General features: G+C 46.8%; 12 protein-coding genes, 2 long non-coding RNA genes, 2 other non-coding genes and 4 pseudogenes across 33 annotated transcripts; 13 read left to right on the forward strand and 7 right to left on the reverse strand.

Annotated features, from left to right (window-relative positions):
- The first annotated feature begins 34433 nt into the window (after window positions 1-34433).
- On the forward strand, window positions 34434-34736 carry LOC150014751 (U6 snRNA-associated Sm-like protein LSm3 pseudogene; annotated as a pseudogene).
- A 7537-nt stretch (window positions 34737-42273) lies between these two features.
- On the forward strand, window positions 42274-126529 carry PTPRF (protein tyrosine phosphatase receptor type F). 3 transcript variants are annotated; one of them, XM_090269279.1, is made up of 34 exons: window positions 42274-42453; window positions 49053-49129; window positions 55957-56092; window positions 65234-65379; window positions 65514-65655; window positions 77889-78077; window positions 86575-86685; window positions 95646-95915; window positions 97384-97965; window positions 98228-98364; window positions 98822-98966; window positions 102634-102939; window positions 103552-103745; window positions 106854-106880; window positions 108170-108287; window positions 108367-108945; window positions 109620-109717; window positions 109898-110151; window positions 110237-110330; window positions 110865-111080; window positions 111413-111567; window positions 114108-114223; window positions 118302-118399; window positions 120873-120996; window positions 121164-121339; window positions 122025-122144; window positions 122365-122519; window positions 122599-122884; window positions 122970-123148; window positions 123312-123438; window positions 123668-123793; window positions 124039-124193; window positions 124285-124420; window positions 124796-126529. In XM_090269279.1, exons 3-34 carry the CDS (start codon window positions 56002-56004, stop codon window positions 124862-124864), a joined length of 5721 nt encoding a protein of 1906 aa, XP_090125405.1. In that variant the 5' UTR covers window positions 42274-42453; window positions 49053-49129; window positions 55957-56001; the 3' UTR covers window positions 124865-126529. The 3 variants fall into 3 exon arrangements, with proteins under 3 accessions (XP_090125405.1, XP_090125406.1, XP_090125407.1); XM_090269280.1 differs by having other exon boundaries at window positions 55961-56092; XM_090269281.1 differs by lacking the exon at window positions 106854-106880.
- LOC150014753 (uncharacterized) lies at window positions 82431-84514 on the reverse strand. Its single transcript, XR_016509690.1, has 2 exons — window positions 84350-84514; window positions 82431-82581 (listed from the first exon to the last, which is right to left on the reverse strand). It is a non-coding gene; the product is annotated as an uncharacterized LOC150014753 (long non-coding RNA).
- Window positions 126530-127804: 1275 nt separating the features above from the next.
- LOC150014754 (uncharacterized) lies at window positions 127805-142436 on the reverse strand. Its single transcript, XR_016509691.1, has 3 exons — window positions 142294-142436; window positions 137379-137450; window positions 127805-128032 (listed from the first exon to the last, which is right to left on the reverse strand). It is a non-coding gene; the product is annotated as an uncharacterized LOC150014754 (long non-coding RNA).
- Window positions 142437-142586: 150 nt separating this feature from the next.
- On the forward strand, window positions 142587-182264 carry KDM4A (lysine demethylase 4A). Its single transcript, XM_090269282.1, has 22 exons — window positions 142587-142702; window positions 145106-145283; window positions 145964-146139; window positions 148694-148808; window positions 150205-150398; window positions 152439-152488; window positions 153237-153340; window positions 153748-153885; window positions 154567-154814; window positions 155899-156098; window positions 157141-157541; window positions 166036-166156; window positions 170389-170570; window positions 172072-172276; window positions 172722-172798; window positions 173783-173838; window positions 175491-175599; window positions 175920-176105; window positions 178201-178371; window positions 180615-180734; window positions 181014-181106; window positions 181236-182264. The coding sequence occupies exons 2-22, from the start codon at window positions 145146-145148 to the stop codon at window positions 181374-181376; spliced, it is 3225 nt and encodes a 1074-aa protein (XP_090125408.1). The 5' UTR covers window positions 142587-142702; window positions 145106-145145; the 3' UTR covers window positions 181377-182264.
- Window positions 155382-155486, forward strand: LOC150014756 (U6 spliceosomal RNA). The gene has a single exon (XR_016510191.1). It is a non-coding gene; the product is annotated as a U6 spliceosomal RNA (small nuclear RNA).
- Window positions 169151-169284, reverse strand: LOC150014757 (small nucleolar RNA SNORA43). The gene has a single exon (XR_016510316.1). It is a non-coding gene; the product is annotated as a small nucleolar RNA SNORA43 (small nucleolar RNA).
- Window positions 182265-184636: 2372 nt separating the features above from the next.
- ST3GAL3 (ST3 beta-galactoside alpha-2,3-sialyltransferase 3) lies at window positions 184637-378779 on the forward strand. 8 transcript variants are annotated; one of them, XM_090269283.1, is made up of 13 exons: window positions 184738-184803; window positions 192501-192700; window positions 203497-203641; window positions 260079-260126; window positions 280252-280294; window positions 305672-305764; window positions 343591-343685; window positions 352596-352659; window positions 353517-353612; window positions 353910-354096; window positions 373005-373151; window positions 373340-373486; window positions 377738-378779. In XM_090269283.1, exons 3-13 carry the CDS (start codon window positions 203527-203529, stop codon window positions 377825-377827), a joined length of 1125 nt encoding a protein of 374 aa, XP_090125409.1. In that variant the 5' UTR covers window positions 184738-184803; window positions 192501-192700; window positions 203497-203526; the 3' UTR covers window positions 377828-378779. The 8 variants fall into 8 exon arrangements, with proteins under 8 accessions (XP_090125412.1, XP_090125413.1, XP_090125409.1 ...); XM_090269285.1 differs by lacking the exon at window positions 260079-260126; XM_090269284.1 differs by lacking the exon at window positions 192501-192700 and having other exon boundaries at window positions 184740-184803.
- Window positions 286403-287905, reverse strand: LOC150014759 (keratin, type II cytoskeletal 8 pseudogene; annotated as a pseudogene).
- On the reverse strand, window positions 315022-315325 carry LOC150014760 (large ribosomal subunit protein eL36 pseudogene; annotated as a pseudogene).
- Window positions 378780-383152: 4373 nt separating the features above from the next.
- ARTN (artemin) lies at window positions 383153-384759 on the forward strand. The gene is made up of 3 exons (XM_090271595.1): window positions 383153-383326; window positions 383675-383813; window positions 383891-384759. The coding sequence occupies exons 1-3, from the start codon at window positions 383267-383269 to the stop codon at window positions 384352-384354; spliced, it is 663 nt and encodes a 220-aa protein (XP_090127721.1). The 5' UTR covers window positions 383153-383266; the 3' UTR covers window positions 384355-384759.
- Window positions 384760-396868: 12109 nt separating this feature from the next.
- On the forward strand, window positions 396869-416794 carry IPO13 (importin 13). Of its 4 annotated transcripts, XM_090269291.1 has the most exons (20): window positions 396870-397609; window positions 399348-400084; window positions 405231-405371; window positions 405478-405619; window positions 405721-405887; window positions 406097-406217; window positions 406304-406451; window positions 406860-407041; window positions 407124-407150; window positions 407323-407457; window positions 407641-407784; window positions 409024-409104; window positions 409902-410039; window positions 410232-410328; window positions 413302-413354; window positions 415602-415668; window positions 415755-415813; window positions 415968-416057; window positions 416352-416533; window positions 416622-416794. In XM_090269291.1, exons 1-20 carry the CDS (start codon window positions 397526-397528, stop codon window positions 416716-416718), a joined length of 2892 nt encoding a protein of 963 aa, XP_090125417.1. In that variant the 5' UTR covers window positions 396870-397525; the 3' UTR covers window positions 416719-416794. The 4 variants fall into 4 exon arrangements, with proteins under 4 accessions (XP_090125421.1, XP_090125417.1, XP_090125418.1 ...); XM_090269292.1 differs by lacking the exon at window positions 415968-416057; XM_090269293.1 differs by lacking the exon at window positions 406097-406217 and having other exon boundaries at window positions 406285-406451.
- A 2397-nt stretch (window positions 416795-419191) lies between these two features.
- On the forward strand, window positions 419192-422774 carry DPH2 (diphthamide biosynthesis 2). The gene is made up of 6 exons (XM_090271596.1): window positions 419192-419526; window positions 419728-419840; window positions 420105-420328; window positions 420563-421246; window positions 421329-421505; window positions 421586-422774. Exons 1-6 carry the CDS (start codon window positions 419380-419382, stop codon window positions 421708-421710), a joined length of 1470 nt encoding a protein of 489 aa, XP_090127722.1. The 5' UTR covers window positions 419192-419379; the 3' UTR covers window positions 421711-422774.
- A 1778-nt stretch (window positions 422775-424552) lies between these two features.
- ATP6V0B (ATPase H+ transporting V0 subunit b) lies at window positions 424553-427776 on the forward strand. Its single transcript, XM_090269296.1, has 8 exons — window positions 424553-424736; window positions 425485-425533; window positions 425750-425833; window positions 425968-426045; window positions 426211-426280; window positions 426359-426410; window positions 426574-426764; window positions 427480-427776. Exons 1-8 carry the CDS (start codon window positions 424670-424672, stop codon window positions 427504-427506), a joined length of 618 nt encoding a protein of 205 aa, XP_090125422.1. The 5' UTR covers window positions 424553-424669; the 3' UTR covers window positions 427507-427776.
- Window positions 427777-428917: 1141 nt separating this feature from the next.
- Window positions 428918-438715, forward strand: B4GALT2 (beta-1,4-galactosyltransferase 2). Of its 3 annotated transcripts, XM_090269298.1 has the most exons (8): window positions 428918-429284; window positions 429520-429666; window positions 430801-431156; window positions 431374-431609; window positions 434561-434751; window positions 434949-435071; window positions 435186-435290; window positions 437850-438715. In XM_090269298.1, the coding sequence occupies exons 3-8, from the start codon at window positions 430853-430855 to the stop codon at window positions 437998-438000; spliced, it is 1110 nt and encodes a 369-aa protein (XP_090125424.1). In that variant the 5' UTR covers window positions 428918-429284; window positions 429520-429666; window positions 430801-430852; the 3' UTR covers window positions 438001-438715. The 3 variants fall into 3 exon arrangements, with proteins under 3 accessions (XP_090125424.1, XP_090125425.1, XP_090125423.1); XM_090269299.1 differs by lacking the exon at window positions 429520-429666; XM_090269297.1 differs by lacking the exon at window positions 429520-429666 and having other exon boundaries at window positions 429147-429204.
- A 480-nt stretch (window positions 438716-439195) lies between these two features.
- Window positions 439196-443058, forward strand: CCDC24 (coiled-coil domain containing 24). Of its 2 annotated transcripts, none has more exons than XM_090269303.1 (8): window positions 439196-439607; window positions 439838-440033; window positions 440130-440271; window positions 440975-441049; window positions 441632-441686; window positions 442148-442217; window positions 442325-442403; window positions 442483-443058. In XM_090269303.1, exons 1-8 carry the CDS (start codon window positions 439482-439484, stop codon window positions 442712-442714), a joined length of 975 nt encoding a protein of 324 aa, XP_090125429.1. In that variant the 5' UTR covers window positions 439196-439481; the 3' UTR covers window positions 442715-443058. The 2 variants fall into 2 exon arrangements, with proteins under 2 accessions (XP_090125429.1, XP_090125430.1); XM_090269304.1 differs by having other exon boundaries at window positions 439838-440013; window positions 440155-440271; window positions 440972-441049.
- On the reverse strand, window positions 443018-474721 carry SLC6A9 (solute carrier family 6 member 9). 3 transcript variants are annotated; one of them, XM_090269302.1, is made up of 13 exons: window positions 461797-461856; window positions 455543-455699; window positions 454797-454928; window positions 454152-454422; window positions 448942-449074; window positions 448596-448730; window positions 448388-448491; window positions 447737-447974; window positions 447527-447661; window positions 447320-447419; window positions 447131-447231; window positions 444412-444582; window positions 443018-444299 (listed from the first exon to the last, which is right to left on the reverse strand). In XM_090269302.1, exons 1-13 carry the CDS (start codon window positions 461839-461841, stop codon window positions 444105-444107), a joined length of 1917 nt encoding a protein of 638 aa, XP_090125428.1. In that variant the 5' UTR covers window positions 461842-461856; the 3' UTR covers window positions 443018-444104. The 3 variants fall into 3 exon arrangements, with proteins under 3 accessions (XP_090125428.1, XP_090125427.1, XP_090125426.1); XM_090269301.1 differs by lacking the exons at window positions 443018-444299; window positions 444412-444582; window positions 461797-461856 and adding exons at window positions 468910-469025; window positions 474519-474721 and having other exon boundaries at window positions 446954-447231; window positions 455626-455699; XM_090269300.1 differs by lacking the exons at window positions 443018-444299; window positions 444412-444582; window positions 461797-461856 and adding exons at window positions 468910-469025; window positions 474519-474721 and having other exon boundaries at window positions 446954-447231.
- A 17111-nt stretch (window positions 474722-491832) lies between these two features.
- Window positions 491833-492491, forward strand: LOC150014768 (adenylate kinase 4, mitochondrial pseudogene; annotated as a pseudogene).
- A 43642-nt stretch (window positions 492492-536133) lies between these two features.
- KLF17 (KLF transcription factor 17) lies at window positions 536134-547009 on the forward strand. The gene is made up of 5 exons (XM_090268264.1): window positions 536134-536193; window positions 543698-544559; window positions 544896-545095; window positions 545181-545213; window positions 546956-547009. The coding sequence occupies exons 1-5, from the start codon at window positions 536134-536136 to the stop codon at window positions 547007-547009; spliced, it is 1209 nt and encodes a 402-aa protein (XP_090124390.1).
- Window positions 547010-560243: 13234 nt separating this feature from the next.
- Window positions 560244-561942, reverse strand: LOC150014770 (uncharacterized). Its single transcript, XM_090268266.1, has 2 exons — window positions 561048-561942; window positions 560244-560422 (listed from the first exon to the last, which is right to left on the reverse strand). The coding sequence occupies exons 1-2, from the start codon at window positions 561940-561942 to the stop codon at window positions 560244-560246; spliced, it is 1074 nt and encodes a 357-aa protein (XP_090124392.1).
- Between the last annotated feature and the right edge of the window lie 7555 nt (window positions 561943-569497).

The following is a 569497-nucleotide window of genomic DNA, read 5'->3' on the forward strand; positions in this document are numbered from 1 at the left end:
AACACAGCCCCAGGTTTGGAGACAGGTATCCTCATTGTCTTTAGACCTCAAGTTTCAACTCCTGTCCTCTGCATTTTACTGGGCCACCAGCAACAGACAGATGTACCCACACAAACACCAGCTCCAGCTGGAATTTTACTGAAGTGAAACTTTCTTCTTGTTTCTGGTAATTTCCCTTCCTTTTCTGACAACATTGCCATGCCTTTAAAAAGAAAGATGCTTTTTGTATTTCATCCAGCATTTTAAATGCTTTATACTAAGAGGGTGTCTCCAGACAGCAGGAAATAGATTATTTGCATTTTTTACCCATCTGGAATTTATTTTTAAATGTGATATGAGGCAGAGGTCTAGGAACTCTACTATCATTTTCAGGGTTTCTCATTTTTCCTCAGAAGTGATATCTTTAAGTCAACTTTTAAAACAATGTTTCCTCCCTATTTCCTGTTGCTCATTGCCAGCTGGATATCTAAGAGTCATAGAGACTTCCGGTCAAGATGGAGGCATAGGTAGACACTCTTTACCTCCTCATGTAACTATATCTCAAAACAAATAACAAGTAGAACTGTCAGAAAATGAAACTGTATGGAAGCCCACAAACCAAAGATTTAGAGAAGCCACATTCATCCAGATGGGTAGGAGGGGCAGAGTTGTGGTGATGGGTGGAGAGGCGTGAAGACATGATGTAGTGCAGAGAGGCAGCAGCAGAACAGACAGTCCCTCACCCATGGTGGATAAAAATCAGGAGGAATACGTTGGGAGTGAGCGATCCCAGTCCCAGGCCAGACCACACAGCCCTGGGTTCCAGTGCTGGGAAGATAGATCCCCATAACTTCTGGCTATAAAAACTAGTAGGGTTTGGTGTGGCATAAGAAACTGCTGGATTTTCAAGAGAGTCTATTTAAAGGGCCCACATGGACTTAGAACGTAAGCAAGCCCAGCCACACTGGGATTCACCACCAGGACAACAGGTGGAAGGGCACCAGTTGCATACAGGACATGGGTGAAGTGACTAAAACTGGGGCAACTGCCAGGCAAACCTCCAGAAACCAGGCAGTGGTATTGTCCCCTCTCTGAGCCTTCCTCCCACACAGAGCCACAAAGTGGTGAATGAGGTTGCCCCACCCTGGCGATTACATAAGGCTCTGCCCCACACAATTTATAGGTGCCTTTTTTCAGACAGAGAGTCAACGCAACTCTACATAATACACAGAAACAAACACAGGGAGGCTGCCAAATTGAGGAGACAAAGAAATATGACCCAAATGAAAGAACAGAACAAAACCTCAGGAAAAGAACTAAATGAAATGAAGATAACCAATGTATCAGATGCAGAGTTCAAAACACTGGTGATCAGGATGCTCAAAGAACTCATTGAGTACAGTGAAAACATAAGGGAAGAAATGAATGTTACACTAAGTGAAATAAAGAAAAATCTACAGTAAACCAACAATGAAGGGAAGGAAGCCATGAATTAAATCAATGATTTGGAACACAAGGCAGGAAAAAGCATTCAATCAAAAGAGCAGGAAGAAAAAATAATTTCAAAAAATGAGGAGAGGCTTAGGAACCTCTGGGACAACTTTAAACGTACTAACATCTGAGTCATAGGGGTGCCAGAGGGAGAAGAATAAGAGCAACAAATTGAAAACTTATTTGAAAAAATAATGAAAGAAAAGTTCCCTAACTTTGTGAAGGAAATAGACATCCAAGTCCAGGAAGCACATAGAGTCCCAAACAAGCTAGACCCAAAAAGGACCACGCCAAGACACATCATCATTAAAATGCCAAGAGTTCAAGATAAAGAGAGAATCTTAAAAGCATCAAGAGAAAAGCAGAGAGTTACCTACAAAGGAGTTCCCATAAGACTGTCAGCTGATTTCTCAAAAGAAACTTTTCGGGCTAGAAGTGACTGGCAAGAAGTATTCAAAGTGATGAAAAGCAAGGACCTACAACCTAGATTACTCTATCCAGCAGAGATATCATTTAGAATGGAAGGGCAGATAAAGTGTTTCCCAGACGAGGTAAAGCTAAAGGAGTTCATTGTCACCAAGCCCTTATATATGAAATGTTAAAGGGACTTATTTAAGAAAAAGATCAAAACTATGTACATTAAAAGGACAATAAAATCACAACTATCAACAATTGAATCTAAAAAAACAAACAAAGCAGATGACCTGAACAGGAACAAAATCATAGTTGTGGAGATCATTTGGAGGGTTATCATCTGCGAGATGGAAGGGGGAGGATGAAGGAAAAGCTGCAGGAATTAAGCAGCATAATTGGTAGGTGCAAAATAGATAGAGGGATGTGAAGAATAGTATAGGAAATGGAGACACCAAAGAACTTATATGCATAGACATGAACTAAGGGGGAATGCTTGAGAGAAGGGAGGTATGGGCAGATGGAGGCAAAGTGGGAAAAATTGAGACAACTGTAATAGCATAATCAATAAAATATATTTTAAAAAATAAAAATCATGGAAACCTACTTCTAAGTGAAATATCCCTAAAATAAAAACTATAATATTGTTGGCTCCTTTAGTGGCTCTGGGTTTTTTATACCTGTGTGTTGCTTTATGAATAAATAAAAAAATTTTCTCATAATCTATATAATAAATTTTTTCTAACAATCCAGTTTTATCACTTGATCAGAGGCAGAAGAGAGTGAGGTCTTCTGACATACAAATGAAGCAATCTCAGGTCAACAGTATTTTGCATAAAAAACCATACATTTAAAAGAAGGGAGAATTCATAACCTTGGATTCTCAAAACTAAAAATCATGCTGTGATATAATTTAAAATCAGTTTAAAGACCAAATCAATTTTCTCTCAGCCAAATTCATACCAATGGATGGAGAACAGAGCATGTTGCAAAATGATCTACCCTGTGTTTTTCATAAATTTTCATGTAAGTGGGGAGAATTCACTGCTCAGTCCCATTCACATACTGACAGACAAACATTAGAAAGACAACATCTGTTGCAGTTTTTACAACATAAATTTATATTTTCAGTCATGTTAAATTGTTACTTGGGAAGCACAATCCCAAGGAACAATAATTTCTGAAGCTCTATAAACACTGTTTGTTTATTTGATTAGCTCTCAATCAAACTAAAAATATCAAAGAAAACCTCTAGAACAAAACTCTTTATTTAAAATATCAATCCTACTTAGAAGGAAAGATACAGAGAGAAGAGTTAAACATATATTTTTAATGCTTTTTAAATATTAATCAGTGAACACAACTCAGGGATGGAAGAAATACCTCTTGGTTCTTTTATTAAGGTAAAATATGTATACAATAAAATGCTCAGACTTTAATGAGTTTTGACAAGAATACATATCCAAGTAATCATCGTGATCAAAATATTAAATACTTGCATTACACAAGAGTGTTCCTTGGTGCCCTCTTCCGGTCACCTCCTTCCTGCCCTTCCCCCCAGAGGTAACCACTATTCCCATTTCTATTGCCATAGCTTAGTCTGTCTAGATCATATACTGGAAAACTTTTCTGTAAAGGGACAGATATGAATATTTTAGGTTTTACAGGCTACATATGATTTCTGTCACTACTGCTTCTCCTTCTCTTCTTTCTTCTTTACAACCTTCTAAGAATGTAAAAACCATTCTTAGCTCAAAGTCATACAAAAAGAGGCATTGAGCTAGATTGCCATGTTGTTCGGTTTCTTTCACTTAACGTGCTTTTAAGTTTCAATCCATGCTATTGCACATATCAATAATTGATTCTTTTTATTAATTTTAGTTTTGTTGATTTTTCTGGATTTGCCTGTTTCTCTTTCATTTATTTCTATTCTTAATCTGTATTTTTTCCTTTATTCTCCTTACTTTGAGTTTAACTTGATCTTGTTTTTCTAGTATCTTAAGGTGAAAGCTTAGACAATTGGTTTTAAAACTTTCTTCTTTCCTGATATTAATATTAAAGCTATAAATTTCCTTATATGTGTTGCTTTAGCTGCATGCCTCAAATTTTCATGTTATAATTTCATTATCATTTAGTTCAAAATATTTTTGAATATCTCTTGTAATTCCTTATTGACCTTCAGGTTAAAAATGTGTTTTTTAATATCCAAATGTTTGGAAATTTTTCTGATTTTTAAATTTTATTTTTCTTTGTTTCTAATTTAATTCTACGGTGATCAGAGAACATACTCTGTATGGTTTTAGTCCTTTGGAATTTGTTGAGACTTGTCTTATTGCTCAGCATATGGTCTACCTAGGTAAATGTCCCTTGTACACTTAAAAAGAAAGTGTACTCTGAAGTTGTTGAATCAGTGTTCTATAAATGTTAATTAGGTCAAAATGGTTGATAATGTTCAATTTATTTTTTGTATCCTTACTATTTTAAGTGTACTTGTTTTATCGATTACTGAGAAGACATAACAATTTAAAATATGTACATGCACCTGTATCAGTTAGCTCAGGTTGCCATAACAAAATGCCACAGATGGGGTGGTTTAAACAACATACATTTATTTCTCACAGTTCTGAAGGCTGGGAAGTCTGATATCAAAGTGCTAGAAGGCTCAGTGTATAGTAAGAGTCCTCTTCCTGGCCAATCACTCTTTTGTTGTGGCCTCACATGGCAGAGAAAGAGCTCTGGTCTTTTCGTCTTCTTATAAGGACACTAATCCCATCACTGGCCTACCCTCATGATCTCATTCTAATTTACTTACCTCCCAAAGGCCCTACCTCCAAATGCCATCATTTTGGGGGTTAATGTTTCAACATACAAATTGGGGGGGGGGTGCACACAAATATCCAGTCCAAAACAGCACCTAATAATAGAGCTTCAAAATACATAAAGCAAAAATTAATAGAACTATTGGAAGAACTAGTCAAATCCACAGTCATTGGAGATTTCAACACCCTCTCTCTTGAAAAGTTGATCCTTTTAGCACTAAGAAATGACATCTTTATCTCTAATAATTTCCTTTAAGTCTTTTTTTTCTTCTTCTAATAATAATAATATGGCCACTCCAGCTTTCTTGCACTTCCAGCCAAGATAGAGTAACAGGGACCAGATTTACACTCTCACCTGAAACAAGCAACATACAAAAACACACAATGCATGAAACAGAAGTTTTAAAGACATTGGACATCAGGCAATAAGACACAGTGATCCCAAAGAGATGGGAAACAAATGAGGTGAGGCCTGTGATTGCCCGAACTTACTGCCTTGAGGGAGTTTCTAGGACATGGCATAAGTTGGAGGAACTTTGACAGAACCTAGAGATGCCCTGAGTTGAGAAGATAAACTGAAAACCTGGAGACAAAGGCATCGAGTTTATCAGACAGAAAACAAGAGAGTGGAAGCTGCAGAGAGAGAGAGAGACCCCTGAAGATTTACAGAAGATCCCTCCAGTTTTCAGCAGAAGACTGGTCAAAAGATGTTTGTGAAGAAACTTTCTGAGACTTGGAGAAAGAACTATCAAAAGGATTAGAGAGAATAATGCCTGGCACTCACACAAGGCCAGACTGGAAAATTCTAAATTCAGCAGGCATTGGACAGAGCGCTCAGGCAATGCAGAGAATGACTCAGAGTGGGGAATAATTAGCCTGAGACTGAGCACTTCTGCAGACCTACACAGCACATCATAAAGGCAAGATCTAAAAGAATCAAACTGTTTAAAAATAACTTAGTTGCATCCTAGAACAATGTTCAAGAAGAATTCAAAGGTCCTTCTTTTTTCCTGATAAAGTCTGTCCGTTTCTACCTTAAAAAAAAAAAAAAATGATTCTGGAGAGAGCAGAAGGAGAGAAACATTGATTGGTTGCCTCCTGCCAGGACCCCAACTGGGGACTGAACCCAAAACCCAGGCAAGTGCCCTGACTAGGAATGAAACTAGCAACACCCTGGTTTGCAGGACAATGTCCAACCAACTGAGCCACACTGGCCAGGGCTATTCATTTCCACCTTTTAATCAGGATATTTAGTCCAATTACAGTTAATATAATTACACAGGTGAACAATTTTTAACATAATTCCTGTTGAGTTTGGTTTTTCAGGTGTTTTAGGCTTAAATAGGCATGTTGATTTCAAAACTGCAGTTAGTTTTCTTCTATCACGTCAAGATTTTTCTCTACAGCTTATCTCTTTTTCTGAGTTTTTGTTTTTGTTTTAAAAGATTTTATTTATTTATTTTCAGAAAGAGGGGAAGGAAGGGAGGAAGAGGGGGAGAGAAACACCAGTGTCTGGCTGCCTCTCACACACCCCCAAGTGGGGACCCAGACTGCAACCCAGGCATGCGCCCCGACTGGGAACCGAACTGGTGACCCCTTGGATCACAGGTCAGTGCTCAATCCACTGAGCAACCCCAGCCAGGGCTCTACATCTTATGTTAATGTGACCACTCTAGGCTGGTTAGAGCCTGGATCGAGGGAAGCACTAGTGCTCTCCTATTGGCAAACCTCCCTTGAGTTGGGAGGGGTAGGGGACAACCTTGGAGACCAGCGACAGGTTCATACTTGTCTAGGCTATTCAGTTACACATGAGAGTGTGATGAGAGGTTGTGTGCCGCTCTATATAGTGAATTGTATTCCGAAGTGTAGTCTAAGTTCTTGTCTGTATACAAGAAGTTAGCAGAATTTATATTTTTATTTATATACGTATTTATTTCCTTTCCTTCAGATCATGTCTGCTTCTGCTATTTCTTGTCGTAAGTGCCTAAACAACCCTGATTTGTTTTGTTATATCTGTGGCAGTTTCGCCATTCCTAGTCAAAGGACAAACACCAGTGCATTTGTCAGGCAAGCCTATTTTGCATATTTGAAAGTAAAACTTGGTGATCAAGATAAGTCTTGGGCCCCTCACAAGGTGCACAAGCAGTGTGTCGAAGAGTTTATGGATGTGGATGAAGGGAACACATGATAAATTGCCATTTGGTATATCTATGGTTTGGCGAGAGCCCAGAGATCATTCAAGTGACTGTTACTTTTGTATAGTGAAAACGTCAGGATATAACAAAAAAAATAAATATAAAATAGAGTATCCTAGTCTACCATCAGCTATTTGCCCAGTGCCTCATTCAGCTGAAATCCCAGTGCCAGTTTTCATTGAACTACCCTCTTTTGAAAAACAGGAGTATGGTGAAGAACTAAGTGACAGTAATGATGAAGATTTTGAAATTGAAGATGACTCAGTTCGTAAAGGGCTTTGATCAGCATGGGTTGAATGGTTTGGCATGGGATTTGGGACTATCCAAAAAGGCTTCAGAACTCCTAGCATCAAGACTGCACGAGAAAAACTTGCTTGAAAAAGGAGTGAAGGTATCCTACTTTCGATCAAGAGAAAGTGCATTTCTGTAGTACTTTCGAAGTGACAGTGGCTTTGTGTATTGCCATAACGTACATGGTTTAATGGAGGAATTGGGAATTCCAATCTATAACGCAACTGAATGGCGACTGTTCATCAATAGCTCAAACCGGAGCTTGAAGTGTGTCCTCCTCCACAATGGCAATTTATTTGGTGCAGTCCCAATTGGCCATTCAGTTTGTTTTCATGAAGAATATGAAGACATGAAGAGAGTCATTGATCTGTTGCAATATCTCAAGCACAATTGGATCATCTGTGTTGACCTTAAAATGGTCTGCTTCCTTCTTGGTCAGCAACGTGGATACACCAAGTATCCCTGTTTTCTGTGTATGTGGGACAGCAGAGCTCATGAGAAGCATTGGGTGGAGTCAAATTGGCCTCCAAGATCTGACCTCAAACCTGGTGATCCAAACATTCTACATGAGCCACTTGTTGACAGAAAGAACATTATATTCCCACCTCTGCATATAAAACTGTCTCTCATGAAGCAATTTGTTAAAGCTTTGCCAACTGAAGAAGACTGTTTCAAGTATCTCATTTTGGCATTTCCTAGCCTGTCACTTGAAAAGATAAACTACCTTAATATGTATGTTTGGTAGCAGAACTTTACTACTGGTACACAATTTGACTTACAGTAACAATATACAGCCTTTATATGAATAAAATAACTCTAAATAAACAGTCTATTCAGGTAATTTTTTCTTTATTTTCCTTTGTATGTACATTTTGTATGATTTTTGGGACAAAGGGAGGTTATCCTATACCTTAAAAAGTTGACATGATAGAGAAAAACTGGGGTCATTTTTGGATTCAGATGCCAAAAGTTAGTCAAAAACTAGTGTCAGATCTAACTCAATGAAAATTGTGTTCCCCAGTGATAGGTATGGTTGGATTTTAGTTAACCACTCTGTTATCTGTTTACTATTCATTCCCTATGTTTTTTGCCCATGGTTCTTTTTCTGCCTTCTTTTGGATTTTCCAAGTATTTTTAGTATTTCATTTTTATCTTTTCCACTGGTATTTTAAAAAATACAGTTTTATTGACATGTAATTCACATGCCATACAATTCACCTATTTAAAGTATACAGTTCAAAGGCTTTTACTATATTCAGAGAGTTATGCAACCATCACCACAATCAATTTTAGAATATTTTCATCACCCCTTCAAAAACACCTTATACCCTTTAGTTCCCCTTCCCTCTGTTGCCAGCTCTTTCCCAGCCCTAGTCAATCACTAACTACTTTACATAAATGGACATTTCATTTAAATGAAATCATACAATATGTGGCCTTTTTTGTCTGGCTTCTTTCCTTTAGCATAATGCTGTTAAGGTTCATCCATGTTGGACCTTGTGTCAGTACTTCATTTTTTTACTGTCAAATAATATTCCATTGTATGAATATACCAAATTTTATTTATCCATTCATTTGTAGATGGACACTGAATTGTTTCAGCTTTTTGGCTATGATAAATAATACTGCTATAAAATTTTGTGTTTGAGTTTTGTGTGAACATATGTTTTCATTTCTCTTGGGTATATATCTAGGCATTTAAGTGTTGGGTCATGTGATAACTCTGTGTTTCAACTTTTGATGAACTGCCAGATTGTTTTCCATAGTGACCCATGTTACATTCCACCAGCAATGTATAAGGATTCCAATTTCCCACATCCTTGCCAATACTTATTATCTTTCTTTTTTTTTAATTTTAGCAATCCTAGTGAGTGTGAAATGATATCTCAATGTGGTTTTGATTTGCATTTCCCTGATGGTGAATGATGCTGGATCTTTCATGTGCTTATTGGCCATTAGTAGATCTTATTGGAATTCTGTAGGCTTTTCACCTATACCTCTTTCTATTATTATTTAGTGGTTTCACTAAGTATTAAAACATTCATCTGTAACTTACCATAATCTTGCTGAATTTATATTACACCACATTATATATTAGATAATATACAATGATCCAATTCCATTTATACCCCATCCTATCTTCTGTGCTATTGTCATGTTTTACCTCGTATATTTTAGAAACACCACAGTACATTGTTATTGTTAACAATAACTTGTAAAGAATTTTTATAATGAAAATAGTTGTTTTATATTTAAATGTATATATATCCTTTCCAGTACTCTTTATTCCTCTCTGTAGATCCAATTTTCCATCTGATAACACTTCTCTTCCACCTGAAGAACTTCCTTTAGTTGTTCTTGTGTAGTTTATGGGCAATGAATACTTTCAGCTGTTGCTTATCTGAAAATGTTTCTATTTCACTTTCATTTTTAAAATGTATTGCACTCGATATAGAATTCTAGGTTGACAAGCTTTTTCCTCAGCACTTATAGATGTCATTTCATTGTCTTCTGGGCTCTATGATTTCTGATGAGGAGTCAGCTAACATTTTCATCATTGTTCTGTATATAATGTGTCTTTTTCTCTGATGTGCCCAGGTGTGATTTTCTTTGTATTTATCTGAGCTTCCTGGGTCTAAGTTTGCTATGTATTTCTAGTCAAATTTGGAGTATTTTCAGGCAAAACTTCTCTAAATAGAATTCTGCTCCATTCTACTTCCCTTCTTCTTATGGAACACCAATGACATGGGTGTTACCCCTTCATGTTATCTCACACATTACTGATAAGCTGTTCTCTTTCTTTTCAACCTTTCTTAAAAAAATCTGTGCTTCAGGTTAGATTATTTATATAGACTTGTATTTGGATTCCCTAATCTTTAATTCTGTTTTGTCCAATCTGCTTATTTTTAATTGAGATAGAATTTACATACCATAAAATTTACCTTCTTAAAGTGTACGGTTAATTAGTGGTTTTTAGTCTATTTGCAAAGCTGTACAACTACCATCACTATCTAATTCCAGAATATATTCATCACCTTAAAAAGAAACCCCATAGCCATTAGCTTCTTAGTCTCTCTTTCTGCCATCCCTGAGAGACTAATATACTCTCTGTTTCTATGAATTTGCCAGTTTGAGATATTTTATATAAATGGAATCATAAAATATGTGGCCTCTTGTGCCTGACTTCTTTCACTTAATCATAATTTTTCAAGGTTCATTCATGTTGTAACATGAATCAGTATGTCATTCATTTTCATGCCCAATTAATATTTCATTATATGGATATGCCACATTTTGTTTATTTGCTCATTAGTTGATGAACATTTGGGTTGTTTGTATTTGTTGACTCTTGTGAATAATGCTGCTGTTCACGTACACATTTTTATGCTTTCATTTCTCTTGAGTATACATCTCAGAGTGGAATTGCTGGGTCATGTGGTAACTCTCTGTTTAACTTTTTAATGAACTGCCAAACTGTTTTTGACAGCAGCTACACCATTTTACATTCCCACTAATATTGTATGAGGGTTCCAATTTCTCCACAGCTGCACCCACATTTGTTATTGTCTTTTTAAAATTATAACCATCCTTGTGGGTGTGTGGTCTTGATTTGCATTTACCTGATGACAAGTGACGTCAAACATTTTTTCATGTGCTTATTAGCCATTTGTAGATCTTCTTTAGAGAAATGTTTATTCAGATCCTTTGGGTTATTTAGGGTTAAAAATAGCCTAATTTTTAAATTGAGTTATTTATCTTTTTTATTATTGAGTTGTAAGAGTGCTTTATATATTCTAGGTACAAGTCCTTTGTCAGATATATGACTTAAAAATATTTTCCCATTCCATTGGTTGTCTTTTTGTTTGCTTAATAATGTTGTTTGATGCACAAAAGGTTTTAATTTTGATGAAGTCCAGTTTATTTCTTTTTTTTTTTATTCTTCGGTTGCTTGCACTTTAGGTGTAACATTTAAGAAACCATTGCCTAATCCATGGTCATAAAGATTTACCTCCTACTTTTTCTTTCAAGAGTTTTATAGTTTTAGCTCCTACATTAAGATTGTAGGTCCATTCTGAGTTAATTTTTATATATGGTGTGAACGATAGTCCAAATTCATTTTTTTGCATGTGGAGAATCAGTTGTCCCACCACCATTTGTTGAAAAGACTGTTCTTTATCCCATTGAATGATCTTGGTGTCCTTGTTGGAAGTTACTCTACCATAGACTTTCAATTCTACTCCATTTATCTGTATGGCATTCCTTATACCAGTACCATACTCTCTTGATTACTGTAGCTTTGATGTAAGTGTTGAAATTAGAAAGTATAAGTTCTGCAACTTTGTTCTTTTTTCAAGATCTTTTTTTTTTTTTTTTTTTTTTTTTGGCTATTCTGTGTCCTTTGTAGTTCTGTGAATTTTAACATTATCTTATCTATTTATACAAAGGAGATAGTTGAAATTTTTATAGGGATTGTATTGTATCTGTAGATCAAATTGGAGAGTATTGCCATCTTAATAATATTGAGTCTTCCAAACCATGAAAATGGGATTTTAAAATGTATTTAGATTTTCTTTAATTTTTTTCAAGTATGTTTTGCAGTCTTCTATGTAAAAGTCTTACAAACATTTTATTAAATTTATACCTATTGTATTCATTTTTTAATATTTATTTATTTATTTATTTTTAGAGAGAGGGGAAGGTAGGGAGAAAGAGAGGGAGAGAAACATCATTGTGCAAGAGAAACATCGATGGGTTGCCTCTCTCACACCCTCAACTGGGGACCTGGCCCACAACCCAGACATATAACCAGCGACATTTAGGTTCGCAGGCCAGCACTCAATCCACTGAGCCACACCAGCCAGGGCTGTATTTGTTTTGATACTATTGTAAATAGAATTGTTTTCTCAATTTCATTTTCAGAGTTCATTGCTAGTGTATAAAAATAAAATCAACTTGTTTATGATTTGAACCCTATACCCTTACATAACCCATTTATTCATTCTAATAGTTTTTTAGTGAGTTTCTTAGGATTTTCTGCGTACATTATGTTATCTACAAATAGAGATATATTTACTTCTTCCTTAATAATTTTGATGCCTTTTATTGCTTTTTTCTTGCCCAGCTGTCCTGGCTAGAACCTCTAGTACAGTGTTAGATGGAAATGGCAAGAATGAACACCCTTGTCTTGTTTCTGATTTTAAGGGAAAAACATTCAGTCTTTCACCATTAAGTGAAATGTTAGCTGTGGGTTTTTCATAGCTGTCCCATATAGCATTGAGGAAGTTCTCTTCTATTCCTACTGTGTTGAGTGCTTTATCATGAAAAGAGGTTGAATTTTGTCACGTTTTGTGTGTGTCTGCACACGCACTTATTGAGATGATCATGTAGTCATGTAGTTTTGGGATTATTTGTATATTTATATGGTATATTACATTAGTTGATTTGGAGGCATAAATTAGCATTTGTATTGCATTCCTGAAATAAATTCCCACATGTTCAAGGTATATAATTCTTTTTATATGTTACTGGATTCAGACTGTTAAAATTTTGTTGAGGATTCTGGCATCCATATTTATAATAGATATTAATCTCTGCTCAGCTCTTTCAGGCTCCCAGCTGTTATTTCCCCCTCTTTGCAGTCTCTCCACTCATGCAGTCTAGGGGTCAGCCAAAGATTTGAGAAATACTTTCATATAGATTTGGTGCATCCCTTTTGTAGTTCCCTCCTTTGGGGAATTCCCTCCTTAATTTCCTGTAGCTCTGACAGCCCCACACTCTGTCCTGTGCCCCCTCGCTGCAGCTTTCTGTTTCTTCTCAGGCCTCATGCTCTGCAGGGAGAAACCACGTGAACATGGATCTCACCAACACGGTTCCCTTCTTTCAAGGATGGGATCTCCTCGTGTTTCTGCCTGCTTTTTGTCATTTTCCAGTAACTTCAAGTAATTAGAAAAATATATTTTGACCAGCCCTGGCTGGTGCGGTTCAGTGGATTGAGTGCCAGCTTGAAAACCGAAAGGTCGCCAGTTCGATTCCCAGTCAGGGCAAATGCCTGGGTCTGGGCCAGGTCCGGAGTTGGGAGCGTGTGAGAGGCAACCACACATCAATGTGTCTCTCCCTCTCTTTCTCCCTCCCTGCCCCTCTCTCTAAAAAAATAAAATAAAATGAATAAAATAAAATAAAAAAATACTTTGGCCAGAGTTTATAATTTTTATCTGTAAGAGGACTAATCTGCTGTAAACTACTGTGCCAGTGTCCAAAGTCAGGACCTTGTTCCAGAACTGTTACCTTTTAATATTTGTTATAAAAATTATTCATATTTTAAAGTGCCAAATAATACAAAAGTATACAAAGGGAAAATTAATTTTAACTAATTATTGTACATAAATAAATCACTTAATTACCCTCATCCTAATTCTCTCTTTATATGTTTCTTTTTATTCATCCTTTATACACATGCACACACACACATGCATGAATGGTATGATACTATGCATGTTATTTGGCAATCTGCTTTTTTTTTACTTACTACATATTTCAGAGTTTTTCTATGAGTACCTACTTATTCTTTCATCAAATATTCATAGAATATTTGCTATGTGTCAAGCACTATTTTATATCCTGGTGATAAATCAATGAACCAAACACATTAAAAAACAAAACAAAAAAAACCCATGACTTCATGGAGCTTACATTCTAAGGAAGGTGGGAAGTGGTGGATCAGAAATAAATAAAATGAATAAGTAAAATGTTAAGTGCTGTGAAGAAAATTTAAGTAGGCCATAGGGACTACTAGCTATCTAGGAGGGGAACGGTTTGCAATTTTTGAAAGGGTGAAAATTGAAGACTTGATTCAAAAGGTGGTGTTTGAGCAGACTTGTAAGGAGTGAAGTAATATGAGAAAAGAACTTTCCAGGCAGTGGCGAGAACAAGAGCAAAAAACTCAGCAGGCACATGCTAACATGTTTGGGGAGTAACGGCATGGTTGATGGGTCCAAAGCAGAGTGAGTGAGGGGGCAGTGATTCGAGATGAGGTCCTATTGTTCTAGGGGGCATGTAACAAGGGGCCTTGCAGGCCACTGTAGTTACCTGTCTTCACATGATATTCCATGGAAGTGGGTCAGTTTGACCCCCTTAAGCCACTAGCAGTTTTTCTTTGTTGACACCACATGGTGTTTCTATTGAACCTCCTCCCCACAATCAATGAATGCTTTTCTACTCTGGTAACGACCTTGTTGGCCTGAGTCTTTCTTAGTAGAGCAACAATTCAGCTATGGTTTCCCCAAAACAATATCATGCTGAAGTACTCAGGCCTAAAGGCACAGCTTTCCTTATAATCTCTTAGATACTTGTTTTGAGCCCAGATTCTTCCTTCCTTTATGGTGATTTCTTTATTGGAGACCATGGTGTTCTTCCCACTAGCAGAGTTTAGCACTCTACCGTAGAATCAGATAGCAGAGAAGAGGGCCTGTAATCACTACACCTTCCTCTCAAGTTGTGGGCTTCTCATGCAAATCAGTTTGCCTTCTCCTTGAGGTCCAAGCCTCCAAGGGCATATGTAAGCATCCTGCTTTTATGAAGCCACATAAGGCTTCATTTCACTATTTTCTCAGGGCAAGGGGTGCCTGTCTAATGTACACTGCCATAAATAATGGATCCCACTAAGGCTATCCTTCCCGAATGGAGAAGGTTTGTTTCAAGGTGAAATATTACATCCACCTAAGCCGAAAAGAGAGGCAGCTGCCTGGTACTTTCTTACATATGGATATATTGTAATTTAATAGATCATTCCTCTACTTTCAGGCATTTGTTTTCTTCCTTTTTTATTATTATAAATAATTCTGCAGTGAGTATCTTGGCACAAGTGCTGATATTTCTGTAGAATAGATTCTTGAAAGCAGAATTGCTGGGTCAAAAGACATTTAAATTTAAAACATTCCAAAATTGCCCTACAAAAATGATTTACTGATTTTTATTCCTATGAGAATGTCTGCTTCCCCACTCCATCAGCATCACTAAATATGAAGAACTATTTTTCATTTTTGTATTAATATTGTTTCAATTTCCATATCTCTGATTACTAGTGAAGTTGAACATGTTTTTATGTTTATTGACCATTTTTCTTTTTCTGTGAACTGACTGTTTATAACCTTTGCTTATATTTCTATTAGGTAGTTTGCTATTTTCTTTTCTTGCCCACATTGTTTTCAGTTTATTCCTAGGTATTTTGAAGTTGTTATTAATTGATTACTACAGGCAAATAGAAAAACTATTGGTTTGGTATGTTGATCTTATTTCTGGCTTTTTCCCTGGACATTTTCCTTGGTTTTAGTAGTTTTACAGTTGACTATCATTTCTTTCCTAGGGAGACGATTGTATCATTTGCAAATAATGGTTTATTGTGCTTGCTCATGTATTTGGACTATTATTTTAATCTATATTTTTTGTTGATCATACTTTCTGATTTTCTTTTTCCCTTTCTGCTTTTGAGGACCTAATAGTATATCTTTGTTTTTTTGTTTGTTTGTTTGTTTTGTGGTCTGGAAGTTCTATATCCTGTTTCTACATTTCTAGTAGTTGTCCTTGCTGCATACTTTGTTGAATATTGAAACAAATTTTTCTATTAATGTTCAAAATTAGCCCTGGCTGGTGTGGCTCAGGATTGAGTGCACCAGCCTATGAACCAAGGAGTTGTCGATTTAATTCCAGTCAGGGCACATGCCTGGGTTGTGGGTCAAGTCCCCAGTGTACAAGAGGCAACAGATCGATGTTTCTCTCCCTTGCTATCTCCCTGCCTTCCCCCCTCTCTAAAAATTAATAAATAAAATCTTTAAATTTTTAAAATTAATTAATAACTTCCCCCCAAATAGGATATCATTAGAACACCTGAAATCTACTGCTCCCTCCTGCTTTCCCCTGTTTTATTGAAGTTACTTGAAATCTTATTATCAGATTATATTTAAAGTCTTTTTTCATATTGCATTTCTGTTACTTAGGAATACTTTACTTTCCACTTTTTGCCATATAGAATGTCCTTTTTTTTTAAGATAAAAGACATTTTCTTTTCTTTCTTTCTTTTTTTTTTAGATTTTATCTATTTTCAGAGAGAGAAGAAGGGAGGGAGAAAGAGAGGAAGAGAAACATTAATGTATGGTTGCCTCTCATGCGCCCCGACCTGGGGACCTGTCCCGCAACCCAGGCATGTGCCCTGACTGGGATTCGAACCAGTGACCCTTTGGTTCACAGGCCGGCATTCAATCCACTGAGCTACACCAGCCAAGGCCAAACCCCCAACCTTTTGGCTACAGGATGACAGTCCAACCAACTGAGCCACAGTGACTGGGCAAAAATCCTGTTTTTTAATTTTATCAGTGGTGGACTTTTATATTTACCAAGTATATTCTTATACCACTATTTCTCTGATTAGGAAAAAGTTAAGAACAATCAACGTCTCCTAACTCCTTTACTTTATGTTAAATGAAGATTTAGTGGATCTTTACCTGCTTTACTCCCTTCTCACTCATTTTCTAGTCCTTTAAAATATACTGTGAATTTATAAATTCAACATGCATTTCAATCATATATATCTTTTTTTAAGAATAGATTTTTTTTGTTCAATTCTTATGATAGATTATGTTGGTATTAATGCTTGCAACCAAATAGTTTATGTTATAATATTCCATTTTCAAGTTCTTAATTTTAATTCATCTCTTGAGCAGCTGAAGTGTGTCTTCAAGTTGTTTACTTAAGGAACACATGAGTGATACATTTTCTACATCCTTCTCTGTAAATCTGGCATATATTTCTGTTGTTTTTGCATGAGTGACAATTTGTTGGGCACAGAATTCTTGTGTCACAATCTTTTTCACTCAAAACTATAACCATTGCTCCCTATCTTCTAGCATTTAGAAATGCTGAGGCAAATCCTAAGACCAACATAAAATTTCCCCTTTGTAACCCAACTTAATGAATGAATCCATGTAACATTTTTCCTTCATCTTAGGGGGAAAAAAAAGAATTTTTTCATTGCTAGGATATGTCCTAGTAAAACATTTTAAAATTAATTTTTCCTCATTGATTTATTTACCCAATCATCTTTTCAGCTCCGGAAGTCAATTCTTATTGGGTATGTGGATATTACTTCTGCTCATCTGACTGCAAAGATTATAAGTATCTATTGGCTGTGCCCTCCTCTCCATCATCTCTCACCGGGATGAATGCAACAACCTTCAAACTAGTCTCTCTGCTTTCACTCAGCTCCCTATTCCCTTTTCATTCTCTAGTTCCATTTACGAACCTTGAGGGTGGGTCCCCAACTGCTTTGTTCACTGCTGTGAACACTAGCTTCTCACTGCTCTGGGAATATGATCCAAATCCCAAGTATGGCCATTGCAGCGTCTGCTGATGGGCCCCCACCCACTGCTGCATCTCCCACTACCTTCCCCCTTGCTCCCTGGGCTCCAGCCATGCTGGCCTCCTCTTCTTCCTTCAAATAAGCCTGCTCCAGCCGCCCTACCTTCACACTCTCTGCCCTTCTGTCAACTCCTCTGTGTTCTTTAGATCTCAGCTTAAATGTTGCTTCCTGGGGAAACTCCCTGACTTTTATACCTCCACTCTGTTATGTCCAGAACTTTGTTCATTTTTTTCATTGCATGTCCACTATGTGCCAGGCACTGTTCTAAACCCTAGGGACAAATCAGTGAGCAAAAGAGACAAAGGTCTCTGCCCTCGTGTAGCTTAATTCTACAGGTATTCCTTCACAGCACTTCTTAGAATTATTATATAAAATAATTGATTATGGAATTGTTTTATTCTGCCTCTCCCACAAGAATGGTAAGCTCTCTGAGGGCGGGGATCAAATTCACTTGTTGACTCTTTAGCTCTAGGGTTTATAAGACAATGACTGGTATGTGAGGAACACTCAATAAACATTTGATGAATGAATTAATGAATTAATGCTACTTGTAGAAGTTGGGACTCTTCCAGTTACTATCCATCTCAAACTAGCTACAGCAGAAAAAGAAGGAAGGGGATATGTATCCAACTGTTTCTTCCAATGGGAAGTTCATGGACAGCTCTAGCATTGTGCACAGCTGAATCCAGAGCCTTCCTCGATGCCCATGGGGCTCCCTCTGCTTCCCTGCATGTGTTGAACTTACCCTCTCTGGTTCTAGATGGATTTCCTCCATGTTGCCAGGGGAGATGGGTGCTGACAGTTCCAAATTCATACATTCTCAGCTTAGCAACACCAGGGGGGAAAACATTTGTTTTTCTCAGCATCTGTATGTTTGCAGAACTCAGGCAACTGGTGATTGGTCCAGCTTAGGTCACATGACTCCCCTGGCCTAATCACTTTGTTGGAGAGAAAGGGGCCCTCTGATTGGCAAAACCTGGGCAATACACCTCTCCTTGAGGATCCGAGGGAAGTCAGGCGGGCAGGACACTGTGACCTTCACACCAAGATGTCTTCAGAGTTCAGGAGGTACACCCCAGAGGAATAACAGGTGTCACCAACAAGAAGAAAGAAATGTGCTACTCATTCAAGTGCAGTACTTGCTCCATCTTTGCCTAATGGGTTTTCTTGCATTCTTTGCTTTTTGCAGCCGGTGCTTTCATATCTCTCTCTCCCTCTTAGTCTGTTCCTCTGTCTTCTCCTGAGTAGCCCTTTCCTGGAGGTGCTGCCCTCCTGCTGAGGGTAGATGATGGAGGAAACTTTGAGCCTGCTATATGCAAAGCTACCTCCTGAGGACAGTGCCTTCAGATAGCTCTGGTATACACTGGGGAGCTCCGTCCCATACTGATGCCCCACTGGGGAGGTGCCGCAGTCTCAATCAAATCATTTGGCACCTTTGTAATCCGGACCTGAAGGCAGGGTAGGAGAACTCCCCCAGACTGATTTTATGTTCCTCTGCTGGCTCTTCCTCCAGAGTGGGGCTGTCTGTCTGCCCAGTTCCCTGGCTGTGTTAAAGGGTCGGGCCCAGATCAAGCTCCCCTTCGTGCGTGCACAGGGCCCATGTCAACACCCTGAAATGTCACCCAAGCCAGGTCTGTCTGATCCAGCCAAGGCAGCAGCCAGAGCCCGGCAGGCTGGAGTTGGTCTCCAAGCAGCAAAACCTCCCCCTCAGCCTCGCTGGGGGCCTTCTGGGGTCCCAAAGCCATTCTTCTGTGCCGTCCACGCCCCTGGGGCTGCATGGAGTCCTGTTGGCCCTGGGAAAAGAGGGACAGAAACAGGAGGTCCCCGTTTGGATCCCAAGCATGGGGCCTCTCTCATGCCCTACTTGAACTTTACGAATTTCACTGAATTATCATGTTGCCTGTGTGTGAGTGGGCTACACAAGACTGTGCCCGCTCTCCCTCTGACAGCCTCCTGGCCCGTCTGGGCATCCCTGATTAACAGAATTCCAGCTCCAAACACAGAGATGAATGATGCGGCTGTTTCTGAGGGTTTGTGAGATGGCAGGACGTACAATGCTCCCTGCAAGCTCCTTCCCCCAAGTCCTTCTTTCTGCTCACAGCCCTTCTGTGCTCTCTCGCCAGCCTTTCTTTCTTGCTCCCTTGTCCCCTACTCTCCTTTAAAATCAGCCACTCACCCAGCATCCCCTGGGAGGCCTCGGTTCATCTCCCCACCCTCTCCAGCTTAGGATAGGCTGTGGTCCTCAGCAAAGAGAAGTGGTGTGCTCTTTGTGTGTGTCCTGGAGTCTCTTCTGGCTCCTCCCCAGCCCAGTGCACCACCCAGCCCCGCCCCCACCCCACCCGCACTCCCCCTGTATCTTTGCTTTCATCCCTGAGCGTTCATTAGGGATGTGGTTGTCAGCCCCAGACTGGCTCTTCAGCTATTCTCTCCTCCAGGGCCACTTCTCAGGCCCCACTGGCCTGCAGAGGACCCTCAGTAGTCACCAAAGCCTTTGGTGATGCCCTGGAGTTAAGAAATGTGTGACTGCTGTGGAGGCAAACCCACTAGTTCTGGGGTTCGCAAGCAGCTGAGCCAGCAAGCTGTGCCTTCTGCCAGGCTCCAGGGCCCCCATTCCCCGTCTCTCATCCCTCACTCCCAAGGAGCAGCCTGGGCAGGTGGTCTCCCGTCCCCAAGAGAAACAGTATTTGCTAAGCTCTTCTCCCAGAGTCAGCTATAAGATGCACTCACTGCTACCATTCATATAGGTTTGCAGGGCAGGAGAAGGGGGAGGGTTGCATGCCACAAAGCCTTGGGCTATTCCAGGTGGTCCCTGGGGCTATCTGACCTTTGCTGAGGTCTGAGGGTGCCTGTAAAGACACCAAGAAATCCCAATGGACCAAACTTGCTACCCTAAAGGCAAACTAGAGAGGGGTATCTAGCCAGGTCCAGGGACTGTCTCAAGGGCCCTCAGATTAGGGGTTTATCTCTCCCCTCCCCAGGCCTCATCTATTGAGAATTTCACCTATATCACCTCCAGCTCCCCGTGTGGCAGCCCTGCTCCCAAGCTCCCTCTCTTCCTCTCTTTACCAGGAGCTGGAATGCAGGTGGCTCCTCCAGATTCTTGGGGGGGCCAGAAAAACCTGGCTAGCTCGTTCCCACGGTTACTGGCTTCAGCCATCCCAGGGCCTCCAAGCTATGCTGGGCACCTCATCTGCCAGTTCACTCCAAGCATTTCTGGAGCCACCTACACTGTGAGGACTCCTCCCCACTCCCCTAGGCTGAGGTTACTAACAGCTACCCTCACAGGGCCACCCGAAAAGGAGGCTTTGTACGCAGGTGAGTTAAGAGCTCTGGGGCCAGAAGGGAGAGTGTTAAGTGAGCTGGGTCACTGAACTCAGTCCCAGGGGTGTAACTTTGGCTTGATCCCACAGCCAGGCTTTGAGGTCACCCTGCAGGATCATCCAGCCCAGGGAGCAGGAGAGCACCGTGGTCACTTGTTAAGGTTGTCACTGCCCCATGTCAATGCCCAGGCCCGTGCCTGAGATCCATCTCTGACAGAGATGGAGCACAGGCTGCTGGCCTGAAAGCACTTGGGGAGCTGATGTGCACAAACGGTCCCGGGGACATGGGCAGAGAGCACTGACAACGTTGGCTGCACTCCCTCCCTAATTACTTCTTAATGCAGACTTTTAATATCAAAGACACTTCCCTGACATGTTCTAGCCACCACTCTGAGCCTCCCCGCATCCTGTGGCTCCATAGCCGGTCCCCTGGCATCTGCGCAGTGAGGTGGTGAAATAGTGCTGGTCTCCAAATCAGTCCAAGTATCTTCTCTCAATTCCTCCCTCTTCCAGGAAAACATTCAACCCCTTAAGGACTTGTAAGTCTGTTGAGGCTGGAGTTTCCTATTTTCTCACAAAGAGGGGTATAAATCCCTTGGATGTGAAGTGTAGCAAGGGCCTGGGCCTACCACCTGCCCCACAGAGCAGACAGCCTCAAGATAGGTGAGAGTGTCCGTCTTGGGCAAAACTGCGCTCTAATTCATCCGTTAAGTGACTGGTGGATTTCCTTGTGCCCCGTGGGGGCTGAAACCTCTGCTCTAGCACCAAGCTCTGCACCCACCACCCTCCCTTTGATGACACTCTTTACTTCTCCCTTATCCTCTGCTGTCTCCAGATAAAGTGTTGTGGAGAGGACTCCCCACATCCCCATAGAGAAGGGTGGGTGTCTCACCCCCACCTGGGATCAAGGCACCACTGGGTTCCCATCCAAAGGTCCACCAGGCACCCCCACCCCATTCGCCATCCTTCCTGTCACTATCCATCTCCCACCAAGTCCTCACCAAGAGGGGCCTGACTTCACCTTGGCATCACAGGGTGCAGCTGGCCTTGGACTTAGAGTCAATGTCCTCAGACAGGTGTTTTCCTACCCATGCATGTCTCCCTTGAGTGAAAGTCTGTTTGGCTTCTGGCTACATGTAATAAACTTTCAGGTATACTGATCAGTTCCCTATCAGACATGAGGTTTCCTTTAGTAAATACTAAGTTGTCTCCTGCCTACCTGGGGTCACCAAAACCAATGTGAAACCCCTTCTCCAGCCTGCAACCCTGGCTGTGTACCTGGGTGAATCCATAAGAAACTTCTCCATTGTGTTGACAAAAACGCCACTCAAATTGCTCTAAGTAAAAGGAGAATATGCACTGGTTTATTAATGGGAAAGGCCCGAGGCTGTTAGCTTCAGGCTCAGCTGGATCCAGGTACTTATACAAACTGTGTTACACATAACTACTTATTGGGACACAGCCATGCTTTTTACTCATACATTGTTTACAGCTACTGTCACTCCGTGACTGTAGTTGAGTAGTAGCAACAGAGACTGTATGGCTCACAAAGCTGAAAATATTTGCTACTGATCCTTCCTAGAAAAGGTTTGCCAACCCCAATATCATCAGAAATCTACCTTGATCTCTTGCCTGAAGGTTTTTCAGTTTCCCTCACCCCTGGCCCCTAAACTTCACAGACTGACAGTGACTGGGGTGTGGTTCCCAAGTGAAAATTGGGGTTGGTGACCAGGGGGAGGCGAAATGGCTTCCAATCAGGTCAAAACGACAGATGTCTGCTCCCTAGGCTCTGATCTTGTTTTCTGTGCAGGGTTACATGGAGCTGCCACAGAGCGTGTCCCTCAGCTTGGTAGCATACGGAGTGAGACTGTCTCTGTGTGTCCTCGTGTTGTGGAGCCCGAAACCCGTGGCTACAGGGCAACCATCACAATAGAGAGAACACAGTCAGCAGTGTAGTTCCCAGGGCGCTGTGTGGATGACCAGTCCCACTGCCACTTGTGATCTGGACTGAGCAGTCCACACACTTTGATAAAGTTCTGTGAAATCCTTTGGGTTTGAGGGGTCCCTGTAAGGAAACAGTCCTGGCCTTACCAAGTACAATTCTGCTGATAAAATGGTTCTCAAAATCTCACAATTTCTTGGTGAGAATGTATAAAAACAGGAAACCCATAAGCTGAGAACTTCTCCCACTACACCTCTACACCCCTGACACAGACGTTGCTTCGTGATCCTTGGTCGGCTTGATCCAATGCACGGAACTGTGTCACTCAATTTTGACTGTCTAGTTCAGAAGACAACCACCAAAGCACACGATTTCTAAGAGTGTACCACTCTGAGTCATCTCCAAATAGGCTGGTTGGTGAGCAGTGCTGTCCATGTAATGCACTGGGCACAGGTGTCCCACTTTATTTAGATGTCCTCTGTCTTGAGCAGAGGAAACATGCCCTAATTGGCCCCGGCATCTGCTCCCTCCACAAGGCCCCAAATCATCATGCATGGACCTCAATGCCATGGGGCAGCCTTTTTGAAATGGTACCAACTGCTTTCATCATCCATTGACAAGGCACACAGAATCCTGTGCAAGGCCCAGTAATCAGCGCAACCTCTGTCCTTCATAGAATGGGATGTTCAGGCTGTAAGAAGAGCTCTACACCCTGCCTCGCACAAGGACCCACTTCTTCCCCTTCACTAACAACCACTGCTCACTTCCCAGTAAAGCTCTTTGCTGATCCCCACCTCCATCTGGGGCAGGGAGGCAGATCTGGGTTATGTGACTCAAGGTCGTAAGTACAGCTTCTGAGGATTGCCCCAGGCTGTCAGCCAAGCCTCTTTTCCAGACCGATTTGCCATTCCAAATGGCCTATACTCCCTCATTAAAACTGGTCTCAGTGACCTGAGGATGTGACCTTCTTAACACAGCAGCTGCACCTTCAGCGCAGATGATAACAACGTTGGAATTACAGGCCACTGGAGCTTCCATCCAGCACGTCTCCTAATAGCCATTTCAGTGCTGGCAAGTGAGGTAGGTAGCAGCCCACACCTGGAAGGTTGCTCCACACTCATGCTCCTTAAATGTATTTGGATAGTCCACTTCACTATCCAAAACTTTAGTCTGTTGCTGGAGTATTGGCCTCACTGTCAGGGGGGCTTAATGAGCAAATGTCACAATTTTATTATCTCTATTAACCTAATATAACACTACCTTCCATCCTTTTGTCTTAGAGCAAGGTTGTTTGTCTGTCTGGCATCATTTCCCTTGGGGAAAGAACTCTCCCTAATTCCACGTGGTATAGGTGGCATTGGCCTCTGCTCAGCTCCCACCCCCCAGGGCCCCAAGGTGGGTGAGTGAAACAAGCTTATAGATTATTTCACTTTTCTAGCCAGGATGGGCACATGGCCAAGTTGGGCCAACCTGACTCTTCCCTGGGAGTTTTATGTCAGACCTGCCAAGAGAATGCTGTCTCATTCTCCAGGAGTGCAAGCTGGGGCTCCCTGTGGCCATTTCACTAGCCCCACAGAGGAAAAACTCTACAATACATGAGAATGAGGCCAACAAGCTGATTGGGTCAGAGATTAAGTAACGATGAGAGACGAAGAGAGACAGAGACAACGAGATAACTTTGATCACCATCTGAGCCCCTGGACCCAGACATTTTCCAGGAAATAAAATATGATAAGCCCCCAATCTCTAATTTCATCTGTGTTTAAAATTGTAGTTGAAACCAAAGGCTTCTATAACAATAAATAAGGAAACTTGAGAGAATAAGAAGTTATTGGCATGAAGGCTCTTGAGATAGGAAAGCATTGAGCTGGATCTAATTTTTAACGTGGCAAAGATTTGGAGTAAGTTGAAAGGTACAAGGAAGAGCCCAGTCTAGATGGAAGTGTAGGTAAACATGGCCTACCTCCCTACACAGCCACAGCAAAAATTGCAACAAAACTACAAAATAACTATCACCCAGAATGGTCAGAAAATCAAGCTGTATGGAAGTCTGACAACCAAGGAATTAAAGAAGTCACATTCATTCAGATGGGCAGGAGGGGCAGAGACATGGAGACTCAGAACCGGCGGCCCCACACCCACATGTGGTGGACAAAAATCAGGAGGGATATCTTGGGAGTGAGGGATGGATCCCAACCCCATACCAGCCCACCATCCCAGGGTTCCAGTGCCAGGAATATAAGTCCCCATAACTTCTAGCTGTAAAAACCAGTGGGGCCCTGGCTGGTGTGGCTCAGTGCATTGAGCACTGGCCTGCAGACCAAAAGGTTGCCAGTTTGATTCCTGATCAGGGCACATGCTTGGGTTGCAAGCCAGGTCCCCATTTAGGGGTGTGCAAGAGGCAACCACAGATTGATATTTCTCTTCCTCTCTTTCTCCCTCCTTTACCCTCTCTCAAAACAAAACAAAACAGTGGGGGTTGGGACAGCAGAAGAAACTGTGGGATTCTCAGACATCTCCTCTTAAAATGCCTTCAACGAACTTAGGACTTATGCAGACTCACTCCCTCTGGGCTCTAGCAAAGGGGCAGCAGCTTGAAAGGCACCAGGGGCATATGGGAAGAAACAGAAGTGTCTGGTGTCAGGGCAAGTGCCAGTGAAAGTTTCCTTCCAGACAAACTCTAGAGGCCAGACAGTGGCCATTGTCCCCTTTCTGAGCCCTCCCACACACAGAACCTTGGAACAATGACACCATATTTGAGACTCTGTCAATCTAGTTCATATGGGTTGCCCAGCCCTGGTGATTATCTAAGACTCCATCCCATCCAACTTACAAGTGTGCTTTTCTACAATAGGCCACTAAGACAAGGAGCTCTACCTAATACCTAGATAAAAACACAGGGAGGCTGCCAAAATGAGGAGACAAAGAAATATGGCCCAAATGAAAGAACAGAACAAAACTCCAAAAAAAAAAGAACTAAACAATATGGAGATAAGTAATCTATCAGATGCAGAGTTCAAAACACTGGTTATTAAGATACTCAAGGAACTCATTGGGTACTTCAACAGTATGAAAAAGACCCAGGCAGAAATAAAGAAAGGTCACACTATGTGAAATAAAGAAAAATTTACAGGGAATCAACAGTAGGGTGGATAAAACCAAGAATCAAGTCAATGATTTGGAACACAAGGTAGAAAAAAAAATTTAATCAGAATAGTAAGAAGGAAAAAGAATTTTTAAAAAAATGAGGATAGGCTAAGGAGTCTCTGGGACAACTTCAAATGTACTGACATTCAATCACAGGTGTGCTGGGAGGAGAAGAGAATGAGCAAGAAATTGAAAACTTATTTGAAAAAATAATGAAAGAAAACTTCTCTAATTTGGTGAAGGAAATAGACATACAAGTCCAGGAAGCACACCAAGACACATCACAATAAAATGCCAAAGGTTAAATAAAGAGAGAATCTTAAAAACAGCAAGAGAAAAGCAGAGAGTTACCTACAAAGGAGTTCCCATAAGAACGTCAGCTGATTTCTCAAAAGAAACTTTGCAAGCAAGAAGTATTCAAAGTGATGAAAAACAAGGACCTACAACCAAGATTACTCTATACAGCAAAGCTATCACTTAGAATGAAAGGGCAGATAAAGTGCTTCCCAGACAAGCTAAAGCTAAAGGAGTTCATCATCACTAAGCCATTATTACATGAAATGTTAAAGGAACTTACTTAAGAAAAAAAGATCAAAACTATGAACATTAAAATGGCAACAAACTACAACTATCTACAACTGAACCTAAAAAATAAACTGAACAAACAAGCAGAACAGAAACAGGATCATAGATATGGAGCTCATTTGGATGGTTTTGGGAGGGGGAAGGGAAAGAATGGGGGACATGATACAGGGATTGAGAAGTACAAACTTATAGGTACAGAACAGACAGGTGGATGTTAAGAACAGTATAGGAAATGGAGTAGCCAAAGAACTTATGTGCATGACCATGGACATGAACTAAGTGGGAGAGGGGTGGATTGCTGGAGGGAAGGTGAGTACTGGTGGAGGGGAGCAAAGGGGGGAAAATTGGGACAATTTTAAGAGTATAATAAATAAATTATATTTAAAAAATGAAAGGTACAGGGAAGAGAGAGAGTTAATCATATACAGTTAAGATCTTATTTCATATTTGTTCCTTTGTATCTTGTGATGATGAAATTGAGTAGTTTGTATGCAAGAAGCTCTCCTATAATATTCTACTCTAACTACAATGGTTTATTGTTTTATAACCCTTAACCTTGAGACTATGATGCTTGTTTATTGTAGAAAATTGTATTTACTTATTGTAAGTTGTTATAGGAAATTGAACTTTCCATTTAATATTTAACCTGATGAGAATGACATCAGTGCTCTTGCTTTATTTAAATCAACTGGCAGTATCAGAGTGTAGAGTTTCTTGGCCTTTGCAAAAAGTGTCTTTAAGTTCTTTTTCCTTTGCAGGAGTTATGCAAGAAAAGCCAATACTGGCTACAGAAGAAAACATTTAAAAACCCAATGGAGAATTTAAACTTTTTCTTTTACACCTTAGACTTTTACACTTTCTCTGCCATGTGCAGTGGAAAAAATCCTGACTAATACACCTTTCAAGGTGAAGTGGTGAGAGAGGCTAAGGCCAGATGGATCAGCCCATTAGTACAGGATTAATTTACTGTTTCCCGGATGCCACAGTGGAGCACACTGGCTCAGATCAATGGTGGGGTCTGGTCACAGCTGACACTGGCCTTGGTCCATACTGCGTGGTTTTCACTCCAACACTGCACTCTAAATGTGAAAGAGAGGGAGAAGCACAGTTTACTTAAACAAGTGTACTATTAGCCAGGAAAAAACACACTTAAAGCACAGGAAAATGTACAAAATCGATGTTGACTTCTGGCTTGAGTTTTGCATTGGACTAGTAGAGAGAGTATGCAGAGAACTGCTTTCAGGGGTGGCTGGACCGCAACAGCACCTCAGTAAGCAAGGGCCTTTTCGTGCAGGATCTCAGTGCACCCAAAATGACCACCCTCTCAACACTAGGGGGAAAAGAAAACCTTCCGAACCCTCTCACTCTCTTCTTCGGCTCCACCAGTTTGCGTCCTACAAGCCCCTCCCTTCCCTCCTGCAGAAGCCTGCCTCCTTGGACTCTGGTACCTGCTGTCAGTTCTTCAGTTCTGTCTGGTTTCACTTCAGGTGAAAAGGGGGTGAGGATGGGAATGAAGACCGCTGATTGGTAGAGTATCTAACAGAAAGACAGACCTTTCATGCCACTAATATCAGTCTCCTCTTGGCATCTGGTCTGTGTGTTATTATGCAGAAAGAGCTGCTGTCTCCCCTGTTAGGTGTCACATGGCCACACGCTCCTTTTGTCACTCTGGTCTTTGTATGTCCCATGCTTCAGGAAGGCAGACACAGGCCCAGAGGGGACCTTGCATCACCACAGCTGTTACTTCTATCTCAGAGTAGTTTCCACAATTTTCCCCTGACTTTGAAATGGGATTCCAAATTTCATTACAGCTCAAGCCTGATCAATCTTCATTTCTTTGTGCTGTAAATCTGCATGCTTGGCAGTCATAGTGAGGTTGTGCTCTGGCGTTTGAGATGTATGATTTAATCCAAGATGCAGCCGAGTATCCCCTATTAAGTAAAACATCCCAGACAAGACCCAGTTTTTAACCCCCGCAGGACTGGATGTCCGTGAGCCACTGCTTCCGCTGCTCTCTGCGGGACTGGCAGTCAGCCTCTACACACTGTGAAATCCCCCGACTGGCATTTGACCAGAAGTTTTTTTAAGAGCTGGAAGAGAAGGTTGCATGACCCCACATGGCAAAATCCCCTCAGATCCTGCTTCTGCAGCACCTCTTCCCAAGGCAGGACCCATCCTCTTCTCTTCCTCCCTTCTGTCACCCAGCCTCCCCCTGCCAGGCTGGCTCTGGCTCTTTCCTGTTTTGTATATCAAAATCCTGCCAGTCTAAATAGACCAATCAGCAGAAGAAAAGGCAGCCAAAGAATGCTTTCAAAACAAAAGCCCAGTCATTTAGCTAAGCAGCTAAACTAACCAAATATTGTCCCTGGAGTAGCCCCAGTAGGGTCTCAGTTTATGCTACCACTCCATGTGCAAATGTTAGAAAAAGCCAAAACATATTTATGTCAAATGGTGTCCTATTTTTTTAAATGAAATTTCCACTCCTATCCCCAACCCATCTTTCTGCCCCTGTACTAAATGTGTGAAGTTATGAAAGTAGATTGAAAGTTCTGCCCCTGACAAAGTTGGGACAGAATCACTCCTTCACCAACATTCCGAAGTCCAGACTTTTCAGTGTTTTTACTAAGCTACTCTCCAGCCTAGCACTACCAAAAGAACTTTCTGCAGTGATAGGAATGCTCTACAGATGCACTGTCCAAAGTGGCAGCCACTAGCCTATGTGGTTATTGAGCACTTGGAATGTGGCCAGGGTAATTGAGAAACTAAATTTCTAAAATTATTTAATTTTAATTATTGTAGTGAGCATATATATTGGACAGCATAGTCTAGCCTAATTCCACCACTGACAATGAAGGACATATGAAACTGTCAAAAAAAAAAAGACCCCTGGAAATTAAATTGGTTGTAGGGTAGTAAGCAGCATGTTGACTAGTTTATATATTTTTCCTCTCACTAGGAAAAATTTTTGTCAGGTCTCAGGACTGAAAAAAACAAAGCCTCTCCTAAACAACTAGTTAGTTTCTTTTTGTTTTGAATCTCAAAGACACTGTGAGTTGCATACTCGATGTTTCCTTTTTCCTTTGGCTATTGGGAAGCTCAGCCAAATTTAGAGCCCACCTCTACCCATGTGTGCCCTTGGATACTAGCATCGCCTTCAGTTCCATTTATCTCTTTCCTATCCTGTTGTCTGTTTTTTTTTAGTGGATCGTTTAACGATTTGTAGTAAATAGACAATGTTGTGCAACTATCATCACAAAACATTTCTATCAGCCCCAAAAGAATCCTTGTGCTCATTTCTAGACACTCCACATTCCCATGGGCAACCACTGCAACCTGCTTGCTGTCTGATGTAGGTTTGCTTTTCCTGGACATTTTATATAAATGGAATCATGTAATATGTGATCTTTTGTGCTTGGCTTTTTTCACTGAGTTTAATGTTTTTGAAGTTCATCTGTAGACTCTATCAGTAGTTTGTGCTTTTTATTAACAAATAGTATACTACTATATGGATAAACATTTTATTTATTCATACTCCAGTTGATAAACATCTGAGTTGTTTCTACTTTTTTGACTCTTATGAATACTGCTGCTATGAACTTTTACATATAAGCCCTTCTGTAGACATATGTTTTCATTTCTCTTGGGCAGATACCTAGAAGTGAAATTGCTGGGTCACATGGTAAATTTATGTTAAGAATCTGCCAAACTGTTTTCCCAAGTGCTGCACCATTTCACATTCCCACAAGCAACGAATGTGTGAGGCTCTAGTTTCTCCACATCCTCATCAACACTTGTTATTGCCTGTCTTTTTTATTATAGCCATTCTAGTGGGTGTGCAGTGGTTTTAATTTGCATTTCCCTGCAGACTAATGATGAGCATCTTTTCATGTACTTTTTGGCCATTCATATATGTGTTTGGTGAAAAGTTTGTTTAATTCTTTTGCCTATTTTTAAATTGAGTTATTTGTCTTATTATTGAGTTATAAGAGTTCTTTCTATATTCTGGATGCAAATCCTTTTATCAGACATAAGTTTTACAAATATTTTCTCCTCTGTGACTTTTTTTCATTTTCTTAGTGATCTTTTTTCTTTTTTAATTGAAAAGTTTTTAATTTTTATGAAGTCCAACTTATTGGTTTTTCTTATACTACTTGTGCTAATTCAAGGTCATGGAGTTTTACTCCTATGTTTTTTTCTAAGAATTTTATTGTTTTGGTTCTTACATTTAGATCTATGACCCATTTTGAGTTAATTTTTTAAATATGGCATGGAGTAAAAGTCTAAATTAATATTTTTGCATATGAGTTTCCAGTTGTGCCAGAACAATTTGTTGAAAAAACTATCCTTTTTCCATTGAGTTGCCTTGGCATCTTCATCAAAAATCAATTGACCATAAATGTAAGGGTTTATTTCTAGACTTTCAGTTCTGTTCCATTGATTTGTATGTTCTCTCCTTATGCCAGTATCATACTGTCTTAATTACTCTTCTTGTTTTGCTTTTTTTCTCTCTCAGTTTCTTCATACACTTACCTTTAGGTTTACTTAACAGGGAGAACAGGTCATCTCCTTTCTCCCTAAATTGATATTAACTCTTGGCAAGAATGTAATTGAGGCTTCCTAAAATCAAGTAATCAAAGCCTCTTTTGTGAGAATCATTGCAACGTCATTAAAGGGACTATGACCATATTCTTATTCGAACACATCCCAAAGGGGATCAAGAAAGGAGCAGACATTCTAATGCTTGCCACAATAATCGGATTTACTGATTCCCAGGGAAAAGGGAAGAATCACTGCTAATTAAGAGGCAGTTAAGAAATTATTTCCTTTCTCAATATGACTTTAGACTGTACTAGACCTAAGAAGTAATGTCTGTCTTTGAGCTATGGGTATGAGTGTATTTGTTTAGCAGGTTCAATATTTAAGGAAACCAGTATGGATATTGAATATTGAAAAGAAAGCTCTTGAAGAAAAGAAACCCACCTTGAAGGATGGAATGTAGGATGCCAATGCCCTCCTCCCCAAGTGTGATCTTTGGGAGGAGGTGCCAACTCAAACATACTGATCAACTTGATGAGCCCTGTAGACGTGACTCATGAGTTAGCTTGACTTGGGGAACTGAATGGGATCTGGGGAGATACACCCCATCCTGGTGAGGAAAGAATGGATTTTTTGAAAGTAAGTTGCGAGAGAACGTTGAGGAAGGATGGAGTCCAGAGAGTAGCTGAATAATACAGGATAAGAGAGTGAATTTAGCATTTGACTCTTGAGATATTTTTCTCCTTGGTCCCCGAGGAAATCCTACTTATTACCCAGCCATAATTTTCTCTTTCTACCTTGTAATTTTTTAAAAGCTGGCTTACTCTTCATTAAAGCAAATCACAGATGGAAGCCCACCCTCATAAGATGGCCTTGGGGAGAATAAAAATGTGCCGTGGTGAAGAGGCAGAGGGTCTGCTCCACACCTACCTCTTTTCTGGGGTTCTTGGAGAGAAAACAAAGTTTTCTTGAGGTACCTACATCCCAGACTCCAAGTGGTGACCAGCATTATGAGATGCGATCCCCTGAAGAAATTAGAACATTTAAAATGGTGGACCAGCCCCCAGTTGAACAACTCAGAACTCAGGGGATGTCTAAAACCGAACCTGATACTTCTCTGTTTGTATTAGATGAAACCCACCTGAAGGGGTAATTGGGGAGAGGTGAACATCTGTGTAACATTTTTTAATGTATTCATTTATTTAAAAACACAGAGATAGTCCTACTATGTACCATGCACATTGCATTGCATGTATTTTATGTCACCTAAATCCTTTCTGAAAGAAAGTAAAGTAGAGAAAGAGAGGGAAAGAGCACTCAATAAATCTTGATTGAATGAATGAATTGCAAGAGCCAGATGGCATGAGCCTTAAATGAGCAGGAATTTTTCCATGAGGCTGAAGGAATAATGATCTGGGAGTGACTCGTAAGAGCACAGAAGGCTCCGTCCCTCCTCCTTACTCTGTGGTTGGAAGAATGGCATCTTCCCTGGAGACAGTTGCTGGGTGCTCAGTTAGGCAGGGGCTAGCGGAGGGACCTGGGAAGGGGCTGAAGGCTTCTGGAGGGCACCAGGGGAAGGCTGGGGAGGGAGCAGCAGGAAGCTGGATCAGGAGAGAGGAAGTGCAGAAGGTTGATAGATGATGAATCAGACTCTCATTTAGACACTGGTTGAGGATTACCAGGATATGGGGCCCAGTGGGATTAGCTTTTAAATGGTCCTCCAAGCCTGTGCTATTAGAGGCTTAATTATGCTAATTCTAATAATCATCAAATAGCTTCTATTTTCAAGAACCTGTGAAGAAAAGCTCTGGTAAAGCTCTTTATGAACACAGTTTTGTGTCATTCTTACAATGCTGAAGTAAGTAGTACTCCCCTTTTACAGAAGAGGAAACTGAGGCTTAGAGAGAATACTAATTTATTCAAGACTGAACAGCTAGTAAGTGCCATGGGTATAATTCAGATTAGGTCTGTGTGCCTTCAAATGCCAGGCTGCCCCCAGCACTTGGTCTGTCCTGACTGTGGCCTTTGTGGTGTCGGCAGCATAAGAGGAGTCCTTGGAAACCTGGAGGTGTCCATGAGACACACCTATGCAGTGCCAGGCTCCTGGCCAAAGCCCCCACAACACTCCTGAATCCTGTTGCCCACATTGCCTGGAACTGCCATGGACCCCACCACCTTCCACACAGGGCTGGGGTCCCAGAGAGATGTGTATGCATCATCATGCATGGAAGAAATGGTAAACTTTGATATTAAGAAATGGCAAGGCTCTGACTAGTGTGGTTCAGTTGATTGGGTGTCATCATGCAAACTGAATAGTTGCTTCTGGTTCAATTCCCAGTGAGGGCACATGCCTGGATTGTGGGTTCAATCCCTGGTCCGAGTGTGTTTGGAAGGCAACTGATTGATGTTTCTCTCCCTATCTTTCTCCTTCCCTTCCCCTGCCTCTAAAAATAAATAAATATATAAAGTTTTAAGAAATGACTGAGGATTCTTCCACTCCTGAAATGAGTTGATTTGCAGATAACTCACAATTAAATTTGATGCTTCCCTTTTTAAAATTCTTTTAAATGCAAAAAAAAAAAAAAAAGTAATAATAGCTTGGATCAGTGAGGTATCAGTAGAGATGAAGAGGAGGGGGCAGATTAAAGAGATGTTTTGGAGGTAAAATTAACAGGATTTGCGATGGAAGAAACAGGGCTCTGTTAAAGTGTCTAGACTAAAGGCCAGGGAAGGATGCTTCAAAGAGGTAATGCTTGAGCCAGAAGTGAAGAATGAGCTAAAAGGTGAAGTGGTGGGGGTTGAGGTTAGGGCACATGTGTGTTTCAGGAATTGAAAGGAAGCTGGAGGGAACTAGGAAGGGGAAGTGTGATGCTAAATGTTGGCAGAAGGTAGGCAAGGGGTGGGCATTTAAGGAGTTAAAGAGCTGGCTCTTTATCCCAGGAGCAATGGGAAGCCATTAGAGGTTTTAAAGGGGGAATGACAAGATAAGACTGAAGAAGAGCAGAGGGGATGCAGTAAGTAAGATTAGTTCGGGCCCTGGCTGGTATGGCTCAGTGAATTGAGTGCTGGCCTGTGAACTAGAGGGTCACCAGTTTGATTCTCAGTCAGGGCTCATGCCTGGGTTGCAGACCCAGGACCCCAGTTGAGAGTGTGTAAGAGACAACCACACATTGATGTTTCTCTCCCTCTTTCTCCTTCCTTCCCGTCTCTCTAAAAATAAATAAATAAATAAAATCTTTAAAAAAAAAGATCAGTTAGGAGGCACTGAAGGAGTCCAGGTAAGAGGTAATAATAGGGATTTGAAACATGGAGGAAGATGTAGACCAGCAACAAACTACCAACACAGCAGCAAAGCCCCTGGATCTTCTCAGGCTCAGCCTGGATGAGCAAATTTATGTGAAAATGAGAAGTGACAGCTTTGAGATAGATTACATGCTTATGATCAACATTTAAATATAATATTGAGAGATGTGGAAGAAACTGCCTACTACAGAAATTGGTGAAAAAACATATGAAGAGATATATAAATCAACAAATAGGAATATCCTGATGCTCTTTTTCTGGGGAGATGGTGTTGTGCTAGTTGTCCCTCCATTGAGAGTTGGATGAAGCAAAGAATTCATCCTGTATGAAAATTAGGAGACTTTGTATGATTGTTTCTTTAAATGTAGAAGCTATTCAAAAGGGAAACCTGCGTAGTTTTCCCCCCAGAGGATATGCTTATTGATTTGAGAGAGAGGGGAAGGGATGGAAAGGGAGAGGGAGAGAAACATCGATATGAGAGAGAAATATCAATTGCCTCTTGTACGGGTCCTGGACCAAGGGATTGAACTGAAACCCAGGCACATGCCCTGACTGGGAATAAAACCTGTGACCTTTCAGTTTACAGGACAATGTACAAACCAACGGAGCCACATCAGTCAGGGTGGTAAACTTTGATATTAAGAAATGGCCAAGGCTCTGGCTGGTGTGGTTCAGTTGATTGGGTGTAATCCTGCAGACTGACTGACTGGTTGCTGGTTTAATTCCCCGTCTGGGCACATGCCTGGGTTGTGGGTTCAATCCCTGGTCCAAGTATGTTCAGAAGGCAACTGATTGCTGTTTCTCTCCCTCTCTTTCTCCTTCCCTTCTCCTTGCTCTAAAAATAAATAAATAAATAATTAAAGTTTTAAAAAATGACTGAGGATTCTTCCACTCCTGAAACGAGTTGATTTGCAGATAACTCACAAAATCTTACATTAAATGACATTTTTATTTTCCTCCAACCCTTCCAATAAATGTGATCACCAAGATGCAGTCCTCTCTTTTAGGAGTTAATTTGCTCCACTGATTTATTTTTTTCAGGCAATTTCTAATATTTTTAAATTTAAATTAAATTTTAGGCTTCCCTTTTTAAAATTCTTTTAAATGCAAAAAAAAAAAAAAGAAAGTAATAATAGCTTGGACCAATGAGGTATCAGTAGAGATGAAGAGAAGGGGGCAGATTAAAGAGATGCTTTGGAGGTAAAATTAATAGGAATTGGTGATGGTTCCAGGATTCTGGCTTGCCTGTTAGGTGACAAATTCAGTGAGGCAGACAACACTGGAAAAGTGTCACAGAGTGAGGATCATGAGTTAGGTTGTGGACGTGTTGGGATTGAGATGCCTTTGAGACACTGAGATACAGACTTTTACTAGGCAGTGGACTAGGCTCCCATTGGTTGGGAGCTGAGACAGGAAGTTCTCCAGGCAGGAGACGTAAGGGTGTGAATCACCACCAAATGGATTGTAATCAAAGCCATAGGCATGGATGAGATCACCAGGGAGAAAGTCCACAGTGAGAGAGGGCAAAGGCCTAGGAATGTGCCTTGAGGAACATTAGCATTTAGTGGCTGAATAGAGAGGGGTGACTGCGCAAAGGAGCCTGAGAAGGAGACCAAGGAGTTAAGAGACGAATCAGGAGACTATGGTGCCAAAGAGGTCAAAGAAGCTGGTGCTTTAAGAAAGCAGTAATTGAAAGGTCTAAAAAATAAATACTGAAAAAAATAATGCCTATCCAATTTTGAGACATGGAGGTCATAGCTCAAGCATTATGTTTCAGGGCAGCTGTGGGAGGTGAAAGCCAAATTTGGCTGAATGTTGGAGTGAATGGGAATGCTCTAATGACAGGGAGTGGGGAAGGAAGCTGGAGCTAAGGTTGGGGGAAGCAGGAGGATGGGAAGAATCCAATCGAGAGGGTGGGATTCAGTGCTCAGAGAGGGTGGGGATTATGGATAGAGTGAGGTGCCTGAGAACCAAGAGGAGCGAATCAAGGATGGACAGGAGCACCGGCCTGAGGTAGGAGAAGGGGTACTTTCATTAATGCAACATCAGGAGAGGGGACAGATGTAGGGAGATGTGCAAATGTGCAAGTGGGTAACTGGGCGAGTTCCTGTCTGGTGGCTTTAATTCTCTCTATAAGGGAGGAGGCAAGGTCATGTCTGCCAGTGAGGAAATGGAGGTTGAAAGAGGAAGGTTAGAAAGAGTCATGGCAGAGAGTGAGGTTCCAAGATAACTGGAGAAGTGTGTCCAGGGCCCAATTGCAGTCAACGGCTATGATTTATGGGAACATCAATCTGACCTGTGGAGTCATTTGGCTGCTTAGCATGGCACAACAAAGCAGGCAGGACGGCTCATCTGGAGCTGGGGATTTGCCAGACAGATATGATCAAAAGGCAGAGAGGCCAAGGAACTTCGGATATTAACAAGCTAATTATTAAAATGCTGGGCCTTGGCATCTAAGTTGGACAAGAAGAAAAGGGAAAGAAGGAGAGAACTGATACATCAGAACACGAAGAGGTCAACAGGAAAGAAGTCTGATAAGACTGAATAGTTATCTTGGGATTCCATGAGCAAGGTGGGAGCAGCAAAGGTGTGGTTCTGGCGGGGGCCAAGGCCCAATGTGTGATGGTACGAATGGGCGGCCCAGGTGGCCTGCAGGAGATGGCCTGCCTTCTCTGGCACTGAAGTGACCCCGGCAGATGGCAGGAAGTAGCAAAGGCCACTGAACAGTCCACTAAGCTGAAAACAGAGGCGCAGTCATCAGATTTGGCAAAACGGAGGTGAATAGTCATTACATCAAGAGCAATTTCGGTGGAGTGTCGGTCCCAAAAGCTGGCTGTAGTGGGCTGAGTGTGAGCAGGAGACGGAAGAGTGGAGGCTTCATGTATAAGCAGCTCTTGGATTTGTTGTGAGAAGAGCAGAGAAATGCTCAGTCTCTCCTACTCTGGTTATGGGGAGGTTATGAAAGCAGATTATTTTTTAGGATGGGAAAGAATTAAGAATAACTATGAGCATATGGGAATGATAGAGCAAAGAGGGTGAGAGGGGTGAAGGGAGAAAAGTGAAATTCTGGAGGAGCCAAAGCATCTTGGGGATCAGCCCCCACTGTGGCGGGGCCCATCCTCCTGGGAACCAGAGAAGAAGGCCTAGACGTGGGTGGGTTTGGTACTGGGGGAGGAGGAAGTCCTCTCTGGTGGCTGCTGTTTGCTCAGTGAAGCTTGAGCTGAAGTCACCAGCAGAGTGTTCTATTGAGAAATCAACTCCTGTCTCCTGGCCCCCCCGCCCCCAGTGACTCATCAGGAAGGAATGAAAGGTCTTAGCTGGGCTTTGTGCTCTGAGGCTTGGGCCTTTTTTTTCTCCCACCCCACACCTGAGAAGGTAAACAGACTGTTTTGCCTTCCTGGTGTCAGAGCTCCTTCTCACTGGCTAAGAGGGAGAGCTCCACTGTGTCTTAGGGAGCTGACTCTCTAGCATGGAAGTGAGGGGCAGAACAGGCACCCCTATCCCACCCTGACATGGCCCCCCAAGAAAGTGGCTGTGTGTCACTACCAATGCCAAGGACTGAGGCCTGCAACTTTGCAGGTCTGCAGCAGTAGCCCCCTTGAAAGAGCCTAAGATGTATCGAGCACCTACTGTGTCAGGCCCCATGCTGGCCACTGGGATATGGCGGTGCATGAGGGAGCCTTGTCCCTCCTGCCCTCCAGTGTGTGTGTGTGTGCTAGGGGAGGAGGGGGCAGACACCGAAAGGTGGCCATTTCGATTCCCTTCCTGTCAGGGCACATGCCTGGGTTGCAGGTTCAGTTCCTGGTTGAGGCACGTGCGAGAGGCAACCAATCAATGTTCCTCTCTCTCATCAATGTTTTTCTCCTTTTCTTTCTCCCCTCCCTTCCCCTCTCTCTAAAAAATAAATAAATAAAATCAAGAAAAAAAGAAAAAGAAAGACAGAAAGAAAGAAAGAAAAGAGAGAGAGAGAGAGAAAGAAGAAGGAAAGAAAGAAAGAAAGAAAGAGAAAGAAAGAGAAAGAAAAGAAAAAACCTGGAATGAAAACAGTGGTGGGGCAGGTCCCCATCCTAAGGACCTGGCTGGACAAGTGAGGTCCTGCAGATGGAGGACAAACAATGGAAGCCCCCTGGCAGTGACAGCTAGTGTCTGCAACAGCAGCAGTGGTCCTAAAAAGACCTCAGCCTTTGCCTACAAGGCTGTGGAGCACAGACTGACCACCTTTGGAGTTCTTGGACAATGGGAGGGAGGTGAAGGAGACCTGTGAGTGATATGAAATTCTTGCCAATCTTGTTAAGGAAGGGACTCAAGTTTAATTTAATTTGATTTAGACCAACTCAGAGATGTATTTACATCATGAGCTTGAGCAGAGTATCCAGTGGGCCCAGGACCCGGACAAAGGGTGAACAGTGAGAGGGAGCTGACATCTGGCTCTCCCCTCACCCTGGACCCTGGGGCTGGAATGTGGCAGACACAGAACTGCCATGTGGTACCACTCGGCCTTCACAGATGAGCACAAGGACATCCCTCCCCGTCGGGCCCAGAGGCAGGGCAGCAGGTCAGACCCCGTGGACCCCATGGGCAGAGTTTGGCAGTCTGAACAAAGCCCTGGCTCCTCTCCTTCTGCTGCCATCGTGCTCTCACAGGCCCAGTCCCCTGAGGTTAATCTCCGTGTGGTCCTGGGGCCTGGGCCTCTGATTTCTCATCTCAGCCTTGTGTCCAGTTCCAGGTGCGGGGCGTGCTGCGACCTGGGCAGCCTGCTCACAGGCGTTCTCGCACTCTGCCTCAGCAAACCCTTGACCGCAGGTGGTACCGAAAGATGAGTGAGCAGGGGCTACAGACCAGTGGGGGTCTGTGTCCTGTGGGGCTTGAAGCAAGAGCCTGGTCAGCACAGCAGTGAGTGGGTCTGCCGACTTCATCTACGGGAGTGTAAGGTTCCTGGCCCACTGACCTTCCAAGTGTTATGTTCACAGACCAGCAGTGCTGAGCAGAGGGAGCTGGGCTGCCAGAGCTGCAAACCTACCGAGATGCCAGGCTAGCGCGCATGCAAGTCAGGAAACACCCTCTTCAGCTCATGCTAGACCTACAGAAGGCCCAGGTGTGGGCAAGCTCTGAGGCTCAGTCAGGGAACTTTCCCCCACCTAACACTTATGTCTGATGGGTCCCTGAGCATAGAAGGAGAAAATCTACCTGTTCATTTCTTTAACATGTGTGTATTAACCACCTACTGTGTGTCAGGTCCCATGCTAGCCACTGGGATGTGGCAGTGGATGAGGCAGGCTCATCCCTCCTGCCCTCAAGGAACCCACAGTATGTGGGGTGGAGGGCCAGACACAGGTACAGGTAGTGGTGACACCTAATGCTTAGAGCTTCAGCAGGTGAGTCCCCAAACCAGCCAGGGGTTAGGGATGGTTTCCAGGTAGGAGTAAGGGTTCTAAACTGGTACCACTGGTTTCAAGGTACTGAAACCCACTCAAGAGAGAGCAAGTCTTAAGAGGTGTTTTTCTATGACTATGTGCAAAAGATTTTATGACCAACTTGGTTTTGTGTGGTCTGAAACCCCAAAGTCTGAAACTCTGTCTCTGTCTCTCTCCCCCTCCCCCATGCCCTCCCTTCCTCTTCTCATTCTCTCCCCCTCTCCCTCCTCTATGATGTGTTCTTCACAGAGCCACATGGTCTCCAGTCTCTTTCTGTGTTTTCAAGGTTTGCAGAACTTGTGACTGATTCAATGGGGCTGCAGAAGAAGGTATTTCTGGCCCAGCCAGCAGATCTCGGTGGGAGAGAGAGTGAATTCAGTTTACATGAGGGACATGCAGAGAGTGGTTCTGTGGGCCCCCAGCTCCGAAGAGAAGCCCAGACTGGAGACAAAGATTTAGAAGTCATCGGTATATGGTCGTTGGTGGTTGAGGTGGTCCAGGGAGAAGGGGGGATGGGGAGGGGCAGGCTAGGAGAGCCGTCGGGAGGAGCAGGACGCGGTACAGGAGACTGAGGAGCGTCTGGGCCATTGAAGCCAAGGGCAAGGACTGTTTTCACAAGTCAGCAAATGAGCAGGCATAACTGGCTGAAAAGTATGCTTTGTTAAATTGGAAGGGAGGGGGAAACCCCAAAACAAAAACCTAAACCCGGCCTAAATTCTGAAACACTGGCAAAAATGTATAAAGATGCATAAAAATGTCAATACCTCCCCCACAGTACACCAAAATTACCAATGGGTAAAAAAAACACTGACTGGGAATATTCATTTTTGATTCGTTCGTCATCTGGACCTAATTGTTTGCCCAGAATCACAGGAGCCAGTCCCATCCCCTTCTCACACACCAGGGGGCGCACACGCACTGTTTCTGAATCTTAGGCCTGGGCAAAAGCAGGCAGTGAATTTGGTGATAACCAGAATTTGACCCCTCAGCCTGGATCCTTAGACCCCACCTCCACCCCTGCCCTGTACATTACACTGTGATTCCTGAATCCAGGGCCTCCAACAATCCCCAAACTTTATTTCTCATCTGACCCCCCAAACTCAACAGAGACGCCCCATAGGAGATGGGTTACTCCACAGGGGTTCTCACCTGACCTAGGGCAGGAGGGGTAGGTTCCCCACTTTTCATCAAGGTGGTGGATAGGGGAGGACTGGTTTGCTGATGGCATGGACTAGGAAGGTGGGTACGAAGCTGCGGGCTTTGGTGCCAAGGTATGACTCTAGCTTTGGAGCTCACCAAGTCCCTATGAGTTAGGTCTCAGAATAAATCTTCACATAACTTATTGGTTTAGCCCAGAAATGTATAGGGTCAGCATGTAAGTTTGGTATATGAAGTCAGAAACTTAATAACAAGGTTTATGTCAGGTTTGGGGGACATTCTCAAGTCTTGAATTCAAGGGCCAATGCAGGATTTGAAATTGACATCAGTATTGGGGTGTTGGCAAGCCTCTAGCTGGGGTTGACATCGGGTCAGAGAAGTAGAGGGTGAGTATGGGGATAAAGTGGATTTGCATGAAGTTTCTGCAAAGCCAATCTCATTAATCTTAGGTTCCAAGATTATTACTAGAGTTAGGTCAAGTTAGGGTCTTTAATGGCCCCAAGGATGGGTGCGGTTGGAGGTATTTGCATTAGGTCCCTTTCTGGTGACCCAATCTCGATTCAAGAATTGGACATCCCAAATTAGAAAGTGTGTTCGCATTGATCTGGGATTGGAGTTTTATGTGAGGTTTGGGGTTCAGAAGAGAGAACACTGAGGTTCATAACAGCTATTAGATATTAGGGTTCATATAGGTATGGGGCTCAAACTAGTACTGGGGTCCATTTAAGGGCCAGCATTGGTCCTATCAAACTTAGGTAGTTAGAGGTGACAAGGAGATTTAGAGTCAGAATCAGTATTTGGGTTCAATATGGGGCTTCAGATTTAAATCATTACTTGAGCCAATTTCAGGGCAGATTCAGTGGTTTGAATTCAATATTGAGTTTGGGGGCTGGTCAGGGCTCAAAATTAGGTTCAGGTCTGTATGGGGAGGAAATGGGGTAGTATCGGATTCGTATTATTATTTTTTGGGGGGGTCATATTAGAATTGGGAAGTCCACTAATAGGATCTGGACTTTGTATGGGAGTTTGGGTCCGTACATGCTCATTTTTGGGGTTCTGGTTCAATACTGGCAGTTCCAGTCGGTGTACACTCGGGTTTGGGTTGTGGCCTCGCTGGGCCTACTTGGCTCCGCGGTTCTACGAGCGAAAGTGCACGAGGGGAGGGGCGGCGCCGGGGACGAGCACGGCAGGGGCAGGGGCGCGGGCGCGGGCGCGGGCGCGAGCAGGGGCGCGCGGCTGGAGCTGGCGCGGGAGCGGCGGGAGCGGCGGGAGCGGCGGGAGCGGTGGCGGCGACGGCAGAGGCGGCGGCTCCGGCTCCGGCTCCGACTCTAGCTCGGGCTTCGGCTCTAGCTCCAGGGAGTGGGACCCGGGGGCGGCAGAAGAAGAGGAGAGGGAGCAACGGTCCCAGCGGCTTGGGGGGGACATGCGGTCCGACGGCCCCTGGAGAGGCGGTGAGCAACCCCGGGCCCCCTTCCAGTCCCCTCCGCATCGGTTCCTTCCCCACTCCCCCCCGCCCTCTTCCCGCGTCTACCCAACGGAACTGGGGGTGGTCCCGGGGGGCTGGGGGCGCCACTGAGGCCAGGCCGCGCCCCCACCTGCCGCGCCCGCAGGCTCAGCTTAGCAACCCCCTCCCCACAAACCCGGCGGCTCCTCCCCGCGCTCACCCCACGGCAGACGCGCCCCCCACCGCCGCTGGCTAGCCGGTCCCTCGCCGCCCTCCCCCACCTAGACCGGCCTCCCCGCCGCACCTGAGCCGCAGCCCGCGCCCCCCCTCCCAGTGTAAAGTTTCCCTTTTGCATTGGTGCACCCCCTCCTCGGCACAGCCCCATCTCCCCCCCTCCACTAGCGCCGACGCGCTCCGGGGGCGGCCCCCTACCTCCCACCCACCACCACCCCAGCCCCGGGCGGGTCCAGGCCGCGCCCCCGCCCCCGCCGCACCGGCGCCCCCTCCCAGCCGGCAGGGGATCCGCAGCCGACGCGCCCCAGTCTCATTCGCGGCCCCGGCGCACGTGCGGTCCCGGGTGCGCCGGGCGCGAGTTTGGAATCCTCACCCCACCTCAATCGCCAGTGTAGGCTGGTGAGGGCCTGGGGCGCGATATACCCACACCCACCCCGGTGAAACGACCATGATGGCCCTGGAGCGACCTGTCCCGGGAGGACATGTCCACTCGGACCCGCTCCGGAAAGTTCACTCTGTCGCCGCCCCGAGTCCCGTCCCGTCCCGTCCTGGTGTGCCCTGGTCCCCATCGCGGTGCCCACGTTTGTCTCAGCTTCTTAATCTCTTTCCCGCTGTATCTCGGTCTCTTATCTCTGCCCTTCAATGTCTCTGTATCTCTGTCTCCATGTGTCACTGCCTCGGAACCCCTCCCACCCCCACCCGCAATCTCAGGGTCTCTCTCTGCTTTCTCTGCCCAGGTCTCTGCTCTCTCCTCTACTAGGCTCTCTCTGTGGTCACCGCCCACATCTCTTGAGTCTCCCTTCCCCGGGGCTCTCTGTCGTCTCTCTCACTGGTCTCTTCGTGTCTCTGTCTCCCACTGACCCGAGTCTCAACACCCCTCTGCTAGGCCCCCTCCCCATTTCTCTGGAATGCTGCCCCTCTGGTTCTGCCACCCAGTGTGGGGGAGGGGTTTGCCTTTCTCCCTATTTCAACATCCCCCCACTCAGAGTTGGAACAGGTTGCAGGTGGGGTGGGAGCCCTGTCCCGGTGTGAGCTGTGAAACGGAAGGGAGGCTGCCAGTGTGAGGGGAATCCTCTGGACTCCCGTGGGCACAGCGAGGCAGAGCCTGGGAGGCTGGACTGCTGACTGTTGGTGATAAAGACTCTACTTTGGCTCCTGAACAGAGAAGGGCAGGGATCCAGAGTGACCTGGTGCAGGATCTGGCCAGAGAATCCAGGAAGTGCATTGGGGTGAGAGGCCTGGAAGAGGAGCCCAGGTGGTGCTCCCCAGGGGTCTTTGTTGGTGAGGAATCCCCTAAGAAAGGAGAGGATCTGCCCAGGGATCCTTTGGGAGGCAGCAGGGATCTGGTGAGATCCAGAGGATGGTTATGACAGGAAATCTTGGGAAATTCTATGCTTGGCTCTTGCTTCAGGGAGCAAGAAAACCCTGGTTTTTCACTGACTATATGAATGAGCCTAGGGCTTCAAGGAGCGGGTGTAACTCCCCAAGCACAGCCCCCCACATCTGCAGCCCCAGGTACAGGCCACACACTCACACCCCCTCATTCCCACACTCAGTTTACTCTCCCCCCCCGCCCCCACTCGTACAACTACTGGCCTTCCTGCCCAGACAGTTGCCCACTTCGGCCTCCATGGCAGCCAGAGATCAAAATCTGCTGTGCTTGCAGGCTATGCACCACTCTGTGCTTGTGCACCCGAAGCAATGCTCTGCTCACCCAGGAAGGGGTGTGTGCACACTCACAGTGTTGTGCATTCATTCTTGTGCACACTTCTCTTGCACACTTTTGCTTGCTCAGTGTCCTCCTTATGATCTGAAATGCCTCTATAGTTGTGCTTTCTTTTCCACTGCTCTTCCCCTTCCCTCTTTTCTTTCCTTAAATGAGGAAGTTGTTTTAATAGTCCCTTTCTTCCTCCTGTCTTTCTCCCTGCTGCAGCTCCTGACCTGTCTGTTCAGCTTTGTACACCCTGTCAGGGTGGGTGTTGTATGGGGACTTTGGAGAGGGGAGGCTGGATCTGAGTGCTGGGGAAGCAGTATGGGCAGGGGGCTATAGTAAGAGGAGACTGGCTAAAACTTTTCTTGGAAATTGTACTGGTATGCAACAAAACGCTGGCCCTGGCAACCTGTGCTCCCCACTCCCCACGCTCTCCTATCACCCTAACTGGGAGTGCATTATTGAGAGCCCTCCATCCGGGAGCGGTGGGACCTGGGCCTCCTCCACAGAGGCTGTGACACACAGTATAGCTCTTCCACTTTCCAGCCTGAGATCTTAAGGAGCTCCCTTCCTCCCCAAGGCTCAGTTTTACCCCCTGTGAAATGGGACAACTAATCCAACCCTGGTCAGGTACCAAGGCGGTTGTGAGAATCCAAGGGAGCTGTGTGGTAGTGTATCAGCAGCAGTGGTATCTCTTCTCGTGTGACTGACACTGCTGTGTGCTTGGACCAAGCGTGCAGCCAGGGCCTTGCCCTTGAGAAGCTCATGGTCCCTGGGGGAACAGATTGCATCATGGGAATGCAGAGCAATTCAGGAACCTCTTATTGATTGCCAACTGTGTGCCAAACTCTGGATTGGCAACTTTCAGCCAGGCTGCCTTGCTTCCTGTGGGACTAACAGCTGTGTAGAAGAGGCCACCCACCGCCCCTTAGTTACGGAGGTTGAGCTCAGCATCAGCTCACCTAAAGCAGCTCTAATTCTAAACTAAGGTAGAAGCTGGGGATATTCAACATGGTAATGCAGAGGAGAATTCAGAGGTCAGAGTGAGATAAGTTCCAGAGGAGACCAAGAAGGGGCTATCTAAATTGGGTTTTGAGAGATGAATAGGAGTTTTTCAGTTGAAAAAAGGGTGCTCTAGTTAGGAAAAAAGAATGATAATATGAGTGAAGGATTAGAGGTCTGTCACTTGTGGAGTATTCAGAGATACAGATCACAGAGGGCTTTGAATGCCCTTCTAAGTAGCTAGGACTTGACTCTGAGAACACAGAAGGGAGACCCAAAGGATTAAAGCTTGGGGTGGGACGTGTGGAGTATGTTATCAGATTTGTTTCTGTGGCTGTGGGAAGTGGATGGAGCCAACGTGCCCAGTGAGGAGGAGGGTTCGTTCAGGCAAGTCAGGTGAGTGAGGACGGTGGCTTGGACAGGGCAGTAGCGTGGAGCCACCTTAGAGGGCACATTTATTAGGACAGGATGATTTCTTGGATGTGGGATGAGGAAGAGGAAGGGGTCCAGGTTCCTGGAAGTGACGGAGTGGGGCCTTCACAGAGCTAGGGACTTGGGAGGAGAGGTAGATGTGGGAGGCAGGTAATGAGCTCATGGTTGGACACATTGCTTTTGAGATGCAGCGTGTGAGGCTGGGGGGGGGACGTACAGCTGGAGGTTGGGTGTGAACATCTCTGGTCTGGGCCAGAGAAAGGATGACAGTTAATGAGTGTAGAGATGTGCTCACCAAGGGGAGACAGTCTCAGTGGTTAAGAGCACAGGCTCTGGTTTCTAACTGCTGGGGTTCAACTCCACTTAACAGCCGTGTGACTTTGAGCAAGTTGCTTAACATTTCTGAATCTGTTTTCTCATGTGTCAAATGTGTGTGATAAAATTCTGTGCCTTATAGGGTCATTGGGAGCATTGAAGTTAACATGCTGAAAGCGCTTAGGACAGGGCCTGGCACCTAGTAAGCATGGTGGTGTCAGTGTGAGCAATTGTTATTGTAATCAACATCAGTATGGGTGGTGCAGACCCACCCCCATCAGAATGAGGGGGGCTTGAAATTCTACCTTGTTAGGGTGAGGGGCACCTGCTCACCTAAAGTAGCTGGAATTCTGAGCTTAGGCTAACAAGTTGGGGGAGCCCAACAAAGGGAGTGCCCAGCCCTTGCCCCTCATCCTTTTTATGGGATTGTGTGTGTTGCTCACGTATTGTTGACCTCTGAGCTGGTACGAAAAGATTAGAGGAAGAAGCCCTGGGAAAGTGACCTGGTTCCGAGTGGGTGGAGGGGTTTCTCAGAAGGGGCAGCCTCAACGTGTTCAGTTGCCTGTTTCCCCCTCTAGTGAGGTTCTTTATTTCCCCGTCTGCCTCTGAGGCTCAGGTGCACCAGGAGTTTGTGTGTCTCCAACCTCCAGGTCTGAGAACAATGGTTTTCACTCCTCGGCAGTGTTTTAGCGGCTGTGTCTGGGGACTGTTCCTGGTGCAGCCACAGAGGCTGCCTGCAGGCTGCTCCAGAGGGGCAACTGTGCTCTGCTAGAGTTCAGCTTGTTCCTGGTCCTGCTGCCAGGCCAGCCTGCAGGCCGAGCAGGGGACAGAGAGCCCTGCTGGGGGCCAGCCCCCGGTTGGTGCGGAGGCCTTTGTACCTGATCTTGGCCCTGGCTGCCAACCTCGCCCTTTCTGAGGCGTTTCTGAGGCAAGCAGAGATTTCTAACCTGTTTCTGGTCCCAGTCAAGTTTTTTCTGAGTAGCTTTCTAGTTGGTCTTCTGGGTATATCCAGCAGTTATGATTGTTCTTGGCTTGTCCCAGGGTGAGTGTAGAGTGGTTCTGGTGAAGTCGAGGGGTGATTCTGACTGTCTAGGTGGTGTGGGGGCCAGTTTGATCGCGAACTGGTGTAGTTCCAGGTGCTGTTCTAGAATCCTTCCCTGATGCAATTCTGTGTGCTCTGGGGTATTCCCAAATGCCTGTTTTATCTGTTCTCCAGGCCATTGGGGTACATACCTCTTCCCAGGCATGGCTCCTGCTCAGTTTCGGTCCAGTCTCCAGACACCAGGCCCAGTGCTCCCGTTGTGGCCATGGGCATCGCAGTATTGCCTGCTGGCATGGGGTAACCCTCCCTGTTCTCTGCCTGGGACTCTCTCTCTCTGCCTCAGGGGTCCATGAGCAACGGTAGATCCAACAGCCTCACATCTGGCACTCTGAGGCCGTGCCAGCGTCCCCAGACAAATGGGCCTTTGAGTGTGGGACACAGAAGCTGGTTGGTCTGGCCAGACCTGCCTGGCAGCCTGTGTGCTAGGAGTGTGGCCACAGGGAACTTTGTGGAGAAACTCAATGGTCTGGGAGAGGGAAGCCATCCTGAGTGAGTCCCAGGGCTGCTAGTTCTTGGGGTCTTTTTGGGGGGGTGATAGGGACAGGAGAGGGTGAGAGCCACAGGGTCAGCATGGATGGTACTGGGCTGGTGAGTCTTTACTCAGTGAGGGCATCCCCCATGTTGGCAAAGGTGTCAGTCTCAAGTGATTCGCAGGCACAGGAAGCTGGCCTGGGCCCGCAGGGTGCTTCCTGAACTCCAATCTGATGGCATTGCCGTGTGGGGCGGGGATCGATGTGCATATGGGGGCGGGAGGCTGAGGAGAAGCCTGCTGCGAGCTGTAGCCTTCGTCTTGTGGGCACCAGCAGTGCCAAGTCTCTGAGCTGTGGTGAGGAGGTGGAGTGGGCGTGTCTGCCCCCTGCCCCCACCCAGGACGGTGCCCACCTTGCTGGGGGCTCAGTAATGAGTCTAGAAGGAAGGGGCCAGGCTCTGTTGCTGTATGAGTGCCAGCAGAGGAGGCATCCAGGGCACACCTTTATTTTAAAAATTATAGAGAAGCAGAAAGTCAAAAATAAATATTGCTTCTGAAGCTTCTTTGAAGGCTGCATGTACACTGGTGTGGCGCTTTCAGACTGGCTTGTTTTCTGTGACCTCATTCATCCATTCATCCACTCAGTCAGCAAACCTTGACGGAGCACCTACTATGTGTCAGTTGTCTGTTGGGTGCTAGGGATATGAAGCTAAGCCAGGCATGCATCCAGCTTAAGGGTGTGACTCAGTGACCACTCAGCAAATGTGTAAATAAATCAATCATCACATTTGTGGTGACTGCTCCAAGGCAGGGTCCAGCTTGGAGTCTAGGACATCATGTGAGAAAGTACTGTTGGCTCCGAGATCTGAGTGGTAATTGGCCAGACACACAAAACTAGTGAGTTCCAGGCAGAGGCAGAGACTGGAAGACTGGCAGAAATGTGGCATATGTGATGATCAAAGAGGATGTTCTTGCAACTGGCTGGTGAGAGGGAGAAGAACATGGCCAGCGGGGCTGCAGGGATGAGCAGTGCCAACTGCTCCTCTGGTTGGAGGGTAATGTTGAGGAGTTTGGACACAGTTTTACTGCTGAGGCCAGAAACTTGGCCTGGGATATTCACAGCTATTTGCTGGGTGGCTAGAAGAAAGCCTGGCACATAGTAGGTGCTCAAGAGTATTGAATAAGTGAGTGAAGAGGGGGGCATTTTCATTAAATGGGAATTATCCTTTGCAAACAGTTCCACAATTTGCATAAATAGCAACCGTTGAATGCCTTTCTGCGTCGGTACATATTCCGCTGTGATGAAATGCCTGATGTTCTCATCCTTTCCTCTCTCTCCAGGAAGGAGCGGAGGCCCCAGTGCCCTGCCTTCGGTGCTGGTTGTCCACGAGTGACTGGTGTGAGGAAGCGAAGACCTGGTGAGTGTGCCCAGCATGTGCAGGGACAGGGACGCAGAGGGGTCCTGTGGGCCAGACTGAGTGGCTTGGATTTTGACACAGGCTGGTGGAGAGCCATAGGGTTGTCACTAGGGGCATGGCATGATCCAGTGTGCGTGTGGCTGAGAGATAGCGTGGGCCTGGATCAGGGAGGTGGTGATGGAGGTGGAGAGAAGGGCTTTGAGTGCTATTTAGGGAGGCGGAGTAGACAGCACATGGGGGAGGATTGAATGTGGGGCATGAGGGAGGGGAGGTGTCAGGGATGCTGCCCAGGTTTCTGACCGGCATGGATGATGGAGGTGGGTGGGGACTGATACACAGCTTGTCAGATGCCGTAGGTGTCAAATAGGCTTCCTGTTGACATCCTGGGATCTGTCTGCTTTTCCATTCACCGTGTTTCTATAGAAAAGACTGTTCTCATCAACTCTTGGTCATGGTAGGAGGAGTAGGGTACCCACAGGGGCACACCCTTCCTCGTTTCCTTGAGGCCCACTTTTCTTTCTGCTAGAAGCACAAGTGGGTGTGTTGGAGTTGCAAGGAATGAGGTTAGAGAGTTGGGTTGGAGTCAGCATGATGGGACTCGGGCGTCACGCTAAAGACTCTAGGCTTTTTCCGGAGGGTGCCGTGGAGGCGTTGAAGATTCTGAAGCAGAGGGGCAATGTCTTTGCATTCATCTATACATTTCCCCTAATTTTATCTACTTATGAAACATTGTGTGTCTACTGTGGAATAAAGCAGCAAACAAGGTGTGCTGGAGAGACATGATCAGATTTGCATTTTCATGGGCTAAAAGGGAGCATTGATTTGTATGCAGGATGGGCTAGAAGGGAGTGACCAAAGGCATGAAGCTTACTTAAGAAATGAGCGGTGATGAGGTCTTACTAACATGGTGATTGGGAGGGGTGTAGGGCAAATTCAAACTTATTGGCCAGCCCTGGCCGTTGTCTGTGCACCAAGAGGTTGGGGGTTTCATTCCCAGTCAGGGCACATATGGGAGGCAACCAACTGATGTTTCTCTCTCACATTGGGGTTCCTCTCTCTTTCTCTTTCTCATCAATAAACATATTTAAAAAATTAAAACAAAACAAACTTACTGACCAGCTGCATGTATGGGATGAGGGAAGGAGAGAATTTATGGAGGACAGGCTGGCACAGTGGGGCTGTTCCTCGCATGGGGGCCTGGAGGTGGAGCAGGATTGGAGGATGACTTCCTGTTGGGCCATCCTCTGTGAGCGGGAGGAAGGCAGAGCCCAAGGCTAGCTTGCTCATCACCCTGCCTTCTGGCTCAGGGCCCAGCAGGGCTCACTGAACAGTTCTGCAAGGACAGCTGAATGCCCAGGGCATGGAAGCAAAGGGTCTGGCCTGGGCGGAAGGGACATGAGCACGGATTGGGTATCTGCTGGTGGCCAGGTCGTGTGTGTGGTAAGAGGGACATTGAGGTTATTCAGAAGCTGCAGCAGGAAGGGACTTGTCACAGGTTAGAGAGGTCAGATGGGGAGAGTGGGTGTGGGAATACCTCATGTCCCTTTACCTGTCCATTCTGAGGTGATGCGTATTACCTACCTAGAAGCCTAGTCTTACCAGAGAAGGTGCCTGGAAGTGCAGCCCCCTGTCTTCCGAGGAGGCCACCCTGTGTGAAGGGGTGGGATGTGCTGTGAAGCTCAGATTCTGGAGGCAAGGCTGACTCGGGGGTCGAGGGGCAATGCTCTGAGATCCTGGGGCCTGGGGACGTCTAATACAAGAGTTAAGTCAGGCTGAGGCTTCCTTGGGTATGGGCCCAGGGTGCTCCTAGGGGACTGGGCTGTGGGGCAGGGGCCAGGGCGGTCCCTGGGCCATAGCAAAAGTTCTTACTGTCTGCAGCAGGGTTTCTCAGCCTCAGTCCTGTTGACACTGACCAGATGATCCTTTGTTGTGGGGGGCTGGCCTCTTACAGGATGTCTAGCGGCATCCCTTGTTTCTTCCCAGTAGATGCCAGGGGCGCCTGCTCCCCACCCCCGTCCTCAGGGCTAACAGATGTCTCCAGACATTGTATGATGTCCTGTTGGGGACAGAATCACTCTGGATTGATAACCACTGGGCTATATCACCTCTTGTTGCCGTGACTGATCTGTGCAAATCTGGAAAACTGGGAAGGACCAGTCAGGGAAGATTTTCAGTGATGGGCCACTTGAGCCGAGTTCTGAAGGGTGAGTAGGTGGCTGGGGGCAGGAGACAGGCATTCTTCACAACAGAGAGAGCAGCAAGTGCAGAGGCCTGGAGGCAGCCACGTTGGTGAGCATTCCCCAAGGGAGGCTCCCCTTCCCCGAGTGGGGAGGCCGCGAGCTGGTGGTTGGGGGTTAGAGCTGTAGGCAGGTGCTTCTGCTGGTCCCTTTGGTCTGCCCCAGAGCTAAGCCTGTGCTGGACCCGTGCCTCCTCTTCCTCCTAGAGACTCTGGGAGACTCTTCCTCATTCCCCTTCACTCTCAGGGGAGACTCAGAAGCTGAGGGCTGCCAATGGGTAGGGGGCCCAGCTGTGGGAGGGCAGGCGGGCTGTTCCTGGCTGTGCTCACAGGCTCTGGAAGAGGAAGGCGGCAGAGGAAGGCAGCCTGCCCTTGGCTGCCTCCTTCCCCAGAGCCGGGGTCCAGGCTGAGCCCATGATTTATTCCCGTTGTAATCTGGTGGTTGGTTTGGCGAGAGTTGGAAACGTGTTGGTTTTCCTTTCCCAAGTGTAACAAGCCTGTTTCCGCCTCCGTGGCCGCTGCTGCAGTGCCACGCAGTGAACTGTCCGGGACGTGACAAAAGGGCTCGGTTAGCTGCCCACTGATTAGAAGATGAACGGCTTCCAACTCTCTCTGTCCTCAGGCTCCTCCTGCTCAAACGCCAGCCTCTCCCCTTGGCTTAGCACTCTTTGGGGCCCTGGGTACCTTTCCTTCTGCTGATGTCCATTTGGGGGTCCCGGCCTCCTGGAAATGGGGTTCCTGGCCTGGGGAGGAGGCGGGGAGGAAGCTGGAGGAACAGGTGGTATTTGGAGATTAATTAATATTTGTGAATAATAACACGTGCCCAAGGGAAACAAATCAATCTGTGTTTGCATATTCATGAGGAGGTCGGAATGATCCCAGCTGTTCTCCAGCCAGGGGAACCCCCTGCCCCCGAATCTCTGGCATCACTTGGCTTCTGGGGGTGGGATTCTATGGCTGACAAGGGTGGTTAGGTCAGGCTGCATGGGGGTGACATGACCTCTGTGTAACATGCATTTCCATGACGATTGTTTCTAAATCCTGTGGCTTGGTGTAGTGCCTGCTCCTCCTCCTCTTTCCCTCAGAGCAGCGCTTCCCAGGGTCTTTGATTTCACAAACCAGTACAGTTTCCAAAAGTGCTTGGGGGCCAGACATGGGGTTTTTTATTTTGCCAAGTAAGGACATTACTTAAAAAAGGAAAAACAACTGCTATCTGCTATCACCATCATTTCATACAAGAAAGGACATTTTAACACCAAGGACAAAATTTGAGAATAAAGGATGGTTCTGTCCAAGAAAGGGCAGTTGACAGCTTTACACTGACATAGCAAAGAAAAAAAGGATATATTAAAACCATTCTGAATGCAGGAAAATTATAATTAATTATATTCTACAGTGTCATACAGTAGAGTTGTTTTCCTGCCCAAGTATGTCTGTCAGTTTCGTAGAGTGGATGGTCCACAGTGCAGTTCAGAGATGCGCCTGAGTGTGCAAGTGTGCGGGCCTTGTTTTCATCTCAGGCTTTAAAGCCCAGACTCACCCAGCCGTGCTGGTGAAAGTGGATGCTCTCTCTTAACACCGTTGCAACGGATTCAGGAGGTTCTCTGCCACCCTGGCAAGGCTAGCATCGTCCCACCTCCCTGCTCCTCTCCCGCCTTTTCCCCATAGGCAGCCCTGAGCACTCTGGAGTGGGGGCAGGCCTGGGGATCTTGGACTCTCAACAAGGGGGCCCGAGAGCCGGGAGCTGCCTGCACTGCCTGACACGGGACAGGCTCTGTGCCCAGAGTCCAGGGCGGGAGGGCAGCTTGCTCATGCCAGGAGCTGATGAGGGAGAGGCCCTGGCTCGGACAGCTATGTGGTTGCCTGAGTAATTCCCCGGGAATGTGTCCGCATCTGTGTGCTCCCCTGTCTCCCTCTCTCTGGGCAGCCATGTCCCTCTCTGGGGAGGAAATACCTTTTCAACTTCTCCACCTTTGTCTGTTCTGCTTTCTGGTTCTGAAACAGTGTCATGAACACTCCAGGCCCTGATATACAGGGGGTTCCTTGAGATCCCAAGTAAGAGCCACTTGTGTTTGTCACATCAGGGTGGGATTACCCCCAGGTTCTTGGACGCCCATGATCAGAACCTCATCCAGGATGGTCCCATGATGGCTGTATGGGGGACATATAACCCTATCACATTGGAACCAGGGACTGACACCTCCATGATGTCTGTAACAGGGGGTTACACCTCTATTATAAAGTCCTGGGGAGTTATACCTCTATAATGTGTATCAGGCAGCTACACTCCCATGACGTCTGGCCCCTCTGTCTACGCTGTGTTGACGTCTGGATTAAATAGCTACATCTCTGTGACGTCTGCGCTGGGGTAGGCGCTCCAGTGCTGTGTGTACCAAGGCAGCAACAGGGAATTCAGCCTCTGTGATTATCGTATTGATGAGTTACATTCCAGGGGGACTGTGCTGTGCAATGGTACCTCCATAATGTCTGTCCTGTGTAGCTTCATCCCCTTTATGTTCATACCAGGGAGATAAGCCCCCGTGATGTGTGTTCCTGGGGGTTAAGCCCCTGTGATACCTGCACTAATGGGGTTCTCACCAGCTGCCTCTACCTGAGGTTAAACCTCTCTGAAGATTGTACTGCTGGCCCCATGATGTCTGTACTAGGCCTCTCCCCCTGTCCTTCGGCAACACACCACTGAGCTGTGGGCCATGATATCTGTACCAGGGACTACAGGGCGGTTGTGTCGGGACTGTATCTTCATGACAGCCTGGCTGGGCGTCTCGCCACCTGCTGTCTTCTGGGACGTTGAATTCTGTTGTTGGCTGGCCCACTGCACCGTAGCGCCCTGACACCCAGGCCCAGACAGGGCGCTGTGATGTGTGGCCTCCATCCCAAACTGGCATCCTCGTGGAGGCCCTGCACGCCGAGTTTGAGCTCAGCCACCTGCGCTCTGCGGTCACAGAGCAGGACCCCAGGTGTGGTGAGGACGGGGCTGGATGCCCACCATACCCCTTCAGCTTCCTTGCTTTTGCTGCTCAGCTCCTGTCTCAGGCTGTTGGCAAGATCTGGGACAAGGGTCATCGCCCACCCTTGTCCCTTTGTGTTCAGCCCCTTTCTACTTCACATTCCTGCCTGCTCTGTTCCAGCACCTGGACTCATCTGCTGTCTTCTGATCTCATGACCTTTGACTGTCTCCGTTGAGACTAGTGTTCAAATTCTGGGAAGGAGAAGAGCCATCTTTGAGGCCTGTCCCCCGTGTTCACCAATCCTGTTACCTCCTTGCAAATTTTCTTATCATTGTGGGTCAGCCAGCACCTGGCTCTGATCTGACTCTCCCAGCGGAGTCCGTGGGCACCACTGCAGGTCCCGAAGGCATGTTCACTATCACTCACCCCCACTCTATGTCCTGTGGCGTTTTTAGAGCATCAGTGAGGGACTTATGTTGCCAGCTCCTGCTCAGAGGAATGTGTGGGCAAAGCTGGTGTGCACTGGTGTGACCCCCTGCCGCCCCCTTTGTGGGGAACATGGAAGAGACACCTTCAGGAGTTTCCCTTCGAGGCTGGGGCGTGCAAGCCAGTGCATCTGTACTGCATGGGGTGACCGTGCTGAAGGCTTCACCCAGGTGCCTGGCAGAGTCAGGAGGGAACACAGGGGAGAAACCCTGGGAGCAAAGGCCTGGAGGCCTTCAGTCAGTCCCAGATAAAGCCTTCCCCACGCACAGGTTCCTGTCTGAGCGTGGTGGCACTTTTGAGCAGGTGGCTCTGTGCAGTTTGTCCATTCCCCGACTGGGACAAGGGCAAGGAGGTGTGGGGTTGAGTCTAGGGCTCAGCACCCCTATTGCTGGCCACTAGAGCCTCTGTAGTTTCCCTTACGAGTGGGAAGGTACCATGGGAATTGGGTAGGATGAGGGCGGCCAGGTGGGCAGCTGCAACTTGTCAAGAGCAAGCCCTGGCAAGCCTGGACAGGTTATGGCTTTGCCTTCAAGCCTCTGATACCTGGATCCTGTCCGCCACTGCCAAGTTTGTGCTCAGGTCTGCACTCAGCATGCGGGTCTGGCCTGCCTGTTCCCTCCCTGCTTGCTGGGAGAGAAGGGGGAACAGGGTGCCTCAGGAACTCTGGAGCCCCTGGCCTGTATGGGTCTGCTAATTTCTCCATGATCCCTTCCTCTGTCTTGTTTTGTTTGGTGTCTGTGTATCTCTGACCCCATTTCCCTGTCCCTGCCCCCCTTATGGAGGTGAGTTGGAAACTCAGGATCTGGGATGGAGCATCCCTGTACACTGTCTGGTTTCGGTAGTCCCCTGCCCCCTATTCAGGTTTAGGGAATGACCTGAAGGCCTCTTGTACTCTCTCTCTCCCTATAATGTGACTCGGGCTATTTTGGGGGTCACTGGGGGTTCAATGAGGAGCCTGGGTCGTCACAGGTCAGAAGGTATGTGTGATCATTGTATAGTCCAGGGGTGGGGTCGGACTGTTGAACCTGAGGATGAGCAGAGGTCTGGGAGAGGAGTAAGGCCAGGAGGTGGCATGGGTGGGCAATAGAGACATTGGAGGGTGCCAGCTAACTAGTGTGACCTTCTCTCCCTCACAGGTAGATTGTTCTGGGCTGTGGCTGGCCGTGGTGCTGGAGTCCTGGATGGTCCCTGAACCGGCCCCAGGGAGGACGATGGTGCCCCTTGTGCCTGCACTTGTGATGCTTGGTTTGGTGGCAGGCGCCCATGGTGACAGTAAGTCTGACCCCTCAAGGTATGGGATCTCCCATGTCAAAAGGTGGTGTCCTTCCTAGCAGGACTCCGGGGTGGGAGACAGGACCAGCTACTAGGAAAGACAGGTTGGTTAGATACCTCTCCAGACCTTTTTCTGTCCTAGAGAGATCCCCCGACACAGAGAGCCCCTATCCAAGTAGTACCCCAGCCCCATGCTACCTGGGTACATCCTATGGAATGCCCCGCACGTTCCTTAAGACACTGCAGGGTTGGGCATGTCTAAGCATGACCCTGTTTTATGGGCTAGGGGTGAGACATGTCTGGGACTCATGTGGTCATTGGGTGACATGCTCAGGCGTGTACTGTGTCCGCCACTGCAGATCTATGCAGAACGCAGTGTGAGTCATGTCAGGGGTTGGCGTGGGAAGGGGGGGGGCGGTAATGCATAAGGAACATGTATGGACCTGGGATTGGGGTGCCACCTGAGTCCACAGATCCAGGGAGGACTCAGAAGGCAGAGCTGTTATAGCTCTTCCCCTGGGCTAGACCCTGGGGATCCAGGTGTGAAGACACAGCCCCTCCTTTCCCTCTTCCCTGGATCTTCAAGGCAAAGGGGCAGCCCCCTCTCCCAGCCCCTCAGCCCAAGGAGTCTGGGGAAGATTACACTTGGCCAGGAGGAAGCTGGTCTCCAGCACCCCTCTGTGTGTGTGTTGGGGGAGGTGGAATTGTCCCCTGCACAGATGCAACTCCGAACTTTGGTCCCTTTCCTGCTGCCCTTCCCCCTGCCTGGCACTGTGAGACTGGCCGCAGCCCGCCCTGTCACCATGGTTACCTCTGCTTGGTTACTGGTAGGAGGCGGGGCACAGGGCTGATTTAGCCAATCTGCACACTGAAGGGGAGGGGCGAGGTCGGAGCCAAGGTCCCTTGAGGGAAGGGGATGTTCCCAGCCTGTTGTGAGCCCAGTGGTGGCCAAGGGCCAACCCAGGGGTCACCCTGAGGGTCAGCAGGCCATAGGGTTTTCCCGCATGCCCCTCTCCAAGTCTCCATGCAAAGATCTCCCTCTGTGCCCCGCCCAGGCTCTTTCTCCAAAGGCTTATTAATTATTCAGGACCAGATCTGGAGAGGGGTTGGACTGGAGCTCCTGCCCTTTGTCCTCCCTGGCTGGGCCCTGTGGGGTTAGAAGGGCAAGAGGGAGGGGAGGGTATTCAGCGTGAGGGGTAATGGGAGAGATGAGGGGCTGGCAGTGAGAGGGCTGGACTAGCCGAGGAGCAGGGTAGGGTTTCGGGGGTGGGGGTGATCTCCAAGTTTGGTTAGCAAGTGCTTGAGCCTGTAGGGGCAGGTTGGGGTAGATGTCATCGGGTGTGACTCCCACAGAGGCAGGGAGGCGAAGGCTTGTCATGAGTCAGGTGTGGTCATTTGCCCTTGGACATCGTAGTACTGTCCTGCTCCCCTGCTCCCCTGCTCCCATCCTGACCCCTCTTGGGGCCTTTATAGATAGGGAGCTTGAAGGCAGAGGGAGGACTGCCCAATTGGGCTTTCAGAGTCAACACATCCTGGGAGAATAACTGCCTTTTCCTCCTGCTTCAGACCAACGTGCCCCAACCTGTACCCCTCACCCCCACGTTCCCCCCAAACCTGCTCGTCTTCCTGTTTTCTCTCCTGGCGAATGGCATTACCACCCACCCAGCCACCCAAGTCAGAAACCTGGGCCTCCTCCCAGTCTCCTCCCTTTCATACCCCACATCTAATCCATCACCAAGTTCTGTTGTTTCTACCTTCTAAATATCCTTGGAATGCATCCACTTCTCTCTGCTCCCTTCACCCAAGCCACCCTCAGCTCTTGTTTGAGCTTTTGTGTGCAACGGCCTCCTGGTAGCGTCCTTGCCTCCAGTCTTTCTCATAATCCATTCTTCATACCAGAGTAAAAGTCATGTTGCAAAACGAAAGCCTGATCATGTCACCCTTCAGTTTAAAACCCCTCACTCTCCTCCCTTTTGCCTTTAGGATCACGCCTAGGGGTCTTAGTCATTTCTCAGGCCCTGTGTGGTCAAGGGTCTGCCAACCTCATCCCTGTCTTCTGACACCCCCCCCCCCAACACGCACACCCACGCTGTGTTGACTTCTCTAAGTTGCTCATGTTCTTCCTCTTGTTTCCTCTGCTTGGAACACTCTTCCCCATCCCCTTCACCTGACCACTTCCTGTTCACCTGGAGCCATCACTCCCTTCAGGAGCCTGAGTCAGGTGTCACTCCTCTGTGCTCCTGTCCGACTGCATGATTGTGAGTGTCTGCTTTGGGTCTGCCTGTCCCATTGAACTGTGAGTTCCGGGAGGTGTGGAGGTCAGGCTATTGTCCAGCTCAGGTCCTGGCATGTAGCAGGTGAGTGAAGGGGTAGAGTCAGGCCTGGTCCCCCAGTAGGAATGGGGGCAGAGCAGAACGGTTTTTAGAGCAGAGTCCAAGAACCTTCATGCCGGTCGCTTAAGGACCAGAGCTGGAAGGTCAGGGTCTTGAATGTAGGAACCAGCCAGAGACTCTGAAATACATGGATTAGGCTCTGCTTCCAGGCGGATACAGGACAGGGGCCTGGGCTGGTGGCTGTGGTGATCTGGCCTGGAAGTCAGGGTATGTCTTCCAGGCCCGCCTTACACTGCACACACTTTTGGATCTGTCCCCCTGTGGTGGCCAGGGTTGAATTGGGCTTGGGACGTTCCTAGCCAGGGGCGAGCAGCAACTGCCGACAGAGCTGCCGCAAAAGGTAGGGCAGGCACTCCAGAGAATTGACGACTGGAGCATTGAAGCGCGGAGCGGACAAATGTGTTTCTATAGGCCTCTTAACAAGACAAGTGAATGGGAGCCTTGGCCTCTGAAAGGAGCAGGGGGAAGGGGGGTGAAGAAGCAGCTGCGAGAGTTAGCCCAGATGCCCCAGTGTCAATGCCGAATCAGCTCTGATGGAGACCTGGGCTTGCTGGGCTTGGGCGACTCCCCCAACCTGGGGCTTTGTGGCTTCTCATGGGGAAGGCTTGTGGGGCCAGAGGTGGTCCTGAGCAGGACAAGGTTTCTGCTGATCTGCCATGTGTGCCAGGTGCTAGGTGGGAAGAACACAGGCCTGCCTTTGGAACCTGCTGTGTGGGTTACTACTGTGGGTGCTGCGTTGGGAGCGCACTGGCACAGAGGCAGTGTGATCTAAGCATTTTGGGAGGCTTCCTGGAAGAAGGGGCCCCTGAAGGGTGAGTGGGCATTCGCTAATGAGGAGTATTGCATAATGAGATGAGACTGGGGGAAGGAACAGGGATGGGCCTGGGCTCCTTTATGGAGCTCCTGGGAGATCCACAATGAGAACCATCTCCCTTTTGTTCCCAGACTGTGTGGGACAGGCAGGGACGCAGGACCAATGACCAGGTATGAGTGGGGCCCTGGTTATGGCCCAGTTACTTGAAATCTTAGCATCTGAGAGCACGATGCCTGTTGGCTGGAGGGGTAGGTGGTGGGTGGAGACAAGGGCCTGAGTGACTGAGGATGTGTCTGTCATATCCTTCCCCCTCCCCCTAGAGCCTGTGGAGCAGGAACTTGGCAGGGTGCTGCACGCAGTTCTGCAGTGCTCTTCCACTTGTCCTCACCGGTAGGGAAGACCTGGCGTCCTGTCTAGACTCTGTCCCCTGGGGAGCTTCCAGCAGGTTGCTTTCTCTCTCAGGGCCTGTTTTCCTGTTGCGCAATGAGGGTAATCACTTCTACCTGGAAAGGTTGACCGAGGTCACTTGTTCAAGGCTCCTGGCACCGCGCATGTGTTCACACCGTAGGAGGCCATGGGCTAGGGCTCCCTGAGTGTCCCTGGAACCCAGAGTTGTTTCTGAGTGGGCTTCCTGAGTGGGGATTGGGGCTGGGGGGCAGGAGCAGTCCCAGGAGCCAGCACTGAGTCCCAGCTCATTAGGTGATTCAGGGCCTGGGAAATCACCTCTCCAGGAGCTCCCTCCCCTACCTGGCGGTCCCTCACCACTGCGTGTCTGTTCTCTGCTTCCGTGTGCTGTTGGTGTAGCGTGTGGGGTTACTCTGCAGGGAAGGCACAAAGTAGCAGTAAGTCTCTGGTGGAGGACCCTTGGAGGTGGCCCAGTTTGGCTGTCTGTCCCCAGGGCTGGACCCTGGGGGTATGCCCACCCACTACCAGGCCAGCCCGCTGTTGCCCTTCATAGGCTACTCCCTCTCACCTTGCTTAGCCTCAGCAGCCTGTGCTGCCTGACTGAGGGCCCCAGGGCATGCTCGGGGAAGCTGCTGCCCAATGGGCTGTGCCCCCCGTGGCAGGGGCAGGCCTCAGGCTGAGGGAGTCACATTCTGGTGGAGCAGAAAGCCCCTCCTGGCTTGTGGTCTCTGTTCAGACCCTCACTGAACACCAGCTCTGGGTCAGCACTGGACACACTGGTCAAGTCGCTGGGTTTTGTCCACCTGCCTGGCACCTGGCCAGTCACCATGGTGTGTGATGATCAGTGCTCAGATGGGGAATCCGAGGGCTTTGGGAGGCAGAGCGGGCTCCCCTAGGCTTGGCGGGGTGGGGCGGAGAGGGAGGGTGACTCCTGAAAGGGTCAGGGTACACACAAATCAAGGAGGTGCCCATGGGCCTGGCCTATTGGAGCAGGCCTGGGGGGTGCTGGCTAGTCCACCGGGGCTGAGGTGTGTTCCACGACGGTGCGTGGCCCATTGCAGACACTCTTTATTGAGAGGTTAGCAGAAGCAAGTTTGGGGAGCGGAGTGGGGAGACAAGCAGGGTTTGGAGCTGGGGAGAGACATGGTCAGAGTTCTGCTACCCAGAGGTCCCCCTGGTGAACAGAAGGGGCAAGGGCTGGGCAGGGCTTTGGGACGAGGATGAGCTGGAGTTTGGTTTGGCTCCTGTGCTGTGTGAGGTGCCCTTGTGGGGGTGGAAGCTGAGGAAAGCCGGGGTGAGGCCAGACTGAGGGGAGGGACCTGCCGGTGGCACCGGGCTTGGGCTGCACTGCTAGTCTTGCCAAACTCTGGTGGGTGGGTGGCCAGGCGGGGCACTGGCCCCACTCCAGACTCCAAGGGCTGTTCTGCCTCCTCCGTGGCCCCAGGCCTTGGGCCCAGTCCAGCCTCCACACAGTACTAAGGCCTTTCTCCTCGCATTCTAAAAACCCATACCTGGCTGAGAGCCACTCCCCAGTTTCTGGTTCTTTGTTTGGTGCTGAGGCCCCGCCCCACCCTGCCCCGCCCCCAGGCACACTCGCTTGGCCATTCCGGTTCAGCAGGTTCCAGCCTCTGGTTTCTCTGCAGACACGTTGAGACTGGAACCAGAGAGGGTTTCTACCCCTGGCAGAGGGGCCTTCCCCCTGATGTGTGAGGGGCTTCAGATTCCATGCTCCTGAGGCTTCTTCTTGTCAGTCGCTTCTTAATTTGGCCAGGAACTGGGCCAGGCCCTGCAACTGGGCAGGAGACAGGGGGGCATGGTGTCTGCCCTGCCCAGGGCCATTGTTCTAGGTGGGGAAGCAGCTATGACTCAAACACTCCCCAAAATGTGGAAAAAGTCATCAGTCACCTTACACATGCCCATAACAAATCATGAGCAAAAGTAATAACTTCACACATTTACAGAACAAACCATGAGCAGTGCCAGGAGAGGCAGGTGGAGTTACCAGAGCTTTACACCAGGAACTGAGCTAATGGAGGCGGGGACAATCAGGGGGGACTGAGGAACATTTCCTGAGGAAATGATTTTGAAATTGAGTTCAGAAAGGTAAATAGGAGTTAGTGGCTAAAGAGTAAGATGTTTGTGGCAGAGGAACAGCCTATGCAAAGGCCCTGTGGCCGCAGGGGACATTGCTTATCCAGGGAATGAGAAGCCAGGGTTCTGGAGCCAGGGACAGTGGCTGGGGTCAGACCTCTCAGGGCTCTCTATATACCATGATAGTTTAAATGTTTTGAGAACAGTGGGGGGCGAGGCAGCTTTGGAGAGTTTTGATTAGAGCAGAGAGGCTGTCCTTCACCCTGGCTGCTGAGTAAAGAATAGGCTGAAGGGCACAAGACTATAGAGACAGGGACACTGCTTGTTAGGTTGGTGGGGGGTCCAGTTAAGAGAAGGTGGTGTCTGGGCTAAGGTGGTGGCAGTGCCGAAGGAGAGCAGGAGCTGCTGCCTGGAGGGCCTCAGGTGTGGGGGAGGAGTGCGCAGGGTGTGTGGAGAGGGACAGGAGGTGCCCCCCCACCCTGGTGGAGCCTGAGTGGGCAGAGTCCTACCTGGAAGGACCTATCTGAAAGGATAGGCTGTGCAGACAGTCGCACACTGGGGGTGTCCAAAGCCGCCCTCAGAGGACAGTCGGAAGAAGGGTGGGACAGGCTGAGGCTTCCTGAACCTTTGTGTTGTCCCCATGACACGGGTCCTCACTCACCAGGCCCATGTGTTTCCCCACCAGGGCTGCCCCCTCTAACAGCTTTAAGAGTAGTCAGGTAAGTCCCTGACTTTAGGATTTGGACTGCTGCATCAAATAAATCCTGGCTTTACCCCCAAATCACTCTGGGATTTGTCCATTATTTAACCTCCTGAGCCTCCATCTTAGAAGCGGGGATGATACTGAAACAGAACCCACAGGCTGTTCAGTTACGAGGGGCTCAACTGCCCGCTGCCAAAAAGCATAACTCCCAGTACCAGAGTTTGGTGAAAAGGAAAGGAATTGTCTATTTCGAGGTTATACAGATTTAGATTAATGGGGGATTTCTGCCTTTAAGTCTTACTTCCTTTAAAACACCCACAAACACATAGTTCTGCCTCCCCCTGCCAAACCAGGCTAGTTCCAGAACAGAAAAGTCAGAGGTACCGTTTCCCTCTAGGAAAATAGAAGTCCGTGGCTTCGTGTTTTCCAACACAGTTCAGCTTTGCCGGCAGCTCCCATTCATCTGAGCCTGATTGGGGAGGTTTTGCCTGTGTCGCGATGTTTTCAGCTCTTAACCCAGAACCACATGGCACCTTCTTACACTCCCAACCTCATGGCCGGCTGGTGGGGTGCTTCTGCTCTCTTTCAAACCACGTGACTCTCCCCTGCTTAATGGCTGCTGCCTTATTTTTAAGTCCCTGACTGCAGCCTGTGTCATAGTGGGTATGGTGACCAGTTGCGGCCACTTGTAGAATTTTGCACAGGCCCTGTAAGCTTTTCGTCACCATTCTACAGTCAAAGCCCCTCCCATCTCCTTGGCATGTGGAATGGCCATAGCTATTTACATGTTATGAAGCTAGGTATCTCTCAGGAAAATGGCTGTGCTCCACTGAGTTGCATCCCCTGTCCCCAAACTGCGGGCTGTGGCGAATTTGGGGATGGCCCTTTTTCCACCCTGTAACAATACGATGACCTGCCTCATGGAATTAAGCCTAGTACTGCTCAGGAGGGTGATGGCTCCCCTGCGTCGAGCCTGTGCAGGCTGTGGACAGATATTGTCACATCTCGCCTGCACAGACCTATGTCACCAGCACCATCTTGCAGGTGAGAAAAGAGAGGCTCAGAGAGGATAAGTGATGTGCTTAATAATCAAGTGAAACCTCCAGAGCCCATTGGGCCCCAGGGCGTTCAGTAAGAGGGGTTCCTCTCTGCTCCCCGCAAGGCTAAGCCCTCCCTACTCTTTGTGCCTGCAGCTGTCACTCCTGACCCTGGTGGTCCCCGTGGACCCTCCCCTCCTCGGGGACCCTGCCCCATCTGCTGTTCCTCCTCTCTCCACTGGATTGGCACCCTCTTCCTCTTTGCTGACTTCTTCCTATTGGCATTTACACATTGTCTTTCACATCCTAGGGGGGAAAATGTAAAAACCTCCTCCAACCCTTATCCCCTCCAGGTGCCATATTTTCTTTATCTTCCCCATCACAGCCAGTCTTGTTTAAATAGTCACTTAACTCCTCTCGCTACTTTTTCACCTCCTACTCATTCCTCGACCTTATTTGGTCTGGCTTTGTCCCCCCACCACACTGCTGACCCTGCTCTTGACAAGGCTCCCAACAATACCGTGTGAATTGTTTCCTGCCTTGTTCTTTAGAAACAAACAGGTTTGAATTCCAGTCTTGGATGTGCCGCTCCATTGGCTGTGTGACCTTGGACCAGTGACTTGACCTTTCTGAGCCTGTAAACTGGGGATAATGATGATGAAGGACTAAATGAGATAAAGTACCTGGTACAGAGTAGGTGCTTAGCAAAGTATTGTCGTCACTGCACACACGTTTCTTTGCCAGGGACCAGGCCAAGCCTGGATCCATCAGCACTGAGCAGGTGGACTGAAAGGTCATTTCTCACGGTATTAGCCTTCCTGGAGCTCTTCATTGGCCTGATTAACATGAGATGGATCTGCTGCCAGGATTAACAAGGTGTTACGACGCCTTAATGAAGGCCGCATTTCTCTGATCTTGGGACCCAGGGTGGTCAGATTCATAGGGACAGGTGCTCCAGGTGGGCTCCAGGTGATGTGGGCATGGCAGTACAGTGTCTGAGCCCCTCCGTTCTCCCCTCCCCCTGCCTCCCTGTGGACACTTGGGGAGACAACCAGGCTGTCAGAAGGCAATAATCCCGTCTGTGGGGGCAGGGTGGAGGGACAGATTTACAGGAAAGCATTCACCTGGGAAGACGTCCAGAGATACTTAGGAGGTGGAATGTCTAGGCCTTCAGGACTGCTGGTATGTGGGAGCCAGAGGAGAGGAGGAGTCCCAGTTTCTGGCCCAAGCTTTGGGGTGGATGGGGGGACCATCACCAAGGTGGAAAGTGGGGGAGAAACAAGTCTGGGGCAGATGCTGGGGCTGTTCTGAGCAGCTCTCACTCAGCATGCCTTTGTCCTAGAGTTTGGAACTGATGGGGGGGGGGGGGGAGAAAAACATATAGCAGCTAAAATATGCACTCCAGACTCATAATGCTTGAGTTCAAATCTTAGCTCTGCCACCAGCCAGCTGCGTCATGTTGGGCAAGTCCCTTAACCTCTCTGGGCCTCAGTTTTCTTCTCTATAAGCAGAGGTAATTATAGCATCCACCTCACGGGCCTACAGTTTTCTGAAGAGTGCCTGGCACATAGTCAGCACCATATAAGCGCTGTGTGTCACTACTATTGTTCTGTAGATCTTTTTTGCTGTGACCCCATCCCCATGACTGCCACCTAGTGTTGGCTATGCTGTGGTGACTCCGTGTCCCCATCTCTCCAGGCAAACCTGTCTTCGTTAAGATCCCTGAGGACCAGACTGGGTTGTCGGGAGGGGTGGCCTCCTTCGTGTGCCAAGCCGCAGGGGAACCCAAGCCACGTATCACATGGATGAAGAAGGGGAAGAAAGTCAGCTCCCAGCGCTTCGAGGTATGTCCTCGGGTGGGAAAGGGCAGACAGGGCTCCGGGTCTGCTCCCTGTGGTCTCTCTTCCTGGGGGTTTTTTGGAGGCAGGAGGATGGTTGACTCAGAGCAAATTGTGACCAGGTGTCTTTCCCTTGGCAGGTGATTGAGTTTGATGATGGGGCAGGGTCCGTGCTGCGGATCCAGCCATTGCGGGTGCAGCGAGATGAAGCCATCTATGAGTGCACGGCCACCAACAGTCTGGGAGAGATCAACACTAGTGCCAAGCTCTCCGTGCTGGAAGGTATGTGCCAGGAGGGACGTGACGTGGTGAGCGGATAGACTGATGTCCGGGGAGAACCAGCCAGCCACCCCTGTCCACACCGTGGGCTGGTGTGTGTTTGGCAGAAAGGAGAACTGGCCATTCTGGGCTTGATGAAGGTCAGCCATGGGCAAGGTGGTCCTTGGATTCAGCCTGGATTGTTTGGCTTGTGCTGAGGCAAGCTGCATGCCTAGTGTCTTTGTATTCTCCTGCAGCAACGGGGCATTGCTCTGGTGGGTCTGGGTCTGACTTGAGGTGTGGGCTGTAGCTATGTGTCACTTGGGTGATGTGGCTTGTGGCACTGGATCTGATTTTCGTGTGTTTGCTGGTGGACTTCAGAGAGCTGTGTTGCTGTTGCAAGGGTCCTGGGTGGGAGGCTGGGGCTCTGTGTGTGGACTTCAGTGTCTGCTCTCACTTGATGGCTCCTCCATTCATTCTCAAACACTCCCTAATGCTGCCTTGTGTCATCTGACCAGGCCTTTAAGACTTCAGTCCCCAAAAGGTGCTGTGGGGGCAGCCCAGGGACCCGGGGAGCACAGGGGAGAAGGGAGCTGCTATCTAAGCTGAGTCCTGAGGATAAGGGGGAGTTGGGGTGGGGCCCTCCGCAGAAGAAACAACATAGGCATGTGCCAAGGCCCAGAGGCAGGAAGGAATGGAGCTTTTTTGGCTTGTGTGTGAAGCTGGAGGGCACAGGGAGAAGAGGGTGAAAACAACACTTTCCTGGGGACATAAGACGTGATGAACAAGGTGGGCGTGGCAAGATCAGCCCCAGCCACCATGGATTCCTCAGTCTGAATATGTCTGCGTATATTTTGAAAATGTAGTATCAATTGTTGCTTTTTTTTTAAAAAGTACAATACCAGTTCAGTATAAAAAATTTGATAAGTAAAAAATAGCACATAGGAAAAAGTAAAAATCACCTGTTATCTTACCTCTACTATTAATATTTGGTTAGTCCCTTATAGTCTATTTCCTATGCATGCCATACACACACACACACACACACACACATACATGTATATGTATATAACAAAAATGGGATTATGTTCTGCCCAGTGGTTTGTAGACTGCTTTTTTAAAAAAGCATATCATGAGCATCTTCCTCTTCATTAAGTATTCTTCTGCATCATTATTTTTAATGGCTGTGGGTAAGTGTCGCATGAAGTACCCTAATTTATTTAGCCATTCCCTTCTTGTTGGACAGATACGGTGGTCCCAGTTTCTTGCTTGCATAAATAAGGTATTATACACATCCTTGCAGATAAGGTGTGTTCACCTTTCTGATTGTTTCCTTCTTCTAGATTCATGGAAGTGGGATTGCAGGATCAAAATGGCACGTGCCTTTTTAAGATTTTCGATATTTCCAGAAGAGTGTGTCAGTTTACACTCCCACCAAGCAGGTCATAAGAGGGCCTCTTTTCTACACATCCTTACCAGCAGTGGGAATTAGCATTAAAAAAAATGTGTTTGCCAAGTTAATAGGCAAAAAATGGCATCTCAATTTAATTTGCATTTCTTTGATTACAAGAGTGGTTGAGCATCTTTTCACATTGGCCATTTTCACACTATGGCTTTATGGGCTCATAGACGCATCCATTCAGTAATTCCTTTGGCCTGTGTGTCTCCTGTGGGACAGGGCAGGGTCTCCAGCTCCATGGAGCATGGAGGACAATGGGTAAGAGCAGGGGCTCTGACCTTGTGACCTTGGGCAGTAACTCTGCTGCCGAGCCTCATTTGCTCCATCTGTATTTACAGATGTAACTATAATACCTGCCGCCCAAGCTGGTTTGGAAGATTAAATATGATATAGTTAAGCCCTTCACAGGATTCTGTCACGAATGGTAGCTGCTGGAACATTGGGCTGGAAGCTGCACATCCTGGGGCTCAGGCATCTGAGCTGGTGGTACCTGGCTTCTGTGCTGCCCGGCGTTACCTGGGTGGTGCAGCCCCTACCTTCTACTCCCATGGAGGGTACTTACCTGTGGGACGGAGACACAGAGGACAGGCCCTAGAGCAGTATCACTGATTGCTGAGTGTTCTGACCCTGCCACCCCTGATCTCAGTTTCTCTACTGATTACCTGAAGAAAGGTAGTATTCCAACACTGCCTTCCTTCCTGTTGGCATATCTGCCCCAGCAGTAAGCCATCTGCCCTGCCCTGACATTTGGGAAGTGGCTGAAAGGCTAAATTGTGGCTCCTGCCCAGAGGACACCTTCTCAGGCTCTCATATTGGAAAAAGGGCCTCCGTGTTAGTGTTGAAAGAGAAGTACCCCCAAAGCCCCTGTGCCCCAGCCCTGGCCCTGGCCCTGGCCCTCCCCGCAGGTTCTCTGTGGGCACTCTCTTACCCCCACCACTGCCCAGGCAGCTTTAATTTTTAAAGGATTGAGGAGGAGGAGGATTGTCTTCCAGGGCCGGAGGTGAGGGGCATTCAGACTTTCTCCACCCCAAGGGGCCTTCTTGGATCAGGGTTTCTTTAGCAGGACCTGGGGTATGTTTGTGTTTCTAGGGTACAGGAGGTGTCTGAAGAGGTTTTGGAGAGTATGGGATGGTCCCTGTCTGATCCAGGCTCTCTGTTTGGAAGGGGGTGGAGCTGTGGGCCTGAAGGAGCCCCTCCTGCCCCTGAAACACAGTACCTAGAAGACAAAATGCTGACTTCCCATGTTGGTCTGTGTAACCTTGACCAGCTCTGGGCTTGGCAGAAAGGAGTGGAGTGGGAGGCCTTACAGGTGCCTGGGCATGGGGCCAGAGGAAAAGAGCCCAGACTGTGATTAGCCGGCCACCCCACACTGCCCTGCCCCCTGGCCTCCTGTGTTGGTCAGGAAAGCCTGGTATGTGTAGGAGTGACCGGTGCTTTGGGCTGTGGCCACTTACCCTAAGCTGGGCTCTTCAGGGGAGTGGCTGAGGGCTGCCTAGGGCAATCTGGCTCAGGTGAGGGGTTGGTGCACCTCTAAAGGGAGCTCAGGCCTGCAGGTTTGTCCCATCCCACCTTGCTCCACACCAGGGCCAGCTGCCCACACACTCAGCTCCACTGGAGCCTCTAGGAGCGCCCCTGATCGTGGCCTTGGCACCCAGCTCCCCAGAAGGAGTCCCTACTGCCCTATGATACCCATGCGGCTGCTCAGCAGCACAGGCTGGCTGGGGGTGAGCCCATCCTGGACTGTGAGGAGCGCAGAGCCTGCCGCCCAGCGTTCCTGTCTGAGTGGTAATTGAAGCCATTAGCGAGCCAGCCTCTCCCTCGCTGGGTAATGGCAGGAAAAGCTCTTCTCACTCCGCACTCTTGAGGCGGCTGAATCACTCCCCCTCCAACCCACCCCGCTGCCACCACTGAGACAGGGAATCTGACATTTTCCCTCTTGAGGGAGGGGGAGCAGAGGGGGAGGGGAGGCAGGCCTTGTTTCTTGGCCTTTCCCTCCAGGGGGTTGGGAACGTGAGGTTCTCAGAGCTCAGTCTGGAGGTCACAGATTTATCTGGGCCAGTGGGTTCCAGGCCAGGCAGGACAGTGGTCAGGAAAGCCCCAGAGGAGGCCAGACAGCAGAAGTGTGGCAGGGCAAGTGGTAACTTGGGTAGGTTCTGGGAGGGCCAAGGAGGAGGAAGAGATAGAGGGTGGACAGGCTGAGGTGCAGGGATGAGTCGCTTCTACCTTTGTCTTGGGGGGGGCCTGGCTCTGAGGTCTCTGGGTGCAGGTGGCAGCGTTTGCCTTGTGGTCATGGATACAGCAGATGATTCTGTGGTTGTGGGTGCCCTGTATGCTGTGCGTAAGGCAGTGTGTGTGCTGCAGTGTGTATAGCAGGTGTGTGCCTTACAGGCTGTATATGCAGCAGGGGATGTGCAGCAGACTGTGTGTGTATGTGTGTGCGCGCGCGCACGAGTGCGCATCAGGCATTATGTGGGGGTGTGGTGTACACAGCAGGTGGTGTACTTCGTGCAGCAGGTGGTATCCATCGTGGTGTGTGTGCGTGTGTGTGTGTGTGCATCAGACGGTGTGGGGAGTGTGGTGTGTACAGCAGATGGTGTACATCACTCAGGGTATGCATATGCATGCATATTAGACGATGTGTACGTGGGGTGAGGTGCATACACAAGGTGTTCTGCATGTACAGCAAGCAGCCCGAGCAGAATGTGTTGTCAGCCTGGTGCTGTGGGAGGTCAGAGACACTGGGTCTGGGCTCATGGTCTCTGGGCCCCCACAGGATCCTTGCTCAGAGCTGTCGGTCAGCTGGCACAGCTGGACAGAGATGAACGTGGGATGGAGTGGCTGGTCTGACCTTCTTAGTGCCTGTGATGACGTCTCAGCATTTCCTCTTCAGCCAGGTCAGGAGGGAGGGTGTACCAGACAGGGATCCTGCCCAGACCTTGGTACCCCCTCCGTTCCCTCTCCCTTCTCCCCACCAAGCCCAGGTGCCTTTTACCTGTTCCCGCCTGGCCTTGGTGTCTGCTGGCAGACCAAGAACATACCACTCATGCCGTATGGGCCCAGAAATCCAGGTGCCTGCGCAGAGTGCCTGGTAATTCCTACCTGGAGGCAGGCTCTTAGGGCCAACTATCAGGCAGTGTGGGCTAGTGACTGGGGTGGGGAGCCGTCAGTGCTGGGCCTGACCCCTGGGTTCTGCCCTGACTCTGATCCTGGCTTGCTTTGGGACCTGTGGGGTGATGAAGAACCTCTTGAACTCCCCTTCACCCCCCCCCCCACCCCCCACACATAATCCCTTTGCAGACAGCCCTGGCGACATGAGGGCTGATGAGCAACATATGCCCCTGTCCTGAGCTATCCTGGGCTGGGCTGGATCTGGAGCTGAGATGGGAAGGGAGCTTGTGTTTCCCCAGGGAGTCAGTTCCCCCTGCCCCTGGCCCAGGCCTGACTGGGTGAAGGGCTTCCACAGGCAGAGGATGACTTCCCATGTGGCAAGGACATGTCCCCTTCCTTTTGCCTGCACTTGTATCTGGGTGACAGGCTGGTTTGTGGAAGCGGGGCCCGTCACCTCACTGATTTGCAGCCACAGGAGACCTAGAACTCAGGCCAGCTTCTGCCCCTTCCCTTGCAGCTGAGGCCTGAGTTGCATGCTTCTGGGTCCAGTGACTGTGGTCTCTGTGATTTGTCCCTCCACCGCCCCGCCCCCGCATCACGACTACAGCAGCATTGGAGACCCTGCAGATATGAGACTGCATCCATTTCTTGGAGAGTTCTGTGCCCCCGGCATGGGGTTGGGAAAGATGTCAGGTAGGTGGGCACTGCTAGGAGGTCCTTGAAGGTCAGACTCTGAATTTCTTGGTCCCTGGACTCCCCCATTTTTTTCTAGTTCTGATCTGCCTTCAAGGGCCCAAGAGGACTTTCTGAATTCGTCCTTCTGTGGGGAGAGCAGTACACCTGCCTCTTCTATTAGCTACAGACACACTGGAACCTCCCCTGTGCCCACCATGGCCCCCCTAATCACAGGTGCTTACAAAGCCCTGCTGTGTGTCTGGCCCCCTCGCTTACTTCCCTCTCCCCAGCCTCATGACCACAGTGAAGCTGGCAGCTCTGGGAACAGGTAGCCAAGGTGGAGGTTTTAAATGACCCTGTGTGCGCACATTCTCCATCCTTGGTGAGGTGCCTCTCTGATTGCCAGAGGAAGTCAGGGGAACAACATGGTCAAACGTATGCTTCAGAAAGGTCCCTACGAGTGCAGAGTGGGGTAGAGGAAGACCAGTGAGAGGCTGGCGCAGCCCTGCAGCCCCAGTGACAGGTGGCAATGGGCCAAACCTGAGCATTGTGTTGGAGAGCAAGAGAGAGACTGGGTTACAAGCAGTTCAGAAAGAGCGGTGGCCTGCCTAGCTACCTGTGGGTCTGGGGAGATGGGAGCCTCTGGTTACTGGCTCTGTGGCCTGGTAAGTGGTGGTACTGTTTTCTAAGATTCAGGTATGGGAGGGGACCAGGTTTGCTGGGGCAGGTTGAAGAGTCCTGTTACAAATCTTTGCGTTAGACATGCGCAGGATCCCGTGAAGGCATCCGGGGAGGTGTCAAGGAGTTCTTGTTCAGTCTCCTGGCATGCCAAGAGACATCTGGGGATGGAGTTTTGAAGGTGAAGAAATGGCACATCTCAGGGGCGAGAGGGAGGAAGGGGGCCTGGTGGAGCCCCAGAATCTAACTCTTCATGTTGGGAACAGAGTTTACATAGGAATCTGGTGAGGGACCGGAGTGGCAGGAGGGGAGACGGGGACTGAGGCCATGGAAGCCAGAGAGAAAAGAGGACATGAAGTAGGAGTGGTCAGTGGGGTGGGTGCTGCCCAGAGGTCAGGCAAGATGACGCTGAAAGTGTCCTTTGGGTTTATCTCCATGGAGTTATGGTTGACCTTGGGGCGCATGCTGGCAGGAAGCAGTTGGGGGGAGGGAGTGGCAGCTGGGCTGCAGGGGCCTGAGCAGGGAGTGGGAGAGGCTGTCAGTGGTCTGGAGTGACTGGGCCTGAACCTGATGGGGTGGAGGGGACTGTAAATGGATCAAAAGAATCTTCCTGAAGTAGGATGGAGGTGGGGAACCCCAAGAAAAAGAGTCTAACTCAGGCCAGCGCCCGAAAGCCAGAGTGTATGTAGGGTGTGTGCCCAGGAGGTGGCCCCTGGGGCCACTCGGGTCTGTGTGGTGGGGATGCTCATCCAGCAGCTTGAGCAGGGCTGTGTGAAATGCCAGGGAAGCCCTGGGTTGAGAGTGTGGACTGGGAGGGGGAGGCCACTGCTGCCGGCAGGCCCCAAACAGCTCAGATTCAAAAACAAAACAGGCTTTTAAGATGCCAAGTTTGATGAAATCTGAGTGCTAGAAGAGGTGGGAGTTTTCTCTTGGAAAAAGCTGAAAATCGAGACTGAAAGCTGCAAAGGGAGACGGACTCAGGGCTTCCCAGGCCCCCCTCACTTCCTGGAAGCTGGGGGTGGGCTGGCTCTTGGGAGAGAGTAGGATCTTGCAGGTCTAGGGAGGCCTTTTGACTTCCTGGGGGAGGTCTTGGCCTGCTGCTGCTGAGGACAGCGCTGCCTCAGGAACAGCGCCTGAGGTGGCCTTGGTTTCCTCAGAGTGCAGGACTTCTGGGGGAAGCCAGCAGCTGCCCACAAAGTTCCATCGTGTGTCTTGACGTGTCATTGTGTTGTCCATGTCTCTGTCCCGTGTGTCTTCATGTGTACGTGTCTGCACACATGTGACTGGCTGCATGTCTCCACATGCATGTCCCCATATGCATGTCTGTGTGCACTACTTCTGGATCTGCTTGCATGAGTCTGTTCCCACAGGTGGTTGTCACTGCAGGTGCCCTTCCACATGCACATGTAGCTTTCTGTTTTCGCACCTGTCTTTTTCACCGTGTATATCTGTGATTGTACATGTTTTTTGGTGTCTGTGTGTTCAGAGACAAGGAGAGACCAGGCCCAACACTCCCACACAGGGAGGAGGTCAGGCTTACAGACAGTGCCACCCAGGAAGCCTACGTATGTGCGTGCCAGTGTGTGCCTGCATGTGCACAGAGATGCCAAGAAGCTGGGTAAACCAAGGGGAGGCGGCCGTGCTGACAGACGGTGCTGCCCACCCCGAGACCCTGCGAGGCGTCTCCATCTGTCAGCCTTCCTGGAGACTCCGCCTCAGGCATCTCAGGCTCAGCACGACAAAGAGACCTGTGTGTGCTTTGTAGGGGGCCTCAGCAGCCTCCCTCCCCCAACCATTACAGCCAACCTAAGCGGATCCCCAGTCTACCCCCACCCTCATCTCATCTATCAGGACCCCAGCATTTTCCTTAGCTTCAGCCAGACTCCCTTTCCCACCCTCCCACAGCCTTTACTCAGGCAGTCCCTCCCTCCCTCCCCCCAGAAAGCTCTCCCTGCCTCCCATGCTCAAGTGTTCTAGTCTTAACGTCTTCTCCCTCCTCCAGGAAGCCACCTAGGTAGCAGGTGAGCTGTGGAGTGGAACTTATCCACTCCACCGCTACTGGGAGACCTCAGCCTAGTTACTGCGCCTTTCTGGTCCTTAAGCTTCCAACACTCCAGCGCACTACACACCCTGTCATCTGCCCAGAGGGGACAGCAGGACAGGGGGCAGGTGTCCCTCTGCAGTATCTAAAAGCCAGTCCAGTTTGGAGCAGGAGCCATTCACGCACACACGCGCACCCACCACAGGTACATAGAGGTCTTGTGCACCCTATGTGTGCATATGTGCGTGCAGCTGGAACCCACAAACAGCTGTAGAGTCTTGGGCTCCCGGCACCTCTGACGTCCTCAAAGCCTTCTCCATCCTGTATCAGAGAATAGAGGGACCCAGGCCCCACAAGGGATAGACACTGCAGATGCCCGCCACTGAGGCTGCAGGGGTGGGGGACCTCCTGCTCTCGGTTGAGCACGAAGGACGCCTAGGCGGGAGGGACTTCTGGAGTTGGGAAGTGGGGTACTGGGAGGCGGCGCAGGGGCTCCACCCAGGTGAAGAAGGAAGGGCGGCAGCTGCACGCCGCCGCCGCCGCATGGACACAGGGGCACGCGCAGCGGTGCGCTGTCGTTGCTATAGTTACCGGGTGGCCTGGAAGGGGGAGGGGCCCTTCCTCCATTCCCGCTCCGCAGGACTGGTTTTGAACGGACTTGGCCTGAAGGGTCTGTTCGGATGTTGGAACCTGGTTGCACAGCCTTCCCGTGGGTGGTCACATGTGGGGACTGTCGGGTTCGTTTTGCAGTGACGTGCAGGGGACTGCGGTGGAGTGGCGTTCCCTAGAAGACGGCAGAGGGTGTGGTTTGGGGGGTGGGGCTGAGTCAACCTTGGGGAGGTGAGGCAGAATGGTGGCAGGGTTCCCCCAGGAATGCCCTCACCTCTGCTAGTCCTGCACTGCCCCCCCCCCCCAGCCCTGCCACGCACTTAGTCCCACCATCTGGTCTTATCCTAGCCCCACCTCCCATCAAACTGTGTGACCTTGCGCAGGTTTCTAGATCTTTCTAAGCCTCCATTTGTTCATATACCTCAGGGTTTTGGAAAAGATTAAATCATCTTGTAAAGCATTTTAATTCAGTACTTACAAGGTAGTAAATGTTCCATTAACTCAACCTTTTCTCCTTGTGTCTGGGCCTCAGTTTCCCCAATTGTTAATGGTTTGGAGCAATCATGTGACATTTGCAGGAGGAGTTTGCCCTGGTCTGTAGCCTAAGTGGTTGTCCTGCTGGTCCCTCACCGCAGGACCCAGCTCCTGTGGGTCTTGGGTAGGGAAGGGTAGGGGGCCTGGGTGTAGGGGATAAATGCGCCAGGCAGTGGGGCTGACAGCAGCATGCTCAGTGCTCACCTTGTCCCAGGCACACGGTGGGTGTCAACAGCCGACTGCTGTCCTTGGCTAAGTGTGAATGTGCTGGCGGCACTCAGGTGAGCATAGAAGGAAGAGACAGCAGTGGTCACTCCCGAGGGGCTGGAGTCTCCTGTGAGACACACCTCTCCTTCCTGGGGTGCAGAATGCAGCCTTGTGGGTGCCGCCAAGAAGCCTCCTTGGCACACAGGAATGGCCATGGGTCCTGCTATGTTACAGACAGCTCTTCACCCGTGCCGGTTTTAGGCTCTGGTGGCAGCGCCTGAGGGATCATTTGAGCCAAGGATGGAGCCATTGAGGGCGCGATAATTGAGGGAGGAAAATTAATTGTCCTTAATTTGGCATAAATCCCAAAGACTTTCCCTGTGTTAGGAATTCAGAGTAGATTCCCAGGACACAGGGCTACAGATGTTTGTACTTGTTCCCTTCTCCTTGATCAGTACCTTGCTGGTAGAATTGGGATCAGCTGACTGTTGGACCCTAACTCTGGCAGGCCCTGTCCCCTCTGCACCCTCACCTCTGTTGCTCAGGAGGGCTTAGCGGGTGTTATTGAAAGATCTCAGTCTGGATAGAACTCAACTGGTGCCCTGGTGGGCTAGGATGGCTCTGGCAGTCCTGAGTGGCCCCCAGCTGCTTGGGGGAACAGGGAGGGTGGTAGGGTAGCCCCAGGCCTCAGACCCTGTCTAGGCCTTCCTGTAAAAGCAAGTGGTAGCAGAGCCAATGGAAGCTGTTCCTGTGCTTGGTACACCTCAATTCCTGCCTCATTTCCATCCTCTCTTTTCTTGCCACTGTTTAAATTTTCCTTTTAAAAATCAGAGCTGAGCCCTGGCTGGTGTGGCTCAGTGGATCGGACGCTGGCCTGCAAATGAAAGGTCACTGGTTCAGTTCCCAGTCAGGGCACATGCCTGGGTTGCAGGCTAGGTCCCCATTTGGGGGGGGTGTGAGAGGCAACCGATCAATGTGTCTCTTGCACATCGATGTTTCTCTCCCTCTCTTTCTCGCTCCCTTCCCCTTTCTCTAAAAATAAATAACATCCTTATAAAAAATAAAAATAAAAATTAGAGCTAAAAGTCAGGACTCTGTGGGATCATATGTATAACCACAGAGATGCCTGGGTCATGTTTGGAATTTATAGGACTGCAGATGGGGGAGCGTATGGCCAACTACTGGGAGGCTGGGAGGTGAAGCCATTCTGGGAGTTCTACTGTTCCCCCTCTAACCCCATCTCCTGATGGGACCGCAGTCCCTTTGGGATGTCCCTGGCAGCTGGAGCCTTGGCAGAGAACCCCTGGGGTCTGGCACCAGAGAGAGGGATGTCTTGCCTCTGCCTGCCTGCCAGGGCTCCTCCAGCTTTCTCTCCTGCCTGCCCCTCACCCTCAATCAGTGTCCCTGGGTATCTGAGAGTTTTCAGACAGGACAGCGCTGCTGTCCTTTACGTTCTTCCCTTCTGAGAATGCCACGTGCTTTCTCCCTGGCACAGAAGCCTGACCTCAGTAAATGTCCTTGCATACCAGTCTCGGGCCAGGCCTGCGGGGGTGGGGGGAGGTGCAGAGCCTTGCTAGTCTCCTGGTCTCCCCCACTGTGGAGCCCACTTCCCCACCAGGAGACTGACAGGGAACAGTGTTCCCCTCTCCAGACTGGGTACACATGGCACCACCACTGGTGGAGAGGCCCTTGTGAACTCACACATCTGTGGTTTCCTTCGGGGGGAAGGGCCCCTTGCCAGCCCAAGATTCAACAGGGGGCCTTGGGGCCTGGCCTTGGTCCCTGTCTGCCCCAGTGGCCCAGCCCTTGCTAGTTATAATAATGTCAGCTAATATTCATTGGATGCAGATTCTTTGTCACACTCTCCAGCACTTCACGCATATTACCAGGTATCCTCATGATGACTGTACAAGGTAGGCGCTTGAACCCCATTTTCAGATCAAAACAGAGTCATGGAAAGGATGTGTAACACACCCAAGTTACAGCTAGTCAGTAGTGGAGGAAGGAGTCCTACCTGGTGTACACTAGACTGGACCCTGTGCTCCCAACCCCTCATGCTTCCAAGGGTGGGGAGTGGGCAGCCTTGCCCCCCAGGCCCTTGGGGCTGATGCAACAGTCCATGTGCTGAGGGGGCAGGGGCGTGTCTGTTCCTGCTGACCCGTGGCAGTGACTCCTATGAGCTGGAAGACAGCCGCTAGGAAGGAGTTTTGTCCCATTCCTGTCCCCAGCCCCCATCAACTTTTGGTGTCTTCAGAGCTTTTTAACTTCCTTAGCTTCCACATGCTCAGACGTGGACCCCAGGCCAGAGTCTGGACCCTAGGTTAGGACTGAGTGAGGGGCACTGGTCAGGATCAAAGCTGCAGGAGAGACTGGGTCAGAGTCAGGGATCAGGGGTCGAGGGTGGCTCATTGGTAGGGCGGGATGTTCAGGGTCAGGGCCAGAACCCAGGTTGGGACGTGGGGCTCTGCCACGTGGTGGAGCTGAAGGCTGGATGCAGGCAGTCGTAGGAGCAGACAGAGGGTGTGGGTGCTAGAATCCAGACCCTGAGATCTTGTGGTTCAGGGATCCTGCAGGGTGAGGGTGAGCCTGTGTCAGCTAAGGGCCCCGAGTAGCCCGGTGTCCGGGTGGCACTCTCCACAGTGGCCAGGAGAGCACCACTCCTCATTTTCCCCAGGACCCAGAGAGATAAGTGCTGACATCTTCCGTCTGAGGCATTGCTTCTTGGACCTGGAAACAAACTCGTTGACGGGGCAGGGTGGGCCCCACTGCAGCCCCCAGCCCTGTGAAGGGTCAGCCTGGGCAGTGGCATGCAGGACTCTGCTTAGAGGTCAAGGACCTGGGAGGGAAGAATCTTGAGGATACCAGCCAACCTGGGAATCAGGGGAATCTGCCTACAGAGGAGGAGACATCCTAGCCCTAACATGTACATCTGTTCTTTGTCTGCAGAGGACCAGCTGCCTCCTGGGTTCCCCTCCATTGACATGGGGCCTCAGCTGAAGGTGGTGGAGAAAGCACGCACGGCCACCATGTTGTGCGCAGCAGGCGGGAATCCAGACCCTGAGATCTCATGGTTCAAGGACTTCCTCCCTGTGGATCCCACCACAAGCAACGGGCGCATCAAACAGCTGCGTTCAGGTGAGCAGAGGGCTGCACAGACGGCAGCAGAGGCGGGCGTCCAAACCCAGCACAACCTTCCCTCTTGGCCTGGGTGCCTGGGAGCCACAGGAGACTTTGGCCTGGGGCTGACCCTCCAGGGCTGAGCAGAGGGCTCCCAGGGCATGGGCCAGATCTTGCTCTAGACCCGCCTGGCCCGGGAAGAGAGTGTGGCAGTGAGGGCTCATCATCGGTGGTTCTTTTACCGTCCTGAGATTGTCAGGCTCCAGCCTTTGGGTCAGCTCTGCTTGTCATGGCATGAGTGTCATGCCCAGCCTGGTGTTGGACTCTGCGGAGTTGCTCTATGGGTGTTCATCCTGCACCTTCCCTGCAGCCTGGCCTGAGAGGGGGACCTGGATGGTGCTTCTCTTTGCTTCTCCAGATGACAGGGAAAGAGGCCAAAGATGCCTGATTCATCAGGCTTCAGAAGGCTGGACCTCAGAGCTTGGAACCAGGGGCAGTTGCTACCATCCCTTGGCCACTAGGGCCACCCGTCTCCTCTAGATGTCTCAGTAGAGCCAGCTTGGAGCCCTGAGAGCAAGGATACCATCTTGACCAGGCGGGAGGTGTCGCCCCATTGATCGATCTGCCTGTGAGGCTCCCGCCAGGATAATTGATTCAGTTTTTGCGGGAACGGAGCAGGCGGGAAAGGAGGCTCAGGATCAGCTTAGCTACATTCTGCGTCTGCCGCCAGCATGGCTGGACCAGTAGGCCTTGGTCCAAAGTCCTCCTGCTACCTGTGGGACTGGGGACTCCGACGGGATGGCCAGTGCCAGCCAGAGCCTCTGCTTCCCCCCAGCTGCGAGGTAAAGGTGGGCACGATTCCCTGCTGGCTTCAGAGTCACCCCTGCCTCTCCCGGGGGTGCCAGCCCCTCCCCAGTAGCTCCCACCTGGTGGACACCCGCTTGGTGCCCAGGGGGGAGGGAAAGATGATTTTCCCAGCAGGGACAGGATTCCGTCCGCCTGAGACAGCCTACGAAGTGTTAGCTCATTTAATTTAATTAAAACTCAACAAGATGGAGGCAGCTGTAGCGCAGTTAATTAAAACAGTCATAATCAAGGCAGGAAATAGTCCGGCAGCATTTGCAGCCGTTGCCCAGCGCTGCCCAGCGGCCGGCACGGTTCGGCTCCTCTGTGTTTCCCCACATTCCCCCAGGCAGACTCCCCGAGCAGCCAGATGGTCCTCCCCGCAGGTCTGGCCTCTGCCCCAAATGGCACTGACTGTCCGTGGCAGCAGTTCTGGGAAGGCACGCTGTCTTGCGTGTTCGTTCATCAAGTATTTATGTAGTGCTTGCTGTGTGCCGGGCCCCATGCCACCCATTCACTGCCCTGTGAGTTGGCTCCTGCCCAGTACTCCACCCAGTGCTGCTCAGGCCACCGCCTCCTCATCCTCTCAGCAGCAGGCCACACCCTCCAGGGTCTCCCTGGCTTTTCTCTTCTCTGTCTGCCCTGCAGCCCCTCTTACTCTGCTTGTTCCTCCAGCCGGGAAGCTTGTGAGCCCCGTCCTTGCCCCATGGACAGAGCCTTCCCCTGGGCCTGCTCACCCACTCCTGTAGCTTCAGGTACCCTCTCCACTCCTGCAGCTCCCAGATCTGTCTGTCCAGCCCAGACATCTTGCCTGTGTTCCAGACCAAAATTGTATCTGCCTTCTGGGTGTCACCCAGACCGTGATGAGTGATGGGTCCTTCCCAAACAGCTGTACCCTTCTCCCGCTGACCCTCTCTCAGTGAGTGGCAGCCTTCCAGCCTGAAACCCTGACTCTGCCTCCAGTAAGGAACCACCAACTGCTCTTGATTTCCCACCACCGGGACTCTCAAGTTGGTGCCCTTCTCTCCTTTCATCACTTGCCTTGGCCGTGTCCCAGTTGCTGAACACTGCGCACCCTGCCCAGGCTCTCCCCTTGAATCCATCCTCCAGCAGCCGTCAGAGTTTTCTGCTTGTGCCCCTCTGTGCTCTGACACCCTCATTGCCTACACAGGTGCCTCGTCCCTGAACAAGGCACACAGACTCTTCCTGTATCTTACTCTGCTCACATCTCCAGCTCTGTCTCCTTACATCCCAGCTGCACCACTTATTGGCTCTGTGGCCTCAGTTATTTAACTTCTTTGAGTTTCAGTGTTTTCATCTTTAAGAAGGAGTTGTAGCAAACTCTAAGTGAGACAGTGACAGTCAGAGCTTTATTTTACTGTCTGGCATATGGCGAGGGCTCCAGGAACATGGCTCCTGTTACTTCTAGCCGCTCCCCACTTCCACTGAGCCACCTGATACTTCTCGGCCCTGCGCTCACATTCATGAGAATGGGAAGCCCCACCCTTCTCTGCCCATAGCCTGCTCCTTTAGAACTCATCACACTTTAATTTTTACCATCTGGCCTCAGGCTGATCACTTAGGCTGGGCATTCCTTACAGGGAGGGCCCGTGTCTGGCTTCCCTCTGCAAGGCGCCCCCCAGTGCCTTGCACAAGCCCTGCTATAGGACAGGTATCTTTGAGCCCTTGTTGATGGATTATTTCATGCACATGACCTTTGGACCCTGTACCTGCAGGCACATGGCCAGTCCTGCTTCCCAGATCTGGAAAGACCTCTGTTAGAGATTTTCTGCCCCCGGGCAGCTGTGACCTGAGGGTAATAGGCTCAAAATCCAGCTGTTAGGATGGAACCAGATGGCACCTGAAGGGACTCAATCATCTCACCTCCAGGTGGAGGTAACACACAGGACTCTTCCCCCATCACTGCCTGATCCTGGCCCCTGGCCCTTGATCCCAGTAGCTGCTGCTGCTGTCCTGTTATTACTTCAGAATGTGCTGGGGCTGTTCCAAGCACATTTATAGGGATATCCCTTCATAGAGTGAAATCGGGCCCCCCGAGCACTCGGCTGTTTTACAGGGACTGTCACGGTTTACGCACCACCGACAGTTTACAAAGCGCTTTCCTGCCTGTGGCTGCACTGGATTCTTCTGCAGCCCTGAGAAGTAGGACAGGCTGTGCTTATCATGCCCACCTCACAGCTGAGTTGAGGGAGTCACCTGGGGTCACACGGGAGGTGCAAGGCCAGGGAGCTCCCCTGTGAGGCCCCCCAGGAACCTTCTAATATCGTATGTGCAGAACATGGGGCTTGGAGAATGGCTGGACCCTGCTAGGGCTGCAGTGCTCCACAGTTCCATTCTGTCCAGACTTCAGGTGTACCCCCCCCCCCAACCGCCAGTGCCCCAAACTCCTCAGGCATCTCTGAGCCGAGCCACAGCATGTGTCGCCGGGGTGTGGCCTAGAGCAGTGCTGGGTGGGAGGGCAGCTGGTGGCATGTGCCCAGGTGTGAGCTCTGCTCGACAGGCACGTCCTTCACTGAAGTGGTGTGACCTGCTGCGACAACACGAGCCCCTTGGAGAATTTGAATTTAGAGCCAGGGTGGGCCCAGGAGGCATGGGACAGGCGCAGGGAGAGTGGAAGTTGAGTCAGGAGCAGGCAGTGTCGCTGTAGCAGTGAATGGGGACTCGTCTCTTCAATGGGGCTCTGTTGGCCCTGTGGCCCCGAGGAGACCTGTGCTCCCCTCATCCCGGGAACCTGAGTGTGTGGCTGCTGTTCCAGTCCCAGTTTACGCATCGAGGACAAGGCAACGCCCATAGAGCAGTCTCCTTCCATACCCCCAGCACCTGAGCCTAGACTGCAGAGCCTGGAGCAGAGAAGCCAACATCGGCTGCCAGAGGAAGCCTGCTGACCCCAGCGGATGGGACTCAGAAGGAAGTGAGAGCAGTCCCTGGAGTGGGCCACTCGGCTGGCCAGCCCCAGCTCTGACGGGAAGAGCCTGTCCCCTAGCTCTGCCCTGCCATCCTCTGGGTCTGCCAGGAGGACATGCTGTTGGCATGTGGTCACATTTTCCCTTTGGCCTGAGAGCGCTAGCACCTCTCATGGGCAGTACTGACTCCCTGGTTCCCTCCAGTCTCTTGCAGCCACCTTGTGAAATGGAAAAGGCGAATTCTTACTTCAGTTTGATGGGGAAATGGCTATTCTGAGATGTCCAAAGTCTCATCATGCAGCAGGTTTGGTTTTAGAACAGCTGAGGCCAGAAGCTGGGTGTCCCAGACCTGAGCCACTTACACTGCCACCCCCTCCCCAGGTCAGGCCAGGACTCAGGAGATCAGTGGTTGTCAACGTTATGGTCTCAGGATCTCTGCTTGTAAATATCAGAGGACCCCCAAAGAGCTTTTGTTTTAGGTTTTATCTATCAATATTTACTATATTAGGTATTAAGACTAAGAATATCTTAAATATTATTAATCTACTTTAAAGTAACTTAAAACTCTGTAACACATTAATGAAAAACAATCATTTTCTAAAACAAAACATTTAGTGAAAAAAGAGCAATGTTGTTTTACACTTTTACAAATCTTTGTAAATTTTGGGCTTAATAGAAGACAGCTAGATCCTCATGTCTGCTTCTGCATTCAGTCTGTGCGATATCACGCATCATGGACCCTCTGGGAAACCCCACTGTATGTTTATGAGAGAACAAGCATGAAAAAGGCAAATCATTTCTTAGTCTGATGAAAATTGTTTTGACCTTGTGGACCCTCTGAAAGGGTCTTGCAGACACTAAAGGTCCCTGGACTGGGTTTGGAGGATCATGGTGATGATGGTTCTTTCTAGACAGTCTCTCTGCAGCCCCTCACATACACACACCAGGTCCCAACAAGCTGCCTTATCCTTCTCTCTAGTCTCTGTGTCTGCAGGAGGCCACCTAGTCCAGTGGGAAGGCCATGCGCCAGAGCAGCTAGGCCAGTTCCTGCTACTTCACTCAGAAAGCTGTGTGCCCCTGGGCTTTGGTCACTGAGTGTTCCTCAGCCTCTGTTTCCTCATTTGTTCTTGGAGATGGATCGTTCCTCCTGGGCAGGTGCCATCGGGTTCAATGGGATAGTGATCAGTGTTTGTCTCTTGGCACACTTCCCTCCCCAGAAGTGGACAGAGAGGAGCAGGGCAGACTGTGTTGGGCCTGAGGCCGTGCCCGCCCCAAGCTCCTCACTGCTCTGGATGAGGTGGTGGTGGAGGAGAGGTCTGAGCACAGCCTCAGAGGAGGCCCCCCACTGGGAAGGGAGTCTGCTCAGATCTCACGCTAGCTCTGCACCAGGCATTTGGAGGGAGAGCACTTTGCCCTCTTGCCTGCTGCTCCCCAGGATTACAAAGCACTGAACAGACAAGGGGCGGGCATTGGCCTCTGGCTCTCGCCTCAGGTTGGGGAGAAGCTCAGTAATCAGTTTTTAGCAGAGTGGAGTGGTCTTTATAGGGTGGACTCAGCCTCCTCGTGCAGCAGGTGGGCTGGTGTCAGGGAAACCCGGTCTGGGGGTCACCTGTGGCATGCCCTTTTGGCCCTTTCTTCTGTCTGCTTAAATGCCCTGGTTTGTTTGGTAAGTGCTTTGTTTTGAAATTACCCACCAGTGGATTTGGGTGGCTCTGAGGGGTGGGGTTGCTTCCTCTTTTCTTCACTTCCCCCCTCCATTGGCCTCAGTTAGTGGGGTCTGCAGGAGCCCTGACCCCCCGACTCACCGTCCTGATGCCCATCACCCCCCACCCTGCTGAGCCCTCCCCCTTGTCCCTCCTCAGAGTAGCGCCAGCACCTGGGCACACAACTGCATCCACACCCAGCCTGGTGCTTGCACGCACATAACCTGCGTCGGCCTAACTCAGACCGAGATTTCTCCGTGTATTTAAGGCCCTTTTCTCGTGTTTTATTTTATCTGATTTGGCTTTTTGTGGCTTTCCTTCCTTTTGTACTAATGCTTCTCTCTGATCTTATTTGCATTCAAATTACCTCGCCAGGTGGTTCACCAATTAGAGGTAAGAATGCTGTCTGTGCACCCCACCACGCCACACCTCGCCACTGCCGTCACCACCACTCCATCCCGTCCCGTCCGTCACCTCCCCCATCCCCATCCTGACCGCTCCAGCCTCATCTCCAGCTCTGGCCCCCTCAACACCACCGGCCACTACACACATCCACTCTCGGTCATTCCCTCCTGTGGACTCATTCATTGCAAGTCTGGATTGTGAAGAGACTCAGCTGAGCCCCGCCTTGGGGACTGCCAGCCCTATTGCTCAGGCCTTCTCGGCCAGCCCCACAGAAGGGACCCGATGGCTCCTGCAGTGAAGCCAAGCCCTGGTCCCCAAGGCTGGCCATAGAGGGAGAGTCTTCCCGTGAGGTGGGCGAGCATGACTAAGCCTTGCCTTTCCTCTCGAGAACTTGGGGCCCTCAATCATTACTTACCTCCCCTTTAACATCCTGGCCCCATGGTAAAATGAGGACCATCCATAACTGCCTCAGCCCAGCAAACACCAGGAGGAACATGTAGTTGAAACTTCAGTATAGCTGGTCGGAGGACAACTGAGAAATACAGGGTCCTGTGTGACTAGATCCTCTGCCCTGTTAATCCCTGCTGCTTTCATGCAGCAGCCCCGCAGCTTTGGGATTCAAAGCCCAGATTCTGTACTCACCAGGTTCAAGTGTGACTCACTGTGTGACCTTCAGAAAATCGATTTGTCTCTCAGAAGTCTGCTTCCTCCTCTTTAAATTGGGGCCAAAGCCCCACCTCATGGGACTGAGGATTAGAGGAGAAGATAAGGATTTGGGCCGTGCCTGGCACAGCAGACACCCTGTATACGGTTGCTTCTGTACTGTATTCACTCCCATCATTTTCTCCCCACCTCCTAAGTGTCCTTGGGCATATCTAGGCCCTCAGAGTTCAGGGCCAGGGTGGTCTCAGGATAGAAGTCAGGTCTGGGAAGAGCAGCTGCCAGCCTGTGGAGGCTGGTTCCAGATTCGGGGGTTTCTGTGTATAATAGGCTGAGAGTCTGTGTTGGGGCCCCTGACCAGTCCTGGCTGTTGGGACAGGGGATCCTTCTCTCCCAGCAGGGATCTCACCCAGGCACTGCTTCCTGTCGGAGGCACCATCCCCTAGCTGAGCTGAGCTTAGTGCAGCACCCCCTACAAGGGTGTGACGCCCACCTGTTTGAATGTTTTCTGTAACAGCGTTCATCCATCCCATGAACATGAACTACTGGGTGCCCATGGGGCTGCTCTCGCAGGAAAAGGGTATGTGGCACGTGCCCTGGGCCTCACGCTCCCTGATGCCCATTGTAGCCAGGACCACAGAGCAGGCCATCCCTTTGCCTGCATCAGGGCTGAGCCTGAGAAGCCCCTTCCCCATTTCCACCACCCAAGCCCTCCAGTGTTCACAGCACCTCCTGCTGCCCTGGGCCTGGGTGGTGGAAGAGGAGTGTCAGGCGGTGAGGGGCTGCAGCTCAGACCTGTGGTGGTCCTCTCCAGGGGCCTGGGCCATGAGAGCATGGCTTGGAGTTCTTCTGTGGCTCCCGTCAGGTGGGGTCCAGCAGGTTCTCTCTGTGTCCTGGGTGGATGCGACTGCCAGCCAACCTGGACCCTGGGAGGAATGGGCTGTTAGGGTCACTGTAGCTGTTCTGTGCAGGCGGTGTTTACTGTAAGGCTGTGCCCTGTGGGGTTATTAACTGTCCATTGGGCTGTCCTGTGTGGGTGTGATTGTCGGCTTGTTCCAGGGACTCGGTGTTGTGTGCCTCAGGGTGTTACTGTCACAGAGTTTGCCCAGCGAGCTCTCCCAAGCAGTTTATTCAAGTGTTTATTGCCAGGGCTGGGGGAGTGGCCAAGTCATGTGGTTTCACTCCCCACCACCCCTGCCTTCCTCCACCCTCTGTGAGGGTCCTTTCCAGCTGCCCCACCACCACCACCCCAGTCCTGGCTCCTGTCTGTCCGTCTGGGGCCAGAGTAGCCCCTCAGGGCGCTGGCCAGAGTGGGAACTACAGCCTCCATTAGCCTCTTGAATTATGCAGAAGCCGTGGTGGGTCGAAGCACTTTGGGTCGAAGCACTTTAGCAGACCAGGCTGAAGAGAGGAGCCGGAATGGGTGGGGCTGGTGGGGCGGGGGTGGGGTTGGAGGGGCGGATGGGTTGTGTGAGCAGGGGCTGCTGGGCACCAGGCCCCCAAGGCAAGCCCCTTCTTTCCTGTGGGGTTCTGATGGGTGGCAGGTTCCCAGGTCTTACCTGATGAGGGCATTGCATGCTTGCACATCCCAGGCCAGCAGGTCTACAGGCGGCTTCCACCCACATCTGGCTCTGCATGGCCTGGCACAGCCAGGAGCATTAATGGGAATGCTCACTGGCAAACAGGCTTCAAGGGACCGGAGCGTGGTGGACAATAAGTGGAGTTGGGGGCTGGGGGTAGAGCCCCTGGCAGAGCCGACAGGCCCAACTGCCCTTCGGGACAGGGCAGTCTTGTGCTCCAGAGTGCAACCCTTTGTTCCTACCAGGAGGCCACTGGGATAGTTAGTGGGAGCTTCCTGGAAGCAGCGCTGACTCTGGGGTGTGGCTCCGATGTCTGTAATATCTGGTTAACACAAGCCACAAATGCTGTCGAGGTTCTGCCTGTGTTCCAGGCCTGACCTTTATCCTCATGTCCCCACAGGTGCCTTGCAGATTGAGAGCAGTGAGGAGTCGGACCAAGGCAAGTACGAGTGTGTGGCAACCAACTCTGCAGGCACACGCTACTCGGCCCCCGCTAACCTGTATGTGCGAGGTAAGGACTCAGCAGTGCAGTGCCTGGCCCTGTCTCCATGGAGCTGAGCCGCCCCTGCTGGGTGTGGACACACAGGGGCCGCCACGGGTCCCGTCTTTCATTCCGACCTCTTTCTGCAGCCATCATAGCAGCAGCACCTCCCACAGAGCAAGCTCCTGGTGTCCCCCACTACTCTGCCTTCCTTGCAGGCCCTTTGGGAAGCAGCCGCTCTTGGGAGCATTTGTATCTCTTTTAGGTCCTGCCACATGGGCCCAGAGCCCCAAGGGAGTCCAGAGCTTTCCAAGCAGATGTGTGTGTGTAAACCTGTGTATACCTGCCTAGTCTTCCTTGAGTCTGTCCTGCCCTCTATCCGCCTCCCCTCAGCAGGGCAGGCTCCTGGCCCGGTGTGCTTGCCCTCTGGCCAGGTCTGCTTGGGGCCTTCCTGGAGGGGAAGCCAGCTGTGCTCTGTCACCACCCAGGACCCTTTGCAGAGGGTCCAGCTGAGGCAGCCCTGCGGGTGAGCACCTACCATGTTCAAGTGTTCCTTGCTGGGACTAAGTGGGTCATGCATTTTCACAAGTGTAGATACCCAGCAGAGAGGACCTGGGGACTGTTTGGGAGTGTCCAGCCTCTGCTGTGCTCACAGCCCAAGGGCAGCCAAAGCTGGCCACATGCTGCTTCCTGTGAACAGGCTGAGTCTGGTGTGCACGTTGTCCAGGAGGAGCCCTAGAGCCCCTCCCACCCCATACCCTCTGTCCCCTCACTTAGTCGTCCTGCACAGATGGGCGTCATTAAAAGTGAAACTGGCTCCCTCGGGGGACTTGTAAAGGAAAGTGGATGCGACTTCCTTACAGTGATGGTTTCATCACGCTAAGTGCTTAGTACAGCTTCATGAGGGGTGTCCGCCTCCCCATCCAGAGACAGTGCAGGGTGAGGCAGTGGCAGTGGCCTGTCCAGCTCTTTGGGGCCACATGGTCAGACCAGGCAAAGAGAATTAGACCATCACCTGTTTATGATTCTTACAGAAAGGCTGCTCTGTGTCAGGGCACAGCTTACTGAGAGGCTACAGGCTGCCAGCCCATGTGGTGATGGGCACATCATGCTTCAGAGACAGTGGACGATGCTTCATTGGAGTTCTGGGCATGGGGTGGGAGGTCTGCACTACCCCCCTTGTCAGGTATCCTGCTCCTTGAGGCTCACCTGAGCTGTCCCAGGGCCTGTCTTAAGGAACAGCATCAGGGCAGGGAGGCCAGGAGCACGAGAGCCACCCAAAAGGCCAAGATGGGTGTTGTAAATTGCACAGCCTCCTCCCCACACTGCTCCAGACAGAGCTTCTGACAGACATACATAGGGCCTGGCAAGTCCTCTCTGAGAGACAAAACAGCCGGAAAGACCCTCATCAAAGACCTGCCTCTTCCCACCCGGACTGTTCCAAATGCTGGGCAGTCTTGACCAAGCACTTCTTCCAAAAGGTCATAGGGTTGAGAGAGTGGAGGTCCTGGGCCTCAGCAAGAAAGCCATCTTGCCATATTTCTTGGGGCACAGCTGCAGGAGGCCATACAGAGACAGAAGGCCCAGCCCCAAGATGGATGGAGTCCGCATTGTCCTCTTGGCTGGGTGCCTTTCTCTGACATCACCATCACATTGGCCTCAGCCCTGAACCAGGGCAGTGGGTCTCTTTGGAGATGACCTGAGCTTGGCTGCCATAGCTGGCAGCTAGAGCATGGACCAGGGAGCTCTGACCTCAGCCCCTTGGAGCCTCCCTGTCTGTGGGCCCCACTGTGCATGCCTGGCTCCTGCCATCGCCCATCCCCCACCCCAATCAGGTCTTCCTGAATTGCCTTCTTGACCAGTTCCCATAGGCCTTTTGGGCAGGGAATGTGGGGTTCCTTTAGTTCAAACCCCACTCAGCCCAGGACCCTAAAACAGGCAGTTTCAGCCTGGTTTCAGTTCTCTCTGCCTCTCTCTGTGGGCCCTGGTATCTCAGGGCCTGTCCCCAGGTCCTACCTGAACCCGTGCCTGTTCTGTTTTGCTGGGAGCAACCTGCCCTTTAGCCCCAGGACAGGCCCGGCTGTCCAGATGGTAGACACCTGGAAAGCCCTGCTCCTAGGATCCTTGCCTCTGACCTTTCTCCCACCCTCACCTCAGTCCTGGCACAGCCCCTGCTTTCTGCCCCAGCAGTGTCGAGGGCCCATCAGCCTCAACTCCTCTAGGACAGCCTCTGCTGTGCTAGCCACCAGCTCTGTATCCTGAACTCTGCTTGTGAATGGGCTGCCCATAGAGAACTCCCTGCACCCCGCAGTGCTGGCCTGCCTGATGGTCTGTGCCCACACACGTCTTAGCAGAGCGACTGCCTGTTACCCTCCAGGCCGGAGGGAGGCCCCTGCTGGGCACCAGCTATCAGGACCTAAGCTTCAGCATCCAGACCAGTGTGGACTCTAGCCCAGGGTTTCTCAGCCTTGACACTTGACACTTGACATTTCAGGCTGAGTAACTTAGTTGTGTGGGATTGTCCTTGTATTGTAGTAGGATGTTTAGCAGCATCCCTGGCCCACTAGATGCCAGTAATACCCCCTAGTCATGGCAACCCAGAATGTCTCCAGACCTTCCCCAGTGTCACCTGGAGGAATCCCTCCACTTGAGAACTGCTCTGAATGGACAGTGTCCCATGGGTCATCATCTCTATCCATCTCTGACTCTTGTCCACTAAGCTCGAGGCTGTGGACAAGATTCAGCTTCAGCTTCAGTGTCTGCCTCTCATCCTTCCTCTTGTCCCCTAGACTCTGAGGGTTCCCACTACCTCTCTGGGGTTCTGCGCTTGCTGCTTTTAATGGGACAGCGAATGTAAAGCTCCCGCTGTGGCGCCAGGCTCACAGGAAGTGCTTGGCAGTCAGTAGCTGCTGCTATCAGGATAGCACTGTTGTGGGATAGATGCATCACCCAGTTACTCCGACTGCTCACAGTTGCCCACAGCTCCACCCACGGTCTGGCAGGCCCAGGCGTGCCTGGTGGACCAGACTCTCATTATCTGACTGCCCCCGCCTCCAGTGACTCATTCCTTCCGTCCACAGTGTTTCTCTCCTCCAGCTCTCAGGATGTGCTGCTGCCAGGGGCCAGGGCAAGGCCACAACCTCTGCAGAACCTGCCCTACCTGCCCCCGACTTTCCCCTTCTCGGCAGGGAGCTGGCCACTAAGCCACAGCTGTCTCTAAACAGGGCGATGTCTTCACAGCCTTTCTCCCCACAGGTGCCCAGACCAGCTCCGCACACTGTGGTGCCGTGCAGCGTGGGGCTTCCTCAAAGTGGTGGGGTTCTAGTGGCTCGTGTGCCTGGGGGTGTGTGGGCTGGGTGGGCCTTGACCCCAGAGCTCAGCTCTCAGGGTCTGTCTGAGCTGTGGGGTGTGCGTGAGGCATGGGGGCCAACCTGTGCCCCTCTTCACCCCTCCGTGTCCCGCCCTTGGCGTCCCAGCACCTGCCCAGGGGACTCAGCCCTGTCCACCGTGTCCTCCATGAGTCCTGAGTCTTTTGTGAGCGGCGTGGTCCGCACGCACCTGTGTGCACGTGTGTGTGCGTGGGGCCCAAGAGTCCTGTCTCGTTTCCGTGCTGTGTGGGCAGATGGAGGTTGGCCTGTTTTTACTCTCTCTGTGTTTCTCCTTGTCTTTTTTTTATTCCCTTCTCATCTTCATCGCACTCTGCCATCAACCCAAACTCTCATCTCTCAGATCAGCGAGAAGGTTGGTCCTTTTCACTTCTTATCCATCTACAGTTCGCCCATCGATGGGATGCTCCCGTCAGTAGGGACCAGTGGGCGCGGCCAGCTTCCTCGGGCTCGCTCCAGCCAGGCCTGCCTGCCAGTCGGGCTCTGCTGTCTGTTGTTGGGCCGGCAGGCGGGCAGGACCAGGGGTGGGTGGGCACACCCCCCTGCACTGCATGCTTCTGCTGCTTGGGTCCTTGATACACCTTGTGACTGCATGTCCCCTTAGCTGGGCTCCCCTGCAGGGGTGTTCGGGCGGGCACAGTGCATGGCATGAAGCTGCACTTCACCTTTGTACCTGGGCCAGGCCAGCTGTCTGTTCCAGGTGGAGTTCAGGTGCGGTTGTGGGAACTGTAAGAGCAGAAGTGTTTTATGTGTACCCGTGGAGTCTTCCACAGCCCCAGTCACCTAAACTCTACATTTTCCTGAGCTCAGCTGAAACCACTAAGACAAAGGGAGAAGGCTTGTCTAGAACTAGCTCACCCCTCATGATCCTGCAGCACAGGCTACAAGCCCTCCAGCGTCTGCCCTGTCCTTGCCCCCAGCAGCAGCCCTGGCCTGCCTGCTGAGCTTAGTGTCCGCGGCACAGGGTGGGCGGGCATCTTCATGCCTCACTGAGGACGTCTCCTACACTCTGTCGCTTCCTTCTCTGGCCAGATCCAAATGAAAAACTTCCGGCCTGCCCCAGGCCCCTCTCTCTGACCAAGTCTCCCAGACAGCTCACATTTTCCTCAGCTCCATGCTGGGGGTTGGGCCTTCAGACCCAAGGAGCTCACCCCTTGAACAGTCAAACTGCCCTTTAGTGAGGCCCACTTGGGAGCCCAGAAGAGGCCCTGGCTCAGCGACAGGTTGGAAAGGGCTTCCTGGAGACTCTGCTCCAACTTGTTCTGGAGCAGTTTTCCCATGGGGCTCTGTTCTCAGCCCACCTGGAGGGGTGAGCAGTTCTTTCTGTGCCCCGTGGTCTGAGGGGTCAAAGGAGGCTCATCTGTCCACAGGGCTTTGGGTTGAGCCCCAGGGAGCAGAGGTGGGCCACCTGGTCCCCTCTGTATCATCTCTGTGGCTTGAGTTTCCTCCAGGAGGGAGAGGGAGCCAGTTGGGAGGAGGGCTATGGCCTCGGCTCAGATAACAGCCCTGAGCATCCATCCATATGCACTCTTGAGCTCTGGGGCATTTCAGTTACACCATTTTGCTGACCGGGCGGATCTTCCCCGGGCAGCCAGAAAACAGCCATCAGCAGAGACAGCCCAGCCTGCAGCTGCCTCCCCGCTAGGCCCCCCTCCCCCACCCTCCTGGTCCCTTGTCCCTTCCCCACCCTCTCAGTGGTCCCACCAAAAATAAGCACATACACAAATATTTAACAGGAAGGCAAAAATGAGTTTCTAAATATTCCGGGGGGATTTGCTGGGCTGGTAATTTGTTTGGCGCTGATAATTACATCTTACATTTTTCCAGCTTTACTTAAAACTGTGTGCCGAGTGCGCCGGCATTTAATTACTGCTCTGCGGCAGCCACAAGGTTATTTATTAAAGAGTTATTTTATCTTGATACAGTGGATCCTGCCCCTGATCCCCTCCTTAATGTTGTGTTATTTTCATCAGAGAAATTTCCGCAAGTGAATGCAGATTGCGGGGCAGCCTTCCCCTGCGATTAGGCTGTCACTCCCCTGAATGCGGGTGCCTCCGGGCGCCGTGCTGCCCTATTATAGGGGTTGTCAGCGCAAATAATTAGACTTAAAAGTTACAGCTAAAATATAATCCAGAAATGGCAGGGGCCTGTTTTGGAAATTGTCTGTAAAATGCCAGCACAGGGAACGGTAAGAGACTGGCATTGTTGGAGTTCAACATTAGACTTCGAGTGCATTTTTCCCAGCTCTGGTTTTTCCTTCCCTGCTGTTGCTTCTGTCAGCCGCCTGAGTCCGGCCTTTTGGAGGCCTCGTGTCTGTGACAGCAGGAGGAATGACAGCGGGACTGCTGCAGTGGCTGTTGGAACGGGGATGGTTCTCCGGGCAGGTCCAGGACGCGCAGCCCCACAGGCATTGGCGATCCCAGGAGGCTGTGTCTCACCTCTCTAATCTTGTAGCTGAAGCCCACAAGGGTCAAGGGTCACACATCCAGGTGTCTCTGGGCTGGAGGCCCTTGCCTGGTGCTAGGGATGACCCTGAGTGAGGGTTGTATCTTATCCTTAGTCCCCAGAGTTCTCCCTTCCACCTGCATCTAGGAGGGGGAAAATAAAAAATAAAAGCAAAACTATATTCTCAGTGTTAGTTCCCAAAGGTACTACTCCATTTGCTGACAGTGGAACAGAGACCTTGCCCGCTAGGGACTGTTTGGGGCAAAGTCCAGTCAACTTTCCAGGGTTTGTTGATCAGGGACCTACTTCCTTTTCCTGGGTCTCTTTGTTCTTACGTCCAGGAGCCCAGCCATAGACTCGGGTCAGGCTTGCCATGGAGCCCTCCCACCTGACACAAGCTCTCCAAGTCCCACCCAGAAATCCAGAAGCTTCAGAAGCTTTTCTCTGGAGTCTCTTAGGTCTCATTTTTCAGCCCTGTCAGCCAGGGCTCAGAAAGGCCTGAGCTTTTCATCAGACAGACCTGCTTGTAGTATGTGGATAAACTCAGGCATATCACTTAATGAATGTCTTAAGCTGGTTCCTTGTCTGTAATTGGAAGGTGATAGCCATGGAAACCTTTAGCACATAGTGGGTGCTCAAGAGTGGTTTCCCTTTCCCGAAATGTCATGAACGAGGAGATGGGTCAGCTGCTGGCTGAGAGTAGAGACTTGGTCAGTTAAGGCTGCTCCCCTGTGTCTTTCTGCTGCAGCCTGGGCTGTGCTGGATCCTGGACACTTGGTGGGCCTGGGCCTGGCCTGCAGACACCTCTGTGCGCCTCTGTTTTTCCTAACCCGCCCCTCCAGCCTAGCTGCAGAGGCCAGGAGGTACCTGCGCCACCAGGCAGGGCAGTGCTTCTCTCTTTGCCTCCTGACCTCACCTTTGTGCCGTTTGTGGGGTGTACTCAAAGGGTGCTCTTTGTTGTCGCTCCCTCTTGCCAGCCATGCTCTGGGGTCCACCTGTTCTCTGCCACAGAGAACTGCTCTACCTATGACATGCTATTGTCATTCAGTGTCTGCTCCCAGCTTTAGGGCAGAGGACAGAAACCCACTTAAATTGGCTTAATCAAAACAAGGAAAGTCTTGTCTTGCCAAACTAAAGTAGATTTGGTGTCCGGCAGAGCTGGATCCAGGTATTTAAACAGTTTGGGTGGACAGTTGTCTGTCCTTGTCTCTTAGTGCTGCTCCCATCAGCTAGCTGACTGCTTTATTCTCTGCAAGTCCTCTTATGTTGTCCCCCGTCCCTCTAAGGTTAGCCACCACAGTAGAGAGAGGAGGTCCGCTATTCTAATCATTTTTGCAATGATTAGATCTGGGTCACACGCCCCATGTGGCAAGAATGGGGTCGTTTCCCTAAAGGAAATGACGATGCCAGTTCTAGAAGGTAGAATGCTACATGTGTATGAGACATACTGAGATCCCAGTGAGCCTATGGACACAGAGGGAAGTTACCAACCTATGAGACTGGTCATGCCTGACCCACTCAGGGGACTGGCAGAGTTTCAGCTCTGTCTAGAGGCCTCAGAGTGAGGAGGTATGGATGGAGTTGAGGCAGGCGCTGGGTAAGGTAGGGTCCTGTGGTCTGGGCTGAGGAGTCATTGGGGAGCCATGCAGGAGATTTTTAACAGGGAAGTGGTATGAGCAGATTCGGGCTGGCTGGTTGTGGAAGGCCAACTATGGGAGCCAGCCTGGAGGATGACAAGGCGGGAGGAATAATGAGGAACTTACTGCAGCGATCCAGGGAAAAAAGGTGGTAGCTTAGACTTTGGTGTGCCAGCTGCCCACAGACTTGGAGAGAAATTGGTGGATTTGGAAGATATTTTAGGCAGTGCGTTAACAGGACCTGGTGATTTGCTGGATGTCTGGTCTCTGGGCCACAGCTTGACCCCTGTGCAGAGAGATCAGAGGTTGGACCAGGTGGTCTCTGTATTTGCTTCCAGCTCCAATTTTGTGGCTTTAGGCTATGCAAGCAGCAGAGCCTGAAACCTGTAATGCAGGTTCTCCTGTTGGGGCACCATGGTCTTTTGCATGCAAGGGTCCTCTGAGATCCACACTCTTGGTGGTGCCCTCTGGTCATTTGGCCTTGCTGCCTGCCTTCTCCAGCCCTGTCTGCAGGGGTGCCCATGAAGGACACACCCCAGCCTCTGCCCACCAGCTGCATGACCTGTCTGCATGCCAAGCATACCTGCCCATGGCTAGGTCTTGCCTGCCCTCTCTCTGCATGTTCTGAATGTCTGTGCCAAGCTTGCAACTTTTGGGGGGATTACCTGGCTGTACCTTGATTGAGAAGCTCAGAGCAGCTTCTGATCTGGGGAGCCCAAGGCCAGAGGCTGTGGCCAGGCACAGCCACCCTTCCCTGTGAGATCCTCGTTCATTGGCATGGAAAGCCGTCTTTGCGGCACCCTCATCATGTTACTGCCATCGTCATGCCCATTCTGCCCGTGGACCACGTCCCTGGCCCTCCCAGGCCCCTTGCCCCTGTCCAGTCCCTCCTGAGGGCCATCCTCTCCTCTTGGTTCCTAGGCTGTGCCCTGAGCATGGCTGAGGTCTCGGCAGGTGGTCATACCACTGCCCTCGTCTTCTCCTTGGCCCTGGAGGTGGAGGCAGTGACTCCAGAGAGGGTGGCTATGTCACTCCCAGACTGACCCTCTGCCCTGCCCCAGCCATGCTCTGAGGACCCTCTACCCTAGGGTGCCTGGTCTTCTCTCCCTAGTGCCCCAGCTGGCCCCTCTGGAGACCCTTGAGCCGGGTAAACCAGGACCAGGTAGGGGCGGGCACTGGAAGGTGACCTGGGTTGTGGCCCTGAGTAGGCCTGGCCTTTGCACTCAGCCCCTGTTTGACCTTGAGCAGATAGGATTTTCCTGGGGCTCAGTTTCCTAGGCTATTAAATGGGAGCTTGGTTGCAGAATCTCGTGTTACAGACAGTCCCTGAGTGCATGGGCTGCTTCTGTCCTGAAAGTGGGGTGGGAGGTGGTAAGGCAGGGCCTTAGGGACTCCACCCTTCCTATCTCTGAGGGAGGTTTGGTTCTGACAAAAGGGGCTTCCTGGATGAGGGGCCCCTGCCCTTTCATCCCCCCTGCATCTCCTGCCCAGCCTGTGAGTGCCTCTCTCCCTCCTCCCACAGTGCGCCGTGTGGCTCCTCGTTTCTCCATCCCTCCCACTAGCCTGGAGGTGATGCCAGGCGGCAGCGTGAACCTGACATGCGTCGCAGTGGGCGCGCCCATGCCCTATGTGAAGTGGATGATGGGGGCCGAGGAGCTCACCAAGGAGGACGAGATGCCGGTTGGCCGCAACGTGCTGGAGCTCAGCAGCGTCACACGTTCTGCCAACTACACCTGTGTGGCCATCTCTTCCCTGGGTATGATCGAGGCCACGGCCCAGGTCACAGTGAAAGGTGAGCGCCACGGGCATGCCTTGTCGCGGAGAGCTGCAGGCATCCCAGTGTGCGTGGCTGCCGTGGGGCCAGTCCTTGCTCTCTTCCGGATACATTGGCTCTGGGGTCCTCCTGGCCCTTAGGGGCGGAGGGAGAGCTTTCTGTCCTTAATACGCTTAACAATAATAGAAACAGGTACTGAGTCCTGGGGGCAGATGCCATGCTGGGAAGCACAGGCTCAATATCACCTTGGGAGGTAGATGCTCTCATCCCCCTTGTACAAAGGAACTGAGATGCAGGATCACACAGAAGTAATAACAGAGCACGGACTTGAACCCTAGGGGGTCTGATTCCACAGCCCCTCTAACCACTACATTACACCAGACCCTTGGGTTTCCCAGCCTCCTGGCAAGAAGGAGGTAAAATAGGATAAATATAGCCAAGGGGAAATGGGGCCCCCGAGCTCTGGGACAAGCACATATATGTAGCAGGCTCCTCCGGGTCCCTGGCTTCCACTCCGCCCCCTCTGCTCCATCCTCCTCCATTCTGCAACTTGAGCGATCTTTTTAACACGTACAGCAGGATTGTGTCAGTCCCTTTTTCAAGTGCCTGCCCCTGGCTTTTAAGGTAGAAACCAGGATCCTCACTGCAGACTCCTCACTGCTGTGTGCCCCACGCTGGTGCTCCGGGCTCCTCAGCTAGCCCGGGCTGTGGCCGGCTCCATCTTCCTGTCCAGGTCGCAGCTCTGTGAGACCTTCCCTGGTCACTCCATCTAAAGAGAGCCCCTGGATTTTCCCATTTAGCGCCCTGCTTTTCCCTGTCCTTGCCCATACCAAAATCTTTATCGACATGTTGATTGCTTCCCTCTCACACTGGAATTTAAACTCTGTGAGAGCAGGCACCTGTCTGTGTGACATGTGTCCTTGGCCCTAGCACAGTACCTGACACTCAATAATTCTTTGTTGAATATTGACTGTGGACCTGGGACTTCTCTGTCTTTAATTTCAGCCAAGCCACTGGGTCTATGGGCCAAGAAAGAGCCCCATCACTCTTTCTAAAACCCAGGGCCACTCCCTAAGGAAATATCTTCCCCTTCCCAGCCCCTGCTATACATACATACCAACAGGTGAGCCCAGGCATGCTGCAGAAGCAGGTCTCAGCCCCCAGCCTGTGTGTCTCCCATCTGCATGGGACCCAGGCAGGCAATGTCTTGTCTGGGTCTGATTGTTAGATGAGTCACAGGGGCTAATGTGAGGATCCAGGGAGTCCCAGAAGTGACGAGGATAGACACAAGATAACCCAAGGCCTCGGGTCACAGACAGACACCATCCCTCATGAGGTGCCCCCAGAGGTCACTGCATACTTCCCAGGCCATTCTTGAAGGTGGGCTGTGGGGGTCAACCACACTCTGGTTAGATGACCCCAAGGGCAGGGTTGGCCCCTGGGGTCATGACCTCAGGCACCCCTGAGCCTCTCACTTTGTCCCCAGCTTTGCCGAAGCCTCCGATTGATGTTGTGGTGACAGAGACAACCGCCACCAGCGTCACCCTAACCTGGGACTCTGGGAACTCGGAGCCTGTGTCCTACTATGGCATTCAGTACCGTGCATCGGGCACAGAGGGCGCCTTTCAGGAGGTGGACGGTGTGGCCACCACTCGTTACAGCATCGGCGGCCTCAGCCCTTTTTCAGAATACACCTTCCGCGTGCTGGCAGTGAACAGCATCGGGCGAGGCACCCCCAGCGAGGCGGTGCGAGCGCGCACCGGGGAGCAGGCGCCCTCTAGCCCTCCACGTCGCGTGCAGGCGCGCATGCTGAGTGCCAGCACCATGCTGGTGCAGTGGGAGCCACCCGAGGAGCCCAACGGCCTCGTGCGGGGCTACCGTGTCTACTACACGCCCGACGCCCGCCGCCCCCTGAGCGCCTGGCACAAGCACAACACGGATGCAGGGCACCTCACCACCGTGGGCAGCCTGCTGCCTGGCATCACCTACAGCCTGCGCGTGCTGGCCTTCACTGCTGTTGGCGATGGGCCCCCCAGCCCCACCATCCAGGTCAAGACACAGCAGGGAGGTAAGTGCAGGCAGCGTGCTGGCTGGACATCCTGGCCGAGCGGGGCGGGGAGGGGGCAGAGCTGTGGCTGCGCCTCCTTCCTTGGGCTGTGCCCTTGGGGGCTCGGGAAGGATGAGGACCTGTATTCCCTGTGTGTGGTCACTTGGAATGCAGGCTAAGGGTGTGGGGGTGACCACCTGCCCTCCCCTGCCTTCTTCCCCTGGGTGCTGCTGCCCTCGGGGGGATCAGTGAGGCTGACGGTGCCTGGCGTGGGGTGTTGCAGTGCCTGCCCAGCCCGCGGACTTCCAGGCCGAGGCGGAGTCCGACACCAGGATTCAGCTCTCGTGGCTGCTGCCCCCGCAGGAGCGGATCATCAAGTATGAGCTGGTATACTGGGCAGCAGAGGATGAAGGCCAACAGGTGAGCGTTCAGCAAGGACGGGAGGAAGGGGGAGGGAAGAGGGCCTCTCCTGGTCCGTAAGGGTCTGTGGTGGGCTTACCCAGGTAGGCCCTTCTAGATTTCTGTAGTCCCAGGGGTTCTCCTTGGGACTCTGTGGCTCATGCAGCCTTTATGGTTCTTAGACTTTGTGACCCTGTGCTGGGGGCAAAGTCACTAAGTCTGTCCTTGAGCCTCCCAGGTTCTGTCTCTCACATGACACTGGCAGAGCCCTAAAGTTCCCCTGAGGCTATGTGTCCCAGGTGTTCCCATGCCCATTCCCACGTGTCCCTTGTGTGGGCCAGGTGTCCATGTGGCCTGGAGCCAGCTCTGGAGTCACACTGGCTCCAGAGAGGTCAGCTGTCCCTCATGTTGTGGAACAGCCTCTGAGTGACCTTTGTTTGAGGTCAGAGCAGTCAGTGAGTGCTCCCTGCTCTTCCAGCACAAGGTGACCTTCGATCCTACCTCCTCCTACACCCTAGAGGACTTGAAGCCCGACACGCTGTACCGCTTCCAGCTGGCCGCCCGCTCTGAGATGGGGGTGGGCGTCTTCACCCCTACCATTGAGGCCCGCACAGCACAGTCCAGTAAGTGTCTTCCGAGACTACTGCGTGCTTCCGCTGGGCTGGGGCACGGACACCACACACACACACCCTCCCCCTTGACCAGGCAGGTAGTCAGGTCTGCTGGGCCCTGGACTAGACTCTGGTCTGGGCTCCAGGTCTGGACCCATAGAGAAAGGGACAGGTAAGTGCCCTCTAGTCTGCGTGCAGGCGGCTGTTGCACTCACTGCTCCCTGCCTGACTTCTGCCCCCACCACGCCCCCCTCGCCCCACCCAGGTAAGTTCTGTGTCTGTGACTCATCTTCCTCCACCCACCTCTGCGCTGGTCACACTAGCTGACTAGGTTGTCCCCAGTGGTGGGACCACTATACTCACTGTGCCCCAGACCTGCTTTGGCAGCCATCTCCCTACCCATCTCCCCACATCTCATGTCCCCATCCCCCGTGTTCCCTCCCTCATGCCCCCCCACCCACGGTATGTGTGAGCCATGCAGTCACACCAAGCCAAGTGCACACAGAGCGCACCTGTTAGGATGAGACCATGTGGCAGAGTGTGTCCATGCGTCTGCACTGGGACCACGTGGCCATACGTGTGTGGGACCATTGGCGTGGCCGCTTGTGTGATAACTTGTGTTGCTGTGTATTGCTGTCCTATGCATGCGTGAGACTGATGCTGTGAGCGTGTGCATCGCACGTCTGACCTCCTGACCGTCAGCTCCTGCAGGTGTGTCAGTGGGTCTCTGTGCCCCTATGATTGGGTATCTTAGGATGGGGACCCAGCAAGTGTGTCTCTGGGTATCTGACCCATAACCCTGTCTGTGGGTCTCTGCAGCTCTCCTGATGACAAACCGTGAGACCATGGCCGCCTGGTCACATGACCGCTGCAGGCCACTGGCCATGAGCTCTAGGTGATGAGAGTGCTGTGGGTATGTGGCTGGATGGGACCGTTGAGATAGGAAGCACGTGTGACGACTTTAAAGCATGGCGGCATCTGTGAGGTGGTCTGTGCCACAGCGACTGTTTGCGCATGTGCCAGTGACGTTAGGAAGCCAATGTGACCGCGTGTTCATGAATTCCTTCCACAAGCACCTCTCTCACTCCTGCTGGGCGCCAGGCCCCATGCATACTGCAGGGCTGGCAGCGTGACCCTGATGGGGCCTCTGCCCACAGGAATCCTAGTCTAGGGGGGCAGACAGCCGTTAAACCTGCAGTTATATAAATGAGCTTTTAGTTCCATTTGTGTCAAGTGCTGTGGAGGAGACACGGTGTAGAGCTGATAGGACAGGAACCTCAGGTGGTCTGAGGGGTCAGGGAGGGCTTCCTGGGGTCACACAGACGCCTCAGGCAGGGGATCAGCAGGTGCCAAAGCCCAGAAGAGGAAGGTGCTTGGTTGTGGTCAGGGGAGAGGACAGGCCGATGTGGCTGGGCAGCCGCCTGACCTCAGGGACAGGACAGGTGGGAGGGCTGACTGGCCGCTACGTGCGAATGCGTGGGTTGCTGGAGACTAGTGAGGAGGCTGTGCAGCAGTCTAGGCAAGAGAAAGCAGCTCAGGTCAGGTGCTGGTGGTGGAGATGAGAGCTCTCTGGGGTGCCGACTGCCCAGGACTGGGTGACGGATGAGGTACCGGGGCTGAGGGAGAGGGAAACATCAGGTGAATCCTGTGTCTCTAATACACAGACCTGGGAGGAGGGTGGTATTCTCCTGAGGGTAGGGAATGGGACAGAAGCAGGCACCCGAGCTCAGATGCTATTCTGTATCTGCATGGTGATGCTTAATAGGCTGCTGGAAGCCAGGGTCTGCGCTGAGGTGCATGGCCGGGGATGGGAGGAGGTCCAGGAGAAGGGGATGTTGGAGGTTGGAAGAAGAAAGTTTTAAGAAGCAGACCAGATGTTGTTGGCTGAGAGGTCAGGGCCGGAGGAACACTCAGTTTCTGCTGGCGTTCAGAATGTGGAGGAATGTATGGGCCTGGACAGGAGTTTTGGCGGCATGAGGACTGCTGCAAGGCATGATGGGGGGTAAGGATATAGAGACGGAAAGCTCAGACGTTGGATGTTTAGTCGGGAGGAAGGAGACCACTGTAGCTGGAGGTCGTGGGGCTGAGGACAGGATTTGTCTTTTCAGATGGGAAAATCTTGAGTGTATTTAAATGCTACTGGGAAGGAATCAAGGTGAAATAGGAAATATGGAAAAGAAGGGTAATGGGAGGCTCAGGAGGGGGAAAGGGGCAGAGCACTGGTGATGGGAGTGATTGGCCTTGGACAGGAGGGTACAGTCCTCGCTGCTGAGGGAGGAAAGACAAGAATCGGTGTAACTGCAGGTCTGTTGGTGGGTTTGGTAGCAAGAGGTGGAGGGAGCTGCTTTGGGGAAGCTTTGATTTTCTCTGCAAAGTAGGAGACAAGTCACACGCTGAGGAAGTGAGGTGATGGGAGCTGGAGGTTTCAGAAACATGGAGGAGGTTGAAATTGTTCTGTGTTGCGTGGCAGTGAGATGGGCAGAAGACAGACCAGCAGGCAGCGTGGAGGGCCCGGGTGAGGCCATGGGGGATGTGTTCAGATGTGCCACCCTGACAGGGCAGGTGGCTTTTTCTGCCTCCCCAGTGCTGCCTTAGAGAAGGTGGAGAGCTGGGTTCATTCGGAGCTCGGTGCGGGCCAGGCAGGAGCATGGGACGAGGAGGAGGAGAGGGAGTTTGGGATACTGGTGAGTTGGAGGACTTCAGTGTCTAGGCTGAATACTGAGGGTGGGGAAGATGGCAGGCCAATGGACGGAGGTCTCCAGAGGGTGGCGAGCAGGCACAGTGCTGGGGCCGTGAACAGCTGAGCTGGGACAAGAGGTGTGGCCTGCCAGTGGATGCTGGATTTGGGAAGTAGTGGTGTTTTCCAGGACCTGAGCACAGCAGTGCTGGGGAGGAGAAAGCCTTGAAGATGGGGGGCTCTGGGGCTTGGGGATTGAGGGGTCCGCTGAAGTCACCTGGGCAGAGGCTGGTGGCTGAACTTGAGATGGCAAGAAGGTGCATGGGCTGGCAGCAGAGTCCTGGGTGGGAACAGTGTCTTGAAGTGTCACTGGGAACAAGGGAAGCATAGGCCTCCCTCCCAACCCCCAGGGAGCCCATTGAGGGAGAGCACCTCCATCGGGTGCTTTTTCCCCAGCTACCCCAGGGGCCATTGGCCTCCTCCACATCTGGGCTGTAGTCTCTGTGGTCACCTGTGGCTCAGGCACAGGCACCTTGTCCAGGCAGGCACAGGCCAGGGCAGCCTTTCTCTGGAAGAGCCACTGGGGCCACTTGTCCTCAGAAGGCAAGAGCTGCGAGGATGCCACCTGGTGAGGTTCTCTGTATGTGGTCGCATGTGTGGGATGCACCGTGCTTATGTGTGTCCGATGCCGTGTGTCTTTTGGACGAGACAGTGTGTGTATGAGGCACTGTTAGAGACTCTCATGTATGTGTGGGAGACACCGTGTCTGTGTGTGTGTGCACATGTGTCCACATGAGAGAACGCTCACGTACCTGCCTGTGGTCCAGAGGCAGCCAGGTGGTCCAGCAGTAGTGGCTATAGCTGGCCTGGGGGCCCTGGGATAGCCGCTGCGCACTTGGGGAATGACCTGCCTGGGTGAGTTCCCCTCTGTGACTCGTCACCATGCCTGTGAACCCCCGCTCCATCTGCCTGCTTCCCCTCCTCCCCGTTTGTCTTCCCCAGCCCCTTCTGCCCCTCCCCAGAAGGTGACCTGTGTGAGCACGGGCTCCACCACAGTCCGGGTAAGTTGGGTCCCACCGCCAGCCGACAGCCGCAACGGCATTATCACCCAGTACTCGGTGGCCTACGAGGCGGTGGACGGCGAGGACCGCCGGCGGCAGGTGGTGGATGGCATCGGCCGCGAGCACTCCAGCTGGGACCTGGTGGGCCTGGAGAAATGGACGGAGTACCGGGTGTGGGTGCGGGCGCACACGGACGTGGGCCCCGGCCCTGAGAGCAGCCCGGTGCTGGTGCGCACCCATGAGGACGGTAGGCAGTGGCACCCGAGGGGAAGGGCGGGGCGGGGAGGCCCTCTGCCCAGACACCACTCACCTCACAGCTCAGGGCCTGTCTTTCACAAGCCCAGAAGGACTCCTCTTCCTGGTGCAGGCTGACTGGCTGCAACTGGGGAAATGTAGCTTATGGGGTAGCCTGTGCCCAAAACCAGCCTTTGGGGCTCTTTCCAAGGCAGCTAGGGCCTTAAAAGACTAAGGTGGAAGTAGCCCCCCTAAAGAGAGGTCAGAACTGGGAAGATGGTACAAGAGGCACTCAAAGCAGAATCATCAGGACTGCCTGGGCTAGACAAGGGCACCAGGAGGAGACAGGACAGGTTGTACTGACACTGGGGTTGTCGGTAGCTTGTCCTTTCCCCACCGAGTGAGGTGGCCCTGAGCCAGAGAGTTCACAGGTCCTGGGCTCCCCCTGCTCTCGGGCAGAGGGGGCCCTTCGTGTCCCTCTCCTGGGACAGGCGGTCTAAGGAAGCTGTTTCAGGGCTTCTCCTGGGGCAGTGGGGTGCAAAGGCAAGGCCCTGGAGTGCGCTGTCCCCGCCTGAGCCGGGACCCATACCACCAGGCCTGACGTCTTTGTCTCCCTGGTCTCCAGTGCCCAGTGGGCCGCCGCGGAAGGTGGAGGTGGAGCCACTGAACTCCACTGCTGTGCACGTCTCCTGGAAGCTGCCCGTCCCCAGCAAGCAGCACGGCCAGATCCGCGGCTACCAGGTCACCTACGTGCGGCTAGAGAATGGCGAGCCCCGTGGCCCACCCATCATCCAGGATGTCATGCTGGCTGAGGCCCAGGTATGCCCCTGGGAGGTAGTGGGGTGGGAGGGTGGGCAACAGCAACACACTGGCTTCCTCTGTGGAGCCCAGGTTTGTTTCCCTCCCATCTGCTCTCAGAGGGACTGTGACACTGAGTCATGTTGCTGTGTCAGGCACGGGAGGCACTGAGGCCAGGTTAAGGCTGAATTCCAGGAATAGGCCCTGCCAGCCCCATCTATCTGCCCTGGTGACAGTGCCGGCCTGGCAGTCACCTCTGGCTCAGCTACCAGCACACACTAAGGAGCTCTCTCCACAGGTCCAGGCCTTTGTCGTCTCCCTACTCAGACTTCAGCCCCCTAAGCCCTCCTTTGTGGTTGGCAGGGAGCACCACACTGACATGTTAGACCGGGCTTTCGAGATGTGTCTTCCTTCTAGACAGTGCTGAGCTGGCCAGCGACTCCTCCCACAGCCAAGTGCCAGGAAAGCTCTTCTAGGCAGTCTCTCCCCCATCTTGGCCCTTGGCCGTTGCTGAGTGGTGTGAATGGCCAGTCTGGGGTGTGGTTCTGTGCCTGGCCCTGAGGAAGATGGCTTAGTCCCTCATGTCTACTCTCAAGAGCTGGGCCTGCCAGCCAGCCTCATATCTCCCTCCGCACTCTGTCCTGGGGTGTGATGATTCTTCCTGTGAGCTTGAGATGAGGTCCCTGGGGTATCCTCAGCCCTGGATTCCTGTTCGCACGAAGAACCTGGGGTCCCAGGAAGTGATGTGTGTGGTCCAGAATTTCTTGGTGTAAGTAGGTGGTTGAGCTTGGATAAGGACCCAAGTATCTGGGTTTCTGGGAGAATAATTGCTATTGCAAGTTACCTTCCAAAATATTTTGCTGAAGAGCCCTCACACCTGGTCAGATGGGCTCTCAGGGTCTGCCCATCCAGAACCAGGGCCTCCGGGGAGCCACAGGAGGCAGCACTGAGCCAGCCCTGAGAAAAGGAGCCTCGATTCCCCCTAGAACCACACAGCCTCCCCGTCCAGCTTCTCACCCCTACCTGGGCTGGGACCGGAGGTGCAAGCACTTGCCTGTGCTGTGCTTATCAGCAGTCTCACCCACCCAGACAGGGGCCTTTGTGCCTTCTTCTGGGCTCAGCCCTCTGGACAGAATTCTTTCTTGTCCCGAGAGGGGTGGCCTTTTCCTCCCCTCAGCCTACGGGTGCTGAGAGAACAAGGGGATGAGGTGGCGGGCGTGTGTACCCGCCTGCATTCCTGGGGCAGGTTGAGAGCTCCTCCTGGAGCCTCAGCTGACACACCCACCCAGAAGTATTCTGGGAATGGGCGCCCTCCAGCCCCTCCCGTCCTAGGGGCCAGCAGCACAGCTGCAGCCAGTAGGGTTCTGGAGAAGCCACTTCGGGTGCCCCCTTCTGGTCCCAAGTGGTTTGAAGGAAGCTGGGCTGTAGGAGGAGAGGCTGCCCTCTTCGCCTCCAGTATCCCGTGACCTGGAGGGTTGTGGGAGTTAAGCATGAGCTCAGGCTCCAGAGAGGCTGACAGAAAATGAAGGGCCTATCCTTGAGGCCCCCATGGGACTGGGTCATTCTGCTCTGAGCCAGTAGGAGAGCAGATGGGGCCTGGTCCCCAGCCTGGCCACAGGGCCCAATTGTCCCCTGAGCGGTCTATCAAGGACACCACAGCCTGTCCTTTACCCAACAGCACCATCTGCTAGGCCCAGGGCCCCCATCCATTCTGAGAGAGCCATGGGATACGTGCCCCTCATGAGTGTGTAGCCAGACCCACCTCCTTTGGTATATGTCTCCAGGTTTGTCTGTTGCTCATGGTCTCTGACTGTACCTCCCTGTGTCCTTCTGCCCCTTTTTCATGGTCTCTGTTTTTCTCCTTTGTTTCTGTCTCTCCTTTTCACTGACTCTGTTTTTGTCTATCTCATTATCTTTCCTCTCCTTTCCTCTGATCTCTTCCCGTCCTCTCTCTCCGTCTCTTGTTTTGCTCCACCCGCTTTGCTTTTTCCTTCTTCACTGTCATTCTGCCTGCAGTGCAGGCAGGAGAGGTGCCCTGTGAGGACCTCCCTGATTGGGCTTGGCTTGCACAGTGCAGGTCTCCCACCAGGCAAGGGACCTAGAGCAGAGGTGGGCCCAGCCTCACACTAGAAAATGTCCATCGCCAGTAGGGGCCTGTTAATGGCCTCCCCCCATATCCTGTCCCACCTGCAAAGCCTTTCCAACAGAGCTTCCCAGAACAGGAGGGCCTGGGGCCTGGTGGACAGCGGACAGACCAGCACTGTGAGGATGGCTGAACTGGAGGACCCCGTGGTACCTCTGTCTTGGAGATGTCATGGACCATCTCTCTGTGCTGTACTGTGTTGTGCTATACATCTGCCAACCCCCAGCCCTCCGGTGACATAGGGCCACAGAATGGAGACATCACTTCCTCCACCTGTCCAGCTAATACATCTACATGCTCCATGGTCTAGAGAAGAATGCACCAAGGAACAGCAACATTGCCAGCCCTGACACATGCCTTCCTACCTTGATGAGGTCTCAGGCACCTCAGGAAGGAACAGGGGTCTGAGTGCTTCCCTTGTGCCTCTGGGGCAGAGCCCAGGCTCTGAGGTTGGCATTCACACCTCTGTCATCTTGCTGTCCAGCCTCCCGCAAGCCCCCACGCACAACCATGGTACAGGCCTCACTGCCCCTGGGACACTTGTTCTAAGATGACTGTATAAGCTACCGTCTCAACTGGGATGCTTCTGAGAGGGAGTAATCCTGCCATGGCAACAAGCTTAATCCAGGGCTGTCCGAGGCAAACCAGGTTGTACAGTCACCCTCCTTGCTCATCCCATGGTGTCTTCCCTCCCCTCTCCCTGAGCTGTCCTGCCCACCCCCCATGACTGGCGGCATGGCCCTCAAAGCACCTTCAGGTGCTGTTCTCTGGTCCCTCTCTGGCTTGCAGCCCTCCCCATCTCATCCCTGACACACAGTTGGGCTCATGAGGCAGGGACTGGGATCTTCAGGTGAGAAGTGGTTTTGGGGTGCTGCCCTGTGGGCACCTCACAGGCCCACCTCCTCCATCTGTCCTCCCTGGGCCAGGCTTTCTCCAGGCCAGAGCCTTTCACATCCTGTCTCCCTTTCTCTCCCTCCTGCGATCAGTGGCAGCCAGAGGAGTCCGAGGACTATGTAAGTAACAGGTGTGCGAGTGCGGGCAAGCCCTGGGTCCGGCTGGGCTCGTGGGCCACTCCCCCTCCCCTGCCTTTCCTCCCAGCCTGAGCCGCCAAGATCCACAGGGCACCAGCCCCATCTGGAGAAAATAGGCGCTTAGATGGGAGCCCCGAGCTGCGCAGCGACTGGCATTTCCTCTAATCCTTACTTCTCGCCTGTTGAGCAGCAATTTCAGCCAATGTTCATGATTGACCAGGGCCTGGCCCCTGCTCTGGCCAGACGGGGATGGAGTTAAATCCAATCCTGATTGTTAGGCCTTATTGATCCCTGGAATGAAAAATTACCCGCTCTGCGCCCAGGCTGGGAGGGGAGTCTGGAGAGCTGGGTTCTGGCATTGGTGCATTCTGGAGTCCCAGCCCTGGGAGACCCTCCAGCTGGGGCAGGAGGGGGCCTGCGAGGGGTTGGTGGTGGCTGCAGTGGCCCACCTGAGGCTGAGCTGGAGGGATACCAGGGCTGGTGGTGACAGCTCTGTTCCCACTGCACGATGATCCCTCCTTTCTTCCCACTCTTCCCTCTGTGTGACGTGGTTTAGCCTCCCATGGTTTCTCAGCATGTCCGGAAATGATGCCTTGGCTGGACACAGGCATATGGGCAGGGCCTGCCAAGGCGAGGGAACACTGCCTTGGCTGACTTCTCAGGCCTCACTGGGCTGATGGAGAAATGCATTCCCCAGGGTGGGGGTTCCCTATCCTTGTCTCTCCTCCCTGTCTCAAGAGGTACTACGCAGGGCATAAGGTATTCACGGAGCTCGTGCCTTGATGGGGGTCACATGGGGTTCTGACTTGATCCTGCAGGGTCGCACTTTGGACCATCCCTCTCCCTTGCTCTGTGGGTGTGCATGGGTATGTGTTCATATCTACAGGTGGCCTTCCACCTGCTTATTCAAGAAGAGCTATAGTCTACGTGAGCGTGCGTGCCAAAAGCCATGCAAGGTGCTATGCGCGTGTGAGGCCCTGTGCTCTGCGTGTGGTGTGTGCACACACCTCACGAGGTGTCATTCACAGTACAATGGAGTAAAGGAACAGTGTGGCCCTTTGTTCTTGTCTGAAAAGAAGAATGAGCTGTCTGCCCCAGACGTGTGGCTCCTGGGACCAGCAGGATCCTCCTGGGCCACACATCTCACCTGCCTGACCTCCGGCCTTGTGTGCCCTGGGGACTCCCCACTGGCTAAGATTCTGAAACAATTGGCCTGGTCTGGCCTCTCCCTGCTGTCATGTGATGGGAGTGGATTCCTCCCCCTCTCTTAGGAAACCACCATCAGCAGCCTGACCCCAGAGACCACCTACTCCATTACTGTCGCTGCCTACACCACCAAAGGAGATGGTGCCCGAAGCAAGCCCAAAATTGTCACGACGACGGGGGCAGGTGAGTGAGGGGTGCAGGACAGAGCCAAGGGAGGGGCAGTGAGGAGGGCAGTGCCAGAGCCCAGTGCGTGGTTGTTCAGTCCCAGGCCGTCCCACCATGATGGTCAGCACCACAGCCATGAACACCGCCCTGCTCCAGTGGCACCCACCCAAGGAGCTGCCTGGTGAGCTACTGGGCTACCGGCTGCAGTACCACCGGGCTGACGAGAAAAGGCCCAACACCATAGATTTTGGCAAGGATGACCAGCACTTCACAGTCACTGGCCTGCACAAGGGGGCCACCTACATCTTCCGGCTTGCTGCCAAGAACCGGGCTGGCCTAGGTGAGGAGTTCAAGAAGGAGATCACGACCCCTGAGGGTGTGCCCAGCGGCTTCCCACAAAACCTGCGTGTGATAGGGCTGACTACCTCTACCACGGAGCTGGCCTGGGACCCCCCGGTGCTGGCGGAGCGGAATGGGCACATCACCAACTACACCGTGGTGTACCGCGACATCAACAGCCAGCAGGAGCTACAGGACACCACGGCCGACACCCGTCTTACTCTCTCCGGCCTCAAGCCGGACACCACTTACGATATCAAGGTCCGCGCGTGGACCAGCAAAGGCGCTGGCCCACTCAGCCCCAGCATCCAGTCCCGGACCATGCCTGTGGAGCAAGGTGCGTGCTACGGGCACGTGGCTGCGCCTGGGGAATTCTGCTGCTCTTGACCCACTGACTTCTGGTGACTGATCCAGCAGCCTCTGTTCTGTGACCCTCCAGTCTCTCATGACCATGACCACTAACCTCTAGCGAATGGGGGCCACATTCTCAGTGTGTGGCCCCGGACTTCTGCTGTCTTGACCTACTGACCTCTGCTGCGTGACTTTCCAATCTCTTGTGATCTTGACCCACTGATCTTTTTTGACTGTATCACCATTCTTGGGTATGTGACACTAATCTTTTGGAGCCACAACCCACCAACCTCTCAATGAATGTGCTTCACTGTGCTTTGGTGTTTGGCCACCTGCTTCTCATGACCAAATCCCACTCACCTGTGGTCACTCTGACCTGGTGCCTGTGAGCTCCAGCTTTAACCCAAGCACTCGTGGTGATCTTGACCTTGGGTGGTGTGGCATCTGCTGGCTGGGTGCTCACTCTGTGGAAGAGCTGGGACTGGGAGCTGAACTGTATGATTTGAAGCTAGCTGGGAGTGGGGTACCTGGTCCTCTGCAGCCACTCCTAACCACTGTGCCCCAACAAGCATGTTTGTCTTCCTGGTGGGGAACCTTTCAGGCCCACTCACTCCACCCCACCTACACAGCCAACACTGACTACCTCCTTATGTTCCACAGTGTTTGCCAAGAACTTCCGTGTGGCGGCTGCGATGAAGACGTCTGTACTGCTCAGCTGGGAGGTTCCAGACTCCTACAAGTCGGCTGTACCCTTTAAGGTGGGTGAGGGCCATAGTCAGCCCAGCCTGCATGAAGGACTGCTGCGGCCATGTCCCAATGTGGGCATTTGTGTGTGTTCGTGACGCAGGCTCCTGGTTCAGTGTGCATGTGTGAGCTCTGCCCTGCAGACTCGTGACGGGGTGCCTCACCCAATGCGCCGTCTGCCCCTTTCCCTGCAGATTCTGTACAATGGGCAGAGTGTGGAGGTGGATGGGCACTCGATGCGGAAGCTGATCGCAGACCTGCAGCCGAACACGGAGTACTCGTTCGTGTTGATGAACCGGGGTAGCAGCGCCGGGGGCCTGCAGCACCTCGTGTCCATCCGCACGGCCCCTGACCTCCTGCCACACAAGCCACTGCCTGCCTCTGCGTACATGGAGGACGGCCGCTTCACCCTTTCCATGCCTCACGTGCAGGACCCCTCGCTCGTCAGGTGGGCAAACGAGGCCTGGGGAGCAGGGCAGGGCTGGTGCCCCAGGCACAGGCAGTGAGTCTTGCTGCCTGCTTTGCCCGCCCAGGTGGTTCTACATCGTGGTGGTGCCCATTGACCGCATGGGCGGGAGCATGCTGACGCCGCGCTGGAGCACGCCCGAGGAGCTGGAGCTGGATGAGGTACAGGGACGGGCCAGGGGAGCACTTACAACAGCCCTGTGGCAGTGGTCGGCCACAGCCCCAGAGGCTCCCCCAAATTGGAATCACTCTCTGCTGCGTTTTTCAGCATCTGGGCCCCTGCTGGGGGAGAGGGACTCAGGTGGCTCCCGGGAGTTTTGGAGAACTGGCTTATGGGGATTCCCTGGAGGGCTTTGCTGAGGATTCCTGGGGTGGGAACAAACAGACATCTCTGCAGGCCTGGAGAACCTCGAGTTATGTAGACTTTGAGGATCTAGAGGCCACAGCAGGACTAGAGCAGAGCCCCCAGAATGTTTCGAGTGGTGTGGAACCAGTCCATTCTGGTTAGGCAGAGAGGCAGGTTACCCCGAGGGCGTGTTCTTACTGGGGTGGTGGGAGGAGTGGCATTGCCATGTCTGGTGTCCAGCATTTTTCTACAAGGAAGGTGGGCAGGGCCGGGCTTGAAGGTGAGCCTTGGTCTCAGCCCAGGGACACGTGCTTCAAGGCCCGGTGTGACGCTGTGCCCTTCTTCGTCAGCTCCTGGAGGCCATCGAGCAGGGCAGCAGGGAGCGGCGGCGGCGGCGGCAGACAGAGCAGTTAAAGCCTTACGTGGCCGCTCAGGTGGACGTGCTCCCTGAGACCTTCACCCTGGGGGACAAGAAGAGCTACCAGGGCTTCTACAACCGGCCCCTGTCCCCAGACCTGAGCTACCAGTGCTTTGTGCTCGCCTCCCTGAAGGAGCCCATTGACCAGGTCTGCCTGAGCCACCTGGGCCCTCAGCACCCTGAGACCTCAGGCCTGACCCAAGACCAGGCCAGGCTCAAACACCCTGAGATCCCAGGCCTGGGGTGGCCCCAGAGACCCCAGACCTGCACAAGGAATCTCAAGACTCCAGCCCCTAGGAACTAGAAAGTCAGACCTAACCTGTCCTAGGGACCCAGTCAGCTGACCAGACTCTTAGTGTGGGAAACCAGTCCTGGCCGGTTGGCAGAGTCCAGCCCCAGAGTCCTTTAGGTTTGGTGGGCAGAGGGTGGGAGATCTTACACTCAGCTCACTGCCCATGCTGTTCCTCCACTGGGCCACAGAAGCGCTATGCCGCCAGCCCCTACTCCGATGAGATTGTGGTCCAGGTGGCGCCAGCGCAGCAGCAGGAGGAGCCTGAGATGCTGTGGGTGACAGGCCCTGTCCTGGCAGTCATCCTCATCATCCTCATTGTCATCGCCATCCTCCTGTTCAAGAGGTGAGTGCTGCGTGCAGGGCTCCAGGGGACGGCCACCCGCCCCTGGACTCTCAGGCCCCGTCTAGGCATGGTGCATCCAGGCACAGAGCAGCCACACCAGCCTGCACCCCAGCCTGGGCTCAGTGGGATGCCAGAAAGAGCAGAAGCAGTGTGCGTGCACAGGGATGTGTTACCTAGGTGTGAGGAGACGCCTCGGCCTCACGGAGGGCTGGATCACTTGCATCCGCGGGTGTGTCTTTCCATTTGTCTCTGTTTCAGTGGATGTGAGCATGTCTGTTTCTCAGCTTCAAGACACTGCCCTCTCCTGGTCTCCTACCTTCAGCACTTCCTGTGCTGCCATTCCTGGACGACTCCTCACCTGGTCTTCTGCTTAGGCCTAGGGCTTACAGGCCCACAGGCCCATGGACGTTTACTTGGCAGGCATTTATCGAGTGCTTGCTGTGACTGCAGCATTCTCAGCCGTCCTATACTCGGTGCATCTTGAACCTTCCCCCAAACCTTCCTCCCAACCCTCTAATTACCAGCCAAACCTGGGCGCCACCCTCAGCCCTCCACTTCCTCTAGCTCCACTGTCTCCTGTGAGTCGTATCCTGAATATCTATGGATTTGTTCCTCCTCCTGTCCCAGTGGGCGCCCCACAAGATAATACATGTGCAGGCAGCTGGGGATGGGGCACATAGCACACCTCAGTCCTCTCAGGTATTTGCAGCCACCTGCTCTTGGAGTCCCCCCTTTCTATTCATTAACCTTGCAGCCTGAAAGGTATTACCAAAGATTTAACTTTGTCACCTCATTTTAAATCTCTTTAGTGGCTCCCAAGATAAACTCTCATCTCTGTAACCTGACAGTCAAACACCTGGCTAGTCTGGCCCCTGCCACCGTTCCCTACGTCTCACTGAACTAATGCAGTTGCCCTGCCAGTTCAAACTGTGTCCCCCTCCACTCTCCCCACCTGGCAACTGCCATCTTGTCCTTCAGGACTCCCCTCCAGGCCCTTGAGGCTCTTCTGGGCCCCCACCTCTTCCCCACACTGTCCCCATCTGGCCCAGCTTCGTTGGGCATGTGGCTGGGCCTGCATTTCCAGCTCCCAGCACAAAACTGAGCCCATAACACATTATCAGGGAACGCTCGTCAGTGAACACGTGTTGGTCTGTGTGTCTGAACATGTCACCCCATATGAGTTCCTGTGCTCTGTGCCCCATCTCTCCCCTATCCCTTACCCCTGACCTGGATCCAGTACCTCCTTCCTGAAGAGTTAGCTCCCTCCTTCCAGGGTGACTAGGATAGGCTGTCCTGAGCACAGAGACCTGTGGGTGGGGACCTGAGTATCGTCCCCCACACCCATTCATCCTCCTTTCCACTCCTGTCTGGGTCTTGGTGTCTGTCAGGAGAGGCACCCCCCTCCGTGTGCGTGCCAAGGGGTGCCATAGATAGGTCCCACAGTTTCCCCCGTGTCATGAGAGGGCCTGAGTTCTTGGTGGAAACAATGACCATTCCTTTCTTCTGTCCTTGCCTGTCTTTCGGGACCTAGTAAACAAGAAAGGTAGGAGTCATTCCTTCTCTCTTCACATGCCTCCCCTTTTACTTCTTATCCCTCTGCACATTTCGGGCCCAGCAGGGAGGGGCAGCACTTTGACTGGAAGCCTCCTGGCCTGTGGCTGTTGGATCAGCTCAGCAGGCTCTGGCGCAGGCTCTGACACTCTCTCCACTAGCACCCTGCACAAGGCATGCCCGTTCTCCAAGGGCGCAGGCATAGCACAGACTTCGATGCTTCTTCTGCATGCACAGACTGCCTCTGAGCTCACCAGAGCCTTTCACCGGCTCCCTGTTCTGAGTACCTAAGTGCCACAGGAGACAGAGTCTTGCATGTGTGCAAAGAGCACTGCCTGTAGGGCAGTGGGGAGGTGTGTACTGCTACACACTCGTGCAAACTCACACAAGTTCTCCCCAACATCCCAAACACACCCCTGTCTTCTGAGCAGAAGCAGCCCCTGCGTGCTTGTCAGCAGCTAGACCCATAATCTGCCTCTGACCCTGTCCTTATAGCCAGGGGAGCTGAGGCCATCAAGGGAAGACTCTGCCTGGCTAGGTTGACGCTTTCCCTGTCCTGCCCCTGCCGCTCTGGGCTTTTATCCTAATACCAAGAATAGAGAGCTGGGGCCTAGCGCTCTGTGATGTTTGCGTATCTTATGTGTTGTTTGCATGTTTATTCCTGGTGGCTCCTGCTGTCTCAGCTGTGACTGCCTTGGGGGCAGCAGCCACTGCCCAGCAGTGACCTGCCCTCTATCGGAAGGAGCCACCAACCTCCACCACCCCTTCTCCCTTGCTGCACCTCTCTGTCCTATCCCCACCCCCACCCTGTGTTCTCCATGTTGAAGCTGCTCTGCCCTGGCTCCCCTGTGCTCAGAGGCCCTAGGAGGGGATGGGGTGGTGCGGAGGACAGAGCCGTGAACACGGCCTCCCTGGCAGCCAGCTGCACCATCCACCTCTTTCCTCTGCCTGGACCTCAGGTTCTTACCAGTGCTTTTCTGCCTCTTCAGGAAAAGGACCCACTCCCCGTCCTCCAAGGATGAGCAGTCGATTGGGCTAAAGGACTCTTTGCTGGCCCACTCCTCCGACCCTGTGGAGATGCGGAGACTCAACTACCAGACCCCAGGTAAGGCACTTCCTCCTCCAGCCTGCCTGCCCCAGCTTATGCCTACAGGTCCCTGGGGTCTCCACTGAGGGCCCCTGGCCTTGTGCCCTATTTCTGTTCCTCCTTTTTGCCCTTCTCCCTGTATCATGCACTTCGTTGCAGTGACTGAGGAGCCCCAGAACCAATAGCTGGACAGGCGCTCCAGGGCCTCGGAGCCCATCAGGGATGGCCAGGCTGCTTAGGTCCTGCCTTGCCACACGCCTGCACTCAGGTCCCTTCCCATAAGAGAGAAATGTACTGGGGGAAAGTGCTCCATCAGGCACTTGTGGGATGGGGTGCCCATGTGTGACCCTTCCTGGAGGCCGGCCCCAGCTTTACCATGAGAGCACAGGGGCCCTGCACAGGACTGGGTGTCTGCTTTTCCTTTCCCAGCCATTCTCACGAGGCTCTCTGGTTGCTCCTTCTATGTGGAGTGTCACTCCCTCCCTGTGCCCCAGCAGACACAGCTCAGGCCTCTCCCTGGGCGATACCTCCCAGACTGCCCCAGCCCCCACACAGGCCTGGGGAGGTCTCCTCAGCTCCTAGAACTTCTCTGCTTCTTCTGTCACGACCCCTCTCACCCTGGGCTGGAACTGCCTCAATGACAATCTGAGCTCTGTGGGGCCAGGAACCGTGTCTTGTTCACTTGTCATCCCTGGTATTGTGCACACGGCAGGTTCTTGTTGGATGCCTGGGAAACAGACACACAGACAGTGGAATGAATGAGTGAGCTAACACAGGCACACAGGGTTTGTGTATATGTGAGCTAATTATTACTGCATATTAAATTACCCCAAAACTTAGTGACTTAAAACAACAGTAATTATGGATTATCTCTCACGGTTTTTGTGAGTCAGAAATTCAGACAGGAGCACAGCAGCCAGAACAGCTTGTCTCTATGCTAGACTGTCTGGGCCTTCAGCTGGAAGACTTGATGTCTGGGGAGCTAGAATCATTTAAAGCAGGGGTCAGCAGACTATGTTTTTGCAAATAAAGTTTTATTGGAACACAGCCATGCCCACTCATTTATGTATTGTCTATGGCTACTTTCACACTACAGAGGCAGAGTTAAATAGATGTGGTAGATACATTATATCCTTAAAGCCAAAAATATTTACTATTTAGCCTTCTGTAGAAAAGTTTGCTGATTCCTGAATTCTGAAGCTCATTCATTCACATGTCTGGTGGTTGATGTTAGAATTATCCCTGAGCCCAGCTGGGGTTGTCAGCTATGACAACCACATGAAGCCTCTTCACGTGGCCTGGGTTCCATTACACCGTGGTGACGACCTTCTGAGGGCATGTCCTGTGAGAGAGATCCAGGCAAACCTAGTAGGCTGTTGCAACCTGAGTTTCTGTGAGGAATCAAAGCTCCAGGTTGCTGGGGCCCCGGAGGGCTGGGAAGCCTCCTCTGAGAAGGGATGGCAAGCCATATGGGCATCCATTGCGCAAAGAGGGGGTGGGCGGGAGCTCTCGGGTGGAAATAGCACACACAGGAGCAGCTCAGAGGCACTGAATATTTCCAGTGTTGGAACCGGGGATGTTGAGGGCCCTGAGCTGAAACTGCAGAGTTCGGTGGAGGTCCAGTCACAGAGGAGCCTGAGCAGCAGGCCTGGGGGTGTGCACTTCCTCTTGAGGGGACCAGGGAGGCATTAAAAGTTTTCAGCAGGGGAGTCACAGGATTAGAACTGTGCTTTAAAAATGTGTCTTTGTCTGCCGTGTGGAAGACAGGTTGAAAGGGGAGAAACTGGGGAGGGAGATTATTTAGAAGGCCCCCAAGTAAGTGAACGGTGTTGAGGACCTGGACTTTCAAAGGTGGCAGTGGGGGTGGAGGGACGGGCAGGCTCAGAGAGGCGTGAAGAGGGCAGGGCAGCTGGGCTCGCTTGCCCATGGGGGTGAAGTGGGGAGGGGGGAGCATGCAAGCATGGCTCCTCGTGGCTGGCTCGTAGCGAGGTGGGAGTAGGGGTTCCAGGTGGCAGCAGAGTCTGAGTCTGGACCTTCGCACTGACATCCGGGCTGAAACTACAGGCGTGGGAGGTGCTGAGGAGCACGCAGCGCTCAGAGCCTGAGAATAGATGGGCTGTCCCAGGAGAAAGCAAGAAGAGGGGGGCGGGATCAGAAGCCAGGGAAGGAGTTGAAACGCTGAATGAAGTGTAGCCAAGGTTACAATGTCCCTGAAGCCAGAGGGGGAGGGGGGCGTGGTGCAGAGGGGATTTGGTGATTTATAGTGGTTGTGGCGAGTGGGGGGTGGGGGGAATCTTCGGCTTTGTCAGGAGGCACTAGGCACCTTGGAGAGAGGATGGCAGCCAAGCCCTGAGGGCAGAAGCGTTTCAGTGATTTGAGGTGCAGTGAACAGGGAAGGAGCAAGTGGAGAAACCCCTTTCAGGGGCCAGGTGTGGAGGATGGGACGGGCAGGAACATGGCAAGAGAGGAGAGGGGCGTGGAATCCAAAAAGGGTTTTTCTTCTTTCCGTATGGATTGTTTATGGCTATTGGTCATTTGAGACGTGGGACTCAAGCCCTGGGTATGGGGTATGAGTTAGCCTGGGAGAGGCATGTTGGGGGTGCCTCTGAGCTCCAGGCCAGGACGGCAGGTGAGGTTTGGCAGTGGGGAGGGAAACACTCTCCACGGCTCCGGGTTTCCTTCATACTTTTTTCTCTTATTATTAAGTTTTTATTCTGAAAGTTTTTCAACCCCTCAGGAAAGCTGCTAGAGTGACCCGTCGTCATCTGCATGTTCTCGTGCAGACTGACCCTTTCGATTCTTGCCACATGTGCCTCATCTCTCTATATAAAAGCATACTTCGCTTTTGCCAAACCATCTGAAAATAGCCAAGGTCTAATTTTGATATCAGAGGGGACAAGGGTTGCTTTGGACCAAGAATGTAGTCATAAAACGAGGCCTCCCAGGCCCCTGGGAGTTGGGAGTGCTCAGCTCTAGGTGGGAAATTTGTCTGTGTTCCTCGGGAGGCAGTGGGACTTGCCTCCCTGTCCCCTGGCCCCTCCTCCTCCTGCCTGCCCCTCCCAAGCCCTCTCAGCCCTTCACACCCCCATCCCCCCCCAGCCCCGCTGTGTCCCACTATAATGTAACCAGAGACAGTTAACCGGCTTTCTTCTCTTGCCCTGCTATTTTTTGTCGTTTTCTTTTCCCCGCAGGTTCCAGTGTCCCCAGTTGCCCGAATATCTCAAGTTAGTTTTCCAAGTCCCCAAGTTTGGGGCCTACTCTGGCTTCTGTGTCTGTTTCCTCCGCTTTTTCTTGCCCCACCACCTTCTTTCCTTGATTTCTCCTGTCTCTCCTCTCCTCTCCTTCTTCCCCCATTTTGCTATCCCATTTTTTCCCTTCTACATCCTCCTTCTCTCCTACTTGCTTCCTCCAACTTTGTTTTCCCTCCCACGGGCCCTGGCTCGGCCTCTCTGCCTCTCTGCCCCTCTGCCCCTCTGGCCTCCAGCCTCAGTCTGACACCTTTCTGGGTGTCTTCTGTCTCCCAGTCTCCCTCTTTGTCTCCCCCCTCATCTCTGCTTCTCTTTACGTGTTCTTCCCTGTCACTCTGCCACGTATCTGTACTTCATGATCACTCCATCCACATGCTCAATGCTGGGACAGTGATGTCATGGAGTCTCCCCATGGTGACTGGCGCCAGTGAGGGGCAAGAGGGCTGTCCACAGGCGGGACCCCTGGGTTGGGGTGCAGGCTGAAGAAGCCCTCTGCCCCATCCTGTCAGCTGCACCTGACCTGGGCGTCAGCCCCAGACTGAGAGGGAGGAAGCCTCTCGTTCCCTCTTGAGAGTCCACCAGGTGGGGCCCTGGTGCCCCTGCTCAGCGCTTCGTCACACAGACATGCTCACACGTGCTCACGGCACACACACGCCCTCTCTGTCCTCTCCCCCTCTAGCCACTGTGTGCTCCACCATTCCTGTCACGCCGCATGTGCCGCTTTCTCCATGCCACCAGTGCCAAGTGCTCCATGGTCACACATGTTCACATGTACACATACGTGTGTTGGGGCTGTCTCTACCACCTCACTCAGGCTTCGTGCTAACTCACCCTACATGTGCCCCCAGGTATGCGAGACCACCCGCCCATCCCCATCACTGACCTAGCGGACAATATTGAGCGCCTCAAAGCCAACGATGGCCTCAAGTTCTCCCAGGAGTATGAGGTGAGACGTCCCCACCCCCAGCCATGTACCTGGCCCAGGCCTAGCCCTGTGCCAGCTTCTAGCCTGTCTCAGGTCCCAGCTGTGGGTCAGGGGTTTCCCCAGAGCACAGATTGGAGGGGTCAGCAGTGGCAAGTTGGGAACTCGGCAACTCAGGTGCAGTACTCCAGGTCTGGACCCTCAGACACATGCCCAGATGCTCACCAAGGCAGGCAAAGGTCACACACACAGACACACACACATCAGTAATAATGGCTGGCATTTATCAAGAGCTTACTGTGAGCCAGCGCCGGGTTAAGCACTTTGCATGCATCACTGCATTCAGTCCTCTCCACACCCCTGTGAAATGGGTATTGTCATCATCCCGTCTTACAGATGTGGAAGCTGAGGCTCAGAGAGGGGAGGTGGCTTGCCCAGGGTCAACTAGCTGAGGCGTCGTGGAGCCAGGATTCATACCCTGACACACAGGGGCACAGCCTGCGCCCAGATAACATGTGCTCACGTGTTATCAGAGCTGCATAGATCACAGAGATGGGGAGTCAGCTGCACAAGCCCTCCTGCTCAGGGCCCTCCACACATACTCACTTTGCTCTGGCTTGGGTGCCCACCTGCTGGGGGCTCAGAATTCAGAGCACTGTTCCCTGGGCCTGCGGTCCGAGGGCATCCACGCTGCCCCGCTGGGCGGCACTTCACTAGTGAAGGAGGTGAGGAGAGCCCTGCTGCCTCCGAGGGGCACAGAAGAAGATGCAGTGTGGCTCAGCCCCACTGTCCCCCTGCTTCTGGCATAGATCTTGCATGGGATTAACCCTCCATCAGTGAGGGATGAAGAGGCGATGGAAAGGCTGGCTCAGCCCCACCTGGGAGTTGGCTCTTCTCTGGTCAGATGTCCAAGCTGTGTGTGTGGTATCCTGGGCACAAGGTTCCCCTTCCACGGGCAGGCAGGTTCCAAGTTTCTGCAGAGGAGATTGAGCTTGGCAGACAGATTGATGAACGTGTCTGCTGCAAGGAAAGCATGCTGCCTCTACCTGCGGAGCGCCCCCCGGGGCCCTGCTGTGCGTGAGGTCCTGCTTTGAGGGTAATAACTCCAGTGAGTTGGGCTCCCTGCCTTCATTTTGTCAGCTGGCCAGGAAAGCCATTCATGGTCTTCAGCCCATACATACTAAGTTCTGTGGTCCATTCCAGCCCTTCCTCTCAGTGAGGCTCTGTGCTCCTGGTCCCGGCTCAGTGTTCCCCCATCCACCTCCAGTCTGAGCTTTCCTTATAAGACCCTCCTCCTCCAGGAAGCCTGTTGGGCATTCCTTCAGCTAGGACCCCATAGTTCTGTTACCTTTAATGGTGAGTCAGTCACTCATCGCTCATTGTCAAGCACCTGCCATGTGCCATCTCTGTGCTGGGTGCTGGGGATTTGGAGACAAACGGCCTCAGGAGCTCAGTTCATGGGGAAGTGAGTGCAGACGGATAATCAGCATGGACTAGAATCATATGCTGGAGTAGTGAATGTGACAGACGTGTGCAGAGAAGGTAGGCTAAGGGGTGGGGTGTGCTGGGTGGGCTCACGGAAGCAGCACACGCTATCCTGTGGAGAGTACCAGGCTGGTGCCGAAACACGGAGGACATGGTGTGCTGTGCCGAGAACAGTGGATGGTATCCATCTGTAAAAGGAGGATAATAATAGAACCTGCTTCATAGGAGGGTTAGATGAGGGAATACATGCAAAGTGCTCAGAACAGTGCCAAGCACGCTGTAAGTTCTCACTAAGATTGAGCTGTTATTATTATCGTCTGAGGTGAGGCAATGAGGAACTGTGGAAGTCACTTAGCAGGAAATTGGTTATTAGATCTACATTGTGTAAGGATTGTTCATTGTATACAGAGGCTGCTGGCTGTTTAGACTGGAGGCTACAAGCTGGGTTATGGGCAGCTCCAGCACATGGGTGTAAGATCCTGTTACCAAATGAGGTCACCCAGGAAAGGTTGTAGAGGTCGAAATGGGCCAGGGAATGAATCCTGGGAGAGCACTGTGTCCTGCCTATGGGATGGGCAGGTGGAAGGGGAGGAATCAGAAGAGGAAGAGCCAGACAGGCAGGAGGAGAACCAGACCAAGCCATGCAGTGGGTGTCCCAGGGCCCTCGGCGGTGGCAGGCACTGCCCAGCTGGCTGCCATTGCTTCCTCTCGTTTACACCTGAGGGAATTTCCCCTGCCTCCAACTCGCTCCCAGTCACTCTACAGGCGAGGGAATTTGGTACTATAGCCAGAAGAGGCTTTGGTCCTTTGCCCTCCTGACAAGTGGCATGGCAGCCCCTGAACTGGGGAAGCTGGAGCACAGTCTTCCCTGGAACCATGGGCTAGAGAGGCTGGCTGCGGCCTAGGAGCGAAGATAGGATGTGGGCACCACCTGGAAGGCTAGGTCCCCCTTGGAGGCAGTAGGCAGACCTCAGCTCTTACCCGTTCCACCTGCCGCCTCCATTCTCTGTAGTCCATTGACCCTGGACAGCAGTTCACGTGGGAGAATTCAAACCTGGAGGTAAACAAGCCCAAGAACCGCTACGCGAATGTCATTGCCTACGACCACTCTCGTGTCATCCTTACCTCCATCGATGGTGAGCCAAGGGCGGGCCCCCTCCCACCCCCTGCTCTCCTCCTTGCTGGCCGGGGTGACAGTACATCCTACAGAAGAGGCCCACGAGTCCTGGGGGTGCACTGAGGTGTGGTGGGTGGAGGTGGGGGCCCTGGAATAATGCTCTCTTATGTCCCCTCCCATCCATAGGTGTCCCGGGCAGCGACTACATCAATGCCAACTACATTGATGGCTACCGCAAGCAGAATGCCTACATTGCCACCCAGGGCCCACTGCCTGAGACCATGGGCGATTTCTGGCGGATGGTGTGGGAACAGCGTACAGCCACTGTGGTCATGATGACGCGGCTGGAGGAGAAGTCCCGGGTAAGACTGCTCAGGGCTCTGCCAGCAGGTGGGGTGGGAAATAGCCACCAGGTGACTTTGGGCACCTCTTGCTATCCCGGTAGAAAGAAGTTCCCCAAGGGGCTCCCCAAGTGCTGTTGTTTTCCTAGGGTATCATCATTGTCCCCAGACACTAGTGGGTTTCTAGGATGTTAATATGTTGCACCAGATGCTGTATTTTCTGGAAACGTTAATATGTTCCCCGGTTGCTGGCATGTTCCTGGGATGTTGACATGTTCCCCAGATGCTGGAGTGTTCCTGGGGCATTAACACATCTCCTAAGTTAATTAGTGGAAAGAGCTGCTGTTATCTGCTTTTGCACTGCAAAGCATTGACTGGAACATAAAATTTACAGAGCTTGAAAGAGGCACATAAACGTTATGGGTAAATTTGGCAGAAAATGTGCGTGATGTGATCTGGTCATGAATAAATAAATTTCAGTTACAGCCCTGAGTCCCCAGCAAGGGCTAAGGTGGCGACATAACGTGGGAACCTGATGTGGTTTGGTGAGGGAATGGTAGAGGGGATCTGAGAGTTTGGAGCTGGGGGATCTTGTATCCTGGTAGACTAGACCATCCTCCCTGCCTCTGCCCCAGGGCTCCTGCCTCTCTGAGCTGTTGGGCACTTCCAAACATCCTTGCCCCCTGCCCTGTTTGTCCCTTTGCAGGTCAAATGTGATCAGTACTGGCCAGTCCGTGGCACTGAAACCTACGGCCTCATTCAGGTGACTCTGCTGGACACAGTGGAGCTGGCCACGTACACTGTGCGCACCTTTGCGCTCCACAAGGTATGGCCCTGCAGTGCTTGTCCCCCGCCCAGGCTCTGTAAGGATAGTAGTTTGAGTATAGTATGCTGGGTATGGGCAGGCGGGAACTTGGGGTCAGAGGTTAGGAGCTCAGAGGTGTGGGAGTACATGTGATGGCCAGCCCTGGGTCACTCTGCCCTGAGCCTATAGCAGGCAGACTCTGCGAGTCATGCTGTCTCTGTTTCCCCGCCATTCTCCCCAGAGTGGCTCCAGTGAGAAGCGGGAGCTCCGTCAGTTCCAGTTCATGGCCTGGCCAGACCATGGAGTTCCTGAGTACCCGACCCCGATCCTGGCTTTCCTGCGGCGGGTCAAGGCCTGCAACCCACTAGACGCAGGGCCCATGGTGGTACACTGCAGGTGAGGGGACTCAGCACCACCAAAGGGGTAGGGTGGGAGGTGGGTGAATCTCTGCCCCAAGCTGAGCCGTGTCCTGCAGCGCGGGCGTGGGCCGCACGGGCTGCTTCATCGTGATTGACGCCATGCTGGAGCGCATGAAACACGAGAAGACAGTTGACATCTACGGCCACGTGACATGCATGCGATCACAGCGCAACTACATGGTGCAGACAGAGGACCAGTACGTGTTCATCCACGAGGCGCTGCTGGAGGCTGCCACGTGTGGACACACAGAGGTGCCTGCCCGCAACCTCTATGCCCACATCCAGAAGCTGGGCCAAGTGCCTCCTGGGGAGAGTGTGACTGCCATGGAGCTCGAGTTCAAGGTGGGCTGAGGGGTGGGCCTGGACTGGGTCATGGGAATGAGTCCCCCCAGGAAGCCAGGCCCGATCAGTCCCTCCCTTTTGCTAGTTGCTGGCCAGCTCCAAGGCCCACACATCCCGCTTCATCAGCGCCAACCTGCCCTGCAACAAGTTCAAGAACCGCCTGGTGAACATCATGCCCTATGAGTTGACCCGTGTGTGTCTGCAGCCCATCCGGGGTGTGGAGGGCTCCGACTACATCAATGCCAGCTTCCTGGATGGCTATAGGTCAGCATGCTTGTGGCTGGCTGGCTGGGAGCACAACAGAGTAGAGCCTGTCCAGACTTCCTGGAGGAGGGTGATCTGAGTGGGGCCCCAAGGGACTAGGCAGTCTTGGGGAGACCCTGGGAGCACAGCACCTCCAGCATGTCTAGTCTTATGTCCACCCCAGACAGCAGAAGGCCTACATAGCCACACAAGGGCCTCTGGCAGAGAGCACCGAGGACTTTTGGCGCATGCTATGGGAGCACAACTCCACCATCATCGTCATGCTGACCAGGCTTCGGGAGATGGGCAGGGTGAGCCCAACCCCCCTACCCAGGGCCCTTCTTACACCTGGCAGCACACCAGCCACCACCTTAACTCTTCTCTCCTTTCATAACCTGGCCTCCTCCCATCAGTGTAGCCTCTGCCCCCTGCCCCCATTATCACTGCCTAATGGGTCATGTCCCAGAATCCTCTGATACCTAGAACCCCCTCTCTCATTCCTCCCCACCTGATCATGGGGGCCGGGCCCTTTGTCCACAGGAGAAATGCCACCAGTACTGGCCAGCAGAGCGCTCTGCTCGCTACCAGTACTTTGTTGTTGACCCAATGGCTGAGTACAATATGCCACAGTATATCCTGCGTGAGTTCAAGGTCACGGATGCCCGGGTGAGTTTGGACATGGGGAACATGTGTATTTGCCAAGAGGCATGTCTGTGACATAAGTGCCTGAGCATGTGTGGGGTGGGGGCTGCATGCATGATACCCTAGCTCCAGCTGCAGGAATATGAGGCTCCAATGAGAAGAGGTTGGGAGGCCAATTCCCAGGGTGCTTACCTGTGTTCCTTGTTCTACCCTCCTGGCCTTGGGGGGCTGCAGCCTGAGGCACTAACCTCATTTCCTGCCTCTCCCAGGATGGGCAGTCAAGGACAATCCGGCAGTTCCAGTTCACAGACTGGCCAGAGCAGGGCGTGCCCAAGACGGGGGAAGGCTTCATTGACTTCATCGGGCAGGTGCACAAGACCAAGGAGCAGTTTGGACAGGATGGGCCCATCACGGTTCACTGCAGGTGGGGCTGGCCCCTGGAGGGCTGGGCAGGGGCAGGGGGGCCCTGCAGTCCTGGTAGACAGGACCTCTGACCTTACACTGTCCCTGAGCAGTGCTGGCGTGGGCCGCACTGGCGTGTTCATCACTTTGAGCATCGTCCTGGAGCGGATGCGCTACGAGGGTGTGGTGGACATGTTCCAGACCGTGAAGACCCTACGCACACAGCGCCCAGCCATGGTGCAGACGGAGGTATGTGGGCCGGTACATGAGCACACACTTCTGACATTGACCATGGCCAGCTCTGGCTGGCGTTCTGGGGGCAGGATGGGCAGGACGTATGCCTCCTTCAGCAACTCTGCACAGAGCACCAGTGGCATGCCTGGCTCCACCTGGGGTTGGATGTAGGAATCCTTAGAGGGGGGCTGTAGGTGGATGTGGGCAGTGGGAAAGGGAGAGAGATGAGCTTTCAGAGGTTCTTTCAGGCTCTCTGGACACTGCCTGGGCAGGTGTCTGGGTCTAGCATCTGCTCCTGGCCAGTAGAGGCTAAGTCCATGGCCCACCGGCTGCAGTCTGTTGGGGTACCTGCTGGCACTGCCCATGCTGACCATGCGCCTGTCCCTGCAGGACCAGTACCAGTTGTGCTACCGTGCGGCCCTGGAGTACCTCGGCAGCTTTGACCACTATGCAACGTAACTACCGCAGCCTCTCCTTCGCTGCCCCTGCCTAGGGGCTCCGGAGGGGACCCAGCTCTTCTGAGCCATACCGACCATCATCCAGCCCTCCTGCACAGATGCCATCACTGGCAGAGCACACAGCCCACTGGGATCACAGCGTTTCAGGAACATTGCCACACCAAACAGAGAGCCCAGAAACCCCTGTGGGTGAGCGGGCCGGCAGGCAGGCAGGCGCTATAGCCCATCTCTGGCCTCCAGGCCACCTGGAGCCCACTCAGACTCTCTGTTCTGCTGCCGCGTTTCTCATGCTTCTTCTCATGGGGTGGGGACAGGGCAAAGCCTCCTTTTTATACATTAAGTGGAGTAGACTAAGGGATTCTAGCCTCTTCCCTCTGATTTTTCCTTTTGCAAATTCTTAGCTGCAGAATGGGCTGCTGTTGGGGTTGGGATGTCATCCCTTTTTTGAGTTCATGTGGATCCTTTTTTAAAAAATAACTTGTATCACTGAAGGGTGAACATGCCTCCTTCATGTGTGTAGAGCTGGGGGTGCAGCCTAAGCAGGGGGCCTCACTGATCCACTGCTCTTCCAGGCCCTCAGACAAGATCCTGTTTCAGCCAAATGCAGGGAACCTTTTTTTTTTTTTTTTTTTTTTTTTTTTTTTCAGTTTTGTTTTTCCTTACGAGCCTTATTTTAGGTCCCTCAGACAGTGGCGGGCGGGGAAGAGATGGGAAACACTCAGCCCCAGTCATCTATTCCAGTGTGTGTGTGACATTCACAGCCCAGAACCACAGCGTGTCTGGGGCGCCTGGCAAGGTGTTCCTCATCACCATCGTGTTTGCAAAGGTTAAAAAAGCAACAACAAAAAACAAAAACAAACAATCCAAAAAAATCAAAAAAAGAGAAAAAAGGAAAAAAAAAGTCATTTCCTGGCCTCTGCTTCAAACCCCTGAGAGGGGAGATGGCTCCCGTTGCCTGGGGCTCCCTGGGGAGCTGCCAGGCTGACCTCTGGACCCGCAGAGGCTGGCTTTCGACCCCAGCATTTTGGTGTGGCTGTGTGGTGTGACATTGGTAGGTTGTGAGTCTGGCCATGCGGCCAAGGTAGTTGGCACAGGTCAGGGTGTGTACCACACCCTGCACACCTCAGGGCCAAGCAGGGGCACAGCGGGCCCTTCAGGTCCAGGCCAGTGGGCCTGGTAGCACATGTCTGTTCTCAGAGAAGGGGCCAGATGATTTTCCTCCCTGGTTTGCAGCTATTTTCAAAGCCCAAGAGAATTGCTCTTTTCTACCCCTTCAAGATGCCCTCATAAACCAATGTGGCAAGACTACTGGAATTCTTTTAATGGTACTATAATCAATTCTTATAAGCTTGGCTTGCTGAGGGGCAGGGCGAGGGCCTCTTCCTCTGGGCAGCACTATCTAGGTAGGTAAGTGGGGGCGGGGAAGGGTGCATAGCTGTTTTAGCCAAGGGACATGAAGCAGATGTCCCAAGATCTAGCTAGGCTCGGTCAAGATCAACAATCCAGGGTTGGTAATGTTGGATGAGACATTCATTTTTACCTTGTGGATGCTAGTGCTGTAGAGTTCACTGTTGTACACAGTCTGTTTTCTATTTGTTAAGAAAACTACAGCATCATTGCATAATTCTTGATGGTAATAAATTTGAATAATCAGATTTCTTACAAACTGGGCCTCTGTCTCAGCTCTTTCTGAAACCAGAGTCTGGGTTCTGTATTTCAATACCTCGGGGTAGGTTCTGGCGATTTCCTGCTCCTAAGGAGACCAGGGCTCTGTCCTGAGTATTTGTGACAGGATGGGCGCTCAGCATGGTGCTCACTTTCAGAGAGGAGAGATTACAAACCCTGCAGACTGAGCCACCAGAGCATGCAAAGAGCACCTCACATGGGATCAGCTCCCCCAACTGGGAGTATACCCTTGGCTTGTTCTCACACTTAGGATATTCTGGGTCCCCATTCTATGTCAGAGGTACTGGGACTGCCCCTTCAAGGAGCCACACTCCCTCTCTTCCATTACCTCCCTCTCCTCTTCTCCACTGTCACTGTGGCATGGAGGCTGTGACAGTATGAAAATTGACTAGTGAAGATTCTTGTAATTCTCTCAATGTAGATACGAGACATAGTGTGGCCTTCTGGCTCCTGGACACAGCAGAATGCACTCATAGCGGCCTCTCCACTAGTGATCAGGCAGATCCTACTATGTTGTCATTCTATGGAACTTCTGAGGACACAGAGATGAATGAGACCCAAAACAAATGGGGAAGAGAAATACATAAGTTTGAAATGACCAGACTGTAGAGGGTCATGGTGAATGAGCCTACCACAGAGGTAGGTGGGTGACTGGCAGGATCAAGGAAGGCTTCCTGGAGGAGATGACGTAAGGTGGCTTTTGAGTGTTTCATGAGGTGAGTAGTGGTTAACTATTTTTTTCACCACCCCAAGTCAAATCTATCACCATTTATTCCCCCTTTCCCCTCTCTCACCTCTCCCCTCCTCCTCTCCCTCCATCTGGTAATCACCATACCATTATCTGTGTCTATGAATCTTTATTTTTTAGCTTAATCTCTTCACCTTTTTATTTTACCGAGCTCCCAACCCCCTCTCCTCTGACAGCTGAGAGTCTATTCTCTGTATCAGTCTGTTCCTATTTTGTTAGCTTATTGTGTTCATTAGATACCACATATAAGTGAAATCATATGGTACTTATCTTTCCTGACTCGTTTATTTCATTTAGCACACAGGGAAAGACATGTCATCTTCACAGCAAAGTACAGCGTGGATCCTATTATGCTCATTTTGTAGATGAGAAAATTAGGCCTCATCCACTCACTCAACACATACTTAATGAGCATTTGCTACGTACTAGTCATATCAGAGAACTGAGCAAACACATCTGCCCTTGTGGTATTTACACTCTGGTAAGATGAAACGTGATGCATATTTAAAATAATGAGTTTATTAGAAAGTGGAGGTGGGGGATTAGGGGTTTGATTATTAGGGTGGTCAGAGGAAGCCTCGTTGAAAAGATGGGATTTGAGGAAAGACTTGAAGTCGGTGAGAGATTTGCCAAAACGTCTTCAAAATGAGCATCCAGGCAGAGGGAACAGCTGGAGCAAAGGTCCTGCCTGGGAGGGAATGTGCCTAATGTGTTGAGGCTGGTGCAGCTGTGACCCTGTGAACAAAGGGTGAGAGAGGAGTGGGGGATGAGGTCAGAGCAAATGGGGGTCAGCTCTGAGGACTTGGGAGGACTTTGGTGGAAATCCAGATGTAGTGGACCTTGGCTGGGTTGCTCAGTTAGAGCATCATCCTATACACCAAGGTTGTGAGATCAACCCCTGTTCAGGGCATGTACGAGAATCAACCAATAAATGCACAAATAAGTGGAACAACAAATCTATGTTTCTCTTTCCCCTTTTCTCTCTCAAATCAACAAGCTAAAATTTTTTTAAAGGAAAGAAATATAACAAAATGTTACCACTTCCCTCTGGGTAGTGGAAATGTAGGGTTAAAAAAAGAAAGAAAGAAATCCTGCCCTGACCCGCGTGGCTCAGTTGGTTGGGCATCGTCTTGCAAGGTAAAAGGTTGCCCCTTCAATTCCCTATCAGGTCACATGCCTGGGTTGTGGGTTCTGTCCGGGATCAGGGCACATATGAGAGGTGACTGATAGATATTTCTCTTTCTTTCTCCCTTCCTTCCCATCCCTCTAAAAATAAAATCTTTTTTTGGAAGGAAGGAAGGAGAATCCATGTGTGGTGAAAAGTAGCTAGATACTGATTATATCTTGGAAGTATTATAGAACTAAGGATTTGCTTATGGAGTGGATGGAGAGAAAGAAGAGTCAAGGTTGACCCCACAGTTTTGGCCTGAGCAACTGGAAGGATGAGGCTGAACGTGAGAGCTGAGTAACCTACTCAAGGTTCCCAACTGGAATGTTGCTGTCGCTCATAGGTTTGCCTGACTCCAGGATTCATTCCACGCTGCTGCCTGCCTCTATCTGGAAATGGAGTCGCATGCATCGAGAAAAAAATATTTGGAAGGAAATACACCACAAGTTGTGAAGTTACGTGATTTTTAAAAATTTTTATTGGTTTTTGGAGATAGAAACATTGATCTGTTCCTCTTATTTATGCATTCACTGGCTACTTCTTGTGTGTGCCCTGAGCAGGGGATCGAACAAGCAACCCTGGCGTATCAGGATGACACTAACCAACTGAGCTACCTGGCCAGGGCTGGTTGGATGATTTCTTTCTTCATAATTTTCCAAATGTTCTGTACAGAATTAATAGCACTTAAAAAAAAGAAAAAAGAATTGACAGCACTTTAATTTCTAAAAAGACAAACTTTTAAAAGGATACAATGTTTTTAAAAACAACAGAAATTTGCCCTAGCTGGTGTAGATCAGTGGATTGAATGCCGGCCTGCAAACCAAAAGGTCACAGTTCGATATCTGATCAGAGAGCACATGCCTGGGTTTCAGGCCAGGTCCCCAGTTGGGAGCATGGGAGAGGCAATGTATTGGTGATTATCTCTTGCATCGATGTTTCTCTCCCTCTCTCTCTTACTCTCTGTCTAAAAATAAATAAAAACTTTAAAACAAAAAACACTGTACTTATTTTTTAAAATCTTTCTAACAGGAAAGAAGTTGTAAAACGTTAAAAGTCCCCATTCTCTCCCTGTCCCCCAGCTCCCTAGAGGGAGTCACAATTTAATCTATATCCTTCTGGGCATATTCTATAAATATACAAACATGTTTATAAACTTTATTTTTTATTTTTTTAAGATTTTTTAAATTTTTCATTTTTAGGGAGAGGGGAAGGGAGGGAGAAAGAGAAAAGAAACATCAATGTGTGGTTGCCTCTTGCACGCCCCCAACTGGGGACGTGGCCCACAACCCTTTGGCTCGCAGGTCAGTGCTCAATCCACTGAGCCACACCAGTGAGGGCAAACTATTTTTCATATGAAAATCATGTTATGCATATCTTTCTGCAAATTGTCCTTTTCGTTCAAGTATATTGTGAATTTATTTCCGTGTTAGGACCTCATTTTGTAAGCTGCTACATCCTCTTCTGTTATGTACGTGCCATAATTTTTTAAAATGGTTATCAGTATAGCTTCTTATTTTAAAAATGGATGCACATGATAAAATAGATCAAAATAATTCAGAAAGTCTTAAAGGATACAAAATAAAGGGTAAGCTTTCTCTCTCGTCTCCCCAACTCCAGTTTCATTCCCTGGAGCTTCGATTTTAGTTCAGGTAGTGAGTATCATATCTTTAATAGGTGGTACTTTCAGTGATGGTACCTGGTGATGCCACAATAAAACATGTGGGATTTAATTAATTTATATGATCTCCCACCTGTACCTCCTGGTTTTGTAAGATATATTATTTTAATTCTTCTGGAGCTCCCTCATGACTTTAATATGTTTGAACATTTACTTATCACCTGAGGCAGTATCTATTGATTACCCTCTATGAAGAATGAGGAAATTCGCTTGCGTTCCTTGATCCCCCTCCTCCCTCCTCCAACTACCATTGTTTATAATTATTTCACATTGTCAAGTTTATGATACTTTCTGTTCTATTTCTGTAATTAAGTCTTTCATTCTAAAAATTGAAAACCAATAAACAGCATTTTAATTGCATGTTTATGAAAAATCTTTCAAGCATTCATTTCAAATGAGTCTTCCAATTTTTCCTTCATTCCCTTCACTTCTGGATCACACTCAGCTGCCACTGTTTCTGGTGCTGCATGTTAGTCTTTCCCTTTACTTTGGTGAAGTATTCCTTTGTGAGGTTTTTTCACAGATAATAAAGTTTCTGATTCTTGTAGGTCTGAAAATCTCTTTTATTATACTTACTCTCAATTTTAATTTTGCCATCTTTATTTTAAAATTTCTCCAGAAACTGTCAAAAGATATTGTGTCTGGTTCCATACTACCCATTGTTGAAGGAAGAGTGTCGTATGGCAACTGCTGAGGCTTTGCTAGTGGGTTTATCAAATTACCCTGATGTTTGCTCTGTCGCCCATTTTGATTCTTTTTAAATGATTTATTTATTTTTAGGGAGACGGGAAGAGAGGGAAAAGAGAGGGGGAGAAACATCGATGTGCAAGAGGCACATAAATCAGTTGCCTCTTGCACGCCTCCAGCGGGGGACCTGGCCTGCAACCCAGGCATGTGCCCTGACTGGGAGATGAACTGGTGACCTTTCAGTTCAGAGTCTGGTGCTCAATCCACTGAACCACACCATTGCTTACTTACTACCTTTTGGAATTTTTAAAAATTTTATTGTTCTATAACAGTTGTCCCAATTCCCACCATCCCCTTGTTCTCCCCTGCCCTACCCTACTCCATAGTCATTCCCCACCTTGTTGTCCCTGTCCATGGGTCATTTTTATCTGTTCCTTGACTAGACCCTTCTCCTCCTTTTTCCCTCTTTACCCCCCTTCCCCGTCACTGTCAGTCTGTTCCCTGTTTCCATGCCTCTGGTTCTATGTCGCTAATTTGTTTTGTTCACTAGGTTCCTCTTATAGGTGAGATCATATGGTATTTGTTTTTCACCACCTGGCTCATTTCACTTAGCATAATAGTCTCAGTTCCATCCATGCTGATGTGAAAGGTAGGCATTCCTTCTTTATTTCTGCTGTATAGTATTCCATTGTGTAAATGTACCACAGTTTTTTGATCCACTCATCTACAGATGGGCACTTGGGCTGTTTCCAGCACTTGGGTATTGTAAATAGTGCTGCTATGAACATAGGGATACACAGGTTCTTTTGAATTGGTGTTCAGGATTCTTAGGGTATAATCCCAGCAGCACTGGAATGCCTGGATCAAAAGGCATTTCTATTTTTAGTTTTTTGAGGACATTCCATGATGTTTTTCCATAGTGGCTGCACCAGTCTGCATTCCCACCAACAGTGCACCAGGGTTCCCTTTTCTCCACATCCTCGCCAGCACTTGTTGTTTGCTGATTTGTTAATGAAATTATTTTAAAAAATATTTTAGTGTACAGTTAATGTATCTAAATTGTTTTTCCCCAAAAATTATTTAGATCACCCTTTTCTTCTCTGCACTGATTTGTAATACCTTTTTTTTAAATCACATTATGAAGTTATTATAAACACAGAGTTTACTTCTGGGCCTTGAGTCTTGTTTCATTCATATGTCTGTCTTATCTAAGCCAGAATTACTCATATAATTTTTGTGGTTTTGTTTTATTACTTGACACAGCTGGTCCCCCCAGCATTATCTTCTTAGTTTTTCAAAATAAATTAGTGCAAATCCCCTGATTTTCTTCCAAATGGACATTAGATTTAATTTTGGAAAAGTCCCCTTCCTCAATTTTGGTTACAGATGTTCGTGTTCCTTGATAAAATAAACCATAATGTATCTGAATAATATGTGTCAACATAAAAGAAAGCTGATTGGAGTCTAACGGAAGCCTTGGGGTCAAAGTACTGTACGTTGCGGGAAGGGGGGAGATGCTGTCTGAAGAGTGCAGCCACCCCAGCTCTCAGAAAGAGCTGCATTGTAACAGGGATGCTGGGTGCGCCCTCTTGGCACCCACGGTGATGGCAGCCTGGAACCTTAAACTCAGCCTACTCTACTAGGACACTTGACCCATCTCTTCCTGAATCCTTAATCCCACCCTTATCTACATTTTTAGAATTATTTATTGATTTTAGAGAGAAGAAGGGAGAGAGAGAAAAACATTAATCTGTAGTTTCACTTACTTATGCATTCATTGGTAGATTCTTGTATGTGCCCTTACAGCAGATTGTACCCGCAACCGTGGCGGATCGAACAGTGCTCTAACTGGCTGGCAGCCAGGGCCCCAGCATTTTTTAAATACTTGCCTTTTCTTAAGCATAACATACCAAACATTTGTAAAAAGTAAAGGGTTAAATCCCTAATAGATTGAGCTGCTTTCAAATCAACAAGAACAAAAGTAAATATCCTAATAGCAAAACGGGCATGGACATAAATAGTTAATTTACAGAAGATACGCAAAGTTCATGAAAGTGTGGAAGATACAGAGCCTTAGTATTTTTTTTTTCTTTCTTTTTTTGTTTATTTTTTCTTTCATTTTTAAGATTTGTCTTTTTGTTTTGTTTGTTTCTGCAGAGCTTCATTATTAATCAAAGAAATGCACATTGAAAAAAGATAAGGTACTATTGTTTACCAAATTGGCAATAGTTACATGTTAATATTGGTGTGGGGAATTGGGCACTCATATTACTAGTAGGAGGTCTAGGCTGGCTCTACCTTTTTAGAGTAGAAATTGCAATATCTATCAAAAGTCTTAAAATATGCTTTACCCTTGACCCAGTGATACACATTTAGGAACTTAAATACAGGAAACAAGCAAATATTTTAAAAATCTATGGGCAAAGATTCACTGCAACAGCAGTCATCATACTGAAAAGTTGGAAACCACCCAAAATATATACATACATCAGCTAAGAGCATTTTAGAAGCAGAATTGTAGTTCCAACTCCTGGCCCACTGAAACAGAATTTGTATTTTGAGAGTTCCTTAGTGCATTTGTATGAGCATTAAAATTATAGAAGCTCTGCCAAGGATATACACCAAAATGTCAGCAGTGGTTTTTCAGGTGGTGATGCTCCCTATTTTAAATGAATTTTATAGTTTGCTACCACCGACATACACTTTTTTCATAAGAATGTGTCAGTGGTAGAAAGGCACACCATGCTGTGGTTGCATATGCCTGGCAGCCTTCCTGGTGCCTCTCGTTCAAGACCAAGTCTTCTGGGAATTCCGTCTTAGCCCCTTCCCTACACACAACCAGCCGGCTTCACATCCAGCTGTATTGTTTGTTGGTCCAGTAACCATAGCACTGTGCTGAAGTTATTATTATTATTGTTTTTTCTGCTGTTCTCATACTAAAATAGAGAGGGAAATACCAAAGAAATTACCCAGGCTGCAGTGCAGAAATAAAATGCAAATTGACATGATAATTATGGTTTGATTCATCTGTCTCCTCCACTGGACTGGGAAATTCTTGAAGCCAAGGGCTTTGTCTTACTTGCCTCTCAGCCTAGTCTGGCCCAAAGTAGAGACTAGATAAATGTTTGCTCAATAGATCAAAGAGGAGGTATTTGACCTGGCCCTAAGGCAAGAAGTAATCTGATTATCAGAGGGTTCATAGCTGGGGCTGCTTGAATACTCTCTCATTCCTCAGAATCTCCACTCACAGCTCTTCTAAGGAGGCTACACATTTTGCTTCCACCCTGAGCACACATCCTAGCGAGCTCTGAGAGGGGCTTCCCATCCCCCAGCCACCTCAACTAAGAAGGGACCTGCATCCACATCAAACCACCCCACTCCTAGTTGAGGTGCTTTTCTCCCCATCCTTCACACCAGGGGTAGGAATGGCTCAAATGGAGATTTACCAAGAATAATATTTTTTAAATAAATAACGGTCACCCAGAACCTGGACTGAACTTTGACCTGGAGGGAGGTTTTTGGACCCAGAACTGGGGTGCTCCTCAATCTCCTCCCAAAGATCTGTGTCCCAGACTCCTTTCCAGGGATGGCCCTTTCCAGCCTCTTCTCTGGCACATTTTCAGGGCATTCTCTGCAGTCATTCCTGTCTGAGCTCCTATGTGGTTCTAAATTTTTAAATCCAAAAAGCACATGGTATACAGTACACCTGTTAATGATATAGTAATACCTGTTAGCATTACTATGCACTTAGATGTGACATGCACTTTACCTACATTGTTAAAGTTTAATTACCTCAACAGCCCTGTGTAGTAGCTTGTATTATTACCTCCTTTTGCAGCTAAAAACTTAAGATTCAAAGAGGTCAAGCAACTCACCCTAAGTCACATAGCTAGGAAGGGAACAGAATCTAGATTTGAACCTGGGTCTGTGTGACTCCAGAGCCTGAAAACTAACTACTATGCAAACTGCAATCTGTGTGGCTTCATTTATCCATTCTTCCTACAAACAATAGTCCAGGAATGTTTATTGAGCACTCACTATGAACCAGGTATTACACAGGGCAATGGGCTTCAAATACAGAAAAACCAAAGTCCCTGCTCTTAGAGGCTTAGTCTGTGGGAAACAGACGTAAGTCACAGAAATCTTAAACACATATAATGACAAAGTCAGATGCTCTGCAGGAAAAGTGCCTAATGCAACGAGGGCAGTACAGGACAGCAGGACCCCCACTAGCGGGGGACTTAGAGAGGCTTCTGTGAGGAACTGATCTTTAGCAAAGGCCTTGAGGCAGAAGGGGAGCATAGCTCCTTTTAGAAGAAGAGGCAAGCATGGCTGGAGCCCAGAGAGCAAAGGAAGACTGGGGCAGAATGGGAGGGAGAGTGGGCAGGGGCCTGGTAGGCCAGGGCAGCGGTTTTGGGATTCACAGTGAGAACACAGGAAGCTTTTAAAGGGTTTTCAATAGAGCAGCAGGTTCAGCTTTGCTTTGTAGAAAGGGCACTGGCTGCTGTTTGGAGAACAGGTTGGAGGGACAGTGGTTGCAGTGGTCCAGGTGAAAGGCGCTGTGGCTTGAAGTGGAATGATAGTGACAGAGGGGGTAAAAAAATAAAAAGAATTCACGATATAGTGTTTAAAGTAAGACTGAGAGGCTTGGGTGTGTCTGCAAGAGACAAAAGTCAAGAGTGACTGCCCACCTGGATGAGTAATGGTGCCTCTCCCGAGGTGGGGAGTGCTGGGGGAGGAACCAAGAGTTGGCTTTTGTTGAATTTGAGGTGCCTGTAATTATTTTCCAAATGGAGGGACAGAGTTGTCTTTATTTCTGTGTCCCCAGAGTCAGTACAAAATAGGTGCTTATTTTAAAATTGTTAAATGCACAATGAGTAGAACTTGAGTCAAGCCTTGAAGACAGGATGGGATTTAGCCTTGAAGTGAAGGTATTTTGGTGGCTCAGATCAAAACAAAACAAAAACCCAGCAGAACAGTTCATGGAAGCGATGGAAAAGGACTGAAGGCGAGGCAGAAACAGCCTCTGGGCGTCTGTCGGTGCTGCTCACCAAGGTTTGACCTGTAACACCTGTAACCAGCAGGGGAGGATAAATCAGAGCTAGAGAGAAAGACTACGTTTTTGTTAACTGGAGGAATCCAGGGTGTATTTGTGAATATGTGTGTGTCTGCCTGTAAACATTTTTATATTTGTATTTTTATATTTCAGAGGCCAGAAGGCCCTGGTCTTTCCAGCTGACCCTGTCTGCAAGGCTGAGTTCAGGCTGAATTCTCTTTCTTTTTATATGGACTGACCTGGCTACAGAAGCCCCGCTCCACCCTCGCCCCCCACCCCCAGTGAGTCGGGTTGAGCAGGTCAGTTTGTGTCAACTTGTTCCTGGTGCTTAGGGATCAGGGCTTCTTTTCTGGGCAGCTTTTGTGAAGCCCTTTGCCCAGACCCTGCAAAGCTCAAAAAAATGTTTCTGTACATCAGCTAGTGCCCCCAGACAAGAGTTGGAATGTGATTGACTCAGAGGTGAAGGCCAAAGGCATCATCAATGTACAAACACAATCCTTCCTATTCATTTACTCATTCAGTTCATCACTCAGATTCAGTGTTCATTTCACGTTACCTAACTTCCCTGCATCCCAGATTCCTCAGCTATAAAGCAGAATCATAATGATGCCTTCTTCAAAAGTTCATTGTGAGGATGAAATTAAGGAATGTCATTTGTTCACTCAACAAATATTTAAGTACTTTTTAAAAGATTTTATTTACTTATATTTAGAGAGAGGGAGGGAGAAAGGGAGAAAAACATTGATGTGTGAGAGAGACATCAACATTAATCGGTTGCCTCTCACATGCGCCCCAATCGGGGACCTGGCCCAAAATTCAAGCATGTGCTCTGACTGGGAATTGCAAACAGGTGACCTTTCGGTCTGTGAGACGACGCCAACCCACTGAGTTACACCAGTCAGGGCTCAACAAATATTTAGTACGCTCAGAGGGCCAGGGCTGTCCTAAGTGATGGGGATAGCAGTGACACAGCCCTGGCCTCCTGGACAAGACACTCTAATGGGTGGAGTTAAACAACAGAAAAATAGGGCATATAGTGATGGTCAGGGAAGGCTTCACTTAGGAGGTAATATGTCAGCAAGGCCCTGGAGGAGGTGGGGAAGCCAGCCATTCAGACATAGGGGAACGGGTGGGGGTAGGGGTGATACATCAATTGGGATGGGGGAAGGTTGTAGGCCAATTTTTTTCAAATGATTGAAATTTATTTAGAAAGCTACAGAGGTGGTTCAAGGGCTCCTGGAGCTTAGGAGGGAGAAAGGCAGGGGTAACCGCCTGGATGGAAGAAGAGGGAGAATGGAAAGGCGTGGTTGTGCTTCCCAGAGGGAGAGCGCCTGTAGGCCATTCTAAGCGTTTGGCATCCATCCAGAATGAGATGAAAGTCATTTATTTGATGGTTTTTAAAGGAGTAACACGATCTGGCATCAAGTATTAAAGAATCACTCTGCTGTCTGAAGCGACGGCAGGGAGCAAGGGCAAGAGCGGGGAACATTACCTTCATCAGGCTACAGAGGTGGGTGGCTTGCACCAGGGTGGTGGCAGTGGTGGTGGAGGGGAGTGCTGGATTCTGGATAGATTGTGGAAGCAGAACAGAGCTATATAAATGTCAACGCCAATGCACCAAAGGCACAATTCGTAAAAAAACAAAACCTGATAAATTAGACTTCATCAAAATTAAATACTCTTGCACTTCAAGACACTATAAAAATAAAAGGACAAGGCACAGGATGAGAGAAAATATTTACAAAGCCAATATCTGGTAAAGGATTTGTATTCAGAATATATAAAGGACTCTTACAACTCAATATTAAGACAAACAACCCAATTTGAAAAATTGACAAAATATTTAAATAGTTCACCAAAGAGGATGTGTGAATGGCTAATAAGCATATAAAAAGATGTTCAACATCATTAATCATTAGGGAAATGCAAATTAAAGCCCCATTTCACACCCACTAGAATGGCTATAATCAGAAAGACAGACAATAACAAATGTTGGCAAAGATGGAGAAATGGGAACCCCCATAATATTGTCGCTGGGAATGTAAAATAGTACAGCCACTTTGAAAAACAGTTTGGCAGTTTCTTTAAAAAGACAAATTTACTGTACAACACAAATTCTACCCCTAATTAACCAAGAGAAATGAAAACATACATTTACACTAAGACTTGCACATAAATACATAAATGTTGATAGGAGCCCTAGTCATAATAGCCAAAAAGCAGAAACAACCCAAATGTCAATCAATAAAAATGGGATACTATTCAACATTAAAAGGAAATAAAATAGTGATGCATCTTACAACTTAGATGACTCTCAACAAACATTATGCTAAATGAAAAAATCCAGATACACAAGAGCACATGTTGTATGGTTCTATTTATATGAAGTGTCCAAAAGACGCATATTGATATGGACAGAAAGTAGGTGAATGGTTGCCTGGGGCTGGTGGTGGGGACAGTTATTGTCATCGGGAACAGGGATCTTATTGAGGTGGCACATTTTATTGAGGTGATGGAAATGTTCTAAAACTGGATTGGGTGATAGTTGTACAACTTGGTGACTTATTTAAAATCATTACATTATACCCATAAAATGGGCAAGTTTAATGGTATATGTAAATAATACCTCCATAAAGTTTATTTTATAAAAAGAAAAGTGCCGATGATGTAAACAACTTTTGTGTATACGAGTATAAAGTTTTTAGTATAGTGTTTGGGACATAATAAAGGTTAAGTAAATGTAGTTAACTTTAAAAGTTAATATTGCCATTATTGTCACTGATGTAATGCTTACTACGTGCTAGGCACTGTACAAAATGACAAAGTTTATCTCCAAATCCTACTACCATTGGTAATAAGTCACTTTAAAAGTTGTTTCCCCTTTTTTCCTTCATAGCAAGCACAACTTTTGTGATTTTCTTTATCTGCTTGAACACTTGTTTCACATCTGTCTCCCTCACTAGAGTGTAAATGCCAGGAGGGCAAGGAAGGGACAGTTCCACTCATTCAGTAATGGTGGGAATTCAGTGACAAGTGAACAGATCCTGGGAGACTTCTTGCTGTGTCTCGTAGGAAGAACAGGTGCTCCTGATACGGTCCCTTTCTTCCTTGTCCCCATAAATGTGGACAGGATGTCTAGAGCTGCAGCAACACTCTACAACCACGAGGTGCACACACAAGGGCCAAGCACAGGTTGTGAAGTATGATGGAGAAAGATGGAAGGAGCCTGTATCTTCGGTGTCTTTGCTGAACACTAAGCTGATGCCAATAAATGCCCCCTTCAGACTTCTTATTACATGAGGAAAATATCTTGATGTTTGTTTGAGCCACTGTTGCTAGGGTTCTATTTCTGGCAAAGAAACACATTTCTAAATGATACTACCAATAAGATTGACATGATACTCGAGAGATTTTTGTCCAGTGGAGGAAGATGGACATGTAAACAAACCCATGCACTTGGAAAACACTTTGTGGTACTCTGGACAGGGTGAGGTAATGGACCCAGGAAGGAGTTGCTTGTTGCATACTGGTTTCTGGCTTAGGCAATTGGGTGGATGGCACCCCACTGAGATACGAAAACTTAGGAGGTGGAGTTCATCTGTGAGGCAGAGAGCAGTTTTTCACTAGGCATGTGAGTTTTAGGTACTTGTAGGACACCGAGGGGGAGGGATCTAGACATAGGAGAATATATGGATCTGAACTCAGGGGAGAAGATTGTGCTGGGGGAGATTATGCTGGAGTAGAGAGTAGGTGTCCTCCGTGTGCATATATGATTGAAGCCTTAGACTAAATGTGTATTGAGCTCTTGTTTCAGACTTGATGGTAAGTGCTTTGTATCATTTCATCATCACCATCATCATCATCATCCATCAGTGCAACTAACATTTACTAAGCACTTACTACATGCCACTTCAGCGTCAAAGTGCTTTATCTGCATTATCTCATTCAATTCTCACAACCAAGAAAGGGAAGTACTGTTCCAGTTTTAGTTATTAAATAACTGAGGATTGGAGAAATTAAGTAATATGCCGCTAGATCTTACTACCAGTAAGTTGTGAAACCAGAAACACTTCAGGATAGTTTGTAGAATGAGATAAGAGGGCAAAGGACACAGCTATGAGAACATCATCAACATGATTTTCTTTTTTAAAAAAATTTAAATTATTAATTTTATATTTTAATTTAAAAAATTAAGGTATCATGTATATCAAATGTTATGCACAATTGATATGCTCAAAGAATTTTTACAATGTGGACAGACCAGCCCTGGCTGGTGTGGCTCAGTGGATTGAGTGCTGGCTTGGGAACCAAAAGGTCGCTGGTTCGACTCCCTGTCAGGGCACATGCCTGGGTTGAGGTCTGAGTCCCCAGTTGGGGGTGTGCAAGAGGCAACCGATTGATATTTCTGACATTTCTCTCACACATGGATGTTTCTTTCCCTCCTTTCTCCTCTCTCTGAAAATAAAATCTTAAAAAACAAAACAATGCGAACAGACCCATGTAATAACTACCATTCAGATTAAGAAATAGGACATTACCAACACCCCAGAAGCATTATTCATGCCGTCCTGGCTCCCCATCTCTCATCACGCACCCAAAGGTAACAACTTTGACGTTTTGCTTTGAATACCAACATTTTGCTTTGTATATCAACATTTAAGGAATGAAAAGGAAAGATGAGCTTCAAAAAGGTGACTAAAATAAACTGGTCAGAGAAATGGGAGGATGTCAAGAGAGTTTAATCCAGGCTCTACCTATCACATGCAACTCACCAAATGAAAGCTAGTGATGCAGAGTAGCAGCCATCCTAGAAAAATCCTCTTTGGCAGCAGCAGGAAATGTAACAAGATTAAATCATGGAGTAGTTGGTAGTGACAACAATGCTAGTAACTGTACCCAAGTCCAGGACAGTGGAGTCTGTGAAGCAAGCTGGATTTTGTGCTTGGTGGCAGCAGCAAGGACAATAGCATGGATGAATTCTGTGGCATGATTTGGGGTGAAGAACACCCAAGTTGGGTTTTTCATAGTTGTAGCAATTTTGTGAGATACCCAACACAATCTAATATATTACCTTACTGGGACAAGAGAGAAAAACCTTATAATTGTGAAAGACTAATGGTTAACTATCTGCCCAATGTTCATTTCCCTTGTCTTTTTGGAAGCAAAACTTTGCTTTTGGGGGATGTGAGGGGGAAAGCACGGGATATATCACCATTGGTCTAAGTCTGTACCATTGTATGTAATACCATCCTTTTTCTCAATATGTATTAACTATCATCTACGTAACAACACTGTAAAGCTACTATTATTATTTTTTTCCATTTTACTGATGGGAAAGCCCACTCTTTGGAACACAAATCTAACTGCAAAGCTCTTTCCAGTGCACTACAGCATTACTCATTTACGGGTAATTTTGTACTTAAAAAAAAAATGACTTGTGACTATGCTACTTTTCTTTTCTTTCTCTTCTTTTTAAAAAGACTTTATTTATTGCCCTGACTGGTGTGGCTAAGTGGATAGAGCACTGGCCTGTGAACTAAAGGGTTGCCAGTTCAATTCCCAGTCAGGGCACATGCCTGGGTTGCGGGTCAAGTCCCCAGTTGGCGGCGCGCTAGAGGCAACCACACATCAATGTTTCGCTCCTCTTTCTCCCTCTCTTCTCCTCTCTCTAAAAATAAAGTCTTTTAAATATTTTTATTCATTTATTTTTAGAGAGGGTAAGGGAGGGAGAAAGAGAGGGAGAGAAACATCAATGTGCAAGAGATATATGGATCGATTGCCTCTCACACACCCCCAACTGGGGACCTGGCCCACAACTCAGGCATGTGCCGCGACCAGGAATCAAGCTGGCAACCTTTGGGTTTGCAGGCTGGTACTCAATTCACTGAGCCACACCGGCCAGAGCGACTATTTTACTTTTTTACTTGACCCATCAGTGTCACTACTCAGAAACTGCTCCTAATGACTTCCAGAACTCCCCACCTCGCCCCACAGTGCGTCTAATGACTCCCAGGATCTCTTCCCCAAGCTCCTCCTAATGACCACCAAATCCTCGCTCACTGGGTAACTGTTTTTTAATGACTTTAAGGACATCGCCCCTTAGGATCTGTCCTAATAACCCGCAGAGCTCCTTCCCATTCAAGAACTGTTCTCTTCAAGAAATGTCCCTTTGTACCGGCGAATGAGGGAGTTCACAGGGGACGAGACTTTCCTTTTTAAAAACCGAGACAGTCCTGGACAAACCAGGACAAGTTGGCCACTTTATCAGGAACTCCTTGACCTCGGAAGCGGTCCCTTAAGGGATCCCAGCACACTTCTACCTCAAGCAAGGGTCCTAACTCCGCCCCAAAAGGCTCTGCCTGACCCTTTCGTTAAAAGCGTCCTACAGCACCCTCAATTCCCCTTACCTTTTCCGACCAGAACATTTCTAGGCACTCGTCTCTTTCTATCCTGATTAGCTACCGGCGGCCAGGGGCCTGCCTGTGATAGGCCAGCTCCACATTTAGCGGAGATACTCAGTGGCCGCGGTCCCTAGTGGTACAGGGTTTTCTCCTGGCAACAGCCCGAACCGGCACTCATAGGCTGAGCAGATTTATATGCCCGGACTTTGGAGCGCCTGCAGCGCTTTCACATTGGTTATTTGGAGGTTTATAGTGACCCTCGGATTGGTTGACTCTGAGAGGCACTGTGCGGCTGCGCCGAGACCGACTTTAGAGGAGGCGGAGCTTCGTCCTTTGGTAGAAGGAAAAGCAGTGAGATCGGCTAGTGGCAACAGCAGAAGTTGGGCCTTAGCCCCCCCGGGGCGGTGGGCTTTAGGTGAGAACCATACGGTTTTGGAATCTTTTAGATGTGCCGTTGCTGCGGCCTTGACCGTGAGATCCGGTGGGGGAGGGGAAGGGGTGAGTGATGGGCACAGTTCTCAGCCAATGGGAGTTGGAGCTTCTAAAATGCATTCTGAGATTGGTCCTTTCCAATTTCATATGACCAATGGTCGTCGGGGAGGGGGGCGGGTCCACTGGGCCGTATTTTCTTCCTGCGGCCGGGCCCCTGTTCTAGGCGGCGGAGCCGGGAGGGGCTGGCCCTTTACACGGTGAGGTTCGGGGACTTGGGAGCTGGGGGCTACCTTAGGAGCGATACCCGCGGGAGCGGCAGAGAGGAGAGGGAGCGGGAATTTGCAGTGGTTCTTAGCAATAGCTACATTTACAGAGTACTTAAGTACTGGGCCTAGTGCTTAGCATTTTGCTTGCATCATCTGAGTTAATTACAGCAACCCTGCCAGCCGGGAGGTTGGGATCCCCATCTTACAGGTGGAGAAACTGAGGCTCTGGAAACTCATACAGCCAAGGCCACACAGCTAATAAATGGCAGAAACCGGATCTGTATTAAGAGTTGCTTTGACTCCGGAGCCAGTACTCTTAATTCACTAGGCTTTGTTGCTGGATTGGAGAAAGAAGGTGTCAGGGAACCGGAGCTGTCCCCAGGGAGTAGATTGGGGGAAGGGAATCCTAGGATTGAAGAAAGGAAACGAGCATCAGAGGTGAGGGCAAGGTAATCAGTTATTCAACAGTTACTGAGTGCCTACTCTGTGCCGTGCATTGTTCTAGTTTCTAGGCAAACAAAGATGAATAAGGCCAGAGGCGATGGGCCCTAGCACTGTATTCACATGATTGTATTATTTGGTAAAATTTTTAAAAGATATTTTATGTTCTTTTTTAAAAAGAAGGTCTTCAAAATTAAATATACCTCATGTTCCTCTACACTTGATCTGCCCTTTTAAAGGGCTTAGTCTAGGTGGACGTATTATGTAGGCAGTATAGAGTAATGGAAGCAGCACCAGGAGTGCGTTACAGCACTGTAGGCAAAATTTCTGGTGTGTAAAACAGGGATAACAGTATATTGCCATGCAAAGGTTGGGCAAGGTGCGTGAAGAGCACTGGGCCGGGGCACACTTTATTTTTGGTGAAATGGAAGTCTGAGAGATGTAAGGGACCCTGTGTTCTCTCATACCTCAGACAGTTTTGCTCCACACGTCTACTAGATTATTGGTAGATTGGAGGCACTTTCCTTCCTTCTGAGCTCTCTAGCTCTCAAGGGCCCTCCTGGAACTGAACTGGCATGGTTTTGGGGCCCAGATTGGGGGAGTTCTAGAGTTTCCTTTGGCTTAACTGGCTGCTTGGAGCTGGTATGCTTGGTTCTTATTCAGTGTACTGTAATAGTCTTTTGTAGTACCTGGTAATGAGAATGTACCCACTTAGCTGGAGGCTTCATCTAAAAACAAAGTGTTTCCCCCTTTCCAGTCAGTTAGGAAGTTTGCTCTATCTTGCCAGTTTATTGCCTGTTTAAATTTTGTCCTTTCAGTTCTGGGTACATTGCAATTAAACCAGTCTCTAGTGTGCCTTCATTAAATACAACTGAAACTGCTTAGATATTATTTTAAATATTATAACTGGCTTAGATATTTTAAAAATTATAACTCATGCTACTAATATCAAAGTACTTTTTAAAGAAAAGATTTTATTTTTAGAGAGAGGGTGAGGGAGAGAAAACGAGGGAGAGGAATATCAATGTGTGGTTGCCTCTTTCATGCTTCCAACAAGAGACCTGGCCTGAAACCCAGACACATGCCCTGGCTGAGAATCGAACAGGCAACCCTTTGGTTCACAGACCAGCGCTCAATGCACTGAGCCTCACCAGCCAGGGCTCCAAGTACTTTTTAACCATTAAACTTTGTAATCTTGTAACCAAGTAACTTTTCTTAGGAATCAGAATCCTATTTAAAGCTGTTCCTGGGATGGGAGCTCATAGGTTGCTTTTTAAATCTGGTTATAGTGTATTAAGTTTAATACTCTGAAAAGCAATTAGCAAGATGTGAATAAGGAAGAAGGGTAAAATATGGGCAGGCAGCTGTATTGTTAGACAGGACCAACAATGAAATAATTACAATTTCCCCAATTTCCCCCTTTGTAGCTGAAACAGTGTCTCCATTTAAATGAGATTTGAATACATGCAATGTTGATACATCATGTTCTTCTAAACTGAGCCTTTTCTATCTGTATTTCTAGTTCATTTAAGTAACTCACCTAGAGGCAGATTCCAGGTGGGAGGTCTTAATACTTCTTCAGAATTTCTAGATCATCTTTTACTTTTCAGCACTGACATTCCCAGCATTTAATTTTAATTACATTTTATATACTTTTGTGCTTTTATGTATTTCTTCAGATTCCTGTCTGACGAAAGTGACCTCAGAAAGAAGGAAAAAATGGCTTCTGAATCTGAAACCCTGAATCCCAGCGCTCGGATAATGACCTTTTATCCGACTATGGAGGAGTTCCGGAACTTCAGTCGATACATTGCTTACATTGAATCCCAAGGAGCTCATAGGGCTGGGCTGGCCAAGGTGAGCAGTGGGTTTGTTCAGTAATGGCTTTTGTGACAGGGCTGCAGGAAGACTTCCTAGGTGAGTGCTGGAAGAACTGAGTTTTACTGAAAGCCAGGCAGGATGATGGCTGTGTGTGTGCTGTTCTATTTGCAAGTTAATTCCTTTTCATTAACATCTGAAGCATCGCTCTGTTAGGTAGGGGGAGAGCTGCTTGACATCTTTAAAAGGAAGATAAAGAGCCAGGGTCTCAGGGCAGCTGCTGAGGGGCGACTGTGGTGCCTGTGGTGCCGGAGTGTTTTTATCTGTCCTTGAGTGCTTGTGCCATTCAGCTTCTCTTGTTCTCATTTCACTGTCAGCCAGCACTCTTGATAGTAATTTGGCTTCCCATGTGGACTTTCTGTTAGATTGAGAGAGAATCAGTTCTTCAGCCTCCCCTCTTGGTGCCCAGATAAGATACTGATGCTGAGAAATAAGTATTGCTTACCTTAGGGCATCATGGCAACTATGCAGCTGGCTGGTGGCAGGATGGGATCAGAGTTAACACGACAGTGTGACTCGCTGTGTTTGGATGAGCACCGTTAAATTAAAGTAACTCTCAGTAAAATATGACTGTTACGTTGGATAGCAGCGTACACGCTTCCTAGAGCCTGACCAGCTCACCAGGTCTCTGATCTGTCTCTTTGTTGTGTTTCCTACAGGTTGTTCCTCCAAAGGAGTGGAAACCTCGAGCATCCTATGATGACATTGATGATCTGGTCATTCCTGCTCCCATCCAGCAGCTGGTGACTGGGCAGTCGGGCCTCTTTACTCAGTACAACATACAAAAGAAAGCCATGACGGTTCGAGAGTTCCGCAAAATAGCCAACAGTGATAAGTGAGTGAAAACATGTTTCTTCCTTTACCTGTCATAACATCTAGTACCCAGCTTATTCTCATAGCTCTCTTCAAGATGGCTATGGTCCTACTGAAGGCTGGTCTCCTCAGCTCTAGCTTCTGGCTCCCTTTCTGACCTTTTTGGGAGGAAGCATTTCCTTCTCTCAGTACTGTGTCACAGTCTTAACTTGTCCATATTCTTACATAAAGTAATGCCATTGTTTTTCCATCAAAAGTAGAATTACTTTCTGACTGCAGTTAAGTTGCAGATTTCCCAAGGAAAAAGTTGGAGTTGGTTCAAAAGGAGCCTTTGCCAGCTGTATTGATACCACCTGCTAATCTAAAAGTGGCTTTAGTAGCTAATCTCTTCCTCTGGGTCCTTATGTCTTTAATCATGCTCAAAATCCTCACAACCGGTAAAGGTACTCTTTCCTTTCCATTTTGACATTGCCACTGTGTGAATAAACTACCAGACTGGTTGCTATTTTTGCTGACTTCATCTTCTGTACATTCTTGTCTCTGTTAGAAACATCTTTCTTTATTTAGGCCTGCTGTTTTCAGTTGTTTCTCTGCTGTTTGTAACACTTAGCTCTCATTTAACCTCAGGTGTACAGCGAATGAATTTTGTCTTTCCCTCATCAGCTCTCACTGTGCTTTCTTAATCTTTTTCCTTGGATCTTCTCCATTCCTGTGCTACTCCTTAATTTTGAGTTTCCACAGGGATTCCTCCCTTTTTCCTTGCTTTTTCTCCTGAGCCTTTTTGATCTACGCATGTCTTGATTTCAGCCAGTCACACATGTTGTGCCTTCGCTGTGAATGAGCCCAGCATTAGATCCGAAACTTGCCAGTCTTCACACTTTTGGGGCATGACTTCATGCGCCTTATCATGTCTCTCTCACATCTAGCTATCTCACTCTAGCTATTTCTAGGCTTTGCCATTTCCTTTGGCTTATCATAGTTTTAAATACAGTCTTCCAGTTTTATTGACAGCTTTAACACTTAAAACATCTATATTGCTGGCCAACCTGCTGTCTAATGAAATAAGTTATGTACAGGCATGTTGGAGAAGTGTGACATGCTCTGCAGATGAAAGTCTATGTCATCCTTTGGGTCTGATTTCTTGCTATGTAGGGGTGGGGGATGGGGGTCGGAGATGCGAGCACCAAAGCACACCTGTTTCCTGTTTCACATGGGCTTCCACCAGAGGCCTCAGTCTCCTGGGCCTACCGTCTCTTCTTGTCAACATATGGTAGGCCTTTTCCTCTTTCACAATACTTCTTTTCTTTTTAAATTAACCAGTCCTGCGTCTTTTCTTTTCATCTGAAATACAACAAATTGTTACCCTTGATTTCTGTCTGCGTGGTCAGCAAAACCCAGTAGATAAAAATCTAAATTTATAAAGCATATCAGTGGGTGGTGGAAGAATTATTTATATTTTGAAAGGAACTTTAGAGTTCTAAACTCTATATTAGTCATTTGGTTGACATTAAAATGTAAACCAGTATTCAAAGTAAGACTTTTTATCTCACTCATCCCATTATCTCCACAAAATTTCATTTTGATCTTTGCTTCCATTCAATCCACTCATGATACATTTTTTTTGCCATTTGAGTTACAGCGTGCATTTTCAAATGCCTAATACATTTATAACTCTTTTTAAAATTGCTGTGTAATAATTTTTAAGTGGTTTTAAACTACTTTGTTTTGAAGCATGACTATTTGTTGAACGTTAGCCTCTGCACCGGGTGCTGCACTACCAGTGACAATACAAATGCGCCCTCTCAGAGCCACTTCCTCTGCCTGAGTGCGGGGAAGCAACGCTCTGCCTGGGCCTCTGCTCTTCACAGGCTGTTGGATTTTGGCTGTCTGTGGGTAGACAGGTAACCCTTGAACAATGTAGGGATGGGGCATTGACTCCCCACCCCCACCCCCACCCTGTGAAGTCAAAAATCTACATACAACTTTTGACTTTCCCAAAACTTAACTACTAACAGCCTGCTGCTGAACAGAAGCCTTACTGACAAACAGTCTACTAATGCATTTTGTGTATATATTCTGTACTGTATGCTTACAAAAAACTAAACTAGAGAAAATAAAATTATAAGGAAGAGAAAGAACATTTACAGAAAATAATCCACGTGTATGTGGACCTACACAGTTCAAACCTGTGTTGTTCTAGGGTCAATTGTATAGGCATTTGCGGCTTTTGGATCTCACAAGTCTGTAAGCCTATTTTCTCCCTGGGTGGCCCATCCACTCTGATCGTAGTGGGGTGTAACTTGAGTAGATTTTCTTCAGACATTTGAAGGTACCATGCTTCTTAAGGAAGATGGCCTTACATCTTCATGTACCTTACCTTGCTTTAGCCAAGAGCTCATGGAAGGGATATTGAGGGAGTTGCTGTGTCTTGGAGCCTTGAAGGCCAAGGTTATGTCACGTTCATTTGAAATGTCTTGCTGTTTCTGGAACAGGGGATTGTGTCTTGTGCTGTTCATAATGCCTAGTGAATTTAGTCCCTTGTAAGTGGTTAGCACTTTCTTTTTTACTTTTGAAAGGTACTGTACCCCACGCTACAGTGAGTTTGAAGAGCTTGAACGGAAATACTGGAAAAATCTTACTTTCAATCCCCCGATCTATGGGGCAGATGTGAATGGCACTCTTTATGAAAAGGTGAGATGCACTGGCAACTCTGCAGCATTTTTGTAATGTAATACCGTTTTTATCTGCCCAGCACTTAGTAGGCCCCTAAAAGCTGCTTGCTGAGTGGGCGGGATGAATAAAGGGAAGATCTACCACCAGCTGACGTGCTGTGCTCGCTTAATTGGGGGTATTTTTGCATGTGAGTGAATGTTACTTCTTCTACTCTACATGTGAATCGGATAATGTGTTCTTTGCAAAGGCTGTTAGAATAGCCTGTGGGTGGTAGCTGATGAGTTCTTGAAAGGGTGGGATCACAGTAAATGAATTGTTGGGGAAAAGAAAAAAGAAGGAATTGTTGGGGGAGAGGCAGTGTGGTTTCTGCAGAAAAAAAGATCACTGACTAATCTAATGAGAGGAGGGTATGGATTTAGGAAGAGAAACTTACTTAGATTTTCAGAACCTGCAGACAAGATTCTGTGGCAAAAGCTGTTTTATCAAATTGCACTGGCTTGGGATGTAAAGGGAAGGAATGTCAGGACCAGTTTTTTGGATGATTGAGAAATCTGTAGGGCATTTCAGGGATTATGATTCAGACTAACTTTAATGTTTTTGTAAATTAATGGAAGAAAGGAGTTTAAAAAGTGGAATCCAAGTTAGTTGGTGACAGTATAGAGATGTAAAAGGACCTGAGATGGGGAGGTACAAGCAGGGCATCATAATCCACAATACACTAGGAGGTGGCGTCCTAGCTGACCATGACAGCTCAGGAAAAGGATTTGGGTGATACTGAGACTTTTTACTGAAAACACTACTCAGTGGAAATTAGGACTAGAAAAGTCACAGATTAGTATAATTAATTCCCATGTTTTGTATTTTTTATTTATTTATTTATTTTTAGAGAGAAGGGAAGGGAGGGAAAAAGAGAGGGAGAGAAACATTAGTCGGTTGCCTCTATGTGTCCCAACTGGGGCCTGAACCTATAACCCAGGCATGTGCCCTCCTGACTGGGAATTGAACCTGTGACCTTTCACTTTGTGGGACGACGCCCAACCAACTGAGCTATACTCGTCAGGGCCCATGTTTTGTACTTTTTTATGGCTTAAGAGTTTTCTCCTATTTTGACATAAGTTTCTTTAGCTTCAGTTCAAACTCTTCTGGGATTTAGAACAGGTGGCTGTCACTTTTCTGTTCATCTTTCATAGACTAGTGTACGCCAAGTGGTATTTGCCCTTCAGAGGTATAATGGCATCATTTCCTGCAGTGGCTGTGAAAAGTGAGTGAGGGATGCTGTGGTCTTCATGTCCATGCTGTTTTGACATTATCCATATTTTTGTTAGCTCACCTGTGACCTATTCCATGATTTATAGGTTCAGAGCCTCAGTTTATATTCATTATAACTTGTCCTGGACTGTCATTTCCTTTGCAGCATGTTGATGAATGGAATATTGGCCGGCTGAAAACAATTCTGGACTTGGTGGAGAAGGAGAGTGGGATCACCATTGAGGGTGTGAACACCCCATACCTATACTTTGGCATGTGGAAGACATCTTTCGCCTGGCACACTGAAGACATGGACCTATACAGCATCAATTACCTGCACTTCGGAGAACCAAAGTCCTGGTAAAGTCAGCCTGTAGTTGGCATTGGCGCTTCTCAGGACGGAGCAGGGCTCCTCAGCTTTCATGTGCCTAGGAAACGCCTCCAGATCTTGTTAAAACACAGACCCTGGTTCAGTAGGCTTGGGGTAGGATTGGCATTTTACATTTTAAACAGACTTTCAAGTGATGAGATGCTGTTGGAGCTCAGTGCCCAGACTGCCTTTTGAGTAACTGGCTTTATTTAGAGGGCAGGGCACTTAATACCATCATATGAAAGCATAAGTTGGCTGAGTGACTAAGAGGCACAGAGGCTCTTCCAGGCTATCCCACTGCTTTCTAATTTCTTTTTCTGAGCAGGCCTGAGGCATTTCTTAGAGGCAGACTTCCAAGACTGGAGTCACTCCTTCAGATGATAGAAAGCCTCCTTGTCCTCATGGAAAAAATATTTGGTGAGCAGCAGTGTGTGCTTAACACGAGGGGATGCAAGTCTACTCAGCACGTGCTTCCTGCCTGCCAGGATGTTCTCTGTCTAGTTGGGGAGAGAAAGATTTGTTCTCTCTTCTCTCCCTGTGTTGATCTATCACTCAGTCTCAGCATTTAGTTAATAAGGCAGTTGAGATATCTACCCTCACACAGAAAGGAGATGCAAAGTATGAGAAAATGACAGTGTGAGAAAAGCTCTGATGGGAAATAGTGGGTGCTGTAGGTCCACATGGAAAGGGTACATGAGGGGTGGGATTTAGAAAGGGCGTCCCTGGAAGAGATGACAATTAAGTTGAGACCTCAAAAAGCAGGAAATGTAGCTGAGTGGGATGATGGTGGGTTCAGGAGAGAGAAGGCTGAGGGAAGTGTGTTTAAGTGGTTGGAAAACACATGCAAGGATCCTAAGCTGAGAGAGAGGATGTTGTCTTTAGAGGAAGCTTAGTTGTTTGGGTGCTGTGTACAAGGATGGGAGTGAGTGAGGAGGTCAAAGGGAAAAGCATGGGCCAGCTCATGGGGAGTCATGGAAACTGTATCCATCTTCATTTCCTTTTCCAGCATCTTAAGCCACATCCCTTCCCAGTGTTTTCCTTTCAAATACTTTTCAGTTTCTAGTCTTGGGGCAAAATTTTTTAAGACCGTGATTACCCTGTTAACTACCATCCCATTACCTTCAATAGTTGGCTTGACTTCTAGAATCTGTAAATGTTGCTTTCGCGTCTTCACCACATTTATTCCAGAGGTACCTGAAATTGGATTTCTGTTCTCGTGTAGAGATCAGGTTTTCTGGTTATTTCACACACTCTTCAGGTCCTCTGAAGTAGGACCTCCAAATTCCTGTGCAAGGTTGCCCGAAGTCCTTTAGGTGACAAACATTTCCTCAGCTCCTCATCTATTTTGTTTCATAATGAAGCTATTTGGGATGGGAAGTTTGTTTGTTATAATCTTGAGACTTGATTATAAAGGTTAAAACAGACTTACTGTGAACTTTAGAATATAAAGTTAGTGGTTTTGCGAAAGTTTTGAGTAGTCTTACGTGGCTTTTTTGTCTTTTATGAAGAGCAGTTTATGGTGTCTAGATAACCTGCGTAGAGGAGTAGTGATGGGCTAATTAGTACAACTGGAGATGAATGGAAAATGGGTTCAGCAGTAGGTACGGGGCCAGGTCTCTAAGTGTCAAGTCCATTTACCCTTGTTTTCTATTCTTCTTTTATCCTATCCCAGTTAGGCCTTTCAGGCTCTGCCAGGAGCACTATAATACCATCCTTCTTCCATTTCATTTCATTAATAACATTATAAAGGAGAGCAACATTGAGTACATACCTAATCCTGAGTCATGGTAAATATTCAGCACCTCTTGTTAATGGATGAATATAAAAGAAATAAAATCACTCACTCACATTTCCATGTGGGCTCCCCACTCTCAAATGGTGTAATATGTCAATTCTCTAGATCCATTTCTCATTTTTGTAGTTGGGAAGTTGAAAAATCTGATACTTTGAGCTCTTTTGAGAGTAAGAATGTGTCCCTTAGCTCCTGTACTGTCCTTTGCTCAGTGTCCAATGTTTCTGTGTCATTGCAGGTACTCTGTTCCCCCGGAGCACGGAAAGCGATTGGAGCGCCTTGCCAAAGGTACTGTGTTTCCTCCATAGCTGGGTCAGATCCTCCTGTGAGCTATGCTTATTGCCCTAAAGTGTCCATTCTCTGTGATCAGGTTCTCACATGTCCTTTCTCAGGCCTGCGGGTGCGGGTCAGCCCGAGTGCCAGTTTGCTTATCCTAACTGGGCAACTGAAATCAGAGCCTTTCCCTGCTTTATCCTGAGAAGGAACTTAGTAATTCCTTATTAGACTGTCTTTGCCTCAGTTTTATCAAGCATGGATTTATTTGAGCAGAGATAGTGTACCAGTCATATTGGGTTTGATCTTTTGCCTGAAACCCAGATGTTAAAGTCAAAATTAAATTATTTTGTGGTTTGATTCTTTTAAGTGAACTTTCATAGATTTATTCCTCTAGAGGTCCCATTTCAAGAGAGCTTGGGTAGTCTCTTCTGTAGTAGATGTGTTACTAACAGAAGACTGAGGATACAGGTGAATGGAGAAAGATCCTAAATCGTTTCAGAGCTCTTTATTGAAAGAGGCTGCTTGGGTTGTCTCCGTTCCCCAAACACAATTTAAGTACCCATGTAATAGCCTGCATGGGGGAGCTCAGAGACTCATCGTAGAATCTTAGCATTGGTCTAAAGCTAGAAGGATTCCCAGAGATCACATTGGCGGTTTATCCTCCTTATTGTCCAGACGAGAGGCACAGGTGTGAAGTGATGCTAGGGTTACAGAGTTAGTGTGGAGCGGTGTTAACTTGTGCCTGTTTTTGATTAAACAGGCTTTTTCCCAGGAAGTGCTCAAAGCTGCGAGGCTTTTCTCCGCCATAAGATGACATTGATTTCCCCTTTAATGCTGAAGAAATATGGAATTCCCTTTGACAAGGTGAGCTGATTGTACATGTAGACATCCTCAGTCTCACACAGAAACCACCCTTTCTGGTCTGTGTTTCACAGGGGAGCTTTATTCTAGTTCATTACTCTGCCATGTGTGGGCCAAAGCTAACATGTATAACAACACTTTGATCTCAGGGGATTAAAGGTGGGGCTACTATACCTTCCCAGTGGTACCACAGGAGAGTCAGATCCCCCTGAACAGTGTCCCTTTGGAATATGGTTATTGTAGCCATGACATCTGATATGTAGCCATGGCATCTGAAAACACCAAGGCCCCAGTGATTTTATGAGTTATCCTTGGTTATTCAGCTAAGTTGAGGCAGAGCTGGAGCTCAGAGTTCAGTTCTGTGGACTTCTCCAGTTTGATGCAGCTGCTTCAAGTCTGCTCTTGTTCAGGTAACTCAGGAAGCTGGAGAGTTTATGATCACTTTCCCTTATGGCTACCATGCTGGCTTTAACCACGGCTTCAACTGTGCGGAGTCTACCAATTTTGCTACCCGTCGGTGGATTGAGTATGGCAAACAAGCGGTGCTGGTAAGTCTGCTGGTTTTTCTGTCCCACCATGCCTCACGATGTCTGATTCTTGTTAGGTGCACTGACTGGTTATTAGAACTTTTCTTTGAACTTTTGGAATTCAGAAACCAAGTGGCTGCGAATGTTCAAGAGTGCCCAACATCTTGTGTTTATTAAAAATTTGTTCAGATTTAGAATGTATAAAGTGAGGTTTCCATGCTTAAGTATACTGGGAATTAAAACCACACACACTGATATTTCTTGCTTTAGCCATTTTGGGATTTCTCTGTTGAGAAATTCTTAGGAGTTTACTTTTACTTGAGGGAAGCAGCAGGGCTGGACCTTTGATCAGGAGTAGACTCGCCTGCATGGTCCTGGCTTGGATAGATATCAAGGGAAGGTGCATGTTGATCACTCGGGGTTTAAGTGCACAGCTTCATCCCAGCAGTTCTTCATGTATCCTGTTAGTGCCTGGGTGGACTGGCCCAGCGCCGTGCATTCTCTGCCCCGTTTTCCCTGCTTCCCTCCATGCCTGGAGGCTTTGCAAGCACAATATGCCTTCAGCCTGTGAACCCAAACAGTTTGGCTTTAAACTGTCTTGTACATTTTTCCATTGAAAGGAAGGTGATGGCTTTGGGGGTCAGGTGGAAATACTGTACTTCAGGTGTGCTCACCTGGAGCTCTTCTGGTTACTTGTGACAGTGTTCCTGCAGAAAGGATATGGTGAAGATCTCCATGGATGTGTTTGTGAGGAAGTTCCAGCCAGAAAGGTACAAACTCTGGAAAGCTGGGAAGGACAACACAGTTATCGACCATACTCTGCCCACGCCAGAAGCTGCCGAGTTTCTTAAGGAGAATGAACTGCCCCCAATAGCAATGCATGAGGAAGAGTGTCCAGAGGAGGACATGGAAGGGGCTGAGGATGGAGAGGAGGGCGACCTGAAGAGAAGGTAACTCAGGAGCCCTCAGGCCCAGCTGTTGAGTGGGTGTCTGGGCAGCTCCCCATAACCTGATGAAAGGCTGTTTCTAAGTGGGGTGTATGAGCCACAGCTGAGAGAATGTTCTCCTTGGTAAAGGCTCCAGCATCCTCAGGGTGAGGGCATTTAGACCTTCCTTGTGGCCATTACCTAGGAATGATTGCACCTTTTGGTGGGCCTGTGGTTTGCTAGAGTGAGGGTCACCCATGCCAGGGCACGGCTCCCTCTGAGCCAGAAAAGTCACATTTTCTCATCGTATGAGACTCTTTTATTTACTTATCATTTTATTTTTTTCATCCTCACCGAAGGATATTTTTTTATTGCTTTTAGAGAGAGAGGAAGGGGGAGAGAGACAGAGAGAGAGAAACATTGATTGGTTACCTTCTCATATCCACCCCGACCAGGGATCAAACCCACAACCTGGGTATGTGCCCTGACTGGGAATTGAACCCGTGACCTTTTGGTCTGTGGGACGACGCTCCAGCCAACTCAGCCACACTGGCCAGGGCTGTGAGAGCGTTTTAAAAAGTGGAGAGTATGGTTCTCACTTCGGCATGCACATATACTAAAATTGGAAAAATACACAGATTAGCATGGCCCCTGCACAAGGATGACATGTAAATTTGTGAAGCATTGCATAATTTAAGAACGAAAAACGTGGATGTGGTAGCAGGAACAAGACTTGCAAGACCAAGGGAATGGTGTATTGCTGTTGGCAGCCTCATCAGTGTCTGAGCCAGAGGATCTATCCTCTGAGGACCATTTATCCTGGGCCGTTGGGGAAGAAAGGAGAGATATTTATGGGGTACCTCCTTGGTGCCAGGCGCTTTCTTAGGTCCTCTGGGCCTAACATGAGGTGGTGGTGATATCCCCATCTTCCATTTGATGACACAGGCTCAGAGGTAAAGTCCCTTGTCTCAGGTCCCACAAATAAGAGGTGGCACGGAAGTGTGAAGCGGGCCTGACAGGCTCTGGCCAGTCACTTTTGGGTAGTGTGGGGATATATTTGTGTAAGCAGACATACACGTGGACTCTTAAATGCTTCCTCTCCTCGCAGCCTAGCCAAGCACCGTATAGGGACAAAGAGGCACCGAGTTTGTCTTGAAATACCGCAGGAGGTCAGTCAGAGTGAGCTCTTCCCCAAGGAGGAGCTCAGCTCCGGCCAGTACGACATGATGGAGTGCCAGGCTGCCCTTGCTCCCGTCAGGCCCACGCATAGCTCTGTGCGGCAAGTCGAGGACGGTCTTGCCTTCCCAGGTCAGTTGATTATGGTGTTTTTTCCCACAACCCTAATTGTTCTGTTCTGTGTCAGATGCCATCTTTAGTGCAGGGTCACAAATAAGAAAAGGGGAGAGACAGGTCTGAGTGTGAGGAGCACTTTGGTTAGGAGCGCACCAGGTGGATGAGGAACATAAGGGAAAGGCCCCATCCCTTTGCCTGGTGAGGGGTCAGGGAAGCACTGACTGTTTTGGAGAAGCGACAGAGAACCAACTCTTACAAAGAACAGTAGGAATTTTGTGGGCAGACAGAGTGGGGGACATGGAAAGGGCATCCCTGAGAAGAGTGGCAGGGGCAGAGGCCTGGAGATGTGAAAGGACATGACTTACCTAGGGCAGTGGTTGTGATTTCCTGTAATTTGCATATGGTGGCAGAAGGGTAGAGGGCATGTGCGTTACCAGGAGACGAGGCTAGAGAAATAGAAGTAAGATGCTGTAGGGACTGCTTGCCTTCTTAGGTCTGCTCACTCGGAGGCTTGAGAAGCCATTTGTATTTTAGGAAGGGGGTGGTGGGGTCACAGTATTCTGGGCCAGGCACTCAGATGGCTGTTGAGGGTAGATTTGGTGGGGAGGCACATCTATTAGTCCCCAGTCAGGCTTGAAGGATCTCTGCATTGAGGTTACCTTGTCAGTACCTCTGCTGAGAGCCAGACAGCTCTGTGGACCTGGACTCTGGGGCTGGGCTGCCTTTCATTCAGATTCTCTAGCCTGGGGGTGCTCGGTCTCTCCTGAGCTCAGGTCTTCATTTCCTGCAGGAGATTCTGGGGAACTAGCAGCTGTCACCACTGTGTGTCTGCTGTCTGCCAGGCTATGCTCCATCTTATACACAGAAGGTGAAACTGAAGTCTCAGAGAGGATCAGCAGTTAGCCCCTCATTACAGAGCAGCCCTGTAGGTGACAGGGCCAGGATTAAAGGCCAGGTCTCACTTGCTGCCCATGTTTGTGCTTTGCCACTCCGCCTTTCAAGAGGTTCAGATGTGTGGGAGAAAGTTGGCCCTATCCAATGTATATTTGTGTTTCAGATTATCCTGACTCTGCTGAAGTCAAATTTGAAGAGCTTAAAAACGTCAAACTAGAAGAGGAGGATGAGGAGGAGGAGGAGGAGGAGGAGGAGGAGGAACAAGAGGAACAAGAAGCGACTGCCTTGGATCTTTCTGTGAATCCTGCCTCTATAGGGGGGCGCCTTGTCTTCTCAGGTTCCAAAAAGAAATCATCATCTAGCCTGGGCTCCAGTTCATCCCGGGAGTCTATTTCTTCCGATTCAGAAACCAGTGAGCCTCTGTCCTGCCAAACCCAAGGGCAAACAGGAGTTCTCACTGTGCACAGCTATGCCAAAGGGGATGGCAGGGTCACTGGGGGAGAGCCGTGCACGAGGAAGAAAGGGAGTGCCACCAGAAGTATCAGCGAGCGGGATCTGGTGGAGGTATGGGCTGTGGGCTCTGGGAGAAGGGCGAGCTGCCTGGAAGGCAATCCTGTAGGGTGGGGGTGCTACGGTGCCCGAGATGGCAGGAGAGACCCTATGGGTGGTCCTCCAGCCTGCCATTGCTATGTGGAGCAGTAAGCCAGGTGGCATTGGCTCACTTCCAGAATGGAGTTCCTTTCTCTTATCTCTGTGTGATGGTTCCAAAGAATTGCATTGCAGCCTCAGGAAAGGCAGCGGATCAATTGGGTGCATCTTTGGACCCTCCTTGCCTCAGAGGCGCAAGCGTCAGAGTGGCAGTTGTTGCAGCCCAGATATTTGAGAGATGGCCTTTCCTACCCTGAAAATTCAAGTTTTTTTCCATATAAATGATGCCTGCCCTATAGACTCCCATGAGAATTTAACCCCCACTTCTCCCCCACCCCTACCCCCCACATAATTCTTCATCTCCCAGAATTATGTTGTGATAAGGAGTATTCTTCTGGAGACCAGAATGAATTCCCAGAGCTATACATGTGAACATGTTTGTTCAGGCTCCTAGAAAACTCACCAAAAGCTGTGTTTTCTGTCGGTTTTGGTGGGTCTGAGTGGGATATAGCAGAGCTTTGTCGGATGCAGCTGGACTCACATCTGCCCCAGTGACCTGCTCTTTCTCCCCAGCCTCATAGTTTATGTGGGTCAAGTTGCAGCCTTGGGTGGGGGTGGGTGGACAGAAGTCACTGCAGAAGGTTTCCTTTATTTCCTATCCCCTTACCTTACTTTTAAAAAATTTGTCTTGTAAAAGTTGTTATTATGAAACATTTCTAAAGTATATTCATCTGGAATACCATCACAAGCCCCCCTATGTATACTCACTGTCTATGTTCCCCTGTCTTTCATATCCATGTAATTTTCTTTTTCTTTTTTAAAGATTTTATTTTTATTTATTTTAAGAGAGGGGAAGGGAGGGAGAAAGAGAGGGAGAGAAACATCAATCTATTGCCTCTCAGAACACCACCACCCCCGCCCCTCACTCCCCTACTTGGGACCTGGCCTGCAACCCAGGCATGTGCCCTGACCGGGAATTGAACCGCTGAATTGATTTGCTGGCTGGCGCTCAGTCCACTGGGCCACACCAGCCAGAGCCCATGTCATTTCCTTTCTGCCTTCTCTGAACCTCAGGGTTCAGTGTCTGTAGACTTCCTTTTCCCAGATGTCCGTCCCTCCTCATGGTGGGTGCTGGCTCATGAGGTGGTGCCCGCCATGCCTCCTCCCCCTCATTGCCTCTGATCACTGCTCTTTCTCTGTGTGGCAGCTTCCACAGGAAAGGGCTTTTCAGCTTGGAAAATGGAATCCCTGACACTCCCTGTTGCCACATCCAAGTCATTCTTCCTTCATAAAGCTCTGTGCCCTCTTGTTCTTCCTGCTGTCACACTGCAGGTCATGCTGCTCCTCTCTTGTAGTATTGTCTGACTTTCTTGCCTACACTTGCCACAAAAGCAGCTAACAATAGCAAAGACTTTACTATATGCTAAAAATTCCACATGCGTTTTTCAGGCTATGTATTGCTGCTTAATTAACACGAGGCATATGGAGCTCAGTGTCACTTTATTACCGTTAAAATGATTGAAGTGGATTTTAACCTGTGGTCAGATGGCCCTGGTTCTCCTTTACCCTCAATGAGACAGATTATCTACCTAGTCACAGGCAGCCCTGGAGGACTCGGGTCCCTCTCATTGAGGCAGTGTTTCCCACTGGTCTTCCATGGGTTGTGGATGCCGACCAGGATGCACTCCTGCCAAAAGCGGATCCCAGCTGCGTGAAGCTTGCTGACATCCTAGGGCCAGGGAGAAAAGCCAGGAATCGCAGCTTGGGGAAGTCTGCCGGAGAAGGAGGCTGCTCTTTAACATGCCTCTCATTCAGCCGCTGCTTGCGAACTGTTGAGTGCCTTCCTGGCTCCTTTTTATCTCTGTATGGACTTCTTAGCTGTCATGTGATGGTGATTTCCTTCTCCACTGGACCCCGACCATCTCTTCCCCCTCCCCACTTGACATGCTGGCATCTTTGAACTCTAAAAATATCTTGGCTCCCTATCTCTTCGCTTCACACCGTCATCCTTTACAGCATGCTTATCGTGTGCTAGGACTGTGCCTTCAAGGAGCTTATAGTCCAGGTGACTAGATAGATGTGAGCAAATAATTCTGGTGCTTAAAGATCTATGTTGTGGCACAAGTGGAAGAGTTAGCAGCTCACCCTGGGGTTGGGGTAAGGCATTCAGGGAGGCTGCAGGGGAGGAAGTATTTTAGCTAGGCCTGAGGTGGGTAGGAGTGTGCCAGGTGGGAGAGGAGAGCGTTGTACGTGGTGGTGGTGGCGGCAGGTCCAGGGGGGTCTACAGTGGTTCCGTTTGCCTCAGGCTTGTGGGACTGGGGAGGCATGTGTGCTGATGGAGTGTGAGTCAGGACCTGGATTGTGGAGGTTCCGCTTTGTGAAGTAGTTTGACTTTAGAGTGTGGTGGGGGAGCAGTGGGAGGTTCCTCGCCGTGTGTTTCTGGAGATTGAAGATTTCCATAATATATTTTCTAAATGCACAAAGATGTGTACAGAATAATACAGTGAACCCACAAATTCTCATCTCCTAGATCTGACAGTTGTCGGTATCTTGCCACATGTGCTTCATCTATCCTTTTGTTATTTGCTGAAGTATTTTAGAGGAAATAGAGGTATCATGTCATTTTCCCCCCTGACTTTAGTGTGTATTTCTAAAAGATACGGGTATTTTCTTAATCACTATGCCATTATTACCTCTAACAAAATTACAAAAATTCTTTAGCATCATCTAATACCCACTCCATAATCAAATTTTCCCAATTGTCTAAAAATTTATTTTATAGTTGGTTTGTTTGATTCAAGGTTTAATCTAGCCTCGCACTATTATTTATTATGTCTCTGAAATCTACCTTAATACAGGGCAGCGTGCCCCTCTTTTTTCCCACACCAACGACTTACTCAAGAACCATGTCAGTTCTATAGATCAGTGGTCCCCAACCTTTTTTGGCATCAGGGACTGGTTTTGTGGAAGACAATTTATCCACAGGGTGGGGGTGGGACAGGGGTAGGAGGCAGAGCTCAGGAGCTTAGGTGGTTATGGAAACCCGCCACTCACTTCCTTCTGTGAGACCCTGTTCCTATACTGGGATACTGGTCTGTGGCCCAGGGGTTGCGGAACCCTCCCTGCTTTAGCTTGTTCAGTGAGGGGTTTTTTAAGCTCTTTACTGATGTTTCAGAAGATCATTTTAGAAGCACTATAAAGGTTTTTGAAGGGAGTAAGGGAGAAAGGAACCAAAATCATAAACAGCAGAGGTTCTCTTGAAGGTGGGTTTATGGGCAATTTTTACTTCCTGCATTTATAAACTGTTGCAATTATTTTTGTGATTACCATGTTATTTTTATAATCAAATACTTCTACTTCAGGAAAGGAGGAGAAGAGATTTGCAATAGGGAAGCCAATTTGGAACATGTTCCTTAGTCTGAAAGTGGGGCAGAGAGGACCTGAGCTGTAGGGCGGGGACAGGAATGGAGAGTAGGAAGGGGACAGAGCTGCTCAGAAGGTAAGAGAGAGCTCAGGACGGGATGGGGCGGGGGTGGGGCTGGCTGTGGACTGAGTAAGAGGGCAGCGCAGGGATTGATTTGGGATTCTGGCCTGAGTTATTAGATGGATGGGGGTCATCCGTGGAAGACAGGTCACTAGAAAAGTGAAGGTATGTATCAGTATAGGCAGGAGGTGAGTTCATTCGGGCATGCTGAATGTGATCTACTTGTGAAGTAGGGCTGTGGAAAGGTGTATACGCAGGTCAGAAGCTCCGGACATTAGGTTTGGGAGTCAGCAGGTGGTTATCAGTGGGAGGAGCTCATGTGTGATGGGTAGGATCAATTTTCACAGTGTGAGTGGAGGTAGAGGGCCCAGCAAGGAGAAGGAAAAGAGAACTAGGGGAGATGACTAGGAGTGTGTCCAAAACCAGGGGAGGAGAAAGATTGAAGACAGTGGAAGCTGTGGAGGTTGGAGGTAATGAGGGTCAGGGGAGGGACTGGGTCCTGGAGGTCTGAGCAGAAGGGAGGGAGGGGGGTCTCCAGCACAGGGGAGACAGGAGGGGGTGGCTGAGGTTGGGTTCATTTGTTTTTGATTGTTATGTGACATAAAATCTGTCATTTTAACCATTTTTTAATGTACAGTTTAGTGGCTTAAACTGCATTCACGTTGCGTAGCCGTCACCAGGCTGCAGGTGGTGTCGAGGTGGGAGGAGGAGACAGGGAGCTGTCTCCATGGGTCTCCTGGAACAGTCAGGTACCTGCCTCTGCTTACTGGAGCCCAGCCCTTTGCAAAAACCACCACTCTTAGAAACCTTTTATTGCTTCCTATATACGTCCCTTTTTTCCTCCTTTGAATCCCTATAATACTTGCCTTCTCTTTTATGATGCTCTGTCTTGATCTCAGTACAATTATACAGGTTGGTGAGGAAGATAAGCTTCTAGGAGCCAGGCCCTGTGCCACATTCAGCCTTGCTTCTGGAGCTGCTAGCTGGTCCCCAGGGCTTGGCCTGTGAACCTTCTGTGGGCCTGGAAGGAATGGAAGTTTAGTTTTAGTGAGAGCCGACATCAGGATTAATTGATAGGGTGGAATGGGGGACTGACAGTCAAGCAGGGGGCAAAAGCTGAACTACTTTGCCTGTCCCTGGAGAGGTCTAATAGCATCGTATCTATATTTAAACAGCTGGATTTCTAAGAGCACCCTTGTGTGCCCCCCCCACCCCCACTTTAACCGTCCCCCAAGGTGTAATTTGGGTCTCTTCGGTATTCAGTTTATGTGCCCCTGTCTTATGTAAAGGGCCCTGGTAAAGGCACCTTGGTTGACTGACTACGGAAGCACCAAAACCTTTTGAGTTTTCATTTAAGTGCACACTGATCCACAGCAATGTGTTGGCTGCAAAAGATCTTGTTTAAGTTGCTTTGAAAAAGTGAATTCCCAAAAGAAGAAGAGAACAACTGTTCTCTGTACAGAACAAGCCCCATCAGGAACATGGACTTTGACCCTGGTTGCTGTTAGAAGGAGGCACAGAGAACTGGGTGCTTGAGCTCCTGCTGTCATCGGGCAGGGGCCTGGGAGACCCTCCATGCTCTCCCACTCCATCCTCACAAAGAGCCCTGTGGGGCAGCACTCCTTACCCCCATTTTACTAGTGGGTTGCTACTTGCCTGAGCTCACAGAGCTAGTTGGTTGAACTGGGGGTTCTGCTATATACTGAGGGAAATTAGAAACTGGAGCACATTGCAGGGAGCGGCAGCACTGGGAGGAAGGGTATGGATGGCCTTTAGCAGGAGGAGCATTTAGCCAGAAGAAGAGAAAATGTGGGAAGATCTTGAAATACCTGAATAGACCTGACTGCTTTAGTCAGAGGCAGCGTGATTGTAGTGGAAGGGGAATAGACTTTAGACTCATGCACCAAGTCTCCCTCTGGCTGGGTCATAAGCTCCTAGAGGTTAGAGATGATGTCTCCCCTGTCTGCATTGCCACATCACCAAGCGTGTATGCTGGTTGTATAGGGGGCACTCTGAACACACAGATGTGAGTTGAGGCATCTTCCTCCTTTCCCAGAGCTGCAGTCTGGGGTTCTTGATCTTGACCCCTCTACTTCCTCCAATACTTGGACCTGTAAAGTGATCTGTCTGCACCTATCCCATATTTATTTTCTACTGTTGCTTTTTAACAAGTTAACCACAAACTTAAAGTCTTAAAACAACACAAATTTATTATCTTCTAGTTGTTCAGTTCAGAAGTCTGAAACGGGCCTGATGTGCTAAAGTCAAGGTGTCCGCAAGGCTGTGGTCCTTCCTGGGCGAGCTTGCCTTTTCCAGCTTCTTCAGGCAGCCCACTTTCCCTGGCCTGTCGCCCTCATCCGTTCTCAAAGGCAGCAGTGTCGGCCACATCATCACTTTGACACTGACTCTTCCACTGTTAGCCTGGTTGGGGCCCGCCAGGATAATCCCGGATTATCTCACTTTTTTCAGTCTTCTAATTAGAAACTTTCACGATCCTTTGTCATGTTAACATATTCACAGGGATTAGGCCTGGCCTCCTTTGGGGACCTTTTTGTTTGCCACATATCCTAGTATCTCTCACCAGCCTTTTCCTCTCTGCCTATAAAACCATACTCACATAGCCCTTATCCTAAAATATTATCAGGAAATTTCCTTCTCAAGCTATGATCTCATTCCTTCCCTTGATCTTTTCAAAAATAGCCTCTATGATGTATTTAATCCTTAGTTCCTTACTCTCTTGTCTGCTGGTATTTATCTCAAAAAATGCCCTGACAAGTCCCACTTCTTGCTCAGCAATTCTGTATTCTTTGTCCCTGTGGATTTTCCCTCCTGGAAGCCCTCCCTTCCTTGGGTTCCTGTATTCCTTTTATCTTTTTTGAAATCTCATTTTTCCTTTTTCCTCCTGTTCTGGAAAGCTTGGTCTCCATTCAATTTACCTTCCATTGATAATCGTATCCACTCCCATGATTCTAATTTTGAACCTGATGCTAAGTAGTCCCAGATCTATAGCTCTTCCTCTGACCTCTTCTCTGATCCCCTGTTCTGAATTTCTTATTAAGCCTCTGGGGCAAATGAAGGACCCACAGATACAGGCTTGTGTGAACTATGTTCAACTTGGTTTACTACTACTCCCCCTTCATCTACATGAGTTCTCTTAATCTCTCCCTTGGTGACTGATGCTAGAAGTCTCCACCACCTCTGGCTCCTTTATCCTCGTTCCTTTACCTCCTGGTCTCTGCCACTTCCCAGAGTTAGGCCTGCCATCTAGATGGTCTTCAAAGTGGGGAATGCAAGAACATTATTGAGGTGCAGGAATAAAATAATGGAACTTAAAATTTCTTTCACAAATTATTTTTGTTTTAAAATGTCAATAAGTACCTTAGTATATGTAATTCATTAGTAAGTATACATATGTTAGTGTACATGTTCCTAAATTTTTTATTTTTACGGTAGCACTATCAAATTTGGTGAGTATGAGTTTTCCACTCTGTTTTTAGCCAAGGAACCATTTGTTTAAGTGAAATTTTAATCATTTAAAAAATGTACATCAAAAGCAGGGCTGTTCTGGTTGGAATGGAGGCAGAGCCTAGAGTCCTGCCTATTTACTCTGATGGGGCTCTTGAGGGCCTTTTTGATGTATATTTGGAAACCACTGGCACTAATCAGTTTGGTTCAGATCTGATTAAAAGTCTGTGATCATCTGAGTCTTTGTGGACATGAGTAGCAAGAGGTCCCTAACGTCCTCAGTCTTCTAGCACATTCCTGCACACAGAGTCAGCATCACTCACTCCTGTGAGCAGGGATCACATCCTATTAGACCATTGCTCCACAGCTTCTGCCTTTCTTGGGCAGCTTTTGTACTTGTCATCTCAGTAAATATTTGTTAAGTGAATGGAGAAACGGACGCTAAAACTTGTTGGTTAAATTTATGTTTGGAAGAGAAGCAGGCTGTGCTCTGTTGGGATATGGCCTGCTCAGAATTTTTTTTTTCTTGACCTTCCAAGCATGGCTCTTAAGTTCTGGGGTTCTGTGAAGTTGCACAGGTGTCTGCAGGCCTGGTGCACTGCAAGGTGGCACTGCAGCACTCTTAAGGCTTTGGTGTTCCTCACAGATGCAAAGTGGCCCTCTTGCGGGCCTCATTTCCTTGCTTAGTGGATTTTGCTTAACCCTGTGTGTCTCTTAATGTCAGTAGAACAAAGTTTTTTAAATATGTGGCTCAGAAAGAAACTCTTAAGTGGTATTACTGACTCAATCTTGTACATCTTAAACCTCGTTACATTTGCTCTGACATGTAAATGCAGGGTTAAATCACCCTTTCCCTTTGCAGCTAGGCCGGAGTTTAAGATGTGCTCTCTGTCCTGGTGATGTTCTCCTGGAGAAGAGGAATGGACGGTGTTAGCTAGAGCCGAGGTCTCGACAGTACATAAGGAAAAGTTGGCCTATTTTACCTTTAAAGGGTCAGACACTCCTCACCCTTTGAATGTCCTCTAGCCTTTCAATCCTAGATGACCCAGCTGCCTGGCACTTTGTGACAGGTGCTGCTGGCCTTCTGGTCCAAGGAGAGGGGCCCCTGGGTTTCTCCAGGGCTCTCAGACATAGTCTCATGACTCACCTTTAAAGCCAGAGTAGGTTTATTTTTTTTTGGTACATTTGTTTCAGGCTGCTCGTGAGAAGGCCAGGATCCACACTTACTAGGCACAAAGTTTGCCCTGAAATTGTTTACATAATGCTAGTTTAGACAAGTTTGCATCAAGGCACTGTCATTTTGTTTTTCTAAGACAGGTGGTTTCTGTGTGTGGTTTTCATTATTTTGTGTGTGTTTCTCTGTGCTTCCTCTTCCCTTTGGTTTTCATTGTAAGACTAACTTTTGCTGTGTCCCCAAGAGGAGGCAAGACCAATTTGATTTTTTTCCTCCGGTTTGCTCAGGTTGCGGATGAATACATGTTTTCCCTGGAGGAGAACAGGAAGTCCAAGGGCCGACGTCAGCCCTTAAGCAAGCTCCCCCGCCACCACCCTCTCGTGTTGCAGGATTGCGTCAGTGATGATGGTAAGTGTTGTCTTCTCTCTTCACCAGAGGGGAAGCAGCTCACCGAAATAGGACTTGGTCTGATAGGTCACGGGAAGGCCAAGCTGAGGGCGGAGGAGGGGCCTTTGGTTTAGCCCTTCCTTCAGGTACTCCATAAAGAGGGCAGGATTTCATTTGATGCCTAATTTATTATCAGATTTCATTATATGTTGAGTGTCTTGGAATGTACCTAATATGGGATAATTGCATGCAGGTTCTTCTCTTCTTCTCCTGGGAGGTACAAGGCTGATTTTCAGGGTAGCCGATTCTGTCACTGAGGCCAATCCCTGTGCTGAATGGGTGGCTACAAAGGTAACTAAGATATATCTGTGCCCTCAGGAAGGGCAAAGTGACAGGAAAACAAATCTAAAGAAAGGAGATGGTAATCCAGGAAGGGGGACAGCGGGAGTCATCATGAGGAAGAGAAAGGAGGACACGTATTCAGAGGACTCAGCTACGTGTGGCTGGAATTAGAATTCCAGGCCTGGGAGTGATGGATATGGTAGGAGGGACGAAGTGGTTGTGAGGCTAACGAGTGAGGGCTTTTTCACATTGGTATGCAGAAGACTTTGAAGAAGGTTTAAGCAGAAGAGTGACATGGTCACATTTCTAGGAGAAGGACTGCTCCTAGTGATTGCACCTTGAGAATGGCTTTGAGAGGAGGAGGTGGAGCCAGGTGGGTTTTTGCCATGGTCTCCTGTGAGATTTGAGGGTCTGAATAGGATGGTGGAGGTAGAGATGCGGGGTGGGGGGTGGGGGGATTTGGCGCTTCAATGTGGAGCTCTGAGGGTGTTAAGGAAGGGAGAGACCTGGTTGAGTGCCTCACTGGTTTCCAGCTGTGAATCCTCAGTGTGTGGAGGATGTGGACTTGGTATTGTAAGGAGGTGGCCTTTGATACCTTTATTAGAGTAAATGAGGCCACTCGGGGAGATGCAGAGGGCACTGAGCAGAGGCTGGGGTCAGGAGGACAGAGGAGGAAGAAGAACCTGTGAAGGAGACAGGGGAGTAGGCAGGGATGTGGAGAATTCTGGAAGTGAGTTGCCAGAGCTCATCAGCACAGTGTAGTCTCCTGTGCTGCCTGGAACCCAGAGAGCCGGTAAAATTAGTGCTGATGAGCTTCTCTCAGTGACCAGGGCCTCTGGTACTCTTGACTGAGGCCAGGCCCTTTCCTACTCTGTCCTGTCCTCCCCGGTGCCATTGGCTGGGTGGGAAGATCCAGAGCCTCAACAGCTCTGCTTCACAGGCCCCACATGTCCTTTCTGACCTGATGTCAATGCCCATCCCCACTGTTTTCCTTGGTAGGATTCTGGTAAGTTGGGTGGGGAAAGGAAAGTGTCTTGAGATCCTATAGTCAGAAATAGGCCAGACGCTGAGCCCAGAGTCTTAGGAAGTTCTCTGGTCTTCCTCCAGCCCAGGTTCTCTGGGTAGCAGCAGCCTAGTTTCACGATTTCCTCCCAGTGTCCTGAAGCAATACAGGTTGCAGAAAAGCAGAAAAGTTACAAAGAGGACAACAAATTACCCTGTAAAGGTGATTACTGTGAACATTTCAGTCTGTTAACCTTACTGACTTTTCTGGTCTGACAGTAAATTATGTCCCTGTATGTCTATTTACAGTAATGTAATTGAGATAATATACAGCCCCCCAACTTCTTATGATAAAAAATTTCAAATGTGGAAAAGTTGGAAGAATAAAAAGTGCTCGCCTCCTGTATTCAATAGCTGTTACAATTTTGCTGTAAATCCTTTCTCTCTTTGCATTGTTTGCATGCTACATACATATTTGCTGTATCATTTGAAAGTAAGTTGTAGCCATCAAGTCATTTCACTTAAAATACACTGACGGGCATCTCCTAAAAAAGATCATCTCCTACATATACACTGTTATCACACCTGGGAAAGTAAGCAGTAATTCCATAATATCTTCCAGTCTTCAGTCCACATTCATGTTTCCCTGCTTATCCTGAAAATATGTTTAATAGCTTTTCTTTAAATCAGTACAAAACAAACTAGGGGTCACACATTTGGAAGCTTTTTGAAGTTTTGTGTTTTTTAGTCTCAGCCTAGTGTGCCCTTCCTTCAACTTAAAATTTTTTTTTTGATCAAGGTAACATGTTCAGTGAAATGCACACATCATAACTATATAGCTCAGTGAAGTTTTATATACATAAACTGTAGACTTTTAACTCCTGCAGTTTTCACATAATATAGTGAACATTTCTCGTCATTTAATATATTCATAAATGGAATGATTTTTGGCCATTTTGTGGTTTTGTAAACAGAACAGATGTCAATGCATTAATTTTTATCCTGATTGTGAGGCTGTCTCTTTCCTCGGTCCTATCTTGGTCACTTAAATTTTGGCCAGGATGCAGAAGATATCTGTGCTTTGGGATGGCACCATGGTTTCTGGCTAGGCCTGATGATGGGGCTTGTAGAGGTTCGTTTTAATTGTCTGCATTGGCCTCATTATGCAACAGTACCCTTCACCGAGGTCAGACTTATGGCAGCTGCCCAGATCCCCTTTAAATTCAACATGATTTTAAAGGCATACTGGATAACTGTTTATCTGCCCTGAGCACTGAGCTGAAAGTGCCAGAAGTGAACAAATAGATGGGCACCCAGTGCGAGTGTATACCAGAGTGTTCCTTGGGCTGCTCTGCATGGATCCCCAGGGACTCTTGGAAAGTGCTTCTGTCTGGGGAGGACTGAGATCAGTGGAGGTGTTATAGCTGGGGATTGCTGATGCCCACACATGACTGGGTGTAGTGACCCCATGAGGTACCTCCGGTGGGGCTGGCACAGAGCTGGGCTCCTGTCAGGCGCTCCATTCTTGGGCCTTTTCTTTGGGTGCTCTTGCCAAAGAGGGATATCCCAGTTATGCTTTCTCATACTACCCTCACTTGGGGAGCATCTGGGAAACACTTTGGGCATCAGTTTATTTTAATATTTGCTGCTGTTTCTTTTTTCTTTTTTTTTTCATGTCCGGCTACAAACCATTCTTAGTGCCCACTGTTCTGGGCACTGAGCGTAGAAATAGCCACTCCCTCTCTGCCCTGACGTCACAGGCGCGGCACGGCAGCCTCGTCTGTGGTGCCGGCAGGTCCGGCACCTGCAGGGCAGCATTTGCTGCTGTTTCTGTTCATGGTTGCCCTCGTTCACTGCAACATTAGGGTTATGGGGTTTCCCTTACCTTCTTGACCTTGTTTCTGCTGGGAGCTAGTGGGCTATGCCCATTTTCTCACTGATTTGAGGGACCTGGGAAGTGTGCACCTTGATTAGTTCCATCTTGTTCTGTGAGCAGTTTTTGTTTGCACTCAGCAGGGTGTCCCTTTCTTTTTGGAAGATGTGCCCAGAGGGCATTTTTTTTCCAGGCAGCACTGAGGCCTGAGGAAGTAGGTGCTCTGCTGTCCGCAGTGAGGAAGAGGTACAAATTTGTTATCTAGACCAGGGGTCTGTGAAAGACCAGATGGTAAATATTTCAGGTTTTATAGGCTTTATGTCTCTGTCATACTTTTTTTTTCCCCCTCAACCTTTTGAAAATGCAAAAACAAGTCTTGGCTCTCTGGGTGGGCTGGCATTGGTCCGTGTGCCAGCCCCTGGTCTAGACTCAAGGTGTTACATCTTGTGGCTGGGACAGGGTGCATCTTGGACACACTCTGCATTCCTCTGAGGCCGAGCCAGGAGGGTTGGTGAGGCCCATCCAGAGAAGGCATATATCCCACTGACCTTTCCAGAGGGAGCTGGAAAGTTCTGACCGAAGATAGTAATGTGAAAACATCTAAGCCTCACCATTTCCCTGTTTTTTTTTTTTTTATCCTTGTTTCTCTTCGGTGGAGCTCAGAGAAAACTTAAAAGGTAAGAACGCAATACGCTGACATATCGGAGGCAGCAAGTGGCATGGTTTCTGGGCTGTGTTTCACGCTGCTGCCCTTGGACAGAGGTGGTGAAGGGTGAGGAGAGCAGGCTGCACATGTGCAGCAAGAAGAGTGGAGGCCATGAATCATTCTGGCCAGAGAAAGGGCTGCAGGCAGGACTTCCCACATCATCATCCAAGTATTGACAGAGTTCATTGAAAATTACTTCTGCCATTTGTGTTTATCACCTGTAGGATCTTGGGTTTAAGCCATACCTGGGACCAAGAGTCCTGGCTGAGCTCCTCTGCTCTCCAGGCAGAGGCATGGGTGTGCTAACTCATGCTCTGCTTCCTTCTCTAGAGACATCTGAACAGCCGACCCCTGAGGACGAGGCTGAGGAGACAGAGGCCTGGGCCAAGCCCCTGAGCCAACTATGGCAGAACCGACCCCCGAACTTTGAGGCTGAAAAGGAATTCAATGAGACCATGGCCCAGCAGGCCCCTCACTGCTCTATCTGTATGATCTTTCAGACTTACCATCAGGTGAGCCCATTCCATCCCCTCTGTTTGCCAAGGACCAGCAGTCAGGGAAGCGAGGTTGAATTGTTGGTACAAAGCTTGTCACTGGTCATCTTGGGAAAGGCACATTTTCCTAGTGTTTTCTGCCCCATCCATCCGTGTACTGGTCAGGCTTCTCAGGCAGATAACCCAGCAATGTGAGTTTTCACTGGAGAATGCTTTGGAGAAGAGCTGATGGTGTGGCTTGGGGGGACTCCCTGTGCTAGTTGGCATTCACACTGTTTGCAAAGGCATCTGCTCTTTTTATCATTCTAGTCAGTCATTATTCCTTCTAGGTGGTTTGTAGTCCTGGCCATGCACTCTGGAAGATGGAGTGTTTCTTTATTATAGTCTGAATTTTAGATGAAAAGCCAAACCCTCCAATGTTCTCTTCCTTCCCATTGCCACCGTGGATGTTGGTAGTAGTCAAAAGAAACTTGGTAAGGGTAGGAGCAGAGGGCTTGTGGGAGGGCGGGGGTAGGAAGGTCCCCAGACTGATCTCAGCTGTGCCCCTCTCCCTCCCAGGGTATTTGATGGCTTTACCATCAGGGGTCTCTCTGAGTCTAGCTTTCGGAGGCCAGGAAGGCATCCACGGTAGCATGTCCCACGTGACCAGTTTGGTTTCAGCTGGGACTTGCCCAGGGTGGCATGCAGATAATCAGTCTTTCGATGCTGGTTAAAAGTGGCAGGGTGCCAGGTTCATGTTTGCCAAAGAGTGGAACCTTATACCAACACACTTTGGATTGCACTCACTACTTCTTTCCATTGACAAAAAGCGAAACTGAAGGAGTGTATGTGCCCTTGCCTGTGAGATGAAGTGAAAGGCCTGGCTGTACTGTCAGCAAGCCTACTGAGTGGGGCTCCGAGTTGGATGAGTGGTGTAGGTTTAGGGTTGACATGTTTCTAATGCCATCCTTGGAATGGGGGTGATGGTGCCATTCAGTGGCAGAGCCAACAGATATTTGTAGCCAGGATGTTCACCAAGAGAAGTACACAGACACGATGCTCTTCCTGAAGAGGCCCCGAGCCTGGAATTGCAGGTTGGGCTGCAGCTCAGGTGACCTGCGGACGTCGACCACAGAGGAAATCAGGGCTGGCCCGTAGGGAGCCTCTGCTCTGGATGATCTCCCTGGGTGGAAGCCACCGTGCAGTGCAGCCCATAGGGGAGCCCACAGTAGCAGCCTTGCTAACATCTCAGTGCATTTTATTACCACTTGGTTTGGGAAGATTGAAATCCCAGTTGCCTCTTACTTCACTCCTTTTCCTCAGTTGTCTGTTCCCTACGGGCCTTTGTTTGATGCTGCTGTGAGAAATTGAATTTGAGTCATTAGAGGTAACTTCAATTAGCAGCTCAGGGATAATGGTTGTGCCCCCAGGAGCCGGAGCCAGAGTCCTATCAGTCAGAGAGCCAGCTTCCTGCTGACGGAGCAGGTGGAGAGCCGAGAGCACAGGCGTGTGCACTGAGGTGTGCGCTTTCTCTCCTCAGGTTGAGTTTGGAGGCTTTAGTCAGAGCTGTGGAAATGCTCCTGATTTAGCCCCTCAGAAGCAGAGGACCAAGCCATTGATTCCAGAAATGTGCTTCACCTCAACGGGCTGCAGCACTGACATCAACTTGTGCACCCCATACCTGGAGGAGGATGGCACCAGCATTCTGGTCTCCTGCAAGAAGTGCAGTGTCCGGGTCCACGCCAGTGAGTGCTTCTCACCTTTCCTCTGTGTCTTGTCGTGGGGGCATGGGCCTTGTCATGGAAGGCCTTGCCTCCCCTGGCCTCCCCCCATACTTCCCCATGGCCTCCCCAGTCTGCAGAGAGTGCTCACGTGTTCTTGGGGAGTTGGTTGATTGAGTCTGTATTTCGTGTGACTCCAGGGTCCATGCTTTCACAGCCAGCTCTGTGCTGTCCTCTCGGCTAAGATACCAGGAGGGCGGTAATCCCCTCTACTCTCTAGGTGTGTGAACCAGTGAATCTACAGTTTCTGACTTTTTGAGGTTGAACACTGGGTGCCTGGCTCTAGAATTCAGGGGTTTCTGTAAGATTGGGTTGTAGCTTTGGGTCATACATTATGGAAAAGAGTTGCAGATCTTCTTTCTGACTGTGGCCTCTGGGCTTCATTTGTTTATCTTGGTATCCCTGTTAGGTTGCTATGGGGTTCCCCCAGCAAAAGCTTCTGAAGACTGGATGTGTTCTCGTTGTTCAGCCAACGCCCTGGAGGAGGTGAGTTCGTCCACACTGCTACTACTCTCTTCCCTTGGAGCTCGCTTATGGCCAGACTATTTCCTATAGACTTGATATTCCCAGCAGGCTGAAGAGGGCCTGGTACACAATGATATCAGAGAATAAGGATTGTTAGCCCTGGCTGGTGTGGCTCAGTGGATTGAGTTCCAGCCTGTGAGCCAAAAGGCCTCCTGTTTGATTCCCAGTCAGGGCACATGCTTGGGTTGTGGGCCAGGTCCCCAGTGGGGATGTGTGAGAGGCAACTGATTGATGTATCTCTTGCACATGGATGTTACTTTCCCTCTCTTTCTCCCTCCCTTCCCCTCTCTACATAAAATCTAAAAATAAATGTAAAAAAAAAGGAAAGAGAATAAGGACTATCAGAATAAACTGTCATGACATTGAGAGTGGTTGTTGCCCACCCATGGCAGGGCATGAATGGAACCTGAAGCTGTGTTTACTCTGTGGTGTTTTGACCAAGTAAAGGTTGTCCTGTGGATGAACTGTAACCCCCTTTAAAGAACTTAGCCACTGGGAACTGTAACCCCCTTTAAAGAACTTAGCCACTGGGTTGGAGCACCAGAACAGGGCTCAGGTGGTTCATTTTGTAGCTTTCTCTTCATTACCTCCATGGCCTCCCCCCAAAGCTGGCAGTACCGCACCTAGGAGTCAGTCAGAGCCCTGCAATGACTCTGGTTTGAGTGAAGTGTCATTCATGTCTTTACTTACAATTGTTGTTATTAACAGTACAGTGAAGAGGATTATGTTAAGTCAAGCGAGTACTTAGTGCACTTAAGCCCCAGGTGGCCTCCCCGTCTTCCTCCGGGGGAGTCCTGGTTACAGGGGCTGCGTGGGCAAAGCCCACATGACATTTGGCTGCTTTTTCACATGGAGGCTACAGTTGCTCCAAGGAAGTCAAGGGGAGAGCAGATTGGATGTTAACGACTTGGTAGTAACCACTTTCCTCCCCTCCCATCTTGGCAGGACTGCTGTTTATGCTCATTACGAGGAGGAGCCCTGCAGAGAGCAAATGACGACAGGTGAGTTTTCCGAGCAGTGTCTCAGAATGGGCACTTCTGAAGCAGCCTGCAGAGGCACTCAGAGCAGCGGCTGTTCATCAAAATGACTGATGAGGTTTTGTGAAGCACATTGCTTTGAGCTGGCATAGCATCTCCAGGACTAATTTAAAAATGGAATGTCAGGGGGAGCCAAGAAATCCTAGTACTTTTCAAGTCCTTCTTCCCCTCTGAGGTGGAGATGTAAGTAATGTCCTCCTTTTTGCAGGAGTGAAGATGGGCCCTTGCGGATCCTGTTGTGCTGGTGCAGGGGTTTTAAGGGTTGGAAGTGAGGGCAGTTATTTTGTCACAGCTGGGGCCGGTGCAGAGATGCCCAGAGCCATGGACTAGCGAGCACTTTTCTGCAGGCAGGCTCTCCCTGGCTCAGACCTGCTTTTTGGAGTGAGGGCAAGTGTCCTTGCGGAAGAGAGCAGGACATTGAGAAGAGCTCAGCCAAGCCTACTTGCTATTGAATCAAACCTATAGAAGTTTCTGGACATCTTAGACCAGAGCTGGGCTTCTCAGCTGTCAGGCAGCTCAGTTTTCACTGAACTGAGTCTTTGTGCTTGGTCTTGGCTTACTTGTCTGAGGTAGAAACATAAATTGAACGAGGTTTTTGTCCTGGAAGAGCTGGCTGTCCAGGGAATGGTACTTACAGGTTGGTGGGCAACCAATGGTCAGTATCCTGCATCCAACTAAAGTCTTGTCAGGCCTCCTGCCTCACAGGAACCACCTTCACGCTGTTCCAGATAGACAGCTACTCAGCATGCTGCTCCTACTCCTTCAAAGGCACTAGCTGACATTGCTTGAGGTCATCGTGTTCCTCACAATTGCAAGATAGCGCCATTACTGTTCTTGTGTATTTGGAATGGAAATGGCTCTGCTGGAGCATCCTACCATTACTTTCTAATTCTTGTTCTGCCCTACAGGGCCGTGCAGAACAAATCTGTTCCCACTCCCACATAATAGCCTGTAAATACTGCAGGCAGCTTCCAGGTAGCCCCCACACTGTCTGTCGTAGGTTTCACCTGGCCTGATTTTCAGTGCTTTCACCATCTTAGTTGTTTTCATCTTGGAGCATGACAGTTTCCTGAAATGTCCAGAGCTCACTCTAATCCTCTAAGCATGTCCATTGAACAGAACTGTCAGAGTAAGTGGGTGCTTGGTCAGACCTTCAAGAGTGAGTCTGCTGTGGATGAAGAGAGCAGAAAGGAGAGGTCATTTCAGCCCAGGGGAATGGTTTGAGCAGAGGCCTGCAGCGGAAAGCTGCAATTATTGACATATTTTGAGGAAGCACCCAGGTCCTAAAGTAAAAGAGGTCTAGATAGAGCTCTCATTTATTCTCACTCCCCGAAATCTGCCACACTCAGCTTCTCATGTTGTAATAGACTGTGAGCGAGTTAGTATTGTAAGAAGTGCACGCCTGCCACACCAGGGCAGTGTAGTGGGGACCTGTTTCCACACACTCAGTGTGGGGACACTGTGGTTCTTACCTCTCTGGGTCCCAGGAACTTGCTCATGGAGGTCAGCGGTCATATTGGGCAAGGGAGGAAGTGCCATCTGTGGCCCATCTGAGAGGAGAAGGCCACAGAGTGTTGGAGCCAGAGGTGACTGAGGTTGCCTTTACCTTTTGGCAGATGGGTGCATGTCTCATGTGCTGTGGCAATTCTGGAAGCACGGTTTGTCAACATTGCAGAAAGAAGTCCAGTGGATGTGAGCAAAATTCCTCTGCCCCGCTTCAAGCTGGTAAGGAAGATGAGATGGGCTTACAAACTACATGGTTACCCTGTTTACAAGTCTCATACCACTTCCACTTGGCCCAGTGGCCAGCCTTTACCCCCTGGTTTTGATCAGGGTTTGTGATAGTGATACTCACCATATGGTTAAAAATTGTTAATGAGGATACCTGTAATCTGACAGGCGATTCAAAGAGGGTGGTGTGTGTGCTCCTGTTTGGGAAAGAGATCGACTCCTGGTGGTGTGGCTCTGCATTTGGGTTGGGGAACAATAGAGGAAACTGTACTGTGGATTCCTGGAATCATTGGCTTACTTCCCCTGTGTTGTAGAAATGTGTCTTCTGTAAGAAGCGGAGGAAAAGAACTGCTGGCTGCTGTGTGCAGTGTTCCCATGGCCGTTGCCCGACGGCCTTCCATGTGAGCTGTGCCCAGGCTGCAGGAGTGATGATGCAGCCAGATGACTGGCCTTTTGTCGTCTTCATTACCTGCTTTCGGCACAGGATTCCTAATTTAGAGGTGAGGGTGGGTGTCATACTAGAATCCTCTTGAGAGTTTCCAGAATCATTTTTTCTGCAGGCTGTTCATTTCTAGTGTCAGCAGGTATTTCCTCAAGCATTTGCTTTATGGAGAGTGCTGATGAGCAAGGGATTAAGGGACAGCCGCTGTCCATCTCTGCTGCCTGCCTGCTACTCCCTATCCAGTGGTACCACTTGTGCTTTATTTCTTCTAATTATCTATTTACTTGTTTGCCTCTCTTCCAAGATAAAACTCCTTGAGGGTTCATATTTTTATTAATCTAAGTGTCTCTATTTAACACAGTGTCAGGGACATAGCAGAAGCTCTGTAAATATTGTGAACTGATGGGAAGAGCTCCCAACAGTTAACCATTAACCACCACACAGTGGAGATTTTATTCTTCTCTAAATGTTGAAGCTCAGAGAAAGATACATGTAATTTTAGCCAGAGGAGTTATGGAAGGGTTTGGATAGAAGGTAGCATTTGAAGTGGGTCTTAAATAATAATTAGGAATTGTGTGCAGGAGGGCATTCAAGGTTTCAGAAACAGAACAGAGAGTCTCAGAAGAATGAACATGTAAGACTGCTCTGGGGCCGGGCAGGGATGACACTGGAAGGGCAAGCAGCTGCAGAGGGTGAAGGTCCAGGACTGCTATACTGCATTGGATAGGAGAGTGTTCCCAGATTTTGATGTGTCGCTCTGGGGGATTCAAGGACTGAAGGAATAAGAATTAAAAGGGGGGTGGGGGGGTGGGGGGGAGATTGAAGGCAGGGACACCAGTTAGCCTAGGGAGACATGAAGCCTGAAATGAGAACACATAGGCAGAGCTTTGGGGTCACTTCGAACCTTTTTCCCCTCTACCATTTGGGATCATGGAAGACTCCTTGTTGGCTGGCTGGAGTCTCCTTTTTCATAGAGGTATTTTACTGAGCATGAGAGATGGTCAGGGCTGGGTTAGGGGCTTAGGAAGATGGAAAAATAGCGTAAGAAGACTCTGGGAAGAGGAAGAGATTGAGGTAGCATTGAGCCCTGGCTTTGGTAGGGAAATAGAAGTTTTGTTATGGAACAGGGTAGTGACTGTGTGATTATCTGTTGCACTTCACATCCTTAAATGGGTGACCGTAGACTGCTGAAGCTGTGAGGAAACGGGGTTCTGTGGAGTGTTTCTTTCATTAATTCATTCTTCACGTTTATTGGGCATCTACTACATGTCAGGAAACAAGTAAATTTATAGTATATTAGATGGGGAGAAGTGCAATGGATAAAAATAAGACAGGATAAGGGGAGTGGCAGAGGAGGTCATGAGGAATGGTGTAAGTTGACATTTGGATGTGAGGGAGCCAGCATGCAACTGGGGAACAGCATTTCAGGTAGAGTGAACAGCAGTGCAAAAGCCTCGAGGTGGGGACAGGCTTGGCACGCATGCTCAAGGAACAGCAGGGAGGCCAGCATGGCTGGAGTGCGGTGCTTGAGCAGCCTGGGGAGGAGTGGTTGGACACAAGGCCACAGATGCTTTGTGATCATAGTTGCATCAAAGGCAAGTTCAGAATGAGAAAGGTGATGTGAGGGTCCCAGAGATGGCAGGGCCCTTGTATGAAGAGCCAGGTGTCATATGTAACTGAGGACATCAGGGAAACTCAGTCTTTGTACCCTAGCCTTGAGGGTAGAGCTAGTGCTAAGATGTGTATGGAGCATTGTCTGGGGGCCCTGAGCCTCAGATCACCTGTTGAACGTCTACTTTGATGTATGTTTTAAGTCGTGTGTGTTAGTAGGTGCTATTTGGTCAGTTCCTGGAAACAGGGAAGTCACAAGAGTCTATTCATGGAGTTTGAGGTGAAACGGTATGGTATGAGGACAGTTGTGGACTGAAAACTAGGAAGGAGCTACATTTATGCAAGAAAATATGATACTAGTTTCTTCCAGTGGCCTTGCTGGAGTGTAGATACCTGGAAAGACCTGTTTCAACTCCCATTTCTTAGTCCTTTTTACTATTCCATTCCTTTGCTCTTACCCTGGTAAAGAGGAACCAATTGATTTGGGGCCCCATTTGCCAGACCTATCTGTGGGAGTAACCCAAGCTTCTCGTTTTTTCCAGCGTGCCAAGGGGGCCTTGCAGAGCATCACTGCAGGCCAGAAGGTCATTAGCAAGCACAAGAATGGGCGCTTCTACCAGTGTGAGGTGGTCAGGCTCACCACTGAGACCTTCTATGAAGTCAATTTTGATGATGGCTCCTTCAGCGACAATCTCTATCCTGAGGACATAGTGGTAACTTCCGAAAGGAGCTTCTTGGGCAGTTTGGGACTGGGGTATACCTAGGTTTGGCTGGCAGACTGGCTGTGAGCCTTCCTTTTCTAGCCAGGCTCATGGTTTCATCAGCTGGTCCCAGAACAAAATAAAGCCTTTGTACTGGACTTTCTGTGCCAATGAAATTCTGTGCTGCTAGGGTACCATGCTTCCTCTAATAGCTGTAGGAACCAGCATTTTCTGCATTTCTTTTGAAATCTGCTTGTATGTCAGTCTAAACAACCTGAAGGCATTCTAATGCACTGAGAGAGCCCAAGCTTTGGGATGGCCCATGTGCATGTACAGTTCCATGGCTTAGTAGCTATGTGAATTTGGGAGAATTACCCAAGCCTCTCTCTTCTCTACCATGCCCTCTTAGGAGATATATGATATTTACTTTCAGTTCTTTACAGCATAAGGCTTTGGGGTGGAGCAAAAACTGCTTGGAGAGACACCCCTGGCCTGCTTTTCTTATCAACACTTGAGACACAGGGCCCTGCCTGGACCCAGTCCTAGGTTTCCTGGCTCAGTACTCAGGAGTTAGTTCAGGTTTCCCCTGCCTCTACCCTGCCTTTTCATGTGTTAGACTAAGCAACAAGGTAGTGGGATTGAGCTACTTTGAATAAATCAGGTATTTTCCTCATTTCCTCATTTATGCCACATTAGCAACACAGCTGCTAAAAGCTTTCACTAGTTACAAGATAGTAAGGATGACAGTAACAGTATTTGTGGCAATAAAATAGCTGTGATTTATTAAGCTCTCCTGTATGCCAGGTGTTATGCTAAGTGCTTTATGTCAAGTATTTCTGTCACCTCATACCAACTCTTGAGAGGTAGGTGGTATTATCTCTAACTCACAGAACAGTGATATCAGGACTCTCTTCTAAAAGGTACTGGGGATGCCCTGACTGGTGTAGCTCAGTGGGTTGGACGTTGTCCTGCAAACCGAAAGGTCGCCGGTTCAATTCCTGGTCAGGGCACATGCCTGAGTTGTGGACCAGGTCCCGGGTGTGCAAGAGGCAACCGATTGATGTTAGTCTAATATCGATGTTTCTCTCCCTCTTTTTCTCCTTCCTTTCTCTAAAAATAAATAAAACCTTAAAAAAAAAGTTTTTTTAAAGTTACTGAGGACCCTAAAGCACTTTTGTTTTGTGGGTTATGTTGATCAATATTTACTCTATTAGAACTTAAAATTGAGATAAATTGATTTGAGATAAACCATTTTTAATAAAAAAAATAACTGCATTTATTTTTAATATTCAGGGATATTTTTAATTGATTTTTAGAGAGAGGTGATTGGGGGGAGAGAAATAAACATCAATCTGTTGCCTCCCTACATGACCTGACCTGACCGGAGAAAGAACCTGCAATCTTTTGGTGAATGGGATGATGCTCCAATTAACTGAAACACCCAGCCAGGGCAAAAAGAACTTCATTTTAAAACAAAAATTAGTAGGAAGAATGCCATTTGCAAATAACTTTAATGTCACATCCTAATCTATTGCAATTTATTGTGTTGATTAAAAATATATGAAGAAAATTCAGTCTCACAGATATAAGTAATTGGAAAAGGAAATTTTAATAGCCCTTCAGATAATTGTGGTTATTCTTCTTTAATATTATACCAAAACTCAACGAGTGGTAGTTTCTTAAAAGTTAGGTGCAGTGTGGAATCTGAAAGCAGGTCAGTGAACTCTGCATACCCAGTTACATTAAAATTCATTGTTCTGTCTTCACTGACAATGGATCCTTCACTTATGCGTGATTTTGTTAACATTGTACATATTGGTGTAATGGACTATGCAGACCTTTCAAAGGTGAGATTTTCTTATACACTATCATAATCACATTCATTTGTATGACTAATCTCAGAAAGATCTTTAAATTTGGGGAAGCTTTAGGCTCACATTCTCCTAATTTATGCTTAAAGCTTAGATTTTTATTATTGGCAATACTTGATGCTGTCATTTGTTTTCCTTGAAGTGACAGGTTCACTTCATTTACTTTTTAAAATAAAGCTTATGTTCCATGAAAATAGCAGCTGCTTCAACTCAATTACACAGCATTTTTCCCTAAGACCACCATTGTGCCTCAGCATGTAGTCAAAGTGTCTGCTGAGTATTTCCACATGAGCAGGAATTCGTCCTGGTCCACTCTTCCCTGAGGTAGATGGTGGTTACCACTGTTCTCAGGTGGATCTTTCTTTCACTCTTCTCCCTCCTCAGAGTCAGGACTGTCTCCAGTTGGGTCCGCCTGCTGAAGGGGAAGTGGTTCAAGTGCGATGGACAGATGGCCAAGTCTATGGAGCCAAGTTTGTGGCCTCCCATCCCATCCAGATGTACCAGGTAGCCGAAGGTTTTTGCTGGGGGTTGGAGGGTACTTGTTTAATACCGTGTTTCCTCTTGGGCCAGGGGTGTGTCTTTGCTCTTGGGAGAGTTAAGGGGTCCCTAACAACCCTTTTGGAGCGAGGGGCTGCCCTGTGTCCAGTCTGCCAGATGGACTTCAAACATGGCAGCCCTGCAGTGTTTTGAATTCACCCTGTGACTACAGGAAAGTGCCACTGTGTATGGTGGTCCAGGGACAGTCAGGGATATCTTAGCCAAAGGCCTTTGTTTCCTTGGTAGGTGGAATTTGAGGATGGCTCACAGCTTGTGGTTAAGAGAGATGATGTGTACACGCTGGATGAAGAGCTTCCCAAAAGAGTCAAGTCTAGACTGGTGAGTGGGTTTTCTGTGTGCCCTCAGTTCCAGTCTGGGAGGGAGGGAACAAGGCAAGGATGTGTCCCTTTGTTTTTTCCCTTGTGGTTGGCCATAAAGTGCTCATTTGGCTTGCCTATTCTTCCATAGTCAGTAGCCTCAGACATGCGCTTCAATGAGATTTTCACGGAGAAGGAGGTTAAACAGGAAAAGAAACGGCAACGAGTTATCAACTCAAGATACCGGGAAGATTACATTGAGCCTGCACTATACCGGGCCATCATGGAGTAGGTGCTTCCAGGAGCCAAGAGGTTCCCAGCCATCAAGGCGAGAACACTGTGGAGGTTCCACAGCACAGCAGACACGTAGAACTCTGAAGTCTCTAAAATGAAATTGTAAAATGCAAAGGAATGAAATAATCAATCCCATCATCTTCTCACCCCACCCTCATCGCATTCTCCTCTAGTGAAAGGACAAGCCATTCTTGGACACATGGCAGCAGCCACTGAGCTCCCAGCTGAGGGGCTGAGCACTGGAATGCTGTGGCTGTATTGTCTCTAACGGGGTCTACTATGCTGCCTGGACTGGTTGCCCTGTTCCTGGCCGAGGACTTAGCTTCCTATCGATCACCTGCACCAACTAGGAAGAGGTGCTGGTGCTTGCCCCTCTCCCCTCCCGTTTTGTATTTATGTGTGTGTGTGTGTCCGTGTGTGTGTGTGTGTGTGTGTGTGTGTGTGTGTGTGTGGTCTGGACCAGCTTTTGCCAGCTCTTGGCCTTTACTTTCTTCCTTGCCTATCCAGGGCAAACAAAATGTGAAATTCTGCCCTCAAATGAACTGAATATGGGCCCCTGGGCTTGGCTGGAGATGGGTGTGGCATCTGTCCCTTGAACTGCCTCAGGGGAGTGAGTGTTGGCAAAGCTGCAGTATTGAGATGCAAAGGAGTTAATGCCATCCCTTTGTTCTCTCTTGAAGATAAGGGTAACAAGGGTTGTGCCCACATCTCTAGGCACAGAGCCCCTATGGCACAGAATCAGAGGGTGTGGGTGGGGAATACTGTCAAGGGGGATCTCCATGATGGAAGCAGGCAGAGCCTGGTGGGTGATTCTGTCAGCAGAAAATTGCAGTCGTGCAGGGGCTGGGAGGGTTAAGATGAACTGGGGCCATTGGTGACCCGGAGCATAATTGCTCCTGGTCTGGGGGATGGGAGGGAGCGAATTTGGAGGTGGGGGGTGGGACTAGAGGGCAACACTGAAGGGGTTAAACAGGTTTTTGCTCCTCATGAATTTGTTTGCCTGGGCCCAGGATTGGAGGGCTTCACACCTGTACCCTATGTATACAAGAATCAGATTTATAATACTTCCCTGTTTTTTGTTACGTATGAACGCTATAAACCAAATTATTTTGAAAACTGGTGCATCACCTTGTCTTTAGCAATAAAATGTATTGAGCAGAGGACTGGCTGTGTCTGCCCCAAGGAGCTCACATGGCCTAGGTGTCTGGAGTCAGGCTCTGGAGCAAGGCCACGTATTTTAAGAAGGTTCAATCTGGAAAGATCTAGGAAGCTGTACTAAAGAGATGGGTTCCTTGTCAAATTCTAGTGCTGTAGTTCTGTATTAGGCGAAGCACGGTGGGATGGGGGGAAGCAGAGGCACCTCTCAAGTACCTCATTTTGCTTCCCCTTTCTTAAGAGGGTGGAAGGAGGTAATAAAAGAAAGACCAGACCACCACTCAAGCTGTAGAACTGAGTTTGATCTATCAATTGAGCTGGTCAAGTTCATCCCAGAGTCTGTGCTCCACACAAATTGTGGAACCATCTTGAAAGGGAGTACATTTCAGGTGCTTGAAAAGCAAGGGACTTGACCCCCAAAGGTATCCCAGTGGGGTCCTGAAGCTGCTCTTAAGCTGTCTGTAGTTGGTGAGAAGCTTCCCCGGAGGAAGACCTAATCCCTGTTCCTGGTGGTTTCCTGAGGTCCAGGGGGACAGGGATAGAGCAGCAGCAGGCCAGGAAGGGGCCATTGAATAGGTGCAGGGTTCAGAAACGGCAGAGCTGGCCAGGCACTCCATTTCATGGCGCTGTCTGGGTAGGGAGAGGCTTAGGTCAGCTCAAAAACTCAATGCTTCTTTGTGTCCTGGGGCTTCGGAGGTGGCTACTTAACTGGTGTCTCATTCTGGGACTGTGGGGGGGGTCACGGGACTGAAAGAGCAGGCTTCAAAGACACATGCCAGCTCCCTAAGGAGGAGATTGGCTCTTTTGTGTGCAGCACCCGGTGATACCTGGGGGTGACTGGGTAAGACTGGGCAGAGGCATGCCTGAATGGATTGGTGAGCCCTCGGAGCACAAACCCTTCAAGGAAAGGAACACCTCCCCAGATTTGGCAGGATCCCACTACCCCCACTGACCCTACCTTCCCAGGAGGACATGTATAGCTGGGATTCTCTTGATCTGATCCCAGCGAAATTCTTAACTTTTTCTAGAAACTTTGTACTTTTTATTCTGTTCAGCCTAATAGACCTGGGAAAACCAAAGTTTGAAGATGTAATGAGATTTTATTTAGATTGCACACAACAGGCAGTTGTCTGCCTCCCTGCCGGCCAGGCCTCAGAGGACTCCAGGGAAGGGTGTGCCAGCCTGTTTTAGGCAGGCTCCTGCTAGAGGCCTTTTGCCAGGGCGAACTGCCCTCCTTTAAGGTAGGATCTTTAGGTTGGCAATTAAGGACTGCAGCCTGGTAGTTACTCTTCCCACCTGAGGAATTACGTTTTAAATTGTGTCCAGGCAAATGCCTCAGCTTAACTGCTGGAATGAGGGGGTAGGATGGGAAAGAGCTGGGACCTCCAGAGCTGCAAAGGCTAAATCGGATCGGATGGGGCGGAGTGGTCCTATCTTCAGAAAAAATTTTTGTAAGGCTCTGAAATTGGTAATGCAGAAGCGCAGCCTGAGAACCCCGTCCACTCTTACCTCACAGGACTGGACAGGGTCACCCAGCCCCTGAAGGCCAAAGCAGTGGGCCTCAGGGAACGAACTGGCAGCGTTACTCGGCGTGGAATGACCGTGGCCACCCGATGCATTGCGTCCGGGAGGACCCCGCGCTGGTGAAGAAACAGGCTCTGGAGAGGCTGGGTTATCCCGGCGACAGCAAGTTCTGCGGGCATCAGACGTTGGCATCTCGAACGCGCGCCCGCTGGGAAGTGAAGCCAGACGTGGAGGAATCCTCCAGACGTTGGACGTGCTTCTGAGAGTCGAGGCTAGGACGTCAGCGCTGAACTGGCAGCCTGGGATCTCAGGACCCGCCTGCAGCTCCGCACAGCTTGCGGCCCGGTCCCAGACCGAGGGCGGAATGAACGGGCTGGAAAACCGGGCTCCTGTGCCATTGTGCCACTCTGGGGTTGTGCCCGCCTCCTTCCCGTATACAGCTCTGCATTGGTCGTTCCGGCGCCCCGCCCGACTTCCGCGCGTCGATTGGCCGCGGATGCCCAACTCGAGGCGCTGAGGAGGAGGAGGAGTGGGATTGGTGGTCCTGCCGTCCGTCCCTAGGTCGGCGACGCGCGCTCCGCCCGCCGCTGCGTCCCCACTATGGCGGCGCCCATGCCGCCCACCGCGTCCTCGGCGCCCGCCGGGCTTCCCCGCGGCTGCCGCCGCTGTCGCCTATGCCGTCGCCTCGGTCTTCCCGCTCGCGTCGGGCCGGGAACCGCCTCCCCACTGCCTTCCTTTCTGCTGCGGTAAGGGCCAGTCTTGCCTGTGTCGGCAGGCGCGGGAGCTAACGGTCACCGCGCTGCCTCTCCCCTCCCCCTTCGCCCGCTTCCCGGGTTCTGGGCCCGGCTCGCAGCCTCTGAGCTAGTGCTGGGGAGGGATGGGTGCGGGCACTGCCGGATCTTCTCCGAAGAAGGAAGTCCGGCTGGGACTGGGGGCTTGGACCGGCCGGCCCCTGGACTACCTCGATTGGGTAGGGATATGGGCTGCCAGGCCTGAGGGGAGAGAACAGCTGGATCCCAGCCAAATGGCCTGAGGTCATCTGTGTGCAAGACCCCGCAGCACTGCGCACCTTGGCACAGGGGACGGACACTGTCAGGCGGGTGTCCGCTATGCGGAGAGGAAGGAAAAGTCCAGGGACAGCCCGAGCGGGAATCAGCAGCGGTCGAGAAGCGGTTGCCATTGCTTACTGCTCTACTGGCAGCCAGATGTTTAGGGGACCAGGGTCAGTTTGATTGGCAAAGTACGCCTCTCTTGCTTCCTTTGCAAGAGGAAGTATCTTAGTCATGAGAGCAGGTTTGGTCAGGTTCAAGTCCCACAAATATTTTGTTTTTCTTTTTACAGCAGTGCCATTTTTATAATTCCTTAATAAACCTCATTTCTATTTGTTTCCCTGACATATAAGGAAGGAGTGAAACTGAATTGAATCATTGTAGTTAATTGAGAGAGAGAGAGAGAGACCAATGGAGGCAGCTGTTACTTTGTTAAAAAAAAATACAAACTTCTCTGTGGATACACTCGGAATTATCTACACCAGTGATTTTCAGTTGGTGTGCTGCAAGAATTTGTACAACACTCAGTGCCTGACTCTGATCTCTTTTGCCTTAGATTGTCAAACAAAAAGGTGACAACAGCCAACACAATAGCTGTTGGATGTGAATTAATCAAAATTACACTTTTTGTGTGTGTGTGTCAGATCGGCAAAAAATATACTCTATGGTATGCTGCAGAATTTTAGTAATTAGTTCATATGTGTCACGAGACGAAAAAGGTTAAAAATTGCTGCTCTGTATACTATAGCTAGTTGAACAGAATGGTAGAAAAAACACCTTCTAGGCTTCTGAAAGTAAAATAGTCACCATGGAAAATTAGGTTATTTCTAAGTCATAATCATCCTGGAGTGAAGTGTTTGGTATACCTTCAAGTCAAAAGGATTAAAAGGAAGCTGGCACAAAAGTTTATGACGAAATGGTATTTTCAAATAGCAGCTCGTAAGATTAAAAATTCTTAACTTGAGGCCATTTTTAAGTATTAAGTGATGAGTGTCTCCATTTCACGTGTCACAGGAGGAAATAAGATGTGCATATTTTTAGAAATTAACTTTGGGTCATTCATGTTGTCTCTTAAATATATATTGTGTGCAAGGCAATACAACCATGGAGAACTCAAAATCTGTAACGTATAAGACTTATTCTAATGGCCTGTAAGTTAGTTATGGGAATAAAGGGCGCACTGGAAATTGGTACCTAATGATATGGTCTCTGGAATTCTGAGACAGTAGGTAGTATGAGACTACAGGAAAAAGGGGTTCAGTTGAGCCATGAATGAGTAGGCCTGGGTGGATGATGAGGAAGGAGAAGTGAGGAAACGAGAAAGTAGGGATGGTAAAGGTGGCAGGGAAGAACCTGAAATGCTCATAGTGGTTCCAGGGAGCTTCCTATTGGAAAAAGTGCACCATATGGTTATGCAAACAAGGTGGATCGAGTCAAGAAGTAACTTTTCCTGGATGGAGCAAAGGATGAACAAGTAATAGTATTTACTTCAGATGAAGCTGCAGCCAGCCCTTAGAAAAGATGTACAATTGCACTTTATTTGCCTTGTTGCTCAGCTATGTGGCATAACAGTCCTCTCCACTAACCAGGATTCATACTTTTAAGAGTCATTCTTGCCTTTCTTTTTTTCTCCCTCTGGGTTCAGTTGTCTGCCAGATCTTTTGATAAAACCTCTGCATTATTTCCGGCATCTGCTTCTTTCTCTTCCTTCTGTCATCACACTGATTTAGGGCCTTTGATATACCATTCCCTTTAACTATTGCAGAAACCCCTAACATTTTTTCTTTTCTTCCATCTGTCTTGTGTACTGCCATCACTTGCAGATATCTCACTTCCCCGGGCAAGGCTTAATGGCTCCCTACTCTGTTTGAATTAAGTGCAGACCAGCCTGGCATGGGCAGTATGGGTAACCTTTTTTTTTGCCATCTTCTTAGATTTTATTTTTCAGATCAGTGGAACTGTTTTCTCTTTGTGCTTTGCTCTTTGTGCTCTATATCTTTGCTTATGTTGCTTTTTCTATCTTAAGCAACCCCTTTCAATCTCTAAATGTTGGTTGTCACCCTTGTTTCAAGGCCATTTGATACGGAATTTCCTTTGTGAAACTTTATTTTAAAGATTTTATTTATTTTTTGAGAGGAGGGAAGGGAGGGAGAAAGAAAGGGAGAGAAACTGACCCATTGCCTTGCATGCCCCCCAACTGGGGACCTGGCCCACCACCCTGGCACGTGCCCTGACCAAGAATCAAACTGGCAGCCTTTTGGTTTTCAGGCTGCCGCTCAATCCACTGAGCCCCACATCAACCAGGGCCTTTGTAAAACTTTTCTCCCCATCTAGATAGAACTTGTCTCTCGTTTAAACCATTAGAACACTGGAGTCTGCCTTTTTGCCACAGTCGCCAACATAACACTGAAGTACTTTCAGGATGTGGGATGTCTTCATCATCATCTAGCGCAGTGTTTTATACATAATAGGTGCTTGGCAAATGTATTTTATATTGAATATTGATTTGAACAAGGATGGCTGCAAAAAAATTCTTTGTGCAAACAAAATATTCATTACAAAATCTGTAAATGAAGTTACTTATGTGAGAGAATTACTTACTGAGAGATCTGATGTGTTGGTTTGCATAGCCTGGGTTAGACTGCATTAACAAAAAACCCTTGAGACTTCGGTGGCCTAATAGAACAAAAGTTGACTTCTTTTTCATTCCACATGTCCAATACGAGTGCACAGGGAACTCTGCTCCTCACAGTCACTCAGGGACCCAGGCTGATGGAACCTCCATCTTAACATCATGTTTTCATGATCATTTTGATAGAGTGAAAGATGGTGGTCAGGGGACACTGGCCTTTAAAGTTCCTGTCCCAAAGTGGTATGTGTCACTTTCATTCACATTTCATTGGCTAAGCAAGTGACACAGCCATGCTTAACTAAAAAAGCACAGGGAGTTGCAGTCTTAGCATGTGCCTAGAAAGCAAAGAGCCAGAAATAATTTGTGAACAGCACAAATGACTATTACATCTCTGTGAATATCATGGCCCATAGAACGGGGATCTCCAGTCTCCAGGCCACAGACCAGTTCTGGTCTGGGCCTGTTAGAAACCAGGCTGCACAGCAGGAGATAAGCTTGAATGTAAAGCACCTGAATCATCCCCAAACCATCCCCTTACCCTACCCACCTCCGCTCCTTGCCCTATCTGTGGAAAAATAGTCTACAAATTTTTCCCTGGTGCCGAAAAGGTTGGAGATTGCTGCCATAGAAGATCAGAGGTAGCAAAATCAGATGGGCTGCTTGAGACAAACTTTGATGTTAGCAAGAAATAATAGCTCTAACTAGGCATGGGAGTGAGGATGAATTGGGAAGTCAGAACTCCATTATTAGTACTGTAAATGCTCACAGGCCAAGGCTGTCCTTAAAAGGGCAATCTGTTACATCCTAGCACAGTCCTTTCTAAGGGCACACTATTTTACAGCACCCTCGGTAATAAACACCGGAATGGTCCTGAGGCATCCAAAAAAGTTAAGTTAAATTTAAGATACTCATTTTAAGAAGCCAGGAAGTGTGTAATAACTTGAGGTATGTTTTCACTTGAATGGTTAACATAAAAAAGGAATCTTAGTTCAACTTTATTGGTTTAATTGGGTTTAATTAAGGCTATCAAACTTTGGTAATTGGGGAGAAGATTTCACTTTTGATAAAGAACAGAAGCATGGAATGCTATTTGGAGTCTTGCTTCAAGACATAGGATCTGGGTTGAAATCTTGGCTCTGCAGCTAATTGTCTAACATTGAACAAGAGTCTTATTGTTGAGCCTGGGTTTCCTTATCAGTGAAATATATAGGGTGGTTATGAAGATTAAATGAGTTTATGTAAGTGCTTTGCACATTGCCTGGTTGAAAGTAAGCACTCATGATCATGCTCATTAGCAACAGCAGCAGCAGGATTTGAAAGAAACTGAGGTATCAGGAAAGGAAATCCCAGAGATGTAGGTAAAAGGGTTCCTCCAAGGGTTTCCTACCTTTTTTCCCTTCCTTGGGTAGCATTCTTGCCACATCTTTATTATTTTCACATCTGTCATACTTTACTTAGTTGTATACATGTTTGTGTCTCCCACTAGACTAGGCACTCTTGTCTTCCCACAAATATTTATTGAACATGAGCTCTGTGCCAGGCTCAGTGCTAGGTCTTGGCATTAGGCACAATAAATATGAAAGGTATGTCCCTGGCCTCAGTGTGGTGAGACCAGAAGCCAGTAAACCAGCAGAGTACATTGTAACAATGGCTGTGTTTGTGGGTCCTGTGGGATCTTCTATATTCCAGAGAAGTTCACACCTAACCTAAGTTTTGAGCCATCACTAGTTATTAGCTGGATGGATGTGGGTTTAAAGGGCTTTTCAGACAGGAAATAATGTGTGCACTGACCAAGAAACACAAAAGTGTGGTTACATCCTGAAGATGCTTGAATGGCAAGAGAACAGGGAACGTTTGGGGATTGTGTGCAGGCTACACTAGTCAGATGGTGAAGGCTGTGTGAGTTCAGGAGTTACAGCTTTGTCTTGCAGATGATTAGGAGCCACTTGAAGGATTCAAAAGTAGGAAATGACTTTATCAGCTTTCCCTTTTAGGAAGACCATTGCATGTGGAGGAAGCAGAGTAGCAAATGTCTTATTTCCCTGACCTGGGAAGTTCTGAGGTTTGCAACAATAGTACAGTGCCTACTGAACAAGAGTCATAAAATATTTATGCATGAGGAGAGATTAGAATGAGGTGAGACTGGAGGGAAGGATACCAGCTAGGCTGTTGCAGTAACATGAGTACTGTGTCCATGACCTTCCTTGGAGTAGAAGAGAATGCTATATATGAGTCAGTAGACCAGGATTTTAGTCATAGTTTCACCAGTTTCTATGGTATGACCTTGGGAAAGCTTCAGAACCTCTTGTGTCTTCTCAGTTTTCACATTTTTAAAATAGGTATAAAAATAATTATTTTTCAAGGTTGTCTGAGGGTTAAGCTTACAGATATTAAAAATCTGGTACCACGCTATTAAGACACATATCCCTTACAATAAAATTACTAGTTTTAGGATTCTTAATGTTCAGTATATTACCTGGTTCATAGTAGGTGATCATCACCCTTAAATCCCACTACCTAGAGATAACCACTGCCAACACTGATGATGCTGCTGCTCTGGGAGTTTTAGGCATGAGGGAATTATTCCAAGATTGAGAAGGGAAGAACTGATATGAATATCATGCCAATTTAAACATTCTTTAAATGCCAATAGATTATATATGGCTATTCAGCTCTCCCCAGCTCTCACTCAGGTCACACAAGGACATGTGCATGCACTTTTGACATTGATATTATCATGTGCTCACTGCATGGGCTGCTAAAATGTATACAGTTTTCTTCCCGCTTGTTGTTGTCATTGTTGCTTGCCTTCCTCTGAAATTTTGCACCTCCTTAGTCTTCTACATGTTTTTAAAGATGACAGTGGGGTTTTAATTTAGATTTATTCTCCATTAGGTTCTTCCCTGGTCATCCTGGCTGACAGGAGTTGCTCCTCTCTGAACTCCTGTACAACTTAATTTATGTTATTCTGATTGACTGTCATGTACTGCCTTGTTTTATTATTTGTCTACATGTCAGTACATTTTCCTTTTCCTTGATGTCAGTTTTTCTTTCAAAATAATGGAAAGATGGCATGTTAATGTATTTTTAATGTGACCTGAAAACCCACTGAAACCTTATATTTGAAATACGATAAATATGGGTTAGAAAATTCAGTTACTAAGTTTTTAAAGTATTACGAGGGGAGACTTAAAAAAAAAAAACAAAAAAACCCTGGAATTTATTTATTAAAAAAATCATGTATTTATTCTTTCATGTTTAAACTTAAGTAACCTGTAAAGAACTTTCCATTTGATGTAATATACCTATCACAATGTTTTTTCCTCTGCTCAAAACAGTGTTTGAACTTGTCAACTTTGACACCTTTCAGTGCTTCTGCCATTTTTTGTTTCATCTCTTGCACATCTGCAAAACGTTTCTTTTTGAGAACTTTACTCATCCCAGGAAACAAAAAAGTCACCTGGGGCCAGATACCGTAAATAGGGAGGGTGGGGCACAGGGGTCATGCCATTTTTGGTCAAAAACTGCTGAACACTCGTGTCGTGTAGGCAGGTGCGTTCGTAGATCACCCATCATGAAATGGGCAAACACGTTGAAAGTCTTCAAAAAAAAATTCACTGAAGCCAAACAGAGCCTCTCACATCAGCTGATACGCTGATACAGATGGGTTCCTAGAACACTCATCTGGCAGGGGAAGCCTATACTACAAGGGGCCCACCCTCCAGAAGATAATTCTGGGTTTTTTGGGTCCCCTCTCATATAGCAGTGATTCTCAGACTTCTTGGTCTCAGGACCCCTTTATAAGTTAAAAAAAATTTTTTTCTTTAAGATTTTATTTTTAGAGAGGAGGAAGGGAGGGAGAAAGAGGAAGAGAAACATCAATGTGTGATTGCCTCTTACGCACCCTCAACTGGGGACCTGGCTCACAACCCGGGCACGTGCCCTGACTGGGAATTGAACTGGCGACCCTTTGGTTCATAGGCCAGCACTCAATCCACTGAGCCACACCAGCCTGGGCTAAAAATTATTGAAGACTCCAAGGAACTTTCATTTTTGTGGGTTTTGTCTGTTGATATTTAATGTACTAAAAATTACTAAGAAAATTTTAAATCATAAGAATGCATAAGCATACATTCTATTAGCCTCTGGGAAACTCTGCTGGATCCTTGGGAGAGAATGAGAGTGAATAAGGCAAACAATGTCTGAGAATTATTATGAAAATTGTTTTAAACCCCTGGATTCACTGAAAGGGTCTTGGGACCCCTCAAATATCCTTGAATCACAGTTTGAAAGCTCCTGGCATCCAGATGTGAGTTTTTATAAGTGACACTTTTACATCTTTTTGACAATGAAAGCATAAGGATAGAAAAACTGCCAGACATGTTTTCAAAATGCACTCAGCATAGTTTCTTTAAAAAAAACACAAAACTAGTTTCTAGCTTTTGTTACAACATCTCCTTTACCTTGAAGGGACGAATGTATGTATTTTTGAATATCTGCTTGGTACATCCTTTTAACAGACATTTGCCATCCCAGAAGATGTCAGCAAACTTGGAACACCAGTATTTTTATAAGAGAAAAATATAAACCTGCTCTTTAAGTTTCAGAAATCTTAAATGCATTTGGCCAGATGATAACCAGAAAACTTCTTTGAGGTGCAAGAGTTTCATGGTGACTCACCACCTTGTTGTCAAATTTAGTTAAGACCCTGTTTGAAACATCCAGTTTTTCTGAAATTGACCACATTGATGTCATTTTGTAGCACATAAACTACACCGCATCAAAAAACGAATGAGAGGACTTCCGGCCAAGATAGAGGTGTAGACAGGCGCTGCGTCTCTCTCCACAACTAAGAAGGAATACAACTACCTCAAAACTAGAAACAACCAGAAGTTCCAGAAAATCAAGCTGCATGGAAGTCCAGCAAACAAAGACATAAAGAAAAAATACTCATCCAGACAGGTAGGAGGGGTGGAGCTGGGGTGGACAGGACGTGGTGTGGTGGCAGCAGCAGCAGCTGCAGCAGCAGGCTGGCAGAAAGCGCAGTCACACATTTTAAAAAGTCAGGAGGGACACCTGGGGAGCTGTCCCAGCTCCTCATTGGACCTCGCAGCTCATGGTCCCAGTACCAGGGAAAATCAAGCTTCATTGCTTCTGACTCTGCAGACCAGTGGGGGTTGGCGTGAAGGCAGAAACTGCCAGTTTCTCAGCAGAGTCCACTTGTTTAAAGGGCCCCCACCATCCTAGAAGGTCCGCAGACCCACCCACTCTGGGAATGAAGGCCAGGGCAGCAGCTAGAGGGGCGCCAGTCCGGTGCGGAAGTGGGAGAGGTGCCTGGAAAAGGGGCAAGTGCTGGGCAGGTGGCATTGTTCCTTCTCGGACCCCTCCCCCACATACAGCACCACAATGTGGTGAAACAGGTCATCCTTTACTGAAAAATCCGTAACACTCTGCCCCTTACAATGTAACAAGAGCAACAGCTCTACCTGGGACACAGAGGCAAACAAACACAGGAGCCTGTCAGAATGAGGAGACAGAGAAGTATGGCCTAAAAGGAGAAACGGATTGAGGTTCCAGTGGGAGAACTAAGCGACGAGGAGATAGCCAACCTAATAAACGAGGATATAGACAACCTAACAGATGCAGAATTCAAAACACTGGTGATAAAGATGCTCACAGGCTTGACAGATATGCTTGAGTGTGGCAAATGCATAAGAGAAGAAGTGAAGGCTATGCTAAGTGAAACGAAGGAATATCCACACAAAACCAATGGTGAAGGGAAGGAAACTAGAGTTCAAATCAATGATTTGGAACATAAGGAAGAAATAAACAGTCAACCCGTACAAAATGAGGAAGCAAGAATTGAAAAAAATGAGGAAAACCCCCCAAATTTTGTGAAGGAGATGGACATACAGGTCTGGGAAGCATAGAGGGTCCCAGACAAGCTGGACCCAGAGGGGACCACACCAGGACGCATCATGATTGAGATGCCAAAGGTGAAAGATAAAGAGAGACTCCTGGGGGCAGCAAGAGAGAGGCGGAGAGTTGCCTAGAGAGGGTGCCTATAGGACTATCAGCTGATTTCTCAGAGGACTCTTTGCAGGCAGGAAGGGGCTGACAAGCAGTATTCAATGTGATGAAAGGCAGCCTACAACCAGGACTACTCTATCCAGCAAGGCTATCATTTGGAATGGAAAGGCAAATGAAGTGCTTCCCAGACAAGTGAAGCTGAAGGAGCTCATCATCACCAAGCCATTATTATATGAAATGTCAAAGGGACTTACTTAAGAAAAAGAAGATCAAAACTATGAACACTAAAATGACAACAAACTCACAACTATCAACAACTGAATCTAAAAAATAAAAACAAAACCCAACTAAGCAAACCAGAATAGGAACAGAATCATAGGCATGGGGATCATTTGGAGGGTTAACAGCCGGGAGCGGGGAGGGGGAGAAATGGGGAAATGGTGCAGGGATTAAGAAGCATAATCGGTTTGTACAAAATAGACGGGAAGTTAATAATATAGGAAAGGGCGGAGCCAAAGAACTTATATGCATGATCCACGGACATGAACTAAGGGGGGGTGGGATTGCTGGAGGGAAGGGGGGTACTGGGCAGAGGGGAGCAAAGGGGAAAAAATTGGAACTATTGTAACAGCATAATCAATAAAATATACTTAAAAAAAAATAAAGAATGAGAGTGATGACCACTGCTCCCCACACTGTGGGACTTGCACGCTTCTTGAAGATTCTTCCTGAACCTCATGTGCCACAGGACATGTGAGGGCGATTGTGTGAGGAGGCCAGTGTCAATAAAGTTTATAAGTAGAGTTCTGGTATTTTCTTTTGATACCTTAGGGAATCATTTTGACTTGAATACCCTTTGAGATTGGCCCTCTGTATCTGCAGGTTCTGCATCTGTGGATTCAACCAACAGAGAATTGAAAATATTTTTTGATGGGGAGCAGTGTTGCTGACATGTACTATGTAGTTAGGCCGACATGGTTGAGTCTGTTCTAAACATGTATAGATTTTTTTTTCTTGTCATTATTCCCTAAGCAATGTAGCATAACAACTATTTACATATCATTTATAGTATATTAGATATTATACGTAATTTGGGATGATTTAAAGTATGTGGGGGATGGGCATAGGTTATATGCAAATACTAAGCCATTTTATATAAAGCAAATACTGTGCCATTTTATAAAAGGGACTTGGACTTGAACATCCACAGATTTTAGTATGCCTGGCAGTCCTAGAACCAGTGTCCCTGGGATACTGAGGGAGGACTGTCTATTCTGTCTGAGGGCAGATGGCCTGAGCTATTACAATAGCATTTTCTTGCTGTTGCCTTAGCCTTCTCCAGGCTGTCCTCCATATTGCTACTTGAGTGATCTTTCTAAAATACAGATCTGACTAGGTCATTTCTCTACTTAATCCCTCAGTGGCTCTTCATTGCCAGTGGGATAAAGTTCAGACTCCTTAGCGTGGCATCTAAGGCCTCTTATATCCTTTTGCTGCTTCAGCTTCTTTGCTAAAGCTTTTCCTAAACCTCACAGACAGTCATTAATTTCTACCATCTTGTAATGTCTGTATCTTGTTTATACTTTAACTGTATGCATCACACTGCTCTTGAGGGCAGGTACCACACTGGGTTCTTATGCTGCACTTGGTTGCATAATAATGGCTTCCACCTGGATTGAGAAGATGGCATAGCTTCCAGGTTAGTTCCAGTATAATTATTCTGCAATATTAATTTCTTTCCTTTTTAAAAAAAGATATGGACAAATAAACAATAATGAAACTACTACATAAGCCTAAGACATCTAAAATCTCAGAAAAGCCTTGGCCAGGTGGCTCAGTTGGTTAGAGCATTGTCCCAGTACACCAAGGTTGTGGGTTCAATCCCTGGTCAGGGCACATACAAGAATCAACCAATGAAGACATAAATAAGTGGAACAACAAATTGATGTCTCTCTCTCTCAAAATAAATAAATAAAAATTAAAAAAAAGAAAAGCTATAAATAGTCTCAGAGAAATAATAGCCATGAAAGGGGACATTTACTTCCTATTTTCTCATGCTATATGTCACACATACAAGAACAGAACAATATGGTGATACCTATCTTTAAGTCTTAATATGCCTATTGTGTCAATTTTTGTTTTTTTAAAGAAATAGGACATTTCTAATAAATGCCTCCTATGTATTTTTCCCCAGCCTATTCCGTCTTTCACCAGAGACAACACTATATTGAGACATGATCTTGAATTTATTTTTAAATTCTTGCCTTGGCCAGTGTGGCTTAGTTGGTTGGAGTGTTGTCCCATAAACCAAAAGATTGTAGGTTGATTCCTGATCAGGGCACATACCTAGGTTGCGGGTTTGATCCCTGGTCTAGGTGCATATGGGAGGCAACCAATTGATGTTTCTTTCTCTCCCTCCCTCTCTCTCTTAAACCAATAAACATATATATTTTTTAAATTTAGAAGTTTAAAAATTCTTATACATGCTTTTGCTACATGTTGTGTGTCCATACACAGTACATAGCACAGGTTGGCCAAACCGTCCTGCAGGCTTTATTAGAAAACAGCTGTGCAGATTCATTTCACTGTTGTTTTTGACTGCTCTCATGCTACCATTTTTCTGCTTCCGGTTTTCTGGACTTAACTGCCATCTCCCAACCACCTTCAACTCAAGCCACCACTTTTTTTTTTTTTTTTAAATCTCAGTTGGCTCAGACAAAGGAAGGTTATCTTTTTAAACATTCCAGTTGAATTTTCTGAAGACTGATTGCATTCAGCATTTTTAATCTTTCACAGAGACGTCACCTTTTTCTTATTCAAAAATAATATGTCTAGAATCCTTATCCTCTGAACACCATTAAAAAAATAAGCAAATACCTAATAAAACCAAATCTTAACAGCTCCTATTCAGAAAGGATTGTTGTTTTTGTTTTAAGAAAATAAAGCGGATGAACTAAAACATGAAAAACTGGAAGTCTTGTTTCCTTGGATTTTTACTCCTCTCCCTTAGGCTTTTTCTTAGTTACTTCTAAAGGGAGCATCTGACCAGGGACAAAATATTTTTCAGCTTTTTTCTTTTGTCTTCTATTTTTAAAACCTTGGTAGATACCTAATTTCTAGTTAGAAAGTCACTGGCTGCCTATGTTATAGGAGTCTGGGTCCAGTCAGGAGAACGAAACCACATGGTAATTTGAGCAGGTAAAGTTTAATGTAAGAATTATTAACTATAACAGAGAATTGGAGTAACATGAGATAAACTACTAAGAAGTAAAGAAAATTAAGCACATGGAAAGATACTGAATATCATTGAGCCATCAGGGGATGCAAAGCAAAGCCACAATGAGATACTTGCCCTCCGCCCAGCTCTAATTATCCATTTTTGTGTATCTTTTTTGGTTCCATCTGCTTGGTTGTCTTTTTCAGATACCAATTACGCTTATGCTGAATCTCCTGTGACTGGCATTGCGACACGTTTTTGTTTTGTTTCGTGGGTTAGTTTTGGTAATCCTTTTAAACGTTTTTATTTTTCATTTTACCTTGCTCGTTTTTTATCCCTCATGGCCTTCACAACTCTTATTGTACTTTCAGCAATGGCCATTTCTTCTCTTCCAGTGAAGTTTTTGTTTTTGTGATGGTGTCATTTTTCTTTGTTTACTTTTACTGAGTGCTGATTTAATTTTATTTTTAAAATATTGTTTTACTGTCTTTTCCCTGAGCTCTCCCTTTAATTTCTGCTCTTAGTTTGCCCTTGTTTTATAGAGCCATTTGGGAGTGAGCAGGCTGGGAGAATCTTTGTTAATGATCTTTATTTTCTGTTGAGTGGTCTTCATCCACCATGTTTTACGCTTCACCTTCCCCATTCCCTTTTCCCACGTTTGTTGCAGTATTTTTGTATAGATCCTATACTGATTCCTTTTATTATTGTTCTGATAAAGTATTGCCTCTTCAAGTGAAAAATGTTATATAACTGAAGCCCGATCATTTGGATTTGAATCCTGGCTCTGCCACTTAGTAGCACTATGAACTTAGTTAGACAAGATAATTTGACCTTTCTGTGCCTCAGTTTCTTCTCCATGTAATGTTAATGATAACCTCATAGTTGGGAAGACTTAATGAGTTAAATCATACAAAACTCTTAGAACTGTGGTTGGTTCATAGTAAGTGCTGTATGAATATGAGCAATATTAATTATCCCTCACATTGATTTGTAATTAGAAAAGCCACAATTCTTCTGCATAGAATAATTTAATATATTGCATATTAATTACTTAAATCTGCTTAGTCATGCATAAAGTCTAAATAGGTGTGCATTCGGCAGAATCTTATAAAAAATTGATGAGCTTTTCAGTAACTTGATTGGAAAGCTGGATAATAAATAGTTCGTAATAACTTCTAATTAGCTTGCCTCAAAAATATTCACAGGAAACATGCTCAGGAAATATTTTGTGATTTTTGCTCCATGTAATTTTGTTATAATTGAGTTTATATCCTTTATGGCTGATACTGGAAGGTGGACAAAATTCTGACATTTCAGGCAAAAAATTGTTGCCTGGGATAATTATGAAAAAAAACAAAAACCACAAACCCACAGATTGTAGGATGTTTTAGAAATGACAAGAGTTTGTTGAGTTTGTTTCAGTGAGTTCAAATTTTAATTAATTTTTATGGCTAATTAAAATAACCTAGCTTATGTACTTTATTGTCTTTTTACCTTTTTTTTGTGCCATACTATTACTGACTGAATATTCAGTCAGAGAACAGATAATCTTTGAATACCTAGCAGGGATACAATGGCGAACAAAATAGACACGTTTCCTGCCTGGATTAGCCAGAATATAAGTATTTAACAAATGCTCATAAGTTATAAGTGCATTGTGTAATGGGAGTGGGTATACAGGTCCTGTGAGACCTATAGGATGAGTGGGAGTTAGTTAGATGATGGATGACGTACTGGGATCAAGAAGGCTTTTAGCCTGATATTGGGAGAGAACATGGTGAATTCAAAACCCTGAAAGACATTCAGTGTTGCAGACTCAGGTGAGGTGGTAACAGATGGCGAGAGAGGTGGGAGGAGAGGTAGGCAGAGACCAGATCATGCAGAGTTTTATAGGCCTTGTTAAGGAGTTCTCACTGTCCTCCCATAAGGACGGTGAGAAATTTACAAAATAAAATAAGTTCACATTGGCTACTATGTGGAGAGCAAACTGGAGGGACTCAAGAACGGGTGTGGGAGGCTTATTAGTGGGCTACGTAGTCCAAGTAAAAGATTATAGTATAGTGACTTGAACTAGGATGATGGCAGGATGGATTCAAAAAGCATTTAACAGGTAAAATTCATAGGACTTGATACTTGATCATATTTGGAGGGTGAGATAAGAGTGAGAATGAGGTTATTGTCAAAGATAATTTCTAGGTTTCTGACAGAAACACCTGTGAAGGTGTTGCCTTTTGTTGAGATAGTGATCACTGGAGAGAGAGGAGGTTTATAGGGGAAGCCTGAGGCTTCTGTGAAATATTTAGGTTGTCATATAGAGTAGGAAATGAAATAAATGGGCGTGGGACTTAAGAAAGACATTGAGATGGAATATATAAAGTTTGGGATAATGATGGTAAATGAAGTCACAGGAGTGGGATGAGATTGCCTTGGGGATATCTGTAGAATGAGAATTGTAAAAAGCCTCAGACAGTCTCCCAAACTTCTCTCTACATTTAAAATTTATATATACACACACAAACACACAAATTATACCTTTAGTATATATTATTTTTTGGAATGTGTACAAGCTATATTATGTCTACAGTTAGGGCATATAATTAGAAATATAATAATTTATTTAATTTTAAACCAATGCTTCTTAAGTGTTGCTATGTATTAGATCCTATACTATTAAATGCAGATGATTCAGAGACCTAAATTCTGGATTTTACTTTCAAATTGTATGCCAATTCTTTGCAGAGACAGAAAAATAACCAAGCCCTGGCTGGTGTGGCTCAGTGGATTGAGTGCTGTCCTGTGAACCAAAGGGTCGTCAGTTCAATTTCCAGTCAGGGCACATGCCTGGGTTGCAGGCCAGGTCTCCTGGTTATGGGTGAGGGGGAGGCAACCACACACTGATGTTTCTCTCCTCTTTCTCCCTCCCTTTCCCTCTCTCTAAAAAATAAATAAAACTTTTAAAAATAACGATGGTGTTTTATAAGTGTATGATAGAGATAAGCATTGAGTGTTATGGGAGCACGGAGAGCCATAGTGCAGGGCTATAATTAAGGAAAGCTTCCTGAAGGAGGTAAGATTTGAACAGAGTCCTAAAAGATGGATTGGCATTGCTAGGCAAACAAGGCAGAGAAAGGGCTCTTACCACCATGCTGTATCTCCTCTCACAGTCTCTCAGATGCCAGTCAGGAGCCGCATCAAATCATGGTGGATTGAAGAATGAGCAGGAAGTGAGAAGTGAACTAACTCTAGGATGAGGTCTGAGTTTGGTTGTCTTAGAGTCCTCTGTGCCTTGCACAATCTCTGGCACTTAGTGTTTGTTACATTAGTTTTGGATGTAAGATAGACACCTCCTTCTCAAAGATGAATATGCGAGGGAGGACTGAGTCCGGATTGCTGTGTTCACCCTCCGTGCAGAGGAGACGCTACTGTGGGCAGCTGCAGCTCTTTACCTGTGAGTTTTCCTGTGGCTGTGTGAGGAGGCCAAGTGCATCCCCATGGCCAGAAATTCTCAGCATCAATCAGTTAGCATTTTATGATTTATTCTAGTATTTTTTGAGTATATGATACTTGTATCTTAATTTTTTTCAGTATTAAATCATGTGTTTCCCATGTGAAATTCTTAAAATATGCTCATAAACAATATCTTAAGTGGCTACATAACCTCTTATTTGGATGTTTATTTGGAAATTTACTTGAGCATTTAGTTTAAAATTCTCTTCTTTAACTTTTTAATTTTGAAATAACTTTAGACTTACAAAAAAGTTACAAAAATATTACAAAGGACTTCCATATATCATATCTTCAGCCAGTTTATCTTAGTGTCTATCAGAGTTCTACATAGTAAAGTTACTCTTTTTTCCTCTGTAATTAATAAATATCTTGTGGGGAGATACTTTATATATGATCCTGTTTCTCAAAATTTTACCAATTTATCATCCTTTGATTTTTTTTTTAGCTGAATTGTTACTAAAATGGTTGCTAAATGGTGATTTTTCTAATTACATTATTCCTTCTGCATTCATTAGTTGACATCCCATTCTAAAGGAGAGTTTTATCCTCTCCTCATTTATTACATTCTTTTTTAAAAAAATACTGATTTTAGAGAGAGGCAGCAGGGAGGAGAGAGAGAGAGAGAGATATGAGAGAGAAACATCGATTGGCTGCCTCCGTTCACACCCTGAACAGGGACCGAACCGCAACCTAGGTGTGTGTCCTGATGGATAATCAAACTCATGACCTTTTGGTACAATGAACAACACTCCGACTAACTGAGCCACATTGGCCAGGGCTTATTTATTACATTCTTATTTAAGGGGTTATAATGCTCCGAATCTGGCCATTAGGAGCCCCTCAAGCTGGCTTCTCTTTCCTTTTATGTGTACTCCCTCTCTGAGCATTTTCCTACTTTCAGGCACAACAAATGGTTTTGCCATCTGGTAAAGCAAATCCCTATCTCATTATTTTTCACTTAAAAAAATTCTTGGCTCCTCTTGGGCATGGAGTATTCAAATTAATTTTAGATTTTTAAAAAATCATGGATTTTGACTAGAGTTAGACTGAATTTATAGATAACTGACATATTTCCATTACTGAATCTTCTCAATTGGGAACCTGTTATCTCTCTATATGTATTTGGATCTTTTGTGTCCTTCGGTAAAACTCTTACCCACTCCCACATTAGTTTATTTTTAGATATTTTATAGATTTTGTTGCCATCGTGAAAGGAATTTTTTTCTAATTGGTTATTCTGGTACAGTTTTTAAGATGCTTTTTAAAAATATATTTTTTATTTATTTTTAGAGAGAGGGGAAGGTAGGGAGAAAGAAAGGAAGAGAAACATCAATGTGTGGTTGCCTCTCATGCACCCCCAACTAGGGACCTGGCCCACAACCCAAGCATGTGCCCTGACTGGGAATAGAACTGGTGACCCTTTGGTTCACAGGCCGACACTCATTCCACTGAGCCACACCAGCCAGGGTAAGATGCTTTTGATTTAATCTTATAATCACCTACTTTATTGAATTTACTATTCTAATGTTTTTACAGTTGATTCTCTTGCCAGTTATATAATCTTCAAACAGTAATTTTTTATCACTTCATTTATAATATACATAATTTTTTTCATATGTTATCTCATGACTAAGATATCTGAGTGGGGGTAGAGAAGGGTAATCCTGGAAGTCTTCTTGGCTGATGTTACACTTAAGGAGAGTATTAAAGAATGCACAACAGGTGAAATAGGGTGATGGAGAATGTATTCCAGATAGGCCTTGGGGAGAGACACACCAAGGCAACGTTCAGTGAGTAGAAAGAATGGCTAGAGCATAGGACACAAACGAGGTTGGGAGAAGCAAGAGATGGATTGGAGAGTAAAGAGGGGGAGTCAGAAGCTGCTAGACTCTTAAGAGCAATTACCTTATTCTGAAGGCATTGAGAATTTAATGAAAGGTGTGTTAGGTAGAATGGCCCCCAAAGATGTTGATACCCTAACCCCTGGAATCTGTAAATATGTTACTTACATGGCAGATGAAATTAAGGCTATGGATCTTAAAATAGTGGGGTAGGGGGGAGGGCTTTTCCTGAATTATTCAAGTGAGCCCAATCTAATCACATGAGCCTGAAAAGCAAAGAAGTTTCTCTGGCGGGAAGCAGAAGCAAGCTGTAGTGGAAGGGGAAGTTGGAGAGATTCAGAGTGACAGGGACTTAACCCACCATGGCTGAAGGGGACCACGTGGAAAACATGAGAAAGAATACAGGAGCAAAGACTCTTAGGGCAGGCCAGGAAACGATGACCTCGATCCATCAGCTGCAAGGAACTGGATTTGGCCAACAGCCTGAATGAACCTGGAAGCAGATTCATCTCCAGTCTCCAGAAAGCCCTGCTGACCACTTGGTTTTGACCTTGTGAGACTATGCAGAGGACCCAGCTGAGCCACACTGTACCCAGACTTTTGGCCTACAGAACTCTGAGAAAATAAATTAATGTTATTTTAAGTTGCTGAGTTTGTGGTACTTTGTTACGAAAGCAGAATGCTAATACTGAGGAGTTTAATAGGGAAGCAATGTCAAAATCAGTGTTATTAACAGACTACTCCTGTGCTGTGTGGAAAATGGATTTGGGAGAATGCAAATTTGAAGGCAGGGAAACTTGTCTTTGGGAATACAGTGGTGGTGTGGATGGAGGGTAGTGATGGTGGGGAGGGGATATGATTTGATATTTCCTTGGGGGGTTGGAATTACAAGAATTTGGTCATTGATGTCAAGAATGAGGGAGAAGCAGAACACAGGATGACTGTTGAGTTCAGACTTGGGTGCTGAGTGACTGGTGAAGCTGTTTTGTGACACGGGTGAGCAGGTTAGAAGGTGCTGTGTCATGAACTTAAAGGTAATTCTAGATTCTTCATTTGGAAATTCTATAAATATTTTAAGGTAGAGTATATCAATAAGATGATTGCTTTATGTTTTAAGACCTAAATTGGCTTTGTTTTGTGGTTTTTGTTTTTTGTTTTTTTAGGTCATGTAGGAAATCGTAAATCATGTGAAGATGGGACTCTTGATATTTGTGCGCAATCTGCTGCTAGCCCTCTGCCTTTTTCTTGTACTGGGATTTTTGTATTATTCTGCATGGAAGCTACATTTACTCCAGTGGGAGGACTCCAGTAAGTATGGTCACTCTAGCCTACCCCCAGAAAGAGCCTGTTGCAGATCAGTTACTGGGTTTTCTTGTGGCTGCAATGCGCTCATATTCTTCAGAGATGGGCAGTGAGAGTAAACTGACCGTTTCTGGAATTTAGGCTTAGAAATTGACTATCACTTTTGTTGCTGTAGGTTAAGAACTTAAGAAGAAAAAAAAAGGAAAGAAAGAAACAACTGCATGCCATGGCAAATCCTTTTATGAACCTAGTGAAAATGTGCTATTCTTCAATAAAAACTCAAAACTGTATCAGTACTTCTAGTTCTTTAATGTTGTTCTTTTTACTTACTGTAGTGAATTGCTGCTCTCATTTGACATCAATTGCCTTAGGTCTTGGTAGTGAAGTTGGTTTTTTGTTTTTTGGTCTTAAAACTTCATTTTTACTTTCCTTTGAACTTTCAATTTAATATTGTGTTTCTTTTATTTTTCCTAAATAAGGTCTGTCTACTTAATCTTTTTAGCCTGGTTCTGAACTTGTACCTGAATGGAATAATACCCCGCCTCTCCCGATAACTCCTAATTCCTTTCTTCCCTTTGTGCCTGAGGTCTCAGTATTACCCAGGGTGTTCTGTAAAGCTGCCTGAACCCCTTGGACTTGGTTTTGATTCACCCAGTGTTTCCTGTGTGTGGTTTTAGGCTGGCATTTGAAGGGCTTGTACTGAGTGACACCAGCTTTGCACACTCACTTTTTTAGTGGTAACTGGAAGTATCACATAGTGACTACAAGTAGTTTTTTTGTTTGTTTGTTTGGTTGGTTTTTGTTGTTGTTGTTCTTTGGTCTGAAGGCTGTCTGAGCTTGTTGCAGGAAATATCAGGTAGGGTGATTCATAGTGAACATCTCTTCTCTAAAGTAGTTTTATTTTCGCAAACATCTACCCAAGCCTAGTGTAGGACTCACTTGAGAGTAGAGTTAGTCTCTCGATGTGAGGTTAAAATGAGTTAGAATGAGTTGGAAAAGGCAACTGGCAACTGGCCTCGTACTGAAACCTTAACATGGGAACCATTCCTATGAAGTAGTCCATTTATTTCTCACATGGCCAAACTACTGAAGCAGTTTCAAGCCAATTTTAATAATAGAGTGTTATATCTTTCATTTATTGTTTTATATGGAGTGTTTAAGTGCCTCTTCACTGCTTAGCTTATAATTATCACTAATTACTCTGTGTTTCCAGAGTTTATTTAAATTTTAGTGCTCCAACTTATTTTTTAAATCAAGGAGACTACCCAAAATAAGGAGTGTTTAGTATATCAGTACAGTGCAAAATTCTGTAGTTAGAGGCATTGTCTATATCCATGATGTTTAAATTTATCTGTATTTATAAAATAGATGAAATATATGCAAGGGATAGGAGGCTCCTTTTCTGATAAGAGCTACTGACCTGTAGAAGACATACTTAGGGATTAAATAATATTTCCTAGAGAAGTCAAGGAAGATACTAACTTTAATTGAAAGACTTATTGCGTGTCAGATTTTAGGCTAGACAATTTACACATTTAATTTTATTTGATTTACTTCTTACAAATGAACACTCTTCAGAGGAAGTTAACAGTATTCAAAGTTTCTACATGTAATATCCACAGTGTCCATTGTTCAATAAGTTATTAGACATAGAAACAGGAAAATGGAATCCATTTTCAAGGGAAAAAACAAGGTATGATTCATCAAATGAAATGGCCCAGATATTAGATGTAACAAAGTAGCTATTATGAAGAGTATAAAGAATTAAAGAAAAATATGGTAAACAATAACTAGTCTCAGCAGAGAAAAAGAAATTATAGAAAGGAACCAAGTGCAAATTCTTGAACTGAAAAGTATAGGAAGTGGTAAATAATGGGCAAATATAAAACACTTTTTTCCCTTCTTGTAACTTGCTTAAATGACAACTAATTGTTGCCCTGGCTAGTGTGGCTCAGGTGGTTGGGGTGTCATCTGGTAACCAAAAGGTCACAGGTTCAATTCTGGGTCAGGGTGCATACCTACACTGGTCAGGGTGCATTTGGGAAACAATCAGTCAATGTTTCTCTCTCTCCCTTTCTCTGCCTTTAAAGCAATGGGAAAAAAGTGTGTTTAGGTGAAGATTAAAAAAAAAAAAAAAAAGACGACTAATTGCTTACAACAAAAACAGCAACCTTGTAAAGTGAGGTTTAGAACATCTACTAGGTCTGTCCAGAAGGTATCCAGCCATGTAATATGAAAAATAAGAGACATTTATTAAAGAAGATACAAATACAAGAAACATTGTACATAGGACAATGATGCCTCAGTCCCTTTCAAAGTAGGCACCTTGGGACCTCACACAGTTCTCCCAGTTGCCATCAACTGCCCCATCATATTTTCCTGAATCTCATTGATGGTGTGAAATATCTTCCCTTTCAAATGTGATTTTAGCTCTGGGAAAAGTCAGAAGTCGCAGGGCGCCAAATCTTGTCTGAATCATCTGGATGATTGATGTTTTGCCAAAAAACCCTGCACAAGACATGATGCGTAAGTGGGCACATTGTCATGATGAAGCTGCAAATCACCAGTTGCCCATAGCTGCGGCCTTCTGAATCATCTGAATAGTTTCTGTGGAGGAATGTTCAAGCTTAATGCAAAATTTGATGCAGATTCATTGCTCTACTCAGTCATTTTGAATGTGACAGCCACATTGTACACATGCTCACTCAATGGCGTCTGTCACCGCCCCCCCCCCCCCCCGACTAATACAGTGAGGACATCATTGTTCATGCATATGCATTCCAGTCTATTCGCCTTGGCTGCCAGGTTACATCGATGACGTCACTCAAACCATTCTTGTTATATTAACAATGGCTGGACTTTTTTGGACAGACCTCATATGATTATGATAATACAATATGACTAAGGACTTTAAGGTTGGTTCACCATTTAAAATTAATCAATGTAATCACATTAACAGAATAAAGACGAAAAACCGTATCTTAATAGTTGCAGAAAAAAGCCGTTTGACTGGGCATTTATCTGCCTTTTGATTCTAAATGATAGCTTTCTGGGTAGAGCAGTCTGGGTTGTAGGTTCCGCTTTTTGTGACTTTGAATATTTCTTGCCAATCCCTTTTAGCCTGCAAAGTTCCTTTTGAGATATCAGCTGACAGTCTTTTTTTTATTTTATTTTATTTTAATGTGTTTTATTGATTATAATATTACATTTGTCCCAATTTCCCTTCCCTCTGCTCCCCTCCACCTGGTGCTCCCCCTCCCTCCAGTTGTCCCCCCCTTTTAGATCATGTCCATTAGTTGTGCATATAGTTCTTCTCAACCTCTGTCTATTCCATTCCCTCCTACCATGATCCTTAATTCCTATATCATCTCCCTCCCTCTCCCCATTCCCCCTCCCTGTTGACCTCCCCCCAATATGTTCCCCGTACCTATAGTTCTTTTTCCACTCTTGTTGCCTGTTTAGTTTGCCTTTGTTTCAGTTCCCTAGCTTCTGTTGTTGTTTCTTGTGATGCAGTTTTCATTTTAGATTTCAAAGTCTTGGTCCTCCTTTTTCTAAACCAGTCCCTTTAACATCTCATATAACTCAGCTGACAGTCTTATGGGCACTCCCCTGTAAGTAGATAACTGCTTTTCTTGTGCTGCTTTTAAGATTCTCTCTTTATCTTTCACCTTTGGCATTTTAATTATGTGTCTTAGAGTGGGCCTCTTTACATCCATTCTTGTTTGGGACTCTGTGCTTCCTGGATTTGCATGTCTATTTGCTTCACCATATTAGGGGAGTTTTCTTTCATTATTATTTCAAATAGACAAATATCCTCATGTATTTGGATTCTTTTTTCTTCTTGTTGTTTTGATTGGCTGTTTTTTAGTTCCTTATGATCCAAATCATTGATTTGATTCTTGGCTTCATCTATTCTACTGTTGTTTCCCTGTAAATTGTTCTTTATTTCAATTAGTGTATCCTTCATTTCTGACTGAATCTTTTTTATACTCTTGAGATCCTCACTAAGTTCCTTGAGCATTCTTATAACCAGTGTTTTGAACTCTGCATCTGATATATTGCTTATCTCCCTTTTGTTTAGCTCTTTTTCTGGAGTTTTGATCTGTTCTTTCATTTGGCTTCATGTTTCTTTGTCTCCTCATTTTGGCAGTCTCCCTGTATTTGTTTCTATGTATTAGGTAGAGCTGCTATGACTTCCTGTTTTGGTAGTATGTTCTAATATAGTAGGTATCTTGTAGGGTCCAGTGGCACAGCCTTCCCTATTACCCAAACTGGGTACTTGATGTGCGCCCTCTTTGTGGGCTGAGCGCACCCTCCTTTTGTAGTTTAGGCTTGGTTGCTGTTGGCAGATCAATGGGAAGGATTTACCCAGTCCAGTCAGCTGCAAGGACTGGCTCTGATCACTGAACACCAACCTCCACCCTCCCTGGAGGATCAGCTGTTCAAGGGCTGGGTGGTGGTGTGCCAATGTAGTCTGTAGCTGTCCACTGAGTGCACAGGCTCTTGGGTCTCCCTGGTGGTGTAGGCCTAAGTCAGACACCACATGTGTTCTGCCCCAGGCCACCCAGCATGAGCTACAAAACAGTAGGCAGATGGCTGCTACTTGTACTGGGCGTGGGGGTTCCCAGGTCAAGCCAAGCTGTGAACCTAGGCTGGCTGCTGCTAGTGCCAGGCCTGGGGCCACTTAGCAAGAGGTACAGGACTGGAGGCTTATTGTGGTTTGCTGTTGCTTGTTTGAGATGATTTAGGAAGTTGTGAAGCTTGAGCCAGTAAAAGCCATTCATATGGAAAAGCCACTGTTCACCACTTGGGTGGGTCTGTAATTTGGACAGGGCCGAGCCTCAGAAAATCACGAGAGTGAGGCAAACAGTGTGATATAGTCTCAGATACAGCCTGCCTGCCGGCTTTATCGGGGGAGGGTTCAGAAAAGTAACAGTGGCCTCTGTCCATTGTTCTGTCTGGGAGAAAGCTGTCCCTCAGCTCTCGCCCTGATGCCAGAAACTTCATTTCTACCCTGTATGTCACTGGTGCATTTCAAGCTGCTACCCTAGTGCTGGACCTCAAAGGGAGTGCACTTGAGTAAGTTCATGTGTGTGTCCTTTAAGTGGAACTGCAGTTTCTTCCAACTTACTCCCCGTTGGTTTTTACAGCCAGAAATTATGGGGACTTACCTTCCTGACAGTGGAACCTTGGGCTGGGGAGCTTGATGTGGGGCTGACCCCTCTCTCCCTTCTGAATTTTTATCCACCACACATAAGTGTGGGGTCAGCCCATTCTGTGTCTCCATGTCTCCACTCCTCCCAGTCTGGATGGATGTAGTTTCTTTAATTCCATAGTTGTCGGACTTCATTCAACTTGATTTCTGATGGATCTGAGTGATAGCTGTTCTGTAGTTTAGTTGTAATTTTGATACGTTGTGCGACGAGGTGAGCTGTGTTGACCTACAACTCCATCTTGACCTGAAGTCTAATTTTTTAAAAAATTTATTGATTTGAGAGAGAGAGAGGGAGAAAAAGAGAGAAATATGACTTGTTGTTCCACTTATTTATATATTCATTGGTTGATTCTTGTATGTGCCCTGCCCAGGATTGAACCCACAACCTTGGAGTATTGGGACAATGAGCTATAACCAAGTGAGCTACCTGGCCAGGGGCAAAACTTGAGCACTCAAGTGAAAATTAGAATTCTGAAAAACTTGTTTCTGCCACCATGAAACTGGCACCTTCTAAATATTTAAATACTTTTCTGATTTTAAAAATATTTTATAGTGAAAGCGGAACTGTTAGAAGTTCTACATAACTCAGTAAGCCATTAGTGTCGAAATGACCACTGGTCCAGTGTTACAAAATCATGCATGAGTAAACAATTCATTTAAAAAATAAGAGACCAACGGATTTTAATGTAATTATAAAAATGTTCATTGATATGGTTTCAGATTCAATATAACCATTAACTTTTAAGAAACTGTCACTTTTTGAGTTTTGGTGTAATATCAAAGGGGAATATCCATAATCACCTGAAAAGGTTATTATAATATTCCTCTGTCTTTAAACTAAATATCTTTGAGAAGCCAAATTTTTTTAATATTTTTTATTCAAAACAACTTTTTGAATAAAATATTTTTCAATTACAGTTAACACACTATTAGTTTCAAATGTACAGCATAGTGAGACATTTATATACCTTGTGATCACTCTAATACGTCTAGTACCTGTCATAGACCATATAGTTATTACAGTGTTACTATGTTTCCTACGTTGTACTTTTTACATCCCTGTGACCATTTTTTATAACTGGCAATTTTGTACTTCTTAATCCCTTTCACCTTTTCACCCAGTCCCCCAACTCCTCGCCCATCTGGCAATCACCAGTTTGTTTTCTGTATCTATGAGTCTGTTTCTGATTTGTTACTTTATTTTTTTAGACTCCATGTGTAAGTGAAATCATATGGTATTTGTCTTTCTCTTTCTGACTTATTTCACTTAGCATAATACCCTGTAGGTCCATCCATGTTGTCACAGATGGTAAGATTTCATTCTCTTTTATGGCTAAGTAATATTCCATTTTATGGATATATGTACTACATCTTTATTCATCTATTGATTGACACCTAGGTTGCTTCCATATCTTGGCTATTATAAATAGTGCTGCAGTGAACATAGATGTGCATATATCTTTTTGAATTAGTGTTTTCAAGTATTTCAAAGTTTTTGAGGAACTTCCATGTTGATTTCCACAGTGGCTGCACCAATTTACAATCTCACCTCCAGTTTATGAGGGCTCCCTTTTCTCCATATCCTTGCCAACACTTGTTGATTTAAAATTTTTTAAATTCTCACCCAAGGATATTTTATTATTGATGAGAGAGAAAAAGAGAGAGAGAGAGAGAGAAAGAAAAACATCAGTGTGAGAGAAAAACATAGATCGGTTGCCTCCCATATGCGCCCCAACCAGGATATGTGCCCTGACCAGAAATCGAACCCACAATCTTTTGGTGTATGAGACAGTGCTTCAAACAACTGAGCCACCCGGCCAGGACAACACTTGTTGATTTGTTGATAGTAGCAATTCTGAATGGTGTGAGATGATATCTTGTGGTTTTGATTTGCATTTCCCTGATGATTAGTGATGTTGAGCATCTGTTTATGTGTCTCATGGCCATCTATTTGTCCTCTTTGGGGAAATGTCTATTCAGGTCCTATGCCCGTTTTAAAATAAAAAAAAATGTGTTGGGGGGGTTGTTGATGGTTGCCTTTGATGTGTAAAACTTTTTAGTTTGATGTATTTCCATTTGCTTATTTTTATTTTGTTTCCTTTGCCCAAGGAGATATATCAAATATATATATATATATATATTCCTAAGAGCAATGTCAGAGAATTCACTGCCTATGTTTTCTTATAGGAGTTTTATGGTTTCAGGCATTATATTTAAATTTTACCCATTTGAGTTTATTCTTGTTTATGGTGTAAGAAAGTGGTTAGTTTCTTTCTTTTTTTTTTTTTTTTTTGTGTGTGTGTGTATCTGTTCAGTTTTTTCAACATCATTTCTTGAATAGACTGCCTCCTTTGTTATAGATTAATTGACCATATAGGTGTAGGTTTATTTCTGTGCTTTCTATTCTGTTCCATTGATCTGTGTTTCTGTTTTTACGCCAGTACCATGCTGTTTTGATTACGATAGCCTTCTAGTATAGTTTGATGACAGGTAGCATGATACAGTCAACTTGTTCTTTTTCCTTAATATTGCTTTTGGCTATTCAGGGTCTTTTGTGGTTTCGTATAAATTTTAGGTTGTTTGTTCTAGTTCTGTGAAAAATGCCATTGGTATGTTGATAGAGAATTCATTGAATCTCTAGATTGCTTTCGGTAGTATAGACATTTTAATGATACTAATTTTTCCTATCCACACACACAGTGTGTGCTTCATTTTATTCCATTATCATCTTCTTCAATTTCTTTCTTCAATGTCTTGTAGTTTTCCAAGTACAGGTCTTTCACTTCCTGGATTAAATTTATTCCTAGGCATTTTATTTTATTTTATTGATGCAGTGTAAATGGGGTTGTTTTCTTAATTTCTCTTTCTGATAGTTTGTTATTGGTGTATAAAAATATAACCATTTTCTGAATATTAATTTTGCATCCTGCTATTTTATTGAATTTACTTGTTCAAATAGTTTTTTGGTGGGATTTTAGGATTCTCTGTAAAGAATATCATGTCATCTGCATAACATCTGCATGACAGTTTTACTTCTTCCTTTTCAACTTAGATACCTTTTATTTCTCTTGTCTAATTGCTGTGGCCAGCACTTCAAATGTTATGTTGAATAAAAGTGGTGAAAATGGACTTCCTTGTCTTGTTCCTAATCGTAAAGAAATGTTTTCATCTTTTCACCATTAAGTATGATGTTAGCTGTGAGTTTGTCCTATGTGGCCTTTTTATGTTGAGGTCTGTTTCTTCTATACCCACTTTGCTGAGCACTTTTATCATAAATGGATGTTGAAATTTTTAAAATGTTTTTCTGCATTGATTGACATTGATCATGTTTTTATCCTTTAATTTGTTTATATAGTGCATCACATTGACTTGTGGCTATTGAACCCATCTTGCATCCTAGGAATAAATCCCATTTAATTATAGTGTATGATCTTTTTATTTTAATTTTTATTTATTTATTTGAGAGAGAGAGAGAGAGAGAAACATTGATTTGTTGTTTCACTTAGTTATGCATGCATTGGTTGATTCTTGTATGTGCCCTGACCGGAGATCAAACCCACAATCTTGGCGTATCAAGGCCATGCTTTAACCAACTGAGCTACCCAGCCAGGGCCTGATATTTTTAATGTATTACCGAATATAATTTGGTGATGTTTTGTTGAGGATTTTTGCATCAATGTTCACCAGGGATAATGGCCTATAAGACTGTTTTTTTGTAGTTTGTCTTTGTCTGGTTTTGCTGTCAGGGTAATGCAGACCTCTTAAAATGATTTTGTTAGCTTTTTCTCCTCTTACATTTTTTGGAATAGTTTGAGGATAGGTATTACTTCTTTGAAAGTTTGGTAAAATTCACTTGTGAAGCCATCTATTCCAGGACTTTTGTTTGGTTGGAGTTTTGATTACTGATTTTATTTTGTTAGCAGTTATTGGTCTGTTTAGATTTTCTCCTTATTCCTGATTGGGTCTTGGAAGACTGTACATTTCTAGGAATTTATCCATTTCTTCTACATTGTCCAATTTATTGGCATATAATTATTCATAGTATTTTCTTATACTCCTTTGTGTTTCTGTGCTGTTGATTGTCATTTCATTTTCATTCCTGATTTTATTTATTTGGGCCTTCTTTTTTTTTTTTCTTGAGTTCAGTTTAAAGGTTTATCTGTTTTGTTTATCTTTTCAAAGCACCAGTTCTTGTTTTCATTGATCTTTTCTATTGTTTTTTAAGTCTCTATTTTGTTTATTTCCACTATGATTTTTATTATTTTCTTTCTTCTGATTACTTCGGGTTTTGTTTGTTCTTTTTATATTTCCTTTATAAAGTGTAAGGTTAGGTAGTTTTTGTTTGTTTTTTTGGAGATTTTTCTTGTTTCTCGAGATGATAGGCCTGTAATGCTCAAATTTTTCTCTTACAACTGCTTTGGCTGTGTCCTATATATTTTGGGGATCATGTTTTCAGTTTCATTTGTCTCAAGGTATGTTTTGATTTCCTCCTTGATCTCATTGTTAATCCGTTCATTGTTTAGCAGTTTGTGATTTAGCCTCTGTGTGTGTGGTTTTCATATTTCTTCTAATTGATTCCTAGTCTCATATCATTGTGAAGATACATGATATGATTTCAGTCTTCTTAAATTTATTGAGACTTGTTTGGTGGCCTAACTTGTGGTCTGTTCTGGAAAATGTTCCTGGTGCATTTGAAAAGAAAGTATATTCTAATGCTTTTGGGTGAAATGGTCTAAAAGCACCTGTTAAGTTCATTTGGTTTAATGTGTCATTTAAAGCTGCTTTTTATTCTCTCTGGATGATCTATCCATGGATGTCAGTGAGATGTTAAAAGTCTCCTACTATTGTATTACTGTCAGTATCTCCCTTTATGTCTGTCAATGTTTGCCTTATATATTTAACTGTTCCTACATTGGGTGCATTGTTGAAACAAATGTTTCACAACATATTGAATTAGAAAATGCTGAAAATCCAGATTTTAAAATTTTTTATATTTATTTATTTTAAAAAATGTTTTAATCCTCATCTGAGGACAATTTTTCATTGTTTTTTAGAGAGAGAGAGGAAGGGAAAGAAAGAAACACTGATGCAAGAGAAAAGCATCGATTGGATGGGGGCTTGCACCCATAACCTTAGGCATGTGCCCTGACTGGAAATCGAACCAGTGATTCTCTGATTCGCAGGCTGGTGCTCAATCCACTGAGCCACACTAGCCAGGGCAGGACCATATATTGTATGAAACATTCAAAATTGGCAAATTTTTAGAGACAAAGTAGATTAATGGTTGTTCAGCGCTGGTGAGATAGGAGGAAGACAGCTAAAGGGTATAGCATGGTTCTTCCTTAACCATTATATACCAAGGCCACGTCAGGGTGGGCCATCAGAGTTGGCTGTGGGAGGAATGCCCCTCCTGGGAGCTCTACAGCTTTAGCAGTTCATTTCCTCTTGGTATGGGTTTGAGACTGGGAAATCTTTTAAGATTTAATAGTCACAGGCTATTGCAGGATGGGCTTGGAATTTATTTGGCTGTATACTCTATTAAAGCCTAAGAGGCCCAGTGTAAAAAGATGTTTTTGAGATATTTGTGAAATATGAATGTGGACTAAGTATTTGATATTAAGAAATTAACTTTGTTAGATGTGATACTGATTTTGTAGTCATGTAAGGAAATGTCTTTGTGTTTTATGATTATGTCCAGAGGAACTATTTAGGGATGAAAAAGCATGATGTCAGGGACTTGTTTTAAAATTATACAGCCAAAAACAGGAGAGAAAAAGAGGAGCAGGGGAGGGGAGGGCAGAGAATGAAGGAACAAAACTAGGAAGCTAGTAGCAAAATGAAGTTCATTACACTCCTCTCTTTGCTTTTGTGTAGTTAGAAAACTTTAATTTTAAAAAATCAAGCCAAAATTTTTCCTAGGTAACTAACCACAGCTGCCAAAAATCGTATTTAGACTCTATCTTTTACTTATTGACCTCTGTGCTCTGACCTTCCCTCTAGCTCTTGAATTAATTTGTGGCTACTTTGTAAGATCTTTTGAAACAGTAGGCCAGAGTGGGAGACAATACTTTTACTGGATCTCCTGTGGGTTCACTCCAGTTGTCAGGCAACTAAATATTGGTTGAAAACGTTTTGGGCCACAATTTTATCTCCTGTGATGGTTGCCACTTGGAGATATCCCCTTAAAAGTGCTTCAATTTGGGGTGGAATGCTACCATTTATGTAGAAAAGGGGGAAAAGTCTTGTACGTGTGTGGTCATATGTATACATAAACAGACATATATATTACATACAGATTTGCATACATATACATACCATAACTGGAAGCATAAAACCCAGAACTGATAACATTGGTTACCTTCAGGGAAGAAAATTGAGAGCTGGCAGAGAGGATACAGGATTAAAAAGGACCGAGGATCAAATCCTTGGGAAACTACCAACTAAGGGGTGAGCAGCATGTAGTTGTTATGGGAGAAACTCCCAGAAATTCATTTCTTCTTCCCGGCGCAGTAAAGAATTACAGATCAGCAAGCCTTCTAGCATGCAGGCAGAGTTTATTAGTGCTAAGTTCTAATGGGAAAGCAAAAGCAAGGGTGGCAAAAGCAAGGATGCCCAGAGGCCGGGTGACCAAAAAGGGAGGCCAGGTGGACAGGGACCCCCAACGCCTGGCCGGGGATCCCCTGTGTGGCAGTAAGAGCCAAAAGAGTGAGTCCTTTGTTCTGAGGACTCATATAGTTGGTGAGATGGGGTGAGGGAGTTACCCTTTGATTGTTGATGGGTAAATGTGGTGCCAGCTTTTCCCTGGAGAGATGTGGTTACCCAAACGCAGATATGTATGGGGATCTGTGAGCCCAGATCCTTATCTTGCTCTAGACTCTATTTATTCATTTTGCATACGTGGCAGGAGGCAGGCAGTTAACCAAAGTTGTGTTATGGGTTTTTTCCTTTGGGCACTATAGTCCCCCTCCCCTTCTCCGTTCCAGGCCTTGGGATGAATACACAGTCTCAAGGTTTTCCTTTTCCCAGCTAGTGGAGATGATATACACAGGCTTTCATTATCATAGTTCACTTGTGTTGTTCAGAATGCCTGGCAGCCTTACTGGACCAGGCTCAGGAATTCGGTCAACAGATGAGACATGTCTTCCTTTGCTTTTAGCCTCCTATATGAACTTCTTTGTTAGATTACAGTGTTCAGGACCCTGTCTTTATTTCCCCTCTGGCCGCTCATTCTACTGTAACATGGTTACACCGTATAAAGTCACCCCGAAAAAACAGTGGTTCTTGGTTTTTTTTTTTTTTAATTTTGTATTTATTGATTTTAGAGAAGGGAGGAAGAGGGAAAGAGAGAGAGAAACATCAATTTGTTGTTCCACTTATTTATGCATTAATAGGTTCATTCTTGCTTGTACCCCCTGGCCGGGGATTAAACCTGCAACCTTGGCATGTCACGGCAATGCTGTAACCAGTTGAGCTACCTGGCCAAGGCTAAACAGTGGTTCTTAAACTTTTAAGAAAGCCGGGAAGGAAGCCTGAGCAGCCAGAGAGAAAGGAGGGAAAGTCAAAGGAGGAAGAGTTTCAAAAAGAAAGGAATGCAAGGGCATGTATGTGCCTTTTGACCTAGCATTTCTACTTCTAGGAATTCATCTACAGGTATTTTTGCACACTTGCAAAATGATCTATGACAGGATTACTTATTGCGGCCTTTTTTGTTTATTTGTTTGAATCATTGTTTTTAATAGCAAAAGCTTGAAAACAACTGAAGTGTTCACCAGTAGAAGCCAAGTTCAGCTATTGAATGAGTTGCTCTGCACCTGAAGAATGAGGAGGCTCTGTGTTTGCTAATAGGATAAGATTTCTAAGAGTGTGGTGGATAAAAATTTGGAAGGGATATCTTGGGAACGAGGAGTTCCAGCCCAACACCAGGAACCCTAGCCCAGGGTTCCAGTGCCAGGAAAAGTCCCCACAACTTCTGGCTGCATAAACCAGTGGGGATTGAGTTGGAAGAAACTGCTGGAGCCCCAATCAGTTCCTCTTAAAGAGCCCACACTTGGACTCACCTACTCACACTCATTCCTTCTGAGCTCTAGCACAGTGCGGGTAGCAGCTTGAAAGACACCAGTGGTATACAGGAAGAAACTGAAGTGTCTGGTATCGAGGGGAGCAGAAGCTATTGTCCCATTGCTAAACCTCCCCGCACAGGGCTGGCAAGCTAGTGCCATATCTGAGACTCCCATCAACCTGGCTAACACTTACCAACCTTGGAAATCCCCAGAGACTCTGCCCCACCCAACCTAAGGGCCGACCCATGATCCTTTTCCATATGAATGGCTGATTTTGGCTCATGCATCACAACTTCCGAAATCCTATCAAACAAGCAACAGCTGGCTTCAGTGAGCCCCAGGCCTAGCACTAGCAGCAGTCAGTTTAGATTCACAGCTTTGCTTTGCCTAGGAATCTCCAAGCCCAGCACAATTAGCAGCCATTTTAGGTTGCTTTATAGTTCAGGCAAGATGCCCCAGGCAAACACAGGTTGGGGCTGATTTTGGCCTGCACCACCCAGGAAACCCCAGGGCCAGCACACCCAGTGGATAGTTACAGACCATGTCACAGCATCACCCTGCCCCTGCACAGCTGATTCTCCATGGAGGGAGGTGGTTGGTGGTCAGTGGTCACAGCCAGTCCCTGCAGCTGACTAGCCTGGGTAAATCCCTCCTGTTGATTTGCCAACAGCAACCAAGCCTCAGCTACAAGAGGAGGGTGTACTCAGCCCACACGAAAGGCACATCTCGAGTACCAGCTTGGGTGATTGGGGAGGCTGTGCCACTGGACTCTGTAGGGCACCCGCTACAATTAGGCCACACTACCAAGACACGGAGTCAAAGCAGCTCTACCTAATACATAGAAACAAACACGGGGAAGCTGCCAAAACGAGGAGACAAAGAAAAATGACCCAAGTGAAAGAACAAATCAAAACTCCAGAAAAAAAACTAAACAGAAGGGAGATAAGCAGTCTATCAGAGTTCTAAACACTGGTTTATAAGAATGCTCAAGGAACTTAGTGAGGACCTCAACAGCGTAAAAAAGGACCAGTCAGAAACGAAGGATACACTCATTGAAATAAAGAACAATTTACAGAGATCCAATATGGGAGAGGAGTAAGTGGAAGCTACACTAACATCCTCCCAGGACCAATCTGGAATTACAACTATATTGTAGAGAAATCATCCAGAATAACCAACTGAATAATAGCTGGAAAGAAGCCTTATAACCACAGACAGACAGAAGAAACCACTTCACCACAATGTGACTGGTACAGAGTGCATAGTAGACATGAGAGGGGGCTAGCTGGGCTTCCACAGGTGGCAGCTGAAGTGCCAGAGGGAAATTTCAGCAGCTGGGAGGGTCCCCCTGAGAAGTGTGAGGTCTAAACCCTAAGCTGGGCTCCCCAGCCTACAGCACTAGAGCCAGAAAGGAATCCAGATAATATCCAGCTGTGAAAAGCAGAGGGGTTTTAATCTGCCAGGGAGAGACAGCTGAAGACCCAGAGAGCCTTTTAAAGGGCCAATACACAAAATTTCATTTTCAGCCATTTACCCTGGGCTCTGGCAAGGGGGGTGGGGGGTTGCAGAGTGGACTAGTGACGCTTGAGGAGAATCTAGGGGATGGTGGCTTTGGGGAGATAACTGAGGAAGCAGCCACCAGGATCCCTGTGCTGAACCATTCCCCAAACTGCAGGAGCCATCTTGCTCAAGCAGAGCAGTCCACTACAAGTGGCATCAGCCTGAGAGGAAGCATTAACCCAGCCCACAGTAATTACTCTGCCCCACTCCGTGGTGCTTAAGCCTGACTGCTGATTACAAATTGACTAGATTAACAACTGAAGGAGACAGCCACAGACTATGGATTACTGATAGTCTTCGACAGGCTACCTGACTGGGACACCATCTGACATTACCAGAGATGGATCCGGAAAGAGAAGAAAGTGCACCTGTATAACAGTATACAAGATGTGGTGGGTGGAGTGACTCTCACTCAGCCAGCCAGAGGGAAGGACCCACCAAAGAATGACCCAACAATGACCGAAACCTAATTATAACCAGAGAGCCCACATTCATGGCATAAAGGGCATCCCAAAGCATCAAGTTAAGGAGATCAGGGAGATGCACCATTGAATCCCACAGGTCTCCTACCAAAGAAGGTCACACCATAAAGACGGGGAATCAAAGCAGATTAATCTAAGAAGCAGAAACAAACTAGAAGAGTCACCTAAAATGGGGAGACAAAGAAACAACCCCCAATCAAAAGGAAAGGAGGAATTCCCAGAAAGAGTACTAAATGAAATAGAGGCAAGCAAACTATCAGACACTGAGTTTAAAATCAGGGTTATAAGGATGCTCAGGGTTATAAGGGAAGCTACAAGGAAATTACTGTGAACTACACCAGCATGAAAAAGGGCATTGGAACTATCAAGAGACAGGAGGAAATGAAGAATACAATATCTGAAATGAAGAACAGAGTAGAAACAATTACAAGCAGGTTAGATGAAGCAGAAAATTGAATCAGTGAGCTGGAGGACAAGGTAGAAAAAAAAAGTCCCAGAGCAACAAGATGAAAAAAAGACTCAAAAAGAATGAAGATAGTTTAAGGGAGCTGCAGAACAACATGAAATGTAATCATATTTGTATCATAGGGATACCGGAAGGAGAAGAAGAGAAGCAAGGAAATGAAAACCTGTTTGAAAAAGTTATGACAGAAAATTTCCCTAACTTGATGAGAGAAAAAGTCACACGAGTCCAGGAAGCACGGAGAATCCCAATAAAGATGAACCCAAAGAGGCCCACCCCAAGACATATCATAACTTAAACGGCAAAATTTAAAGACAAAGAGAGAATCTTAAAGACAGCAAGGGAGAAATAGCTAGTAAAATACAAGGGAGCTCTGATAAGGCTATCATCTCATTTCTCAGCAGAAGCACTACAAGCCAGAAGGGAATGACAAGAATTATTCCAAATAATGAAAAGCAAAGGCCTGCAACCAAGACTACTCTACCAAAGAAGGCTCTCACTTAAAATGAAAGGCAAAATAAGGAGTTTCCCAGACCAAAAAAAAAAAAAAAAAAAGGCTAAAAGAATACATCTCCACCAAACCAGCATTGCAAAGGGTGCTAAAGGGATTGCTTTAAGAAGATGAAGAAAAAGAGAGAGGAGCACAGGTACAAAACGGCAATGAATAAATACCTATCAATAATAACAAACATAAATGGATTAAGTGCTACAACCAAAAGACATAGGGTAGCTGAATGGATAAGAAAACATGACCTGTATATATGCTGTCTACAAGGGACCCCCTGCAGAATAAAAGATCTACACAGACTGGAAGTAAAGGGATGGAAAAAGATATTTCAAGGAAATGGACATGAAAGAAAACCTGAGGTAGCGATACAGTATTCCCTCACTTATCGTGGGTATTACATTCTAGACTCCCCCCCCCCCCACGAAGTAGGAACCTTACATTTATTCTACACTCTTAAACCTATGTAACTTTAACAACATACATATACAGTACCGCAAAATCCTGCAATATAGTGAAAAATCCACCATAATTAATTAAATATAATATTTTTTAAAATCCCGCAATACAGTGAGGCCGCAATAAGTGAATCACGATATAGAGAGGGACTACTGTACTTAAATGCAAAGTGGGAGTAGAGGGAGCATATTTCAACATAATAAAGGCCATGTACAAGAAACCTACAGCCAACATTATACTCAATGGGAAAAAACTAAAAGCTTTCCCTCTAAAATTAGGAACAAGCCAAGTTGTCCATTTTCAACACTTTTATTCAACACAGTATTGGAAGTTCTAGCCAGAGTGATCAGACAAGAAAAAGAAATAAAAGGCATCCAAATTGGAAAGGAGGAAGTACAACTGTCATTATTTGCAGATGACATGATAGTGTACATAAAAAATCCTACAGAGTCCACCAAAAAACCTACTCAACCTAGTAAGTGAATTTGGCAAAATAGCAGGATACAAAGTCAATATTCAGAAATCAAAGGCAGTTTTTTACACCAACAATGAAATATCAGAAACAGAAACTAGGGGGGAAATCCTATTTACTATAGCATCAAGAAAAATAAAGTACCTAGGAATAAACTGACCAAGGAGTTAAAAGACCTGTACTCAGAAAACTACAGACTACTAAAGAAAGAAATTAAGGAAGATACAGATAAATGGAAACATATACCATGTTCATGAATGGGAAGAATTAACATCATTAAAATATCCATACTACCCAAAGCAATCTGTAGAGTCAACATAATTCCTATGAAAATACCAATGACATATTTCACAGATTTAGAACAAATATTTCAAAAATTTATATGGAACCCAAAACAACCCTAGATAGCCTCAGCAATCTTGAGACAGAAGAACAAAGTAGGAGGGATCACAATACCTAATGTCAAACTATATTACAAACCCATTGTACTCAAAACAGCCTGCTACTGGCATAAGAACAGACATATAGATCCATGGAACAGAGTAGAGAGCCCAGAAATAAACCCAGGTCTATGTGGTCAATTAATATTTGACAAAGGGGGCAGGAGCATGGAATGGAATAAAAATAGTCTCTTCAACAAATAGTGTTGGGAGAATTGGAGTGATACATGCAAAAAAATGAAACTAGGCCACCAACTCCCACCATACACCAGAATAAAGTGAAAATGGATAAAAGATTTAAACATAAGCTGTGCCACCATAAAAGTCCTAGAGGAAAACATAGGCAGGAAGATTTCAGATATCTCATGCAGCAATATTTTCACTGATATATCCTCTAGGGCAAGGGAAATAAAGGAAAGAATAAACAAATGAAACTGTATCAAATTAAAAAGCTTCTGCATGAGTAAGAAAACTCTTCAAAATGAAAAGAAAACCAACTGTATGGGACAGCCTACATACCAATGATACCATGGAAAAGGGTTTGATCTCCAAAATATATAAAGATCTTATATGACTCAACACCAGGAAGACAAACAATCCAGTTAAAAAATGGGCAAAGGAACTGAACAGACACTTCTACCGGGAGGACATACAGAGGCATATGAAAGGCTGCCCAATGTCACAGCCATCAGAGAGATGCAGGTTAAAACCACAATGAGATACTACCTCACACTAGTCAGAATTGCCATCATTAACAGAGGATGTGGAGAAAAGGGAACCCTACCTAGTACACTGTTGGTGGGAATGCAGATTGGTGCAGCCACTATGGAAAACAGTATGGAATTTCCTCAAAAAACTAAAAATGGAACTGCCTTTTGATCCAGTGAATCCACTGCTGGGATTATACCCCAAGAATCCTGAAACAACAATTCAAAAAAACCTATGTACCCTTATGTTCATAGCAGTGTTATTTACAATAGCCAAGTGCTGAAAATAGCTTAAGTGCCCATCAGTAAATGAGTGGATCAAAAAACTGTGGTACATTTACACAACAGAATACTATACAGCAGAAAGAAAGAAGGTAGGAACCTTTCGCGTCAGCATGGATGGAATTGGAGAGTATTATGCTAAGGAAATAAGCCAGGGGTTGAAAACAAATACCATATGATTTCACCTATAAGAGGAACCTAATGAACAAAACAAACAAACAAGCAAAGTAGAACCAGAGGCATGGAAACAAGGAACAGACTGACAGTGACCAGAGGGATGGGGGATAGAAGGGAAAGAAGGGGAAGGTTCTAGTCAAGGAACCAGGTATAAATGACCCATGGACATGGACAACAGTGCGGGGATTGACTGTGGGAGCAGGGTTTGGGCAACGTAAGGGAGAGCAATGGGGAAAAATTGGGACAACTGTAATAGAATAACAATACAAAAGAACAATTTACAGGGTAACAGAAGTAGAGTCATCGTCGTCGGCAGCCGTCCGTCTCGAGAGACGATGGCGTAGCTTCCTGAGAGTCTATCTGCACCGCCGAGAATGGCTGTGCAGTCCGACTCGGGAGTGACAATCCCTGCCGCACTTGTTACAGGTGAAGGCAGATGGCTGTTGTTGCTGCTGTTGACGCTGCTTCCGCCTCGATCTTTTCTGGGCCGCCTCCTCGTTGCGCGCAGCCTCTGCGCGTGACGTACCTTGCCTGACCGCGAGCCTCCAGGCCAGGCGGTCGTCTGCTTGAACTTCCCATGTGTTGAGATTGATGGAGCATTGTGTCATGTCCTTTTTGCAGATATCTTTGAACCGCAGTTTTGGGCGCCCTGTCATCCTCTGGCCTTCTGCTAGCTCGCCGTAGAGGAGGTCTTTGGGAATACGGCCTGCATCCATTCTTTTGACATGGCCAAGCCACCTGAGGCGTCTCTCACTAAGAACTGCATGCAAACTGCTCATGTTGGCTCGCTTCAGCACCTCGGTGTTGGGAACCTTATCCTGCCAGGCGACATGCAGGACGCGTCGCAGGCACCTCATGTGGAAGCTGTTGAGTTTCCTTTCGTGCCTTGCGTAGGTGGTCCACGTCTCGCTGCCATAGAGGAGAGTGCTGAGTACGCAAACTTGGTAGATGCGCAGTCTGGTTTTCTCAGTGAGGCTGGAATTGTTCCACACTCGCCGGTTCAGTTTGGCCATAACTGTGGCTGCCCTGGCGATTCTCCGGTTGACCTCCAAGTCAACTGACAGAGAGCTCGAGATGGTGGACCCGAGGTAAGTGAAGTCGTTGACAACCTCCAGGGTGTATCCATCGATGGTGATGCATGGGGGAGTCCCCGTGCCTTGAGCCATAACGTTCGTCTTCGTCAGGCTGATGGCTAGTCCGAACTCCTTGCATGCGTGGGAAAGGCAAGTGACTAGCTGCTGGAGTCCCTCTTCGGAGTGTGATGTCAAGGCTGCGTCGTCGGCGAAGAGCATCTCACGGATGAGCACCTCTTTGACTTTGGTCTTGGCTCGTAGACGGGCCAGGTTGTAGAGCTTGCCATCGGATCTGGTGTGAATGAAGACACCCTCGCTGCAGTCCTTAAAGGCGTATTGGAGGAGCATGGAGAAGAAGATTCCGAACAGCGTAGGCGCAAGGACGCAGCCCTGCTTTACTCCGCTGCTGACTGGGAAGGCCTCAGAGGTTGCGCCGTTGTAGGACACCGTGCTGTGCATGTTGTCGTGAAAGGACATGACCACAGCAAGCAGATGTGGTGGACAGCCAATCTTCCGTAGCAAGCTGAAGAGTCCGCTTCGACTGACCAGATCAAACGCCTTCGTGAGGTCAATAAAGGCGAGGTAGAGTGGTTTATGCTGCTCGTGACACTTCTCCTGCAGCTGGCGTAGGGAGAAGATCATGTCCACTGTTGATCGGCCAGCTCTGAAGCCACACTGGGACTCTGGGTAGACGCGGGAAGCAAGGGTCTGCAGGCGGGCAAGAGCGACCCGGGCGAATACTTTGCCGACGACGCTGAGGAGAGAGATGCCCCGGTAGTTGTTGCAGTCGCTGCGGTCTCCTTTGTTCTTGTACATGGTGATAATGTTGGCGTCTCTCATATCCTGGGGGATGTAACCCTCCTTCCAGCAGAGACAGAGTAGATGGTGGAGCGGCTGTAGCAGGACTGGTTTCCCGCTCTTTAGAATTTCTGGAGGGATTCCGTCGCTTCCTGGTGCTTTCCCGCAAGCAAGGCGGTCGATGGCTTTGCCGAGCTCTGCCGCAGTAGGTGGGGTGTCTAGCTCCTCCATGACTGGTAGGTCTGGGATGGCGTTAAGAGCAGTGTCTGTTACGGTGTTCCTCGTCGCGTACAGCTCGAGGTAGTGCTCGGTCCACCGCCGCATTTGCTGTTCCTGGTCAGTGATGACCTCACCTGTCTTGGACTTAAGGGGGGCGATCTTGGGGGGGATTGGGCCTGTTGCCTTCTTGATACCCTCATACATTCCTCGTGCGTTGCCTATATCGGCGGCTTCCTGGATGGTTCTGCACAGGTTTAGCCAATAGGTGTTGGCACAGTGGCGGGCGGTCTTCTGGACTTTGTTCCTGGCAGCCCGTAGAGCTTGAAGTGTACTGGGCGTGGGCGTGGCCTTGTAAGCCAGTAGGGCCTTCCTCTTAGCCTCGATCACGGGTTCCATTTCTTCCCAGTGAGCCTCGTACCAGTCAGCGTTCTTCCGCTCTTTCTTCCCGTAAGCAATAATGGCGGAGTTGTATATGGCGTCGCGGAGACGTGGCCAATTGGATTCGATAATGTCATCTGCCGCCACTCCCTCGCCGAGTGCATCTTCCATCTTGTTGATGAATTGCTGGGTCTTAACTGGGTTGCTGGCACAACTGGTGTTGATGCGTGGGCGACCCTTCATCTTGGAGTGGTGCAACCTCTTCGGCATTATGCGCACCTTGCTTACCACGAGGGCATGGTCCGTGTCGCAGTCTGCACTGTGGTAGCTGCGGATGAGGAGGGTGCTGCCAATATCCGTTCTTCTGGTGTTGACGAGGTCAAGCTGGTGCCAGTGGCGGGAGCGGGGGTGCCTCCATGACACCTGGTGGATCTCTTTGCACTTGAAGAATGTGTTTGTCACGCACAGGCCGTGGTGACACAAAAGCTCAAGCAGTCGCTGACCATTCTCATTGATCTTTCCTCTCCCAAAATTTCCGAGGCAGGTGGGCCAGGCCATGTGGTCGGCTCCTACTCTTGCGTTGAAGTCTCCAAGGAGATAAAGAGCGTTACTTCTGGGGATCTTGGATAACGCTTCGTCCAGTGCATGGTAGAACTGTTCTTTCTCTTCAGTGGTGGCGCAGAGGGTTGGGGCATACGCGCTAAGAATGCTGACTGGGCCGAAAGTTGTTGACAATCGGAGGGTAAGTAATCTCTCTGTGCCTCCTGTGGGTGGCTCTATGGAGTTAACAAGCGTGTTCTTCACAGCGAACCCAACACCGTGCTGTCTTGGTTGGTCCGGAGACTTCCCTTGCCAGTAGAAGGTGTAGTTGGTTTCTCTGATAGTTCCGTTGTCGGCCAACCAGGTCTCCTGTAGAGCCGCAATGTCGATGTTTAGTCGTGCCAGTTCCCTGTCGATGACGGCGGTTTTCCTGGCACCATTGATCCACGGAAGGTCTGCAGTAAGTCCGGGACACATGGTCCTGATGTTCCAGCTAGCGAGGCGAAGAGCTGGAGGCTTCTTTCTTGTTGTTTGCTTGGAATTGCCTGGTGTGAGTGTTTTGTGGCCCACTTTTCAAGAGACGCCTCTCTGATCCCCACGCACCCAGTGGGGCAGGTGAGCCATGGCGAGACGGCACCTAATTGGCTGGGGGCTGCCCAGCTTGAGGCGGGCGGTAGCTGTCCAGTGAGGTGCGATGACCTCTCCCACCGTCAGAGGAGACCCCTGGCGCTCGTTTCCTTTGCCAATCGGATGAGCTTATAACCGGTAACTGTCTCCTCCCGTGTTAAGAAGTAGAGTAGATGAAGCCAAATCAGTGATTTGGAACATAAGGAAACAAAAAAACAACCAGTCAGAACAACAAGAAAAAAAGAAGAATCCAAAAAAATGAGGATAGTATAATCAGCCTCTGGGACAACTTCAAGAGGCCCAACAGTTGCATCATATGGGTGCCAGAAGGAGAAGAGAAAGATCAAGAAATTGGAAATCTATTTGAAAAAAAATAGTGAAAGAAAACTTCCATAATTTGGTGAAGGAAATCGACGTACAAATGCAGGAAGCCCAGAGAGTCCCAAACAAGATGGTTGCAAAGAGTCCCATGCTAAGACTCATCATAATTAAAATGCCAAAGGCGAAAGAGAGAGAGAATCTTAAAAGCAGCAAGAGAAAAGAAGTTAGGTACCTACAGGGGAGCTCCCATAAGACTGCCAGCTGATTTTTCAAAAGAAACTGCAGACTAGAAGGGATTGGCAAGAAATATTCAAAGTCATGAAAAGCAGGGACCTATAGCCCAGATTGTTCTACCAGCAAAGCTATCATTTAGAATTGAAGGGCAGATTAAGAGCTTCCTAGCCAAGAAGAAACTAAAGGAGTTCATCATCACTAAACCATTATTATATGAAATGTTAAAGGGACTTATTTAAGAAAAAGAAGATCAAAACATGAGTAATAAAATGGCAATAAATACTTATCTATCAACAATTGAATCTAAAAAAGAAACTAAGCAAACAAGAACAGAGACAGAATCATTGCTATGGAGAGCGTTTTCATGGTTGCCACATGGGAGGGGGTAGGGGAGAATGGGTGAAGAGGTGAGGGGATTAAGAAGTACAATAGGTAGCTGCAGAATAGCCATGGGGACGTAAAGTACAGTATAGGAAATGTGTATAACATGACCAGTGGACATGAACAGTGTTGGGGGGATGCCTGAGGGAGTGAAGGGGGACAAAGGGGAAAAACAAGACAACTGTAATAGCATAATCAATAAAATATAATTTAAAAATATGTTGTTATGTGTGAAAAGCAAGGGTTAGGAGTTTTGTTTGGACTGAGACTGTTTCAAACTTATCATTGTTCGAATGCATATAACTGGTTATCATATTACTTATTATTGCAAAATGCTGATCTTTTTTCCCTCTGCGCTCTAGTATCCTGTTATCTTATTATTAGCTTTCTTATTACAAGCAACAGTTGGCACAGAAGAGTGGGGAGATCAAATTTTTAGGTTATTAAATCTCTCTTTTGAGCCAATCACAGTTGCCTCCTGCTGCTGTTTTGTGTCTGACTGCCAAGTGCCTTTATATGGTATATTAGCTTTTTAATGGAGCTTTGATATGTAGCAGTCTCCTTGAGCCACAAGAGGGCAGAAGAACCTTTTGATTGCCGCAGGACACACTGTGCTGGCTTCTCCCTCCTTGTGAAACTTGTGCGTGGGATTATTCTTGAATCAACTCATTCATTAGACTGTGTGACCTAGAAGGTAGGGACTTTATCAGTAGAAGCAATAGAGGGGGGTGACAGGAGAGAAAGTAGATTTTGGAATCACATATACAACTTTTTGTTCTCCCTCCCCCTTTGCAAATTACTTAGTGAACTAGCTATAGTACCTAAAATCTCTCAGCTTGAATATGCAATAAATATATGTAATATGCAAGAATATACAAGACATACTAGAGAATTGAGGCTTTGGGGTAAGCCCTCGCTGGCTTTGATTCCTAGCTCTGTGACTTTGGGTAACTTATTTATTCTCTGTGAACCTGAGTTTTATCACGTGCAGAACAAGTTAAGGATTTAATGAGCTAATGCATGTGAAGCTGTAAGCACTGTGTTGTGGTGAGCACTGAAAAAGTAACTGCTTTAAGTATAATAATACCATATGCCAGCACAGGTGGATAATACATCCTCACTAATTTTTGTTATATGGCTCTTTGTTATGTACTTAATTATTTCTTTATTTGATTACAAGCAAGGTGGTAATATTTTCTTTGGGACAATCTCAAAGCTCTTTCTCAAAGGGTCTTCAAAATACTGTGGTCTTATTTTCTTGCAAAGAATTAGTCTTTTAATAGTATAACACATTCTGGATTTATCTGGGGGGGGTGTCTCAATTTTAAAGCTTTCATCCCATTGTGATTTTGTGTATTTTCATTTTTGATTGGAAAATATGGCATTTGTGCCATATACCAAGACAGAGTTGGGCAACATGATACTGCATCAAGGATGTAGTGCCTGTCTCAGGTTGGATTATAGGGAAATGACTCTGAGAAAGATTAGTGTGTGGAAAGCTTATTAGGGAGTGGTTTTGGGATCAACAACCCTGGAAGGAAATAAGTGAAAAGAGAGGGGGAGAAGAAAGCATGATTCTACAGAGGACAAGTTGAGCTGTGATTCAGTCCCAGGGAAGGTCTCAGCCAACCCCACAGAGACTGAAGTTGGGGTGGCCTTTCTCAGTTAGGGGGAGAGGGCTGTGTCTTTATAGTTCCTCCTTGGCTATTAATTGGATGCCACTAGTCAATAGAGGAGGCTGCCCAGGAAGGGCATCACTCTGGGCAAGATAGCTCTCTTCAACCAGGGCAGTTTGTGAAGAGGGCTGAGGGACACACTATAGCTTTCACCAGTGCCCAAGGGGCCTGCAAGGGGAAATTGTAATATGGTTAGTGTGGTGTAACAAAAGATAGCTGTCAACAGAGCTGCATATAAGTAATACATAGGAATAATTGTAATTTTTAACTTTTAAGAATTCAGGATAGTATCATTTCAGTCAGCATGGACTCTTTACTGTTACAGAATAACCCAAAATTTCAATGACTTAACACAATGAAGGTTTATATATTTCCTGTCACAATCTAGTGCAGGTCTGTGGAAGTTGGGGAAAGAGTTCTGTTCCATCTGATACATTCAGGGACACAGACTCCTTAAATCTGGGCCTCCCACCAGCTCCTATGGCCTTAAGTCCTTCCCTGGGTCCTCTGATCCAGCTCACAGGGGAGAAATGGGCGAGAACCCAGAATGTGCAGAAGGTTTCTATGGACCAGGGCTGTAGGTGATGTCCTGCAATCCACATTTCATTGACCACATGGTCATGTGGTCCTCCTACCTACTGGAGAACTACTAGAGAAGTTATGTGGTCAGGAGGAGAAGGAAGGACATATAACCCTCACTGCTACAGTATTATATTGCTCATACCCTTGTAGTGGCTGAATTTCATCATTATTGGTGAATTAAAGACGCTTCAAAACTGTATGTTTTTAATTTTCCAGAATTACATATTTAAATTGCCACCATCATAATATTATGGGTTTTTTTACTTGAGAGTATTTTAAAAGGCTGAGGAACGCAGCATTTAACCAGAGAGGAGGGCAATGGAATAGAGTAATAAAAAATTGAAAATTTAAGGATTCTTCGCTCAGGAAAGGCAAAAAGTTCAGGTGTATGTGTCAGGGGGGCTGTATTTATTTTTAGTGGTATGGAAGAAAATTGCAGTCTTTGATTCTGTTTATATAGCCGTGAAAACAAGTTCTCCTCTCACCCTCAGCCATAGCTGGAGTGTCTTCCTCATGGTAACATGGAGGTAGTCGTGAGATATAGGATTACGAAGAAATATTCATGTAAATAGCACTGATAGCTCCTTGTGGTGATTCATCTGAATACCACCCAAGCAGTCCTTGAATTGGAGGAAGAGAAGCCAAGGTAGAGATATCAATGACTTTTTCCGTCAGTCAGCAAGTATTACTGCTGAGTGACAGTTGGTTACATATTCAACTTTGTTCTAGGCAGTGTGGGGCACACCGGGAGGGAGAACAGGACCTGAGAAGTTTGCACACTGAACGCTGAGGCTCACAGAAGGAACCAAGGCTAAGACAGGGCCAGATGAAGTGTTTCAGAGATCAGAAGGAAGAAGTGAAATCCAGGAAGACTTTGAGAAAGAGATGGGGTTCTGAAGCAGGGACCCTCACAGGTGAGGACAGGACATTTGGGGACCTGGGAAAAAAACTCTAGAGAAGAACATTAGCACTGTTTCTGAAGCAAGTGTGATTGCTGAGAGTGATGAGAAGAATGGGGGTGGTGGGGGGTAGTCAGACAAAAGATTAGAGAGGGGTAGCAGAGTCAGGTGTCGAAGGCCTTAATGTCAGGTACGCGAGTTTAGATTTGGTGCAGCAGGTCTGTTAAAGGTTCTTACACTTAATAGAAATGCCTGGTGGAAACATGATGTCTGGACTTCTGTGTAGAGGAAAATTAACAGAACACAGAAGTTTCTTCTGGAATTTCTACTTAAGTACCTAGAACTTAAAATTGTCCTTTATTTCCTCAGTGTGGTTCACTTCACAGCCATTTAATCATACTTATTAAGATAGTTACTGTTTTGGCCTGTGTGGCTCGGTTGGAGCATTGTCCCATGGACCAAAGGGTTGTGGGTCCGAGTTCCAGTCAGGGCACATGCCTAGATTGCGTGTTCAGTCCTCAGTTGGGGTGTGTACAAGAGGCAGCTGGCCAGTGCTTCTCTTTCACATCAATGTTTCTCTCCCTCCCTCCCTCTCTTCCCCTCTCTAGAATCAGTGGGCATGTCCTCAGGTGAGGATAAAAATAAATAAGTAAAATATTTTATAAAAGATAGTTATTGTTCTAGTCTCTAAAAATCAAAATTAAATAAGCCTTGGTCCCTACTTTTGAGGAAACTGTAGTCTGATTTGGTAAGATATGTTTAAAAAATAAGTGCGCCAGGTGTAACATATGCTAAGATAGAGGGATGTATAGCTGTGCATACAGTGCTTGCCCACACTCTCCTGTGAAAACACTGAAATCTTAGTCTTCCTTAATTGATGTTTAAAAATAAAGTAAATACCATAATTAAAAATTAATTAAGGGAATTTCTCTCCCCTCACTTCCCTTGATTATTACCATTATACAAGGAGTGGTTCATTTGACCTAGCAGTGCAGTGTTAGGGCATGGGTGTAGGAAAGGCTTCATAGAAGGGACTCTCAAGCCAGGACTTGAAAGATGGATGAATAAGGCAAGAAGTGTACTCTAGGCAGAGAGAGTACCATGAATAAAGGTGAAGGGACCTGGAAAAAGGCCAGGAGAGAGTCTGCTGTGGAATGCTGAGTTTGGACTTTGTACTAGAGGGAAGCTGTGGTGAAAGGATTTTAAGCAGGAAAGAAATGTGGTTGGATTTGTACTTTAGGAAGATTAACTGACAGCAGAGGGGAGTATAGATGAGACAGAAAGATGGGAGGTAGGGATACTAACTGCCCCAGTACTTCACCGGCTGGGGAAGTGCAGGGATGGAGAGAGAATGCCTGCAGAGGCTGCATGGTGGAGGGGATATCTGCGCTGAATAGCGAAGGATAAGGAGGAGCAAGGAGAGCAGTGGGGGCATTTCTGGCAAAGGCACAAAGTGTGAATGAGCATGGCATGTTTGGGAAACTATGGGAAGTCTAGCATGGCTGGCATGTGGGGTATAAAAGGGAGGATAGATAATGACACAGGTCACATTAACGAATTTTAGCTCCATCAGATTAATGAAGAGGAAGCCACAGACCATATGTAAAGCAAGTCTCAACAGGTTTCTAAGCATGTAGGTATGTAGCATACAGAATAAATTCTCTCACCATAGTGAAGTTAAGCTAGAGATCAGTAACAGAAAGATAATTAGAAAATCCCTGTGTACTTAGAAGTTAAGAAATAAACTTGTAAATAATCATTGATTCAAAGAAAAAAATTATGATGGAAATTGGAAAATATTCTGAACTAAATGATATTGAAACTTACATGTCATAGCTTGTATACTACTACTAAAAAATCCCCTGGCTGGTTTGGCTCAGTGGATTGAGCGTCGGCCTGCGAACTAAGTGTCGCTGGTTCGATCTTCCAGTCAGGGCACATCAGAGAAGGAAAACTCTGATTTCAAAAACCTCCGCTACCTTGTGGCATACCTCTTCAGGGGAAAGGCTAAGGGAGTAAACCCCGACAGAAAATCCGGAGCCGGAGTCCCTAAGGCGGTTTGACATTGTAGTCAACACCGGCAACTCCTGCGGCGCACCTGAAGCCAAGCTGTATTGACTCTGTCTTTCCCTTGGACCCTTCAGCTGCGAAGAGAGGGGGGGTCTGCTGCATGGGCAACAGCAGACCCTCCATATCACCCTGCCCAGGCTCTGTAGCTTCAGCTTCACTGGAGAGGACACTCCAGTGTCATCGTAAGATGTCAATTCAACACGGGAGGAGACAGATACCGTGTCACTCCCGAGTCGGACTGCACAGCCATTCTCGGCGGTGCAGATAGACTCTTAAGAAGCTACACCATCGTCTCTCGAGACGGACGGCTGCCGACGACGACTACTAAAAACCAAGATTAAAGGGGACTTTATAGACCTAAACAAGAACAACAAAAAATCCAAAGGGTGAAAACCCATGATCTGAACATCTGTTTTAAGAAGGTAGAAAATGTTCAGTAAATTAAACCCAAAGAAGGAAAACATAAAAAAGAGTAGAGTTTGATGGGAAAAAGAACAAACTTAAAATATACAGAATTTAAAAAGCCAACAGTTTGTTCTTTCAAAGACTAATAAAATTTACAAACTCTTGGCATGACTGGTCATGGAGGAGTCAGGGAGAGTATGAGGGCACCAGTGTGCCAAGGAAGCAACGCCAGGATTAAAAGAGGGGACAACACTAGAGACGTTCCCCACATAAAAAAATAAAAAGAGGGTGTTATGAGCAATTTTATACCAAAAGTTTTGAGAATTTTGTGAAAATGGATCACTTTCTAGAGTAATACAATTGACCAAAACTTACTCAAGAAGTAATGGAAAACCTTAAAATCCTGTAGACCAATGAAATCAGTATCAAAAATCTTTTAACAAAGAAATTTCAAGCTCAGATGGATTTACTGGAGATTTCTTCGAAAGATTCAGAAGAATAAATAATTCCATTTTCATACAAACTTCCAGAGAACAGAAAATGAAGGATACATCCTCTTACTCATTTCAGAGACCAGCACATTCTTGGCACCAAAACCCAACAAAAGCAACTCAAAAAAGGAAACATATAGGCCAAGCTGCTTAAAAATATGGACTTAAAAACCCGGAACAAAATTTTAGCAAATTCCACAATATACAGGGTTGGGCAAAAGTAGGTTTACATTTGTGAGTATGGGAAACACAGAGTTTATTCTTTTTTATTATTTCTTAAGATTTTATTTATTTATTTAGAGAGAAGGGAAGGTAGGGAGAAAGAGAAGGAGAGAAACATCAATGTAAGAGAAACATAGATTTGTTGCCTCTGGCACATGCCCCAGCCAAAAACCAAGCCTGCAACCCAGGCATGTGCCCTGACCAGGACTCGAACTGGCAACATTTTGCTTTGTGGGATGACATCCGACCAACTGAGCCACACTGACTGGGGCACAGAGTTTATTCTTGTATTATTGTTTATCAATTATTATATTATTTTTCCATATGAATAACTGTAAACCTACTTTTACCATACCCTTTAGGCAAAAAACAATGATACACCATGATCTAGATAGGCTTATCCTAAGAATATACATCATTGATTTAACACTTTAGAAATTCATCAATGTAAGTATTCACATAACTAAGTTAAATAGATTTTAACAGATTAAAAAGAAAAATCATATCATTTCAGTAGATACAGAAAAAGACATTGATAAAAATTCAGTATTCACTAATGCTAGGACTGCTTAGCAAACAAGCACTACTAGAGAACTTTAATCTGAAACGTTTTAATACATAAAACTCTACATAAAACATCTTGTTTAGTAGTGAAATTTTCAAATTTTGCCTTTCAAGACAAGGACCATCATGACCTCTTTTAATACTGAGCTGGATGCCTATTCTAATGCTGTGAGATAAGAAAAAAAATGAAGAAAATCTAATCTGAGGAAGTAGTAGGATGGAGGCGACAGCATGGGTTTGAGAGAAATTTAGGAAGCCTTGCTGTAACTTGGGTTCATGTTTTCATTTCTTTTGTTTAGTAACTATATCATCTTGTAATGGAAGGAGCTGAAGCAAAGGGAAGGTACCTAATGCTGATTCAGTTCCTCCTCTGTGAAAGCTCTGGACAAGATGCTTTCGCATATTTTAACTTACTTAATTTACATAGTCTCTTTACTACCTTGAAAACTTGTGCAATTGATGATTAGGGAAACTACACCAGAAGAAGGAAATACATTTGTATAAATTCATTCCCATTGTTAAATAGTAATTCAAGCTCTATTTAGGCAATGCAAATATGTTGTACTTAATGTATTTTTTTAATTTATTTAAATCTATATTGCAGGTCTTTGAGGAAAAATGAAGTCTGGCAAATGGTCTTTTCCTAATTTTATAGCTGAAGAAGCATATATAAGATTATACTGATTAGCTCAGGGTCAGTATGGGACCAAGACTTTATTTAGTCTTTCATTCCAGGGAGCACATAAACTATAATAATTTGAAACACATAATCAAAAGATTTTTGAAATGGAAATATGTTGGGTCAACAGAATATTCTGTAATTATGGAATCTGTGTAAGACTATAAGATATAGGAGAGGGAGGGGAAGGGGAGGGAAGGAGAGAGAGGGGGAGAAGGAGACCTTCGCCCTTGTGTCAGGGCTCCAGTCCTCAGCTCCATGCAAAGATTAACATAACAGACTTTAAAAGTATCGACACAAGGAGGAAGGTGTAACCTCATTATGACTTTCTGAGATAGAACAGGTGATAAAAACATAATGAAAGGGAATGTGCTGTTGAAAGACCACATTTATTGAAGAAAAAGAAGCTATTCTGGGAGTGAGAATAGGGAAGTTACTTGGGAAGTTACCGACTGACTGTTAATACTAAAAACAAAGCATCTAACAAAATCTTGTCTTGCTTCTCATGGCTTAGAAGGGAGAAGAAATTATTCAATTTAGCAAACATCTCTGAATGCCAGGTACTTTGCCCTTCATGTTCAGATCTCCAACTGTCTTTGCAGCCCCATCTGTCGCAATAACGAGGCTGTCATAGCATTCCAGTGCTTCACATCTTTATCTGCCTTAATCAGATCTTCACTCTCCCAGTTATTTCCAGGTGTCAAGTCCAGTGGAATTCTTTTGCCCCTCATCAGTTGCCTCTCACACCAGTTATGCTCCTTTCTCTGACATTTCCACCCTTCACTTTTTCCTGGCTGTTTCCCTTTGGGCAATAAACATGTGCACTTACTTATATATGTGTAAAACTTGTGAATGTATTTTATATCCAATATGAATGTTTTACTATGTCTGCAATAAATATATTGACTGGTTTAGAACATATAAATTAGAGACTTTTCCATGTGTTATAAAACCGTCTTGGAAATCATTTATATTTCTTAAGTAAGACTATTGGGTGGTGTCTTTTTGGAAACCACTTTTGACTCAGTGACCTAAAAATTAGACCAGAATTCAGAAATTATAGTTTCTGATAAAACTTTGTGTGTCTGAACCATTATAAAATAAGGCTCATTTTAGAATAAACACCTACAGTTCAGAGGCAGTCTGAGGTACTTTTTATTTTATTTTCTTCCAAACTTTTTCCTATGTCTACTTTATTTTTCCTTGTTGTATATAATTAATCACATTGGTGTGTAGGTGTCATATATTTTTAAAAGTTTTTAATTGTGTAACTTATACATTACAGCATTAATAGTCTGAAATTTTAAGACATAAGGCCTTACGTAATTAAATTATACATGTTAAACATGAATGCATGCTCATTTAAATAACTTCAACAAACAAGTATACAGAATAAAAAATAAAAGTTATACATCCCGTTCTTAAAACTTTGCTGTGTATCATTCTAGGCCATTTTTCATGGCTGTGTGTTTTGGATATGTGTGTAGTATTTCACCATCCAGGCCATGGTGGGTATAGTTGTGGTGGACACGTCTTGTTTTACAGAAGATTATCTGTTTCAGGGATGTGTACTTCTAGATTTGGGACATCATTTTTCTCTCCCCTAGAACATAGAAATTAAAAATATATATATTAAAAAGTAGAACTGTTAGAAGTCTGCTTACTTGAAACTGAACATGTCTAGCAGAGGCAGCCCAGTTTTTAAGTCCTCTGTGTATATGTGCTTTTTCTAATGAAACACACATTTCCTGAAATCCAGAGCTCTGGTGGCAGAACCCACCTTCCTTTCTGAGCTAATTGCTTAAGCCTTATCCTTTTCTCAACATTCCCTGTGCCCTTTCCTACATGTTTATTTTTTTTAAGATTTTTATTTTCATTTAGTACACAATTGGTCAATAAATAGAAAAGATGGAAAAAATATTTTTTCTCTTTTGGCTAATCCTGCCTTTGTTTTTGAAACTTCTTTGAAAAGTCACTATATTGATGAGTATTCTAACTAGAGGTTACTTCAGTCTACAGATTCACATCTAATCTAACTCTAGTGCCTATATTTTTGGCTCCTGGGTGACATCCTACTTGTGATTTTTTACATTATTTTCTCTCCCAAAATGGAAAGATTTTGACTTGAGCCTTGGCATCTGGGTGTTGTCCTACTGAAGTTACTACATGTTTTGGTCTCAGGGTTTCAGCTGTGACCCATCGGTAATCCTTTTTATTTATTTATTTATTTATTTTGCTTTGGGAAAATTACAGGCCAGTGGAAAAGTTGAAAGAACAGTACAATGAATGTCAGGGGTCCTTTCAACTAGATTCTCCAGTTAACACTAAAGTTTTGCCACATTTATTCTCTTTCTCTCTATCCCCCCCCACCCCCCACCTCCCGACTCTCCCTCTCCATCACCCTCTCTCAGCAGTTAGGCAGAGAGATAGCCATACATTTTCTATATTATTTGAAAGTAAGTTGTGAAGTTTTTATTTTTAAAACTTTGTTTTTTAGAGCAGTTTTAGGTTCATAGCAAAATTGAAGGGAAAGTACAAAGATGTTCCATAAACCCTCTCCCCCAATATCAACATCCCCCAAAGTGGTACATTTGTTACAGTTGATGAATCTACATTGACCCATCATTAACACCCAAAGTCCGTAGTTACTCTCGGTGTTAAACATTCTGTGGCTTTGGATAAATGTATAATGACATGTATCTACCATTATAGGATCATACAGAATAATTTCACTGCCCTAAAAATCCCCTGTCCTCCACCTGTTCATCAATTCCTTCCTTCTACCCCCTGGAACCACTGATCTTTTAACTCTCTCTATAGTTTTGCCTTTTCCAGAATGTCATATATAGGAATCATATAGTATGTAGCATTTTCAATTTGGCTTCTTTCACTTAGAAATATACATTTAAGGTTCTATGTTTTTTATGATTTGATAGCTCATTTCCTTTTTTGCACTGAATAATATTCTATTGTCTGGAAGTACCACAGTTTGTTTATTCATTCATATACTAAAGAACATCTTGGTTGCTTCTGAGTTTTGGCAATTATGAATAAAGCTGCTATAAACATACATGTGTGGGTTTTTGTGTGGACATAAGTTTTTCAGCTCCTTTGGATAAATACCAAGGAATGTGATTTCTGGATCATATGGTAAGAGTATGTTTAGTTTTGTAAGAAACTGCCAAACTGTCTTTCAAAGTGGCTGCACCATTCTGCATTCCCACCAGCCATGAATGAGAGTTCCTGTTGCTCCGCATCCTTATTAGCATTTGGTGTTGTCAGTGTTCCAGATTTTGGCCATTTTGACAAGTATAGTAGTATCTCATTGTTTTAATTTGCTATTCTCATTGATATACGATATGGAGCATCTTTTTATATACTCATTTGCCATCTGTATGTCATGTTTTGTGAAGTCTTTTAAATCTGGTGAGTCTGTTAAAGTCTTTGGCCCATTTTAAAAACTGGGTTGCCTTTGTTCTTATTGTTGAGTTTTAAGTGTTCTTTGTATGTTTTGGATAATAGTTCTTTATCAGATGTGTCTTTTACAAATGTTTTCTCTTATACTGTGGCTTGTCTTTCATTCTCTTCACAGAGCAAAAGTTTTTAATTTAGACGAAACCCAGTTCATCAGTTCTTTCTTCCATGAATCATGACTGTGGTGTGGTATCTTAAAAAAATCACTGCCAAGCCCAAGGTCATCTAGGTTTTCTCCTCTGTCTTCTAAAAATGTTAGAGTTTGTTGTGATCCATTTTGAGTTAATTTTTATGAAAGGTGTAAAGTCTGTTTCTACGACCTTTATTTTTTATTTATTTATTTATTTTTGCATTTGCATGTCCTGTTGGTTTAGCATTACTTTTTGAAAAGACTATTAGTATTGCCTGTGCTCCTCTGTCAAAGAGCAATTGACTAGATTTATGTGAGTCTATTTCTGGGCTCTCTACTCTGTTCCTCTTATCTATTTGTTTACTCTTTTGCTAATACCACACTATCTTTATTATTGTGACTTTATAGTAAGTCTTGAAGTTGAGTAGTGCCAGTCTTCCAACTTGGGTCTTCTACAATGTTTTGTTGGTTATTCTGGGTGTTTTGCCTCTCTGTATAAACTTTTGAGTTAGTTTATTGATATCAACAAAATTACTTGCTGGGATTTTTATTGGAATTGGCTTGAATCTACAGATCAAGTTGGCAAGTACTGACATCTTGACAATATTGAGTCTCCCTATCCATTAACAAGGAATATCTTTCCATTTCTTTAGTTCATCTTTGATTTGTTTCATCAGAGTTTTGTAGTTTTCCTTATCGAGATCTTGTACATATTTTGTTAGATTTATACGTAAGTATTTCATTTGGGGGAGGTACTGATGTAAATGATATTGTGTTTTAAATTTCATATTCCACTTGTTCAATGCTGGTTTATAGGAAAGTGACTGACTTTTCTGTTAACTTTGTATCATGCAACCTTGTTATAATTGCTTATTAGTTCCAGGAGTTTTGGGTCAATTCTTTCAGATTTTCTACATAGATGATCATGTCATCTGCAAACAGAGAGAGTTTTTTTTCTTCCCTGTCAGTATACCTTTTATTCCCTTTTCTTGTTTTATTGTATTAACTAGGACTTCCTGTACTGTGTTGAAAAGGACTGGTGAGAGGGGACATCCTTGCCTTGTTCCCTATCTTAGAGGGGAAACATCTAGTTTCTTGCATTTATGTGATGTTAGCAGTGAGTTTTTTGTATATAATTATTTAGCAAGTTGAGGAAGTTCTCTTTTTATGATTTACTGAAGTTTTTAAAATCATGACTATGTCATGATTGTGTCAAATGCTTTTTCTGCATCTACTGATTTGATTATGTAATTTCATTTCTTAGCCTGTTGATATGATGGATTACATTATTTCATTTCTAAATGTTGAACCAGCCTTTTATAACTGTGATAAATCCCACTTGGTTGTGGTATATAATTATTTTTATTCATTGTTAGGTTTGATTTGCTAATATTTTGTTGAGGATCTTCATGAGAGATACTGATCTGTAGTTTTCTTGTAATATCTTTGTATAGTTTTGTCATTAGGGTAATACTGACCTCATAGAATGAATTGGGAAGCATTCTCCCTGCTCCTATCTTCTGAAAGAGATGGTGGAGAATAGGTTTAATTTCTCCCTTAAATGTTTGGTAGAGTTCACCAGTGAACCTCTCTTGGCCAGGTGCTTTCTGTTTTTCAAGGTTATTAATTATTGATTCACTGTAGGCCTATTTAGTTACTCAGTTTCTTCCTTTGTGAGTTTTGGCTAATTGTGTCTTTCAAGAAAGTCATCCATCCATCTCATCTAGGTTATCACATTTTGTGGGCATAGAATTGTTCAGTATTCCTTTATTTGGAAATAAGTTGCAGAGTTTTGGTTGTTGGCTTAGTTTTTTTTTTTTGTTTGTTTGTTTTTATTTTTTAGATTCAGTTGTTGATAGTTGCTGAGTTTGTTGTCATTTTAATGTTCATAGTTTTGATCTTCTTTTTCTTAAATAAGTCCCTTTAACATTTCGTATAATAAGTGCTTGGTGATGGTGAACTCCTTTAGCTTTACCTTGTCTGGGAAGTACTTCATCTGCCCTTCCATTCTAAATGATAGCTTTGCTGGATAGAGTAGTCTTGGTTGTAAGTCCTCGCTTTTCATCACTTTGAATATGTCTTGCCAGTGCCTTCTTGTCTGTAAAGTTTCTTTTGAGAAATCAGCTGATAGTCTTATAGGCCCTCTTTGTAGGTGACTCTCTGTTTTTCTCTTGCTGCTTTTCAGATTTTCTCTTTGTCTTTAACCTTTGGCATTTTAATTATGATGTGTCTTGGTGTGATCCTCTTTGGGTCTAGCTTGTTTGGAACTCTCTGTGCTTCCTGGACTTGTATGTCTATTTCCTTCACCAAATTATCACCTGGAGTTTTTAAACTAGATAGGGAAACCAGCATTAAACACAAGTAAATATTTAGTTACGTCTGTTGTAGTGCTCCAAAGAAAAGTTAGAGGTGCCATGAGAGAGAATAATAGGACAACTATCCCAACCTGAGATAATACCTCAAAGTACAGCTCTAACATGTGCACCACCACACTTTTGTCCTCTGCCTCTGATTACATCCAGGTCCTGTCCGCATGATTCTTTGACATTCTCTTCCTAGTTTTAAAGACCTGGCTAATATTCCTGAGTACTTCGGATATCAGTTATAAAGGTTATTTGTTGTTGTTGTTGAATAAAAGAAGCACTCCTCTCTATTGCTAGAATCTGCCCATTTTTCAAGAGAAGCTGGAAATCTAAAATTTTATGTGAAATCTCATGACTCATAAATGTTAACAAATTTTTAAAATTTCATATATTTTGTGAGCTAAACATCACACATCTGTCAGCCTCCAGTTTGCAGCATCTGCTTGAAGGAACGTAGGTAGAGGAGAATTCTAAGTCAAAGGTTATATGAAACTCTCTTCTGCTTGTTCAGCCCTAAATTAAAATATAAAAAATAAGTTCCTGAATAAAAGATTCAGAATGCTGAGGACAGGAACCAAAAGAATTTTGTTTTTTTTTTTTAAACCAAGTCCTTTTAATTTTCTCCTCAATATAATATTAAGTAGTAATTATTACCTTCGCTGATTTCTTAGCCCTCTGCTGGTGAGGTTTCTTTCTTGCTTTCAGTTTTTAAAAATCTAAACAGTAAAGTTTCCTTTGCTTTGCAAGGGTAAGACAAAAGAGACTTGTTCATGATCAGCCTCCATGACCACAGGGGTCCATGTTTCCCTAGAGGTGAGATGACCAGCCTTCCACTTTTTTTTTTTTTTTTTTTAAGGTAACAGCCTTTTTTTCTATTTTCATTTATTTATTTAGTTATTCTTGAGTTACATTTGACATCTAACTTTTTTCAGGTATACAGTGTAATGATTTGATATTTGTATATATTTCAAAATGATCACAATAAGTCTAATTAACATGTTACCACACATAGTTATATAATTTTTTTCTTTTCTTTTAAATTTTTAAAAATTTAATTTATTGGGGTGACATTGGTTAATTATATAGGTTTCAGGTGTACAGTTCTATAATACATAATCTATGTATTGTATTGTCTGTTCACCACCTTAAGTTCAAGTGTCCTTCCATTACCATTTATACCCCCTGTACCCTCTTCTAGCTCCCTCACCCCCTTGCCCTCTGGTAATCACCGTGCTGTTGTTTGTGTATGTGAGTTGTTGTTTTGTTTTGTTTTGCTTAATCTCTTCACCTTTTCACCCAGCCCCAACCCCACTCCCCTCTGACATCTGTCGGTCTGTTCTTTATGAGTCTGTTTCTATGCCTCCCACCCTCCACCACCCCCCACAGTACAACATGCTCTGGTGCCTGCAGCCTGTGGGTAGAGGCCAGGCAATGGTTCAAGGCCACTCTTGGCTCCATGGGGACAAGCCTGCCATAAATTCAAACCCATGCATGTGTTTTTATTTTGTTTGTTAGTTTATTTTGTTCATTACATTCCACATATGAGTGAAATCATATGGTACTTGTCGTTCTCTGACTGGCTTATTTCACTTAGCATAATGCTCTCCAGATCCATCCATGCTGTTGCAAAGGGTAAGATTTAAGATCTACTCTCTTAGCAACTTTCAAATATGTTGTACAGTATTTTTAATTAGTTGCAATGCTGCATATTACAGCCCCATGATTTATTTTATAACTAAATTTGTACCTTTTGATTCCCTTAACTCGTTTTGCCTACCAATCTGTTCTCTATGAGCTATTTTTTAATTTAAAAAAAGATTCCACATATAAATGAGCTCATATAGTATTTGTTTTTCTCATTTTGTGTAGCATAATGTCTTCAAGGCCCATCATGTTGTTGCAAATGGCAAGGTTTAATTCTTTTTGTGACTGAATAATATTCTATTTACATATACAAAGGTGGGCAAAAGTAGGTCATTGGTTACTGGTTAAATTACCAGCCATCATTACCTAAAAATAAGCCATAAGTAAGGATATGAAATAATAATAAGACAAATAATACAAATAAATAATACAATAACAAATAATAATATAAGGATAAGCTTTATGTTTTGTGTACTCACAACTGTGAACCAACTTTTGCCCACCCCTGTGTATACACATTTTCTTTACCCATTTATTCATCAGTGGGCCCATCAGTGACTATTGGAAATAATGCATCAGTGAACATGGGGGTTGCATATATGTTTTTGAGTTAGTGTTTTTTATTTTCTTTAGAAAAATACCCAGAAGTGGACTTGCTGGGTCATATGGTGGTTCTATTTTTAATTTTTTGTGGACCTTTCATACTATTTTCCATAGCGTCTGAACCAATTTACATTCCCACTAACAGCGCACAAGGGTTTCTTTTTCTCTACATTCTCACCAACACTTGTTATTTCTTGTCTTTTTGATAATAGCCATCCTAACAGGAGTGAGGCAATATCTCATTGTGGTTTTAATTTGCATTTCCCTGATGATTAGTGATGTTGAGCATCTATTCAAGTACCTGTTGGCCATCTATATGTCTTCTTTACTTATTTATTTATTTTTAATGTTATATTTTTAGAGAGAGGGGCAGGGAGGGAGAAAGAGATGGAGAGAAACATCGATTGGCTGCCTTTTGTACGCACCCCAACTGGGGTCCAAACCTGCAATTCCGACATGTGCCCTGACCAGGAATCGAACTGGCAACCCTTTGCTCTGCAGAACATAACCCAACCAACTGAGCCACACCAATCAGGGCTTCTATATGTCTTTTTTTAGAAAAATGTCTGTTCAGATCCTTTGCCCATTTTTAAATTGGATTGTTCGGTGTGGGGGGTTGCTATTAAAGTTATATGAGTTCTTTATATATTTTGGATATTAACCCTTATCAGATAAATGATTTGCAATTATTTTCTCTCATTCAGTAGAGTGCCTTTTCATTTTGCTGTGCAGAAGATCTTTAGTTTGATGTAATCCCAAATTTTTGCTTTTGTTGCCTTCGCATTTGGTATCAAGTCCAAAAAACCATCATCAAGACTGATGTCAGGGAGCTTACTGCCTATGTTTTTGTCTAGAAGTTTTATTTTTGTGTATGGTATAAGATGGTGTTACAGAAGGAAACCATGTACCCGTTTTTAGTCATGGTTCATTTTCCACCAATCACCCCTAGCCCCAGGCAGCTACTAATCAATCTCCTTTCTGTCATAGATTTGCCTGTTCTGGACATTTCATATGAATCGAATCATACAATATGTGGTCTTTTGTGACTAGCTTCTTTTATTTCACGTGTTTCAGGATTCATCCATGTTGAAACATGTATCAATACTTTATTCCTTTATATGGTGAAACAATATTCTGTTGTATGGATATACCACATTTTATTTATCCATTCACCAGTCGATAGATCTTTTATAGGTTGCTTCCATGTTTTGGCTATTATGAATAAACTGCTAAAAACATTTTTTAATGTTTTATTTATTTATTTTTTTAGAGAGAGGAGAACGGAGGGAGAAAGAGAGGGAGAGAAACATTGATGTGTGGTTGCCTCTTGCGGGCCCCCAACTGGGGACCTGACCCACAACCCAGGCATGTGCCCTGACTGGGAATCAAATTGACGACCCTTTGGTTCACCCGCCAGCGCTCAATCCACTGAGCCATACCATCCAGGGCTGCTAAAAACATTTAAACCTCAAGTTTTTGTATAGACATAGATATTTATTTCTTTTTGGTATATATACCTAGCAGTAAAATTGCTGAGTCATATGGAAATTCTATATTTAACCTCTTGAAGAACTCCAAAGCTGCTTCACTATTTTACATTTACACCAGAGATGTGTTCCATATCTCTCCATGCCTACCACTCTTTATATTTAAGAGAATGACAGTGATGACAACCAGTGATAACTTTTCCTTTCTCAACATGCATACTGAGAGGTATATGCTCTCTTTTTAAAATAGAAATACTACAAAGTAATAAATATACAAAATTTCTCATGACAGAAAACTTTGTTGAGCAACTTTTAATTTTGTTCCCTCCCTTTTTCATAACTAAGTTATCTTTTGAGAATGGAATGGTATCATGTTCTTTTAATTATAGCCCATCAAGTTACATCTTTTTCCCAGATGAAGGAAAGAATGTCATATGGCAAATGACTTAAGAGTCTCATCTTGTCCAAGGGTCTCTGGCATATGTGAATAATCCAGGCCCTGCTTTCACAGAGATTCATCTTTTATTATTTGGATTTTTAAAATTAATTTATATTTTAAAGTAAATCTCAGACATCATCATTTTAACTATAAATATTTCAGTGTGCCTCTCTAACAGATAAGAACTTTTCAAAATGTAACCATCATGTTACTATCTCACATTAACTATAGTTCCTTAATTTCTTCTTTTTCTAGCAATTTTGATGTGGTAATTATTTTTTAAAATGACTTAAAATATTCACAAATTATATTCATAACAGATATATTTATATGAGCACAAATTTAAAATTAAGTCTCGATTGGGGGGATCAGTTAAACGGTGGAAATATGTATAATTCTTTTAGAGGGTTAGTGTAGAGGCATTAAAAATTATGATAAATATTTTTAATGATCGAAGGAAAAGTTAATGTTAAAATGTTGAATGAAATAGGCACAATACACAAATACATATAAAGTATTAATATGATAGCTATATCATGTACACGCATGCATACATAGATGTATATATGCATATAGAGAAAGAGAAATATGACTGAAATGAAGACATCTGTGCTAAAATTTTAACAATACCTAATTCTGATTATTATTATTTTTATTAACTAAAGTCCATACTTTATTCAGGTTTCCTTAGTTTTTATCTAATGTTCTTCTGTTCCAGGATCCATCCAGGATACCACACTACATTTCACTGTCATGTCTCCTTAGGTTCTTCTTGGCTGTGACAGTTTCTCAGACTTTCATTGGTTTCGATGACCTTGATAGTTTTTTTTTTTAATTTGTCAATTATAGTTGACATTCTGTATCATTTTATATTAGTTTCAGGTGTACAGCATAGTAGTTAGACATTTAGATAATTTATGAAGTGATCCTCTCGATAAGTCTAGTACTTGCTTGGCACCATACATAGTTATGACAATATTATTAACTATGTTCTCTGTGCTGTACGTACTTAACATCCTTGTGACTATGTTATAACTACCAATTTGTACTTTTTAATAGTTTCATTTTTGTTTACATAGCCCTCCAACCGCCCTCCCCTCTGGCAACCATTATTTTGTTCTCTGTATCTGTGAGTCTGTTTCTGTTTTGTTTGTTTATTTTGTTCTTTAGATTCCACATACAAGAGAAATCATATTTGTCTTTCTCTGCCTAATTTATTTCACTTAGCACAATACCCTCAAGGTCTACACATGTTGTTGCAAATGGTAAGATTTCATTCTTTTTTATGGCCGAGTGATAGTCTGTTGTATATATGTACCACATCATCTTTATCCAGATTTCTGTTAATGGGCACTTAGGTTGCTTCTGTATCTTGGCTATTGTAAATACCCAGAAGTGGAATTCTGAGTCATAAGGTAGTTCTGTTTTAAATTTTTTGAGAAACTTCCAGAATGTTTTCCAGAGTGGCTGCACCAATTTGCAATCCTAACAGTGCACAAGGGTTCCCTTTTCTCCACATCTTCTCCACCGTTCGGACAGGTGTGAGGTGATATTTTATTGTGATTTTAATTTGCATTTCTCTGACAATTAGTGACATTGAGCATCTTTTCATATGTCTATTGGTCATTTGTATATCCTCTTTGGAGAAATACCTATTTAGGCCCTTTGTCCATTTTTTAATTGGATAGTTTTTTTGTTTTTGGTGTTGATTAGTACACATTCTTTATAAATTTTGGGTATAAATCCTTTATTGGATGTATCATTGGAGTACATCTTCTCCCAGTTGGTAGGTTGTCTTTTGATGGTTTCTTTTGCTATGCAAAATCTTTTTGGTTTGATGTAGTTCCATTTTTTTATTTTTTCTTTCACTTCCCTTGTTTGAGGAGATACATCAGAAAAAATATATTACTAGGAGCAGTGTCAGAGAGTTTACTGCCTATGTTTTCTTCTAAGAGTTTTATGATTTCAGGTGTTACATTTAAATCTTTGTTCCATTTTGAGTTTATTCTTATATATGGTATAAAAAGGTGGTTAGCCCTGGCTGGTGTGGCTCAGTGGATTGAGCACCAGCCTGCAAACCAAAGGGTCGCCAGTTTGATTCCCAGTCAGGGCACATACATGAGTTGCAGGTTAGGTCCCCAGTTGGGGGTGTGGAGGAGGCAACCACACATTGATTTCTCTCCCTCTCTTTCTCCCTCCCTTCCCCTCTCTCTAAAAATAAATAAACAATCTTTAAAAAAGAAAAAGGTGGTTAGTTTCATTGTTTGTGTGTGTGTGTATCTGTCCAGTTTTTCCAACACTGTTTATTAAATAAATTGTCTTTACCCCGTTGTATATTCTTGCCTCTGTTATATATTAATTGAACATATAGGTGTGGGGTTATTTCTGTGCTCTCTATTTTGTTCCATTGATCTATGTGTCTGTTTTTATGCCAGTACCTTTCTGTTTTGATTACTGTAAACTTTGTGGTATAGTTTAGTATCAGGTAGCATGATACCTCCAACTTTATTATTATTCTCAAGATTGCTGTGGCTATTTGGGGTCTTTTGTGGTTCCATATAAATCTTAGAATTATTTGTTTTAGTTCTGTGAAAAATGCCATTGGTATTTAGATAGGGATTGCATTAAACCTATAGATTGCTTTGGGTAGTGTGGATATTTTAATGATATTAATTCTTCGTATGTATGTGTTTCCATTTGTTGTATCTTCTTCAGTTTCTTTCTTCAGTGTCTCCAAGTTTTCCAAGTGTAGGTCTTTTACCTCCTTGGTTAAATTTATTCCTATGTATTTTATTTCTTTTGAATGTAAATAGGATTGTAAATAAGAATATTTTCATAATTTCTCTTTCTGATAGTTTGTTATCAGTGTATAAAAATGCAACTGATTTCTGAATATTAATTTTGTATCCTGCTACTTCACTGAATTTATCAGTTCTAATAGTTTTTTGGTGGAATCTTTAGGGTTCTCTATATAGTATCACATGTCATCTGCAAATAACGACAATTTTACTGCTTTTCCAATTTGGATGCCTTTTATTTCATTTTCTTGTCTGATTGCTGTGGCTAGGACTTCCCCTTAATATCTTTTATTACCTATTCTATGTTCCCTAATTATATTAAATATGCCTTTTTGCAGGTCTAAACAAGGTCTGCACATTTTGGTTGTTTTGTCTTGTAATTATCTTTTATTCTAGACAAATTATTTTTATAAATCTAGATCAACTAGATTTGAAGCTTCAGCCCTACTGCCATTGTAGGCTGTGTAATCTTGTGCAAGTTAATTTAATGTTTATTCTTCAGTCTCCCGTTACCACAACTCCTTGGTTTCCTACCTCTAACAGGCATCCATTTTCAACTCTTTTAACTTAATTTGTTTGGCATTTACCTCCAGATCTCTAAATAACATACTTATATTACCAGTTATTTATTTCTATTTTGAGTATTATCTATCGACTTTATAGAGTGGAAGATGAAGATTTAGTGCTCTATCATACTCACTATTTTTCCACCACAGATGTGAAGTCTTATATAATTGTTCTAATATTAGAACAACATTCAGTCTGTTTACTATGACCACAAAAATGCTATTTATAAATACCACAATTACTTTTTTCACTGCATATTTTTTCTGAAGTCAGTAATAGTTCTGCTTTTTGTTTTGCTTAGTTTTCTATGTACTTATCACTATGCAACCCTAAACACTCCCCTAGTTGTATAAATCTTTTCTCGTGTGTTTAAACACATTAGGTAGTCTCTCAGTTCTAATATCTTGAAGAGATCTCTGTAGGAGCCTTCTGACATGCACTACTGTTGACTATTTTCTTTCCCTGTTGCCCAGCGGTAGACTTCAAGTCTCCCCTTATCGTCATCCTCTTGTGCTCTATCTCATTTTCTGAATCCCATGTTTTTTTCATTTTCTTCTTCATTTCGTGGAACACATCCGCTATTAATTTTCTGAGAAAGGATGAATGAGAAGTAAATTTTTGAGACCTTGCCTCTATGAAAATATCTTTATTCTAATCTCATACTTAATTGATCGTCTGGCTGTGTATAGAATTCTTGATTGGAAATTACTTTCACTCAGTACTTTGAAGATATTAGCCCACTGTATTCTAGGCTTTCAGTGTTCCTGTTGAGGGGGCTTCTGCCATTCTGATATTTTATTATTTGTATAAAACCTGTTTTTATTGTTCTCTCTGGAAATTTGAATGTTTTGAAATTTCCTGATGATGTACCTTTACCTTGGTGGAGGGCTATTTTTATATTGAGTCATACAGTCAGAGGGCCCTTTCAAGTTCAAAAAAACTCAAGTCCTTTAGTTATGGTGAAATTTTATTGAATTATTTTTTTGAATATTTTCTCCTATTTTTTTCTTATTTTCTCTTCCTAGAACACCCATATTTAGATGTCATGTCTCTTAAGCTAGTCCTCTATTTAAAAAAATTTTTTTTTCAATTTTTTATCTTTGTTTTTTACTCTACATTGAGAGATTTCCTCTACTTATTTTCTAATCCTTTTTATTTCTGCTATCATGTTTTTAATTTTCAGGAGTTATTTTTCTTTTTAGTCATTAAATATATTGTTTTTAGAAAATGACATTTTATACCTGTTTCATGAATGAAATACCTTCTCTGAGGATTTTAATGATTTTTTTGTAAGTTGTCACCTCTGCATGTATTTTTTGTTTTTCCATATTGCATTTCTTTTTTATTTGTTTGGTCTCTGTCTTTACATTAAGTACTTTTCTCTGATGTCTTCTGATTTGGCTGTCAGCCCATACTGAAAAGTGTGGTGTCTTGTTTTCCGTGTTGTCTCCTCCCGCTTCCAGCGGTTCCTGGTGCTGCCAGAGACTGAGTCTTTATGGAGCTTTGTGGTGTATTTTAGGTCGCTTTCCCTGCCAGTAGGATAAGGTCCAGCTTTCTTGGGTTTGCTGAGTCAGTTCTATTCGTTTTCTTTCCAGTTTCTCAGCTGTTGTTGCGGGTGTCCCTTCTCCCGTGTTCTTCATCCTTGTGTACTTCAGCTCTACAACACACAATCTTACCTGTCATTTGAGGGGTTCCAAAGGAATCAGAGGTGTGTGTGTAATCTAAATCAGGGTTAAGCAGACTGGTTCCTGTGCAGAATTCATCTTTCCTATTTCTCGGGCACCAGTACTAAAACTTTCCCACGGCCCTGAGGTTCCCAACCTCATCCTATCATCTCGCTTTCAGTTTTAGCACGTGCCTATCCATTTTTATTCCAGCTGCTTCTGTCGTATACACAGGTGTTGGTAAGCAGTGCCACTCCTCCTGTGTTCCCCACCTCCTGTAGGGCAGTGGCTGGTAGAATTCCAGCTACTCCCAGTCTTCCTGATCTCCCTGAGGGTGATGTTCCAGGGGGCTGTCCTGCCCCTGATCTTCAGCCAAGTACCTTTTGTTTCCTGGATGACATAGCAGTTTCTTTCTCAATTTCATGGTGACTCACTTTTTAAAAATAGTCTTTGATGTGTCAAAGCCTTTTTTGACTCTAAATAGATTGTATTGACTAGTTCCCTTTTAGTTACATGCATTTTTACCTCCTGAAAGAGGTGACATATTAATTAGGTATGTGTTTACCTTCCTGAAACCACACAACCCTCACTTTACATGCTTCACTGCTTCTCCTTAGCTGTTCCCACCCTACGAGCACAGCCCGCCGATAAGGTCATCTCATACCAGCTCGCATACTGTCTCTTTCTTGCCTTCCCAGGTTCTCCCAGCAAAAATTCTCCCTCTTGCCTCTGAATTCCTACAGCAACTTCTCTAGAGGCTTATAATGTGGTTACTTGTATCTCTGTACTATCCTCCTAAAATAGTTCATAAACTCTTTCTTGTCAGGGACCACGCCTATTCTTTTCATACAGTCTCTTGAGCTTAGTAAGAACTCTATATGTGTTTGGTAAGTTTAATTAATGAGGTAAATTTTTAGAAAAACTTCCTGAAATAAGTCTACTGTTGGGTTGGCCATAAAGTCCGTTTTGTTTTTTTCATAAAATAAAAGACATTTTCATTTTCACCAGTAACTTTATTGATTCGATATTTTGAGTATGTTGGCTCTCTCCCACCATTGGTTTCTAGTAGGTAGAGGCCAGGGGTGCTGCTAAACATCTTTCAATGCAAAAGACAGCCCCACAGCAAAGAATCATTTGGCCAAAATATCAGTAGTACCAAGAAACCTCGCAAACCACTTTTGACACATTCGATCAATCACAGCACCTTCTCCATATACTATACAAATGTTTTTCTTTTTTTTATTTCAGTTGCATTTTTACCTTTCTTAAATAATAAAATATAATATGCTGAAAATGTTGCATACTTTCTTCCATCTTCAGTATTAAAATGGCTGCACTAAAATTCACCGATTTTGATACTTTTTTAAAAATGCGCTCTGACATGACAGCTGTCATAATACAATCTAACAAAATTGTTTCGAATGAAGTTAAAGACAACTAAGCACTACGAGAGCCATGAATGGAAAAAACTAAATGAAGTTTTTTTGGTATCAACAGCCTCCACTTAACTCACTCACAGCTGAATCCCCACCGTCTCATCATTATACAGAAATTTTTCCCATTAAAGTTACAAATGCCCTTCTAAAGATACCTTCTCTGGTGTCTTTATATCCCTCCGCTTCTTCCACCTCTTTGCTACATTTGGTTATTCCTTCTTGTAACCAATTCTCACCTCCTCTGGCTTCCTCTGTCCTGCTACTCCAATCTCTGATTATTTCACTGATTTTCTTCTTTACACCACATTCCCATAAATTAATGCTTTTGTTTTAATTTCTGTTGTCAGACTTTTGTGTGTGTGTGTACCTTCAGGAATCTCATTACTCGGGTTTTGTTTATTTGGGGTTGGGGGGAAATGTGCTAAAACGAGGGGTTAGTTCTCCCCAGGATCTAAGCAATGGAGAAAGTAAAACAACACACAGGTAGCCACATGGCTGCTAATAAACCCCCAAATTTGAGAGTTCTTTCATAAAGCTAGATTGGAGAACCCAGCTTAGACCCAAGGTCCAAGTAGGGCCTTTTACTTCTCCCAAGATTCAGGCCCTGTGGGGTGAGTTGTGCTTAGAGCAGGTCCAGCCTGGTGTCAGGTCTGCCTCTTCCACTCAGTTGTAAGGAAGGCTGAGAGTGTTCCAGGGTATTAAAGCATGAGGACTGGAAAGTAGAGGAAGTGAACCCACTTAGACTACAGACAATTCCAGGATAGCAAGAGACATGAAAAGGAGAATCTCAATTATAGGTCAGGCCTCAAGGGAACTGAGGAAAAGCTAAAGGTCTCGAGGAAGATTGATCCATGGTAAAGCTGGCTGCCATGGAGACTGCCACTGGAAGGACATCTGGATCTAAGGCAGCTCTCGAAGGGTTGTTGATCTTCACTCTGATCTCTGTCCTTCACGAGGACCCCAGTGCCCACCGTTAAGTTCAACTTATAACCTTCCAGGCTCTACTCTTTGTCTGCTTTCTCCTGTCAATGGCCTCAACTCTCTGTCCTTCCCAATTCAAGTCGCTAAAAACTGGAGCTTACCTGCCTTATAGATGGGTAACCAGTCTATGGATTGTCTCCCTTTGGGTCAGGTACCCACCTGTAGTCTAATTGCCAATGGCAAGAGGAGTGGCAGGGTCGTGTGGTTTAGGTGAAGTCCACTCCAAGCAACAGTCAACATCTGCTTGCCCAAGCCCAAAATGTAGATATAACCCTCCTCTTTAGTTATCCCTCACTCATGTCTCATCAGTCACTAGTCCTGTAAATTTGCCACTGCCTTGGTTCAGCCTCCTATCACTTCTCATCTGGGAGGCACATTCTGGTCAAATCTTCCTGCCTTAGGTCTGTCTCCCCTAATCTGCCTGTTACTCTGTTGCCAAAATAGTCAATTTAGTTCCCTCACAGCAATCAAAGTTTATGTTTAGAAATACAAATCAGATCATGTTACTTCCCTGGTTTTAAGCAGAAGCTTTCCACTGCTGTTGCGATACAATGCAGACATCTTTCTGTGGCCTCCTGCCCGAGGCCTCCCATGGATCTAGTTCCTGTTTCCCCCCTGACCTTCTTGTGTTTCCCATGCTCTGTGTTCCCGCAACACTGGCCTTCTCTCTGTGCCTTAAATGTACCAAAACTTACTTTTCCTTCTTCATGGAATTCTTTTACCCTTGATCTTTTCTTGGCTGGCTCCTATCTTAAGGTCTCAGCCCATATGTCACCTCCCCAGAGAATCCTTCCTGAAACACCCTATCTAGTATCACCTGTACTTCCCCTTGGACACTATTACATCATTGAATATTCTTCATACCACTTGTCCCTGTAAAAATTATTTTGTTCATTTATTTGTTTACTTGTTTTTTTAATCTCCCTGACCAAAATATAAATCCCTTGAGAGTAGGAACATTCTTCTTCTTGCTTGCCATTTTATCCCTAAGTCTGGTGTGAAGTAGTTGCTTAATAAATATGTTAAATTAATGAACAGTGAAATATCTGCTTCATTAATCCCATCCCTATATATTATACTTAGCTTCTGCCCCAGCTTTATTGTGACATAATTGACAAGTAACATGGTGTAAGTTTATCAGTTATACAACATGATGATTTAATATACATATATATTGTGAAATGATTACTACAATAAGGTTAGTTAGCACATACATCACCTTACATAGTTACCTTTTTGTGTGTATGTGTGTGGCAAGAACATTTAAGATCTACTCTCTTATCAAATTTCAAGCAGTATACAATACAGTATTGTTAACTACAGAATGCTTAGTTTTATATGTATTCTTCTTTTACCTATTAGCTACCTGAGGGGACTTTTTAAAATTCTTGCATCTCTAAGACTTACACAGGGTGCCTAGCAGAATATATGTGTTGATTGTATGCCATGACAGGTAGGATCTGAAAATGTAGCTTGTTTACTGCATAATTTGAGCTCTGGAAGCCTCTCTAATGACTGGAAAGTCTGAGCCCCATTCTTCATACTTTCTTTATGTTCTTTTTATCTGCTTCAGAAACCAGGCACAGGAAACATCTGACCATAGTAAAAGATTTCCAGTAAATTCTAAGTTTCTTCATTGAACAAGTCACGTGCAGCAACGGGCTGTTGTACTTTGGTCTGGAATTCTGTTCGGTCACTTGTACAGCACACCACATGGCTGTCTCTGGCCTGGAAGCCAGGAACAGCTGGAGGCTGGGCTGCTTGAAATAAAAATTATATGTTTGTTAACCCAGGAGGGAGAAGTCTGGATATTCTTGCTCTGTTTCTTGCGAAACAAACTTCTCAACTTGTTGAATACTTAATTTTCCCTTTTACTATCAAAGTGGCTTATTACTAAAATGATCTTACATCCTTTAGCACAAACACAAATAATGATTGTCCAAACTGATTCTCAAGTTTTATTGGCTTTAATGCTCAAAGCGACGTCCAACAAAATTTACACAAAACATGAATATGTCCCTAACTTCCTCCATAAATTTCTACTGTCTCATTTGCATCTTCTTCAGTTTAAAGACACATGCTCTAGGGGCATCCCATTACCACTGGAAATAATATTTGTGAAAACTCTGACTTTTCTTTCCAGTAAGGCTGTCATCTATTTGGTACTCGCCCCTAGAATATCCATATCACACATTATTTTCAATGGCTATTAAGTTTGTTTTCCTTAGCTGGAAGGCAGAAACAATCTATTTGGCTCCATATCTCTAGTACAGGCATACCTTGGAGATACTGAAAGTCTGGTTCCACACCACTGTAATGAAGTGAGTATCACAAGAAAACAAGTTGTAACCTTTTTGCTGGTGGAGGGTCTTGCCTTCAGTTTGTAAAAACAAAACAAAATGAAACAAAAACCAAAAAAAATCTGTGAGGCACAATAAAACGAGGTGTGGAAGAAAGGGGACCACATGCAAAACCTGACAAGCTCAGGGAGGCCTGTGTGGCAGCCTTACAAACTCAGAGACCTCAAGTAATAAATTGGATGGTCTGAAATTAAAACTTCCTGACTAAAAGCAGGTCATGGTGGGTAGTCATGTTCTAGGCCAGTATTTTTTCCTAACAAAGGTCAGTCTTTACCTTAACTGAGCCTGTCTGTTGTCTTTTTGCATCTATGATTGCATACTTCTGGAATGTCAAATTTCCTTTTCCGTCCCTCAAGGCACAGGCACTGCACCAGGGGGAGAACACAAATCCCCTCGTCGTTATTGTCATCATGTTAATTATTGACTGTTAACTATCCTGTACCCACTTGTGTAAGAAGTATGTGTCTATCATTTTACATTTTATCCAATCCCGGAGGTTTCCCCACTTGCTTTCTCCCACCTCCCTAATCTAACACCAGTGGATTTCATGTAACCTCCTTTTGCCTCCTCTTTGGATTGTAATATATAAAATAAGGGGCAAAACTGCCATTCTGCACAGCATTTTCTAAAATCGTTGAGGTTTTGCTTCCTGGCAGTTGTCATCAGTTTGGCTCAAATAAGCTCACAAAAATTCTCTACAGGTTTGAATGTTTCTAACATTGACAGAGATATGCCTTTACCTGGCACATCATAGGTACTTGACAAGATTTGTGGGAAGGGGGGAAGAATTTTTGAAAAGCTCAGTCTATTTAGAAATTGCTGTAGCTGAGGCATATTTACGTGGCACGGAACAAGGATACCTCAGTAATTAAGGAGAAAAGCTGAACAGGGAAGTCAGTCAAGAACCTTCCATTCTTTCGCATTGATACCAGTGAATTAGAGGGTAAAGTCCTAGAGCTGGATCTGAGAGTTCTTTTTTTAACTTTTTTTTTTTAATGATGATGTAAGTTATACATGTTTACTGTAGAAAAATTTCAAAAATACAGAGAATAAACACTACCTATAATTCCTTCTCCCAGAGGCAAACACTGTTAACATTTAGTCTTTTTTCTTTTAGTTAATTTAAGTTTTAGGTTTTTATTTAACCCTTAACCTTTTTTTTTACATTTAGATTGAAAAGTTTAAGAAACTATTTCAAGACTGCTTGTGAATACAAAGGTGAATTGCAATTGGAAAAATACTTGTCCACTGAAATACAAATTTGAGATACTGTTTTTTATTGTTGTTAATCTGGGCAGTGACCTCCTCAGAAAGCCTTTCCTAATCTTCAGGTGAGTGTGACCTCTCACCCAGAAAGCTCCTTGGCCATTTTTCTTATTCCCCCTGCGCTGACTTGTGGGAATGCTTTTATCTATATAGAATGAGGCCAGGCCTGAACCTCTGAAGCTTCATAGTCAAGGACAGTTCAAGGTTGACTTGAATTGAATGAGAATCTATATGCATAATGCATTTTCCTCCAATGTGTGAACTACCACTCAGATAACATCACCTTTGAAAGACAGCAAGGACATTTACTAGTGTATTCCTTTGTTTACTTAACATATTGACTACTTTCTCTGGGTTGGTCAGTGAGCTAGGCATCAAAGTTTCAAAATGAATAGACAGTCCTTGTCCTCAGGGAACTTGTAGTTTAATGAGAGAAAAAAGAAAAGTGAACAAGGAGTATAATGCAGTATAATAATGCTATAATAGCAGGTCATTGACGGCCTAAAGAAGAGAATGGGCAGAATGGATCAGAGAAGGTTTTAAGAAGAGGGATGATTGAGTTGGGTGTTAATGGAAAAGTGGGAGGTTTTGTTTTTGTTTTTTCATGTAAACAGGCAGAGAGAACAGTATGTCTGATGTCTGAAGATATGAGGCAGATATCTCTTTGGGGAAATGGATGTACATAGTTTGGAGTATCTGGAACACGAGGTATATTATGGGTAGCAAATGAGGGAAGATGGTAAAGACCTTGACTGTCAGATCTTGGACTTTATAGGCTATGGGAAGCATTTTAATCAAGAGCAAAGACACAATCAGGTATGTATACTTTTTAGAAAAATCATGCAACAGTAGAAAGGGTGGTGGAAGTAGGCTAAGTTGAAGGCAAGTGTGTAGTTAGGGGACTATCAGAACAATCCCAGCACAAAAAGATAGGCAGAAGTCCAGAAAAAGCAAATCCTATAGGGACAGGAAGTAAATTAGTGGTTGTCTGCAGCTGGAGGTGGGAACAGGGTTTGACTATAAATTGGCACAAGGGACCTTTTTAGGGTGATGGAAATGTTCTAAGACTGCAGTGGTAATGGTTGTAGAGCTCTGTAAATTCTCTAAAACTCATTCAATTGTACACATAAAATGAGTGAATATTATAGTATGTAAATTCGTCGGCAGCCGTCCGTCTCGAGAGACGATGGTGTAGCTTCTTCAGAGTCTATCTGCACCGCCAAGAATGGCTGTGCAGTCCGACTCGGGAGTGACATGGTATCTGTCTCCTCCCGTGTTGAATCGACATCTTGCGATGACGCTGAAGCTACAGAGCCTGGGCAGGGTAATATGGAGGGTCTGCTGTTGCCCATGCAGCAGACCCCCCCTCTCTTCGCAGCTGAAGGGTCCAAGGGAAAGACGGAGTCGATACAGCTTGGGTTCAGGTGCGCCGCAGGAGTTGCCGGTGTTGACTACAACGTCAAACCGCCTTAGGGACTCCGGCTCCGGATTTTCTGTCGGGGTTTACTCCCTTAGCCTTTCCCCTGAAGAGGTATGCCGCAAGGCAGCGGAGGTTTTTTGGAGTCAGAGTTTTCCTTCTCTGATGTACCCTGACTGGAAGATCGAACCAGCGACACTTAGCTCGCAGGCCGACGCTCAATCCACTGAGCTAAACCAGCCAGGGCAAAGTATGTAAATTATACCTCAATAAAACTGAGAGAATGGTGATAGAAGGAGACTTGACTTGGCATGGTGAACACACAATACAATATACAGATGATGTGTTATAGAATTGTACACCTGAAACCTATGTAATTTTATTAATCAATGTCACCCCAATAAATTCAATTAAAAAAAACTCAGAGAAACAGGGGCTTCTTTTCTGAAAGGGCAGTAGCATTAAGAGGAGACAAATGTGAGAAGTGCTGATAAAGAAATAGAATTGTAAGAGTTAGACATTGATTGTATGTCACACGATGATCATCTGTCTGTTTAGCCAAGTGTCCTAACTGTGCTTCTGTTTACATTTTTGCAAAAAGATGTCAACCCTACCTTTTACTTGGTAGGTTTCAAAGCATATGGATCTGCCCCTAACTAGCAATACAGAATATCTGCCTCTGGATTCTTTTATTTATTTATTTATCTATTTATCTATTTATTTATTTATTTTTAATGTATTTTATTGATTACATTGTTACAATAGTTCCAATTTTCTCCCCTTTACTCCCCTCCATCCAGCATCTACCTCCCCCAGCAATCCCCCCCCCCAAGTCCATACCCATGGTTCGTAAAAAATAACAATCCCTCCCTCTCAGATATTAAGACCCTTTATAATCTTATAAAGGACAATGGGCGAAGGTCTCAAGCTTCTCTAGCTGCTTCAAGTTGGACATGGTCGTCGTCCTACCTACCCTTGGGTCCAGAAATCCCTAATAATGGTGGGGGTGTGGAGCAGAGGGTGACCTTCCCACATGGGGAAGGATGCCTCTGGATTCTTATACAAAACTGTATCTTCTAGTTCTCTGCCACCCAGTTCTTCATAAACACTTGGTTATGAGAAAAACTATGTGTGAAAGATTGCCTAAAGTATATGTGGCCCACTCATTTCTCGAGGATTGTTATTCAGCAAGTAGCTATTGAGTGCCAGATCTTATGCTGGTAATATAGCAGTGAATAAAGCAGATATAGTGTCTGTCTTTATGGGTCTTATAGTCTAGAAGTGGGGACAGATGTTATTTACAGTTATGGTAACTATTATGTCAAATTTCCATGTGTACTAAGAGAAAATAACATGCCGATTGAGGTCTGAAGGATGATGCTGGGGTGGAGGTGTGGCTGCAGACAGTGGTCCTATATCCATCTAGCTGGCATTCTGCTGTAATGAGTGAGCCTTTTGAATGTGATCCCTTTTGAGTCTGGGGTCTCTGAGGTTATCCTGGGCCTCAGTCGAAGAGGCCAAGAGGTAGACTGGAACTCTAATTAAATTATCTCAGTGTCCTTTATAATTGCTTTTATTGAACTGTGCACTAGCTTTATGCCATCATTTGTATTGGTCATGTTATAAGAAACAGCCATACAAGATTTGCAATTAATTATTATAAATATGTTGCAGAAGATACAGTCTTTAACATCATGCTTCGTCCCCCTTTATGGAAACCCAGAAGAGAAATTTCTAATCACTCTAGAGTGTTTGCTTTTATGTTTTGGTCTTTTAGTTGCTTTGAAGCACCCTAGGACATCTTGCTCCAGTTCTCCATGAGGGATATTCTCTCAGCCTGGAGTGCCCCATCCGTTCTTGTTAGGTTTAACCCTTACTTCTCCTTCAGTTATTAGTTCCAAGTGTCACTTCTTCAGGGAAGCCTCTCCTAACCAACACCCAGTCCCCTTCTAAACTAGTCTAGTTCCTAATAGAAACATTCACAGCACTCTTCTTTTTTACTTAATTTGTTTTTAGTTAAATAATTTGTTGTTTGGTAACTTTTTTTTCTCCTAGATTGATGGCAGGTGGATCCATGAGGGTAGAGACCATGCTATTTTTATTTGCTGCTGTGTCTCAAAGTATAGTATCTTGCACATAGTACATGCACGATAAGTATTTACTAAACAGTTGAACAAATGAACAAATGATTGAATCAATGTGGGCACTGACTCCTGTAACTTCATTTTCTCCTTTGGCAGTTTGGATGTTCAGGCCTCCTTGATTCTTGCTATAAGTGTTTGTTTAGGTCCTTATGGCATGCATTTGGTACAGTAACATTTCCCGACTACATAATATTTTTCCTTTCTTTGACTTCTTCCATTTTCATTCCACTGTGTATAGTAAATTCCTATGGGCCACTTTAAGCCTTTTGGAGGGAAGAAATAATAAACAGTTGGGTATATGGGTAAGAAAAGAAAGGAAAAAGTCACAGGGAAATGTTAGCGTCTTTAACTAGATGCAGGAGGGAATTTTCCTTTTGCTTTTTTAAATTTTCACTGTGAGAAGAGAAAAGAAGCAAACTTGCCCCCTAATCTGGCAGGAAATGCCTCTGAAGAACTCAAGTGCTCTTTCTGCCCTGAGATCATCCTCCCGGTGGCAGGAGGCTGGGGGCTGGGCTCGCAGGGCGTCCCAGCCCAGTGGATGGGTGGGCATGGACCAGTACAGGCTGTCTGTGCAGCTGAATTCCATTCTAGTTGACTTTCCCTTGGGGAGGGTTTGGGCCGAGCCAGTGGGAACTTGTTTTTTTATTGTAAGAAGGAGAAAGAAATGAACTTGTCCTCTTGTGTTGCAGATTCAGTGGTTCTATCCTTTGACTCCGATGGACAAACTCTAGGCTCAGGTACTAGTCTCTCCCCATCTATAATCCTTTCAGCACTCAATACTGGCCACATTTGAAATGGAGCCTAATAAGGCGGGGCGGGTATTTGGAGGTGGGCAATGGAATATCTCAGAATTGTGGGAAGCCTCAAGAAGCCTTTCTAGGGACTCATGGTCTAGGAAGCAGCAGTAGGATACAACACCCATGAGACTTTGCCAGTTGCTTTAAAAGTGTGCACTGAAGAGATTTCAGGAGATGCTCCTTCCTAATTCGGGGGTCCAGGTTTATATAAGAGGGTATGTTTTCTGTCCTAGAGAGTAGGGCAGAGAGCGTTGAGAGATGCCAAGCCCTAGGTGTGCTGGAGTAGATAACCCTCAGGGCTTTCAGCAGAATGCCAGCAGAGAGAACATCGCCGCTTCCCAAGGACACGCACCTCATCACACACTTACACGCACGCCCCATACACTCAAATGCACAACCTCCCAGAAGTGCACTTGACTGTGCACTTTTCTTGACTGTGCACTCGTGCCAAACAAAACTCATGCAGGCTGGCACCCTCCCACTCTTCCCTGTATCTACAGTGCAGGACACACAGACCGCCACACCTGCCCCTTTACACAAAATCACCCAGGCTCATGCGGGCTAGGCTTTTTCATATCTGAGGCAGTCTGCCTGCTCCACCCGACTGCACTGTTGGCAGTGAACAGAAAGGTCACTTTAATTTTTCATCTTGCTGCCATTATATCCCTTTGGGAGCCCTGGAATGACATTACTTTGTGAGAAGAGCATCTCTGTACTTTAAGCCTGTGTTTTTAGTTGAAGATGGTGGTGGGTGCTCCTTATGAATAATAGGGAGACTTTGCAGGCCTGCTGAGGACAGTTAATAGATAGATATTTCACAAAGCAGCCATAAGGCTCAGGCAGTTGTGGCAGTGTGGGCAAGAGAACGATAGAGAATGTGGTCGCAGCCACCACTGTTCACTGAGGACCTGCTGTGTGCCAACACTGCGCCAAATGCTTTACATGCATCTCGCAAGGTAGACAATGTAACATTAATTACAGATGAAGAAATGAATGCTCAAGAAGTGAAGTAATCTGTCCAGGGCCATTGCCCTCTACCTGGCTCTGAAGGCTGTTCTCTCTGCTTTGCCATCTTGCTGTCTCATACCTGTGTGAGGTGTCCTTCACCAAAATTCTAAGACAGGAGAGGTTGCTTTAAAGCAGAGTGGACAGTTTTTGTTCTTACAGGAAAAGATTGATCAATTTGATTACATTAAAGTTAAGAACTTCGGTTAATCGAAAGACACCATTAAGAGTAAAAAAGGCAATCTAGACTGAAAAAAGATATTTACAACACAAATAACCAACAAAAGGCTTGTTTTCAGAACTGTGAAAGAACTACAAAATCAATGGGAATGAAGAAACAACCCAGTATAGAAACAAGCAAAAGACTGAATAGGCACTTCACAAAAGAAGAAACCCAAATGGTCAGTGAACCTATGAAAAGGTGTTTGATTCTGTTAGTATATAGGGGAGTGCAAATTAGAATTACAGTGAGATACCAAAATAGCAAAACTTAAAAAGCTTAATTACTGTTCCAATGTTGGTGAGAATGTGGTACAGTAGAAACTCTGAGTTTGTCCTGTTCAGAAGATAAATTATTTATAACCACTTTGGAAAAGACTAGCTAAATTTGAATATACTCCATAACCTGGCAGTTCCTCCTCTAGATATGTTCCTTGCATAAATAAATGCTTATATACATACCAGGTAAATGGACAAGGAACATATATAAGAATCTGTCTCTGACATTGAATGCAGCTAAAGGCCTGGACATAAGGCATTTGGCAGCTATTTGAAGACTCTAAAATATAAATAGTAACAGATAGATTGGGGGAAAAGACTAGAATTAAAAACACTACCACACTGACAGTGAATTTCTCATTTTTCTTCTGGTATTCCATGTTGTGAACTTGAGGCAGCCCAAAACCTAGCAGTGGATACCAGGGCACAGAGAGAATTCCAGAAGACCTCTAGTTATGACTCTGGGGCAGGAAAGGGGCCCTAAGGCTCAAACAGAGGGGAAATCCCAAGGATTGTTTTTTTCTCTGTTCTCTCCTGCCCTAGTTCCTAGGCAGTTCCATGGTGGTGGTGGTGGTGGTGGTGGTGGTGGTGGTTGTGGTGGTGGTGGTGGTGGTGGCGGTGGCAGCAGTGGGCCTTCAAGCACCTGAAACCGAGGAAGGGAAACCCTCTCTGATTAAAGGAGCTGTAATCCCAAGAGGGTGACATGAAATCTGGTTGCTTTTTTCTCTCTCTGTCTTCTTGCTGCTTGGCCCCAGATTTGGGTATAGTTCGGGAAACAGGTGGCAGAGTATTATAACTAAAACCCCAGCTTTCTGGCCAGAGGACCGAGAAAGGAAAGCCCAATGAACTGGGAAGTACAAGAGAAAACAGAAAGGGAGGATCTCAGGAAAGTGACTCCATGAAGTAGTTTATGAACTTCTGAGCTAATCCCTGAGCTGTGCATATTCTAACCAACATAACAATGAGGAGTAGACTATGGCCTGAGTCCCAGACTGGACACTGGGTGGTGAACACAGAAGACACACCTGAATAGGTTTTGAAAATGGAACTGGCATCGAAACCAGAACCCATCAAAGGCTGGTCAGAACCAGCTGCCTAAATCCAACCTGTTTGATTACCTGGTAAAACAAAAATATCAACATTCTCCACTGGATTTAAATAAAACCTAAAGTTTTATAACATAATATTCAAAATATCCAAGATTAATAATTATATGAAGAACCAGGAAAATCTTGACTTGCATGGGAAAGGCAAGAAATACCAATGCTAAATTGACAGATGTTGGAATAATCTGACAGACTTTAAAGTAGCTATTATAAAAATGCTACCAAAAGTAAGGGCAAACATTGTTGAGATGAGTGGAAAGATAGGAAGCGTTAGCTATTAGCCACCCCCCACCAAAAAATAAAGTATAAAGAGGTACCAAATGGAGATATAAGAAAAAATACAATAGCCAGAAATTTAAAAACTTAACTGAATGGGCTCAATAACAGAATGGAGATGACAGAGGAAAAAACATCAGTGAACTTGAAAATAAGCTATAGAAACTAATCAATCTGAACAACAAAGGAAAATAAAAGATTAAAAATGTTGAACAGAGCCTCAGTCACTTGTGGGACAATACCAGAAAGTTGACCATCTGTATCATTGGACTCTCAGAAAAGGAAGAGTGCAGTACAGAAGAAATATTCAATGAAATAATGGCTAGAAACTTCCCAAATTTGGTACCCAAGTGGAGTTTTACCTGGGAATAGAAGATTCAACATTAAAAAACTCAGTCAGTGTAATCTATCATATGAACTGTCAGAAGAAAAACTAATCTTCATGTCAATTGAAGAAAAAGCATGAGACAAAATTCACCTACTCATGATTAAAAAACAACATCAGTAAGCTTAGGTGTGAACTTCTTCCTGATATGGAGCATCTATAAAAAGCCTATAGCAAACATCATACTTAATGGTGAAACACTGCCCCTCCCTGAGATAAGGAGCCACTGATAAAAGTACTTGCCAGTGCAATAAGGCAAGAAAAAGAAATAAAAAATACAGATTAGAAAGGAAGAAATAAAATTAACCCTCCTCATAGATGACATGATTACCTACATAGAAAATCCCAAGGAGTCTACCAAAAAAAGCCCCTCCTACAACAAATAACTGAGTTTAGCACAATAACAAGCTATATGACCAAAACAAAAAATTAATTGTATTTCTGTATACAAGCAATGAACAACTGAAAATCAAAAATTTTAAAAATAATTTACAGTATCCCCCCAAACCAAAATGCTTATGTATAAATCTAATGAAATGTGTAGGATCTGCATGTTCATATTTGTTCCTCTCCCATTTTTTCTTCCCTATTTTTCCAGCTGTTGAAACTATGACCTAGGGATTCTGTTTATTTATTTTTAGAGTGAGGGGAAGGGAGGGAGAAAGAGAGGGAGAGAAACATTGATATGCAAGAGGTATATTGATCAGTTGCCTTTCACATGCCCCCAACCCGAGACCTGGCCTGCAACCTAGGCATGTGCCCTGACCAGGAATCAAACTGGCAACTTTTCGATTTGCAGGCCAGCGCTCAACCCACTGAGCCACACCAGCCAGGGCCCCACTTTTTTTTTCTTTATCTTCACAGCTGGTCCTTGTCCAGCCACTTCCATCTAACACTACTGTCAGGTTACCATCATCTCCCCCTTAGACAAGTGAACATCTAATTGATTTCTCTGTGCTCATTTGTTGCCTCCCAGCAGTCCATTTTCCACTGTAGCCAGAGTAATCTTTTAAAAATGTAAATCAGATCGTATCTTGTTTGCACTGAAATCTCTCCAGTGACTTCATGGTGCGCTTAAAGTAAATCCAAACTCTGACATATAGGGCCCTACTTGTTGGCTTCTACTCCAGTTTCTTTCTACTTATTTCTACACTTTGGTCCACTTGCCCCTCACTGACCTCAAGCCACATTGGCGTTCCTGCTGTTCCATGAATATGCCGGGTCTCTTTCTGCCACAGGGCCTCTGTACTCAACTTTTCCTCTACCTAGAATACTCATTCCTCCTGCTTTGCCTGACTGTCACAGGTTTCTGTTCAGATGTCTGCAGGAAGATCTTCCCAGAACACTTATCCAAAGTCATCTACTCTTTTGACACAGAGTCCTTCTCTAGGAAGGTATGTCTTTATTCCTTGCTAGCACTCTTCCTTCCTTCAAATTATCTGCTTATTTACTTGTATATTGTCAGTCTTCCCCCCTAGAATGTAGGCTTCATTTGGCCAGGGACCTTGCATATCTTGTTCATCGCTGTGTCCCTGGTACTTTAAACGAGTACTTAGCACATAATAGATACTCAGTATATATTTGTTGAATGAAGAGTTGAAAAATAGAAACAACAGTGCCCATCACTTAATGGATAGATAAGGATTGCATAAATAACAGCATGTCCATCTAGTGGGGCCATTGAAATTGATGCTGCAATTTTATTTTTATTGACACAAAAGATGTCAAGGATATTGTTGAGTGAACAAAATAAGAAGCAACAGCATAGATATTGAGGCCATATGTAAGTAAAATTATATATGCACATTCACAAATGTATTTATGGAAAGAGATTTCTGGGCAGATAATCATGAAAATGTTTGCAATAGTTAACTTTTGATGAGGGTTTAAAATAGTTCTCACTTCATTCTTTGTAAGTTTTTTACATTTTGATTTTTACGGTAAGCATGTTTTTTCTACAACTGGGAAAAATAAAATTATTTTTGGAGAGAGGGACACATCTTGTTTCATGTAATAATTGCTCGGTTGGTTATTTATACTTATCTACCTACTAGGTGGTGAAGTTTAAGGTACAGACTGCAGAGTGAACTATATTTTCTATTTCTGGTCCCAGCTGTTCTTTTTTCTTTCTTTTTAATTTTAATTAATTATTTATTTGTTTGTTTGTTTATTTATTTTAGAGAGAGAGGAAAAGAGAAAGAGAGGGAGAGAAACATCACTGTGTGGTTGCCTCTCACTCGCGCCCCCAACTGGGGACCTGACATGCAACCTAGTCATGTGGCCTGACTGGGAATCGAACCAGCGACACTTGGTTCACAGGCTGACACTCAATCCACTGAGCCACAGCAGCCAGGCCAGCTGTTCTTTTGACATGCTTTTCCTCGTAATCCTCCTGCAGGATGCCCTGGCATGGTGTGGATATACTTGACATCATGAGTCAAATTGAATTCACTGCATGCCCAGCTCTAGACACCTGCTATTTATCCAGGACAGAGGGGAAATTGGTGCATGACTGCTTTGCCTTCACTAGGATGAAGCTCCTAGTTACCACTGGGTGCTGCACTCTCCATGGGCCTCAGCAGTGTCTCACTGCAGAAGAGCTGTGCTGTGCGTGGATGGGGGGCTCACAGTGACAGGAGACCCCATCTCATCAGGAACTTATTGCTAGGCCTCTCCCCTCCCCCATGCCAACATAAATCCATTTGAGGTTGGATTTCAGTTTGTGAACCTCCAAGTTATTTTACTGGGTCAGTTAATTTAGGTCAGTGAATTTTTCTGTTTATTTTATAAAACTGCTTTTTCTATTTTAGCTGTCTTTGATTAATCAAGTCTATGTTATGATTTATTTCCCTGACTTGAGATGATGTGGGAGCTGTTTGCACTTTGGTCAGCCCCTCTCTGGCCTCTGTGGACTCCCATAATTCATGTGTGGGCTTGGCTAGGGCCTTTTGACACCATCCTGGCGTGGGGGATGGGAGATGAATAGTACGGAATCGCTCTCATGGCAGCTGCTCTCCTGATATGAGAGTCTCATTTTTGCTTTTCTCTGAGAGTCAGTGTGGCATAACATAAAGAAGTCTCATGGGGGAGAGAAATTAGGGGAAAAGGGGACAACTGTAATTGAAAAACCAAAATAAAATAAAAAAAAAAGAAGTCTCAGAGTCAGACCTGGGTTGGGTCAACAACATCCCAGCTAGTATAATTATTGATTGGGAATACTGAGTGTGTTATTTCTCCCTTTCTAAGCCTCTGTTTCCAGATGTGTAAAATGGAGCTAATACCTACCTTGTAGGGTTGTAAGGATTAAATTGAGAGTGTAGGTGAAGGTACTGAGAGCAGCATGAATACACAGTAGGTGCTCAATAAATAGTAGTTCCCCTTGGTTTTTCCCTTTGTCTGGCGTGTCTGACAGTCTCTTTGTAACTGTCACCAGCTTCTTCCTCCTCCCAAACCAGGACATGTATTACTTGTGTCCAGTGTTGCCAATGACTTTTACTGGAGACTGCAGTGCCATTTCTTCAGAAATGAGGAACCTATTTTGGTTAAGATCGGTCCTACTTTCATTTACCTTTATCCCCTTTGCACTTAGTAATTCATTATAGCTGAGATTGGAGCCAGAGACCCCTTCCAAGAAAATCTGGCAGCAGGGCTTCTGCGTGGTTGGAGTTTCCTGGCCTAATGGCCTGCCCTGCCTTTTGTGTATTAAATATAAAGCACTGTGGTTTTCTGATAGCATGAAGTCCATATTTTTATCCCATAAACTAAACTTTATATACCTCAGTAATGTTCCCCAAACTTGTCTTCATATGAAATATTCATTGTTCTCAACAACAGTAGGTATTTAATAAGCATCTGCTTTGTGCAAAAGCATAGTGGCAGCTGATTAGAATTTGTGGTGGTTCTTTAGAGTGAAAAAAGGAATTGGATCACTGGAGACCAAAAATGGTGGTGGTACAGTTGGCTCACAATATACACCTGTTATCCCTGAAATTCCATTTCGGGACTCAGTGGCATTAAGGAACCTAGAATAGGACACTGGCCTCAGGGAACTTTCAGGGAGGTATCCTCTCATCCTTGAATAGGGTCTCTCATGAGAGTATAGATAGAAAGTGATCACCTTTGTACTTTGTGGAATTATGAAGAGCAAAATGAATTACAAAGTTTCACGGAGTATATTGTGTTGAATAAAAATGAGCTTATTTCAAATTCATAAATTTTCATATCAGGTTTTATGCCACATAGGTGGTCAGTTTTCATAAATGTTCCATATATGCTTGAAAAGAATGTGCATTCTTTACTTGTTGGGTGTAAGTTACTCTGTATATCAGTTGAAATTTATTAATTTTTCTGTTTAAATATTCTGAATTCTCACTGATTTTGTGAGCCTGATTTTTCAATGTTATATGTGTTTCCACTGTGATGACAGGAGACCTGCTGTATATTTCTTGTAATTCTGTTACTTTTGCCTTATATAGAGAGAGTTTTCATTATTAGGTGCATACACACTTTGGTTTGTGGCCTCCTTTAGTTTATGTTCAGTTTCTGAACCTTCTAGGAGTTTATATGACTTAAAACACCAATTTATCCCTTTGAAATGGCAATGGAAGAGTTAGATTAATTTCAAAGACTTTAGGTGTCTGAAAAAGCACTTTATGCATTCACAGGTCTGACTTGGTGCAGGTGCAAAAGGAGAAGAGCAGAGATTTGCATCCTTGAGGCCGCTTCCCATCTGGAGCCAGGCAAAGGGCACACATGCGCTCCTCGGTCAGGGGTTTGTGTGATGCTGGGCTCTCGAGCCTGGCTGAGGAAGGAAGCCTGAACCACCAGACCGAACATCTCTCCTTCACTGTGCAGCTGCAGGCTTCCTGCTTTGACATCTGGGAAGAGATTACCCTCAGGTGCTGGGAGAGCTGTGTGTGCACATCGGCTCACATTGTGCCTGGCTGACTTGGGAGTCCCAGAGTCTTCTGTTCTTATTACAGAGTTGGGATAGGTGGACTGCCAGGGAGACCTGGGCTTTACTGCCAGCTTCTCCAGAGCTGAGTTTTCCCTGAGAGTTGGTACACTCAAAATAGCATTTCCCTTGAATAAGCTGGATTCACATGCAACTTCAGGAACACGTTTGTATATAGTGAGATGCTGTGGGATCCGCAGCCCTGCCCAAACCCAAGAGGAAGAAGCTCTGCACCTGTACTCACAGAGCATTGTGCCTGTGCCTTCCTGGTGGCTTTCTATTCTAGTTTGCATTTCCTAAAGATTATACATAAGCTTTCCTGCCAGGTGGGGGCTCAATAAGGAAGTGTTTATGAGCTTATTCAGTAACAGCCTGTGAATGTGAGAGCAGAGCATTTGTCAGCTCAGATCCCTGCCTGGGTTGAAGACAGGGCAGTCACTGGTTACTGAGGAGCCTCAGCAAGTCTTGGTGGAGAAGGTTAAATTTTAGGCTTTTATAAATGACAGGAGGGAATTACCTTGGAAAATTTTGAGTCATCAGAAGGGAACCCCAAAGTAAAAGCTAGAAATTGAAATGAGGGAAGAGTGCCTAAGAAGATCCAGGTCAGGCTCTCCATAGGCAGGTGACTGCAATGTCATCAGCTGGATAGGCTGGGAGCCAGGAATGGCCAGAGCAAGGGAAGCACTAGAGTACAAGGTGGTTGGGCTAGTGACTAGGAGAGGCAGCTAGTGCTGCCACCATTGCGGCCACCGCTAACATTGCCCCCACTGCTAACATTGCCCCCTTGTGGTAAGGGGTGGAGGGAGACAAAGAATCCAGGACTTAAGGCTACTTATTAGGCTGCCTTGGTCATTTGATTACTCTGTATATTCTTCCATATATAGTTAGGATTGTTTAGTTGTAAGCAACAGAAACTGACCCTGGCTAGCCCAAAAGAAAAAGGAATTTACTGGAAGGGCATGAGTACCTACAGAATCAAATTAAAAGCCAAATAGCTGGCCCACAGAAAGGACACGAAGGGCAGTGCCGGGAATCTAGGTGGCAGCAGATTGTCCATCTCTTTAGCACACTGTTTTTCTCCCTTGTGTCACTTAGCTTAAGAAAGAAAGAGTTTAACCATCTAGGTTTTGCCAAGAATCTATGCTATGGATAGACATCACCATGACAGTCCCACCACTTGCCAGCAATGATAGAAAAGTAGTTCCTTGAAAGAAATTTAAGGGTCTTATTTCTAAAAAGAGGGAAAAAATAACAGATGCGCACTATAGACTCATGAGCAACTAATGGCAGAAATGTATTAAATTCTGTATATTTGGTGATGAGCACAGATTAGGGGGCACTTAGGCTAACAGCTTAAATCAGAGAAAGTGTTACTCATTCACCATTCTTTTAACATGGCAAGCACCCTGTTAGTGACAGTGCCTTCGTAGAACTTCTAGTCCCATGGAGGAGAGACACTAGTCAAATAATCTGATAAATGTATAATTCCAAATTGGAATTTAAGGGCTATGAGAGCAAGTAAGTACATGTTAAAGGACAATGTAAGAGGTGGCATTATCTAGACAGGAGGGTCAAGGAGTGCCTTTCTAAAAGAACATGTTTTAACTAGGGTCTGAAGGATGAGCAAGAATTAACCAAATAAAGAGATGAGGACACATTTCAGGTAGGGAAAAATCTGTTTCTAAGAAAAGGCCCTATGTTGAGAGAGTTCATGGCTTATTCAAGGAACTGAAAGAAGGTCAGAATGGCCCAAACAGAGTATGGGGGAGATAGTACAAAACAGAGATGGAAAAGTAGGCGAAGTCCAAATCACAAAGGTCCTTATGGCACTACAAAAATATCTATTAGACTTAGCTTTGGTGACAGCTATACTATATCTTGGGGATGAGTGGGTATCTACCAAGTCAGCAAGGTGAGTGAGGGCTAAAGATGGCGGAAATGTCATCTGCAACAGCTGTCAGGCATAAAGGCTGCCTAGACAGGAGTGGCTGAAGGTGAGGCTGCAAAGACAGGTGGAGACATTGAGAGGCAGCTGCATATTCTGAGTAACAGTGAAAACTAGCAAAAGCAGTGACCATAGTATAGAAAGGAGGATCTGTATCTAGAAATGAGAGAGGGTACACCAAAAATATCTTTCTTGGATAACTGAATGCTAATACTATAACCAAGCAAAACAGAACAAAAAACAGGGCTGGGCACAGGTGAAGATAAGTGTGATCTGCAGCATTTTGAGTGTTGAAGTGACTATGGGTCATTTAGGAGCAATGTATAGGGAACAACCAATGAGAAAGCGGTGGGAATAAGGTTTTAAGTGAAGGGAAAGTCATGTACAAAGGCCTGAAGGTAGTGAAGACACTTTGCAGGAAAAGAAAATAGCTCAGTCTGGCGGGAGACAGAGTATGGCAGGGGCAGGGTGGAGGCAATGCAGGGGCTCAGAAGGTGAACTGGGAATCGTTGCTGTAGGCTGTATCATGAAGGACCTTGTAAACCAAGAAACTTGGATTCATTCTGAGAACAACAGAGGCCATTCAAAGGCTTTAAGCAGTGTTAAGACTTAACTATCTCTATTCTATGAAAAGATAGCACTAATTACATCATGGAGAATCTGTTAGAGAGAGACAGGACAGGAGGCAGGGAGATGTGGTAGGAGGCTGTTACTGTAATCCAGGTAGGAGGTGAAGGATAGTAGAAATGGAAAAAAGTAGATTTGAAATCCATTGAGAAGATGAAATTAAAAAGATATAGTAATTAAGAAAGAAGTAGAAATCAAGGAATCCTCTCAGGTTTCAAGCTTGGGCAGTTCGATGAACAGTGGTACCATTTATAAGGTAGTGAGTACCAGAGAAGAACCAGGTTCTGTGTATATGAGGGTGATGAAAACGAACTCTGTGTGGGGCACCTGAGTTTTAGGTGTCTATAGGACATGGAAATGTCCAGGAAGTGGCTGGGTATACAAGTCTGGAGCTCAGGAGAGAGAGTTGGACATGAATGAGAGATTCAGTTTGGGTGCAATGGGAAGATGATTGCATCAAGCTAAGCTAAATAGTTGAACAAGGTGAAGTCTAGACTAAATAAGGAAAAAAGTCAAGAAAGAAAGAAAAACAGATAAAAACATAAAACATATGAAAAAAGTTTTTTCAGACATTGAACAATAGGTGGCACAGGACACTGGTCTCTGAAAGAAAGAAAACAAATGAAGTCAAGCTAATTACCCAAACTAATGGTTTGAACAGAGTTTCCACACTTCAGCACAGGGAAGAACCCAAATAGACCCCAAGAGTCTTCTTAAGAGGAAACAAGAGTTGACAATTTAAGGAGACCAAAGTAGCAGAACTCACAGGCAGAGTACCAGAGAGGAGAGCACTTCACACAGAGAGAGCTCTGGAGATCTATTGAAGGTCCCCTTGAATTCAGCTCATCAATGCATCTGTGTGCAGAAACAACTGGAAGCCAGAGATAGAACCACTGGGAAGGAACAGGCAGAATAATCCCCACAAAAGCTCACACATGGCTGGGAATTGAGGGAAAACATCATAATGCATGGGGCGTCACAGCATACTCAGAAGGGATTATTACCTTAGTAGTGCGCAAAATTAATAAGGGTGCAAAGTTAGTCCTAGATTACAGTTCACTTTTTGCCTCTAACCCTGACCCTACAAAGCTTAAAAGAAAGTCTTGAAAGGATCAAATTATTTCCAAGTAATTTGATTGCACTTCATAAATACTTAAGGAATGCACAAATATTCTGCATGCAACAAGGTAAAATTCACATGGCTGACATCTAATCAAGAACAACCAGGCAATTCAGAAAAGCATGAAAATACAACCCATAATGAGAAGAAAAACCAATCAATAGAAACAGGTCTAGAAATAACACAAATGATATAATTAGCAGGCAAAGACATTAAACCATACTTTATATATTCAGGAAGGTAGAAGAAAGTATGAGAATACTAAGGAAAGACATATAAAAAAGAATCCTAGAGATGAAAATATAAGTGAGATGAAAAATATGCTGAATGGATAAACAGCAAATTAGACACTGCAGAAGAAAAGAGTGGTGAACTAGACAATATGTCAATAGAAATTATCCAAAATGAAATACGGAGTGAAAAACTACTGGGAAAAAATGATCAGAGAGCATCAGTGCTTAGTGAGACGTCAAGCAGCCTAATACATATCTAATAGGAGCTCACAAAAGAAAGGATAAGGCAAAAAAAAAAAAAGTAATGCCCCCGCCCCAATTCAAATTTGGTTAAGACTGTAAACCCACAGATCCAAGAAGCTCAGTGAACTATACCACCGTAAGCACACCCTCCTGACTACCCACAGGTACTTGGCATTTGAGAGAAAAAGCAGCCTTTCTGGAGAGCTGCAGGAAAAACGAGGTCTTGCAGGGCAGAGCCAGGCTTCAGGTCTGCTGGGAGGTAGAGGGAGGTAAGCCAGGTGGTTGGAACAGGGCTCCTGAAGGCATTATGAGAAAGATTTAAAAAGAAGAGTGGTCAGGGAAGAAAAACCCCACAGTGGAATGAGGATAAGAGGGAAAAAAGTCCACGGTCCAATTTAACAGTGGTTATACCTATTATACCTGGGAGATTTAGCTAGCTCTAGTTTTCCAGAGACTTCCTTCTGTTCCTGAGAGGCCTTTGTTTAGGGCAGCACATTATTTCTTCCAGTAAATGCTCCTTCTAATCATGTGTCATGTGGAAACATAATTTTCTTATAAACCCCATCTCGTCCATCACTGTGAGGAACAGGCATGAGGAGCCGATGTAAGCTAGACCACTCCTACCCCTCCCTGGGGAGTACTACCATTGGGAACAGAGAGATCAGTCTCTTCCCTTCTCAGTGGCAAAGCTGAAAATGTACTCCTGAAAGTTACAGGCTCCGTGTTTCCTGACTTAGGAAGAAAGCTAGTTGGAGGAGAGTAAAGCTAGTGGAGAGGGAGGCCTGATGGCATTCCAGTCTCTTTCAATCATCCCTGAAGCCTCTCTACACCCTGGCCCTTCCCACACTTTGGTATGTGAACCATTAAATTGCCCTATTTGCCTGAGTTAGTGCAACCACTATAGTGAACATGAAAACACAGGGGGATAAGCACAGACACCTTCATTTGTCTCCCTCTGTCCCCATAAACTGTTTCCAGTGTGGGAGGTCCAGAGAATTTTTGATACCTCTGAGGTAATAAAAATCTCATGGTCAGATTGCGTCACCGATTCCAAAATTAAGAGTGTCCAGCCTTATGTAATAGTTATAGCTTTCAATTCAAAGTTACAGAGACTTCCCTCCTTGCGTTAAGGTTCAGTACCAGCGGTGATGCCTGACCCAGGGAAGGGGATGTAACCTGCCTTTCTCCTTCCACTCCTCCCCCATCTCTGGCTGCTGTGTCTGCCCTCTTTAGAATTGGGGGGTAGGGGGGGCGGTTGGGAGGAAAGAGACTGTGAGCAGAAAAGACAGAAGATAATGTTGGCACTCTTGAACTGGCACTCTTGTGGGATGTTCTTGTAGGTGTTTTGGAGACCCCCTCCAACTGGGGACCTCTCCTCTGCAGTTCTGCTGATGTGGATAATGCGCTCACCAAAGCCTTGTCCCTCACTCCTTCCGCAACTCCTGGGACTCCCAACGTCTGCCCCTGCTACTGTCGCTGAAGACCTATCAACCCACTGGACAAAAAACCTAAAAGCATGCTCACCATAGCTCATTAATGCATCCTTTTCTGCAGCAAATTCTGGGAGTGCAGGCCGGTTCCAATGCAGCTCACTCCTTTGCAGCCAGCTCGTCTCATGTCCTTTACACTTGTCATGTGGAAGTCAGGCAGCTGACAGTCCACTTTGTCCCTGTTCCTTATTGGTTATGTTAAGCTTTCCTCCCCAAGCTTGAGGGAGGGACAAGTATGCTCTACCCATTCTGACCCCTAAGGGAGATGGAGTTCAATATACTGCTCCCTCCAAAGAAATTCTTCAAATCCTCTCTCCCTTAACCCCTCATACTCTTTAGAATATTATAACAAGTGTTCAGGTATTTCCTTTGAAAATTTGCGTCTTAGTTGAGCACCTCACTTTAGTGTCTGAAATTTGCCATCCTAGAGGCTTGGCTGAAACTTACTTTTTATTTTTTTAATTATATTTTATTAATTATGCTTTTACAGTTGTCCTGATTTTTCTCCCTTTGCCCCCCCTCCGCCCAGCACTCCCCACCCCCTCAGGCATCCCCCCACCATTGTTCATGTCCATAGGTCATGTGTAGGTTCTTTGGCCACTCCATTTCCTAAACTGTACTGTACATCCCCATGACTATTCTGTAACTACCCATTTGTACTTCTTAATCCCCTCACCTCTTCACCCATTCCCACAGATCCTCACCCCCCCCAATCCATCTGGAAACCATCAAAAATCTCTCCATATCCATGAATTTGTCTCTGTTGTTCTTATTTGTTTATAGATTCAATTCTTGGTAGATATGTATTTCTTTCCATTTTATTGTTCATAGTTTTGATCTCCTTTTTCTCAAAAGCAGGGCTGTAGGCCCCTGCTTTTCATGACTTTGAGTATTTCTTGCCAATCCCTTCTAGCATGCCAGGTTTCTTTTGAAAAATCAGCTGGCAGTCTTATCGGGGATCCCCTCTAGGCAACTAACTTCTTTTCTCTTGCTTCTTTTAAAATTCTCTTTATCTTTGACATGGGCCTCTTTGTATCCATCTTGTTTGGGACTCTCTGTGCTTCCTGGACTTGCATATCTATTTGCTTCACCAAATCAGGGAAGTTTTTTTCATTATTCTTTCAAATAGATTTCCAATTTCTTGCTCTTTCTCCTCTCCTTTTGGCACCCTTATGATGCAAATGTTGGATTGCTTGAAGTTGTCCCAGAGGCTGCTTACACTGTCCTCATTTTTTTGGATTCTGTTTTCTTCTTCTTATTCTGATTGGTTGTTTTTTTATTTCATTGTGTTCCAAATCATTGATTTGATTCTTGGCTTCATCCACTCTACTGTTGTTTCCCTGTAAATTGTTCTTTACTTTAATTAGTATATCCTTCGTTTCTTACTGGATCTGTTTTATGTTGTTGAGGTCCTCACTAAGTTCCTTGAGCAGCCTTATAACCAGTGTTTTGAATTCTGCATCTGATAGACTGCTTATCTCCATTTTGTTTATTTCTTTTTCTGGAGTTTTGATCTGTGCTTTCATTTGGGCCATGTTTCTTTGTCTCCTCCTTTTGGCAGCCTCTAAACTTTTTAGCACTTAGGTAGACTAATTTGATTTGTTTTTATGAATATTGTGACCAAATAATCCTGTTAACAGCCAACAAGTATTTATTGATGATCTACTGTGTGCAGCCTCAAAAGAGAAATGCTTCCAGCCCTCATGAGCTGCCAGCCTAGGACTGCTGCTGCTGCTTCCTACCCATGGACATAGTGTGTTTGAGCCTCATAATCTTTACATTTTCCTTGCATCTATTGCCAGTATTTATAAATTGAGATATTTTACCTTAAAAGATCCAGATTCTTGGTTTTGAAAAAATCAGATGATGTGGCCTTTGCTGGGCCCACATTGCTGCCTGGCACAGCTCGCTGTCAGCTGGAGCTGGTGGAGGCTTCCCCTTCAACGGGGCATGAAGTTTGCAGGTGGCACCATTCCCTTTTGGCTCAATGCCCAGGTGTCAGTTGCCATTTATCATCATTGAGCCAAACAGTTACCTTTTCTAAGTTAATAAAGAATGAAGTGAAATATTTCTGATATTCATGCGTCTGAACAAAAGAGAGAAAACAGACCAAGGGAGCCATGGAAGGAACATAATTTCTTTAGAAATGCAAAGTGTTCTTACATGTTTAATATGCAGTTAGTGTGTGTAAAAACTTACGATGCCGTTGGAAAATAAACCACAGATATAATTATGATTACTATACAGTTCTGAAAATACTCAATGGGAGATGACAAAATTTGACTCATTCAGGAAACTAACGTATGAAATAACTACAAAGAGACTGAAACTAAAAAGAAGAACCAAACAAATCCTGGAGATGAAGCACTCAATAAAGCATATCAGTCAGGAGCATAGCAAACAGCCATCCAGATGGAGGAAAGAATGAGTGGTATTGAAGACAGGAATCTAGAAGTGATATAGAAGGAAGAAGAGAGCTGAGCATAAAAAATGAAAGAGCTCTACAAAAACTACCTGACTCCATCAGAAAAAGCAATATAAGAATAATAGGCATACCAGGAGAGAGGAAGAAGAAAACAGCCTATTCAAACAAATAGTGGATGAGAACTTCACAAACCTATGGAACAAACTAGATCCTCGAACCCAAGAAGCAAAGAGAATACCTAGTTACCTTAATCCAAAGAGGCTCTCTCCAAGTCACATTGTATTAAAACTCTTAAAAAATAATGACAAAGAAAAAAATTCCCGGAGCAGCCAGGAATAAAGAAGATAGTGACCTACAAAGTATAGCCCATCAGGTTATCATCAGACTTCTCAGCAGAAACTCTACAAACCAGAAGAGAGTGGAGCCAAATATTAAAACTACTGAAAGAGAAATTGCTAGCCAAGAAGAATGTGTCCAGCAAAGTTATTCTTTAAGTATGAAGGAAGAATAAAGACCTTTCCAGACATACATATGCTAAGGGAATTTATCAGATAACCTCCACTGTAGGAAATACTCAAGGGATTATTTTATTTGAAACAAAGAGCAAAAGTTCACAACATTATGAGTGAGATCACCAAAGAAACAGCATGAACATATAATTTGTGACAACGAAAACTTTATAAAAGGGAAGGGCGCAAAGGCTTAAACTTGCAAAGGAGGATGGAGATCAGATGCCCTCAAAATTTAAAAACTATGGTGTATATTCAACTTTCTTTTTCATGAATCTAAAGGTAACCACACACAAAAACCAAAAATCTGAAACACATAACTTAAGTGGGAACGAAGGAAAGAAGCATGAAATACCACCAAACAAAATCAACAGACAGAAACACGAAGGAAAAGAACAATTGGAGGCCCAGAGATACCAGAAAGCAAAGGATAAAATGGCTCTAGGAAATCCTCATATATCAGTAATCACCCTAAATGTAAATGTGCTGAATTCTCTAAGAGGCACAGAGTAGCTGATTGGATCAAAAGACAAAACCCAACCATATGCTGCCTTCACAAGACACATCTACATATCTAAGCTGCAAAGACAAAGTTAGATTTAAAGAGAAAGGGTGGAAAACGATTCTCCAAGCAAATAACATCCACAGAAAAGCAGGTGTAGCCATACTTATATCTGACAAAACATATTTAGAGATAGCAAGGGTAATAGGAGACCAAAATGGTAGACGGTTTATAATGATGAAAGGGACATTACATCAAGAAGACATAGTACTTCTTAATGTACTTCCAATCAGCCCTTGGCTGGTTTGGCTCAGTGGATTGAGCGTCGGCCTGCGAGCTAAGTGTCGCTGGTTCGATCTTCCAGTCAGGGCACATCAGAGAAGGAAAACTCTGACTCCAAAAAACCTCCGCTGCCTTGCGGCATACCTCTTCAAGGGAAAGGCTAAGGGAGTAAACCCCGACAGAAAATCCGGAGCCGGAGTCCCTAAGGCGGTTTGACGTTGTAGTCAACACCGGCAACTCCTGCGGCGCACCTGAAGCCAAGCTGTATTGACTCCGTCTTTCCCTTGGACCCTTCAGCTGCGAAGAGAAGGGGGGTCTGCTGCATGGGCAACAGCAGACCCTCCATATCACCCTGCCCAGGCTCTGTAGCTTCAGCTTCACTGGAGAGGACACTCCAGCGTCATCGCAAGATGTCGATTCAACACGGGAGGAGACAGATACCGTGTCACTCCCGAGTCGGACTGCACAGCCATTCTCGGCGGTGCAGATAGACTCTTAAGAAGCTACACCATCGTCTCTCAAGACGGACGGCTGCCGACGACGACTATACAGAAAATATGTGGTGAGAAAAGACATTTCAACAATTTGTTTTTAATGCAACCAAAATAAATGGTGTGAGCTGCTGTGGGAGGGTGTTAACATTTTCCCACTTCCTTCATTTATCTGCGTTCTTCCTTGGCCCCTGACATTTGAGTTTGCAGCAGAGAGAAAACATTCTCTGCCCTCTGTGGAAGGACTTGACCAAAGTGGATTCATCCTGTGCTTAAGGTGTCCAAGAGAGCGTACCTTAGCTATGAGGAACAACAGCAGGATAGTTGCCCCAAGGTTATGGCTACCTGGTGAGGGGGGGGCGGGGCAGGGAATGCAACAGGTGTTTGGCAAGTTAATGAGATTTTCTTTTCCATGGAATGCTATAATAGGATTGTTGAAAGAATGTTAAACTCTAAAACTATTTGCAAATTTTGTTTTTCATTTATTTAATTGAGATTTTTTTTTCTTATTGGTTTTCATACGTTCCTAATATTACTAAGCCCAGCCTCCTATCCATTTACTTGAGTTAGAGCAAAATCAGAAATATTTTGAGGAAGGGCTTTCACTTGCCCAAGAATGTTTTCTTGGGAGGCAAGCCTTTTGTTGAGTTAGGTGTCCCATTCGGCATCTTCAGTTTGAAGAGGAATTATTCTGTCACCACAGCTTAGCTGCTTGTGAAAGCACACAAGTCTGGCCTTAATTGGGCCTGCAGAGTGACTCTGGTGAGATACTTGTCACTTTGTGTAACTTCCCTCTGTTGGTCATTTATTGCTTCTGAAGGCTGAGTTCCTTGAAAGCCTTGCTGCCTAGTCTTTTCCATTTGGTTGTTTGGTCTTAATATTCTGTTTTATCCTCAGATTAAGCCAGGCTAGCTGAGAACTGCATTCGTAGACCACCTTATTTTGGTGAAGCCATTCTAAACACACACACACATGCACACCACACAAATACTGCAATCATTGAACAAAGTTATAAGAAACAATCCTATGACACTTCCTGTCATTTTCTTTCTACAGATATTTTCCGGGATACCAAGGAAACTTGGGGACACCAAGGAAACTTCCCTCAAGTCTTAGTATCAGGAATAGCTTTGATTCTCCTGGATTATTTATAGACACTGTAACCCATTTATATCAGTGCTTTGCATTTAGTTCTAACTCTGAGAAGTCTTGGGGACAGATCTTGTATCCTCCTCCAGCAAGCACAGAGGACCTTAGGACATCTGCTTTTCGTATTCTTATCCTGGCTGCATTTTATTATTTTTTCCTATGTTTATTTGCCTTTTGGACTCCTATTTCTTCTTTTTAAAACCTTGCACTTTATACAGTTTTTTAAAAGCTGCTTCAACTTAATTTTAGAATGAGGCAAGATATAAAGAACATAAAACATTAATGATTTCTCATTTGGCACAAACATCTTATCAATTTTAGATTTAATTTTAAATTTCCTATTTCTTATGTAATCAGATCTATAAATTCCTTGTTATTGTCATGAAGAGGCTCCTTGCCATGGATTTGGGGACCCCTGGGCTACCACATCTTCACCCCATATTTAACAGGCTGATTGAACAAAAAATGTGCTTAGAGCTTAGAGGAAACAGAGATTACTCTGACCTTCTTACTTTTCCAGGTGTCCAGTTTTGTGGTTTACTAAATTTTAGTTTCAAGTACCACATTTAAACAGGAAGGCAGTTATAAACCAGCATAGGACTGGTTGGCCTAGACGTCCTGGTAAATATCTGGCTTGAACCTGGTCCTTCACAAAACGGATGTTCAGTACGTTTTGTGACTTAAACTTAGTTGTGGCGTATGTATTTGAATCTATCTTTTGAGGCAGTTGTCTGTTCCTGATGGTCTAGGCTTGGGGAATGCAATCTGCTAGTGTTGGCAGTGGATTGCCTTCAGTAACATTTTCTACTTTCTTTTCTTTTTCAGAGTATGATCGGTTGGGCTTCCTCCTGAAGCTGGACTCTAAACTGTGAGTAGAATGAGAAAATGTCTTGGCTCTGGTAGAGAGGTCTGTGACAGCTGGCTTCTAGCTTTGAAGGGTCAGCTGTCATCACCATGTGGGTGTTGGGGGGTTCCCTGAGGCCTCTGTCTCCAGGCTGTCAGCAGCCTGCAGGGGCCTGGAGAGATGGGATTGTGGGTGTACACATAAGGCCTTCGACTTGGCTGGCACAGGCAGCTCATTAGAGAAGGAACCACTGCAAGGAGTTTGAGGGACAAGGAGGCCCCTGGAAGGGCTTTTGCTCCAGAATGGTTGATGATTGAGTAGCAGTGGGAGGCAGCAACCCCTCAGAGATGCTCTGCAGCCTGGCACCCCAGCCTTCCGTGATCAGGCCCCTGGCTTCCCCCATCACTCTCCCGCAATAAATGCTCTGTTTTACAATATTTCTGCGTATATTTGTTATCCGTGCCTGAAATTTCCTTTCCTTGCTTGTCCACTAAGAAACTCAAAGACTACCTCCTTTTACACAAAATTATCTTTTCCTCTATGCTTCCTGTGAATTTTCTACCTCTGTCACCAATTACTTTATTGTACTATAATTAACTGTGTAATGATTATTAATTTACCAAGAGCACAGGCTCAGAACCAGGCAAAGCTTCATTCAAATACCAGATTGCTGTTTAATTTCCTTGTGATTTGGGACAGGCTACTTAACCACTCTGAGTCTTAGTTTCTTCTGTAATATGATAATAATATACCTACCTCACTGTGTTGTTGTAAGGATTTAATGGAAATGATTAATTGTCTTTCAAGTAAATGGTATCTAATCCATCCAGAATCCTTCCCTGCTCTTGCCTCCTTGGTCTCCCTAGCACCTAGTTAGTACTAACATATGTTTGTTACATGCTCAGTAAACACTGGACCCCTGACTGCAGGATGGGTGGATGGATGACAGGTGGATAACTAGACCAGGAAGCCTTGAGATCAAGCTCTGTGTGTTCATGCCCTGCATAGGACCTCTCATGGTTGATGTGTGGTAAATGGTTGCAAAACTGGCCATAGCTTTTTCTGTTATTAGTCATCTCTGTACACCCATGCCCCCTGTTCCATATGAGACAAATATGAAAGGTCAGATTGTGTCTCCTTTACCTCTCTTGCATGAGGCCTTCACCACAGCTGCTTCTGGTGGTGATGGCTCCACCTATGTACCAGACATCAAATCTGGGGCCCTTTGGCTTTCCCACTGCAGTGTCTGGCATCTGGCCTCTTTTCCTGGCGTCTGGCCTCTTGTTTCTGGTACCTCATACTGTGAGTTCAGGAGTTGTAATTCTCCCAGCTTTTATACATCTTGAGGGAAGAATGGTCTGCTCTTTATACTGAGCTAGTAGAGAGATGTCAGCTATATGTTAACATCCTGGGGAATGGAGCTTAATTATGCTAGAAGGTCACAGGCTTCACTTTTAGAAAATTCTAATGTAGTGCTTTGGACAAAAATACAAATCAAATATAAGCTATAAGCAAGTGAAATGCCACCAGTATGGAAGATGTAGTAATTACCAAGTTGAATCACATTTATGAACAAAAGACATGTTATGTAGGATGTAGATTTAATTGTGATCCCAGACACGCAGATAATTCCAGCAAGCAGAATGATAAAAACAATTGGGGGGCTGCAGCACTCTCTGGCAGTCAGCGGAGAGCATGAGTCCCCACCGTCCTTTTAGTAGGATTTTAAAAGTTACAAAAAATAGAACAGGGGGGCGGGGGTGACTCTACAGCCAATAGTGAAAGAATTTTTACAATGTATCATTAGCATGTGAAATACAGCTAGGGTAACTTATGACTTAGATAGTACCTATCAAGGATACAAAGCAGACCCACTAATCCTCAAGGCCAGCTCCAATTAAGACTTTATTTACAAGGAGGCAGATAGAGTACTTAACAGACCTCTTGATCTCAGGATTCCATGACTCAGTGGCCTGTACAGCCTAGAGCCGCAGGCGGAGACAAGGCCAGCTTATCTCCTGAGCCACAGGACACCTGGACGGAGGAGCATGTAAACATGCCCCTACCCAGAGATCTGAGTTCCTGCAACAGTAGGACATGTTAACTATGATATTCAGACTGTCTTCAAGAGTGTAACAAGGAGAATTAGGAGGACACTCCTGCCCTGCTGGCCTGACGGTTGGTTTGTACACAGTAGGCTATTTAATAGCTTTCTGTTGTATATCAGGCTGGTTCCATGAACCCACTGAGTTAATTTGGTCTTGAGTCCAGGGAACTGATTTGGCCTCATTTGATTTTACTCACAATTTAATGTATGAGATATAAATTTTACTTTATTGGTACAAAGACTTTTCCAATCCAGTGCTCTCTGGAAAAGAAGGCACAGATATATGGGAAAGGTTTTTACATCCTTCCAGGGAGAAGTTTCCATATTAAGGATTCTGTTTTTGAGGGGTAGTTTCTTAGCAATATTCAGATCTACGCTTATAAAGCCTTTCTCTCCTGTGTTGTGTACTATTTCTAATGTATAGGAAAGGAGTTGAACTTGGATCAGAAGAACTGGATTTGAATTCTGCCCCTGCTGCTCAAAATTAAAGGACCTTGGATAATTCATTTTAAATTTCTGAGTCCATTTTTCAAGTGAAAGATGTAAATAATGATACCTACTCCTAAGATTTTACGAAGATTAAAAGAAAGAGTTCTATAAATTTTAAGTATAGAAATGTAAGAATTTGTTTTCATTGATTTAGATTGGATTCACTTAGCTTCTTAAGTATTAAGAATTCATGTTTGGGAAAAACTTCAGCCATTTATCTTTAAATATTACCTCTGCCCCATTCTCTCTCTACTCCTCTTTTGAAACTGATGAAATGTTAGACCTTCTCATTCTAGCCTCCAGGTCTGTTATATTTCACATTTCCATCTTTGATCCATTCTACATTAAATTGGGACCCAAAGGACTCAACATAAGGATAAACTAGAACTAAGCCTGTACACCCAGACCAGGACTACAGGAAAGATTGCCAGAGCTTTGAGTAGATCAGGGCAATAAGTTAGTAGAACAGAAACTTCACATTCACAGCCAGAGTTCTCATACTCAGGTGATTCATGAACTCAGTGTAAGGTATTCCAAACTGGCAGTGCCTCAAAAATCCTGGCAGAAGCAAATGCAGACCTTTCTGGAGAAAGACATGAATTCCTCACAAATAACTTTCCAAAGAAGTGAGCAGCTCACAGTAAAAAATAACTAGGCATACAAAGAAACAAGGCTCCATTGGTGGGAACCATGAAAGACAGTAGACAACAGAGGGAGACTTACAAAGACTTCTGAAATTGGATTTACCAAACATAGTTTATAAAGCAATTATATGTACTATAGTTAAGGAAATAAAAGATGAGATTGAATTATATACATGGAATAAGGAACTACAGAAAGCAAAATATTAGATTTGAAAAAAAACTCTTAAGTTGAAAAACTTCTAGAAATAAAAAAAAAAAAAAATGCTGTTGGCCAGAATTAAAACCTCAGGTGGATTTAGCACCAGATTAGATACAACTGAAGACAGTTACTGAACTGGAAGGTAAGTTAGAAAAAATGATCCATAGCAGGGGCTGGTCAACTTTTATTATAAAAGGCCAGATGGCATGATCAATATTTTAGGGGGCCTTATTGTCTCCATCGCAGCTACTCAACTCTGCTGCTGTCACATGAAAGCAGCCATAGAATACTGTATAGGAAAATGAATATTTCCGGCCAAAATGGAGGCGTAGAAAGACACACTGCATCTCCCTCCAAACTAAGAAGGAATACAACTACCTCAAAACTAGAAACAACCAGAAGTTCCAGAAAATCAAGCTGCATGGAAGTCAACAAACAAAGACATAAAGAAGAAATACTCATCCAGAGAGGTAGGAGGGGTGGAGTCAGGGCAGAGAGGATGTGGTGTGGTGGTGGTGGCAGCAGCAGCGGTAGGCCAGTGGAAAGCACAATTACACATTTTAAAAAGTCAGGAGGGACACCTGGGGAGCACTCCCAGCACCAGACCAGACCATGTAGCTCATGGTCCCAGCTCCGGGGAAAATAAAGCCTCATTGCTTCTGACTGTGCAAACCAGTGGGGGTTGGGGCAGAGGAAGAAACTGCCAGTCTCTCAGCAGAGTCCACTTGTTTAAAGGGCCCCCATGGTCCTAGACATCCACAGACTCACTCACTCTGGGAATGACGGCGAGGGCAACAGCTAGAGAGGTGCCAGTCCCATATGGAAGCAGGAGAAGTGCCTGGAAAAGGAGCAAGTGCTGAGCAAGTGGCATTGTTCCCTCTCAGACCCCTCTCCCACATACAGCACTATAACATGGTGAAACAGGTCACCCTGTACTGATGAATCCCTAAGGCTTCACCCCTTACTACATAACAGGAGCAACAGCTCTACCTAAGACACAGAGACAAACAAACACAGGAGCCTGTCAAGATGAGGAGACAGAGAAGTATGACCCAAAAGGGGGAACAGATCAAAGCTCCAGTGGGAGAACTAAATGACAAGGAGATAGCCAACCTAACATGAGGAGGTAGCCAACCTAACAGATGCAGAGTTCAAAACACTGATGATAAAGATGCTCACAGGCTTGACAGATGTGCTTGAGTATGGCAAACGCATAAGGGAAGAAGTGAAGGCTATACTAAGTGAAACAAAGGAAAATCCAGACAAAACCAATGGTGAAGGAAAGGAAACCGGGGTTCAAATCAATGATTTTGAACATAAAGAAGAAAAAAACAGTCAACCAGTACAGAATGAGGAAACAAGAATTGAAAAAAATGAGGAGAGGCTTGGGAACCTCTGGGACAACTTTAAACGTGCCAACAGCTGAATCAAGAGGGTACAAGAACAGAGGAAGAGCAAGAAATTGAAAGCTTACGTGAAAAAATAATGGAGGAAAACTTCCCAAATTTTGTGAAGGAAATAGACATACAAGTCCAGGAAGCACCGAGAGCCCTGGGTGAGCTGGACCCAGAGGGGTCCACACCAAGGCACATCATCATTAAAATGCCAAAGGTGAAAGATAGAGGATCCTAAAAGCAGCAAGAGAGAAGTGGAGAGTTGCCTACAAAGGGGTGCCTATAAGATTTTCAGCTGATTTCTCAAAAGAAACTTTGCAGGCAAGAAGGGACTGGCAAGCAGTATTCAATGTGATGAAAAGGAAGGACCTACAACGAAGATTACTCTATCCAGCAAAGCTATCATTTAGAATGGAAGGGCAGATGAAGTGCTTCCCAGGCAAGGTAAAACGAAGTTCATCATCACCAACCCATTATTATATGAAATGTCAGAGGGCCTTAGTTAAGAAAAAGAAGATCAAAACTATGAACATTAAAATGACAACAAACTCACAACTATGAACAACTGAATCTAAAAAATAGCAACAAAATCCAACTAAGCAAACCAGAACAGGAACAGAATCATAGGTACGGGGCTCATTTGGAGGTTTATCAGCTGGGAGGGTGAAGGGGGAGAAATGGGGAAATGGTGCAGGGACTAAGAAGCATAATTGATTGATACAAAATAGACAGGGGAAGTTAAGAATAATATAGGAAAGGGCGAAGGCAAAGAACTTATATGCAGGACCCATGGACATAAACTAAGGGGGTTGGGATTGCTGGAGGGAAGAGGGGGTACTGGGCAGAGGGGAGTAAAGGGGAAAAAAATGGATCTACTGTAACAACATAATAAAATATCCTTTAAAAAAAAGAATATAGGAAAATGAGTATAGCTGTATTCTAATAAAACTTTACTTCTGGATACTGAAATTTTAATTTCATATAAATTTTGTATCATGAAATATCACTGTTCTGATATTTTCCCAATGATAAAAATGTAAAAGGCATTATTTTTTTCACTTAAAAAAATTTTTTTTGTTGTTTTTTTTGTTTGTTTTTTTGGCAGAGCCAGGTGAGACTTTATTTGGGGGGAAAAGGAAAACACTTGATTTGGCTTCTAGTCAGGAACATGGGTAAAAGGGTAAACTCCCCCACCCCAAGGGCAAGCTGAGGACTGGGTGGGACTGAGCTTCAGGTGGGCCTCCTGTGCCCTCCACCTCCCTGCGCAGCTCGGAGGACAGGAGGGACCGCAGCAGTCATTCACTTGGGCAGGATATCAGATGACTCAGACACCAGCTTCCCATTGCGGGTCTCAATCTTCTTCACAACCACCGACTTGGAGGAGCTGGAGCTGGTGCGGCTGAAGGAGCCAGAGCTCCCGCCAGAGCCCAAGCTGGCCTGGAAGCCAATGCCATAGTTGAGGTTGCTATAAGCTGGGCTCAGCGCACCTGAGTAGCCGCTGGTGGTCTTGGTATGGATACTCATGTTCTGCATCCCAGACTTAAGCCGGTTCTCCTTGCCCTCCAGCAGTTTGCGGTAGGTGGCAATCTCCACGTCCAGGGCCAGCTTGACGTTCATGAGCTCCTGGTATTCACGCAGCTGCCGGGCCATGTCCTGCTTCGCGGTTCTCAGAGCAGCTTCCAGCTTAGCCACCTTGGCCTGAACATCCTTGACAGCCAGCTTACCACGCTGCTCAGCAACAGCAATGGAGGCCTCCAGGGCAACCCTCTGGCCTTTGAGGCCATCAATCTCAGCCTGGATGCGGCTGATGCTCTGGTTCATCACAGAAATCTCCATCTTGGTGCGATGCAGGTCATCCCCATACTTCCCAGCCAATGTCTGCATCTCTTCATACTTGATCTGGTACATGGTCTCAGCCTCAGCCCAGCTATGGTTGGCAATCTCCTCGTACTGGGCCTTGACCTCAGCGATGATGCTGTCCAGGGCAGGGAGCGGCTGTTGTCCAAGAACAGCACCATGGACGTGTCGGAGATCTGGGACTGCAGCTCATGAATCTCCTCTTCATACACCTGCCTGTAGAAGTTGATCTCATCGGTCAGTCCTTCCAGGCGGGACTCCAGCTCTACCTTGTTCATGTAAGCTACATCCACATCCTTCTTGATGAGGACAAATTCATTCTCCATCTCTGTGCTTGTTGATCTCATCCTCATACTTATTCTTCAAGTCCTCCACCATCCCCTGCATGTTGCCAAACTCCGCCTCCAGTCTGTTTCTCCTGGGACAGTGTTTCCAGCTGCCGCCGAAGGTTGTTGATGTAGTTCTCGAACATATTGTCCATGTTACTGCGAGTCGTCTTCTGCTGCTGCAGAAGAGTCCACTTGGTCTCCAGAATCTTATTCTGCTGCTCCAGGCTCCACACCTTATCGATGAAGGAAGCAAACTTGTTGTTGAGGGTCTTGATCTGCTCCTTCTCCTGGTTGCACACGGCCTGGATGTTGGGGTCCACCTCCAGCTTCAGGGGGCTGAGCAGGCTCTGGTTCACTTGGACGGCTTTGATGGACCCTATACTCCCCGCTCCGCCAAAACCTCCAGCCAGATTAATGTTGGCGCCCAGGCCAACCCGGTAGGCGCTGCCCACCCGGGAAAAGGCCAAGGAGCTAATGCTGGGCCCACTGAAGTATGAGCGGCTGCTGAAGGCCCAGGGGCCAGAGGTGGACACCTTGTAGGTCGTCTTCTGGGTCATCCTTGTGGACATGGTGGAGCCTGGAGTGGAGGCAAGAAGGCCAAACCAGACAGAGGTTCAAGAAGAAGCCAAAAAGCTGCTCTTAAAAAGTTTTAATGTCAACAACAATAAAAAAGAAATTCAAAAAATAAAAATAAAAAATGTACTAAAAAGAACTAAATTACATTTTAGCAATTTTAGCTTGGTATAAATTTTCTTATACAAATGATAAAATTATCTAATCTCTTTAGTAATGTGTTTTGTGATATATTGTCTTAAGTTTTCTTAAAATATCAGGATTTATACTATTTATTTATTAAACATACTTAGCCGCAAATTAAAAAATTTTTAATATCAGTATAAAATGATAGCATGGTTTCACAAGCAAAAAGACATTCTTAACTCAAGGGCCATACCAAAAAGAGATAGAGGATTGGATGTGACCCAAAATTATATAGTTGGCTGACCCTTAATTGAGAATGCAGCATACATACAGCTGCATGAGAATTGTCTCTCCACCTCAGGTGTTTTCTATTCCTGAGATCCTGTTATATAGAAGTGCTCTTAAAATAGCTGTACATCCAAGGATACTAAAAAATAAGTAGAAGTAGATGCTTTGGATTTTTTGTCTTTACTATATTCTTTTAATTATATCTTTGTGGAATGTTTTTTTGTTTCTTTTGAGAATTCCCTGCTGCTTATATCTACATGAGTCACTTCTCAGCACTATGAAAATTATTCAGACCACGTAGATGCAGTGTGCTGTACAAAACCTAGCCTTTTAACTGCAAGCTCTGTTGTTCAGGGCTGGCAGCGGCTTGTAGAGGTTAAAAACGGGCTGTGAAGTCAGACATGAATTTTTAAAGCCCAGTTCCACATCTTACTAGCTGTAATCTTGAGTGAGTTATTTAACTGCTAAGCCACAGTTTTAAAGTGGGAACGATAGAAGTCTCCTAAGAATGAAATTCAACGTGTCCTGTGCCCTTATCAGTGTCTGGTAAACTGGGAAGGGTATAGCCCCCAAAAGCTTGCCTCTTTGTCCATGCTCCAGATTTCATTTTTTTACTTATTCATTTGGTAAATATTTCTTGAGCACTATGTGTTTTGTAATAGGGATAAAACTGAAAATTCTAAGCTGTATGGACAGCCTTCTAAATTTGATTGGAAAGGATGTCCTGTAAGCTAAAGTTTTAATGACTAGCGAAGGAGTACATGAGAATAGCGAGGAAGAGTAGGGGGTGGTATTTTAGACAGCATGAGCAATGAGCAGGGTTTTGTTTTGTGTTGTAATAGGGTGGCTTGAAATCATAAAAGGAGTACCAAAAGATACAAGGGATCCTCAGGTACATGGGGTCTGGAAGAAAGAGCAGCCTCCATCACTCAGGGCAGTAGAGAATATGGTGTTTTTAGGGAGACCAAGGTTTCCATGAAAGCAGAAGGTAGAAGGAACATTTACTAAAGAAGCTGAGGATATAAAGAAACAAAACTTCAGAGAACACAGTGGAAAATTAGAGTGTGGTGCAGCGGGGAGAGAAGTGGGGGATTGGGCCAAGAAGCGGAGAGAATGACTTGAGGATGAGAAAACTGACAAGGATGCAGTTGAGGGAGTGAACAAGACGTGCGGCTGGTCAGTTGGGTATCGCTGGCCATGGGCTGCCTAAGAATTAATCTTGTAATCCCTTGGGGGTGGGCACGCAGGCTGCCCAGTGCACTCAGGTACAGTCCAATTCAGTGATACCCCCAGGAGGTTAAGTCTGGTCCCTGGGGAGGCTCTGGGTTCTCTGAAAGGAGTTTGCTGTTCAGAGTTGAGGGACCTGGCAAAAGGCTCAGGGCTACAGGCTGCTGCCCCAACACCAAGGTAGCACTTCCTTATTCATTCAACCAGTTTCTTGATTACTGTGGGTCAGGCAGTATTCCATGCTCTGACGATATACCAGTGAACAAGACAGTCGATAATCAAAAAGTGTAATAAGTAAGTAATGTTTTCAGTATCTTGGAAGATGATAAATGCTATGGCAGGAAACAGGAGGAGGACAAAGAAATGCTGGAGAAGGGATTGCAGTTGTAAATGGGGTAGTCGGCGTAGGCCTCATTGGGAAAGTAACATTTGAGCAAAGAATCAAAGGAAGAGATGGGGTTAGCCCTGCCATTACCTGGAGGCAGGGCCTTCCAGCCAGAACCCTGAGGATATCACAGTCCCAGTTGTGAGGAGAAATATGACACCATGAGCCAGGAATGTGCCTGTTAGTCCAGCAGAGAGAAGAGCCATCTGGAGTCATGAAGGAGCCAGACCCTGGTGTCCAGGTGTGTGTTTCCTGAGCAGATGTCCGCCTCTGGGGGCTGAGTTAACTAAATGGTGGTTTCATCTGTTTCTGCTGGGTGTGGGTAGGTGCTCCGTGCTCCAGGTAATCTCTTGTCTGCTGTGACAGCGTGGTGTTTTATAGTTGCCATGTGGGCATTTGCAGACATGGGGACGTTAATGCTCAATCTGGTTTCATTAGAAATTGCATGTGAGATACAAAGATGTGAAAACTGAAGCCAACAACTTTTAACCCCCCAAAAGCTTGTGAAAACTGAGCCAGTTGTGAAAGGACTATATACACGGGACAGTCCAAATTATACCCTAAGGCATAGTTTACTAGTATTTCCAAAACAGCCTGCCAACTTCCCTGTGGCTGCAAGGGAGAAGGGTTTATTGAGCATGTATTGTATGCCTCATGCCACACTAGGTACTTTCTTGTTACTTATTCCTCACAACAGCTGCTTAGATATCTCATTCAGTCTCCTGGCTTTGAATATCATTTATATGTTGGTGAACCTCAAATTTATAGTTCAAGCCCAGTTCTCTTTCCCCACACTGCAGACTCATTTATCCAATTACATGCTTTAATTGGATGTGTATGAAGCATCTCACACTTAACCTGTCCAGAACCAAACTCCTGATTCATACCTCCTGCCTCCCAGTAAATGGCAATTTCATTCTTCTAGTTGCTTGGGTCAAAAATCTTAATATCATACCTTTGACACCAAACTAATTATCACCCCTTTTGGCTTTGCCTTAAATATTTCCAAACCAACCACTTCTTACTACCTCCACCATGATCCCTCTCTCCAGACAACCATCATCTCCTCTCATTATTGCATCCTGACTGCTCTCCCTGCTTTCATGCTGCCTCCGCAGTGGTCTGCTTCCATGCTGCAGCCAAAGTGATCTTGTTCAAATGCAGGAGGATCTGGTTCCTCCTATGATCAGAACGCTCCAATGGCTCCCATTTCTCTTAAGAGTAAGAGCCAGAGTTTTTGCCAGGACCAACCAAGGCCCTACATGATCTAGACCCCTGTTTTCTTATTACTCCTTCCTTGTTTGTTATTCTGTACTGGGCTCCTTGCCCAGTCTCTTATCCTCCAGGCCCGTTCCTGCCTCAGACTCCTGGCATTTGCTCTATCCTTTGTTTGGGATGCTGTTCCCCAAATACTTATAGAGATTGCTCACTCCCTCACCTTTTCAGACCTTAGTTCAAACGTCACCTTCTTAAGCAAAGACTTCCCTGACCTCCCATTTAAAATTATAACCTCATCCCCCACTGGCAATCCCTGTTGCCCTTATTGTGACATTTTTCTCCAGAGTTCTTATCACTGTTGGATATCTATGTTATACTTGTTAATTATCTGTCTCCTACTAAAGGGAGAGCAGGGGGTTGTCTTTTTTGTTTACTGCTATTTCCTAAAACAGTGCTGAACACTTAGTGATTGCTTAATAAATATTTGTTAAATGAATGAATGAATTGGTGTACAACTCTATAAAGTAGGTGGTAGTTAAATGCATTTTAACAAATGAGACAGTAACCGTAGAAGTAATTTACCTGTGTTTATGGAACTATATGATCTAGCCAGCATTCAAACCCTCCCGCCTGGCTCCAAACTTTCTTCTCATTGCACTATTCAACACAGCTTTCTACTTTTTCCAAATTCACGCTGTTGATTTGATCCTAAGTTTGAACAACTACATTGTAAGCTTTGTTAGGGCTGGAACTGTAAATGTCCTGCGCACAGATGTAATCCCAGTGCCTCGTATAGTGTTTGTGGTGCATAATAAATGTTCAATAAATGCTTGTTAAATCAATTAAGGACAGAGGAAGAAGATATGAGAAAAAACAGTGCCATCTTCAATAAACAAACCCAGATTCCCCCAAGTATCAACATTGGAAGGCGAGGGAGGAATGAGAAGTGCAGTGATGAGGACTGCCTTTAACCCTAAGTTTCACCATCTCCTGGAGGGTCTCACTTCAAGAACTGCTGCCACCATCACACTTACAGAGAGCGCATGTTCTAGTTATGCTTTAAAAAGAAAGAGCAGAACAGCAACAACAACAAAAAAACACTTTTTCTCTTGGTTCCTCTAAGCAAAACTAAAAATATTTCACTAAAGATTAAAAGAGGACAACAGGGAAATAAACCCTGAATGTTTGTTAACCAGTGTTACCCCAATAAATTTTATATTTAAAAAAAAAACCCTGAGAGTATAAGAAACCAAAGAAGTAGTCTGGCTTGCAAAATACAGAGTTCTGCCTGATTTGTAGGTAGCTGAACCCAGGGCCATACTTAGTTCACAACAGGAAAGTACAGCATTGCAGGATTTGACTGGGTTCTTTGCTTCGTAACTTCTAGCCTGTTTCCCAACCCACTGTTCAAAGACTTTCACCTAGACCTCCTGGTAGCTAGATGACCAGGACCCCCAAAGCCAAATTCTCACTGTGTAGCTCACCTGTAGCTCTTAACATAGTGGTCACTGGGTTGAGAAGTAGTCTGGGCATTGGGGCAGGAGTGGGGTGTGGGTGTGGGTTAAAGCTCCCCAGGTGAGTCTGATTTGCAGCTAAATTGAGAACCACTGTTCTAAAAGATTCCATTTTCTGTCTGAGGAACTCTCCACTTTCCGAGGTGATTGATACCAAGAATAAACTCACCTTTGAGGTAAGGTCTCTGCCTACACATAGGAGTAGGTCTATATACAGTGTTTCTCAACCCAGGACGCTACCATCCAGAGATTCTGGTTTAACTGATCAGAAATCAGGCTCAGGTACCTTAATGTTTAAAAGTTCCCCCAGGTGATTTTTAACAGACCAAGGTTGGGAGCCATGGGTGTATAGCCTTCAAGCCTGTCACTATAATCATATCTCAGTATAACATAATAACTACTGTAGAATGTAATAGTAGTTATGATGGTGGGATTGTGGTTACTTTTTTCCTTTTGAGTTTACATTTTCTGTATTGTCCTTATATACCTTTACGATTAAAAAAAAATATTGGGATGTGCTTTTTTTCTGTAATTTTTTTATGCTTTCATTATTACCTCTAGGTCTCTAAAACACTTTTAAAAAATCTTTTATGTTAATTTTTGTTCTTGTTTTTTTTTTTTTAGTATTAAGTATATTTTGTTGATTATGTTGTTACAGTAGTTCCAATTTTTTCTCCTTTGCTCCCCTCTGCCCAGAACCACCCTGCCCTCTAGCAATCCCACCCCTCTTAGTTCATGTCCATGGGTCATGCATATACGTTCTTTGGCTTCACCCTTTCCCATATTATTCTTAACTTACCCCTGTCTATTTTGTATTTATTAATTATGCTTCCTGCACCATTTCCCCATTTCTCCCACTTCCTCCTACCAGCTGATAACCCTCCAAATGAGCCCTGTACCTATGATTCTGTTCCTATTCTAGTTTTCTTAGTTGGATTTTGTTTCTATTTTTTAGATTCAGTTGTTGATAGTTGTGAGTTTGTTGTCATTTTAATGTTCATAGTTTTTTTTATTATATTTTATTGGTTATATTGTTACAATAATTCCAATTTTTTCCCCTTTGCTCCCCTCCACCCAGCACCCCCTCCAGCAATCCTCCACCAAATCCATGCTCATGGTTCATACATACAAGCTCTCCCGCTTCACCCTTTCAAATATTCTTCTTTTTTTTTAATAAATAAATGATTAATTAATTATTTTAACAATAAAAAATAATCCCTCCCTCTCAGATATTAAGACCCTTTATAATCTTATAAAGGACAATGGGCGAAGGTCTCAAGCTCCTCTAACTGCTTCAAGCTGGACATGTTCGTCGTCCTACCTACCCTTGGGTCCAGAAATCCCTAATAAGAGTGGGAAATGTGGAGGGGAGGGTGGCCTTCCCACATGGGGAACGATCGTGCAGACTCCAGGTCAGTTGGCTGTCCCGGACAACGGCATGCTTGGTTTAACAGGCTGGCATCCTTGTTGTATTCTGGGGGCAACAGATTTGGCAAAAGGGTTAAAAGACATCATTCAATCCATAACTGCTAGATGACAAAAGGCAGGGATTAATTTTTCAGTGTCCCACATTAGGGAGAAAAAGGGGGGGGCTTCTTTGGAGGAAGGTGTGCCAGGCACATCTCACCTGTCCAAAACCCTTTTGCCCATTATACTTAGTTTGGACTAAGGGAAATATTTTAGGTTTCTCAGACCTCTGGGCCCTTTCGGTCCAAGCCATTAGGATAGAAAAGAGGAACCAGTTTTAATGTGAAGCCCACAGACCACCCCATTCTTCACCAACCCAGCCACTTAGTTCAGCCAAACCGTTGAGTCTCAGGAGGCAGCGCTACAGACAGGATTAAGTGAGGTCTATACATACAGATAATCACTCAGGTAATGAGATCATAGGCTTATGCCCTTTGAAAACAGAAAACACATGTTAATTTATGTAACATAACCCACAAACAAGTCTCTAAATCTGTAAGACTGTCTTATTGGAAAGACACCCAGTTGCAGGGTATTTGACATTCTTCTTGCCTGTAAATTAAATATCTTTGATGATACCACAGACATAGTTTAACTTTCAAGTGGAAACATATTTTAAATGAAAAAAAAGTTTAAAGACGGTTAGCTGCACTACTTTATAGTCTACCATTGATCATTGTGATTTTCCTTGAATAATGATTTTTCTCCCTAAGATTCGTCGTCGGCAGCCGTCCGTCTCGAGAGACGATGGTGTAGCTTCTTAAGAGTCTATCTGCACTGCCGAGAATGGCTGTGCAGTCCGACTCGGGAGTGACACGGTATCTGTCTCCTCCCATGTTGAATCGACATCTTGCGATGACGCTGGAGTGTCCTCTCCAGTGAAGCTGAAGCTACAGAGCCTGGGCAGGGTGATATGGAGGGTCTGCTGTTGCCCATGCAGCAGACCCCCCTTCTCTTCGCAGCTGAAGGGTCCAAGGGAAAGACGGAGTCAATACAGCTTGGCTTCAGGTGTGCCTTAGGGACTCCGGCTCCGGATTTTCTGTCGGGGTTTACTCCCTTAGCCTTTCCCCTGAAGAGGTATGCCGCAAGGCAGCGGAGGTTTTTTGGAGTCAGAGTTTTCCTTCTCTGTCCCTAAGATTACCCTCCTTGTTATTAAAGGGACTGCATTAAGTCCATTTTTAATTTATCCTGTTCATTTGCATAAACACAACAAGAGCAGCAAATGATCACTTATGATCTTTAGTTCTGCTTTGCTGGAACTTACGCAAGGAACATTTAGGGTGACCTTCAGTCTGCCCTTCAGGGCACAGAAGCTGAGCCACATACTTGGCATTCAGCCTTGCCTGTACACACCTGTCTTTTCCAAATCCTTCTGGTTTTCCATTGTGCCTTAAGGTCCCTTCTAGCCATCTTTCAGGAAAACAACTTTCATTCCTTCCCTGGAAAGATTGCTATGGACCGCACAACCAACCACGGTACCAGGCCTTTTATCTCATGGGCTTTTATTACCTTCGAAAGTCATTCCCAGTTCCTCAGGGCTTTTTGGTAACAACCAGAGCCCAAGCATGTCTCCTTTAGGCATGACATTCCAGTCAAAGTCTTGGTCAAAAAAAAAAAAAACACCTCTATTAACAACTGGTCTTATTAGTTTTATGCAAAGAAACTTATGCCATTACTTACTTCTTTAGAATGCCAAACTCTGGAGGGATCAGATAGGGAGAAAAATATACAGTGTGAAGGAAAATCCTTGTCCTTCTAATACTCACTGAACTGGCATTTCCATTCTTCATATTTTCATTTTTACCCCACTAAAAAATTTTTGTTTGTTTTCCCATTACAGTTGTCCCACTTTTTTTCCCCCTCTTGTTTCCTTGCACCCTAATGTTCATAGTTTTGATCTTCTTTTTCTTAACTAAGGCCCTTTGACATTTCATATAATAATAGCTTGGTGATGATGAATTCCTTTCGTTTTACCTTGTCTGGGAAGCACTTTATCTGCCCTTTCATTCTAAATGATAGCTTTGCTGGATAAAGTAATCTTGGTTGTAAGTCCTTGCTTCTCATCATCTTGAATACTTCTTGCCTGCAAAGTTTCTTTTGAGAAATCAGCTGTTAGTCTTATAGGCGCCCGTTTGTAGTTAACTCTCTGCTTTTCCCTTGCTACTTTTAGGATTCTCTCTTTACCTTTCACCTTTGGCATTTTAATTATGATGTGTCTTGGTGTGGTCCTTTTTTGGGTCTAGCTTGTTTGGGACTCTCCTTGCTTCCTGGACTTGTATGTCTATTTCCTTCACCAAATATTGGGGGGGGGGGGTTCCCTTCATTATTTTCTCACATACGTTTCAATTTTTTTTTCTTCCTGTTCTCCTTCTGGAACCCCTATTGGATGTTTGCATGTTTAAAGTTATCCCAGAGGTTCCCAATCCTCTCCTCAGTTTTCTCAATTCTTGTTTCCTCACTCTGTTTTGGTTGACTGTTGTTTTTCTCCTTATGTTCCAAATCATTGGTTTGAACTCCAGTTTCCTTCCCTTCCCAATGGTTTTGTGTGGATTTTTCTTTGTTTCATTTAGCATAGCCTTCACTTCTTCCCTTATGCACTTGCTGTACTTAAGCATATCTGTCAAGCCTGTGATCACCTTCATCACCAGTGTTTTGAACTCTGCATCTGTTAGGTTAGCTATCCTTGTCGCTTAGTTCTCCCACTGGAACCTTGATCCATTCCCCCTTTTGGGCCATACTTCTCTGTCTCCTCATCTTGACAAGGTTCTGTGTTTGTTTGCCTCTGTCTCTTAGTTAGAGCTGTCACACCTGTTACATTGTAAGGGACACCTTAGGTGTTTGTCAGTATGGGGTTCACCTGTTTCACCACGTTGTGGCACTGTATGTGGGGGAGAGGTCTGAAAGGGAACAATGGTGCTTGCTCAGCACTTGCCCCTTTTCCAGGCACTTCTCCCACTTTGTATGCGACTGGCACCTCTCTAGTTGTTGCCTTGGCTGTCGTTTTCAGAGTGGGTGGGTCTGCAGACATTCTAGGACCACCATGGGGGCCCTTTAAACAAGCGGACTCTACTGAGATACGGGCAGTTTCTTCCTCTGCCCCAACCCCCACAGGTTTGCACAGTCATAAGCAATGAGGCTTAATTTTCTCTGGCACTGGGACCGTGAGCTATGCAGTCTGGTCAGGGGCTGGGAACATTCCCCAGGTGTCCTTCCCCACTTTTTTCAATGTGTGACTGCACTTCCACCAGCTGGCCACCTTCACACTGGCTCCACCCCTCCTACCTGTCTGGATGAATATTTCTTCTTTATATTTTTGTTGGACTTTCCTGCAGCTTGATTTTCTGGAACTTCTGGTTGTCTCCAGTTCTGAGGTAGTTGTATTCCTTCCTAGTTGTGGAGGGAGACACAGTGTGTCCACTTACACCTCCATCTTAGCTGAAGTCCCTAAAGAAAAATTAATACCAATACTTCTCAAACTTTTTCACAAAAGTGAAGAGGAGGGAACACTTTCAAACTCAGTTTACTAGACCAGCATTTATTACCCTGATACCGAAAGCAATGACACTACAAGAAAAAAAGATTACAGACCAATATCCCTGAAGAACACAGATGCAAAAGTCTCGACAAAATTTTAGCAAACTGAATTCAAATGCATTAAAAGGATCATACACCATAATCAAGTGAGATTTACTCCAGGATGCAAGATTTGTTCAATATCCACAAATCAATCTATGTGATACAAAATGAAGGATGAAAATCATATTATCATTTCAATAAATGGAGATAAAGCATTTGACAAAACTCAACATCTATTTATAATAAAAACTCAACAAAATGAGTATAGAGGAAATGTAACACAATATAATAAAAACCATGTTTGAGAACTCCACAGCTGACATCATACTCAATGGTAAAAACCTGGAAGGTTTCCCTCTAAGATCAGGCATTAGACAAGGATACCCACTCTAGTCACTTTTATTCATTGTAGTACTAGAAGTCCTAGCCAAAGCAATTGGGCAAGAAAAAGAAATAATAGGCATCCAAATCTGAAAAAAAGTAAAACTGTCTGTATTTGCGGATAACAAGATATTTTTTAAAAACCCTAAATATTCCACCGTAAGACTGTTAGAACTATTAAACAAATCTAGTGATGTTGCAAGATATAAAATCAATACACAAAAATTAGTTTTGTTTCTGCCCAGGTTGGTATGGCTCAATGGGTTGGGTGCTGGCCTGCAAACTGAAAGGTTGCCAGTTGGAATCCTGTTTGGGACATATGCCTGGGATCTGGGCCAGGTTTCCAGTTGGGGGCATGTGAGAGGCAATCGATTGATGTTTTTCTCACACATTGATGTTTCCCTCTCTTTCTCCCTTCCTTCTCCTCTCTCTAAAAAAATTAAGTCTTTTAAAAAATTAGTTGTGCTTCTGTACACTGATAATGAATAATCCCATTTACAGTTACATCACAGATAATAAAATACCCAGGAATAAATTTAAGGAAGGGAAAAACCCATGCACTGAAAATTATAAGATATTGATGAGAGAAATTGAAGAAAACACAAATAAATTGAAAGATATTTCATGCTAATGGATTAAAAGTATTAACATTATTAAAATGTCCATACGCCCTGAGTGGTGTGGCTCAGTGGGTTGGGCGTCCTTTCACAAACTTAAAAGTCGCAAGTTCGATTCCCAGTGAGGGCACATGCCTGAGATGCAGGCCAGGTCCTTGGTTGGTGGCGTGTGAGAGGCAACCAATCCATGTTTCTCTCACACATCAATGTTTCTCTCTCTTTCTCCAACCCTTCCCCTCTATTAAAAAGAAAATGTCCATACTACTCAAAATAATCTACAGATTCAATGCAAATCCCTATCAAATTCATGATTTGAAATTTTATATTTTCAACATAGAACAATACATCTTTTAACTATGTCTTCTGGGTCTCTTTCAGCCCCACATGCCTGGGTCTAAGAGCTATACTCTCTTAGAGGATTATTATAAAGGTAAATTAGATAATTAGGTCAACTGCCTGGCCCATGCTTTATGCTCAATAAATCTTAGTTTCCTTGTTCTTTTCACTATCACCCAGAAAGAGGATGTGTTGTTGTTGCTGTTGGTTTCATTTTTTTCAAAGAAACAAAATGAGTTGAATAGTCACAACAGATCCGTGGTAGTCTGTGGCAATTACCTATACAGCTCAGGCCTAAAGATTTTGCAAGAGCTTATTGGAGAGCATCCTTCCAGTCAAAATGAAGTAAATAACACGACCCTGGGTACAAAGTTATACTGCGGTAATGTCAGCTCCAGAATCACTGATCAAGCAGCAGAGTAACCTGGTATATTGAAAATATATTGCTGTGCTTAGCACCAAGAGCTATAAGGCAGGGCCTCCAGAGCTGAGAAATACCACAGATTCCAGTTGGCTCAGATCAAGCAGTTCTTCTTTTCTTAAAGTGATGAAAGAAACATGAGAGAGTGCTGCCAAGTTTATCACAGATCGCTGTAAGTGAGGCGAAAACTATATAGAAGCCCAAGTCTGCTTTGGAGTTCACAAAGAGCAAAGAGTCATTGATATTCAGGGCAGGATGGGTCAACACCACCCCAAATGTGCGTGAATGAAGAGACTCCTGATACTGCAAGAAGAGCCAGAAAACCTGTAATAATGGAGTTATGAGGTTAAAGTGGAGAGGCTGTCATTCTTAAGAAGAAAAGTTTCCGACTTGGAGCTTAAAAGGATCATTGGCAGTATTAAATAACCTTTCATATATAAAGACTATTTCAGGAAAAAAAAGTTAAAATAAAAATACTTAATGACAGAATAGGATTACTAACTCTAACCTAATTGCTTCTTTCATTTCCCAAGTAATGTCATTGTTCCAGAAACAACCCTCTAGTAATTGGAGAAAAGCATCTTCATTAGGAAGGTGAGGGAGGACAGAACTGAAGAAGCAGTGGGGTTGAGCTCTGTGCCGAGGCTTCTTATCTGTTTGTTCCTTCTAGTCCTCACAGCACAGTAATATTGGCTACCTTTAAGTTGCTATATTTGCTTGAAAGGAAACTAATGTTTATTAACTATTATTATATTTGCCAGGCAGTGTGCCGAGTATCTTACATGGTCTTATTTCATTCTCACAATCAGTTCTTTGACCTCTACATCAGTAAACTAGCACATGGAATGAGGGAGGGAGCAAAGGAGGGAGCTAATTTGAGTTCAGTCCTTTTTGAGTCTTAGAAATTAGACTATTGGTCACAGATGCCCATCACTGCTCTATAGAGTCCTCAGGAATTAGCGTTAAAGCTCCTTCTCCATTTTCTGCAGCCATCACCACCTCTTCCCAACACTTCCTGTCAGTTAACTTTCCAAGTCAAGGTAACCAATTAGTTTGAATCCAACAAATATTTTGTTGGATACTTATACAAGGTCTGTCCAGAAAAAGTCCAGCCATTATTAAGTAACGAGAATGGTTTACGCAACATCGATATAGCCTGGCAGCCAAGGAGAGTGGACTGGAATGCACGTGCGTGAAAAATGATGACTTCACTCTACTGGTCAGTGGGAGCAGTAGATGCCATTGAGTGAGCATGTGTAGTGTGTGGCCATTGCATTCAAAATGAATGAGCACGTAGGGCAACGAATCTGCATTAAGTTTTGTGTTAGCTTGAACATTGGTCCACGGATACTATTTGGACGATTCAGAAGGCCACGGCTATGGGCAGCTGGTGATTGGCAGCTTCATCACAGCAATGTGCCCACTCTTGCATCATGTCTTCTGCAGTGTTTTTTGGCAAAACATCAAATCACCCAGGTGACTCAGCCCAGTTTTGGCGCCTTGTGACTTAGCTTTTCCCAAAAATAAAATCACCTGTGAAAGGGACGAGATTTCAGACTGGGAATGAGATTCAGGAAAATAAGACAGGGCAGCTGATAGTGGGCAATTGCAAGAACTCTGTGAGGTCCCAAGGTGCCTGTTTTGAAGGGGACTGAGGCATCATTGTGCTGTGTAAAATGTCTTGTATCGACTTCAATAAATGTCTCTATTTTTCATATTACATGGCTGGATACCTTCTGGACAGACCTCACCTATTCTGTGCTATGCATGGTGCTCTGTGCTATGTACTATGATCAGTTTCCATGGTCTAGGAGAGAAAGATATGTAAATGCATAATTACTCTTCAGTGTAATGTGTTAGGCCATAACTATGTCCTAGTCATTATTGTGTCCCTAATCCCAGGTGAATGTCTGGTACATGACAATGAGACTGTCACAGTTAACATGCACTGAGACAGAAACTGTATGCCAGGCATCATACTAAGAGCTTTATTTTCAACATAATTCTCACAAGTTTAAGAAGTAAGTACTAGTATAATCTCAGTTTTGAAGACGTGGAAATTAAGGCACAGAGCAATTAAATAACCTACCTGAAGTCACACAGCTAGTAAGGGATAGAGTGAGGGTACAAATCCGAGCAGAGTGACTCTGTTGCCTCTAAATATTTGTTCAGTGAGTGACTGAATGAATGAGAGGAAGGAAGGGAAGGGGAGGGGAGAGAAAGAGTGTGTGGAAACAAGTGAGCAAGCTAAAGGTAAAAGTCAGCTCTAGGTAACATGGGGTCCATAGGCAGGATGGGTTGGTCCTACTCCAAAAGGGAAGTAATCATGAAAAGCTTCATAAAGGAAGCGGTATTGCAAGATGAAGAGCTAGTCAGAGCACAGGGCAGGGCAGGGTAAGCAGAGCTAAGGCCAACCCTTCTTTTGTGTTAGATCCTTTTCTCTTCACCCAAAGACATTTCTCCTATCGCTACTGCATCACTGAGTTTTTCTCTTATTCTCTTATAGCTTATAAACATGCTAGAATATTTCCTATTCTCGAAAACCGTATTTTCCTTATTTCTTTCCTCCAGCTATTGCCCCATTTTTATGTCTCCCTTTATAGCAAAACTAAAAATAGTTTATATCCCGTGACTCCAATTCTTCTGTTTTTTCTTAAACCCAGTGAAATCAGCATTTTGTTCTCTCACCCCTACCCCTCCAGTGAAACAGCTTTTTTCAAGGTCAGGAGTAACCTTTATGTTGCCAAATCCAGCTATCAGTAAGGGCCACACCAGGCCTACTGCAGTGTTTGAGACAGTTGGTCCATCTGTCCTTGAGCCACCTCCTTCTCTTGGCAACTGAGACATCACACTCTTTCCTGGTTATTTTTCTGCCCACGGACTGCTCCTTTGAGCCCCTGGCAGTGCTACCCCCACCTCCCAAGTGTTGATCCTTAAAATGTGTACATCGATCAAGGCACTCTCCCACTGGAAATCACTCAGCGACTCTCCCCTATGACAGAACCCAAACTTGAGCCAAGTGTTCAAAGCCTCCATGACCTGGCTGCCTGGCTCTACCACCTCATCCTGCATGGTACATTTGTGGTGCTCTAGAGGACAGCCAGCCCCTCCAAATGGGCTTTCTCACTACACCCTCCCACGATCCCTGGGAATTGAGTGGTTCCCATTTGCAGATGAGGAAGCTGAGCATCGGATTTTTCCATCACTTGTCCAACGCCGTGCAGCTTGCTAGTGTCCTCTGAGAACGTTTCTGATTCTAGATCCTATACTCTTCCCATTTACAACCCATTGCTTGGCCTGATTCCTTAAACTTGGTGCTTTTGAGTGAAGCAGAGGAGTGGAAGTCTGTTTCCTTCTTTTGGACTCTAGTCTGTCCATCTGGATTTCCTCTTGAAAGTGCAGTGGTTTATACTGATCACCCCAGGGGCTTGGTAGTCACGTTTGTAGGACAATGGGTGCTCTTACTGGCTGAAATGCTAAGTCTCCCAAAATGAAAGGCAGCTGCAGAGTATGAGAAGAAACAAGGGATGAATGATTTGATCAGACATCTGTGGGGGCCTCTTGGCATTTGGAGTTGACTGCCTTAGAGAAACTAAGTATTCTGGCCCGAGGGAGTTGGCAACTCTTAGTCTCAGTGGTTTTGACCGCTAACTGCCCCAGAGGTCCCAGCCTACTGTATGACTCAGAATGCCCAACATTCCCCCTATTATTCTCTCGCTGGGATAGTCAGGAGGCCATGTCTAAGGCATTTTAATTTGGTAATAACTTGACCGGCCCACTGTCCCCAGGGCTGTTGTGTTTTTGAAGTGACTGTTGCTTTCGGAATGGGAGGGGGTTGATTGAGAGCCGCTCATTTTTATATGTGACAACCTTGCACTGCCATGGAAAGAGCCTTTCCTGCTGGGTTCTGGCTCCCTTGTGCTCCAGCTTGCCAGTGCTCCCTCTTCTCCATTATAGATTACCAGGGTCCGTGGACCCTGGGCTGTCCCAGAGCCCTGGTTCTTGAAGCACCTTGTCTAAAGTTAATGGTGTAAATCAGAGAGGAAAAAGGTGGCCAAGGTTTGTCTCTTATTGTATATGTATTTCTGTGATGCATTATGTGAAAGAGGCAACTGCCATTCATTTTTCATCTTCTTTGTGAAACTTTCTGGAATTCAGGTAGACTGCAGGAGCTGCTGTGTGAGGCGGGGAAGCAGACATGGGGGACTGGAAGATAAGGATAGGAGGGACTCATTGTCTCGCTGCTCATACACACCCTTCTTGACCCTCATCTCGATCCCATCTCCAATTGCACAGACCACTTGTGCACTACCCCAGGCTCTGCTTCCCTCTGTGATGGCACTTCCTGTGATCCATGCTGGTGGTAGTACCATGTTAAGAACTCCTGCACTGGTGTTAGAAACAAGTTCAAATCCGGTATCTGCCACTTAGTAGTTGTATGATCTTGGATAAGTCTCTTCCTCTTTCTGAAGTTGTATGGAAATTAATAATTAATAGCATCTACTCACATAGCTATTGAAAGGAATACTTGAAAAAAATCTGTAATGTTTTAATCCCTGTGCCTAGTCCAAAATCTTCCATTAAGTTTAGTAATTGAACTGAAGTTTATATTTTGTTTCTGAAATACAGTTATGTAAATTCTCTTGTTAAGCCTTTGACTTTCTTTTGCCTACCAAATAAAGTCCCAACTCTGGCTTGTCACTCAGCATTTGCTTTTGCATTTCAGGCTTTATATTTCATTGGGAGGGAAGGCTAAAAAACCAATGTACATTTCTAGAAGAAATTGCACATGGGTACAGATGAGCTTGTCTAAATTCACTGAGCAGTTACTGTGTGTAGGGCCCTGGTCTGGGCCCTCAGGGGCACATGAGTGAATCACACATGGCACATTGAGAAGCTGCCACATCATCACTTCTGGCTCTCTAGTACAGGCGCCAGCATCCCCCTAACACCAGCCCCCAACACCACCACCTTGTATGACCCCACCCAGTCCCCGAGGAAGACAGCCATGAGGGAAAACTTGCCCCAGGGCCCCAGCACACTGCAGCCGCTGGGCATCAGAGTGATCAGAGTTTTGGCAGTGGGCCCAAGGCTGGAGGCGGGGGAGGTTGGGACTGGGAACTGGCAGCCAGCCAGGACTTCCTCGGGTGCCCCTGCATGCAGAGCCGCCAGCCCCAGCAGTCGCTGAATGTGGCTGTTCTTCTGTGGTGGTTTTCTCTAGACTACTCCAGCCCCACACTGAACATGTAAAGACATTGAAGGCCAAAGATGTGAGGTGACTTGACTCCAGTCACACAGCAACGACTCCAGGGCTAGAACACACAAGTTTTCTGAAAAATACTCAGCCATCTCTGACTTGTGGGTTCCTAAGATTGTCTTGGTTCCAGTCCAAGTACAGTGAGACTGTCGGGGTCATTTTGTTCCTTCATAAAATTATATGGGTCTCCTGTTTACCCATTCCTGTGTGAGGTACTGGGGGCGCAGGGTTAAATCCTGACTCTGCGGTCGGGGAATTACAGTATAAAGAGGGAGACGTATTACCAACAACTGCAGCACAGGGTAGCAAGTGCTGATGGGGGTGAGCTTGTAATGTGGGTGGCAGGGGGCAGAGGAGGCACTTAGCCCAGTCCGGAGGTCAGAGAATGACGCCCAGCGAAGCTGACATCTGAGCTTAGTTTTGAAAAACCAGAAGGCATAGCCAAGTGGAGAAAGTCAAGGAAGAACATTCTAGGCAGAGAATAGAAGAGCACGAGAGCATTCTCAGCTAAGCCTCTGATGATTACAGTAAAAACTCCAACATACGTACGATTTGTATTCAGGGCACCATGCATGGTTCTCACTGGCCGGAGAGAATGGAGGCAGGTGACGTGTGGGAATATAGGAGTGCTGAGGGGGTGGTGCTGCTGACTTTATCAAAGCCTGAGCAGCTCTCTCTTTAGATCTCCAGGCTCCATTCTCACAGTCTGATCCCCTTGGTATCAACGTTACTGTGAAGGATCTATGCAAACCCAGTGAGTTTCTTTTACCAAATTCCATTGACAGGCTTTGCTTATTTATCTACCTATTCCTGTGGGGTGTTTTGAATTGGGGGGGCAATGCCCCCCTGAAGCCTTGGTGTAGAAGAGAGACTTGAGTGCTGGTTGTGGGGAACAAGGCTTTATTCAAGGTTTAAACACCTACAGCTCTTCATAAATTAATAACCCACTGACTGCTGAGTGCCTGGCAAGCTGTGACTTTCCTTCTCTTCTCATAGGCCTGCGGAGTTAGCCACCAAGTACGCAAACTTCTCAGAGGGAGCTTGCAAGCCCGGCTATGCTTCAGCCCTGATGACTGCCATCTTCCCCCGGTGAGTGTACCTCCTCCCCACTGTCTCTGCAGCCTGCCTGGCCCGTGGCGTAGGGGTCAGAAACCCTGCGCTTGTGGCAAGTGGTGTGCTCCAGAGAAAACAAGACTGTCGTAACTTCCCTTCTGCGTCCTTGAGTCTGTGGGTACCTGGAAAGAACTTTGCTTTTAGTTAGTTCCCACCCCAGCCCCACTCGATGGCCTTACTATATCTTACCCCCCTGTTCACCTACCAGTGCAGCTTGTTTCTATGGAGGAGAGGGAGGAGGGAGAACGGATGCAGTTGCCCTGTGAGAACCAGGTATCCAGAGGCAGCCAGACAAGGCTATCCAGCACAGAAGCTCCTAGTCATAGGATCAGTGTCCAGACTTTTTTGGAAGCTAAGAGACCAAAGAGGAGTTTCTGAGGCTGGCTGTTTTCACATCTTCTCTCTTTGTTTATTTTGCTTTCTAGATTCCTGACTTCCTTGACATTAGGCTTGCTGAGAAAAGCTGTGTCAAACCCTGGGAGTTCCTTTTACCAAATTCTGCTGAGGGGCCTCCATTAGTTATCTACCTTTTCCTTTCGGGTTTTCTTTTACTGAAGCTTCAGTGTGGAGAAGAGCCTGACGTGCTGAGGTTGTCTTGCCTGCCAGGGTCATTTCGTTCCTTTAGGAAGTTGTGGGAGTGTCTGACCTGGAGAGGCTGCAGGAAAGGCTGCTCAGGACCCTCTGGGAGTTGGGATGTAGCACTTGGATCATGGAGGAACCCCAGCGGTGGGCCCAGATCACTGGGGAAAGGGCTTGCACCCCATTCCTTAGAAGGCCGAGGTTAAGGCATGCAGTGTGCTTACACAGGAATGCTGAGAAGCACTTGCCCAAATGTGATCCAGGATATTTCGGTTTTATGCTCCTTTTCTTTTTCTAACTGAACAGTACAGGCTCAGCTCCTTGTATAAAACAGGGTCTCCACTGGCTGGATATCTGGCGTTCAGATAGAGCTCTATTTGTCCAGGTCTTGCCTCTAATTGTTTCCAAATATTTTGCTTCCCCCAGCTATTCACTGAGCACCTCTTAAGTGTCTGGCACTGTGTTCCATATTCTTACATGTGTTTTCTCAGGCCTATATGACTCCATGCCCTGGGCCAGACACCTTGAGTTTTCCTTGACTTACATGTAGTTTCTTTTTCTTTTTCTAACTAAAAGTAATACAAGCATGTGATTTTTTTTTTTTTTGAAAGACTCAAATAGCACAAAGGTTGTATACTCCCATTCTAGACCCCTTCCCCAGAGATAGTCAGCATTACCATAAATGGGAACATACTGTACCTTGCTTTTTATAACAGTACATGTTAGAGATTATCCTAATACCAACATTTATATATCCACCTTTTTTAATGATTTCATAATATATAATTATATGGATATATCCATAATATATAATTTATAAATTTTGTAATATAAAATTATATGGAGGTTTATTGAAGTTTAATTTACACATGGTATAATTTACTTTTTAGTGTAGTTGTATGAATTTTGATCAGTGCATACCTTTGTATAACTACAACAATCAACAGAACATTTCTATCATCACCCCCAAAAGTTTCCTGGTGCTCCTTTTCCCTGAGCCCCCAGACTCTGACAAATACTGATCATTTTTCTGTCCCTATAATATTTTCAGAATGTCATATAAATGGAATCTTACAGTATGTAGGCTTTTAAGTCCACCTCTTTCATTTATTAAAATGGAAGATTCACCATGTGTTGTGTGTATCAGTTCTTTGTTCCTTTTTGTTGCTGAATGATATTCCCTTGTATGAATGTAACTGTCTGTTTATCTGTTCAGCAGTCAAAAGACATTTGAGTTAATTCCAGTTTTTAGCTATTAAAATAGAGCCACTATACACATTTGCATATGGGATATATGCCTCACTTTATAAGAAACGGCCAAACTTTTCCAAAGTAACTACATTATTTTGCTTTCCCACAATGTGTGAGAGTTTCAGGGGTCCTATATCTGTGTCATCAGTCTTTCTAGTTTTGGCTGTTCTAGTAGGTTTAGAGTGATAGTTCACTGTGATTTTAACTTGCATTTTACTAATGACTAATGATGTTAAGTATCATTTTCATGTCCTTTTTTCATATTTTACCTTTGAGAACCATCCAAATCTGTTGCCATCTTTTAATTGATTCTTTGTCTTCTTAATCGAATTCTAAGATGACAAGCCCTTTGTCAGACAAGTGATTTACAAATATTTTCTTTCAGTCGATAGCTTGTCTTTTCATTCTCTTAACAATGTCTTTCATAGGACAGAAATTTTTAATCTTGATGAAGCCTAATTTATCAATTCTTTCTTTAATAGATTTTGTATTTGTTCTTTTATCGAAAGGTTTTTTTCTTTTTCTTTTTTCTGGAACTTATATAGGTTAAGCTTTCATTTAGGTCTATGACCCATTTCAAGTTAATTTTTATATATAGTAAAAGGTAAGGGTTGAGGTTCATTTTTTGCCGGTAGATGTTCAGTTGTTCCAGAGCCATTTGTTGAAGACTAGCCTTTCTGCATTGAATTACCTTGACATGTTTGTTGAAAATCAGTTAAACGTATATGTGTGGGCCTATTTCTGGATTCCTTGTTCTAGTGTGTTATCTCTATGTCTATCCTTGCACCAGTATAATACGTATGTAATCATGTTTCTTTTAATAAAGACGGTTTTTTATTTCTTCCCTTCCAATCAAATGCTTTGACTCCTTTTTCTTGCCTCACTGCACTGGCTAGACTCAGTACAGTGTTGAACAGATGAAGGGGGAAGGAACATACTTGCCTTGTTCCCAGTCTTTGCAGGAAAGCATTTAGTCTTTCACCATTATGGTATTGGCTGTAGGTTTTTTCACTGATACCTTTTTTTAGGTAGAGGAAGTTCTCTTCTATTCCTGGCTTGTTGAGAAATTGTATCATGAATAGATGTTGAATTTTGTCAAATGCTTTTTCTGCATTTCTTTAAAAGACTTTATTTAGTTATGTTTTTAGAGTGAGGGAAGGGAGGGAGAAGGAGAGGGAGAGAAACATCAATGTGTGGTTGTCTCTCGTGTGCCCCCAACTGGGGACCTGGCTTGCAACCCAGACATGTGCTCTGACTGGGAATCAAACCAGCGACCTCTTGGTTCACAGGCTGGCGCCCAATTATGGAGCCAGACCAGCCAGGTTTCTGCATCTTTTGAGATGACCATATGCCTTTTCTTTTTTTAGTCTATTAATATGATAAATCACATTGATTTTTTTTCATTTATTAATTTTTTTTAATGCTGAACCAAACTTTTATTTCTAAGATAAACTTCATTTGGTCTTAATGTATTATTATTTTTATATCTTGCTGAATTCAACTTACAGATGTTCCGTTAAGGATTTTTGTTTCCCTCTGTATGAAAGATATTGGTCTATAATTTTCTTTTATTGTAATATCTTCATTTTTGTTATCAGGGTAAAGCTGACCTCATAAAAGTAAGGAGAAACTAGTCCTTTATCTACAGTTCACTGAAAGTTTTATGTAGAATTGATAATATGTTTCCATAAGTGTTTGATGGAATTCACTACCAAAGACATCTAGGCCTAGAGTTTTCTTTACGGAAAAGGTTTTTTATTAAGAATTATATTTCTTTAATAGATCTGGGGCTTTTCTATCTCAATTCAGGTTTTCCTATTTCTTCTTTGATAGTTTGTGTCTTTGAAGGAATTTGTATATTTCATCTAAGTTGTTGAATTTATTGCCATAAAATTGTTCATAATAATAGTCTTTTATTATTCCTGTAATGCCTGGGATCTCTAGAGAGATCCTCTCTTTCATGCCTGGTATTAGTAATTTTATGATTTTTTTCTTTTTTCCCTAAACTGCATGGTTAGTAGTTTATCATTTTTATTGATCTCAAAGAACTAGTTTTTGGATTTATTGAGTCTTCTCTTTTATTATTTTTTAACTATGTTGTTGATTTTAACTCTTTAGTATTTCCTGCCTTCCACTTATTTAGGGTTAATTTGTTCTTTTTTGTCTTATTGTTTTTTAAGCTAGAAGGGTTAGACCATTGATTTGATTTTTTTTTCTAATATAAGCATTTAATGCTCTAAATTTCCCTTTAGGTTCTTAGGAACTTTTTTGCTTAATTTCCAAATATTTGAGGATGTTTTAGATATCTTTATGTTATAGATTTCTGATTTATTTTTGTTGTGATCAAAGAATATACCTTGCATGATTTTAATACTTTTAAATTGATAGAGATCTGAATTATGGGATAAAATATGGTCTGTCTTGGTGATCATTCTGTGCATTTGATAAAAATGTTTCTGCTGTCATTGGGTATTCTACAAATGGCAATCAGATTAGGTTAGTTGGTAGTGTTTGTCAAATCTCCTTCCCTATATCCTTATTCATTTTCTGTCAATTACTGACAGAGGGATATGGAAGTCTCCATTTAACAGTTTTGCTTCATGTATTTTGAAGCTCTGCCATTTAGTACATAAACATTTAGGATTGTTGGAGCCCTTGCAGAATAGATTCCTTCATTTTTCTGATATGTCTCTTTTTTCCCCAGTAACAATCCTTGTGCTAAAATCTTTCATGTTTGATATTAATATAACCATTCCAGCCTTTTAAAAATTAGCTTCATGATGTTATATATTTTTTTATCCTTTTATGGTTTTTCGGTGAGAAAAGAGTATGTTTGTGTTTACCCTTGAGCTCAGAGAAGTTGGGTCTTGGTGTGGTTGGCAGCAGTTCATTCTTTTACATTTGACCTAGCTGTGCCTTTATAGTTAAGGTGCGTTTCGTGTAGACAGCACATAACCGAGTCTTGCTTTTTAATCCAATCTGACAATGTCAGCCTTTTATTGGAATGCTTATACCATTACATTTAATGTAATCATCAGCGTTTTGCTATTAGTTTTCTGGTTTTTTCCCCCCCTTTCTTTTCCTGGCTCCTTTTGGATTAATTAAATGTGTTTTGTAGTTTCATTTTACCTCCACTATTGGTTTAATAGCTGTACCTTTTTTGTTTTATGTTTTTCATGATTATTCTAGAGTTTACAATATACATCTTTAATTTATAATCTATTTTTAAGTAATATTTTGGGACTTCACTTAGAGCTTAAGAACCATACAAATATATTTCATTCCCCCCTCCCCATCATTTGTGCTATTTTTGTCATACATTTTACATCTATATATATATTATAAACCCAAACAACATTGTTCTTGCTTATTTTTGTTTGAAACAGTTAATTATTTTAAAATGTTTTTTAAATGAGGGGGAAAGACAACCTGTGGGATTGGAGAAGACATTCTCAAATCATATATCTGGTGTGGGGTTAGTGTCCAGAATTTATAAAGGACTACAACTCAACAATAACAACAAAAATGGGCAAAGGACTTGAGTAGACATTTCACCAAAAAAGATGTATAAATGGCCAACAAACGCATTAAAAAGATGTTCAACCACTGTTAGAGAAATGTACATGAAAACCACAGTGAAATAAATACCACCTCCCTCCCATTAGGATGGCTGCTATTTTTAAAAAGCAGAAAATAATAGGTGTTGATGAGGACGTGGAAATATTGGAACCCTTGTGCACTGTTGGTGGGAATGTTAAACTGTGCGGCCATTGTGGAAAACAGTAATTTGTAATTTGGAATTCCAAAATATTGAAAATAGAATTACTGTATGACCCAGCAATTTCATTTCTGGGTGTATCCCCAAAAGAAATGAAAGCAGAGTCTCAAAGAGATATTTGCATACCCATTTTCATAGCAGCATTATTCATAATAGCCAGAACAACCCCAGTGTCCATCAACAGCTGAAAGGGTAAACCAAATGTGGTCTGTATATACGACAGAATATTATTTACTTTTTTAAAAAGAAAGGCAGTTCTGACATACGCTACAACATGGATGAAACTTGAGGAATGTTATGCTAAGTAAAATAAGCCAGTCATAGAAAGACAAATATTGTTTGATTCCACTTACCTGAGGTACCTAGAGTACTCAAATCCATGGAGCTGGAAAGTAGAATGGTGGTTGTGGGGGGCTAGGGGCGGGGAGAAGTGAATTGCTGTTTAATGGATATAGAGTTTCAGTTTTGTAAGATGAAAACAGTTCTGGAGATAAGTTGCTTAATAATGCAAATATACTTAACACTATTGAATTATACACCTGAAAATATTTAAGATGGTAAATATTTATATTGTGTATGTTACCACAATTGGCCATATAAAAAAATTTTAATTAGGGATAAAAGGCTTTTATAGTTACCCACGACCTTATTTTTATTGTTGATCATTCTTCCTTGGTGTAGATATAAATTTCTATATGGTATCCTTTTTCTTTGCCTGGAGAACTTATTTTAGCATGTTTTACAAGGCAAATCTGAAGGCAATGAAGTGTTTAAGCTTTGGTTTGTCTGATAAAGTCTTCATTTTACCTTCAGTTTTTAAAGTTTTTGTTTTTGGGTTTTTTTTGCTGAGTATACAGTTCTATGCTGACAATTTCACATACACACATATAGTACTTTCAAGATATACAGTCATGTGTCACTTAACAATGGGGATCCGATCTGAGAAATGAGTCGTTAGGAGGTTTTGTCATTGTGTGAATGTTATAGAGTGCACTTACACAAACCTAGATGGTACAGCCTTCTGCACACCTGGGCTGTGTGGTATAGCCTCTTGCTCCTAGGCCACAAACCTGTACAACGTGCCACTATACAAAACAACATGAGGTTAAGCACAAGGGAAAATAGCAATCAAGAGATGGGGCCAACTTGAGGTGTACAAGGGCTGCTGCTGGCCTAACATGGCATACTGTTCGATAGCAATTATTTTATTTAAGTATAAAGACTATACTGTAAACTTACAATAAAAATAAATACATAAATCAGTAACATATTCATCTATTACTACCAATGTATATTAATTGTATGTGCAATAATTTTGTGACCAGCAGCACAGAAGGTTTGTTTACACAGACATCACCCAGATAGGTGAGTAAGGTGTTGCACTCCTACATTGCGATGGCTACGACATCACTAGGCTGTAAGAATTTTTCAGCTCCATTATAATTTTATAGGACCACTGTTGCTTATGCTGTCCTTCATTGACCAAAAAGTCATTATACACCACGTGACTATAACCTCATTTTCTTTTGGCTTGCATAGTTTCTAATGAAAATCTCCTATCATTATCTTTTTTACTTTGTATGTAATGTTTCTATTGTTCCTTTGGCTGTTTTTGAGATTTTCTTCTTATCACTGTTTTTCAGCAATTTGATTATGATGATCTTGTTGTGGTTTTCTTTATATTTAGCTTGGGTTTATTTATCTCCTTGGAGCTATGCATTTATAGTTTATTTTTTAAATCAAATTTGAATGGGTTTTGTCCTTATTATTTCAAATATTTTTTTCTGCCCTTCCTTCCTTCCCAGGATTCCACTTACATGTGTTAAACCATTAGTTCCACAGGTTACTGTGTTTGTTGTTCTTGTTGTTTGTTTGTTCCAATCCTATTTCTCTCCATGCTTCATTTTGGATAGTTGAGATTCCTGCGTTTTCACACCCACCAATTCTTCTTTTTCTGTTTTCTTTTCCATTTTTTCATTTTTGTTCTATTACAGTTGTCCCATCTTTCCCCCATTGCTCTCCCCTGCCCCGCCCACCTCCACCCTCTCCCAGAGTCAATCCCCACCCTGTTGTCAATGTCCATGGGTCATTTACATTAGTTCCTTGACTAGACCCTTCCCCTTCTTTACCCCCTTCTCCCCCATTCCAATTTTTCTTTTGTAGTATCTAACCAGCTGTTTATTCCACAGTGTATTTTTATTTCACATATTGAGTTTCCGATTTCTGTAGTTCCATTTAGTTCTTTTTATATCTTCCATTTCATTCCGTATTATGCTCCTGTGTTCTTCTACCTTCTTGAACATATGGAATGTATTTATAATAGCTGCTAATTCCATCATCTCTGTCATTTCTGAGATGGTCTCTATTGATTGATTTTTTCCCTGTTTTTGGCCTGTATTTTCCTGATCCTTTTTATTGGATTCCAGGCAATGCAAATTTTACATTTTTCTGTGCTATATTTTGTTGTACGTATTCCTTTAAATTGTATGAGCTTTCCTTGGGCATTTAGTTACTTGGAATCAGTTGTATCCTTTTGAGGCTTGCTTTTAACATTGTTAGTACATGTCTTGGCCAACCCTTTGTCTACCACAAATTTATCTCTGTTACCAACATGGTACCCTTGTGCATTATGAGGTATTTCCATTCTGGCTGATTTATTTCCACTCTGGTTTATGTGAGTACAGACAACTCCCAGCCCTTGTGAACACCAGGAATTGTTTGATCTACTGCTTCCTGGTGGTCTTTCCTCAACCTCAGAGTTTCCTCTCATGTATGCACAGATCAGTACAGGGCCAAAGATCTGAGGGGACCCTTTTGCCAATCTCTGGAGTTCTCTATACAGCTCTGTCCTTTATGGTGGTCTTCTCCACAAATTCTACTCTCCTGGGCCTCTCTAAACTTTGATATGTTTTCTCAACGCAGAAAGACGACTGGGCTCTGTTGAGATTCCTCGTCCTTTCACTGGCCTGAAAACTCTTCTTTCTATATTTTGACTTGTTTTCTAGTTGTTCAAGATAGGAGGGTAAATCCCAGTCCTGTTCTTCTATCATGGCTGGAAACAGAAGTCCCTTGTTCATTTTCACATAGCATCCCGTTGTAAAAATGCACTATAGTTTATCAGGTCCCTGTCCGTGGACAGTTAGGCAATTGCTGATCTTTACAACTAAAATATTAATTCAGTGGATAACCTTTTTTGTACAATGTGTCCCACACATGCAAGATTATGTATCTAGAATGAAGTGATACTTCTGGATCAAAAGTAATTTTGAAAGTTATTGGCAGATTACCTGCTGTAGTGGCTTTTTAATTTATATCCACTTATAGTAGTTTATAAAGGTGCCTTCCTCTCTGTTTTCTCTTAGCTTTATTATTTATATTTGAATTATTAATTCATCTGGGTTTTTTATTGTTTTGTTTTGTTTTTGGTGTTGGGAGTGATCTCTGGTGTTGAGATACGTTTGTTTTCTTTTCCTGGTGGTTATCTAGTGTTTCTTAATATTTTGATCAAAAATTATAAGTAAATTCAGAATTTTGATTTTTATAGCAATAGTATTTTGACACAAAAGTCTTCATGTAGCCTTTTTTTCTTTCCTGAACAGGTTTTATTACACAGAGGGGGTGGGGCTCAGTCCTTGGTGGCTGCCTTCCTCATGGATGCAAGGACATTGCTCAGCTCCTCTCTATTCCTCTCGGCACAGATGTGTGGAATTTCTTGGAATTTCAGGGCCCTCTTGACCTTAGAGACCTTGAGCAGCTCCATGGCGTGCCATTCATAGCGGGCAAAGCCACACACCTCTCGGGTCATGTCCCACAAGAACCTGGTGTGCTTGGTGAGGTGCCCACGGCAGTGGCTGTACCTTGGCTTGCTCACATTCTTTGTCACCTTGTGACCCTTGTTGAGGCCCATGTGGGGCCATGGGGTAACAGAGAGCAATGGCTGCTGCTCTTCAATGGCTGCCTCACAGAAGGGCTGATACCTTCATGTAGCTCTTGATGTGTTAGTTTTGACACAATCTAATAAAAACAAACCATTAAATCTTTCTTTTTTTTGTTAATTATCAAGTGCTGTGTGAAGCATATTCTTACTCTGTTCCTAAGCTTCACTCCTCTTTGTGCTCATTTAGTCACTGACTCCCACACCTGCCCATAGGTAGTGGCTCAAGCAGTGGTAATGGAAGTGATGCTGACATGCCACCTGTCCAGGCTGCAGAGTCCTGCTTCTCTGGGAAGCCAGCTTTTCCATCTCACACATTTGTGCTGTCTGCTGGGAAATCCTCCTTTCCTTTCTTATTCTTGAAACTTGCCTGCCTGGATGAATCTTCCTCTAGTGAGAGAGAGGGGGCATAGGATCCAAAGAAACTAAAATTTATTGAGCATCTGTTCTGCTCTAAACATTGGATTGGGACCTTTCATCTGTTGGTCTCATGGAATGGAAGAGTCTTCCCTGACCTCCACCCCCCACATACACCCAGTTACTCTTTCCTCAGACTGTACTATTACGTTGCCACACACATAGCTCTATTATTGTATTTATAATTTGTTAATGTTTCTTCTACAATAGTAGGCCATGCACTTCTTAGCATAGAGACATGGTCTTGTTCATCACTGCCAATATTTAGCAGAGCCTTCAGCACATAGTAGGCACCTACTGTTTGCTTTATGAATGGATATTAATATCTTCCCTCAGGAGATTGAAAGTCTGAGAGTGTGAGGAATGTTGACAAAACACTCTTTCAGTGGAGAGAGTTACTGAAAAAAAAATTTTTTTTTTTGACACATACGAATATGTGATAGATTGGAAAGATGAGATTTGGAGACTGAAAGTTCTCATACCTTAAGACTTACAGGCTGTGAGATCGTGGGAAAGTCTGAGCATTACTTAACTCATTAGTCAAGAGGATGAAATGAGATGGTGGCATATCTTGGGGCTATAAATGTTAGATCATTCCAGCAAAATTGTTAGACACTTACTAAGTGAATTTTTACTTTCTCAATGACTTTTATTATAGTCAGGTAAGTTTTTCAGGAAGAAATAAAGATCCCAGAATAGGTCATGGTAAACATTTAAACTATAGGTTTGAAGAAAAATACATAACTCATAAAACCTTAATTGACACACCCATTTTCCTGGCAATGCTCTGCTACATATGTTTGGCTTTTTGTGCTTTGGTGAGAGATTGAGTATCATGTCTTTCAGATGGTGGCCAGTGGAGCCACTCAGCATTGGGAGCAAGTGTGGCATCCACAGGGTAATAAGCCCATGGCAAACATCTTGAGCAGAAAGCAGAACCCAAACCCAGGCCACAGCCATGCTGCAGAGCAATAGCAGCAGCAGTGACCATGATAGCTAACCCCTACAGATGGGTCAGAATTGATGTATCAGGCCCTGTACTAGGACCTTTTTCTGCTTTTTTCTGTTTTAATCCTCCCAACAATCATATGAGATAGGTGTTGTTATTAATCCAATTTTAAGTATAAGGAAATGGAGGTGTAGAGAAGTCAAGCAGTTTGCCCGAGGTCACATAGATAAGAGGTGATGAAGCCTAGTTTTGAACCCAGGCACTCTACAGACCCCACATGCTTAAGTGCTGTGCTTTACTGTTTCATGGACAGGCTGGCTAGTAAGCCAAAGCACAGAGGTCTACCAGATGCCTGGTGGTGGCTAATGAGATATTGGTGCAGAAATTGCCCTCTTGTCCAGCTCTACAAAGGAAAACCTCACTTCTCCTGAGCCACTTTGCTCTAGGAAGGCCACAATGCATGGTGTTTATCTGTGATTGTGTGCTTCCGTGATTCTTAGTGCTAAGAAATCATTGCCATGGTCCAAACCAGATGAATTCCGCAGAGCACAAGGATGGCCTTTGAAACCTTACTGAGCTCTCTGAGGCAGCAAGTCTGGATGGAGTATTGACAAGAGTCCCAGCTGCCTGTTTTAGGACCCTTGCGTGAGAAGGTACAGGAGGCCTATTGCACTGCCCTGGGGGTTTTGAGAGCTTGTGGGCTCCTGGCCAGGGTAGCTGGGTGTCTGCTATTCCCACATTCCAAAGCCCCTCCCTCCCTGCCATTCCAGAGAAGGATTCTGGAACTTTTACCACTACAGTACCCGGGAGGGGTGGTAAGATTGAGAGGCATCCTTGCTCAGCTTTGACCCCTACCATAAAATATGGAGGAGAATAGAGCAACATCCACTTCAACAGAATTATTGTCCTTCCATACTGGGAGCAAACTGAGCCTCCCATGAGTGTGCAGAGGCTTGTTATAATTACGTCCTCTGTTTCCTCACATCCCTCTAACTCTTAATCTCTCGTCTAGCTTCCTCTCCCACTCTTCCCTCCTTGAAATGCCCTAGTCCAGATCACCAAAAAGGACTAACTGACAAATCCAATGGGTAGACCTTCTCTTTTTTTTACATCTCCAAAGCATTTGGCAGTGATGATCTCTTCCTCCGTTTTGAACATTTGAAACTCTTCTCATAAATTCTTTGTCCAGTCCCCCTTTCAGTTCTCTTCCTGCTTCTCTAATTGTTCCTTCTGTCTCTTTGCAAGCACCCTCCTTTTTCTGTGCCTACCCTTAAGTGTTGATATCTGCCAGAGTCCATTTATGTCCCTCTTCTCACTCCTCTGCTTCAGCTAAGACATATGTGGTGATGGCTCTCAAATCTGTGCTGATCCCTACACCCAATACCCAACTTCCTGCTGGACAGCTCCACTTGTATGGCTCTCAAGCATCTCAAAATTAGTGTATCCAACTCATTGCCTATTTCAATGAATGACACTACTATCTACTCTGTCACCTGAGCCAAAAATCTAGAAGTCATTTTCCTCCTTCCTTTCTCCAGAAAATGTCCAGTTAGTCATTGAGTTCTGTCATTACCTTCTATATCTCTTGTCTGAGGTCAGTCCCTTTCCTGTGCCCTGATTCTCCAAGCTCTCCTGGATCTTGGAAATGAAGATCCAGGATCCTAGATCTTCATTCTCTTTACCAACTCCTTCATATCACTATTTAATCATACTCATTTCTCCCATCCCTTGAGTTGCCATATCGGCTCTACTCTCCTGTAAACCTAATGATAATAGCTACTGTGTTATTTATTCACCTACTGTGTGCCAATTTTTTAGGGCTAGATGCTTAAGCATTGCATAAGATACATAAAATCTCTCCCCTCAAAGAGCCTTCATTTCATTTGCAGACACAGACGGCCTGTGTGTATAAAATGTCACACTGTTTTATAGAGCACTTACTATGTGCGAGCTGCTGTGCTAAACATCATATGTTCATTATCTCATTTGGTCTTTCAGCAGCCCTGTGGAATAAGTGTTGTTATGCCTATTTTACAAATGAAAAAGCTGTAGGTTACCCAAGGTCACAGTAGCACAAAGCCAGGAATAAAACCCACCAATCCCACCTTATGTCCTGAATCATGACTTTGAAGCATGAGCCTCTAGGGGAGTGCAGATTCCTTTTGCTTGGATTTTTTTTTTAATCCTCACCTGACAATATGCTTACTGATTTTGAGAAAGAGAGAAACATCAATCAGCTGTCTCCTGTACACACCCCAACTGGGGACTGAACGCGCAACCTAGGTATGTGCCCTGACTAGGGATCGAACCAACAGCCTTTTGGTGTACAAGACGATGCTCCAACCAACTGAGCTGCCCGGTCAGGGAGAGAATATTTTAAGTATTTTTAGTGGGTACCCCCTTCAGTGAAATCCTTCAGTGCTGGGCCTTCCCAGGAAGAGCAGAGAGCTCCTTTCAGCAGCGGGTTCAAGGGTTTACAGTCCTGCACAGGCGAGGAAGACTAAATACCTGTCCTTGACTTGGACTTTGGCTTAAAGCTGGAGGAATTGCCATCTGTGTCCTCTTGATTTCTCTGCCATCAGATTTTTTTCATGTGTTCCTCAGTGTTAATTGTTCTGACCTCCTCTGGGAACTGATCCATGTTCTGTTTTTAAATTAATTTCACTTCTTGTCTCAGCCTACCTCTTCTGCCTCTCCCACCATTCAAGGAATTCAGCTTCACACTGCCTGATAGGTATATACCCCATCTTCTTCCTCTTTTCTCTGCATTCCAACCCTCTTAGGTGGGTCTGCAGGAGATGCCAGAAGCTGTGTTTTCTTTAGAAAAATCTCTCCCTAGATGACTAGGGGCCCACACTTTTTGCACAGGTGAATAGTGCAGACTCACCTGCGGTGCTTTCCCTGGTTATAAATTCATGCACTGCAGGCGAAGGGCTAGGCCTCAGTCTGCTAACTGCTCCTGATGGTAGCAGAGTGTGTCTTTTCTGCTGCCCCAGTTTAGGACCTGAGGAGCTCTGTCTCATCCTCTGTGTAACTCTCTTGAAGATGAGTGCCAGGCAAGTCCCTGCAGGACATCTGTGAGTTGGGAGCCTGTTGTGTGCCATGGAGTCAAAATGATGTGAGCTGGTCTGCAACAAGATTTTTGAGAAACTGAAAATAAAGTTTTAGAAATGTCTATAGCAACTAGACAGTAAGTTTATGTCAGCCGACCCTAATAATTAAAAAATGGAGTTATATGTGTTTTAATTTTTCTAGTGATTCATTTTCTATTATACTTTATGAAAGTATCACTCTGTGACAGAATTGAAATTTAAAAAGCAAAACAAACTGGTCCTTCTTCACTGAGGTTTGATAAGCATTGGACTATAGTGATAAGAACACAGGCTTTGGGTTGGCTTAGCCTCTCCGAACCTCCCTTTCCTCATTTGCACCAACTGAATTTAGGGTTCAGGGAGGCAGTGCCTGGACACAAACACATATCCAGGCATCTGGGCTCTGGAGAAGGTGAGGACAGAGGAGGCCCTTAAGCAGGAAGGGGTGATAATAGATTGATCCGGGGGACTTCTGGTACAGGTGATGCCTGAGCTGTGCCTGGAATGATGCAGCTTCAGTAGCAAGGTCAGTCACTGGTGGGGAGCCGCTTCTTACCTTGCAGACCCAGCTCCAGGCTCTGCGGGGAGTAGGAAACCTAGATGTGCTAGAGCGCAGTCTCTGGTGAGAGCAGGCAGGCAGGCTGCATTCCTGTGGTATTTGAAGATTGATCTTGTCTGATTAGCAGCTTTGCTTTTCTTGGTTCAGGTACAAGATCCCCACGTGGGGAGCTCTGCTGCCGGGGAAGAGCAGGAGCTGAGGAAAGCAGGGAACGTGACCCTGGCCCTTCTCCCAGTCTGCGCGAGGCTCCAGGCCAGGAACCGCCCTGCTCGGGCCTCAGTGAGGGAGGGCCCAAGTCTGAGCTCTCTACCCCACAGTCCCAGGGTGAGGCAGGGGTGCTGCAGAGAGGAGGACTCTCTCCCTACTCTGTCTGCACCCAGCGGGTGGGGGACCACAGCTGCATAGAGGGTACCTCCCCACACAATAAACCAGAACTAGAGGGGAGAAGCAGGGCTGCAGCTTCACCTCTCCCAGGTGCAGGCAGGACACCCGTCCACGTCCACCCCCTGTCGTCTGAGCTTCCCACTCTGCTCCCATTCCATGCATGGAATCATGCATTACTCCTAGGCAAATGGAGGGGCCAGAGGGAAACCACAGCCACATCCAGAGAGCCTGACTTCAGTGAATCTCTCAAGAGGTCTGGGTTAGAGGGGAAAAAAAAAAAACGGAGATAATCCATACAGAAACCTCAGAGGATAGATAAAGTTGTCCAGGGTGATTTGGAGAGTCATGGGCAGGCAGCATGGTCCCTGCTCTTGGGACACCCTGAGGGGGAAAATGCAAGCCTGACCACTGGCAGTATCACAACGGCAGGCCTATTGACATCTGGCCAGTGACATTTCTGTGCCTCATGTGTTGGGATCAACCCATTCTCCCTGTGTCACGCGGGCTTGGTATGGGGAAGTTTCCCGTACCAGGACAACTTGAGAACAGAGTTTGAAAACAGGTGGTTGGAAAAAACAAAAGGACACCTTGCACTCTGTTGCTCAGCCCCTCAAGTAAGAGGGTCTAGGCCAGAGGCCAGCTTAACCCAAGAAGCATGCCCCACAATGGAGCAAGACCCCCAAATGGGCCAAGGCATGTGCATGGGACCTGGGCTCAGAAACAGCTCTGTGGGGCCTGATTAGACATGGTTCTGTGACTGCTGTCCCCACCCGCCTTGCTCCCACACATCCAAGGGTGGCTGTGATCAGCAAGGGTCTATCCAGATAAACAGCTGTCTCCTCCATCCACCCTCCTGCACACCCTCAGGACAAGCAAGAGGGATTAAGGGCAGGACTTTGTTCAGCTCTGTGTTCGCCCTTAGGGCCTTTTGTACCCTCTAAGCTGCTGCCTACACACCTGTGCCTTTTTCTTTCTTCTCAGAACTTGTTGCATGCACAGGTGCTCCTGACATCCGGGTCCCTTCCCCCATATCAGGCTTGTCTCCTCTTCTCCCCTGCCCCTGAGGGAGGATGCAGTGACAATGACTATGGGTTTTTATTATGTCTCATGGGTCCATGTGCCCAGTGGTTCTCCTAATGGAAGGAATCTTTCCTCAGAGGCAGCAACGTTTTTAGAATGTGGTCAGCAGCTACCTCTGGTGTAGCCAGTTGTGCTACAGCCTGGCATTCCTGAGGTAGGATAAAGAGCAATACAAGAGGCAGCAGGGCAGCGCACACCGCCGGCCATGCCCCGTGCGGGCTGCCGCGGGGAGAGCCTGCCCATCCGGCAGCCTTGGGCCTTGCCCCAGCCCTGTCGCCAGCAGGCTCCGACTAAGTCACTGACCCTCACGGAGATGCACTCCTTTGCTGCCACTCAAATTATTGGGAGAAAACAAGGGTTCCAGGGCTACAGTTTGGCCGAGGGGAGCTGTCAGCACAGGCACAGCTGCATGTAGGGTGCAGGTTCAGGAGTGAGCCTGGCTCCATCCATCTCTGTTTCGGTTCTCACTCAGGGACTCCACTTGCTGAAGGGAGAAAGGAAGACCCGGCCATTCTCTGCCCTGCATTTGGATCCTCGGGGTGGACCTCTGTGAGCAGCAGTTCTTGTCATTATCCAGCCATGAGCCCCTTTCAGGCAGGACTTGGGAGTCGGATGCAGAGACTGTAGAGGAGGAACCAGGTTACAAGGGCCTAACTACTGGTGAAGTTTCAGCCCTCTTCTGAGGGCTGGCATGGATTTCAGGAACTAGAGAACTTTGTAGCCAGAGCAGAGGTGGTCCCACCCCACTCAGACTATGATTGCCTGGTGCTGGGGTGAAGTTGGTCAGGGAGTGGGGAGGGGCATCTCCACCACATGACTTCACTACTGGGCCAGTGACCCTTGAGGTCGGGGCATTGCCGTGCCCATGCCAGGCCCACGGTATCCCATCCATGCTGTCTTAGCAAAGATTGAATAGGGCTGGGGGCTCCCCTCCTCAGTCTGGGCAGATGTTTTAGAGCAGTGGTTCTCAACCTGTGGGTCACAACCCCTTTGGGGGTCGAACAACCCTTTCACAGGGGTCGCCTAAGACCATCAGAAAACACATATATAATTATATGTTGTATTTGTGATTAATCACTGTGCTTTAGTTATGGTTGGGGGTCACCACAACATGAGGAATTGTATTAAAGGGTCGCGGCATTAGGAAGATTGAGAACCACTGTTTTAGAGTCAAGCAAACCAGCATTTGAATCCCAGCTTTGCCACATAGCTAGCTGAATGACCTTGGACAAGTTCCTTAGTTTAAGGGCTGCTTCAGCTTCCTCATCTGCACAGTGGGAGTAACAGTCCCTACTTCATAGGCAGTTATGAGACCATAGGCTAACGTCCCTGAGGCCTGGGCCTAGCGCTGACCTACAGTGAGTGCTCAGTCAGTGGCGGTGATTGTTGTCACTGTTCTGCCTCCTCATACACTGACGGCCTCAACTCTTATCAAGACCTTCTGGTATGTGTCTCGATGGGAGCCGTCAGGACTTGTATAGACTGTGCATAACAAACCCGGTGATTGACATTTGTTGATACAGGATTGCCTCCTCGTATTGGGAAGTGTGACTTCTGGAAAATCCAACCACACAGGATGCAACCAATAACTTGTAATTTAGTCAAAAAGACTTCTGGCCACATGACAGATATCAGAGCACCAGGGAACTGATGCCTCCTGGTACCCTGATCCCTGGGTGGCTTTGCCCTGCAAACCATAGTCTCTTACACCTTCATGCTGTGCACATGCCATTCCCCCAACCTGCAACTCGCATCTCCCACTTCTCTGCCGTAGAACTACTGCCTTTACTTTTAACGAACAGCTCAAGTGTCCCCTGGCGCAAAGCATGGCAATCTCTGACCAAAGAGCTGCCCCTCATAAGGGGTCTGGACAAGGTGTGCACTCAACTTTGTGGGTGCCACGTGCGTGTGCTACCTGGAATGTCCCTCCTCACAATTTCCACCTTTCAAACTCCAACCCAGATGCCACCGCCTCAGTGAAGCTCTTCCTTGGGTCCCCTGGCAGAGTGAGACTTGGAGCTCCCACAGGTCTTTGTGCATCTCAGTCTGTAACACTTCACATGTTGCACTGAGGTTTCCTCCCCGGTTCTTCACTAATCCCTGCCCAGTTTTCACCTTTAATTCACCCTGTGTCACTTACCGAGAATGAATTGGGTACAGCTCCAATTCCCCTTGCCTTTGTCCTCTCAGCACAGTTGTCACAGCCGGCTTTGGCTTTGAGAGGGAAATGGAAGTGGGGTGTCCTGCTGACCTTGTGCGACATCCAGGCCCACCATGCTGCTCGGCCCAACACTCCGGGCTCCTTCCCAGCAGCCACACCGCCAGCATCAATAGTGGGAAGAGACTAAACGATTCTAAGAAGATACTGCATTCTAGATGATTCTCCTCTCAGAACATTTAGTTTGATGGGCTCCTTCTATCAGTTCAAATAATTGGGAACTGCATATCTGTTCACTTGTTCAGTGCATTTTTATTGTATGCCTGTGTTGGACACTGGGAAAATGGTTTTGAAAAATGTAGACATAATGCCAAATCACCATCTGGTGGACGTGAGTTGAAGTTGTACCTCAGGGTTCTAGTGACATTCAGGCCAGGTTGAAAAGTGAGCCTTGCCTGAGTCCCCACACCTGGCCCTGGGGTGGCAACAGCACACTTCATGGCTGAGTGAGCATCACACAGTAGTTCTGTGGGCTGTGGCAGGGCTGAGGATGACAGCTTCGGAACCTCAGAAAAACCGCCTTGTGAGTAGCTTTCATGGACAGGGTTACAGAGAGACAGAAATGACATCTGAAAGGACTCTGAGCAAGACTTCTTGGCATGTTCCTCCAAGTCAAGCCCAAACAAAAGGCTGTTGATGGCATTTCTTCCGCACAAGTCACGGAAAGTTTCAGACGAAGGGTGAACAATTTCTGCTTCTGCAATTCAGAGGCCGCAAAGAATAAAGGACGGTTTGGGGAAACCATGGCTTCATCATGAAGCCAGCATCCGCCCCCTAGAACTGAGTCTGTCTGCGCAGCAGTGATCCTAATCCCAGTGCCCCTGCAGAGGCCCCAGTGCAGAGCACGCCCCGGGGCCTGGGAGGAAGCCTCCCGCTCCTCCACCTCTGTGGGGCTGGAACCAGGCCTCAGAGATCCCCATTTAGACCTTGCTCGTGGAGACTGCTTGCCCCACTTCAGACCCCAAGGGACTCAAGTTAGATTCTGTCCCCCCACACCCTGAGCACCCCAACTCTGCCAAGCCTGTGAAGAGCTTGGAGGGGTGATAAGTAACATTTGCTACCCCCCAGGAGCTGAGGGGTAAGAAAGACAAACAGAACGGTGCGGTGACTGTAGGGACAGAGCAAGCCAAGGAGTTGCGCACATTCAGGTAAAGGGCCCTAACCAGACTGAGTGGGCAGGAAAGCTTCCTAGAGGGGGCGCCACCTGTGCTGACTGTGGGAGGACAGTTGGAAACTGGCCAAGCAAAGAATCGAGGAGAGGCCGTCGCTCTGAGGGCAGGGGACACACTAGCAAGTAGTTCGGGCTGTCCAGAGAACGGGTCCTAGGCTGGGAAGAGGCCCTGAAGGCCACACCAAGGAGTTTGCTGTTTTACAGCATTCCCTCATTTACCACGGGTATTATGTTCCAGACCCCCAGACCCCCCCACTGCCCTGCAAAGTAGGAACCTTACATTTATTCTACCCTCTTAAACCTACATAACTTTAACAACATACATATACAGTACTGCAAAATCCCGCAATATAGCGGAAAATCCACGATAAATAATTAAATATAATATTTTTTAAAATCCTGCGATACAGTGAGGCCACAATAAGTGAACTGCAATATAGTGAGAGACTACTGTATTTTATTTTCAGTTACAGTTGACATTCAATATTATTTTATGTTAGCTTCAGGTGCATAACACAATGGTTAAACATTTATGTAATTTAGAAAGTGATTCCCCCGATAAGTTTTCGTTGTTGTTTTAAGATTTTATTTATTTATTTTTAAGGACGGGAAGGGAGTGAGAAAGAGACGGGTAGAAACATCAAGTATGAGAGGAACAGGGATGGGTTGCCTGTCGCACATCCCCAAATGGGGACCTGGCCCACAACCCAGGCATGTGCCCTGACAGGGAATCGAACTGGCAATCTTTCGGTTTGCAAGATGACACCCAACCAATTGAGCCACACCAGCGGGGGCCCTTGCCTACTGCTCCAGTAAGTCCTAGTACCACCTGGCTCCGTGCACAGTTATTACAATATTACTGACTATATTCCCTATGCTGTATTTTACATTCCATGACTGTTTATTATTGTAAAAACTTTTATTATGAGGTCAGAGGTTTTGAGGCAGCGAGAGAGGGACAGAATCAGGACTGCGTTTTAGAAATTTTAGGAAGGTCATTACCTGAAGTGGAGGGGGAAGGATTAGAGGAGCTGACAGTGGGGAGGGAGATGATGGGAAGCAGTGATAAGGTGTAAGGAACACTTGGTGAGATGTTAGGAAAGGAGAAATGACATTTGGTGGCTGGGGTAGGGATGAGTGAGAGGGAGGAGTCTCAGGCAGCCGGGGAGATGGTGGCATCACTTCCTAACCTAAAGAACGCAGAGGGGAGGGCAGGTTTGGGGACAGCTGTTGAATTCTTTTGGGGAAATGCTGACCTTGAAGTTCCTATGGAGCATCCAGTAGAAATGTGAGCCCTAGTGTCTTTTTAGTTCTTTTTTTTCCAATTTCTTTCTGTTATAAACATTGCTATGAATAATATTCATATAAATAAGTCGTTATGCTCTTCCTTAACAATTTCCTCCTGTCTCTGACATAGTGAAAGAATTTTTTTTTTGATATTGCCCTGGTTTGTTGTATTTATCCCTCTTTATCACCAGACTTCTCAACTTGAAATCTGTTTAGCTAAACTTTCTTCCCACTCCTTCCCCCATTATATATCTTATAAGTATTTCCATATACTGGGTACCATGCTAGGTACTAAGGAGCAGAGTAATACATAATTTTTACCCTAGAACTTCAGTCTAGAAGGGGCATCAGACATGAAAACAAAATTATAACACAGAATGTTGATATTACAGTAGCTGGAAGTATAAGATGTCATGAATACACAGAAAGGAGATGCAAAATTAAACTGGAAGGTGCCAAAGAAGGCTTTTGTTTTCCTAAGGAGGATTTCTGTACTCACTCCTCTTATAACATTATTATTGACAGGACCTCTTGATCTTCATTGTAATTATTTGCTTCTAGCATTTAAAAGCCAGTGATGATCCTCTCATTTGTTCATTAATAAGTGGCGTCTCACCATCATTCAGTTGAAAACTTACGTTCTGTTTTTATTCTGTATTTAGCAGGGGTAGGTGCTACAGGTGTCAATGGGTGGGATAGGTCATGTCATTAGTGCCTCAAAATATGTGGTCTGTGGACCTGAAATGCTCATGGGTCCCTCAAGGCCCAACCAGAACCAAGGAACTGTGCCTTTTCCTGGTCTCCTGACCTCCTCTGGAAGCACTCACCGTCTGCCTTCCGCCCCCATATTCTCTCAACACTGCCTGTTCTCAAAGACATCCAGGTAAGAACATTGTCATAGTTCCTTTCAACAGCCTGGACAAAATGCCTTAGAAGTTTCTTTCCCTCCCTGACCATTAACCAGCAGCACTGGGAGTTTGTGTAACAGAGAACACCTGGAGAAGCCATCTTTTTGGGATAGTCAGAAAAAGATTTTTGAAGGAAGTGCTATTTTATCCAAGTCTTAAAGATTGCACAGGAATTAAGCAGTTGAAAAATGATAGATGTTCTAGACAGAGGAAATGTATAAACTAAGCATGAGAACCGCAAGGATATTCAGAGAACTGCAAGTGTTTTGGCATGTTTGGGGCATAGTGTTACAATTTAGAATGCTAGAAAGAAAAGCTGGAGAAGTCATCCAGGCCCGGGAGACCTTACAAGTCATTCTTAAAGGATTTTGATTGCAACATGAAGGAAATGGGGGATTATTGACATGTTTTAGGCAAGAGAGTGATGTGATCAGATTTGCTGTTTGGAGAGATTGCTCTAACCTTATATAGAATATGAATTGGAGGAGGGAACTTGGAAACCTGAAGATCAATTACTGCTCCAATAACTGCTGGAGGCTATCCCATAGGGATGGAGAATAGAGACTTCCTAACACTTAGGAAATACAATCAAAGTGTTCCTTCTCTACCCACAGAACATCTCGAGTGACATTTCTCCTACCACCACCACCACATCTGATCATGACATTGTTATGTCTCCCCTTCCAGGACAGGAGCATAGCATTCCTCTTTGTGGCCAACCCTAGCACCTGTCGTGCCTACTGAATTGATTTGATTTGGTGATTAACTGGGTATGGAAGGCTGAGGAGAAGGAAAAATCTGGAATGATTCCCAGGCTTCTGGCTTCAAAGATAGATAAAAATAGGGATACCATTCATTGAGACAGGGAACCCAGAAAGAAGGGCTGTTGTTTCTGGTTTTGGTCAGGAAGAGAGGAAAGGGCAGAGATCATGAATGTGGTTGTGGACCTAACAAGTTTCAGATGCCTATGGAACACTGAAGCAGAGATAGAGAGTAGTCATGTGCACTTGTGAGTCTAGAGTCCAGGAGAGAGGTCAGAGCTAGAGATGAGGCAGTGGGAGCTATCAGCCTATAGATGGAGTTTGGCAGTGGACGAGGTAGTGTAGGGAAGGTGTGTAGACTGGGTCCCACATTGGCAGCTCATAAGCCAAATCCATCTGCAGACTTGCTTCATATGACTGGCACAGTGTTTTTAAGTAATGTGAATACTTTTACACATTGTGGCCGCTCTGATTTCCTATAACCCTGCCACTTCTTGTTGTCTTACATATGACCCGGTTATAGTATCTTCATGGCTCTTGTAGGCATTTGAGGTTATAATTTGTGGAGGGAGAAGAAGAAAACCAAAGGACATAACTCTGGGAATGTCAGCTCATAAGGGATTCACAGGAGGAAAAATTAATGAAGGAGAATGGGAAGGAATGGCCAGAGAGATTGGAGGAAATCATGAGAATAGTACTGTTCTCTTCAAAGTGATGAGAGGCAATGTAGGCAATATGTAATAAAGTATAAAATGTGGATTCCATTTTAACAATTCCACTTCTAAATATTTCACATAAGGAAACAATTATATCTGTGCACGCAACTTACTGTAATATGATACTTGTTGCAGCATGTTTATAATAGCAAAAAACTGGAAACAACATAAATGTCTCTTAGTTGAGAATGATTAAGTAAGCATTGCATGTTCATGTGATGAAATAATATGTAGTCATAAAAAATGATGATGTCAGACTATATTTACTGACCTGACCACACAATTTACTCTTAATTTTTCAAGAGCAAGTTATAGAACAATACATATAAGATAATTCCATTTTTGTTAAATGGCTGGTTATAGAAGGAACTGTCTGGAAGCCTTCACACACAAATCACAAGACCCTCCCAATAGCTAAATCTAGTAGAACATTCTCTGGCATCCATGCCTGGCCTTTCTGTGGCTTTTGATGTTATTAAACTTTTTTGGCTTCTGTTCCTTGTCCTCTTTCCCTGACCTTTGTCCCATAGGCTGGCAATCACTACTGAAAAATGGCAGACTCGATCCTGGGAGAACACTTCAAAACTACTTATATACTAGGCACATCCAAAACAGGGCAGTTCTCTGGAAAGGAGCCGTTAGGGACAGTGTTTCGCTGGTCCTTAGTCCCTTTGAGTCTACATAACACTTCTGGAATAAAACCCTTCCCAGGGTCTCTGGGTACAGGTTTCTTCTCCTTACCCACCTCCCCCACCCTCTAGCAGAATTGCCTGGCTCTCCCCTCTCCCACGCCTTCTGTTCAATCAAGGGGTTATTTTTAACAGTGTTGTATATACCATGCTTAAACCCTGGCAAAACACCAGAACTTTGGAATAGACACCCGAGTTAGAAATAGTCTCCCACAACCTCCTCCCTTTCTAACATTTTTCCTTTTAAAGAGAGAAAGCAAGTTATCTAGAGTGTAGACAACCCTACCAAGAAAGTCTCTAGGCACTAGCACTGAGAGACTGAACTTGCAGCCTCAGCCACAGAAGTTGGGCTGGAAACTGAACCTGCTGCCACTTCAGAACTTACTTCAGCCCAGTGGGGTACAAGGGGAGATGGTTTCTGCCACTTTCCTGGGCTTGGTGGGTCTATAGAATCCCTGTGTCTCAGAATCATGGGAAGTACCTAGTCCTTCTCCTGTTCCCAATAGCCAGAGGCTCTTAACCTCCAGAAGCAGCCCATCCACTTCAAGATACACAGTAACTGGAGAGTTTTAACTAAGAAAAGCCAAAATCTGCTTTTTCGTAACTTTCACCTGTGGACCTGTTCCACCTGCCTGAGCCACACAGAGCAAGTCTAATCCCTCTTCTCTATCAGATGTTCAGAGATTTGAAGCTGGTGATCATGTGCCCTCAAGTCCTCTCTAGTCAGACATCTCTGCTTTTAGGGCTCCTCCTTATCATGGTAGTTCTTTTCTCTGGGTCAGTTCCACTTTATTACTATTCCTTTAGGAGACATCCAGAGTGGTGCTCATGCTTGCTCAGAGGTGGTCTGCCGGGCAGAAATGATAGCAGGATAAGCTATCCTTTCCATTTTTGATGCTTCACCATAGTGACTGACACCCAAGAGACACTACTTTAGTGGTCATGTCACGTTGACCATAAGCCTATTCTTTTTCTTTTCAAGTATATTTTATGGATTATGCTATTACAGTTGTCCCAGTTTTTTGCCCTTTGCCTCCCTCTAGCCGGTACCCCCCTTTCCTCCAGCATTACCCCCCCCCCTTAGTTCATGTCCATCGGTTGTGCATATAAGTTCTTTGGCTTCTCTATTTCTTTTACTATTCTTAACATCCCCCTGTTTATTTTGTACCTACCAATTGTGCTTCTTAATCCCTGTACCTTTTCCAGAATCTATGATTCTGCTCCTGTTCTAGTTGTTTGCTTAGTTTGTTTTTGTGTTTTAGGTTCAATTGTTGATAGTTGTGAGTTTGTTGTCATTTTACTATTCATAGTTTTGAGCTTCCTTTTCTTAAGTAAGTCCCTTTAACATTTCATATAATAAGTGCTTGGTGATGGTGAACTCCTTTAGCTTCATTTTGTCTGTGAAGCACTTTATCTGCCCTTCCATTCTAAATGACAGCTTTGCTGCATAGAGTAATCTTGGTTGTAGGTCCTTGCTTTCATCACCTTGAATACTTCTTGCCAGCCTCTTCTTGTCTGCAAAGTTTCTTTTGAGAAATCAGCTGATAGTCTTATGGGAACTCCTTTGTAGGTAACTCTCTTCTTTTCTCTTGCTGTTTTTAAGATTCTCTCTTTATCTGTAGCCTGTGGCATTTTAACACATTAAGCGCCATGTCAGTCACCGGTGACTGACACTATACTAAATGGAAAGGAAGACAAAACAGGCTTGGCGCTTAACATGTTAATTATGATGTGTCTTGGTGTGGTCCTCTTTGAGTCCAACTTGTTTGGGACTCTCTGTGCATGCTGGACTTATCTATCTATTTTCTTCACTAAATTAGGGAAGGTTTCTTCCATTATTTTTTCAAATAAGTTTTTGATTTCTTGCTCTTTCTTTTCTCCTTCTGGCATCCTTATTATTTGGATGTTGGCACTTTTGAAGATGTTCCAGAGTCGTCTTAAACTCTCCTCATTTAAAAAAAATTATTTCTTATTTTTGCTCTGGTTGAATGTTTATTTCTTCCTTATGTTCCAAATCATTGATTTGAATCCCAGCTTCCTTCCTTTCACTGTTAGTTTCCTGTGGATTATTCTTTCACGTAGTGTAGCCTTCCCTTATGTGTTTCTTCCCTTGTGTGTTTGCTGTACTCAATCATTTCTCTGAGCATTCTTATGGCCAGTGTTTTGAACTCTGCATCTGATAGGTAGGCTATCTCTGTTTCGTTTAGTTCTTTCCCTGTAGTTTTGATCTGTTCTTTCATTTGGGCCATACTTCTTGGTCTCCTCAATTTGACAGCCTCCCTGTGTTTACTTCTGTGTCTTAGGTAGAGCTGCCACACCTGTTACATTGTAAGGGGTGGAGCATTTGGTATTTGTCAGTAGAGGAAACAGCTTCTGTTCCTAAAGTTAAGAGAAGAGGGTAGAGACAGGACTCGGGCCACTCCAAATAGAGTAGCCATGGCCAGAATGGATGTCTAATTCCCAGGACCCTCCCAGCATATGGAGACAGCAGTAGTCTCTAGTGGGTAGAGCACTCTGGCTTCTCTGGAATGAGGTGGCCAAAAGTCCTTAGCAGGTTGTACACTACATTGAACGTGTAAGGGCCCAGAAGAACCCTGGTAGAGAACTCTGAGGAAGGGGGCTAGGAAGAAGTTAAGCAGTTTGTGGCATAAATCTGCAAGACTAAGATGATATATTGCCGGTGGGTGAGGGCTGTTGTAGCTGTGTTGATGAAGGGTGTGCAAGAGGCTGGGATATGAGGAGCAACAGTCCCTGGGCCCTTGATACAAAGATCTGGCCTGAGGACAGGACTTCTGAATGTCTCACTCAGTCACTCTGGAGTCTAACCAGAGAAATCAATGTCTGGGAGCAGGGCAGAGCCTGGCCCAGGACTGAGGGAGTCCTGATGGAGCTGTTGGTAGTTATTAGTGAGACAGCTGCTACCATCAACGCTACCTCTGACCTGGCACTCCCTGTGGGAGAAGGAGGGCATGGCTGATACCAAAACTGGGAGGGGAGGGAAGGAGGTAAGGAACTGACAGTTGTTGAGCAACATGGTGAGCCACAAACTTTGCATGCTTTATCTCATTTCATCTGTGAGGTAGAGGTATTATGAGCCCTGTTTTTTATTCATTCATCCAACAAATATTTATTGAGTGCTTGCTGTGTCAGGTGCTGCTCTATGTGTTGCAGATACAAACATCCCTGCTTCTGTGGAGCTGGTATCCTAATGGGGAAGCAGGTGAAAAAAACCCACGTTTATGAATAAAAGGTATAGTATATTAGATTGTAGGGAGTGCTAGAGAAAAATAAAGCAGGAATGGGGAATAGAAAGTCAGGGAAGCCCTGGCCAGTGTGGTCTAGTGGTTAGAGCGTCATCCTGTAACCAAAAGGTTGCAGATTTTATTCCCGGTCAGGGCACATACCTAGGTTGCATTTGATCTGTGGTCTGGGCACAGGCGTGTGCCACCCCCAGTCTGGGCCTGTATGATATCCGATCTGGGCACTGATCCTCAGTTCAGGTGGATTAAGGAGACAACCAACCGATGCTTCTCTCTCACATCACTGTTTCTCTCTCTCCCTCCCTCTCTCTCTAAAAAGCAATAAAATGGGAACAAAAAGGGAAGATGACTGGGAACAGGGACATTTAAGTAAAAACCTGAAGCAAGTTGGGGAGGGTGCATGCTGATATCTGCGGGAAGAGCCTTCCAGGGAGAAGAAACAGCCAGTGCAAAAGCTTCAAGGTAGGATCCGAAAACAGAAAAGAAGCCTGTGTTCCTGGGAAATAATGAGAGGTGAAGCCAGAAAGTTAAGAGAAGTCTAAAGCATAGGGGCATAGTAGGTCATTATAAGGATGGAGGATTTTGAGCAGAGGAGTAACGGGTTTTAAAAGATCGCCCTGGTTGCCTTGATGAGAATAGATGGTTGTGAGGCAAGGAGACCCATAAGGAGGCTCTTATAATAATCTGGGAGAGAGATGACAGTGACTCTGACTGTGGTGGAAGTAGTGCAGGTGGTGAGAAATTGCCATGTCCAGGACATATTCTGAAGGTAGAGCTGACAGGTTTGCTGACAGCTCAGAAGTGGGTAGAAGAGAAGAAGAATACAGGCTGAATTCACGTGTTTAGCCTAAGCAGCTGGAGAAATGAAGGTGTCAGTCACTTCCCAAGAGGGAGAAATGACTGCAAGAAGAGCAGATTTTAGAGGGAGTGTTAGGAACTTAAGTTTAAATGTGCGAAGTTTGAGATGCCTCTTAGACATCCTAATGGAGATACTGAGAAGGCAGGGGAATGCAGGGGTCTGGCATTTGGGGAGAGGTCCAGTCTGTGAAAATGAGTGAATGTAGAGGAGAGGAGCAGCAAGGACTGAGCCCTAGGGCACACCAACATTCAGTGGTGCAGGAGGTGAGGAAGAAACTGCGAAGAGAGTGGAAAGGAGGGATGCCCTGCATCCAGGAAAATTTGGTATTCTGGAAACCAAGTTAAGAAAGTATTTCAAGAGGAGTAGTTGATTATGGAATATGTTGCTGATAGGTAGGGTGATCCTCTGTTACTGTCTAAACTTGGACACTTCTGAAAGTGAAGGTGGACTTTTTTAATAATTACTTCAGGTTAAGACACATAAACCAAGGTCATTCCAGGCAAATCAGAATGTTGTATGGTCACTCTACTAATAGGTCAGTAAGAATTGACCATGGGGGAATATTACTCGGCCATAAAAAAGAATGAAACATTACCATTTGCAACAGCATGGATGGACCTAGAAGGTATTATACTAAGTGAAATAAGTCAGTCAGTGAAAGACAAATGCCATATGATTTCACTTATATGAGAAATCTTAAGAACAATATAAATGAACAAATAAAACAGAAAACAGACGGATGGTTGCCAGAGGGTAGGGGAGTTGGGACTGGATGGAAAAGGTGAAGGGGTTGAGAAGTACAGATTGGTAGTTACACAATAGTCATGGGGATATAAAATACAGCATAAGAAATATAGTCAATAATATTATAATAACTATGAATGGTGTCAGGTGGGTACTGGAAATATCTGGGGGAACCCCTTATAAAGTATATGATTGTCTAACCACTATGCTGTACACCTGAAAGTAATACAAAATAATATCGAGTGTAAACTAATGGAAAAAAATCTTTTTTGTTCTTCAGACGATCCGATTAAAGATAGTAAAAGTGCAGTGTCTATGCTATAGTCTTCCCAAACCAGCAACATATTGTAGGTGGGAAAATATTTTTGAGAGAGACACCGTAGTAAATTTTTCCAGCAGCTAATGTACACAATCCAGTGGGGAAAGTGAGACCGTAAATATGAAAGGAGCTGAAGATGTGTCCTGTCACTTTTTAGAGATGCCCTCATCTCAAGATCCTACCTTTATGAAGCTTATATTCTAACAGGGAAACACAGACAATAAACAACTAATAAGTAAATTATTTAGTAAATTAGAGCAAGATAATATTTGGGAAAAAGGAAAGAGCATGGCCAGGTGACTGGAGCAGGTTGCAGTGTTACATAGGGTGGTCACAGTTCACCTGGTGGGAAAGGTGAAACCTGAATACAGACAAGAAAGAGGTCAGCGAGTAAGCCAAATAAGCACCTGGAGGGAAAATGTTCTAGTCAGAAGAAACAACTGAAGTAAAGGCCCTAAGGCAGGAAGCAGTGTGAATAGGACACAGTGAGCAGGGGGAGAGGAGGGAGAGCAGTGGGAAGTGAAACTAAAGCAGAAATGGGGAGTGGGGTATCAGGCTCATGGATGGCCTTGTAGGCATTGTAAGGACTTCATGCTTTAGTCTGCTTGAGACAGGAAGGCATTGCACATGTGGAAACATTGATCTTTGATAAAACAATGGACATTTCCTCGGTTTTATCAAGAGGGAAGGAGGAGGAAGTGGGATAGATGCAGATAGTTTGCAGACTTGGTAGAAGGCAGATCTCTGATCTCACTTAGCAAGTATTCAGCACAGTTCTGGGTTCCGAGGGATACGGTAGTGAACAAATCAGGCAGATCCCTATTCACATAGAGCTTATATTCTCCATGTTATAATAAACCAGTACACATGAGAGAGAATAAGCAAATGAACAAGATCATTTTAAACAGTGCTAAATGTCTCTGAAGAAAATAAAACAAGTGACAGGGACAGGAGGAGGAAACCCAGTTTCGACACAGGAGTCAGAGAAGACCTCTCTGAGGAGGTGACATTTGAACAGAGACCTGAATCAAAAGAAAGAGCCAGTTTTGGAAAGATCCAGAGGTGTTCTGGAAAGGTCTAGAGGTGGAAAAAAGTTTGTTGTATTCATAGACTGGAGAGAAGTCTGATAAACGGTAGCATAGTGAGTAAGGGGAGGCCCTGAAATGAGGTGAGAGGCAGGTGAGGATCAGCCGTGGAACCTGTTGTTGGGTTTTATTAAGAGGGCAGTGGGAAGGCTTTAATAAGCAGAGGAATGGCACGACATGGTTGATGATTTAAGAGTATCATTCTGGCCTTTCCAGAGAATGACTGAGGGGCAAGAGTAGAAGCTGGTCACTGACCATTGCTGTAATCAAGAGGTGACGGTTTGGACCGGGGTGGTAGCAATGGGAACAAAGATAAGTGGATGGATTTAGAATGTATTTAGAGATTAACAGGATTTGTGGATGAGTTGGATGAGAGGCAGCCAAGAAAAAGAGATGAGTCAAGAATGACTCCAGTTGGTTTATTTGTGAAATAGGGGTTCCTCTTTGTAGAATGTGATGATCCCAGGCAAATGGGACTGAGAAAGAAAAGAATGACTCCTAGGTTTTGCTGGATCAACTACATTGGCCATGCCCAGCCTCCTCACCGTCAAAACCAGAACCCTCACCCTACACCATGGTCCTGTGCATCGTTGGTATTCTTACCATTTCTTCAAGTTTCCATCACACTCCTGTCCTTCTAACTAACCTCATACAGCATTGCCCAAAGGGTGGAATCTCTCCAGCCCCCTTTCTGCTTCTGGGCTGCTGAACTGTAAGAGACATACAAACGTGTGCTTTGGCCCCCCTGTGGCTTCATGGTCTCAAGTCTCTGCCGAGGGCTCAGCACCACTCAGCAGTCCTTGTCTCTAGTTTACTTAGCATGGGGACTGTTGCAGACTTTGACCATTCATAAGTTCCTATAGTCCACACTTTCACACCCACAATCTCTAACTGCAGAGATTTCCCAGAGAAAAAGTCAATCTGGTGAGCATTCTCTCGGGTTCCTTCTGTTTCTAAGCACTCCTATCAGAGTAGCCATCTTTACATACTGCCTCTTCTCCTAGGGAAGAGGTATCCTGCCTTCTGTGTCCCTCCCCTTATATGCTGGCTCCTTCCCCTCCTGGGGGGCCTCACTCTGCTGTTACCTCTGTCTCTTGCACCCCTCCACCTTCCTGCTTGTCGCCTTCCCAACCCAAATTCAAACAGTTCTCTGCCCTCCCACTCCACTCTCTAGCTTCCATTCTATTTTCATTCTTTCCTTCACTGCCAAGTTTCTTTAGCAGCTGCCTGATCTCTCTGGAACACTTGCTCACTTCTCTTTCTCCTCAACCCCATGCAGTCCAGTTCTGTTCTCTCCATCCTTGATAGTACCCTTTCCTAAGGGTCTGTCTTTCATGTATTCACAAAAGCAATGCAATAAATAAAAATATGGCTGTAAATTGTATCGATCCATGAGGATGTTCTGAGGGTAAAATAAGATAATGTGCATAGAGCATTTAGAACAGTGTCTAGAACATAGGGCTCAATAACTGTCAATTACTGTTATTATTATTGTTCTTTTTGTGGTGCATCATATATTTCACAATGGCCTGTGTCTATATTTGGCTGCTTGCCCATTATATGTCATTTCTAAGTACAGTTCCTGGGTAAAGCTGGGGCTTACCACATATTGGAGAGAGGGGTTGTGGGCACTGGTGACAGAGGGGGCCGTGCCCCTGGGCTTTGGGTTATGTGACCTCTGTTTAGCTATCATCCAGGCTATCACTGGGGGAGGAGCACTTGCCTCTCATAGCAGCTTCTCAGCTAATAGTTCTCTCCTCAACTTCCCCACACATTCCTCCCCTTACTAGGAAGTTTGGGCCCCTTTCCTCCCTCCTTCGTCTGCACTAGGTATCGGCTGTCAGCAGTCGGTGGGAGTCCTGTCAGCAGGAACCGAGACACTGCCCCCTCGAGGGCCTGTGCTCAGCCTCTCCACTCCTCCTTCAGCACAGGCCTCCCTGCCTGTCATACATGTCATGCATGTGGCTCCAGCCAGTCTGGACACAAATGTGACCATAGTCCCTAGGCAGGCGGTAGGGCAGTAGCTGGTAGTATTTCTGACCTGGAAGGGGTTTGCTGTGAAAAAGTAGAGACATCGTTGGAAGCCTGGCCCTTCGGAGCAGGGAAATCAAAGTGTCGTAAAGAGCCACACAAAGGCAACCCTCCCCCCCACCACCACCACCACCAAACCTCCACAGGTGAGCAGCAGTTTGGCCACGCTATGGAGCCGGTCACCCTGAGCTGCTCCTCCCTCTTCCAGCCAACTGGCATTTCCTAAGAACATGCTGTGTGCTTGGCTATGTACCAGGGGTGGAAACATGATTATTTCAGTGTGTGATAAGTACTTGGAGGACAGAGTGCATGGAGGAGAGTGGAGACCTGCGGAGGGCTTGGTCAGCACTGTTTGACTCAGGAAAGACTCCGACCTGTCGATGTAGAAAAGTTGGAGTCCTTTGAAGAATGGACAGAAATGGAGCATGTGAATGAGAAGGGGAAGAGAATTCCAGGCAAAGGGAACAGTGAGTGTAAAGGCATGGAGGTGTTAAAGAGCCTGGCAGAGTCTAGAATCTGTAGTAGTTGCATAGACTAGAGAGGAGAAGAGGGGGGGTATCTGAGGCAGGAGAGGAGCCAGATCACGGGAGCTTTGCAAAGCAGACTATCCTGTAGCAGCAGTTGCAGTTGATAGAAACCTGTATCAAACTAATTCAAGCAAAAAGGAAATATATTGACTTGTAAAACTGTTAAGTTCAGGGCTAAACTCTCTCCAGACCCACTAGAATCTAGAACTCAGTGTCTTTCGCACCACATCTTGGCTCAGGTTTTCTCTGGGTTTGACTGTTCTGTAGACATTTTCCCTCTGTACCTGCAGAAGATGGCTCCAGCAGTTCTAGGCCCAGGCTCAGCACTTTTTTTTTTTTTTTTTTTTGTAACGGTCCAGATAGTAGATATTTTCAGCTTTGCAGGCCATATATTCTCTTTCACAATTACTCCATTCTTCTGTTACAGCATTAAAGCAGCTGTAAACATTAGTAAATGAATGAGTGGCTGTACTTTAATAAAACTTTATGAAAACAGGCAGCTGGCCTATGGACCATAGTTTATATAAGCCCAGTTCTAGGCTTACATGGTCTTTTCTGCTCACTAGCTCAGAAAAAAAGATGCTCCCACATCGCCCGTTGCCCAAATATTGAATCTCAGAGAAGAACTTGATTTGTCCCACTTGGGTCAGGTGCCCATTGTTGAGCCAGTTACCGTGGTTCTGAGGGCTGAAGTATCTTGATTGGCCCGTCCCAGTAGTGGTGGTGGAGTCAACTCAACTGGGACCATATGGAATGAAAAGTAGGATGAGCTCACAAGAGAAAAGGGAGGAAATTCAGATATCCACTGCAGTGTGTCAACAAGGAAGAGCATGAACTGAGTGCCCCAGTAACCAGTGATGATCCAGCTTGAAATTGGTCCTGACACAGCCTCAGGGCACCAGGCCAACCCTGGCAGTGCCGATGCACGCCCTGCCCTGGCCTTTTCCCCCTGTGCAGAGTTTGCACCTCAGCTGCTTGATTTACACCCAGTCAGAGTCAGAGTGTACTTCCCCACTCATTTCTTCTTCACACATTGTTCCACCTGCCTGGGTGGGACTAGAGGGAAGATTCACTGGGAGGGGCTACCAGGCTGAAGCTCCTCTGCCCTAGGTGGGTGCTGCTTCGCTCTGTCCAGCCTCAGCAGTCTCTCTCCTTGTCTCGATGGGAAGGTTCTCTTCACTCTTGTGCCTTCACCTACACTTCACTTGTCCTTGAATACCCTTCCCAACATTACCCACCAGGCTCACATTTACTTGTCTTTCAAGGCTCAGCTCTATTTTGTCACCTCCTTTAAGATTGTCCTGTAACCCTAAGTTGATCTAATAAGACCTTTCTATCCCTACCTATTCCAAAATACCAGATGTACAGACGTATTATTTTATGATTGTTTGTTTACTTGTATCTGCTATTAGCTCTTTAAGGGAAAGACCAAGGCTAATTTACGTTTAGGTCCCCAGCCAGCCCTCAGCACAGGACCTGGCACTGAGTAGACAGGTAGGTTTTAAAGAGGGCAGCAGCTTCGTGCTCATGCATGGGATAGTACTTGTGGTTGATACCTGCTGTTTGTCTTCTTTATCTCTGGGCTGCTTCCCACTGGACATATGCCCACCTGCCCTTCCATTTCCCATTCTTTCTCCTCAGACTCTTGCTCTCTCTCCCATGGGACTCATTGGGTGGTCAGCAGAGGGAATGGCAGCCAGGCAGAAGCTTGCAAAGCATTTAAAAAGTGCAGCCTTTGCTTACTTGGCTTGGGCATGTACCAGGGTCTTACTGTGCAGGGCCATTTACAGTAGACCAGGTAGATTCTAGAAACCTGTGTCCCTCTGCCTTGTCTACCTCGCTACTTCCCAGATCAGGGTCTGGAAAGATGGATCTGTAGGGTTTGGCTTCCACCCCACTAGATGACAGTCTCACTTTTGGGAGCCCAAGGCCTATGGCTGAATCTTAACAGGCTAGTGTGCTTTGGCCCCTGGTCTCAGGACCCACTACTGGGCTCTGTCTTCCTTTTGTTTCTTAGGCTGTTTGAGCTCCTCATACTTCCGGGGAATACTGACTAGAGGGTTGGCCACCCACCAGACAGGCACAGGTGGAGAGCTGAAGCTGTGTGTTGCCCTAATACAGCAGACCCACATCTGGAGGCACCTTCTGCGGTGGGACTGGCAGAAAGTAGGAGGAAGACTGCTCTGAGTGTGTGGTGCCCACCCACAACTATTGCTCACCCTCTAATAAGACCCAGTCAGCTTTCCTGCTGCTTTCTGGGTACACGCTGATATCCTGGGCAATAGGAAATGGTTTAGGTCAATGAGCCAGAGTTGGGGACATCACTTTCTACACAGCACCTCAGCCATACCACTGGGCATTAAATGAACTGGTCCTGGGTTGCCCTTCCTAATTGGTTGGAGTCTGTAGGTCTATGGGCAGGTCAGCCTCTTGGGTCCAGGGTCCCAGCCTCGCTGTGAGAAGGACAGGGTTTAGGCCCACCCTCAGCACGTGACTTCCTAGAGTCCCGAGTTGCCAAACTACTATTACACTCTAGGATCTAAGGGGGAAAGGCAGGTCCCAGGGCAACTTCCGTCTCCTCCTTCCCCTGGTCCTTCTCACGCACTCACACACACCCTACTGAAACCTGATCCTGAGGCTGCCTGGCATGCTGGGGCTCTCCATGGGGCTGGCGGGCTGGGGCCTGTCTGCTGGAGCCTGCCCCACCCTGCCCCCTAGGCCAGGGCAAGCAGGTCAGGCATCCTACACCCCCACAAGTCTGACCAGTCATTCTGCACCTCAGGGGCCACCTCCGCCCTCGCCAGGCCCCCAAATTGACTCTAGTCTGGACAGAAGCCCCTGGATTCTACCCCAGGTGCAGCATTACACCCTTCCCAGGCCACCTGCAGAATGAACACAAACATACACACACCACCTCTACCATCACCCCACCCCATTTCCTGTTGTTTATGGCCCCTGGCTCAGCTTCCAAGGCTCTGCAGGCACGGAGCCACCTCACCAGGGCTGAACAAAACATAGTGGAAACACTAGAGGCAGAGTACAGGTCTACCTGGGGCAGTTGGGCAAGATTGTCCAGAGGAAGTAGCATTTGGACTTAAGGGTTTTTCTAGGCAAATAGAGAGGGGAGGGGGTCGTGTATCCTTGTACATTTGATTGGGGGAGGGGGTGCTGATTTGTGTCAAGACTACCAGCAGCTTATGGTTATTTGAGCCATTGTGAATTAGGAGAAAGTTGTAAAAAAATAGTCAACAGAACTGTCTAAAAGGTAATATGGGAAAAAACAAAGTCAGTACAGATATAGATCAAAAGGTTAATGTCTCTGTATTGTAGGATTATGGGTATATTTTTTATTGATTTTGTGTTTGCATGCACTTATTTGTATTTTTCTCCAAAATTAACATATAAGTGATATCAAAAATGAGGGTTTTTTAAAGTAAATATTAACATAATGAACTTTCTAATTAGCTGATAAAAGGGGGGAAGGGAGAGGAAAAGAAAAAAATATGTTAAGGCTGTTTGGCTAGATCTTAGGAGATTTTATTAGCACATGACATCCAGTACATATTAGAAACAGATAAAATCCTGTCCAAGCCTGAGAAACTTTGTGAAGGTTTTGTAAGCTCAGCCCCAACACAAAAGGAGAGATTCTTGATGCAGGCTTTTCTGGGGACCTTGTTTCCTTTGCTTTACACATGAACTATGGCCAGGACCCTCAGTGCCTCTAGTGTAGCATCAAATAGAATAATTTACTTAGATTTTCTATACTAGGGATGAGAAACATGCACGACCCTTGTGCACAGAAGGGAAGCGAGCTGACTCGAGTCCAAAGGAAAGCTGCTCTGTATGCAGGCACGGCCTCTCCATGCGGTCAAGTGTGGCAACTTCTACCCAGCAGCAAGTCATGGGGAGGGAGCAGGCCTGAAAGTTTTCTGCCTCTTTCAAGTTCACCTCAAAATCTCTAATATTATTAGAGTGATGATTGATATAATTTTTCTTGAGCATGGAGATTAGTGATGAGGAGAGTGAGAAATGCAGACTTGAGTCAGAGCACATTGCAGGGTAAGTTCCAGCTTCTGGGCTTAGAAGGCCTCTCCTCTACTTTTCAGTTTTTCAGTGGCTGATTCAGTCAAATTAGAAATAGACAGAGCCACCTAAGGCCTAGGCCTCCACACATTCCTTCCTCCAGGAAAGCCCTAAGCAGGCACCACAGCAAGACTCAGTGCACAGTAGGTGACCAGCTGCTGGCCCCTTCCAGGGTGCTGGGTTCCATGTGAAGTCGGGCTGTCCAAGAGCCTCTGAGAGCTTGGTTCCCCTGTACCTTTGCGCTCTTCCCTCACTCCCTTCCGCATCCCTTCGGCCTGTTCCCCTCAGGCCTGCACGCTGCCCTGCCCACTTTCTGGCTTTCCCAAGAAAAGTGAAACTTGCCTTTTCCTTTCTCCTCAACTCAGCATCACTTTACCCTTCCTCCTCTTCTCTTTCACCTCCCATCCTTCCTCCAGGCCAAAATTATCCCTTCTCCTGAAGCTGCTTACCGTCCCTCACTTCCCAAAGAGCTTTGCGTTCCCTCTGTCCTTCCCTCTGCCAGTAGATGTGCTCAGGCTCCTGCCTGTCTGAGGCCTCCCTCAGCCCTGCCTCCCAGCCTCTGGGTGCTACACTTTCTCGCTTCTCTTCCAAACCTCCGTCTCCATGGCTGTTCACCTGCTTTGTCCTCACATCATGAATTCTCCATCCTCCTCACCCTGGGTGGTCCCCCTCTCAGGATTCTCTCCAGAATTCTGTGTGCCTGCACTGACTGTTCAGGGTTATTTTTCTGCTCCACTGGACAGTCTCATCTCTGTGTTCCTGTAGTGCAGGAGCAGTGTAGGCAGCAGTGACTATTTGATGGATGCATGCCTGCGTAACCTGCCAGAGAGCTTCCAGCTCAGAAATGTTGATCCCTGGTGAGCAGGTCTTGTCTCCCAACTCATATAGCTGACCACATAAGGACTGGCTGGACCTGCTCTTTTAAACTCAGACTGTGTGGAACAAGATCTGTCAGACTCCATACAGCAGCTACCCAAAGAATAGGCTGGGGTAGGAAGGGTATGCAGGAATGTGAAAGGTGGCTTACAGCACAGCCATAGTCAAGGCAGCTGTACAGAAGAGCCAACCACTACTCTAGCCTATTGCATTTGGGGATCCTCAACAGCCCTGTTGTATTCCAGGTTCTCCAAGCCAGCACCCATGTTCCTGGATGACTCTTTCCGCAAGTGGGCTAGGATCCGTGAATTTGTGCCGCCTTTTGGAATCAAAGGTCAAGGTATGCTGGGAACCCTGGTCCATTCTTCATTAATATTTTATCTTCCAGACCATCTCCCTACACTTTAGGACGGGGCTGTACCCTCAGAAGTGCCATGCTGGGGACCTACCCCCTCCCCCACTCCCAACAATGCCTTACATTCTCTTCTCCTTTTCCTTTCTGTCTTTTTTTTTCTTCTTTAATGGAATGTTTACTCAGAGCCCACCACTTTGTCAGGACTAGATATACAGCAATGGAGTAGACGGTTTTGGTCCCTGTCCTCAGAAACCTTCAGTCCAGTGGAGATGCAGACATTTAGAGTGCAGGACAGTAAGGGACCTGATATAGCAAGAACATGGTGCTGTGAGATCAGAGAAAAAGGGTGCCAGAGATGTTGGCGCTAGAGGACTAAGTCTGAGGTAGAAAATCCTGGAGAAAACAGAGGCTGTCCTCCACAAATGCCCCCGCCTCTCCCATCATCCCTCCTGGTGTTCTTCACCTTAACATGGTCCCCTCTCCAGTCCTTTCCTCTCCTGTCCAAAGCCAGCCTTTCCCCCTATACTCTCAGACCTATCTGCTTCCATTGCCTTAGGGACCTCACTCGTGTAGTCCCCTCCTAACTTACGGTTTCCCATCCCTGATAGTTGAACAAGCTCTGTTTCTTTGTCGGGTTCCTGTACTGTCTCATAGCATGGTAGAGTATGAGCTTTAGGGTCAGACACAGAAAGATCAGATCCCAGTACTGCTTTTTTACTAGCTGTGACCTTGGACAGGTTTTAGCCTGTCTGTGCTTTAGTTTCTTCATCAGTTAAATGGAGAGAATAATGCCATTGCATTAGATTGTGGTCAGAATTAAATAAGATAACTGTTAAAGGGGTGCTGTCATGTGGCTGGGGGACCCAAGAATACCTGAACCCTCTACTCAGCCAGTCCATCCCTCCCTGAAAAGAAGACAGTGGCCAGCAAAAAGACAAAAGGTTTGACCTCAAACCTCGAGGGACAGATCTAATCGATTGGGTTGAACCATGTGAAGAACTCCCTTTTCCTGGGTTCAGGTAGGCAAGCAGTCTACTACTCTTTTCTCCTAAATCCTCACTCAACTCTGATTCTACTAAGCTATGAAGTCCAGGAAAGGCCAATACAGAGCCCATCAACCAGCAATAAGAGAACACTTGAAAGTTTATGCTTCTGCTAAGGTTCCCCACCTAGAAAACAAACCCAATTCATATTCTTAACCTTGGCCAATTAGTGGCATATGCTTCTCCTCATAGGTGAAACTGGAAGTGGGAAAACAGAGGGAATCTATGGCCTTCCCTGAAGCCCACCATAAAGGATATCTGAAAGCACTTAGTATGGGACATTCCTAAAAGATTTGTTTCCTTACCACCTTCTTATTCAGCTGCTGGAAAGATTAGCTGTGCCTGCTGTCCCTTTTTTCCTCACCATTTACTCCTGGAGAATGCCTTCTCCCTGACCATTCACTGAGATTGCAGCATCCCCTGTGAGATGCAAAGGACAGTTTCCAGTCCTTAACTTGACCTCTCAGCAGCATCTGACAGTGTTAGCCATCCCATCTTTAGAAAATTATGAGGTTGGACTTCCAGCCAAGATGAATGCCTAGACAGACACGCTGCATCTCCCTCCACAACTAAGAAGGAATACAACTACCTCAAAACTAGAGACAACTAGAAGTTCCAGAAAATTGAGCTGCATGGAAGTCCAACAAACAAAGATATAAGAAAGAAATACTCATCCAGACAAGTAGGAGGGGCGGCGCTGGGGAGGAGAGGATGCAGTGCAGTGGCAGCAGCAGCTGCGGCAGTGATGGCAGCAGCAGGTGGGTGGAAAGTGCAGTCACTTGTTTTAAAAAATGGGGAGGGACACCTGGGGAGCACTCCCAGCACCAGACCAGACCACGCAGCTCATGGTCCCAGCGCCGGAGAAAATAAAGCCTCATTGCTTCTGACTGTGAAAACCAGTGGGGGTCGGGGCAGAGGAAGAAACTGCTGGTCTCTTAGCAGAGTCTGCTTGTTTAAAGGGCTCCCACGGTCCTAGAATGTCTGAAGACCCACCCACTCTGGGAACGACGTTCAGGGCAACAGCTAGAGAAGTGGGAGAGGTGCCTGGGAAAGGGTCCAGTGCTGAGCAAGCAGCATTGTTCCCTCTCAGACACCACCCCCATATACAGCGCCACAAAATGGTGAAACGGGTCACCCGTACTGATGAATACCTAAGGTTCCGCCCCTTACAATGTAACAGGTGCAATATCTCTACCTAAGACACAGAGGCAAACAAACACAGGCGCCTGTCAAAATGAGGAGACAGAGAAGTATGGCCCAAAAGGAGGAAGAGATCAAGGTGCCAGTGGGAGAACTAAGTAACAAGGAGATAGCCAACCTAACAGACGAGGAGACAGCCTACCTAACAGATGCAGAGTTCAAAACACTGGTGATAAAGATGCTCACAGGCTTGATATATATGCTTAAGTACGGCAAACACATAAGGGAAGAAGTGAAGACTATGCTAAATGAAACGAAAATCCACACAAAACCAACGGTGAAGGGAAGGAAACCGGGGTTCAAATCAAGAATTTGGAACATAAGGAAGAAATAAACAGTCAGCCAGTACAGAATGAGGAAACAAGAATTGAAAAAAATGAGGAGAGTTTTAGGAACCTCTGGGACAACTTTAAATGTGCCAACATCCAAATCATAGGGGTGCCAGAAGGAGAAGATGAAGAGCAAGAAATTGAAAGCTTATGTGAAAAAATAATGAAGGAAAACTTCCGAATTTGGCGAAGGAAATAGACATACAATTCCAGGAAGCACAGAGAGTTCCAAACAAGCTAGACCCAAAGAGGACCACACCAAGACACATCATCATTAAAATGCCAAAGGCGAAAGATAAAGAGAGAATCTGAAAAGCAGCAAGAGAAAAGAAGAGAGTTACCTACAAAAGGGGTTCCTATAAGACTATGAGCTGATTTCTCAAAAGGAACTTTGCAGGCAAGAAGGGACTGGCAAGAAGTATTCAATGTAATGAAAGGCAAGGCCCTACAACCAAGATTACTCTATCCAGCAAAGCTATCATTTAGAATGGAAGGGCAGATGAAATGCTTCCCAGACAAGGTAAAGCTAAAGGAGTTCATCATCACAAAGCCATTATTATATGAAATGTTAAAGGGACTTATTTAAGAGAAAGAAGATCAAAACTATGAACATTAAAATGACAACAAACTCACAACTATCAACAACTGAATCTAAAAAATAAAAACAAAATCCAGCTAAGCAAACCAGAACAGGAATAGAATCATAGGTATGGGGATCATTTGAGGGTTATCAGATGGGAGGGGGAAGGGGGAGAAATGGGGAAATGGTGCAGGAATTAAAGAGCATAATTGGTTGGTACAAAATAGACAGGGGAATTTTAAGAATAATATAGGAAAGGATGAAGCCAGAGATCTTATATGCACAACCCATGGACATAAACTAAGGGGGGTGGGATTGCTGGAGGGAAGTGGGGGTACCGGTCAGAGGGGAGCAAAGGGAAAAACATTGGGACTACCATGACAACATAATCAATAAAATATATTTTTAAAAAGTTATGAGGTTGTTAATTTTAATTTTGGAGTCATCCTTTCTTTACATGAAATATTTTAGGCATATCAAAAATCATAAAAACTAATTTAATGAGCATACATGTATTCTCTACTCAGCTTAAGAAATAAAACATGAGATGCAATTAAAGCTCTGTGTGGTCCTTCCCCACTCCTTGCCTTTCCTTCCCCAGGACACCATTATCTTGGCTTTGGTATTACAATTCCAGGGCCTGTTTATATGTCTCTATACATATTTAAGGAATCGTTCGGCAGCCGTCCGTCTCGAGAGACGATGGTGTAGCTTCTTAAGAGTCTATCTGCACCGCCGAGAATGGCTGTGCAGTCCGACTCGGGAGTGACACGGTATCTGTCTCCTCCCGTGTTGAATCGACATCTTGCGATGACGCTGGAGTGTCCTCTCCAGTGAAGCTGAAGCTACAGAGCCTGGGCAGGGTGATATGGAGGGTCTGCTGTTGCCCATGCAGCAGACCCCCCCTCTCTTCGCAGCTGAAGGGCCCAAGGGAAAGACAGAGTCAATACAGCTTGGCTTCAGGTGCGCCGCAGGAGTTGCCGGTGTTAACTACAACGTCAAACCGCCTTAGGGACTCCGGCTCCGGATTTTCTGTCGGGGTTTACTCCCTTAGCCTTTCCCCTGAAGAGGTATGCCGCAAGGCAGCGGAGGTTTTTTGGAGTCAGAGTTTTCCTTCTCTGATGTGCCCTGACTGGAAGATCGAACCAGCGACACTTAGCTCGCAGGCCGACGCTCAATCCACTGAGCCAAACCAGCCAGGGAAATATTTAAGGAATATATGTATGTATACTCACTATATATGTATATTTGTATGCATATATGGCATTTTTGCATATTTTTAAACTTTACAAATAGTAATATGTGTGTGTGTTTCAATTTTTTTTTTTTTTTTTTTTGCTTATGCTTTTCAGATTTATCCATACTGATACACATAGCTCTAGGTCTTCAGTTTTTTTTCTGTTACTGTATAGTATTCTACATACCATATTTAATGTTTTTTTTTGCCTTCAATGTTTTGCTGTTACAAACAGTTCTGCAATAAACAGTCTTGTAGAAGTCTCTTTAAACAGATGTGTGAGCACTTTGATGCTGTCTGCCTAGGAGCAGGGTTGCAAGATCTCAGTCTGTGCACGTCTCTATCTTTACTTGATATTATTAAGATGCTAGCTGGAACATCAGGACCATGTGCCCCGGACTTACTGCAGACCTTCCGCGGATCAAGGGTGCCAGGAAAACCGCTGTCATCGATAGGGAACTGGCACGACTAAACATCGACATTGCGGCTCTACAGGAGACCCGGTTGGCCGACAACGGAACTATCAGAGAAACCAACTACACCTTCTACTGGCAAGGGAAGTCTCCGGACCAACCAAGACAGCACGGTGTTGGGTTCGCTGTGAAGAACACGCTTGTTAACTCCATAGAGCCACCCACAGGAGGCACAGAGAGATTACTTACCCTCCGATTGTCAACAACTTTCGGCCCAGTCAGCATTCTTAGCGCGTATGCCCCAACCCTCTGCGCCACCACCGAAGAGAAAGAACAGTTCTACCATGCACTGGACGAAGCGTTATCCAAGATTCCCAGAAGTAACGCTCTCTATCTCCTTGGAGACTTCAACGCAAGAGTAGGAGCCGACCACATGGCCTGGCCCACCTGCCTTGGAAACTTTGGGAGAGGAAAGATCAATGAGAATGGTCAGCGACTGCTTGAGCTTTTGTGTCACCACGGCCTGTGCGTGACAAACACATTCTTCAAGTGCAAAGAGATCCACCAGGTGTCATGGAGGCACCCCCGCTCCCGTCATTGGCACCAGCTTGACCTCGTCATCACCAGAAGAACGGATATTGGCAGCACCCTCCTCACCCGCAGCTACCACAGTGCAGACTGCGACACGGACCATGCCCTCGTGGTAAGCAAGGTGCGCATAATGCCGAAGAGGTTGCACCACTCCAAGATGAAGGGTCGCCCACGCATCAACACCAGTTGTGCCAGCAACCCAGTTAAGACCCAGCAATTCATCAACAAGATGGAAGATGCACTCGGCGAGGGAGTGGCGGCAGATGACATTATCGAATCCAATTGGCCACGTCTCCGCGACGCCATATACAACTCCGCCATTATTGCTTACGGGAAGAAAGAGCGGAAGAACGCTGACTGGTATGAGGCTCACTGGGAAGAAATGGAACCCGTGATCGAGGCTAAGAGGAAGGCCCTACTGGCTTACAAGGTCACGCCCACTCCCAGTACACTTCAAGCTCTACGGGCTGCCAGGAACAAAGTCCAGAAGACCGCCCGCCACTGTGCCAACACCTATTGGCTAAACCTGTGCAGAAGCATTCAGGAAGCCGCCGATATAGGCAACGCACGAGGAATGTATGAGGGTGTCAAGAAGGCAACAGGCCCAATCCCCTCCAAGATCGCCCCCCTTAAGTCCAAGACAGGTGAGGTCATCACTGACCAGGAACAGCAAATGCGGCGGTGGACCGAGCACTACCTCGAGCTGTACGCAACGAAGAACACCGTAACAGACACTGCTCTTAAAGCCATCCCAGACCTACCAGTCATGGAGGAGCTAGACACCCCACCTACTGCGGCAGAGCTCGGCAAAGCCATCGACCGCCTCGCTTGCGGGAAAGCGCCAGGAAGCGATGGAATCCCTCCAGAAATCCTAAGGAGCGGGAAACCAGTCCTGCTACAGCCGCTCCACCATCTACTCTGTCTCTGCTGGAAGGAGGGTTACATCCCCCAGGATATGAGAGACGCCAACATTATCACCATGTACAAGAACAAAGGAGACCGCAGCGACTGCAACAACTACCGGGGCATCTCTCTCCTCAGCGTCGTCGGCAAAGTATTCGCCCGGGTCGCTCTTGCCCGCCTGCAGACCCTTGCTTCCCGCGTCTACCCAGAGTCCCAGTGTGGCTTCAGAGCTGGCCGATCAACAGTGGACATGATCTTCTCCCTACGCCAGCTGCAGGAGAAGTGTCACGAGCAGCATAAACCACTCTACCTCGCCTTTATTGACCTCACGAAGGCGTTTGATCTGGTCAGTCGAAGCGGACTCTTCAGCTTGCTACGGAAGATTGGCTGTCCACCACATCTGCTTGCTGTGGTCATGTCCTTTCACGACAACATGCACAGCACGGTGTCCTACAACGGCGCAACCTCTGAGGCCTTCCCAGTCAGCAGCGGAGTAAAGCAGGGCTGCGTCCTCGCGCCTACGCTGTTCGGAATCTTCTTCTCCATGCTCCTCCAATACGCCTTTAAGGACTGCAGCGAGGGTGTCTTCATTCACACCAGATCCGATGGCAAGCTCTACAACCTGGCCCGTCTACGAGCCAAGACCAAAGTCAAAGAGGTGCTCATCCGTGAGATGCTCTTCGCCGACGACGCAGCTTTGACATCACACTCCGAAGAGGGACTCCAGCAGCTAGTCACTTGCCTTTCCCACGCATGCAAGGAGTTCGGACTAGCCATCAGCCTGACGAAGACGAATGTTATGGCTCAAGGCACGGGGACTCCCCCATGCATCACCATCGACGGATACACCCTGGAGGTTGTCAACGACTTCACTTACCTCGGGTCCACCATCTCGAGCTCTCTGTCAGTCGACTTGGAGGTCAACCGGAGAATCGCCAGGGCAGCCACAGTTATGGCCAGACTGAACCGGCGAGCGTGGAACAATTCCAGCCTCACTGAGAAAACCAGACTGCGCATCTACCAAGCCTGCGTACTCAGCACTCTCCTCTATGGCAGCGAGACGTGGACCACCTACGCAAGGCACGAAAGGAAACTCAACAGCTTCCACATGAGGTGCCTGCGACGCGTCCTGCAGGTCGCCTGGCAGGATAAGGTCCCCAACACCGAGGTGCTGAAGCGAGCCAATATGAGCAGTTTGCATGCAGTTCTTAGCGAGAGACGCCTCAGGTGGCTCGGCCATGTCAAAAGAATGGATGCAGGCCGTATCCCCAAAGACCTCCTCTACGGCGAGCTAGCAGAAGGCAAGAGGATGACAGGGCGCCCAAAACTGCGGTTCAAAGACATCTGCAAAAAGGACATGACACAATGCTCCATCAATCTCAACACATGGGAAGTTCAAGCAGACGACCGCCTAGCCTGGAGGCTCGCGGTCAGGCAAGGTACGTCACGCGCGGAGGCTGCGCGCAACGAGGAGGCGGTCCAGAAAAGATCGAGGCGGAAGCAGCGTCAACAGCAGCAACAACAGCCATCTGCCTTCACCTGTACCAAGTGCGGCAGGGATTGTCACTCCCGAATCGGACTGCACAGCCATTCTCGGCGGTGCAGATAGACTCTCAAGAAGCTACGCCATCGTCTCTCGAGACGGACGGCTGCCGACGATTAAGATGCTGTCCACTGTGGTTGCACCAATTTACTTACTTTATACGTAAATCTTTATATACATTATGTGTTTATATTTCTAACAATTCCGCCGAGTAGGAATTACCATTTTTATTTGAAAGAGGAGGAAACTTAAAGCACAAAGAAAGTAAGTAATTGATCTAAGGTCTTAAGCAGCAGCTCCAGGATTTAACTCCCAAGTCAGTATTATTATACATTATATTATAATCCTCTCATTATACCAGAATTGGAAAGGAGAGCAGTTACCATTGCAAGAGCCAGAGAGAGGCCAAGAAGAATGAAGTCTGACTAGTGGGCACAGGCTCTGAGCGCACAGAGGGCAGGGGCCCTTGCTGAGGGCAGCCTGAGGGGTGTGCACGTGCGCCCATGCCAGGCTGCGGGGCTTGAAGAGGTTAGGAGGTAGACAGCCTAGCAAAGGCAGGATTAGAGACCGGCAGTGTTGAAAGGAGGAAGAGAGGGGAAGACAGTGTCAGAAATGAGGCAGAGTGGTCTGGCTCGGGGAGCTGATTGAGACCACTCTTCTTCATCATTAGTTGTCTCATTGACTCTCTGGTGTCTACTCAGTGGGGGCACAGAGATGAGCATAATGTGGTCCCTGTCTCTGAGCAGGTACTCCCAGGCCTGACCACAGAGCCCCCAAAGCCAAATGAGACTACCAAGGAAGGTCTGGGGAAAAACTGCATACCGGTGCTGGGGCCTGGCTCCAGGCACAGCTAAGTGTGCCTGCCTGTTCTCCTGCCCCCACCTCCTTTTTCAGGGAGAAAGTTAAGCCAGCAGCCCGGCCAGCCTTATGCCAGAGCTCCCTCTCTCCACCTCCACCCCAGCCCCAGGAACATATGCCTTCAGACTGGCTAATTGGAAGACATTTCATGGGAACCTAAATGACTTTCTAACAGTTACCTCCCCCCTCTATCCACAGACAGTCTGATCAAAGCCATCTTGTCAGTCACCAAAGAGTATCGCCTGACCCCTGCCTTGGACAGGTGAGTTCCCCGCTGCCCAGCTTCTTGCCCTTCAACTGCCAGGCATGTACAGCTGGCAGTTCCTGGACATGTGCACACATAGAACACACATTGGGGTGGGTGAGTAGAGAGGTGGGGCCATCTAGTTGGGCTTGCACCCAAGGGCTACAGGCACTTGGCAAGACATCTCAGTTTTCAGACAGCAGAGGTCTGAGAGTAAGAACGGAAGACACTGGACTGGGATATGCCCATCATTGGGACTGAGGAGCTGGGTGGTGGGGGCAGCTGCAGGGGCCATGGCTTATATCCAGGAGGCAGTGATACTTCTGAAGCCAACAGACCCTCAATGGAAGAAACCCCAGGATCAGGGGTAGGAGAGCCAAATGAGTAGGGCTCCCTAGTGGCTTCTGGGAGTGTCGGGGCTTCTGAGTTGAATATGGTCCAGCCCTAAGTCCTGGAGCCTCCAGTCCCATTCCTCTGTTCTTGCTTTTCTGGCATAGCCCTCAAGCTAGGCCCACATTTCCCTCTCTCCTGAAAGCTGCCTAAATCCCGCTAGCTCTTGAGGAATCTGTAACCCAGAGTGCCATCTTATCAGAGCCTCCTGTGTCACCTCCATGAAGTGAGTGTCTGAGCCATTTCCACACCCATGCTTTTCTGGAGAAGTGTCAGGGAATAGGGATATCTGAGAGTTCCAAGTGACCCAGCTACCCACAGTGTGGTTCTAGCCTCTTCTCAGAAATGCTGCCATAAACCCATTGGTCTTCTTCCTCTATCCCAGGCTGTGCCAGGTCGAGGGCATGGGGTCAAGGGCAAAAGGGATAGGGGAGAAGGAGACCTGGTGGACAGCTCTCCAGAAGTCTCTGTCTCTCTCCTCTCAGCCTCAGCTGCCGCCGCTGCATCATCGTGGGCAATGGAGGAGTCCTCGCCAACAAGTCACTGGGGTCACGAATTGATGACTATGACATTGTGGTCAGGTGAGCTCCCCAAAGCAGTGCTTCAGGCACCTGCATGTCCTGGCCCAAACCCTGGTCCTTGAGCCCATTGAGAACTGTCTGGCCATGTGGCCAGTTGGGCTGCAGGTCAGCAGAAGCCTCAAGAAGAACCTTGGGTTGGATGATTTTGGAACAGAAAGCCAGATGGCTCCAGGTGACCTGGGCTCCCCATTCTCTGTACCTGGGGTATTCCGGGGTCAGAGAGCTTCCCCAAACATAGACCCACAAACCATAGACAATGAGCCCGAGGCGGGCTCTGACTGAGCGTGCTCTCTGTAGACTGAACTCAGCACCAGTGAAGGGCTTTGAGAAGGACGTGGGCAGCAAAACGACACTGCGCATCACCTACCCAGAGGGTGCCATGCAGCGACCTGAGCAATACGAGCGTGATTCTCTCTTTGTCCTCGCGGGCTTCAAGTGGCAGGACTTCAAGTGGTTGAAGTACATCGTCTACAAGGAGAGAGTGGTGAGCCTCCTGTGCACCAGCTCCTTCCCATCTTGCCCTGGCCTTGCCCAGCTGCCAGGTCAGCCCCTTCCTCTGAACCCAGCAAAGAACAAAGAGGAACCTTTCAAAAGGAGCATTATTGACCCGAAGTTGAAAGACACCCAAACTCAACTGAGGGACAGAGGCCAGATCTCACCAAGAGTGACTGGCCCAGTTTCTGGAGCTAATATACCTGATATCTGCTACCTGTCTCCAGATACCCGGGCTGTAGGTCTTTTGTCAGCCTTCTCTAGCTATACCCCAACCCCCACCCCAAATCCCTCCCCAGCATCCCCTGTGTGCCCTTCTCTGGCTTTAGATGCCCTGGTAAGGAAAGCGCTCGTGTGGCTAGCCCTAGTGTTACTCCTAATTTTCATCCTCTCCTGCCCTGACCTTGTAGTCAGGGCCTCCTCAAGTCCCTCTTACTCTCTGTGAGGTCTCTCTGACTCTGGTTGTGTGGGTCCATCCTCATTCCCAGCCAAAGGAGGAAGGCCTTATTTGGACCTTGGGGCCATTCTGCAGGGACCACAGACCCCTCAACTTGAGGGTGCCAGTTCCCAAATTCCTGTGTAAGTCCTGGTCTCTCTCTACTTTGTACTTGTACCACTGACCTGCCGTTCGGTCCCCAGCTTGCCATTGAGTGAGTCATCCCACTCTCGGAATGATTCTGTACTCATTGTTCTAGGCAGGCAAGGGTCGGGCCTGTTTCTTTAGGGCCATGTAGGCTCAGATTGCTCCTTAGTGGACCACACACTGAGTCCTTTCCTGAGTCTTCTGTATCTCAGCTCTGGGCCTATAGGGACACCTGCCAACTTGTCCAGGCACAATCCCCTCAACCAGCTGTCACCAGCCACCCCAGGGGAGGGGCACTGCAGAGTTCACACCATTCACCTTCCAGTACCCAAGCCTCCTACAAGAGGGAAGTGGTGACAGATGGCCTGCTGCCTAGAGTAAGAAGCTAGTTTTTTCTGGACGGTTAGAGGAGAATTGAGGGGCGGGAACAGCTTAACCTGCCTATGGAGGTCTCAGTGCAATTTGGTTTAACTCCACAGCCCTTTCCCAAGCAAGGCCAAGTGCAGGCAGTTTCAGGTAGGTAGCAAGTGAGAGAGAAGACAGAAATTCAGGAATTCAGGTAGGTGGGACAGTGGGGACGGAGACCCCCCCTGAGAGCCAGGCTGAATGAGGCAGCCAGGCTCCACTGGGTCCAGCCTGCTCACCAAAGGGGAGGAAAGGGTTTGGCTTCAGCCAGCCCCAGCTGTAAGTGCCCCCCCCTCACTGCCCACGCAAACCAGGCAGGGAATGGGGGCTGAGGGAGCACTTCTGTTTTTAGAACACTAGAGCCTGAGACACTAGTGACCTCAGAGCCCTTCTCTTTGCTTTGAAGGCAGTAAAATTAGGATCACAGGCAGGTACTTTTAAGGGAGAAATGGGAACAAATTGGGTCTGCTTTGGTGAACCCCAGGGATCCTGAAGGCTGCTTTATCTCCCTGACCTGACCGTATGCCCACCCCCTCCTTTCCTCTGCCCATGGACACATGTCAGAGGAGCTCCCAGAGGGCAGGACCCTGGTCCTATTTGCTTTTCTTTTTTACCTTTTTTACCTTTCTATTGCCCAACCACCATAAATGATCTGGAACTGGCTCAGACACCAGGTCCTGCTTCCTGCTGGGATAAGATAGGCAGCCCAGATCAAGAAGTATGCAAGATGGGCCAGGGCCAGCCAGGTGGGTGTTATTATATATTCCTTCTAAGAACATCAAGGTCAGTTCATTCAAGGCTCTTACAATTCATCCAAGAGAACAAGGAAAGAAAGGAGAAAAGGAAGGAAGCCATCTAGAGCCAGAAAACTCACTGTACTCAGGCCATTCAGGGAGCAGAGAGCAGGGCCTCACTTCTCCCAGGAGGACTCTGAGGAGCTCACTGCCTCGCCTGGCCTTGGCAGCAGGTTGATCAAAGGTACCCATGCAGGTGGAATGAGGAAGTGTGGGCTGTGTTCAGACACACGCTCAGCTGTGCTGATGTTTATGTCCTGTCCTGTCCAGGCCAGACCTGTATTGGTGACAATTCCTTTGCAGGGTTGGTGGCGTGAGTGGGGAGGAGAGGTAGGGGACAGGGAGGAATCCTCTGAAGTTCTGTGAGCCTTCCCTGGCTCTAATGTCAAAGATAATTTGGATCTTTAGAATGAGCTGCCAGAAGGAAGCCAATGAAGCCCATGGCCTCACCAGTTCCAGCACCAGAGCAGGCCTGTCCAGGCCCTTCTGCTACCCAGGAAACCTCTTCTTAGTACCTTCTCCACCCAGGTCCAGGGCTAATGCCTTCGAAGGACCTCTCCACTCTGCTTCACTTTTCTGGGCTCTTGAGACCCAGGTAAATGTGGGAGAGGCTGCTTCTCCAGGCCCCTCCCACCTGGTGCCCAGCTGCAGGTCTGTCCTGCTTCTGCAGTGAAGTTTCTAACCATGCAGCTGCTGGAGAGCTCTCTGCACCTGTTGGGAGCCTCACCTGCAGAATTCTGGCAGGAGGCAGTTCTGTGTTCAGGATCCAAGGCCTGGCTGGGCAGGGCTAGAATAGGCATTGGGCCTCAGTCATGGCTGCTTTCTGCTGCTTGCTAGGTGAGCGGCTGCTCATTGTGTGTAACTTTCTGGTACCCAGGAGTCCTGATGGAATGTGCAAAGATGTGGGAAAGAAAGACTGAACCCCCAAACAGCCTGTGTTAGGCCTGGCCATACCTACTTCATCCACACAGGACCTCTCCTCATCACCATTTGTGGTCATTTGGTTCCCTGATTCACTGGGCACTAGCACCAATAACTCTAAATAAGTTACCAAAAGGCCTTTTACCTCCCAGATCCCGGGAGCCCTGACGAAGCCAGCAAGCAGGTCATGTGCACTTGGGGCAGGTCAGAAGAGCACCAGTGGGCTACTGAGTGGAGAAGCTGGGGTGGGGGGGGAGGGTGGGACCTGGGATGTGACAGTGTAGGTTTGTGTAAGTCCGTGGTGAGAGGGGCAGTCTCCAGCTCCTGTGAACTGCTCAGAGGCACACCTGGCTCCACCACTCCGTGTGCTCACTTGTCCAGCAGGCGTCACTGAGCTGTTGTCTGTGTGGGCACTGTGCCACTCCGCAGGGACGTGGAGATGAATTCAACACTGTGTTGGACGCACAGTTGCTCACAGACTAATGGGAGAGATGGTCCTGAAACTATAGAGTTCTAATGCAGGTGGTAGGTGCTGCGGCCTGAGCAGCCTCCTCCTGATGTCTGAAGGCTGTAGGCTTCCGTCCGTTGTCCTGGGGCCTGGAGAGGACAGGACTTGTGAGCGGCAGAGCTTGCCACTCAGTCCCCAACCCCCTCCCCAGGATGCCTAGTAACCCAGAGCTTCAGAGGCCCCAGGGGGCTGCCCTCCCAGTCCCCTTGGCTGCCTCCTCCTCCTTTTCCATTCTCATCCTCACTCCTGAAACCAGTAAGCTGGCCTCACTGCTGAGGGGCTTCTGACTGGTGATCAATTCAGTGAGGCTTGGCAGCCTGGGCTGGGCTGGTATGGGAGTGTTTCCAGCCCAGCACGGAAGGAGCAAGGAAAAGGGTTGGGGGTTCACCTGTGGACAGTCCTGACACAGGCTTGACCTACTAGCTGTATTTCCGTCCTTCGGGAAGGAAGGAGGGATTTAAGAGGCTGGCCAGGGTCCCACATTCATGCATACAGGAACTAGGCCTCTCTAAATTTGGAAGAGACAACATGGTTTGAAAGGGAAAGGCAACTATGGAGTTATGTCGACTTAGACTGAAATGCGGACGCTATCAGTCAGCTGGGTTACCTCAGGCAAATAAATTACCTAGGCCCTTAGATGTCTCATTAGTGAAAAAGGAGTGGTGCTGCCCAGCTTTCATTATTTGTAATGGCCAGAACTAAACCAGATGAAATATAGAAGTGCCCGGCATAGTGCTTGACACTTAGTAAGTGCTGTCTATGTCAAATATAAGTGCTATTTATTCTTCTATTATTATTGGTGGTGCTGCTGCTAGAAAAGTCTAGTTGCACTAGGGAGTTAAGCATTTGTCTGTCTAGGCTGTAGGGCCTGATCTAGGAGGTGACCCAAAAGCAGAGGTCAGAGACCTGGCCTAGGGGAGACACTCAGGACCTCCTGGGAAGGGCAGGACAGGGCAAACAGGGCCACCGGTCCCTGTATAGGAGGCCTTATTGAACCAGGCCCAAGGTGGGGATTGAATGTCCACCTTCACCTGAGCGTGTATTCTGTCCCAAGCCTGAGAGGGATGCAGAGCCTCGGGATGGGTGCTGCCCAGAAGGAGCTCAGTAGTCACCCCACCCCACCTTAGGGGAGACTCAGGGCAGGGCACCTAAAAAGGGTGGTGAGGCTGGGACACACCATGGCCTCAACTGCTTAATGAGGTTTCTGCTGAGCCAGTGTCTGGTCCCTCCCCACCGCAGGCCCCTTTCCAACCTCCAAGATAAGCTCTCCTGCGATGCCATCTCCTTTGCGGCCATCTCTGTGTCTCTTAGCTCCACGTTCATTCCCCGTTACCATATCCTAACGTGCTCCTCCACCCTCAGACAAAAAGCGCTCAGGAATTAGGGCTCATGTCATCACCACCCTCTACTCCTCCTCCTCCTCATGCTCACCTATGACCTCTTGCTTACTCTGTCTTACAATCATTATCAGTCATCTCCTCTTCCTGCCTCTCCCTCCTCGTCTTCGTATCTTATCCTCTTCCTCCTCCTTCCGTCGTCCTCATCATAGCTGCTATTTATTAAGCTCTTCAGTTTACTAGCCTTTGAAGTCCTTCATCCAGTTTTCCCAATGACCTTGCTGGATGGGTACTATTGTTATCCCCATTTGGGGGGGATTAGGAAACTGAGGGTCAGAGCACAAAACTATTAGTGAAGTGATAGAGCCAAACTCAGACTCAGCTCCGATGGTCCCAGGAATCTTCCTAAGAAATAAATCTGACCAAATCACCATCCCGCTTAGAGCCCTCCATTGATTGGCTCCTACCTGCCGATGAGAATGGAAAGAACTACCATTTACTGAGCTCTTCCCCATGCCGGCCCAGGGGCTTCCTGACCTGAGTGCAGTGTCAGCCAGCCACCATCTCAACAATGCTGTGAGGCCAGCAGTGTGAGGGAGTGGGAGGTGGAGCAGTGTTTGGGGCCACAGGTGTCCACCTTGAACCATCGTGCTGTAACCCCCCTCATTTATTCTTAATACATTCATTCAGCAAATCCAAGCCCATCACCAAAGTCACACAGAGCGCCAGGCTTCAAATACTGGCTTTTTCATTTGATTACTTCCTCTTCCCATGACTTCACGTCCAGCCACTCCAATATCAGGGAGTCGCCCATGGAGAGGGAAATAAAGCTGAGATGGCAGCACTTGGTGCTTCTTGCCACTCCACTGTCCTGCCCCCAGCCAAAGTTCTTCTCAGAACCTACTCGCCATCTCCAATTCTGCTATACCGGCATTCCTGTTTTAAGCAGACATCTCATATCCGGCTCTGCAGAGAAAATAAAGGTCATTACCAAAGAACTCTCAACTTACCAGCATCCAGTCTCCAAACTGACCTGCATCCCACCTCTACACCCCTCCTCCGTGTCCTTGTCCTTTCCTTTCTGTCCTTTCCCTGCCTCTCCCCTTCAAGATCACTTGTCTCCTGTGCTCTGGATGCCACCTCCTCCCACCTTCCAGGAACTGCCTTACTGTGTTAACTCTTTTGTCACCATCACCTCTTTACTGGACCTTCTCACATCTATAAATTTGTTCAGGTCTCTCTCGCCTTCAAAGCAAAAGCTGTCTCTTCAGCTACTGTTCACCCTGTCTCCTTCCCTTCTCTCTCAAGTTTCTAGAAAGAGGCATCACCTGTCCATGATGCATTCCCATGTTATTTTCCTTCTGTTTCTGAACCCTCTCCAGCCCAGCTTCCACACCTCTCTACTGGCAGTGACCTTCTGATTCTAAATCCAGTGGACTCAGCCTCTGCCTTCCTTTAAAGGAACAACTTGCCAGCAAACGTTCTGTGAACAATTTACTGTGTACCTGGCACATTGCTAAGTCCTAGGGGTAGTCCTCGGTCCTTACAAGCTCATGGCCAAAATCCTGGGAAGCAGGCTCGATTCCTCTGATTCCTCCATAACAGTCATTATTATACCTGAGGGTTTACTCATCTGTTAACTGTTATAAGCCCCTGGAAGACAGACACTGTCCTGTTTACCTCTGTAAATCCATCACCTCCAGCAGTGTTTAAAACATAGTGTATATAAATGAGTAAATAAATGTGGCCACTGAGGCCCAGAGTAAGGCAGTAACTTCTGGCAAAGTCTGGATTCCCACCCAAATCTTCAGCTGCTCAGTGAGGTCTATTTTTCTCTCTCATTGTCCTGGGGGGTCATTCTTTTAGATTCAGACTCGTGTCCTTTTGCTCTCCGCTTAGTGCTCCCAGGCATCCCTTTCCTCTTAGCCGTGTTTGATCTTCTTTCTGAGGTTCCAAGATCATTGTCCTTGATAAAGAAATGAAAACCAAACAGTCCCTGGCGCTCTGCCTCGCTCACTGTGTCAGCGTCACAAACCAGCAGCTCCAAGCCGACTGCTCTTCTTGTTCATTGCGTTTTCCAAACGCAGCTTTCAAAAAGGTTTTTGACGCCCTCCCTATAGCACACATCAAAATAAATTCCAAATGGACTAAAAAGTAAAACATAAAAATACAACCAAAGGGAATTTTGAAAAAGGTAGAATAGAAATTGAATCCCTGGAGGGAAAGGAACTTGTAAAGGACAGAAGTGCTCGGGAAATTAGTTCGATAATATATGAAAGTTTAGACTAAATTAACAGCAAAAAGACAATACCACAAGATGCTTTAAAAAGTCTGTTTAGGAAACATGACAGACAAATGTTTATTATCGGGAAAGTTGACAAGAAAACCACTAGGACCCCAGCAGATAATAAGCAGCAGGCTCAACAGATCACACAGAAGGAAATGAAACTAATAAACACAGAAATATGTTTTAGCTCTCCTAGCAGCCAGAGAAATTCATGTGAAGGCAACAGGATGCCATTTATCACCCACCACATCTTTAAAGAATGTGTTTAAATTGTAATACGTAATTTTGGCAAGAGTGCAGTGACAGGTGCTCTCAAAGGCTACTTGTCAGAGTGTAAATGGGGACGAGCTTTCTGGAAAGGAAATGATAGTTGGCACCAAGAGCCATCACCCAAAGGAAGGAAAACTATGCACACAAAGATTTTTATTATAGTGTTATTTGTAATGGCCTAATGTAAATATAACCTAAGGAGTTTATTATGTAAATTATGGTTCAGCTACTTGCCGGACTGGACTGTGATGCAGCAGCCCAGCAACCCTGCAGAGGATGCGGGCACCTCTGGCAGCTATCGCAGCTGCTCTCGGTGAACCAGTGCCGGCCTTAGCACTGGGGACAGAAGCCAGTCTCTTCCCTGCCTCAGCCTGCATCTTCGAGTAGAAGCTTCCCTGCATGGCTCCCCCTTATACCACTATAAGGATTCAGCAAGATGGTGCACGTGAGGGTGCTCATCTGTAGATGACGATCACCTGAGAAGTGAGACTCAGCAAGGCAAGCATTGCCCGCCCACTGGGCAGAATGCCCAACCACAGGGCCCAGGAATGAGCGTATAAGTGAGATCAATAGGGTCTGGCACAAGGCAGCACATGCCACCCTGCTCAAGAAGGTGCAGCCACCCCATTTCTTGGGCTCCAGGACACTTATATAAGCCCTGAGCCCTAGCAAGCTATTTGCCTGAGCTTCTTGTAGTTGTTGGCCAGATGATGATAAAGTTTCGGGCACAGAACTAGCATTGGCAATAACTATGGTATATTTAGTGAATTAAATGCTTGAGTATAACTGGTGTGTGGCGTGACTGCAGTACTGTCCTTAGACCTGGGCAAGAGGGGTGCCTGTCTTTCCTCCAGCCACACCCTTTGCCATGGAGTGAAGAGGAATATGCAGGGTCAAAAGGGAAATGCCCACCCCAGGCCCATGTCCCTTGCTAGACGGTTACCAGGTACTAGAGACCTCAGAATTTCTTGCCCTCACAGTCAGTGCCAAGGTCACTTCCATCCTCCTGAGGGCAGAATACACCTCCCTATGCATATCCCTCTGCCCAAGGAAAGCTCTTTGCAAAGGCTGTGAGCAGAGCTTGGATGTGTGGGCTGGGGGATCCACACACACACAGTACTTGTCATGGTATGGGATGGGACCAAGAGTGGGAAGAGAAGGGAGGCAGGCTGGTTCCTACCTCTCCCCATACCGCCATGGTCCAGCACAGATCTCTAGGAATCAGAATTCTAAATTCAAACCTGGCCTTACTGGTCATTTTTCAAGGGAGGATAGAATATATTTTATGTAACAGTTTGATGCCTTGATTTGTAACTTACAAATATTTAGAACCTAAAATTTAGACATGTGGTATATGCACTTCCATTTGTAATTTTGTCCCTGGCCCCACAAATGTTAGGGATGAGCCTACATGGATGTGGGGACAAGAATTGGAGATGAGGCTGAGTAGGCAGGGTACAGACAGTGAAGGGTCTTATAAGCCAAAGTTACAACAAGGCGCTTGGACTTTATCCTGAAGACTAATAATAGCAGAAGCTAATGAGCTGACTTTGTGCTAAACATAGTATGTGCGTAACTTTTAATTGTCATAGCACAAATACACTATGAGGTACCAACTAGTCTTATGTCGCGCCTTTTATAGATGAGGAAAATGAGACTTAGAGTTAAGAACTTCCTCAGCACACTGAGTTAGTAGGTAGGGTGTCAGGGTTCGAAAATACAATTACTGGGGCAGCTGAGTCTGCAAGCAAGGGTGGGCTGACCGAGAGCATAAGGGTGGGAAAGGATACAGTAGTAGGATGGGTCTAAGCAGAAGCCACAGATTGGGTATTTGCTTGGTTCCTGGGGAAGAGGGAAAGGGAAAGGTCAGAGAAGAACAAGGACTTCAGTTTGAGTTGTTAGGAAAACATGGTGGCTAGATCCATCGTAGGAAATAGATTGGTTAAGAAAACAAACCTATTGGGCCTTGGTTTCTTTAGGAGGGAACTGGACAAGATTTTCTTTTTTTTTAAGTATATTTTATTGATTATACTGTTACAGTAGTTCCATTTTTCCCCCCTTCCCTCCCCTCCACCCAGCACCCCTCCTTCCCTCCAGCAATCCCACCCTCCTTAGTTCGTGTCCATGGGTCTTGTATGTAATTTCTTTGGCTTCACCCTTTCCTATATTATTCTTAACTTCCCCTTGTCTATTTTGTACCAGTCAATCATGCTTCTTAATCCCTGCACCACTTCCCCATTTCTCCCCCTCCCCACTCCCAGCTGATAACCCTCCAAATTATCCCCATACCTATGATTCTGTTCCTATTCTGGTTTGCTTAGTTGGATTTTGTTTTTGTTTTTTAGATTCAGTTGTTGATAGTTGTGAGTTTGTTGTCATTTTAGTGTTCATGGTTTTGATCTTCTTTTTCTTAAGTAAGTCCCTTTGACATTTCATATAATAATGCTTTAGTGATGATGAACTCCTTTAGCTTTACCTTGTCTGGGAAGCACTTCATCTGCCCTTCCATTCCAAATGAGTTTTGCTGGATAGAGTAATCTTGCCATTGAATACTGCTTGCCAGTCCCTTCCTGCCTGCAAAGTGTCCTCTGAGAAATCAGCTGGTAGTCCTATAGGCACCCCCCTGTAGGCAACTCTTCGTCTCTCTTGCTGCCCCCAGGACTCTCTATCTTTCATCTTTGGTATCTCAATCATGATGCGTCCTGGTGTGGTCCCCTCTGGGTCTAGCTCGCCCGGGACCCTCCGTGCTTCCCTGACCTGGATGTCCATCTCCTTTGCAAAATTTGGGAAGTTTTCCTCATTTTTTTCAATTCTTGCTTCCTCATTTTGCACTGGTTGACTGTTTTATCCTTCCTTATGTTCCAAATCATTGATTTGAACCCCAGTTTCCTTCCCTTCATCATTGGTTTTGTGTGGATTTTTCTTCGTTTCACTTAGCATAGCCTTCACTTCTTCTCTTATGTGTTTGCGTACTCAAGCATATCTGTCAAGCCTGTGAGCATCTTTATCACCAGTGTTTTGAATTCTGTGTCTGTTAGGTTGTCTGTCTTCTCATCTGTGAGGTTGGCTATCTCCTCATTGCTTAGTTCTCCCACTGACACCTTGATCTGTTCCCCCTTTTGGGCCATACTTCTCTGTCTCCTCATTCTGATAGGCTCCTGTGTTTGTTTGCCTCCGCACCTCAGATAGAGCTGTCGCTCCTGTTATGTTGTAATGGGTGGAGCCTTAGGGATTCATCTGTACAGGGTGACCTGTTTCACCACATTGTAGCGCTGTATGTGGGAGAGGGGTCCGAGAGGGAACAATGCCGCCTTACCAGCACCTGCCCCTTCTCTAGGCACCCCTCCCACCTCTGCACCGGACTAGCGCCCCTCTAGCTGCCACCCTGGCCGTTGTTCCCAGAGTGGGTGGGCCTGCGGACGCTCCAGGACCATGGGGGCCCTTCAAACAAGCAGACTCTACTGAGAGACTGGCAGCTTCTGCCTCCACCCCAACCCCCACCTGTCTGCACAGTTAGAAGCTGCGAGGTCCAGTGAGGAGCTGGGAACGCTTCCCAAGTGTCCCTCCTGACTTTTTAAAACGTGTGACTGTACTTTCTGCCGGCCTGCTGCTGCCACCACTGTTGCTGCTGCTGCTACTACTGCCACCACACCATGTCCTCTCCGCCCTGGCTCCGCCCCTCCTACCTGTCTGAATGAGTATTTCTTCTTTATATCTTTGTTTGCTGGACTTCCATGTAGTTTGATTTCCTGGAACTTCTGGTTGTTTCTAGTTTTGAGGTAGTTGTATTCCTTCTTAGTTGTGAAAATTAGACGCATCATGTCTGTCTATGCCTCCATATTGGCCGAAAGTCCAAGATATTCTTAAAGGTCACTTTTGTATGATTATAGTCCACATTTTAAGGGTTGTTCATTGTTTAAAATATTACAGAATATATTTGTACAAAAAGTACATGGCTTATATGTAACAGGCCCTCATATATTTATTGGTTGGTTGATCCAGGTTAATCTTTAGTTCTGAAATATTTACATCTATAAGTAGCCTTCTTTTTGAGCTCTTCTTCATTTTGCTTATAGTTCTCTTATGTCACCTGGTTCTTCCTCCCAGTTTATGTACTATGCATGTGAATATTTTTTTTGGCTATGTCTTGTATATATATATATTAAATAAGTAGAGCAGATACTTTAAGCCTCTCTTTTTCTTTCTCACTTCATAATTATACTACATACTGGGATATTTGTACACAATCCTGTCTTTTCCACTGGATTACAGACTCCCTTGGGGTAAGGAAAACAAAAACCAGACCTATGCTCTTAATTGTCCTGACAAGCTGTTTCAGTGGACAATGGAAAGCCAAGGAAGCTTTTAGCCCTGAGAATGTCAAGATCAGATTTATGTGGGGCTGCAGAAGAATTAAAGGAAGGGAAGGTGGAGGCAGGGAGACCTGCTGGTTGCTAGAGTGACTCCAGTGAGTGTTGGTGACCTGTCCTCAGACTGGAGCAGCAGGGAGCAGGCGTGAACACATCGGCCCTTGGCTGCAGGAAGCCAGGCCGTGGTCACTCCGCATTCCCAGACCTCTCCTCATGGTCTGTAGAACACTTCTCTCCTAGCAGAAGAACCCCTCGAAGCACAGGAGAACACTGCCGAGCCTGGCTGGGAAGGCACTTTCTTCCCAGATGCTCTCCCCCATTGCTCCTGGCTGTTCTGGCAAGAGCAGAACAAGTTGCATCAGCAGGAGGCTGGCGGCTCCACACAAATGAGCTGGGTCCAGACTTGAATGAGGCAGGGACATTCCTGGAGGAGGAGGGATTCAATAAAGAATGCAGCCCCCAGCCGGCCTTGAGGAGAGGTCTGACCATTCCAGGGCCAGTATCACTGGCGGCAGTAGAGGCCTCTGTGTTGTGTCCTGTGGGCTGGGGAAATGAGATGTGAGAGGCCTTGAGCTGTGTTCTGGTGACAGGCATGGCAGTGTCGCCCAGCAGCAGAAAGGCCTCTGCGCCCACTGCCCTCCTGCAGGGACCCAGGAGGAATCTCTGGCTCCTTACTTGAATGTATGGCTGTGTACCAGCCTCCCCCCAGCATTTGGCATGTTCAGCCCCACCCTCTGCATCCCTCTTGGCTTCTGTGATACTCACTTATAATCATAATAGATAAGATTGATTGAGCTCTTACTATATGCCAAATGTGGTGTATAATCTTCACCACCGTCTGAGAAGTAGGTCTTGTCATTCCTGCTATGTGTGAGGAATTTGAGGTCTAAAGAGACTGCAGGACATGCCCAGGTCACACAGATGTGGGATCCAGATGTGGCCCAGGCTTTCCAGACTCCAGGGCCCATGATCTCCCACTGCACACACACCCTAGTGCCTCTCCCTCTCCCACTGTTCACTCTCCATCTCCTCTATGGGCCCCTCTGTGTCCACCTGCCCTTCAGTGGTGGTGTTTCAGGGTTCTTTTTAGGGTTCCCATCTCTTCTCACCCCATACCAGAGATTCTTAGTCTGAAGTCAGCAATCCTCTTGAACTTAAAAATTCTGTAACCTTCTGCAGTGGTGCAAAATGTAATATGTATGTGCCTGCATATGTGTTTCTGAGAAGAAACGCCATAGCTTTTCTTTTAGGAGACACTGAGGTTTTGTTGGTACTTGATATCTTTTATGGCTGGGAAAATACGGAAATACCCAAATCATATCTTGTCTTATTGTTCCTCCTTTCCCTGAAATTCCTGAAGGGGCCCTGCATCATGACAGTGACAGATGGGGAAAAGCTAAAAGAGAAGCCTTAAATTGTTCATTGTGCCAGTTCCCAGTGTGCTAATGCAAAGCTGTCTGGAGCTTGAGACCCAAACACAGGCCTCCTTTGCTTCACATCCTGACCTTACTCTGCGCCACGCTGGTGGCCGGCCCTCAGGCTGACCTGCCAAGCTCCCAGCATACGGTGAACATGGCAGAGACCAGGATGCCACTCCAAGGAGGCAGGCTCTACCTCCATGTACTCCCTGCTTCCTAGGAGCAAGGAGTTAAAAAGAAATGGGTGTGTGTGTGGGTGAGAGACTTTTCACCTATACCAGGAAGTGTGACACACTCCATATGCTCAGACCTAAGCAGTCAAATCAGTTGTTTCTCCTCCCAGAAAAGAGTGAAGGTAGGAAGAGAGGCAGAAGCTTTGCCCTCTCTGAAGCTTTTATCGGATTCTCAAAGAGCGCAACTTCCTGGTTTCACACAGTGGCTACATATGGGACTTTCAGCACATGGGAAAAGCTGAGAGGGAGGGCATCTCGTGTCTTACAAATACCCAGGTTCTGAAGCTGGGTCCAGCTCAGAATCCCGCGGCTGTGGGTGCATCTCAGGCAAGTCCTCTCACCAGTGTGAGCCTCAGGCTCCTCTGTGAAATGGGATGGGGACCCTTACTCACCTTAGAGCTCCTGAGGGCCGAAGGGAGCTCTTACTCATTCTTGACCCCCGACTTCCTGAGGTGGGAACAACAGTGAAAATAATAAATGGTATGGCAGAAAGAACACCCAGCGTGGAGTCACAGCACTTGTGTTTGAATCTTGGCACAACCACTTGCATGACCTTGAACATGTTGCTTCATCTTGGGTTTGTACCTGTGAAGTTGGTGAGGGTTGATGAGATGTAAATAATGTCTATGAAAACTAGCCTGGAGCCTGGCACGCACCCCCAGCTGTGCCCATTCCTGGCTCTCCCTACCTCTCCCAAGCAGCCCCTGTGCTTTTTCCTCCTTAGGTGTGTGCGGGGCACGCATGGGCAGGAGCCCCAGGTGGGGAACTGTTGGGGCCTGTCAGGCTCTGGGGAAGGGACAGGGGCTGTGCCTCAGCTGGTACAGGCTGGCATCTGCCATTCCTTTCGGTCCACGTCTGGCCCTCCCAGGAGGGGCTGCTCCCCAGTTCTGTATAAGATCTTGGCCATTTCTCTACCCTTCCCTTCTCTTTCCTATGGAGTCCTGTTATCCCTACCTTTACCTCCCTTGCACAGACACCTCTCCTAGACACAGAGAGGGAGGCAATGGAGCAAGACGGACTGGGGTCTGCCCTCAGCCTCACTGGTGCTGAGACACAGAGAAGTTGGCCCCAAGGGCCTATCCTTTCACCTGACCCTTGGAGAACAGATAGGATTTACCAGAGAGAGATTTTGCCACAGAGGTGGGGAGACATGAGGAGAGTGTGGCTGGAGCAGAGATGGTCCACTCAAGGCAGCAGAAGACAGGCCTGAAGAGGTGCTGACCAGTGGGAGCTCTTTGTTGCTGCTGAGAGCAGTGGAGGAGCCGTGGGTGGACTTGACGTCTCCTTTAACACTCACTGCCAGGCACTGCTGGGCTGCAGAAGTGAATTAGATGTGAGCCTTTGCCCTGCATGGCTTCCGGTCGCAACACACCACTGATGATGATGATGATGATCACAGCTGATCAGGTGACTGAGCTGGCGCTCAGCCTGAATTATCTAATTCCCACAACAGCCCACAAGGTAAACACTGGTAGTATCCTGGTTTATCCATAAGGAAATGGTGCCCAGGGTCTCCACACAGTGAGGGACCAGAGCAGACGTTGAGTCTAGTCTGTTTAGGCTGCTAGAACAAAATACCACAGATTGGATGGCTTACAAACAGCAGAAACCTATTTCTCACCATTCTGGAGGCTGGGAAGTCCAGGATCATGGCACTGGTAGAGCTGGTGTTCGGTGAGGGCTCCTGGGTTCTTTTCGGTGCATCCTCACATGGCAGAAGGGCAAGATATCTCTCTGGGACTCTTACAAGCACACTAATCCCACTCATGAGGGCTCCTCCTTCAAACCAGAGCAGATTTAACTCTATATTCTATCACTTCCCAAAGGTTAGAGGTCAGTTATGCCTTGGGAGGAATGGGGTCAGGAAAGACATGAGGAAGAAGGATATGCTGAGTCAAAAAAGTAGGTTGGATCAGGTGGAGAGATGTGGAAAGGCCATTAGAGATAGGAGGAGCAGCATCCGCAAAAGCACGGAGTCGTGAATTAGCAGGTGGGGACTTCAGATGGGCTGGAATGGAGACTGGAGTGGCAGATAGGGCTTCCTGGCTGAACAGCTCAGATCTGTGGGCAGTGGTGATGTGATCTGCTTTGGATCTAGGAATATCATTCTGGCAGAGAGTGGCAGGTGGTTGGGGAGGCAGAGGCGGCCCATCCTAGGTACTCGTTGCGTGTTTGGTGATTAAATGGATGGAATTTAACAATTATTTATTGTGTATCATTTATGTTCCAGTCACTCTTCTAGGCTCTGGGCTCTGAGCAGTCAAGACAAATGCTGTCAGTGGCCAGTCGTTAGGATAGTTCAACTGAAAGGTGATGAGGCCTGAACTTCAGTGGTAGCAGTGGGTCAGAAAGGAAGGGGCAGGTCTTTGGGATTCTAAGCAGATAGAATCATAAGAGCTAAATGACCGGTAGGACAGGATGGACAGGAGAGATGAAAAAGAATCTAAAGTCGATTGTGAGGTTTCTGACTTATTGGAGGGCATTAGAGGAGAGGGAACATGGGAGGAGCTGGAGCAGATCCAGGGAAACTAGAAACAATTTAGATGCCCAGAAGCAGAGGGTTGGTTAAATGTGTTATGCACATCCCTGTGACAAAGTTCTTAGAAAAGATAATTTCAATGTCTGTAACATTTATTTATAGAGATGTTTCATTTAATCAAATCTCTATGGTAAACTTCTAGATTTTTTTTCCAGGTTATACACTTCGGTAAATTAACACTGCTTTTTACAGAGATCATCACCATTCTCATGACTTTTAGGAGAACAATTTGCAGTCATCAGTTATAAACAGCCTTGAGGCTTTTGATTCAGATTCAGATTGCTTTCTAGAAAGGCTGTACCAAATTTTACTCCTGCAGCAGTGTGGGAGGGTTCTGCCTCAGCACACCTCCATAAGCACTGAGATACCCGCAAAGACACACATACACACAGATATACAGCGTGGGGCCAAAGCAGGTGTTCAGTCGTGAGTATGCAAAACAGGGTTTTATTCTTGTATTATTTATTTATTGTATTATTTTCTATACAAACAAACTGTAAACCTACTTTTGCCCCACCCTGTATTTTAGAAATAGTAGCTAGTCGTTTTAATTTGCATTTTTGTCACTATTGTGTTTCTCATGCTTACTAACCTTATTTTATGTTCTTTTCCCATTTTTATGGGGTCTCATTGATTTTTTTTGTGAACTTTCAAAATGTGTATTTTGTGACAAATTTTCCCACTTTTTTGTTTCTTTCCTAATTTTGCTTATTATATTTTTGATATAACAAAGCACTAAAGATGTTTACAAAGTCAAAATTTATTTACCTTTTTATTTATTTCTAACATTACATTAATGTTTAGGAAGCTTAGTGATAAAATATATATCTAAATTTTCTTTTAGTTTCTTTTTTAGCAGGAGAGGCAATAAAGTGGATCTTTGTTTTTTTCTAAATAGCAAATTTTCAAATATCACTTACTGAGAAAATCATTTGTTCCCACTGAGGTGAACCTTTATCACAGTGGTTCTCAACCTTCCTAATGCCACGACCCTTTAATACAGGTCCTCATGTAGTGGTGACCCCCAACCATAAAATTATTTCATTGCTACTTCATAACTGTAATTTTGCTACTGTTATGAATCGTAATGTAAATATCTGATATGCAGGATGTATTTTCATTGTTACAAATTGAACATAATTAAAGCATAGTGACTAATCACAAAAAAATATGTAATTATATATGTGTTTTCTGATGGTCTTAGGCGACCCCTGTGAAAGGGTCGTTCGACCCCCAAAGGGGTCGCGACCCACAGGTTGAGAACTGCTGCTTTATCATATAACCTGAGCATGTGCGTACATACAGATTTATCTGCTTCTAGGCTACCTTGTTTCATTGATCTTTGTGTTGGGTCTTATATATCTATCAATGTTTTAATAATTGCAACTTTATAATATACTCATATCTATTTTTTTAATTTGGGGGGTTATTTTTACCTGTTAAATATTTGGGTGGGTTTTTAGAATCCTTTTGGTATATTTCAAAAAAGAAATTCTATTGGGATTTTTCTTGGAATTATATTAAGCCTACATCAATCTGGCGGGAAGTGGCATTTTATTAATATTCAGCCTTCTCATCCAAGATACGGCTTGTTTCCCATTTTTTTCTTTTTTTTTTTTTAAGTATATTTTATTGATTATGCTGTTACAGGTGTCCCAATTTCTTTTCCCTTTGCTCCCCTCTGCCCAGTACCCGCCTTCCCTCTAGCAATCTCACCCCCCTTAGTTCATGTCCATGGGTCATGCATATAAGTTCTTTGGCTTCACCCTTTCCTATACTATTCTTAACTTCCCCCAACCGATTATGCTTCTTAGTCCCTGCACCATTTCCCCATTTCTCCCCCTCCCCCCTCCCAGCTGATAACCATTCAAAGGATCACATACCTATGATTCTGTTCCTATTCTGGTTATTTGCTTAGTTTGTTTTTTGTTTTTATTTTTAAGATTCTGTTGTTGGTACTTCTGAGTTTGTTGTCATTTTATTGTTCATCTTCCATTTTTTTCAAGTCATTTTTTAGATCTCACAATAAAGGATTGTAGCTTTTTTTATTATCATAGGTCCCACATATTTAAGTTTATTGATCAGAAATTGATTATTATTTGTTAGGATTGCAAATGGGATCTATTTTGTATTATATCTGGTGACATTCCTATTGGAGTACAGATCCTGTTACTAAATTATTTTATCCATTAAGTTCAGTTGATTCTTTTAGGTTTTCTAGGCAAATAACAAACTCCCTGCAAACAGCAGGTTGGAGTTTATGGCTTGGTAGTGCCTCTGGTTTGTAAGGTTGGTTTGTGACTTTCTCCAGCAATGCTCAGGAGCCCAGTTATGAGTGTGGATTAATGGACTGATCCTAAGTTCAGGTCTTCCCTGGGCTGGGGCTGTAGACGGGCAAGGGGCAGGGAGTTGAGGGAGCTCACAAAAGAGCAGCAGAAGTGGCATGTATGCTTCAGAGTCTTGAACAGAAAGGCAGGGCTGAGGGCTAGAGGAAGGCAGAGAGTGAGCAGAGGAAGTCGTGGCCCTGGGATGCACACGGGGATGTTAGGTTTCAGAGCAGATGCCTTTCCATTATGGTACTGAGATCACTGAGGGAAGAATGGTCCCCTTTTGCAGTTAAAGAAACCGAAGCTCAGAGAGCTTGTCACTTGACCAAAGTCCCCTGCTAGTCAGTGGCAGAACTGCGGTTTGGGTGTTTTTCTGGGTTGCCATACTGGCTCACATTCTGTCTTTATTTTTCAGGTTCACTTTAGCACAGTTGACTGAGAGCCAGGAGACACAGCAGAAAGGAAAGGAGTCGAGCCCAGCAGAGCAGATAGGAGAGAGAGGGCAGGAGCCCCCTGGACCCCTCAGCAGCTGCGAGGGGTGGGGGATAGCTGGGCCACTGGGTCTTTCTGTTGACCCCAAAACACCCTCAGGCCAGAGCAGCACACCCCAGTGTCCCACACCCTGTACCCCCATCACACAGCTCCCTCTGGATCCTCCACTACACACTGGGGCCCAACCATATGCTCACTGCCCCCCCCGCCCTGGTCTCTGTCACACATTTCGTGTCCCGCACACCACGTCCTCCGTCTGCCATCTGTGTTTATCCCACGTGCCCCATGTTCTCCGGTATCACTTCATGCCCCCCACCTTGTTTCTCATTCGCCTGGAAACACTGTGGGTCCCTGCCACACACAGCTCCATCACAAGCTGTGTGCCCCGCTCACACCCACCTGTGCTGTGTCTGCAGAGTGCATCAGATGGCTTCTGGAAATCTGTGGCCACGCGAGTGCCCAAGGAGCCCCCGGAGATTCGTATCCTCAACCCATATTTCATCCAGGAAGCTGCCTTCACCCTCATCGGACTGCCCTTCAACAACGGCCTCATGGGCCGCGGGGTGAGATAGCTGGGCCGCAGGGGAGGGAGGAGGGGAACCTGGGTCGCAGGGATCTTGGGAAGCAGGGACAGGGTGAAAACAGGGCTCAGTCCTCGGGAATACAGCTCGTCTCTGGGAGCTTGGCTGAGGATCTCAGCCTCACTCAGCCCCCCAGCTGAACTCTGCACATCTGCCCTTCCCTCCTCCAGAACATCCCGACCCTTGGCAGTGTGGCGGTGACCATGGCACTACACGGCTGTGACGAGGTGGCAGTTGCAGGCTTTGGCTACGACATGAGCACGCCCAATGCACCCCTGCACTACTATGAGACCGTGCGCATGGCAGCCATCAAAGAGGTGTGGGGCTGGGTGGGGGGCAGAGCCGGCGAAGGCGCACTTCCAGCACAGAGGACAGGCTCTGACTGTGTGTTCACAAGTGAATGGTAAACGGAAGAGCCAGCAACTGCTCTGGCTGCCCAGCGCTCCCAGGAGGGTGCTAGCTACCTCCCCACCACCCATCGCCCAGCGAAGTTGTGACACTGGAGGTCCATCCCTGCCTGCAGGCCTCTGACCACAAAGCATCCTCTTTGCCCCTCTCCCCAGCCTCCCCACGAACCCACAACCCCTTGCCCCAGTTTTCTGCCAGAACTCGCCCTGTCTGGCCTGCCTCCTCCTCGCTGTGTCCTCTCTACCTCAAGCCCTGTCTTCCTCCTAGAGGACTTTCTTGCCCCCTCAAACAGCCCACAAATACCGCCTCGCAGTCTCAGGACATCCCCGTACCTCCTCCACCTTACCCCATGGCCAAGCACTGAATCTCTTTGTTGCCCAGAATTAATGCCCAGGTGATCCGTAAGCTCAGGCACCTTAACGTTTAAGGAGCATTACAGTTCTCCCAGCCTGTCAGCAGCCTCTCCACATCTCCCCTCACAGCAAGAGCCCACCTGGAAAATCCGGACCCCTCTCACAGCTCTGTCCATTTCTGCTGCTAGCCTTCCCCTGATCTCAGTCTGGACCTTGGACATCTTGGTCTAACACATCGAGGAGCTTCTCTGCTCCTGCATTTGTGTCGGGGGTTGTTGGGGGACATCCGCATCTGTGCAGATCACACATCTATAAATGCAGGGTTGTCGTCTCAGCGAGGCCTCCCTCCTGCTCACCAGTCTTCACATGCCCCTCTCCAGCCCCTGCCGCACTGTTCAGAGCCTCACACTCCCTGAGAGCTGCCACCAGCACCCCTCCTCCATCGAGAGCACAGGCTGCAGTGGGGACCCTGTCAGCTCCAGCTGGATTGTCCCCTTGCCAGGCCTCACTCCCCATGTGGCCATCCGCCCCTTGCAGCCTGGCTCGCCCCTTCACCTGGCATGACTCCCACCAAGGTCACCAGTAACTTACTTCAAGGCTTCCAAGTCTGAAGGACACATGTAATTCTCGCCTTTCCTGGTCTCTCAGACACACTTTTTAAAAATTTATTTATTGTTAGATAGAGGGGAAGGGAGGGAGAAAGAGAGGAAGAAAAACATCGATGTGAGGTAGGAACATCGATCAGTTGCCTCTCATACATGCCCGGACTGGGGGCTGAACCTGCAACCCAGGCGTGTGCCCTGATTGGGAATAGAACTGTGACCTTTTGCTTTGTGGGGTGATCCCCAGTCCACCGAGCCACACCAGTCAGGGCTCTCAAACACTTTTACATTGACCACGCCGTCCTCTCTGACACTCCCTCCTGCTTAGAAGGCTGAGCCGGTAGTTTCTAGTGTTCCTCTGATTTCACTCGCCAGTCTCTCTCGTTCTTTCTCTGTGTCCTTCATTTCCGTCCACCCCTAAGAGCCAGTGTTAGCCAGGGCCCCATCCTGGCCAGCCTTCTCTCCTCACGCTCATGTTCCACTGGAGACTGGCCTCCACTCCCATGGCTTCAGTTACCTTTGAGACTGGGGCTTTTTGGTTCATTCAGGCTACCTCAAGTAATTGGGAGTTATTTCAAGGGTTTATGAAGGACTTGGGAATCTTATGAGAAACCAGAAACAGCCTTCCAGCTGGGCCTCCCATTACCTGAAACAGGGTGGGTGCAGGTGTGGAAAGCTCCCCTCCAGGTGCAGGATAGTCCCAGAGCTGTCCTGTCCTCTGCGCAGCAGCTCCTGCCCAGCCTCCTTATTACCATGACCCTGTTAGTCCTTCTGTGTCTGTCGGGATACATCCTCTTGCTTTTTTGTTCCTGCCCACTCCAAACAGTTCACAGCTTTTACCTGCCTCCTGGCTTCTGTTTACTTAAACATTTGCTCTCTTGACACATTCTTTTTACGTAAACTTGAGACTGTAGACGCAGGCAGACAGGCACCAGATCATGAAGTGCTCTCTCTGCCATGGTGAGGAGTTTGGACTTTGCTCTGAAGCTGTAGGGAGCCAGTGAAAGAGGAGCATCTTAAGCTCAGGATCAGCCTGTGGTAGAGTTAATGTGGCTGCAGCATGAAATGCGGGGGGCTGGGGGCGGAGGTGCAGGGCAGAACTAAAAATTAGCTAGGCGGCCATCCCAGCAACCTGGGCCAGAGGTGAAGATCCCTGAGCCAGAACACAGCAGAGAAACCCAGGCTGGAAGTGTAGGTCTGTGAGTCGTCAGCACACCTGCATGTTCAGGTACAGGGCAGGCATGGATGAGATTTCCCAGGGAAGTGAGAGACTAAGAAGTGCAGATAGGGCAGCGCCCTAGGAGCACCCATATTTAATGACTGGGTGAGGGACTAGGAGGTGAGATAAAGACGGAAAAAGAGGTGTCAGAAGGAAGGCTCTTCCGAGCGTGTGGCCTGTGAACGGGATGGACATCTACATCCAGAATCAGAGGTCATGGTGAGGCTGGGGACCGGGAACCAGAATCCGGCTCCAGCCCACGAACAATTTAGGCAGCGTGGTGCAGAGCACTGTCCAGCTCCTGTGCTGTCTGCACAGGGGGAAGAATTAAGAAGAGAGAGCACTGGAAAGGTGGCACTGCCTGGACTGAGAGAGCTACACCCCAGGCAGACTATTTTGTTTATTCTTTTATTATGAACAGTATCAAACATATTCATAAATATAGAGAACAATTCTGTGAACTTCCATGTAGTCTTCACCTGCCTCCCCCAGTTATCAGCACATGGCCAGTGTTGTTTCATCTGTTTCTGCCTCTTACACTTTTCTTCCACACTGAGTATTTGCAAACAAGTCTCAGATACCATGTCATTTCAGCCATAAAGATGTCAGTAAGTTTCTCAAAAAGATAATGACCATTTTCTACTATCATAATACTGCTATCACATCTAGAAAAATTAATAACTCCTTGATATCAAATACCCAGTCCTCTGCTGACCTTTAACCCCTCAGTGACTCCCAGTGGACAGCCTTGAAGCTGACCCATCAGACTGGTTACTTCTTCCTGGGGAGTGATGAAGGGGTGGGGTAAGTAAAGAGCTGTATGACTTTCTCCATGTGCTTAGATCCTGGCCCTGCCATTCCTCCAAGCTTCCATGGTCTTGCCTATAAAATGTAATTTCATTCAACACATTTACTGAGCACCTACTGTGCCAAATCGTCCTTGCCTTCAGAGAGTGAGACAGATGCTTGAATTTCTAAAGAACGAGAGCAGATCACCCAGGGGTCTGCCACAGGAGGATGCTTGAATTTCTAAAGAACGATAGCAGATCACCCAGGGGTCTGTCACAGGAGGGGCAACTCGCACACGGCAGAGCGCAGTGACAAGGTGGAGAGAGCTGACCGAATCAGAGTAAGGACCAGACAGAACTGGAAGTTCTTAGCACTGCTGTGCAGTGGCTTTCATATCACTACTGTGAGACTCAGTGCTGACAGATGCTACAGAGTGGCCAATTGGATACAAACTATGTATCCAACTATGAAATGAGTTTTCAATCCAAGACTTGATATTCATTCATTCATTCTTTCATTTATCCATCTATCCATCCATCCAGACTGTTTTCATTCTTTGAGAGACTTAGTCATCGAAGCTTCCTGGTGCTGCTGGGAATAGGAAAGAACCTGAGCCTGGGTGCAGTCATCCCCAAGGAGGACCAGCAGCTTCCCGGTGGTTCCCCATGAGCAGAGGGATGAGCCTGTTGCCCTCTGGCCTATTGGCTCCTCTGATCTGAGAGGCAGGATTTCATCAGCTGCCCCCAGGCCTGAAGAGGTGGATTGCATCAGGCCAGAGAGTGACTCAGCCACCCCACACCACTCTCCTTGCAGCAGGGCAGGCCCACCTCCCAGGCCTGGGCCAGACCTCAGTGCCTCACATCGCCTGTCCTCAGGGTGCCTAGGACCTCAGTGCCCCAGATGTGCTGCTGGACAAGGAGGGGTTAAGGTCTTGGGGAACAAGGTTGGAAAGCCTATCTCTCCTAAGATGACAAGAAGTTAAGAGGCATAGTTCTTCTGGGATGGGAAAGAGAGTTAGAAGGTTATGTTCTCCAGGCCCTGGGAAGGGAGGAAGATGAGCTGCGGCACAGAGCATGGGGTGGGGGGGGTTGTGGTCAGAAGGGGGCACTAGCTCTGGGAGGTGTGTGTTAGCGGGGCTGTGTCCCAGCAGCCCCTCAGACTGCCCACCTGACCGCTTCTCCATCTCTTTCCTTCCAGTCCTGGACACACAATATTCAGCGAGAGAAAGAGTTTCTGCGGAAGCTGGTCAAAGCACGTGTCATCACTGACCTAACCAGTGGCATCTGAGATGTGCCCAGCACATGGCCACGGAGGTCCCGGCACCGCCAAGAGCAAGCAGCAGCCGCCACCACCTGCCCTCTTCATTGGCCTTGGTCTGGCTCTGCCTGAGAGGCGCAGGAGTCTTCAGACCCAGGGAAGGACAGTGCCAAGTGGCCCCAGGGGTGACAAGGCCTTGGCAGGACAGCCAGAGCTATGTCTGCTCAGAGTCCAGCCCCAAAGACCAGCATTCGGCCTCACTCTCAGCCTGGATCCTTGAAGCCAGAGGACCAGGAGGCCCCTGGCCGTGCCCAGCAGGCCCAGCATGCAGGAGGTGGACACTGGGCAGCACAGCGGCTGCCGTAATTATTTCTCCAATCAGTGTTTGATGTATTATCATTTTGTGAATTCGGGTTGGTGGGAGGGTTGGGATAATTTATTTTTAAATAAGGTTGGAGATGTTGTTTGGTCCACTTGCTGTGCAGAAAGAGGCCCCGTAGAGGGCCCTTTAGGCAGTGGTGCCAGTGGGCTCCCTGTAGGTGGGAGCGCCATGACTAGCCAGTACTCTGCTTCAGAGCTGCAGGGAGGGGTGCAGGATTTCTTGCCAGCCCTCTCCAGCTCATGAGATTGTTTGGCCTTTCTTGGGGATCAGTGGGGTATTCCCACACACCAACCCCTAGCAGTCCCACAGGGAAACCCTGGAGCTATCCTTTAAGCCAACAAGACAGCCCTTGGACAAGAGCAGAGAGAACTGCAGAGCTCAGGAGGTGAGGCCTGGCCCAGCCCCATGGGACTGGCCCCCTCCCCAGCTGCTACTGATCCATGGGACAGTGCCCCAGGCCTGGACTGACCAACATGGCAGCAGTTCTGGGTTTCAGCAGTGAGACTGCCAAGTCCTTGGGTTCTGCCTTTAGCCTGGACCAGAGGGGACCTTACCCAGGCTGTGGCAGCCATCATGGAAGCAATAAAGCTCTTCCCTAAAGTTGGCCTCTTATTTTCTCTTACTTTCCTGGAAAAAATAGGAACCTGGGGCCTCAGCACCAATGCTAAACCCTTCATATCAGTTCAGATTCCTGGGTTCCTTTCCCTCCTTGTGTCAACTGCAGGACCTGGGTAGCCACCTAGGGGTCTTCTGGAGCCCTCTTTCATCCCACACAGTCCTGCACCCTCTTCGCCTTAAGAGAGACCAGGGGTATCAGGGCCTGCCCCAGAGTCTACCATGATGCCTCCTAAAGGAACCATAGGGCAGTGGGTTAAACCCCACAGTCCTAGGACAGTGCCTCTGGGTCACAAGAGTAAGGGCAGATTCCTACAGGTACGGGGAAGATACCCTGCTGAGCCCCTGACACAGGCCCACAGATCCAACCCACTCCTGGCACCCTTGGCTGAGCCCTGAAGGGGACATGCCCCACCCCACCTAACACACAGGTACACCCTCTCCCCTCAGTCCCCCTCTTCTCACTCAACAGGAAGGCACAGTGCAGCTCTAGGCACCCTCTGTCGAATATTAGAAAGGATGTCTCTTCCCATGTTTTCCCCTTAGAGCCCTGAAATCTGACTCCCGCCTCCTTCCCTAGCATCCCCAGGCAGGCCTGAGAATGGGCCAAACAGATGCCAGCACCTGAAGCCATGAAGGTCTACCTTGACATAAATGGGGCTGATTGACTCTCCTCTCTCACCTGCCATCTGCATCCAAGAGTCCTGGCCATCCCAAGGTCCACCGGTTTCCCACATGTCGCCTTACTGCTGTGGCTTGTCCTCAGGCAGAGGCCTCCTCAGTTGAGGAGAAAGCAAGTTCCTGATTGAGGGACAGGCAAACCCAGAAACTCCCTTCAAATTCTGCTGGCCACTATGATGCACAACTTCAATGCACATTGTATTCTGCATGAACAGCGCCCCCTGGAGTTGTACAGACCATAGATTGCATGCCTGCAAGCCACAATCATGGCTGGTAAAGCCGCAGGGAAGCCATCCCAACTGGGCAGCAGACAGTGGAGCTGCTCGCCACCCAGCCTCTTGCACGACAGGGGTCCTTCACACCTGTAAACAGCCCGCCACAGCACCAGCAGTTCTCTGCAGCCTGGCTTGTCTCCACCTGTGCACGGAAACGCTCTCACAAAAGCAGTCGTCCATCCTTAGCCCTGGCCCCGCACCAGACCCACCTGTGCAGATTTGGAAACCGGCACATGCCCACCCTCACCAAGATTCTGAGTCAGGCCTGAGTGGGACCCGGATGTGGATAGTTTTTAAAAGGTCCACAGGTGGTTCTAATGCATAGCCAGGATACAGGCAGTCCACGAACGTTCCCTGAGCACTTCCATTTCCACCCACGATTTCCAGTTGTCCATTGCCTTCTCCAGCCCAGCTCTCTCCACATCACTCCAGGCTTCAAAGTCAGCTGCCCTTAACTTTTCCACTAGGAAAATCCACAGGTCCTCCTGACTCCACATGTCCATCACTGAACTCATGAGCTTCTACTCCTCCTCCAGGGAGCTCTTCCTGCCAAAAGACATCCCCTCCACCTGGTCACCCAGGCCAGAGGCGTGCCATTGTCTGCCCTGCCCCCTCACACCATCCAGTCAGACAGCAGTGGAGTTCTGAAAAAGCTGTGGTCCTGAAAGAGCCGTGAGGTACCACCCCCCTCCCCATCACTCTGCTCCCCACCACTCCCCCAGCAGCTTCCTGACGTCCTCACCTCTCATCTCCAAACTCTCCTCCCCACTGCAGCCACTCCATCCGAGAAATGCATGTCTGACACCATTCTCCTGCCTGCAGCACTGGTCCCCAGTGTCAGTAGGATAAAGTCCAGACTCCCTGGTATGACACAGCATCTGGCCTTTGTGTATGTACCTCTATCCGTGTTACTCACCCAGCCTCCACCCCTCCTGCCAAATTGCCATAATTCAGCTTCTGAAATACTACTCTCCAGCTCCTACTAAAGCATGAACACAATGTCCTTCCACTGTGACCCGCTCCTTCCCACTTCTGCAGCCCTGGGCTCCCACTTGTACAAGCTCTGCCCTCGCTGTGCAGGTGTTCACAGGTGTGTCTCTACTCCAAGCCCCAGGTGGCAGGGAGTGGGGTAGGGTGGCAGCTAGAGCAGGTCAGACCTTGAAAGCCCCAGCATAGTTAGTGCCTGGCCCACCCAATGAGATTGATGGGTCCATTGAAAGAAAGAAACTAGCAGTGGACCCGACAGCAGAGAGCAGGCTCTGCAGAGCGACCAAGCAGGACCCCAGGATGACACAAACCAGAGGGCCAGTGGCCTAAGGCAGGGACCCGCCTCTTCCCTCCCTCTGCAGCCCTCAGCCCTACCTCCCGACTCCCTACTTCGTGTGCCTACACACTGAACGCCCACTTCCCTCACTGCTCTGCTGCCCAGTTTCTCCACGCTGTGTCCTGGGTTCTCCAGTTCCCAGCGTTCTCCCCTTCATCTTAGGGGACTTAGCCAAACCAGGGGGACTGGCTCCCAACGGGTGGAGCGACCAGGTGAGCCCTGAAAGGTGGGGCGGGGCGGGGGCACTGGGGCCCCACCCCGGGATCCGGTGACGCCGGGGCTGGAATTTGACACCGGACGGCGGCAGGCATGAGGCTGCTGAGGGATGGAGTTGGGCCCGGCCCCCAGACACAGCCCACGGGCTCCGCCAGCAGCAGGTCCCTCGGGCCCAAGCCCTTGCTGTACCAGGACCCAGAGCCCTGCACCCGAGGTAAGCCGACCTGTTGGCCCAGCCCTTTTCCTGGCCCTGGGGTAAGGGGGAGCGGGTAGGAGAGTCTCCCACCCCCTCCCTCTCCTGGGCTCGCTGTGCTGCGCTGCGCTCCTCCCAGCCCCCTCTGTCCCTCTGGTCGCTTGTCTTGTCGGACTGTGCTAGCCCTGTCGGCCCACTGTAATGTGAGGCTCCCACTGCCGCTACAGAGCACAGACCGGCTGCCAGGGCCACACTTTTGGCTACAAGAAGCACTGCCAGGTGCACAGCCCTGGGCATGAGCCTTGTGAGCTGCGGGGGAAAGCCCAGCGCTGGTCCCCAGGAAGGTGCATAGAAGAACACTGTGCAGGACACCTGTGGTGAGTATCTGGCTGGCAGATGGGGAGGCCAAGACTGAAGGAGCAAGTAGCCCCAGACCACCAGGAGCCTAGCTGCCCTGAAGAGACCTGCTCCTGGGGACCCCCTAGCACAGGGTGTCCTGAAGGCTACCTTGCCTGGCTTTCCCACCATCAGTGAGGACTATCACCAGCCTGGCCCCTCAGTGATCCTGTTCAGTTAGTTCAACACAGCCGGGCCTGAGATGGACCACTGGGGAGGCCTGCAGAGGTCTAACCTGCAAGTATGCAGACATTCTGTGTGCTATGGGTTGAGGATGCAGGTGACAGTTGGGACCCAAGAGCAGGCGAGCTAGTGAGAGCTCATGAGGTCTCTGAGGCCCCAAAGGGTGTTTGGGAATGCCAGCCAGTGTGGGCTCACAAAAGCTGATGGGGCTCAGAAAGGCTGGCTGGGCTCAAGGAGGGTGGCTCATGGGGGAACTTCTAGGAGCAGGGCCAGGCTGTCAGATCCACAGGAAAGTAGAAGGGAAACAGACCTGAACCAGCTCTCAGGTGGCTCAGTTCTCAGACCAGGCTGGTGTGGAGGCTTGGTTGGCCCTCCTGGAAGTTGCTCAGGCCTGAGTCTGGCTGAGGGTAGGAAAAAGCCCACCCACCTTTGAGTCTGCATGCTTGACAGATGCTGCCCCCTGGTGGCCACAGGGAGCCATGGCTCTGGGCCCATGTTCTTGAGGGCCCATTGGGCCCCCACCACCTGCTGGCTCTTTAGGGACATCTGTGATCAGTATAGAGAACTCAGGTGGCTCCGTGTCCAAAGCTCAGAGAGGAGCAAGGTTCAGCAGCATTGGGTGGGCAGCACGGGCTGAAACCTGGACCTCAGTATCATCAGATAACTTGGGTCAACCAACAAGCGCCCCAGTTCTTCTTCAGGCTATATCTTCCTCCTGTATGGCACCGAGAGAAAGCTGTCTGTGGGACCAAGGGGCTCCAACTACTCTCGTCTCCAGAGAGTCCTGGCAGCTCTAGCCCTGCAGCAAAAGCAGGAAGATTCCGGGGTGGGGTGGGGTGCTTTTCCAAACACCCCCCCCCCCAGCTGTGTGGGTCTAGCCTTGTGACCTTAGACAATCACTGACCTTTTCTGAGCCTCATTTTCTTGTTTGGAAAATGGGGATTATACCATTTACCTCATGGAGTTGTAAGAACTGAGAGGGAGAACAGGTGCAAAGCACCAACACATAGTTAAGTTCCCAATGCAGCTACTTCTCCTGGGTTGAGTCCATCTTTCCAAACCTCTTGTTCTTCATCTGGGGAAACGGAAGGGGAGGGATGACCATCTTAAAGGATAACTCATCTCTCAATGTTCCAAGCTGCCTCGAGAAGAGGGTGGGGTAACAGGTCAACTGGGCTGATGGGAGATCCTGATATTGACAGAGATGGAGCCTGGACACGGAGGCCCTTCTGTGCTGCCCTGCTGGCCCCTGCCTAGGCAACAGGTGAGTGATTCTGCCAACGAGTCCCACCTGCTATTGAGGCAAAGTGGCTTGACTGGGGAGGGAGAGAAGTGTTTGCCCTGGGTAGGCCTCATAAGTGAGGAGGCAAATGGTCAGAGAGGGACCAGGAGTATGGAGGAAGGTCAATGCCCTCCGGTGATTTCTCCTCTTGGCTCCCTTAGGGAGCAGACCCAGTATCCTCCAACCTAAACCCTTCTGAGCTCCCCCACTCGACTAGAAGCCCATCTACTCTGATCTCTGCAGCCCCGGCCCCTCCCTGGGCCCCCTCCACCCTGAGCCTACCAAGGTGCCCTCTTCCTCCCTAAAGCTCCATTTTGTCTCTCTGTGCAGCCTGCGCTGTGGCCAACCCTGGCTGCTCTGGTTCTGCTGAGCAGTGTCGCTGAGGCCTCTCTGGGCCTCACACCCCGCAGCCCTGCCACCCGTGAAGGCCCCGCACCAGCCCCGGCGCCCCCCGTCGGCCACCTGCCAGGTAGGTGAGGGGACAAGGGGACAAGGCGGCGGCAAGGCTAGCCCGGGACCCCGGCGCATGACTCCCTCTCATTCTAGGTGGCCGCCCGTTCCGTTCCTGCAGCGGAAGAGCCCGGCGACCGGCCCCCCAATCTCCCCGGCCTGCGCCCCCTCCGTCCGCGCCCTCACCCGCTCCCTCCCGCAGGGGCCGCGCAGCGCGGGCCTGGGGTCGCGGTGGCAGCGCGCGGGCCGGGGGGGCGCGGGGCTGTCGCCTGCGCTCGCAGTTGGTGCCTGTGCGGGCGCTCGGCCTGGGCCACAGCTCCGATGAGCTAGTACATTTCCGCTTCTGCAGCGGCTCTTGCCGTCGGGAGCGCTCCGCGCACGACCTCAGCCTGGCCAAGCTGCTGGGCGCTGGGGCCTTACAGTCGCCCCCAGGCTCCCAGCCGGTCAGCCAGCCCTGCTGCCGACCCACACACTATGAGCCTGTCTCCTTCATGGATGTCAACAGCACGTGGAGGACCGTGGACAGGCTCTCAGCCACTGCCTGCGGCTGCCTGGGCTGAAAACTTTCTAAGGATTTGCAGATGGCACCCATACCTGGAAATCTTGCTGCCTGGAAGGCGCCAGGGGCCTCAACCAGAGGTGGACATCACAAGCCTCAGTGGGCAAGGGATGGGCATCAGCCCTGGAAAGATGGAGGGAAGACTGACCACAGTCCTCACCCTGTGAGTCCCAGCCCTGCAGACACCAGAGACCTGGCTTTGGAGACCTCAGGACCCATCTCACAGACTCTGGCACTGACCAGGCCACAGACCCAGGACTCCTCCTCTGGAGAACCCAGCAGGGTCTGAGGTCTCAGCCTCAGCCCAGGCCCTGGGAGGACAGACTCGGAGGAGACACTGCAATCACATCAATGAAGTGAGCAGGCCTGATACTGACTCCTGGGAACTGGACCCCTATTTATTATTTCTAAGTTATTTATTTACTTCTGTGGTTTGTCAGATCCTTTCTTGGGCAGTGGGGTCTGCATGGGTAGAATTGGCTGGCTGGAGATCATGCCCTGACCATTCTGCTCACAGCTGCAGGCTGACTCAGCAATCACAGGCCTGGCCAGGATCTCCATCTGCTTCCTCCATCCAGCAGCTCAGGGACATTGGGCTGGTACGTGTGTGGCAGGGAAGGGTCATAGAACACAGAGTAGGTGGCAAAGGTTTGTTCACCAGTCCTGGAAGGGCAGCATACAACCCCCTGCACAGTCACCAGCCCTGGGGGCTTGGGATTACTGGTAGAGAAAGCCCTACACTTGTGACTTTGGGCATCCTGGAGGCCTTGCTTAATGGGTAAAAAGCACACATTGCCTCATTCATTCATCAGTGCTTTACCCTCAGGGCACCCTGACAGGTGAATTTACTGCCTCGGCTTGCAGAGGGTCCAGCATGGGGAACTCACTACCCACATAGCATGAAGCAGCCCAGGACAAGGGAGCATCTGAAAAGGACATTGGGAGGCTGGCTTGGGGTGGGGGTGGAGGGGGTGAAGCACAGAGAATCAAATGGCTAAGAAGACAGGAAAAGACTGAGGGCCCCAAGAGGGGCCTGTATCCTGGGCGATGAATAAGAATATTCATTTATGCATTCAACAAGTATTTATTAAATACCTCTTATATGTCAAATACAAGATAGACTTCAGGGATACAGAAGGGAAAGGGACATGATCTCTGCCCTTAAGTTTAAACTAGGAAAAATAGACATTAAATAAGTACATAAATAATTATTTAAATTAAGTTTGGCAAATAGTATGAAAAAGGACAAGAAGCTAAGAGTTGCACACCTTCATCTGGAAGAAAGAAGAGGTTAGTGTTGACCCTGGCCTTCCACACTGTCCCTGGGTCGCCTCCAAAAGTCAATGCAATCTCTCTGAGCTTTTCCGCCTGTCCCATGAAACCTTATTTCCTGGGTCATATGAATTTGTCCCACATGATTTTCTTCTTTGGAAATAAGATGGGAGCGCGTGTTTAGAAAGGATGCAGAGTCTGAGGAACCGTGGGATATCCAGAGGGTCTCTCAGGAGGCAGTGGGATATGCTGGCCTAGAGCTCAGGAAGGCCGTTGGGGCTGGAGGCTGACTTGGGCACAGAGGCAGTAGCTGCAGCCAGGGTGCATGAGAGCACCAAGAGTGTGAGGCAGGGCAGGGAGGGACCCTTCAGGCACTTGACACCGTTGGCCAAAATTCCTTCCAAACCGCTAAAGTGCCTGCCTGCTTTGGCACGTGTGCCCCTTTTGCCCAGGCCAGAGCGAGGAGCTGGCAAGAGTTCTCTGAGGGCTGTGCTCATTCTGGGTCAAGGAGGAGAGACAAACCTGTGCTTCCACTCTTCTGTGTTCACTGCCTCAGCTTCAGATGCTCCCCAAACTTTGGTGCTCTCCTGCTACCCTCAAACACACTCCTGGCTCCTCTCTCTGCCTCCAAACTGATTCAGGATCCCATCTCCAATCAACCCCAGCAAAGAAAATGGTACTGATGCCATGTAGTTTGCACATACCTCATAAAGGCCTGGGGCCTGGCCCTTGTTTGGGGTAAAAGGGGACACTCTGTTAATTCCAGGGTCATTGGGGCCAGGAACCCCTGCTGGAAAGACTTGATAGCTTGGCCTAGTTCCCAAATCCTCTGACCCACACACCTCATTAGGTGTTTCTGCTCTCAGAGCGTCTTTTTTTTTTTTTTTTTAGTAATTTTATTGATTATGTTGTTACAGTAGTTCCAATTGTTTCCCCTTTGCTCCCCTCTGCCCAGTAACCCCCTTCCCTCCAGCAATCCCACCCCTCTTAGTTCATGTCCACGGGTCGTGCATGTAAGTTCTTTGGCTTCAGCCTTTCCTACATTATTCTTAACTTCGTCTGGTCTATTCTGTACCAACCAATTATGCTTCTTACTCCCTGCACCATTTCCCCATTTCTCTCCCTCCCCCCTCCCAGCTGATAACCCTCTAAATGATCCCCATACCTATGATTCTGTTCCTATTTTGGTTTGCTTAGTTGGATTTTGTTTTTATTTCTTAGATTCAGTTGTTGATAGTTGTGAGTTTGTTGTCATTTTAGTGTTCATTGTTTTGACCTTTTTCTTAAGTAAGTCCCTTTGACATTTCATATAATAATGGCTTGGTGATGATGAGCTCCTTCAGCTTCACTTGTCTGGGAAGCACTTCATCTGCCCTTCCATTCCAAATGATAGCTTTGCTGGACAGAGTGATCTTGGTTGCAGATTGCCTTTCATCACATTGAACACTGCTTGCCAGTCCCTTCCTGCCTGCAAAGTGTCCTCTGAGAAATCAGCTGATAGTCCTACAGGCACCCCCCTGTAGGCAACTCTCCGCCTCTCTCTTGCTGCCCCCAGGACTCTTTCCTTATCTTTCACCTTTGGCATCTCAATCATGATGTGTCCTGGTGTGGGCCTCTCTGGGTCTAGCTCACCCAGGACCCTCTGTGCTTTCCAGACTTGTATGTCCACCTCCTTCACAAAATTTGGGAAGTTTTCCTCATTTTTTTCAATTCTTGCTTCCTCATTCTTCACTGGTTGACTGTTTTTTCCTTCCTTATGTTCCAAATCATTGATTTGAACCCCGGTTTCCTTCCTTTCATCATTGGTTTTGTGTGGATTTTCCTTCGTTTCACTTAGGATAGCCTTCAATTCTTCCCTTATGTGTTTGCCATACTCAAGCATATCTGTCAAGCCTGTGAGCATCTTTATGACCAGTGTTTTAAATTCTGCATCTGTTAGGTTGTCTATCTCCTCATCTGTGAGGTTGGCTATCTCCTCGTTGCTTAGTTCTCCCACTGGAACCTTGATCCGTTCCCCCTTTTGGGCCATACTTCTCTGTCTCCTCATTCTGACAGGCTCCTGTGTTTGTTTGCCTCCGCGTCACCTGGAGTGGTAGCACTGTCGCTCCTGTTACGTTGTAAGGGGCGGAGCCTTAGGGATTCGTCAGTAATGGGCAACCTGTTTCACCACGTCGTGGTGCTGTATGTGGGGGAGGGGTCCAAGAGGGAACAATGCCGCCTGCCCAGCACTTGCCCCTTTTCCAGGTACTTCTCCCACTTCTGCACCAGACTGGTGCCCCTCTAGCTGCCGCCCTGGCTGTCGTTCCCAGAGTGGGTGGGTCCACAGACGTTCTAGGACCATGGGGGCCCTTTAAACAAGCGGACTCTGCTGAGACCGGCAGTTTTTCTCCACCCCAACCCTCACTGGTCTGCACAGTCAGAAGCAATGAGGTTTGATTTTCCCGGCGCTGGGACCATGAACTGCGAGGTCCGGTGAGAATCTGGGAACACTCCCCAGGTGTCCCTCCTGACTTCTTAAAACATGTGACTGCGCTTTCTACCCACCTGCCGCTGCCACTGCTACCACCACACTGCTTCCTCTCCGCCCCTCCTACCTGTCTGGATGAGTATTTCTTCTTTATATCTTTGTTTGCTTGTAGTTTGATTTTCTGGAACTTCTGGTTGTTTCTAGTTTTGAGGTAGTTGTATTCCTTCTTAGTTGTGGAGGGAGACGCAGCGTGTCTGTCTACGCCTCCATCTTGGCCTTGGCCGGAAGTCCTCAGAGCCTCTTAAGAAGACAGATGGAAGCCATCGCTGACAATGCTCACAGCAAGAGAGGGAGGGCAGAACTCCAGCCAAACATTCTGGCTCTCAACACCCCCAAATTGCCAGTCTTTGAGGGAGCAGGGGCCCCCGAACTCAAGGCTGCATTCTGGACCCCAGGGAGATTGTGCCCAACATCTCACAAAGTCCCAGAAGAAATGGCAACTTCTCCAAGAGGAACATTTCCACAAGAACTAGTCTCAGTTTGCAGCTCACAGCAACCCAAATCTCTCTTTAAAATAATAATAATAATAATAAAGCTATTTTCCCCAAAGGAAACAAGAGCTGCACTTTTCTCCGTACAACTTAGCAAATGTCACCTGGCACAAGACCTCACCAGGCAAAGCACTTTCTTTCACCCCTGGGGGCCACAGGTGGCTTTAGTATCTGCATTTTCAACTACAGTCTTTGTTTCACATTTACAAACTGACGTTGCCCATTTGAGTGGTCTTCCTAGAACTATGGTATGGTCTCCTCCAAAGAGGTATCAAATCATCACCTCTTTTAAGACAGAAAACTACAGGTGACTTTGAAATTACCATTTTTATTTTTTGCTTCAGGGAGCACCCAAAACTTTCCTCTGGATTTGTTTCATCCAAGAATCAAGGTGCAGGGTTCCATGTGCTCCCCCTACCCTTGCCAATTGCTTTCCTCCTCTTGTCCAGGGATTTCCAAATTTCCCTTGACTGGAGACCCCTGTGACAGGGCGTATGTGTACTGGCTAACTGAGGTCTCATCTTGAAAAGGGCAAGATGGGCAGAAAGCTGAGAGATCAGAGAAGAGATCTAGGAGAATTGTGCTGTATGAGATCATCTTTCTTGTTCACAGGAGTGTTTTTTTTGTTTGTTTGTTTTTTAAGAGAGAGGGAGGGAAACATCAATGTGTGGTTGCCTCTTGCATGCCCCCAACTAGCCTGCAACCCAGGCATGTGCCTTGACTGGGAATCGAACTGGCGACCCTTTGGTTTGCAGGCCAGCACTCAATCCACTGAGCCACACCAGCCAGGGCTCATAGGAGTCCTTCTTAACTTGTTTTGAGATGAAGAGTCCTTAGAGAATATGATGAAAGTCAAGGATCCTCCCACACCCCTCACCAAAAAAATAAAAATTAAAAAAAGGGCTTGAAAACCACTGATGTGTAAATCTGGTAAACAATTTTAGGGGATTAACAGACACTGAGGTCATTCAGATTCCTTAGGAGTCCATGACCCTCGAGGTATTATGCCCTGTTCTAGATGTTATTATTAATGTCCTCCTGTAACTAGATTAATTCCTCTGTCTGTCCTCAGGACTCCATATCAGGGCTCTTGGTCTAAATTATTTACAAGCCTCCTCATTCTTCAACCTTTTTCTAAAAATGGAATATCTCCTTTCCCTCTGCATTTAAATTTAATCAAATAGGTCTGTGATAACAAATCCATATATATATATATATCGTCGTCGTCGTCGTCGTCGTCGTCGTCGTCGGCAGCCGTCCGTCTCGAGAGACGATGGTGTAGCTTCTTAAGAGTCTATCTGCACCGCCGAGAATGGCTGTGCAGTCCAACTCGGGAGTGACATGGTATCTGTCTCCTCCCGTGTTGAATCGACATCTTGCGATGACGCTGAAGCTACAGAGCCTGGGCAGGGTAATATGGAGGGTCTGCTGTTGCCCATGCAGCAGACCCCCCCTCTCTTCGCAGCTGAAGGGTCCAAGGGAAAGACGGAGTCGATACAGCTTGGCTTCAGGTGCGCCGCAGGAGTTGCCGGTGTTGACTACAACGTCAAACCGCCTTAGGGACTCCGGCTCCGGATTTTCTGTCGGGGTTTACTCCCTTAGCCTTTCCCCTGAAGAGGTATGCCGCAAGGCAGCGGAGGTTTTTTGGAGTCAGAGTTTTCCTTCTCTGTATATATATATATATACATGTATATATGTGTGTACACACATATATATGCTTCCAGCTCTCCACCTTCACTAAGAAAGCTCTTGCTGAGGTCACCGGCGGCATCATCATTACTAAACCCAAAGGCCACTTCTCAGCCTTGTCCTTTAAACTCTCAGAAGCACTCAGTTTGTCATCCCTTCTTGAAAACCTGTCTTCCAATTACTATCTTGATCCCATACTATCTTGCTTTTTCTCCCACTGCTCCAGCTACTCATTCTCAGACTACTCCTGGGCTTCTTTTCCTCTCTCTGCCTCTGAACTGTTCCTCGGGGCTTTGATATAGGACTTCTCTTCCTATTCTACTCTCTCCCTGAACAACATTGTGTACTTCTATGGTTTCAATGGCCACTTCCATCCTGATGATGGTCACATTGTATCTCCAGCCTGAACCTTTCTCCTGAGCTCCAAGTCCGTATTTCCAATACTTCTGTCTGAATATCCTCTGAAAGCTCAAACTTAACATATCTATCCTGGAAACCTTCTGTTCGCTCCTTCAGATCCACTCTCCACGCTTACCTACACTGCTCTGAGCCTCACATCAATGATCTGCCCTGCTCTCCAGCTTCTAAACCTTCTCCAGTGCTCCCCTGGGTGAATGGCACCAACCTCCATCCGGTGACACAAGTCTGACACTTGGGCAACATCCTAGACTCTTTGACATCGGTCACTTCCCTTTTCCATTGGTCTCCAGAGCTTTAGATCTTTCAGGTCCATCCCCTATTCTGTTGCAGCCTTTACGTTTGGGGGAATGGTTTATTGCTTATCCTCCTAACTGGTCTCTTTGTCTCCAGTTTCAGCTCCCCCCAGTCACTCTCAACCCTGCAGCCAGAGAAGTCACCATTCTCTTAACATCAGTTGAGCACTAACTGTAATGCATTGGGTTAGTTATGGGAATTCAGAGCTCAGCCAGAAAAACGTTCTGCCATTAAGGAGACCATAGTTGGAAGTGGAGGTCGGGGAAGGATGCCAGGTTTAGCAAATAAAAATACAAGACATCCAGTTAAACTTGAATTTTAGATAAACAATACATACATTTTTTAGTAAATGTGCCTCATGCAATAATGAGGTGGTACTCAAGTTTAAGTGGGTGTCCTGTATTTTGTCTGGAAACCCTCAGTGGAGGTAAACAGTAAACAAACAAAAAAAATGCAATTAGCTATTATCGTCGTCGGCAGCCGTCCGTCTCGAGAGACGATGGTGTAGCTTCTTAAGAGTCTATCTGCACCGCCGAGAATGGCTGTGCAGTCCGACTCGGGAGTGACATGGTATCTGTCTCCTCCCGTGTTGAATCGACATCTTGTGATGACACTGAAGCTACAGAGCCTGGGCAGGGTAATATGGAGGGTCTGCTGTTGCCCATGCAGCAGACCCCCCCTCTCTTCGCAGCTGAAGGGTCCAAGGGAAAGACGGAGTCGATACAGCTTGGGTTCAGGTGCGCCGCAGGAGTTGCCGGTGTTGACTACAACGTCAAACCGCCTTAGGGACTCCGGCTCCGGATTTTCTGTCGGGGTTTACTCCCTTAGCCTTTCCCTGAAGAGGTATGCCGCAAGGCAGCGGAGGTTTTTTGGAGTCAGAGTTTTCCTTCTCTGATGTACCCTGACTGGAAGATCGAACCAGCGACACTTAGCTCGCAGGCCGACGCTCAATCCACTGGGATATAGTTATGTATGTCAGGGTAGGGGAGGATTCTACACACGAAGAAAGAGGAATCAATTCTACTTGAATGTAAGGGGAAGAAGAGCCACAAAAGTCTTTGAGGAGTAGGCAGCGCTTGAACCAAGCCTTAAAAAATGAAGTAGTTGCACAAGGTGGATGAGGGGCATTGGGCCTGTACTGGTTGTCCTTCATCGCCTTTCTGCTCTAAATTCACCCTTTTCACTGACCTTGCCTTGTCTACCCAGGCCTGGGTCTCAGGCTTGGGCAGGGGTAGTAGGTGAGGGCCTGTTCCTGGGCTCTCCATTTCAGCCCTAGGACTCTGCTACTCCTACAGTCTTTAGAGTTCTCGTCATTTCTTCCAGCCAATCCCTCTTTACTTCAATCCCCTGATATAGTTCCAAATTCTTATATTAAACTGTCCTTGTGTGCTTCCTGTGTGGTTTCTCCTGATTGGCCCCAGCCTGACACAGAGCCTTCTCAGTAGAGGCAGTGGCATGAGCAAAGGCAGGGAAGTATGGAACAGCTTGGGGTGTCCCAGGATAGCCTGCAATTTCATATAGAATTGCAGCAGGGGTCTCATCAAGACAAAAGGCTAAAGAGATTACGAAGGTCCTCGAATATTATACCAAGGAACTTGGACTTTGTCTTGAGGGGAGCCACTGAAGAGTTTTAAATGGGATTGGCTAGGGATGTGTTTCAGACAGATTACTGGCTGCTGTGCCTAATTTGCACTAGAAGGGGCAAGGCAGAGGACACCAGTTAGAGCTGCTGCAATTAGAACTGTTCAGGCAACTAGTGCTCATCTTGATCTAGAGCAGAACCAGTGTGTAAGGACAGAAGAGACATGAGACACCATACACAAGGCTTGGGGATGAACTGGTTGTGAGGGCTTGATGGGAGGGAGTTTCCAAGGCTCTTGCTTGGGTGACTGGTAAGGAACGTAGGGATGTCGTATTTTTAGCATGTGATGGGAGTAAGGTGTGGGGTCATGAGTTCGCTTTTATACATTTCAACTTGAGGTGCCTGTGGCACCTTCGGAGGACAAGGAACCTGGTGGCAGCTGAATTTGAGAGTCTGGAACTCAGAACAGTCTGAGCAAGAGAGACCTGGGCATCACAGCTTAAAGCCAAAGGAGTGGTGAGATATTGAGGAATAAGAGGAGAAGCAGAGGATAAGGCCTGGAGAACCAACCTTTAAGGAACAGGGAGAGGAAGAGGGGCAAGCCTGAGAAGGAGACTAAAGGGAGTGATCAGAGCAGTAGGAAAAAAAGCAAAACAGGGGGAGGGAGTGGTCAACAGGGCCAAATGAGGCAGAAAAATCAAGTCACATAAGGACTGAAACTGCCCATTGGGTTTTCTGGCAACATGGTGGCCTAGGAACTCAGGCTAACCGTCTTACTGAAAACAACTAAAAATATGAGACAGGCCTGGCTGGTGTGGCTCAGTGAATTGAGTGTTGGCCTACAAACAAAAGGGTTGCCGGTTTGATTCCCAATCAGCGCATGTCTGGGCTGCAAGACAGGTCCCCAGCTGGGGGTGCACAAGAGGCAACCACACACTGATGTTTCTCTCCCTCTCTTTCTCCCTCCCTTTCCCTCTCTCTAAAAATAAATAAATAAAATTTTTAAAAAGTCATTAAAATTTTTTAAAAATAAAATACCAGACAAAATATATAATTTTAAAAATAAATGCATCCTTGAGCTGGCAAAGACATAATACTTAGGCCCAAAAATAAGTGAAAGCAGGAAGCTACAAAGATTAAGTTCAGTAGTTGGCTTTCACCTTGAGGGCATTTTTCTCCCTGGTGAACCTGAGCATTGCTTTGTGAACTGCTCCTGAGCTTATGGTACAGAGGCTATTCAGAAACTTCTCCGTAAGGCCAGGGCCCCAAAGGCTACTCCCACACTTAGGGTGAACTGGAATAAACCTGCCCCTCCTCCATCTAACCTCTCTCCCTCCAACCAGTGGACAGCAAAGATTGCCTGCATTTCACCTTGGTGCTAAGTGGAAGAGGGAAACTGCCCAGAGGATGCTTAACTGCAGCCAGTTACTTGGTTTTGCAGACCAAACTCACACTGTTTTGAACAGCTGAAAAACTTCAAACTGAAAAGTTAATCTGTCATGGATACAGCTTGCTAATGTGAGAAATGCTCACAATAAAACACCGGGACATAGGACTTAAGCAGTAGGCGAGGCATTGTTTATTCACAGGTCTGCAGAGCTGGACACACAGCCATATCAGGGACATGAGTGTGTGTCTGGAAGCAGACAAGCCAACTGGTTTTATACTAACGCAAGTAGTCCCCCCTTTCCCCCTCCCCTTTCTCCTCCGTTTTTCCACGCCGGATACTCTGAAGTTACAATCTAACACGATTAGCTAAATTAACTGAGAGTGGTAATTAAGCAATCTGGTTATAGATCTGTCTCCAGCTCTTCCTTGAAGTTTCCCTAATTTGTTTGCTGGGCTATCTAGCTACATTTTCCCACTTCCCTGTGTTTGGTCATGAATATCTTTCCCCTTTGATCTCAGGCAGGCTTTTGTGCTGAAGAATGTCCTTTCCTGACTTGTAAGTATGCTAATACTGTGGATTCTGAGTTGGAGACCCCCTAATTTAAATTACATTTGTCCTTTGCTGCTAATTATTTCCTACTGGTTTGAAGTCACCAGTTTCTTTGTACCTTACACTAGTGGCTCCAGAAGACCAAAAGAAGCTGCCTCTCCTTCTCCCCTGAGCTTTGGAATGCTTCCTCCTGAATCTGAGGACCTATCCCAGGTTCGTGACGGGTTCTGGCCCCTATACATCATACTCTTGACCCTCAAAGGAGGGAAGAACCAGCTGTAACTAGCTCCCAAAGATTCATTCCCCACTTGGCTCTAAATTATCCTGGATTGCTATCCACATCTTGGATATCCCTTTTGGTCTGGTACACCAAAATGTTCCTAATCTCCCCAGGCCTATTTCAATCTGTCTGTCCTAGATGGTGTTTGTGAAGCATGTTCTGGAGCCATTGTGGGTGAGATTTGCCTCACTTCTCCACCTGAGGGAACTCCCACGGGTGAGAAGCCCTGGATTGGAAGCAGGAAGAAAAGTCACATTCACCAAGTTGTAGCCTCTGGTCCCAGCCCTATTCATATATTATCTCAGTTTGTCCATCACTGGAAGAATTACTGTTCTCATTTTTTAAAAAGTGAGTTTCAGAAGTCAAGATCTTATGGCTAGATAGGCAAAGATGGGTTTTGAACACAGGCCCAAGTGTCTTAACACTCCCCGGGCCCCGCCCCCCCTGCCCCCCACCTTTCACAGTGAAATCTTCCATCAGCATCAAAGCTAGGGCAGTTCATAGCCCTAGGCACAGACCTAGAATCAGTTAACTTTATTTTGGCTTCCTGTTTCCTCCTTCCAAATTTCCCCTGCCTCTACTCTTTCCTCCTTCAATTTATCCTACATATTACAGGCAGACTTTTCTAAAATGCAAATCCAGTCATCAGCACCCACTGGAAACCCCATCATGGTCTCATATTGCCCTTAGTATAAAGCATGAACTCCTTCAAAAGTCAACTGCTCCCAACTTGTCTTTCCAACCTCATCTGTTACTCATCCCCTCCCCCTTCCTCGCCCCATCTATATCCCCTTAGGCTGAATACAAATTACTAGATGTACTTCAAAGGCTTTTTAAATAAAGATTTGTTGAGTGACTTTGCTTACCAGCTAAACGACCTCCCTCCCTCCCGCCTTCCTTCCTTCCTTCCTTCCTTCCTTCCAGTCTCTCCATTCTTCAAGTTTTTCCTCCTCGGCGAAGCCTTCACCTGCCTTCTCGGGCCTCGGTGGCTATTGCCAATGTCAGTTTCGTCCACTGAACACAAATATAGAGGTTCCCACCCACCCCCTTCCCCGCTGGAGGAGCTGGCAAGAATTAATAGAAGGACGAGGGTGAGTGGAAGGACCGCTGGGGTCTGCTGCTAGCCTATCTGTGGCTGATCTCTGCTAACGTAGCTGGGTACCCAGGGACAAGATAAGCTCAACTTTCCCCAACCTGTTTCCTCACCTGAAAATGGTGAATAAAATCCCCGTCTTACAGTTGTTGAGAATTGATGCGTAAAGTATGCAAAACTCTGTTCGTAGCACTTATGTGTGAGTTAGTCTTATTGTAATTACACATAAAGATAAGTTGCTTCCGAGAACCTTGTGAAATTCTCCGAGCACTGTCCATGGTATGTGACTTACTGGTTGCTCACTGGGTGGTTCCGAGAGCCGTCTTTTCTTATTCCTGAGGCGCGCCAAGCCCCCTTGCCTCGCAAAGTGGTGCTCACGCCCTACACGGTCCTCTTCCTGGGACTCAGGATGCACGCGAAGCAGAACATCAATGTGACCTGTCCTCCACCTTCTCCACCCCCACCAACACACACACACACACACCGTTTTTCCTCCAGCCTGGGCCTCCCACCTCCATCCACACGCCCCTTGAGAGTCACACATTCCCAGGGAGCGGCACTAAGCCTGAGGCTCCTGGGCTGCACAAGTCCACAAGCCCACGTGCTCCCGGCCTCCGCTTCCAGGCACCGCCCTCCCGCTGGGCGCGACGCAGACTACATTTTCCAGGGTGCGTAGCGGCAGGGCCTTGGCTCAGCGAGGTCCTCGAGCAGCACGCAGGTCTGTTGCCTGTTCGGTGGTGCGCGGACTGGCGCGAGGACGGGATCGAAGACCCGGAATGAGTTTCCGCGCAGTTCCGCCGGACCACAACGGGCTGTGCCGGGCCGGGTCCATCAGGGCAGGAGCGGGGCAGGGACGGGGCCTGAGTCGGCAGTGCCAGGAACAGGCGCTCGGGGCAGCCCACGCCTCGCTGAGGTCCCCGCCCCGTCCCGGCCGGGCTGGCTTGCTTGTCAGTCACTGGGGTGGAGGCAGAGGCGATAGCGGGCCGGAGCCGGGCTGTGAGAAGAGCGCGGGCCAGGCCGAGCGGAGGGCACCTGCCACAACCCCTCAAGCCTACGGACTCTTCGCTCCAGACTGTCGAGGCTGCGCCCCCGCGCTTCCTTGGATCGCCTTCCGTAACCCGCGAAGGGCTCTCTCCCCCGTGACCTCCCACCCCAGTGACCTCCTCATTGGACCCAGGAGTGCAGTCAGACGAGGGTGTTGTAGGTACAGGCCTTCGACCCTGTGACCCCTCATGGGCCATGGGCTCGGTTTTCCCCACAGGCCTCCCTCCCCTATGACTCGCTCGTCACAGATTCTGGAAACAGCCGTGACCTGCCATTAGGACCTCCACCTGAGAGCTCACAGACGGCTCCCTCCTCGGAGTCCCCCTCAGTGGGTGTATTTCTAAGAGCACCCCTCTTGGTTTCTGGCAAGCCCAACCCCCAATCGAGGTGGGGAGGCCTCGGCAGCCATGCCAACCCTGGGTCCCCTGTCACCACACCACTTCCTGGGCACCCAAGCCGGGGTCTAGCAAGGGGACCAGCAGCCAAAGGGCTGGGGCAGGAGAAGGTCAGGGTCCACCTCCCCGCTGGGGAGGGAGCAAGGATGGACCGGCGGGAGGAGCAGCCGGGGACTGCAGGGGCTGGAGCAGCACCAGCCTTGGACTTCACTGTGGAGAACGTGGAGAAGGTATGAGGGCCCTGGGGTGGGTACTCCAGTGACAGAGCAGAAGTTCTGGGGACTGACACTGATGCCAGCGCCCAGCCTGGGCTGGGTGCCCGCTGGGATGGTGTCCCCAGGACAGCTGGCATTTCATGTCTCTCTGGGCAAGCAGGCAGCAGTGTTACAGTGTCCTAATGGGCTATATTTGGCTTTTCTCAGACATGGGTCCTCTGTGGATAGATACTCTGGGGTCTTGGGATGGTCCCTCCAGAGTGCCTGTGGCTTAGCCCTCCAACCAGACTGGCTGTTCTGCAGATCGGGGGGAACTGCATGAGCAGTGCAGTAAGAACCCAGGAACCCAGGGGACCTGCAGCTCAGTCCCCAGGAGCCATGCTGATGCGGAACCATCCTAGATCCTTCTGGTTGAGCCAGGGGCTCAGAAAATAACCTGGGACTGACACAACCTGGGTTATAGTTTTCACTCTTTCTTGGAGAAAGACCCTTTATTGTATGAAGCCAGGCAGGAGTATGGCTGGCCCCCTTTGTTTTGTGCTGGGTCCAAGGGCCTGGTTTTGTTGGCAGCCTCAGGGTTCTTTCCCACTTGTCTGCCCATATAGCTTCCTGCCATGGCCCTCCCAGATTGCCTCATGGCCCAGTCCATTTTTTTTGAAAACTGCCTTTCTGGTTCCCTTCTGGATTCTTCCCCCAGAGGCCTAGAATGCAGAAATGCATCCCCCCTATTACCTTCATGGAAAATAGGGAAGAGTCCCAGGTACTTATTTGTTATTCTTGAACCCTGTTTGGCATGCCAAATGGTGAGGATGCTTCCCTTCTGCTTCTGCTCTCTGTCTACCTCTGCATCCCTGAGCAGCCAGACAAGGACAGTGGCCATAACTGGCTGTCAGAGGGACAGATACGGCTAAGCCTCCTTGGATGGAGACTGTTAAGGGGTCAGAGTCCTAGGCTTATTCTTCCAACTCCTGGGGCTGCGCATTGCTGGCGTGGTGGCGCACTGTTCCATGTGCTACCAGGGTGATAAATCTGGTTCCTTACAGTGTGATGTCCCAATGGAATTGGGCCCCTGGGGGTTCAGCTGTTTGAGAGCTCCAGGCTAGGCATTTTCGAGGGCTGCATGCTAAGCCTTCTCTGGATCAGCTTTTTGGACCCTCCCATGCACTCTCTGAGGAGTTTTCCCACCCCCTTCTCCAGTATGTCTCTGCCCAAGGGCTGCCTGGCAAAGTTGTAGTCCTTCTCAGATTTCACACTGGCTTTGGTGCCAACATCTGGAGTGACCTAGGGATGATCCTGGGGGAGCTGAATGGGGTTTTTGGTGTTGATGGGAACAGCTGTGCCTGGGAGGGTCAGGGCCTCTCAGGCTGTGTCTTGCTCCTCTCCGGCTCAGCTTCATCCCTGTGGAGCCATTCTTTCCTCCTGAGCCTTGCCCTTTACCTCTCATGCCTCCCCTTTGGTGAGCTTAGTCTCCTCTTTTTGTGTGTATGTATGCTTTCTTGTGGAGGTTCACTCTTTGAACCATAATGTTTTACTCTAAGTGGAAGAGGATATGATAGAGCATGGACAAAGTTCAGGTTTTCAGGATTTCAGCAGGACCCCAGACCCAGGAAACTGCAGAGCCTTGAGCTCTCCCTTTCTGCTCAGCCCCTCAGTCAGAGAGAGCAGTCTTGCAGGACCAAGTCACGGCTTCTTTTCTGGGCTCTGGCAGGATCCAGAGTGGCCAGCACCTGCTCAATCCTGTGCTGTCCTGCAGGCGCTGCACCAGCTCTACTACGACCCCAACATTGAGAACAAGAACCTGGCTCAGAAGTGGCTGATGCAGGCCCAGGTCTCCCCACAGGCCTGGCACTTCAGCTGGCAGCTGCTGCAGCCCGACAAGGTGCCTGAGATCCAGTACTTTGGGGCCAGTGCTCTGCACATCAAGATCTCTCGCTACTGGAGTGACATCCCCACTGACCAGTATGAAAGTCTAAAGGCACAGCTCTTCACTCAGATCACCCGCTTTGCCAGTGGTTCCAAGATTGTGCTGACTCGGCTGTGTGTGGCGCTGGCCTCGCTGGCGCTCAGCATGATGCCTGACGCTTGGCCATGTGCTGTGGCAGACATGGTACGACTCTTCCAGGCTGAGGACTCACCAGTGGATGGCCAGGGTCGCTGCCTGGCTCTGCTAGAGCTGCTGACAGTGCTGCCTGAGGAATTTCAGACCAGTCGCCTGCCCCAGTATCGCAAAGGCCTGGTGCGGGCCAGCCTGGCAGTGGAGTGTGGGGCTGTCTTTCCATTGCTGGAGCAGCTGCTACAGCAGCCCAGCTCACCCAGCTGTGTGCGTCAGAAGGTGCTCAAGTGCTTTTCCAGCTGGGTGCAGCTGGAGGTGCCGCTGCAGGACTGCGAGGCGCTCATTCAAGCTGCCTTCACAGCACTGCAGGACTCGGAGCTCTTCGATAGCAGTGTGGAGGCCATTGTCAATGCCATCTCACAGCCTGATGCCCAGAGGTGAGCTGGTCCCCACCTTTCCAGAGAGGGACAGTCTGCTCCACCAGCCACATGTCCATTCATCCATCTGCTCAATAACACCAATTGAGTTTCTACTGCGTGTGTGGTCCTATGCTGGAGATACAGCAAGGAACCCATCAAGACATGGTCCCTGTCCCATGGTTCAGAGAAGGAGACAGACATTAAACAACTAACCATCCAGTGAATTATTCAGTTAAAATAGTTGACTCACCTCTTTCTCTCAGCCAAGTTCTGACTATTCTGACCCGTACCATATTGCAGATCTGGTTTTTCCATTTCCACTGCCACCACTCTAGTCCCAGCTGTCATCACCTCCTCCCAGATTACTGTAGAGCCTTCTCACCAGTCCCCTGGTTTTGACTCTTCCGCCCTTCATTGTCCACCCAGCTGCCAGAGTGATCTTTGGAGAATGAGTTTCTAATCTTTCCTTTCTACACAGAACTCTTCAGTGGCTTCTCACTGCTCTTAGGATAAAGCTCGGAGTCCTTAATGTGATTCACAGAGATGCTGCACAATATGACATCTCCAGCCTCACCCCCCGCCTCACTCTCACAGTCTTTTCGTTTCCTTGAATGTTCCACGCTCTTTCTAGGCTCTGAACCATCACATGTACTGGACATATCACTTCTGCCTCAGCTTCAGCTTCACATCCGCAATGATTTTTAAGACTAAGTTTGATCTTCTTTATTCTTTATCTCAGCTCCCGGTTTCTTTTCCTTCTTAGCCCATAACACGGTTTCATTGTAAGTTAATGTATGTCTCCCCATTAGTCTCTCAGCTCTGTGAAGATAGGCACGCTGTCATTTTATTTTGTCACATTGTGCCTGGCAGCACTTGGTGGCATTCAGTATTTTTCGAACGGATGAAAAGTAGGAGTTGCCTGAGTGATCAGAGATAGGAGCAGGGGTAGGAGAGGTTGGTGTTGCAGGCTTCGAGGCTACAGCAGATGCAAAGGCCTGTGATGGGCAGCACTGTGATAGTTTCAAGGACTCAGAAGAAGGTACGTGTAGTAGGGTGTTTGTTCAACAAATGTTTGTGAAGTCCCTGTTTGTGTGTTGGGCCCTGTGCTGAGCACTAGGAGCATAAAGATGAATGGGTTGATTTCTGCAAGTTAGGAGCTCATAACCTAGTAGGTACGCGAATGGGCAAGTATAGTCAACATGATAAATACTCTAATGGAGAGATCAGGGGGAGCTGTAAGAGCCTAGAAGAGGCATTTAACCCATTCTGTGGGTTGTGAAAGACTTCCCAGGGGAGGTGACAACTGAGCTGTGCTTTGATGGCTGTATAAGAGTTAGTCAGATGGAGGTGATGGATACGGTGAGGACATTTCAGATGAATGAAAGAGCCCAGGCCAGGGTGAGAGAGCCTGGTGAGAGGGTGTGAGTGGACAGCAGGGTTTTGGGGCCAGCTGTAGACCTGGGCCTGGATCTCACAGGACCTTGTCAGCCAGCTTAAGATTTCAGTCTTCATCCTGAGGACGATATTAAGATGTTAAAGATTTTAAAGCATAGAAAATGGCTTGATGAGATTTTTGGAATAAGGCAATTGACCTGAGCAAGACTGGAGGCCTTACACTAACATTTTAGATATGGGGCTGTGGGAACCCTTGGCAGAGTTAGAGGGGGGTGAAACACTGAAAGAGAACACCTAGGGGAATGGTTAGTGGCGCTAGCCTTGGCATGAATCACATCTGAGTTTGAATTGTAGATGGTCCATTTACTAGATCTGAGACCCAGAGCGAGCCACTTTTAAGCATCAGTAAAATGGGTGTGATCATATCTACCTCACAAAGTGTTAAGGATTTAAATAGGATAATGTGCACAGAACCTGTGTCTGGTACTTTATAAAAGAATATTTTGGTATGGGGATAATAAAAGAATGTTTTAGTGTGGTTCTTGTGCACTCCATAAACTGCAGTTGCTAGTATTTAATATCATTATTGCACTTGCAGTTAGTATGATGCTTTTCCCCTGGTTTCCCAGGTTTTCCAACCTAAGTTGGGTACCAAGTCCCAGGTCAAGGCCTTTCTTGGCAGCCTGAAGCTCAAGTGCTGGCTGGGCTCAGACTGTTAGGTAAGGGGAATTGGCCAGAGCCAGTGCGTGGGTGATATGGGATGTCCTTGGATACACCCAGGTTTACCCGCCCAGCCAGTCTCCAGGGCTTTGGCAGATAATTGATGCCTCTTCTCCCCTGAACGAATGAGCAAGCAAGAAGCCAGTGAGGGAACCCACAGCCTCCTGAGCGCCCATTGGCTGCAGCTCCCTTTGTTGCTTAGCAACTCTCCCCATTTTAAGCTCTGCTCCTGGATCTCTAATTGCAGGTCTGGACTGAGCTCAGTGTGAGTGGCAGCTAAGGAGTCCCAGCAGCCCTGCTCCAGCAGCTTGAGCTGACTGACTGGAATCAGTCCTCTTGAACCCAGTCTCAGCCATGGCCCTAAAGACATCCTCTCTTATCTCCCTCCCCCAAACCTAGAAACTTCTGGGGGCTTCAGATCTGTTCTCCTGTCGACTCACAGGTCTCAGGCATAGGTGCCCAGGGGTAGAAAATCTATGCAAGAAGTTCTCCAATGGATGGGCTACACCCAGTCCAGAGTCAGAGTTAGAACCTTGCTCTATTCTTGTCTAGTTTCCTAGCTTTGGCTTGACCAAGTCACCTTCAGTGGTTTGGACTTCTGGATCATCCAACCACTGCCTTAACCAGGTTTCCTGACATCGCCCTCCCCTTAGCAAAGTCTGCACTTAAATCACCCTTTTTCCTCTTCTCCTCAGCTGCTGCTGGATGCCTGGCTCTCTCTCCTTTAAAATGTTTTTTTCCCTCCTGTGATATGTTTTTAATTCTGGAAAAACACTTCATTGGTGGCTGGTAGAAGAGAGAAGGCGAATTAGACAGGCTCTTGGATGCCCTCATCAATTAGGACTTGAGAGATGGGGCTGAGATCACCATAGATCCTTCGGGGAAATTCAGGTTGGAGCCAGAAAGAAAAGCAGACCTTTCTCAGCCTGGAACCTATCTGTTAAGTTTCTGTATGACCTTGAGTAATATTCTGAATCCTTCTGGGCCATATTGTCCTTGATTTATTGTAATGCTCAGATAGGACGAATTAAGAGACTTCATTGAGGACCTTCTGTGTGCATGAATTTTGGCAGGTGTGAGGGAGCTGTGGAATGCAGTGGGGGTGCTATGAGGGTAGGGCATTACCTCCTGCCCCCGTCTCAGCTGCTGGGGAACTCACAGGTCATGGCCTTGGCCATGTCCCTGCTCTTTGTATCAGAGTCTGGCCTGAAGGTGCCCATTGTCTGATGGTACAGCCCGTGTCAGGATCATGAGACTGAAGCTATCCCAGCTGTCTCTAGGCAGCGCCCTCTGGGGCTGTCTCTGGGCCAGGGATATCCTGGCATGGACGTCTTATCTCACCAGAATTGGGATGTGGAGGCTGACATATTGGGCTGGTTGCCTCTGTCCACATCTTACCCCTAAGATTATGAGGCTACCTACCTAGCAACCTGCTTGAGGTAAGTCCAGATAGAACTCCTTCTGGACACTCAGTATTCCTCCCTCCCACCTCTGCATAGATTGGTATGGTGACACTATGATATACAGCAGAGGGGTCCCAAGCATCTGATCCCTCCTGGGAGTGTCACTTGCTCTGCTTAATCTGATCTCCATAGAGCAAGCAACTGGGAAGGAGTCCAGAGCGATGGAGCTCGCCTTCTCTCGGTCTCTTTTGTGTACTTTGCTTCCTCGGCTCCTTTAGGGGTCACTGTGCTTCAGAGCTCTGACCCGGACTATCTTTTCGCTCACTGAACGAACACTCTTCCTGAGCAATTCTCCAGCTATTCTCTGATGATTCAAAATCTATGTCTCTTGCTCTAACCTCTCTGTTGGGTTTCATGCTTTTATATCCAACTCTCTGGACACTTCCACCTGCATATCTCACCAACACCTCTGATTAAACAAGCCTAACACTGAGCATATCACTTCCCAGCTGCCCATTAAATTGGTTACTGTCCCCCTCCACCCACCCCTCTAGGTCTCAGTAAATAGCCCCACTATCCACCGAGTTGTTTCACATGTCCCTGACTCTTTCCCATCTTCACATCAAGTCCTGTTTATTTTGCCTCTTAGCTCTCTGAGTTCAGCATCTACTTTCTCTTCCTACTGGCATCAGTGTACATAGGATTTAGGATTTGGTAGCGGGTGGAGTGGATGGTAGGGACTGATGCTCTTACGAGCTGTTGCAGCCTTTCAAAGTCTTTAACTGGGTTCCTGTGTTAATGCTTCTATCTCCCATCCTGTTCAGTCTCCTGAACAGTATCTGTGTTAGTTTCCTAGAGCTGCTGTCGTAAAGTACCACACAGTGGGTAGCTCTGAACAACAGAAACGTATTGTCTCACAGTTGGGGAGGCTCAAGGTCTGAAATCAAGGTGTCAGCTCCCTCAAACCTGTAGGAGAACCCTCCTTGCCTCCTCCCAGCTTCCAGTGGTTTGCTGGCACTCTTCAGTGTTCCTTGGCATGCAGCTGTGTAACTCTTATCTCTGCCTTTGCTGTCACATGTCATTCTCCCTGTAAGTCTCCGTCTTCACATGGATATGTTTTTATAACGACACCACTCATATTGTATTAGGGTCTCCTGACTCTATGACCTTATCTGCAATGACCCTATTTCCAAGTGAGGTCACATTCTGAGGTACTACAGGTTAAGACTTCAAAATATCCTTTATTATTTTTTGAGGGGGGATAGTTCAACCCATAACAGTTGCCCTCTGGCCCCCCAAATGTTATATCCTTCCCACATGTAAAATACATTAACCCCATCCCAGATTCTCCTACAAATCTTAATGCATTCCAGCATCAATTCTGAGTCTAATAGGAAGACACAATTCAACCCATAATTCTGACCCTATGCTTCCTTTCCAGAGTTGTCCTGGAGGTCTCTGGCCTAAAGTTCACCCCAACATGGACAGCATCAAAGCTGCCATGTAGGCCCTGCCCTCTTTTTCACTTGGGATTTGACATGGGGAGGAAGGCCTTAATGGAAGACAGGGAGAATGTACCTTTCTTTCAAATATGGTAAGAGATGGGCAGACAGCTCTGATGGGTCTCCTCCCCTCAACATCTCCAGGTATGTGAACACACTCCTGAAACTCATCCCACTGGTGCTGGGACTGCAGGATCAACTGCGACAGGCAGTGCAGAATGGGGACATGGAGACCTCCCATGGCATCTGTCGCATTGCTGTGGCCCTAGGCGAGAACCACTCTCGGTGAGGAGTGGGGCACCTGGGGGTGGAATTCGGGGTATTCTAAGGGCTAAGAGGGGTACCCTCTTGGGGGCGGTGAAGTGCCCTTACTCTCTCTCCTCCCTCCCAGGGCATTGCTGGACCAAGTGGACCACTGGCAGAGCTTCCTGGCCCTTGTCAACATGATCATGTTCTGCACGGGTATCCCTGGCCACTATCCCGTCAATGAGACCACCAGCTCCCTGACCCTGACCTTCTGGTATACACTGCAGGTGTGTCTATGTGACCTCCAAGAGGAGGGGGCTGCGATGAAAGAAGGTAGACTTTTGTGGCTGCTGGTGGGGTGGCTAATGGTCTTCCCTGGCTCTCTCAGGATGATATTCTGTCCTTTGAGGCAGAGAAGCAGGCTGTGTACCAGCAGGTATACCGGCCAGTCTACTTCCAGCTGGTGGATGTGCTTCTGCACAAGGCCCAGTTCCCTTCTGATGAGGAATATGGATTCTGGTCCTCAGACGAGAAGGAGCAGTTCCGAATTTACAGGTGATGGTAGCAGGCCAATGCTAGCCCTACACGGACTCCTGAGATAATGAAGGCGATGAGGGGAGGGATGCAAGGCCAGGCTTTCTGAACCCTGGGGCTCCTTTCTCTATTCTCTCAGCACTTTCACAGGGTTTTGAGGGTACCAAGGTGGGCTCCTGGGCTTGGGGGCAGGATCCAGGCTGTGTACAAGGCCTTCATCTGCTTCTCAGGGTGGACATCTCAGACACGCTCATGTATGTTTATGAAATGCTGGGTGCCGAGCTGCTCAGTAACCTTTATGACAAGCTGGGTCGTTTGCTTACCAGCTCTGAGGAGCCCTACTCCTGGCAGGTACCCCCCAAGCCTGATCCCCTCAGCCCTCCCAGATCTGTCACACTCTGCTCTTCGGCCAAGCCAGTGGCACCCTCTTTCCCCAGCACACAGAGGCCCTGCTCTACGGCTTCCAGTCCATCGCAGAGACTATTGACGTCAACTATTCTGATGTGGTGCCTGGGCTCATTGGCCTAATCCCACGGATCAGCATCAGCAACGTGCAGCTGGCAGATACAGTCATGTTCACCATTGGTGAGACTTGGTACACACCCATGAGCACATTCTCAGAGCCATAGGCATCCATCCCAGCTACAGACGGCCTGCTGGGTTGTATCCAAAATGGGAGAGACATCATGCCCACACACGCAGTCAGTGTTGCAGCCAGCTAACAGTCCTGGCACATCTAGGGGTCCTTCGCACTGAGTGTACTGAGCTGCAGTTCAGTGAGGCTAGTTTATTGTCAATGGACTGACAGTGCTGGGTCTCTACTGAGTAACTCCTTCCTGCTTCTCAGATTTAAGGATAATGTTTGACCATGTGCATGCGTATTTGCCTGTCCAGTCTTCTGAATGAGCAGTGCTCTGTACTGGGGCTGTGATCTGACACTGCTCGGGAGCTCTGCCTTCCTCAGATATCCTCCTCTCCCCCTTCTTCCTCCAGGAGCTCTATCTGAATGGCTGGCTGACCACCCCGTCATGATCAACAGCGTTCTGCCCCTCGTACTGCATGCCCTGGGCAATCCTGAGCTCTCTGTCTCTTCTGTGTCCACCCTCAAGAAGATCTGCCGAGAATGCAAGTATGACCTGCCACCCTATGCTGCCAACATTGTGGCTGTCTCCCAGGTAGGCAGGGGTCCTGGGTGGACTGGGCCTTGGGACACACTCTGCACTGCTCTGATACCATATTCCTTATTTTCATCCCCAGGATGTGCTAATGAAACAGATCCACAAGGTGAGCTCAAAAGTTTCTAGGGAGTTCCCTGGGAATATTGCAAGAACCCACAGAAATACTATCTCTAGCCTTGTCCCTTATTATTTGTTCTTGGAAGCTTCCTCAGTCGGTTTATTCTCCCCGCCCACAACCAGGTGTGTCCAGGACTGACCCTCCATGCTCTCTCCCGCAGACAAGTCAGTGCATGTGGCTGATGCAGGCTCTGGGCTTCCTGCTGTCAGCCCTGCAGGTGGAGGAGATCCTGAAGAACCTGCACTTGCTCATCTCGCCCTATATCCAGCAGCTGGAGAAGCTGGCAGAGGAGATAGTGAGTGAGCTTGGGTGGTGTGTGTGTGTGTGTGGCCAGGGAGCAGCAGGGGTAGGACTCTGGGGCGTCCCTTTGTGTGGGCCATGCTGCCGAGGGGTGGGGTTGGAACTGGCAGTCAGGACGGGCGTCACGGGTCCACACTGGGGCTGGGAGGTCCAGAACTCAGTTTGCTTCTTTCCATAGCCTAATCCCTCCAACAAGCTGGCCATTGTCCACATCTTGGGGCTTCTCTCCAACCTCTTTACCACACTGGACGTCAGTCATCATGAGGATGATCATGAAGGCTCCGAGCTCCGGAAGCTGCCAGTGCCACAGGGACCCAACCCCGTGGGTGATGTTGTCATTGCCATTGCCCCTACCCCCAACCCTTTGGGAATGTCATTGTCACCTCCAGCTCTATGGGTAACATTGTTATTGCTCCCTGGGGCATGATGCATTTGGTCCTCTGACCCGGTGAATGATCTTATCATTGCCCCCCCACTCTGTGGGGAATGATGTCATTGTCTCACCCTGTGGGTGGTCTCTTTGTCCGCAGCCTAACTCCTGTGATGTTATTGTGGTTCCTTCACACCATAGGGGACACTGACATTATCCTCTGTGATGTAATTATGGGCTGCTGTGTAACCCCCAACACTGGGACCTTCTGTTTCAGCATTCAGTGTCCCCTGTGGGCACCAAGGATGCTTACATGACCCACATGTAATAGTTCTTACCTTTGAGTTGCTCCCAGTCTAGAGGAAATACATGTAAAGAGATTGTCCCAAAGCATTGTGATAAGTGCTGTGGTTAAGCTGGGGCACGGGGTTGGACGGCCACTTGTAAGCTGTTTGAGCTGGGACACGCCTTAGCTCCCCACTCACAACTATGAACCTCGGAATGTTGGTTTGCTCATCTCATAGAACTTCTGGGTAGCAGATGTGGTCCTGAGTGAAAGCACTTTGCAGACTGCAAAGTTTTGTACAAATATGAGGGACTGCCTTGGTCATCGTTCCCAGTACTTCCTTCAGTGTTTTCTCCTGGAGAAAAGGAAGCCACAGTGCCCTGGCTGCCCTGCTCAACTCTCCAGCCCAGTTTCAGTTACCCTTTGGCTGAAGACTAAATCCCTCCCACACAGCCCCTTCTTCTGGTAGTCGTCCTCCTGCCGCCCCTCCCGCCCATGGCCTCATTCTGCGCTGTGCTCCATCAGCGGCGCCTCTCCGGGCGAGACAATGTCTCCACTTCAGGGGCTTGCCCATAGACTTTTGGCATTAGAAGTTTTACTGAGCAGAAATGGATACAAAGTGATTTCATAAAAGTTACAGTTTTAAGAATATTATGAAGCACTGGTAATATCCCGGCTTTGCAATTTGAGGCTTCTTTTGAGAGGATCCCTAGAATTCAAATATCCTCTTTCATTCATGGGGCTTTGAGCAAACACTGCTTCTGCCAGGGTTTCATGCACTGAGTCTTCAATAGGCAGCCTGGGGTGAAAGGTTTGAATTTTAAGTCCTGGCTTACTTCCTCCTACCATGTCCTTCTCAGGTGGGTGACAATGTTGACGGGGGCATCTTCTTCCTGTGTTTCCAGGTGGTAGTGGTGCTGCAGCAGGTCTTCCAGCTTATCCAGAAGGTGCTGAGCAAATGGCTGAATGACGCCCAGGTGGTGGAGGTGAGCCCCGATCACCTTGCTCTGTCCCATGGTGGCTTTCTCAGAGGTGGAGCAGGAGGAAGATGTTGCTGCCCCACTTAAGCTTGCGATAGTCTCAAGGACATAAAGGAGATGAATCCTGTCCCGTAGATACAAAGAATCTTTTGGGAAGATGTTCAGAACTTTCCACTATAACAAGAAGTGCTCAACCAAAGGACTGTGGTGTTGTGGCTGAGTGACAGTCAGGAACCCACTTTAGTGTCAGAGACCTGCCTTTGGTCTCTTCAATTCAGGATTTTGTTGCTGTTGCTACTCCCAGAGGGGAAATGGTGGAGATACAAGTAGGAAAAGTTGAGTTACAAAGTTCCACCCTATGCCCCTCTGAAAAGGGCCTTTTTGCCTCCTGCCTTTCAGGATGAGGGTCAGACTTATTTACCTTCCTGGGTTCGCAAAGCCAGGCAAGGCTTATAGGTAAGGGACCCTTCTTAGGCCTCCTCTGTGCTGGGGCTTCGTTCTGTTCCAGTCAATTATGACTTGCTGACCAGGGCCCCTTTCCTTTTCTTTTTCTTTTTTTCAATTGCAATATATTTGGCATATAACAATGTATAAATTTCAGGTATACAACGTGTTGATTTGATACATTTTGATATAACATGATACAATTGCCACTATAGTGATAATTAGCACCACTATTATGTCACATAATTAGCATTTCTTTTTTAGGGCTTAGAATAATTAAGATCTAGTCTCTTAGCAAATTTGATGATTATAATGCAATATTGTTTTGTATTTCATGGGTCTCTCTGCTTCCTCCCAAGGCGGTGTGCGCTATTTTCGAGAAGTCTGTTAAGACGCTGTTGGATGACTTTGCCCCCATGGTGCCACAGCTGTGTGAGATGCTGGGTCGGATGTACAGCACCATCCCTCAGGCCTCTGCTCTTGACCTCACTCGACAGGTGGGCTTTCTAATCGGGACAGCAGTGTTATAGATTTCATGCTAGTCAGAGATCTGTCTGACCCCGGATGGGCTAGGTGGGTGGAGTGCGTTGGATGGTGGCCGTGGCAGAGCTCCTCACCTGCATTCCAGGGATGCTGGCCTGTCCTTGGAGACAGGGCCTAGCTGACCAGCATTCCCTGCTTTGTTGTAGCTGGTCCACATCTTTGCTCACGAGCCTGCCCACTTTCCCCCAATCGAGGCCCTCTTCCTGCTCGTCACCTCCGTCACACTCACTCTCTTCCAGCAAGGTAAGTCCTGACCAGGGTCTGTGCTGCTGCCACCACTGCCACTGCCTCTGCTTCCCCGATGGGGGAGCCAAAGCTGCTCATTCTATTCTCCTCTGTCCCCTGAGTTGCTCATGTGACTTGATGGGAAACTTACGGGATGAAGCACAGCATAACTGTCACCTTACAAATAGTTGACATCTTAGGTTGAAGTGGATAAGAGAATGAATGACGTCTTCTACTGGCATGCTGGGCTCAGGACCAATCTGGATGATGGGGAAGGTGGGGCCAGAAGCTCTGAGGGGCTTGGGGTACCAGGCTGGCTCCTTTTCTTTGGGATATAATTAAAAGTAGAAAGAGTATGGACTTTGAAATTAGATACACCTGGATTCTAAGCTCATCACCACCAATTAGTTGTGTGACCTTGGGCAAGTCACCTACCTTTGCAGAGCCTTTGTTTCTGTATCTGTGAAATGGAGATTTCTTATACTTGATAGGATTGTTATAGGCATTCAAGTAGCATCTTTTGGGCCCTGGGCTTGAGGTTTTTGCACACAAAGTACTCAGTGAGTGCTGATTCCTTTCCCTGCATCAAGATTTATTCCCTTCCACGCCAAAAAGTCTATGGCTGTGGTCCTAACTCCCAGCCCCTGATTCACTGTGGCCCTTAGCCTGAGAGAGTTGGGGAGAGGGGGCCCCAGGCTACCCCTGCTGTCTAACCAGGCTCTTAACTTGGAAATGAAACAGCACTGTTCTCCGCCAGCCTCATGAATCTTGCCCGGACACATGGTCTCAGGTTTGAGGCTCACCAGGGATCTCAGCTGGAGCCAGAGTGCTTTCTGCTTATGTCCTCAGTGTCTGGTCACATGATGCTGGCCTCTGCTCCAGTGGGCTATGGGTAGGTCCAAAGTGGGGAGAAACCTGAGCCAGAAACCCAGATGAAGTCATCCTCAACTCTGTTTCTTTCACTCCTTGTATCCAATTGGGGACAAGTCCTGATGGTCCTGGCTCCTGGTTATCCCACAGTCTGCCCCCTTCTCTCCAGCCTTCATGGCCAAAGTCTCAGTATAGGGTGTCTGAATGACCTCACCAGTTTTCTCACTGGTTTTCCTGACATCTGCCCTTCTCTCCAGTCCATTTTGCACCCTGCAGCTGTCATGATCTTTATAGAACACAAATCTGAGCATTTTCCTTGCCTGCCTTAAAACCCTTTCATTTCTCCCCATTGCCCTCAGGTTATCATCCATTCCTACCCACAGGGTGCAGCTCCTGCATACCCCTCTACATCCTCCCTGCCAGCATCCCCAAGGCTCCAGCGGTCCATCCCACTGACTTTTCCCTTACCCTGTCCTATGTGATCCCTGTGCCTTGCTCCTCTGACTGTAACGCCCAAAGCCCTTTATTGGGCAAACTTGCTCTCCTTCATGCCATGCCCATACATCATTCTTCAGAATTTTCTAGGGCAGAATCAGGTGCTTCTAACTTTGTGCTGAAACTGCATCATGTACACACTGCTGATACAGCACCAATTACATTCAATAATCAGCCTTCATGTCTGTCTCTGTCCCTAGACCAAGCCCCTCAAGGTCGAGGCTGGGTCTCTTCTCTCTGCATTCCCAGTGTCGAGAATGAGGCCAGCCCAGAGCAGGCATCAGACGCTGTTGAAGAAAGGAGGCTGAGGGCCCCCTGCCCTTGGAACCTTTCTTCCTCACCGCCTGGCTTACCACTAGTGGGGCAGCTGTTGAATGTCGAACCTGCTGTCTGTGGTGGGATCAAGGAATGGGGCACACTGGGCCTCACTTTCCAGGAGTTGAGTAACTCAGGGCTCAGGTGTGAAAGGGGCAGGTTTTATCAGTGGTTCCTCATAGCCTGGAGAAGGAAGCAAGGAAGAGACTATTATCTGCTTTCCAGTGGGGAAACTGAGTGTGGCTTGCGCAAGATCACACAGCTCCTTAGTGGTGTCTCAGGCAGGTGTTCCTGCAGTGCCTCCTCCTGTGAGTGGAGTGCCCCGGATGGGAGCTCCGGGTGCATGCCTTATCCTTGCCACAGATGTCATCAGAACTGGAGGCAGAATATTGTCCAATATACTATTTGTTGGGCTTGTTGGTTGTCTTGAGGGACAGGATGGTCCCCTTACCTGTATGCTGTCCCAGGCTTGCTATCCCTTCCTTGGGCTCTACCTTCCCACTGCACCATGGGGCAACACATTGGCTGGGGTCCCTCTTTCTTCATGTGGGATGATAGTGGGAACTGGTCCTCAGCCCTGAGCCTGGCTCTCTGCTGAGTCCATGTCCATATGGAGGGGCTTTGCTGGGTGGGACATTCATTTCTGGCCTCAAGATGCAGTTTTCTTCCCTAGGCCCTGCCAGGGGCTTGCCTGGCCCTCCCCACAGCATATTGAGCACTGCCCTACCCAAGGAGTCCTCTGGTTTAAGTCGGCCCAGTAGGTTCCTTTCCATGGCCACACCAAGAGCCCAAAGGCCATGGAAGTGAGGGGGCACCTGCTCAGGTCCTGATACCCTAGCCATTTCAGGGTCTTCACCCAGGCCTCCAAAGGGGATACCAAGAACCAACCAGCCCTGCTCTCCTGTTCGATGGCTAGTGATGGGGAGGTATGTGCTAGGAAGCAGTGTAGAGCTGTCCCAGCCCGCCGGAGGCTGAAACCAGAGTGCGGGGACTGTTTCCTCAGCTATGTGGAGTCCAGCATTGCTCGAGTACCAAAGAATCACCTGGGGGGCTGACCTGAGGAGAAGTGGGGAGTAAGTGGAAGGCCCTTTGGGAGGGAGCTGGGGCAGGCCCGTCCTTCACTTTGCCGTCTCTTTCTGTTGGGCTTCTCCCAGTTCATGGTTTTTGTATGTTTTGTTTCTTTATCTTGCTTCCTGCTGCTCATGTGCCCCCACGCTGTCTCCCTGCAGGCTCTCAGTCCCACATAACTATATGAGGTTGAGTTGCTGTTTGTATAATTTTTTCTTAAGTTCCATCTTTATTATATTTTAGGGCCCAGGGATCATCCTGATATTGTTGATTCATTTATGCAACTCCTGGCACAGGTGTGTTTTAGTTTTATTCATTCACGTTCTGTTCTCTCTCTTTCTCTTTCTCTTATGTTGAAATTCAATTTAAGCCTATTTTTAGCTTTCTGTTGACAAATTTTTTTTCTGTTCAGTTGAATAGAGTTTCTTCATCTGTTTCCGTGGAAGTTGACAACCCAACATCCTCCTTTAGTGCCCCTTTGCCTCAGCTAGCACAGTCTTCTGCAGAGACCAGGGAGAGGCTGATCCCGAAGGGAGGGAGTGGGGCTGGCCTGGTGTGGGTGGGGGAGGGAGGGGGTGGCGACTGTGCCCAGCAGCTCCTGTGCGGCTGGGGTGCCCGAGCAGTTCAGGGACAGGGCTGGAGTTTAAGGGCCTGGGGTTCATTGTCCCCGTGCTCCTGCCGGGAACTGCGTGCCTCAGTACCCCCAGCCTGCTCTTGAGTGGTAGGCGGGGAGGAGCTACGGGCTGAGATGAATGTGCTTCGGTGGAGCCCAGAGTTGGGCTGTTGGACAGGTTGTGCTGCTGCTGGGAGGTGGGGTGCTGGCTCCACTGTGAGGCTGCGTTAGGATGTGTTTGTGTTTGGTGTATGTTGGCCCTAACTTTGTATGTTTTGAATTTGATTTGGGAGGAACAGAAATCATGTAACTGATGTAAGTAGTATGTGTATTACGTTGAATGTGTAATTGGAGTGTGGACATGGGCATCGATGCATGTTCATTGTGTTGTAGACACTAATGGGTTTTGAATGTTGATATGTGTGGGAAGCATGTGCGTGTTGAGCTGTGGGAAGCAATGTGTATTATGGAGGAGAGCATATATATTGTGGTATTGGTGTGTCTCTATTAGGGTGTGTATGTTTGGAAGAGATATGTGTTGGGCTGTGGGAATGTGGAGTTAGTATATGGGAGTTCTGAGTATTATGGGGTTCCTGTGGGTTGGGGGAGTCCTGTGGGTTAATGTAAATAATGTGGTTTTTTGCTTAATCATTCCACAAATATTTACTGAGGTATATTACATGCTTGGTACTCTGCTAGGCACTGACGATATAATGGTGAGCAAAAGTGGGTATGGTTCTTACTCTCTTGTAACTTATAGTTTATTTGGAGGTTAAGGTGAAAGGAGTGGGAAATAGGGAGTGTCTTCTGGGCCTGGATGGATTGGGAGGGGGCTATCTTTGAGGCTGTATCTTTGGGGGTGTGGGTATTTGAGTGTGTATTTGTAGATGGATGTGTTGGGAGAATACATGTGCTGGAAGGAAGACTGGGTAGATTGAGGGTGTGGGTGTGGACATGGTTTTGGGATGTGGGGGACTGGGTGTATTAATATGTAGGGGGGTATGTTGCAAATGTGGAAATATAGAGAAAGAGTGTGTGTGTGTAAGGGATGTGATAGAAGTGTGTTTGAGGGTAAGTAGGGCATTTCAATGTGGGTGCTTGTGGGGTGTTTGCATGTAAGTGAACATGGCGGACTGGAAGGTATGTCAGGGCTGGAGGGTTAGGGGTCTCTGTGTTATGTGTTGGGAGGCTTCTGGGGAACAGCAGCATCTGATGACTGCCAGAGCTGTACAGAGCATTTCCTGTGACCTGAGAATGTGCCAGTCATGTCCTGGTACCACTGGGGTGGGCTATCTGCCCATGGTGCTCCATCCACTCCCCCCACATGGCAACACGGTTCTTGGGATGGGTATGGTTAAGAAGGGCCTGGACACAGGGTCCCCTGGGTGAAAGGTGGGGCTGTGGCTCCAAGGCTCCTACCCTACTTTTCCTCTTCCTGATCTGAAGGATGTCTGCTGAAGGACAGGACATGGGACAGGGCTGCTGGGCTGTGTTCCATGTCCGGCTGCCACCTCTTCTTCCTGCTGTCATGTTAATAAACACAGGGGGATTCAGCTACCTCTATGAATCAAAGCAAAGTCTCCGCTGGCTGCCTGGAGCCTGCAGGAATCTGGCCCTGATGGTGGGGAGAGGGGAAAGTGTTTGTTCAGGGAGTGACTTGGTATCCAAGCTGTCAGCATGATAAACCCCCAACCTCTCTGATATATACCAATGTATTCGTGTACACATACATGTCCCTACCATTCCTTGGCTGCTCCTCTCCTGGCCTGCTAAACTCTGGGATGGTCTGGGTACCCCAGAGATGGCTGGGTAGCTGGTTTTGGCAGCCTCTGCCTGTGTGTGTGAAGTTGGGCCCTGGGGTGGCAGGCGAGTGGGGAGGATGGTCCTTGGAGCTGGCTGGGGCTGGGCTTACCAGCTCCACCTCCTGCAGGCTCTGAAGCGGAAGCCAGATTTGTTCCTGTGTGAACGGTTGGATGTCAAAGCTGTGTTCCAGTGTGGTAAGTGGGGCCAGTTGGACAAGTGGGCCTGGGGCCCCCTCAGGAGGGTCCTCAGGCCCCATCTGATCTGCCTCTACCTCCCACAGCTGTGCTGGCCCTCAAGTTCCCTGAGGCACCTACTGTCAAGGCCTCCTGTGGCTTCTTTGTGAGTGCCATGCTGACCCCTGGCCCCACCACCACCCCTAAACCCAGCCCTGCACTGCCCAGGACTCCAGAGGGTAGGGGTGTGGTGTATAGATTTTGTCTCCAGGATGAGCGGGGAAGGAGCTGGGGCTGACAGGCCTCTCCATCCTCCACAGACAGAGCTACTGCCTCGATGTGGGGAAGTAGAACCCGTGGGAAAGGTAGTACAGGAGGACGGCCGTATGCTGCTCATAGCAGTGCTGGAGGTGAGATGGAGCAGTGGGGCTTGGTGGGGGTGTAGTGGCCCTCACTGCTATGGCAGTTGCCCTTTTGGGAACCTTAAATCTTTGGTTCCCTAAACTCTCTGCTTCTGTTTCTTCCTTATTTAAATGTCTGCGAGTTGTAAGAGTTGCTGTGAGGATCAGCTGGCTCTCAAAAAGCAGCATTCACTTATCTTATGCAGTTTGGCTGAAGAACTGTCTGACTGGGGTGGGGCATGGCTTGGCACCTTTGCTGCAGAAGGGGCAAGGCCTGGTATCCTGAGAACTCATCTTCCTCAGGCCATTGGGGGCCAGGCCTCCCGCAGCCTCATGGACTGCTTTGCTGACATCCTGTTTGCCCTGAACAAACACTGCTTCAGCCTCCTGAGCATGTGGATCAAGGAGGCATTGCAGCCACCCGGTTTTCCCTCTGCCCGCCTCAGTCCTGAACAGAAGGACACCTTCAGCCAGCAGATCCTTCGGTGAGCAGAGCTGATGGGGCCTGGGCTCAGGTCTGGAAGAGGAGGTAGTGGCGGATGGTACTAACCTGCTCTCCCTTCTCTCCTTCAGCGAGCGAGTGAACAAGAGGCGGGTAAAGGAGATGGTGAAGGAGTTCACACTGCTGTGCCGGGGGCTACACGGCACAGATTACACAGCTGACTACTGAGGGGCATTCCTGTCCCACCCAAACCTCCTCCTCATTCCTCCCTGTACCCAAAGAGTAAACCTAGACCCTCACTGCATTGTTGTCTCTGCTTCCTTTATACTGCCACTACCACCTACCTGGCTGACCCCAGAAGGCCAGGGGGAAGGATAGAAGGATGCTTGGACCCAGGCCTTGGTAGGGAGTGGTGGAGCCAACCTCTTGCTCCTACAGCAGAAGGGGCACTGCTGGAGTCAGCCGCTCCTAGGCTGGAGCCATTCATAATACTGCCATTGCCCTCCGGGTGGGGTGAGGATTGCCGCAGTATGGGCACCCCCACTTTAACCCGTTGAGTGCCAACATAGCTGTGAGGGACACTGACAAATTTTCCCAAAAGTGCCAGCATCTCTCCCAGTGACTTTTTTCAATGGCTATAAATGTAAATAACAATGGAATAATTTGTATTTTATGTTTTGTTCTCTTTTTTTTGTACCTCGGGTTATATATTGATATAACTTTTTCTCATGTTGATCCAAATTTCGAATTATGCATGGCACTCAAAGGGTTAAATTAGTTCCAGTGTTCGTGAATGCATACATTTATTTAATCAACAGTGTTGAGTGCTGCGTTCCTAGTTCTGCCTTGCCTTCTCCTGTCTAAACAAAAGTTGATCTAGTCCATAGCTGCCATGCTAAGCTGGGAGAATGGGACCAGTGAAGGAAGGCTGTGTAGAGGAAGCTTCATTTCTAATGAGAATGGGAGGCTTCTGAGGGAGAGGACGTGGGACTCAGGCGGAAGGTGAGGTGAGGCTGGGTCCAATTGGGAGGGAAGAACTGGAGAACGGCTTTGAGCTCCAGGATAGGTTTCTGGTGTGGGGTTATGGAGGCGCCCAAACTTGCACACGGTTGGGGAGAGGTGTAGAAAGTGAAACTAGGCATGCATGGGAGGAGGTACTGCAGACCCCGAGGAAGAGGAAGGCAGGACCTAGTGTTTGTGTAACTGAAACTCTCCCACTGATACCTGACCAGCCCGCATGGTCAGGGCGTGGTCAGCACCAGGGACAGCTCCCGCCCTTCCTTTCTGTCAGTCACAGTTCCACCGGGGCTGCCTCTCAGGCACCCCAGCCTTCTCAGTAAGATCTGAGGAACAGGTCTGGACTCTCCAGACTCCTTTCCGTGAGCCTGAGTCTCCTTAGAGGTGATAGAACTGGTTATGTTTATATTCATCCCCTTCCCCTGTTCAATTCCCAAACTGCACAAATTCTGTGTCCATTCTTCATTCTCGCTCAGTCTCTTCCCATGCCAGCCTTTCCTGTGCCGTCCCCGACGCCACTGTCCCCCTCCCTCTCCCCCATTCTCACCTAACTCTGTATTTCTCACTTAGTTCTCTTCCCCTACTACATGTTATCTAGTGTCTTCTTCCTCCTCTTTTCCCCCTCCCCCATGGCCAGCGTAGTACATAAGCTTGGAGAAAGAGAAGGCAAAAAGCCCAGCTTCTGAAGTCAAACCTGGGTTTGATCCTGGTTGTGCCACTGACTTGCTGTGTCTTATTAAACAGGTGGTTAGCTTCTTGGAACCTCAGTCTCCTCAGCTGTAAAATGGGCCAATTCTTACTCCAAAGACTAAACTAAGAATGTACAGTATTCCTTCACTTATCGCAGGTATTACGTTTTAGGTGAAAATCCGCGAAGTAGGAACCTTACATTTATTTTAGTATTTATATGTATTTTAAGGCTTTATAAACCCTTCCCACACATTTATAAACCGTTCCCAGTCCCTTATTAACCTTTCCCACTCCCTTATTAACCTTTTCCACACTTTTATAAACACTACTTAATGTTCTTAAACATACTCTACACTCTTAAACTTACGTAACTTTAACAACATATGTATACAGTACTGCAAAATCCCGTGATATAGCAAAAAATCTGCGATAAATAATTAAATATATTTTTTAAAATCCCATGATACAGTGAGGCCACGATAAGTGAACCGTGATATAGAGAGGGTCTATAGCGCCTGGTCAACAGTAAGTGCTCAATGTTTGCCTGACTGACCAACTATAAAGATAATAGCAATGCTTTTAGTACATGTGATATGCGAAAGACTACTACTTTTAAAGGTTTTACATCTAAATTGTTTTGACTCAATCCTATTAGGAGTACTATTGCTACAAGCCCCATTCTTCAGATAAGGACACAGCCATGGGGATATTGGAGCCACTCAAACTGCAGTAGTTATTTTCTTGGAGTGGGTGTTTGTGAGGGCAGACACAGACTGGGCTGAACCCGAAAGCTCCCATCTGCTGGAGAAGAGGAACAGAGAACTACAACATCCATAAGGCTATGCGCCGCCTCCTGAAGCACTTCCCATTGGCCTTGGGCTCTGAGGCCGGCCGTTGGTTATGGCAGGTTTGGTGGCGAGGATTGGAAGGCGGGAGCTGTGCTACTTGATTGGTACAATTGCTATCAGGCCTGCCTTAACCCGGAAGTAGTCTCTCCAGTTGGCTCACGTGTAGTGGGGATATGCGAGTTTGGGTATGCGGAGGGTTGGTCCGTGGGATGTGGACTGACTGATCCCTAATTCTTCGCCCTCACCAAGAGACTCAGACCCACTGAAGGCCGGTTTTGAAGACGCGGGGACCGAGGGAGGTCCCCGCTGCCTTCTGCCACCTAAGCTGTGCCTCATGGAGTCTACTTTCAGCAGCCCCGCAGAGGCGGCGCTGCAGCGGGAGGCGGAGGCAGCGGGGCTGCTCACTCCTCTTGAGGACCTCGACCGAGTATACGAGCTGCAGCGAGTCGTGGAATTTGTCCGAGACCTGGGGTGTCAACGGGTGAGGGCAGGTTAGGGAGGAGTGGCTCATCTCTCTGGGGGTAGGTGTCCCAGAGGATCAGGATGTTGGAATATAGGGAAGGGGCACCTCTGGGACTAGGGTCTTTGAAAGTTGGTTGAGTAGGGACTTGGGGAAGGTTTTCCTTGATGAAACACTGGGTGAAGGAGATGCCGTTTCTGACTCCGTGATTTATGCTTACAGGTGGCCTTGCAGTTCCCTGACCAGCTATTGGGAGATGCTGGAGTTGTGGCTGCACGACTGGAGGAGACCTCGGGGTCGAAGATGTTCATTCTGGGGGACACAGCCTATGGCAGGTGTGAACTTGAGCTAAGGATGGCGTGTAGGGTAGACCTAGGGATCCAGGGCTTGTGGTGTTCCCCTTCTCTGGCAGTGCACCTGCCCCTAATTAATGGCTGTGTTTCTTTTCGATGATGATTGATGACTGCCTTCCTGGTACTAGCGCCTTTCAATGACAGTGTATTTTCATAACATCATTTTCTTCACTGGTCACATTTCCCATTGATGACAGCAACTCTCTTCCTGGTGAAACCCCTCTCACTAATGGTTCTCCCCCACAGCTGCTGTGTGGATGTGCTGGGGGCTGAGCAAGCTGGAGCTCAGGCCCTTGTACATTTTGGCCCTGCCTGCTTGAGCCCTCTAGCCTGCCCACTACCGGTGGCATTCGTCTTTGGTGAGCGTTCTGTGGCCTTGGAGCTCTGTGCCAAAGCCTTTGAGGCCCAGAACCCAGACCCCACAGCTCCGGTGGTGCTGCTGAGTGAGCCGGCCTGCGCCCATGCTCTGGGTGAGGGGTTTTGCCTGTGCATGCAGGGAGGGTGGGTCTACTACTTTGTGCTTTATTTCCCCATTTCAGTACACTCCCATAGAATTCTTGATATGGCCTTGACCTCAGCTTTTTTTTTTTCTTTTTTTTAATTATATTTTTTGCCTTTGCTTTTGGGTCACACTTGGTCTTCTGGGGAGTAAGGGAGCTCTTGCTTTGCCATGCCCCAACTCTGATACCACCTCCTTCTTCCAGAGGCGTTGGCCACTCTACTGTGCCCACGGTACCGGGACCTGCTTGTCTCCAGTCCAGCTCTTCCCCTGCCAGTGGGCTCCCTCAATCCAGAGCCTGAGCCCCTGGAGCGTTTTGGGCGTCGCTTCCCCCTGGCGCCAGGGAGGTGTCTAGAAGAATATGGTGCTTTCTATGTGGGAGGCTCTGGGGCCAGCTGTCAGCCTGACCTTGACCCTGACCTGAGTCGGCTGCTCTTGGGTTGGGCACCAGAGCGGCCCTTCTTTTCCTGCTGCCCAGACACTGGGAGGACTCATGATGAAGGTGCCCAGGCTGGGCGGCTAAGGGCACGTAGACGCTACCTGGTAGAGAGGGCCAGAGATGCTCATGTGGTAGGGCTGCTGGTGGGCACACTGGGAGTGGCCCGACACCGTGAGGCACTGGCACACTTGCGGAACCTGACACAAGCTGCCGGCAAGCGAAGCTATATGTTAGCTCTGGGGCGGCCCACACCTCCTAAGCTTGCCAACTTCCCTGAGGTCGATGTCTTTGTGCTGTTGGCCTGTCCTCTTGGTCCTCTAGCTCTGCAACCTTCTGGTAGCTATTTCCGGCCTGTGTTGTCACCGTGTGAGCTGGAGGCTGCCTGCAACCCTGCCTGGCCATCTCCAGGGCTGGCTCCCCACCTCACACACTATGCGGACTTACTGCCTGGTAAGTGGTAGGGCATTGCCTGAGCTGGAAACACTTGGGGCATGGAATCAGGGCCAGTATGGATCATCTATCTCCTTCTTAGGCTCTCCCTTCCACGTGCCCCTCCCACCACCTGAGTCAGAACTCTGGGACATCCCAGATGTGTCACTCATTACTGGGGAGCTCCGACCCCCACCTGCCTGGAAGCCATCAAATGATCCTGGATGCTCAGCCCTGAACCCGCGACCTCAGCTGGAGCTAGTTGAGAGCAGCCCTGCAGGTAAGTGTGCCAAGTCTCCACTGCCATCTGAACTCTTCCCCAGATTCAGCCCACTCAGCTTCAGTCCCCTCCTTTTTCAGCCTCATTCCTTTGTTCCCGGAGCTGGCAAGGGCTGCAGCCTCACCTGGGTCAGACACCAGTGACAGGAGCCGTGAGTGGAAGACGGGGAATTGCCATCGCCTATGAGGATGAGGGAAGCAGCTGATACCACTTGGGGCCAGAGACACAGATGAATCACTGCTAACTCTTGCAGTCCCGGGCACTTCAGGAGCTGCAGGCTTGGGTGCAGGTGTGGCCAAGTCTAAGAACCACACCATGCACAACCGGTCCTGAAAAGGGCATTATTTATGCATTCATTTGTTGCTTCTTTTGTGTCCTGACCAAGAGATCAAACCCGCAACCTTGGCATCTCAGGACGATGCTCTAACCAACTGAGCTCCAACCAGGGCCTACAACTCTTTTGTTTTCCACATTTCTGAGGATCTGAGCATTGTCCAGGTATTGAATAAGCAAGTGAACAAGGGGGATGTGGTCCTTACCCTTAGGGAGTGCCCAGTCTGCTGGTAGAGATTTGTAAACTGACTATGGTAACCACGACAGGGTGGGCACCAAATATGTATTCTCCATACGTTTTCTTTTACAACCAACATATTAAATCTTTACTCCAGACACACCATAAATACCTAAAGAAAACAATGAAAGAAGATGCAACTTTCAATATATTAAGATGTATATCACTATAACAAACCTATACATCAAAATTGAAAGGGATCAACCAGTTGAGAAGATATACATTGCAAATGTAGTATAAACATCTTTAAAATAGATATTTATACACCTCTGAGAAAAAAGTTAGACATTTTGGTACAAAAGCAACATATGTACAAAATATGAACAAAGATATTTAGAAAATGGTAAATACATGTATAAGTGTTACAGAACCCCTGGGCTGCTCCTAATTGAAAACAAACCCACGGGCTCTTTAGTTCGGGGTCCGATTGCCCGCCGCCAGAATTACAACTCTTAATTGTTCAGTTGAGTGAAAAGAAAATTGTTTATTTAACAGTTACACATATCCTTGCCTCCCCCCTACCAAACCTAGCCAGTTATAGGAAGGTCAGAAACACCATTTCCCTACTTCCCAAACACAGTTCAGCTTTACCAGCGGCTGCCAATCATTCAATCTGATTGGGGAGGTCCTTTCTGTGCTGTGGTGCCCTTCAGCTCTCAATACAAAACCGCCGGGATTCTCAGCCTCCTTGCAAATTGTCTTCTGTAAACCGCGTGGATCTCCTCTCCTTCTCCAGAGCACCCCTTCGAACACCCGCCAGCTAGGGAGACAGCCCCAGAGCGCGCTCTCCCTAAAGTGTTCGCAGCTGCCTATATATCCCTGACTGCGTCCTCTGACGCAGTGGGTGTTGCCAACAGTTCTGACCATTCACAGAACCCCACGTAGGCTCTGTGTGCTTTCCATACCGTCCCCTGGTTCAAGACTCCTCCCATCCATCTGAGGCCTTGGAAGCATCCAAGCAATTTTGCATAATGAAAGACACCAGCCACCAGCCTCAGGTGTGTGGAGGCATTCTGAAAGCCGCTTCCTTCTCCCCATCCCCCAGCCACAAACTCCGGGGATTTTTGGACTCCCCCGTTTCTGTAACAGTTGTATATATTTATAAATTCAACAAATAGTTATAAAATGAATAAGATGTTTATAAATAATATGTAGAAATTAAACTATTTGTAGCTGAAAATTCAATTAAAATACAAATTTTGCCTATCAACTGGAAAGAGTTTAAAAGAATAGAATATTGCTGATGAGTAATTGTAATAATTTTTTAAGCTCAAATATCAAAAACATTTGAAGATGTAATCAATAAAACTTTTTTAAATTACAGTTTACATTCAGTATTATTTTGTATTAGTTTCAGGTGTACAGCATAGTGGTTAGACAATTATATGCTTTACCCAGTGTTCCTCCCCCGTACTTCCACTACCCATTTGGCATCTACACAGTTATTACAGTATTATTGACTTTTCACTATGCTGTACTTGACCTCCCCTTGACTATTTTGTAGCTACTAATTACAAACATGTATTGAACACCCACCATGTGCCAGGCAGTGGCAATACAACAGTGAGATCAACAGAAATCCTTTCATGGTGCTTACGTTCTCATGGGTGGGGGAGAGAGGGACAACCAAAACAGCATGCCAAATGGTGACAAGTGTTACGGAGCTATATAAAGCTGGGAAAGGAGAGTTAGGGAGGGGGGGGGGTTGCAATATTAAACAGGATGGTCAGAGAAGGCATTTTGAAGAAGGTGAAAGAAGAATGAAAGGAAGTTCTAGAGAAGCCACATGGGTAATTAGGAGAAGCGGGGAGAACAAGTGTAAAGCCAGTGCGGGGAGGGATGGCTGGTATGAGCAAGGATGCTATTGCAGCCGGAGGAGTTAGTAGGGAAGTAATAGAGAAGTAGGGAGCCACATTGGCAGAGTCCTAGTAGGTTGTTAAGAGGACTATGGCTTTAAGAGTGACATGGGAGCCACCAGGCATTTTAAAGAGGAGAGTGAGGTGATCTTGCTGAAGTTTCCTAAGGATCATCAGGGCAGAGGGGAGCCCAGAGCAGGGTTAGGGAAGGCTCCCTGGAAAAGGGATTTCTGAGGATCTGCAGACGTTAGCCAGGGCTCGGGAAGCACTGTGAAGCGAGCTTCAGGCAGAGGAAACAGATGAGGGACTAGAGCACGACACCCTAGCGGAGCTGGGTAGGAAGGCAAGGGCGGAGGCCCGCGGGATCCGCAGTGGCTCCGGGGGCTAAGCTAGGGAGGCCCGCGAGCAGGTTCGGGTGTAAAGCAGAGCGGAGTGTCCGGGGCTGAGAATTATCGGTCTTGGAAGCCTTGGAGACGAGAAAGGGACCGGTGAGGAGTCCAAGTACTGTACTTCTCCGGTAGCACAAGACTACAACAACCATAAGCCCCGGCGCCTATAGCGCCTGCGTGGCCAGGTAGAGGAACAGCGGGGCCGCGGGGCCTGGCCCGGGTCACGTGGTGCCAGCGCCTCACGTGGGCGAGTCAGGTGACTGTGCGGGGCGGACAGACTGCGGGGCGGACGGTGGACGCAGTTTTCGCTCTGTCCCCACCGACCCGGGCCCCGCCGTCGTTGCCGCCATGACGGGGCTGGCGCTGCTGTACGCCGGGGTCTTCGTGGCCTTTTGGGCCTGCATGATCGTCGTAGGTGAGGCCGGGCCCTGGCGGGCGGGGCTCGCCTCAGGGCCGCGCTTGCCGCTCTGGAGCCCATCGGGGGACGTGGGGTCCCCTGGATACTGGGCTCCAGCGCGGGCTCTGTACCCCGGGCTCCGGGACTCGCCTCACGCCTGTCAGGGCCTCTGACCCAGGCAGAGGAGACCCGGATCTCCAGCTGCTTGAGGAAGGGCCCGGGCGGGGGTAGGTGGGGGCCGCGGAAGCAGCCCCGGTCGCTTTCTGGCGTCACCGCCTCCCTCCACTGTCTCTCGGCCGTCGTCCTTCTCTTGCCCCTGCGCCGGCCTCTCCAGTTCCCCTTTTTTTCCTGGCCGCTGAGCTCCCCTTCGCCCCCGCTCCCAGCTTGTTGGGTAAACAGCGGCGCAGACGGGGCTGGTGGGATCCGGTGGCGCCTGGCCCGAGCTTTCCCTCCCTCCCTTCGCCCGGGGTGCTCAGGCCTGCAAGTGCGCCCGGCCAGGAAGCCTCTTGGTCTGGGAGGTGGTGCCACTGAGTGAGGTGTTACCAAGGGAGTGCCGGAATATGGAGGCCTGAGCCGGGGCGTCTGCATAGACAGCCGTCCCCTCCGGGGGGCGAGGGTCGGGGGCAGCCCGAGAACTGTCCCTGGACTTAGGTGCAGGCAGAGCTGGAGGAGGTGGCTCATGAGCTGGGCAGCAACTTCATGTCTTAAGTTGGGAGCTTCTCTCTCTGGAGAGCAGCCCCTAACCCCGTGTGTCTCACTGCTGCAGGGATCTGCTACACCATTTTTGACTTGGGCTTCCGCTTTGACGTGGCATGGTAAGGGTCGTCGGGGAAAGGGTTCCCTAGGAGCTGCTTCTCTGCAGCCTTCCTTCTATGGTTTGAGCCCCCTCCTCCACCCCATCCCCAGCTGCCTGGGATGTGGACCTTTACGGAAAAAGCCTTTTGCTTTAGCAACCAGCACTGGTGGGGTTAGGTGCATGGGAAGATGAATCCACCAAGGCTGAATTGCTTTCCTCCCTATCTCCACGCCAGGTTCCTGACAGAGACGTCCCCCTTCATGTGGTCAAACCTGGGCATTGGCCTAGCTATCTCCTTGTCTGTGGTTGGGGCAGCATGGTGAGTGTCGGGGTGGTGTGATTGGGGGGTGGGGGTGTTGTGAGTCATGATAGGTGGTGTCACTGGACCCTTAGTCACCCTGAGGGCACTGACAAGCTTGGCCACTGCTCATTGGTTTCTTACCCTTCCACCAGGGGCATCTATATTACTGGCTCATCCATCATTGGAGGAGGAGTGAAGGCCCCTAGGATCAAGACCAAGAACCTGGTCAGGTAAGGTAGGGAACTGCGTTTTGTTTGACCTGACATTCTCTTCCTGACCAGCCTCCTAATGGGGTGGGATGCTAGTGGGGGAAAGGTGGCTGGGGACTCTGTGAGGAGGAGGGTTGGTTTCTTTCTCATCTCTTTCTCCTCTCAACCCCCTTTGCCACCACCCAGCATCATCTTCTGTGAGGCTGTGGCTATCTATGGCATCATCATGGCAATTGTCATCAGCAACATGGCTGAGGTATGGAGGACCAGGGTGGGTTGAGGAATGGGGAAGGGTGTATAGAGTGATTTCTGATTACTTCTCTGCCTCCCTCAGCCTTTCAGTGCCACTGACCCCAAAGCCATTGGCCATCGAAACTATCATGCAGGTAGGTTGGTGTGTAAAGGCAAAAAACTAGGGCACCTGCTTTCTCCCTCCCACCCCCAGTTTAGACTCCTCATTTTGATATTTTGTCACCTGCTTTGGCCTGCTTTGCACAGTTGGGCTGGTCATTGGCCTCAATGCTCTTTTTCTATCCCCCCCCCCCCCAGGCTACTCCATGTTTGGAGCTGGCCTCACAGTGGGCCTGTCTAACCTCTTCTGTGGAGTCTGCGTGGGCATTGTGGGCAGTGGAGCCGCCCTGGCTGATGCACAGAACCCCAGCCTCTTTGTGAAGATTCTTATCGTGGAGATCTTTGGCAGTGCCATTGGCCTCTTTGGGGTCATCGTTGCAATCCTTCAGGTGCTGATTCCGGGGGAGCCTCTGTCTGTCCCTAACCCAGCCTCCCCCTCCTCCAGAGGAGCTGCTGCAGTGCTCCCTTCTCCACCTATAACCATAGAACCCCTGAACAGCTTCTACCACCTGATTCCTAGTTTCTAGTTTCCCCCTTTCGAAGCTTTCAATTTAATTTTGTTTCTATTCTGAAAATACACTGTCCTGTTTTTCCCCCCCTCTGTTGCTTTGTGTCTGTATGTTTCATTTAGTCTGTTTGTTCTATTATTTTGTCTCCATGAGTTGGGATCTTGTCTGTGTTCAAATCAATCTGTCCTAGCGTGTTTGAGTATTTAGCAGGGCCTGCGTGTATATGTGTTGTCAGACAGCATATCTGAATTGTGTGTCTTATCTGACAATGTGTGACTTTGTGGCTAAGGGTCAGCCTGAGGGTCTGAGAGTGACTCTGGGTACCTGACTGGGATGATTCCTGGTGACTGGCACTGTCCATATGCCACTTCTTTCCATCTCTCTGTACCACAGCCTAACTTTGGCTGTCTGACTATCCCCGTTCACCTGTGTTTGTCTGTCACAGCACATCCATGGTGGTTCCGTCTCCCATCTGTTGTCATCTGTCCAGTCTACCATGCCATCATGAGTTTGTTAGGTCTGATCATCTGTCATTTGTCACCGTCATATTCCTGTCCCTACCTGATTTCTCCTGTTCTTTTTTTTTTCTTTGCAGACCTCCAGAGTGAAGATGGGTGACTAGATGATCTGCGTGGGTGGGGCCGTGCCCCACTCTTATTTATTTGTGGTTTTCCTGGGACAGCTGGAGCTGTGCCCCTTTAAACAGGGCTTGGTATTCTGGGCCATCCCTGCACTCACTTCTCGCTGCCCGTCAACTTGGAGGCACTGCCTGACTGGATCCGCAGTGTGGGGAGTGGGTTGCTGATACTGGGCAGCTGTGCACCTGTGGCCCCCTCCACCCCCAGCCTGTCTTCCCAGTGTTTGTGAAATAAATGTGGTATTTGTCTGGGTCGATGTCGCTTCTGTTGCCCTCCTTCACCACCTTCACCTAAGGGTAAACAGGCCTTTAGGCCTCAACCTCATGCCAGCTTCTTGCCACTCATGCACACTGTCTCTGCTCTGGACAGAACTGGCTCCTGGGTGGGATGGGAAGGGTGCTGGGCTGAGGACTCTGTACCCCTTAAAATCTGTATTGAAGGACATGAAGAAGTTGATGGGGGGAGGGTAGGTATGGCCCCAGGTATTTATGTGGTGGAGGGAGGGGAGTGTCCTCGTAGTCCGGTGACCTTGGGATTCTGTCTGCAAAACCTAAATTGGCCATCTCTACTTGCCTGGCTCTACCCTCAGGCATCTGTCACTCTCTACCCAAGTGGGGCTTGAAGCTCATTCATTTGTTTCTGCCTATCCCAGCAACATCCTCTGCCAGTGACTGATTTGATCCCTTGATTCTAGGGCCTTGTCCAGCTCCTCCCACTCCTGTCCAATCTAATCCAACCTCCTGTTACCCTAGAAGCCCCAGCGGCAAACTTTGTACATACCTTTAACTGTCCTGCCGGACTAGCGCCCCCCTTCCGCTGGCCCGTGGCAGATCTTTAATAATACTCCCATCAAGGAGCTGCGAAGAGAGGGGGGGTCTGCTGCATGGGCAACAGCAGACCCTCCATATCACCCTGCCCAGGCTCTGTAGCTTCAGCTTCACTGGAGAGGACACTCCAGCGTCATCGCAAGATGTCGATTCAACACGGGAGGAGACAGATACCGTGTCACTCCCGAGTCGGACTGCACAGCCATTCTCGGCCGTGCAGATAGACTCTTAAGAAGCTACACCATCGTCTCTTGAGACGGACGGCTGCCGACGATGGAGTTGCCAAATCCCTAACCTCTCTGTCCTGGTCACTCCCCGTCGTTGGCCGAGTTTGTGCTCTAACCCAGACCCCACTCCTCCGTGGGTTTGATCTATTCACACCCTCCTGTCCAAACCTCGAACCCAACCCTTTGGATGAGCCTGACCGATTTTTTATGCCCCTCCCCGATCCTCTGCCGCCTCGGTCGCGCTAGCTCCGTATTGCTCCGCTGCGGACTGGGGCGGGCGTCGGAGGCGCGCAGCGGGTGCGGGCGCGCAGCAGGCGGGGGCGCGCGTGCGGGCGCGCCGGTCAGGCCTGCCCCTCCGAGGCACCGTAGCGCGGGAGGGAGGTGGAGGGGCTGTGGTCCATCGGCCCGCCGGTCCGTGGGTCTGCCCGCCGCCCGGCCCCGCCCTGCCTCCCGGGGCGGCTCCGCACCATGGCCCGTGGTGGCGGCGGGAGGCGGCCGGGGGGCCGCGGGGGCTGCTGACCGGGCGGCGGGAGGCGGCGGGGCCGGGCCATGGGGAACGGAGCGGTCTGCAGCCACCGGAGCGGGGAAGCCAGCCCCAGCTGGAGCGGCGCCCCCTGCTGAGCGCCGGGTGAGAGGGGGGCGCGTGCGTCCCCCAGCCCAGGGCCCCGAGATTCCAGAACCGGCGCCGCGATCCCCGCCCAGGACCCGGTGAGAGGCGCTAGTGGCCAGAACCCGGCCTGGCATTACCCCACCCCACCCCCATCCCTCGGCTCCCCTAGGCTCCTCTGCTTCCCCCCCCCCCCCCACTCCACCCCGGCCGCCCTCCTTTATTGTTCTTGATCGCCCCTGCCTCGTGGCACGGGGAGTTGCTCCCTCACGTTTTCCGTGCCTCGGCCCCAGCCCACATCCACTCCCCCAATCCACGTATCCCCCCACCCCCCAGGCTCCACACCCTCCGGGTCTTTGCTGCCTCCCCCGTCCGGGGGTGCCACGGTGCCACGTGTTCAGGCGGCTCAGCCTTCCAGTCCTGCCCAAACGCATCTCACATCTGGGCGGTCAGCCTGACCCATAACCCCTACCCCGAGCAAGGGTGAGAATGTTTGCACGTGGGGCCAGGTGTTGTGAAATGCCCCAGAGCTTGTAGGTATGGCTGTGGCTTTGTTTGTGAGTGTGTAACTCTTGTGTGTTACTGTTACTGCCACTGGGTGTGTCTTTATGTAGTTCTCTGTTTCTGAGTGCAGGTGACTATAGCTGGGCCCAAGGTGTCTGTATGGTTGTGTGATACTATGTATCTGTAAGACTCGCTCTGCCCTCTGAAACACTGTTAGAAGTGGCCACAGAAATGCTGCTGCTCTGTTGCAACCACAGCTGGAGCTGTGGCCCAGGCAGGACTCTCCTTCTGTGCTGAGTACTGCATCTCTGTCCCGCGGGCCCAAGTGTTCTCAGTTCTGGGAATCAGAAGCAGCAGACCTCAAAGAGTTCATCCCAATCCTTGAGGTGTTTGGGGAGAGGTGTCCTGTGCCTCACCCTCTATTCTGATCTCTTGCTCCAGAGAGAAGGGACCCCATAAACACCTTCTCCATATTTGGGGCTGTCTGAATGCTGAGGGCCACTTGCCAGCCTGGTTCCAACTGGCCTGGCTTGCCTGCCACTGGGAACTGTTTGACCAAACCACTGGCCACTGAGCTCCTGGAAGGACTAAGTGAAGTCATGGGCACAAAGCTTAGTAAATGGTCTCCTTTCCCCAGATCATGAGTCCTGGGATGAAAATGCTGTCCTTTGGGGTGTCTCTTCTCTGGGGCACAGGTACACATGTGGGTCTGTAGGTACATGTGTTTCCATGTTTAGGTATGAACCAGTGTGGTCAAGTTACATGTCAATGTTCCTGGGAATGTGTGTGTGTGTGTAAAGTTGTGCAGTAAGGGCATGTACCTAAGTGTGAGGGTATGTGAGGCTGTACTTGCATGTATCAGTGAGGACAAGGAATTCAAGCATACGTGGGTAAGTACTCAGGTGTGTGAAGGTGTATGAGTAGTGAGTTGCCAGACACTGTGTATGTGTGTCTGTTTGCAGGTAGAATGTGAATCCTTGAGTGTCAGAGGTATAAGCAGCTAAGTGTGAGGAGGCTAGTCCATGGCTGTGAGCAGTGGGCAGGAGGTGGGTGGGTAGCCTTGCCCATCTGGCCCTGACCTGCTGTGTCGGTTTCTTTGCTACCCTTGCACAGGCCAGCAGCCGGATGCCCGGGCCCACTGGGCGGGCCAGAGGCCACCTGCGGGATGAGCAGACTGCTGGGGGGGACGCTGGAGCGCGTCTGCAAGGCTGTGCTCCTTCTCTGCCTGCTACACTTCCTTGTGGCTGTCATCCTCTACTTTGACGTCTACGCCCAGCATCTGGCCTTCTTCAGCCGCTTCAGTGCCCGCGGCCCTGCCCGTGTGCTCCACGCAGCTGCCAGCAGCAGCACCGACTGCTCCCGGCCCAACACCACGGCCCCGAGCTCCAGGCTCCCTGAGGCCCCCAGCGTCCGGCCTCGTCCCACGGCTCCCATCCTGCCACCCTGTCCTGACTCGCCGCCTGGTCTTGGTGAGCCTGCAGGGTAGGGCCTGCCTTTAGGGGTGGGCAGAGGACCTAACGATTTTGACTGAGGGAATGGAGTCTTGACCAGTGGGGGTACCAAAGGGACAGGTCTGTTGTAAGAGGGCTGGCTGCTCTTGGATTCCCTTGGCCACCCCCTGAGGGAGAGGGCTGGTGTCCCTGGATTCTGATGAAAGCCTGATTCCTGCCACTGTCCTGCCTGCAGTGGGCCGACTGCTGATTGAGTTCACCTCCCCCATGCCACTGGAGCGGGTGCAGAGGGAGAACCCAGGTGTGCTCCTGGGTGGCCGATACACACCGCCCGACTGCACCCCAGCCCAGAGAGTGGCAGTCATTATCCCCTTTCGACACCGGGAACACCACCTACGCTACTGGCTCCACTATCTGCACCCCATCCTGAGGCGACAGCGGCTGCGCTATGGCATCTATGTCATCAACCAGGTAACTGTCTGTGACCTCTAGAGTGGGTACTAGCCACCAGGGAACCCACGAGCACCCGTGGGTATAGAGCCCATGTGCCTGTTGGTGCATATGTGGGCTTCGGGGCATTCATGGGTCCTTGTCTGCCCATGTTTGTGTGCATATGTGTGTTTCTTGTGGGGGTACATATATGTCGGTGTGCACACAGGAAGATTTGTGTGTGTGTGTGTGTGAAGGCAAGTACATGCCTGTGTCTGTTGGCGTGCACACTGGCGGGTGTATACATGGCCTTAATGGGGATGAGCCCCAGTCTGCCTTTGGTGGGCCCTACCCCATGGTGGTGGAGGCCTAGGATCTGCTGGTGCTGAGGAGGTGTTGAGGGCCCATGGAGAGGAAGAGCTAGCTCCTGAAAGAGGGCTGAAGTCCACCTTAGGGCCACGTGCTGGCCATAGCTGAAGCCCAGGAGGTCAGCTCACTGTCTGAGCCCTGCATGGGCCTGGCCAGGGCTGGCTACTGGGCCCTGGAGAGGATCTGACTCAGGCCCTCGTCCCCACAGAGAACTCCCAGACTTGGACTTGGGTCACTGTAGACTCCAGGAGAATGGTGTGTGACTGGAGTTGGAACAGGGAGCTGTGGGAGCACCGCTGGGCCTGGTCTAGCCTTGGACTTGGGAAGTGACAGTTGAGATGGATCTTGAGGGAGGAATAGGCATCAGCTGGCAGAGGGACTGGAGGAGGCAGAGGGACCTGGAAGACTCAGGCCCTGAAAGAGAAGTGGTCTCGTGTTCAGGAATTGTTGGCTGAGGTGTGGGGTCCAAAAGGAAGGGTGGGTTACAAGGATGAAGCTGGAGGGGCTGATGGAGGCCAAATCCAGAAGGGTCTTAGGAGGCATGTTAAGCACTTGAAATCCGTCCTGGAGGTGGTGGGGCACTATTGTAAGGTTTTCAGGGGGGAACAAAGTATGTGTTTGCTTATAGAAAGATCATTCTGATTGCACGTGGAGCATGCGATGGAATGGAGAGACTAGAGGCAGGGTGACCAGTATGTTGAGGAAAGCAATTGTGAGCATGCACGTGAGTTGGGCAGTAGTTGTGGGCTGAAAGGGAGGATGTGACACGGGCGGTGGAGAGATGCCAGGACAGTGTGAGTGCTTTTATCTTGGCTTGTCACTATGCGGACGGCTGCACCTGTGAGCAAGATGGAAACACAGGAACCAGACCAGATCTGGGGGAGAGCGTGACTCGGAACCCTTTTCTGCAGGTGATGAGTTTCAGTGCCTAGGGGACATGTGAGAGGAATGATTAGCAGGCAGTTGGACAAATGAGTCAACCTAGGAGTGAGGTCTGACGTGGAGAGGGGGATCTGAGAGCCACAAGTATGTAGATACTAGTCCCTAAAACCAACACCTTCCAAACCTGCCCAGGGAGCATGAGACCTGAGCGGAGAAGGCCAGTGTGCAAGGGACAGGTGGAGAAAGAGAACTCGCCACAGAGGCTGCCAAGGTTGGCAAGAAAGGTTTGAGGAGATCCAGGAGAGTGTGGTATCCTGGGCGCCCAGGAATAAGTGTCGGGAAGGAAGCGTGGCAAGTGCCTGAGCTCTGCCGGGGGAGTGAGGAAGGATGTGGACCAAGAAGCGTCCGGTGGATTTAGTAACAAGGTGGGCCCAGTGAGAGCCATTTCAGGGGCATGGTGTGGGCGGAAGCAGATTGCAGTGGGTTGAAGAAAGAATCAGATTTGACAGAATGGAAATAGGCAACGGAGACAACTCCTTTAAAAAAAAAAAAACCTCGCTACCAAGGGACAGCAAAAGGTAGGGTGGTAACTAGAGGGAGGTTTTTGTTCCAGATGGGAGGGACTTGAGCATGCTTATTAGCCGTGTGGAAGAAACCAGGGGCTCCTGGGTGGTAAGAGGTTTTGAGGAACCAGGAGATAATGGACAGTTGCCCCAAGGGCTGGGGGGAGAGCCGGTGCAGGGGAGGAAGGAAAGAGAACAGGGTGCTGGGCAGTTCAGGGTTCCAGGGGAGCAGCTCCCACCCCATCAGGCCCAGGCAGGCTGGTAGAGAGGAAGGGTCATCATTCCTTCTGTCCTTCCAGAAGAGCCCACTCAAAGACCCCCTGTAGAGGAGCCTCTCTGGCTCCAGCCCGGAGACCATAAGTTGGGACCCGAGGCTCACTGGACCATGATTGCCTGTAGAGCCCGTGCTTGTCCTTTTCCTGGGAGACAAGTGAGCCTAGCTTGGTCCTGTCCTGGTCTCAGAGGCTCCCCAGGGAGTTGGACGTAGATCCAAATGAGCCAGAGGGGACAGGGACTGAGGCTTGGTAGCGCAGTCCCCATGGTTCCTGCATCTCAGACACCGGCCATTGGGGGCGTTCGTTGTTTGTATCACTTTGTGCATGTGCTCAGCAGGGAGGCAGTGTGCTCAGGGACGCTCATGACCAGCATCCCAAGGGGCACAGAGAGGACACCTGGCCAAAGATCAGGGCCACAGAGCATGCTCGAGTGAATGAATGATTGAAGTAAAAGCTCTAAATCTGAGTTTCGGTGGATACTAGCAAACATGAAGCACACAGGCCGGAAAGGGTAATGATACTGTGGCAGGGAGGGTGGGTCACGGAGGCCTTGCAGGCAGGGGTTTGACAGGCAGAGGAGTGCATTCCAAGCAGGGGAACACTGACAGCAGAACCAAGGCAAGGAGGGGTATGGCATGTGCTGGGGCCACTGAGGAATGCAGTGCAGCTGAGCCTTGGCGCCTGAGGGCAGTGGCCAGAGACAAGACTGGAGCCAAATCCTGAAAGGCCTTGGAAGGCTAGGTCCAGGGTAAGGAGCTCGACTTGATCCTAGGGGTCTATAGGTGCTACATAGGGGTTCGGGGATGCATAGTAGGCCTGTAGGAGCTGCTCTGGACAGTGGTCAAGTGGCAGGTGCTTGCCAGTCACAGGCCAAGAGCTGACCTGTCCCCTCCACCAACCCCAGCATGGTGAGGACACCTTCAACCGGGCCAAGCTGCTCAACGTGGGCTTCCTAGAGGCGCTGAAGGAGGATGCCACCTACGACTGCTTCATTTTCAGTGACGTGGACCTGGTCCCCATGGATGACCGCAACCTGTACCGCTGTGGCGACCAGCCCCGCCACTTCGCCATTGCCATGGATAAGTTTGGCTTCCGGTGAGAGTTCTCTTTTCAGCTGGACCCAGAACTCCCCACCCCCATCCCCACCTTCCCTACCACATGTAGGCCCTCCCTCCCAGCCTCAGTGCCCCCCTTGCTCCTGGCCCCTGGACCCACTCTCCTCCATCCCATCTCCATCCTCCGTCTGGAATCCCCTCAGGCCCCTCACTGACGCGTGCCCTCCTACCCAATAGACTGCCCTATGCTGGCTACTTTGGAGGCGTGTCGGGCCTGAGCAAAGCCCAGTTCCTGAGAATCAATGGCTTCCCCAATGAGTACTGGGGCTGGGGTGGTGAGGATGACGACATCTTCAACCGGTGAGTAGGAACAGGTGGGGAGTAGCCTGGGTACGTGAGAGGGTTTGGCACAGACGGGGCAGGGCTCCTTGCCCTTCCTGGTGCCTGCTTCAGTCCATCTGTCCCTGTCCCCAGGATTTCCCTGACTGGGATGAAGATCTCACGCCCAGACATCCGCATAGGCCGCTACCGCATGATCAAGCACGACCGGGACAAGCATAACGAGCCCAACCCTCAGAGGTGACCCCCAGCACACCTGACCCCAAGGGCCCCTAACCCTTTCCTTGGGTGATCGCAAGGCCCCTGACCCTTGACTCTTAGAGATGAATCAGTACCTCTGATCCCTGTTCCACACCCCCAGCTCAGCTTTAGCCCAGACAGCTCTCACCCCTGGCCTGATTCTTAGGACTAAAAAGTAAAGGCAGGCCTCAAATTATCATTGAGTAGACTGCATTCATCGATGTCCTCACAGATGTCACTGGGGCCAGATAGGGTGAGAGATAGCAGGCACTGGGCTCAGCTTTTGGACCTGGGACTTAACAGAGGTAGCCTCAGCGCTGGACGTGTGGGTGGGGATGGAAACAGTACTGACCCCTCTGAGACTGGAGTAGGCAGCTCTGTTTCTGAGGCTGTGGCAGTATTTGTTGTCTGGTACCAGCTGGCAGAGATGCCTGAGGGCATGTGAAATACAGATAAAGGCCTTCTCGATACTGTTCAAGAACTATAGGGTGGCAAAGCTTGTGGGCAAGACGGGCCCAGAGCTGGGGATCCCACATGAAGTTCATTCTAGGAAGGGAGTCAGGCAGTTAGAGCACACAGTGATCAGGGCAAGGTGCTGTCCTGGCAGAGAGATGGTGGGAGGCTTCCTGGAGGATGTGATAGGAAACTGGAGTTTGACAGGAGTTATTTATTCAACAAGTATTTGTCACACACCTACCTTGGGCACAGTGCTGTATTCACCAGGAAGAGGCCAGTTTGGATAAAAGGAAATAACATATGTAGGAGTCTGGAGTGAGAGCATGCGCAGTATATGTTCAGAGCCCAAAACTCATGGGTATTAAAATTTCTGAGGGCTGAGGCTGACCGTAGAGGGGGTCAGCGCTGGGTATTCAGGGTCTCAGATCCCACGTTGGGAGCTTGTCCAAGGGACGTTGGGAGTCATGGAAGGGCTTTAAGCAGGGAAGAGGCAAGATCAGATTTGGGTTTGGAAGGGTCACCCTTGGAGCTTGAAGAAGGCAAAGGGCTGGCAGAGCTGCTGGGTGAGCCGGAGGGAAGCCGACCGGGGTCATGCTGGGGGTGAGGCTGCTGTGTCCTGGCTGGAACAGTGGGTCATTCTGCCCTGGACCCAGGGCATAGGAGAGGGGAGTGCCGCACTGACATCAGGCTGATGTTTGGCAGAAGCATGAAGCACCGAGTGCCGAGGGAGCTGATAAAAAAGCAGTTCAGATAAAAATTGTGCTGAGCAGGGAAGGGACAGAAGACTGGGAGAAGAAACCTCAGGACATCTGAGAGAGAGTGCTTGGTGTTGGGATGGCTGCAGAGAGGGGTCTGAGCTGAGTTCAGAAAGACTGGGAGGACCAAGCAGTTGGCATGAGGATGGGTGTGGAGCTCTACTAAAAGCACTTGCCAGGAGCCTTGGTCCTGTTTCAGGAATAGCCATCACCAGTTAGTGATGTCTGCCTTGGATGGGGAAATGGCAAGACAGCAAGACATTCCCGGCTGAAGGAACTGTGGGAGGTGGTGCCATCTACCTAGCTGCTTTGGCCTCAAATCTAGGAGTTCTCCTGGTTTCCTCTTCCCCTCACCCTACGTGTCCCAACCATCAGCCAGTCATCTCCATGCCAGCCCCCAGACATATCTGCGCCCATCCACTTTTTCCTTTACTACCTTGTCCTTTGCCTGCACTGCTGCGGTGACTTCTCATTGGTTTCCCTGTGTTCCCTTGCCCTTCTGTAGTTCATGTCCCCCGCCCCTCCCTCCCTCACAAACTGGGCTAAAACTCCCTCAGTATGTTCTTGTTCAAAGAATTTTAAAAACTGCTTCCTCTGACTTACAGAGCCCTGCCCATACATGCTGTAACCTTCAAGCTAATCCTACTCTGTTTCTTCCCATGGCCCATTAGCCTCTGGCCACTCAGCTGTGCAAATTCTCATTCCCAGTTTAGGGTCAGCAGGTGCTGTTAGCTCTGTCTGGAATAGTCTCCCTTCTGCTTGCAGCTTGATGTCACACTCTCACCCCTTCCAAATCAGTCTTCTTGGTCTCCCTCTCCCATGTCCCTTAGTACTCGGATGTGCTCCTTGTCTGTCACCTGTTTCCCCTAGTTGTATAGACTTGCCATGAGAAGAAGGACCTTGTTGTTCTGTTCATGGCTGTGTCCCTGGTGCTTAGAGTAGAGCCTGGAACATGGGAACTGCTCAATAAATAGATGGTGAAGGAGTGACTCAAGGATGAGGAACAGGTGGTACAGAGATGGTGGGTGTGGGGAGTAAAGATGATACGTCTGATGCAGGGCACATTGCATTTGAGGTGCCTGTTGGATGCCCCATGTCTGGGTCTAAGGCTTAGAAGGAAGGTCTGAGATGAAAGATTTGTGAGGATGTAGCAATTCTGGACTCACAGGGGTGAGATCTGTTTTGAGGGCAGATGCAAGAGCAAGAGGGCTCCAGGCAGGTGGAGGGTGGAGGGATGGCAAGGAGAACCAAGTCACCCCTGGAAGAAGCCAGGATGGCTAGAGCGTTGGCCCAGAGATACTGGGTTTGGTGGTCAGCCCTGATCTGGACTCATTTCCATCCTGTCTAGGTTTACCAAGATTCAAAATACAAAGCTGACCATGAAGCGGGACGGCATCGCATCAGTGCGTTATCAGGTCCTGGAGGTGTCTCGGCAGCCACTCTTCACCAACATCACAGTGGACATTGGACGGCCTCCATCATGGCCCCCTCGGGGCTGACACTGAAGGACAAAGGCTCCTGTGCCAAGGATTGCTGGCCAGAGGACTGACCTACAGCCTGGCTGGTGGCTGTTCTGTAGGGGATCCCCCAGAACTGAGACTCTGGGCTCTGTTTTCTGAGGGTCTTCAATAGGCCCCCCCAGCTGCACCTGGAAGTTTCAGAACCCACTTTGGGGGCCTTCCATCCTGAGCAGGCCCCTCGAGTGTGGCCCTCTGGGGTCAACCCTCCTTGCCCCTTCCTCCCCAGCCCAGCTCCTCTCACTGTCAGGGTTGGGCCAGCCCCTGCACTGCCTCACCGAGTGGCCTGGGCTAGGTCACTCCACCTCTCTGTGCCTCAGTTTCCCCTCCCTTGAGTCCTCTCGGGCCTGGAAGAATGGGAGGTATGACTAGGGGGCAGTGCCACTTCCAGGGGGACTTCTCAGACCTGGGGATCCCCCTTGCTCCCAGGGGAGGGGAAACCTTTTTCATTCAACATTGTAGGGGGCAAGCTCTGGTGGCCCCCTGCTGAGGAACAGCCCCAGGAGGGGACCAGAGGGGGTGCTGTGTTACTGCCTGGGATCTTGGGGTTGGGCTTTGCATGGGTGGCAGGTGGGAGCTTGGATCAGTCTGGTTTCCACCTCCTGTCTCAGAGAGAAGGCAGTAGCCCCAGGGCCAGCTTGTGTTTGTATATTGCACAGAAACTTGTGTGGGTGCTTTAGTAAAAAACGTGAATGGAGCAGCCCCTTTGTCTGTTTGGGGATGGGAATCTGGGTCCCTGGATCCAGACCCTGGGTGCGTTATGGGAAGGCGTATGGCCCAAACTGTCGGTTAGGCCAGGTCTAGCCTGAGTTGCCCTGCCCCGACTCTACCCCCACTCCCGCCGCTCCAAGCGCAGTGCTCACTAGACTTATGACAGCTCTAAGGGGAAAGGCTTACTCTGCACTGCCTCTGAGCCAAGAGGCAACGAAGTAATAAACCCAGTGGGTTCACATTTCTCGGTTCATTCATCTGTCCTGAAGCTGAAAGTGGTCAGGGATGAGTCCGAGGTATTTGGGGGCAGGACCCTGTGGATGGTTCAGACTCCAAAACCACCTACCAGCTGTGGGTCCGACTCCCAGCGAGCAGTGTGCCTCGCGTTCCAGAGCCGGAGAGGCGGGGGGCGGGGCCTGAGGTAGCGGCACAGTTTCCCGGGTGACCGCCTCACGGAAGAGGCGGGGCTAGGGCCCTGGTCTCCACTCCGACTTCTGCAGGCTGAGACCAGGGACCGCGGCCCCCGAGAGTCAGCCAGAAACTGGCGGTTCCGGATCGGGTAATTCGACTGTGGGTCCCAATGGCAGAACAAGGGTGGTGTTTGGAAGCCGCCGGCAAGCAGGACAGGGTAGGGGCGTGGCCTATGAGGCTAGGAGGGGGCTGTGGGCGTGGCCTGGCCCGAAGGACCTGCGGCGTGTCCAGCAGGTCCGAGCCTGGGGCCACGCGTCCCAGGGTGGCGGCACTGGCGGACCATGTCCGGGGACTCCCCATCGATTTGGAAGCTGGTAGAGGAGCATGTTCCATTCCCGGAGCGGCCCGAAGTGAAGAGGATTCTGGGGGAGACAACGGTGGACCTGAGCCTGGAGCTGAGGGCAGAGGTAGGGCGAGTGGGAAGGTGGGCCACACCCCAGGTCCATCCCACCACTCGGGTGATTTCCCCGCCTCTTCCGGGTTCCTGGCTCCGCCGGGTAATTCAAGATCCTCTTGGATCTCACAAGTCCCCCCAGCCCTCTCCTGTTTGGCTCTGCCTTTCCCCTCATTCCTCTCAGTCGTTCTCACCTCCGTTACTTCCCTCCCCAGTCGCAAGGTGTCTTAGTTCTCCTTGCAGGTGGTGATGTTACGGTCCCTGCTCCGAGAGGCTCGATCCTCCCGATCCCCTGGCTCCCGCCCCACCTCTGACGCCTCCTCCCTTCTGGCACCACCGCCCTTGCAAAGAGACCTCGTGCGCCAGGAACTACGGCAGCTGCTCCAAGGTCTCCGCCAGAAAGCCATCTATGAGGGCAGGTGGGAGCCTCAGATCTGGGGTTGGGCCTGGTCCCCTAAACTCAGATGGGCTAGCCCTGCACCTGACAAGGGGCCAGGGTTGCCTTTCCTGGGGTTCCCTGGAAGGAGCCCCTGAGTTTCCTTCATGTGCCCCTTCTGCAGGGACCAGACCGAGGCTTGGGCCCAGTATAACCCCAGGGTCCTGCACTTTGCCTTGGAGGAACCCACGTATGATTTTCGAAGACCAGAGATATTCCAGATGAGAGCTGGTGAACCCAGGTAAAGTGGTCATAGGGGAGGAGGGTGCTGCTGTCCTTGCTCGGCACAGGGCCCCAGCTAATTGGTGGGTCCTGTCTGGCTCCACGCAGGAGCCCCTGGTCTGGGGCTGGACACCTCTACAGCCATGTGTGTTACATGTGAACACACATGAGGGCTAAGAAGCCCAGGAGACACCCGCCAAGCCGAGGGGCAGGCAAGGCTTCATGGAGAAAGTGACTGGTCTGATCTGGGTTTTGGATTCCCAAGAGCAGATGAAAGAGAGAGGAGCTTTTCAGGAAGAGGGGACACAGAAACGTGGGTGGGAGGAAAGGAGGCTGTGTTCAGTACTCCCTTGTTCCTCAGGCTTACAGAACAGAGTGAGGGCCAGGATAGAGGGCGCTGGGGAATGAATGAGATGAACGGTCAGGGACATGTCCATAAGAAGTGGATGGCAGCCACTTATTCTTCACTCTCACACAACCCTGTGAGATAGGCGATGTTCCCATGTTGCAGAGGAGGAAACTCAAGCTCAGAGTCATCAATTTGCCCAAAGGTGGCAGCGCCCATTTGCAAACCTAGACCCCAGCACTCCTCCTCTTTACACTATAGAATATTGCTTTTGTCAGAAAAGACCCAAAATCATCTAGGAGACGTGGCATTGGTGTCCTGAAGGCCTTGGGGGAGGCAACAGGGAGAGAATTATATTGACTTCATCTCCTAGCAGCAGTCACAGAGACCTCAGTGTCGTCAAGGACCAACTGGACGTGTCCAACATTGACCAGGTTGCTGGACACCTGAGGTGAGGCCCCGAGTGTGTAGTGGGGGTGGAAGCAGGGAGGAGGGAGCCGGGTAGATGAAGTGCTGGGACTGTGAGAGAGGAAAGGGAGGCAGCATACCTGCGTAGGTGCAGGGAGCAGGAGAGTGAGGCGGAAAGGTGGAAAGGACAGGTTGTGGGGCTGTTGAGGCTGCTGCCAGGAAGCAGGCAAGTAGGAATGCCAACCAGGGCCAGGGCCCGGGGATTTTTATCTTGAGTTGGGGTGGGGAGAAACCACAGAAGAGTTTTAAGTAAGGGAAGGGCTGTGACATGGGGGAGAATGGAGGCAGGCGGGGTTGCAAGCCCAGGGTAGTAGTACAGAAGAAATAATGGTGCCCGTTAGTTTGGGTGCTGGAGGGTATGTAAGGAGAGAACACATTCTGCCCAGGAAGAGACTTGGCAGGGGCTGGATGGCTGTGCTGGGCAGCAGATGGCAAAGTGGGCTGAGAAAGGAGGGCCTTGGAGGGGGCTCCTGGTGAGGCTGGAGGTCGGGGCTGCCTGGAGGGTCTAGCTGAGACCCAGTCTTGTGGCACTGGTTCTGGCTGCTGCACTCCCTACGTGTCCCAGGGGCCTCCTGCAGGAGGAGTGTTGCATCTTGGAGCAGGAGATCCCTGTCCTGCAGGTGAGCTGCAGCCCTGGGTCCTCCTGACCTCTCAACCTTCCTACTGAGTGTAGACACAGCCACCCCTTGCCTGGTGAATGAGCCCGTGTACATGTGTGCCTGTGTGTGTACGTGCATATAAAGGCTATGTTGAGCCCTGTATCCACTTCTCATGGGTGCATTTTGTGTGTGTGTGTGAATGCAGAAGCCCAAGATTCTGGTTAAGCCCCTAAGTCCAAGGTCAGCACTTCTAGATTAACCTGCTGGATTTGCTCCCCAGTCTTCTGCCTTCTTCCCTTCCCTAAGTCTGGGTCTAGGCCAGCCACTACCTCGCTAAGCTGGGCTTTTCAGGGCGGCTAGTGTTCCTGGGGCTGTCCCCAGGTGGTTCCTGGGCCCTGCCGAGGAGATCTTGGCCTCTGCATTCTGCCCTGCTCTCTCCCACCTACTGTGGGACAAGAGCACTGAGCCAGTTCTCCCTACAGCGCTGCCTGGAAGAGGAGTATACAGGGGCATCCCAGCCCTCTGAAGCAACCCTAGAGCCTACCCTGGCAGGTGAGGAACCTGAGCAGACCCCTGAGTGCCCGGCCTCCTGCCTGCCCCACTCCTAGGCATACCCTAGAAGGGCTGGGTGCCGTGTCTCAGACGGGCCTCTCCTCCAGAGCTGAGGGAGCAGAAGGCAGCCATGCAACAGGAGCTGCAGGCGCCTCTGAGGCCTTCCTGCGTCTCCCCAAGCCACAGGTAAACCAGAGCAGAGGGACTGCTGGACAGGGTGGGCTGAGGGTCAGGCTGTGGCCCTTCATGGCTATTCCTTGTTCAGGCAGCAGCCCTTGGGGTCCTCCAGCCAGAGCCTCAGACCTTTGCCTTACCTCCATGGAGCTGCTGGTCTTTGGGCTGGGCCTCTCCAGCGCTACCTACCTTCTCCTCCTCTGGAACGCAGGCCTCAAGGCCTGGCTGCTGCCTGCCGCTGGGGAAGGAAGCTACAGTACAGCTCCAGGAGAAGGCCAGCTTCCGTTTCAGTGTCCTGTGCACTGCCCCAGGCCCCAACCTGATGGGCTGGCACAAAGAAGACTTTGGCTTCTGCTGGAATTCACCCCGTCTGCTACTGCTGCTTCTCAGCTGCTATGGCCCAGCCTGCTTCGGACCTAGTCTTGGATGGGACCCCAGGGCTGTCCATTGTCTGACCCTCGCCCCACCCTGTCACCAAGTATCGGGTCCTGACCACCATAGCCTTTGGCCTTTCTCCTCTGAGGCTTCCAGAGAAGCCTGATGAGTGTAGACTGGGCAGAGGTCTCATCCCAACCCCAACTCTTGCCTCTCCAGGGCACCCAGACAAAGCACAGTAGCAGCTCAGAGACAGGAATAGAAATTTCATTAAAATCTATGGACTTTAAAATCCTAGTGGTGCATGGATGGGCAGGGATGGGTGGCGCACCGTTATTGCTACAGAAAATTAGAGGCGGCTCTTCTGGGGCTGTCACTGCACAGAGGGGCACAGAGGATGGACAGATAGACACTTCAGGGCTTGGGAGGAGGAGCTCTGGCTCCAGAAAGGGGATGGTGCACACAGGCTGGAGCCATTTGGCACGTGAACAAGGGCAGCCCAACTTGGGAAGACTGGGCCTTTAGCCTGGTAGAAGGAGGGCAAGGGGTTGTCATGTAGGGTCCCTTCCCCAGGGCTCTGGGCTCAAACTTCCTGCTGAGCAGCATTCCACCCCTGACCCCCAGAAACCAGTGCTTTGGGCAGGCTGCTGAGTCACGGGCCTCTGCTTGTTAGGCCTGGCAGCAGGGCTGGAATGAGGCTTGGAAACCCCAGAGCAGCTGAGTGAGGTGCAGGCCGACCTGGAAGACAGATTGGGCCTGAGGCTGGGGCAAGGAGGTGGCAACCACAGATAAGACAACTTTTACAAAAATAATTACACAGACAAACGGCTGGGGGCGTAGCCTGACAAGTAACACTGCACAGCCCCCATCCCCTCACCCTGTTCCCAGGGAGGAACATCCAAGTTTGCCTGGGCAGAGGCTGGGGTCTGCTCTGAGGGCAGGAACACTGGACAGGAGGCTGGAGGCCCAAGGACAGGGACAGGTAGGGGGCCCACACAGAACCTCAGCTCAGGGAAGAGTGTGGGGGCATCAGAGGCCACCTAAAGCGCAGCAGGCCTCTGGGGACCTGGCCTGAGACCCCTTCAAAGTGCTTTGGCGCCCCACCAGCAACCCTGCCTTCTCCCTTCCCCGCACCCCCAACTCCCATCTTGGCATCCAAAGGACCTGTAAACACTGGGGACACGAGCACAAATGACCGCACTAGCAGTGGTGGCCAAGGTGACAGCAGCCGCCCTGGTCAGGGCATGGTGGGGACAGGCAGTGACACCTGTCAACTGCCTCCCCAGTCTCTGTAGTGGGAGCACACGGTGGGGCTGGGGCACTCCCCGGCAGCTGTGCTCATATCCGGGAGTCCTGCAGACGGCTGGAGCCATTACTGCCCACCATGGGGATCTGGGCCTTGTCCGGGTGCAGTGGCTGGACCTCAAGCCCATCTTCAGGAGAGGGCAGGATGATGGGGGCATAGCGCCCAGTCCGGTGCTCCAGGAGGGCGGGGCCCCAGTCTCTGCTTGGCTTTGTGGCATTTTTCAAACGCTACAGGAGAGGTAGGGGTGGGAGGTGAGCAAGACATCTCAGAAGGGAGCCCTTAAGCCCAACCATCCACCCCCTCCCATTTCACCTGGCTGCCCCCTACCTCACCCCTCACCTGGAGGATGGTGTCCCCATCCGTGCGGCAGAGCTGGAACAGGGCATAGAGTGGGATGCAAATGACGGAGGACAGAGCCATGAGGAAGCCGATGGCGACTGCCCAGCCTGGATACTGGTAGTGGTTATAGGTGATTGGTCGGTACTGGATCACCGTGAAGATGAGAATGAACTGCAGAGAGTGGGAGGTGGGAGCAGGCATGAGGCCCACCCAGCCCCACCCAGGCCTCGGGCCTCCTATGAGCACCCCCTCCCTTCTCCAGTTTCCCAAAATACAAAGGGGCTTTAGGGGTAGAGCCAGGCCAATGTCAATACTTGGGCAGTGGAAGAAGCAGATGGAACCAGGGGTTCAGGGCATGATGGGCAACTAGGCACCATGGAAGAGGAGGGGTCAGGATTCACTGTAATTCTGAACCAGCCAGGGAACAATTAAGCTGCTGTCACCTCTGGAAGTCAATTCTCCTCAAAGACACGTAATAGCTGGCCTTCGGGGCTTTCACTTCCTCAGTTTGAGAGGTCAGCTTGGCTTTCCATTCACATACCCTTGTCTCAGCCACACCCAGCATTTTCCACCCTTTTCATTTACTCTGGAGAATCCTCCTCTACCTCTTCCTCTGGTGAACCCTATGCAAACACCACCTCCTTCAGGAAGCCTCTCAGATTTCCTGTCTCCTCCTCCTGAAAGGCATTCTCCACCTGTTAAGCATTTGTTCAATGGTCCCCATAGACCTGAGGTTGCATCAGCTCTGGGTCTCCAATGCCCAGCACATTTCCTGGCACAATCTCATTTGCTGATTTGAACTGACTTGTGTGGAAAGGTGGGGGCAATGAGGAGGCTCCAAAGGCTAGAAATGGTGAGTGCCAGGCTGGGGATGCTCTCAGGCGCCACTTTGGGAAGACGTGAGATGAGACAAAAAGCCTGGCAGCTCAGCAACAAAAACACTAAAGGAAGTAATAACTGTGCGTGGTGTCAGGTGGCTACTGGATTTATCAGCCGGGCATGTGGGCTGCTCCCCAGCAGGGTTCAGCACCCTCCTCCTCTACCCTGGGCTGTGTCCTAAGGCTCAGGCGCCTCCAGCCTTCCCAGTGACTGAATTCTGGAGGTCAAGGCCCACATTCATTGAGGGGGGCCCTTCCTGGGACCTGAATGTAGTAGGAGCTTGTCACAAGTGTTTGGAATGAACCCAGATCCTTATCTAGGTGTGGATAAACCCCTTGTTTGAGGATGGGGTTTGTCAAAGAGTTTTTCAGAAATACAAAGAAGGAAAGCCTCCAAAGAAATGTGTCCACAGAGCCTGAAATCCCTACCTCCACATGAGCTTCAGCCTGCCTTTCTGTGCACAGAGAGGCCACTGCCAGTTTTGCCTTTCTCTCTCAGAGACACTGGACCCAGGCCGAGGCTGCGCCTACAGCCCCTTCCTGTGCCCACCTCCTTCCTGCCTTCTGCTCTGTTTAGGCTGGTACCCCAGGTCTCTCCTCAGTTGGGGGTGAGCTCCCGTTAGGCAGGCCTGGCCCTGCGACCACCCCCAGAGAGCGCTTGGCGGCAGTGCCTTCCCTCCTGGCCTCTCAACACTTGCAGGAGACTTCCGCTCCTCCAGTTTCAGAGCTGGGCCAGCGGCCAGTGCTGGCTGCCCATGCCAGGCGTGGGGAAAATCCCACACCCCTGTGGTGGAGGCCTCATCCCTCAGGGGCCTTTTGTTCAGAAACATGAGCCAAAGGGGAAACCCAATGCTGAGCTCCCTGTGGTACAGAGGAGTCGGGTGTGACAGAAGCATGACATGGATACTGCCCTCAACACTGGGCTGAGCCCTTTGTCACTCAGGGGTGGCCCTGCCTCTCCTCTGTGGAGTGACCATTACACTAGCAAACCCTTTGTGCCCCTGCTTCCCAGCCTGAGCATAAAGGAGCAAAACCTAAAGGAAGTAATAACTCCCTCCCATGGTGGTTTCTAGTGTGGCCCTGGCTCAGCACATAGGCTCCAGACCGGACTACCTGCTTTGAATAGTGGCACTGCCTCTTATTAGCTGGGTAACCTTGGGTCAGTTACTTAACAGCTCTGTGCCTCAGTTTCCTCATCTGTAAAGTGGGGATAATAACGATACCTTGGAGAGCTGCAGTACATGAGTTAATACATAAAGTGGGTGCAGAAAGTGCCAGGTCCTGGCCATGGGTGTGAGTTCTCACCACCAATTCAGCTCCCAGATGGGTTTCCTAGTTGTTGAATATTGGTGGAAACCACTTTAATGCCTGACAGGTTTACAGGTTGCCCCTGATGCTGAGCTGACAACTGGCTCATTCACACCAGGGCCCCGGGAGCACCTCGGCTATGATGGATTGGAGACAGATGCTCAGTGAGGCTAACAGAGGCTGACAGCAATATCAATAATGGTTCCTGAGGCCCCTCAGGGGACACCAGGCAGGAACATCCTGGAGGGAGGGAGTGCCGACTCTTCAATGCTGCCAGCCTGCTTTCCCTACCAGGCTGGGCACTGTCTTCAGTGAAATCCAGGGCTCTGTGCTCCCTTCCTAACCCAAGGTCAGGGTCAGTGTGGCTCTGACTAGGCAACCTCCCTCAGGCTACAAAGGCCCGAAGTGTGGTGCTCTCCATCCAGAGAGCTCCAGCCAGATGGATGGGCTCCTGCGCTCCCTCTGCTGGTTCCCAAGAGAAGGGCATTTGTCACCAGGCAGCAGGTGGGGGAGAGGCCAGCCCAGGGACTTACGAAGATGATAGCGGGAGAGATGAAGCGCCAGCAGATCTGGAAGAAGAGGGGCGGTGGGAATCCCAACATCATCTCGATGTCCTGAAAGTAGTTCCGGTGTCCTGGAGAGACGGGTGTCAGTGGCTGACCAGGGCAGTGCAGGCAGCCCTGGGCTGGGGCTCGGGAGGCCACGGAAGGCTGGGCACTTACCATAGATGTACATGATGGACACACACATGATGCAGGAGATGACAACCAAGGAGAAGCTGGCCGCGTAGTTATCCATCAGCAGCAGCCAGTAGATGCCTGCCTGTGGGCCAGCGGGCAGCTGAGCCAGGGGTGCTGTGGCTCAGCTCCCAGGCCCGTTATCCCCTCACACCCTGGCAACTCCAGCCCAGCCTTCCCCTCAGCTCTTACTTGGCTGGTGAGGGGGATGCCCAGCAGGAAGCCGGCCACGGCTACGCCCAAGGTCACATAGGTCTTTTTCTGCAGGATCCACTCATTCCCCACCTCATCCACAATAGCTGTTACCAGCGTCTCTAGGAGGCAGAACTGCAGGATACGGCCATCAGAGCAGAGGCCTGACCTCTGTGCCTTCCCCGCCCTCCCCAATCCCGCCCCTTGTACCTGAGTGCCCAGCCCCAGCAAGATGAGCATGAAGAAGAAGAGCAGGGACCAGAGCGGGGAGATGGGCAGCAGTGTGAGGGCCTCCGGGTAAGCCACGAAGGCCAGGCCAGGGCCGTGGTCTGCCACGCGGGAAACGTCCACACCCAGGTGATTGGCCATGAAGCCCAGGATGGAGAAGATGACAAAGCCAGCATAGACGCTGGTGGCACAGTTAGTGATGCTGATGATGATGCTATCCCTGATGGGGAGGAAAACGGGCCAAGTTCAGGGCATGCAGCTTGCTTCCCTCTGCCCACTGTGGGCTGGAGAGGACTTGGAGACAGGGAAAGTTCTAGGAACGAAGGTGTCCCCAACCTCTTTTCTGGTCTGCTCTGGACCTTTTGAACTGGGTCTGAGGCTCTTGAGTCCTCACAAACCCCTGGGACATCACTGTCCCCATTCCCTCTTCTCTCTCCTGCCAAGGTTCTCTGTCCGTCCTCCAATGACCTGATCCAGACCCATTGTTCCCAGGACCTCAAGGCTGGGAGTAGGAGGGAGGGCCCTGAGGGGCCAGGAGGCTGCAGGGGGTCTGGTAGGTCTGAGGGAGATGGGGTCAGACTGCAGAGAGGTCAGGGGATGGGGGTGGGCCCTGGGCTGGTGGGAGAGGCTCACCGGTAGCAGTTGTTGTGAAACTTGTTGTAGGAAGCCATGGTGATGAGGCCGCCCCATGCGCAGCCCAGGGAGTAGAAGATCTGGGAGGCAGCATCCCCCCATACCTGTGACATAGGAGAGGCCAGCGAGAAGCTGTGGTCAGAGGCCTGCGCCTCTCTGTCCCTCCCCACCCCTTCCTGTCCCTTCAAGGCTGCCCTCCACATCCCACCTTGGCCTCTAGGATCTTGTCCCACTGTGGGGTCAGGTAGTACATGATGCCCGTGAAGGCTCCTTCCAGGGACACGCCGCGGACGAAGAGGATGGTCAGCACCACATAGGGAAACGTGGCCGTGAAGTACACCACCTGTGCAAGACGGGTCCACGGGACTCCTCTGGGCTCTTCCCGCCCCGAGCGCCACCTCCCTGGCCCCCAACCACCGCTCATCCCCTCCGATGGCCATTCATCACCCCCTCTACACACACACACACACACTCTCTCTCTCTCTCTCTCTCAAGATAGGGGAGGCAGGACCTTCCTGGGTGGGCACAGACCCTGTCAGGGGAAGGGTGCTTACTTTCCCTGAAGACTTGACCCCTCGGATGAGGCAGAGGAACACAACCACCCAAGAGACACCGAGGCAGCCGAGCAGGGGTAGTCTCAGTTCCCCAAAGTTCCCGATGTCATTGGACAGCTTCAGCACATAGAGCCTGGGGAAGCAGACACTCTGTCAATGAGCACCAGCCCCAAAGCCCAGCAGCAAATCCCCGAGGCCCGGGACCCAGCCTGGCAGCTCCCTTTTTTCTCATAAGGTACTAGGAGCCCACTTGTGAGACAGGAACCACTGTGGGGCCCCAGCTCTCCCTGCCTGCTGCCCACAGGGAGTCCACTGCTTGCAGCCTTTCCCTCGACCCCCAAAGGCTTCTGGGGGCCACACTGCAGGCCTGAGTCAGAACTCTTGAGCCCCTGGTGTATGGAGGTCTCTATGTCCCCTCTCAGGCCCACCACTGACCCTTGCTTGTACAGTCCTCCATTCAGTAATGTCCTCTCCTCCAGACTAGACACATCCTAGCAGGAGTCACTTCCTCCAGGAAGCCTTCTGTGAGCTTTTCATCCACATTAGTCTTCTCCAACTCTTATGAACTAAGGGAAGCACCAGAATGCCGACTAAAGACTGGAGGCTGTGGAACACACAGGCCGGATTCCTCCCACATATATGCATGGCTCTGTCTGGCACACTGTGCTCTCTCCATCACCTGGACACTTACGTCACACAAGGGTATGTGACCTGTAGAGTAACCCAGGGCCCCACATTTGGAAAGGCCTAGTGCTTAGTTGAATGTTCTGCCGTTGCCATCTTGAAATTCTTAATACCTCTGAACAAGGCTCTTCATGTTTTCATTTTGCACTGGGCCCAGAAATTACACAACTGGGCTTGTCAACATGGCTCATCCTTCCTCGCTTCCTTCAGGTCTTCACTCAGGTGTTCTCTTTGCCAAGCAGCCTTTCCAGCTACCCTGCTTAAAACTGCAGGCCTGGCCCAGAAGCAGCATGGTTTACCCCTTTCTTTGTTATATTTTCTTTACAGCACATGTCTGCTGCTATCAAACTACAAATTTTACCTATTTATTTTGTTTGTCATCTGTCCTCTATGAAAGCAGGGATTTTTTTGTCTTTGCTCAGTGATGTATCCCCCAGTACCTAGCACAGTGCCTGGCATAGAGAAGTGCTCAATAAATATTTACTGAATGAATGAACATTATAGTAAAAGAATTGGGAGGTAAAAAAGGGAAAACCTAGAGGCAGACCACTGTTGTTGGTACAGTTGTCCAGGCTAAAAACGATGAGCAAGAGACAAGCTCTTGAGCCTCAGTTTCCTCATCTGTACAATGGATATACTAACACCGACCCAGAATAATTTGTAGATAAATTTAGGTAAATACAGGCTCCCTTTTTTCTCCTCTTACTGTTACAACCTCTACGGAGCTCATTCTTAGCCATCCACACTTTCACCCCCCCCCCCCAATCAGTTCTCAAACCTCATGACAATATTTTTAATACCTTGTGATGAGACATTACTCTGTACCTCATGGGACAATATTGCCAGGCCTGGGATTTGGTGTTTGCTTGGCCAGTCTGCCTGTTAAGACTTGCAAGCACTTTGGCCTACTTCCTCTGGGCCTCAAGTCTTCCCCCAAATCACCCTTCACACAATGACCTGCAGAGAGCACTGTCCGACACTTCCCTTCCCTGCCAGAAGCCCACCACAGCCTGGGCTCCTTCAACAAGCATCAGAGCCAGGCCCTGGGCTAGGGCACTTCCAGGCTCTTTGTTGATTGGGAAACCAAAGACAAAGGGATGGGAGAAGTTCAGGAGCTGTGGGACCACCAGGGAGAGGCTCCTGGTCCCCTTCAGCTGTGCTTTCCAATCTTTTTTTTCTTTGTGGCACATAGGAAAAATATTTTTGGCTCACTGGGGAGAACAGTCAAGTCACTCAAAGCTGAAGACAACTGGGCTGGGGACTCCGGTCAGCCCAGGCCCTGCTTGACAGAGTGCACATCTGTATTGAAAAGCTCTGCCCACCAGAATAGCCAGAGGGTCCTTCTGCTGCTAGTACTTGGAGTCACTTTACTTCAAACACCAGCATTCAGAGTAAATAAATCATTTCTTGTTCAAAAGGTTTTTTTAACCTTAATTATATATGTTAAACTGATAGTGTTTTATACTATTTTTTATTGCAATACTAGGGATTACAATACTAGCAATACTTAGCATCACAATACTAGGGATTAAAGAGTTTAGAAGGTTAACCTGGAAACCAAATAATGAATTTGATCTTTATTTTAATGGCACTATATTTAGTTTGGGGTTTGGTTTGGTTTTGCTTTAGGATCAGTGCTTTTGAAATCAAATATTTAACCAAAGAACTCTTGGCACCAACATATTTACAAGTTAGTTCTTAATGCAGAAATCTCTGGAATAATTCTGCATTAGCTTTAAGTTTCCCGAACTGCATGGCAAACACCTTGAGGACAGGACATCCTAATCTATTTCCTTGCATCTCCAGTGGTGGCAATCAGTGTGCCTACTGAGCACCTGTCACTGTTCTTAGTGATGTATGCTGCATTATCTTACTTCATCTTTATAACAATAAGGGGGATGCCGTAAGCATCCCCATTTAATGGGTGAACAGCTAAGACTCAGAGAGGTTTGGTGACTTCCCAAAGCCACACAGCTGGTAAATGGCAGAGCCAGGATTTAAATGAGGTCTATGTGATGCCAGAGCTGCCATGAAGACACTGGGAGAGGGGTGCTGGGCTCCGAGTCCCACTGGCCGCTGGATGCTGTACTGGCCACCACAGGGGCTGTAGGGTGAGAGGGCATGGTCAGGAGCTTAGGACCTGTGAGCAGGAAAGAATCAGACCAGCGCACAAGAGGCTAAACAGTTGGGGAGGGAGGGAGTACCGTGGGCCAGAAGGGTGAGCAAGAGGCTGCCCCAGGCCCAGAAAACTGCCCTCGGGGCTTCTTTCACTTTAGAGGAGTTGTTTAACCTTTCTTTTGACTTGCTTTCCTCATTTGTAAAATGGGAATATTTCCTAATATCTGCACAAGCTAGTTAATAAGGTTGTTGTGGGTCTCAAATGAGGTCATACAGCTTTCGGAAGGGGTGCTGGAGAGTGTGGACCAAGAACACCTGCCGAGTACCACTGGCCTCATCCAACCAGGCACAGAGGAGCCAGAAGGAACTCAGAGCACATATCCTGACTTAGCCATGCTGCCTAGGTCCTTAACCTCTGAACATCAGTCTCTGGATCTGAAAAGTGGGGATGGTAATATGAGATAATATGCCTGGCACATAGTATATGCCCAAGAAATGGGGGTGCTCACTCCTCCCTTGCGAAGCCAGCCTGGGCAGCCCTCTCAGGGGTCATTTTCCTAGGCTCTCCAGGAGGGGGCAGCAGAGAGACACCCTGCCTGGTGCCTCAGCTGGTCGGCAGGCCAGGCTCCAGCCCAGTGGGCCCCCCACCCATGATCAGTTTTCTGCTTCCCCTCTGATTGCACTGGATAAAATCTCCAGAGCTCTTTCCTGGGTGGCCTTACTGGGCTAGGAATCCCTGGCAGACAGCCCCATGGCAAGCTCTTCTGGAACATCCCTGGAGGGGTAGGTAGGCCTTTGTGCGTCTGGGAGCTTCTAGGGAGGTTCACCCTAGTCTGGGACCAGTTGCCCAGTCCACTCCATGCCTCAAATGCAGTAGAAAACATATGTGGGTACTTATTTGCTTAGTTCTCCCATCACATGTGAGCTCCATGAAGGTGAAGTCTGTGTGTCTTACTCCCCTCTTTGTCTCCACTCTGAGTCCGTGCCTGGTACCTGGGAGGTGCTTAAGAAATGATCTGTCCAGTGACTGAGTCTGTCCTGTTGTCCACACGGTGAGCCCTCCACCCCGAGGGGTAGTGAACCTCTTAGCCCTCTTTGAATGTCTACTGCCCAGCACTGAGGTGGGCACAGGGAATCTGGCCCTGCAGCGTTCGAGCTCTGGGACTGGGCTGAGGGGATATCGACCTGCTAGGACATCACGTATCCCTGGGGTCTTGGCCATCTGTCCAGTGGCTCTCATCGCCTAGTGGAGGAAGCCTCAAACCATTAGCCTGGTCCAGAAATCCCTGTACCATATGAGAACAACTGGCTTCTTCTAATACTCAGTGTCCCACCTGCCCCCAAACCCAGCTCCAGTTTGTCATCTCCTGGCCCCTGCTTACCTGCGCATGTCTCTACCAATCCCTTCTCTCCTTCCGTCCCTCCCTCCCTCCCTCCTCTGAGAAGCCTTCTTAGCCACTTCCTTTTACCTCCATCCACTTAGGATTGATGCTGCTTCCTTGTGCCCCGACCATACCCCTGTGCATACCTGCACCAAAGCACCTGCTTCTGATATGATTAGCTATCTGTCTCCCCACTAGACTGGGGACTTCTCAGGACAGGAACCCTAGGCCATTCATCCCCAGGGGCACACAGGGCCTGGCAGAGCTTGCAGTGAATGTTTGTGGAGTGAATGAATGAGGCTTACCCGGTAGTCCCCAAAGCCCTCTGCCCAGGGGCTCCTTCAGGACACGGGGATCTCCTTCAGGAGGTCCTGCCATGCCCTCATGCCCACCCAGCTGGGACAAGGTATTCCAGGACACCTCCAGCAGCAGCTGCCCTTCAGCCAGCTCTGAGACTCTGGTCTCTGTTACCACAGAGCACAGTGGGGCCAGGCTGTCTTTTCTAAGTCAGCTTGAGGATGACAGCCCAGGAAGCTTCCATGGTTCCCTGTGTTCTGCAGCTTTAAATCTAAGCCGAATTCTTCTAAGTTCTCCAAGAAGGCCAGTGCTCCCTCTGAGGTCACCTTAAAACTCACTGCTTGTTACTCTCATCAGAACAGGTTCCCCTCAGTCTCAAGACTAGCCGCTGCTCATCTAGGGCCCAGGGCCTTTGCTCGTACTGTTCTCACCACAAAGCCACTCCTTTTCCCTGACTCTCCTCTGCAGACTTGCCTGACTGCTGCTTCAGAAGAACTCCCCAATTCAACATCCTGTCTCCCACTGTCTTCCGGTGTGTCAGCCTCTCCTGAACAGGCTGTGAAGTCCTTACACCTCTTCCTGCACCTCTGCCACACTGGGTGCCCAGCAGAGGGCTGAATGTGCAGCGGCCACCCTACTGAGTCTGCAGACTATTGCCGGATGGCGAAAGGGAGGGCTCGGGGTTGGGGCCACGTGTGCCCCCCAGCCCATCTCCAATGGGGGCCTCACCTCCAGTACTCCTCGCTGGGGCTGGTCCTCTGGAGGGTGCGGTTGAGCAGGAGGGAGAGGTTGCTGGGCAGGGCGGCGGGCCGGGAGCCATTGGTGAGGTTGGAGGCGTCAAGCACGCCGGCGCAGTCGGGCGAATTCCAGGGGTTATTGCAGTAGGCCCAGGGCAGCACATGCGTCATGGAGGAGAAGAAGTAGTAGAAGGCGATGCAGATCACCACGTTGTAGTAGATGCCGATGTACGTAGACACCACCATCATGCCATAGCCCACACCTGGGGGAGCGCAGGGAGAGTGGCAGCCTCACACATCTGGCTGAAGGAGGCGAGGTTAATTTTAAAGGGCCCCAAGGCGCAGGCTTTCATGGAAGGCCACAGAAGGGGCAGGTCGAGGCCTTGGCAAGGGCAAGTTGGGGGTGAAGAGGTTTTGTGTATACATGTGGTAGGAGGGAAGGGTGTTGGCCAAGCAAATAGGGATCCCAGCATGTGTCCATGGCCTTGGCTGTTGATGTGAGGCGTGGATCAGCATCAGGGCTCCATAGGGGTTGGCAGTGTTTGTACAGATGGGTGAGTCTACATAGCCCCCAAAGGCCCGTGTGTGTGTGTGTGTGTGTGTGTGTGTGTGTGTGTGTACTTCACTCAGTCCTCACCTTTGAACATGGGGCTGATCCTCCAGACCCCCAAGCAGCCCTGACTTGCAAACTGGCCGAAGGAGAGCTCCATGAAGAAGAGAGGGATCCCGCAGAATATCAGCATGACAAAGTAGGGAAACATGAAGGCACCTGGCAGGCAGGGAGAGGGCTGGCTCAGGGGCAGGCTCGGGGTGGGGGTGGAGGGAATCCCTCCCTCTTCCTGCTTAGGACCAAACACCCGGAATTGTATAATTGGCCAGGACCCAAGGAGGGTGTGCATGCACTGTGCAGGGGCCTGGCTCTGAGGCACACTACCCACAACCCATCTTTGATCTTGACAGAGGCCCCAGAAAGTCTGCTCTGGGCAGCACCCATGCCCCAGAGCCACCACGATTTGATGGCGTAACCAGGCAATTTCATTAACATTAGTTGCTGGGACTCTCAAATGTCCCTGAACTATTTAGGGGGCGCTATTGAAACACAGGCAATAGAAGACAGGGAAACTTGGGAGGTTGGGGTGCCTCTCTCCAACTCTCTTCACCTTGAGGAAGCAGGCTGGCCAGTCAGGCCCGAACAGCAGACTGCCAGGGTCAGAGCTGGTCTGTGCCTTAGGTAAAGGGCATCTAAGCCAGGGATAGGGCCGCGGGAGATCAGGGCCAGAGGCCAGCCTGTCTGGAGTGAAGTCTGCCAGGGAAGGGCTGGCCCGGACCCTAATGGGTGGGCTCTATCCAGTGGGTAGTCCCTTCCCTGTGCCCACTGGGTACCTCCCCCGTTGCGATAGCAGAGGTATGGGAAGCGCCAGACATTGCCCAGGCCCACGGCATAGCCCACGCTCGTCAGTACAAACTCGATCTGGTTGCCCCAGTTGCCCCGTTTGAGGTTCTGGTCCCTCTTGGTGGCCTCGCTGGGTACAGCACCATTCTGTGGGGACAGGAAAGAAGCTACCATCAGCAAGGCATTTGTGGGTCCATGCCTGATCCTCTGTTTCTCCCCCAATGAGGACACCATGGACCCGGCAAGCTCCCACCCCCCACACTGGGCTTCCCCTCTGCTGGCAAGAGCCGCAGGCAGGTCTGGCAGCAGAGGGGAGCAGGGTGGAGCGGCTGCCAGAAGGCACCAAGTGGGGCCACCCTCACCAGTCCCTGAGCACCCCATGCCAGAGTCACCAGCCCACCTGAGGAGCTACTTCCAACATCTGACAGGAGAGACACTGAGAGGGAGCTACAGTGGAGAGCACCCCAGCCCCAGCTCCTCCAAAACCTCCCCTTTCCCCTCTGGGTGAGAATCTGGGAGCAGCTGAGCTTCATACCAAGCAGCCAAGTCAGGCCGGGCACAAAGGGGCCTGTGTCCAGACAGCCCCCCCCAACCCGTCGCCACTACATTGCCAGGCTGAGCACGCTGCCCACGACAGGCGGCTTCAGAGGAAGGGGTGCTGGACCCCTCCCCCAACTGAAGTCTTTTTCCTGGGTGGGCAGGGCTGTAGGATGAGGAAAGAGGGGAGAAGCTGAGCTAGGCCAGGCCTGGGGAGGGCCTTCTGGGACTCAGAATGGGAGAGCCCAGCAGAGCCATCTACTCTGCCCACAGCTGGGGAGGGACCCTGGGGACGCTGACCTGGGCTGGGTGGTGCTGGACATGAGCTGGGGGAGGACACCAGAGTTGTGGGCACCACGCCAGACTTGGAGGACAGACTCTGCTCGGGGAAACAGAGGGCATGGCTCCAGGAAAGGGTCTCTGAGCTGAGAGGGGGAAGCTGCAGAGGAGGGGGCTGGTCAGGAGGGGCTCATGAGGGCATTTACCCCAAGGGAAGGAGGGCAGACCTGCCTGGGGAGTGAGCTGCAGGTCTGGGTTGGGTGGCCTGAAGCCTCGTGGAGGGCAGCCCCTTGGGGAACTCCACCACCACAGTTGGAACTGGCTCACAAAACGCTTCCTAAGTGTGAAGGTGCTCTCCCTATGCCATGCCCCTCCCACCTCCCAGGGAAGCAGGGAATCGAGCCACCTCGAGCCAGCGCCTCAGGGGTTCGAGGGGTCTCACTAAGAGACATAGGGACCCTGAGGGTCACCAACAGAGAAGCACAGAGAGTCCTTGAGTGACAGAGATGGCCTCACAGAGATGAGCCATTCTGAGAGAAACAGATCAGAGTCCATGAAGAACACCTAGGGTCAGGGACAGAGTAGCATGGCCTCTGAGGGAAAATGGGCAGTGACACTGACCATCAGCTTGAAAGAAAGATATTCAAGGACAATTGTCTCACTGGCCAGTAAACAAAGAGGCCTGGTGCTTTGAAATGCTGTTGCATCCTGACACTGACTGACAAAAGCAGGGGGAGGGATGGCTTCATGGGGACTGGTGGTGGGAGGGCTTCCAGGAAGGTTCCAGGAATGCGGACCCAGGAGGCCCCCCACACCTGGTGGAGGCCCCAGCTGTGCGCCCCTTGCTCCCACAGTGAGTGGGCACGTTTGGTCCCTTCAGGGTTATACACCAAGGTCACTATATAGCACAGGCCCACTCGTGGAGCGACTGTCTTGCATACCCAGTCCAGCGCTGTCCCCAGCAGAGACGCTGGCCCTCACACCCTTTTGGGAGGTTTGGGGCACAGGCCCAGGAACTGTGGGGTCTCCTTCAAGAAGCACCCAGAGCAGCTGGCAGGCTGGAAGAGCCTGCGTTCATTCATTCATTGATTCATTCGTGCAACTGTGGAGATGTACTAACACTTGCTGTGTGCCAGGCCCTGCACCAGGCACTAGGAATTCAGCTATAAACAGGCACCACCACTCACTCAGAGCTAGAAGTCTAGTGAGGAGTAAGCCATCAGTGAAATAAGCAAATGCATACTTTTTATATGCACCTCCAAACTGACCATGGAAATTTCTCAAGTCACAGGAGTATGAAGGACAGGGGGGAGGTGGGGGCAGGGCGAGGTCAGGGAAGGCCACCCTGCTGCAGAGGCTGGAAGGCCAGCTTGGCTGTGGGTGACAGTGGCTCACAGCCCAAGTGTGCCCTCTGTGACAGGCCCCTACAGAATCCTGCCTAAGCCTGTCACCACCTCCCAGGGCCTCCTTAGGGACAGGCCTAGCAATGCCGCAGGGTCAAGGGGACATTTTTTCAGGGGCGTGAGGCCTGCTCGGCGTAGTTTACCCATCCCCAAACAAATCCCAGCCAAATAGGGCTACTATATATTGACCTTACAATAACAGTTTCATTCTGTCCAAGGCCTGTTTACTTAGGGGCACAATGGGGGATTGTGGCAGCTGCAGAGTACATGGGTGGGGTCACAGAGCAGCGGTTACAGCCGTAAAAAAGGCAACTGAGGGTCCAGGGTGGCCTCATGGGCAGGGCAAGGGTAAGGCCCCTGGTAGACAGTGAGGTGCCCAAGGCTTGAAGTTTGAAGCCTCTCTCCCGGCCCCAGTCCCCACAACCAAGGGCAGCAGCAACACTCGGATCTCTTTGGTCTGCTCCTTTCCTGGCATGGAGGGGACTGGCAGGGTGGCGATGCCCTCAGCCACGCGCCACGGGCAGCCGCTCCATTGAGCCCTCCAGAGCCAGCGCACTCAGTTAATGAGCCGCACTCCACTGAGCATGCGCCAACCAGTTTAGCTGTGCTGGCTGCCGCAAGGGAGGCCGGAGCCCCCAGGACGGGGCCATCTGGGGGTGGAGGACTGCGCTCCAGCGGGAAGTTTCCCACAACACGGGGGGTCTGCCATACGGCAGAAGCTGGATGGAGGGCAGTGAAATGCTCGCTGCGAGTGGTCAAGAAGCTCGCAGCAGAAGCAGCACCATGTCTGCTCTCTGGCCCTGAATCTCAGCCCTGCGATGCCTCAGCTGTGGGAGCTGTGGATGCCGTGCCCGGCCGTGCGAGCGCTGCCCACGGCCAGGCGTCTGACTTCAGTTCCAGCACAAGCTACCTGGAACATTCAGGGGTCTTGGCTGGTGAGGGCTTAGTCCTCAGTGGAGGGCAGAGCAAGTCTACCTCGCTCCAAGAACAAGGAAGGAACGGATACCCAAAATGCACTGGGCGAGGAGGGGGTGGGCGGAACATGGGGGTGGGGAAGCGGGTCGCCAGAACTCTAGTTCCCCGCTCTGGGGACTTTCTGCCACTCGCTTCCCTGGTAGCGAGGTCCATGGCTGGCCAGTCTTCTTCAAGGCTGCGTAGGTTTTTTTCTCCTTGTGTCATCTTCCTGATCTAAACCTCCCATTTTCTGATCTTCCCGGGGGACGCTGTCACCGGTATTTACTGTTGCTGCCATGGTCACCGTCTCTGAAGTTGCCCACGAAAGAACACCTTTGTGCTCATGGTTTGACCCAGACTGGCGGCCTGGCTGCCTAACCCAGCTCTGCACCACCCACCAGCCGGGTTCCAGGCCTTTGTTGCCCATCACCTGTCCCCTGCTGTCTGCCCTTCACTGCCCTCCCTTCCTCGCTTGCTTACACCTTGGTGGTGAATTAAACCATAGTTGCCTGAGGGCCCTCTGGGTGGGCGCTTCCTCCCCAGGCTACTTGGACAGTCACCCCTGACTCCCCCACCATTGGCCTGGTGGGGGATCTCCAGAAGGAGGATGACCTGGCCTTGTAACTGAGCTCCCCCAAGCCAGGCAGAATGTAGGCTTTGGGGCTCTCTTTCTAAAGCGATCCCCACCACACACACACACACACACACACACACACACACACACACACATTAGACCCTCAGATGCCCCTTCCACAGAGAAACAGTCAGTGTCCTTCCCTGCATAGGACTTGTGACCTGTCTTGGGTTAACAACCACCCACCCCAAGCAGTCACTTACATAAGTCCTTCCCTTAGCCCTCTGCCCGGCTTACTCACTGCTCTGGATGGGCTTCTGGGGTTTAGGCTGTTCAGCTTGGAGGGCAGAATCCGGATCTCCCACTATGCTCTGGGCTCGGTAGGGCCGGGCCCTGCCCCAGGGGTTAGAACCCTGGCATTCTGAAGCCTGCTCCCTGGCTAAGTCACTTCCACTCTCAGCATCTCAGCACCCTTATCTATGAAATCCAGGGAGAGACTAGGGAACCTCAATAGACCTAGTATTCTGTAGTTCCGCCTCGCCTGGAATTTTGCTATTTCTGACTCTCTCCTGTATTTTCCATTAGTTCCCACTAGCTTTCTCAACTAATTTTAAAAATGTTATTGCTTTTCTTTCCAATTATAAAAGCATTATAAGCTTATCACACACACAAACATTGGAAACTACAGAAAAGCATAAAAGAGGAAACAAAGCTGCAAAGCCTGATCTCAGGGGTGACCACCACCTCCCCAGGATGGAGCCCTGCTTGCTCCATGCATGTACTCAGAGAGAACCCGGATTTCTACCCCAGGGTACAGCTCTGCTCTGGCTCCTGACTCCCGCCCTGCTAGATCAGTGTCCACTGGATATTTTTGTGAATTGTGAGCTCCCTCCTCCTGCTCTCAATGGACACTGAGGAATCCTGGAGCTGCCTGGCTGGGCAGGTCCCCAGGGATCCAGCAGGCTGCTTGTTTGGGATTCTGCAGCCCCAGGATTTGCTCATGGGATGAAGTCCGTCCAAGACAAATTCTATGGAGGAGAAGGGTAAGACCCCACATCCCAGACTGACCTGGAGCCAAATCCAGATCACTGGCAACTTTCTCTGAGCCCCAGGGGGAATTCTAAGTAAAAGAGACATTACAGTAAATTGTGGCTGCCTCAGAGGAGCCCCTGACCTCCTCACACCCCTCAGTTCTTTTTTCTCAAGTTCTCTCCTATCAGTCCGGGGGCCCGGCTGGCCGTGAGATCATACCTGCCCTGCAATGCCAGAGCCTACTGCACTTCACCTGGCCTATCTTGTCCAGACATGGGAGAGAGGCAGGGTCACACCGGAGGAACAGGACCATGGTAAAATTTACCCTGGGCCCAGTTAGGGCACAGGGGCGACTTGTGCCTCCTACCTGAGGGAAAACCTCAGAGGACTCTCTGGGCACCTACCAGTAGACCAGGTCCTCATGTAACAGGGAAGAGAGGCAAGGACAGGCCTTGTGCTGTTTCACCCCAGAGTCACGATGGGCAGAGTAACTTGCCAGTTTTGTGAACAGCAGACAGAAGACACACACCCCTAAGCATGCCAGGCTCTGCTCCAGGCCTTGGGGAGCAGTAATGGGGGACACTAGGTAGGCCCTACCTCTGCCTTAGAGAAACCCAGCAGTCTGCCCCTTGCTGCGGCAGCTGTGGGCAGTCTCTCCCCCAGTTGGCTGGCAGCAGGCTGGCACTCAGGGAAGTGACTTTGGTTTTTGACCCTGGTGGTCCTGAGGTTTGAGGGCAGCTCTGCATAATGCTTCTCCCAAAACTAGCCCACGTCTCTCTGGAGGACATTCCTTCTCTTGCCTTCCGAAGGTCAAGTTAACATGCCATACAGGTGGAGGGTAGGTTTCCCGGTCCTCTCATCCTTGCTGTCATCAGCCCCATAGTGCCTGACAACCCTGCCCATCCCTAGCTTCCAGGGATGAGGGCATACCAGCTCATGGTGAGCACCCTACCCAGACACTTGCCCTGGACACTAGTGAACATTCCATGGGGTCTCTCTCTTTCCAGCTGAGAGTCTCGCTGGGTCCCCTTCCCCCACCCTCACTACTGAGTCTATGTACCATGTCCCCTGCTCCCTCACCCACTCTCCCCATAGGAGTAACTGCCGTGGCAGACAATGGGGCTGTATTGATTAGTACAATTCCTGGGCACCTCCGGTCTGTCTCCCCGGGAGCTAGGACAATGCAGCTTTGATACACAGAGCAGATTCTCAGCAGGTCCTTGGGCTGGGGGAGCCCTCACACCCCCCTCTCCTCCCCCGTGCCCCCACCACACAGCTAACTCTTCCTGCACTCCTTTGCACAGTTGCAACTTTCTGGGTCACTTCGGCTGGTGTCTGTCTCACTGGCTGGCTGTGCCTGCCCCTCCCTGGCACAGATCGCTCGGCCCCTCTCCCCACCCCCAGCCCAGCCTCCCAGACTGCCTGGCACTTGGGAGAGGGTTCAACCTTCTGGAAGGTGACTGACCTGTTCTGGGGAGGAGGGGGCCACAGGTCCATGAGCTGCAGCCATGCCAGGTGAGCACTCAGAGAGGAGCACCGCGCGCCTCCACGGCTCATTCACACCTCTGCCAGCTCCGGACGCCGCTGACCATCCCCTGCCTCTCCCACTGCCGGCTGGGCAGCGCGATTACTTTCACCTCATCTCCTCCCGAAGCTCTGCCTACCCCCTCCCCTGGCCCTCCCCCTCCGGCCAGTCCCCATGCAGCCCAGCGAGGGTGCTCCAGAGCTAGAGTGAAGCATGGGGTTTGTTGTGTTTTTCCCTTGTTCCCAGCAAGTTATTGGAACAACACACACACACAACCATGGAGTGAGGCAGAGCGAGCTCAGTAGGGAGGGAGAGGGCAGCCTTAGGGCCCAGATGCTTTGGAGCCCATAGGCCTGGCATTTGGTGGGCTCCTGGTAGGGCGGTTGGGTGCCATTAGGTGCTATAGATGGTAAAGGGACAGAAAGAAGGGGGTGCAGCCCACAGGGCACTGCCAGAGCATCTCAGACTTCTCAGTATGGAATGGGGGATGCTGGGCCCTGGAGCTGTCTCCCTGCCCCAGAGTTAGGGGTCCCCAACCAGCCCAGGTGATGGGGCATTCTTGCAGGAGAATGTGACACAGTGTGAGAAAGCTATGGCCTAGTGAGCTGTGTTTTCACTGAAGAAAGATGGCATTAGCCAAGAGGGTGGTCTCCAGAGTTCAGACAAAGGGGGCCACAGACTAAGGCCCCATAGGGACTTGTACTGCGTTGCCCAGAACCTGAGGTGCTGCTCTGGGAGCATGTGCTGTGTGGGCTAGGGACAGCCTAGCAGGTGTGACCATGACCCATCTTATCCTCCTCCTCTGAGGCCACACTCACCAGTCAGTCCCCAGCTGATGGTTCTCACCATAAGGAGATGGGGGGTGACTATTCTGGTCCTGGAAAGGCATGGCTCTTTCTGGAAACTGATAGGCTGGCAGAGGGCCTGGCCCGTGGTAGGACCTTAATAAACATCCATCAGGTGGAAGCCTGTCTGAATTTCGATGTAAAGAACGGCTTTTCTGTGAGTTTGGTAAGGGTGGTGACTCCAAAGGGAACGTGGCAGGATGGCACTGAAGTTAAAAAGGGCGGATCTTTAGAGTCCAATAGGCCTGGGTTCAAATCCCAGCTCTGCCAGTTTCTCACCATATATAACCTTAGGAAAGTCGCTTAACATGTCCATTCTTAGTTTCTTAATCTTTGAAGTGGGGATAATAAAGCTCTGGCCAGATAGCTTAGCAGCAGTCCCCAACCTTTTGGGCACCAGGGACCATTTCCATGGAAGACAATTTTTCTACGGATGGGGTGGGCAGGGGTGGGGTGGACAGGAGGTAGAGCTCAGGCAGCAATGCAAGTGAAGCTTTGTTCTCTGGCCCACCACTCACCTCCTGCTGTGTGGCCCAGTTTCTAACGGGCCACAGACCGGTCCCGGTCCCCATACACCAAGGTTGTGGTTTAATCCCTGGTCGGGGCACATATAAGAAGCTAAAAATGCATAAATAAGTGGAACTACAAGCTGGGGTTTCTCTCTCCCTTCCTCTCTCTCTCAAATCAATAAATTTACAGACTAACTAAATAAATAAAATGGGGATAATATCCACTTGTTATTGAAGCTAGTGAGCATTAGCAATAATAGTAACAGATAACACATCTTACATGCTTAATATGAGCCAGACACTGTCCTAAACACTTTGTATATGTATCAACTCATTTAATCCTCCAAACAATCCCTTGAGGTAGGTACATTTTTGTCCCCATCTTGGGGGAGAAGATGGATACCGGCCAAAGCTCAAGCAAGTATTCTAAGAATCACCTCAGACCCCACTGACTCAGCCACTCGCTGGGCCTGCCTCATGCAGCCAGGTCCCCAGACATGCTCTGCTGACTTCCTGCAGACACAGACTCAGGGCCAAAGCCCTGGCCGGGCCACTGGCTCCAGGAAGGCCCAGTCACCCATAATGCCCAAATGCTCACTTCCACCCAGGGTGGGCTCTGGGCTCTGGCTGCCCTGGCCTGGGCCAGGTGCCCAGAACAGGCAGCCCTGGCTGGATGGCTTTCTCTGGCTCTGGCCATGGGGAGAGGAGGCGGCAGCAGCCCAGCTGGGCCCTGGCCGTAATGAGGCCTCATTAGTGGGATCCAGCTGCTCCAGCCCCACTTAGGGAGGCCAGCCCCTCAGCCCCCACCTCTGACTTTTCTTAATAAGAGTGGGCATGCTTCCAGAGGGGCAAGAGTCTAGGGGCTTTGTTGTGCTCTGTGACTCTGAGGGAAGGTCCTGCTGAGCAGGGACTGTGAAGTGCTGGGGATGGCAGGAGGGCTGCAGGGAAGCTGTATGAGAAGGGAGGGCAGGGTCCTAGGTCCAGAGAGGAAGGTTGGGCCTTATCCTTTGGATCTAGATATTGTCCATTTCATTGGGGAGGGGGTAGTTGCACATCTAGGATCATCTAGTTGATCATCTAGGCTGTCCTGACTAGGAGAGCACCTCCTTTGTGCTAGGCCTTATATAAAGAAAGCACGCACTATGTGCCATAAGCTGTGTTAGCAAAGTGCCCACTATGAGCCAAGTCTAATGCTGGGAAAATACACAGTGTGCCAGGTCTGTGCTAGGAAAGCACTCACTGTGTGCCAGGACCTGTGTTGAGGGTGTATTCACTGTGTGTCAGCTCCATGCCAGTGAGCCCCTGTAGTATGCTAGGTCCTGCACTATGTGAGTGCCTCACATGTGCCAAATTCTGTGAGGTGAGGACCTAATGTATGCCCAGCCCTGAGCAGGGTATTGCCTGGTATTGTGCTAGATGAGTGCCCACAGTGTGGCAGGCTCTATACAAAGGGAGTGGCCAATTCATACCAGATAAGTACTAGCTGAGCACTTGCCACATGCTGGGACTCATGCTAGGTGAGTGCCCTGCGGGTGACAGGCCTTTTACCAAGGGAGTGCCCAATGTGTGCCAAGTCTATGCTAGTTAAGCACTTGCCACATGCCAGGACTTGGGCTGGGTGAGACCCCACTGTGTGCCAGGCCCTGGGATGGATGTTGCAGACAAGAGGTATCTAAACCCTCATGTCAAAGCAGAACAGAACAGGTCAGGGTGGGGCAGCCTTAGGCAACCTGTGGCGCCTGTAAAGCCTTCGGGATAATTAAGATGCTCTGGCACCCAGGGCCCTAGCCCAGGTGGCTCTGATCTTATTTATCACAAAGCTTCCCAGTGAGAAGCAACCAGTGAGTTCTGGGGAGAGACCAATGAGGTTCACCTGGCTCAAAACACAGTATGAGTGGGGAACGGATGTCGGGGAGGGGACTGAGCCAACCAGCTTATGAATTGGTGTGGGACTGTAGGGTTAAAAATGACCCTGTGGGGTTCTTCTGTCCTGCCCCTCTCTCTTCCAGCTCCCTGTCCTCTAAGCCCCAGGCAGTCCCCATATACGTGTACAGAGGTATGAGGTCTCCATAGAAGGACCCTCCACCCCGCCAATGCCCCCAAGCATCCCAGCTGCTCCCAGGCTTGGAGGCACCCTGGCCAGCTGGGTTTTTGCATGGCCCTGTCCTAGGAGCTGCTGAGGCGTGAGGGAGGCAGCTGAGCTGGCCTGGCAGAGACCATCTGGGCAGGGAGCAGGGGAAGGGACATGTGCAGCAGGCATGTGGACCTGGGCACGTGCTGGGAAGTGGCTTACTCCTCCATGGGGCACTTGCCACATGATGGGCTAGACAGAAGCTACAAGGATGACACAGGAGGTCTGTGGATGCTGAAGAGACCCAGGGGTCCCATGTGCTCACACCCAAACCTAGAGTGAAGAGGGATGGAAGCAAGGATACCATCCTCACAGTGAGGCCCACTCCTTGCATACCAGGGCACAAATGGCAACAGAAGCCCCCTACCTGGGATGGTCCACGTGCCCCTGACTCTCAGCACCCTGTGTCCTGCCCATCATAGCATCCAGAGAAGGAGCATGTCTGAAAGGCGCATCCTTAGCTACATGTCCTTAGAGGAGCATAGCACCCCATAAAGTGCCGGCTCAACTACCTAGGTTTGCTAGGACAGATGGCGCTCCTCAGAGGCTGTATCCTAGAGACAAGCACTGAATGGAGGAGGCTTCAGTTCCAAACTGGGGCCTGCGAATAGCAAAATAGCTTAGCCCAAGGTCATCAGCAAACCAAAAAAGAGGCAGGAATAGAATCTTAGCAACCATGGGGTGCCCAGGGGACAGATGCTATGAGCCTAAAATGAAGCAGCAGCGGGCAGAAGCCAAAGGGCAGAGGGCATGAGGAAACCAAGCCCCAGCTATCTTTAGGCACATCCTGGGGCTGGGAACAGAGTCTTGAGGCAGCATTCCCTTCCACAGACAGGCTAGCCTGCAGCTCCGGGAAGCTCAGCTCTGGCAGGGGTTCTGGGAGATTGTAATTTATGTTCCCTATGGCCCGTGTGGGTCCCACATCTCTCCTGCCTGTTTGCCTCAGTTCCTTCAGGGTCATCCCAAGGAAAGAAGGGCAGCCAGGGAGTATGCAGAGGCTTTCTCAGGTTTCATAGGGCTCGGAATCTTTAAGTAGGAAAGCACAGAGCCACACCCCACTTCCTAGATAGGCCCATGGCAATTCCAAGACTTCTCTGGGAAAGCAAAGGCCTTTTTCTTGGTTCTATTACAACATCCACCCTAGCAAGTGCTCAGGTCATGAGACCTCCATCTCTGCCCTATTCTGAGCACCCAGAGTTCAGCATGGCTCAGAAATACTTTCAGAAGCTTGGTTCATTCAGACTTGTTTCAATCAGGAGTGGGCCAGACCTGAGCAGGCCTGAGGGGCAGAATGGAGAGCCCTGAGCCTGTGGACAAAAAAAGGGACCACTCACTAAACCTGACAAGCTAAGGGGAAGCCTACATGGAGGGCCCTGTTACAGGAAAACTTGGTTCTTCTTGCCAGCAGAGTAAAGAATTACAGATCAGCAAGTCTATTAGTGTGTAAGCAGGGTTTATTGGTGATATGTTCTCATGGAAAAGAGCTGGCCTTGTCAAGGTGTGGGTAAAAGGCAAGAGTATCAGGTCCTTTCTCATGAGGACTTACACAGTTGGTGGGATGGGGGTGAAGAATTACATATTGATTGACAGGTAAAGGTGTGGGTCTGTTAGCCCTGAAGTTTTATCTTGCTCTAGACCCCATTTGTTCATCTTGTTGTAAAACAGATACACGACAAGAAGCAGTTAATTAAAGTTGAGGTAGTTACTCAAAGTTATTTATGGGCTCTTTCTGTACCCACTAGGAACCCCCTCGAAAAGGAGATAGTGAGCAGAGGTAGGCAATTAACAAAAGTTGTTTTGTGGGCTTCTTTTTTGGGCATCGTGGACCTCCCCTCTTCCCCCTTCTAGACCTTGGAATGAATACAGTTTCAAAGGTTTTCTTTCCCAGAGAGTGGAAATGATATATAAAATTTCAAGGTGTTAACATGGCGTTTCTTGTGGTGTTGGAACACCTGGCAATCTTGTTGGACCAGTGGGTGAGACAGGTCTCCCTCCTCCTCCCTGCCTTGGTTTACTATCTATCCTACCTAACAGCCCGACAAACACTGAGATCGAAAGTAACCACATAAGATGGCCTGAACATAAAAATTCCTAACTGAAAGTAGGTCATGGTGGGTAGTCACTGCCTAGGTCTGTAGCTTCCTTGACAAAGGTCAATCTTGACCTTCAGTGAGCCTGTCTTTGTCTTTTTGCATCTAAGCTAACATAGCTTTGACATGTTAGAGCAATCTCCTTCTCCAGACAACTCAGGGCACAACCATCCACACCAGGGCACAAGACCACACAACCCCTCACTGTTACCTTGTTCCCCACACACATGTCAACAGCCCTGCACCCGCCAACTCCATCTACTCTTCATGCCGTCTCAGAGATTCCCCCTTTACGTTCTTCCAGCCTCCGTGATCTACCACCAATGAATTTCATGTAGCCTCCCCCTACTTCTCTTCCTTTGATTGTAATTTATAAAATAAGCTGCAAAACTGCCATTCTGCACAGAGCATTTTCTTCATCCATTGACAGTTTGCTTCCTGGCGAAGCAATCAGTTTGGCTCAAATAAACTCATAAAAATTCTCTACAGGTTTAGACGTTTCTTGCAACCACACCACCTAGCTAACCTCCCCCAAACTGTTTCTTTGGACCGAGTCATTTGAGTCCTAGAAACCTTCGTTTTGGGAGGGCTCTGCAGAGACCCTGGGCCAATCAATCCTTCATGGAATGAGAAAGGTAGCAGAAGGAATCCATGTGGGAAAGGGAGGCTCCAAGGGAGGGGCCATGCTCAGTCACTAGCTTCCTCCCCTGACAGTGGCCCAGTCTAGCTTGGCCCTGAGACAAGATCCAAAGAGAGAAGAAAGACAAGCACTGCCCTTGGGGTAGGATCAGGCACCTGTTCCCTGCTTCCTGCTGCCAGTGCCACCCGATGTGGTCCCTCCCTGTGAGTGGAAACCCTCACCAGGCGCTGCGCTCGCCCTCTGCTTTTCAAGGCACCCACCGCCTCTCCTGTGCTCTGGGGCAGCGGGCCAAGGAAGGGCCATCCATGGCTTAGAGAAGCGAGAGAGGGAGGTTTTCTGAGAGGTCTCGGGAGAGGATTTAAATGAAATGTTCTTGTTATTTTTCAGAGTGGAAGTACAGGAAAACCAGTCAGGGTCAGAGGACCCCCTGATGAGCACATACAGGACACTCCCTGTACCAGGCAGAGCCCTGGGGGGTGGGAAGTGGGGCAGGGGTGTTTCAGCCCCAGGACAGCCCCAGAGGTTCTGCTATCCTTCCAGCAGGATGAGCTGCAGCCTTCTCTCCGGGGTGTCTCTTGTGATAGTAGAAGTGGGCCTCCTGCCTCCTAGCGAGCTCTGTGGCAGAATCTGCCCTGCTGTGGGTTCGGAGCTGCAGCACCACCTAACCAGCCAGGCCTGGGACAACTTGAGCACTCACTCAGGAGCCTGGCCAGTGCCAGACTCAGGGACCCACAGAACCTCCTAAGCTCTCCTGTCATATGGCAAGCAGCTGGCAGAGGCCCCAGAGGGGGCAGTGCTCACACCCCCTTCCTCGCTGCAGTCTGGTCTCTGTACTCACCAGCATTCCTTTGGCACCTTTTCCCACCATGGTGGCAGTGGGTTGGGGGCTCTGATGTCCCAGGCCACAATCACAGGCTCTGCTTCCAGTACCTTTCAGGCCACGGACCTCACGAGCTATGGAGAGAGCAGAGAGTGGGGTGAGGACTTAGCCCGGGCAGGCAAAGGTAAGGCAGGAGTGGCCCTCAGGGCTTTATATAACAGGCAATGCAGGGCCCAGACCAGCAGTGGGCAGGCCTCACTTCCCTCCCAACTGTTGACACCCCTCTGCAAGGCCGCTTGTCATCTGGCTCCTTTCTTGATGACCCTGGATCAGCTCCTCTTAACTCTTCTCCTGACCCTTCCCCTGCGGCCCTTAGTTTCCACGCTTTGTGTCCCAGCGGGCAAAGGTCTATTTTTGACTCTCCAGATGCCCAATTCTATAAAAGATTTTTTAAAAAGAACACAAAACTGGACAGGGTCCAATTCTTTCATCGACTGTGTGAATGGCTTCAACCGTTCCCCTGAAGATTTGGCTTGGATTCTCACACTCACCCCACCCAGGCAGCCAGGATGGCCTGTCTTCATCCTGGTGTCACTCAGCTTGGGTTCCAGGGCCACCTAGCTTGTTGTTATGTCACTAACTTGGACCATAAGCTCTGGACATGCCAGGCACACCATGTGCGGGCACATTTATTGCCCTTGTTCAGGCTGTCCCCTGCCTGCAACACCTTCCCTGCTGTTCACCAGGTGAAATTCTACAAATCCTTTAGGACTGTGCGTAAAATGCCACCTCTTCCCGGTAGCCTTTCCCTCACCTGAATGAACAAGTTGCTTCCTCCTTTCAGTTTTGTCCTTATCAACTCCTATTAGGCTAATTTGCTTTTAAGTCTGTCAGCCATGAATCTGTGAGTTGCCTGGGGGCTTGGATAGGTGTTTCATTTACCACTGTGTGCCCAGCACCTAGCACAGAGCTCAGCTTACAGGAAGTGGGGGTTGCATTGAAGGGAAATGGGTAAGACTGAGGCACTGGAATGAGGGTCTAGATCAGCCGAGGTCTTGTAGGATGCATCTGAGAGGCAATGGGGGGATGGCGAGCCTGAGGGGCAGCAGATGAGGCCATGCAGGTGTATATAGGTGTGACCTCAGATGCAGATGGTAGAGGGCAGTTTTTGACAGGCCACAGCAGAGGAATCAACCTTCAGGGAGACTCAAAAGAATTCTCTTATAGGAGGAAAAACCTGGGTCAGGTAGACAAAGACATTCAACCTCCACAGGGCCTGGTTCCAGGAAGGATTGGGCTCTGCCTCTGGGGCCTTCCTTACCCTCCTATATAGCAGACTCTACTCCAAAGGCTCTTCTGTGCCACTCTACCCCACCCATAGCCACCCGTCAATGGCCATCTCTCACCCACTGGCCCAGGAAGTCTTTGAAAGACTAAAAGAGACCAGGAAAAAACTCTTTGCTTATGCAAATCAACCTTGGCTTCCTCAGGGCTTGGCCACTAGGTCTCCTGCATAGCCTGCAGCAGGTGGGGATGTGACTTATAACCATTTCCTTTATTTCAGTCAACTACACTGGCCTCTCTGCTCCTCAAAGTGTCTTCCTAAAGAGGTCCCCGTTCATGGCTTTGGTCTTCTGGGGGCAGTCAGGAAAAAGGGGTCATGTTCCCTTAAGATCATACCCTTGCCCTCCTCCCTCACCACACCCCTCCCTCCAAGCTGTAAGCTCTAGATTTGACTTCCCCAAAGCTGTCCCTCTTCAGCTAACAAATAATAATGACAGTGATGACAGCAATAATGGCAGATGGCATTAAGAACCACCTCACAAATTGGGAATTATGCCTTCTGGTCAGGTGAATAAATTGAGGACACTGTCCTGGAATTTAGGAAAGAGTGCTCTCTCATCCAGGGTATCCCAGAGCATTGTTGCAAATACAGCCCATGCCCTCAGGGCAGTTACAGATCAGTGTGGAAAAGGTGGCTTGGTGGCTGCTCTAGAATGAGTTACGTGTAAAGCTCTGCTGCTTCTTTAGCCCCTGCCATGTACGTTAAATGGCCCTATCCATCCATCAGAAAGAACCAACTGAATGCCCATGACATGTTAGGCTCTCTTCCAGATGTTGGAGAGCAACATTACCCAGGCACCAGACCTGCCCCTAACAACAACCCATATAGGGCCACCATTGACAAGTAGTGATTCTGAAGTTCAGCATGTGATGAAGAGCTTAGCCTCTGGGAGCTGGTCGCCCTGGGCTGGCATTCTGGCTCTGCCATTCACTATGTATTTGACTTCAAACAAGTTACTTAAGCCCTCTGAGCCTCAGTGTTGTCAGTCTGGAAGAGGGGGATAATAATCCTTTGTAAATTCTGAAGTTGCTGCTTCATTTTTCACTTGACTTACAAGTCCTCCACACTTTCCTCTCCTCCAATCCATTTATCTTCCCAAAGTCCCAAAGCTCTGATTTTCTTCAGTAGTTCTCCATAGACAGCAGGATATGGCCTAAACTGTTTATCAGGCGTTTGAGGCTGGCCACAATTCAATTCACTTATTCCACAAATATTTATTTCAGCTTTGCTCTCGGCTAGACCTGTGTTAGCACCAAGAACTCATGGGTCTCTGCCTTCCTGCAGCCTATGGGATAGGGAGAAGGAGTGAAACTGATCTCTCAAATGTGTATATGTAATTAAAGACTAAGATAAAGAGTGTGAAGGAGAAAGAGCCTTAAAGCAGGGGTGGGGTGGGGTGGGTGCGGGCTGACGGGTCTGAGAGTCACAGAGGGCTTCCCTGAGGAAATGGTGTTTGAAAGTCAGAGGGCCAAGTGGCAACAGTGAGAAGGAACAGGAGGAAAGATTTAAGCAAATGAAATAAAATAGGAAAGACCATGAGGTTGGGGCTCAGATAGCCAGGGAGAAGTGGCCAAACATAACGGTGGACAGAGGAGCAGGAGCAGGGTTTTGGGGGCCTGGGTTTGGGGCTTTATCCTGAGGGCAATGACAGCTACTGAAGGCTTTAATGCAGACTTGTAACTGAGGAGGAGCAACTGGTGGAATATGCATTTTGAAAACATCACCCTAGATACAGTGTGGAGAAAGGGCTGGAGGGAAGAGAGAGTGGAGGAGAGGAAATCAATTAGGAACAGGCCAGGCCAGAGAATGAGGAAGCTTGGAGAAGAAGGTGACAGTGAGGTGGGGAAAGGGGTACAGATTTGAGAAAAATATATAAGGTAACACTGGTAGGAATTAGTGATGAATTGGACTTTGAGAATGAGGGATAAGGAAGGGTCTTTGGTTTCTGCTGGTACAACAGGAAAAAGCCAGCACCGGCCCCAACATAGGAAAGCTGCAGGTTTGGGGTGGGGAGAGGATGGGCTGAGTTGGACAAGTTGGGTTTGAGTAGCCTGTGAGCCACCCAATGGAGAATGGTGAGAGGGTGGTCACAGGACCTGCCCACCTTTAGTCTCACTGCTCAGTCCTTCCTCTCCCCCATACAGGGCTGTCAGGTCAGTTGATTTTAAGGGTCCATCTGGTCCAAGCCCTGTATCCTCTCTGGGAATAAAAAAGGGTCAGGCTTGTTCCCTGTCTTCAAGGACCTCACAGTTTAAGAGAAAGAGGAGGAAGCATAATCTCCATTCACTGTGACAGAGGAAGTGGAGGGGCTGTAGGAGCAGGGAGGAGCCCCTGGTCTGCCTGGAGACCAGATTGGTTAGCCGGGGCCACCTGCGGCCATGTGGGACTATTCGTCATTCCCAGAGGGTTCTTGCCTCCATGCCTTTGCTGATGTGGCTCCTCTTCCTTGAGCACCCTTGTCTCCATTTCCATCTGTATATATCCTATCCATCTTCAAAATGCCCCAATGCCACTGTCTTCAAGGAGCCTTTTTTCTCTTCCCGGTTGCAGTCATTCTTTCTACTGTACCCCCAAAGCACACTCTGTACATCTGATTAACACTCTCATCATGCAGTGTTGAGGCACATTTGCTTGTGTCCGAATCTGGTGCCCCACCAGCCAGAGATCTTCCCAGGCAGTGGTGTGATTCTTCTGTGTCCCCAAGGTTGGGCACTGATTGGTATAGCCGCAGTCGCAGTGCAGGCCAAGTAAGGGGCGTTTTCCCTGCGGTCCTTGTAAATATTTGGGCATGCTCAGTGTCGCCTAGTATTCCCTTTCTAGAACTAGTCCCCTCACCCACTCCACTCTCCGACCTTCTGATGGTCCCTCACTTTGGGAGCCTTTAACCTCCCAGGTCCTTCTCTCCTCCATTTCTTGACCCCCAACCTTTACCATTTAACAGTCACAGCAGCATCAGGCTGGTTTCAGCGAAGAAATAGACCCAGGCTTTGTGGGGGAGCTGTCAGAGCTGGGGACGTGGCTCCTTTAAAAGTGTCTAACGAAGGGGCGTGGCCTGCGGAGAGCAGGCCCGAAAGGAGGCGCGGCTCCTTTAAGAAGTGGCCCGCCGACTGAGAGGAGGCCCCCCACCAGCAGGCTGGGGCGCGGTCGCTTTTGGGGCTGCAGCACCATCCGGAGCACCCCGATTCCTCCAAGCGGAGCGCGTTGCTTTAATCGGGGTGCAAGGTGGGGGGGGCGTTACATCAGCTACCACGTGTGGGCCTCTCAGCTGGTGAGGAGGTGGCGGTCCCGCCCCCGCCCCCTGCGGTGGAAAAGTACCGGGGAGCCAGGTACCCGCCCCCTTGCCCCGCCCCCGGGCCGGCTCCGGCATCTTCCCAGCCCTCCCGGCAAAAGCCCCTCCCGTCTGGCCCGGGCCCCGTCGCGGTCTCCCTCCTGGCCTTGGCTTCGGGGTGCGGGGCGCCAGTTGGGGGTGGGCGCCTCGGGTTGCTAGGCCCCTACCCTCACCTGTGGCCGCTCGGGCCCGCCCCACAAGCACCCAGAATGAAGGTTGGGATGGGGAGGGTGCAGATTCTTTCCGGGGTAGCAGCCCCCAAAGAATTCCACGGCCGTAGCCCCTTTCTAAAAGCCATGGCCAGGAGTCGCGGACAAAGAGAGCTGGGGGGCGCCGGGACTCTGGCGTAGCTTTCCGGGACTGGCGAGCGCGCGGGAACTCGCACGGAACCAGCGTTTGGGCGGGCAGATAGGGAGACAAGCGGGCTGGAAAGTCTAGATAGGCAGCTAGGGTGGCCGGCAGTGCGAAGAGATGGAGCCGGAGCTAGTACGCTGGGCGCAAACACCGCCAGTCGGTTCCTGGCCCTCACAGACCCCCGGCGCGCAGACCTACTGGCGCCCAGACAAACCTCGACACGCTGTGGTTCCGGAGCTACCCACACACCCTGCGCCCGCCGCCCGGGACCACGCGGGTTTCCACACGCAGCGGCTCCACTCCGGGAGCGGCCCCCCTCCTTTCCTGCCTGTTTCGGCTCCTTGGTGACAGCAGTGACACCCAGACGCGCGCACCTACGCCGACCTTAGCTGCGAGACAGACATTCCCGTGCGTGCAACCACACTCTTACCCACAGATGCCCGCATGTATGCGCGATCTCTCTCTCTCACACACATACACACACATACACACACACGCATTGGTCCTGTACTCAATCCCGAGGAGCCACCGAACCACTAGACCGACAGCAGGACCGACAGAGGTGTGGGTTGCAGCGCCCCCTTCCCCCAGCCCCCTTACCATGCTGCTGCCCCTGGCCCAGGCGTGCTGGGTCCGCACCGCTGTGCGCCCAGGTGGCTTTCTTAAAGGGAAAGTTGCATCAGCTTCCCGAGGCTTAGTGCCGCCCCGAGTCCGCCCGCCCCGCGGCGCTGCTCTCAGCTCCTCCAGAGCTTGTTGTGTTTCGGTTTCGGGGTAGGCGGGGGCCAAGAGTTTGGTGAAAGTTTGGAGACTGGAGAAGGCTTGAGAGACCTAGCCAAGTCCCTCCCCTCCCAGAACAGCTCCCCTGACTGCCCAACCCCCCCGCCAGCCCCATCCCCACCCTTCCTGGCCGACTTCGCAGGCTCCTCCTCCCAGGGAATAAAATTACAAGTTGCTCTATCTAGCTTTCAGATGATTGATCCCCACTAACCCCTGGGAGTGGGTTCCACAAAGGAGCCCCCTTCTCCGTCCCTGCCTCTCTGCCCTCCAGCTGGGGCCCTTGGAGAAAGCAGATGTCGTCCCCTTCAGGCTAGGCTGGAATGAAGCCAGAAGGCCTGGGGCACTTCGGGGGGCTGGGGCTTGAGTTAGCCTGCCAGGCCCCCAGCCTTCTGCGCCTGCGTTCCCCCTAGAGAGAAGTCAGAGCAAATTCCATTCCCTGCGGAGCAGCGCCGCTAGGGACTGTGGGCACAGCTGGGTAAGGCCTGGGTCCTACTCCTCTGAACTGGAGGTCTTGGAGTAATCTTTTCTCCAGGGACCCTCCTTTGACCACTTGGCTTGGTCAACCCTGCTCTGGCCCGTACTCTGGCCATTGTGTTATAGGGGCTGCAGACACAAACCTAGGCCCCTTCTTCCCTCCCTGGGGACACAGGCCAGGGTTCCAATACCAGCTGAAGGAGAGTGCCAAAAGGAGCTTTGGTGAGCCTCAGTTTCCTCCCCTGAGAAATGGAGAGGATGAGCTAAGGTAATGCAGATACTTATATGTGAAACATTGCTCCAGTCTACCTCTGGGGGTAGTGCTTGGCAGTGGTAGAAAGGGGCTCCCCCATTTACTTACCTTGTGAGAGCCACCAGCTTTCAGGGAGAAGAGCCAGTAAGTACTGGCTGTCAGAACAACCATTGTCATCCCAGTTTGAGCGGGGCACCTGCTTGGGAAGGGGCCACCTGGAGAGATAGGTTCCCCTCTGCACCCGGAGTCAGTTCCTCACAATTGTCTGGCCTGGGAACAATCAGCCTTGGAGAAGCTGAGGCACGCCCAGGGCATCCTCCTGCAAACTGAAAATTGCTGTTTCGATTCCCCACAAGGTTCCATGTCTGGGTTTTGGCCAGGTCTGCTGTAGGGGGCTTGCAAGAAGCAACCGATCCCTGTTTCTCTTGCAATGAATCTTTCTCTCCCTTTCTTTCTCCTTCCCTTCCCCTCTCTCTAGAAATAAATAAATAAAGTAGTAAAAGAAATGAAGAAGAAGCAGCTAGGGCACACGTGACAAACTTGCACAAGATCAATTAAGTGAGATTCCACTTTATTAATTTACAATCAGGCACTGAGAAAGATAGCTGGTATCAGGCACAGACACTTGCAGGCCATACAGTGCGCTCCACAGACCTTCCCCAAGGCCCTACTATCTTAGAACTTACAACTTATTCACATTGGAGACGTGATCAGATCTAGGAAGACGGGCTGGTCTCATCAGCAAGATTTCCATTTTTTCTTTGTCCCCAAATCTAGCAGATAGAGCATGTTTGGGATTTATAATCTCCTATGAATGAATTGTAGGTGTCTTGTGTGTGTGCACTTGCTTCTTGACTTGAGCAGTCTGTTGAGTGTGGATTTGTGTAGGTGGATCTTATGGAAGGGGGACTGTGTGTGCGCTGTAGTAGTTCTGTGTAGTGGTGTGTGTTTGTGTGTGCCCAACTCTGGGGACTGGGCAGATCTGATCCACGCCCTCCCTGCCTCTCCTGCCAGGACATAAATTCTGCTTCTGGTCTGTCCCTCCCTCCTGAGGCTTGTCAAATAAGGGCCACCACCCAGGGAAGGCAGGAAGGAAGCCATTGGAAGAGGCTCCCACTTAGTGGGGTGGGGGTAAGGAAGAATGTGAGAGGGGGGATGATGGTATCCTTTCCCCTTGACTGGGGGTGGGTGGTGAGGGGTGGCGAGAAGAGGGCTTTGTGTCAGCGAAGGTTCTTAAAGTTGTCACAGCCCAGGGAAAGTGGGGCTTCCCACCTCATTCCTCATACAAGGGAGGATGGAGGGTGCTCAGAGCCAGACCCCCAGTAGTTCCTCAGGTTCAGCTGGGGGTGGGGTGCTCAGGCTTCAGCCTTCTGAGGCCTCACCAGGAAGAGAGGAAGGCAGAAAGTTTGGGATTAATCTGAGGCCAGGGAGGCAGCCTAGCACCTTAGCCCATGGGGCGGGGGAAAAAAAAGATTATCCCTGGGATGTTTGGGGAAGTTAGCGATGTTGCCCACGAGGGTTTTGCCAGACAAACATGACATAACACAAAGTATATTTATGGATGTGTGTATTTTGCCCATCTTGATCCAAAAACGGTTTCAGGAAACCACACCGTGAGCTGAATATCGAGAAGCTTGTGAAAAAAGATTCTAGTTTGAAAACGGGGACTAGAGTTGCAGTTTTGTTTTTTTTTCCCCCTGACCAGAATGAGGCCTCAAGGGAGGCAGGTCTGGGCTGAGCTCCGGTCAGAGCTGGGATAAACTTCGTTCTTTGCTGTGAGCTCCAGGCTGGGGGCATCTGGCTCAGAGGGTGGGAAGGGCATGTGTGTATGGTAGTGGGGATCAAGCCTGAGGACAGACAGGAGGACTACTGTGGTCGGATATCTGGCCTGCTTCTCTCTGAGTCAAGGCGGCAGGAGAACAGGAAGCTGGCAGGGCCCCACCCACTGTGGGCTAAGAGTCTGAGAAGCCTCCAGTTACAGAACTGTTTCCTTGGAGGGCTGCACCCAACATCAGCTCCCCAGTGCTGGCTGCTTTCCTCATTTGCCATTGACCCGCAGGGGATCAAAGCTTCTGTTGGGACTCACAGAATCAGTGTCGGTGTGCGTCTAGTGGAAATAGGGATAAGACCAGATGTGGGCCACTTTTGAAGGGCACTATAGCAGCTGGTAACACCCGGCACCTTGGAGGAAGGGTGCTGAGGGACCCTACTGAGGAGTGGGGGGAGGGTGGACACTGAGTTGCAGCCTGGTCTGACCAGTGGTCTCCACCTCCTTGGAGCCCCGGGTGGGGGGGCTGGAAAACATGATCGGCAGTGACTCATCTGGGCTCAGCTGTCATGTTCTTCCTCTCTTGAACTTGGAGCACAGTGGTCAGGGCCTGGCACCTTCCCTCCCCTGTCCCAGTGAGAAGGAGCAGGTTAGATTGCTTCTAGATCCAAGAGCTGTCTCCAGGGTTCCATGAGCCCCTCAGGCCCTGGTCCATGGAGACAGCATGAGCCAATAGTGGGGCTCAGAGCAGGGTTCCAGGCTGGACCTCAGTGGCTGCAGGTAAAACCAGGCATACAGGTTGGAAACACTGGCTTTGGCCCTGCCTAGGAAGACAGCCCTGATGTCCAGAGCAGTCAGTGCCCAGATACCTAAATATCTCAGAGGTCCCAGAGTCCAGAATTCCCAACGTTTAGGGTGCCAGAGCTCCCTACACTGTCAAAAACCCACAACTCAGGGTCCCTAATACCTAGAACCCCCAGTGCTGAACACCCAGGGGGCCTAATGCTCAGGGTGCCCAATATCTAGACCATTCAATGTTCCTAACACCCCGCTTTCAGAGATCCCATGTCCCAATGCACAGGAGAAGAACCTGGAGGGGAGGAAGTGGTGCCCCAGCATAACCCAAGTCCCTTCGGTGACTGGCGTTCTCTGGGGAGTGGCCATCACTACTGTTGGGGCTGGTGGTGCTAGAAGCAGCGCTGCTTCCTTGATGCTCCCTTTCTGGACCTGGAGAGGCCGAGAGGGGCTGCAGGAGGGATGGCTTTTCCTCCAGCTCCTGTCCCAGCTGGGGCTGCAGGACCTGTGCAATGAATGTCCATTTACTCCCCACCTGTGAGTGTATGTCTGCCATGAGCTGAAAAGGGCTAATCTCTAGGAATACTCATGAAAGAAAAAGGGTTCCCGCTCTTCTATATGGGTTATACCACAATGTGACTGTTGCTGTCTCGCTGGGGGTCAACATGTTGCTATCTGTGGCCAAGGCCATGGCTGTGAGAATGAATGGCTGTTGGCATGTGATGGTGCGAGGCTGTGAGCACAAGCTATGTCAGCAAGTTGATATGTGTGACTGTCAGAGTGGATCTGGTTATGTCCATCTGTCTGGACATCCTTGTGAATGCTCCCTACCTCACTGCTTTTCCAAGGGATGGGATGTAAAGTTCCTTTTCCCTCAGACCCCCAGGTTCTGTAGCTCAGGCCTCACTATGGGAGGAAGGGGCTGACCCCCCAGAGTCACCTTGCAGCAAGCCTGGATCTTCCTCCCATAGCCCCTGTCCCTGTCAGACCAAAAGCCTCTTTGGATTGGAAGGAGAGGAAGAATGGTGGCTATATGTGGAGCAGCCAACACCAAAAATCGCTGTCCACCCTGGGGAGAATCCTGTGACATCCCCTCTGCCCAGTCCATCCGCCCTAGCCTGCTGACCTGGAGCCTGAGTAGGACTGCTGTCTGACTCTACTTCCCCAAATCTCACCTCAGACTTGAAGGAGGGACAAAGAAATGATGTCACCACAAATTATGACATCATAGGGAACTATGACATTACAGGCCTTGACACCAGGTTTAGGCATGGGTGATACATGGCTTTCTGGTGGGTGGGGCTCCATCTGTTGGTACCTCCCCACCACTCCCAGCAGCTGGGGATGGCAGGACTAGATAAAGTGCTGTGCAGGGACCCTGCTTTATCTGTCCCCCGACAGGCCTGATAAGCCTCTTACCATGGGCTGGCCCAGGGAGCAGGCAGGGACCTGGTTGGAAGAGAGGAAAGGGTCAGCTGGCGCTGGCTGAACTCCAGTGCAGACAGCTGGGATCAGAGTCCTGGCAGAGCCCCAGGAAGAGGGCGGGGAAGGGTCCCTGGGAGAGCAATGTAGAACAGTGGTTAGGAACCTGGCTCTGAAGCCAGGCTGCCTACATTCATATCCTAAGTCTTCCACTTAACAGTGGGTAAACTTAGTCTCTTCAATATTCCACAATAAGAATGCTATTGGTAGTGACTCAACCATAGTATTGTTGTGAGGATTAAATGTGTGTGAAATAGGCACAGAAGAGGGACTGCTATGTAGGAAGTGTTTATGCTCCTTCTGAGGAGAGATCAGGATGCTCCCCGGAAGGTGACCACCTTACCCAGCAGCACATTTGGGTGCCCTGGGCCTCACTGGGGCTTCCAGAGGCTGCACAGCCTCATCCACGTCCCCATACCTTCCCAGTCTGCACTTGCCTCAGGAATCCTTTCCAAGGATCCTGGCCTTTCTGGCTTGGTTTCTTCTAGCAACCCCCACAGACACCTTGGAGCCCTGGGGCCTCTGGTGACAAAAGCCATACATAGCCATTACAGCTGGATCCCGAGGGCACATCTGGCCAACAAGATGCTGTCACTTGTCTGGTTATTTTATGTCATCCTCATAATAAGTTTACAAGGTAGGAATTATCTCCATTTATCAGAACAAAGCCTCAAACAGGTTAAGTAATTTACCTAAGGTTATACAGAACCAGGAAGTGGTAGAACTGGAACTCAAACCCAGATTGGCCTGTCTCTAAAACCTATGCTTTCGCCTTATGAACGTTATGCACATGTTGTCGCATGGTGACCTGGTAGAGGTTTTACGTGCCCTCCTGATACTTTGAGTAAAACTACGATTGGGTGTATGGCCACTGAAATGCTCCAGCTCACAGTTAGTAAAATAGTGTGAACTGGTTTTGAGCACAGTAAGGTTGAGTGTTTGACTACTGGGACTTTTTGTGTAGCTTTGGTGTGGCTGTAGGTATTGTATGAGTATAACCATGGTTGGGCTTGCCATTTATGTTGTGTGAAATCCATCTGCCTGTGTGTGGTGTGAGTGTGTGTGTGTTGTGGAGGGCCGTGGTGTGGTTAGTGAGACTGGGGCTGGGGGGGACACAGAGGGCCCCAAGTTCCCAGCACCTCTTGCTTCTGCAGTCATAGGTCTGTGTCTGCCCACCATGACACACATGATGGATGACTTCACATGCCTGATGTGCTCCCACGGGCCTGCCCCGTTCTTAGTCCTTCCCCTCCTCTACCTTGTTTTTTTCTTTTTCAGAAGTAAAGCAAATAGTACCACAAATGGAGTTGGCTTTCATTTTTTTCCATGAGATATTTGTGAAAGCAAATTACAAGCCTTTGAGTGATATAAAAAAACGTCATTAAAAAGGAAAGTAAATATGCTATTCTAATCCTTTAATTTGAATGTTTCAGTTCTCATTTATTCTCAAGGTGGCATTCACAGATTCTGGGGAGTCTCCAAGACCCTTATAGGGGATCCACAAGGCAAAAATCATTTTCATAGTAATACTAAATTGTTATTTGCCATTTTCATTTTGTTGATATTTGTGCAGATGATGCAAGAGCAGCAATGGGTAAGGCTGCTGGCACTCAAGTGGGAGTCAAGGCGTGGCTCCCAAATGTACTGGCAGTCCTTGCCTGTGTCCCTGCCAACATTCATGCACAGGGAAAAAAGGAAGGAAGGAAGGAAGGAAGGAAGGAAGGAAGGAAGGAAGGAAGGAAGGAAGGAAGGAAGGAAGGAAGGAAGGAAGGGAGGGAGAGAAGGAGGGAGGGAGGGAGGGAGTGACGGGGAAAGGGCCAGTTTTACTTAGAAGTTTCCTTGGTGAAGCAGTAAAATTGTTAATTTTCTCAACTTTTAACCCTTGACTACATGTCTTAATACTTTGTGTGACAAATGGGAAGTATATATAAAGCATGTCTGCCACTTACTGAAGTGTGATCATTATCTCAAGAAAAAGCAATTACGGAGTTGAGTTGTGAGCCGAAAGTCACTCTTCTTACTGAACATGAGTTTTACTTAAAAGGAAAAATGACACACACACAAAAAAGTTTTTCAGACTTGGATGTTTGGCATACATTTTCTGGAAAGTGAATGAAGTGAGCTTGTCACTTCAAGGGGAAAAAACTATTTGTGTTTGTTGCCAATGATAAAATTAGAAATTTCAAATGAAAATTAGAATTTGGAAAACTTTTATCTGTTACTGTAAGTTTGAAAGCTTCTCAATTTTGCTGAGATTGGTAATGACATTAACAAATGCGTGTGGGGTTTCTTTTGCATTGTAAAATGAAACGTGTCAATATTTGGAAGATCTACATAACTCAGGGATTCAATATTTGTCAGTGAACCAAATGACTAATACTAGATAGAAGTGCATGGATAAGAGATTTATTCGAAGTGCAAGACTACCCAATGGATTTTAATGTAACAGAATATGAAAAAATTCACTGATATAGTTTCAGATTCCACACTACAATTGACCTTTAAAAACTATACATGTTGAGTTTTGGTATAGTATCAAAGAGGATTCACAATTAACTGAGAAGGCTGTTAAAATACTTCTTTCCTTTCCAGCTACATATGTTGTGATGCTGGGTTTCCTTCACATATTTCAACCAAAACCACATATTGCAATAGATTGAATGCATAAATGGATATGAGGATTCAGCTGTCTTCACTTAAGCCAGACATTAAAGAGATTTCTAAAAGTGGCACTGTCCTCACTAAAGATTTTTGTTTTGGAAAATACATAACTGGCTTTCATGTTTTGGTTTTTTTTTTCTGTTAAGATATAATACATGTAGCCCCTGCTGATGTGGCTCAGTTGGTTGGTTGGGTGTCATTTCATAAGCCAAAAGGCTGCAGGTTTGATTCCCGGTTGGGGTGCATACAGAAGGCAACCAATCAATGTTTCTCTCCTGCTCCTTCTGTTAGAATACAATGAAAATCGATAGATAAAGCCCACTCAGATAAAACGCTTTGGGTCCTCAATTTTTAAAAAAAGTGTGAAATGAGTCCTGAGATCAAAAAGTTTGAGAACCACTGAATTAGAATTTTATTTTTTAAGAAGACAACAAAACTGTATTATAAACATTAAACTTGCTAAGAAACTAGATCTTAAATTAATTGTTCCTAGTACTAGAAGAAATGATAATTATGTGATAGAGGTGTTAGCTAGCACCACAGTGGCGATCATATTGCTATATAAATGTATCAAATCAGTATCTTGCCCTGGATGGGTGGCTCAATTAGAGTATCATTCCCTACACCAAAAGGTTGTAGGTTCAATCCCTGGTCAGGGTGAGTACAGGAGGCAACCTGTTGTTGTTTCTCTCTCTCACTCTCCCTTCCTGTCTCTTAAAAAATATCAATAAACATATACCTGGGTGAGGATTTAAAAAGTAATAATAATAAAGATTGACAAAACTTTAACCAGACTCATCAAAGAGAAAGAGAGAGAGAGAGAGAGAGAGAGAGAGAGAGAGAGAGAGAGAGAGAGAGAGAGAGAAAGGACTGAAATAGATAAAATCAGAAATGAAAGAGAAGAAATAACAACTGACACCAAAGAAATACAAAGGATTGTAAGAAAATATTATGAACAACTATATGCCAAAAAACTGGACAACCTGGACATAATGGATAAATTCCTAGAAACATACAATTTTCCAAAACTAAATCAGGAAGAATCAGAAAATCTGAATAGACAGATTATACCTAGTGAAATTGAAGCAGTAATAAAAAAAACTCCCAACAAACAAAACCCCTGGACCAAATGGCTTCACAGGTAAAGAAATAACACCTCTTCTTCTCAAACTATTACAAAAAATTCAGAAGGAGGGAAAACTTCCAAGCTTATTTTACAAGGCCAGCATAATCCTAATTCCAAAATCAGGTTAAGACACTATAAAAAAAGAAAATTATAGGTCAATATCCCTGGTGAACATGGATGCTAAAATCCTCAAAAAATATTAGCAAACCAAATACAGCAATACATCAAAAATATCATCCAACATCATCAAGTGGGGTTTATTCTGGGGATGCAAGGTTAGAACAACATTATCAAATCAATAAGTATGATATACCACAGAAACAAAATGAAGGATAAAAACCACATGATCTTATCAATAGATGCAGAAAATCATTTGATAAAATCTAGCACCCATTTATGATAAAAACTCTCAGCCAAGTGGGAATAGAGAGAACATACCTAAACATAATAAAGGTCATATATGACAAAGCCACTGTCAGCATCATACTCAATGGGCAAGACAGGGATGTCCACTTTCACCTCTTTTATTCAACATAGTACTGGAAGTCCTAGCCTCAGCAATCAGACAAGAAGTAGAAATAAAAGGCATCCAAATTAGAAGGGAGGAAATAAAACTGTAATGACATAATACTGTACATAGAGAACCCTAAAGATTTCACCAAAAGATTACTACAACTGATAAATGAATTCAGTAAAGTAGCAGTATACAAAATTATTACCCACAAATCATTTACATTTTTATATGCCAATAATGAACCACCAGAAAGGGAAATTAAGAAAACAATCTCATTCACAATTGCTTCAACAAGAATAAAATGCTTAGGAATAAATCTAACCAAGGATGTAAAAGACCTGTACTCAGAAAAGTATAAGACACTGGAGAAAAAAATTGAAGAAGATACAAATAAGTGGAAGCACATACCATGTTCATGGATAGGAAGAATTAACATCATTAAAATGTCTATGTTACCCAAAGCAATCTATGGATTCAGTGCAATTCCTGTCAAGATACCAATAACATTTTTCACAACTAGAACAAATATTTCAAAAGTTTATATGGAACCACAACAAAGATCTTGGAAAGAAGAACAAAGTATATCAAACTATACTATAAGGCCATAGTAACAAAACAGCATGGTACTGGCATAAAAACAGACACATAGATCAATGGAACAGAAGAGAGAGCCCAGAAATAAACCCATGCCTTTACAGTCAGTTAATATTTGACAGAGGAAGCAAGCACATACAATAGGTTAAAGATAGTTTATTCAATAAATGATGTTGGAAAAACTGAACAGATATGTGCAGAAAAATTAAACTAGATCACCTTTCTACGTCACACACAAGAATAATCTCAAAATAAATTTAAGACTTAAATGTTAGAACAGAAACCATAAAAATCCTAGAAGAAAACATAGGCAGTAAATGGGACTACGTTAAACTAAAAAGTTTTTGTACAGCAAAGAAAACCATCAGCAAAATAAAAAGACAGAGAAATATATGCACAACCAATGGGCATGGACTAAGGAGGGGGGAACAGCTGGAGGAAGGGATGTCACTGGGTGGAGGGGAACAAAGGGAAAATAAATTGGGACAACTGTAACAGCATAATCAATAAAGCATATTAAAAAAACAAAAACAAAAAAAACAAAAAACAAACAAAAAATAAATAAAAAGACAATGCAAAATAAAAAGACAACTCACTGAATGGGATAATGTAATTGCCAATACATCTGATAAGAGGTTAATAGCCAAAATTTAAAAAGAACTTGTAAAACTCAACACCAAAACCACAGACAATCCAATTAAAAAATGGGCAAAGGACCTGAATTGACACCTTTTGAAAGAGGACATACACATGGCCAATGTACATATGAACAGATGCTCAACATTGCTAACCATCAGAGAAATGCAAATTAAACACACAATGAGATATCACCTCACACTGGTCAGACTGGCTATCATCAATAAATCAACAAACAACAAGTGCTGGCGAGGATGTGGAGAAAGGGGAACCCTAATGCACTGTTGGTGGGAATGCAGACTGGTGCAGCCACTGTGGAAAGCAATATGGAGTTTCCTCAAAAAAATTAAATATGAAACGGCCTTATGACCCAGTGATTCCACTTCTGAAAACTTATCTGCAGAAACCTGAAATACTGATTCAAAAGAACATAAGCACCTCTTTGTTCATCACAGTGTTATTTACAATAGCCAAGATATGGAAGCAGCCCAAGTGTCTTTCAGTAGATGAGTGGATAAAACAACTGTGGTACATTTACACAACAGAATACTACTCGGCCATAAAAAAAAAAAAAAAAAAAGAAGAAGAAAATTTATCCTTTGTGACAGCATGGATGGACCTGGAGAACATTATGCTAAGTAAAATAAGCCAGTTAGAGAAAGACAAATATCAATGATTTACTCATATGTGGGATCTAATGAACAAACTGAATTAACAAACAAAAGAGACAGACTCATAGATGGAGAGCAGGCTGACAGCTCTGGTGGGGGCTTGGGCATGGAGGGTTCGAGCAAAAAGGAAAAAGGACTCCTGGACATGGGCAGCAGTGTGGTGACTGCAGAGGGGAGGGAGGTGGGTGCGAGTGGAAGAGGGTATAAATGGTAATGGAAAGACTACAGTAAAAAGTATAAAGAGCAAAAACATTAATAAACATATCCTTGGGTAGGATTTAAAAAAAAAAAAAGGATGGGGGGCACAATGGGGGAAAAATGGGACAACAGTAATAGAACAATAATTTAAAAAACTAATAAAAATATCTTGTTCCCCTCAAACTTACACAATGTTATATGTCAGTTGTATCTCAATTTTTAAAAAGTCCTTATTTGTTTTTGTCTTAGATCTTTGTTATTATTAATGGACTATAGAAAATAAGCTTATTTTATTGCTTCCATTACAGTGCATATAAACTACAGATTTTCAGCCTGTTCCCAGTGTGGTTGGTGACATTGTCTCTGCCCTGTGGAATGTGTATGTTGTCACCTTCTCCCTGTACAGCCTGGTCTTCCTTAATGAGAAGAAAAATTGATCGCTACTGCCTCCAGGACAGATAACAGCAGATGGCTGGCTGGCCTCTGCACAATTACTGGTGTTCTTGCTTCACTTCATTTCTTCTGTTTCTAAGCATACTTTTTAAAAAAGCTATTATTTATTGAGTACATTCTGTGTTAAGCTTAACTCATTTTCTCATTTAATCCTCACAATGGCTCTACAAGCTAGATACTCCTATAGACAAGAAAAACTTAACCTCAGCAAGGTTAAGAGAAACCTCTGGGAATGTAACAGACCTTAAATCCCTTTAAATTTATACATGCAAAAAGTTACTCATCTGAAGTTTAGTACTTTAACAATTTTTTTATTAACAAGGTACCACGAAATGGAGAGACCAGCACAAATCCTCACCTGCGCGTCACCTGAGTCCTCACATATGGGTCCTTGCCTCTGAGCCTCCACTGACTCCTATGTCATGTTTAGGGCACATATGTCCTAAACCTCTGAGACAGCCCCTCTCGGAGAGCATCAGGGGGCATGGAGCCTAGAGGCGAGGGAATTGGGTGGAGATGGGGATGAGCTGACAGAAGCAGGAGTGGGGACAAACCATCAGCTTTCAGCCCCTGCCATGGTCGAGAATGTTCCCAGACTACAATGACCTCTCACCCCAACCCGCCTCAGCTCAAGGACCCACTGCCCCCACCAACCCCACTTCAAGAACCAGCAGCCGCCTCTGGAGCAACTGGGGCATCACCATGGCAACTGGGCCAGGCCAGCATGGGTGCAGGGCAGGGCTGCTTTAGAGTCTTTTATTTCCCCCAAACATAGGCCTAATTTCTTCATATTGGTAATGCTCAGGGGCCCTGAGGATTAGAGGGTCCAGAAAAGGAGGGATCATCCACTCCCCACCATGTCTCTCACTCAGAGGAAGATGCTTCTCTGGTCTCAGCCAGATCCTTCCTGAGACAATCAATCAAGTGGGAAACTCAAGCTCTGTGTCCAGACACCCCCAGCCCTCACCAACACTAGATGCTGATGGATGTTTCTTGCCTCCTCCTGGCATTCAGGTGGCAGAACTAGAGGGGAAGCTGGGAGGGTCTGACCTCTTGCCTCTCCTTGCACCCTCTGCGGTACGTCAGGGATGAGATCTTGTCAGTGGAGTAGCTGATGGAGGAAGAGAAGAGCGAACATGGTGGCTAGGGCTGCTCAGGGCTTGGTTACCTAGACAGAGGCCTTGTGTGGGCGATTAGCTGTCACGTTGGGTTTAAGCTCCTTACCCTCAGAATCTAGCCTTCCCACCCCCAGGTCTAATCCAGAGGTGGGGGAGGGACCTTGGTGGGTTCCCAGTGACCCATTTAGCATAACCAGCTGTGGCCTTGTGGGCATCAGGCCTCTTTTTGTCTCTGTGAGTCTCTCTGCTTCTGTGGCTTTCTTTGCCACCCCCTGCCTAGTGCTGTGCGTCTGTGTTTCTGTCTTTCTGTCTCCATGTCTATTTCGTGTCTGTGGAAAGCTCTGTGGCCCTGACTCTGTGAAACTGTGGTTGATGACAGAGGGCATGGACCACTGGTTGCTAGGTTACACAGATCTCAGTGACAGGAAGTGGATGTCAGGAAGTCTTAGGACTAACAGACTGGTAGGTGGCATGGGGTTTTAGACAACACAGAGTCTAGGTAGCAGTGTATTGCAGGTGACCCAGGGTGTGAGAAACACTGGGTTATTTGTGTTTGGTGAGCCTGAGTTGTGGCTAACACAGGATCCAGGTGACTCGACAACAGCAACTCAGTAAGAATGTGGGAGTCAGTAGAGTGGTAGCTGGGGGCAACCACCCCTCCTGGGGACATTCAGCTACGTCTGCAGACGTGTGGTTGTCACAATGAGGTGGAAGGTGTGCTACTAGCATCTCCTGGGGAGAGACCAGGATCTTGCTCAACATCTCACAAAGCACAAGGCAGTCCCCTGCCAACAAAGAATTATCTGGCCCCAAAGTGCTGACTCTGAAGCTGGACTGCCCAGGTTGAAATCCCAACTCTCACACTCAGACCTTGGGCAAATTTTCTCATCTGTAACCCAGGTAGTACCCTTCTAAGATTGGGATTGCCGAATCGAAACTTGTACAGTGTTTGGAATAGTGCCTGGCACATGGTACGTGCTGTTTATTGACTCCTCTTTGGAGAGAATGGTAGATCTAGATTCAGGGAGTCAAACATCCTCTCCCTTTCTACTTACAGCTTCTACTTTAGACAGGCTTTTATCATTGCAGGAAACCACAGGGCCAACAGCAGCTGGTATCATGCCGGCTGACTGATACCAGAGGCCAAGCCACAAGCTTCAGTACTTCTAAGTCTGGAAGACCGGCTCTGATTGGCTTGGCTTGGTTCTGTGATTGGACCATGTTTTGCAGGAAGCCCTGATTGAGATCAGAACCACCTAATTGGGGAGGGAGTGTTGTTTTCCACAGGAGAGGAGATGCTGTTACCAAGGTGGGAAGGGCACCTGAGCAGGCTAAGGTGACAGGTGCCCCTTCACCGGGGGTTGTGGAAGAACCTGGGTTGAGGCAGTATCTGATCTGTAAGGACTATCGGTGGCACCACGGTGTACAATGGCTTCTGTGAGTGTATCTGTCTTAACATCCCAGAAATAATAAACTCAGTTGACCACTCTCCTTCTTAAAACACTTTTCTCTCTAGCTTTTTTTGGATAACATAATCTCTTGATTTTCTTCTTTCCTCTCTGGTGGCAGCTAATCAGTCCCCTTTCTGATTTTGTCTATCATGCCCAGAAATGGTGGAGGTGCTCAAAGCTCACTTCCAGGCGCTCTTCTTTTTCTCAGCCCTTTCTAAGGGGCTTATTGGGTAATCTCACTGGTAGCTTGAAATTGCCATTATAGTAGTATTTACACCACAGAAAATGAAAATGCTACAGATCAGAGTTTCTTGTTTTTGTGGGAGAAACAATAGTCAGTTACCAGCACACTATTGTCGGTTGACATGAAAACTTGGTTTTATCTTGACATTGTCTTACTCTCAACCCTGCGTGACTCACACCCTTTCTCAACTGTAACCCGGTTTCACACACAGTCCAATGTTATACTAAAACTATTTTAACTTCAGTTTAATTAATCCTAAACCTATTTTCATCCAGAGTGTGTATATCCCATGGTCATTTACCATTCGATGTTCTCTACACACTGTCATCAACAACACATAATCACGCTTACCAAGTTACATGTAACCCAATGTCATCACTAGCTAATGTGGCATAGCTTTGTGCCATCCAGACACTCCTTACATAATTCATCATCACCTAGTCTTGTATGTAAAACAGTTATATTCCATTTAGGATGAGCTTACTTGGAAATATAAATAAAGAAAAATAAAAAATATGTCAGCCTGTGTTTGAGAAATTTGCCACAAGACTTGGTGAAAGATAATAATAGTCAACAATTACTGAGCTTTTTACTAGTATCAGGTCAGTTCTAAGCACCCTATATATTAACTCATCATATAAGTATAAGTTAACTCTTCTAATTTTCACAACAGCCCTGTGGAGTAAATACTCTTACTTTCCTCTTTAAACAGCTAAGGAAACCAATGCCCAAGTCCACATCACTAGTAAATAGCAAATTCAGGATTTGCTCTAAGGCAGTCTGGCTTTAAAGTATCCACTCCCAACAACCACAATCTAGAATATATTTGTGTTTAGACATGCTAGCTTTGACTTTTAAATATACAGTAAGAAGCAATGTTGTATAGTTAGCAAGGCTTGGCGTGGAAGTGTTTTCATTATGAAAGTCTGCACATTTTTATTTTTCTGAGATAAAGCAGTTGCGCTAATAGCATTAAGCCCCCCATTTCTCCAAGTAAGCTAATAAGATATTAGTCATGACTTTTAATATAAAAACCTTGGGGAGAGAAAACAGTAAGAGCTGGTTGCAGGGTGAAGGGTGGGGGTAGGAGGGAGGGGAGGAGGTGGAGGAGGGAAGAGATGGCCGTCACCAGGAGAGCTAGTCTAGCTAGGTAGGGTCCAGCCTGGTCAGAAGATGGGACTGCCACGGTTGATGAATCCTTTATATTTGAATCATGTCCCAAGATCCAACTCAAACCTTTGATTTACTTTCCTAAAGCATTGACAAAGATCCAGCACAGTCAAGTCAACTTCGCTAGTAACACATCTGCCATTAGTCACATACATCTTGAGGGAAGGAATGCCTGGATCCTGAGAGTATCTTGCCCTGGAGCCAGGGACACGAGAATAGGGGCATGGATAGGGGTGCTACTTCCTTCCTTATTCGTGTCACCTATTTACTTCCTAGGTGCTTAGTATGAAGAATAATCAGATAGAAAAATGTGGGTGGGTGAGATAGAAAGAGCAAGATGCCCCTTCGGAGTTCACAGAAGCCATTCTGCAACAAATTAGTGTCAGTGGTGGGGTTATAATGCCCTCTAGTGGAAACTTTAGGAATTTATGCATTATCAGATTTTGGATGTGGCAAATTAAGGTGGGCTAAAGCCATCAAGGGCAAGGTTATTTAGCAGGGGGTTGGCTTCCACAGTGTTTGGAAAGCAGGCTCATAAGAGATCACAGTGCATGTACTGGGGGGGGTGGGGGGAGGCGGGGGCGGCTGTGCGGCTTCACCTAACTTCACCACGCAATAGTCGGGAAAATGATTATAGAGGCAAAATGTGGGAGTAGCTGATGGCCATGACCCAAACATTTTACTTGAAAATGTGAGAAAACCAAAGGCTGTGGAGAAAGGAACTTTCCCCCTCTCTTGAAGTAGACTGCATAAGGTGATTTTAATAAGGAGGCACAGCCAGTAACTTTCCTAGTAGAATTGGAAGCATGCCTGGCGATTCTGGATGTCCAGTTATGCTAAGAAATGCTCTGATTCCACTGATTGCCTTGATTCACCCGGAATAGAGAAGGAAGGACAAAGAGATATCATACACGCAGTGAAATGAAGTAACGTGTTTGTCAGAACGGATAAATAGAGGGCTTGGTGGGAGAAGGGAAGATAAAAACAGATGGCTTAGAGTTTTCTTAATGGTGAGTGCTTTTGTCTTTAAACATGTGCTTAATGATCTCTCCTTTTAAGAAGGTACCGTGCTCTTTGTGTTTTGAGCATGAAATTTTTTTTTTCATATGATTGAATAGAAAGCTAATTGATTAAAAAACTGTGTTTGGGAATTTAGAAAATATTCTCTTGCCCTGGCCAGGTAGCTCAGTTGGTTAGAGCGTGGACTGGATACATTCACCAATCTTGCAGGTTCGATCCCCAGTCCGGGCACATAGAAGAATTAACCAATTAATGTATAAATACCTGGAAAAACAGATCAATCTCTCTCTCTCTCTCTCTCTCTCTCTCTCTCTCTCTCTCTTTCTCTCTCTCTCTCGCTCTCTAATGAATAAGTAAAAAGAATTTTTTTTTAAAGAAGTACATGGGCCGGTGAGTCCCAGAGTGAGTGGAGTGTGTCAGAAGCAGGAGCCGAAGATACAAAGTTCTGGGGCTTCTCCGAGGCCACTGTCGGGATTGCCAGTGTGGCCGCCCCACTCTTCACAAAGGCAATGGTTTCTAAATTCCTGCGTGTGGTCATCCTCCGGCCTCCCGGCTCAGACAAGGGCACCATGTGCCGGAAGATCGCCCAGAACTTTGGCCTCCAGCATCCCTCCAGTGGCCATTTCTTGTGGGAGAACATCAAAGCCACACAGAAGTTGGTGATATGATATGGCAAAGCAGAACATAGGGAAAGGTCTTTTAGTTCCAGATCATGTGATCACACGCTTAATGAAGTTGGAGGTGGAGAACAGGCCATCACTACTCGATGGTTTTCCTAGGACATTAGTTCAGGCTGGAGCCGGAGACAGAATCTGTGGCCTGAATCTAGTGATCCCTTTGAACATTCCACTTGAAATGCTCAAAGACGGCCTCAGCTGCCGTGGGATTCACCTGCCTGGTGGAAGGGTGTATAACCTGGACTTCAACCCACGCAATGTACATGGGGTCGATGACATCACCGCTGGTCCCATAGGAGGGTGATAAACCTGAAGCAGTTGCTGCCAGGCTGAGACAGTACAAGGACGTGGCAAAGCCAGTCGTTGAACTCTATGAGAGCCGAGGAGTGCTCCTCCAATCTTCGGGAACAGAGGCTAACAAAATCTGGCCCTACGTTGACATGCTTTTCTCAAACAAGATCACATCTCTTCAGTCCAAAGCAGTACACTGAGCACACACCCTTCCCCATCCCTCCACCCCCAGGAAGAACCATGAAGAAGTGGTCATTCTTTCCATTGTATGTGTAGTATTGGTGCTGTGTCCCAGTTAGAAGGCAGCTGAGATAGCTTGTGTCTTTTCCAGTTTAAGTGTTGAACTGGTATTAAAACTAATGAGTAAACAGAGTTAATGAAGAGGCTCTTCTCTGACTTTTGAAAGAAGGGTCATCTAGACACATTGAAGATGTCTCTGCACGTGTGTCAAGCCCTTCACAAGAAAGCAAGTACAGGCTGGATTTCAAACGGTGTATAACCCCAGCTCTAGCTGATTTTTGACAGTGTGTTGTTGCCATAGTAGCAGCCTTTTTACTCTTGATGGTGGTGCTCTCTGGTTCTCCCCATCCCCTAAAGGCTGTGGGACTGTAGCACCAGTAGGCCTGAGGGTGCCAGGGGCGGTAGGCTGGGCTTTGTCCCACATTCTCTGGTATGTGCCCCTCTGCAGACAATGAGGTTGAAGCCAATTGCTCTAGGTGGTTGCTTCTCTGATTTTTAGTGACTGTATCCACAGTTTATTTTTTCTGTTAGGAGTGACACCTCCTTTTCTGCATCTGCGTACCATAGAATCTCTCTTTTTCAGACATCCTGAAATGAAAGGATTTAGCTCCTGCTATTTCTTTAAACTGTGTTGTTTTTTTTTTACATCTGTTTCCTCCCTTCCTAGTTTATCCCTCTGAAATACCTTTCTAAGGGCTGAGAGCTAGGAGTTGATGTCAAATCATTTCATGCACCAGGAACGAAGCTCTTGGAGGGTCTTTTTAAATCTGGTCTGAATCTCATGGGTGGACACTGTTCCTTTATTTCTTTGTGCAAAAATGAAATCCTCAGAGTCCTTTTTAAGTCCTTAAAAAGTAAGAAATATTCACTTACATAAATGTTAAATGATTGTAACTTCTATATAGATATAATAAGACCATACAGAATTACTAGACTAGAAGAACAGTTTACTTTTTATTCAAGGTAGAGAAAATGTATTTTGAAAATGCTGCTAAATGTCGATGCTGACCGTGTTTTTCTCCTGTGAGTGACCCAGGCACGTTACAAACAGTTGGTAAAGGGAATGGAGCCTGCGAGGCTGAGGAAACATGTCACACTAGCTGTGCCTAGACAAAGTGTACAGCTTTACCACTGTGAGAAAACAAAACCTTAATTTTTTTTTATTCCAAAGACCCTGCAGAGTGGCCATGAAGGCTAAAAATACAGATAACATTATTTTGTCATTCATGGTAATATAATGTCAATAAATCATTTTTAAGGGTTTGCTTGGTTTCCAAACCTGGTGGCCACCTTGTATAGTTAATTCTTGCTCTCCTCGGTGAAAGACAATGTAACTTATTCCTGCTGCCTTAAAAATAAATATCCTTCTGCATGCGTTGTGCTTATCCCCAGTGAGGGTCCTTTACTATTCCTGGGAGTGACTTCTGTATAATCATTGTCTTTGGAATTTGGGGGAGAGGTATGGAGAATGGGAAGTGGCCTGATTCCTGACTGCATAGTCTGCTCCTCCATCCTTCACTCCCTTCCTTCTCCCTTCTGGCAAAATAGACAGTGACAGCCCATGTCAGGGCCACTCAGTGTGTCTCAGACGTGTTTGTTGTTTCTGAGATTGCCCAGCAACGGAGGGCCCTCTGCTAGGTGATACCAATAAAAGACAAACACCTTTTCCACGGTCTTTGAAAGACAATACTTGTTTCATGTTCAGTGGCCTAAAAAAACATATTTCTGGTTTTCTTCAACAAACTCCTTCAATGATTTTGAAAAAGATAAATTTTTTTTTTGTAAAAAGATTACATTTTTTTGAGAAAAGTAAATATTTTGAGAAAAGTAAAATTCAAGAAACAGCTTTTCTGAGTTTTCATTCTACTGCCACACACGTGTGCCCTTCCCTATTAGGCAGAAATGGTTTGGACGGTCTCTAAGATTCATACCTGCCCTCACAGTCTGTGATTCTAACCAGCTCTGAATTCATTTTGCTTTCTGTTATCCTAATAGGCTTACTCAGACTGTGCTTAATACCCTTTAACATTAATGCAGACATAAAATAGGTACCATTTATAGAAGGCCTACTGAGGGACGTGTGCAGTTTTAGGAGCTTTATAAATACAGGGTGGAACAAAAGTAGGTACAGTTGTCCATACGGAAAATAATACAATAATTAATAAATGATAATACAAGAATAAACTGTGTTTTGCTTACTCACAACTGAAAGCCACTTTTGCCCTGCCCTGTGTTCCATCTTCTGAGCATCCGTGAGATAGGCATGGTCCCACACTTATGAAGGAAGAAGGCAAGGCCACAGATGTGAGTATCTTGCCCAGGTTCCTGCTGCCCGTAAACAGTGTAGCCAGAACTCACACTCAGGTTTTCCTGCCTCTGATGCCTGAGTTTGCTCCAAGACGTTAACTTAACTTCCTGTTTCCTGTCACATACAGCCCAGGGTTTGAGCCTGCTTGGTTATGCTTGTATTTAACAGTGGCGTCACATCAAAAATAACAGAGTTCCATGTGGTGACATTCAGCTTGAAATGATACTGTCCTTATTCCCTTTGCTTAAACAAAGGAAGCTGCTACAGGAAAATTTGAGCCCTTGGTCCTCTTCTGTAACTACTTATTTGTAAATAAAATGAAAGGCTGTCAGAGTAGGCTGGCTTGAGTCCAGGCTGATCTATGGAGAAGGCAACCTTGTGTCCCTCACCTGCCCTTTTGTGCCCATGGATTTGTGCCCGTAAAGGGACCTTTACCCTTCAGCCACCCTCAGCCATGGTGCTCACCCATAGGCCTGGGATCCTGAGATCAGAACAAATTGCTCCCTTGCTGCCATCCCAGACAAGGCCCTAATGCTAAACTAATCCTTCCTGGAGTTCTGGCAGATGAACCAATGGTGATTGTGCACCCAACACAGGGTAACCCCGACTTTATACCATCTTCCTATATTACATCACACTTTAACATGATTCTGAATGCCAGGTTCACCCCTTTGTCTGCCATCTAATGTGCTGCTGTGACTTTTCCTGCTGCTTAAAATGTTGTTGAGACAAGATAATGTTAGGAAGGTGTCTGTGCAAACCCATAAAGAGGGATTTTATTAAATGTACTTCACTGGAACCTGAGTTCAGTATTTGACTTTAGCTGTTTGTCTAAACAGTTTACCAGACTTCTGGAGGTCTTTGCTCAAATCATAAAGATCACAAAGTTCCAAATGTTACGGTATAGACATTCTTAGCAGTTACTGGTAATTACTACATCGTTCTAAGTGCATTACTTGCATCATCTAATTAAATCCTTAACAATTACCCTAGGTAATAGATATTATTTCAATTATCTTGCCTCCTTGTATTTAAAAACTGAAATAATCCTGTTTATGTGAACTCAGCCCTTTTTGGTACTGTGCTTTAGTTTGAGCTCTCCATTTTCATTAATAGATAAAACAGTTATTTGCTCGCGCCTAGAATCCTGGCTTCTGGCGCTCTGGTGCTGAGAGAGGAGCGGGGCGCGGGGTGCCCTGTGGTAGCTGGCCGTCTCACCACTGATCTGCCTGGGTTACGGGATCTCGGGAGGCGTCTGTATCTACCTGATGAATTTCATTTATTACCTTTCACTTAACAGGCAGTACCTTTTCTTGCTGCAGTTAATTTTGCCAGAGAGGCCATTCATAAGGCAGAGTCGCGTTCACAGTATGAATTGCTTCTCTCTTCCTCTCCATTTTTAGTAACTCCCTGGTCTATTTGGTGTCTCAAAAGAAGAACCCAGTAATGAAGACTCCTTTTAACACAGAGATGTGGTCTGGTCATAAGTTATCCCTTTCCGTAAACAGCTGACCCCGTCTGGTCTCCAGAAGAGAGGTGTGCAACACCCAGATGTCGGGAGGCCGTGAAGCTGGATTTCAACTATGGAGAAAAATCTGCTTCCTGCATCTGTTCAGATATATTATAATTACAATTGTTTATAGATGCCATACCTTATCTTCCTTTTAACAAATTACACAATTCTTGCCAAAATACATGCCATTATGTGTATGATTCAGGGAATTCCCCAGTTTAAATAGCGTGTGTGTGTGTGAGGGGGAAAAAGAAAAAGAGAAAGGGAAAGAGAAAGAGAAAGGGAAAGAGAAAGAGAAAGAGATGGCAAAACATTGCCAAAAGGGAGAAAGTTTTAGTATCGCATGGATAGTCCTTCCTTCCTTAGTGATAATTAGGCTATTCCAGGAAGTTCAGTATCTTTGAAATAAAAGATTTCCTGTTTAACCAACAAAGGATTAATATTTAGTATATGTAAGTAATCCCTATAAAACAATAAGAAAAAGAGAAGCAATTTAGTTTAAAAAATGACAAAAAGCATTTTCAGAAAAGAAAACATGTATGATCAATAAATTGGTGAAAAATGCTTAACTTTATTAATAATGGAGGAAATGTAAATCAAGACCAGAATGAGACACTATTTTGCATACACTCAACTGGCAAAAACTAAGTACAGCAATTTCTTCTGAAGAGAACTTTGATCAATCAGATCTCTGACACATTAATAGTGGGTGTGCAAATTGAACAGCTACATTGGAAAACAGTTTGGTATTATCTTATGCTATTGAACAATCACATACCAAGAAATTCAACACTTAGATATATACCCAAGAGAAAACTTTGCCATGAATATCAAAAGACATGTATTAAGAATGTTGCCAATAGCACTATCGATAAGAGAAAAAAATAAACAAACCCTGGAATACTTCAAATGCCCATTGACCACAGAAGGGAGAAATTGTGTTATATTCACACAGCAATAAAAATAGATGATATTCCTTTATGTGCCACAATATGGATAAATCTTAGTAACATAATTGTGAGTGAAAAAGAAAATCTCAAAGACTACTCTTTCCACAAAGATTGAAAACAAAACAAAGCAATATCTTACTTAGGCATATGCATATGTCATAAAACTCTCAGACAGTGGTGACCTCTTGAGGATGTGAGCATTCTGGATAGGGATCACATGGCCAGACCTAAGTTACTGATATTTCAGCTGTTGAGATGAATGTTGGACTCATGGGTGTTACTTATGCTATTAACAAAAACAAAACCAAGAAATAGATAGTTTTCAGTGTCTCATCCTCTGATACTAATAAGGTCTTCATTCCCTTCAAACCCAACCAGGTCAGATGACCAACCCCACTCCTGGGCCAGCCTCCTGCTCCCTTGAGGGTTAATTAGCAACTGTTTCTAGTGTGAATCATTGCATTGGTCATGGTTCCTCACTGCAGACCACAGAATCTGCAATACCCAGTTTAAACAGAAAGGGATTTATTATTTATTTCGTCGTCGGCAGCCGTCCGTCTCGAGAGACGATGGTGTAGCTTCTTAAGAGTCTATCTGCACGGCCGAGAATGGCTGTGCAGTCCGACTCGGGAGTGACATGGTATCTGTCTCCTCCTGTGTTGAATCGACATCTTGCGATGACGCTGAAGCTACAGAGCCTGGGCAGGGTGATATGGAGGGCCAGCTGTTGCCCATGCAGCAGACCCCCCCCTCTCTTCGCAGCTGAAGGATCCAAGGGAAAGACGGAGTCAATACATCTTGGGTTCAGGTGCGCCGCAGGAGTTGCCGGTGTTGACTACAACGTCGAACCGCCTTAGGGACTCCGGCTCCGGATTTTCTGTCGGGGTTTACTCCCTTAGCCTTTCCCCTGAAGAGGTATGCCGCAAGGCAGCGGAGGTTTTTTGGAGTCAGAGTTATTTATTTACTTACTGGGTAAAACCAAATTTTGAGGGAGGATGGGTTGTGACTGACAAGGGGTCTTGGATGATGCTGATTATGAGTGACAAAGCTTTTGTAGGCTGGGTCCCTAAACCGAGGCTGCCATGGAGAATCTGATTTAAGTGGTTCATTGTAGGAGTTCTCTCAGGAGAATGGGAGTGAAGGGAGCAGAAGAGGACAGCAAAAGAAAGTTAAGTAAGGGGACTTCCGGCCAAGATGGAGTCCTAGACAGACACGCTGCATCCCCCTCCACAACTAAGAAGGAATACAACTACCTCAAAACTAGAGACAACCAGAAGTTCCAGAAAATCAAGCTGCATGGAAGTCCAACAAACAAAGATATAAAGAAGAAATACTCACCCAGACAGGTAGGAGGGGCAGAGCCGGGATGGAGAGGACGTGGTGTTGTGGTGGCAGAAGTGGCAGCGGCAGCGGCAGCGGCAGCAGGTGGGCGGAAAGTGCAGTCACACATTTTAAAAAGTCGGGAGGGACACCTGGGGAGTGTTCCCAGACCAGACCACGCAGCTCATGGTCCCAGCACCAGAGAAAATAAACACTCATTACTTCTGACTGGGCAAACCAGTGGGGGTTGGGACAGAGGAAGAAACTGCCAGTCTCTCAGCAGAGTCCAATTGTTCAAAGGGCGCCCACAGTCCTAGAACGTCCGCAGACCCACCCACTCTGGGAACGACAGCCAGGGCAGCAGCCAGGCCCATACGGAAGTGGGAGAAATGCCTGGAAAAGGGTCCAGTGCTAAGCAAGCAGCATTGTTCCCTCTCAGACCCCTCCCCCACATACAGCTCCACAACGTGGTGAAATGGGTCGCCTTGTACTGACGAATCCTTAAGGCTCTGCCCCTTACAACGTAACAGGAGCGACAGCTCTACCTAAGACAGAGACAAACACGGGAGCCTGTCAGAATGAGGAGACAGAGAAGTATGGCCCAAAAGGGGGAACAGATTGAGGTTCCAGTGGGAGAACTAAGTGACGAGAAGATAACCAACCTAACAGATGTAGAATTTAAAACACTGGTGATAAAGATGCTCACAGCCTTGACAGATATGCTTAAGTATGGCAAACGCATAAGTGAAGGCTATGCTAAATGGAACGAAGGAAAATCTACAGAAAATCAATGGTGAAGGGAAGGAAACCAGGGTTCAAATCAATGATTTGGAACATAAGGAAGAAAAAACAGTCAACCAGTGCAGAATGAGGTAGCAAGAATTGAAAAAAATGAAGAGAGGCTTAGGAACCTTTGGCACAACTTCAAACACGCCAACATTCGAACCATAGGGTTGCCAGAAGAAGAGGAAGACCAAGAAATTGAAAGCTTATGTGAGAAAATAGTGAAGGAAAACTCCCCAAATTTGGCAAAGGAAATAGATATACAAGTCCAGAAAGCACAGAGTTTCAAACAAGCTAGCTCCAAAAAAGACCACACCAAGACACATCATAATTAAAATGCCAAAGGTTCAAGATAAAGAGAGAATCTTAACAGCAGCAAGAGAAAAGCAGAGTGTTACCTACAAAGGGGTGCCTATAAGAATTTCAGCTGATTTCTCAAAAGAAACTTTGCAGGCAAGAAGGGGCTGGCAAGAAGTACTCAAGGTGATGAAAAGCAAGGACTTAAACCAAGATTACTCTATCCAGCAAAGCTATCATTTAGAATGGAAGGGCAGATAAAGTGCTTCCAAGACAAGGTAAAGCTAAAGGAGTTCATCATCACCAAACCATTATTGTATGAAATGTCAAAGGAACTTACTTAAGAAAAAGAAGATAAAAATTATGAACGTTAAAATGAACAAACTCACACCTATCAACAACTGATTCTAAAAAATAAAAACTAAATCCAACTAAGCAAACCAGAATAGGAACAGAATCATAGGTATGGGGATCATTTGGAGGGTTATCAGCTGGGTGGAGGAAGAAGGAGAAATAGGGAAATGGTGCAGGGAGTAAGAAGCATAATTGGTTGGTACAAAATAGACAGGGGAGTTAAGAATAATATAAGAAAGGGTGAAGTCAAAGAAATTATATGCACGATTCATGGACATGAGCTAAGGGGGCGGTGGGATTGCTGGAGGGGAGGAGGTACTGGGCAGAAGGGAGCAAAGAAAAAAATTGGGACTACTGTAACAACATAATCAATAAAATATAGTTTGAAAAAAAGAAAGTTAATCAAGGATATGGATGTGCTTTCACCTAGAGACCGTCATCAGCCTGGTTTTGCACGGAGTCTCGGAGCATGAACTGTACCAGAGAATTGGCTCTTATTTTAGGCAAATGGCATAAGACAGCCCTTTGTACCCCAGGGAGGGCGTGTGACACCCTGGGGGAGTTGATTCTCAAGTGGCTGAGGGATATTATTCAGAGAAGAAGCAAGCAGCTCCCACAGCCACTAGTGTAGGGCGCACTGACCAGGGCCAACCACCGGCAGTGATCCAATACCAGGCTGACCTCACTGGGAAGCGTGGGGGTGGGCTGGGACCAGATCAGGATTGCGGGAGGTGAGGGGGATGGAAGAGGGCAGCAGAGGCTGTGCACATGTACATGGGTCCGTCTGTGCACCTTGGAAGCACAAGCCTGGGTTCCTTGGGATTCTGGCGCTCGGCCTCATGCAGCAGTGACTGCTCTTCCCTGTCTGGACTCGGGGACAACAGGCCAAGCCCTCCCCTTAGTTTTTCATTCCAGGGAGTCCCAAACATCTCATCACCCCCCACCCCACCCCCGCACCGTCACAGGGTCACACACACCCTCTTACTAGGACAGAGAGAACTGAGGCTTTTCTCTTATCAACCTGCGCCTTCCATCCCCCTCCGCCCTGTCCTTGATGTCGGGCTCTGAGAGTGCTCCATTCAATGTGGTATCTGATTCATTGGGTGATGGGCAGTTCTTTCCCAAGCTGCCTGCCTCCTTCTGGAGTGGAACAATCTGGCCTTGTGGGAGGGCAGGACAGGGGCATTAACCCCTGCTCTGCCAGCATGATTCTCCAGGTCCAGAACCCTGGGTTCTGAAATCGTTTTCTCCAGAGTGGCACCAAAGGGAGCCTTGTGGAAGGCTTTAGATACCCCAGACACTTCCTCATTCTAGCCCGGTCATCTCAGACATAGTTCATCTGAGTACAGTGTGTCCCCTGGCCCACTTCTCTTTCCAACACAATTGCCATCTTCTGCTTTTCTATCCATACTTTCTGGGGTCACCACTGTGACATCACTGAGTGGCCTTGCCTATGCTTTCTGAACACATTCCCCCTTCCCCAGTAACCCCCACTCCAGCAGAAATTTATATCTCAATTTATAACTCACACAGGAAGTCAGAGCCAGCACACCCTTCTGGTAGAGGCCTTGGGGAGAGACATTTCAGGACATTCCAGTTTCTCCATCCCTCTAGCTGATGGAAAGGGGACATCTTGGCAGGGTGGAGGAAGGGTCTCAGCAGGAGGGAGAGCTTCCCCAGGAGGGGCCTTGGCCAGAGGAGGCTCAGCGGCTCTACCTGGGCTGATGGTCTCTCCTTCTCCCCTTAGCTCTTGTTTTGGGGGTGCTGGGCCAAAGGCTGTGTCTATTTTTACCACCGGCAGTCTGAGTGAGTCAAGGCCCCATGTTCCAACCCAAAAGGCACCAACTTCCCCTTTCTCTTTTCCTGTCCTTGCCCAGCCTTTGCTCCTGCCCCTTCCTTAGGCCCCAGTGCCCCATCATTGCTCACAGCTATGGCCACTGTGGTTGGGAGTACCTCCGTCCCTCCTGTGCTTTGGACCCCCCACCCTCAACCCTCTTGCTTTATTTTTTATTTTTTTAAAAGATTTTATTTATTTATTTATTTTTAGAAAGAGGGGAAGGGACGGAGAAAGAGAAGGAGAGAAACATCAAAGTGCGGTTGTCTCTCACACACCCCTAACTGGGGACCTGGCCCGCAATCCAGGCATGTGCCCTGACTGGGAATTGAACTGGTGACCTTTTGGTTCGCAGGCTGGTGCTGAACCCGATGAGCCACACAAGCCAGCAGTCGCCTCTATTTCTCAAACCCCTCCCTTTCTGACTTGCTCTGGGGCCTTCTGCCTCCCTGAAATGTCTGTAGTCCTCAGAGTTCTGAGCTGGGTCTTCTCTGTGACTTTGCATCTCTCCTGGGCTAGCTCTTCCCCCACCTCTATGGTTTCATTTAGCATCTGTACTTAAATTACACCCAAATATCTCTCCCTAGCTCAGCCATAGCTCCTTAGCTATCTGGGACCAGATCAGGATTGAGTGGCAACCGTCTCTGAATTGGTATCCCTCTGTCTCTACTTGTTCCGTCCATTTTCCATGTGGAAGCCAGTCTGATGAGGTCTCAATGATTTCTCATTAGCTCAGATAAACCCAGGCTCCTTAAGGTGGCCTTTCAGACTTTCCACGCTCTGGTTCCTGAGACCACCTCAGTATTAGCTCTCCCCTCTATTTGCCATTCACTCTCTGATCCAATAATATGCAACTACCTGGAACTTGTCCTCTGCCCCATCACACTTTCTCCGCTCTGCTGCTTCCACTGCCCTTTCCCTCTCCTCCTCCTTCTCTGGATAATAAGAGCCAGGCAAGGGAAGATGATGAATTGGAGACATTCTGGACTAATTGTTCTTTGAAGGCAGATACAATAGGACTTGTTGATGGATTTGAAAGTAGGAAGAGAAACAGAAAGGAGTCCAAAATTACTCCCAGCATGAGTTTGTGTGTGTGTGTGTGTGTGTGTGTGTGTGTGTGTGTGTGTGTTTTGCCTGAGTAACTAGAAAGAATGAGTTCTATTATAACAGAGTTGGGAAGATGTTGGGATAAGTGGTTTTGGGTGGGAAGATAAAAAGTTCAGTTTTGGATGTGTTAATGGAAATGCCTGTTAGAAATCCATTTAGGTGTACGAGTCTGGATTCAGGGGATTGGCCTGAGCTGGAGCTGGAAATCTGTGAATCATCAGTGTGAAGGTGGAATTTAAAGCCATAAGACTAGATGAGACCAACAAGATTATAAGGGTAGATAGAAAACAGAAGAGCCTTCAACATGAAGAGGCTGGAGAGATGAGCCTCAGAAGAAAAGTTAATGATATAAGAGGAAAAGCAGAAAAATGCAGCATCCCGAGAGCCTAGTAAAAAAGGGATTTGACAGAAGAGGAAGAGGTCAAGTCAGCTGAGATCTGAGAACTGACCACTAGATTTCTTTTCTTTTTAACTTTTTACTTAAAAATATTTTTTAAATTTATTTTTAGAGAGGAGGGAAGGGAGGGAGAAAGAGAGGGAGAGAAACATGGATGTGAGAGAGAAACATTGACTGGTTACCTCTCGTACACATCCAACTGGGGGGACCGAACCTGAAACCCGAGCATGCGCCCTGACCAGGAATTGAACTGGCAAACTTTTGCTTTGTGGAATGAGGCCCAACCAACTGAGCCACACCGGCCAAGGCTGACCACTAGACTTCATAACAGGAAGGTCATTGATGTTGACAAGAGCAATTCAGGACATGGTGTGGTCAAAAGCTTATGGGACTATGTCCAAGAGAGAAAAGACAGAGGAGCTGGAGTTAGGTGAATAGGCAATTCTTTTGAGGAATTTTTCTGGGGGGGGAAAAAAAAAAAAAAGCACAGTAAAGTAGATACTAGCTGGAGGATGAGTTAGGGTCATGAGTTGTTTTTTTTTTAGATGGAATAAATAACAGCATATTATTTCTGTATATTTATGGGATTAACCCAGTAGTGAGGAAAAGACTGATGAAGCAAAAGAAGAAATTTTCAAAGAACAGAATCCCTGAGGGGCTGAGAGAGGAAGGGATCTATTCCCCGAATAGAGAGGTTGGCCTGAGACAGGAGCTCTTCTGAGCTATTTGCATGGCTTCTTCTCTCCCTTCAACTCCACTCCAGCGTCTGCTCTCTGGAGAGGTCTTTCCTGACCACCCTTCTAGAATGTTGCTGCCTATCACTCTCTGTCATTTTATCCTGCTTCACTTTAATTTGTAGTATTTCTTATAGTAAAAGTATATAACAGATTTATTTATTTTTGTCTTCACTATTAGAATATAAATTCTGCCCTGGCTGGTGTGGCTCAGTGGATTGAGAGCTGGCCTGTGAACCAAAGGGTCGCTGGTTTGATGCCCAGTCAGGGCACATGCCTGGGTTGCGATTTGGGTCCCCAGTTGCAGGGGACACACAAGAGGCAACGACACAGTGATGTTTCTTTCTCTCCCTCTCTTTCTCCCTCCCATGACCTCTTTCTAAAAATAAATAAATAAAATATTTTAAAACAAGATTTAAAAAAAGAATATAAATTCTGTGTAAGGAGAGACTTGGTCTTGTTTTCCCCTATATCCCCAGAACCTCACACAGCAGCTGCCCAGTAAATATTTGGGAATGAAGGAACAAGTGAATTTTCCTCCTGTGCCCATTATAACACATGCAATTCTCATTCCATTCTTATTTTTATTACATTCTTGTATAACCCACATTTTTCTACCCCATTTATTCAAGAAAATATTCAGTCACATCTCCCTTGGTGCCCTCATTATCCCATACTATTCCTCCCCATACTATCCTTATCCTATCTGCATCCATCTCACCTCATCTATGTCTCATTTCTTCCATCCCGCATCTTAATTCCTCCCCACCCACATCCCATCTCCTCATCCTGATCCTGGCATTAGGGCTGGCCTCATCCCTGTTTCCAACACTGTCTCTGTTCCACCTTCGCCAGTCCGTTCTCGTGCCATCAACACGCAGTGTCCATCTCCATCATCACCCCTTCACCCCTTCTGCCATCCTATCACCATCACCCCCTGATCTGTCTCATCACCCTGGGAAACAAACATAGCTTTGCCTTGTGTATTGGTTAGAAACTGCCAGGGCTATGGTCGACACAAGCCACTGTGGGAAGAAAGACAGGTGGAACTGCTTCTTCTCATAGTGACTTAAGTAAATATTAACAAGCATATTTTATGAATTAACATTATCCCCTACAGTAGACATAATAAATGACTTCCTGAAATTTTTAAAAATAAGTTTTACAGATATTGGCATTGTCACAAACCTTGTGACTAAGGGTCCCGAGCCTCAGAGATTAAGACAATCTCTGTGGTAAAAACAATCTGATTTCTCAAAAGGTCCTTTTCTTCTTCATTTCTAATGGCAGGAAGCATGGGAGAGTATCTGTAAATTATGATTAAAAAGCAGAGCAATTAAATCTCATTTGGAACACCTGTCTCTGCCTGAGACCAACTAAGCAGCTAGAGGCTTTTTGCATTTCTTACTGGGTTATAAGTACTCTGTATCTTTTTTTTTTTTTTCTTTGTGAGATTTTATTGACTTGTTTTTAGAGAGAGGGGATGAGATGGAGAAAGGAAGGGAGAGAAAGATCTATGCACAAAAGAAACATCAATTGGCTACCTCTCACACGCCCCCAAATTGGGGACCAAACCTGCAACCCAGGCATGTGCCCCAACCAGAATCAAACTAGTGACCCCTCAGTTTGTGGTACAATGCTCAACCCTCTGAGCCACACACATCAGGGCTGTATCCTTCTTTATCTTATCTTCAAAATAAATTACCAACCTAGCACATGAATAAATATTCTCAGCTTCTTGAGATTTTTGTACTCTCTTCATAAGTTTTTCCCCACACCAATTTGTGACCTAGACTACTTAAACTCTCCCTTTATTTAAGGCTGGACAAATATATATGTTATATATTATATGTGTGTGCTCCAATTAATGAATGAGTTTACTATATAATATATAGATATTATAATAATTATATATTATTACAATTAACATGTAAGTAGTTGCTGTCACATATTAACAAAACTGTTATTCCTAATACAGTGTATAATTATGATTCCTTATGTAATTTTATTCCTACCTTTTAAAAAAGATTTTATTCATTTATATTTAGAGAGAGGGGGAGGGAGGGAAAAAGAGAGGGAGAGAAACATGGATGTGAGAGAGAAACATGAATCAGACTGGGGACCGAAGCTGCAACCCAGGCATGTGCCCTGACTGGGAATAGGACAAGCAACCTCTAGCTTTGCAGGATGATACCCAACCGGCTGAGCCATGCCCAGATCATAGGTCTCAGCTTTCAGTCTGGTGTTTGATACTTTTCCTTTGGAATTTTCTGGAATGTATAGTAGTGTTCTTTACTAGTCCTTTTCCATGGCTGGAATAAAATCAAGAGATGAAATTTTTTAAAAACCTCAGTTGAATTTGCTACTATTAGTGTTGTATATAAATTCAGCTTAAGGAGTGTTTGTTTGCATTAGGATCTGATAAGTGATTTCTAAAGTAGGGACACATTGTCATTGAGATCAAGTACATAGAGTCCTTGGGCCATGTCACTTTCATGTCTACAAAATGTTTGGGTGTCATCAATTTAACAATAACTTTTGAGAATCCTATTTTGTTCAAGGTCAGTACTAACCAAGATCCTTCAGGTTAACATATTTAATTTTTTTTTCTAATAAATTATTTTAAAAAACATTTGCATCCCAAAGAGTAATATACCAAAAAATAATACTATAGAGAACGATAATGTATAATGCACATAAGGCATAAGTGGACAACAGTGTACCATTATCCAGCTTGGGAGGCAGAGCTTCATCAGTAATTTTGAAGTCTTTTGGAAGACCCTTCCCAATTGCATTTCCCTCCCTCTGCAAGGATAATGGCTATTTTAAATTTTGTGAGTAAAATCCCCTTGCTTTTTGTTATCATTTTATTACAGATTATGTACATTACCCTAAAAATATCATTACATTTTGTGTACCTTTGAGTATTGTATAAATACTCAAAGTATTGTGTCATAATGTACAAATATTTCAGTGATTTCCTTTTTTCAATTAACATTTTGTTCTTGAGTTTATCCACATGGCTGTGTGTAATTGTGGTTTGTTTGTTTTCAGTGTGTACAGCATAACAGGATAAGAACAAACAACTTACACGTCCGCTCTGTTGATGGGCATTTGGTGCATTTCTGACTTTGACCACTGCAAATAATGCCACTGGAAACATTTTTGCTCATGTGATCTGGTTCACATGTGCACAGATTCTAAAAGGTATTAACTTAGGAGTAAAATCGCTAGGTTACATGGCACGTACATCTTCCACTTTACCAGATACTGCCAGACTCTTTCCTGAAGCAGTCGTACAAATTCAGCGTCCTGTCAGCGGTGTATTTGAATGTCATCATGTGCCCTCTCAGAGTCCTTCAACAACATTCTTCTCTCTCTTTCCCTTCAGTGGTTTTCTTTTCTTTTTGTTGTTGTTGTTTGTTTGTTTTGTTGTTTTGTTTTGAGAGAGAGAGAGAGGAAGGGAGAGAGAGAGAGAGAAAGTGAGAAACATCACTTGGTTGCCCCGACTGGGGAGTCAAACCCGCAACTTAGGCATGTGCCCTGACTGGGAATCAAATCGGCAACCTTTTGGTGTATGGGCCTATCCTTCAACCAACTGAGCCACACCGGCCAGGGCTCTCTTTCTCATTCTGAGCACCGAGACCGCGCCTGGTCACCTGGCCACTTCCAGAGCTGGATGAAATCCACACCATGGAGATCTGGCAGAGAGCCGTGGGAAGCAGTCTGGAAGTACAGGGGACTCACTTCACGTGACCTAAACCCTGACTGATAGAAAAAGGAAACGGGAGGGAGCCAGGAGCCTGCTTTCTCTCTTCTGAAGCGTAGTTCACCTTTGCCAACTTTCCCACCTGAAGAGTGACCACATTTAATGAACAACCTGTTATATCTCTTTGAAGCTAGTTGCAAAGCAATAATCGGACAATAAAACAGTAACACATCACACTGCAGTCTGCCTTCCCTTCCTCATTCCTCTCCCTCCCTCACCGTATCACCCTCGGCAGGCACATCTCAAATAAAGCTTCGGCATCTTAATCCTTCAGACTCTGATTTCTAGAGGGTCCAGGCTAAGAATAGTCCCATTTCCTACAAACTCTTGAACTTGTCAGACTTTTAAAGATTTTCTCATTCTATTGGGTGCATCTCATTATGGTTTTAATTAGCATTTTCCTGGTTACTAATGAGGTTGACCACTTTTTATATGTTTATTGGCCATTTGTGAAGTGCTTGTTTAAATTTTTTACTTAATTTACTATTGAGTTGTGTCTTTTTCCTTCGTTTTGATCCCCTTCACCCTTTCTCCCACCACCCTCCCAACCTCTGCCTCTGGCAATCACCGGTCTGTTTGCCATGTCTATGAGCTTTGTCTTTTTTTGGACTTATTTGTAAGATGTTTTAGCTCCTCATTGCTCCATAGCAAATTACTTCAATACTTAGTGGCATAGAACAACTATTTTCTTATACTATATTCAGGGATTCTGTAGTGCAAGAATCTGAACAGGACACAGTAGAGTCTGGGGCTTCAGCTGAGAATACTCTACGTCTGGGAGTGACTCAGTGATGGGGGGTTGGTACATTTATTTGGAGGTGTCTTTCAAATAAATGTACCACTAAGTGCTGGTGGCAGATGCTGGCTGTTGACTGGGGCAGTTGGCTGGAACACCTTCACAGGGCCTCTCCATGTCACCTGAGCTTCTTCAAGCACAGGCCTCAAGATAGTCAGAGTTTTTACGTGCCAGTCAGATCAGGGTTCCAACAGCAAGTGTCCTGAGTGAACCCAGTGGGAGTGGCAAGGCCTTGGGAGTCACGCAGCGTCACTTCTGTTCAGTTCTGTTGGTTGCAAGGCAATCTCTAAAGAGGAGGGCAACAAGGCCTGGCCTCTTAGTGGAGGAGTACAGAGTCAGATTGTACAGGAGTACCTGGGGTGGGAGAAGATGCAATCTTTGGAAAACATGTCAGCCACATATAGGAGTTCTTTTTATTTCCTGGATATTAGTCCTTCATTGATTATAAATACTGAAAATTTCTTCTTCCACTTGCAGGATGAGATTTCCACTGTCTTGATACCTTCTGTTGAATAAAAGTTTATTTTAATTTAGTTAAATGATTAATCTTTTTCTTTATGGGTGTTCCTATTGTTGTCTTAGGAACACTGAGGCCATGATGCTATTCTTTTATAGTATCTTCTAAAAGCTTTATGGTTCTGCTTTTAACATACAGGTATTTATGCAGTTATCAATTTATTGCGGCTCCCTTGCAAATCCACACTTCTGGGCCCTGCTTTGTAATACTGAAGCTGGATTTTATAAACCAGCGGTTCTCAACCTGTGGGTGTGACCCCTTTGGAGGTCGAATGACCCTTTCACAGGAGTCACCTAAGACCATCGGAAAACACATATATAATTACATTTTGTTTTTGTGATTAATCACTATGCTTTAATTATGTTCAATTTGTAACAATGAAAATACATCCTGCATATCAGATATTTACATTACAATTCATAACAGTAGCAAAATTACAGTTATGAAGTAGCAACAAAAGTAATTTTATGGTTGGGGGTCACCACAACATGAGGAACTGTATTAAAGGGTCGTGGCATTAGGAAAGTTGAGAACCAGTTATAAACGATTCTGACACAATGCTAGGCCTTGCCAGAAGAGGGTGCTGGAGGGACATTACAAGAGGGTACTTCCTGTTCTGAGGGGGTGGCTGGCTATAAGTGGCTTCTTCTGCTGGCACCTGACAGATTGGTTTCCTAGGCAAGTTTCACCAGCACCCCAGTGGGCAGTTTCCTGCATGCTAGTCCTGGTCTGTGGCAATGTCTCTCCCTACAGTGGATGGAGCCTAGCTGCGCCCCATCCAATGAGGTCTGAATCTCAGCATGGGGTGGGGCTCTCTGTACAGTTTGTTCCTTTGTTGGATACTACGTATTAGCCATAGAATTGGTGGCTGTGCCTTGCATCTGCTGTGCCCACATTGTTTGAAGTTCTCTCCTCTTTTAAGTAGCTAATCCCCTGTAGCTAGTTAGTAATACTTTATGTTAAATTTTCCCAGTTCAAATTACTGGTGTGGTTTCTTTTGCCTGACAACACCCTAAGTATGTCATCTACTTGGAAATGATTCTGCATATAGTATGAGGCAGGAGTCCAACATCACCTTTTCCATACCGATAGCCAAGTGTCGCAGCACCACTTAGTAAAAAGACCATCTTTACCCCATTGCTCTTCAGTGACAGCTCTGTCATATATCAACAGTCCACATGTGCTGGAGTTTGTTTCTAGGATTAGCATTTTATCACATTTTTAAATTGTCTGTGCCCGCACTAATGCCTTCATGTCTTAATTATCATATTTTATAACAAGTCTTGGCATCTAGTAAAGCAATCCTTCCACCACTTAAGTTTTCTTCACAATCATGTTAAATTGTTATCAAGTGCTTTTATTCTACTTTTAATGAGATTATCTTATATTTTCTTCTTTAATATAAGATGAATTGCACTAATTGCTTTTTAAAGGTTAAACTCTAAATCTGTTTTGTTGTTGCTGTTTCTGCTGAATCTATCTTATGGTGATTTATTTCCTCATGTGGTAAATTTTCTTCTTTTATTATTTGCTAATATTTGGCTAAACAATCTGTGAAATTAAGATGATATAAAGTTGACTCCTGAAAGGGTAGGTTCATGGTTAAAACTTCTCCAGGGAGGCTATTATTATTACTATTTTCACTTGAAGTCACAATGGAGACAGACAGGATTTTCTTTTCTTTAAAAAAAAAATTTATTTGTTTATTTATTTTTAGAGAGAGGGAAAGGAGAAAGAGAGGGAGAGAAACATCACTGTGTGGTTGCCTCTCACTCGCGCTCCCAACTGGGGACCTGACGTGCAACCTAGTCGTGTGGCCTGACTGGGAATCAAACCAGCGACACTTGGCTCGCAGGCCGATGCTCAATCCACTGAGCCACAGCAGCCAGGGCCTAGGATTTTCTTATCTCTCTGACTTGTTTAAGCCCAAGACTTGCCTCCTATTTCCCATAATGTCTATTTACCTCCCAAACTCTAGGCTTTCGGTTTTGGCAATTTCTCCATGATAGCCTAGCTTCCATAGGGGCATGTTATTAATTTCACTTCTTTGTATCTGTTTTAGGCCCCTGGAGATTTTCCACAGTGTCTTGAGGTTCTAGCAAAGAAATTTATTCAGTATTAATATGTTGTTAGGCAGGAGGGATTTTCAAAATGCCTAGTGAGCCATACTGCTGGTGACAGAAGTCTTTTTGTTGTAATATCTTCTAGAGTGTTACTACATGTGACATTACTTATTCTAAAATGTTAGATAATTTTTCTAAATGGACCTGGCAATACCATATATTGGGAAAGTTAATGTCCAAAGCCTTTCCATTTCAGTTATTTCTTTGAGATTCTATAATTTTGCCTAGGGGAGAGACTAGAAGTGGTGCATAACTGGGATAATATCCCCATAATCACATACACCGGACCAATTCTTTGGGTGCCAAAAGTAAGCTCATGTACCATAGATGAAATAAGTCCCCATAAATGATCACCAACAGTCTAATTGGGCAATTGAGCAACTGAATAGCGGAAGATTAAGATAACGGTGATATATTGAATTCACGGAAATATCGTAAGAATTAATACAACATTTATTATAATTACATTGGCTACTGGCCTCAGGAACTAATCCATTTTGAATGAAACATTAAAATCCTTTAATGGTGATAGCTATTTGTGGAAAGAGTATGGAAGTATTGGAAATTACAATGAGGACAGTGTGCATTTGGAAGGTTTTATTGGTCCCATTCCAGCAGCAATCAGAAATAACTTTTTTGTGTCCTCAAGCTTCAGAAGTCTTTCTTAAGGAGGGACACTGGTATCATGGGTGTCCCATGGGAACTGACCCATCACTTGGAGATGCTGTGGTGACTGCCTGGTGGAGGTGACCTCCTCATTTGGTCTTTTCACCAGAGGAGAGGGGACTAGCACAGTTATTGTGTCTATAAACTTTTGAGATAAGAATTGAGCAAGGCCTTTTTTTTTTTTTTTGTCCAGTAGGATAAAGTCATTAATTTTTAAAAGTTTATTTTTCTTGCAGAAGAGAGGTTAGTAACAGAATTATTCTCTTTAAAGTTGTGACCTCTTATATTGCTCACAAATTGGCCCACTCCCAGCTTCCTTTGTTAGCATAAGTATCAGTTGGCATCAGAGAGCAAATAATGAGCCAATAAAAAACATCCATCAGCCCTGGCTGGTGTAGCTCAGTGGACTGGCTACCTGCATTCGGTTTTCTCCCTCCCCACTCTCTAAAAATAAATAAAATATATATTTTGAAATATTGCCCTGGCTGGTGTGGCTTAGTGAATTGAGTGCTGGCCTGTGAACCAGAGGGTTGTCAGTTGGATTCCCAGTCAGGGCACATGCCTAGGTTGCAGGCTAGGTCACCAGTTGGGGGCATGTGAGAGGCAACCACACATCAGTGTTCCTCTCCCTCTCTTTTCCCTTTCTTCCCCTCACTCTAAAGATATATAAATAAAATATTAAGTAAGTAAATAAATAAATACAATATCCACCAGGTAGTTCTTAAGGTTCAAAATACATGAAATAGGTATAAGGAGCTGCAGATACCTTCTTGAAGTGGGAAACTTGAACCAGAATACATGGGGGGCAAGTACAAGCTGGGGTGGGCCCCTCCAGTGAAGTTCAAGTGCTGCTCCTTTTCTTTGATGAATCTAATGTGTATTCAATATTTAGTTTGTAGATTAGAGTTCAGTTTTTCCAGGGTGATTGTTTAGACTCCTTGTTCCTGTGAATAGAAAGTTTTGACACACTTTAGTAATGATTTTTAATAATGTAGCAAAATGCTATTTAATACACAAATGTTTTCCAAGTGGATGGCCATTGGAAGTATAGCAGAAAGTCTCAGAATATCTAATATTTCTGTTGGCTATACAACTCATGATCTTGAGAGTTATGGGCAAGACACCTGGCCATTTTGCTGTCCACATTTGGCCAATTTATTTTTTGAAATCTCATTTTGGCTTTCTACCATCCTGTACTAATTGTGGGTGATATGAGTAGGGAAAGCATCAGTGTCAATAGGATTTATACACTTTCTTCATAATTTGACCTGAAAACTGAGGGTTCTGATCGCTGTGGAAGGATAAAGTTGCCTAAATCTGAGAGTCAAGCTCTTTAGAAGTCTTTGATTAATGGTGACTGTGTACGCTTTGGATTATTGCTGAGTTTGCCTTTGTTCTAAAAACACACATGAGCCCTGGCTGGTGTGCCTCAGTGGATTGAGCATCAGCCTGCAAACTGAAAGATTGCTAGTTTGATTCCCAGTCAGGGTACATGCCTGGGTTACAGGCCAGGTCCCCAGTTGGGGCATGTGAGAGGCCACTGATGATGTTTCTCTCTCTCTCTTTCTCCTTCCCTTTTCCTCTCTCTAAAAATAAGTAAAAAACCAAAAATAAGTAAGTAAAATCTAAAAACACATATGAATTACCAAGTCACAATCAAATGAACAACATTTCTTTGTGTTGGTAGAAATAACCAAAAAATGTACAAATGTCCTTGTGGTAGAAGATGAACTACATGTGTGTGTGGACAAGTTGGTGTAACTGTTCATGCATTCAGTGACTATTTATTGAGCACCTGGTATATGCCAGGCACTGTTCCAGGTGCTGGGGATAAAGTAGTGACTAAATAAGGCAAATATTCCTTCCTTCATGAAGCTCACATTCCAATGCGGAGGACAGAAAACAAACAAGGTACAGAAATAAAAAATAAATACTATGTTAGGCAGTGTTTATTGCTAATGAGAAAAATAAAGCAAAGGAAAGGGATAGAAAATGTGTGTGATAGATAGTAAGAGGACTGCAATTTTAGTTACAGTGGCCAGACCAAGGTTTTGCTGGGAAGGGGACCTTTGAATAAAGCCCAAAGGAAGTAAAAGCAAGCCATGTGGATGTGTGAGGGAACAGCTTTCTAAGATTATTAGTAAGTTCTATACAGCTAAGTTCTATTTAAAAAGAGAGAAATGGTCTGGTGCATCCCTGTTATTAGAAGTATGAGAGATAAGGAGGAACCAGTAAAAGCTCTACTGAGGTAGAAAGATAAATAGAACAGCTTGGTTGGTTACAGCGGTCCCCAGCCTTTCCGGCACCAGGGACTGGTTTCATGGAAGACAGTTTTTCCACAGACAGAGGGCGGTGGAGAGGTGGGTGGTTTGGGCTGACTCAAGTGTATCTCTAACAGGCCTGGACCAGTACTAGCCCATGGCTTGGAGGTTGGAAACCCCTGGGTTAGAGCATCATCTCACTATGCCAAAGTTGCAGGTTCAATCCTCAGTCAGGGCCCATACAGGAAACAACAATCAACCAATGAATGCATAAATAAGTGGCACAACAAATCAATATCTGTCTGTCTCTCTCCTCTTCTTTCTAAAAAAAAGAAAAGGATAAACAGGAGATTATGTTGTTCTGGAAACCAAGTGAAGAAAATGTGTTCAGGGATAAGAGGACGGCCAACGGTGTCAAATGCTGCTGATGAGTAAGTTGAGTAAGATTAGAGCAGAGAGTAGACCAGCTCTGGAGGGTAGGAGGGGTGAAAATCTGGCTGAAGTGGCTTCGGAGGAGAACAGATGGAGAGAAATTGGAGATGGTGAGAGCATAGACTACTATTTTGAGAGATTTTGTTTTAAAGCAGAGAAATAGTACAATAGCTAGAAGGGGGAGTAAAGTAGAAGAAAGTCTTTGCTTTATTGTTTCTGGATGGGGGAGGGGTATTGGGAGATAATATAGCATCTCTTAAAGCTGATGGCAATTATCCATTAGCGAGTGAGTATCCATGCTACGGGAGAGTTAGAGAAATTACAGGAGCAAAACGAGGGCACAGACAGCCCAGAAGAGAAGACAGAGTACATGAGGATAAATGCTGGTAGACTGGTGCAACTGATAGTGGGATATGTGGAAATTCTCTCCTGGTAGCATCTATTAGTGAAATAAAAAGCAAGGTCATCAGCAGGGAGTTAAGATGGAACCTGTATGAAAAGGGGGGAAAAGATGTGAAATAATTAACTAAGAGAGTTAATGGACTAGAAAAATGTAGAATAATTGCTAGGAAGTTAAGTGCCCACTGGAGATAAATGCTCATGAATTTCAAGTAGTCCAGTCAACATAGTTGTTCTTCTTCAGCCATATTTGTCAGCATTGATGCAGACATAGAGTAGCTGGGAATTGGATTTCAACAAGGTTCAGGTTTTGCCAACCAAGAGATCTGGCCAGCCCTGGCTGGTGTGGCTCAGTGGATTGAGTGCCGGCCTGTAAAGCAAGGGCCACTGGTTTTGATCCCAGTCAGGGCACATGCCTGGGTTGTGGGCCAGGTCCCCAAGTGGGGGTGTGTTAGAGGCAACTGATCAATGTTTCTCTCCCTCTCTTTTTCCCTCCCTTCTCCTCTCTCTGGAAATAAATAAATTAATTAAATTAAATTAAGTCCTAGGAATAAGTTTATCAAAATATGTTCAAGATCTCTTCAGGGAAACAGATTTCCAGCCAAGATGGAGGCATAGACAGACACGCTGTGTCTCCCTCCACAACTAAGAAGGAATACAACTACCTCAAAACTAGAAACAACCAGAAGTTCCAGAAAATCAAACTGCATGGTTGTCCAGCAAACAAAGATATAAAGAAGAAATACTCATCCAGACAGGTAGGAGGGGCGGAGCCTGGGTGGAGAGGACACAGTGTGGTGGTGGCAGCAGCAGTGGCAGTGGCAGGCCAGCAGAAAGTACAGTCACAGGTTTTAAAAAGTCAGGAGGGACACCTGGGGAGCATTCCTAGCTTCTCACTGGAACTCGCAGCTCATGGTCCCAGCACTGGGGAAAAAAAAGCCTCATTGCTTCTGACTGTGCTGACCAGTAGGGGTTGGGGTGGAGGCAGAAACTGCTGGTATCAGCAGAGTTCGCTTGTTTAAAGGGCCCCACAGTCCTAGAACATCCGCAGACACACCCACTCTGGGAACGAAGGCCAGGGCAGCAGCTAAAGGGGTGCCAGTCTGGTGCAGAAGTGAGAGAGGTGCCTGGAAAAGGGGCGAGTGCTGGGCAGGCAGCATTGTTTCTTCTCGGTCCCCTCCCCCACATACAGCACCACAACATGATGAAACAGGTCGCCCTGTACTGACGAATCCCTAAGGCTCTGCCCCTTACAATGTAACAGGAGCGACAGCTCTACCTGAGACAGGGAGGCAAACAAACACAAGAGCCTGTCAGAATGAGGAGACAGAGAAGTATGGCCCCAAAAGGGGAACAGATCAAGGTTCCAGTGGGAGAACTTAGCGACGAGGAGATAGCCAACCTAACAGATGAGGAGATAGACAACCTAACAGATGCAGAATTCAGAACACTGGTGATAAAGATGCTCACAGGCTTGACTATGGCAAACACATAAAAGAAGAAGTGAAGGCTATGTTAAATGAAACAAAGGAAAATCCACACAAAACCAATGGTGAAGGGAAGAAAACCAGGACTCAAATCAATGATTTGGAACATAAGGAAGAAAAAAACAATCAACCAGTGCAGAATGAGGAAGCAAGAATTGAAAAAAATGAGAAAAACTTCCCAAATATTACAAAGGAGATGGACATACAGGTCCAGGAAGCACAGAGGGTCCTGGGTGAGCTGGACTCAGAGGGGACCACACCAGGACACATCATGACTGAGATGCCAAAGGTGAAAGATAAAGACAGAGTCCTGGGGGCAGCAAGAGAGAAGCGGAGAGTTGACTACAGGGGAATGCCTATAGGACTATCAGTTGAATTCTCAGAGGACACTTTGCAGGCAGGAAGGGGCTGGCAAGCAGTATTCAATGTGAAGAAAGGTAACCTGCAACCAGGATTACTCTATCCAGCAAAGCTATCATTTGGAATGGAAGGGCAGATGAAGTGCTTCCCAGACAAGGTAAAGCTAAAGGAGCTCATCATCACCAAGCCATTATTATATGAAATGTCCAAGGGACTTACTTAAGAAAAAGAAGATCAAAACTATGAACACTAAAATGACAACAAACTCACATCAACAACTGACTCTAAGAAATAAAAACAAAATCCAACTAAGCAAACCAGAATAGGAACAGAATCTTAGGTATGGGGACCATTTGGAGGGTTAGCAGCTGGGAGGGAGAAGGGGGAGAAATGGGGAAATGGTTCAGGGACTAAGAAGCATAATCAGTTGGTACGAAATAGACAGGGGGGGTGTTAAGAATAATATAGGAAGGGGTGAAGCCAAAGAACTTATACGCACAACCCATGGACATGAACTAAGGGGGGTGGGATTGCTGGAGGAAAGGGCATTACTGGGCAGAGGGGAGCAAAGGGGGAAAAAATTGGGACTACTGTAACAACATAATCAATAAAATATACTTAAAAAAGAAAAAGATCTCTTCAGGGAAGATTATGAAAGTAATGAAAAATGTTACAGGAGACCTAAATAGATGGAAAGATATGTTTATGAATTGGAAGAGTCAATATTTTAAATGTCTCAGTTTCTCCAAATGGATGCAATGCAATCCTAAAGAAAATTCTAATATGACAAGAATATTGTAAAATATTTGTGTAAATGTAAGGGGGTAAGAATGACCAATTACCTCCTGAGAAAAACAAGGCAGTAGGCCTATTACTGAACTCAGGGGGTTCACTGCTTGGGGTGCTCTATTCAAGAACAGATGTGGCCCTGGCTGGTAAGGCTCAGTGGATTGAGTGCCAGCCTGTGAACCAAAGGGTTGCCAGTTCAATTCCCAGTCAGGGCACCCATGCCTGGGTTGTGGGCCAGGTCCCCACTGGGGCTGCGTGAGAGGCAACCACACATTGATGTTTCTCTCCTTTTCTTTCTCCCTCCCTCCCCCTCTCTCTAAAAATAAGTAAATAAAATCTTAAAAAAACAAGAAGTTAAAGATGAATTATCATTAAAAAAACAACAACAGATGTGGTTGTCACAAAGTCATTTTATTTCCCACAGCAAGTAAAGGAGAGAGGGGAATCATACCAAAGCTCTGTCTTCCAGAAGGGAGGCTTAGCCATTGCTTTTATACACTATTTGGTCAATTACACATTGATTACTTCTTTGCAGTTGGCTGCATTTATCAGGTCGAGTTATTGGCAAGCTTATCCTGTTTATAGCTGCTCTTCAAAATACTAAGCTACATTTTAATATTTAGCAAGAATTGCATTTAGTAAGAATGGCCCAGACCTTGAGACCCTAGTCCTACCTAACAGGACATACACTGCCAGGGAGCTGTGTTTATTACAAACCTATTGTAATTAAGACAGTGCAGTATAGTATAGGGATTAGCCAATGGAAAAGTATGAGTTTGGATATTGGAAGTCCATACCTACCCACTCTTCAAGAGGTCCAGCCAGCTCTGAGCACCTCTCATAGACAACTACCTTCCTTGGAAGTGCTGTTCTCTAAAGTCTGCAGCCAGAGTCTCCTTCAAGAAGTGTAGCAAGGGCTGGAAGAAGTGACCTTAATAAGAGCTGGGAGGTTGCCTCAGAGCACAAGCATTTGGAAGCATTCTCCTAGAACACTGATTTTCAACCTTTTTAATCTCATGGCACACATAAACTAATTACTAAAATTCTGCAGCACACCAAAATATATTTTTGCCAAATGGACTAAAAAAAAAGGTTAATTTTGATTCATTCACACTGGATGGCTATTGTGTTGGCTGTTTTTTGTTTTGTTTTGTTTTGTTTATTTTTTTGGTTGTTTGTTTTTTAACTTGACATTCTAAGGGAAAAGAGGTCAGGGCCCTGACTAAATAGTTAGGCATGGCATGCTTTAAAAATTCTTGCAGCACGCCGCTTGAAAATCACTGTCCTAGAAGGGTAGGGTCTGGTTGCCCAGAGAACCAGCCATTGATTAGAGGGTTGGAACTTTCAGTTCCATCCCCCTGACCTCCAGAGAAGGGAGTGGGGCTGGAGGTTGAATCAATCATCGATGGCCAATGAGTTAATCCATCATACCTATGTAACGACGCCTCCATGAAAACTGTGAGGGACAGGGTTCAGAGAGCTTCCAGGCTGGTGGACATGTGAAGATTCAGGGAGAGTGGTGCACTTGGAGAAAGTATGGAATCCCCATCCCCTTATCCATACCTTGCCCTATGAATCTTTTACATTTGGCTGTTCCTAAATTGTATCCTTTTATAATAAACTGGTAATCTAGCAGGTAAAATATTTCACTGATCCAAGGAGGGGTTTGTTGGAGCCTCCCATCTATAGCAGGTAGGTCAGAATACAGGTGACAACCTGGGCTTGCAGCTTCGAGTCTGAAGTGAGGGGTGGGGGAGGGGATAGACTTGTGAGGCTGAGCCCTGCACCAGTGGAATCTGACTTAAACGGTAGGACTAGGACGGTAGGACTAGGACGGTAGGACGTGCTGGAGAAGTGCTTGGTGAGAGAGAAGTGAAGTGTTCTGTGTGCTTTTGTAAAGGAGACACAGGGAATAGAGACATAGTAGGGAAGAACTGGGGTTGGCCCCACTTAGGAGGTGGAAATTCTCCTTTTCAAAAGGATATCAAACCACTAGGCCAGGTTTGACTGCATTGCTGAGAGGTCAGTCTGTGTACACAAGAATCTAATTTATGCAGCCTGATGTGTTCTCCCCTTGGGGAGCGGTAAGTTTTATGGTTTGGCCCTAGGGCTATCTGCTGGGTGGATGATGGGATCTTTCTGTAGGGTGAGAGATGCCACAGAAGCTGATTTCTTAGTTCTTCTTGTTTGGCTGATGATTGACTTATGAGACCAAATCACTTAAAATATTTTGTGCCTGGTGGAAAGGAGAAGAGACTTTTGAGGTCAGGACAGGTGAGATTCTGTGGTTTTGCGTCCACTTTGACTAGTGACTGAAGTTGTCAAGCTGAAGCTGCAAACTTGGGGCATCTGTAAGCCTATAAATGAGAAAGGCCTTAAATCTCATTGTGCAAGTGTGGGATATTTTCCTACCTCCCAAGGGTATTACAAATTAGATTATGAAGACTCAAAGTAGATTTGCTCTGATTGGTTTACAGAGACTAACAAGAGCTTACATAAATCCAATATTGCCCAAACTCCCAGAGAACAAAGCCGCTGAACTTCTAGCACTTTAAATGGGTTAAACAAAACAAAAACCCTTTCTCATAGACACTACAATCTCAGAAGCAGTTCTATACAACGCCCATGGTCATGTAATCAAGCAAGGTTTAATCCTTGGACTGATCTGAAATCTGGCTTTAAAAACAAACATATCTTTTCTCATGATTTTACCAATGTAGAGTATAATACAAACATATATTTTAGTTTGACACCCTGGCTGGTTTGGCTCAGTGGACTGAGCGTCGGCCTGCGAGCTAAGTGTCGCTGGTTCGATCTTCCAGTCAGGGCACATCAGAGAAGGAAAACTCTGACTCCAAAAAACCTCCGCTGCCTTGCGGCATACCTCTTCAGGGGAAAGGCTAAGGGAGTAAACCCCGACAGAAAATCCGGAGCCGGAGTCCCTAAGGCGGTTTGACGTTGTAGTCAACACCGGCAACTCCTGCGGCGCACCTGAAGCCAAGCTGTATTGACTCGTCTTTCCCTTGGACCCTTCAGCTGCGAAGAGAGGGGGGGGTCTGCTGCATGGGCAACAGCAGACCCTCCATATCACCCTGCCCAGGCTCTGTAGCTTCAGCTCCACTGGAGAGGACACTCCAGCGTCATCGTAAGATGTCGATTCAACAGGGGAGGAGACAGATACCGTGTCACTCCCGAGTCGGACTGCACAACCATTCTCGGCGGCGCAGATAGACTCTTAAGAAGCTACACCATCGTCTCTCGAGACGGATGGCTGCCGATACGATACGATTTTAGTTTGAATTTTTAAGATTTGCTTTTGTTTTCTCATGATGAGAATAGTTGATGTGAACCCTCTAATATATAACATATTCCTCTTCCACTGTTGCTGCTGGTACAGCCTCCATCGCCTCATTATAATTTTTACCCAACTAACTAGTTTCTCCTTCAGAGACAGAATGAGATGGTAAGACATTAAAAACTATTTATCATAAACATTTTATCAAACTCTTTTAGGTCCTTGGACCCAATTCCAATGCGTAAGTGTGGGGCGGGGCGGGGGTAGGCTTCCTCACACTAACAGGCAATTCTTAGACATAAGCATGGTTTCCTACAACTCAACTCAATTCTGACACTATCTACATGGAGACAGCATCAGATTCCACAGGTTTAGGGTTCAGTCATACAAGACTCCCCTGCCCCCCACTTCAGAGGCCAGTAGTAAGCCCAGGATGTTACCTGTGCTTCTCAATGGCTACGGATTGGAGGTTCTCATGACCTCCTCCTTCCTTGGGAGCTGTGTGTGGATGGACAGACAGCTCACTGACCCTAGACTAGAATCCAGAATGACCCATGATCTGGGAGCATGGTGGGCAATACAAGGGGACAGGTCTGGCCCTGAGTCATTCCCAAGCCCCCAGCATGCTTCTCTAGGAGAGTCAGTGGAAAATGGGAGGCAGTTTTAGGTTGGGGCAGGAAGCAGGGTCCCAGAGTAACTGCCCTTCCACGTGAGCCCTGGTGTCCCAGGCGTCCATAGCCAAAACAGTCTCCAGACCAAAAAGCTGAAGGGTGGAGCTGGCTCTGTTCTGTCCTGCCTTGCCCTGGGGGGTTTAATGGAATAAGTGGATTATTTACAGATGGAATTAATGGATTATTTGTCAATCACAAAACTAATCCTTTCAGGCGCTGGTTTCGAATAAAGAATGAAAATCAGGAAGATTAACTCACAGATACCAAAAATCTCAGAACCAGAAGCAATGATGGGATTAAAACCCAGGCCCCAACTTCAGACTTCACCTCTTAACCAGATGATGCATTTAGACAATTTTCCTGACCACATAGAGATGAATTCCAAGTGATCCCTACTGTTCACCCAAGGACCACACCAGGAATAAGGGAATGGAAGTGTGTGTGGAGAAGGCAGAAAAGACTTCCTGGAGAACGTGAGCATAAGCTGAGTAAGAGAGAGTAACCTGTAGGCACCCATGAAATAGTTATTTTAAAAAGTGGAGTTATACCACACTGTTCCATGTCCATGAGTCCTTTCTTGTGGTGCTTGCAGGGGGCGGGGGGAAGAGAGTATAAGGAGGGTAAACGATCATGGAAAATATACAAAAAATAAATTTAACCCTGGCTGATGTGGCTCAGTGGATTAATGTGCTGGCTTGTGAACTAAAGGGTAGCCAGTTTGATTCCCTGTCAGGGAACATCCCTGGGTTGTGGGCAGGGTCCCTGATTGGGAGTGTGTGAGAGACAACCAACTGATGTTTCTCTCTCATACCCATGTTTCTACCTCTCTTTCTCCCTCCCTTTCCCTCTCTCTGAAAATAAATAAAATCTTAAAAAAAGAAAAAAAATTAAAAAAATCCTACAAATGTGCAAAGAATAATGGGAGCCAGATTTCTCACGATTGGAGAAGAAAATTATTAATATTAAAAGAGAAATAGAATTAATCTTGTAATTTTGGGTTGGAATAGGAAATATCAGTGTGAACTCATGGATTTCAATATATAGAGAGAAATGAATATAGATGTAAAAAATAAAGTAAAATAAAAAGTGGAATTGCTCTGACCATGTAGCTCAAGTTTGTTAGAGCATCATCCTAATATGCCAAGGTTGAGGGTTTGATCCCCAGTCAGGGCACATACAAGAAGCAACCAATGAGGTCATAAATAAGTGGAACAACAAATTGATGTTTCTCTCTCTCAAATCAATTTTTTAAAAAGTGGAGTTAGCCAGGGAAGAACTTTGTAAAGTATATGATTTTCTAACCACCATGCTATACTCCTGAAACTAATATGAAATAATATTGAATGTAAAAAATATGTATACTTCTGATTAAATGAAAAAGAAAAACAACACCCCACAGTCTTCTCGTTGAGCTCCTCTCTACCAATCTGTGGCTATTTATGAATTTTCACAAGAAGAGACAATTCACAGAACTAGCATTATTTTGCCTCCTGTCTTCAGAGATATATTCTGCTTTTTTGTGACACATTCTCAAAAAAAAGAAAAAAAGAACAACAACAAAAAATGAAAATGATACCCCCCCCCAAAATAAGTGGAGTTAATAGATGGAATAAATGGAAGAGCAGCAATCTGTGCTAGGTACAGGCTATAAGGGAGTACATATCTGTAGAGAGCTTACAAATAATATATCCAACTGAAAGTTGATCTGCTTTTTATTATCATGGGCCAGAAATTTTCAATAATGCTTGTGACAAAATATTCCTCTCTAAAAATATCTTTCATTAGTGTAAAATCTAAACCATTGCTGTGGATACTGTTGAGTTTATTTAGTTTTATTACTACATAAAGTTTAGGAAACCATCAACAAAATGAAAAAGCAAACTATTGAATGAGAGAAAATATTTGCATATCATATATCTGGTAAGGGGTTAATGTCCAAAAAGTATAAGGAACTTATATGACTCAACAGCAACAAAAATCTGATTAAAAAATGGACAGAGAATCTGAATAGGTATTTTTCCAAAGAGGATATATAGATAGATGGTCAACAGGTACATGAAAAAATGCTCAACATCACTATTCAATTGCCAGGGAAATGCAAATCAAAAAACCCTTGACATATCACTTCACACTTGTTAGAATGGTTATCATAAAAAAGACAAGAAATAATAAGCGTTGGTGAAGATGTGGAGAAAAGGGAATCCTTGTACACTGTTGGTGAGTATATAAATTGATACAGCTGTATGGAGAACTGTGGAGCCCTGACTGGTGTGGCTCAGTGGATTAAACACTGGCCTGTGAACTAAAGGGTTGCCAGTTTGGTTCTCAGGGCACGTGCCTGGGCTATGGGGCAGGTCCCCAGCTGGGGTCTTGCTAGAGGCGACTGATCCATGTTCTCTTGTGCATCATTTCTCTCCCTCTCTTTCTCCCTCCCGCTTCTCTCTAAAATTAAATAAATAAAACATTTTTAAAAAAAAACTGTGGAGATTCCTCAAAAAAAAAAAAAAAAAAAAAAAAAAAGAAGAAGAAGAGAGAGATAGAGAGTGAGAACTACCATATGATCCAACAATTCTATTTCTGGGTATTTATCTGAGGGAAAAGAAAACACTAACTTGAAAGCATATCTGCATCCCCATGTTTATTGCAACATTATTTACACTAACCAAGACATGGAAGTGACTTAAGTGTCCATCAATGAGTGAATGGATAAAGATGTGCTTTAAAATGGAATACTACTCAGCCATAAAAAAGAAGAAAATCTTGCCATTTGTAACAAGATGGATGGATCTTGAGGGTATTATACTAAATGAAATAAGTTACAGAAAAACAAATACCAACTGATCACACTTACATGTGGAATCTAAAATGAAACAAAACATAATACTAAACTTATAAATACAGAGAACAAATTGATGGTTGTCAGAGGTGGGGGTGGGTAAAATGGGTGAAGGTGGTCAAAAGGTACAAACTTCCAGTCGTAAGATAAATAAGTACTGGGGATATAATGTAGAGCCTGGTAACTGTATTTAATAACACTGTATTGTATATTTGAAAATTGCTAAGAGAGTAGATCTTAAAAGTTCTCATCACAAGAAAAACATTTGTAACTATATGTGGTGATGGATGTTAGCTAGGCTTATTTGGTGATCATTTCCCAATATACATAAATATCAAATCATTATCTTATGCACCATATATGTTATATGTCAATATCTCAAAAATAAAGAAAAAATACATAAAATTATATAAGTAAGCTTAAATTAGCATTTTTATATCATAGACCTTATTTTTAAAGTATATTTTATTGATTATGTTGTTACAGTTGACCCAATTTCTTTTCCCTTTGCTCCCCTCCATCCATTACCCCCTTTCCCTCCAGCAATCCCACCCCTCTTAGTTCATGTCCATGGTCGTTCCTATAAGTTCTTTGGCTTCTCTCTTTCCTATATTGTTCTTAACTTCCCTGTCTATTTTGTACCAACCAATTATGCATCTTAGTCCCTGCACCATTTCCCCATTTCTTCCCCTCCCCACTCCCAACTGATAATCCTCCAAATGATCTCCATATCTCCGATTCTGTTCCTATTCTGGTTGTTTGCTTAGTTTGTTTTGTTTTTGTTTTGTTTTTAGGTTCTGTTGTTGAGAGTTGTGAGTTTGTTGTCATTTTAATGTTCACAGTTTTGATCCTCTTTTTCTTAAATAAGTCCCTTTAACATTTCATATAGTAAGGGTTTGGTGATGATTTACTCCTTTAGCTTTTCCTTGTCTGGGAAGCACTTTATCTGCCCTACCATTCTAAATGATAGCTTTGCTGGATAGAGTAATCTTGGTTATAGGCCCTGCTTTTCGTCACTTTGAATACTTCTTGCCTGTAAAGTTTTTTTTAAGAAATCAGCTGATAGTCTTATAGGCACCCCTTTGTAGGTAACTCTCATCTTTTCTCTTGCACTTTTTAAGATTCTCTCTTTAACCTTTGGCATTTTAATTATGATGTGGTTCTCTTTAGGTCTAGCTTGTTTGGGACTCGCTGTGCTTCCTGGACTTGTATTGAAACTGGAAAAGCGGGTGTTCATACTGCCTGTCATCTCCCAGACCCAATAAGCAGAGACAGGGATTAAATCTTTATGGGCGCTTTATTCAGAGGGTTGGTGATCTGAGAAGACGGCAGCTTTGTACCCTAACAGACTGTCTTAAATTCCATTATAAACATGCCTTTTTTAAAAGGAGAAGAAAAGTATAAGTAAGGGGTTTGGAATTCAGGGGAAAAGTTAATTGGATAAAAGCTGCAGCATTCTTTCATCTGTGACCTGGGTGGTGGTCCTTGTGCCCTGGGCGGTGAACATCTCACCCTGGGGCACAACGGCTCAAATACCATCCTGATTGCTTGCAGTCCTCCTGAGGCACAAAGGTGGGACTTCTTATGGTTTCCTGAAGTCAAGATGGGTCACAGGCCCAGTTCCTGAAATAATAGCTTTATACATACATTGCTTACTAATCTTATTAGCTGTTACCTGAAACTAAAATTTTCCAACATTTGAGTCCTCCATCATTCCGCCACTGTTAGTTTAAACTATCTTATTTCTATGAGATCAGTTTCATTTGGAAGCACTCATTTTGTTGTTGAGCGTGTACCTTAGCATTTGGAATACATTTAATCGCAGATCCACATAAGGGGGCCATTATATGCAACAACATGCTATGATAAAGCACAAAACAGTTTTTTAGCACATCCTACAAAAAGTGTACACTCTCCAGCTGGGGCTACATTAGTGACTTTTAAGGAAAACATCTCCCTACCTTTTAGTTACCACAGATTCTCAATTATAAATATCGGAGTAGGTTATTTAAGCAAATAAAGTATAATTTTGAAGGCTTTCTAGGGGAGCACAAACACCTTTAAGACATGTAGTAAAAGTTTGTTCAACATAAGTTCCTCCTGCAAGACAAAATTCAGAGATGTTTAGAACATTTTTGATAAATATACTCAAATATTTTCATCTCATTTGAAAGGAACAAGTTCTCCATAACATGGGGTTAAACAAAAAGTAATGAAAAGAATATGAGTCATAGTTTGTTTGTTTTTTTAAGATTTTATATATTTATTTTTAGAGAGAGGGGAAGGGAGGGAGAAAGAGAGGGAGAGAAACATCGATGTGTGGTTGCCTCTCACGCGCCCTAAACTGGGGACCTGGCCTGCAACCCAGACATGTGCCCTGACTGGGAATTAAACCAGCAACCCTTTGGTTCACAGGCTGGTGCTCAATCCACTGAGTCACGCCAACCAGGACAAGTCATTGTTTTTGAAAGATGACTTTCAGGTCTTCTTGCGGTTCGGTGGTCCATTGTTCCTCTGGTGCTTTCTTTACTCTGGGGCAATGAGTCCAAGGCTTTATTCCTGCCAACTTTACCACAGTAGGGGTGGTGAGGAGTATGTACCCAGGTTCAGTCCACTTTTCTTCTTGTTGGCTTTCTGAAAATCCTGTCTTCTAGGTCTTTAGTAGCACCTTATCTCCAGGCTCAAAGAAAATGTAGTGAACCTGTAGGGGAGAGGCCTCTAATACAAGCAAGGTCATTAATTACAGCTAAGGTCTGACTTAACTGGACATTTTCATTACCTTCACTTCTCAGGCCACATACATATCTCCCTCCCCAGTCATAGCCTGAAATGGTTGCCCGTACACAATTTCATAAGGATTCAATTGAGTTCCACTTCAAGGAGCCACCCTAATCCTGAGTAGGGCAATAGGTATAGCCTGATCCTAATGGAGATGAGTTTCTTGGCACAGCTTGGCTATATTTTCCTTCAAGGTGTGATTCATCTTCTCTCGTCGTCGTCGTCGGCAGCCGTCTGTCTCGAGAGACGATGGTGTAGCTTCTTAAGAGTCTATCTGCACCACCGAGAATGGTTGTGCAGTCCGACTCGGGAGTGACACGGTATCTGTCTCCTCCCCTGTTGAATCGACATCTTGCGATGACGCTGGAGTGTCCTCTCCAGTGGAGCTGAAGCTACAGAGCCTGGGCAGGGTGATATGGAGGGTCTGCTGTTGCCCATGCAGCAGATCCCCCCTCTCTTCGCAGCTGAAGGATCCAAGGGAAAGACGGAGTCAATACAGCTTGGCTTCAGGTGCGCCGCAGGAGTTGCCGGTGTTGACTACAACGTCAAACCGCCTTAGGGACTCCGGCTCCGGATTTTCTGTCGGGGTTTACTCCCTTAGCCTTTCCCCTGAAGAGGTATGCCGCAAGGCAGCGGAGGTTTTTTGGAATCAGAGTTTTCCTTCTCTGATGTGCCCTGACTGGAAGATCGAACCAGCGACACTTAGCTCGCATGCTGACGCTCAATCCACTGAGCCAAACCAGCCAGGTTTCCTAGAAACCTGAGGTCTCCATGCTGTATGGAGTCTCCACTTGATTCCTAAAAATTTACTAACCTTCGTGTAATTTCTGAAACAAAAGCAGGTCCATTATCACTCTGCGTGCTGCCAGGAAGGCCAAAGAAAGGGATTATTTCCTTCAGTAAGGCTTTCACTACCTCCGAGGATTTCTCGGTTCTAGTAGGATAGGATTTTGCCCATCCTGAAAAGGTGTCAACAAAAACTAACAAATATTTCCATCCTTGAACCCTTGGCATGTGGGTAGTCTATTTGCCAGTCCTCAAGTGGACATTGCCCTTGGTATTGTTTCCCTTCGTTGTTTTGATGGGGATCTGTCTTGGGGTTGTTCTTCTGGCATGCAACACATCTAGCAATTATTTTTCATATGGCTTTAGAAATTCAAGGACTTGTGAGCCACGGCTTAATATACATGGTTAATGAGTCCCCTCCATAGTGAGCGGCCTCATCCAAATGCTTCATGACTGACTCTACTGAATGTTCAGGAAGCATTATAACTCCTTTCTTATTTCTTCTTCCTTCACTATCAGCTCCTTCTTCATTAAAACCCCAGCTCGCAGCTTTCTCTAAGTCTGCAGCCAAATATTCAGGGTCAAATTGTGACAAGTACAGGACAGGTACCAAAGGCATTATAAACATTCCTTTAGCAGCCTTTTTTGCTGTTTGATCAGCCAGATTGTTTCCCCTAGCCACTTCAGTGTTCTCTTTCTGGTGCCCAGGGCAGTGCTTAACTGCCCCCTGTAAAGGTACCTGAACAGCTTCTAATAATCTTAAAGCTTCTGCTGCATGCTTAATCTCCTTTTTATTGGATGTTAACAGTTCTTCTCCCTTCCATATGGAACCATATAATTGCAAAATCAGGAAAGCTTACCTTGAGTCAATATACACATCCACTTCATTTTGTGCGACAATTCCAATGCCCCTGTCCATGCAATCAGTTCAGCTTTCTGAGCAGAGTTCTCGGCAGCAAGGCCTTGGCCTCTACTACTCCTTCAAGAGTCACCTCTGCATACCCAGCCTTTTTGTTTCCTTCATCCATGTAACTGCTTCCATCTGCACAGAGTCCAGCCTGCCTCTTCTAGAGGATGGTCCTGTAAATCAATTCTGCTAGAATAAACTTCATCAGTTATCTCAGCACAGCATGTGTTAGCACAGGCAAGTCAGGTTTGGGGAGAAGAGAGGCAGGATTTAACTTACTGCTTTCAGGGAGATGTTGTGATGGTCAAGAGGAATGGTTTGGTACCTGCCCACTCTTCCAGCAGGGAGCCACAAACTTCGCTTTTGCTCCAGCAGGCTCAGCACTTGGTGGGGTGCAAAATGGTGCTAGACTGTCCCAAGGAAGATTTTTCAGCTTCCTGTAAGAGCTTGCAGGTGGCTGGCACAGCTCTCAAGTTGGCTGTCCATCCCTGGACAGTGTGATCTAGTTTCCTTGACAAACAAGTGATGAGTTGCAAAATGTCACTAAGCATTTGGATGAGAACTCCTATGGCAATGCCCTGTCTTCCATGAAGGTGTAACTGAGAGGGCTTTAGTAGGTGTGGAAGCCCCAAGGCTGTTGTAGAAGCCAGGTGCACCTTCAAAGACTCAAAAGCCTGAGTGCATTCCTTTGTCCATTCTAAAGAGATAAACTCTGGTCCTTCCAGAGTTTTCCCAGTTTAACAGATTTGATTTATAAAACAGAGTATGTGCCCAATAATATCCAGTGGACGCCCTCTGGCCCTACTCCCACTGGAAGTTTTCACAAAAGTGTATTGCCCTGCTCTGGTAGGGGCTTCTCTATTGAATTTGGTTCCCTGAAGTGTTCGAGACCAGTTCAGACTCACTTTCCCCAGTTCTCTCAGCTGAGTAAGGAGGAAGGTCCCCCAGGGCTGGAGGGGCTGTGGGAACCCTGACCATACTCACAGCAGCCATAATATCTAGATTTTCCTGGTCCCTCTCTTCTGAGCTTTTGCTCTCCGTCACAGGCAAATTCCCTTTTCTCTGTACCATTAACTTATTTCCCTTTAATCCTGCATCTTCATTATGTAAACTCATGAAAGTTTCTAGGTAAGACATTTTGTCCAACTTCCCTGATATTTGACAAAACAACTCTAGTTACAGTATAATACAGTAATTTAAAGACCCATTCAGTGGCCAGCACTCTCCTGAGTCTAGATTGTACAATACATAAGCCATACCGTATTACAATAAAAAAGCATTTTCTTTTTAGTCGTAGGTTTATAAGCATAGGTTGGCCAATCAGCCAAAAGTCACCCCAAAGGGCTGTTCCCTGCAATATCACAAAAACCAGAAGGCTCCTTTTAATTAGACAGAACTCTGTAAACCAGACAGCACCTTGGCACCGAAAACCAGAAGATGCCTTTTTACCTAACGATTTTAGTTATGACCCGGGATTGTAACATGAATCAGAAAGTGCAGTGATTCTATCAAAATCAATCAAAAATGAAGACAACGGGAGATGCCAAGAGTCTGAGGAGGACAGTCTTTAAGTGAAATCACTTGGCAGCTGCTAGAGAATCTCCAAATCCACACCCTCGGGCCCCCCAAGTCCAGGCAGTCAATGGGACTCCCCACTAAATACCCAGAATTAATGGAGAGTCCTAAATTTTGTCCCGGTGGAGTCACCAAAATATGAAACAGAAAAAGCCTGTGTTCATGCTGCCCGTCATCTCCCAGACCCAATAAGCAGAGACGGGGATTGAATCTTTATGGGCGCTTTATTCAGACTGTCTTAAATTCCATTATAAATGGACTCTTTTTTTATAAGTAGAAGAAACGTGTAGGTAAGGGGTTTGGAATTCAGGGGAAAAGTTAATCAGATAAAAGCTGCAGCATTCTTTCATCTGTGACCTGAGTGGTGGTCTTTGTGCCCTGGGCACTGGTTGTCTCACCCTGGAGCACAATGGCTCAGATACCATCTTGATTGCTTGCAGTCCTTCTGAGGCAAAGGTAAAATTCTTTCTGGTTTCAAGAGTGTCAAGGTGGGTCATACCTCCAGTTGCTGAAACATTAGCTTTTTACATACATTGATTACTAAGCTTATTAGCTGTTACCTGAAATTAAAAATTTCCAACATTTGAGTACCCCATCAGTTTCACTTAGCATAGCCTTCACTTCTTCCCTTCTGTGTTTGCCATACTCAAACATATCTGTCAAGTCTGTGAGCATCTTTATCAACAGTGTTTTGAACTCTGCATCTGTTAGGTTGGCTATCTCCGTGTTGCTTAGTTCTCTCCCTGGAACCTTGATATGTTCCCTCTTTTGGGCCCTACTTCTCTGTCTCCTCATCCTTGCAGCTTTCTGTGGTTGCCTCTGCATCTTAGGTAGAGCTGTTGCACCTGTTATGTTAAGGGGGGGCGGAATCTTAGGTATTCATCAGTACTGGCGACCCATTTCACCACATTATGGTGCTGTATGTGGGGGAGGGGTCTGAGAGGGAACAATGCTGCTTGCTTGGCACTCACCCCTTTTCCAGGCACTTCTCCCACTTCCTGTATAGGACTGGCGCCCATCTTGCTGTTGCCCTGGTTGTGGTTCCTAGAATGGGTGGGTCTGCAGATGTTCTAGGACTGGGAGGCCCTCTAAACAAACAGAAACTGCTGAGAGACTGGCAGTTTCTTCCTTCACCCCAACCCCCACTGGTTTTCACAGTCAGAAGCAATGAGGCTTTATTTTCCCCGGTGCTGGAACAATGAGCTGCACAGTCTGGTCTGGTGCTGGGACTGCTCCCCGGGTGTCTCTCCCAATTTTTATAATGTGCAACTGTGCTTTCCACCGGTCGCCCACAGCCACTGTTGCTGCCACCACACCGAATCTTCTCCACCCTGGCTCCGCCCTCCTACCTGTCTGGATGAGTATTTCTTCTTTATACCTTTGTTTATTGGACTTCCATGCAGCTTGATTTTCTGGAACTTCTGGTTGTCTCCAGTTTGGAGGTAGTTGTATTGCTTCTTAGTTGTGGAGGAAGATACAACGTGTCTACCTATGCCTCCATCTTGGTCAGAAGTCCCATCATAGACCTTTTAATAAATATTGTATTCTACATTGAAGTTTATCTGGAGAATGCCCAGTTATACAGTCACCCAGAAACACATGTACTCAGTCACAGGTGTTTGGAGTTCACTTTAAGCGTGGGTCATGTCTCCATCCCCTGTGGTATTAGTTACCACTGTGTTTACACAGTAGCTTCCAAATAAATAATTATGACTTACAGTTAGTGATTATAATGGGAAAGAAATAGAATTTAACTTAATTCTCTCATTCAATGTAACCAGTTGAAGTTTCATGTTCAAATTTAAAACAATGAAACAGAGTGCAAAATATTTTTGTTTTGTTAAGTGCAAATTTTGGTTTATACATAAATATTTTACTGCATCTGAATCATATTTTTGACATGGAAATTTATTCTTTAAAATTATTAGTTGTTTTAAAGTGAAAGATGAGCCAGGAAAATGTTATATCAGTGGTCCAATTTAGCAGTTTGGTAAACTAAGATTCACTTTAGTTACTGGAATATCATTTACATAAAGTATTGTATTAATCTATAATGAAAGATCAAAGTTCAAACAGTTTTGGCGTTGATAAATTTTTTTACTACAGAAGTTCAATGATTTACAATGCTAGAATGAGGCAGGCAGTATCTAGGAAGCGAAGGAAAAAAATAAATGAAAGCTGTGCTAGACTGATTGAAAAATGACTACACCTCATCTTGTATCCAGCTCCTTCAATCAAAAAGTGGGATAAATAGTTGTACTTTTTTTTAAAACCATATATTAATTGAATGCACTTATTTTACTGGCATGAATATACTTACAAAGATTTGTAAAAGAAAATTTTTAATTCTACATTTCTTTTCTAGCCACTATTATTATTCATTTAATTATCATTTGAAATATGAAATATGAAATATGAAAATAATTTTATCCTATAGAAGAACAAGGTGTTAAAAATGATCTGCTCCAAGTGTCAAATATGATTCATTCCACAACCATTTTCTTAGTGCCATGCTGGGAGACACACTAGGTGCATGGTAACTGTAAGAGGCATCAAATGGGAATCAGACATGGGCCCAGGAGGTGATCCCTGGGCAGGTGTTCCCTGTAGAAGCACAGCCACTCTTTCTCAAGAGACTGCCCTCAGCTCCATCCCTTGCAAGTGGCTGGAGACACTAAGATAACTTAAGACTATTGTCATTCCACCTGCTAAGATAGAGCAAATGTCCCTGAGCTCACAAAGTCCCACTTGTCTATCTGTATCCTGGGTCCTCTCCTTCCTTGATGTATCTATATCACTCCAATAATTAACCCTCTCTCTGCTTCAATATTGGTTTCTTTTTATTGGTGGATCCCTGCCAGCCTCCCATAATCTCTCTACCAACTACCACCTCATTTCTCTGCCCTCCTTCATAGCAAAACTTCTTTGAAAGAGCTGTTTACAGACAGTGTCTCTATGTCTCCATCTCAGCAATGCATATTCTCTTTTCCCCACTCCAATCAGCTTCTATCTCCTCTGTCTCCTCTATAACTGCTTCACCAATGACCTCCATCTTGCCAAATCCAATAAGTACTCACCTGGTTCTTAGCAATTCTTGATGCAGGTGAACAGTCAGGGCCTTATTTATTTATTCACGTTTTATTCATTCATGTTAGAGAGAGGAAGGGGTGGGGACAGAGGGCAGGGAGGGAGAGAGAGAGAGAGAGAGAGAGAGAGAGAGAGAGAGAGAGATCAATCTCCTTGTTCCATCTATTCAGGCACTCACCTGTTGATTCCTGCATGTGCCCTGACTGGGGATCAAACCCGCAACCTCGGTGCATAGGGATGAGGCTCCAACCAACTGAGCTGTGTGGCCAGGGCTGAACAGTCCCTCTTTTAAATATGAGCTTCTCTTGGTTTCTTAAAATATAGTCTCCTGACTTTCCCCCTACTTCTCTGGTTGTGATTTTTAGAGTCTCTTTGCATGACCTCACTGCTTGCCTGCTTTGCTGGGTTTCACTCTAATGGCTTTATAACTACCATGTTTTGCTGACAACACCAAAATTTGCATTTACAGTACAGTGATCCCTCACTTATCGCAGGTATTACGTTCTAGACCTCCCCCCCCACCCCCCCGCGATAGGTGAAAATCCACGAGGTAGGAACCTTACATTTATTTTAGTATTTATATATATTTTAAGGCTTTATAAACCCTTCCCACACTCTTAAAAACCATTCCCAGTCCCTTATTAACCTTTCCACACTTTTATAAACACTACTTATGTTCTTAAACATATTCTACACTCTTAAACCTACGTAACTTTAACAACATATGTACACAGTACCGCAAAAATCTCGCGATATAGCAAAAAATCCGTGATAAATAATTACATATAATATTTTTTAAAATCCCGCCATACAGTGAGGCCGCGATAAGTGAACTGCGACATAGAGAGGGACTACTGTACTGGCGTCTCCCTGAGCATATTTAATAGCCACCTCAAAATCAACGTGTCTAAAGTGGAATTCTTGTTTCACTTGCTTGCAAATCTACTCCTCTTTCCATTTTCCCATATCACCAAATGGGGTAGTCACCACTCAGTTGCTCAGCCAAAAATCGAGGAATCCTATTTTCCTCTCAGCTCTTTACCACTTCAACCCATTACCAAGTCACTCCCATTTAATTTAATTTAATTTTAAAGAAGATTTTATTTATTTATTTTTAGAGAGAGGGGAAGGGAGGGAGAAAGAGAGGGAGAGAAACATCTATCAGTTGCCCCTCATATGTCCCCAACCTGGGACCTGGCCTGCAACCCAGGCATGTGCCCTGACCGGGAATCCACCCAGCCACCTTTTGGTTCGCAGGCCATTGCTCAATCCTTTGAGCCACACCAGCCAGGGCCCATTTAATTTAAAAATATTCTCTAATCACTGTCACCAACCCCACCAAACAATGACATATTTTTCTTGGGGAGCTCCTTTAGCTTTCTAACTGGTGTCTCTGCTTCCATCTTGTCCCCTATAATCCAAAAGCCTGAAAGGAGCCCAATGATTACTTTAAAAACTTAATTACCTTAACTTTCGGTTTAAAATCTTTCAGTTGCTTCCCAACACACTTAGAATAAAATTCAGACTACTGTCCGTCATCTTCAAGACCTTACCCATCTCCGTCCTCTTGTCATTCCCCTCTCCCCCTGGCTCACATCACTGAGGTCACCTGGCTGCCTCTTTCCCGGCTAGCATAGGGCGCTCTTTCCTGCCTCAGGGTCCTCCATTCTTCCTATGCATGGCTCCTTTTAGGCCCTTAGATCTCAGCTCACGTTTCTCTATTATGTCTTTTCCATCGCACCTGCCATCACCTAAAATTATATTATTGACTTTATTATAGTCATTTCTTGTCTGTCCACTTAGGATGAAAATTCCTTAAGAGTAAGAACTTGCTTCTGCCTTATTTGCCACTGTATCCCTAGTTCCAAAACCTGTGTCTGACACGCAGCAGGTACTCCATATGTATCGTAGAAGAAACGTTGTACCGTGGAGTTCCCAGCGTTCTGTTTGTGCGCGGGAGGGTCTGCCGTACCCGGCGGAGAAGATCCAGGCCTCAGGGAGCTTATGACAAGAGCCCGGACCTGGCTGGGTGGTGGCGGAGGCTCTCCTGTCTGTAGGGGCCCTACAGCTGGATCTGCCACCCGCCCCAGCCTCCTTCTGGGATTCTCTCTTCTGAGGTCAACAAGGCCAGGCCGGGTTTGGAACCTCAGCATCCCCACCCCCATTGGGCCTGATGGAGGGTGAAAGGGGTAAACCTAAGACTTAAGACGCTGTGAGTGTCTGAGGTTGTGGCCCTGCAGCTCTGGGGCCCACCGAGCAGGGCGGGGTGGGCCTGCGGCTGCAGGGAGGGTCGGTGGGTGCGGCCCTCGGCCCCGCCCCGCCCCGCAGCGGGAAGGGGAGGTGGAACGTGGTGATTGTGGCGTGGGGGTACCCGACGCGGACCTGCGACGGCACGGCGGCGGGGTTCCACTCCGCTCTGATGTGGTTTGGGCCCGCACCCAGTTCCGAGGTGCAGCGGCTCCCAGGCTGAGATGGAGCAAGAAGAGGAGGTTCTGAGCCAGTGGGTGGCCTCTCAGCACCAGTTCTCAGAGGTGGGTCCAGCGTCAGCCCCAGGGCAGGGCGCGGGGGCTGGAAGATCCGAGGCTGGAGGAGTGGAGGAAAGCGGACGTTTGGGCTTTAGGAGTTCTAGGGACGGGGTTGGCAGGGATGCGATATCAAGGACACAAATCATGTGTCGTTATATTGAGTGTAAACTGTAATTGAAAAAAAAAAAAAAAGCAATGTTTCTACAACGTAGACATTACCCTATACATCTACAAAAAAGAAGAAAAAATCACGTGTCATTTATTCAATTAATATTCACCGAGCCTTAGCGCCTGTGCTAGTTCCAGGTAAAAAGCTCCAGGTAGCCTCAAGGAGAGGGGCTTAAATACTGAGGAAAGAAGGCAGCAACGTTTTGAAGGCAGTGGGACATGTGCAGCGAAGAAAAATGAAATATTTATTGGAGCCCTACCAAGTGTCAGGCCTTTGCCAGACCCTGAGAATACATGGTAAATTTTCCATAAGACGTTATACCGTTTTATTAATAAATCACTGAATGATTGGAAATGTACAAGTTGTGACGGAGAAGTACAGAGACCACAGGGGCAAATAGCAGAGGTGTTTGATCTGGTTTAGGACACCAAGGAGACAGCTGTGGATTTGGTCTGGGACTGGGAAATTGGTCAGGTAGAGGGTTGCAGGTCCTGAGATCAGGAACAGTGTGCCCCCACCTCGGAGGAAGTGAAAAACAGACTACGAGACCAGGTCTCGAAAGTGAGGAGAGAGTGGCCCAAGGGGAGGGGGACAGGGATTGCAGCACCTTCATGCAGTGCTTGAGCTGGTTATTGCGAGAAGAGTAGAACGCCGTTAATGCATTTAACCATGCTCAGTCAAAATTAGCTCTGCATTTTTTTTCAAACGTGGTTTTCATTTTTTTTAAAGATTGCCCTGGTGGTTGTGGGCAGAATTCAAGGCAATAGTTAGAAAGCTATTGTGATAATCCAGGTGGAAGTTAAAATGGCGGTCTTACTAGAGGCGTGAAAGTGGAGATGGAGATCCTGGAAATGTTTTAGAGGTGGAGACCACAAGAACTGGTAATTACTGGGATTTAGTTGGTGAAGGAGGCATCCAGGACAATTAACAGATTTCTGGTTTGCACAACTAGGTGAGAATAGTGGTGACTTTCTGAGGGAGGGAAGGATGAGAAGAAACTGGATTAAGGTGTTTTTCTTAACCTCTCTGGGAGTGACTTGATGGGTAAGGATGATCAGGAGTTTTGGACTTAGTCCAAAGTGCCTGTGGGCTGTCCAAATGGACATTGCATTAGGCAGCTGGAAGATTCAGGATAGATCTGCCCCGGAGCTATTGTTTTAACAATAACTGGAATATAAACAGAAATGGAGCATTAGCATGAGAAAGAGTGCCTGAGAGTAGCACAGGAAAACCTCTAGGGGAAGACTGGGGCCAGAGAGGGAAGGAGAAAACTAGGCAAGTGTGTGTAGGTGTTTCTGCAATGTGTTCCTAAGGCCAGGGGTAGGAAACATTTCAAGAGGAGTGTGGCCAGTAGTCTCAGAAGCTCCTGAGAGGTCAAGCAAAGAGGAGTCTGACAAGGTTTTGGATTTAGTGATATGGAGGTCAGTGGTGATCTTTATGCAAGTTGGTTCTGTGGCCCAATGGGGACAGGAGTGAATTTGGGGGAATAATAGGTGAGGAACTGGTAAACGTGAATTTAGACATTTCCCAAGAAGTTTGCCAGTGAAGAATCAGAAAGAGAAAAGGGGAGGCACACCAGAAATACCCATCCAATAGACATTTATCTGGGGCATAATAGGTGTCTACTTATACTAGTTTCTGACCATCTGTCTAGTGGTGAATGAAACAGGATCGCCCCAACACTTGTAGGGTTTAAAATTTGTTTTCCTTCTCCATAGTCAAAACATTATCAGATTTATCAAGATTAATGATAGATAACCTTTTAATATCATCTTAGTGTGATTCTTATTCAAATTCCCCTAAAATGTCCTTTAGCTGATATGTCCAAACCAGGATCCAAGTTAAGACCACACAGCATGTGGTTATTAGTCCTTTGGGTCTCTGAAATTTTTTCCTGACTAGCATTCCTTTTTTCATGATCCTCATTTTTGTCTTATAGAATGCTCCATCTGGATTTATCAGATTGGTTTCTCATGGTATCATTTAGCTTGATCATCTCTCTCTTGTTATTACCTCTAAATTAGAGTTAGATCTTAAAGCTTAATTGGATTCTTGATTTTTGGTAAGAATGTCTCATAGGTACAGCAAGCTTCATCTTGCATTATTACATCAGGAAGCTCATCTGGCTCTCCACATTTGGTGACTCTGGGCTTGGCCCTTGAATTCAGGTAGCACAACAGCTGATTGATCTCTATTCAAGCTTATCTTTAGCCTTGCAGTCAGAATATATAACCTGTGTGCTGTTACCTTGAATGCATCCACATGCCCCAGTTTCCCACCAAGCATTCACCTCCTGGCTTCAAATATTTTTCCTCAATCAAAAGTTTCATTAGGGGCTGTAAAATAATGATTTTCCAATTCCACCATACCTTCTGTATTTATTAGTTTGTATTCTTCTGTAAGGTAGGATTTTTCTTAAACAACAGGAATAATTGGTGATTTTGAAATAACAGTTTCCTACCAGAAAGACAGAATTCTTGATTCTTTCACTTCAATTCATAGTGTCTGAAGCTGGGGTAAGTGCTGACTCCTTGTTACTTTGTCTCATGAATTTTCATAGATTCAATCAACAAACATTATTCTTTTTGATTCTCAATTTTTCACAAATTTGGCCAGTGGGGATCCCTTCTGTGTCCTTTTTAAAAACATTTAAAAATTGTAAAATCTACTTATTATAAAAATATCATAACTATGTTTAAGCATATATAGTTCTGTGGCATTAAGCATGTTTTCATCATTGAGCAACCATCATCACTGTCCATCTCTAGAACATTGTCATGTTCCCAAACTGAAACTCCCTAATCACTAGTGACTTCTCAATCCCCTCCCAACCCCCAGCCCCTAGCAACAACCATTCTACGTTCTGTATCTTTGGATTTGACTTCCTTAAGTACCTTACATAAATGAAATCATTATTTGTCCTTTGTGACTGGTGTACTCTACGTAGCATAATCTCTTCACGGTTCACTCAGGTTGAGGCATATGTCAGAATTTCCTTTCATTTTAAGGCAGAATAATATTCTGTTGTATGGATATACCACTTTTTTAAAAAAAATCTGGTCACCATTTGATGGACACTTGGGTTGCTTCTACATTTTGACTATTGTGAAAAATGCTACTCTGAACAGGAGAATACAAATATCTATTCCAATTCCCTGCTTTCAATTTTTATAGGTATGTACCCAGAAGAGAAATTGCTGGATCATATGATAATTCTGTTTTTAATTTGTTGAGGAACTGCCAGATTGTTTTCCATAGTGGCTGCATTTTACACTTCCAACAGCCAGTGCGCAAGGATTTCAGTTTCTTCACATCTTGCTAATGCTTTTTTAAAAAATGGTTTTATTTATTTTTAGAGAGAGGGGAAAGGAGGGAAAAAAAGAGGAGGAGAAACATTGATGTACAAGAGAAACATTGATTGGTTGCTCTCGCATGCCCCCAACTGGGGACCTGGCCTGCAACCCAGGCACGTGCCCTGACTGGGAATTGAAGCAGCCGACTTTCAGTTTGTGGGATGACACCCAACCCACTGAGCCACACCAGACAAGGCTAATGCTTTTTTTTTATTTTAAAGAATAGTCATTTTAATGGATGTGAAGTAGTATCTCGTTGTGGTTTTAATTTGCGTTTCTCTAATGATTAGTGATGTTGAACATTTTTTCATGTGTGTATCGGTCATTTGTATGTTTTTGGAGAAATGCCTAATTAATTCTTATGTCCACTTTTGAACTGGGTTGTTTTTCTGTTGTTTTAGACGTTTTTTAAATATGTATTTTGGATATTAGTCCCTTACCAGATATGTGATTTGCAAATATTTTCTCCCATTCTGTTGTTTGCCTTTATAGTGTTGATAGTATTCTTTGATGCACAAAATTTTTAATTTTGATGAAGTCCAATTTTGTCTATTTTATCTTTTGTTACCTATGCCTTTGGTATCATATCTGAGGAATCATTGCCAAATCAAATGTCATGAAACTTCCCCCACTTTCCTCTATGAGTTTTATAGCTTTAGCTCTTATGTTTAGGTCTTGATTCATTTTGAGTTAATTTTTTACATGGTGTTAAGTAAGGTTCCAACTTGATTCTTTTGCATGTGGGCTATCCAGTTTTATAGAAAAGACCATCTCTACCCCCATTGAGTGGTCTTTGCAACCTTGTTGAAAATCATTTGATTTTATATGTGAGGCTTTATTTCTGGGCTTTCTGTTGGTCTACAAGTCTGTTTGTTTTTAAAAAATCCTTACCTAAGGACATGCTTATTGATTTTAGAGAGGGGGAAGGGAGGGAGAGGAGAGAATCACCAATTTGAAAGAAAAACATGGATCATTTGCCTCTTGCAAACACCCCAACAAGGGACTGAACTCACAACCTAGGTATGTGCCCTGACTGGGAATTGAACCCATGACCTTTTGGTTTATTGGGACAACACTCCAACCAACTGAGCCACACCAGCCAAGGCTGTAGGTCTGTTCTTAATGTTAATACCATACTGTTTTGATTATTATAGCTTTGTAGTAAGTTTTTCAAGATCTTTTGTGTGCGTGTGTGACTATTTGGGGTCCCTTGTGACTTTAATATGAATTTTAGGGTGGATTTCTCTATCTTTGCCAAAAGGGTTTTGGTAAGGATTGCGTTAAATCTATAGATTGCTTTGAGTAACATTGACATCATAACTTAAGTCCTCCAATTCATGAGCATGTCTTTCCATTTATTTACATCTTTAATTTCTTTCAGCGATGTTTTGTAGTTTTCACAGTTTAAATTAAGCTCCTTGGTTATTTCTAACTATTTAATTCTTTTTGATGCTATTGTAAATTGGATTGCTTTCCTAATTTCCTTTTCAGATTGTTCATTGTCAGGGTATAGCAGCAACTGATTTTTGTGTGTGTGTTGAATTTGTATCCTGCTACTTGGCTGAACTTTTAAATTAGTCCTAACAGGTTTGTGTCAGTGTGTACGTAGTCTTTCAGATTTTCTGCACATAAGATTGTACTATCTGAGAACGGGGATAGTTTTAGTCCTTTTTCAATTTGGCTGCCTCTTTTTTCTTTTCTTGCTTAATTGCTCTGGCTAGAACTGCCAGTACAATGTTGAATAGAAGTGGTGAAATTGGGCATCCTTGTCTTGTTCCTGATTTAGAGGAAAGGCCTTCAGTCTTTTACTTGAGTATAATGTTAGCACTAGGTTTTTTATGAGTGCCTTTTATTATGTTGGAAGTTTCTATTTCTAGTTTTTGAGTGTCTTTTAATCATGAAAGGGTATTGAATTATTTCAAGTGCTTTTTCTGCATCAATTGAGGTGATGATGTGTTTTTTCCCTTTGAGTTACTGATGTAGTGCATTACATTGATTGATTTTCATATGTTGAATCACCCTTGCATTTCTGGGATAAAGTCCACTTGGTTGTGTTGTATAATTTGCTAATGTGCTGAAGAATTTGATTTGCTAGTTTTCTTTGTTGAGGATTTTTGCATCTATATTCATAAAACATTTGGTCTATTGTTTTCTTTACTTGTGATGCTTTTGTCAGGCTTCTGTATCAGGGCAATGATGTGTTCGTAGAATGAGTTAGGAAGTATTCCCTCCTCTTCAATTTTTGGGAAGAATTTGAAAAATATGCGTGTTTTTCTTTAAATGTTTAGTAGTATAAACATTTAAAGTGTGCAGCTTAATGAATTGTCTATTTCTGCTCTGTGATTCTTTCTATTTAATTTTTTTATTGTTATTCTATTGCAGTTGTCCCGATTTTTCCCCCTTTGCCCTCCTCTGCCCAGCCCAATCCCTGCTCCCACAGTTAATCCCCACACTGTGGTCCATGTCCATGGGTCATTCATACATGTTCTTTGACTAGTCCCTTCCCCTTCTTTCCACCATGATCTCCCTCCTCCTCTGCTCTGTGATTCTGTAATTGGTATTAAAGTTGAAATTGTTTTCTTAAGTTCTGCTTTTTCCCTCTTTTAAAAAAAAGTTGTGTTTAAATGTTATTAATTTTTCTTCGATCTATGGCAGCATTTTTCTGGTGAATTTTATTTTTCTTTTGAGAAATTACAGTCTTTATCTTCTGATTTGATGTTTTGTATCTTTTATGGATACTGCCTTTTTTTAAAAAAAAGATTTTATTTATTTATTTTTAGAAAGAGGGGAAGGGAGGGAGAAAGAGAAGAGAAACATTGATGTGTGCGAGAAACAGTTGGTTGTCTCTCACAGGCACCCCACTGGGGACCTGGCCCGCAGCCCTGGCATGTGCCCTGACTAGAAATAAAACCAGCAACCTTTTGGTTCACGGGTGGGCACTCAGTCCACTGAGCCACACCAGCCAGGGCCCTTTTTTAAAATTTTCTTTATTTTTTTTCTTATTGGATACTGGTTGGTTTAGGGGGGGCAGTGCTGTATTTTTTAACTTATGTTTTGGTTTTCATATTTGCTTGGTCTTTTCTGCACTGTCCCAATGGAGGAGGAGTGGATGGGAGATGATTGGGTAGCTTTCTCAGTTTCCCAGCTCAAGAGTTCTCCCTATTCCTACAGTAATGGACAGTGTTAAAAATAGGGTTTTTGGATCCTCTCCCATTTCAAGAGGTTCTGCCACCAATCCCTTTTTTGTTTCTTTCTCTTATGCCAGTTTGTCATCAAGGGCTACTGCCCTGACTTCCAAGACAATCCTCCACCTTTTTTTTTCTTTCTGAAGATTCTTTTGATGTTTATTTCTTCCCCCACCGCTCCTTTTTAAAGTGGTTTTAAAAGTCTTTTCTTACCTCCTCCAATGCTTGATCTCAGACCTGCCACAGCAGTTACCATTCTGGTGAGACCCTCTTCTGTCGGTAAGTATTTGCAGATGGTTTCAAAGGTTTGTTAAAACCAGGATCCATCTGAAGCCTCCATTCTTATTTGCCCTCTTTGTTGTTTTTTATGAAATAATAAACAAAAACATGCCATTGCTCTGGCTGGGTATCTCAGTTGCTTGGATAGTCATCCCAATATACCAAGGTGGCAGGCTGGATCCCCAATCAGGGCACATACAAGAATCAACCAATGAATTCATAACTAAGTGGAATCACAGATTGGTGTTGTTTCTTCTCTAAAATCAATCAATAAATTTTACAAAATGCACCAAGGAGGAAAAGTGTCGTGAATCACACCTAGGCTTCCACTGTCCTATCAGCAAGACCTGTATCTTAGAAGAACCCAAGCTGGGGAATGGCCTGGAGGTAGGATAATTCAGGCAAGAGATGATGGAGGCCTGGATTCAAGTGGGGTCTAGAGATGGGGAGGAAGGACATGTGGAACTGGAATTTGAACTAAGATGAATTTCATATCTTTCTCTCTCTCCCTCCCTCCCTCAAAGGGTACTGAGGAGTCAATGTGCATCTTGGACATGTCTCCGTCTCCCAGAAGCGGTGGAGTGCACACTTCCTGGAACTCTGGCCCATCAGGCACTCAACACGTTCTTCAGTGTCCACAGCTGGAGAGGATCCCCTTGGTTTCTGCAGAGGCACCCAGGCAGAATGCGAATGATATGGGCCCACCCTTCAGTGTGTTGCTGCCTGAGCATGATGTGAACTACTGCCCCCAACTGACTCTCCCTCCTTCCCAAATGATTTGTTGTCAGGGAATGTCTCCCTCTCAACCAGGAATGACAATTTTTAAGGGGCCTCAGATGATGTCCTTAGGAGAGCCCAGTATTCCAGGGGTGGCCATGACCTTCAGTGGGAATCTAAGGATGCCCTTCAACGGGCCACCAGACACAGGTCCCAGTGGAATCCCAACGATGTCCCACAATAGGGTTCCAGCAATGCCTTATCCAGGCCACCCAGCAACATCTTCTAACAGAGACACTTTGACACCTAAAATGCTACTGGCCCCAAGCATACCTTCTGCTGAGGACCAGGCAATGCTCCCCTCTTTGGCTGAGATGTTGCCCCCTAGAGATCCCCACAGCTGTCAAATGCCCCCAGCTGGGTCCCCATCACTGCTGGCTTTCGAATCCCAGGGCTCCTTCGTTAGCCAGCCAGTTCCTCAGGAAGATGGCTTCCTACCTGAGCAACTCATACCTGCCCCACAAAGTGCAGAGCGGAATTGCAGGGCCCAGGGAAGGGCTCCCAGGAGAAGACCCACAGTTGCAAGGCCCCACTGCTGCCAGTATGAGGACTGTGATAAAGCTTACACTAAGCGCTCCCACCTTGTGAGCCACCAGCGCAAACACACAGGTGAATGAGGGGCCAGGCAGGGGGGGTGGGGGTGGAAGCATCTCTGGGCTTTCATTTTGTGCTGGACCACTGCTTTGTAAGGGTTGGTGACTAGCCTGTCATCCTTCAGTTTGGGGATCAAGCTATACTATCCTCACCAACTTGCTTTCCCAGTCCTGTAGGACAGTACCAAGATGGCGGGGACTGCTGATTGTGTGCCTCCTGTTTTCCTGTTTTTCCTTTTGATCCCCCAACCTTGACTGCTCTGCCTTGTACAGTCAGACCCCTTCCTTCCCACCTGCTGGCCTAAATTCCTCTACTTAATTCCTTCTCTCCCTTGTTACTTTCCCTCCCCAGGTGAGAGGCCCTATAAATGTTTGTGGGAAGGCTGTGCATGGTCTTTCTTCCGCTCTGACGAGCTTGGACGACATACGCGGATACACACCAGATACAGACCACATAAATGTGATCTGTGTGGCCGACAGTTCATGAGATCTGACCACCTCAGGCAACACCAAAGGATTCATCTGCGGGTGGCAGGATCCTCCAGTCCACAGGTCAGCGATGGACAGATGGCTGGTCCTCCTGCTTCTGGTCTTTAGGTCAATCTCCTCTTCCTCTCATTTTGGCTTCTCCACCCAGATCCCGCCTGCCTCTGACCAGCGAGTCTCTTCGGTAGGTATAGGCTTAGATGCAGGCCAAGAAAGATTATGAGGCAGTGTTGAATGAAGCCCATATGAGCCCTGAATCCTGTCAGGGACTCTTCAAAAACTGTCTTAAATGCCCTTACCACTTACTTTTGCAGAGTTTAGACACATGGAAAGATGGGACAAAGTAGAGATTGGGAGCTTTATTAAAAAGCTCTTAATCTTACATCATTCCCCAGCTTGAAACTATTTAGTGACTCTCTTTTGCCTGCTACACAAAATCCAAGTTCCTTATCTTGGTCTTCCACAGTTTCCAGAGCCAGGCTGTCTTCAAATCTTGTGACTTTGGGAAAGGTCTCTGACCACTCTGCCATGCTTCCTCTTCTGGCAAATGAGAAAAACAGTATTGGAGAACAGTATTGGATTGTTCGGGGCACATCTTATGTATTGAATCATATTCTGTCTATCATTCACCAGCCACATGCCCAGAACTTCTGTCTCCTCCCACCAGTCCCAGACTTGGATGGAAAAGGCCACCTCAGGGCATAAGTTTTGGCATTTGAAGTAGCCACGAGCAACCCAGAAGCATGTGGGAGTTAATGCTCCTGGGGTAACGCTTGACTAATGGGAGATGGGGGAGACCCAGAGGGATAAATTCCCTTATTCCCTCCCTCCCCTGATTGCTGCAAGGCACTGTTTTCCAAACAGTACAGCCAATGGGGAAGTCTCCCAAGTAGGCAGTGAACACTCACTGTGCTTCTTCAAGGCTTGTGAAGCAGGACCCCACCTGCGACCACCTTGTGTTACCTCCCATTCTCCTGTGCCTTGCTTTCCTTTTTTCACTTTCAGTGCCTTGGGATTACACCACCCAAATAAAACGTTGATACATAGTTCTTGTTTTAGGCTCTGTTTTGTAGGTGACTTGGGGGTGGAGATTAGACTGGGGCAGAGAAGGATGAACCCAACTGTAAATTCCCTTTCTTCCAGAGTTCAGGTCCCTGGACTACCACATACCATATGTTAAAGGGTCCTTCCTTCCTGCCCCTCCCCTAGGGTTGAGGGCATAATGGCTATCCTGGCAACTCAGCCAGGTAGTTCAAACCTCATTTCTGGACTTCTCAGCCAGACCAGCAAACTAATAGAAAGGAACTTGTCCAAGCTCTCAAGTGGCAGAGCTGGGATCGCAACCAGGATCTGTCTACTCTGGAGTTAGATCCCTTAACCAGGTATGATGCCTTCTACAGGTGTTGTCTGTGCCTATTCTGATGCCGAGCAGCACTGCCAGTGATGGTCACAGTGCAGCAAATCAGGAGTAGTCCCTGTGGTCCAGCAACCATTTGGTCTAGGGGCTGAGAGGTCCACCTAGGTGCAGTGACCATGGGGAGGAGCACCTAAATGGGAAGGTCAGAAAGGATTTTTGGAGGAGGTGATCCTTGAGCTCAGCAAGCAAGTATATGTAACATTTAGTAATCCCTTAAATAGTAAAATAAACTGAGCAGGTAAAGGAAGAGGAAAGAGAATTCTAGGCAGAGAGAACACTACCTGGCAACTGCTCAGAGGACAGTCAGCCACCAGCTTCCATTGGTTTGGCAAGTATATTTGATCCCACAATTCAGAGAGCGGCACAGCTGTGGGGACTCATGGTGGATGGCATGGAAACAATGGCAGAGTGTGCCAGGGAAGACTCCTCAAAGAGGTGCCTGAGTCAGGCCTGAAGAAGTCATGGAGGTTAGCTAGACCTATTTCTAAGAGCATAACTGTCTGTTGCAGGGCAGAAAGATCATGGACAAAAATTCTCAGAGTGCTGCCATGGTGAAGATCTGAACCTCTGGGCTTGAACTTATTGTGGGAAGCTGGGGACGTCCCACAGCCTTAGCTATGCCTGCCTCTCTTACCTCCCCCACCTCTGTTCTGCACGGCCACCTGGGTCTGTTCCCTTAGTGGCCCCAGTGTCCATGGACCAGGCTTTCAGGTGCTCTCCACCCAAATTCCAAGCAAAGAGAGTGAATATAATTTTTTTTAAGATTTTATTTATCTACTTTTAGAAAGGGGAAGGGAGGGAGAAAGAGAGGGAGAGAAATATTTATCGGTTGTCTCTTGCACACCCATAACTGGGACCTAGCCAGCAACCTAAGCATGTGCCCTGACTGGGAATTGAACCAGTAACCTTCCAGTTTGCAGGCCAATACTCAATCCACTGAACCACATCAGCAAGGCTAATTTTTTTTTTTAAGTAGAGACAGAGGGTGCTCATATGACCCAATTACTGGCCCCAAGGACTCAGGTTTGAGTACCAAAGATCTCTTTCATTCCCACTTGGGCACTAGGTCCCTTCCATGGTGAGAGGGTGATTGGAAAAGAAGAAATCAATCTATTTTTCTAACAAATAATTACCCTGTGCTAGGTTTGGACTAAGCCTTTCCCAGTATTGTTCAAATACAAGACAGGGTAGTGGGTGGGCAAGGCATTGTGGGTTCTCAGTAAAACTAGTAGATTTCGAATCCTGTCTGCCATTTCCTGGCTTTGTGGTCTTGGGCAATTTACTGAATCTCTGTTGCTTTAGTTAACAAGTGGACAAGATTGGATTCAAACTAAAAAGGTGCAATTAATCACATTTGAAAAATGGTTTCTTTGACTGCCTTCAGGGAGAGGAAGGGGTTTCAGTGCTCCAGGTGAGAGTCGAAGGAGGCTTGGACCAGGGTGTGGAAGTGGAAGATTAAAACAATTTAGGAGTGATCATTGAATTTGGTTGAGGTAGTGGTCAAAGATGACTCCCAGGTTTTTGGCTTGTGTTATAGGTAGCACAGCAGAATGGACGAACTTCATTAATTTTCTACTTTTTATTATCTTTGTTATGCATGCAAAAGTATTATTTTGTATGTATGCAATTTAAAGAACAACAATAATAAAAATGTGTCCACCCTTAATGTCACTTGAGAAAAAGTACATGCTGATAATATTTGAAGCCTCTGAGCGCCCCTCTCCGATCACACCCCCGCATCCTTCACTGTAGAGGTTACTATCCTGAATTTTGGTTAGTCTTGCCTTTGCTTTTGCTTGTCACTTTTACCATATGTGTAACTATTCTTAAACAATATAATGATTGGTTTAATGTGCTTTTGAACTTTGTTTATTTTGGGGGGGTTCGTTGAGCTTCCTCAATCCAAAGGCTTGTAGTCTTAATAAAATTTGTAAAAACTTTGACCTTCGTTTTGTCAATTTTTTGTCCCTCCCTTTCTCCTAACACACAATCTACTTATTTAATAGACTGCTTGATATTTTGCCACAGGTTACTGATGCTCTGTCCAATTTTTCATTCTTTTTCTTTTTCTGTTTCATTTTAGATTTCTTCAAGCTACCTGATCTGTTCTTCCTCTGTGTTTAATCAGTTCCAAAAAGTGTTTTTTATTTTAGATACTGTATTTTCCCATCTCTAGGAATTCCGTCTGGGTTTTTTAAAGTACATTTTATTGATTATGCTGCTACAGTTGTCCCAATTTCTTTTCCCCTTGCTTCCCTCCACCCAGTATCCCTCTTCCTCTGGCAATCCCACCCACCTTAGTTCATGTCCATGGGTCATGAATATAAGTTCTTTGGCTTCACCCTTTCCTATATTATTCTTAACTTCCCCCTGTCTAGTTTGTTTCTACCAATTATGCTCCTTAACCCTGCACCATATCCCCATTTCTCCCCATTCCCCCTCCCGGCTGATAACCCTCCAACTGATCCCCATACCTATGATTCTGTTACTATTCTGGTTGTCTGCTTAGTTTGTTTTTATTTTTATTTTTTTTAAAAATTCTGTTGATAGTTGTGAGTTTGTTGTCATTTTAATGTTCATAGCTTTGGTCTTCTTTTTCTTAAATAAGTCCCTTTAACATTTCATACAATAAGGGCTTGGTGATGATGAGCTCCTTTAGCTTTACCTTGTCTGGGAAGCACTTTATCTGCCCTTCCATTCTAAATGATAGCTTTGCTGGATAGAGTAATTTTGGTTGTAGGTCCTTGCTTTTCATCACTTTGAATACTTGCCAGTCCCTTGCTTGCAAAGTTTCTTTTGAGAAATCAGCTGATAGTCTTGTGGGAACTCCTTTGTAGGTAACTCTCTTCTTTTGCTGCTTTTAAGATTCTCTCTTTATCTTGAACCTTTGGAATTTTAATTATGATGTGACTTGGTGTGGTCCTCTTTAGGTCTAGCTTGCTTGGGACTCTCTGTGCTTCCTGGACTTGTATGTCTATTTCCTTTGTCAAATTAGGGAAGTTTTCCTTCATTATTTTTCACATAGTTTTCAATTTCTTACTCATCCTCTTCTTCTGGCACCCCTATGATTCAGACGTTGGCACGTTTAAAGTTGTCGAGAGGTTCCTAAGCCTCTCCTCTTTTTTTTTTTTTAATCCTTTCCTCCTTCTGTACTGGTTGACTATTTATTTCATCCTTATGTTCCAAATTATTGACTTAAACCCTGGTTTCCTGCCCTTCACCATTGGTTTCGTGTGGTTTTTCCTTCACTTCACTTAGCTTAGCCTTCACTTTTTCCCTTCTGCATTTGCCATACTCAAGCATATCTATCAAGTTTGTGAGCATCTTTATCGCCAGTGTTTTGAAATCTCGAGTCTGTTAGGTTGGCTAACTCCTCATTGCTTATTTCTCCCACTGGAACCTTGATCTGTTCTCTTTTGAGCCATACTTCTCTGCCTCCTCATTCTGACAGCTTTTTGTGTTTACCTCTGAGTCTTAGGAGGTAGAGCTGTTGCACCTGTTGTACCTGGTACATTGTAAGGGGTGGAGCCTTAGGAATTCATCATATGGAGCACCCCATTTCACCACGTTATGGCACTGTATGTAGGGGAGGGGTCTGAGAGGGAACAATGTCGCTTGCTCAGCACTTGCCCCTATTCCAGGTACTTCTCCCACTTCTGTATTGGACTGGCGCCCCTTTAGCTGTTGTGGTTCCCAGAGTGGGTGGGTCTGTGGATGTTCTAGGACCGTGGGAGCCGCTAAACAAACGGACTCTGCTGAGAGACCAGCAGTTTCTGCCTCCGCCCCAACCCCCACTGGTTTTCACAGTCAGAAGCAATGAGGCTTTATTTTCCCCGGTGCTGGAACCATGAGCTGCGTGGTCTGGTCTGGTGCTGGGAACACTACCCAGGTGTCCCTCCTTACTTTTTTAAACATGTGACTGCACTTTCCGCCAGCCACAGCCACCACCTCCGCTGCCTCCATAACATGTCCTCTCCACCCGGCTCCACCTCTCCTACCTGTCTGGGTGAGTATTTCTTCTTTATACCTTTGTTGGACTTCCATGTAGCTCGGTTTTCTGGAACTTCTGGTTGCCTCCAGTTTTGAGGTAGTTATATTTCTTTTAGATGGGGGGTGGGGGGGAGCAACGTGTCTACCTACACCTCCATCTTGGCTGGAAGTCCTGTCTGGATCTTTTAAAAAATATCTTACATTTCTCTCCTTACCATGGTCATGCTTTCCTCCATATTCTTGAAAATATGAACCATAGTTACAATAGCTGTTTTAATGCCCTCAGATGCTAGTTCCACCAAGTTTGTCATTTTGGGGTCTGTATTGATTGATTTTTATCCTGGTAATTGTCCTTATTTCCCTGCTTCTTTTTACTAAATGCTAGACCATTGTGAATTTACATTATTAGTTGTTTGATTTTGTTATATTCCTTTTAATAGTGTGGGCTTTTACTTCTGGCATGCATTTTACTTCTTAGAATTTGTTGGATCCCTTTTGAGCCTTTTCTTTTTCCTTGGAAATTTTTATTTATGTGATGCTTACTTGTAAGCCTCTTCTTTTTTCTTTTTTTTCCTTAGGACAGGCCCAAAACTTCCCTTTTTTTCTAGAGCTAATTTAGCCCTGCTACTAAAGCAAAATTATTTCTTTACACTCTGGCTAGTGGAAATAAACTTTTTCCAGCCCCGAGTGAGCTCCAGGAATTGTTCTGCCTACTTTTTTTTTAGGGGTCTTTTTTCTAGTGTTGGTAATTCTCATGCTTTGTCGGTACTCAAAGACTCAAAGGGACACCTCTCAAGATCTTGAGCATGCTTTCTCTGCAAAACTATCCCCTCAAGTATTCTGCCTCCCAAATTCTAGCCACTTTGGTCCTCTCAAACTTCAGTGTCTGTCTCCTCAGACTTACATGCTCTATTTCCGTTTTCCTTCCACAGGACTATAGTCCTGCATTGCCATTACCCATTGTTGAAATCCACTGCTTCATATACTCTGTATGGTTCTGTCGTTGTTTAAGCTGAGAAGTTAAATCCAGTGTCTCACTCTATCTTTAAAATGCATCTAAACGGAATCATTGTAATAGATTCTTTGAACTTACTTATATTTTGTTCCTAATTATGCTTTTGAGATTATTAATGTCATACATGCAGATGCAGTATTCACTGTTGTGTAGAATTATTCAATTATATCAATATACAATTTATATATTCTACTGGATCTCTTCCAATATTTTTGCTTTTGTTAAGAACAGTGCTGCTCTGAATATTTCTGATTAAATCTCCCACTGATCATGTGTTGTTTCTCTTTGAAGCATTTTTCAAAGGGTGGTTGTTAACTCAGTGGGTTGTGAACCAACTAGAAAAAATAAGGATTGCCAGGCAAGGTTGGGAGCTTGGCTGAGCTCGGTGACAATGTACCCTATGGCATCAGCTGCTTGTGTAGTTGTGAAGGAGTTAGAATCAGCAGGGGTTAAGGATTTGTCAGATGAGTTCCACAGCAGGGCAAAGGGACAAGGTCCTAAGTCAGTCACTGAGAACTGAATAAATGTGTAAATGAATGAACACCTGAAAACCAAAGGATAGATTTATTGAAAAGGGACATTATTTTTTTGCTATATCACATGTAGGAGTGGACTAGATGCACCAGTGTTTTCTAAGAACCTCTATATGGCTAAAGAATATTCCATTGTACGGCTATACCACACTTTGTTTATCTACTTGTCAGTTGATAGACACTTGGGTTGTTTCTACTTTTTTGATTATTATGAATAATGGTGCTATGAACATACTGAACAGTTTTTTTTGTGTGAACATATGTTTTCAGTTCTCTTGGGTGTGGAATTTCTGAGTCAGACATAGCTTGTTTAACGTTTTGAGGAACTGTTAAACTTATTCTAAAGTGACTGCACCACTTTACATTCCCACTGGTAATATATGAAGTTTGCAATTTCTCTATCTCACTGACACTTGTTATTGTCCATCTTTTTTGTTATAGCCACCTGCTGGGTGTGAAGTGGTATCTCACTGTGATTTTGACTTGCATTTCCCTAATGACTAATGAAGTCGAGAATTTTTTAAATGTACTTATTGGTCATTTGTATATCTCCTGTATTTTTTCTTACAAATATGGCTAATTGGCCATATGTATTCAATCTTTGGAGAAATGTCTAGTCTAATCACTTGTTTATTTTTAAATTGGCTTATCTTTTTATCAGTGAGTTCTAAGGTATCTGTAAATATATTCTGGACATTAGATGCTTATTAGATATATGTTTTATAAATACTCTCTCCTACTCTGTGGGTGGTACTGAAACATTAAAGTTTTGCATTTAATTGAAGTTCAGTTTATTTTAAATTTGGTTGCTTGTGCTTTTGGTGTAATATCTAAGATTAACTCAAGGTCATAGGTTTACACCTATGTTTTCTTCTAAGAGTTTTCTAGGTATTTTTTATAATTTTTAAAAGTTTATTTTAGAGAGAGAGAGGAAGAGAAAGGAAGAGAGAGTGTGTGTGTGACATAAATTTATTGTTTCATTTATTTATGCATTCATTGGTTGTTTCTTGTATGTGCTCTGACCAGGGATCAAACCTGCAACCTTGATGTATTGGGACAATGCTCTAACCACTGAGCTACCTTCCCAGGGCTCTAGGTGTTTGATTGTTTGTTTTAAGAGCATTCTAGTTTTAACTCTTATATCTAGGTCTTTGATCATATTGAGTTAATTTTCATCTGTGTTGTAACTTCATTCTTTTGCATGTGGATATCCAGGTATTCAATTTGTGTATTGATACTCTCTATTTGCCAAGACATCATTTTCAAACTGTCCTTTAGTTTTTGTTTTTTTTAAAGCATATTTAGCTCACTTAAACTCTTTGTTCAGTTAAGTCCAATAACTGGGCGTCCTCAGGTAAAATTTCTATTAACTATTTTTTCCCTCTATGTATGGGCCATACATTTTTGTTTCTTGTATGTCTTATAATTTTTATTACTGTTAAAAACTGAACATTTAAAATTATATAATGTGGCAGCTCAAGAAACCTGATTTCCCTCCCTCTTCAGGGTTGTTGTTATTTGTTGTTATCTGCTTAATGACTTTTCTAAATTAATGACTTCTGATTCTACAAAGACCATATTCTTTGTTGTGTGTGACACTGAAATCTCTGCTGACCTTGGTGGTCAGCTAATGACTAGACAGAGGTTTCCTTAGATTATTGGAACCAATAGTCTCTCAGTCTTTGCCAAGTGGCTCTCTGTGCCTATTGTGGTAGCACATCTTCAACATTCAGCCTGGCAACTGACAGCCCCACCTTAGCCTTCACTTCCTGCTTGCACAAAGCCTCAAAGTTAGCCAGAGATGAGAGCTTAGGGCCTTCTCAGGTCTTTCCTCAGCACATGCAGAGCCCTGGGCCTGAGCACAACCCTGTGTATGTGCGTGGCTTTCCAGATTCCCAGCAGTATGTTACAGCTTTCCAAAGTCTCCTAAGGACATCTTATTCCCCAGCTTTGCCTTTTAACATTTTTGGTTAGCTTATTATTTGCTCCCAACTATTCTTCACTGTCTCAGGCAGGTATGATGGTCAATAATCACCTCTGATCATTTTTGCTAAAAGCCCCGAGAAATAAAGCTGTAAGCACTGGGCAATTTTTGAGTCAAGTCATATATAGACAGCCTTGCAAGTGGGGTCTTCCAGGGAACCACCAGACAGATCAAATAATGACAATTCTCTTGAAATGGAGCATTGAAGGAACTCCAATCCCAGTGGCTGCTGGGCTGCTAGTTTTCCCATGACTGTAGGCTATTGGTTTTCAAGGCTACCATGGAGCTGGGGTAGATGGGAGTAGGACAGGTTAAAGTACCACAAAGCTCACTGATATGCAGCTCTTTTGCTTGAATGCTCCCCAGATTGCTGTAAGCCTTTGATTAATTTCTGAGTTCTGAAAATGATGACTCCCAGCAATTTTGCTGGTGTTCTTATTGCTTTTATGCAGGAGAAAAAATTTGGAAGTCCCTATTCCACCATTTTCACTGACATTACTTTCATTGCAGTTACTTTACACTTTTCAAATTATAAATGATAATTAAGATTTCTTTTCATGTATTTATGGACTATTAAGTTATTTTTGTGATTATAATTTTGTCCACTTTTCTTCCCTCTGGTTTTTGGTGTATTTTTCTCACAAGTGTTAAGAGTTCACCATTTTCCCTGGCTGGTGCGACGCAGTTGGTTGGAGTGTTGTCCCACAACTGAAGAGTTGTGGGTTCAATTTCTGATCAGGACATATACCTAGGTTGTAGGCTTGATTCTCAGTCCCAGCACGTACAGGAGGCAACCAATTGATGTTTCTTGTGTTGATGTTTCTCTCTCCCTTCCTCTCTCTAAAAGCAATAAAGGAAAGTCCCTGGGTGAGGATAAAAAAAGTTTGCCAGTTGTCTTTTGACTTTATCTATCTAGCTATCTATATTTTTTGCCATGTTAAAGACTTATTTTCATACAATTTTACCAATTCTCATTCTTTTATTGCACCTTGGTTTCAGTTGTAGTTAGAATCCTTTCTCTAAATTCTGGCTATAAAGGAATTCACCTCGTTTTTTTTCTAGTACTTATATGGTTTCATATTTTACTTTTAGATACCTGATCTATTTGGAATTTACTCTTATGTATGGGAGGAGGTCCAAATCTAATTTTAGCTTTTGCTAGTAGGTTAAATAGCTGTCCCAGCACAATTTCTTAAAGTTCTTCTTTGCTTCAGTGCTTTGTCACATTCTCTGTATACTTATTTTCTATGTGTACTACGTCTATTTATGTACTTCCTGTTTTACTCCACTGGTCTCCTTGTCTCTTCATTCACCACCTTCACATTATTCATTGACCTTGTAGTCCCAGCCCAACCCGGTGACCGCCATCCTGTAGCCCTCTGCCTCTCAAGGCAGAGACCGCACACTCCAGGCCTCCCACCCACACCAGCGCCCTTAGTTGCTCTGCTAACTCCCAAGGTTGTTGCTCCTGTCCCTCCCAAAACCACAGCCCTTCTATCATGGACACAGCATGTTCCATGCCCCTGCCCACACCAACTCCTCCACTCCCTCCCCTGCACCCAGCCCCTGGTTACAGCTCACTTGCTCCCTGGAGGGCTGCTTCCTGCCTGATCAGTGACTGTGGACCCTGACTCTGCTTCCCCAGTGACTACAAACAGCATACTTCTCTGCCATCCATCTTCTGCCACTACATCTTCCTTGAGATCTGAACCCCAACCTTAGAGGGCTCATCCTCCAAGCTTGGCCCTCCTTAGATGTCTTCTCTCAGCCCTGGGGTACCAGACAGTGTTCTCTTGCAACTATTGTTCCTCTTTCATCATAGTTTATTTATTCTCTATACTAAACTTTCCTCTGCTCAAAGCACTTTGTGCTTTTTCTCCCCTGACTGGACTCCGGCTGATGCAATCAGAGCATGTTTGTTGTGGTGTATAAGGAGAGTACAATTAGCATCTGATACTGTACAGTATCATTGCACATTGCACACCACTATGTCTATTAGTGACTTCATTACACTTTAAATAGATATGTAATTTGGGATTTCAATGCTTTATGTAATGTGAAATCCTTGGTGATTGTTATAAGAGTGTTTTAGCAAAACTTGAGCAAACTGGTTAGGGTTTTTAGATGGATTGGAAATATGTTACTATTTTTCATATTTTGGATAACATCTGAAAACTCAGTGTCCAGATTAGATTTGGATAATGAAGGATGGCTGTATCTCTTCTTTTTATGGTGGTTGCACTTAACATGAGGCCCAAGTGCACTCTCATATCTCTTTGGTCTCCTCCCCACCCTAGAGTGTTGATAATGTATGGAAGTTTTGCTTGGGATTGTTATGAATTTTTTTTAAAGATCTTATTTATTTATTTTTGGAGAGAGGAGAAGGGAGGGAGAAAGAGAGGGAGAGAAATATCAATGAGAGAGAGAAACATCAATTAATTGCTTCTTGACCCGCAACCCAGGCATGTGCCCTGACTGGGAATCAAACAGGTGACCCTTTGGTTCACAGGCCAGCTCTCAATCCACTGAGCCTCACCAGCCAGGGTGGATTTTTTTTTTTCATTGTAGCAAAAACATGGATGAATCTTAGAACTATAATGTTGAGAACAAGCTGGTTTCATAAAATTATATAGAGCTTAACATAATTTATATGACAATCAAAATAAGAAAATTTTTGAACATCTACATTTGTGATAAATTCATACAAGGTAAAACAAGGGAATTTGTATATATGAAGTTCAGGGTACTAATTAATTCTGGAGTATACACACACAAAGTGTCAATCATATTCTAATTCCTGAATTGGGTGGGGAGTCCAGCTCCAGGCCAAACTCTTATGTACAAATTTTTCGACCTGATCATAAGGCTTTGCCTGGTTGGCTTCATGGAGGAAGCTGCCCTCCCCATGGCAGACCTGGTGCACACCCACAGCACTGAAGTTTTCTGAAGGGAGTTGCATGCACTCAGGGCCTGAAGGGCCAGACAGACTCTTGTGCATATTGGCATTTCTAACCCAGTCACCTCCATCAGAGGCATCCTTCCTGGGGTCCTTGGTGAAACACTGTCTTCACTCTGACTCAGTACTTTTTACACTCCTAGCCCTTCCTCCTCTTCCTCCCCCAGGTTCTCCAGGTCCATGAAAAGGCAGGAACCTTTCATTTGGGGCTGCTGGCAGAGAGACAATTCCCCTGTCTGCCTGCATTCATGTGACCCTGCCTGGTGCTGTTCCCTGGAGAAAATGGAGCAAAGGGAGCCAGCACCTCTCCTTTTCACCTCTTCTTGCACTGTCACAGTAAGTGAATAAAGCTTGGATTCTTACCTTCAGTTTGGCCCATTGTCCTAATTAACCATCTTGGCACCTGGCAACTCAACAAAATGAGGAAAGGAGCAGGGTGGCCGATTGAGCACAAAGCTGTTCTGGAAGAATAAAAAGCCTGAAGGTCCTGGGGGTACTTTCTCAGCCATGCCAGTGGGCCTAGGGTAGTGCTGGTGGATTACTTTCAGAACCTTTTTAGTTCTCAGGGGGACCCCTGATCCTCTTCACCCTCACATCCCTGTCTGGGCTTGTCCAGCGGGTCAAATTAGAAATCCAGCAAAGGGACTAGGAAAGCTAAGCCTCAGGAGCAGTTCTCCGGCTGCTGGTCGTGGTCCTGCAGCAATGGGACCAAAAGCTGCCAGAGGCCTCACATGCTGAATCGTAGCCAATAGCTATTGGCTCTAAGCAGGTTCCTGGGACCAAGGGGTATCCTGCAACACTGCCTATTATTGCAACTCATGCCTTTAGTGAGAGTGCAGAGTCTTTCAGGATTACTTTGTCCAGTGGCCCAAAGAGACCTAAGTGACTTGGTTAGTTTGCCTTCACTTTGAAAAAAGATCATCTTGCCCTGGCTGGTGTGGCTCAGTGGATTGAGTGCTGGCCTGCAAACCAAAAGGTCTCAGGTTCGATTCCAGGTCAGGGCACGTGCCTGGGTTGCAGGCTGAGTCCCCAGTTGGGGGCATGCGAGAGGTAACCAATTGATGTATCTTTCACACATCAATGTTTCTCTCCCCCTCCTTCTCCCTCCTTTCTCCTCTTAAAAAAAAAAAACATTAATATTTTTAAAAAACAGATCTTGTTAAACTTAGTGATAAGAGAGTAGGCCTGGGGTGCATTACAACAGAGCCCCTCTTTCAAAATGCCCTGACAATGGCCACGCTGCCTGAAGAGGAAGAGGTGGTTAGAAGTACTCCTTTCTCAGAGGTAGTAGTTGACTAGTTGACAAGTTCCGTGTTTGGACCATACCTGCAGAGTCTCTAACATCCCTGCAAGCCATCCTTGTGGTCACTTGAGTCTACAGTGAGGGACTTAGAACAGAAAGGCTGTTAGCCAAACTCAAATTTCCAAGTTTGTCTGTGCAGCTCCTGCTGGTGCTGGTCACCGGGCCCCATTAAACCTTGTGAGGTCAGCTAAATTGGTCCCCAACACAGTCCAAGTCTTAACTGACCAATTCCCAGACACGAAAGAAGTGGCAACTGGCAAAAGAGCAGAGACCTGGAGAAAGAGCAGCTAAGACCAATAACCTAGTGCCCTCTGCTGGCCAAACTGGACAAAGGCCTTCCCAAAAAGATCTCTGAATTTGATTACTGGCAGTGTCAAAGGAGTATGAGAAACCAAGGAATTCAGCGCTGCCTGATGGGGCTCTCGGTGACCAGTGACCCTGGAGATGACTGGGAGAGTACTGCCAATCTTACCTGGACCTCTTGGCATTCAACAATTAGATTAGGGTCAGGCAAAGGTCCCTCTGTCCCCATGGGGGACTGGAGGATCTCTCTCAAGGTCAAGGTTCAATGGGGATGTGAGGGTGAAATGCACTTCTTGGGCTTTGGCTTAGGTGCACAAGTGACTTCTATTCCTGAAACCCTGGCTTCAGGGTGAGAGGAAGCAGAGAAAGCTCTTTGGTTCTGCATTTGAGGCCACTATCACTGGGACTGTTGCCCAAGCCCCGTGGGTCCTTTCAGGTGTCCACTAATCTTTTCTGTGTATGGCTCCCCTATTGAATGTATTATTGGTATAGATGTATTGTCTCTGTGTACTGCTACTTGACCCAAACCTCTGATAATTACTGTTGCATTTTAGTGGGTCATGTGGATGACCCATGAACCTACCCAGTTATCTACCAACAGTTAATACCATTGTCTACCCAAAATGATACTGGCTGCTTGGGGAAGAAGAAAAGATAATCGTCCACACTGCTGATTTAAAATGTTGTCTGGGTCCCTCCAAGACTCAGGCATCTAGCTTTTGGAGGCTTTGTAGGTGAGAGTGTGTGGCTCAGGAAGACCCTGAAATGTTGCAGGGCAAGTTGAAGCCTTGGGAATTTGCAGTCCACTTCCCTTTTAGGGCTCTGGGTGGAGCAAGCTTTTCATAGCGCCCTCCTTGGAAATGAGAAGTGGGATAGATCACATTCTTGACTTTACTCATAGCGTTTTGCTGGGGGTTGGGGGGGTATATTACACAAGCTGGGGGTTGATGGGAGTCAAAGTCAGACCTAAGAGACCAGGGCCTGTAAGAGCTGGAAAGAAGGACCTAGTCAGCAGAGATGATGGCTCAGCTCCTTAGCAGCAGTTGTCACGCCATACCCACGCAAAGAAAAACAGGCTGCAGGTCACCCCAGCTGCAGACATGTCAGCAGAAATTGAAGGAAAGGGCCTGAGGCCCAGTGGAAAGGATAGAACCTTCCCTTGTTAGCCAGCACTTGACCATCCCTCCTCCAATGCCACCACCCCCTGTATTCTGACAGCATATTGAGAAGATGAAGAGAAAAAGGAGACACTTTGCCTGAGAGAAGAAATAGCCATGAGAGGACTTTCAACATTTAAACAGATTAAATGCTTCTGATTCTATTGAAATGCATAGATGTATTCCTTCTGTCCTCTTTTTCATTTTTTAAAAAGATTTTATTCATTTTTAGAAAGAGGTGTAAAAGGGAGAAAGAGATGGAAACACTGATGTCACTGATCAGTGCCTCTCACACACCCCCAACTGAGGACCTGGCCCACAACCCAGGTATGTGCCCTGACTGGGAATTGAACTGGTGACGTTTTGGTTCACAGGCCAACACTCTACCCACTGAGTCACACCAGCCACAGCTCTACTATGCTTTAGAAAACAAGTAAAACCTTAAAAGCTTACAGATAATGTGTGGCGGCACAGAGCCAGGTGCTGAACAAACAAAGGCTTAGTAGGTAGAGTCTTTTGACTGTACTCATTTCCTCATGGGCTGATGGGCTCGTAGTCACAGGCTGTGGACTCTCTGATGCTGCTTTAGGTGATCAGATCTTGAAAAATTCTTCTTGCAAGTAGTACACAGGTAGGGTCGCTCCCCACTGTGCCTTCTGTTGTGTCTTTTGAGCTCATCTGAACGGGCGAATTCCCATGTGCATCCCTTTGCATTGCATTTGTAGGGCTTCTCTCCTGGACCAGAGAGAAAGAGATTTGTTATGCTTCTGGGTATTGTGAGACAAGAAAGTTGAAAGTGAATGGAGAAGAAAAAGATTTTGAGGATGTTGGTGTGGGAGAGGAAGAACGAGAGGAGAGGAGTCTGGAGAGAGTGAGTGAAAGAGGAAGAGAAGGAGGGCAGCATGAGCTGGAAGGATGAGAAGAAAGTAGTGAAGAAGGGAAAGGAAGAGAAAAAGAAAAATAGAAGTAGGGGTCAGGAGGATAAGGAGGGATAAGGAGGTTGAGGGAGGGGATCTGTTGGGCCTAAGGAGAGGTCTATGAAGTAACATCCCAGTGGAGGTAGTGTCAAAACCATCCACAAGAAGTCAAACAAATCCCTCCCCTTATTCCCATCACCCCAACAAAGGCAACAACACATATGGCTGCAGCCAGGTTGGCTCTGGCTCAGAACTAGAATCTGGCCCACAACTAGAGTCTGTCCCTGAGGTTGCTTTATCTACCCTTTCAAATTTGCCAATCTTTTCTAGAGTCTAATGGGGTCCTAGTCTTAGAGGGACAACAATCTCAAGTGATCCCAGTGTTTTTTAAAAGCACAAATCTTTAGACTTACCTGTCACCCAAACCCTAGGCCCTCACTCACCGGTGTGTTTGCGCTCGTGGACTCGGAGGTGGGAACGCTTTGAATATGATTTCCCACAGTCCTGGTATGTGCAAATGTAGGACTTCAAAACGTCATGATTCTTCGGGAGCTGACATCTCTGGGTTTCAGGGTTTGATTTCTGCTTTTCTAGGGATTGTCCTTGGGTAAAATGGGAACTTGTAAAGTACAGGTATCCTGGGTGTGGCAGTGATGATGACTGACTTGGCATCATATAGCTTCCATAGAGAGTGTGGTCATCAGTGACGGTTGTTGTCTGGTTCCTCTTAAGGGTCACCATCTGACTCCCGTAGAGAGTCTGGTCACCACTGTATGTTGTCATCTGGCCTCCAATAAAGGTCTGGTCACTAAGGAAGGTCATTGTATTAAGAGCTGTCATCTGGCTTCCAAAATAGTTCTGGTCCCCACCGAGGGTCATCTGGCCTCCATAATGGGTCTGGTCTCCACTGATGGTCATCTGTGCCTCATTAAGGGTCTGGTCACCACTGAAGGTCATCTGGCCTCCATAATGGGTCTGGTTCCCACTGATGGTCATCTGTACCTCATTAGGGGTCTGGTCACCACTGAAGGTCATCTGGCCTCCATAATGGGTCTGGTTCCCAATGATGGTCATCTGTACCTCATTAGGGGTCTGGTCACCACTGAAGGTCATCTGGTCTCCATAATGAGTCTGGTTCCCAATGATGGTCATCTGTACCTCATTAGGGGTCTGGTCACCACTGAAGGTCATCTGGTCTCCATAATGGATCTGGTTCCCACTGATGGCCATCTGTACTTCATTAGGGGTCTGGTCACCACTGAACATCATCTGGTCTCCATAGAGGGTTTGTTCATCACTAAGGGTCTTCATCTGGCTACCTTCATTGGAGATTGCCATGTTATTTGCAGTGGTGGTTGTCTTCTGGCAATCAGAGAAAGATGTCTTTGGTTTGTCATTGATATCTGTTATCCAGGAAGTTTCTGTGGGTTTTCTCTGATCAAAGGAGGTCACCTTGTGGTCCATGGAAAAAGTCTCACTTAGGTCTCCAGGGAGCATATCAAGGGTTTGAGCAGGGAGTGTTGTCATGTTGTCAAGGACTGTCCCAGGGATGTTAGAACATTCAGAAATCATCATTCTGGGCCTCAAGGGAGTCATCACCTGGTTCTCAATTGACTCATGTTGGCTGTCCTCACCATGGGCAGTCAGAGGCATATAGAGCTCTGGTGCAGTTGGGCTTCTTGCCTCACGTGCCTCAGAGAGATCCTGGAGACTTGCCTCAATCTCCTTGAGTGCCTGAAATAAAGAGTGACTATCTTGGCTGTTGCCTGATAACTGAACTGGACTTTCAGATCTGGGATCCTGCAAAAAAGTTAAAAGGTCAGGGATCCTATGCAACTCAAATCCCAATTACACATACCCTTCCTTTCCATCCCTGCTAACTCTATCCTTGTCTAGCCCACATTTCATTCCCACCATGACCCTAAAAGAGAGGAGCCATGATTAAATTCCATTTTAAAGAAGAGAAAACAGCCCTGGCTGGTGCGGCTCAGTGGATTGTGCATGGCCTGCATACCAAAGAGTTGCTGGTTTGATTCCCAATCATGGCACATGCCTGGGTTGCGGGCCATGTCCCTAGTTGGGGGCGCACCAGAGGCAACCACACATTGATGTTTCTCTCCTCTTTCTTCTTCCCTTCTCCTCTCTCTAAAAATAAGTAAAACATAGAAAAGAAAGAAAACAGAGGTCCTGAGAGGGGAAGTGTCTTGGCCCAAGTGGAAGACTCTTTAACTTGAATTAGACCTGTCTGGCTCTGGGTGGTCACAGACCTGCATCCACTGTGGACATTTTCCTCAAAAACCTCCCTGGGTGTCCCCAGGGATTCTAGGAAGGATGTGAAGAAAAAGGAACCCTTGTGCACTGTTAGAAATGTAAGTTAGTATATATATTATGAAAAACAGTATGGAAGTTACTAAAAGAATAGCCCTGGCTGGTGTGGCTCAGTGAATTGAGTGCTGGCCTGCAAACCAAAACTTTCCAGTTTGATTCCCCTTCAGGGCACATGCCTGGGTTGCAGGCTAGCTTCCCAGTTGGGGGTGTGCAAGAGGCATCCAACTGATGTGTCTTTCACATATTAGTGTTTCTCTCCCTCTTTCTCCCTCCTTTCCCTGCTTGCTCAAAATAAATAAGTAAAATCTTAAAAAATAACAATGACAACAACAACAACACACAATAGAACTAACACATAATCCAGTAATTCCACTTCTTGGTATTTATCCAAAGGAAATGAATTCAGTATACTGAAAAGATTATCTGCACACCCATGTTTACTGCAACATTATTTATGATGAATGGATAAAGAAAATGTGATATGCATACAATGGAATATTATTCAGCCATAAAAAGTACAGAAACCCCGTCATATGCAACAACATGGATGTGATATGTGAAATAAGTCAGGCAAAGAAAGTCAAATACTGTATCACATAAGTGGAATTTTTTTTTTTTTTTTAAGTTGAACCCATAGAATCAGAGAGTAGAATGATGGTTGCTAGGGGGCAGAGGGTGGGGAAATGGGAAATGTTAGTACAACATCAAAGGGTACAAACTTTAGTTATGAGACAAATAAGTTGTGAGGATCAAAGTACAGCATGATGATTATAGTTAATGCTGTGTTGTATACTTAAAATTTGCTAAGACTAAATCTTAAGCATTTTTATAAAAAACAAAAAGGTAACCATTGATCTGGTGGTTGTATTAATTACCTTGACTGTGGCAATCATTATGTGTGTATATATATATATGCGAGTTTATTTGTCAACTATACTTCAATAAAGCTGGGGAAAATAAAAATAAAAATATTTTCTGGGAAGGAAGAAAGAAAGGAAAGAAGGAAAAGATGGAAAGAAGGAAGTTAGTCCCACCTTCCTTATCGCTAATGTTTAATCCGACCCACCCAGGCTCCTCCGTCTCAGTCGCCTTGGGTTCTGCATATCCTTCCAGCCCTTCCACAGACGTTTCACAATTGCCCAGGACCCGGAGGTGGTCTGGGCATTCCAGGAGGCCAGTCGCAGGGCAGGGACTCTGTCGAGTAGCCTTGGGGACAGTAGCCTATAGGACGGCCCCACCACTATCTCCTCTGCAGGCCTGCGTCTATCTGCAGGAGGGCACCAGCTGGGCACCGCAGGCACATGCCCGTGCTCAGTGAACATGTGCCCGAAGGAAAGAATCCTTTTGACGTTTCTGCCCTTCCTCTCTCATGAGTGGACCCCCCGGCTAGGATTTCCGACTATCCACCTGGGAGTTTCTGCCCTTCCACCCCAGGACCCGGACTTTTGCCCCTGCGTTGGAAGGGGCAGACTCACCATGAGTTCGTCCAGCGTGTGGCTCGGAAGCCAGTCTGCGGCGGGTTAAGGCTGAAGCTGAACTGAGCTGCGGGGCGCACGTCCTGGCGCCTTATAGAGCCCACGCACGGAGGCACCGGAGTGCCGATTCGCGCCTTTGGTTGGCCACGCCCCTTTGGGAGGAGCCCAGGGCTGCTTCTGCGTAGTCTCCAGGTCTCAGGACAAACACTGATTACGTTACCTACAAAGACGTTATTGCAGTCATTCCCCAAGGGTTCTCACCGTGCAGGGAAGCGTTTTACTGCCTTATGTGGTGGACGTTGTAATTGTCGTCATACGATGCAGAAACTGAGGCCCAGAGAGGTAATTTGCGGGGGGCCACAGAGAGAACCAATCGTGGGTTCTCGATTTGAACTCCAACGGTTTGCCTGAGTTCCTAAACACACACGAGGTCTCAATCCCTAAATCTGATCAACGGCTCATTCTACAGATACCGCTTCTTTGGTCGCTGTAAATTTCATCAAATTACTTCTAGGGTGAAATCGTAAGAATTCGATCAGGTCACCTAGAAATGGTAATGCATTTTTTTGATGCCCCTTTCCCTCCTCCCACCACTCAAGTTCCACCTAGACTGTTTCACCCCAGCAGGGTGACATAGGACTGGGGTCTTGTGAGTGACTTCTGACCCCCTTCCACTCTGCTCTGGGTCTCGGTTGTGTCCCGTCACCTGTGGCCTATCCGTCATCAACAAGCCTGGGGCTTTAGGGATTTGTAAAAGACCCAGCCCTCTCGAGGCCCCCCTGCCAGCCTCTGGTCTCTACATTTTTTAATGCTATTCGACACGCCCCTTTGCCTCGGGCCCAGGATGGGTTGTTAGGTGAGGCTAGCAGTCCGGTAGGAGCCTGATGGGCCTCCAGGGCTCCCAGTCGCAGGCTCCTGCTCGCTGCTGCTGGAAGGCTGACCTTGTCAGCACCTCCAGTTGCCTTGCTCTTCCCTTGCTCAGAGGCAGCTGCTATCACGTATAATCAGGACGATTTTCTAACCCTGTCCCTTTCCAACCCCAGGCACTGATCTACATTCTTTCGCTATTCTATGTACGTATATAAATGACAAAGTATAGTGCTTTCCGTATGATCTCAAATGTATATAAATGACATTATCCAGCATTTATTCTAAAATTTGCCTTCTTTCCACTGGGTGTATGTCATGAAAATTTTTCTCGTGGATAGAGAATTGGTATGCTGCTTTTTCCCTTGAATGAGTAGAAAGAATGAGGCGGGGCCATCCAAGAGGATTTTGAGTCCCAGGAGAGACTGGCTTTTTAGATTCCGAAACAGGTCAAGTAAGGAAGGCTTTGGTGTGAGCAACCACCAGGGCAGAGGAAAGTCGGTTCCTTTTCAGGTTACCTTTGAATAAGGCAGGCCAGTTGACCTTCATAGAGATGTAGAAAATAAAGGACATAAGCCTCTCAAATTCAGTGTCTCTGACTGAATTGACATTGATTGGTTAAAGAAATACTGTATAGTAAATAGCTTGAAGAAATTAGTCTTTAGTAGTCTGAATTTTATGTTGGTTTTCTATTTGAAAAAGAAAATGTTTGCTAAGTGAAAAAAAATTAAATTGGACTAGAATGAATTATAAAACTGGTTAAAAGGGTAAATATTATACTCTAGTAGGAATTTAGAACTTCTTGTAAATAACCATGTAACCAACTAAGTTACTGGCAAATTTTAAAATAGTATTCCTATAATATAATTCCTTTGCCTAAAGAGTTTGTTGGCTAACAAAGAGAAAAGCTATCTTTGGCTCTAGTATCCTTGCTGAGTTGAGGATAAAGAATGAATATATGAAAGTTGACATCAAGTCTACCATTGATAGTCATAAAAAGAAGTTTAAAGAAAATCTTTTGTACCAAGCCTTTTAACTGAGATTTAGAAAGTAAACTAAATCAAGAAAATTAAAATTTCATCAAAATTAATTTAATATACCTAACAAGGTACACCCTTTGATAAATTAAATTGTTGAGGGAGTCTGGGGCTTAAAATATGGCTACAGAACTTCTTTCTTTTCTTAGGACTTCTTGATTTTACCATGTGAGAAATAAACATGCAAGTATGTGATTTTATTTAGATCAAATTAAAAGGCTAAATTCAAAGAATCACCTAAATTCTTTAAAATTGCCTTATAAGTCATACAGTTTCTTATTATTTACAGTAATATTTAAGATTTCTAAACGTAAACATGGGTGTACAATTAAGTTGAATTATAATTTAAGTAACTAGTATCTTCATAAATTTTGTCATTGTAAATCTCAGACAAAAGTGAAAATTGTGTGAGCCTATGAAGTTATGCTAATTATACCAACTAATTAAAGTTTTAAAAGAGTCATATTTCCCTGTCAGATTCTTATTATTAACAATGACTCTATTAGCCCTCACCAGTGTGGCTCAGTATTTTTGGGTGTTGTCCACAAAGAGAAAGGTTGCTGGATGATTCTGGATCAGGACACAGGCCTGAGTTGTGGGTTTGGTCCCGATAGAGGCGCATATGAGAGGCAACCTATCAATGTTTCTCTCTTTCTCCCTCCCTTCCCCTCTCTCTAAAAATAAATATATAAAAATCTTTAAACAGAGACTGTATTTTTCTTTAATGATTATTTAATTATGTTATCTAAAATTGCTAAGTGACTTTAGGGTCTTGGACTAATATGATATTGAAATAATTAGTAGTCATTGTTTACCTGGAAACCTCCAAAGAAATTAAATTTCAGAGAAAGAGAGAAAATAAAATTCTTAATTGTCATTCAATCTTCAAATTATTTTTTAACTAATGTATTCTTGACTATACTTTCATTTTTTATAATGTTCAAATTAAGATATAAAGTCAATCTATATCTTAAAATCATTGCCCTAAGATAGTGCATCTTTGCATTAACTTTATAAGAATCACCTGGAGAGCTTATTAAAATACAGATTTTTGGGTCCTACCTCTGGAGATTATGAGTCTGCAGGTCTGGAGTAGGACCAGAGAATCTGAACCCAAGAAACTCTGAAATTATACTGCTCCTATCAATCAAAAGACTATTTTGTGTAACTGTGCCCCAGAACAAGACTGACTAGGTTAATTTTGTTTTAAAAACAGTTTAAACCTTTACATGACATTATCATTTAAACACATTGTTTGATGTGACTTTATAAATATGTGTAGCTGTACATATTTAACTATCAATGTGTAATAAAGTTAGCAAATATAAGAAATGTATAAAAGAGACTGGGAGCATGAAGAAAATAATTGGGATCTGGGTACATAATCTGTACTCAACACTAGGTAGGAAATTTTCTTTTCTCACTTCTGCCTAGGTGGCCTTGTTCAAGCACGAATCCTATCCTCAAAAGTCCATTAATGTTTGGGCTGGTGTATTACATTTCTGGACAGTTCAACTTGAGACATTTATGAAACAATAAGCCTTCTCACCTTTGAAGAAGTAGAAATTTCTAGTGATCTTGTTGTTACTTTCTGTCAGGATGTAATAAAATACTGTCACTGATTAATAACATAGGCAAGGGTATAGTCATTTCTCATTCTCGGTCACCTTTGATCATTGTGAACTGATCAATTTTTTTCTGATACTGACATCTCTATGGTCAAGAGCCTTCTTGCACCCAGAGTATTTTTGCCTGTATCCCTGTCCAGGTAGTCACTGAGTATCACCAAAGGTTGGCTCCTTAGCCTGCTTGGGCATCCTAAGGCAATGCACCCTCAAAGAGGTTTTAGAAAAGAATTCCTGTGCTCCCAATTCTTCCAGAGTTGTTCAAGAATGCAGTAAAAAGTGCTTCATTAGTCATTTCCACAATGTGGGCACAATTTAAGACAGAGAAAAACTTCAGGAATGTCATGAGGTTGTTTCTACCTAGAAGAGTCATGTTCATATCATGTACCCCTAATAGGGCACTTCACCTCTGTGGATTCTTCTCCAAAATACATAGCTTCAATCTAATCATGAGAAAACTTCAGAAAAACCTTCATTGAGGAACAGTCTACAAAATAAGTGACCAACACTTCAAAAATGTCCAGATCATAAAGAATAAGGCTACACACAAAAAACTATCATAGATTGGAGGAAACTAAGGAAGCATGACAATTAATGAAATGTGGTATCTTGGCTGAATTCTAAAGAAAGAAAAAGGACAGTAGTAGGAAAACCGTTAAAATTCAAATATAGTCTTCTTAGTCAATCTAGCTAAAGGTTTATCCATTTTGTTAATTTTTGAGAAGGACAAACATTTGGTTTCATTGATTTTTCTCTATTCCTTTTCTATTTTCTTTCATTTATCTCATCTAATTTTATTTCTTTCTTCCTGCTTGTTTTGGGTTTAGTTTGCTCTTCTTTTCTAATCCCTTAAGATTCAAAGTTGGGTTGTTGATTTGAGATCTTTCTTCTTTTTAAATTCTTATTAATTTTAGAGAGAGAGGGAGATAGAGAAACATAGATTTGTTGTTTCACTTATTTATGCATTCATTGGTTGATTGTTGTATGTGCCCTGAGCAGGGATTGAACCCACAACCTTGGTTTATCAGGATGATGTCCTAATCAACTGAGCTACCCCACCAGGGTATGATCTTTCTTCTTTTTTGATGTAAGTATTTACAACTTTAAATTTCCTCTATAGCAATGCTTTCACTGTATCCCATGAGTTTTGGTATTTTCATTGTGCATTTTTGTTACTGTACAAATGAAGAGTGTATTTTCATTTTCATTCATGTCTAAGTATTTTCTATTTTCTCTTATGATTTCTTCTTTGACCCATTAGTTCCTTCTCACTGTTTTGATTTTCTTTCTCAGAGATTACAATTATACATCTGTTGAATCTTCCTTCCCTGTTTTCTATATCACTTTTCTTTCTTATCCCTTTTTAAAACTTTATTTATTTTTGAATCATTTTCTTAGTTCTTTTCATTTCTCTTCTCTATATTCTTTACAGTATTTTCAAGTTGTTTATTCTCTCTCAGACATCCTGTAATTTAGTCTTCATTTCTGAGGTAATTTTGACACATTCCCATAATTCTTTGACCATCTTATTTTCTGACACAAGATATCCATATGTGGATAA

This window comes from Furipterus horrens, unplaced genomic scaffold (genome assembly GCF_987537825.1).
Source record: "Furipterus horrens unplaced genomic scaffold, mFurHor1.1.pri manual_scaffold_3, whole genome shotgun sequence".
NCBI lineage: Eukaryota > Metazoa > Chordata > Mammalia > Chiroptera > Furipteridae > Furipterus > Furipterus horrens.

What these genes read in the sequence shown, in the direction of transcription:
- PTPRF (XM_090269279.1), top strand. Translation starts at nt 56,002, where the DNA reads ATGGTCCCTGAACCGGCCCCAGGGAGGACGATGGTGCCCCTTGTGCCT. An exon ending in CCATGGAGCTCGAGTTCAAG is followed by an intron (nt 122,885 to 122,969) that starts GTGGGCTGAGGG and finishes CCCTTTTGCTAG; the next exon opens with TTGCTGGCCAGCTCCAAGGC. An exon ending in GGCTTCGGGAGATGGGCAGG is followed by an intron (nt 123,439 to 123,667) that starts GTGAGCCCAACC and finishes CTTTGTCCACAG; the next exon opens with GAGAAATGCCACCAGTACTG.
- KDM4A (XM_090269282.1), top strand. Translation starts at nt 145,146, where the DNA reads ATGGCTTCTGAATCTGAAACCCTGAATCCCAGCGCTCGGATAATGACC. An exon ending in ATGGCACTCTTTATGAAAAG is followed by an intron (nt 148,809 to 150,204) that starts GTGAGATGCACT and finishes TTTCCTTTGCAG; the next exon opens with CATGTTGATGAATGGAATAT. An exon ending in GGATTGCGTCAGTGATGATG is followed by an intron (nt 166,157 to 170,388) that starts GTAAGTGTTGTC and finishes TTCCTTCTCTAG; the next exon opens with AGACATCTGAACAGCCGACC.
- ST3GAL3 (XM_090269283.1), top strand. Translation starts at nt 203,527, where the DNA reads ATGGGACTCTTGATATTTGTGCGCAATCTGCTGCTAGCCCTCTGCCTT. An exon ending in TTTTGGAATCAAAGGTCAAG is followed by an intron (nt 343,686 to 352,595) that starts GTATGCTGGGAA and finishes CTCTATCCACAG; the next exon opens with ACAGTCTGATCAAAGCCATC. An exon ending in ACGGCCTCATGGGCCGCGGG is followed by an intron (nt 373,152 to 373,339) that starts GTGAGATAGCTG and finishes TCCCTCCTCCAG; the next exon opens with AACATCCCGACCCTTGGCAG.
- ARTN (XM_090271595.1), top strand. Translation starts at nt 383,267, where the DNA reads ATGGAGCCTGGACACGGAGGCCCTTCTGTGCTGCCCTGCTGGCCCCTG. An exon ending in GGCCCCTGCCTAGGCAACAG is followed by an intron (nt 383,327 to 383,674) that starts GTGAGTGATTCT and finishes CTCTCTGTGCAG; the next exon opens with CCTGCGCTGTGGCCAACCCT. An exon ending in CCCCGTCGGCCACCTGCCAG is followed by an intron (nt 383,814 to 383,890) that starts GTAGGTGAGGGG and finishes CTCTCATTCTAG; the next exon opens with GTGGCCGCCCGTTCCGTTCC.
- IPO13 (XM_090269291.1), top strand. Translation starts at nt 397,526, where the DNA reads ATGGACCGGCGGGAGGAGCAGCCGGGGACTGCAGGGGCTGGAGCAGCA. An exon ending in GAGCAGTTCCGAATTTACAG is followed by an intron (nt 405,888 to 406,096) that starts GTGATGGTAGCA and finishes TCTGCTTCTCAG; the next exon opens with GGTGGACATCTCAGACACGC. An exon ending in AGGCCTCCTGTGGCTTCTTT is followed by an intron (nt 415,814 to 415,967) that starts GTGAGTGCCATG and finishes CATCCTCCACAG; the next exon opens with ACAGAGCTACTGCCTCGATG.
- DPH2 (XM_090271596.1), top strand. Translation starts at nt 419,380, where the DNA reads ATGGAGTCTACTTTCAGCAGCCCCGCAGAGGCGGCGCTGCAGCGGGAG. An exon ending in GAGACCTGGGGTGTCAACGG is followed by an intron (nt 419,527 to 419,727) that starts GTGAGGGCAGGT and finishes TTATGCTTACAG; the next exon opens with GTGGCCTTGCAGTTCCCTGA. An exon ending in GGCCTGCGCCCATGCTCTGG is followed by an intron (nt 420,329 to 420,562) that starts GTGAGGGGTTTT and finishes TCCTTCTTCCAG; the next exon opens with AGGCGTTGGCCACTCTACTG.
- ATP6V0B (XM_090269296.1), top strand. Translation starts at nt 424,670, where the DNA reads ATGACGGGGCTGGCGCTGCTGTACGCCGGGGTCTTCGTGGCCTTTTGG. An exon ending in GGCCTGCATGATCGTCGTAG is followed by an intron (nt 424,737 to 425,484) that starts GTGAGGCCGGGC and finishes TCACTGCTGCAG; the next exon opens with GGATCTGCTACACCATTTTT. An exon ending in CCATCGAAACTATCATGCAG is followed by an intron (nt 426,411 to 426,573) that starts GTAGGTTGGTGT and finishes CCCCCCCCCCAG; the next exon opens with GCTACTCCATGTTTGGAGCT.
- B4GALT2 (XM_090269298.1), top strand. Translation starts at nt 430,853, where the DNA reads ATGAGCAGACTGCTGGGGGGGACGCTGGAGCGCGTCTGCAAGGCTGTG. An exon ending in ATGGATAAGTTTGGCTTCCG is followed by an intron (nt 434,752 to 434,948) that starts GTGAGAGTTCTC and finishes CCTACCCAATAG; the next exon opens with ACTGCCCTATGCTGGCTACT. An exon ending in AACGAGCCCAACCCTCAGAG is followed by an intron (nt 435,291 to 437,849) that starts GTGACCCCCAGC and finishes CATCCTGTCTAG; the next exon opens with GTTTACCAAGATTCAAAATA.
- CCDC24 (XM_090269303.1), top strand. Translation starts at nt 439,482, where the DNA reads ATGTCCGGGGACTCCCCATCGATTTGGAAGCTGGTAGAGGAGCATGTT. An exon ending in CAGGTTGCTGGACACCTGAG is followed by an intron (nt 441,050 to 441,631) that starts GTGAGGCCCCGA and finishes TACGTGTCCCAG; the next exon opens with GGGCCTCCTGCAGGAGGAGT. An exon ending in TGCGTCTCCCCAAGCCACAG is followed by an intron (nt 442,404 to 442,482) that starts GTAAACCAGAGC and finishes TTCCTTGTTCAG; the next exon opens with GCAGCAGCCCTTGGGGTCCT.
- SLC6A9 (XM_090269302.1), bottom strand. Translation starts at nt 461,841, where the DNA reads ATGGCTGCAGCTCATGGACCTGTGGCCCCCTCCTCCCCAGAACAG. An exon ending in CCCAGCGAGGAGTACTGGAG is followed by an intron (nt 449,075 to 454,151) that starts GTGAGGCCCCCA and finishes CTGCTTCCCCAG; the next exon opens with GCTCTATGTGCTGAAGCTGT. An exon ending in TGCTGGGGCTGGGCACTCAG is followed by an intron (nt 447,662 to 447,736) that starts GTACAAGGGGCG and finishes CGTATCCTGCAG; the next exon opens with TTCTGCCTCCTAGAGACGCT.
- KLF17 (XM_090268264.1), top strand. Translation starts at nt 536,134, where the DNA reads ATGGAGCAAGAAGAGGAGGTTCTGAGCCAGTGGGTGGCCTCTCAGCAC. An exon ending in CTCAGCACCAGTTCTCAGAG is followed by an intron (nt 536,194 to 543,697) that starts GTGGGTCCAGCG and finishes CCTCCCTCAAAG; the next exon opens with GGTACTGAGGAGTCAATGTG. An exon ending in CAGGATCCTCCAGTCCACAG is followed by an intron (nt 545,096 to 545,180) that starts GTCAGCGATGGA and finishes TTCTCCACCCAG; the next exon opens with ATCCCGCCTGCCTCTGACCA.
- LOC150014770 (XM_090268266.1), bottom strand. Translation starts at nt 561,942, where the DNA reads ATGGCAATCTCCAATGAAGGTAGCCAGATGAAGACCCTTAGTGATGAA. An exon ending in CCACGAGCGCAAACACACCG is followed by an intron (nt 560,423 to 561,047) that starts GTGAGTGAGGGC and finishes TCTCTGGTCCAG; the next exon opens with GAGAGAAGCCCTACAAATGC.